At 44.3% G+C, this 576,716-nt stretch overlaps 2 protein-coding genes, 4 long non-coding RNA genes and 1 pseudogene across 24 annotated transcripts; 3 read left to right on the top strand and 4 right to left on the bottom strand.

The window, feature by feature from the left end:
• The first annotated feature begins 54,199 nt into the window (after positions 1 to 54,199).
• PLXNA1 (plexin A1) lies at positions 54,200 to 367,229 on the top strand. Of its 4 annotated transcripts, none has more exons than XM_079964486.1 (32): positions 54,200 to 54,478; positions 102,031 to 103,382; positions 121,711 to 121,893; positions 207,053 to 207,193; positions 216,391 to 216,491; positions 221,524 to 221,647; positions 221,848 to 222,001; positions 224,018 to 224,117; positions 245,733 to 245,847; positions 260,930 to 261,130; positions 280,617 to 280,713; positions 281,720 to 281,910; positions 292,668 to 292,819; positions 294,824 to 294,944; positions 295,243 to 295,379; positions 296,435 to 296,602; positions 298,468 to 298,561; positions 298,983 to 299,219; positions 300,144 to 300,287; positions 314,658 to 314,892; positions 318,220 to 318,362; positions 326,420 to 326,676; positions 334,423 to 334,489; positions 344,999 to 345,145; positions 345,398 to 345,557; positions 346,679 to 346,830; positions 348,004 to 348,100; positions 349,173 to 349,345; positions 352,239 to 352,408; positions 354,459 to 354,671; positions 357,521 to 357,671; positions 362,519 to 367,229. In XM_079964486.1, the coding sequence occupies exons 2-32, from the start codon at positions 102,204 to 102,206 to the stop codon at positions 362,612 to 362,614; spliced, it is 5,700 nt and encodes a 1,899-aa protein (XP_079820612.1). In that variant the 5' UTR covers positions 54,200 to 54,478; positions 102,031 to 102,203; the 3' UTR covers positions 362,615 to 367,229. The 4 variants fall into 4 exon arrangements, with proteins under 4 accessions (XP_079820612.1, XP_079820610.1, XP_079820613.1 ...); XM_079964484.1 differs by having other exon boundaries at positions 54,201 to 54,478; positions 349,155 to 349,345; XM_079964487.1 differs by having other exon boundaries at positions 54,202 to 54,478; positions 346,727 to 346,830; positions 349,155 to 349,345.
• On the bottom strand, positions 78,752 to 80,136 carry LOC307210187. The gene is made up of 3 exons (XR_013835910.1): positions 80,031 to 80,136; positions 79,811 to 79,906; positions 78,752 to 79,320 (listed from the first exon to the last, which is right to left on the bottom strand). It is a non-coding gene; the product is annotated as an uncharacterized lncRNA (long non-coding RNA).
• On the bottom strand, positions 258,945 to 259,840 carry LOC307209474 (mitochondrial inner membrane protease ATP23 homolog pseudogene; annotated as a pseudogene). Its single transcript has one exon. The product of its transcript is annotated as a mitochondrial inner membrane protease ATP23 homolog pseudogene (transcript).
• A 9,774-nt stretch (positions 367,230 to 377,003) lies between the features above and the next one.
• LOC307209497 lies at positions 377,004 to 377,654 on the bottom strand. Its single transcript, XR_013835615.1, has 2 exons — positions 377,199 to 377,654; positions 377,004 to 377,113 (listed from the first exon to the last, which is right to left on the bottom strand). It is a non-coding gene; the product is annotated as an uncharacterized lncRNA (long non-coding RNA).
• Positions 377,655 to 403,633: 25,979 nt separating this feature from the next.
• On the bottom strand, positions 403,634 to 451,341 carry LOC307209467 (clathrin heavy chain 2-like). 9 transcript variants are annotated; one of them, XM_079964575.1, is made up of 11 exons: positions 420,989 to 421,112; positions 420,317 to 420,439; positions 417,518 to 417,755; positions 416,711 to 416,776; positions 414,387 to 414,618; positions 413,275 to 413,424; positions 412,277 to 412,395; positions 411,672 to 411,836; positions 411,446 to 411,559; positions 410,479 to 410,655; positions 403,634 to 403,687 (listed from the first exon to the last, which is right to left on the bottom strand). In XM_079964575.1, the coding sequence occupies exons 3-11, from the start codon at positions 417,647 to 417,649 to the stop codon at positions 403,676 to 403,678; spliced, it is 1,167 nt and encodes a 388-aa protein (XP_079820701.1). In that variant the 5' UTR covers positions 417,650 to 417,755; positions 420,317 to 420,439; positions 420,989 to 421,112; the 3' UTR covers positions 403,634 to 403,675. The 9 variants fall into 9 exon arrangements, with proteins under 9 accessions (XP_079820701.1, XP_079820699.1, XP_079820705.1 ...); XM_079964573.1 differs by lacking the exon at positions 403,634 to 403,687 and adding an exon at positions 409,424 to 410,370; XM_079964576.1 differs by lacking the exon at positions 403,634 to 403,687 and adding an exon at positions 410,307 to 410,408.
• Positions 421,251 to 424,515, top strand: LOC307209487. Its single transcript, XR_013835604.1, has 2 exons — positions 421,251 to 421,458; positions 423,327 to 424,515. It is a non-coding gene; the product is annotated as an uncharacterized lncRNA (long non-coding RNA).
• A 64,908-nt stretch (positions 451,342 to 516,249) lies between the features above and the next one.
• On the top strand, positions 516,250 to 564,593 carry LOC307209479. 7 transcript variants are annotated; one of them, XR_013835589.1, is made up of 4 exons: positions 516,250 to 516,581; positions 519,637 to 519,711; positions 547,017 to 547,053; positions 562,863 to 564,593. It is a non-coding gene; the product is annotated as an uncharacterized lncRNA (long non-coding RNA). The 7 variants fall into 7 exon arrangements; XR_013835590.1 differs by lacking the exon at positions 562,863 to 564,593 and adding an exon at positions 549,414 to 551,577 and having other exon boundaries at positions 516,250 to 516,619; positions 547,017 to 547,161; XR_013835591.1 differs by lacking the exon at positions 562,863 to 564,593 and adding an exon at positions 549,414 to 551,577 and having other exon boundaries at positions 547,017 to 547,161.
• Positions 564,594 to 576,716: the final 12,123 nt, after the last annotated feature.

The following is a 576,716-nucleotide window of genomic DNA, read 5'->3' on the forward strand; positions in this document are numbered from 1 at the left end:
TTGAGCTTTTCTTGGGAAATAGCAGGTAAAAATACCTCATAAATAGGACATTGTAGGCTTCTGCTATGGGGGGGGGGGACAGAACCTCAGGTACTTGAGTACTTCCAATGCTTTTCAATAATATTTGAAAGGCTGCCCCCCGCCCCCCCCGGCTACTCCCATGCATATCCTCCAACATTTATCAGATGAAAATAGCAACATCCTTAAAAAAGCAGGACATTCTGGATCAAATCAGAAATCCAGGACTGTCCCTGGAAAATAGGGACACTTGGGGGGTCTGGACTAGCCTTTAGACTGTCATGTGCCTTCAGGCCATTTCCCCCCCAGGAAAAGGTCTGAAGGTACATGAAACAAGCTGCCACATTTGCTGAAGCAAAGCAGGTCTGGGTATTGGTCAGTGGCTGGGTGGGTGACCCTCTGAGAATCACGTGTATGCCACCTTAGGTTCCATGACAGAAGAACAGTGTGATATAAATGTAATGAAATAAATGGTTTGAATACGTCTACTCTCTTCTACCTCTGTGAGTTTGTGATTAAAAATGCTGGCAGTTCCTGTCAGGAAGGAAGCAGTTAACTTCAAGCATGTCATGAACATGGTGTGAGAAAGCCACTGAGGAGAAAACACCAAGTTTTATCTTGCCTCTCCACATTGCAGTCCCCAGCATCGGAATATTGGAGACTGAGGAGCCAGTGTTGCATGTGCCTTCCCCGTACCGCTTCAGTAATGTCGGAAGCAGCAACTTCAAACATGAAGTCAGCCTGACACATGTGCATGTCCAGGTCTATTCCAAGGTTGAACTCACTGTGCATATGGACTGGAAGCAGGGGCTGCCATCACAATCCTGCTCCTTCCCCCAGTTATTCAAAGCCTGAATGTCTGAAAGGGGCCTGATTCTTATGGCCACTTGTCATGCATCCACACAACATCTGCGCGGGGAATTTATTTTTGAGGGACATTGTGGCCCCCATCTGCACTATTCCTTTAAAGCAGTATCATGGCTTCCACCAAAGAATCCTGAGAGCTGTAGTTTATTAAGGGTGCAAAGAGGTGTTAGGAGACCCCTACTCCCCCTCACAGAACAACAATTCCCAGAGTTCCCTGGGATTGTTTGTTTAACCACTCTGGAAATTGTTGCTCTGAGGGAAATAGGGGTTGCCTAACACCTCTCAGCACTATTAACAAACTACATTTCCCAGGATTCTTTGGGGGATGCCATGGCTGTTTAAAGTGGTATGATACTGCTTTAAAATGTATAGTGCAGATTACATTCATCCACTATAGTGGTACATTTAGCATTCCTTCTAGCATACTGGACAGATGAGTGCATAGCATGCCTTCAGCTGAACCTTTGTTTTGCAGATAGCAGTATGAACAGACATTGGAACAAAGTGCAGGAATGGCAATTGTCGTAGGCAGTTGGAGTATGATATAAGTAAGATGCAATCAAGGACAAGGAGAAATGGAAGAGCCATCCATGTCTGGAACATGTCTTGAATGGGGTTACCACCTCCACTTATGTTGGAAGTGGAAAGAAAGCGCAAGACTTGCTGCTGCTTTTTTGCATATGCAAAGTTAAACAAACAAATCCCTATGGTCTAAATGCTAGGCATAATAAAAAGGCTGAGTGGCAAACGCCCAAGCAAAATGGGTTGATTTTAACTGTCATAGACATGGGGGCAACACAAATGATTTGCTTAGATGAGCCATTCCCACCCCACCACTAGTGCGGTTATTAGGTGCTGGGATATCAAAGATCGTTCCAGTATTTATAGCAAGCAGTTTTAACCTGACACACTCCTCCTGCTCATGACTAATTCATTCTGAAAAGAGGTACCTGTCCAGCTCACTTAGAGTGCCTGTGCTAAGAACCTGCTGCAGCACATTATGTTTGAGTTAAGGTGTCCTTAGGATTATGCCTCTTAATCATAGTGAGATTTCACCTTAGGCAGGTGAACAGCATCACACAGCTGACAAAGAAATTAAAAGCAGTAACTCACTGGGCAGGGGGAGATAAGAGAACATAAAGAAACAGGCTGTTTGAAAGTGTTTCGGGGCTCTGTTTGGAGGCAGAAAACCTTATTACTGCTAACTGGGGGTTGAAGTGGTGATGCCCAGGAGGTTCTCAGGTGACTCTTAAAATTTACTTATTTTGACAATTTGTATACTGCTTAATTACATGGAGCAGTGGCGTAGCGTGGGTTGTCAGCACCCGGGGCAAGGCAAGTAATTTGCGCCCCCTAACCCCTGGATTTTAGCACTCGAGTGCGAGCGAGCGCCCCCCAGATGTTGCGGCCGCCCCCCTGCACCCCCCACGCTATGCCACTGGGGCTGGGGGCGAGCTCAGCAGGGATTTATTAAATTTATTATTTGCGGAGCCCCCGCGGGCCGAGGCAGCCGAAGCCCCCTCCCCTCGGGCGCCTCCCCGCCCCCTCCTCTCCCCCTCCTCTCCTTGGGCTGTAGGTGGAGCCCGCGCTCCGAGGCACTCCAGATCCGGGCTTGGCGAGCGCCTCTCCTCCCCCCGGCCTGGTCCGGGGGTTCCAGCCGCGCTCCGTCCTCGCCCGACCCCCCCCCCCCGCGGCTGAGACTTGCGCTGAGAGCCGGAGCCAGCAGCGCCCCCTTCCGCCGGGAGACCCTCGACCGCCCGCCGGCTTCCTCTCGGAGGGTTTTGGGGAGCGCAGGACGCGGCGAGGCCCCTCGGAGCTCTCCTCCCTCCCAGTCGGCAGAAGCAGCTGCCGCCTGTGGCTGGGCCGAGGGGATGGCGGCGGCGTCAGGGTGCGGAGGCTGCCCGTGCCCGGCCAGGCGTTGGTGGTGGCGTCGGCGCTGTTGCAGCGGCTGCTCCTCCTGCGAGCAGTGAGTGGAGCGCAGCGGCAGCGGCGGGGGGCGTGCGCGCGCTAGGGCGCAAGGCTGGCAGTGGCGGCGGGGAGCCCGGCGGAGGAAGGAACTTGTCCCTTCCCTCTGGACTCGCGCCCCCCCAGATGTTGCGCCCGGTGCGGCCGGCACCCCTGGCACCCCCCACGCTACGCCACTGACATGGAGTCATGTGCAAGGGATAGACAACAGCTGGAGGTTTCTTCCCCTTCCTTATCAAAAGTATGCTATGTCACAGCTATGGAGACGGCGTTTTTCTGTGGTGGCTCCTCGGTCATGGAATACCTAAAAAGGTGCACCTAAAAAGGTGCACTAGGCAGCCTTCCCTACTATTTTTTCAGTGCTAAGACACTTTGTTCTGAGGCATCTAATCATAGCCTGCATTTTTATTAAGGCTTGATCAGGGCCTGTATTTTAAAATGAGCTTAAAGATTTTCAAATGTTCATGCCAGGCAGAAGACCAGCTGCCTAAGAACCTTGGCAAGATGTTTATTCTCCTGGACAAGGGGGCCCCCTGATTTATAGCAGAAAACAATTCTCAAAGTCAAAGGGAATTACAGGCTGACAGCCAAGGTTACACTGACCCTACATATTACAGAAGATAAAAAAAAGAGATAAACATAATTAAGAGTGGGTAAATAGTAAAATAAAACCATGTGCCTCCCATTAAACTTGAGCCATATTTTCCTAAGGTTGAAAGGTCAAGAGCAGTGAAAAAGGCAACTGGCTTGGCTGGAGAAGAGAGGTTTTTTTCTATCTTATTTTGAGGCTGGAAACTGTTCCTTCCTTTTTTTACTTTGAAAAGGTTTATTCTTCTAAAAGGCTATCTATGTTATGTATTAAATATATTGGCTTAAATGTAATTATGCAAAGGAATTAGAAGCTAAGAAATGTTAAATCCTTATGCTAGATTCTTATTTCATATAGTTGGAAGAGATCACAGGGGCCATCAGCCACCAGCCCAGCCCCCCTGCCAAGCAGGAAACATCATTAGAGCACACATATGGTTGTCAGGCCTTTGTTTAAAAGACCTTCAAGAGAAGGAGATCTTTCAATGATGATGTGAACTCAAGATCCTTGACATCTGTTTAAGATAAAAATTTAAGATTAAACCATTTGTTTTGGAGGGCAATAGGGCGAGGTGAGCTGGTAATTAAGGTTCCTTGTTGAGACACATGTAAGATATATTACTACTTATTTGTCATTTATAGATAGAAGAATATATATCTTTTTGATTCCCATAAAAGGGCAAGAGGAAATGGGTGTATCTTTTGTGATTGGTTCTAGCAAACAGCCAATAGGAATTTCAACCAGGCTGATTGGACAGAGGCAGCCACAGGAGGAGCAAGGGGGCTGGATTAAGGAAATATAAGTGCTGGCCAGAATGGCAGGAGGCCAGGCCAGAGCTTGGTAACCATATACCACTGTGCCTCTCATTTATTTGTCTGACAAATAAATTATTATTTTAATTTCTCTATTGCTGCGTTGAATATTTCATTCCAGCTAAGCGTTAACCACAAGCAGGGTGCTACAGTTCTTTCAGGTGTTTGAATTTGTGCACCACCTTAGTCTGGTGCATTTTTTTTTTAGCTGCTGAGTCATGTTATTGTTAATGCTGCGGTTTCATTGAATATTTAAGTGCTTTATGTTGTTCACCACTCCAAGGATCTGTTGGATGGGTGTCAGTTTACGAAGGTTTTAAGTATAAAATTATGAATGACACTGAGAAGGTGAACAGAGACTTTTCTCCTCTCTCATAATACCAGGGCTTCATTCACTCGGTAGTAGAGTCAGGACAAAATATTTATTCACTCAGCTCCCTGGTAATTCACTGCCAGAAGATGTGGCAATGGCCACTGGCTTAGATCTTTAACAAAACTACACAAATGCAGCAGTGGCAGGCAGGGCAGAAGGCATGGAGGCCAACAGTAGGGGGAGCCAGAGCCAATGGCAGACAGGACCACCCCCTGATTGGTTGCAGATAATAAGGCAGGCAGGTAGGGGCCAGCTGAGGGCAAACTGAGATTGGTGGGACAGTGCCCTATTTGTCCAAATGGACCAGCCTCTACTGCCCAGACTGAGACTATAGCTCTATCAACTGCTATTAGCCATGATAAGTAAATGGAGCCTCCCTATTCAGAGGCTGTGTGTCTTTGAATTACAGTTGCTAGGGGACAAACAAGGGACGCGGGTGGCGCTGTGGTCTAAACCCCTCCTTTGGTAATCCTCACAGAACTCTAGCCCAGTGGTTGCCATTAATTTGATTTTGAATTGATTTTAAAATGAATTGATTTTAGAATGCTGTGTTACTTTTATTGTTGTTAGCCGCTCTGAGCCTGGCTTCGGCTGGGGAGGGCGGGATATAAATAATTTATTATTATTATTATTAACCACAGAGCCTAGGGCTTGCCGATCAGAAGGCTGGCGGTTTGAATCCTCGTGACGGGGTGAGCTCCTGTTGTTCGGTCCCTGCTCCTGCCCACCTAGCAGTTCGAAAGCGCATCAAAGTGCACGTAGATAAATAGGTACCGCTCCAGTGGGAAGCTAAACAGCGTTTCCGTGTGCTGCTCTGGTTCACCAGAAGCAGCTTAGTCATGCTGGTCACATGACCCAGAAGCTGTCTGCGGACAAGCGCCGGCTTCCTCGGCCTATAGAGCGAGATGAGCGCACAACCCCAGAGTTGTCCACGACTGGACCTAACGGTCAAAGGTACCTTTACCTTTACCATTAGGGGACAAATAACAGGGAGTGCTTTCCCAAAATCATGTGGCTGGCCTCTGGGAAGCCACAGGTTCCTCATTCCTTGGACTAGATGGGCCTTTGATCTGACTCAACGGGGCTCTTCTTGTAGGGACCGTTGCCTTTATATTCTGCTTGTGATCTTCCTGAGAGTATCTGGCTAGTAGTCCCTGTTAGAAAGAGAAGGCTTAGATTAGGTGGAGTTTCAGGTGATGCAGAAGCCATTGCTTATCAACTGTTATGGTCTCTTTTGAGGACACCATCAGCATTTGGCATTTGTTCAGTATGACAGAGCTTCTTTTCTTTGCATGGTTACCTGCCCTCCATTACTGCCTCTGTTCACATTCACCTGCACCACAGGGCTGTTCCTTATTTACCCACACCTCTCCTCCTGCCATCATAGTCTTGGCAAGGAATTTAAAATACTGTAGAATTACAACAATCCGTCTGGGGGAGAATGCATATTGCATGAGCTTTTAGGGAGGAGAAGCAAGATTTGCATACATTGCATTGATTTGTACCATTTATTTCGAACCTAGAATTAGATACTTTTTTCCATGTTACAGAATGTGGATGTTCTGGGTATTATTCTTATTATTCAGAAATCCAGCTGGAGCACAACACTTTTGAGCTCCATTGGTTTCTGGAGAATAAAGCACATGCTTAATCACCTCTCCCCCCACCCAGCAATAGGGATTCGGGGTGCTTTACTTTGACTGAATTGTGCTATTAGATGCAGAGCATGAACATCTCTGACAGTGCGGTCTGATGCATGTCTATGCAGAAGTAAGTCACACTGAGTTTAATGGGACTTACTCCCAGATAAGTGTGTACAGTCTGGATTTCGGGAAAGATGTGTAGCTCTGGTTAAGCAGGATGCTGCAGGCATCCCACAGAACTGCTTCTGTCTTAACGCAGGACCTGCAAACTCTCCTTTCCTCCATTGCTAGCCCAGCGCTTTTTGTGAATCTCAATAGCTCTTTAAAGTACCATTAAACATCCCAGCTTTGCTTGTGCTGATTGCGGGAAAGCCATGATTGTGAACTTGCAGCCTGTGCCTCAGAACACAGGTGTCACAAAGATTTAAGTGTGCAGCTGACGGCACCAATGTTCCTTCAGAGGGGAGGAAAAAGCCCTTTCCAGCTACTGCACCAGCTCATGTGCTGAAGCATGAAATGCTGTTAATACTGAAGCAATTAGCTCTTGGCAATGGCAAGCAGACTACAGAGAATGACAGTAGCAGCACCTCGCCTGGGAGCAAGGGAGGCTTCATTCTTTTCGGGAGAGGAGCGCCTCTAAGGGACAATGCCCTTGGACACGGCATTATCCTCAGCCGAACTCTGCAGGAGACAATTGGCTTCCACAACTGGGATCCCTCAGGCACATTATGGTGCCTTTTTACACAGGCCTGCTCCATCCGTGGCAGCAAAAGAAGGCGGCTGGATCCTGAGGTGGCAGCAGGAGACTGTTCCACTCCTAGCCGTAAGTGAGGGGATGCCATTTGTAATGCTTCCTTAGAAAAATAGCTCCTAGCTATAGAACTTGTACAATGAGGATAGCAGCTCTAGCCTTGTCTTCCTCTCTGGCTTATTAGTTTTCTACTTGTGGCTAGTTTTTACAGACAGAACCATTTTTAAAAAAATGTGATGTCCCCCCACCTGCAACTTCGAGTGGTACAGTCCATTTCACCACCTGAAAATTGTATCACCTTTCTTTCTGCCATATGTGTAGTTCTGGCCAGACTCGCAGGAAGTTCTTTCTTTCTGCACTTGGGGCCAAACAATACAAGAAGCAGGATATTCATGTTGAGATCAGATCAGAGTGGGATCTGGGAACCTACAGTTCAATTCCCCTCTCATTCATGAAGCTTCCCAGGTCAGTGACATTATCACTCAGCCTAACTTACCTCACAGGGTTTTGTGAGGATAAAATATGGGGAAAAGAGCAGGTGAGAGCCATATATGCTGCTTTAAACTCTTGGGAGGAAAGGCAGGAAATAAGCAAATCTGGCCTTGATGTGGCAGTTCCGTAGGTGGGCTACGGAATTAAGTTACCATTGTGATGATTTGCTGCTAGTAAAATGGTTTCCCAGAAATGGCTGTCAAAACTTGAGTGCCATGGTGGAGCCCCAAAGGGGAAGCCACTCTGAGTGTTCACTGTCGAGCTTTTTCTGCTCAGATATAGACATTTTGTAAACTGCAGCTGTGGTGGGGACTCAGCACAGAACACATTTTCTCTTGTGCCTCGCTTCAAGCCCCTGCTGTTCTCAATTGTCTCATGAAAAGGGAATTAAAGCCTGCGACAGAACCAGCTAGGCCCCTGCGTTACATTCCTGTCAGGGAATCCATGCCAATGGAATGAAAAATGAAGCACAGACACTGCAACTTAGCCAGTAGTGTTTTCCCCACCCCATCCTCCAAGGCAGGGGCTGCCCTCTCCAGCTGGCTGGGATGTTCTGTAAAAAGCAGACTTGTTCTGGGCCAGAAGTGGGTGTGGACCAATTCATCTTGAGGGAACCGTTAAGCTACAAACACAGCTACCCAAATCCAGAAATGTCAACGCAATGATGTCTAAGATCCATGGTTATCTAAAAAGTGCAGTAGTCGATGTAGTTTGTGCCCATTGGGTCTGATAATTAGGATTGCTAGGTTTGAAGAATTTGCTTATCAACAGAAATGAAAGCCAGTGAACATCATTTACAAAATGTTCTTCCATATTCCCTGGTTAATCTATTTCAAGTACAGTGGACGCTCGTTGCGAACGTGATCCGTGTGAGAGGTACGTTCGCAACCCGCAGTGTTCGCAACCCACAGGGCTGCGTCTGCGCACGCACAGGTCGCAATTCGGTGCTTCTGTGCATGCGCAAAGTGCGATTTAGCACTTCTGAGCATGCGCAAGCGCCAAAACCTGGAAGTAACCCGTTCCAGTACTTCCGGGTTCGGCGCAGTGCACAACCTGAAAACGTGAACCTGAAGTGTCTGTAACCCAAGGTATGACTGTAAATGTAAGCAATGATTGTCGGAGGAATGGAGAAGTCACACAGTGCCCAACTGTCCTAGGGAGCACACAAACCTGTTTGTTTGTTTGTTTATTTCATAAAATTTACACATTGCTTGATTGTAATAAACCTCAAGCAGTTTACAAAAATATAAAAACAAGAAAAACAAAAATAATCCACAACCATACTTTAAGCATACAAAAGTTAAAATACTTAAACAGATTAAAATGACCTCAACTTTCTAAGTATGGGGGTAGGCTTGTCTACACAAGAATGTTCTTATCAGGCACGGAGAAGAGTCCAGTGAAGGCACCTGCTTGATCTCAATAGGCAGGAAGTTCCAGAGTCTACGTGGTGCCACACTAAATGAGCTCTTATAAATGCAGAACGGGTATCATGTGGCACCTGCAGCAGTGCCAATTCCGCTGATCAAAACAGTCACAAATGTGGGGTAAGGCAATCTCATAGGTAAACTGGTCCCAACTTGTTAAACACCTGACATACAAATCAGATTGGATGCAGGGTGAATGCTCACTGTCCTGAAACCACCCTGCAAATATATGTGAACAAAGACTCAATAAAGACCTCTGCATCAGATTTGTGCAAGCAAATTGGGATGGATACTGAATAAACAGGTTGCCTGGAGGGACCCTATGCTCTTTAAAAAAATAAATAAAAGTGGGGGAGGGTGCAGGAGATTTGGGACCTGCCAACAAAGACCCAGGGCCTTGTGATTTCAGTGTTTCTGTTACAGTTAAGAAGAAAGTTCTGCTGTGCAATTACACTGAAATATCTGGAAAAATATGATTTCTATATCAAATAACTTATATAGGCAAGAGTTGACTCCAAATATTTTCTGAAAGTGAGAAATGAAGTAAATTTGAGGGTTCTTCCTAAGGCAAAACATCTGAAGAATTCAGAGGGAGGGCAAAGGAGTTTTGATAAGATCAGGAGGGTTTCACATATCTCCAAGAGCAAGTGAATAATTTACATTTTCTTCATTATAACCTCTGTGCAGCCACACAATTAGTAGCAGGCTGGAGTCTGAAAAGCAGCAGGCAAGAGAGGGATTCAGCCTTGGAAGAGCAGATCTGGTGCATTTATATCCTGCCTTTCTTCCATTTCGGAACTCAAGGCAATATACATGAGGTTCCCAGGTGGTCTTCCACCCAGGCACTCAGCAGAATGCTTAGTTTCAGCATTATGTCTGCATCACTGGAGAGACCTGTCAGGAGTAAGCATGGACCAATGGTACCAAATAGTATGGGAAACAGCCCTACTAGAAAAATTAACCAATAAACTGAAACTGACACGGGAACGAACAGAAGAAGACGCTCCCCTTTATCGCGTACACAGCCCAACAAGACAATGATAATAATCCACCAACAGCATACAAATCAATATGGCTAACCTGATCCAAAACACCCACCTACCCCACTCACACACGAAAACAAAGACCACCACAGCCAATCACAAACAAACAACCACACCCTAGGGCAACCCCAACCTCTCACCACCAAAGGAACACAAGTGAACAGCAGAGAACCGGCACGAGTAACGCTGACACCAAACCCTACATACATTAAGCAAAATAGAAACACTGCCACCCGACCCCCCCATCTCTCCCCCCCCCCACCCCTTTTCTTCCTAATGTCTGAAGAAATGAAACTGATTTGTAAAAATGTTACATGGAAAAAAATACGAGAGACATTACACATAGTTCTGTAAATCAATAAAATCTTAAATTTAATTTTTTTAAAAAAAATGAAAACAAAAAAACATTCTAACAAAGAAAGCAATATGTCTGCATCATGTGCTCTCAGGCCAGGCCCTGGGACTCTGGAATCTGCAGCCTGCATTCAACTAACCCTGCACACTAGTGGAAGCCCGTGTAAGAGTTCCCATTAGCACAATGTGGCTTTCTCCCCCCTCCACCTCCCCACCTTCCCCAAATCCACTCTGGAGAGTCAGAAGTACCCCCAAAACAGCACACGGGGCAAGGAGAGGGGAGATTGTTCCTGCCCATCTGGCAGGCAGAAATGCTTGCGCTGACAGAACAATCAAACTAGCATGATGTGGAATTCCTCCATATATGTCTAATAATGCGTAGTGCTTTATAAATAATATTGCGCCCTTGTGTGTGGTCAGGAAGAAAATGACCATGCCTAGTGCCATCCTATCAAGCAAGCACTGCTGCCAGAAGCAATTTTACCTTATTCACAAGATTTAAAAGGTGCACAGAATTGGATTAATTTACGTTTGCAGAAGATGACCAATTGCTTGTTGGTTTTCCTGCCACTCCATCTCACTCTGTGACGTGCTGTAGAATAGTGGGCAATCTTGCAGTCAAGGGTTTGCAGTAAATTATGGCTAAACTTGAGATTTAAAAAATGTACTAGTCTCTGCTCAGTAGTGAAGCAAAAGTTCAACACATTCTACATCTACATTCACACCATGCATCTAAAGCACTATGATGCCATCTTAAGCAGTCAAAGAATTCAGGGAGCTGTAATTCGTTAAGGGTGCTGAGAGTTGTTAGGAAACTCCCATTCTACACCCAGAGCTACAATTCCCAGAGTCCCATGTGAAGAGGGATTGATGGTTAAACTGCTCTGGAAATTGTATCTCTGGGAGGGGAATGTCTCCTAACTCTCAGCACCCTTAACAAATTACAACTCCCAGGATTCTTTGGGAGAAGCCATGACTATTTAAAGTGATATCTTAGTGCTTTAAATGCGTGTTGTGAATGTAATCTAGAAATTACACCCTTACAGAATGATAAGACTCATCAGTGCAGAAAATAATTGGGAAGGGAGCTTTTAAAAATGGAAGTTATATTTACTGTAGCATGAAGGCATCTGATCTTTTGATTTCACCGTATCTCAAGATAAGATCCATTTTGGAGATAGCCTTTTTTGGGCTGATGTTCATAATTTTTTAATGCACTTCTCACTTCCTCAAGCAGTGAGGAAATTCAGGGACAGTACTCACCTGGGCTTTGGTTGGTAGGTTTGTCCAGAATTCAGAACAACGCTACAGATTTATGGTGCGTAACAAGAACTTTATTAAATGTGTATGAATGATGAGGACTTCGGGTGAAACAAGATGGCGAGCGCCATGGCCATGCCGAACTCCTAGGGACCACCAGCACTAACCGGGCTGCTGGGCTGGTCCCTGCACCGCCATCACCACCACCTCCACCACTGTGATCAAAGGGGAGCCCAGGGAGCCCAAAACAACAAGAGAAGAGGCTGCATGAAGACTCCCACCCCCATGACAATCTTGATCCCACCAGGACCAAGAGCGCCCCAATGAACAAATAATGAGCTAAGCTGCCCCAGCCCCAAGCCATGCACCAACTTACTGCTGCCACTGCCACTGCCACTGCCAAGGGAGAATGGTAGGAGGGGACCGGGAGAGTCATGGAGGCCATGAGGGAATGCGCAGCCTAGCTCAGGCCCAACCCCAAGCCAATATCCCCGGCTGCTGGTGCAAAAGAGCAGACCGCAAAATGCAGGATTAACACCACACACTCTAATACCATAGCACTCCAAAGAGGCACAAAACAAAGATGCCTACTGTCTCCCTTCCTATTAATCCTGTCCCTGGAACCCCTAGCAATCTGAATCCAGGTAGCTCCTGACATAAAGGGAGTGGAAATAAAAGGCAAAACCTATAAATTAGGGCTCTTTGCAGGTGATCTGACTGTCACGACACCAGACCCCATAAACACAGCAACCACCTTAACCAAATAAATCAACACATTCGCAATGGTATTGGGCCTACAAGTAAACTTTGCAAATTTGTGGCTATGTCCTTCAACACTTCCCCCCATATCCAAAAAGAATTCACCAACATCACAAAGATGAAACTCAGCCACACCAAGTACTTAGGGGTGCAAATAATCAGAAATCTCAACAAACTATACCATCACAATTAGAAACCCCTATGGTGACAAATTAACAAAGACCTGAAGAGATGGAGCAGTACTAACTTCACACTCTCAGATAAAATAACCATGATCAAAATGACCACCTTTCCAATCTGGATTCCAGCAATCCAACTCCGCAAATGGCAGAAAAATCTACACTTGTTTATCTTCTCAAAAAAGCCAAGAATAAGCCCCAAACACCTGCACCTCCCCACCTCAGAAGGAGGATGGGGAATCCCCAACATAGAACTATACTACATCGCCAATCAAGTGCGCCACATAATCCCATACATTCTAGAAGATGAGACAAAACAATGGGTACACTTGGAGAGAGAGATAATAAAAAACACTCCCATCACAGCATACCCTTTTCTCCAAAGCAAACTAAGGAAAATCCCCACAATAATAAACAGGTTCACACAGACCATGCTTCAAGCATGAAAGGAAGAAGTAGGTAAACTGTCCCTATGCCTATCCCACTAATCCCCCAGCTCACAACCCACAATTCCACCACACAGCACAAAATCTCCAGATTAAAACCTGGCAAGCCAAAGGCCTATATCGCCTAGCGGACTTAAACAAAAATAACAAACCCATATCGACACAAAAAATACAAAACAAACTAGGGGTCACCCAAATAACCTGGCTATAATTACACACCTTCTTAAACAATCCAGTAGTAAAATCAACAGCTACTTGGCCCTTGACCATCTTCGAAAACCTCCTCCTAACAACAATGGGACATGGCAAGGGGATGGTATCCACAATGTACAAAACACTGCTCCAAAGCCCCACAAACCCCCTTGATGTAATCAAAAAACAATGGGAGGATGACATAGGCTATGAAATTAACCCCACCCAATGGATCAGAATCTAATGGTCTAAACCTCCCTTTAAATCCATATCAGCGAAAAGAAAAGAACTCACACCTACAGATGGTATCACAGAAACTGGCGCTGATACGCCCAGGAACCTCACCAAAATGCTGGAGAAGCTGCACCTCCACAGGCACATACTTCCACATGTGGTGGGGATGCCCCCAAACCCAACTCTTCTGGACAACAGTCATACAAAAAATAAGCAAAATAACTAAACAGCTACTAGAAGTCACCCCAGAATTAGCCCTACTGAACATCTTCCAAGAGAATAATGCCCACTCACACTATGAAGAGCTCATAATTCACCTACTCTCAGCAGCCAGAAACATCAGACACTGGAGGGACCTGTCAGGAATAAACGTGAAACCCTGGTATCAAGTAGTATGGGAAACAGCCTTACTAGAAAAGCTAACCAATAGAATGAAACTGACATGGGGAGAAACAGAAGATGACACCTTCACTCCAGTATGGCTCCCCTTTATCATATACACAGCCCAACAAGACAACAACACAAACCCACCAACAGCATAAGATTCAATATGGCTAACTTAACCTCCCCCCCCCAAACACTTCAGCCAACCAAAGACAATCAACCACATTCTAGACCACCCCAACCTCTCTCACCACAAAGGAAACATAACAAGTGAATAGAAAGAGAACCTACCTAAGTGACGCTGACACAAAAACCTTATGCATACACTGAGTAAAAGAGCATAAGCTTTACCATCCCACCCCCTCTTTCCCTTCCCTCCTCTTTTCTTCCCAACCCTATACTGTACTGCATATAACACCAATGTCTCACAACAAATGTAACTGATACGTAGAAAACACAGCCTGAAGAAAGAGACAATGCATGTGCTTTTGTAAATGAGAAAAATCTTTAATAGAGTTATTTAAAAAATAAAAATAAATTAATGTATCACTGCAAAAAAATTGTGTATGAGTGATGCTGTAGTAGAGTCTTATTTATGTGTCAGTAGATGGCACTCTTTCTATGAAAACGATCTCCATGAATGCTTAATGCATCTTCCTGTAATGTGTTCCTGTAACCAGAATTTTTAGCTCTGTACTACATTTAGAAGTAAATGAGACCCAGAGAATGGAAGAAACCAAAACATTTTTAAAAGGGTACTTTCCTGGGAGGATGGAGCATTCCGATGTCCTCGTTCTCATTGGACTGTTCTTCCCACATCAGTGCACAGAAGACAACCCTAAAACTGTGTCACTCTAATGGCAAATAGTTTTTGATCATGGATACAATTCTCACCTTGCCTGCCTGCCTTTGAGAAGGAGGTGCTCTCTTCTATTTCCAGGAACTCGCTTTCAGAGCTTTTGGGAATTGTGTTTGGCTACCTAAGGGCAATTCTCTTGGGCAAAAGCTCTAGGTCACGCTTCAGCTATCTCTGGAATAACCAGGGCATCTCCAGTTCTTGAACAGGTACACACCATTCCTCTCTCTCTCAGCCATCACTATTTGCTTTTATTTTCAAAATGTATATTCTGTATGATTCCAAGACGTCTGGGCATCGGCTGCAGCAGGCGAGTGGGTGTCGGTTTAGGTCTTCCCAAGTTACCTCCACTGTAAAGAGGTCGTACAACTTGGAATGCCAATTGCTAGGAATAAGAGTGCCATTGTGCTCATGTCCAGTTTGTGGTCTTCCCATAGGTGTCTGGTTGGCCACTGTGAGAACATGATGCTGGACTAGATGGGCCATTGGCCTGATCCAGTCAGGCTCATCTTATGTTCTTATAAGTGCCCAGATGACCATCTTATGTTCTCATCTTCCTATACAGGCTCCTCAAGAGGTTGCTAGGAGATGCACAGACCTCTTTTTGACCCTTATCCATGCCAAATAAGAGGGTGGTTTTTCATCCCACTAGGTTTTGATTGATGGTGCTAAGAGGGCTCCTAGCTCATTGGTAGATCACACACATTTTACAATGCAGAAGGTCCCAGTTTCAATTCCTGGCATCTTAAGATAAAAAGAATAAGGTAGTGGTTGAAATTGACCCCTACCTAAGATTCTGGAGGTGGTAAAGGGCGGGGAATCCTGAGCGAAAAAGTCCAATGGTCTGACCTGATGTAAGACAGATTGTACTTAAAAAAGAAAGTTTTGCATAGATTTATTGCCTCTCCCCCCACCCCACTGTCCATAGGCTTTAGAACATATCTCAGACCCACTACATACATGGCATAATTCCATCTTTTCGTACAGGTGTAGGGTGATAGCCAAGTCATAGAGTAGACCCACTGAAAGTAATGGACTTAAGTCACTGAATATTCATTCAATGGGACTCCTTTGAATCACCCATAATAACCATATGAGAGAGCTGATGCACCCACAGTTAATAAATTAGGAGTGGTGGAATCTCAGGCCTGGGGGTTTGGCCCTCCAGTCTTCTCTGTCTGGCCCTTGGGACTCTCTCTAGGCTGCACCCCCTAACCAGCCACCCTCTTTCTTTAGGCCACACCACTCACCAGTCCAGCTTTCTATCTTCCTTGAGTGTTTTGGCCTGCTTGGAAGGTGTCCTTGAACTCTTGCCTCCTGCTTGCCTGGACCCTGGTGGGAGGACAGACAGGTGTGCAAAAAACTAGCCTACTGCACTGAGGTAAAACTTATACTAACTGCTCACCTACTCAGCTCACCTAGCAGTGGCACCCTAGAAATATTTCCAGAAGGAAATGTGGCCACAAACACATACACACCATTCAGAGAGGCTAAATTCATGGTTTGAGACCCCTGTGCTTAATTTCTGAAGGCAGTGATAATGGCATTTAACCCTGCCTATACGTAATACCCAAGGACGTGGGTGGCGCTGTGGGTAAAACCTCAGCGCCTAGGACTTGCCGATCGTATGGTCGGCGGTTCGAATCCCCACGGCGGGGCGTGCTCCCGTCGTTCGGTCCCATACCTGCCAACCTAGCAGTTTGAAAGCACCCCCGGGTACAAGTAGATAAATAGGAACCGCTTACCAGCGGGAAGGTAAACAGTGTTCCGTGTGCTGCGCTGGCTTGCTAGATGCAGCTTGTCATGCTGGCCACGTGACCTGGAAGTGTCTGCGGACAGCGCTGGCTCCCGGCGCCTTTAGAGTGAGATGAGCGCACAACCCTAGAGTCTGTCAAGACTGGCCCGTACGGGCAGGGGTACCTTTACCTTTATACGTAATACCCTCTGATCTGGAAGCTATTCCCTATCTGTGTGTGAGCAGGCTGTATTTACTAAAAACTGAGGCATTTTGCAAATGCTCAGATGCATTCATTATTCTTAATGATTGATTGATTGATTCTAAGGCTGAGCTTTGATACTGAAACCCGGCTCCCGGTATAAACCCTGGCAAAAATTAATCCTTGCCCATGGCTAAAGGCTTTTGCCTTACTAAGACCCATCTATCGAACTGCAAAGAGGGCTCCTCAAAGGAGAGCCATGGCAGCAGGTAAAAGTGATCATTGTGTTCCTCCCACACACACACACCTCTGAGGTCCACAAATAAAAGCTGGGAGTGCTCATTTAAGCTACAGAGCCCAGCTTAGGAGAAACAAATGCAAGAGTATATTTTTGCGCACATCGCAGCCCAGAGGCACACAAACTGATATGAGATTTATTAGAGCCAGCTGAGAGTAAGAAAGAGGCTAGAAGGATAACTGAGACGCCTGCTTCTCAGTGGTAAGTATGTGAAGTTTGAAGCTGAAACCAGGATGCATTTTTAATGATACAGCAGGCAGAGCTGAGCTTTTTTAACTAAGACTAGGCAATGAATACAGGCTCTGCAAACTGTCTAGTGTGCCACAGATGCATTATTTACAGCAGCTTCATCTTTATCCATTTTAATTTTAAATGGGCTTTACAGCATGATCTAAACAGGAGGATAAACTACTTGTGTCCACCCACAAGTTCCATGCGTTGCAGAGGGGGTGGGTGCACGTGTTGGGGGTGGGGTGGGGTGAGTGGGTAAGATCGACCTCGCTCAGGGACTTGGCTCCAATCCTGCCATTGGCTTGCGAGGAGATCCTGCTGGTCTGAGTTTGTGGGACAGATGGCAAGTGGAACTGGGGTCAGCAACAGCCGAAGAAAGATTGCTGGAAACATGGGCGCTGATAGCAATGCAAATGCGATGCGAACAAAGGGCAGATTTGCGTGAGGGTTGGAACAGGCAACTTGCTGTCAGGCCACCTGCGCTTTATTCAGCACTTGCCATTTATCCTCACTGTGTAAAGTCAATGCAGTGCAGCAGATCAGATGTAAGGTTTTGGATGTGGGAGACCGAGACTCAAAACTGTGCTTAGTCACAAAGCTTGCTGGGTGGCCTTAGACCCGCCACTCTCTCAACCAATGAACTATACACATTTGGAACAGCTATGAAGTCTAAATGACTGCTCTATCTGTGCTGAGACGCACTGTGACTGAGAATGCAACAATTGATCTTTGGGGGGGTAAGGAGGGGGATGGCTGTGCTCGGGGACTAGGCAGCCCTTGGACCCACTTTGCCCTTGAGATTCTGTGAAAACCCTCTTCTTGTAAGCTGCCCTGAGCCTCAGAGGAAAGGCAGGAAATAAATGGAAACCAGTATTTTAAAAATACTTTACCCAAGCTTCCTTAGTTAAGTAACAGGCTCTGAATTGATACCAGTTTGTTTTGCTCTGTGTGGGGGCAAAGAGCAACTTTTAGGGGGAAATTCGGGCTGGGGAAATGATGCAGGGGAAAGCGTGAAATATGAGTACCCTCGCCTTGCAGCAATGTGTCAGTGGGCCTCCTTTGAATGATCTGGATGCAGCTTTCTGTGGCTGCATTTACACCCTTCTTTTTAAAGGGAGATCCAGTCACAGGTCTCCCACAGGTAGTCCACTTCCACTAACAGATTTGGATGGGCTTCCGTGTTCATGCCCTGGAAATTAGTTCTGCCCTCATGCAAAAGAGAAAGTGCTGGTGAACATAGGAGTATTGGAAACTGCCTTATGCCAAGTCTGACTCTTGGACTATCTAGCTAAGTACTACACTAACTGGTAACAACACTTCAGACAGAGGTGTCTCCCAGCCTGAAGATGCCAGGTATTGGACCTGGGACTTTCTGCATGCAAATCAGCCACAGCCTGTCTCCAACCTCAGTGGGTGCTGGTGTGACACCCTGGTAAATATGAGTATGGCTGGCATGACAAGTCTGACTGATAACATTATCTGGGTATTGCTAAAGGATGTAGAAGACCTGGGAGTAAGATGGAAACCAAGCAAGCCATTATCCCTCAAATATTCCTAGTGTCAACCCAAATACGTTTATCTGAAATGGAAAGCAGGAAGTGCCTAGATGATCATACTGACTAAGCCAAACCATGTTGTACCATGAATGCATGAGCATGCAGGCTTTCCGAGAGGAGATTGCAGCTGCTTTGACCCTCCTCTGGTCCTCCTGCTGCTATGGTGAGGTGACTTAAGCCATAGTTTAACTTTGAATGTCCTCCACACCTGGGCTCATGGTTTGTCTTGCTGCAAATAAATCAGAAAGAAGTTAAATCACAATGCAGATGTAGCCTGATGAACTGTATTCCTGATCTCATAAATGCAGTTCACCAATAGTACCTCTTTACAGTACTTAAATAGCGAGGACCAAAAAAAATTATCTTTTGAGTTTTGTGTCTGTAAGATACCTTGCTGGAAGCAGAGAGTAGCCATCACCATTTGCTGTCTATAGTTTCAAGCTATAACAACACAAATCCTCCCTTTATCCTTCAAACACCTCTCAAGGAGGAGTCAGGCCCTTGGCTTTTGGTTTCACGCACCATGATGAGTGGCTGGAATGGATTTATCAAGTAATGTCAGATGCACTTAGCAAGAAATAGGCAGCTCCCATGAAGTCACTTTGGCTGCAGGGTTGGATATGAAAACTACAGTGTTCAGTTGAGGGTGTGTGTGTGTGTGTGTGTGTGTGTGTGTGTGTGTAACACAAAAGAAGGCTGGAATAGGATCCTGCAGCTGGACTTGGGATTTAGGGATGAGGAGGAACTGCCAGGAACCTGGAGATAATAGCTGAAGAACATGATGGTAATCTAACTAGCCCTGCCAGTGTCTGTGAGGTGCAGAGATGTCAAGTTGATGACCTGGAAAATAGACTTAGATTAAGAAATATCAATATAGAAAGCCATTCCTGTCTGACAGACGCAGGGTGGCCAAGATGAAATGGACAGAGTGTTCTCTAGGGAACTGACAGATTCTTACATCACATTGGCTGCTAATTGGCCCCGTTTCCATCAGTCAGAAGTGTAGGAATGACTAGATCATGAGGACAGAATTTGTCTTGCAAATAACGCCTTCAAGGCTAGGGGAGGGAACCTGCCCTCCCTAATTTCTTCTTATTTTTCCTCCCCTTTGATGAGTCGCAATTGGGCTGGCTGCACAAAATTATTTGTTCAGTAACATTATACAGCAAATGGTGTTTGAAATGGCCTATTGTGGAGGCGGAGGACAGTCTGCTCACACAATGGAGAATCTGAGAATCTAAATGGAGAATCTGAGACAGAGACGGAATCCCCCTCACCAACTTAAAATTGTAACTTGTTTACTTTGGAAAATTTCTTAATACTACTTTCCTCATAAAGCTTACTAGGTAAAGGTAAAGGAACCCCTGCCCGTACGGGCCAGTCTTGACAGACTCTGGGGTTGTGCGCCCATCTCACTTAAGAGGCCAGGGGCCAGCGCTGTCCGGAGACACTTCCGGGTCACGTGGCCAGCGTGACATCGCTGCTCTGGCCAGAGCCAGAGCCAGAGCCAGAGCCGCACACGGAAACGCCGTTTACCTTCCCGCTGGTAAGCGGTCCCTATTTATCTACTTGCACCCGGAGGTGCTTTCGAACTGCTAGGTTGGCAGGCGCTGGGACCGAGCAGCGGGAGCGCACCCCGCCGCAGGGATTCGAACCGCCGACCTTTCGATCGGCAAGCCCTAGGCACTGAGGCTTTAACCCACAGCGCCACCTGCGTCCCCTCATAAAGCTTACTAGTGGCATACAAAAATAAAGCACATTTAGCATTTGTTTATTTTTCCATTTATATCTTGTCTTTGGGTTGTTCAATACAGCTTAGAAATATATATTAAAGTATCCCCCTCCCCCCTTATGCTGTTCTAGGGTTCTCCTGACCTCCTTCTCTAATTTTGGGGGTAGGGGAAAGGGGAAGCCTATTGTGCAAGCAGAAACTCTGGCACGGGATTTCTGCCAAGAGGGTTCATTAGGCGAATCCTACCAATAGAGACTAGAAAACGCTTTGGTCTGATCCAATACGACTCCTCTTATACTTTAGACCCTCTTCCTTGCCAGTGCATGTTGAGCAGTTGATGAGAGCATCTCTGGATCATTTTAGCACATGCCTTCATAATTGCACCTAGCTAACTGCAATGTGGGATGCAGGTGGTGCTGTGGGTAAAACCTCAGCGCCTAGGAGTTGCCGATCACACGGTCAGCGGTTCGAATCCCCGCGGTGGGGTGCGCTCCCGCCGTTCGGTCCCAGCGCCTGCCAACCTAGCAGTTCGAAAGCACCTCCGGGTGCAAGTAGATAAATAGGGACCGTTTACCAGCGGGAAGGTAAATGGCGTTCTGTGTGCTGCGCTGGCTCGCCAGATGCAGTTTGTCACGCTGGCCACGTGACCCGGAAGTGTCTGCGGACAGCGCTGGCTCCCGGCCTCTAGAGTGAGATGAGCGCACAACCCTAGAGTCTGGCAAGACTGGCCCGTACGGGCAGGGGTACCTTTACTTACCTTTAACTGCAATGTAGAAGCATCAATGGCTACTAGCCACAATGGCTGTTTTCTCTCTCCACCGTGAGAGATGTCATCCATCTGAATACAGGTACCATTTGCTGGGAATCGCAGGGGGCAGAGTGCTGAGGTCCACCTTCCTGGCTTCCCACAGGTATTTGGTTGGCCACTGTGAGAACAGGATGCTGGGCCAGATGGGCTGTTGGCCTGATCCAGCAGGCTTGTCAAATGTTCTTACTTTCTTATGACCCATCCAAAGTGTTATGGAATGAGGCAGTTCCTGATCTCCCTGCAGTTGCTCCCAAATCATCTCAGTAGCATGCAAAGCCTTGAGTGGCTGGGTGGAATGCACTGATACAGTCAGACCATACCCAAGTGATCTGGGAGATGCCATGCATATGGTACAATTCACCCTAGGAAAGCAGGGCAGAAGCGATAGAGTACTGGGGCAGGGTGGGAGCAACCACCAGGGGGCAGCAATCGTGTCTTCAGGCAGTACAGCCTCTGTGATTCCCAGCCTATTTGTCATATATTTAGCTTTAGGCAGGTCTTACATGCTGCTCTTCCTTATTTCCCTCCTACCCCACACCCAGAGGTATATAGCCTCAGGCAGTACAAATATTTCTCTCCTTTTCACAATGACCTTCAAACAACTGCCACTTTATATGTGAAGGAGATGGCATCTCTGGAATTGGTCCCTTTGAACTCACAGCCCAGATACTTAGGAATGGTAACAAGGTGATTGTATCTGTTTTGTATGTAAGCACAGGGGCTCCATGATGAGCAAATCTGGTATGTTTCCTGATAATTAAATTTGCTTTCAGAGATAAAAGAAGTCACGTGATCGTCCCACATGAACGTATTTATCCCAGTCTCCTTCATCTTTGTTTTCTCTGAGTTTTCATTTGATACCTTTTTCCTGTTTTCCTTAAAACACAAATCTAAGGATCGTATGGGCTTCTGGGCTGTCAACCTCATATATTTCAGATCTGATGAGGCAACATTCCTCTGCATAAGGAATTTTAAAAAGAATCAAACACCCACAACGTAAGGATAACATCTATTTCTTCTTCTTCTGGGCTCTGCCCCTTTTAATTTGGACAGTAACCATCTATTAAAGAGAAGTCAGAACTACATTGCTAAAAAAGAGGGCTAGGTACAGTACATTAAGCCTGCACATTTAACTTGTGCACATTCAGCTTTATGCACTTGGCAAGCATTTTGATAAAAATCAAGAAGGAGGTGGAAAGGGGGGGGCATCTGGGGAAAAAACTGCTTTGGCAATCCCACCTGCCATTGCACCCAATGTGTTTTGACTATACGTGATTTTGGCTTTAGGCGCAATCCCTGGAACATAACCCCCACATACGTTGTGGACTTACTTTATCTCACAATCTTGTTGCAAAGGTTTTTTATTATTATTTGGAGCTTCAATGGACGAGAATGTACAACACTAAGCTATCAGCTTTCATTTTGAAGGAAGCAAGTTTCTGGGCTTCTTTGTTGGGCGGAAATGTTTGAGAAGTTATCATCCACTACAACCTGGAAAACTTGTCCTAGAACATAAGCACATTCCCCTCCCCATATCTAGATGTGATGTCTTGGCTTGTTATTATTACTGCCCCCTCTAATTGGGCTTATTTTGACTGCGTGCAGAACAAGACAGCCATTTTCCCCCTGATAAAAGCCTGGCTTATCTTTAAACATGTCCCACATTAAGACATCAAATAGCCCATCTGGCCTTAATGGCCTTTAAAAAAACTTGCTTTAAGGAAACGGAATCTACCGTACTGGCCTAATTATATGTGGGAGATCCCCATGTCTGTAACCCAGCCAAGCCAAGTCCAGAAGCCTCTTCCTCCCCACTGGCTCCTCTTGACACTTCTCCCTTTCCTTCAACATGAACTGAGAATCCTTGAACAATCCTCTTGTTTTATGACCCAGCATGGGGAGAATACAAAACTCTCCTGATGTAATTAACGATACCGCAGACTGCCCACTAAGGGCTCTAATAGAAAATTCCACATTTCAAGGAACATAAGCACAGCAGGCGAAAAGGAGAAACCATTCCATCAGCTCTGAGTTGCTGAAATTGAACGGGGAGCTGCAGTGGGTACAGCAGAGTTTCAGATCCGAGTGATGAAGACAGCAAACTGTTTCCGTGCCTTGTGCATCCATAATGTACAGGGGAAATGGCCGGCTGGGAGACTAATGGCAGGACTGAAGGCGGTTCATTATTATCTAAAATTAGAGCCACCAGGACTGAAGCCAGCCTGGAAGACACTCTCTTTGACCTTGAAGCTCCTCTCCCTTGTTTCAGATGTGAAAGAAGGTGGTTTTGGAAATGAACTTTGCACATGCTCAAAAGCATTCAGTTTTCAGTTGCAATTCATGGACGGTCCTGGCATTTGGGGGAGGGAAACATTCCAATGAAATCAAGCTCAAGTAAACTCCTGCCCAGTCTTTTCCTGTAATGCTTTGCTATTTTGCTTTATTTTTTGGCCTTGCTAGAACTGGCAGCTAAAATCCTCAAGGAAATGACTCTTGTTTTATCTTTATACCTCTTAAGAGAGTTTTAAAATATTAAACAGTTTTAAAATGCTTTCAAACAAACACACTTTAACTTCTCTTAATATCCCAAGAGCTCTGCAGAAATGTGTCGTTATCCTAGCTGTCACAAAGAGCTGCTGAGATCTCCAGGAATTTGGTGTCGTAATGTGGGGGGGGGGGGGGGCTTTGATAGCACCTCAGGTTTGATAAGACTTTTGATTATAGGTCAATGGTCTATCACCTGCATTGGATGCAGGAGGTCCCAGGTCCACTTTAGAAAGGTTTATATAGGAAGTGATGGGAAAGACCTCTTTATGGAGAGAAGTTGCCAGTAGGAAAGAGCAGTGGTCCTGTGGTCTAAACCACTGAGCCTCTTGGGCTTGCCAGTCGGAAGGTTGGCAGTTCAAATCCCCGCAACGGGGTGAGCTCCTGTTGCTCTGTTCTAACTCCTGCCAACCTAGCAGTTCAAAAGCATGCCAGTGCAAGTAGATAAATAGGTACTACTGCGGCGGGAAGGTAAACAGCATTTCCGTGCACTCTGATTTCCATCATGGTGTCACGCTGTGCCAGGCCAGAAGCGGTTTAGTCATGCTGGCCACCTCACCCGGAAAGCTGACTGTGGACAAATGTCAGCTCCCTCGGCCTGAAAGCGAGATGAGCGCCGCGACCCCATAGTCATCTTTGACTGGACTTAACCGTCCAGGGGTCCTTTAGCTTTACCATTTTACTGTCCTAGCTGGGTAGGTAAAGGTAAAGGTAAAGGGCCCCTGGACGGTTAAGTCCAGTCAAAGGCAGCTATGGGGTTGTGGTGCTCATCTCACTTTCAGCCGACCTAAGTAGCTGACCTAACATAAGGCGCTGTATGGTCTTGGTTTGGACATTTTCCCCAGTTCCCCAATCTATCTGCAGCTGCATTTCCATCTCCTGTGCCCCTTCTTGGCAAAGTAAAGGGTACACAGAGGGTGGGGAGAGAAAAAAGCCTTAGGATGTCTATGTGCTGCTGAGGGAAGTCCTTTCCACCTGAGCCTGATAAACTGCTGATTTTTAGTGACTTGGTTTCCTCATGGCTCAGTTTGTTTCTCAACGTTGCTCTGTGTCAAAAAGGTGCTTGATATGAGATTCTGACTAATCTGGGGATTATTGCGGATCTTGCATGCAGGTTCTGCTTTATATGAAAATATGCTGGCATGGAGAGATTAAATAGAAATATTTTATTTCTCTCTGATAATATTCAGACTGTACATGCGTACATAATGGAGGCATGGGAGAAGAAGGAAGAGGTTGTTACTTGGGGAACCATTAGGGGATGGCCAAGTGGGGTGGAGTCCCAGGGTCTTTCACGCCAGGCCACAAATCTCCTGCCTTTTTGTCTCCCTTTTTAAAACTCGTGTTTACATAATAAAAACCTTTAAAAAAATGCTTATGGGGTAGCTGAACGCACTGCAGTGGACAACTTGATTTGTCCAGTTGCATCTATGCAAACATATTCATATATGAAAATGTTATGCAAATTTGTGTCGTGTACCTTTGTCCCAATTCTTTACATATATAACAATGCCCCTGATTCATGCAGTGGCTTGGTGGCACATCATACTAAACCAGGCATAGGCAAACTTGGCCCTCCAGATGTTTTGAGACTACAATTCACATCATCCCTGACCACTGGTCCTGTTAGCTAGGGTTAGTGGGAGTTGTAGTCCCAAAACAGCTGGAGGGCCGAGTTTGCCCTTGCCTGCACTAAACCATGGTTTAGTGTGAACATGCTGGTTGCAGAGGCAGCTGTTTTGCTCTTCTCTGGTCCATCACATTGCTGCACTGCATTGAACTAAGACAACATCCCCAAATACTCTGCTGGTAAGCAATAAAGGGGAAAGGAAATGTTCGCGCACTAACCTCTCTTGCTTTAATGCTTTAGTTATCCCCAGTTTCGGTCAAGACAGTCAAATCTTCCACCAACAAGATGTAAAAACCCTGAGGTGGATCTGTAGATTGCTGGCCAGGGACCATAACCTAGGTAGGTCTAATAGGAACACAACTCTTCAGTTTTGTGGGCCAGAGTTGATCTGCTGAAGAGGCTCCAACTCCCTTAGTCCAAAGCTTGTTTTCCTACACCAATGCTTCCCAGAGTGGAACAAGTCCCTGGCCTCAATAATAGGTTTGGAAACTATAGTTCTGTTCCTACTGTGTCTGCAGAACCACACATCTCAGTTCTCCTTTGCTGAAACACTAGGAGAACGAATGTCATGCCCTACTTCTTGAGATTGCCACATGTCCTTGGCTTTTGTTTTATTGATTGTGTTGCTGCTATTTTTATTTTGCATTTTGTATTTTAATCTGGAAGCTGGGGGTCCTTTTATGGCTGAAAGGTGCCATAGGAAATAACAAAGGTGTTGATATGGGATGTTCTAGTGGGAAACCCTTTTCAGCCTGAGGGCCACATTTGTTTCTGGGCAACCTTTCAGGGGCCACATCATGTGAGTGGAAGGTGGGTCCTGCAGAATAATTGGAGGGACAAATATGAATTTTACCTTTGTACAGGCGAGTTTACACAAGCACATTCCCCTCTCTGCCCTCCATCCAGGCAAACAAAATGTACTGACAGCATTCAAGGGCACATTCCATCCAGGCAAAGCATTCTAGGAAGCAGCACTGGTGAGGGATGTGACCTGGGGAATATAAATTAAGGTTACCAGATGTCCCCGTTTCCTGGGTACAGTCCCCAGATTTACAGTTCTGTCCCCATACAAAATCTATTTAAGTTGAAAAGTGTCCCCGGATTCATTGAAAAAATTCCCTTAATATAAATGTGCTCTAGAGGGAGCCTCAAGGGCCAGACAGAGAGACTTGGAGGTTCATATTTGGCCACGGGTCTGAGGTTCCCCACATTCTAGTGCTACACCTGCAATCATACAATACCTTAGTGTCTATATGCATTATTAACTTTATTCATTTATCCGTCTGAAAACAAAACACATTCATGGGGCCTAGACTGCATAAAGGCTGTGGCTGTTTGCATGTGTGAGAAAGGCAGGGAGAGGGTGAGAGAGATCTTGGTTATACATACAAACATAGAGTTATTACATGAGGTGTGTGTGTGTGAGAGAGAGAGAGAGAGAGAGAGAGAGAGCAACTGCTCACTAACTGCCCCCTTTATTGCCCAGAGTTTTAAACAAAGCATACTTCACCCTAGTTCTTACAAAAGCATGATGCTTAAAAAAGCATAAGCTGCTCTTGCTGAAAGGGGAGGGAGGTGGGGGTGGGATGGCACAAAGCAATACAATGAACTTTGGTACTGTTAAGTTTAATGCAGTTGAAAGGGCTACAAAAATGACTGTTATTTGAAGTGTTCATAGCTCAGTGCTAAGTAGCTGTTAAAAACACCTTAATGATTCTTGCAAAAGCATTGTGCTCTTGAGAAGATGGAAGGGGGGGATTTGCTGGTATCCAAAATGTGTAGCTCAGCACCCACCTCTGAAACCTCAGAGTTCATTGTGGTCTTGCAAGCTCCCAAAGCCTGGTTTACACTGTTACCGGAAAATCCGAGGGCTCTCTTGGACAAATGAAGACACCAACCAGAGCAATTCAGAGCAAAACAGCAGCCAGTAGGCTCGGTCTTTATTTAAGGAAAAGACTGTCGCGACAGGACTTCCACTGCCCACGAGGTGAAGCAAGATGGAAGCCCCGAACAAAGGACGACCCTAACTTTTATTAATTGCTAATCCCCCAAGCTACACCCCCAGAATTACATCATATTTACATCACGATTACATCAAAATTGGGAGGAGTCCAAATCTGGACGGGGAACCACTGCTCCAGTCTTGAAACTGTTCAGTCTAAATTTCTAAGGCAGATATTCGGCGTCCCCCCCTGTGTTCCAAACGCAGCATTACGACTCGAGGCCTGCCTTCCATCTGTAGAAACTCAGACTTGGCAAAGAACATTCAACTACTGGCTTCGTCTTAATCTAAACCCACCTGGTCTACTGCCTCTAGTAATGCAAGACTCTCACAAAAGCAAGTGGTTCAAAACTGTGCATCAAAAACTCCTTACATGCGGTTTGCATTCACAGTCCCTACTAGCAATGGGCCTCATTAAAGCAAAGAGTCTAATTGGCCAGCGCCTGAAAGACATTGAACGGCAAAACAACCTGACCATCTTAAAGAAACTGTGCCCATGGTATACCTACTTTCCCCCTTCTCATTTTGACTCCCCAGCTTCATATTTGTCTAAATTAACCATCCCAAAATACAGACGTGCCTTTACATTGGCCAGATGGGATGCTCTTCCTTCTGCCGTACTCGAAGGTCGTTACCAAAAGACTCCATTTGAAAAACGACTCTGCCCATGTGGAGATGGTAACACGGAAACAGTGTCCCATGTCCTTCTATCCTGCCCTATTTACAAAGACCTAAGGAATGAGATTATTACTCCACTTATTCTCTCCAACCCCGGCCGTTCACCAGACATTACACTGTATTTTCTCTTATCTGATACGGATAGTCAGATAACAGAGAAGGTCGCGAGGTACATCGAGAGAGCTGTGAAATTGAGGGCCACCATCTGAGTGACAGACTTGTTCATCTGACGGACCCCCTTTTGCTTGTTCTTTTCTCCTTTTTATTCTTATTTTTATTTTTATTTTATTTTTAATTCTTGTCTAGCTGTGGCCTGTTGGCTTTGCTAATAAAGTTTTGATTTGATTTGATTTGGGAGGAGTCGAGGAGGGGTTACACAGGTAATCCGAGAGTCCTGACACCTGGCCGGAGCCCCCTCTCCCCATCCCACATGAGTCATTTTCAAAAACAAAAGAAGGGTGAGGTTTCCTGCCCCCTGAGGGGAAATCCTGGCCAGAGTCCTTTGTGAGAGTCTGTGCGGAATACACTAAAACATGCCGGTTATTGTGTTCCTGATAGCCTTTCGTCTGGGCCCATCACGATGGCCATCAAGGTGATCACATCAGCTGGGAAGCTCTCCAGAGTACGTGACTGCCCGGTCAAAGGATTATGGCTGCCGTGCATCAGGTCACCCCCCTTCGATAGCCCTTGTAATATGGAGTAGAATAAAAGTGGTCCGATGAAAATCCGAGGTACGGCTGATTTTTGGCGAATTTATGAAGAATATTGTCCTTGTAGTTCAAAGTACTTTCACTTTTCGGAAGCAACTTGCTACATTTTGATTAGATCAGTCACGGTCAATTGAACTCGGAAACATTGTATTGAGAGCTGTCAAGAGGTGAGGGAAAAAGCGCTTGCAGCCTGCAGTACCAGCGTGGCTGCCGCAAGGGGCGCTGTTCGACAATGTTGATTGGCTGAGACGGCCGTTGTTTACCAGTAAAGTTCAGGCGGCCGGTCTACTGGCAATAAAGATAGGGCGATGTGGAGCGCTATTTTGGAAAGCTGTCAGGTTCGCGCTTCCTTATTTACGGAAGGCTTTCTTTAAGAGATGGCCCTCTAAAGGAACATCTCTAGGGTTAGAGGGGGAGATACGTGTATGTGAGTATGGTGCTTGTGTGAAACACGTGTTAAGGGGGGGGGGATTTCCGGCGACAGTTCCCCCCTTCGGAGATAAGATTGCGAAGGTTGGGAAAACCGCGCAATCCTTCTCTCCGCACAAATCAATAAAAGTTTGACATGTCATACCTAGTGTCCGGATTCTGGAAGTCCTTCAGGGGTCCCATTTCGATGGAGGTGGACTGGGTTCCGGGTGCTGGCGGTCTATAGGTGGCAGTCGACCGCGGGTGAAGGATTGAAGGGCAAAAGCCGCAGGTTTGACAGCACATCGGGAAGCAGTGGATTGCGCAGCAAAAGACAGCAATGCAGATGGTTACAGTGATCAGGATCAGAAGTCCGTTTCCTAGGAGCTGTTTTATCCAGTCAGACCCCGGTAGCCAGCTCCACAGCTGGCTATCTGACAATCCTTCATGTTGTATATCTTTAAGCTCGTCGGTTAGTTTATGGATGTTATTAAGGTGTCCCGTAATATTGAGGGTTTGATCGGACACGTGTGTACAGCACTCAGTTCCAACAAGGGCACAAACGCCTCCTGTCGAGGCGAGAACGTAGTCCAAAGCAAGGCGGTTCTGTATCGCAGTCTGCCTGACTTCCGTTAATTCCGTCAGGATAGATTGAGTGGCGGCATTAGACTCCTCCATGAAATTTAGTAGGATGTCCGTTAATTTAAGGATGTCGACGTGGTTGGAGCCAGCTCCATACGCGGGAAAGAGAGCTCGACCATAAGTTTCGCTATTAGCTGCCACATCGGAGAGTTGTGATAAGTCCTTTGCCCTCTTATTGCGTCTCCTCCCGGGGGGTAGATCTTGTGTGACCCGAACCCCAGGCAAAATTAGTCCGAGGTAGCAAGTGCCACGGGAATGGGGGCTGGCCCACGTGTATCCGCGGTGGCCACAAACCCAGAACAACCCCTGTAGGCACGAGTTTATGCGGCCAGTGAGGAAGGTGCGGAAGAAACACCGGGAGGCCGGGGAGGGACTCCAGGAGTCAGGTAAGCTCATTACGCGTTTCCATGCAGACATTAAGGTGGGGTGAATAGAGGGGTTGTCCTGGTGCCATAGGGTAATCCTGCCATTTAGAGCAATATCAATGGTGTACTTACAGGTGCTCTCTCCGATGGGCTTGTCATTTCCGCTGAACTTCCGGCAGAGGTCACCCGTTGTGGGTCCGGTTAGGTAGATGTATTGATGGGTCAAGTTCACGGCAGTCAGGTTCCAGGATTGTACGTCAGCGGAGAGATGTTGTTGTAGGGTGAGGGGTACTCCAAGAAATGGTAGGCCGCTGTGGAGGTGTGCGGGAGCATTGGCACAAATCCAGCACTCATTGGTCGTTGTCTGTTTCGCAATTTGAGAGATCAGTTTTACGTAGGTGTTGGAGTGCCAAGTGGATAACAAATCATTACTGTCGGGGTTTTCGGATATTGACAGTTCCCCCCTTTGTCGAGGTGCAGTACCGGGGGGGTGGAGAGGGTCTTGGCGGAGTAGGTAAGTGAGGTTTGTAGTAAGACCACCACATCTTTGGGGTCCGGTAGTGTCCCACTCTGCTGAAGATGTAAGGGAGTGATGCCAGCCTTCTAGGTATGCTTTCCCGTCCCAAGCGGAGGCGAGTCCGATGTCCCAGACGCAGCAGTACCTGCGCAGGCAAACTCCCTGTAGGATGGTTTGGCGGGGAGTGGAATCAACTCGTTGACAGTAAAACCCATGGATCAGGTGATCTGTGGGGTGATTTCGGTCAGTATAGACTGAGTCACCGCCGCCATTGTCTAGAAGTGTCCAGTTTAGAGTTTGTTTGGGTGTACCGTCAGAAAAAAGTACGTAAGAGCCATTGAGGCAGTGGGCTCGGTTCCAAGGGCCATCTTTAGTGAGGATGAGTTTGCCAAGTGGTAGGTATGAGGGTGAGCGAATGAAAAGTTCCCACGTTTGGTGAATAGCGAGGGTTGGTAGTATGGAATGTCGAAGGAGAACGCGGGTTTCAGGTAAGCAGAAATCAAAATCTCCTAGGCGGTCGGGCGTCCCTCTTTTTACCATATCAACAATTCCGAAGTCTAGATATTTGTATTCCATTTGTAATCCAGGGCATGAGTCGTGTGTGGTCATGGTGTTATGAGAAAGAGTCGAGGTAATAGAGAGAAAGAGGAGGGTGGGTATGGTGATTATCATTGTAAATAGCGTTTGTTGTCAGGTTGTGGAGCTGTCGAATGGAGCTGTCAAATTGTAGAGCTGTCAAACGGAGCTGTCAAAGTGCGGAGCTGTCAAACTGTAGAGCTGTCAAACGGAGTTGTCAGAGTGTGGAGCTGTCAAAATGTAGAGCTGTCAAACGGAGCTGTCAAAGTGCGGAGCTGTCAAAATGTAGAGCTGTCAAACGGAGCTGTCAAAGTGCGGAGCTGTCAAAATGTAGAGCTGTCAAACGGAGCTGTCAAAGTGCGGAGCTGTCAAATGTAGAGCTGTCAAACTGGGTGTGTCTTAGAAAGTCTGAGGCGTATTGGGGGTTGGTCGTCCTGGGTGGCTGATGTGATTATTTCGGAGGTCCAATGGGGTGATGTATATGGTGGGTGAGGTTCGGTCTGTTGGGTTTGGTTTGTGCCGCGATCTGGTCCGGTCTGTTGGGCTCGATTCGTGCCCCGATCTGGTCCGGTCTGTTGGGCTCGATTCGTGCCCCGATCTGGTCCGGTCTGTTGGGCTCGATTCGCGCCCCGATCTGGTCCGGTCTGTTGGGCTCGATTTGTGCCCCGATCTGGTCCGGTCTGTTGGTCTTCCTCTATCTCAGTGTCGTCATCTACCGGTTTGCCTGGGACGCAGCAGGGGGAGTCGTCTGAGGCAGGTTCGGGTGGCAAAGCAGGCTTGCAGCGAGTGTGATGCAACCAGGCTGTCTTTTCAGCTACCTTAATAGAAGTTGGAGTGGTTAAAAGTACTTGGTAGGGGCCCTCCCAGATGGGCTGTAGGGGTACCTTATGGTAAGTTTTTGCCAGTATCCAATCCCCTGGTTGGTACGGGTGGATATTCTCATCTAAGGGAATGTTTTGGCCTGAGGCGGCGTATTTGTGGAGAAGAATGAGTTGTTGCTGGAGCTGTATTACGTATTTAGTTAATTCTGACTCGCCCACTTCTAGCTCTGAGGTAGGAAACTGGGTATTGTACACTGGGGAGGGTCTTCCGAATAGTAATTCATAGGGGGATAATTTGAGGCTTCCTCGGGGGCATGCTCTTAAGTTATGGAGGACTAGTGGCATGGCGTTGACCCATTTGATGCCAGTGTCTTTACAAAGTTTTCCGAGCTGCGTTTTAAGCTGTTGATTCATTCTTTCGACCTGTCCTGAGGACGGTGGATGGTATGGGGTATGTAGCTTCCATTTAATTCCGAGGGCACTGGCAACCTGTTGAGTTATGTCGGATGTGAAATGTGAGCCCCTATCGCTGTCTATGTGTCGGGGAACTCCAAAGCGGGGTATGATCTCTTGTAATAGAATCTTTGCAACAATGTGTGCAGTTGCTCTGCGAGTGGGGAAACATTCGACCCACCCGGTCAACTGGTCGATGATTACCAAGGCATGCTTGTAGCCTAGGCAGGGTGGTAGGTCTATAAAATCTATCTGAAGACTTTCGAATGGGACAAAAGCCCATGGTCTGGCCCCTGGTGGACATCTGGCGGTATGTTTTGGGTTAAAGCTCTGGCAAGTATGGCAATTCTTTACAGCAGCTTTAGCGGCGAGGGCAAGACCTGGGGCATACCAGCAGCGTTGCATTGTGTCTATAAGGTTGTCTCTGCCCCAGTGGGTACGTTGGTGTAGGACTCTCAAATGTTTGGGTACCCATAGTCTGGGCATTATGAGCCTTCCGTCTGGGAAGTACCAAACGCCATTTTCTAAGTGGGCCCCTTGTTCTTCCCATCTTTTAACCTCCTCTGGGGTCGCAGTTTTGTACATCTTTGTGAAATCTATGTCTGATAAAACTTGTGGTCCCTGGAACTCATTGTCTGCAGAGAAGGGTTGAAGGGCTGCCTCCTGTGCCGCGCTGTCAGCGCGTCGGTTCCCTGTTGAGACTGAGTCTCTCCCTTTCGTATGTGCCTTACAATGTACTACTGCTATGGCTTCAGGAAGGTGTATAGAGTTCATGAGACGCTGTACCAGGGTAGCATGTGCAATTTGGGTCCCTGCTGCAGTCAAGAAACCCCTTTGCAACCAGATCTGGCCCGTGGCGTGAACTAACCCGAAGCAATATTTTGAATCTGTGTAGATGGTAATTCTTTGCCCTGCCCCTAATTCACAAGCTCTGATTAGGGCGATTAGTTCAGCCGCTTGCGCACTGTATTTGGCATGGACAGGTCGTGCTTCTAAGATCTCGCTGTCTGTGACTATGGCATATCCACTCTTTCGTTCCCCTCCCACAACCTTGGAGCTTCCATCTGTATAGAGGATGAGGTCAGGGTCTGTTAAAGGAAGGTAGTCAAGATCTTCCCGTGGTTTTTCCACATGGCGGACTATTTGAGAACAGTCGTGATGTGGGGTGCCGTCGTCAGGGAGGGGCAGGAGGGTTGCAGGGTTGAGAGAATTTACTCTTTTTATGGTGACATTTGAGGGACTGAGGAGGATGGCCTCGTATCTGTTTAAGCGTTGTATTGTGAAGCGTTGACATCCTTGTAAGCTAAGGAGGGTAGCGACAGCATGGGGAACGTTCACGGTTAGTTCGTGTCCTAGGACAGTTTCCTGCGCTTTTTCTAGCAGCAGGGCTGCAGCTGCTACAGCTCTAAGGCACCCCACGTTTCCTAGTACAGTAGTGTCCAACTGAAGGCTATAATAGGCGACGGGCCTATTCCTTCCTTGAAATTGCTGCGTGAGGACACCCGAAGCGACTCCCTTATTTTCGTGCACATATAGAGAAAAGGGTAGTCTGTAGTCCGGGAGTCCGAGGGCAGGTGAGGTTCTCAATTCTCTTTTAATAGATTCAAAGGCTTCAAGCGCCTCTGCAGACCATTGTAGTTGATCAGGGGCATTGTCATGTGTCATTGCTGTAAGGGGGCGGGTGAATTCTCCGTAGCGCGGAATCCATGCTCGGCAGAACCCGCTCATTCCGATGAAACCTCGGAGTTGTCTCTTAGTCTTTGGTAGGGGTAATTTGGTTATCGCCTCAATTCTGTCTGTAGTTAGTGCCCGGGTGCCCTCTCCTAGGATGTGGCCAAGATATTTAACTTCCTTTTTACAATATTGTATCTTTTTCGGGGATACTTTATGTCCTTTTTGTGCCAGTATGTTTAGGAGGGCTATAGTATCCCTTTTGCAGGATTCCAGATCCCGTGCACAGAGCAAAATGTCGTCAACGTAAAGCCTCAGGGCAGAACCTCCGGGTAGGTTTACGTCGGACAAATCCTGATGTAGTATAGATGAGAAGATGGCCGGGGATTCTACATATCCTTGGGGTAAGCGGGTCCACGTTAGTTGCCCTGTCTGCCATGTGAAAGCGAAGAGGAATTGGCTTTCCGGGTGCACGGGGATGCTGAAGAAGGCAGAACATAGGTCTATGACGGAATAGACCACAGTTCCCTCTGGGATGGTGCTTAAAAGATGGTGCGGATTCGCGACTACAGCATGTCTAGGGATGACAAAGGAATTCACGAGCCTGAGGTCCTGTACCAAGCGCCATTTGGTGGGATTTGTATTGGGCTTTTTGACGGGAAGAAGGGGGGTATTACAAGGAGAGGCACATGAGACTAAAACTCCCATCCTCAAGAATTCCTCGATCATCGGGGTCAGTCCGTCTATGGCGTCTGGAGGAAGTGGGTATTGCTTGGTGCAGGGGAATGGTAAATCCTTCCTGTAGTTGATCTTTACTGGTATTGCGGACTTTAGGAGTCCGACGGAGGTCGACTCGGTTCCCCATAGGGAAGGGGAAACGCTATTTAGTAATTCGGGTGGAAGATCAATGGGTGTAGTGTGGACTTCCTGTAAGACCCCTTGAAAACTGAAGAGGGATTCATTTGGCATGTGTAAGTAAATCCCTTCTTGGCCACATTGTATGGTGGCGTTTAATTTACAGAGCAGATCCCTCCCCAAGAGGTTGACAGGGCTAGATGTCAGTAAGAAGGTGTGCTTAACAGATAGAGGTCCAACGGAAACTTTTGCAGGCTTGGAAAGAGGGCAGTTTCGGGGAATTCCATCCAGTCCCATTACGGTTCTGGTTTCTTCCCCGGGGATCAAATGGCTGTTAGTGAGGGTGGAATAAGTGGCTCCCGTATCTAAGAGGCAATCGTAAGATTGGCCATCGATTTGCATAGTGCAGATCGGATCGGAGGAGGATAGTTGCAAGACGGGGCAAAGAAAGGGGAAAGAGGCGGGATCTGCTTCTAGTTGTCAATGCGACTTATACTCGTCTATCACCATTTCATGGGCTGGATCAATGGTGCGGTTTTCCGGCTTGAAGGGATTTATTGGATCTTGAGTGGGGTTCCTGGGTCTAGGTTGTGGAGGGGGTGGACCCGCCCGATGTGGCGGCTGGGTTTTAGGTGGAATATATCCATATGAGGTATCTGATCCTCTGGGTCTGGGGTAGACAGGGTCCCGATAATCCGTTCTGTAAGTTTTTGTGTCTCCGTACTCTGGTCCTGCAGTGTCAGTTAGGAGGGGGCAAAATTTCCTTATGTGTCCTCTTTCTTCGCATTTGTAGCAAATACGTTTGTCTCGGAAGTCAGGTCCCCTTTGGTTGCTTCTGTCTTTGTAAAGGGGGACCCCTCCTGCATAAGCTAATACTCGCGGAGAGTCGGGCCTCTGATCTTTCTTTCTCCGCTCGTCCCTTGAATTAAAGACTGACTTGGCGATGGAAAGAATTTCAGTTATAGTTTTTCCATCATATCCCAGGTGTGAGTTTAGGGCCTTCCGTATATCTGCCGTTGCTTGGTCTTTGAAGAAGCCTTTTACTATGACTTCATGTTGGGGGCTCTCCGGGTCTATCCCTCCCCAGGTTTTAATTGCAGATACCAAGCGGGAGTAATAGTCGGACGGGTGTTCTTCTGGCCCTTGCAGAATGGCTTGGACTTTTGTCCAGTTTACGGTTCGCTGACCAGCAGCTTTGATTCCATCTAAGATGGCCTTTTTAAAAATCTTTAATCCCCATATCCCGTCGGTGGTGTTATAATCCCAGTCCGGATCATTAAGGATCGTCTGGGCGGTTAGAGGGGCCATGGAGGCAGGACGATTTGGCTGGTAGTCTTCTCGGGTTAGAGCCTCCCCCGCCTTTGCTAGTATTTCTCTCTTTTCTGCCTCATTAAAAAGGGCCCCTAGTAGCATGTGCACATCTGCCCAAGTGGGGTTGTGAGTGGAGAAGATGGTGGCCACCTGACGGTGGCATTTGTCAGGGTCATCTCTTAAGGAGGGCATCTTGTCAGACCAGTTCATCAAGTCCGAAGTAAGAAACGGCTGATGAGTAAAAACCATGCGGGGTGGGTCTCCTGCCCTGACTGGGGGTATGGGTAATGCTCGCAGAGGGAAAGCGCCCTCTATGTCTCCGTTTTGCGGAGTATCCTTGTTTCTAGTCCTGCTGGAGACGGGTCCCTCTCTTCCTCCGTTAAGGAGTTGCCCGTTGAGTAAGGGTTCAAGGCCCAAGTCTGCTGGGCCTTCCCTTAAGTTGTGTATATTTGAGGGTGGGTCGGACGGCGAGGTATTCAGGATGTTTTGAGGATGGGCAGTAGCGGGTGGGATGGTTACGCCTTCTCTTAGTCCCGCACCTTGGGAAGGGGTAGCATCGGGTGGATTTGTTACGGCTTCCCTTAGTCCCGCGCCCCCTCCTCCAGCTTCTGTTCTGTCACCTGCCCCAGGTCCTGGCGGTCGGGGAGCCCGTGGTTCGGGGTAGTAGAAAGGAACGAGGGTCCTTTCCAGCTGTTCCTCCTGGGTTCTGATCTCATCATAGGGAGGGGGTCCGTTGGGTTTTAAAACAGCCATTTGGCGGGCAATTTGGGCTTGCTGCCGTTGAAATAGTTCGCGGGCTTCGACAAAGACATTTAGGTAGTATAGTTGACGGGGCTTCTCGTCAGCTAAGTAGGACTTAAGTGCTTGCATTCTTGTGAGGTTAAAGGAACCATGAGGTGGCCATTTAGAAAGTGGTTCCAGGTGGTGGGTGAAGGCAACCCACGAGACGTTACAGAGATCCCTCAGTTTAGATTTTGAGAGTCCCTTTCTCCCTCTCAATTCCTTCCAGTTGAGGAGGACAAATTGCAGAGGGGTATCGGAGTCCTCTCTAGAGCAGAAAGGCTTCATAGAAGCCTTGTCGCCAGGAGGAGTCCAGTCAGAGTGTTGGGAAGCGTGGGCTCCCATTTCTTTATCCTACAAAATGGGGTTCCGCTAGCGGCACGTCCTACAGACTAAAGGATAGTCGGACCGGAAATGGGGAGAGAGAAAAAGGAAAAAAGAAAGAAAAAAAGGAGGGGGGTGGAGAGAAGGCAGAGAAATAGTTTTTTTTTTTTTTGTTTTTGTTTTTTTTTTTTTTTTTCTCAGTAATTAAGGTACCTCGGTTTATCCCTATAGAGCTTAATCTCGTCTACTATTGAACCGTAATTAATCTCACATTCACAACTCTCAAACATCAGCCTTGAACTCACGGGTCTCTCTCTTTACCCGATACACAAACACAAATCCTAGAGTTTCACCGCAGTACTGCCTACACAACTGGTCCTAGTGTGGGGCCCCAATCCGTGAGCCGCCCCTTCTACCCTTCACGACAGCCTCCTGCCTAGCCGTTGTGACTAAGTTCGGAGCCCCTACTGAACGCTTGCGCAGTGCAATGCCAGATTGGGGTCCGAGAAAATGAAAGTTTGGAAAGGAAACAAATGACCTTGCGTTCTCACGTACCCGGGTCATCCCTAACAAAGGTCGCCGGGCAGGAGGGGCGGCTTCATTTGCATGATTAGAGGAGAGAGAGAGGAGAGAGTGCTTTGAAGGACGCCTCTGGACGACTCCGAGAGAGGGACGTCAGAGAAAAACGGTAAAGAGCCACGCTTTCCCGGACTCAATTCCAAGACGGAAAACGGGGGAGAAAAGGGATAGAGAGATAAGACGCTCCTGGACGACCCCGAGGGGGAACGTCGGAAAACAGTAAAGTACCACAATTTCCCCGGACACGTTCCGCGTAAGAAATTGAGGGGAGAGAAAGGGAAAGATGAGAGAGAGAGAGAGGAGAGAGAGAGGAGAGAGAGCTTTGAAGGACGCCTCTGGACGACTCCGAGAGAGGGACGTCAGAGAAAAACGGTAAAGAGCCACGCTTTCCCGGACTCAATTCCAAGACGGAAAACGGGGGAGAAAAGGGATAGAGAGATAAGACGTTCCTGGACGACCCCGAGGGGGAACGTCGGAAAACAGTAAAGTACCACAATTTCCCCGGATACGTTCCGCGTAAGAAATTGGGGGGAGAAAAAGGGAAAGATTTTGGCGTTCCTGGACGACCCCGAGGGGGAACGTCAGATAGTAAAGTTCCGCGACCTCCCTGGCCACTTTCCGAAAGGGGAGGATCGGGGGAGAAAAGGATAAAGTTGAACGTTCCTGGCCGACCCCGAGAGGGAACGTCGGAAATGAAAGAAGGAAAGTCTGGCTGTCGTGAGGACGTTTATTTCCACCCGCCACCCAATGTGTTTTCTTCAAACCATACTCACGTTCGAAGATGTCCCCCGCAGATCCCGGGATCCTTTTCTTTTAGCCGGCTTTTACCTCGCCTTTGCTCTCTCTGGTCGGACTTCTGGTGACGGTTGATTACCGCCCGCAAAGAGGAGGCAGGGAGAGGAAGAAAAGGATCCCTGGGCTAAGGTTGCCCAGTGGCGCCCGATCCCCTCTATCTCCCCTCTCACCTCTGCAGGAGAACCAAGTGTCCCTGAGCACGGTCGCCAAAACTGTTACCGGAAAATCCGAGGGCTCTCTTGGACAAATGAAGACACCAACCAGAGCAATTCAGAGCAAAACAGCAGCCAGTAGGCTCGGTCTTTATTTAAGGAAAAGACTGTCGCGACAGGACTTCCACTGCCCACGAGGTGAAGCAAGATGGAAGCCCCGAACAAAGGACGACCCTAACTTTTATTAATTGCTAATCCCCCAAGCTACACCCCCAGAATTACATCATATTTACATCACGATTACATCAAAATTGGGAGGAGTCGAGGAGGGGTTACACAGGTAATCCGAGAGTCCTGACACCTGGCCGGAGCCCCCTCTCCCCATCCCACATGAGTCATTTTCAAAAACAAAAGAAGGGCGAGGTTTCCTGCCCCCTGAGGGGAAATCCTGGCCAGAGTCCTTTGTGAGAGTCTGTGCGGAATACACTAAAACATGCCGGTTATTGTGTTCCTGATAGCCTTTCGTCTGGGCCCATCACGATGGCCATCAAGGTGATCACATCAGCTGGGAAGCTCTCCAGAGTACGTGACTGCCCGGTCAAAGGATTATGGCTGCCGTGCATCAGGTCACCCCCCTTCGATAGCCCTTGTAATATGGAGTAGAATAAAAGTGGTCCGATGAAAATCCGAGGTACGGCTGATTTTTGGCGAATTTATGAAGAATATTGTCCTTGTAGTTCAAAGTACTTTCACTTTTCGGAAGCAACTTGCTACATTTTGATTAGATCAGTCACGGTCAATTGAACTCGGAAACATTGTATTGAGAGCTGTCAAGAGGTGAGGGGAAAAGCGCTTGCAGCCTGCAGTACCAGCGTGGCTGCCGCAAGGGGCGCTGTTCGACAATGTTGATTGGCTGAGACGGCCGTTGTTTACCAGTAAAGTTCAGGCGGCCGGTCTACTGGCAATAAAGATAGGGCGATGTGGAGCGCTATTTTGGAAAGCTGTCAGGTTCGCGCTTCCTTATTTACGGAAGGCTTTCTTTAAGAGATGGCCCTCTAAAGGAACATCTCTAGGGTTAGAGGGGGAGATACGTGTATGTGAGTATGGTGCTTGTGTGAAACACGTGTTAAGGGGGGGGGGATTTCCGGCGACAACACCATCTCCCTAATCTGATGTGGATTGTCCAGTATTGCAATGTATGGGCACAGCTTTGCTCCCATTTTCCAGAGAATAGCAGCTGTCAGTTTCTTTTTAGTAAAAATATTTCCAAGTCAACTTTCAAAATGGGGAGATTTCCTCATTCTGGAACATCTCTGTGGTCCAGAAATTTCTAAAGAGGAACCGGAAATGCTGAGAACAGATTCACCCGAATTTTGCTGAAAAGCAACATTCCCCTGAGTTGCACAGTCATTGGTAGCTTGTTTTGAGCCTGTAATGAGAGGGCAGTGCACAATCATTGTTGGTTTTGATACAGATAAGGAAAGTGACCTTTCTGCTTCCAGTATTGCTGTCAGATGCAAACAGCAGCACTGAAACTGATCTTGCCTTCACTATCACCTCTTCCCTCCCCCCCCCGCCCCCCATGCCAGCTGTCCTGGGGTATATGGAAGACCTGGAGCATAACTGATTGTATTGATCGGAGATGCCTTGTCGGTTAAAGGTGAAGGAAAAAGCTTTCGCTTGAAAACTGTGGAAATTGGCAGATTGAAAAACCATAATGGAATACATTTGGAAACCATATGGGCCCCTATCAAAGGCCACTGATTACAATCCAAGTTATAGTGAGGCATATTGAAAGGTTTTCTACCTATACCGTAAGGGCTTGGGGATTTCCATCAGCATGGGAAGAGTTATCGTGCTGCTCTCGGACTTGGAGGAACTTTAGCATAAGTGGGCTGGCAACAGAGGCTATCAGGTCTGCATGTACAAAGATACAGAAGGAGCTATACTGATGTGTGTTGTTATTGCTTATTTTTATTTACCAAAAGAAATGCCTTAAAAGTTCCTTACAGTTCCTAAAATGCACATCGCATAGCAAGCATTAAAACCAAGGATATAAAGTATGTTGCAGGAACAATGCAGGCAGGACCTATTAAAGAACACAGAGGGGGACTTTATGCTGAAATATTTAAGAGACTCCCTTCTTTTCAGACCTGCGTGGTAGTTTCTCATCTGCTAGCATTCATATGTGAAGGTGTTCATAAACTCACACCATAGGGTCCATAGTGCTAAAATCTCCTACAGCAGGACATCCTATTCTGTATTCTGAACAGGATTCTGCCATTACTCTAAGGGTGTGCCCACACAAGCACTCCTGGTTGCGGTTCATTTCATTCAATTTCAGTCTGTCCTGTGTTTTCCCAGTATGATTCTTCATGCATTTCCTATGCATATATACTCTTCCTCAGGTTTTAAATAGGTAAAAAGGAAGAGAGCTACCAGTCCAAACATACATATTTGATAGAGTGAAAAAAATAAAAGGCGGGTTACTAGGATAACTAGTGAAGTATCTGGACTTGTACATAAACAGCTTTAAAATGGTGGCTGTGGGGTGGTGGAGAGAGCTTGATAATTAAAGAGAAGGGAGTGGTGCAATTATCAAGAATGTAGTCATCACATCCAGATGATATTTCGGGAAGTGCAGCAAATCTGGAAACCTCGGGCATTAGAAAGTGGAGATCGTATAACAAAAATCAAACTTCTGTGTTTGAAAATCCCTGATGAGGTACTGAGGAAATCTGAAACATGTTAGGTACAGTGGTACCTCGGGTTACAGATGCTTCAGGTTACAGACGCTTCAGGTTACAAACTCCACTAACCCAGAAATAGTACCTTGGATTAAGAACTTTGCTTCAGAATGAGAACAGAAATTGTGCGGCGGCGGCTCTGCGGCAGTGGGAGACCCCATTAGCTAAAGTGGTACCTCAGGTTAAGAACAGTTTCAGGTTAAGAACGGACCTCAGAACAAATTAAGTTCATAACCCGAGGTACCACTGTATTAAACTTTCACCCCTATCCCTTTGCTACCTTTCTCCAGCTTTTCAAGTAGGCAAAAACTCTTATTGGGGGCGGGCAGGGGTAATGGAAGTGGAGTATTATGGTATGTAGTCCACTGTTACCAGTGACAGCTGGGTGAAAAATTACATTTAGGGCAACGCTACTGCCTTACTTTGCAGTGGAGGGGAACGTTAGGTTGCAAGTTGCAGAGAATTTTAAAGACAAGGGGCACAACAATGGAAGTGACTCATTTTTCACTCTGGGAAACTCTAGATAATTAAGCAGGGTATTTCTGGAGTCTTTCTCTGCTGAGTACTGAGGGCAGTGCTTAATCTAGACCTAACCACAGGCCAGGCTGCTAGGAAGCTGCAAGATTCTCAAAGGGAATATTTGTTTCCCACACATTCAACCCTTGTGGAATTTTCCTCCATTTCTGTTGCCTGCTTTTTGAAAATAAATATTGCTTGGCTAGGTATGGCAGAAGGCAGGGGGTTGGATAGAGAGGATCAGATCTTTGAAGCCAGAACAGATCTGGAATTTCTGGGTTATTTTCCAAGGTTGTTTGTCACTCTGGATGAGCATTGCCATGTGACCTATTTGAAGAAGTCCTCTGTTTGAAGTGCTGTCCAATGTTTATAGATAAAGAAAGAACCCTAAGAAAGGAGAGTAGCCTTGAGGTCAAAGGGCGTTTGCAAAAGGTATTCCAGTTATTGGGAATCACAAGTGAGGAGGGAGCTATTGCCCCTAGATCCAGCTTGCAAGCTCCATAGGCATCTGGTTTGCCACTGTGAGAACAAGAAGCTGGAACAGATGAGCCTTTGACCTGATCCTATACAGCTTCTTTTACATTTTTATGTAGCTATTGCTATTTTATTGAATTTATGTCCGCCTTTCTTTCTCCTGAAGGAGCCTACCAGCTGTGAGCAGCTTAAGAACAGGCACACAGGTCTCCCTATAATAACCAAGTATATTATGTTTCTATTTAAAGTTTAGCATTTATTCTACTGCATTTATTTATTATAAACTACAGGTTATGCAAGTTTTATGGCTATGTGCAACTGAACACCTCTTCCAGACTAGATATTCAGCATTTACATGTCAGGAAGATTGTTCTATATGCAGCTCTACAAAGGCCTGAATGTTTGTTTAGACTCCGAGTTTAGAGCCTGTTTTTCACCTCCTCTCCTTGTTCCTCTGCAGCTTGTTTCTTAAAGAAGCAGTCAAATATTAACAGGTATGATAAAATATTTATTCTAAATAAAAACAAAATATATGTGTCAGCTACAGATTTTTTAAAAATGGGGGGGGGGCGGGCCTTTAACAAGATGCCCTCTCCTCTTTGCAAGTCTCATCACTGCCCATTCCATTTCCCCCTGGGCACAACTGGCTAGTGGCAGGATTGCCATAATCCAGCACCCAAAATTCATGTGGCCTAATTTGCAAATTATGTTAAATTCTCCTTGAAGAACGTGCAGCTTGGACATGCAGCAAAGGAGGAGAAAAGAAGCCTGCCTTCTTTTAATTCCACCTGAAGACCCTTATCATAAGAAAAAGTTGCATATTATTTGGACCTTTCCTGCAAAATTGATGCAGTGGCATGTTCTGCTTTAAGATGATCAGATAAGGTGAAACAAAGGTCGGCCTTTGTGCACTTTTGAGCATCATGTCCTTAAGAAGGCAGGGGTCTGTGTGAAACAAAGGTCAGTTTCTACAGTTTAATCTGCCGCATCCCTAACAGTCTGTGACAGGGGGGAAACAGAATGTCACCATACATATAGGAAAAGGCAAGAGGAAGGCACAGCTCAATTTAAGGGTTCACTTGGTATGATCATGTGACACTTTGCTGGAACGAACAGTGCTTTATTTATTGGACCTTTCCTGCAGTCACAAGTGTGTTCTATGGAGCTTACTCCTGAGTAAGTGGGCAGCCTACATGTTACAAGAAAGGAGATTCCGACTAAACATCAGGAAGAAGCTTCTGATGGTAAGAGCTGTTCAACAGTGGAATGGGCTCCCTTGGAATGTGGTGGACTCTCCTTCACTGGAGGTTTTTAAGCAGAGGTTGGATAGCCATCTGTCATGAATGCTTTAGCTGTGATTCTTGTATTGCAGGGGGTTGGACTAGATGACCCTCAGGGTCCCTTCCAACTCTGCAATTCTATGATTGCAAAGCCCCATCCTCTCTGCTCCTGGCATCAGCAAAGCACCTTTCTAGGGTGAGTTAAATATGCATACTGGCCCTTTTGCATGTCTGCTAGAGAATTGGGAGCTGGAATTGACTGCTGGAACACACTGCCATCATAGAATAAACCTCCTCCCCCAACTCTCTTTCCGCCCTCCGCCCCAGAAGCAACATTCCCCACCTTCCACTGAGGGTATAGTTTGCAGCTCCCTCCTACCTAGTTTTGACTGCCTTTCCAGAGTCAAATGTCTGGCTGCGCAGATGGTTTGTCCCCTGGGGGAGGAACTATCAGCTTTATGAGAATCACTGTGCTTTTTGTTTGAGCATGTTTAAGCACATCCATCACTTCAACCTCCCTGTGTTCCCCTCGACTCACCCAGCTAAAAGCTTTGGCTAGCTGGAGTGCTCACAAACAACACACGCACACACATACACATACACAGAGACAGTCAGTTACCGATGCCTGGAGTGATGGATTGTGTGTGTGTGTTGTGTGTGCGCGCAGAATGGAAGCAGGGAAAGGGGTTGCCCACTCAGAGGTCATGCCCAGCGTGGGAAGCACTTGTTAAATTATGTCTACAGGACAGCACAGAGTAACCAGAGAACATGAGGCCAAAGCGCCCGGTTTCTCTAACCAACACAGAAAGGAGGAGAGTTTGCGGGGGGGGGGGGGGATTGCTGGAATATTTCCCTTCCTTCTCCCTTACATGTTTAAGAGCTTTCTCTGTCTCAGTAATTCCCCTGGGAGAGCAAAGCAGAAGCCTCTTTGGATGTGAATACCTGACAAGTTTTTAATGTGAAAAGAATTCACTAAATTTAGCCTCCGGAAATGAAGTTGCGGGCACGGTGGGGAGGCGCGGAGGAAAATAAAAAAGGAGTGAGCGATGGAGGGGGTAACCCAATGCCGCCCGCCTTCCTTTAGTCAGAATTGGTTCATTCGTTCTTTTCTCCTCTGCCTTGAAAGCTTTTAAGCCGAGGCGCCGTAATCTATACACAAATAAGCAATGCGACCAAAAAAGAAAGGGGTGCGCGTGCGCGCTTAACTGAAAGGGGACACGCCGAATCCAGGCTCTTCAAAGTTGCTGCAATCAGGCAGGTATTAAATTCTGCCTCTTCGGGCGGATGTACCAAAGGGAGAAGGAGGGGGGGGAAGGGCCTGCTGAGTCAACCGACATTTAGACCGGGTTTCCAGCAAGGCCTGGTTGAGCTCCAGTAGCAGGGCCCTAACCTCTTGCCTCACCCATGGTGCCTCCATATTTGTCTTAATTGGGAGCAGAGGTCCCATTTTAGGCTGCTGTTGGAGAAAGATTTCAGTTCGGGGCGGGCAAAGTTCTCACCTAGCCTTCTACATTTCACAACTGGAAATAAAAGTTGTGTGTGCATGTGCGTGCGTACATGCATGCATGCACACACATGTATATTTGTGCCACCACTTCCTGAACTTGTACTCGATCCCACGTTGTGCACAGTTGGTAAAGGTTCTTTTTATAACTGTGTTCATTTTCTCCAAAATAGCCTGTTCTGTCCTGGCTTCTGAATTTGGCTTGTTAGTAAGCAGACCACAACCATTTCCTCCTTTTAACGCAGGGAGTGAAGAACGTTTGAGCTACCAGAACAGCGTTTCCTGAACTTGGGTCTCCAGCTGTTTTTGGACTACAATTCCCATCATCCCTGACCACTGGTCCTGCTATCTATGGATGATGGGAGTTGTAGTCCAAAATCAGCTGGAGACCCAAGTTCGGGAAACACTGCTCCAGATGTTGACAGAGTACAACTCTCATCATCCCTCCCTCACCTGACCATTGGCCCATGTAGGTTGGGGGCAATGGGAGCTGGAGTCCGAAACAACATCTGGAGGGGCACAGATTGTCTCCTCCCTGGTTTTGAACCTATTGCAATCCTATACATATTCTCTGGGAATGGGTCCACTGAACTCAGTAGGGCTCAGTAGACATATGTAGAATTACACACACTACTCGTTTATAGAATTGCTGCATCTCAGACACTTTCATTAGCATGGGCACTTATGGGGGGAGTGGGGGCAGGAGGGAAATGTATCTTCTCAACAAGATGTGGAACCTTGCCGAATATAATCTTGAGTATATGCTCCTGGTATCACAAAAAAGGGAGTGGCTCTGTACACATGACTAGCTCAAAATCAGCTCTTTTTCTGAGTTTCGATAGAAACTGGTTTGGGGCAGACATATCAAGATGCTGTGTTTCCTAAAAACAACAAGATGGATACAGACTTTGGCTAATGTCGTATGCACACTGCTTCCCGAGTCAGTGGTGGGAGTGCCATTGATGCAGAGTAAATGGGAGTGTGTATGCAACCAGTGCATTCTAAGAGCATTTGCTTTGGTTACAGCAAGATATGAAGAAATATTGACAGCCGTGTTACTAGCGCAGATCAAAGAGTCATATTTTATTTTAAAGCAAGGGGATGTTTTGCCTTTGGCATTCATATTTACTACAGAAACCCATTGAATCATTTATATGGGAGTGACCTTGATCACCATCAATTAACATACCAAGCGGGAAAGCACACACAGGAAAAGAAACTCAGGTATAGAACTAGTGAGCTGGCTAGAGACACTGGAGCACCTGAAGAATACAGTGGTACCTTGGTTCCTGAACGGCTTAGTTGTCGAACAAATCAGCTCCCGAATGCCGCAAACCCGGAAATAAGCGTTCCGGTTTGCAAATGTTTTTCAGAAGCCAAACATCCAACGTGGCTTCCGCGGCTTCCGCTTGAGTGCAGGAAGCTCCTGCAGCCAATTGGATGCTGCGCCTTGGTTTTTGAACGGTTTCGGGAGTCGAATGGACTCCCAAGACAGAGTAAGTTCAAGAACCAAGGTACCACTGTACATGTATGGAACAGTAAGTGGAGGGGGGACACTACTGCCCTCTCTAAAGAGCACCCCCTTGAATTGGCGGCGATCACACTCTCCCTTGCTGCAACAAGAGCAGCTGTCTTGGCAGGAGGGCTAATGGCGGCGATCAGACAGCGGCGATGGGAGTGGTTGTGTGCTGCGTTCCGGCAGGTGAGCGATTTTCGGGATTCCCCTCCACAACAATCAAGAGGCCAATGCTGAAAATCGCTCACCCACCGGAATGGCGCGCAAGCCCGAGTTTTAAAGCGGTGATTGGCCGCTTGATTATTGGGGGGGGGGGAGATGCCGAAAATCGCTCACCCGTTGGAACGAAGTGTGAGCCCAAGATTGTAAGCGGCAGTTGTAAGCGACGCGAGCGGTTGTGTGCTGCGTTCTGGCGGGTGAGCAATTTTCGGCACCCCCCGTCAACAATCAAGCGGCCAATCGCCGCTTACAATCTCGGGCTCGCACCAAAAAAATCATTCGTATGTCCTCCCTCAGTGCTATCCATGTATAAGACGAGCCTAATTTTTTAACCTCATTTTTGGATCAAGAAAGCTCGTCTTATACACAGAAAAATACGGTACTTTCTTATCCTTTTTAGGTTTATAGATGGTGGATTGTGATCACTGGGGAAAGTGCCATTTTATTCTTTTTGTAGTGTTTCCACTGTCCACTTATTTGGTTTCCTTGGGTGTTTTCAACAGGAATGTCAGAATACATCATTCGGTTCTTTTACATCAATCTACCTAGCTCCGCTCCTTGGATAAGAATACATATGACCATGACCAGCAGTGGATATGGGGCAGACATTTACCGGGAACCAGAACCGTTGAGGGCCCACTACTGACCCCTAATAGTGTGATCCCTGCTATCATGCACATGTGAGCTGTGATCTCTCATTCATACTCACAGCAGGAGCCTTGAGGGGAATCCAGAGCAATAGATTTCATAAATATATGAAATGAAACTTAGTGCCTGCTTGGCTGCCCAACCTAATCTCAGATGTTGTAATAATTTGGCTGTGGATAAAGGAAAACATTTCGAGCATTCTCAAGGTCAATGCTGTGTCTTTTTTCTGTCCCTATATGGGGTTAAAGTGGGACAATGGAGGAGGGCCTGAGAACTGCTGAACTAGTCTCACATGCATGAACAGATTAGCAACATTATTGGAATACCACCTGTTTGGAGTGTGTCCACAGCCAAGCCCTTTTGGCATTCAGTTGTGGAATCAGGTGCTTAGAACACAGACAGTGAGAGTTAATAAGGAATTTCCATCTAACAGTTCCCTGCATTTCTCAGATTGAATAGCATTTCAGGAAAGCTGGTTAGCATTTATGCACACTTCCATTTTCAACAGCTACCATCCTGTTGCTTGATCATAGCTATTAGCATTGCTATACCCAAAATGATAACTATGATCAGGGTGCTTACCTTACCTTACATTGTTCAGTTGCATTGGTTCGCTGATTAATGTTCAGTATGTGCTTACAATGCTGTCCTGTGCATGCTTACTCAGAAGTAAGCCCTACTCTGTTTAGTAAAGCTTTTTTTTTCCAGTACGCTTGTTTAGAGTCTTAAATAGCACTGATTTCAGTGGAAGTTATGCTTTTGGGATCCACAGTGGGTAAAGCAGTGGAGAAGGACCAGGCAAAGGAAGGGTTAAGCTTAAGGCATCACTTCCCCCACCCCCTATTACTACTTCTTAACTCCAAAGTCCCTGCCCTCCCCAAAGTTGTTTTTCTTTTTGGGGAAAAAGGTCAGGATATTGTTACAGGCATTTGTATATAATCTGTAGTTATCCCCTTTGGCATTCTTAACTTTTCCTTGCTGTTCCTTTAACCTTTTGAAAACAGTGTTTGTTCCTGAAAAACACACACACACACAAGAGAGAGAGAGAGAGAGAGAGAGAGAGAGAGAGAGAGAGACATGCTGCTGATTGGCTGCATTTAGCAATACCAGAGTGTGGGCAAAGGTAGAGACAAATAATGTTCCCCAGCAGCTGAAAAAGAAGTGAAAAGGCCAAGAAGGAGAGCTAGACTAGGCCAACTGGAGAAGGACTCAAACTCCTACCAGCAGAGGTAACCTTACTCCTTAACTGATAAGAGAGGAGTGTGAGAAAGGAGCAGAGAGGAAAAAGAAAGGAGATGATAAAAGTAGCTGGCACAGAGCGTGCTTCTGAAAGACAAATAATCAACTGAAACTGTCAATTAATCTTTTTTTATGGCTTTTATGATTTTTCCTCCTTATAATTTTATCTCTGAGTTAAGTGAATTTAGTGCCGCTAAAAGATGCTGAACTGACAGCTCTGAGGCATAAAAGCCTCGTGTCCATCTGCAGAGCAGGCACAGCGAGGGCAGGCGAAGGCACTTCTCGCTCACTGCCCCCCCCCCCCAGACCTCTGGAGTACAAAATGGCAGCTGTTCAAGCTTACAAAACAGGGCAACTGTAATGCTTGGATCTGTGATGGGACTGAACTTATTTTCTGGCCAACCCAGAACACACTTTCTAATCAAACTAGTGGCTAGCCATCAGCGATTTATTTATTGTGGGTTGTAGCCATCATTAGTCCTAGTCCTAGCAGTTCCACTGAAATCAATAGACTTAAGTCAGTCATGTCCATTGATGTCAATGGGTCTACACCTGAGTGGTAGTAGAGCTGGATATGTTTATATCTCACATTACCTCCCTCTCTTTTGGCACAACTGGATAAAATTTGCAGGCATATTAGGCCCTTCTGAACTGATAACTTCTGCAAAAAATCCAAATAGGTGCAGGAGCTTCTGTGCATAGCACCTTCAAGAGTTTTTTTGAGTCAGTGTTGGATGTGTGGGTATGTGACACAAACAAAAAGGACATGAATGTCTAGCATTTTCCAAGCAAGCATCATCAGTGGAACAAGCAGAGAGCACGGAACCAGAGAAAACAAGACTACATACATAGTTCAGTTGGCAGAGTTTAAGCCCCATCTTGAGCAAAAGATTCCTGCATTGCAAGGGGTTGGACAAGATGACCCTTGTGGTGCCTTCCAGCTCTGATTCTATGAATATCTAAGGTGACACATCAATCCGACATCCCTACCCTAAAGCATTGTGATTGGAGAACCCTGACAAAATTGTCCCCTCTGATTGGAAGTGAAACCTGTCAGTCACAAAAGAGTTTTCTTCTCCCTTGTCTGACATTTTATGTATATAGCAAACGTGGAGACAATTTTTTTTTTTGCAGACGCACTACCTACAGTGCTTCTTAAGCGATCAACTCTCCAAAGCATTATGAAGCACTTCAGAGGACCTAAGTTAGGTTCAAGGTGTTTTGGACAGACCCAGTGCAGCTTGGACAAGCTTCAAATCTGTTCAAAGTGTCTCGCTTCACTTTAGGATTTGGATTCATCTGAATCTGATGCATACCCTAATTTGAACCCATGACTCCCCAATCCTAGCTTGAGACTGTAACCACCACATCACACACTTGGGTGGTTTTGAATTGGTCTCATCAGTGTCTCCCCCACCCCAGCCTTTTGGATCTTCTTTTCTTGTCCAGTCAAGTGGCAACCTTAATGCCAGCTAATTGGCATATCAAAATCTATATAGGAAAATGTCTTAGCATTGGTTCATATAGCTCAGTAATGCCTAGACTGACCAGCAGTGACTCCCAAGTGTATCAAACAAGTATCTCTTCCAGTCCTACCTGGAGATACTAGGGACTGGACTTGGGATCCTTTGCATGCAAAGCATGTGCTCTATCACCAAGCTATATCCATACAAGCTATCATATAAAATTCTGAATGGGTTTCAGTTTAGTGAGATGATATTTCCTTTTCCTCTGCTGTGCTGATCCTCATATCACCCTTTCTATCAGAAGACTGTGAGCATAAGTAGAAAGGCTAGCTGGACTCTTATTATACCCCCTGCTTTCCCTTTTGATACACTAAGAGGAAACTACTACAGCTTGGAGTGCAACTGTTCTTCCTGCTGAGCTACCATCCGCTTTTGTCAGGGCTAATACAGGGACTGGCAAATAAATCAGGAAGATGGGGATAGAGGCCTGTCGAGTGGCAGTGGAGGTGTGGTGAGGCTATAGTGGTTCAGGTGAGGGCTTAAGAAGCTGCTTTGTGGTTGCCCTGGCAGCTGAAATATGTTTACACCTCCCTACCTGGACTGTCAGAGGGAGTGGGCAGAGCAGCTGCAATGATTGCATCCACTGAAAACCTGGGTTCTGGGGAAAAATATCCTGCTTCACTAACTGATGAGCCCTGATTTTGCTCAGTGAAGAATCTGGGATGTAATCTAAACTATCATAAGTAACTGGTGGTTTTATTGGCAACAGCATTTGCCGACATCAAGTTACAAGTTAAACAACTTGATTTGGGGGAATCCTTGATTGTTCGTTTTCTAATGACACTTAAAGAGACTCTGAGGTAGAACATGCTCTTATCTTCCCTGCTCATTTTTTTGTCATCGCCTTCTCCCAACATATGACACACACTAAAATAAATTAAAACAGGAATGAGGGAGTGATGTAAGGTGTTTCTAAAACAAAGCATGTAGTGGGGAGAGTGAATAGAGATAATTTTATCTTTCAGACACTTTTTATGATACAATGCTAACATGAAAAGCAGCCCTTAGGGGCAAAATGCATGTTAATCTTACCGTATTTCCAGTGGGGTAGCCACACTACTCTGTTGCAGCAAAATCAACAGAGTTTTGAAGATTAACAAATTTATTCTGGCATAAATTTTCCTGGACTACAGTCCACTTCATCAGATGCTTGAAGTGTTAGATAACGTACAACTAAGGGTAATTTACCAAAAGTTAAGATGCATATATTAACTACCAAAGATGGTGCCCCTGTAGTGAGCAATCTCGCTTCTAGGTGTAATTCTTGGAATGACTGATTAGACATTTCATCACAACCTTCACAGTGAGTTTACACATATACATTCAAGTGACCACGAAGGAATGTTTGGCTAGGATGTGGAGGTTTACAGCATGAGGACTATGTCTCATGAGGAAAGTACTTCCAAGAGCATTTCCAGATAGAGGCTTCATTTGCAAATGGGTCACAAAGATGTCACAAGTGGCAACTGATTTTTTTTATTATTATTATTCCTTTAGAAAGTATAAATCCAGTTTAAATGGGGAGGGGAATGTAGGCTGGCATTTTAATGACAATGATGTTGTGTGGACACTGCAAAAATAAATAAAAAATGCATGCGTGAAGAGCACTGACCCCAGAATAAATGTCCATCAGGAAGCACCCTAAATGTTACAAGCGGGTGGGAATCGCTTGCCACAGAGAGGCAGAATACCAGTGCAGGTATAGTGCATTCACTAACTCTTAGCTTCTAGGTGCTTATGTGGTCTAGTAGTCTGCTTCCATAGTGGGTTAAAAGCTGGCCACAGTGAAATTTGTTTCACAAATGTAAAACAATATGTTTTTGTATAGATGAAGTTTCTTTAGATGGCTTTACATGTTTGTTTTGCCACTGTTCTGGATTTTTTTGGGGGTGTGTGTGTAATTTTATTTGCTATGTGTGGGACTCCCCTCCAAACATAGATACCGATATATGAAGTGTGATGACACACTTTTGACATCATTTTTCTAGCTACAGATCCAGTGAAAAGTTTCCTCTTATTTCCTGTTGTTGGTGCTGAAAAGCATGCGCTGGGGGGGGGGGGGGGAGGCCTACACTGGTTAACAAATGTGAATGTTCAAGAACCACCCGTAGTCCTTTTGAAATTTCAAAACTTGAAAGATTAATTGTTCCTCCTGGGCCCTTCCTTCTTTACTCTCTGTTTCTAAATGGGAAGAAAATCCCATTTCGACAGAACTTGCTTCCCCGGAAATGTACTTTGGAACTCAGCCTAGCCCAGCTCAATAAAAAATCAATGGGAGATGGTCTGCACTGTAAGCAAGTGATATATAAAACGGGGAACCTTCAGGTGAATCCGATGTTGCAGTGTTGCTCTGATCAGAGGAAAAGGATCTACAGTAATGATGTAAAAAAAAAAGAAAAGTAAGGTTTTCTGTGTTGTGTTGGGGAAATTTTGATCAGGAGTGCTGCTATCAGAGCAGGACTTTGGGCAGGGGCGAAACTAGGCTTTATTTCATCCGGTTCAAAGACCCAGTTTGGCAAAAACCCTCCATGCATTTGTGTTCACCCCTCTGGAGGCTTCACCCGGGGCAAAAAAACTGGCTACCCCCTGCCCCAGCTACAGCTCTGCTTTGGGGCAGAATGAACAGCCCCCTCCCACAAATGCAGCAGGCCTGGATGTATTTTTTCCTACATCACCTCCCATATGACTATTCAGTCCAGAATCTAAAAGGACCTCAGCTCACCACTGTTTTTCATGTACTGGTTGCACTGTTGCCAAAAGTTTCAGCCAGTCTTGCCCAAACTTGTGCCCTCCCAATATTTGTGGACCATAATTCCCATCATCTCCAGCCAACCCTGATTTAGGCTATTTGGGCTTGGCCCTGCCCCCCCCCCCCCGCCATTCTGAGGCATAGAACAAGGTTCCAGCTTCAATTCCTGGCGTCTCTAGCTAGGGCTAGGAATGTCCGCTCTGCCCAAACCCTGGAGAGCCCCTCCGGTTAGTGCAGATAGTACTGAGGTGGGCGGAGCAGTAAAAAGTAGCTTCCTATTTCCCATTGAACACAGCGTGATTTACTTCTGAAGAAACGTTCGGGGATTGTGCCCCATGCCTCACAGCTCTCCGTGGCAAGGGGATTTTCACCGGCGATGACACGATCGCGGTTCAGCCTGCAACGCGTTTGCTGCGAACCTTTTAATTCAGCTCTACGTCCTAGCCAAAGCAGCTTTTGCATCCCTTTGCAAAGCCGGACAACCATCCCTTTGTAAAGCAAAGCAAGACACGCTTTTCCACGTCCAGAGTGTTGCTGCTACTGAACGCCGACCCATTCTTGCTCCTGAGACCATTTCTCCCCGCCCCGCCTCCTGCGGCACCCTAGGTTCTTCCGACAAGCCATTGCCAGCATCACCGCTTTTAAGGCTCCTCGGGCGACATTGCCCCTTTAAGAGCGCGCCAGCCTCCTTCGGCTTGCGGGCCTCCCCTCGCCCGCTCTTCATTCTCTTCTCTCCTCCTCCTCTCCTCTAGCGCGCCGGTCTGCACAGGTGTGGGCGCCCTCTAGAGGCCGAATCCGGGCGAGCCGAGCAGCGACTGCAGCCCCTTTTGAATGTGTCTCTCCGTCTGCCTCCCTGGGAAGTCAGATCGAGGCTGGAGTTCCATTGGAACCCTGCGCTGCATTCCTTTCCATTCATGCTGGGCAGCAGCGGCGGCGGCAGAAAAGCAAGTGGAGCGCGGAGCCCGGAGTTGCAGCGCGGGGGTTGTTCGGTGTGGAATGTAATCATGGCAGGCGCCTCCGAAGCAAGCTCCGATTCAAGCTGTAAGTCACCCCGTCTAACTTTCCTCTTTGAGGCTTTCCGTGGATACGTTTCTGGGGTGGGCATTTTTTTTGTATGTTTGTTTTGTTTGAAAAAAGCAAGCGATCGTTGCAGAGAGGAAGACGCGAAAGAGGTGGTTTGCATGGAGAGGACTGAGAGAGCGTAGCGAAACGCCTTTCTCCGCTTCCCTGGCTTAGCTCCGAGATAGTTGAGCCTCATTCAAGAGACACACACTCACAAAACACACACACACACGGGGAGATGTTCAGCCTTTCTTAGCTCGGAGGGAGCCTTTTCTGTTTTACTGGGGGCGAGGTGGTGGGGGGCAGAGATTTGCGGTTCCAGACGCGGCGAGAGACCCGCTTTCCATTTAGTTGATTTATTCCTTTCTTTTGCATGCGGGAGGAGAGAGGAGTTTGCTGGATTCTTTTGCTGGGTGGGATCGGCGGCGCCGACGCCACGGCGCTGCTATTATTTGGGGTGGTGGTGTCTTTGGTATGTGCGCTGTGTGTGCCGGGGAGATCGTAAAGTAGGGAAAGCGCGTGAGACGAGCACACACACACACACACGCACGAGCGCGCGCACACACACCAATGTGGCATGGGGGTGGGGTGAGAAAGGGGACCGGCTCATCGCTTGGCCAGAAACGCTAGCCCGGAATGGTGTGGTCGGAAGGCTTTTTCCCGAGGGGATCTCGGCATCAGGAAGAGCGAGAGAGGCTGCAAGGAAGCAGGGAAATGTGGCCGGCGAGGCAGGCTCGGAGCGGGAAGAGTTGACAATGAGACGCGGAGGAGCGCTGGCAATTAAAAAGTGTGCGTAGCGAACGCGGCACCTCGGCAGCCTTTGCGACGCGCGAGAGAAGGGCGTGTGTGCGCGCGTGGTTAGCGGCGGCCGTAGTGGCGGGTGGTGGAAACGGAATGGAAAGGACTGGAATGGATCCGCATGTGGTTGTAACAGCGACGCTAGCAAGAGATGCGCGGCGGGGAGGGAAAGCCGAGCGGGGGTGGAGGGCGGCGGCGGCGGCGGCGGCCGAGCACGAGGAGGAGCAGCAGCAGCAGCAGCAGCGCTTCCTTGGAGAGCTTTGGAGGCACTAAAAATGTGCCGCCGCGTTGGTTCCGTGCATGCGGAGGTCTCTCTCTTTGCCTTTCTCCTCCCGCAAACACACCCCTCGGCACACCATGCCTGGGCGAAGGGGGGAAAGTAGGCAAGGACGGAGCTCGCTTGGAGGCGGCGGGGGGAGAAAACTGCAGCAGAGCTGAGCGAGGACGGCAGCCTGCGTGTGTGGCTGCGCGGGTGCAGCGTGGCGCTCCGACTGCCGCTTGCCAGCTCTTTCCGCATTTACCTTGCGCTTGTGGGTTATTCTCCAGGAGCTCCTGCCTGCCTCCGCCTTGCTGGGAGGGAGGGAGGGGGGCCGGCGCCTGGCGAGCGGCTCGGCAAGCCTGCTGTATTGCATCTTTTCCTTCCTTTTCTCCTTGGGGGTGTGCGGGGAGGGTGTGCGTGTGTGGGGAGAGAGAGAAGCAGGCTTTGGATAGACACTGTCTCTTCTAGCTTCGGAGGCTGGCGAGGGGAGGGCAGCAGCTTCGCAGTGCGAAAAGTGACTCAACTCTCCAGTCATCCTCGTCGGCGCAATGAACCCGGTGGAGATGGTCGTGTCATTTCCACCAGCCATTCCCCCTTGCTCCCTCTCTCGCTCTCCCGATTTGCAAAGGGGAAAAAGTTTGATCGCAAAGATTTTTATTATTATCACTATTTTCCTTTTATTGGGATGTCGGGGACGGTGGACCGCTGAGATCGGGCAGTTAGAGGACCCCCCCCCAGGGCACAATCTTGCAACCCACAGCAAGTCTAAAGGGAGGGGGGATACCATTTTCTCCCCTAGCCTAGTTTTGGCGTCATTGCCCCAAGCCTGCTCGACCCTCTTCTCCCTAAATCCGTCCCTCATGGCGCCCGGAGTTGAAGAACTTTGCCTGGGGAGCGAGTCGTCCCTTTGGCTTGGGAAGAAGCCCCGTGAGCTTAGCGAGAGATGCCCCAGCCAAGCCGGAAGCGTCCCCGCGGGGCTGCCTGGCTGCTGTGAGGCAGGATGTAGGTACCCACACCTTGGTTCTCCTTGCCGCGAGGCTTTCCTCCACCCAGCCTGCTAGAGTTCCTCCTTCCAAAAGGAAACCGCTTTCTCCTTGCTTGTCAACTTCCTTAATGGGCAAGCAGGAGCTAATCTGGCCAGCCAGCAGTCCAGTGACTCCAACCCCACACTGCCCTCATTGGTATTAAGGGTGGCGGCTGCTGATGGGTCTTGTGGTATAGCCTAGTTCGTTAAGCAGAATAGCCCCCCCCTTTCCTGCCCCCATCTGGTAATGAGAGACTCTCTGGACCAGGAGTGCTGTAAGAATTCAAGGAGCCTTTGCACAGCCCTTCGAAAAGCACGTAGCACCATATTATGGGTTATTCATTCATGAATTATTCTTGCTGATTATGGTGTAGTTTAGGAAAGGCTCCGAAGCTCTGCCACCCAACAACAACCCTCCTTGCACCCAGATGATAAATATAGCTCTGTGGAGTGAATAAGAGAGGCTGTTGTGTGTTGTGTGTAGGTGTTATCCATAATGCATATGTATAAGCCTTTACATTAAACAAAAACTGGAGGTTGTAAACCACCCTGAACCCTTTCGGGAAGACAGGGTAAATGTCTAGGTAAAGAATAAATTTGTTCAAATAAAAATAAGCCCATTTATACAGAGTGTAGCTCTTGCTTGCATATTTGCTTTTCAGAATTGCTTTCCTAGAACCACTGTTCTAGTTATTGGGTCGTGTGTGTGTGTGTGTGTGTGTGTGTGTGTGTGTGTGATACAGGTATAAAATCTGTGTCCAAAGCACACTCACAAGGCTCCAGCATATTTGAGTGCAGGGCTTTGCAGACATTCAGATGTGGTCTGGGTCCAATCAATAAATGAATATTTGATCCTTTTTTTCCCCTTTGATTTTTTCTGTGTGTGTGCATTCTTCCTTTCCATCCAGTGAAATTCTCTCTCATCACCTTAGCCGTGTGTTTATGCATATTGATTAAGCGTCTGGATTGACCAGCTCTGACTGGGGGATTGTGAAGCAAGGAGGGTATAGGCAGAATTTACATGAGATCAGTAGTTACAGAATGAACCTAGTTAGGAATCTGGTAAATTAGGAAGAGGTGTGGGATTTAGCCTTTCTAGTTAAAAACCCTTTCCCCACTCCCTCATGCCCACGTGTTTTGAAGGAAGTATCCTCAATATCGTACAAATTAACATTTACAACAATCCTTTTAGAAACACAGCAGGAAGAAAAGTTCAGATCGAAAGCTGCCTTTAGGAAGTAGTTTCCCCCCTCCCTTAAGATGAAATCTGTAAGCAAACAGACTTCTTAGAATACAGTTGGTTATTGCCCTTTCAGTGGAATAAAAATTATTCATCCATTTTTTGTTGTTGCAATGATGGGGAAGAGGGATCTGCAAAGGATGAGCACAGGGCTATTGACTGCATCAAAGGTTATTCATTTGAAAACATCATTTCCCTCTGTATAGCATCTAATTGCTTCCTGAACAATCTCAAAGTCTTTTGTATGTACTCAGTGGGTAAAATGAGTGACTCGATATCTCTCTCTTAAGATACTGGTTGTGACCAAATTGTGCAGAGTGAGGAAATCAAAGCAAATTAGCAGGCCATCCCCCTACAACTTGCAGCTAGAGGCAGAGATAATTTCTTAAGTGGGTTATAAAGAGAAGAGGCTTAAAAATAAAATCTTCTGCTTCAGACTGTTTGCATAGTTCAACTTGTTTTATATTAGTAAATTACAGTGCTGGTGGTGCTGAGACAATATCGAGTCTGTGTGGGTGGGAAGGAAGTTTAGATCCAGAATATGTGATCGTGTAACAGAGCAAGACGCTGTGGGGAATGCTAGATGGTAATCCGCTGTGTTGCACTCTGGATCTGTATTTTTGTTTTGGATCCTGCTGATTCCTCCCTTTAACCTGATCTGCCTGTTTGGATTAAGATCCCATTGTGCCTAACATGCATGTATTCCTCTCTGGTAGATTTTGCAAAAACAATAGCCAGAGGGCAATTCTTGCTTTTCACAGCTGGATTACTGGGTGTTCTGTCCCATTTGTGTGATACCATAGCAAGCTTTTCAGGGACACTAAAACACCCCTCCTGCCAAATTAGAATGTGTATTAAACTATGTACTTACATTCAGAATGTCCAATTATTGATAACATTCCCTATTGAGATCTGGACTGCTTGTTCCACTAGCAAGTGCCATCGTTTTCAGATATTTAGGGGAGGGGCCGTCACTCCCTCATAGAGCACTTGCATTATATGTAAAAAGTCCCACCTTCAGTTCCTGGCATTTCTAAGTAAAGGGATCTTAAGTAGCAGTGCTTGGAAGCCCCTTTGCCTGAGATGCTGGAGAGCCAGAACTAGAAGTATTTATTTTCTACATTTATAGCCCACCTTATTTCCATCATGGTACTCAAGGTGGCATATGTTGGATTCATAAAGGTTGTCTCCCATCCACTGACCAGATGCACACCTGCTTCAGCATCATAGATGGACCAAGGGTTTGATTTAGTATAAAGCAGCTTTATATGTTCATGTAAAATGTTATTAATTTATCTTTAATAGAACGTTCAAAAATAGTATATTGAATTTTATTAAACTTTACTTTTCTGGATCTCCCCACACTGTTTTATTTTTTAAAAAACCAGTGTTCTCCCAACAAACAGTCATTTCCCACATGATAATCACATCATCAGATCTATTTACTTTGCTAAGCCAGTTGTTTCCATACAGTCACTCACTCAGTTTATAGATTTCACTTTATGAGAATTGTGGTTTTTACCTTGATCCTAAACATGCAAACAAATGCCACTGATTTCAGGTGAGTTTGTTTCTAACAAGTTAAGTGAAGGAGTGCAGCCTTAATTATTAGGGAATTTAATTTGTTTCTCTCTCTCTCTCTCTCTCTCTCTCTCTCACACACACACACACACCTTAAATGCTGCCTAGCCTGGTGTGTGTGTGTGTCTCCTGCATGGTTACCAATTTTTAAAAAATAACTGCAGCTCACTCCTCCCCTCCCCAGGGAGAGTTGGGGCTGGAATGGAAGGCAGTGCTAGAGGCCTTATGAGAACGGTGTGCATTTTGGGGAATTGGAGGCTATTAATGACTCCTGAACTGATGATGAATTCTGGCGTTAGTTTATGCCCTCTGCCACTTGTGTTGGTAAGGAGGCTTGTCTCCTGCCTGAGTGGAAGGTGTTCAGTTGAGGAACCTCACCTTTTGTTACTGAAGTAGGCAAATGCCCCCTGGAGTCAGTGTGAGTGCTGCTTGCAGGATGCAGTTATTGGCGTCACATCTGACTCAAATTTATTTTGAACCACATCACTATCCCTAACAGTCTCCTTTGTAATAGAACAAATGCACACAGAGCCCCAGAGGCACTAATTACCTATCTGAGATGCTTATACCAAGCCGACATCCATAGAAATTTAACTGCCCTGCAGTACATACACAGTTATCCTCACAGTACCCCTGAAAGAGAGCACCATGCTATTATCTCTGTTTTATAAGTTGTGGAGTGAGATGCAAGAGTGTTGATTTACCTTACTGGGGTGTTGTGAGGACAAACGCCCACACCCACAACTGTAGACATTTGTGTACATCTGTTAATGCCCCTTTGCATTCACATTTCCTCCAGTCTTCAACCTTGCTGTCATATAATGGTAAAATACTAGGGGGACTTAGCCAAAGAGATAGAGAAATCAGTGGCAAGTAAAAACTAGACTGAGAAGTGTTGAGCCACCACAGTGGAACATATCCTGTGATTTACTTTTTGTTGGGCTTCCTCTGATTATGCAATAGATGTAATGCTTTGCAACTGACCTCCTGATGAGTGGCCTTCTGGAAGCATACAACACCCAGAGTTCAGCATCTTCACTAGCTTACTGTTGTTTTCCAAGGGCAAACAAGGTGCATGGGATTCATGGGAATTGAAAACACCTAGATGGCACCAGGTTGGGAAAGACTGCTCTATCACACAGGGGAGTGATCCCACCCTTTTATACATCATGATTGTGTTTGCTGCAGGTACACTGGTGTTTTCTGAAGCATTGAAATATGAATGACAGCTGCCCATCCTTTTGCACATGTTATCAGAAGGTCACTTTAAGGCACAACCTTGTGCATTCATTTGTATGGGTGTTAAGAACATGTGTCTGTTTGTGCTTCCCATGTCAGGGAAAACAATATAGTCTTGGTAAACATGGTTGCTGCCAAACATGGAGATTCTCTAAGATATACTAAGACATAAGTTTCTCTGATGACCCTGGGTTTTCCACTTTCTGTTCTAGTATGTGCCACAATATGTGTGATTTCATGGGATTGTTTTTACTACATCCATCACCCTACAGTAAACATCTAGTGCAGTGGTGAACCTTACTTGCCTATAGTCTGATTGTGGTACACCATATTCTGTGTGATGTGGGGCAGTGGTTAGTGGGAAATCTCCAGTCTGCTATGTGAAGCTTAATAGCCAGCTTTGGGTAAGTCACTTTCAGTCTACCTCACGGGTTTGTTGTGAGGTTTAAATGGGGGAAAGGCACAATACAAAATTTTAATGTTAAAGGTAAAGGGATTTGGTGGGAGGGAGGCAGAGTTGGGTTGTTCTTTGTTCTTAAAAGTACCTAACACTGCAGGGAAAATGAATAAAAATTGAAGTTATATTGTTAGAATGGAAAACTGGGCTGAAACTAATGAACTGAAATTCAATAGAGATGAATGCAAGGGCAAAATAAAATGCACAAGTATAGGACGGGATACTTGGCTTGGCAGTAGTACATGTGAAAAGGACCTTGGGATTCTAGCTGATTACAAGCTGAACTTGGGTCAGCAGTGTGACGTGTCTTCATAAAACGCCAGTGTCTTTAGACTGCATTAAAAGAACCAAGTCAAATAAATATTAGTTTCATTTTATTCTGCACTAGTCAGCACATTTGCAGCACTCTGCCCTGTTCTGGGTGCCATCCTTCAATTAGGATATAGATAACTTTGATCAGAGCTAGGGGAGGGAAACAAAGATGGGTCTAAACAGCCAGGGTTATGGAAAACCAAGTCCAATGAGCAGAGGTTGAAGGAACGTTTAGCCTTGAGAAGGCTGAGGGGGAAACAATAGCACCATTCAAATACCTGAAGGGCTGTCACATAGAAGACGGGCCCAGACTTGTCCTCTGCTTCCCTAGTGGGCAGAATGGGATCTTAAGTTATACAAAGGTAGGTTTCAGCTGAACCTTAGGAGAAATTAGTTGAGTCTAAGAGTAGTTCCAACAGTGGAACCAGTTACTTGATGATGAGCTCTGCCTCACTGGAGGTCTTCCAAGTAGAGGCTGGGCAGCCATCTCTTGGGGATGCCCTGGCCCTGAATTTCCTGCATTGAGCAAATGGCTGGACTAGATTGCCTACAAAGATCCCTCCAACTCTTGCGATTCCTCAGAGATGACCCGTAACGGTGGTGAAGTTTCACTGAAATACAGGTTTGCCCCACAAGTATCAATACTCCCCTGCAGTGTGTATCTGTAGGGGAGTGTTCTTGTGGGTTCAGTTCTAATGGATGACACTGAGGTATCACAAGTCTAGCCACTGCCCCACATGTTTGGAATATGCGCCCTAGGATATGTCCCAGACCGTCACTGTTACTAAATAGTGGTAGCATACAACTAGTGTTATGTTAAGTGACCTTCTGTCATGGGAATTGGTAGCAGTGAGAAAGGCATATGTGAGGGTGCTATTTGCTTTTGGATTTAATGGTGTTGCACATGGATTTTTCATTGTTGCCTATCTCTGATACCCAAGGCGATTCTTCTGGCAGCTGGCAGACTGTGAGTGCATATGCCTCGCTTTTGTGTGTGTAAACGCACACAACTTGTTCGTCCAGATATATTTGGGTGTGTTATTTGATCAAAAGCCTTTTGTGGTAGGATGCTGAAGTGGTGGATAAAAGGAAGGTGTACTTAGCAAATTCAGTTCATCTCAAGCGTGGGTAATGCCTTTTCATAAAGGATGTCTTTTGACCTGCTAAGAGGTGTGGGTCCAGTTTCACCCTGTGAAGAGCAGCCGCTCAGCACTTCTAGGGGCGGTCAATCCGTGTGTTTAGAAAAGAGCTAAAGAAACCACACTGCTCCTCAAATAAAAAGCTCAGTCATGTCTGTGCATTTCCTCCTGGAGCAGCCATTACTTTTGGATGATGTGTTTCTGTTCCAGCTTGACCTTTGCTGCTGTTGCTTTTATGTCATCCCCTGTTCCCAGACCCTTTAAACCCCAGGCAAATGCCTTTTAGATACCAGAGAAACATTAACTGACCATCGAGAGTTTTGTTTAAAACAAGTAGTATATACGTTGGAGGTTTTCCTCATTTAGCAGGGGCACAGAAAGCACCTGCCCCAACCTCTCCTCTTTGTTCTCTGTGGAACAAAATGCTGAAATTCCCTTCCAGTTGCCTGAACAGTCACTGAACTTCAGATGTCAAACCTCAGCCTAAATTAAATGTAAAGGGTTTTCCTCCCACTTCTGGTGAGTGAAGATGCTAGATGATCTCATAATATTATGTAATTAAACTCCATAAGATTAGTTTTGTAAGTGATGACATTTTACAGCTGCCAATATTATCTGAGTCTTTTGTTTAAAGTATTTTCTCTTTGTAAACTCTGCAAGAGGAGCATTAAGTGGAAGGGATAGGCTGGGAGTGTTTGCTGTCCTCATTTACTATTGAGAACTGAGGAGTGTGTGCAGGCCCATGTGTTTTGTTGGCATCAGTTTGTCTTGGGAGACATTGGAAGAGCGAACCTTTGGAGGTGAAGGCAAAACGTTGGAGAGTTACCATGCCTGCTGTGGCTGTAGAGACTGACACGGGAGAGAGATGTTTTGTTGCAGCTGGGGCAGGTGAAGGCATCCAGTTGTGCTGCTGCAGATGCATCATGGCATTCCTTCTCTCTGTGCTCCTCTCAGTGGTCATTCCTCCTCTGGACACTACTGTGGATACACAATCTGATAGTCAACAGGTGCTGCGGTTGTCTTCAAGGGATTCCCACATGGTGGGGTTAATGCTGCTAGCCATTATGCTATGTTTGCAGACATCTTTGTATCACAGAGTTGGTCTGCCAATGGGCCTGGTGCCTGATGCCAGCTCCCTGTAGATCCTTGGGGATCCTGCTATCTTCTATTCTGTGGACATGACCAAGCCAGCTTGGACAGAAGTGCGAACATGCTAGGAATGTAGTTGAGGAGAACGTGTCTCTTTGTTTGAGACTCTGTCCAGCTATGTGATGCCCAAAATCTTCCTAACGCAGCGCATGTAGAAGGTGTTGAGGTGCTGCTCCTGATGGGAGTGAGTTGCCCACATGGCCCTCGAAGCCATCCGCTGGAACTGTAGACGAAATTACTTGTTATATCAATTTGAGGACCTCTTCCTACTGTTCTGATACATTAAGGGATTTGGGGGGAGGGGAAGGAATACTCTGCAGAATCTGCAATCTTGTGTATTTTGCTTTTCTTCTGCCAAAGGGTTTACTGTAATACTTTACCCTGCCTCAGTGTGGCAAGGTAGAAACCACCTACAGAAGAGTGGAGTGCTCTGCGCTCCTCTCTCTCCCTCCCTCTCTCTCTCTCCTATCTATCTTTCTTGCTAGAGGTGGCAGGAGAGAGAGGGCAAAAGAGCCGATTGCAGTGGGGTGGGATGTTGAGTCAGGAGACACAGTTTCCACTTACGGGCCTTTCTTTTGCCTCCTGCCTTGGCAGTTGCTCTTTTCTGTTCTCCAATCCTCCAGTGACTCCTGCTTGCTACAGAAACACCCACCCCCAAATTCTTGCAGAACATTGAAAACTCCTTTGCTACCGAGCAGCAATTTGCTCTCTGATGCCTGCTATTTCAGGTGACCATGAAGGATAGGTACGCACATAAATGCTTCTTAAATAGCCGCACTGGAAAACCCATTCTCTGGTCTTCACAACCTCTTGGGTGGCATTGTTAGTACCTACGTTTGCCTGCCTGTATCACTGAGAGTAAAAACCTGTTGCTCTGATCCTGGATCAAAAACGCTGACTGTTACTGCGTATGAAAGATGGACGTTCTACAAGGTGGCCTGCCGGGTAAAATCAGATTGGCTTTCGTTTGGTTCTCCGTAAACCTCTGTTGAAGTGGGCTGTTATCCATCCTCCCTCAGAGGTCCTCTGGAAATGCTATCATTTCTTTCCAGGGAGACGACTCTTTATTTCTGCCGAAAGCATTGCCTCCCACTTGGTGGCTGTGTCAGGCCGCGGAATGTATTTCAGCGCCAGGGCTTGGTCATGTCACAGGCAAAATAATACTAGATGTGTCTCTGAGGGTGCACAGAGTGCACTTCCCTCCCGCTGCCTGATTAGAACCCCCCTGCGTCTTTGACACAGTCTTGACTCTGCAGCTCCAGCTCTTCTCTTCAGCTCTTGCAGGAGCCCACTGTGCTAAGGCTGACAGCTTGCAGAGCAGCCTGTGGGCTCTCCCTCACCCCCCCACTCCCTCCGCCCCGCTTTTCCTATCTCACACATCCAATCTGCTGGCCAAGTTGGCACTGAGACCGAGGAGAAGTAGTAATCCAATTTGGGCACTTTAACTGCACTTTGCTAACTGTGCCTCTGGCCAAAGCTTGGGAACTTTAATCTGCCTAATGACCTCGGCTTCAGGGACTGGGGGAACTGACTGACGGTCAGGTCATTTGTTTTATTTATTTGCTTTTACTTTTCAATGGCTGTTGGGGGCGGGGTTGGAGGGAGGTGGATTTGACACAGGTGCTGAGGTTGCTAGGGCCCAGTTGCTGGTGTATGTGGCATCCTGCACAAGCCATAACTTTCCCTATAGCAGCAGAGAAATGTGGGCCTTTTTTTGCAATTTAATTCTTTTTTTAGCATTGTTCTGTCTTGTTCTCCTCCTCACCTCGTATTATTTTTATTTTATTTTTAAAAATCTTGTAGAGACAGCATCACCAGGCAAGTCAGTTTTGCAATATATTATTATTTTTCAGGAATGCTCAGCCAAGAAAAATAAAGTGCCTCTCTCTTCCTTTGGTTGCCTACTGTTTAATGTACAAAATACAGGGGTGGTAATTGCATTAAAATGTATATAATTATACCATAGGAAAAAAAGAAGTCTTGTTAATTGCACGGGTGTTTTGAACTGATAAGTGTTGAGTGATTCATGTTTTCTTAGGAGTTCACTAAAGCAGAGCTGTCCTCCACAATGGGAGAGGCTTGTTTTCATACGATTCAGAGACAGTGAACTAAACATAGAATCTGAGCTGACTTCACTATCACCTAGGCCCACTGTGCCTTACTGGGCTCTTTGGAAACCGATCCTGCAAGATGCTGAGTGCCCAATCAGAAGTACCGTATTTTTTGCACCATAACACTCACTTTTTTCCTCCAAGAAAGTAAGGGGAAATGTCTGTGCGTGTTATGGAGGGAATGCCTACGGGTGGCAGGAGGGATCTGCTGCAGTCGTGAGCAGAGGATCCATGGTTCCCCTTCCTTGCCTCCTCCGTGGTTACAAAGCATGGATCCACTTGGATCCTCAGGATTTTTGCATTGGGCTACTCCAAACTCACTGTCAGATCACATGTCTGTGGCCACAGCATGAACCACAAAAATCATATATCCACTATTTCGTTTAGAATATTTTTTTCTTGTTTTCCTCCTCTAAAAACTACGTGCGTGTTATGGTCTGGTGCGTGTTATAGAGCGAAAAATACGGTAAGTCCCACTGAGTTCAAAAGGGCTTACTCCCAAGTAACGGTCAATAGGATTTTGTTCTAAAGCATTCACACTCTCCTTTTTTAAACAAGAAAATAGGTTTGTGAAGCTAAATCCTAACAGCTAAAAACTAATTGCACATAACACTAAACTATGTGGGTGAACCTCAGCAAGCCTGGGTTCTGTCAGTAGAAGCCCTGTATAAAGACTTACGCAATGGGGCTCCCCCCGCAATACCCCATGAAATTGGCTCTGGGGGTTTGTTAGGCAAACACTTGGAACAGCATGTGTGGGGGGGGGGGGAAGAGGGGGCTCATTCCATCTGGCAAACCAAAATGAGGGAGTGATCGCCTTAGCAGGAAGTTGAATCCTTCCCAAAGCAATAGGAGGATTTCTGCCGAGGTCACTTTCATTTTCAAAGAATGTTGGCTTAGTGTTACATGTGTGAACCAGAAATGCTGATTTAAAACAAATGATGGTTGGTTGCTAAGCAAGCCAACTTCAAACCACGGGTTTGGCATTACATACTAGGACCCACCCTCTGTTTTCTCCTTAACTCCACTTACTTCCAACACTGCCGCAGGACTGGGAAATACCTGCAGCAAGGCAGTGCAATGAGATGAGAGGGGAGGGAAAAGTTTATCTTATTACGCGTCTGCCTGCATTACACTACCTTGCAGGCAGACGCATGAACAAAGAAATGTGACTGCATCTGTCATATCTGGCTGGTCCCACAACACATACTTACATTTCCAAGGGAGCAGTCCCCTTGACAATAAAGGGATGGCTCTAGGATTGTCAGGGGATTAAAATGTGTTACTTGATTAGCTCTGGTTTTAAGTCAATTGCATGTAGAAACATTTGCATATTGCAGAATCTTGGTGAAGGTGCCTTTGGGAGGACCGTGGAGTAAACTGTTAGCTCATTTAAAATTGAATAAATGGATGCCACCTCTAATCTTTTGTAGAATAAGCCGGGGGAGAGGGAATGTAACAGACATAAAAACGGCTTTTAAAGAAGTTCAAGTTCCATCAGTGGTGTTTAAGATCAAGATTTAAAGGAGCATTGAAGTTTATTTCTGTTGAACATTGACAGCTTCAATTATTCCTGGCTTTTGTGGTTGGAGGGAATGGTGCATATCCAGCTTAGGATACGAGGAAAGAAACAATCCTTGAGCTACTTACCTGCAGTCATATTTCTATTAGGAGGGAGAAGATGATGCATGTTTGTATTGTTCAGAAGGTCCTTTAAGAGACCTGAGTCCCAAGATCTTTACTTGTTGTCCATCAAGCAAAGCTCCACTGATTAACTGAAGGAAGGAGAGAGAAATGTTAATCTGTCTATGCAGTGCTTTTTTTCTAAAATAAATGTTTAGGGGGTACTCTCATTTTCCTACTCATATTGAAATACTGCCCCTCAATGAGGCCAAACTTAGATTCACAAAATGTTTAGGGGTATGTGTCCCCCTGTGTCCCCCCCTGAAAAAGCACTGTGTTTATGAAGCTTTACTCAAGGGGGTGAGCAAACTTACTGCCCCTAGGATCGAATGTAATGATCAATGGGTTGGGGACTGCATGCAAGGGGGGGGGGACAACTGGATAGCGATGTGGTGGGTTGGGCTTTTCCCTCCATCTCCCCCAAGCCCCTAGTGTCCTCCCCAAGAAACACATGATCAGGTACAGTCATACCTTGGTTTTCAAATAGCTTAGTTCTTGAACGTTTTGGCTCCCGAACGCTGCAAACCCGCAAGTGACTGTTCTGGTTTGCGAACTATTTTTGGAAGCCAAACATCTGATGCAGCTTACATAGTTTCCACTTGGCTGCAGGAGTTCCCAAACATTTTGGAAGTCGAACAGACTTGCGGAACGGATTCCGTTCAACCTCCAAGGTACGACTGTATTCACAAAGCTGCCTCACTGCCCCCATCAACACGTACCCAACGTTCCCTCCATCTCTCCACATAGAGGCCAGATCTTACTTCTGAGTAAGGTTGCATAGGATTTCAGCTTACGTGTATTAGATTATTAAATGTATAATGTCAAGATGTTATAGTGAAAAGGATGAGAGACACTTTGTCTAGGAATAGCTCTCCCTGTGAAATCCTCTTGAGTTACTATGGTACATTTTTCACTCCTCTGCATGTCATTCCCCCTACCTTAGTCATTTTCATTCCTAGAAGTGCAGGCATATAAACAAGACTTTTTGCTTTGAGCGCTTTAGGCTCTGATCCTCAAAGCACTGCTGGGAGCTCCATTGACTTGACCTGTTCTTCGGTGACGTTGTTTCCATCCCTGATGTTTCAAAAATGGGGTTGCCACCTCCGATGGGAGAACAAGCAAGACGTTCTCTCAGAAAGCCAAAAACCTGTTTTTCAGGCCAGTGCCTCCAGCAAAACTGAGGGGAGAAAAGAGGCAGTGAAACATGTCAGGGATTGGTGGAATTTTTTCCAAAATAGGAAGTGTTAAATTTTGTGTGCATGTTAGTATTTTAAACTTCTCTTGCGCAAGCCACAGAGCTGTCTGCTTTTGGCAATGAGGCCCTTGGCTGAGCCCAGACTGATATAATGTGGTACAATCCTGGCCCCAGGATGCTTTCCCCACACTTTATTGATTGAAGGACGTGATAACTTGTGGCTTCCTTTCAGTTTGTGGAAATATGTGAGCATTCAAAAATACATGGTTCGTAATTGTACAGTGTATATATTTTTAATTGCATACCAGCTCCCACTTGTCACTGGTAAAGGCGGCTTTGAAAAACATGACAAAGTTTAAGACAGTCAAGAGGCTGTTGGGAAAACTGAGGAAACAAATAAGTGTTGTGGCCTGCAGAAAATTGGTGCCAGAGTCTCATGAAGCAGACGTCCCATAAGCTCACTGTCCACAGTGCCTCCTTGTTCAGGGGATCATAGTGTGCTGTGACTGGGCCACACAGTCCAGTGGAATCCAGTGATTGGGTTACAGCCACCTTTGTTAATGAGAACAGATCAATGGTTTGTAGGGCAAACGTTTAGCTGCATGACCACCACCAGTATTGCTGTGGTGTTTTCTGTGGCTGTCGTAATGTGTGGATGACATCCTCCTATGATTCTGCAGGTGTATTTAAAGATGCATGTTTACACGCATATGCTGTCCCATTTTCATATGCTTGCTGTGGAAAACAGTGTGCGTTGTTTTTATTAACACACCCTTCACCCTAAGGATCCGGGGGCAGGTCACAGCAATTAAAACACAACGTTAAAAACAGTTAAAAACAACTTGCAACACAAAAATAAGGTGGGTCCTAAAAACACTCAACTCAAGTGTCAAAAGCTGGGATAAAGAGGTGTGTCTTTAGTATTTGCCAAAAGCCACGTAATCAAGATGTTGCAAATATGCTTGGAGCTACGTTAAGAAGCATCCCCACTTTAAATGCAATCCATGTTTTGTGTTTAAGGAGCCAAGTCCTGTCATTTAGGCTGCCTTGATATTATGTGACTACGTGTGGCCTGTAGCAGTTATGAACATTTCAATAAATATGTTATGTGGTGATGCAACGTGAAATGGGCTGAATTTACACCTTAATGATCTTTGCTTGATTCAGCTTCTGTGCTTATTTTAAGTCACATTAAAAGTAGCTTCTAGGGCTTAGAGAATGCATTGGCCATCTCTTCTTTAGCTCTGCCTTCCAGGAGTGGGATTCAGCTTCCCTAATTCTTATTGCCAGAGATTGCAGTGGCCGTTGTTGAATTGATGCCACTTGCTTTGGTCTCCCTTGTGATAAGGATAATATAATCCAAAAGCCTGGGGAGCAATCAGACCGCCTTTTAAAAAACTTTTGATTGCTGCATGGAAATTAAAATTGTCCATTAGCAAGGGAAGGTTATCGCTCTTTCCACCAGTTCTCTGGTTCCCCCCAGAGTGGTAGGGGGTTAATTTTGTGTGTGGAGGAGACCAAGAAGTGAAGGTTAGGGGCTGTGTAGAAATTCTAAGGCAGTTAATGGCAGGTTGCACAAAAGCAGGCAGGAGTGTGTGTGTGTGTGTGTGTGTGTGTGTGTGTGTGTGTGTGTGTAGAGCAGGTATGGGGAACCTGTTGCCCTCTGGATGCTGTTGCACTACAACTCCCATTAGCCTCAGCCAGCATGGCCCATGATTAGGGATGGTGGGAATTGCAGTTCACCAATATCTGAAGGGCTACTGGTTGCCCATCCCTGGTGCAGAGGATCTAGTTTCAAGTGGGGACTTGGGGGGACATTTGAGAGTTGCATCATAATTCATGAAATTCATTGCTGCAAGTTGTATAGGGGATGGCACTGACTTTAAATGGTTTTTCTAATATGATGGTTACACGCTATGGTATACTAGAATGGTTTTTCTAGTATGATGGTTCCACGCTACCTCCAGGGCCAGAGGCAGCATGCCAGTGAATACTAGTTGCAGGGAGCAAAAAAAGCAGGAGAGGGCTGTCACTTTTGAGCCCTGATGGTGAGCTTCCTTCCCAGTGACAATTTTTTGGGCATAGCTATAAACAAGATGATGGACTTAATAGACCTTTGGCCTGATCTGGCAGAACTCTTCTTACATTCTGATCATAGAGATAACAGTATCTTTTAATCGGAACTGATTTGTGAACCATAAATGTTCACCCTGTTTTAAAGCACCTTGAGTTTCATGAGATCTTGGGAGGGCTGCTTGTGGTCTTCCTTTAAGAACACGGATGTATTGGGTCCATTTCTCCCATGGCCTTTGCATTCCCATGGAAGCCAGTCCGTATACATGGCATTTGCTGGGCTTCACTTGGATTCCTGTGTGCATGTCTGCTTTCATTGGCTACTCTTGGCCCTTTGGTGCCTGAGCGAAAAAGAGGCCTGTGTCACACTCTTGAAAAATAGTTTCCCTTCCCTTTGTTTTGTTTCTGTTGGAAGACTTTCAGACATTTTTTTCCCTCCCTCCCTCCCCCCTCCTTTTCTGCGGTTCAGCGAGACTCCGGTTATCTCACTGCTTCCAGCTTTCCCAGGCTAGCTCCTCCTTAGGCAATTAAAAACTTTTGCTACATTGTGGGGCTTGGAACTTTGAAGTGAAAAGTGGATCCAAGCTCTCTTGAAATTTGGCCCTTCCTTCACTGCAGGCAGAAGCGTCTCGCACGTTGGCAAATCTGGAACAGGCTTCCAGCCAGAACAGAACAGAACAGGGTGGAAAGCTAGGGAGAGGAACCAGGCAGAGCGAAGTGCTTTATGCAGGGGCCAGGTAATAACTGAGGAGAAGAGGAAAAGCTTATCTCAGACTGAGACAGAGTTATTTTACTGGAACTTAAAATATGCCTTTCTGCAAAATGCAGCAGCAGTTTGTTCTCTGAAATGTTTAGAACAGAGCTGAAAAGAACCGAACTGGTTGTCTTGTGATGCAGCTGTACTACCAGGTTTGAGGGGACCCTGGAGAAGATGCCCTCCTAGTAACCTTCCCCCCCCCATACTATCATGGTTGTTTCCTTACCCTTCCATGGCACTGTCATGGCTACTCTGCATTTGCCTCCAACTTTCTCATATTCTACGGAAGGGCAGCTCCAAGGCAACCCTGCCTCCCATATCCATCCACCTCAACTCACCCTCATGGTCCTTACCTGGAGACCAGGCTGATGTGGTGAGTAGCCCATCTTGCTTGGAGGAACTGTAGCAGTCGCTCACTGCTGGAGATGAGGGGGAAAGAAGGGAGAGATGTCTCCATCTCAATGTAACTTGGGCATGGCCTTGCTTGGCGTTGGGCTACAGGTGGACTGAGAAGTATACAACCAAAATGGAGCCCCCTCCATTTGAATCATTTCTCATGAGTTAGAGTGGCAGCGAACTCAGCCAGTTGGGCACCATCTTTTGGGGAATGGGGTCAATGAAGGCGATGTTGCTGTTCCAAAGTCTTAAAAAAAGATAAAGATAAAAACGATTAATGGCTGTGCCTCTTCACTTATTACTACTACTATTATTATCATCATCATCATTATTATTACTATCACCATCATCATCAATTAAATTGCTACACACCTGGTATACAGCAATTTTGGTATGCTTCGAATCGGTAAGTGCACTTAACTAGAAGCAAACTTCATTGGGATCAGTGTAATGTGTCATGTAAAAACAAAACCTGGATATTGCAGCTGTTTCTATGCAGATTTTTGACCATGCATGGCAGGTTCAAACCTATACGTCTCTTGACTTTCTTAAACATCCCATTCTTTTTCTGACCTTTCCAAACCAAGGCTGACAGTGGAGAAGAACTGCTAATGAGAGCAGTTCAGAATGGCTTGGGCCTTTGGGATATTGACTCCTCTAGCAGGGTTGTTATGGTAGGGACTGGTGAATGCTGCGGAGGCAAGCTGGGAAATGGGAGCAGAACCAGCTGGGCTGTAGCTGATCCCCTTCCTGTGCCCAGCTGTCTGGTGGTTATCTATAAAGGAGGGCAAGCAACTGATATTTGGAAGGGGAACACAGTTGTAATAAATACACTTTTTTCACTTGGGAATTGCCTGTATTTCATTTATTACTGTATTTATAGCCAGCATTTCCTCCATGATGGAGCTGAAGATGGTGGTGTTGACAGGGTTCTTAGGTTGTCTCCCATCTGTGCTGTGACCAGATCTAAACCTGCTTAACTTCAGCAAGATGGTTGCATCATGTGCCTTGCCTTCAGGCCATGCCCCTATTGACTGTAGTTGACGTCTTCCTGCTTATATATGTAGTGCTGCTGGTAGCTCTTTTTTTTGCCCAGCTCAGTGATGTCAAGTCCCTTGTTTTACAATTTTTCCACATCTGCTAATTGCTAAATGGTATATTTGATGGCTGAGATGGTTTTTGAGTGCTTAGAAACCCCCAATCCCTCCCCCCCCCCTGATAGAACCCATGGTAACAATAAACCTGGATTTTGTTAGGAAAAAGCAACTGCAATATAAACAGCGTCTCTGAAATGCTAGCTAGAAACGTATACAGGCTTATAAAATACCAACACTCCATGGAGATGATGAATAAATATTCCTCAGGATGGTCGAGTTTTTGTTTTTTGTTTTGGTTGGGTAACTGCAGTGATTTTACTGAGATGGGAGTGATGGAAGGTCTAAAATATGTCCGTTTGTTGATCTGGGGTGGTGCAAGGCACTCAAAACCCTCACAGGGCCAAAAGAAATAATAGGCTAAGTTGCTTGAGCACAAAGAATGAGCCAGAGCATTCCTAAGACTGCCTCTCTCCCCCTCCCCCTCCCCCTCCGCACTTTTTCCTTGTTCGCATCAAGAGCGACAGCCTGCAGGCGCTAGAAGAGGTTAATATCACAACTAGTTGAAATTCCATTGCCTGTGAGCTTGAACGGAATGGCAGGGCCCTGTTCAGATTCCCAGCCTCCGCCATGCTGTGGGGATCTGACTTCTCCAGGGACAGCTTTGTGTTGTGGTGCTTCCTGAGATTTTCTTGTTCCTTCACGATCTGATTCCAGACCCTGGAACTGTGCCAGATTATGCATCAGTCAAGCATGCCTCTGAAAAAAGAAAGAATGAAAGTGTGCAGGCACAGTTTGCCTCCCAGATCCCAAACCTTCAGTTCAAAGATGTAGATATTGTTCTCCTGAAGGCCATTCTTCCTCTGAAGCAGGTGGCTTACAAGAGGTTTTCCCATTTGAACCATGCCACATGTAACCATTAATCGCTTGCCTTTAAAAGATGGGGAACAGCGATTTTCACCAAGGTCACCCATTTTTACCCCTTGTGCTGGTGGTATAAAACTGGCAGGAGGATTCCTCTAGCACAGCCTGCTGTGATATCTCTGCTGGTGTGTAAATTCGCTATGAGGGCAGGATTGTGAACTCATCATTTTGCATTCTTTCGTGAGGGTTTTTGGTTGCAGTCCTATTCCGTCTGATAAGCATACCAAGGATGGACTCACATAAAATACCATTATACCATTTCATTTAATATTTAGTTATATTAAGATGATATTTGCACAGTTAAGGGGAATCTTGAGATGTAAGTAAGAAGTGCCCTTGAATAACTTATGTGAGGAAGCGTGCCCCAGATAAGCAGGGCCTCTTTCACTGCTTATTTCTCTCAGTTATTTCAAAATGCTATACCCTGCTTTGTCTTTATAAAGGCAGCTAACATGTAAGAAAAAACATGGACAAAATGCCGGCATTTTAAATGAAGCAAATAAACAAGGCCAACACAAAAAAATGCCGGCATTTTAAATGAAGCAAATAAACAAGGCCAAGACTGCAACACTCCTGTGTGTATATAGGCATGTACTGAATCCATAAACCTAGGCAGAGTTGCTTCACAACTAGCACAGTGACCTGGTAGACTAGTAAACAAGACGGTGTGGTTTGCATATGTATGCGTATGTATGCTTCAGTGGAAGACCCTGGCATTTCCTGCAGAGGCCAGCTAGGCAAAGAGGGGAGGTCATTTTGGAATAACAGCTGAATTAATAACGTAGGTAACCTCTTAGTGTACCTTAGTATAGAAAGAGAACCCCTCTGCTTCTAATCAGTGGAGGCACTGTTTTCAATTCTTTAAGCATGACCGGTGATGGTGATGCTTGCTAGCTGTTGTTCTGCCTTCCAGCCATCCTCCCTCCCTGCCCCCATTTTCTTTGTTGCATGTTTGAAGGAACTGGAAATGACAGGAAGATGGTGATTGCTTCTGACAGATGTTTGGGGTATGATTTGTGTCACAAGGTGCCCAACGCTTGCCCTTGTTCTCCTGTCAGACTTCAGCAAAGCAAAGTCCTGTTGAAGGAAGGACCGGAGGATGGGGTGGGGAGGAATGCTGGCTCTGCCCTAGTTTGGAGACCGTACCCTGCTGCTAGAGAGGTTATAGCAGCCCAGCTGTTTGGCAAAAGGTCAAGGCTGAAGATGCTCGCAAAGGAGCCGGAGTGGAGGGTACATTCAGAGAGCAGGCTTGCTGTATGCCGTGCAGATTGCAGTGCCAAAAACTTCTTCCTGCACCACAGCTGCCTGTTTTTCATCTGCCGTCTTCCCAAGGGGCATTCAGGCAAGCTGCCTCTATAGATCGGCTGTGTGTGTATACATAGGTACAGCATGTCTTGGCAAGCATGCCCGATGCCTCATGAGATACAATCTCTTAGGGCATAGCCTGTACTGTATCTTAATGATTCCTTGCATTCTGTAGTCAGTTTTTGCCATTGCAGCTGAAATTTACTTAAGTATAATATAAAGCAGATTACTTATATCGTAGGACAACAAAGTATAAGGCATGAAGACAAAGCATCCCACCAAACCTAGTATCGGCTCTGAAATAAAATCTATAGTACATACCCTGTAAGTCTTTTAAGCCACAGGAAAATGATGATTCTTAAAATGACCAATGGCAGGAGCTTCTGCATGAATTGCCTAATACTAGATGCTTCATATCTGTAATCTATACATATTTGCAAGATAGGCAAATGCAACCATTGCTTTAATTATCAGTTCATTCTTACTGGCCCAATAAAAATGTCACTTTCCCATGATATAAAACTACCCCTTGCTTAAAATGCTCTGCTATAAATATTCTGCAGTCTGTTGATGGCAGTGGTTGGAGGAGGAGCAAAGGAATATGGAAAGCAGGGGTCTATGTATGTGTTTGGCGGCAGAGGGAAATCAGGAGATCTGTGTTTATTTGGCTAGCACCCATTCATATTCAGACACCTTGGGAGACATATAGGATGGATACCTAATCCATAACCAAAATTCCCCATTATCTCAGTGATTTCTTATTCCTAGTTGTTTAACAGCAGCAACAGTGGTGGGTGGTGGTGGGAATCACTAGGAGTTGTTTTTTCTGTGCAGTGACTGTGAGTTGCATTCACAAATTCCTGGACTCATACTTTGTTTACCAAAGCCTGTATCTTTTGCTTCTGCTTGATGGATCTTAGGATTTCAGTAGAAAACAAAATAGATCCTGCAGGCCTTCAAGTCTTCTCACCTCCCAATTTTGAAGACAGCAAGGGAGATCAAGTGGCCGGATGTCATGTGCCTATTAAGTCCCATTATTTGTATGGCTTTTTCTCAATCTCATTTTTGTCTAGGTAGAATTATTCAAGTTTCCTGGATGCCATATACTTTTCCTTTAAAAAACTAGAATTGGCAGTCTTGGTGTGTGAGTGCATATTTTTCAGTGCTGTGAGGGTTGAAACAGTCTAGTGGCTAGAGGTTTGGGTTTGGCTGTGGGAAACTTGGGATCAAATCCTTCTCTTGGCTAGAGACTGTAATGATGGACCTTAAAGCAAGCCAAAATTTCTTATCCTAACTCCAGTAACTCCAAGGGTTGTTGTGAGGTAAAAGTGCTTCTCAGCTCCATAGAAGAAAGGTGGAATACAAACGTAGCTAATAAAAATATAGTCAGCATAAAGTGTTGGAAGGAAATAGTATACAGTATACGTATGTGCATGTACTTTGTAGGAAAATTCTCTGGTACGGGATACCAGCAAATCTTGCTTTGTCATTGGCTGCACTTTTTTTACACACCTCATTGCTTTTTGCTAAAATTGCCAACCCTTTTATTGCAGAAGTACTATATACCAGGAGTATCTAGAACAGGGGTAGGCAACCTAAGGCCCGGGGGCCGGATGCGGCCCAATCGCTTTCTCAATCCAGCCTGCAGACGGTCTGGGAATCTGTGTGTTTTTACATGAGTAGAATGTGTCCTTTTATTTAAAATGCATTTCTGGGTTATTTGTGAGGCCCACCTGGTGTTTTTACATGAGTGGAACGTGTGCTTTTATTTAAAATGCATCTCTGGGTTATTTGTGGGGCATAGGAATTTGTTCATTCCCCCCTCCCCCCCAAAAAAAAAATATAGTCCAGCCCACCACAAGGTCTGAAGGGCAGTGGACCGGCCCACAGCTGAAAAAGGTTCTGACCCCTGATCTAGAAGGACTTGTGTGGCTGTCCAGCTATACTACTTCTGCTGTACCTTGTCTGCTAATGTGGTGTTTAGAAAGAACATCTTGGGAATAAGTGGATTTTAGGAAGCCACAAACTACTTATACAATTGAGGGCAGATCTAGCCAGCTTCTTGATTCACTGGGTCTGCTCTGCTCTCCAGACAACAATTTGGTAGGGTTGCCATATCTTGAAAAGAAAAAAAGAGGAGAGCCTGAGCCGCTGCCAGCCTGAGCTGGGCGGATGTGCGGAGCTGCCACGACCATGCCTGCGCACCTCTTTACCAGCTCGGGCTGGCAGAGGCCGTGGCATGCAGAGCCACCCGCGCTGCCCAAGCCCAAGCTGCCCCAGCCAAAAAACCCACCAAAAATAAATAAAGCCCCCCAAATCCTGAATATTTCCTTTAAAATGTAAATGTTGCCCCCCTGCAAATGAGGACATGTCCGGGATTTCCCAGATGTATTGCAACCCTAGATTTGGGGTTTTGAAGAGTATTTTTTGCTGTGTGACTCAACCCTTTGGTGCAGTCTGTCTCCTTGCTACATAATAATACTAAGGGCATCACAGTTATGTGGTAAAGCATATTCTGTACTGATACTGACATTTATATGAAAAATCCCAAACAGACAAGTAACATTATACCACGAAATAGCTCCTATTTTATTTTCTTGTTACAAGTGAAATTGTGGAAATATTGGGCCTGATGATCTCTGCATTAGGATATAAAGGCTGGAAGAAGGTGAAGAGTTCAAGTATATTATGTGCACAAAAATCAACTTTAATTATTCACATTTTTTAAAAAGGGGTTTCTGTCTTGGTTGGAAGCGTGAGGCTGTTCACCCGCACTGGACTTGCAAGACATTGATTATTTATCATAAGTTAAAAATGCACGTGGGGGCAGTTACTTCCCGTAGGAGGCATCCCCAAACTATTTAATACTGGGAATGGGAACCTGTTGTGCTCCAGATCTTGTTGAACAACAACACTCATCATCGCTGAACGTTGACTCTGCTGACTGATGGAAATTAGAGAGCCAAATGTTCCCCGCCCCTGTGGCTCGCAACATCAAGTACAGAAACAATTTGGCGTTCAGCATTCTGCTACTGTATTTAAGCTGTTCATGAGGATAATAAACTTCTGCCTGGTGAAGGGCAAGGCCTTTTTGGTGAAGCTGCAAGTGGGCTGAGATCGGTGCTGAGTCGCCTGAATCGGGTGAGAGAACTGAGGCTTGTTACTGAAGATTTCCAACTGAACATTTGTGTATAGAGGGAATAGTAGATACAACCTATAATATTAGAAAGAATAGTCTAGGAGCGGGGACATTTGTTAGGTTACTGAAGCCTCTCTTTGTGATAGAGTGGGGTGAGGGACTTCTGCTTTTTTATTGGATCACCTTCCCTTCTCATGCTTTTTTTGTTCCTCCTCGCTGAGCATGGAAAGGGACACTGCAGAGTTGCCTGTCCAGTCCCTCTTTCCGCCACCCCTTCCCCCAGCTCTGGCCTACGGAAACTCTGCAAGAGGCTTCGGGAATTAGGTAGGGAACACTAAAGTGGAGGCAAAGTGGAGGAGAGGCTCTCTGCTGATCGCGTGACTAAAAGGTGAGAGGGTGAGTTCCTCTGGGAAGCTCTCGAAACTGCGGAATGTGTGGTTTTTTTACGCAGAGGGAAAAGATTTCAGTTCAGACCGAAACTGCAAGGAATTCTCTTGTCCAAACAGAATAGCTGTCAGTAGGAAAGTTCTTCTCAAACACCCTGGCTTTGTTCTCCACACACACACACACACACACACACACACACAGCTTTCTAACATGCCTCATATATTTCTTAACTTGTCTGTCAGAAGGAACTCTGGCAGATTGTTTATTTATTAAGACTTTTTGTAGTAGGAAGATGAGCATCCTGAAGACTCTCTCTCAGGGCTTGTTAACCAATAACTATATAGCTTGCCAATCAAATAAATAATAAAGATTTCAGAGGACCTCATAGTCAGTGGCTTGGCAGCTAATGAGACTGTGAGTTACAGTCCTTCTGTTGTCCTTGGATGAATTTATGTTGAGGGTAGAAACTGCACACTTATCTTTTTCCCTTTTACTGAGGCATGCTGCTGCCACTGGTGTAGCTGACTCATCTTACCAGATCAGTGATATTACTACTGGTCTGCCAATGAAAATAATTGATTAGTTATAATAATTAGCAGGTGCATATGCCCATATTACACTGATGTTGTTTGACTGTATGACCAAAGAAGTCCTAAATACTTTCATGCTTAATAGATGAGCAGAGGGCCAGAGACTCTCCAGCTAGTCCGCCTTCTCTTGCACATTTGTCCTGGGCTTAACCAGGGTGATGTTGACACTAACTTAAATCATAATTAATATTAAGCAAAGTTTGCTTTTAACCAGAATTTGAAATCTCGTTTAGTTGCCATAATGCACAAGAGTCTCAGGGAACCATCTGGTGAGGAAGAAAGCCTTTGGGTACTAGTTAATTTACTGCCATGTTATTAACAGAACCCTTATTTAAAGAGGCCTCTGGTCCTAATTTGAGGTGGTGTGCTATAAGTGTTGGTTGTTTTCTGCCCATTTCCTTCTCTCTCTCTCTCTCTCTCTCTCTCTCTCTCTGCCTGTGTGTGTTTATGTATGATTACCTGTGCTGTCTTCATTCAATATCTGTTCTCTTTTCAGTCTGGAGAGTCATTCCTTTCCTGCTGCCTCTTGTTAATCTAATGGGCCTCATTGTTTCTCTGATAATGTAGAAGATTAGGATACTTTACTGCATGCCCTTTTAAAATGCTGCAGAATGACTTGTCTTTCAACTCAAACAGTTTGTCTTTCCAAACCCTCCTCTCAAAACCTGTTGTTCATTACCTGGACTATAAAACTTTGCTTGTACTGGTGCTGCATTGTTTGATAAGCAGAAGCCCAAGGCCTCCATAAATCCAGCCATCTGACACCTCTGTTCCTGTTATCATTAGACCACAGGTGCTGTCGGTGGAGATGAGACTACAGGTTCCAGCATGCAATGCCATAGTAATAAGTCACGATGGAGCACTGTATCCTAGTGTCCTTATATACTAAATTCTATATCAAGGTGGCATGTGAAGTGTTCATGAGCTGTGCCCTGTGGAATAACCACCATTGTGCATCTTAGCAGGTGGTATAACCCTAGTCCATGCCTTGTTTCTTCTACTTCCTTCTTGCTGTTTCTAGGTCCCATTAATTAGGAGCAGGGGAAATGTGGCTGGACTACAATTCCCATCAGCCCCAACCAACATGACCAATAGTCAGGGATGATGGGAATTGTAGTCCAGCATCATCTAGAGTGCCACTGTTCCCCATCCCTGCATTCAGTGGAAATAGCAATCTAACTTATGATCATCACTTTGGGTGCTTCCAGACGGTGCTGTGCTTCTGAGACATCTATGGAACCACATTGTGTGGTTGTCATGTCTATTGTGAATAGAATGATATTGGTGGGAGCTAGTTCTTTGCTAGTTCTTTGAATTATGGTGCTGGAGGAGACTCTTGAGAGTCCCATGGACTGCAAGAAGATCAAACGTATCCATTCTTAAGGAAATCAGCCCTGAGTGCTCAGTGGAAGGACAGATCCTGAAGCTGAGGCTCCAATACTTTGGCCACCTCACGAGAAGAGAAAACTCCCTGGAAAAGACCCTGATGTTGGGAAAGATTGAGGGCACAAGGAGAAGGGGACGACAGAGGACGAGATGGTTGGATAGTGTTCTCGAAGCTACCAGCATGAGTTTGACTAAACTGCGGGAGGCAGTGGAAGACAGAAGTGCCTGGTGTGCTCTGGTCCATGGGGTCACGAAGAGTCGGACACGACTAAACGACTAAACAACAACAACAACAACAAGTTCTTTGCAACAACGAACAATGTCCTCCACTCTTTCTGTTGCAGTACAGTGGTACCTCGGGTTACATACGCTTCAGGTTACAGACGGTTCAGGTTACAGACTCCGCTAATCCAGAAATAGTATCTCGGGTTAAGAACTTTGCTTCAGGATGAGAACAGAAATCGTGCTCCGGCGGCGGCAGGAGGCCCCATTAGCTAAAGTGGTGCTTCAGATTACGAACAGTTTCAGGTTAAGAACGGACCTCCGGAACGAATTAAGTATTTAACCCGAGGTACCACTGTAGTAGAAGCAGAAGGTGTGGATGCAACCTAAGTTTCTTTCAGAACAGTACCTTAGTTGTAATTGGCACAAACACCCAGTGAATCACAGTCAATAAAAATAAATAACAACAACAACAACAACAACAACACATTTTATTTATACCCCTCCCTCCCTGGCAAGAGCTGGGCTCAGGGCAGCTAACACCAGTAAAATTACAGTAAAAACATAATAGAAAAAACCACCCAATTTAAAATACAGGTTAAATGCAATTTAAAATGCAGCCTCATTTTAAAAGTAGCCCATAGATCAAAACCATAAGGGGAGGGAAACATAAGGATCAGACTGAGTCTAAACCAAAGGCCATGTGCCCATTGTTTAGGTTTCTTTGGATCCTGGTTTGAGTCCATTCCCTGAAAATACTGATTCAGTTTGTTTCTGTCTGATAAGTCTGTAGATGGGCCATTTGGTTGACTGTGTTAATGAATTTACATGTAGGCAAGTATTTTCTAAATTGCTGGTTTCCCGAGTTAACATCACGAGCCAGACCCTCCCCTACAATTTAAGTGTGTTCTTAGACTTTTAGTTTTGGGGACTCATAAGTTGGGGACTCATAAGTTACTCACAATGTATATTTTGAGCTTTTATTTCCCTGCCATCTTGAAAAGACTTTTAAATTAATGCTGTCATGCATTTAGATGTCATTAGTATCTGTAATGAAAAAAACAAGTTATAGCAAGACTTGTGGTTAAATAAGCAGTGCCATAAGGAATATTATGTCTCTGGTAGATATCTGAAACAATCAGGCCTACTGTGACTTATCTTCACATGGAGCACAAGATAATAAAAACTTGTTGTGTTCCTGTTGAAAGTCTTGTTGTTAATGTGCTAGGTAGGCAAGTGTTGGAAGGTAGGTTGGACAGTATGAAATCACATGCTTGTAATGAGTGGAGTTAAAACTTAGACATGGGGTCAAGTTATTTTTACTAATTTTATTTAAAACAATAATATAAGAAAACCAAATATCTCTGAAATTGGGAGTGTCTTACAGGGCAGTCTGTCTGTATTTGACACCAGGCCAGCCTGTCAAGATACCTAGGAGTTTTCTGCATGACTTAATTTACACTAGAAAATCGGGACATTGAATTATTTTGTTCTTTTAAATGAGGAACACTGCTGTTTATATCAGAGGAATTATACTGCTTTGCTGATCTGAATTTTTAGTAGGTGTGTGGGTTTCTGAGTTACAAAGCACGTTGACTTAAATTGTTTATTGGTAATTGTGTCTCTCTCTCTCTCTCTCTTAGTGCCTACTTTTGCTTCTAGAAGACTAGGAGAAATGAGTAAAGCAGCTTTAGAGTTGCAGAGATGCTCAGAGATTAGGAAGCAGATGTGAAGCCCAAGGTTTCACTTATGGCTCATTTTCATAGCCTTTTTCTTCAGAGAGCTAGTGTGCTTCAATGTAGGCCTTGGAACCAGAAGGCTTTGAAATTACTTGCAGTTCAAACATATACTCATTAGTCATTTTGAACAGATCCTTCTCTCTACATCTTAACTCCCCATTTATCATATTGTAATGGCACTAGTGACCCGCATCACAAAATTGTTGTAAAGTTGGTTGGGATAGGTGTTATTAATAAGCATTTTGCACTCTAATGTACTATATTATTAATTAGTCGTTATGTACATATGTGACCTAAACATTGGTATCAGGAATAGCTAAGGTCATAGCATCATGTTCTTTTTCTTGCCTCTGTAATCAGAGTCCAGAAATGCTGCTCTCTGTCTCTGAAGTGATCACTCACCAGATTAAAAGTGACTTTCTGCATGCAGCGTGAAGATTTTTTTAATATTCAGAATATATGGTGGTGAGCTGGCTCCCTTCTATGCTTCATTGTGAAACTCTATGTGCAGAATTGTAAAGGAAGAGAGATCACACCCCTATGAAATCTTGTTTTTTATTATATCTTTGTTCAAAATAACACATGGCTTTTCTATTGACCCTTTAACCCCTTGATCTTCATGTGAAGAAAAGATGAAGCCTAAGAATGTGCAACTGCTTAAATCCACCCCCTTTTACATTTGCTTCTATTCCTCCTGCTGGGTTATTACCCTTGCCTTTGCCACACACATACCTACATTTACAATGTAATATCCTTGTGCTGTGTACACTGATGGTGGAATAATAATAATAATAATAATAATGATGATGATGATGATGATGTAGTGAATGTTAATTAAGCTGTTATCACCGTTGCAGAGATGGGACAGATAAATCATTGTACAGTGTTGATGGATTATTTAATTTCTATACCGCTTGATATATTTAAAATATATATCTAAGCAGTGTACAGAAAACAGAAGCAACAACAGACAACTTAAATGAAATATTACAAAAATACATCTAGAAATGTTACATTAATACAAATTTACTAATATATATGAATAAATACGAGTTCATTTTCCTTCTGACACACACCTTCCCTCTCAACCTCTGGGTTGTTGCCCAGAATCCAAACAAACGCTCAGCTCACCCACAAAAATCTCACAATGAGAAGAATTCTTGGATACAGCAGACATCACCCTAGTCTCTCATTCTAGACTTGCTGTTGATGGGCAGACATCAAAGTGGGTTCTACTTCCTCAGGCTGCCCACAGCTGTGTCCCATTCAGCTGCACTTTCCATACCTAGTTCCAGGTACAGCAGGTTTGTTGGGTTTCCCGGGGGTCCAGAGAATGGGAAAAGGGCTGCCTTCCACTCACAACCCTTTCTTCACTCTCTGTCCTTTCTTCTCCCTCCAGTTGGGACCTTCATGGAGAACTTTGTTAGGTTGTCCAACGATGATGTTCATACTTCATCGTTTTGGGGCTCTGTGTCCAGCAGTGTAACTGTAGACCTTCAAGTGTGGGGAATGTGTGGCCCTCAGAATGTCATTGGATTCCAGTTCTTATCAGCCCCATTCAGCATAGCCAATGCTCAGGGATGATAGGAGCTAGACCACAGGTTTCTGAACTCAGCTATAGACTTGTCTTGTAGGGCAAAGTGGAAAGAAAGCACAGAGAAAGCTCAGAGTTTAAAACCTGGTTGCTGTGGCATCTGAACATTGAAAATGTGTTTCTGAATCATAAATTGGAGCACATTTGAAAGAAAGGGAACAGAAAATACTTTTCAGACTAAATGGAAGGGTGAATCCCGCCCATTGTGATTTATCTATCAGTGGAAGCTCTGCTCAAGGACTTCTGCTTGCACAATGAGGCTTCCCTAATTCCTGCCAGTGTGCCCTCCCAAAGGCTCTCTGTGGGCCAAGAGAACCCCCAGAACAGTACATGGAAGGTGGAGGGGGGTCATTCCATTTGGTAAGCTGAAAAGGTTGCACTGACGTAACGATTGGAAGAATTGTTGGGGACCCCCCCCCCCAATTCTAAATCTATTACAGTCTTGCCAAGGTTTCGAATTGAAAATGTTTTGTAACTGATGGTGCCTCACTTTGCTAATTAAAATAGTTTTCAGAGATCTTACACTGATACCTCCCAATTGGTATTATCTGAGAAACCAGTACATTTGTTCATGCCACTGCAAATTTCATAGTATTGTTAATGAGTGCGAGCCAAATCTACGATTGCCAAATCCATAGCTAGATTTCAACTAGCCTTTGAAACCTGCTTCTAACTAGGGCTTCCAGTACTGGTTTAGTGCAGATATAATACAGGGAAAGGGAGGAGTTGAAGTGGGACAGGGGAGGAGGGTTGTGCAAGGTGGGGTGGGGTGGGGTGGGCTCCAGTCTGAGGGGCACTTCAGATCTCTTAACCATGGTCAAGAGACTGGAAAACATTACATCTGCACTGAACTATTCAGTGCTGCTTCAAAAATCACAAGACATCCTGATCTTTTTTTTGGCTTCTGTTGACTCTAAAGAGGGAGGAGCAGCCTTCTCCACCACCTTTACTAGAAAGTGATTGGGATGCAGGCAAGCGGCTTTACAATGAAAGGCTCTCTTGAAGTTTGTGTGCGTTGGCTGCAGCCAGCCAGGCAGAGGTTCCAGCCCAGTGTAGTTCACAGAGCAGCTGTGACCAGAGTTTGAAACAAGAAGGGTCTCTTGGCCACTTTTAAAGGTGGAGCTGTTAGCAAATTTCCTTTCCAGCTTGGGATAAAAGGGGGATGATTTGGATCTGTCGGCAATGCGGCTGTTAGGCCAGATTTCCAGCTGATGTCAAGTTTCCTGCTGCACATATGTGAGTCAAGCAAAGGTACATACCGACAAACATTCTCAAGGCAGCTGGCAGCCTTTAGTGCTTTGGGGGGTTTTTTTTGCATTGCTTTCCTCTGCCTCTGGACTTGCCACTGCGTCGCATTGTATTGTTGCTGTCTGAGTCATTGCAGAGGAGACCTCCCTCCTCCTCACTCCCCCTTAGGAACTTTGGCACTGTTTACTTTTTTTGTCCGGTTAGAATAATGGAATGTATTTTTAGGCCTCTTTGCCTTGCTCTCTGAATCGGCATTAACATGCTGAGTGGGGCTGCTCCAGGCGAACTTGTATTTATTTATCCCCCCCTTTTTTTTGGGGGGGGGGGAAATATATAACGCAGTTCATTTCAAACCTGGGCTAAGCTCCAAGGCGTCTGCCTAGAGAGTTTGCGAAGTCCTGTAACCATGGTGGCCATGTTTGTGTAAGAGAATTCACTTCCTGTTGGCAAGCACACTCTGCTAGCTGGCGATTGGGAATGATGCTTCCTGCGTTAAGCATAGCTGGGTGGGGGGAGGCAATGACTGCTGAAGGCCATGCTAGCCAGTAGGTGTTTTGCCAGGTTCAGATTGTCATGCTCAAGGTGGAATAAGGCGACTGTTTCTTTCTGGGTGGTGCCTACCTCCATCTTCTTCTTTTAAGTTTGCAAATCATGCCAGTCCTGTGCATGATACACAGTGAGGGAGAAGCCAGTGATTGGGGTGGAGGGGGGGACAGTGACTGAGGACTGGTTCACATACATGTGCCCAGTAGAATTAAGACTGGGGGTTGTGGTTTCGGATTTTGCTCTCCAGCCTTTGACACAAGAATCTCGGATTCCAAGGGCATGTGATGCAGCCACCTTGTTGAAGCGAAGCAGGTTTGGGTCTGGGTGGGAGACCTGAATACCACAGGTAAGCTGCCTTGTGTTCCATAGTGGAAGGAAGATGAGATATAAACGTACTAAAATATGAATTGTGTTCATTTCCACAAATTGGAATAAATAAGAAATTCGTTTAGCAAGCAACTTGCCTCTGCTAGATGCCCCTTAGTCTTCTAAAAAAAGGTCTCATTTTGGAGTACTGTACAGTCTTGCTTCTTTGTTGGAGGTGTCTTCTTCCATCTTTTTCTTTAAAAAGTTTGTAAACCTTTTAGGACTGGGACTAGCATTCCAGTAGAGTGCCTTATACATAGTAGTTATGATGAGGGAATAATTGAGAGGACTCTGAATGCTGCTCCACACACACAAAATAAGAATTTTGTTTTCCAAGCCACTCACCTTGTTAGGTGCCCCTCAGTGTTTCATAAAAAGTGTCATTTCAAAGTACAGTGTAATAACTCATGGTTATTATTACTCACAGGACCAAGGCCCTGTGTATTGGGGCTGTGTCCATTTTGAGAGGGTCTAGGTTAATATTTAAAGTGTTCTGCTTGCTCTTTCATCTTTAAAAACTGGCAGCAGGAGGGGGGTAGGAAACCACTTGCTGTGAAAGCAAGGCACTTGTATGGGCCTTGGTGTTTTATGAGCAGGAAGCCAAATTGGATTGGCCAGCTGTCCCTGAGCTCTAATACAGAGCCTTCCCCATCATTCAATCACTGCAGAGCCTCATCTTCCACTTAATATGATCCAGACCTGGGCAGCCCAAATCATGCTGGATTTAAATGCAACAAAATAATATCAGCCTTCCCCTGTTTTCTTTCAATCAATTTTTGATGGCTTTAGGTAGCCATTAATAGTGATGCAATCTCGGGTTGTAGCAACCTGCTCTTTAATAAGAGGCCTGGAGGAGGGTGAGGCTGCCATCTTCCATACCAATAAAATGCAGGTGAAATGAGAAAAAGAGCTTATGGAACAGCAGGAAATGTTGTAAAGTGTAGCATTGCCTCCTCCCTGCCCCTTGACATTGGGTGGTGGTGCACTTTGCATCCCATGACTCCCTGGGAGGCCTCTTGGTTCTTTGTAGTGTATTTGCTTCTGCTGAGCATTGAAATGTGTGTCGGAGCGGAAATGGAAAGGCACTAAAATGATGCAACCAGCTCAAAGGTTTGTTGAAGCTGGGCTACACACATTTGGGCAGAGAAGCTGGGTTGCTTTCTGTATTGGACCATCATTGGCCATAAGATGAGAGATGCTGTAACAGCAGCTGGTATTCTGAAAGGTGACACCTCGGAACTGACAGTCTGAAAATGGCCAGTGCTTTTATTTTATATTGCAGTTTGTTCCTTCACTTTATTCTTGGTATCTGCTTTTCCTAATAAAACTTTACCCTAAATTTCACTGTAATTATGCACTGGAGTGTTAAAAGAGTGAGGAGTGGGGGTGAAATGACAAACTTTGGCCTGCTTCACAGGTAACACTAAACCAAACCATGGCTTTGTGTGAATGAGCCAATGCACAGGCTCCTGGAGAGGAGGTCACAGCTGCTTTGCTCCTTCTCCAGCCATGGCTTGGCTTAGCATGTTGTCTGGACCTAGAGTTGTGGTTTAGCTTTTTGCAGACAAACCATGACCCATAAGCAAGGTTTGTTCTGGGAGAGATAAACCACAAACCCAGGTTTGGACGACATGCCAAACCAAACTTTGGTTTACCTCAACAGAGGGAATGAGCAGAACAACCAGAGAAGGAGGAAAACTACCATGATCTGGAAGCCTGCATATGCTTGTTCACTCATGCTAAGCCATGGTTTGGCTTAGAGTTATGCATAAATGAGGTCTCTGTAAAGGTGGTGTTTTTGTTCTGATACTTCTCGTGTTTTCTGAAGGGCTCTGGCTTTAGTTGGGGCATCAAGTTGTTACCCCAGTGTAAAGGCTAGAGTGTGGACTTGTTAGGATCAGAAGGCCTGAAACTGACTGATGCACCTATTTCTGTTTTCAAGTAGCAGACTAGAGAGGGAGAGAAATACAGGGAAAGCAAGAGTCAGCGGCTTACAGATTTGCAGGAGTGGGAGACAGGAGAACAGTGGAGCGTCATCAGTTTACCACTGGGATCTCTGCCCAACTTGTTTCTGAGAATCATCATGCTCTACTCTGCAACCTTGAGAGCTAGGAATTGTGGGGCGGGAGTGATCAATGAAAGCTAAAGTTTTTAATTCCATCTTCTGTGGCAAACACATGAAAACCCTGCATTCACATAGCCCTGGCTATATTCTGTCTTGTTTTCTTTTCCTTGTCTTCCTGTTTCCCCTTCTTTCCCTAAAAAGAAATCTGCTATCTGTGGTTGTTTCTATACAGTGGCCGCCTTCCTCTTTTTTGGTCCTGATCTCAGCCTCCTTCTGTGGGGTTATTTACTCCTGCTTTTATAACTCTGTCTTCAAATATAAACAGTGATAGACTACAAATACATTAAAAAGGCGATCTGGCAGGTTCTGCCAAAGGAACATTGCTTCCCTTCAGCAGTATTTATCTATAGCTCTATTTGCATGACATCGATCTCCCGCTTCTCATTTGCTTAATCTAGCATCTTCCTTTGCTCTTGCTCCTTCCTTCCTTTCTGCAGTTTATTGCCATTATTTGTAGGGTCTGGTTTAGACTGCAAATTCTTTGTAATCAGGAGCCTCAGTTTTAACCCGGCTGTAAAACTGTGATTCCAAATTGCTGGGTTACAACAGCCCTGTGGCAGGTTGCCAGGCCTTCAGAATTGGGCAGGATGGGGGTGGGGTGGGATGTAAGGGGCAATGTGTAATAGAGGACTCCGGAGCATTAGTCTGAGGTTTGTAGTTGGAAGCCAAATGAAAGCAAAATGCTGTTGCTGTGGATCAGCTGCCTTTTTTGTTTTGAATGTTTTAAAGCTGTGTGTATATTGGAAGTGCTGTGAATGAAGCTTCTGACAAACTTATACCATAACAAAAGTTAGCAAGCCTTATATATATGGAGGAAGGAGTTTTTGCAATTGCAATCTTCACCAAACGGATCAGAGTCCGTGCTGGTTGACTTCATAGATTAAAAGTTTATAATCATAAGGGACTTGTAACACCACTTCATGTGCCTTGGGACGACTGTGCATGTGGCCTATCTAGAGCAGTGCATTAAAAGGGAACTAAAATGCACAGAATGCAAGAGATTGTTAGGATGAATGTGTTATAATGTTGTGATTTGACATATCAAGACCCTGTCAAGGAGCATCTGGTTGCCAGAGGCAGGCCTGGAAGGCTCATTAAAATCCTAGTAGCTGTTGGGACTGACCACCTGGAGGTGGGATGGAGATGAGAGCAGCAAACTCTTTAGAGAACTCCATATGTGGGCCTGAGCTACCAAGGCGCTGGCGCAGTTTTCAGATGGAATTCTGTGACAGCCACGTTAATGACAAAAGGATTAACTGTGATTTGGTAGAAAATAACTTCATTCACCTGAGCTAGTAAAGAGGACGAGAGGCCTGCAGCTAAAAAACTGGCTGCTATTTCAAATCAAACTATGAACTTCAGACTTCCCTATCTCTCTCTGTCTCTTACAGCTCCATATTCAGCTTTCCCCTCTGCCCATTCTCTTTCCCACCTTACTTTTCTCTTTCTCAGGGCCCTCTATCTGGCCCTGAGACCAGCCCTCCAGTATAACTGTCACCAGCTTCAGCCAGGATGGGAGTGGTGGAAATTGAGAGTCCAAAACTGGAAAACATTAGGCTGCTGAAGACTGGCAAGACCTGTTCAGGCTTCTAACCCATGGTGGCCAGTGACCTTCTGCCTGCCCACCCTACCCAGTAATATTAAGGCAACTTAGCCAGTTGGCACCAGAAGCTTTCGTACTACCACCAGGGCATCTTGTGAGTGCATTGCAATATAGATTGTCATGTGGCCTTAGCAGAGAATAGAGTGGGCATGGGGATCTGTGCTTGTAATAACTGCATTGTCGCAGCAAGATAATCACACATAATTTTCCGCAAATGCAGCACTGTGACAGAAGGCGGCTCGCCCATCGGACTCCTCGCCCATCGGACTCCTCACCATTGGAAGAAGTATTTTAACAGTAACGGAAGTTCAGCAATGGAACCAACCAATGAAACCAACCAGGTGGTGGTGGGCTCTGCTTCACTGGAGGCCTTTCAGCAGATGCTGGGCAGCCATGTGTTGGGGACATTCTGGCTCTGGGTTTCCAGCATTGAGTGATGCATTGGATTTGATGGCCCACAAGGCCCCTTCCAGCTATGTGCTAAACGTGCAAGGATTCCCTTTGGTTTAGTAGTTGTGAAGTTTAGTAGTGCCAGTAGCCCCTCACCCCATTCCTAGGATCATTATGAAGGCTAATAAGAGTTCCTTCTTTCAGTTGTTCAAGTAGGCTCTGTCCCAGTTTCTGCAAACCTAGTAGAGGGACGCAGGTGGTTCTGTGGTCTAAACCATTGAGCATCTTGAGCTTGCTGATTGGAAGGTTGGTGGTTTGAATCTGTGTGACGGAGTGAGCTGCCATTGCTCTGTCCCCGCTTCTGCCAACCTAGCAGTTCGATTGCACACCAGTGCAAGTAGATAGATAGGTACCACTGCGGCAGGAAGGTAAATGGCGTTTCTGTGTGCTCTGGCTTCTGTCACGGTGTCCCATTGCACCAGAAGTGGTTTAGTCATGCTGGCCACATGACCCAGAAAGCTGTCTGTGGACAAGCGCTGGCTCCCTTGGCCTGAAGTGAGATGAGTGCCACACCCCATAGTCGCCTTTGACTGGACTTAACCATCCAGAGGTCCTTTACCTTAGTTCATTGAGAAAGCTATAACTTGAAAAGGCTTGCTACCTTTTCAAGTAGTAGCTTTCTCAATGAGTTAAGCGAGAGGAGATCCTGTCCTTGCAAATTGCCTCTCTATGTGTGAGGCTGCCTGTCTTTGGAACAATCTTGAAGGGTACCTGTAACGTACCTGTGGTTCATTACTCTGATATTAATAATGGAAGTGCTATTATTTAGGCAGTGCAATTGAGTTGTTAAGCTTTCCTTGGTGCTTGGCAATCTGCACCCTGCTGCTTGTAGGGATAAGATTAGCTACTTAGCTCAATCAAGGTGTTACAAACCAACTTGATGGAAATCAGTCAGCCAGATTATATTGAATGGGACAGACTTCCCGCCTGCCACAAAACTCCAATATGACAGAGGAGCGCCCTGTGTAAGGAACCCAGGTCTCTGGCATCCCGAGGTTCTGTTTTCTTGTGGAAGCGGAGGGACTGGGTTTCCTCAGAAGAGAAACAGAAAAGATGGATACAAAACTCTAGGGAGAGCCCGTTCAAAGAGGGGGTGGGGGAAGAGAAAACACAAAGAAAGGATCATCTCCGTTGGTAGAACACAAGACTCTTAATCTCAGAGTCATGAGTTCGAGCCCCACATTGGGCAAAAGATTCCTGCATTTCAGGGGGTTGGACTAGATGACCCTTGTGATCCCTTCCAACTCTACAATTCTATGATCTTGCACTTAAATGCCAGAGACTCAGGGACTGGAACCAGGAGACTCAGTCTGGGGAAGTGAACTAGACTGGTGAGCCACCACAGGTTGTGTATCCTGAGCATAGCTGTCAACATTTCCCTTTTTTAAAGGGAAATTCCCTTATTCTGAATAGGATTCCTTGCAAGAAAAGGGAAAAGTTGACCGCTATGATCCTGAAAGACCTTTTCAGGCACAGAACAGGAATGAGCAGTTGGAAGGCAGTATGGAACCTTTGGGTTGGCCATGCCTAGAATCATTTCTCAAAGTGACAGACCCAAGGTCATCCAGAAAGCTTCATCCATGTTGAGTTTTGCATCTGCATGGCCAACAGACCCGTGTATTTTGTTTCTTCGTTCAAAGCCCTTGAGAATTCGGGGACCGGCAAGCCCTGGTTAAAATATTAAAGCAGAGTATTGCCATCTGAAAAAATGGGAGTACTATTGTGGTACCCAATCAATTACAGTTCTCTTCTGAGCCAGGTCTGATCGTAGGACCCATGGCTTATCACAGAAATCAACTTCTTAACCACTTGATCCTTTAATTGTACAGTTGCTCTGCTTTATTTAGACTAATGGCAACATTATCCCTATCCACATATGCTGTGTGAATCCACACACAGAATTTGGAAGTGTGTGTGTACACACAGCACTCCTACACCCCAGGTCTCATCTTTGCCATATCAGTGAGTAAGGCTGCAGTCCTAACCCCACTTACCTGGGAGTAAGCCCTACTGAATTCAGTGGAACATACATCTGCCTAAGTCTGTAGTGCAGCGCTGTGATTTGGGTTACGGGCAGGGATTAATTTAGTCCCTTTGGCTGGCAAGCTTTGGGAGTTGGAGTTGTTTCTGGTGGGAATAGGGGTTATGAGTTCTGTTTGTGAAACAAACAGCAAGGGCAGCTGCAACCTGGCACCTGCTCAGCTGGAAAGAGTTGCGTGGGCTGGTTAGAATTGCACTTACTATCTCGAACGCAAGCCAAGACCTTGCTTGAATTACTCCCATGCATGCCAGAGAAGAGTTAACAGGAATGCTGCTCTCAGGATGCTGTTAAAAGGCTGCACTTTGGTTTTTCCTGTACTGCTTGCTGGTCACAAGCATGCTCATAAACGTCCTGCTCTGATAATGGGGAAGTGTGTGCTGTCAGATGTCCAAGGTTGGAGGAAGAAAGGATGCTTGTAGACACAATCAATATTTTTGCATGGTACGTAGGCCTGATGTTTCTGCCCATTCTAAGATTTTCCTTAGTCCCCTTATATCTCATATGGAGCTTTGCCAATTGCCTTACTGATGTTGGTTTGAGCTCTTCTTGTGCTGGTTGTGGTGTGCATTGGCACAAGTGGAACGGAGGTCTCTCTGACCTTTCCCCATCTATGTACTGGATCCTCCTCCCTGTAACTGGAGAGAAATCAAGCACAACGGATTACTCTTTTTTTATGCTAATGGATCTCTGCAATGAAAGGGAGCATCTTAGAACATGAGTTTCTTAATCTCAGGGTTGTGGGTTCAAGCCCGACCTCGGGGCAAAAGAGCCCTGCATTGCAGGGGGTTGGACTAGATGACCCTCGTGGTCCCTTCCAATTCTACAAATATATGATTCTGTGAAATCTGTATGCCTTATTGGCCCTCTAGTGGGAAGGGCCTGCCTATTTTGGAAGTATACAGTGGTACCTCGGGTTACATACGCTTCAGGTTACAGACACTTCAGGTTACAGACTCCGCTAACCCAGAAATAGTACCTCAGGTTTGCTTCAGGATGAGAACAGAAATCGTGCTCCGGTGGCGCCGTGGCAGCAGGAGGCCCCATTAGCTAAAGTGGTGCTTCAGGTTAAGAACAGTTTCAGGTTAAGAACGGACCTCCGGAACGAATTTAGTACTTAACCCGAGGTACCATGTGTTGTAGTTCGAGGGATTGGTACAGGTAGATCTCATCACATGCAGGGGTTACATTCTGAGCTACTGCACATAGAGGCAAAATTGTGTGAAGCCAGAACTGCCCCATGTGACCATCCGTACCTATCTGAAGCTGGTGTTGAGTGGGCCTTCTCAAGGGAAAGCTCTTTTTAAACCCCTCACCTTGCTTATCAGGCTTTGGGAAGGTTGAGCTAGGGCTCCCATTAGATTTTGGATCTGTCCCCCCCCCCCTTTTAATTTTCAGCAATCCACATAAAGCTGCAATCACATATGAGAAATCAGCACAAAATGTGATCTAGTGATCTGTCTGTACTGAATTAAGAAGCAGATTCCATGCAGAAGTGCTTCTCACAGGGACAATCAGTGCAGTGATGTTTGCAGTGTGTCTACCCAACCAGGTTTGTCAGAGGGTTGCCTCCAGAACATCAGTTTATTGTGGAGGGATTCAAGCTCACACCAAGAAATTTAGGTTTGCTCAGTTAAAGTGCATTAAAGTGCTCCGCTGCCTTAGCACAATAAATTCTTTGAAAAAGAAACAAAACAGACTTCTTGCGGTTAGGAATGTGACAAGAAAACGCATTGAAAAGTGTCTAATGAGAAGACGTCTGAACACCCAGTAAGCAAATCAAGATGACTGCAGGATGAATTGCTGCATAACTCTCCCGCAAATAGATGGGGACAAATGCTCAATAAGCAACCTCTGCATAAGCTTTTTGCAAGTAAATCAGGATGAATGTTCAATAAATAGGTTGTCTGGAGGAGCCCAACTTCTGTGGGTTATTACTACTGCTGTCTCTCCCAAACAAAGGGGTTCTATTGCCAGGGGTATGTCAGCCACATCCTTGCCTACTTTTCCAGCAAAAAAGCTGTCACTTTTAGGAGCTTTTTGAAATTTTATTTTGTCCAGGGACTGTAGCCTTTTATATGCCAGGTCAGGCTAATTTTTTTTGCAGCTGTTGCTAGTCTCCTCGAAGCACAGTCTGGTGCACCCTCGAGCAAGGATGCCAGGCACACTGTTGGGATTCCTGTTCTGCATTGAGATGTTGTCGCATAATCCTAGTAGAGCCAAGGAGTTGCCTGGGGTAATTTTTTTCTATTAGTGCCACTCCCTGTAGGGAATTCTAGACACTTGACGCTTGCCAGAGGATTTCCCTGTGCAGCTTGACTGAGCCAAGACACCAAGTGAGGGGCTGGTTCCCTGCCTTGTCTTTCGAGCGTTTTATCTGACGGGTCTATATATAAAACAGGACACTTTAGCTCGTGCACATTAGTTGTCCTTTTTAATCTGCAAAGTGCTTACGTATTTAGGATACCATAACTTTGATTGCTACTTCTGTTTAGCATTTGCTCATGGCAGCAGCATTCCAAGCATTGCACAAAACGTTACAGAGTTTTGGTCCTGCTCAGATGGCTTACAAACTTAAGGGCCACGCTTGATGCGATGGTAAATGCCTGGCAGCCGCCTGAAACAACACAAGTGACACCTACTAGACTAGAGCTTCCTTCACGTGGCAACACCCCAACAGTCTGCGTTTTCAGAATCCCCATCTCCACATCATTGGTTGCTTGTGGCAGCAGCAGGCGTGTGGAACCGTGTGACCTCAGTTCAGTCAACTAAATTTTGTGGAGTGGAAGGAGAGGGCCGGGCATGTCATTGCTGTGTTTGGTAGATTGCTGGGTCCCCCTGGGTGGGGAGCTCCATGATCTAGGCTGTGCTGCGGAGATGGCCTGGCCCCCTTGCCTCGCTCTCTGTACTATAAGAGTTAGCAGGATATCGCCTTGCCTGATGACTGTAGTGTGCAGCAATGCTCATGCACGAAGAGATTTTTTTTCTGATATCCTAGTCTCATACCATTTGGGGCCTGATAGGTGATAAATAGCACTTAGAATTGCACCTGGAAGCATATGAGGACCCAGCTGGTATTGTGGGTGAATGACTGGATTCCCACCAGCAAAATAGCTGTTGTGTTGTGTAGCAATGGAAGCTCCCGGTAACTAACTTTTCAAAGGCTGTATCGTGTAGATACCAATATGTCAGAGGGCAAGGATGAAGAGCTTGTGTACACAAAACCCCTGCTTGGGTGGCCATTGTGTGGATCCACTTGCAGAAGCTGGAGCTTTGGGTCCCTCAGTGTGGTGTGGTGTAGAAAATCTCTCGGTGTTTGCTCTACTTGTGTGAGTCTTACCAATTCTGCTGACAGTGAATGGGAGTGGTTCTGCAGAAGGAAGGTAATGTGACAGCAGAAGTCGTGCGGTTACGAGCATCTGCCCTCAGTGGTGCCAACAAATTCCTTGAAGTTATTCCTTGCTACTTTGGAAACCTGACAGGCTCACTTGTGTTTTGCAGTACAGCGTCACACAGTGTGGTGCGGTGATTAGAATTGTGGGTGTGGAACATCAGGTTAAATTGCTACTTGGTTATGAAAGTCTTCAGAGAGCTCTGGGCAAGTTACAGACTCTCATTCTAACCTATCTCATGGAGTTGTTGAGAGGCTAAATGCTACCCTGAGTAGGGTGAGATGCAGTGTAATAAATAAAATTAACAACTAAATGGCATGGTGGGTGGTACTGAATGTGGGACATTTCCTTTGTTCTCTGTAACTGCCTGGAGTTTGGATCTGATGTTCTTGAAGGCGTAGTTTTAATAGTTTCTGAGACACGGTAAGGACGCAAAGAAGGAAGGAGCTTTGCTCTTAGAGCTCTTGCAGCAGACATCTGTCACTGCAGACAGGAGAGGGATGTGACTCTCTTCTGGCTGTTTCGGGGTGACGAACGAGTCTGATCATCCCTGTCGCGAGTGTCTATAAATCTTTGGCTGTTGGTAAATGAGCTCCACCTCTTGTAGAGGCAATCCTTCCCTGTAGCAATTTGGGTAAATAAAAGAGCAGGAGTGATGCAGGACGGAGAGCAGCAAATGGATTTCAACGGGATATCGCTTTGCAAGGCTGAGGCAGAAAGTGCAGCTTTATCACCAAATCCTTCTTGTGTAGTATCATCTAACCAATTCTTTGCTTGAAGCTTCTGTCCCTAGAAGAGACATCCTGCTTGCAGTTTTTTTTTTTTTGTGTGTGTGTTTTGTTAGTAAGAAGGATACCTTTTATGCGAATGGGGTGGCGGTGGGGAGAAACTAGCTGTTGCTGAATACCCCAACACCTATGATCACTGCTTGGGAAATGATTCCCAGCATATCTGGCTCAGCAGGCAAGTGGCTGATGGTTTAACATGAATTTAAGTATTTAGAGTATAGAGGTGGCTTAGTCATGCTGGCCACATGACCCGGAAGCTGTACGCTGGCTCCCTCGGCCAGTAAAGTGAGATGAGCGCCGCAACCCCAGAGTCGTCCGTGACTGGACCTAACGGTCAGGGGTCCCTTTACCATTTTAAGGGGCACAAGGAGTAAGCTTCAAGAAGGATTTTTTGTGATCCTCTATCTTTCTGACTTAGGGGAAAACTCTGTCCTTTCTTATTGCAATTGATAATTGCCTTCTCTATTTCCTTCCATCGAGTGTCTGTCTCACAGCTCTGTGCTCTCTCTGTGTATTTTTGTAGGGGAGTGGGGGTAAGCATGCATTTATTTTTTATCTGTACATTTATATCATATTAGTTCCTTTTCGTTCGAGACACTGCCTGCTCAGCATAAAACCTCAACAAAATGTCTAAAAAAGGTCAATGATACAGAATACTACATAGATTCTTGCATCCAAATATCAGACATAAATGTATATTCCCTTGCAACTTTGGCTCTAGGCAATGCAAGAGGTCCTATAGTGTTTCTGTGGATCCATAGAATTGCGTTTGTCCCTGTTTTGCAGCTCGGAGGGTGGGGAAAACACAGGTGAGTAGTGAATCATTTAGACTTGCTTGGCAAATCAGTGTCAGAACTGGAAGTCGGATACCATAATTCTAACTTTCTCTGCTTACTCGAACAGCCGCCCTACCTCTTTGCAAATTGTCACCATTTATTTCTCTCCTCATTTGTGATGGTCTCTCTTTGTTTTCTCTCCCTGTCTTTATAAAAAGTAAAATCTCATTAATGGCCAACCATTCAGCACATTAAAGTCCAATTAGGTAAATGGTGAAATGCAATGAACACTTCCACTTCTGTGTGTGAGTTTGCTGGTAGTGGGGAGAAAAAGACCTTGAAGGGTGAATGAGCAGCTTCCCCCTCCTCCAACTGCCTCTCTACAGGAGCAAGGCTCCCCCCACCCGGGGGGGGGGGAATGAAATTTGTTTCTCTTCTGGTGTAGGGCTGAGTGTGAAGATATTAGTAGAGTGTTCTCTCAGTATGTGGAAATTTTCCTAGTGAAAGGAATTGGTTGCTGCTTTGATCAGCTGTGGGTTCTTTCAGGCTCTTTCTATTTTGGGTGAGATTTGAGTCACATACTGGTAAATTCGGGTCCCGCATTTAAAGTTGATTTGGAGCTCTTGCATAACAAACTCACTTCCCCTAGCAAACTGAACTCTTTGTGATAAGGAGAGTGACAGGGAAAATGCTCTGGAAAGCATGGGATAGCATTTGCTTGATGCAACTTCATTTAACCCTGCAAACTTTGTGCAAACAAATCAGAATGAATGCTCAATAAACAGGTCATAAGGAAGTGAGCTCTGTCTTCTTTTTCAGCTACCTACAGCAAAGCAATGTGAGCCAAAATTCCTTACCTTTAAGTTTGTATGCTAAGTGTGTGTATGGCAAATTATTAATCCTGGATGGCCCATTCAGTACTTAGCTAAGGCTATTCCCATTAATGTTCCCACAAGGGAAGTTGAAAGGCTGGTGTTTATACTAGGCTAGGTGGTCATACTGGGGGTCCAACAGATTCTCCATGCCTTGAGTTCACAAAGCTTGCATGGATTTCTGATTTTGCTAACCTGTCATAATCTGGATCTAAACATAGAAGCAGAGGTCTTGATTTCAGTGTTAAAACCAGAAGACCAGAGGTTTGGGCTTTGAATATAATATCCGGCAGATTTGCTCAGACATTGCAAAAGGTGGATACCCTGGCCTCTGTGCCAGCCACTGTTGTCTTAGATGCTCATCACAATAGTCCCTACTGCTTGCTCAAGTTCTCTGCAGCTTTCAGGAACTTGAAGCTGGGGTGACAGACTTTTTTTGCTGAGTGTGACAGATCTCTCCCTCCCCTCCCTTCTGCCTTCTGATTCATACAGAACTGGGTGCAGGGGTGGTGGGTGAAAGGTTCAGACCTCATATTGCGCCAGGCTCTGGTGAAGGAGAGAAGTGATGTTGGTCCCTCTTACTGTTTTCCCCTCTCCAATGCCTGGCGTGAAGAAACTATGGGATGTCTTAATCTTGCTCATCTCCAAGGGCCTGTGTTTGGGCTAGACAGACCAAGATCTGTTGCCTTATGAGCTAAATTGAGTTTCAGTGGCACAGGCTAAAGAAGCCAGAGGTTAAACTTTACAGTATGGGCTCTTGTGTAGCCAAGATTCTCTACTTCCATGTATGTTGCCCTTCATGTAAACTGTGTGCAGCTATGTCTTTTGGGGGCATTTGACACGTCTAACCAAACTGGAAGAAAGAACAAGTTTCTTCTTTTCCTTTGTGCAATTGAAGAAAAATAACTCTAGTGAACTTCAGTGTTCAGGGTGGAAGCTCAAGCGATGTGCAACCCTCCCATGCCCCGCCTTCTGCCTGAAGACTGGTTCTGACCTTTAGGAGTGTGTTGGAAATCTAGGATCAGCCTCAAGGCTGTCCAGTGCTAGGAGAATGAGGAAGGTCAGAATACTCCCCTGCCTGGGCAAAGAGAAAACCCTGAAGATAAAAAGGCAGCCTTCTGTAGCTTGTCGGTTATGGACGGGTAGGCAGGACGTTGCCAGCCTCCCAGTGGAGCTAAATACTTGGTCAAGCTGGAGAGGTAACAGTATGGTCCCACGAGAAGCAAAATATCTTACTGAAATCTATTTTAGTGGGATCTTTTGTGCTGTTGGGATGTGTAGGCAGTGCTTTTTAAAAGTATTTTCTTCAAGGGTGGAGAGCCGTCTTTAAAAGTCACGGCCTCGGTCCAGTATACCTGAAGGAGCGTCTCCACCCCCGTCATTCTGGCGGTTCCCTCATTGCGAGAAGCAAAGCTACAGGGAACCAGGCAGAGGGCCTTCTCGGTAGTGGCGCCCGCCCTGTGGAACGCCCTTCCAGCAGATGTCAAAGCGATAAACAACTACCTGACATTCAGAAGACATCTTAAGGCAGCCCTGTTCAGGGAAGTTTTTAATGTGTGATATTTTACTGTATTTTTGGTTTCTATGGAAGCCGCCCAGAGTGGCTGGGGAGGCCCAGCCAGATGGGTGGGGTATAAATAATAAATTATTATTATTATTATTATTATTATTATTATTAATACAGAATTACTTGGAATAGCGAGTTCTAGTCGTACACTGAATCCTGCTTATGTGGGTAGAATAAAGGTCTTTGGGCCAAAGTCTTAGCAACAGTGCATGAAGGTGTAAGGGGAGATTAGGGTGGAGGCTGAGAAAGGCTACAACATCCCTGGGGAGTTGTGGAAGGATAGGGAGCTTGCTCACTGGCTTTGCAGATCTGGTAGTGGTGGTGCCCCCCCCCCCCCGGAGTGGAACATGATGTAGACACATTTGTTCATAATGCACTGTGAGTGCAGGTTAGCCGGCACATACCAAAGAAATCTCTGGGCACTCAGGAAGGATGCTGTCCCTCAAGCTCCCTATAAAACCTCTAATGCTCCTCTGTGGAAAGTTCTACACCCCCATACAGTGTCTGAGGTTGCAATCTTGGACACACGAGGCACTGCTGATGCAGTGGAAATTATTTCTATGTAGTCATGCATTTGATTGCACTCCACAACACATAACTCCTTTTTCTTTTAAAAAAGGAAGTCAGATTCTTTGTTAAGAGCAGATAGGATTTTATTATTTATTTTGTCATACTAATGTGTATGGAGAGGTGTTCCGTTATTCTATAATAATAATAATAATAATAATAATAATAATAATAATAATAATAATACAGTCATACCTCGGGTTGAATGTGCTTCAGGTTGGGCGCTTTCAGGTTGCGTTCCGCGGAAACCCGGAAGTAACGGAGCGTGTTACTTCCGGGTTTCGCCGCTCGTGCATGCGCAGATGCTCAAAATGACGTCACATGCATGCGCAGAAGCGGCAAAACGTGACCCGCGCACGTGCAGATGTGCCCTGCGTCTTATGTTCTGTTCAGGATGCGAACGGGGCTCCAGAACGGATCCTGTTCGCATCCCAAGGTACAGTACCACTGTATTATTATTTATACCCTGCCCATCTGGCTGAGTTTCCCCAGCCACTCTGGGCAGCTCCCAATCGAGTGTTAAAAACAATACAGCATTAAATATTAAAAACTTCCCTAAACAGGACTGCCTTCAGATGTCTTTTAAAAATAGGATAGCTGCTTATTTCCTTGACATCTGATGGGAGGGCATTCCACAGGGCGGGCATCACTGCCGAGAAGGCCCTCTGTCTGGTTCTGGTTAATAAAGAGATCAGTTCTTTTGCATTTCTCCATTTCAGTACTATGAACTTAGAAAAACAAATATAGAGGTATATCACTGTATCAGAGATAGTCTTTTTGCCAAATCTCAATTGGTGCAATGAAAGACCTGTCTTCAAGAAAACACTGTAATACAGGGATCTTGTTTTAGATAGTACAGATACCCAGAAAGACAAGACATCTGGGCAAGGTTGAAAAGTGCTAAAATAGGGGTTATAAAGGATCTAATCCCAGTCATTTTAGTTATTTTTTAAAGCCATTTTCAGATCTTCAAAGTTCTCTCTCTCTCTCATCTGTCTCTCTTGGAGCTTTTGCCAAAAGGTATAACACTATTATTCCCTTTATACTGTGAGTTCAAGCTTAAGGCTTCTAAGGCTCATGGCCCCATAAAAACACAGAAAATGTGGAAAGCCTATATTGTCTTTTTTCTGATAACAATCTTAGCTCTCCTAAGATGTCAAAACAATTCAGCAATTATTTTCTGTAGTGAATGCACAAAATGGTCATGGGAACTTCAATGGGAAGAATGTAGAATGATTAGCAAATTCTGTGCAATGCTTCTTCCAAGACAGCTGAACATTTCATAGATCTGAACCACCTTCATTCCTGAGATGTTTGTAACTGTGGGGATCTATTGTGCTGTTATGTTCTGAGTGGCTCAACTGTTTGTCTAACCTTGCTTGCTTTGTGTTTCCTTCTAGGACTGAGCAGGATGCCGGCACCCACAATGTCCTGAATGTGGAGACTGGTGGAAGAAGAGGAGACATTAGTCCACAGACAGCTCCTTTCCCTTCTCCACTGCCTTCTGTTTTGCTTCATTTTTTTCCAGTGGATAGGTTAATGCACAACCATTGCTGGATGTGATTCTTTCGCCATGTGGCTCCTGAGACTAAAGCACCATTTGTCGGTCAATATCTGGACCTTGCTGCTTCTGGGGAGTGCTTGGCTGCCATTGGAAGAAGGCACTCCCAAGTCCAACTCTCCCTTTAGGATTTTCCAGGTCACCGACTGGAGTTTGACACACTTGGTGGTCCACAACAAAACTGGGGAGGTGTATGTGGGTGCTGTCAACCGGATCTATAAGCTTGCAGACGATCTGACACTGATGCGTACTCATGTCACGGGGCCCGTGGATGACAATGAGAAGTGCTACCCACCGCCTAGTGTGCAGTCTTGTCCACATGGGCTAGTCAGCACCAACAATGTCAACAAGTTGCTGCTGGTGGATTATTCTGGGAATCGACTGATAGCCTGTGGCAGTGCTTCTCAGGGCATTTGCCAGTTTCTGCGCTTGGACGACCTTTTCAAGTTGGGTGAGCCCCATCATCGCAAGGAGCACTACCTCTCCAGTGTCAATGAGTCAGGAACTATGTCAGGCGTCATCATTGAAGTCCCAAATGGGCAAAACAAGCTCTTCATTGGAACACCCATTGATGGCAAGTCTGAGTACTTCCCTACCCTGTCCAGCCGTAAACTGATGGCCAGTGAAGAGAATGCAGAGATGTTTGGCTTTGTTTATCAGGATGAGTTTGTCTCATCCCAGCTCAAGATTCCATCAGACACACTGTCCAAGTTCCCCACATTTGATATCTACTACATCTATAGCTTCAGCAGTGAGCAGTTTGTCTATTACCTGACCTTGCAACTAGACACCCAGCTGACCTCGCCTGACTCCACTGGGGAGCAGTTTTTCACCTCCAAGGTCGTTCGGCTGTGTGTAGATGATCCCAAGTTCTACTCATATGTGGAATTCCCCATTGGTTGTATTCGTGATGGCATTGAATATCGCCTGATTCAGGACGCTTACCTAAGTAAGCCCGGAAAGGCACTGGCCAAGCAGTTGGGTATCTCAGAGCAGGAGGATATCCTCTTCACAATCTTCTCTCAGGGCCAGAAGAACAGGGTGAAGCCACCAAAGGAATCTGTCCTTTGCCTCTTCACACTGAAGAAGATCAAAGACAAGATCAAGGAGCGCATCCAGTCTTGCTATCGTGGGGAGGGGAAGCTTTCTCTGCCCTGGCTTTTGAACAAGGAGTTGGGATGCATAAACTCAGTAAGTCTTCCTCCTCATTCTTCTACTTTGTCATTTCTCCTTTTCCTTTCTGCTCTGATAAATCCAAAGCATCAGCTGAGATACCTGTGCTGTCTTTGAGTACGCAGCTGAAGATGTTGCTTAAAGATCTGGGATTTGTTTCAATTAGCATGTGACCATTCTATTCTCAGCTACAGTATTTTGGTGTTTGGAGTTTTAGGCTTTGGTTATGGGATATGAGGATAATTATTGGATGTTGAGAAGTTCCGGCCTCTGGAATGACTTCTCCCAATCTTCAGTTATCCAAATAAAGTTTGTTATGCTGGAGGAATGGGGACTGCATTGATTTTGGAATGTGTTTTAGAGATTATTTGCACAGAAATTCTTGCCAAGACAGTTTTTCGGAAGGATTGAATTGAGAAGAAAGGCAATAAGTAGGAGCATGTGGACCACTAACCATCTAACAGACATGCTGATGTTCCATTTATTCTAACCTGAGTTTACTTTCCACTGTTACCATCATGACAAGTACTGGAATGAATTAGGGGGAAAGCAGGTATCCATGTACAGGAGATATGTCCTGCTGGGAATACAGACCCAAGTAACTGTTAGATATACTGATGTGATAACAATTGCAGATGATTTGAAGTGCTATTCAAGGTGCAACATGGTGCCCTCTCAGCACCCCATAATGATACGGCAGGAATATTAGCCAGCCAGGATGATGTTCCGATTCTACTTGGGTCTCTTGTTTTCTGGTTTTATCCTCTGTCTGATTCCAAATCGGGATAATCAAAATCCTTACCTCTGTAGTTTAGGTAGAGTGTGAGAACAGGACAGCTGTACAGATAGCAGCTTCATACTGGCCGTGAGAGGACTCTCCAAATTCATAGGTGTATATGAAACACAACTGGAGTGTCAGGTTTTGAGGCCAATTAGAAGTGAACTCTTGCCCTGGGGGATATGGGAGCGAGCCAGAGTTATGAGTCTGGATATGTTCTTTCTCAACAGAGGGAAAGTTGCCTGCCTATCCTGAGGGAAGCATTTCCCATAGGCTGTTGCTATGGCAAACAGAGGAGCTTTATTGCCCTGTTCCATTGTGTTAAGTCTTTGGCAAGGCAGGGTAAGAAGCCTGCTTTGTTTTATGAGCCATAGCTGGGTTCCTTTTCAGACAATATCAGATATAACTTGGAGGCTATTTCAGCTACTTGCAGTGAGGATAGGAGAGTAATGTGTAAAAGATCTTTCAAAATGGGAATGGAATTTCTAGGACATATCACGAGTTGTAGAAAATTGGTATAGTTACATCACTTAAAACTCTCAGCTGAATGCAAGGAGATATACATATATACATAGTGCTTGTGGCAGAATCTGAGCTTGGACATCAGATGCCGTAGGTCCACTCCCCAGACCCATATAGTCAAGTGTACTTTGGACTTTGGCTGATTCTTAATGGATCCATTTAGCCTACTGACCCTTCTCCAAATTGTAATGGTCTGCTTAAATTAAATTTTGTAAATGAATTCAGCTAAAGACCTGGCCCACTCCAAATGCATTTCTAATGGCTTTACAAGAAGCACAATGTTGAGTGGATGTGTGTGTGTTGGTGGGTGTGGGTTTGGAGCCTCCCTAAACACTAGCTCCATGTGTCAATGGTAGTGGACCTCCGGATTTAAAATTTTATTTTAGAAACTTCTTTCTCTGTTCTCCAATCAGCAGGCTCTCATTGTAATTAAATCAAAACCATACAAAGCCATAAAACATAATACATCAGCAGGGCCGATAAACATATCAGATTTTAGATCTTATGTTCCTATAGGTACATGTATGGTATTGGGAACCATAAACCATGGGATGTGTAATTTCTGTGGCTCATGTATTCCTAGATGCTGCTGCACATATTTAAAGTCAATAGGAATTACATTTCCCATGATTTCTGACAGCCACAGAATTCTGGTTGTGGGGATTACATTGGCAGCCAATGGATGGAGTGGTAGTACACTGGGCTCATAAGTGGGTATCTAGGGCAGAATTGGTATGGTATTGTAGGCAGTTGTGATTCTGGTAGCAGCTCTGATAGGAACAGCTGAGATCAGAGATACAAAGCATGAAATAAGAGCTTGTGCTGTGCTTCCTTATGCCAATGAACCCATGTTCATGAGAAATACACTCCATTGTAAGGCTCAGTGTAGTACACATAGAACCTCGCCCCCTCTGGTCCTCAGAACATGTGGCGTGGCAGTGTAGCTGAGAGATAGCATGTGGTCCATGTTCAGCCAGTGAGTTTCATAGCTGAGTGAGGAATTTGAATACACATCTCCATGGCTCTATCCCACCTCACAATATGATAAATAATGATTTACAGCTGCTGTGGAGTAATGGAGATAAAGGGAGAGGGGCATTTGAGGTCTGTTTTGGCAAATTAGACAGTAACAATCCTTGGCCATGGTTTGGACACCTCTTCTTCTTCCCTTCCTCCTTCTCTTTTTAGGACAGATACCCCAAAGGATGAGTGGAAACCCTCTGGCATGGTGTCAGGGTCCTGTAGGGCCAGGCCTGAAAGTGGTCAAATGTGAGTCCACGTCTGGCTGAAATCAAGGTCTGAAGCAACAGACAGAGATCATAGGGGACAGAATCAAGTATGCCACCGAGGTTGGGCAGACCGTAGCATTCCAAAGGGCAGCAGGAAGTGAGTCTGTTTTGCTTAGATTGTTACTGCAGGCTTGGTTCCTCAGTTTCTGTAAAGCCACCCAGGCTTTAGGTAGGGAAAGGATCGTAGCTCAATGGCTGAGCTCATAGTTTGCATCCAGAAACTTCTAGTTTTGACTCCAAAGCATCTCAAGGTAGAGCTGTGAAAGACTCCGGTCTGAAACCCTGAAGAACCTCCACAAGTCTGTGTAGACTGTCCTGTGCGGTTCAATGCACTGTTTTGGTTTAGGGCAGCTTCCCATGTTTGCCACTATTGGCTCCACAGATCACCTGGCCTGGCTGCACTGATGAGCTGCAGTACCCCTCTTTGGCCATTTATCTGTATGGCACTGCAGTACACAGCAAAGATCAGACCTATAGCTCTCTTAGCTTGAGAGCTGCCCTTGTTCTAGTGCAGGAAGTAAGTATCCTGTGCTTCATAGAATCTTAGTCCAACCCCCTGAAACGCAGAAATCTCAGCCAAAGCACCCATGACAGCTGGCCACCCAACCTCTCTTTGAAAACCTCCAAGGAAGCCTTGATGCTACAGTTTCTGGTTTGAGCCCCCTGGTGCCTTAAGGATGGTATATAAGAGCTTCGTACATAGTTCTTGAGGGACGTGTGCACATGTCAGGAGGGAAAACCTAATGAGTGGTTCCCAAACAGAAACTAACCTCTGATTGTGGTTCCTTTCTGCAGTTGAAGCTGCTGACGGTAATGCTTTTGCTGCTTTGTAGTCAGTGGAAGTTTAAAGCCCTTAAGGATGCTGAAACAAATGCATTTTGGCTCTAAGTACAGATCTTATGATCGGTCTCCTCTGCTATTTTATTCCCCCCCCCCCTTTTTCTTTTTTCTGTGTTATATGTGCTATAATGTAAACTTGCAAGCAGTGTGGCTTCTAAAAATAATTTTCCAAAGTGCCTAGCTGTTTTAGGTGTGTGTGAATAATAATAGCGAATAATAACAGGGATATGGTTTTAGAGTAAAAGTGGAAGGAGGAGGGGAGGAGTATTCCAGTCTTGGGGCTGGGGAGTGTTGGAAAGAGAGAAACCCAGCAAAATTATAAGGCTTGGATGTTTTCAAGATTAAGCCTCAGAGAAGCAGCGTATCTTAATAGCATTTGTTGTGGTTTCCTTGCACCTAGGGATAATTTAATCTGAAATCCAGGGAGAGCGGGAGGGAGGGGGAGCAGTAGCCTTCTTCCCCCACCCTCCCTCTATGGCACCTCTGCTGCCACAATCCTAGAAGCTCCCCAGCCTTTGCTGTGGACTGAGGCATTGCCACTTCTCCTCTCTCTTATGAGTGTTCATGCTTCTGCATTCAGAGGCAGGTGCATTTCAAGGCACGACGTCCGGAGCTGGGTGCAAGGGCTTGCGGCATGAACCAGCGGCTTGATGAGGGTCTCTGCCTTGTTTAGATGTCCAGCAGAAGGAGGAGTGTGAAACTGAGTTACTTTCTCTCTCTTTCTCCGTCCTCTTATAAATTACAGGTGCGGCAGGGGCATGGGGCTGCGTTCTAGGAGCAGGTGGTTCAGCTGCACCCACCTGGAGTAGTTTGTGCACAGGCATCCATTTGTAATTGTCCCAGGCAGCCCCTCCTTCTCCGAGTTCTGAGGGAAACAGCTAACAGCTGCCTGACAAAGTAAAGGGTTTGCTGTCAAGAGTGCTGGGCTCACAAATCTGATTTTGGCTTCAAACTAATTCAATTTTGGTGGAAAATGATGAAATCGTTACACTGCTGCCTGCTGGGTCACATAACTGCTGACTCAGGGGAGGGAGGAGGCTTTCTCTGCTCTCTTGTTTCCCCTCCCCTCATTCTCTCCATCTTTCTTGGCTTGCAGTGCAGGTTTGGGGAGCCAAGTGTAGCTCAGATCAGCTGCCATTCCCCCGAGGTCTGCCCTGAGCAAAGTAAGCGGGAGGCAGAAACAAAGAATGCAAAACAAGGAATGTGACTGTGAATGTATGAAGGCAAGAGACAGTTAAGGGCATCATGTGAGCAGGAAAGAAGACAGCTGCTTTTCGCCACTCACATTCTGGTGTTGGGGAGATTTCGCTGTTCCAGAAAGTCCCTGACTTTCACCAAGGGTCGGTGATGCCAGGAATTCCCCCTCCGCAAAAGAGTTCTTGCCAGTCCCTTGGTTCAAACTTTGCTAGAAACAGGAAAGCCTGAAAGACCTTACTTCCTGACAGATTCTGGTTCCCTGTCTGATTTATGCAGGAAGTCCTTCTCTTCCACATTGAATTGCTTGGCCATGGAAGGGAAGAGGACGCTTCTGAGCATGTGGCTGTAGTCTTGGGACCACCGGAACCAAAGGAATCGTCTCCATTCCCCCTACCTTCCAAAAGGCAGAGCAGGTGGAAGTGTTGTGTGATTGGCAATCTTGCACAACCTTGAAACGAAACCACTGGTTCGCTCCATGTTTGGAGATCTCAAACCTTCTCAAAAAGCACACAGTATGCGCACATGCACAGCTTTAGCAAGGAGTGGGGCTTATGTGAGGGATTTGGTCCAGAGGCAAAGAACTATTCCCAATGCTGCTTGTGCTATTAGTATTTTATAAGCTCTGCAGAGTTGTTGCTTGCTTGGGAGGGAAATACTGCTGATCAGTGACTCATTCGTTGGTGGTTTCCACTGAATTTGACCTGAGCCACTGCCCCAGTCTTCTGCTCATTAGAATTGCATTGTATTACTGGGGTGAGATCAAGGGCAGGACTATCCAGGCTTTTAAATAGCATATTATATAGTAGATGTCCGTGAAGCTTCTGCAACCACAGCAGTAATGAAGATAGTATTTGGAAGTGTGGGAATCTCATGTTCCCATATATAAAATATTGCATTTTTATGTGCTCAGCAAAAATGCAATATCCCTGCAATAAAGAACGTTTCCTCTCCTAAGCAAATGAGAAACAAATATGTCCATTTATGCTGCAGAAACTGATTGCATGGAAAGGCCTTTAATCTCATGACAGTCAGAAAAGTGAGGAGCGGGAGAGGGGAGGAAGGACTGAAAATGAACTTCATCCACTTGCTTTGAGCCCTGTCATATGGCTTTATAAAGATCCTTTTTCATCAGCTCTACAGGCTTTCCTCCCAAAGGAAGGCTTGTTTTTTATTGATGGCAATTGATTCAGCATGACTGAGCAAGCAAGGGTGAGAATGTGGGCAAGACAACAGGGCTTTTGGATTCATGGCCTGCTTCTGTTGCAAAGAGTTATTCACATTCCTGGGGCATGGGCACAGTCTAGTGTCATTTTATGTATCAGAGCTGGTGGTTCACAGAATATTATTTCTTCTCCTCCCCCTTCTTCACACTCCTCAGGCACACATTTTACATGGACAAAGCAGTGTGTGAGCTTGGCGGTTGTCGATACAGGCTGCAGCAAATCCCTTGATTGCAGCTAGTGATGTTACCCAGCTTTTCAATTACCTGCTTTGGAATGTGAATTTCCCCCATAATGCTTGCACTTATTGCAACTCGAACTCCATTTCCTTGAGAATCTCTTCTCCAGTCCAAAATGTATAACGTGACTTTGCATGTGTACAGAGTGTGCTCTTGTTTTGAGTCCAAGCCCTGGACACTAATCTCAGCTCATACAGAGCTAAGCAAGCACTTGTGATGAATATTTTTTTAAGGTTCCAAGGAACTGTAGGAGCAACCCCCAAAAAGCTTTCTCTCCAAAGATCCGGCACCAAATAAAGACATGTTCAGGGATTGCACAGCACCCTTTTCCCTCAAGGCTCTGGAACCTCCTTGGGCTTTGCTGCAGTTTGCTGGAGCCTTAGAAATCACCCTCAAGGGGTGTTTGCATAGCTGTCATTAGTGTCTGTGTCTTGGACAAAAAAATAAACGAGGGACAATTGAAAATGATAAGGCAGTATGATACGGTGCAGCCAGCATTATGAATCAATTTAGAACTCTTAAAAAACACGCCAACCATGATTTTTTTTCTAGTGTTCTCCAATGACGCTTGTAATTGCTGACCCAATTCTGCATTGAGCTGAGAGGAGTTCACCCATCACTAATAGCAACAGCTGGAAAAAGCGCTGTTGCAATCACAGTATGTGCTGCTGGCCAGATATGTGCTGGCTAGATTCACACATTACATTTGTTCACACAAGGACATGTCTGAGAGGGACCAAGACTTCTTGCGCAAGAGAAAGTGAATTGTGTGAACCAGTCCATAGTCATTCGCCAGTGGCCTTGTTATAGCTTCTAGGATGCCTAATGCGTTGGTGCTTGGAGGTAATCTTGAACCGCTCAGAGCTGCCTTGGATCCAGGAGGAGAGGCTGCCAGGCTTGGCTGGGAGTTCAGGAGATGTTTGTACTTCTTCCCCCAATGCTGAGGAACTGAACACATTGGCTAGAAAACTCATTCCATCTTGTTTGTTTGTTTCTTTCCTTCACTGGCTTGGAACCAGGAATCCACTTGGAACCAGGAATGAAAATGTGACCCAGGCTGAGATGCTCTGCTGAGCACTCTGAGTTGCCTTGTGGTTCTTGCTATCTTCTTCCTGTTCCACTGTGAATCCTGGTCAACAACAACAACAATAAAACATCAAACATTAAATCAAACATCAAACATCAAACATTAAAAACCTTCAGATGTCTTCTAAAAGTCAGATAGTTCTTTATCCCCTTGACATCTGATGGGGGAACATTCCACAAGGAGGGCACTTCTACCGAGAAGGCCCCTTGCCTGGTTTCCTGTAACTTCACTTCTCGCAGCAAGGGAACCACTAGAAGGCCCTCGGAGCTAGACCTCAGTGTCCAGACTGAATGATGGAGATTTCTGGGTGCCAAGTTGGCGACCACAGTTTAAAAACCTCTGTCTTAATCCATAGTTAATTCCATTTTCATCTCCCCTATGTGTGTTTCTCCTTCTACTAGGACAAGTGAATTGTTTTAAGAGCAAGCTACAGTCAAACAATGTAGTTGAGATCACAGAATTGTAGAATTGTAGCGTTGGAAGGGTCATTTAGTTCAACAGTCTGGCGAACAGACATGCTGTTGTGGTGGCTTAAGTTTAAGGTGCCATTTGGCACCTAGCTTATGTATCTAGTTTCTAACACTGGATATATCTAATGTGGAGGATAGTCGTATCTCAAGTGAAAACAAATGCCATAAACAGTGCACTGCCGCTGAGAATGCCGTCTCATGCCACCATCTTGCCTGCCACAAGGGACACTCTGGAAGATCTTAAGTCTCAGGGTGGCAGGCCTCGGGAAAGGCATTCGGTCAAGTACCTAGACCCCAGACTTTTTAGGAATTTTGTAGAACTGAAGTCAACACCTTGAATCGGGCCTGGTAGCTTACCAGATGTGCAGTCTGCAATGAACACTGTGTTGTGGGGTTGCGGTAAAAGTAATTTACTCCTTAACTGATTCCCTTTGAAATCATTTTATTTTGCTTCTGGTATATTAAAGACTTGAATTTGAATCACGGCCTCCAAGAAATATTTAAGTTGAGGACTAAGGTCCTTACACTTCGCTATAAGATAATTTCCTGTCAGCCCTTCACAATTAAGTCCCAGCATAACATTTATAGTGAAATGAAACAAGGGTGTTCATAGAGTTCTCTTTTCTGTTGAAGATGTCAGGAAGCCCGGAAATGAATGGCCCTAAGGGACAGCTGAATTACTAGCCACTTAATAAAGCTAAACGAATGAATATTGTCTTTCCTGTCCACTCCTTCATTGCCCTCATAAGTGGGCTTGAAGTAAAGTAATGAATCAAGAAGACATCTACGTTTCACCCTGGCAAAGAGCTTTCTCGCTCTCTGTGTGAACTCTTGTGTCCTTCGGCCGAGTCTGGCCAAAAGGCAAGCAAATGCCCAGAGGAAAATAGTATTCTGCCAGCCAATAACAACTGGAAGCTAAGCCCCGCTATTAATGGCAGATTCAGTGTGCACAGGCTCTCTGTGCCTATATAGTGAAAAAACAGGTACAGCTGGAGAATGTGATTTAGGTAGTTGTGAGGTTGGGCCTGCTGTGAACCATGCCAATTTCCCTTCATTATTGGCAGGAGAATGAAGGCTCTTGTTAACCTGAGAGCTGGATGTCTGCTTCAGCAAGCAGTGTGGATGTAAGTGACCTTGTGCTTCAGAAGTGTACTATTGTCAGGAAGGAATTATCTGCCCTACATGATGTGGCTGGCTCTGATAGACTAGTATGAGAATTTCGTATTGCAGCCCATGCCCTTCTGCTCTCAGAAACCGCCCCAAATAAGTTTCCTTCCCACCAAATAGTCCGATTGGATCTGGCCTCTTATTGGTGTGGCACCTGCCTGTGCATCCCTAACGAGTCATTTTGCTGCTAACAAGCTAATTGCCAGCATAATTATTTATTGAGGTGGTGTCGGTGTAGCATGGCAGGCGGGTGGCAGGCACTCTTCCGCAGCCCGGGAATGCAGCTGTATTTGTCGCTTCCCAGAGAGTTTGTTGAGACAAAGCAGAGAAGAGTAAACACCATAAACATTTATGCTCTTGCATATTCAGCAGCAGATGAGGTTGAGGAAGCTGCAAATTGGAGTGGGGAGAGCAGTGTGGTACAAAGATTGCATTGGCTGAGAGGTGCTGCCAGAGCTTAAATACCTTCATTGGTTATGCTCCAGTCCTCCTGGAAGTAGAATTTTTTTATAACCCCCTTTCTACCACCAAGCTATACATTCTAAGAGCTGAAGAAATTAAGACGTAATGCACAGGCCTTGCAGGGCAAAGGTCACGTGACCAAGGTGAAAGGTCCATGGAATAATGATGGGGATGTCACATTCAAAAGTGTATTAGCTCTGTTATTACTTAGTGTCTGTGCATGGCTAAATTTTCAGAACTCTGTGGAGCACATGGGCTGAATATCATCCCTTGAGATTAATTCATTCCTATCCTGGGGCGCATTCCCCCCCTCTTGCTCCGCCCTGTGCTTCTCTTAGACTGCATATTTCACATTAAGATGTGACCCTGCATTAAACTATGCAGAACAATTAGGTATTACTTCTACATTTTTATGTACGCCTTTATTGCATTCTGTCCTGGCTTTTAAGTTTTTAAAAATATTTGTCTTCTGAATGTCGGCAAATTAGAACTGCGTATTTTAAAATTAATTAATGTGTATAAATAAACAATTGGGCAGCGCCCTCTTCCTCCTCACCAAACCGGGAAAGGTGTCATTTCTGTCTGCAGCTAAAGTGGTCCCCTTCTGTCGACTTTGTGAATTATTTCTCAGGCCTAATTACTACTATTTATTATTTGCTGCTTCCTCATCACAAACCTCTGTTAAAATGAGCTGTGGGGAATCAGGAACAGCTGAGCAAGCAAAAGGAGTCACAGCTGTGAATTGGTTTTCTGGGTCTGAGTAGGCTTCCTCAGCTTCCCTGGATTTTTTTTGAATTTTTTTTTTAGTTGCTTTCTCCATCACCCTGTTTACTGAAGTGCAGAGGGTCAGGGGTTAGCTGTTATTGCCTTCAAAGGTGCGGGTCTGTGAGTGACTGTTGCAGTTCTGTGGCTGCCTGCTGAGGCCCTTTAACTGCACAACTTGAGAGGAATTGTTCTATGCTTGGCAGTACAAGGGCGGGAGGAAAACAACCCAGAGGAAAGCAAGCAGGGGTTGGGGCCTGAAAGACCACACATAACTGGATGGTTAAAAAGGCATCCCGGCTGGATACAAATAGGATGCGAAAATAAATGGTTCGTCTTCACAAAGTGTCCATTCTTGCCCCAAAGCTGTGTTTGTATTAGCACCAATTTTTGTTTACTTCTAATCCATTCCCTGCACTGCCAGCCTACAAATGCTCAGAAATCATGATTCCGTTGCCAGGGATTTATAGTAGTAGTTAGATTTAACAGATACACAAGTGACCTTTTATTTATTTGGATTTTGGTGCCATTTGGGAATATCACAGTAAGGTTTTGAGTGTATTTGTTTTCAGCAGGAAGGAGCCATGTGCTTGTTACTTACAATTACTTTTTAGGAATGTTCTAATGATTAGATTATGAAGCTTGTGATATTTAAGCTTTTGAGGAAGCCTAGGAACATTTAGCTCTAAGAATCTGTATTAAGCCCTCCCCCCCCCCCCCCCCCCCGTTATAGCTACTCCCTTATGTCCAGCTATTCATGACTGCCACAGAGATTGAAAGGGAAAGAAGGAGGGAATCCGGTCTCTGTAGTTTCCCCTTGTTGATATTGTTGGGTCTCCTATTCTCTGCTTGGCTTCAGGCAAAGGTTTACACAAGCAGGCAGTCACGCAAGCTTCAGTAACGAGCATCTATTTGAAAGCTATGTGTCAGGCTTAAACTATCTGGAAAATTTCTGTCAGAAATAGAATTCTGCTTCTGTCGCCTCTCACATCCTGCCTAGATAGTACTTCTGATGTATTGTATTGTAAATCAGAGTTGGAAAAAAATAGAGGTGTGGGAAATTCCATACGGATGTCGGATCTCTGTACCTGTGTCTAGGTTTCATCCAAAATTAGGCAATTGTAAACATACGCACATCATGCTCAAGTCCCACTAAAGGTGTGCACATCATACTCAAGTCCCACTAAAAGTGTGCATTGGGTTACAGCCTATGTACCCTTGCCCTGGACTGGCTTTTAGGGACCGGTGCATGCTGATTATATCATTGGTGGGTACAGAACCGACAGGACAGTGCAAGCTGCTGCTTGTATGGTATGGGTTAGGCCTGGCTACAGATTGGCTACCCCACTTTTCTGCCCTGAATGTGCGGTTTGGCAGTGAGCACATATAAGAAAAGGGAAGGAGGTGCAATAGTGACAAATGAGCTGAGAGTTGTGCACAGCTAAGTGACTTGCTATCTATATAGTGTACAACTTGGTCAAATATTTCTCAAAGCCAATTAATTCACCACCCTCAATATGTGTTTTTTAGGAATGTGTGCACATATACAAGTCCTAGATGTGATGCTCTTACTACATTGCAAACTAAAGCTGCCCCCTTTGCACTTCCACTTCATCCTGCAAATTTAAATGCACATGGATACAATTCCCTGTTTGCTAGGAACTTGTGTACTTCTGAGTGCATCTGGGCCTTTTCTTTTAGCAGTGTTCTCTCGGCTTGGCTTGGCAGTTGTCCGTTCTGGGTGTGCAGTGAACCCACTGAAGATTGCTGGGAACTGTATCTCTTTCATTACCGTACTGCTGTATTCTGCTGGAATTAGCAGAGCCCAGGTTTGTTTGTTTTTTTGGTGTGCACCTTGTGGGTATTTCAACTCATACATTGCCATTCATGGTATTTGAGTACTTCAGTTATTTCTCTCTTCGGTCTTCCTCTCTGTTTTCTCTGCATCCCCCAGACCCTGAAATTCATGGCCAGAGACTGCTGGACTAGAGGTTGTCATGGCAACAGCTCTCTTCCTGCTGAGGTGGAGATAGGAACAGATTTCATGGTTCAAGGAATTTCCCCATTCCTGACCCCTCCTTCCCTCCTTCCTTGTGGTGTTTTCTCCACATCTCCCTGTCATCCTCTCTTAGTACCAAGCTGCTAGGCCCGCCTCAGAAGCCAACGGGAGCATACACAATGTGTGTTAACTGCAGACATTTTGCCATCCTTCTTGCCTCCTCTCTGTGCCATGATCTGTGACAGACTTAGGCTGCTTGCAAGGAGGATCTCATTCAAGGTATACTATATGAATGGAAAGGCTGAGGAGGAAAGAAGAGGACTTCTCCAGAAGCTAATCACTTGCAGTTTCCCTGCCTCCTTTTTTTTTTTTTTTTTTTTTTGAATCAAAATGTTGGTGAACCTCAGTTCTGGAGGCAACTGTCAGCTTGGCAGACCAGGGTTCAGCTTAGGCAAAGGCAGAAAAATCTTGCCCAACGTGTTTGTCTTTTGGTCAGAAAGCAGTGTGTTTGGCAACTTGGCTCTTTCAGGCCTTGTTTCCTCATTTCAAATGTGATGTCTGTGAACTGCCCTGAGACCCCGGGTATAGGGCGGTATATAAATTCAATTAATAATAATAATAATAATAATAATAATAATACTACAGTCGTACCTTGGAAACTGAACGCCTTGGCACTCTTTGGCTCCCAAATGCCGCAAACTCAGAAGTGAGTGTTCCTGTTTGCGAATGTTCTTTGGAACCTGAATGTCCGGCGTGGCTTCCACGGCTTCTGATTGGCCGCAGGACCTTCCTGCAGCCAATCGGAAGTTGTGCCTTGGTTTCCGAATGTTTTGGAAGTCGAACGGGCTTCTGGAATGGATTCTGTTCGGCTTCCAAGGTATGACTGTAATAATAATGTCCAAATGACAAATGGTATGGGGAGACGAGGATTCCACTTTACCTGGCTATCTACCAGCTGCTTCGGAGAGAACAATAAAAGTTATTCTTAGTCTAAACTCCTACAGAGTTAGAATCACTTTCCTACAAACAAGACTGCACCAGTTTTTGGAAGTATCAGAATTGGTGACAAAGAAACACAGATTTTGTACCTAGAAAAACTGATTCTGTCACCTGCATTAATTGTGCAGATCTTCCTATATGTGCCTCTTTATTGCACAATTTATTCTGCTTGTGAATTTTGAGAGAGTGCTGGGGCTACCAGTCACAAGTTGGCTGCTATGGGAGTGGTGTGGCATAGCACAAAATGGTGGCCATGCAGAGCATGGAAAAACACAAAATTAGAGGCAGCCCCCCCCCAGCAGTTTGATTAAGACCATTGTTGAACTTTTCGACCATATTCAATCATATTGGATAATTGCTGAGAAGTGTTCTATTATTGGGCTAAGTGAGTCATGGTCCAGCTAGGCATTTTTGGCATTATCTTCAACTCCTTCAGACCCAGGACCCAGTTTTGATCCAAACATGCATTTGGAGACCTTTTTCTAAATCTTTTACCATGCATTTTTATGATAGCAGTGCTCCAGTAGTGACCTACCTTGGATCAGGCCACTGGCCCACTAGTTGAAGACCAGTGATCTAGATCCATTTTGGCATGGATTTGGCAGATGATTTACTCCACCGGGGTAAATGTTGGCCTGCTGGTTCATCTGGACTCCTCAGCAGATGCCATTGATGATTCCAGATTGCCAGGCTACCGTGAGGTGACCCCTGCCCTTCTTGAAATACAGTTTTCAGAAATATAGTTTTCAGGTACCAGGAAATTTCCAACTCACACACTGGTTCATGGCAACCCTTTTGGGCTGCTTGGAGTTCTGAGAAAGAGTGTCTCTCAAATTGTTTGCAGTTTGAGAAAGCCCTTGGATCCTACTTTTGCTTCTGCATTCCCATGTGGTGGCCATCTTTGGAGGGCAGGTTTCTTTTGCTGTGCTCTTCTGCACCAGCTTCAAGCTTGTGCTGCTGAGGGCTTTTTGAGAAATTCATGGGGCTTTGAATCCAAAGCTGCCAGTCCCCTGCCTCACAGTGCCCCATTCCGGGACTTTCTACTGTGCTACATCCAGTGGGAGCTCACTGCCAACCTGGGCAAAGCTAAAGCCATTGCTGTAGTGAAGCCCCCCTACCTCTCTATGCCAGTGAGAAGGAGCATCCTACCTCTTCCCCACCCCCGGCCATCCGGGAAGTGTTATTTGCACTCTTCCTGTATACAGTGGTACCGTATTTTTCGCTCTATAGGATGCACCTGACCATAGAACGCACCTTGTTTTAGAGGGGGAGAACAAGAAAAAAAAATCTCCCCCTCTCTGCGCAGCGCCCCTTCAGTGAAGCGGCAGGAGAAACTGAGCCCCTTCCATTTCTCCTCCCGCTTCGCTGAAGGGGCGCTGCGCAGCTCTCCCTCTCCCACATTGCCTTCGCCTTAAGTGATGGCAACCCGAAGCCTCTGGAGCACGGCGGGAGCTCCCCGACCCCTCTCGCTCTCCGGGCTTCAGTGAAGGCAACCCAAAGCCTCCGGAGCGTGGCGGGAGCGCTCCCACTGTGCTTCTGAGGCTTCGCGTTGCTGTCGCTGAAGCCAAGGAGCCTGCATTCGCTCCATAGGACGCACACACATTTCCCCTTAATTTTTGGAGTGGAAAATGTGCATCTTATAGAGCGAAAAATATGGTACCTTAGTTCTCACACGTAATCTGTTCCAGTAGACAATTTGACTTCCAAAACGTTTGAAAACTGAGGCGCAAAGGGCTGGCTGCAAGTTCAATTGGAAAAACTGAAAAACACGCAGCGAAAGCCATTCAACTTCTGAGGCGTGTTCAAAAACAGAAGCAATTCTGGGTTTTTGGCGTTTGAAGACCAAAAGATTCGGCTTCCAAGACGCTCGTATAAAGAGGTACCACTGTCCCTCATTTTTTACTACTACAGTTACAGTGGGAGGTAACTGCCTGGTAACATGCTAAGATACGATTGCTTTCTCTCCCTCTCTCTGATCAAGCATAGGTAAGGTTGTCTCTGCAGGAGTTTTGTGACCCAGCAAACAATAGTCCTTTGGCCTAGCTGGTTGAATACAGAAAGGAAGTTTACAGCTGAAACGAAATTAGTTTATTCTGCAAGGGCCTGCAGATGGATTGGGAGTATTAAAACTGCCCTCCACTGTTTTGGCATTTCGGGCTAACACACCTTCTCCCCCTCACCCCACCCCAGTGTTTTATAAGCCACATATCAGTAAACATATGTACAATAAATGCTATGGCACTTATTGAAAGGCAAGGGAAGATAAGCCTTGCCGGCTTCCTCTCTATTTGGATATGGCTTGCTAAAAATGCACTCTATAAAGCTATTCTTCAGACCTCTCTTGGCCTCCCAGAGAGACCTGAACAGCCTCGCAACTGTTCTGTGAACAGGGTCCACTTCATCCTGCCCCCGCCCAGTCCTCTCATCCCTTGTTGAATTCTGTCTGTCTCTGGGGCAGAATGTAGGAGTTGTTTAACATCTGTGCAGACACAAGGGCCAGCGGCTTAGGACAGGATGTGGGCAACGTGGTGTCCATGTGAAACTACAGGGAGGAATGTAATATGGGTGGATTCTGTAGTTTGCATGTGTGTGTCTGCAGCTTGCAAACACATTCCACTTGCCGCCCATGAGATACAACATTCCCTATTTAGGAGTGACCTGGGGGAGAACTGGAAAGCACACAGGTGCAGAATTATATAGTGCCATTTCCCTTGGGCCCTGTAGCACAGATGCGAGGAGCTGCACAATGAATCCTTGAGACTGTGATAAAAGCTGACAAGAAGAATTCCTCAAGTGGTGCTGGTTAAAACATGTGCATGGAAGGCCTCGTCTCTTGTTAGGCCAGCTGCTAGCCACAGTATCTTGGCCCCTGTATAAGGACAGGCAACTTTTTTCCACATGCTTTAGACCCTTTACAAGACTACGCTCACTTTACTGTGTGGTTTCAAAGTAGGTTTAGGCACCAGGCAGCTGTCATAAAGCAGGGAGAGATGGCTAGGCCCTCTCTAGCATTCTAATCTCCAAGAACAGATTCTTTCAGTGGACATTCAACCCGCTTAAACTCTGAATGTGTGTATTTTCTCCTTTCTGCTCCTGTCCCTTTTTCCTTGTGTTGTGTCTGTTGTAAGCCATTCTGCAAGGGCATGCCTATGTTATCTTTTGTACAGAGTGTAGTGAACTTTACAGCATAAATAATGGCAATGGCAATGATAATAATAGTAATAAACTAATAATAGTAATAGGTAAACATAGAACTCTTCTGCCTCAAAGTAGCAGCAAAGGTCTTTTATCTAAAGGTGCTCCATTAGCTGAAGCAGATCCACATCTCTCTCCACCTGGAGAAGACTAATTAGATGAGAGATTTGCTGCAACTCAAGCTAATATTACCAACTGTGGTTTATTAAAACAAGAATAAGCTGTGTGCCCACATGCTCTCTCTTCACTCCCCCCATCCTCCCTCCCTTCATAATCGTGGGTGTAGCCAGGATTTTTGTTGGGGGGGGGAGGCCTTTTGTTAGGGGGGCAGAACCTCAATTCGCTATGTATTTATATTTATTTCGGGGGCCAGCTGCGCCTACTGCCCCCCTCTGTGGTTATGCTGATGCTTCATATGTCCAGCTTCAGCAGAAATTTCCTGATTTTTACTGTTTCTTGTGACTTTTGAAGAGGGAAAATATGGTTTAAGGTGTCTCTCCAGTCCTGTAGCTGATCACTTCCGTTTTCTGTAGTTTAGCTCTTTGGCAAAGTAGCACAATTGGTAGGTATGTAGGTCACCATTCTTTTGGAAACATTAAGTGAACAAAGAATATGGGGAAGTGATGGTTATTCCATTCATGAAAGGTTGCCCTTTAAATAGTTAAACACCCTGGTCAGTTTGCTGCTTTTTCTAGCAATTTACAGTCTCAACTGAAGGAGGAGTATTCATGTAGCTGTAAACCATTGAAAAGGATACAGGAGCATAAAGGTTGCTATGACCTGCCATTAATAATAATAATAATAATAATAATAATAATAATAATAATAATAAATTTTATGTATATCCCGCCCTCCCCAGCCAAAGCCGGGCTCAGGGCGGCTAACAACAATAATTAGGGTATTTGATTGAATCAAAAGTTGGCCTTAATGTGATGGGGATAATGGCGAGTTCCAAAGCTTCTACACTGAAAAGATTGACTCCTCACAGATGCAAAGCGAACCTTATATTACACTTGTAAAAGTGTAAGTTCCTCAAATTAAGAGGTTCAGTAGACACACATGGTGCAAGGCGGTCTCTTAAGCTGATTAGCATGTTGTTAATTAGTCTCACCCAGGTAGCTTGTAAACAAAGAAATCTTCACCAAAACTGGGGGTGCAAAGGAAAGGGTGAGGAAGGAGTTTGCAGGTGCACAACCTGTTTGCAGCCCCTGGGACTGCATCTCTGTTATTGCATCTGAACTGGGCCTCAGGTTGCTGCATCTCTACCCTATACAGGCGTACTCTGAGCATTGTGCTAACTATGCAAGAGAATAGGATCCTGGCATACTGGTGACCTGCTGTGCAATTTGCTGAGGCCACTCTTGAAAGAAAGATTCGCAGTTGAAACAGGTCCGTGTTAAAATTGCAGCTTGTGTTCACTTTTACCTTGCAATGAGCATGGTAGATAGGGTTTGTATTGGTGTGTTTACCACAAAAACATACTACAAGGAGATAGGACTAGTTCCTACAGTTCATATGCACTTAAAAAACAATGTTGCCACCTAGTTATGGGGTAGAAGCCAGTGCACACTAAATGTTAACATGTATTTGCCTCTGCCATGAAGTGTGTGAAGTGTCTCTTACTTGCTGCATCCCAGCAGTTTTTGTTTTTGTTTTATTCAAGTGTATTGATTTTTACAGTAATTTTATATAGATGTAGGAACTTCAGAAATGCTACCTTTTTATTTTGGTTTCATTCCTTCACTTTGATAATTTCCACATTTAGGAACTGTCCCATGTCCTTGTTTTGCACTCTTCGGAAAGGATTCTGAAAGTGGAAATTAGATGGTGAAGTGGTGTACCACATATCCTGATATGTGCCTGTGGAATTGTGGAATTTTTTAAAGGAACATTGATGGAGTGAGAGGCTGCACGGGCCTCTTGAAATTCATGGGAAGGAATAGGAAAAGGGTTTAGGAAGGAATAGGAAGAAGCCATCAGCAACTGCACTAGAATTATATGTTTTTGTATCTGTGGTGACTTTGCAGATTTCTGTACCGTTTTCTCATTCACAGCCATTTACATGATGTGCTGGAATGCTGTCAAACAGCTAATTTCTTTCTTCCCTTTCTCTCCCACAGCCCCTGCAAATTGATGACAATTTCTGTGGTCAGGATTTTAACCAGCCATTGGGTGGAACAGTCACCATTGAAGGTGTGCCGCTCTTTGTGGACAAGGAGGATGGCATGACATCAGTGGCTGCGTATGACTACCGTGGGCACACTGTGGTCTTTGCTGGGACACGGAGAGGCAGGATAAAAAAGGTAGGGGGCAATGAAGCTCTTTCTTTGGGGTTTTGTAGGGTTATGTTGCTTGGACCATAAGAGGGCAAAAGCCAGAGGGTGAGAACAATGGAATGGAAGGGGCGGATATTTCCATGTGCACAATTTCTTCATAACGTTTGGAGCTATTTCTGTATGGAAGGATTTGACCTTGAACAACTGTTGCTTTTTTCTAGTATCCTTTCCATCTGCTCTTTCAGCAGAAGTATTACCCTCTGTACAATCTCTCCTGGGGCAGAAATATTTAAAAAATACTGGCCAATATTACATGTCAAGTGCCTTTTTCTGTGCAATGTGCTAAAGCCAGATTGCTTTTCTTCATGTCTTCAGCAAGTCTTGTAGGGAAAATAGCAAATGGCAGACTCAGCTGCTCTCTTTTAAAGGTTTCCTTAGAGCAGGCTTCCTTCTTGGAAGGACCTTTGCCAGCCTTTTTGAGGTTGCCATTATTTCTGCTCTACCTGCCTTTGCCATGAAGTTGCTTTGCTACTTTCTTGTTAGCTTCTGCAGTTTTGCCACACACATTTGCCTGTGTTACACTAAGCAGATGCATTTTGGGGGGAAATTCCTGAGGACGATGGCTCTGCTCTGTCAGCAAGAACCAAAGAACTCTGATAACTGTGCATACGCCTTGGAGACTGCAGAATAACTCTGATGTGGATGATTTAAAACATCTGTGGGCCTAAGTCCACAAAGTAGAGGGAACTCATCCTTCCCCAGCTACACAAAGGGTTCTTGTTGTTGGTAATTAGCAAATAGCTGTATGCCTCTCCTCAATATCTCCACAGGGCATGGGTTTCCTGTTATCATAACATCTTTCCTATAATTACAGCTGGCTATTCCCTGTGTAAACACAGCCGGCAATAACTGCATCTTCTACCAGGCAGAATTGTATTTAGGGCCTTAGCAGAATTTTTTAGGAAGCACCTAATCAAGTAGGGGGCTCCTCTTTACCCAAGGCATGTTGATACTGGGGTCTGAACTAAGGAATGGCTTGAATTTTGAGTTGCTTCCACCTTTGATATTTTTGCCCCTCCCTGACGAAGGTTCTGATTTTCAAAGCTTATAAGTATTTTCTAGTACAGAAGTCAGTGTAGTGCGTTTTGAATGTGAATGCATAGAGGAAGGCACGCAGTGGCTTAGTATATGCACTGGATGTATTAGTCTCTTGGGAAGAACAAAATCCTTGTACAAACAGAGTATATAATAGATGCAGGTGTGCATTACTGGAAGTTAGCATGTGCTCATCAAACTGCAGAAAAGGACTCAGGTTTGCCATAGGAGCACCCAATAGCCAATTCTGTGTCCCTGAGGAGGTGTACAGTACATGTATGACACATGTGTGCAAACGTGTTTAACCCATTCATGCTTAACGTGCATTTTTTAATATGTATATCTTAAAAGCATAATGTGTGAAGTGTTGGGTTGTGGCCCTTAAAATTGTGTCTTGGAAGCATAGCTTAGGAAAGGACTGGTGCGCAACATGCTAATTACGGATGTAGGGTGGCAGGAGCTTTACTCTGTTGATCGAACATTCTGTACACTGAATTTGCTCTGCATCTTGCCCTGCTTGGAGTCGTCTTGTCTATGTGGAATGTTTTTCTAGCACAGGGAAACTGGTATCTACGTCTAATCCCTGCAGACTGAGAACAAGCAATATACTGATTTTTAGTTCAGTGAATCTGGAATGCAAAGACTGGCCCGAGGCCAGGTTGAAGGTCATTTTTAGGATATGCGATTAAGACAGTGTAGGCCCCACATAAGCAGAGAAGAGTTGTTTTGTTTATTAGGAGGGTAAATAGAGTTGGTTTTGGAGCTTTTTTTAGTCTGTAGCCTTCTCAGCTCAGCACTAGGAAAACTGTGAAACCCCAGGGTAGTGTCGTAGCTGTTGTATTACAGAAATGTAGGTGTTTTGTTCAATAAGAACAACCTAGACTCTGCCACTTTGAAGCGAAAGCTCATCTTAGCCAACTTTGTTCTCTGCTCTAAATATGAGACCTCCTCAGAAAAGACAGCTCATCTAGACAGCAGGCGAAGTGATATATCAGTATTTTAAGAGAGAACACACCCCATGAGGTGGCCTTAAGACTGATCTTATAGGCCTCATCGTTTAAAGATTACAGATATTTTGTTTGAACAGCCAAAGTGGGTTACTTCTTATAGGAGACTGAATTCAGTTACAAGGTATTGGGAGGAGTGGCTGTGTCACAGCTGCTTCATGAATTAAGTTTGCTCTACATCAGGGTTTCCCAAACTTGGGCCTCCAGCTGTTTTTGGACTACGGTTCCCATCATCCCTGGCCACTGGTCGTGCTACCCTAGGAATAATGGGAGTTGTAGTCCAAAAACAGTTGGAGATCCAAGTTTGGGTAACCTTGCTCTACATGGAGACAATCTCTGGGTGTGGAGACATATATGTGCTTTAAAGTATGTCTGTGACACAAATGTTTTCCCCACTGCAGATATGCAGATTCGGCAGATGCTGTGAATTATTTATGTACAGAAAAAGTGTAATGTAGAGCATGAGGTCTTTTTAATGGTGGAGCTTGGTGCTTTTTTATGTCTTGGGTATATGGAAAAGCTGGACTACACCATTGAGAGAAAGGACCTGGTGTACACCTCTGTTTGAAGTTCTTGAACTAGCAATCTACGCTGTCAGCCACACTGCTGTAGCTGTTAGGATACCCATACTCTTGATTCAGTGTAGCAGTAAGACATCATTCCCTTTTGGGCAGTAGCACCTGTTCTTGATATTTCCTGACTTCTTTCCGATAAAAAGAGGCACCAGAATGGCTGGCTGCCTCTAGTCCAAACGGATTGTGAGAGATTTCACATTGTCAGGGCTTTGGCTTTGTAGCCATGAAGGCTGCTTTGTGTCCAGAAAATTTCTTCCTTTGGCGGTAGTTTCCTCCTCCCTTAGAGGGAAATGAGGGGGAGATGGGGCTTGTCAACCTGGGAAGGTTGCCCTTCAAGGAGAAGGAAACTCTAATCCTAAACCTCTGCTGCCTTGCTGCTATATTCATTCATGAGAAAGGCTTCCGGAGTAAACCCAGAGGAAAAATCTGTGGGAGAAGAAAATACTAAGGAGTAAACCCTACAAGAATCCAGAATGAAATCCCTAAGATAGTTGGATAGCGTCTTATACGCCTCCCTCCTGCAGCCAGGTTGGTGCCAAACATCATGCTTTCTATGTCAGGAAGGCTGGGAAGGGAGTTTTGTCCAATGGGCAGCCAGGGACCTTCATACACAGTACCCAGGCTTGCACCCTGGAGAGGGCACTTCAGTAATCCTAACACAGAAAAAACAACACGGGAGGCAGCAGTTAGGAGTTACCAGTCTCTGCAGCCACAACAGGCATTGTGATTCTCCAGTGAGTTGACTTCACCCCCAGAGGCACAGTATCTTGAGACAGATGGCTGTCAACAACAACAAAAACATTCTGCCTCTTCCCCTAATTTTTCCTTTCTTCCTGCCCTTTTGATTGACATATTGTTAAGATTGAAGACACAATTGCCCTGCAAAGAATTACGATTACGATTACGATATCTTTATTGTCATTGTCCCTTGCGGAACAATGAAATTGAAAAACTACATAAGACTCCATAAAAACTACATAAAACTACCACAAACCTACATAAAACTACAAAAACCACAAAAAAACTACATAAAACATTCTAAAACCCCTAAGAACTCTAAAACCCCATTTTAAAATACACTATACATACAGAGAGGGACGCGGGTGGCGCTGTGGGTAAAACCCAGCGCCTAGGACTTGCCGATCGTCAGGTCGGCGGTTCGAATCCCCGCGGCGGGGTGAGCTCCCATTGCTCGGTCCCAGCACCTGCCAACCTAGCAGTTCGAAAGCACTCCCGGGTGCAAGTAGATAAACAGGGACCGCTTACTAGTGGGAAGGTAAACGGCGTTTCCGTGTGCTGCGCTGGCTCGCCAGATGCAGCTTGTCACGCTGGCCACGTGACCCGGAAGTGTCTGTGGACAGCGCTGGCTCCCGGCCTATAGAGTGAGATGAGCGCACAACCCTAGAGTCTGGCAAGACTGGCCCGTACCGGCAGGGGTACCTTTACCTTTACCTTTATACTACAGAGACCCCTTATGCTGCGTTTAGAACCAGAATTGCATTAGCATAGAAACTGTTTTTCAGACGGCTAGTCCTGGCCTTTATAACCCTATACCTTCTTCCAGAAGGCAGAAGCTGAAAGAGATCATTTCCGGGGTGCGTACTATCATGTGCTATCTCTGCCGCTTTCTTATGGCACCTGGCAGCATAGATTTGCTCTAAGGTGGGAAGAGTGCACCCAATAATTCTCTCTGCAGTCTTTACAGCCCTGGATAGCATTGTTTTTTCCCTGGCCGTGCAGCTCCCAAACCACACACACAGACCGTAGCATCTTCTGGGTCTACAAAGCAACCCCCCTGGTAGGCAGGTTGGTAAAGAATGCAGTTATAGGGTTAGTTAGGTCTAGTTTCAGCTGACTTTTCAGAGCATCCCTGCCCTCAACTTTGCATGCCAGCTAGTCCCAAACAATGCTAAAAATAACCAAACGTGCAAACAGGGAAGAAAAGGATCTGTACCTTTGTCATATGTCAGTTTTGAGTCCAACATATAGGGGAACTGTAGTGGGGCTTAACCCCCCTGAAGTGTCTGCATATGTCAGTGTATAAAGTGGTCTGTGTCCCCTGCTTTAACCTTGAGGTAGCGGTGTGTGTGTGTTTGGAACTCCTGGGGTGACATCGAGAACTTGGTTTTTTTCAGCAAGGGCCGCCTGACTGAGATTGGAAGATGGGGAAAACGCTGCCTCAGCAGTTACTTGATCCTCCTAGGGAGCCCTGTGCAATCAGACCCTGCCCCTGGCTGTCTCTGCAGCTACAGCAGGAACACAATTCTCCCAGGCTTCCTTCACTCTTGTTCCCCCAACCTAGAGGTAAATAGAGGATGGGATGTGTGGCTACAGAGATGTATATAATGGGAGGCATTATGTGAAGACTGACAAAATATCTGAGGGACGCAAGGCCCGAGAATTATAGGCAGTTTGCTGGCTAGGAAATGTTACAGGAAGGACCCTGTGTGACACTGGAATTAAGTTTTCCTAAAGGCTTCCTGATTGTTTTGACTCCTAGTTCTTTTTAAAATCCAGTCCCTGTGCATATATAACATTGGGTTTTGGCAGTATTAATCCTTCTCAGAGCAGAACCACTGGAATTAATGGGCATGTCTAACTTAAGGTCCATTGATTTAAACGAGTCTACTCTGAGTAGGATTAATGCTGGCTATAACTCCTCACTCTCAAAAACAGAGAGCAGAAGTGGATGGGTGAAATAATGGGTGAACTTTCTACAGGGTGAATAGCTGGAGATGTGGGGCAGTAGCATAGCCTTCCATGCAGCTCACACAGTGGCTGTCTGCAGTTTCCGTCTCCTGGCAAGGTTGTTAATCCTTTCACTTAAAAGCAGCAAAGCTTGTGCCAGAATTCCCTTTGGCACTTTGGTGAAAAGGCTGATCCTGGCACTGTGTGGCAAGGAAAATCTTCCCATCTCCTGTTTCTCGTAAAAGGAGGTGGAACAGATGCAGTCCTTGAGAAGGAATGTGGGCGCTGCAGGAAGTGGTGTGGCTAGCTTAAGGCATGCTTCCTCAATGTGCTAAACAGTTAGCTCAGACTTTCTCTTGCCAGTGGGTGTCTATGGGTGTGCTGCCCCTCAGGCGTGTATTTAGAACCTTCCAAAGGCTGCAGACACACCATACATTGAGCTCCCCAAGAATCTTGGGAAGTGCAGTTTGTTAAGGGTGCTGGGAATTGTAGCTCTGTGTGGGGTGAATTGCATTTCCCAGGATTTTCTGTTGTGTGCATCCTTTGTGTGGTATGTACGAAGCCACAGTTCAATGCCACTACCAGGGTTTTTCTACTTCAAGGTGCGTTCACCACCTCACAGGAGTCACTCTCATGAAAACGTCATTACAAAGAACAAAAGGGTTGCTTGAGCTAGGAGGCTGGGGTGGAGAGGACAGGAATTATGCTGAAGAACCTTGGGCTGCATCCTCTTTCATGACTGTTATAAATATGGAATAGCTCTCCTCGTTCAGGGATGGAAATCCTGTGTCATCTTGTACTACAGCTCCATTATCTCTGACCATTAGCCATGCTAGCTAATGCTGATGGGGATTTGACTCCAGCAACATCTGAACAGTCACAGGTTTCACCTCCCTGCTCTGTTTAGTCTGTGAGGTGGGAAACTGCTCTCATTTCCCTGTCACTTGGAGCAGTTTGCACTGGCAGAAGTGCTTTGGCCAACAGTATTCAGTAATCATAAGACTGGAAGAAATCTCAAAGGTATTGAGTTGAGCCTCTGTCCTGCATTCAAGGTCCCCTTTCTGGGACTTAGGTGTACTTACTCTGTTGCATAAATGGTGGCTTATGGATTGTGTTCATTGTGTCTCAAGGAAAATCACCTAATGAGCTTGGAAGGATAATCATATTAAGAAATGCTGGAAATGCTTAAAAAGATATGGCTTAGCTTGAGTTAGAACTCACCAAAGCTCAGCCCCAGGTCACAGTATTTAAAATATTTGTTCTGGACATGTGATGTCATAATACAGTGGATTAAATTCCTTTCCCTCCACTGAGAAGTAGCCATACCTTTCCACTGAATGAGACCTTTCAACAACTCAGCCATGCCTTGGTTCGTTTGTCTCAGGAAAAGACAGATGTGCATGGAGAGCTGTTGTGTTTACAAATTCATGGGTGCCTACATCTGTAGTCTGAGAAACCCCACTGCCTGTGTTGCTGGATATGGGCAGTGCTGCTTCCTGCCTAAGTTTGTGCAATATTGGAGGTCAAAGGGGAAGATAGACAAGCCTTCTCCAGAAGATGGCCTTAAAAGAAGATTGTGAGCTCATGTCCTTGTACAATGACCCAGGGCCCCTCTTCTCCATGGAGAGCAGCCTCTTCTCTCCATGCTATCCTGCCCTCTTGCATTTGTTCAGGATGCCAGATGCAAACGCACAGAGCCCCTTTGTCCCAGCGAGCAACAGTGCAGGCTTGGCCCTGATTTCTGTGCCTTGATAGACATGCCTCAGACAGTTGCCTCTCTGAGGATGGTCTGCCAGCCGGCACCTGTTGCAGCTGTAGCCTCACCCTTGACCTGCCCTTCCTCATCCTGTCTCTTCTGTCACTCCTCCCCCCCCCATTCCTTCCCTCCCCATTTCCCTTGTGCCTCTTCCTAGCTCTGCACTGAGAAGGGGATTGTCTCATTGGTTCTTGCAACTGGATGGCAATTTCATATCTCGGCATTTGGGAGAAGAGGGGCAGGGGCAGCGATGCTAATCTGGACCTTAGTTTTTCTTTTGTCCACCTTCTCCATCCTGGAGCTCTTGAAAGCGAGACTTCAGAAGTTCTTCTGTACATATATTTCTAGCTGCAATTGAAACTAACAGGTCATACATTACACTTGTCAACACCTCAATTTCTTTAAAGCTGGTGTAATCATACACATTTTTAAGACAAGTGACACTTAAAACATCATGACACCAACAGACTGGAAACTTAGGCAAGCAAATAAAAGAATCCAGTCTTTTTGCACTGACCTCCCTGAGGTCCTTAAGAAGTAGGATTTCTTAATTTAGAACTTCCAAAGATGCAGGAATGTGGAGTTGTGGGTGTGTATCTCTGCCCTCCTGTACTGATCCCACTGAGGTATAGGGAGGGGCCTAGCAGTGCGTAATGTTCAGGTAACAGAATTGCTAGGCTGCATGCACTTTTGTTCTTCTTTGTTCCTGCTGCCCTCCTTTGGGTCCTCTCTGCTATTGGTACATTTTATGTGCTTCTGCAAATGTCCAAGATTCCCCTAAGTATGCCAGGAGCTCCCTCAATTTGGCTGCTAAGGGATCAGCACACTGTGCCTGAGCTTGGCATTAGCATGAGTGTTATGCTCTCAAGGCACTTTAATAAAAAATATCTGTGCATCTTCTTCACCTTAAAGAAACTACTGGTAGACACGATTTCTCACCTAAGCCTTTGTTGGGGTCATACGAACAGCCCTGCTGGTCAGAACACAGGCTAACAGTGGGCAGCCAGAAGCTACTAAGTAATGCTAGCTATACAGGTGTGACTGTTGGTACATTGATCTACACCTGGGATAGGCAACCTAAGGCCCGGGGGCCAGATGCGGCCCAATCACCTTCTCAATCCGGCCCGTGGATGGTCAAGGAATCAGCGTGTTTTTACATGAGTAGAATGTGTCCTTTTATTTAAAATGCATCTCTGGGTTATTTGTGGGGCATAGGAATTCGTTCATTCCTCCCCACCCCCACCCCAAATATAGTCCGGCCCCTCACATGGTCTGAGGGATGGTGGACCGGCCCACGGCTGAAAAAGGTTGCTGACCCCGATCTACACACTAAAAAAACCCCCTGGATTGTAGCCAACTAAGTTCTACTCAGAGTAGACCCATTAAAATTAATGACTCCATGTTAGCCATGTCTGGTGATTTCAGTGGGTGTGCTCTGAGTTGACTTAACTCCTCTGAGCAAATGTCTGTCTGTCTGTCTGTCTGTCTGTCTGTGAGTATAGAAGTTCTAGCTTACCCAAATGCAGAAAACAGGCTTCTGGGACAAAAGGAAGGGGGAGAGAGATTGAGAAGTGGAATTGTGTTCATGGATGCCTATGGCAAGTAGAAACTGCCTTTAAAGGTAAAGGTAAAGGTACCCCTGCCCGTACGGGCCAGTCTTGACAGACTCTAGAGTTGTGCGCTCATCTCACTCTATAGGCCGGGAGCCAGCGCTGTCCGCAGACATTTCCGAGTCACGTGGCTAGCGTGACAAGCTGCATCTGGCGAGCCAGCGCAGCACATGGAACGCCGTCTACCTTCCCTCTAGTAAGCGGTCCCTATTTATCTACTTGCACCTGGAGGTGCTTCCGAACTGCTAGGTTGGCAGGCGCTGGGACCGAGCAACGGGAGCGCACCCCGCCGCGGGGATTCGAACCACCGACCTGGCGATCGGCAAGTCCTAGGCGCTGAGGTTTAACCCACAGCGCCACCTTAAACTGCCTTTAGATGCCCATTATTATTGTATGGGAGTCCTTATCCCCCTCTCTCCCAGAAAGTGAGAGTGAACAAAGCCACAGCAGCCACTGCTCCTGGGGGAATATAGCTGGGAGCTGTGGCTGATGCATTTGTGCATATGTTCTCTTGCTGTCAAAAGAGAGAGAATATCAACACTGGCTGCCCAGGAAAGCACTACTGCCTTTCTGATCTCTGTTGCTTTCCTGACAGAGAGACAGGGGGAGAACTCATGTTCAGGCAGAGGTAAAAGAGGAAGGGATGGGTGGGTGCAACTTAGCTAAAAACAAACAAATAAATGTGCATTTTTACACGGCTAAAATGGAAATTCAATGGGGCAGCTGCACTGTAGGAAGTTCTAGTTCCTGTCCCTGATTGGTGGGTTTCTCATTAATTTACTGCTATACAGACCTAAACAAAACTGCAGTAAGTAATCATAGCAGGAACTGATAACTTTTTAACCACTAGATATTTTGTTACTTTGGAATTCTGGCCTTCCCCCAGTCCCAGTCTTTACATTTCTGATGTCATGGGATTATTGTGCACAAATGCAACGATCTTTGGATTTTCAAAGGTGACTAAATGTGAAGATGACTTTTTCATATGCTAGGATTGCCACATAGAAGCCACATCCTCTTTATACTCCCTTGCCTGCGTTGTTTGACTTGTGGTCAAACAGACCACAATTCAAACAGAGAATTACATACTGTATTGCTGCTTTTCTACACACCAACTCTTTGCTGTTCTTTGTGATTTCCTGTGGAAGATAGTGCAGCTTTTCTACCCCCCTTGGTTTTGCCAAAATCTCCTCTTCTTCTCAATTATTTGATTATAATTATTTAATCGGATCACTCTAGATATCCACCAATGCTATGTTCAGTTTAGATTAGATTGGCATTGCAAGGGAAGAAATAAGTACTAATTATGAACACTTAGAGCATAGCTTGAGATAGGAGTTCTCTGTAGCTTGCTGTATGGCCTTGTGTATTGTCCCAGTTATTGGTTCCTCCCTGTTTTTGAAAAGAGCAACCTGCTTATTCAGACAGCCACCATCTGTTATTAAACCTACAAATGGTCCCAAGAAAGACAGAAGTCCCTTAAATATTGATGAGGGAGAAATGAGACCTTTTGAGCCTCTTGCCTCAGGCACTTGGGCATTTACAGATTTTCTGTCACCCTGGTTGGAGTGATGGGGGAAGAGGAGAGATTAAACATTGTGAACCTCTTGTAAGGGGATTATCTCAACACCAAGTTCTGTTGGAGTTTTTATTTGTCTCTCTCAAGGTTGTTTACACAAGTTATCTAGGCTCTATTAGAAGAAATGAGAGCCTTTTAGAGCCAGTCTCAGTTCTAGCCAGGAGAGTTTCTCTGTAAATGAGATAAGGTTGGGGCCAATGAGATTAGGATTAGGCCTGGCAGGGAATCTCTTTAGAGATAAGAGAGTGGGGACGCCATAAATAAGGCAGGTAAATTCCAGAGGGATCTGTAGGGGATATCTTTAGGGTTATTATATTTAGGGACTTCTTTCTCAGAGATGTTGGCCAAATATTAGTCTTAGTAGAGGATTCATGTTTATTTCATGATTGGAATGTAGTGGTTTACTATTTCATTATACTTTATCAACAAACTGATCTGAACAGTTTATGAGGAATTGAAAATATGCTGATTGTTGCGTTGAAAGATTAGGATGTTCATCATCAAAGTCTATGAGGAATAACTTGAGAGTTGTTTTTGTCAAGGTACCTCCTGCTCTGTGACAGAATCTTTTGTATTATTTTCAGTCTAATAGTTTATTAACTTCATTGACATATCTCCCATGAAAACTCAACTGAAGCAGAAATTGCCAGTCAGCATAGATGACTTTAACACAAGACGGTGTTTTTTATTTACATAGTCAGTTACTTTCTGTAAACATGAGCTTTCTTTGGTTGGTCACCACAGAGCACGAGATCCTTTTGAAAGATTTGGCCTTAGGGGTGAAAGAATAACTGTCCTTGGAATTTTCCCGCTATCCTAATCTAAACCTAAGGCTTGGTGTGTATTTAACCGTAGTTAAGAGATTCCTTACTTTTGCACATTCCTTTTCCTCCTCCGTTCTCCTTGAGTTTATCTTTGTGCCCCTTCTCCTTCCCCTACATAAGACTCCCAATGGAGGGTATATTTTTAGCAACTTGGAAAGTTTGGGAATATCTGCCTGGTGTTACTTGCCACCCTTTCCCTTGTCATCATTGGATCATTGTTTTGCATCAGTCTCATCCAACCAATAAATCTGCATGGGTTTCTTTTTGTGTGGTCATTACTGCTTCCTCTGTTGGTCAGCTGGATTGCTTGAAAATGGCCACCTGATTAGTCTGCCTAGGGTATAAACCCTAGACCAGGGGTCTGCAACCTTTAAGACAAAAAGAGCCACTTGGACCCGTTTCCGAAGAAAAAAAAACTGGGAGCCGCAAAACTCGTCATTATAAAAATAACTTTTTTGTCACTTTTTATTATTTGTTTGACCCCTCAGAATTACTCCTCCTCATAGAAATAAACGTTAAATTAACAAGTTACCTTTTTGTGTGTGTGTTCTTCACTCCCCTTCAAAACAGTGACCAGCGTACATGCCTCTTACAATGTAGCGGGCAGGCGGGCGGGCGGGCAGGCGGGTAGGTGACGTCGGGACGGTGCGTGACTAATGCACGCACCGCCCCCATGCGACGTCACAGCCAGTACAGCGCCCGCCACAGTGGGGAGTGTCGGGGTGCACAATGCGCCTCCTCCCCTCGCTAGTATCCGCCCCGGAGCTGCGGCAAAGGTGTAAAAGAGCCACATGCGGCTCCGGAGCCGCGGGTTGCAGACCCCTGCCCTAGACAATGGTATGCTTGTTTTTGTGTGAGAAACTCTATACACACACCCTCCAACAAGAAGACATGAGATGTAGTGGATTTTGCCAGTATAAGTCTTTCAGTTATTTCTTTCAGTTCATGAGGATTACTTCCTTACTTTAGAGACTGGGTGCTTTATATAGTCCCCACCCCACCCCCCAAGAAGACAAAGAATGGACTTGTTGAAGCAGAGGGCTCAGAGTCATGAGATCAGGTTCTATTCTTGGCTGCGCCACAGACAGTGTAATCTAGGCCGTGTTCCTTCCCCTTTAATGCTTTGGTACGTCCAAGGGAATAGGTGGTTTCCTGCCTTATCGTTGAAGTCATTGACTTTTGTGGTGCTCTTCAAGGCCCTGTTCACCCTCCTTAAGCTTTTTCTTACCTTATACCTGGACTTGCACAGGTGGAGGACACTTTCAAGTGAAAGTCTGCCTCTCTAACATGGGGCACTAAGGATAGAAGCATAGTGGGAATAGTGAGATGAAGTAGGACACGTAGAACGAAAACATTTCGGCAACAACTTGAACAACTACAAAGGTTGGGAAGAATCTACATCATGGCTGAAGCACAGACAGCCCCCCCCCCCATCTGTTTACATTCATAGGATGCACTCTAAACTTACCCCTTCCTGTTTGTGGAGCTTTGATGGGCAGCAGGGCTTGGCTCACATCTGCAGCCCTGATACTCTTAGCTGCAGCTCAAAGTGGTGGGTGGAGCAGGACAACCAGGCCCAATGCTGTCAGGTGATGACAGTGAGAGTGGCTTGGGAGCCAGTGGATCCCAGGTTAACTCGTTCCAACTACCTCCCTGCTCTTGGAATGTCCTATTTTGGGACATTTGAAGGATCTCACCAGCAGGCCTCTCTGCCCTGCAACCATGTTTGTTGGTTGGTGGAAAGCTACCTGAGCTAGGAGAGCTGGGTGGAGGGGCACTTCCACCATTCAGCACACACATGCATCCCAGTGTAGTGAGAATGGGGGCAAGGATTGTTTTGTTAGTGTGTTAAGAGAAAGAAAAAATCCTGCCAGTTTCATGTGCTTGGGTTTTCCCTCTGTGCTGTTGGACCATGAGAATAATACCTTCAGTTGTGGTTTTAAAATCTTGTTTCTGAACCAGTAACTGGAATTTATTTTGATTCTGTTTCTGTTCTAACAGAAACTTCCAGTCAAGGATTCATTTTCTTTTCTTTAGGGGGTGGGAGGGAGGGGTTTGGTTTCTAGCTCAGATGCAATATGTTTTTGTGTTGTTTGACTGTCTTTCTGTTTTTTTCCTTCTATGAAAGGCCACCTTTCCCCTTCCTTGCTGAATTTCAAATATCTTTCTCTTGGCTATGTACTGTTCTGTTGTTTTGTTGGTAATGAATAAATAAAGCTAAATTAAAGTGTTTAAAATGGATTCCAAGGCTGAATCAGTTCTGATTTTGGCAGGATACATGCATCTTTTCTTCCTGGTGTCAGGAAGAGACATTGACCCTGGAATTTGGGGGAATGTTTTTTTGTCTGCTTTTGTCTGTCCAGTCTCCAATATAATTCCCCTAACCCAGTTTGTTTCTCAAACCAGATGGCTCCTGGTGCTAAGGCATTAGGGAGGTCTCCAGAATCTGCACCCCTCCACTAGAGTTCACGCACTCTTCAGCTTGTTTATTCTCTCCCATGGAAGCTGCAGCTGATCTGGCCTCATTTCTGTTTTTGTTGGCTCATCTTCTTTAATAGGAATAACAACAATAAAATAAACAACCTCTCCGTGTTAAGTAGGTTATCCTGCCCTGGCTATGCTCTGTTCATCACTTCTGCTGGTGAGCTAGAGTTTAAGAATTAATAGCCTTGTCTCCCCATGTCTATGATGACCTGAGGCCTAGTTTTAACCAGTGTCTACAGAGTGCCGTGCTTTACATTGCTACTCTGGGTGATATTCAACTGTTTTACTCAGAGTAGGCCCATTTCTTTATGTATTTATATCCTACTATTTTCTTACTACTTTCTTGGCATGCAAGGTTCTCTCCCTCCTCATTTAATCCCCACAGTGATCTTGTGAGGTAAATTAGGCTAAAAAGCAGTGATTGGTCCAAGGTCACACAATGGACTTACTTAATGGCCGAGTGCGGATTTGAACCCTGTTCTCCCAGGTTCTAGTTTGATCCCCTAAATTAATGAACATGACTAAGTTAGGTCCATTAATTTCAATGGGTCTACTCTAAAACATATCACCAGTTTTTCACAAGGTGGTGTTGTTTTTTAAAAAGAGAACTAATTTTGCCTGAGCAACTGTCTTCAGAAATTCTGTCTGCCAAGTTCCATGGTATACAGTTAAGCCATGGAATAATAAAATGTTGGTCAGATTTGGGAGGAAGATGGTGTACAATCAACTGCAGTCCAGTGCAATTTAAAGAGAAGAAAACCAAAATCACATCAAAATGAATGGGAGTAATTTGTTACCTCAAGATAACCTTGGTATTCTCAAGGAAATCCTAGGGAGGCGATTTGTCATGTGTAGACGAGGCCTCAATGATCATTTAAACACATCCCAGGAGCAATGAAACAGTGGACTTTGAAAGTGAGAGAAGCTGGGATAGATCTCTTCAACAACCAGCGTATTGTACAGCCCAGTATGTTACAGTTTCCTGAAAGAAACAATTTCTCCAAAGAGTCTGGTCGGTCTGGAGAAATGCAAGATTTCAAGTGCAAGATTGTTACCTTAGTGTTCTTTCTCAGTTTCAGATGCATTCAAATGCAGAGTTTAGGAAGAATTCCTATCAATCAAACTTGAGAATGCATCTCCTGTACTGTCTACCTGGTTGACACCTGGCAGAAACTGGGGCCAGAAGCTCTGGGACAATTCTGGGAAGAAGTGGCAACAACTGTGGCTTGCGACTTGCTGCTTGCGTTATCCAGCCTGCCCTGGCAATGGTGCTCGGGCTTTCGTACCTCAGTGCTTAGAGGCGAGGCAGCTTAAAGAGCTTCTGGCTGCAAATTTCTCTGCTTTGACTAAGCGTGTGAGATCATGTTGGTCTTGTAAGGTCGTTGCTTCTCATGTGACTGTGCTTTGCTGTGCCTTGTGAGGCACAGCATGGCTGTTCAACCATTTTCATAAAAAGGTGCCAGGTTTGTCAACAACATTATAAGGCACAGTCCACCAGCAGGAAAAAGGCCATTTCTCTCTTGCGTCACTTTTCCTTCTTAACTGTCAGATAGTGCTGCCCCGGACACAGTTTGCACCAGTTCTGTCTGTTATTCCTTCTTAGGTCACGCTGTTCTAAACCCTTCAGCCTCTCTTTTAATTCACAGCTTTCCAAAGGCTTTTCGACCTTGGCTTCCTGTCACTCCCACCCTTGCAGCCTGCCCTTCCCAACCCCTGTGATGTCTCTCAATCAGTCACAGTGAGCTCGTGACACTCCAAGCTCTTTGCTCTTGTCTGTAATCCCATTTACTGCCTGTAGCCCTGTTGACAGGATTGACTGGTGTGTCTGTGATGTAGCTGTGCGTGCGTATGTCTTGGTACTTCTTTTTAAAGTGTAGATAGTTTTAAAAAGAAAGAAACTAGGTTCTACAATCAATAAATGGACGTTCTGCACTCAGAGTGAACAAAGCCATAGAAATATATTTGTGCAGTATTATTTGTGAAATTGTGAATGTGCTGCGAGGAATTTGGATAAAAATAGTGGGGAAGAGTGGAGGCAGAAACCGAGAAAGTGCATGGCATGAATACACTCCCCACCCCTAAATTGAATATATCTGAATCTTGAAAAGCACACAGTACCTAAGGGGAAGTGGGATAGAATACCAATCCTCTCAACTTCCTCTTTCAGTTCTCTGTACTTTTCAAAGGAGGAAAAGGAAACCACCCTCAGCACCTCATGACCAAGAGGGCTGTGTGTGTGTGTGTGTGTGTGTGTGTGTGTGGAGTGGAGGAGCTCAGAGGCTTTGTGGGTACAAGGGGAAGTCCTCAAGCCACCACCACATCCACAGGCACCACATGGGCAGCCCTAAAGTGTTTTGTGGGATTAAGTTGCACTCCCTTTCAATTTTTGCCATATTTTTAATTGAAACTTCACATCATACAATACAATAAAAAACAAACTTATCTAAATAAAAATAAAACGGGAAAAGAGAAAGGGGGGGGGAATACAAAGCCCTCTTTCAAAGGTAGATCTTCAACCTTGTTTCACACAGAAGTGGGTTGACCCTCCCAGCTCTCACCTGGGAGCTTCTCTTTCTTCTCCCACCCTGGGAGATCTCCCCTTCCCTGCCTCCCACAGTCTTTCACCATCCATCCATCCATCACCTTCATGAAGATGCACTCCTTTTCCATTATAAACCCTGCTTCTAATTTCTGACGGAATGACAAGAAACTGCCATAATGTGTTCAGATTTTTATTTTTTTTAATTCACAATCGTAAGGGCTGGGTGCTCATCCTGTTCTTCTAAAGGGAGGCAGAAATAATCAGGCTTGTGAAGCAATCCTGCTAGATTTTATGTAGGAAAAACAAATTCTATTAATTGTACTATGATTGCAGCCACACACAGATTCCTAGACTTAAAATGTACTAAAAACAACTTAATATTCTCAGAATGCACTAGAAGTGCATTTTCCTTGAAATTTTGAGAGACAAACCAGTACAGCGGCAGAGTTGGATCTCAGCCATGGCTTCCCGTTGCAAATGTTAGCCGAGTTGCTCCTCTTGCAACATTTTCCTAAGTAATGCCTTTGGATAACTACTTAATAAACATTGGGCCTCCTTTCCTTGGCCTCAAAGTGTGGAGAGGGGAGCTCACCCTCCCTTTTAGCAGACTCTGTGTGAACTTGATGCTTTTTACTCACCTGCCTGTGCTGTTCCTGCGCTCTCACTTGGGAGTTGTGTTTTGGGGAATAGGATTCTTTCCTCTTTTTGCATCCCAGGGAACTGCTTTAGGACCAAAAGCAGCAAAAGCAACCTTATAAAGACTAATAAATTTGTTGTGGTGTAAGCATTTGTGAAGTATGGTCCTGCTTCTTCAGATGCATTTAGAACCAGTTAACAGCTGGCCCCATCCCTGCTTCCGTGTTGAGCGTTTGGCTTCAGGGTGCTGGGCTGACCTGCCCTGCTCTCAGTCTGGAATGTCATATGCTTGTCATGTGGAGAGAGCCTCCCACTAGAGCCCCAGGGCTTAGTCGCTGTAGCCAGCAAAGGAGAGCTGGACCCACCAAACAAGGAGATTGCTAAGCCAGCTGTCTTGTGCTGCACAAGGGCCTTTTGTTCTCATTCCTGGGCTTCTTTCTGTCTCTTTTTATCGGGTTTCTCTCCTCCCCTCGCTCTCCCATTCTCTCTGCAGTCCCTCTAGGCACCCCTGTTTTCTTATTTCTGAATGCAGGTAGCTCCCTCTGAGGGTGTCCTGTATCTTCAGGCCCCATGCGTTTGCCTGTTCGTCTCTGTATCTCTTACTCATTTCCTCCATTCAATAGCAATAACATTAATGGCATGACAAGGTAGCCAAGTGTTGCCAAAGCGAATCCATCAAATACTTCTCAGCTACTCCCCAACCCCCCTGGGAGCCCTTTAAGTGCAAGCCCTTTTAATAAAGGTAGAGGCTGGTAGCTCTGTTGTGTTAAGTTGGGGAGTGGGAGACAGGAGAGAGAGAGAGAGGGGGGGGGGGAGCTTGGTCTGGCCGCAGTAAGAGCCTTATGTGGGGGAAGGCAAATATCCTTTCCTGCATCCACTGGCTGGGAGCTTGTGTACTCTTTTGTCAGCATCTGGCTTTGTGGAGCCAGCCAGTTCCAAACAGGATGTTCCATTGTTGCAGGAAACAATTACAAATCTATCATTAACCATTGGCCTCAGAGAGAAAGGACAGGTTTAGGGTTGGTGGGAGTGGGGTGGGGGGAGAGGGTTTGACAGCAGCCAAGTGCCCTTCCGCAAGTGAGCTCAATGAGACCCTTTTACAAACAGGATTGGAGGCTCTTCCTCTCCTGTGAAGTCTGCCCAGAGTCTCCAGGCTGGCCGACCAGCCGGAGGCAGCTGTGTGCGCCAACTCAGGACAGAGGTTTCTATTGCTAATGTCTTACTGTGATGTTCTTCTGACCCTCCAGCTTAGGGTTGCTTTTTGTGTTAGGTTGAACTAACAGGGCACTTTTTCCTAAAGTAGTCTTAACCAGTGCTTTTCTTTGAGGGAAAAAAGGTGCCAGTAATGTGTACCCTTGAGTACCCCCACGGAAAAACCCTGCTTAAAACATAATATTATTGAGAACGATCATATTCTATTTTAATGATGTTTCTACCTGGAATGAAGACACAGATATGCTGAGGTTTCAGAAATAGCCTTGCTGTGCTTTCATATTTCTCATGTTTGACAATTCTTAATCTTTGTGCCCACCCCAAAAGAGAAAAAACAAAAATAAAAAAATTCCTTCCAGTAGCACCTTAAAGTGCTACTGGAAGGAATTTTTTTATTTTTGTTTTGACTATGGCAGACCAACACGGCTACCTATCTGTACCCAAAAGAGAATTTAGACATGGAACTGGTGTGTGAGAGCATATTTATGTTGCAGAAAAGTTACATGGAAAGTGGTCGTCTTTGATTACAAGCAACGACTGATCTGCCACGTCCGAATGACGTGCGACTGCGCACGTGTACATGGTACCGAACCCAGAAGTAGCCCCAAAATGTCATAAAGCCTTCATGGAAAGAGGTCGAACTGGGTGGGCTTATGCATGCTCCGCTGACATGTGCAGGGGTTCAGAACGGAACCCCTGTGCAAAATGAGGATTGTCTGTATTTTGTCATAAGTGCCTCCTGGCCTCCCCCCCCCCTCCAAGGAACTCAAAGCATTATCCATGGGATTCTGGTGCGCTATTCCATCCAATAATTGATCAGGTCCTGCTTAAGAGAACACAGGTAACATCAAACCATGTGCAGCTCCTCACCCCACTCCAGACCTCTGGAATTGCTGTTTGCACTTGTGACTTGGACTGGTGTGCGTTTTCATTGACCAAGTACCAGAGCTACTGCATAACTATAGTCTTTTCCTTTCCTTAGGTCACCTGTGATGCATGGGCAATAACTTTTCATTGAATCTGTCCTATATTTGGAACAGTGTAGAAAGATAAAAGAAATGAGGAAAACAGCCCCCTGCTTCTGTCTTCCAGCCAGCTTTATGCACAGTACAAGAGGCAACAGCAAACCCTGACATACTCACTCCCCTGCCCCTTGAAAGTGCTGAGCTTGCACATCTCCATGGCTTCTGTTCCTCAGTGACTGGATAAGGAGCTGTGCATAACCTCTGTTCATCAGCCAACACTTGCTGCTGGATTAGACGGATGGAAGCAAAAGGCAACTCAGGGTAGCAGGCTTTGCACTAAGCACTGGTGTCAATTAGGAAATGTTGCATTTATCAGGGTCTCCCAGCAGTGTAGTCAAGACAGCTCAAACATTCAAAGCCTGCGGGTGCTTCTCCCTCCCATTAATATGACTGGAAAGAGTGGAGGGGACTAAATAATGCTAAAAGCCAAAGAAATAATGAGCTGATAATAGACAACAAGCTTGACATGAACGAATGATGTGACTCCTCAGAGACTGACGTCGTTTTCTGAAAAGTAAACAGGGGTGAGTTTGTCTCTTTCTTTCTATATTTTCATAGCAAGGCTTGGGATAAAGTGTGCAAGCCTGACACAGCCTGATTCTTTCTGGTCACAAGCAGATCTATCAGTCACAGGCAAGCTTGGTTTATTAGGAATTGTTCTCCTGCTGCATTGTGTCTTAGTGCCCCATAAGATGTGGGCATATCCGAACCTCCAAGTCCTTAGTCTGCCAGATAGGACCAAACGCAGTTGCCCTGATAGCAATGTTACCAGTCTCAGCAAAACATGACACTTCTAAACACGGGATGCACATAAAGTTTCATGCTTGCCTCCACTTCCTCAGCAGGCAATGATGGTTATAGGTTGTGGTTTCACTCTGCACCAGGGTGTTTTTGGACATACTTTCACAGCACAGGAGTAGGAGATGTGGATGGAGAATGAAGATAAAAGGTACTATGTATAGCCCATGTGTGCTTCTAAGGGACCAATCTCTGTTCCATAGTTAAAAAGCTGTCAAATGGTTTCTCTCCATCCTGCAGTTCCCCTGACCCGCATTCCTCACCTTTGACCCAAGCTTCTTTGCATAAAAAGAGAGGAGAGGTAGATCCTCTGCAAGTGACCTGGCTCCGGGGACCCCTGCAGGGAAAGGGGTTGGGGTGGCAGTGATGAAAAGCTTTACCATTGAGATGGAAATGAGATGGGAGGCTAAAATTCTTGAGAGGGTCCTCCTGTCGGGGATCATTGTGTCCATTTAGAAGCTGGAGCGCTAATTAATTTGAGCCTTTCTGTTGGCAGAATTACTTCCACATTGTCCCCCACTGGAGGGGGAGAGTGGAGAGGAGGAGTGTGAGACAGCACCACAAGGTGAATAATGGAGGTGTCTTTTCTAGAGACAGAGGGGGGTCTATAGATTGTGCTGGTGTGGAAGGAGGCTGTTCCGGTATCCAAGGCAAGCCTTTGTCCCTGGCTAACACAGATTAATGGTGCTAGTGGAATATTGCCTGCTCTCTGTCTCATTCTGATCTCCCTTCCTGTGCAGGCGACTTTACATTTTAATGATGTATATGTGTGTGGTTAACTCTTTCTCCTATCCCAAGTCAATAGACCTATGGAGGATTGTTCCTTGGGTGAAGGACAGCAGTTGCTTTTTAAAAATTTTGGACAGCAAAGTATTGCAAAGAATCAAAGAAGGACATAACAGCCTGGTTCATTGTCAGTTATGGAGAAAAGCAAAGGTGCTGCTGTCCTGGCTATAGAAGCTGCAAAGGTCATTTCTCCTCAAAGGGAGTGTTGATTCTTAAAAAGCTAGCAGGAGTTTTGATGCTGTGCATATTAAGACATGGGTAATACTACTACTACTAATAAATTTTATTTATACCCCACCCTCCCCAGCCAAAACCAGGCTCAGAGCGGCTAACATCAAATATATAAAATATTACCATAAAATCAAGCTAGCAATTAAAATACATCCTAAAATCAAATCAGAATCAAAGTGAAATCTAATCAGGTGGCAACTCGCAAATTAGGGATGGGGACCTTAAATGCTCACCAGGCCTAACTGTTTATACTGATCTTATATGAGCTTGTGAGAAAAGATGGGGGGCTACTTTCATGCAAGTTCTTATAAGGAGAGAGGGGGAGTCAGACTGGACCCAAGCCAAAGGCCTGGTGGAACAGCCCCGTCTTACAGGCCCTGCAGAAAGATGTCAGACCCCGCAGGGCCCTGGTCTCTTGTGACAGAGCATTCCACCAGGCCAGGGCCACAGCCGAAAAGGCCTTGGCCCTGGTCGAGGCCAGTCTAATCTCCTTGAGGCCTGGGACCTCCAAGATGTTAATATTTGCGGACCGTAAGGTCCTCCGTGGGGCATACCAGGAGAGGTGGTCCCATAGGTACGAGGGTCCTAGGCCATAGGAAGCATTGCAGAACAAGAGGTAAGGGAAAGCAGTCGGGATCTGGGTTGCTCTTTGGCTTTGTTGCCTATATTTGGGTGAAAATATTTGGCTTTAATGGGGTCAACTCTTTGGCATTTCCCTCTGGACACTGAACTGAGGATGAGAGTTCTTGCTACTTGCAATTCACATCTTGGCCGAGTGGGTTCCCTGTCCGAGCAGAAGTGTTGCACGCCTCTTCGTCTTGCCTCGTCTGATGCGGCATGGCTGAGATTGCCTTGGATGTTAGTGTGTTAGCAAGGACGGCTTCCACAGCTCCCATCACTTCTTCTTATACGTGTTCTTACACAAGTGCGATGACAGGGTAAGTCACCTTTTACTGTTCCTTCGTGGCTTGACCTCTGTGGTTCCTATGGTAACGACCAGCACATGTGACTAAAGCTGTGGAGACTTCCAGATTGGGAGGAAAATCTCCCATAAATCACAAGTGAAGTGGAGGTGCAGGCAGCAGTGAAACAGGGGGAGGAATGGGGAGGCTTTGGGAATGAAGAGCTGCTTCTGTTGATGCAAACTGCGCTAGCTGGTTCTGCCATAATTCTTGGAGCCTTTTGATAGTCGCAGAAGATTCAGTTACGCTGCATGCCCCCAGTAGGGGCACTGCACTTTTAACTCCACCTGCTTGGCCAAGACATGCAAAAGCTACAGACAGGCTGCTGCTGAGTCCCGCTTTATCCCCCTTGTTCTCTTTTTGAAATGAGGAGTAAATGCAGGTGACCTCATGATTGAATCAAGTCTGCTGAGAAGGATGGAGGTGTGATTCAGGCAGGCCTTGGTGATCTAAAGCGAATAGAATGAAATTTGAGATGGAATTCATTCAAGGGTGAGAGTATGTGTGAGTGGCAGGGGCCTGTAACAGATTTCTTGCTGCTAATGTGAAAACAAACAAATCTGTGGCAACACTTTGTAAGGGGACCATTCTGAGTCACCCCATATTTATTTCCCAATGGATTATTTCAACATGTGCCTCAATGGCAGGAGCTAATCCCAAACCCACCAAGGGCAAAAGGAAGCTTGTATGGGATGCTGTGATTAAAGCGACGTCTTGCAGTCTTGATTGTGTCTGAATTAGATGTAAGCAGTACAGTGTGAGGTAAACAAACTGGCAGATCAGGATCACCGCAGTAATCTGTGGGTGTGTTACATTATTGCAAACAATCAAAGGCTGTGTTCATCAAAGGGCAGCCCAGATAGAGGGTGCCATACGGTGAGGATTTAGGCATGCAGCTGGGTTTAGTGGCTAAAGAATCTAGTCAACCAGTATGGGGAGACCTGTGTGCTAATCCCATTTTAGGCCACAATGGTAAAAACATTGGGGGTTTAATGTGGTGTTTCAAAATTGATGAGTTTTATAGCTTCTCAGCCTTATCCTCCACTAGAACTCATCAGAGAAGTCTTGCGTAGCTGACATCATTAGCATAATCTACTCAAGGGGAATCAAAGAATATTTGAGGGATGAAGAAAGAGCTGTGGGTCAGGAATCAGGAACACACTTGCAGTTGGCTGTGAAGGCTTCAGAGAGCAGCTTCAGATTGTGGTGTGATGTCAATCGACTGATCTTAATGTGAGGACCCGGAATTGGATGGGGTAATGGAAATGGATGCCACTGGTCAGTCCGTGTAGTTAGTAGGTCTGGTTACAAATATTTTCAGAATATCAGAAGTGGGAATATGAGTGTTGAACATTCGAGCAACAGAGGTCAAGGTTCTAAGATCAACTCCAGGCATTAACTTCTACTTTTCCCACCAGCCAACATTTTATTTGCCTCACTGTGGTTTGTATAATGTTGGAAACCGGTTTATCTTGATACAGATCAGTTTCCTTTGCTTTTCATTGTGCCCTCCACACCAAGTTATGGAGCAAAAGGAGGAACTGCATTGCAGCCCCAAAGGTTTTGCATTGTGCACTTTAAAAAGCAGCAGTGAGGACGGCAAACCTTCCTACCAGTTTGTTCTTTCCATTCTTTGTTCCAGGAAGCTGAGGAGGACAAATCTGAGGATACATAGCATGATAATAATCGGACAACAAAGATTTCTGAAACAGCAGGGCATAGTGGAAGAGTTATCAATGGGTGCAATACAACCCAAGATTGCCTAAAGGGCTGGATTTGACAGCTGATGCCTAAAATGTCTTCATAGCGTAGAATATATTTTAGCAGAGACATTGTGATTGCAGAACCCATTTGCTAATGCTAAACATCCTTGTGGCAACTACAGCAATTGCCTACATGAAAAGCAATAACAGGAAAGCTATTGAATTTATTTTCAGCATCCTTTTAATGTAATTTAGCAGCTGGAAGTAGGAAAGGGAACCAGCACCATGTGATAAGGTATTTCATTTCAGATCAGGAGTTGAGGAATGAGAGTGGATGGTTAGCAATATTCGGCTTGAGATTTCCACCCTGCCAGTTTAATTGATCAATAATACAAGTAGTTGAGCATAAACAGACTGAAAACCTCTGATACAGGCAACTCCAGATTTATAAGTACTCTCACTTTTTATATATATAGAAAAAACCTTTACTGTAACACCATAATAACATTCTGGTCCTGTGAGCTACTACCTGTTGGATTAAGCACAAGGACTATGGCACCAGCCTAATTTAACAATTTGTGACATTGTATTGCTCATCAGCAGTGTTTATTGCTGTGCCAGAAACATCTATCTCTCTCTATCACCACCCCGCCAAAAAGAAAAAAAAAATTCCACGGAGGAAAGAAGATACAGCTACAGATGACTCAGCCCTACTTCTTTTCTTGCCTCCATCCTCCTCTGGCCTCTATAATTGACAAACTCATTGGAAGAACAAATGTTGTTTTAATTTAATTTTCAGACAAACAATAGTCCAGGGACAATGTTAAATTCATGAAACTGGCATAATGTGATGAAATTTAATGAGGCAAATTGTGCTCTGCTATGGGCTTTTGCAGTGTGCTTGCCCCTAGCTGTGTGAGATCTTGCTTTCGCTGGAAGCAAGAGGTCACACTGCCTCACTAGTACTTCCCTCCCATTTCCCTGCAAGTGTGGCATCTTCCTTTCCCCATTGTGAATGCAATTCTGAGAACTTGTGTGCATACATTGGCAAACACATTTCATTGGATTAATGTAATGTTTACAAGTGTGGGTGATCTGTAGCTTCATATTCACTGCAACATACACTTTTTTAAATAGAACGTGGACTGGTATTTGATTAGAATAAGCTGAACACCGCCAAAGAAGAAGGCAACTACTGTGTATGAGGTTTTCACAGATGATGGGATGCAACACATAGAGGCTCAGAATGGAAACAAAAATGTCATCCTATGTTTTTATAGCTCCAGATGTCTTCAGGTGGCTCTGCTGATGTGTCTTAGGGCTGGTGTAATATATGCATTCATACTGATCAACATTATCTAAAAAGAGGCAATTGCTTGTTGAGTCATATAAAATCATTTTCCACTGATGTCACTGTATGTTACTTAAACCCCTCCCCCCCAAAAGCCAACCTTTACATGGCGGAGTTAAAATAAAGTATACACTACTCAGTGGCGGAGCATATGCCCACGCTGCCCAGGGCGGGCACGCTTCCAAGGGGTGTGCGGCGTGGAGGGTGCCCTCCCAGGCACGGGTAGCCGCTCAGGTACATAGAGTGGCACGCACGCCCTGCAGCTGGGGGCAGAGCGAGCCGCCCATGGCGGACATTCAGCGCACCGCCCGCCTGCGACTCCCAAGCCTCCCCCAGCTGTCAAAACAAAGGGGGAAGGGGGGAATGCAGCCAGCAAAGTGGCATAGCTCCCCCCTTCCCCCAATGGCTCGGGACAGGCTTGGGAGTCACAGGTGGGCGATGTGCCAAATGTCACCCCCCTCAGCGAAGACACCCAGGGTGATCCGCCCCCACTGGACCCCGTTCCTCTGCCCCTGACACTACCTCAACTTTCTACCTTTTCATCCCGTCTTCTGAGGAATTAGGGACGCGGGTGGCGCTGTGGGTAAAAGCCTCAGCGCCTAGGGCTTGCCGATCGAAAGGTCGGCGGTTCGAATCCCCGCGGCGGGGTGCGCTCCCGCTGCTCGGTCCCAGCGCCTGCCAACCTAGCAGTTCGAAAGCACCCCCGGGTGCAAGTAGATAAATAGGGACCGCTTACCAGCGGGAAGGTAAACGGCGTTTCCATGTGCGGCTCTGGCTCGCCAGAGCAGCAATGTCACGCTGGCCACGTGACCCGGAAGTGTCTCCGGACAGCGCTGGCCCCTGGCCTCTTAAGTGAGATGGGCGCACAACCCTAGAGTCTGTCAAGACTGGCCCGTACGGGCAGGGGTACCTTTACCTTTACCTTTTTAGTTTTGCTTTCTCTTGCAAAGGAAACTATTACCAGCACAGTTTAGAGGAATGACGTGTTGGTCAGGAGGGTGCTTTTCTTCCTGGTTGCAGGATGTTGAGCTGCTCCTCACCTGTTGATATCTGTGAACAGGGCTGAATGGAAGTTGGCATAGCCTACCTCTTTCAGATTCCCATTGTATGTAGGTCCCGGAAGGCTCAAGCTTTTTTATTTAGCATTTACCGTCCAGTCACTTTCTTAATAGAAATGAATCCAACCAGGTGTTCCTGAAGTTGCTAGGTTTGTCTGAATCAGCAACTACATTTTAAAAATGGAGCTAATAATATAAAATATCCTTGGCCACAGAGGTCAGTTTAGGACAGGCTCTGAACAGAGTATTGAAAAGTCTTGTTTTCCCTTTCACCTTTCATTCGCTTCTTCCATCCCTTAACTTTGTTCTAATTAAAACCATGCTGAATATGCCTTTTTCTTCTACCTATTCTGTGGACTTGAAGTCTCTTTGTTGGGGAAGAGCTCCAGGCATTATCTATTCCAACATGTGCAGCAGCAGGGACAGGCCTAGGCATTAGGAAGAGTTTGGAGGATTAACACTGATCTTGCTGCTAATTCTCCATTGTCCACCGTCTCTAGAGCTGTTTCAGAGGGCAAGTTAAAGCAAGGTTTACTTAGTCCTGTCATATAAGAAGGGCGCTTGGAGCAATGGGACTCTCCCATCCCTTCCCCAGCAATAAATGGAAATATTTGTAGATGGAGAAAAACACATTAGCCATGTGGTATATATTATGCGTGTATCTTCCAAGGATCCAGAAGGTAGATACCAAAAACCCCTAAGAATTTGCTTCATTTTGCCCTCCTCTGACCAGCACCAGTTCATCTTGCATGATCATTCTAGGCTCTGAATGATCTCTCCTGTGTGGGTGTCTGAGGGCCCTGCTCCTTCTTGCCACTCACCATCTGGCCTGGGGCGGGGCCTGAAGCCTCACAGGGACTGCTGCGCTCTGCTGCCCAGGAGGACTCTCCTGTATGTGAGTGTCTGAGGGCCCTGCTCCTTCTTGCCACTCACCATCTGGCCTGGGGCGGGGCCTGAAGCCTCATAAGGACTGCTGGACTCTGCTGCCCAGGAGGACTCTCCTGTGTGGGTGTCTGAGGGCCCTGCTCCTTCTTGCCACTCACCATCTGGCCTGGGGCGGGGCCTGAAGCCTCACAGGGACTGCTGCGCTCTGCTGCCCAGGAGGACTCTCCTGTATGTGAGTGTCTGAGGGCCCTGCTCCTTCTTGCCACTCACCATCTGGCCTGGGGCGGGGCCTGAAGCCTCATAAGGACTGCTGGACTCTGCTGCCCAGGAGGACTCTCCTGTGTGGGTGTCTGAGGGCCCTGCTCCTTCTTGCCACTCACCATCTGGCCTGGGGCGGGGCCTGAAGCCTCACAGGGACTGCTGCGCTCTGCTGCCCAGGAGGACTCTCCTGTATGTGAGTGTCTGAGGGCCCTGCTCCTTCCTGCCACTTACCACCTGGCCTAGGGCAGGGCCTGACGGGCCTCACTAGGACAGTTGCTGTTACTGCTGGAGGGGTGCAGAGTGCTTTTAAAATGTTTTAAAAATTTTATTTTGAATTTTTTGTATGTGGGGTGGGGTGGGGTGGGGTGGATGTTTATTGGGCCTGGGAATTTGTTTGATTTTATGTTTTTGTAATTTTTATAATTTTTATTGTTTTTTGTTTGTATTGTTTTATTTGTGTTGTTGCTTTTTTGCTGTTGTTTTTTAAAGGGGTTATTTTGTTCTTAAGGGGAGGGGTCAGGGCTGCCGGGGAGTGGGCCCCAGCCCACAAAATGGCTGGGGCATGTTCCACAGGGGGGGATGCACTGGGACAACCGATCTCAGTGATCACGGGTAGGAGGAGGAGTTACGCTAAGACCAGACCATGTCATTACAGAGGAGGCAGGTTTAGTCGTTGTCTGAGGACTATCCCTGCCTCCGGGTCTGGTCCTGACCGGATGAATACTAGAATCAGCAAGGGATACCCACATGACCTGAAAGTGTTGCTGTGCAATGCCAGGTCAATGATTCATAAGACCACTGCCATCCATGACTTGATCATGGATGGAGGACTTGACCTGGCATGTGTGACAGAGACTTGGTTGGATGAAGCAGATGGGCCTGTCCTTGCCGCTGCTTGTCCACCAGGTTTCTCTTACGCACAGCAACCCAGGTCATGTGGGCGGGGAGGGGGGGTTGCAGTGATTTTTAGGAAGTCATTAGTTTGCACCAGGCGTCCTATTGGGAAGACCCAGTTTTCTGAGTGCATGTTCTGGAAGTTGGGCAATAGGGGCAGTACAGGATTCCTTTTGGTGTACCGACCTCCCCGCTGCACCAAGGATTCCCTGCCCGAGCTGCTTCAGGTCGTGGCGGATGTTCTCCTGGAGACACCTAGCTTGGTCGTCCTAGGGGATTTTAACATCCATGCCGACACGACCTTACAAGGGGCCGCTCGGGACTTCGTGGAAAGCATGGCCTCCATGGGGCTGTCCCTGAATAAGTCTGGCCCAACCCATAGCCGCGGACATGCCTTGGACCTGGTGTTTACCTCTACGGATGTTGGTGATCTGACACTAAGTAAAAGTGAAACGAAAGAAGTGCCATGGTCAGATCACTTCCTGGTGCAACTGGACTTCTCTGCGACCCATCCCCTCTGCAGGGAGGTGGGACCGATTCGGATGGTCCGCCCCCGCCACTTAATGGATCCAAATGGTTTCCAGAGAGTGGTAGGGGATGCTTTATCCCATGTTGATGGCCTTTCAGCCGATTCCCTGGTGGCCCGCTGGAATGCGGAGTTAACCAGGGCTATTGACTGTTTGGCTCCGAAGCGCCCTCTCCGATTGCATGGAGCCCGGAGAGCCCCGTGGTTTTCCACGGATCTGAGGGCAATGAAACAATCGTTGAGACGGCTAGAGCGCCGGTGGCGGATAACCCATTCTGAATCTGACCGGACACAGGTTAGAGCTCAACGTCGAGCCTACCAAGTGGCGATAGCGACGGCGAAGAAGACTTTCTTCACCGCCTCTATTGCATCTGCAGAAAACAGCAGCAGGAGACTCTTTCAGGTGGTTCACAATTTAGCGGAACCACCTGTAACATCGGGGCCCAGTACGGGCCACATGTTCTCCTGCAATGATTTTGCAAATTTTTTTGCAGATAAAATCGCTCAGATTCGGGAAGAAGTAGACTCCACCGTGGGAGCAGGGCTGGGGCGGGAGAGTGCTAGAGTCCTGTCTGGTCAAGTTGTGTGGGATCAATTCCAAGCTGTTACCTCCGAGGATGTGGACAGGCTGCTCGGACGAGTGAAGTCAACCACCTGTCTCCTGGATCCTTGCCCATCCTGGCTTATAAAAGCTAGCCGGGAAGGACTGGGCGATGGGCTTCGTGGGGTGGTGAATGCTTCCCTCCGTGAGGGAGCCTTCCCAGACCCGCTGAAAGAGGCGGTTATTAAACCGCTTCTTAAAAAACCATCTCTAGATGCGGCCACGATGGCCAATTATCGCCCAGTCTCAAACCTTCCATTCTTGGGCAAGGTGATTGAGCGAGTGGTTGCTGAACAACTCCAGGCACGCCTGGAAGAAGCGGACCATTTGGATCCCTTCCAGTCGGGATTCAGGCCTCATCATGGGACTGAAACTGCCTTGGTCGCACTGGTTGATGACCTCCGGCGGGCTAGGGACAAAGGTGAGAGCTGTTTCCTAGTTCTGCTGGATCTCTCAGCGGCGTTTGATACTATCGACCATGACATCCTTCTGGACCATCTTGAGAGGCTGGGAGCTGGGGGCACTGTCATACAGTGGTTCCGCTCCTTCCTCCTGGGCCGTGTTCAGAAAGTGGTGGTGGGGGATGAGTGTTCAGACCCCTGGGCTCTCACTTGTGGGGTGCCTCAGGGTTCTGTCCTCTCCCCCATGCTTTTCAACATCTACATGCAGCCGCTGGGAGGGATCATCAGGAGGTTTGGGCTGGGTGTTCATCAGTATGCAGATGATACCCAGCTCTACCTCTCTTTCAAATCAGAACCAGTGAAGGCGGTGAAGGTCCTGTGTGAGTGCCTGGAGGCGGTTGGAGGATGGATGGCGGCTAACAGATTGAGGTTGAATCCTGATAAGACAGAAGTACTGTTTTTGGGGGACAGGAGGCGGGCAGGTGTGGAGGATTCCCTGGTCCTGAATGGGGTAACTGTGCCCCTGAAGGACCAGGTGCGCAGCCTGGGGGTCATTTTGGACTCACAGCTGTCCATGGAGGCACAGGTCAAATCTGTATCCAGGGCAGCTGTTTACCAGCTCCATCTGGTACGTAGGCTGAGACCCTATCTGCCTGCAGACTGTCTCGCCAGAGTGGTACATGCTCTGGTTATCTCCCGCTTGGACTACTGCAATGCGCTCTACGTGGGGCTACCTTTGAAGGTGACCCGGAAACTACAACTAATCCAGAATGCGGCAGCTAGACTGGTGACTGGGAGCGGCCGCCGAGACCATATAACACCGGTCTTGAAAGACCTACATTGGCTCCCAGTACGTTTCCGAGCACAATTCAAAGTGTTGGTGCTGACCTTTAAAGCCCTAAATGGCCTCGGTCCAGTATATCTGAAGGAGCGTCTCCTCCCCCATCGGTCTGCCCGGACACTGAGGTCCAGCTCCGAGGGCCTTCTGGCGGTTCCCTCATTGCGAGAAGCAAAGCTACAGGGAACCAGGCAGAGGGCCTTCTCGGTGGTGGCGCCCGCCCTGTGGAATGCCCTCCCATCGGATGTCAAGGCGATGGACAACTACCTGACATTCAGAAAACATCTGAAGGCAGCCCTGTTCAGGGAAGTTTTTAATATGTGATATTTTAGTGTATTTTTCATCTCTGTTGGAAGCCGCCCAGAGTGGCTGGGGAAGCCCAGCCAGATGGGCGGGGTACAAATAATAAATTATTATTATTATTATTATTATTGTTTATACTTCAGGTTCAGTGACCTACACTGCTGTTTCTCAACCTATTGTGTGACCCAGAAACAATCCAGCTTTCAAGGCATCTCTTATCGGTACAGAGGCTGTTCACCTTTGGCCTTTCAAAAAACAAACTCTTCCAAATGGCCCCTCTCCCAGTCAGAGGACAGAAGGACAAAGTTCACTAGGGCTGATCCAGGCCAAGAGTTGTTTTGGAGATTGTGTGTGAATGTAAAAGTCCTGCTGAATCAAACCGAAGGCCCATCTAGTCCCAACATCCAGTGGATCCCTATGGGAAGCCTGTAAGCAGGGCATGAATACCCTCCCCACCCATGAATGTGATATACAGGCACGTATTGTGGGTTTTGTTGGGGGTGGCACCTATTTGAGGACGCATACTGCAGTTGGAGCCTAATGCATATCTGTGTGTATGAGGGAGCTGGCAGGTGGCCTGTGAGACTGTTCTAGGGATAACACATCAATAGCTTGCTTGTTGGAGGACATGAAAGACAAATGCACTTTCTTTCTTAGCAATGTATTACTGACTTAATGGTCAATATCAAGGTCTCGCTTGTAAAAGCTGAATAAATGACACCTAGGTGTGTTTATGCATGGGTTATAAATGGCTAGAAATACATCAACAGACGGTGTTACAGATGGTTATTAGCCAAGTTTGTCAGCAAGCTGTTACCCTGGCGTATTCTTTTTATCATCCTATAGCAATTGATGAATCAGTTATTAAAGTATTTGATAATCATTGATGAAATCACTTCATTAATCAACTGCCCCATTAATAAATGGGATTTTAAACTTAAAGTGTGATTTTTTGTGACACAGTTTCTCCTCTTACTCACTTGAAGCAGCTGCAATAGCGCTGAATTCAGCAGAAGACAAATGTACAGTGATGTACACTGGGATATATACACAAACACATTCCCAACATTAGATGGCATTATAGTCTGACCAAGAAACAGAGCAAGATAGAATTGTGCAGGTACAGAGGCTATGCATAGATAGGAACAAGTTTGGTTCTTTGTGGATGGGATTACCAGTTCATGAGTGTGGGGTGTGGATTAAATTTCCAGCAGTGTCCCCAAGTGCACCACATTTTACTCCCCCCCCCAATAGCGGTACATGGCAGCCATTCACTTATATGGGAAAAAAGTAAGTGGTAACTGCTGTGCTGGGAAAAACAACAACTCTGTCCTATATCCCAAACACTTGAGTGGTTGAAATGCCCCTGAAAAATATCCCACAGGGGATTCAGGCTGCCACACAGTCCCCCTAGCCATCATAATGCTGGGCATTTGCTAATATAAATATTCCAGTATAATAGATCTATAAAAGATTACCCACTAAATCCTGGTCAGCATATTGTGATGCAACTTCAGTGATTCAAACTAGTAGATCTTCATCATATCTCTATCTCTCATCTATCTATCTATCTATCTATCTATCTATCTATCTATCATCTATCTATCTATCTATCTATCATCTATCTATATCTATCTCTATCTATCTATCTATCTATCTATCTATCTATCTATCTATCTATCATCTATCATCTATCATCTATCTATCTGTGTGGAGGAGGATCAAAACATCACAGTGTTATGTAGTATGTAAAACAGGAAATGAGAAGACAGATTCTGGGTTATATTCAGATATTTGCTGCTGATATGACATGAAATGCAGATGAGAATAGCTCACAAGGGAGAGAGGTAAGGGTAAGTGAGTGCTATCCCTGTCTGAAAGGTGTGAAGATGATAATTTGCTGCATTTTCATGGTGGGTGGGCACAGCCCCCTCTCCCAGGCCTGAGTTAAAACACCTGGCTCTGTTTAGCATAAAGAGTCTTTGTTTCTTATTAAAGTTAATTAAATCTAAATAGCCGTCATTTAAAGAGAAATGCTAGTGAAAGTTTCATATACGGTAAAAACAAAACAAAAAAACCAATGGGAAAATATAGACATACTCTGTACTGTATGTTTGTAAAGCTCCCCCAAATAATCCTGTGTTGCAGCCAGCCAAGTTGACCATAGCTGGAATTGCCTGTGGAAAATAGTAATAGTCACACTTCCAGAGTGCTGTTCATTAAAAAGCATCTTGGCCTCATGATAATTGGGGTGGGGGTACAAATGGAGAAACTAAGTAAGAGCAGAGTGAAGTCACACAGCAATGGAATCGGAGCTGGCATCAGAAGTGGGAAGGTTCTGGCTCCTGATCCTGTGCACAGACATGGAGCCCACACAGGTAGTGTTGCAAAGGTAACTTGGATGAGATTTCATGGACTGCATTGGATGGAACAGTTTGGCAATAGCATGCTTCACTTCTTTTGATCAGCTGTAGGTTTTGTAGAATAAATTGGCCTTTTATGAATGGAACCTAGGAAGAAGAGGACTTGCCCTGTGGCATTTTATTTAAACTGGCATCAATGAGGTCTTTAAGCCGTGATTCAGAATTCCAGGGGAGCCATGCATTTGGAATGGGTGTGATTTCTGCACTTCACAGATACTTGGACCTATGTGTGTGAAGAGGTTTTGAGAACTTTGTGGATACTAATTATGAACAGGAGGTACTGTAGCAAACAAGTCTAAGGCCCAAATGAATTGTGACATTCAATTGCATGTATATTTCTGCTTTAAATAAAAACTGAAGCAGTGAGTTTGAGCAGATAAATGCTTGGAAGAAGGCAGGCCTTTACTTTAGGATTGTACCTTGAGTTTGTAAACTGTCAATTAACCAATCAATAGCAAATCCACATTGTTTAAGTTGCTAATGAATAAATGTAGAATTTAGAAGCCTTGTTTTTGAGTTGCTAGGGGCACATACAGTAATGGCATTACTGTTTGTGTAGGCATTCAGTGAGCGTCGATTCCCATATGATGTCTTTGCAGGCAAGTATTGTTCTTACACCTTTGTATGACAGGGCTGCATTGCTATGTTCACTAACCTAGAAGTCAGCTCCTTTGAACTTGATGGGGCATGCTTCTGAGTAGATTTGCATAGAATTACACTTTTAATTGGTGTAACATGAGGAGAAATGCTACCTGAAAAATCGCTGTGTAAATCTGCTGTAAAGGTCTGGTGTTGCCAGTGTGCCCACCAGTACTTTCTGTGGTGCCTGAGAAATAACTCAGCAAATGCCACCTTGAAAATCCACAATACATGAGAGACTGTTTGCTGTTCCAGTTCAGCTCCTGTTTGCACTGACTCAGGCTCCCCAACAATGAGCATGCCCATTTAGACAAGCCCACATTTTGCTAGATGCCAGAATTGGATATCTGCTGCTTTCACTGTTCTGATCAGAAGATCTTCTCCTTGTGAGTGTGTCCACATTGGATGTAAATGCCTTTTCCCCAATTGATGGGACAGCTGATTACGGGGGTTTGGGGGGTAGCACACAGCACCATTTTGTGGTTCTGCCTTTTTTTCTGCTCTTTTAGATGCAGTAGCCATTTTATATTATTACCCCCCCCCCAATAGCAGCCATTTTATAGCACAATTATTTATTTTGGCTGGGGAGCAACTTTATTATTATTATTATTAATTGTGTCCCAGAAGTTGCATTCCCAAACTGAGAATTAAAGAAAAGGTACTGAATTACTTGGGATCTTCTCCCTAATATCATATATTTGGTTGCATTAAATACAGAGAATGGATGTTTCTTAATGTTTATTTGCATAAATAAGAAAAATAAATAACAAAATATTATGTTTATTTATTTATTATGTTTAAGGGGGGAAATCATTTTTTTGTCCTCAAATGCATATAAGCATCAAGAAAATGTTTAAAGAGGTGTACAACAGTTGTGACACATTTCATTATCTCCTATTTCTAAAATCTGTTTAAAAAGATTATCTGTGTACTAAAATTTACTTTAATCTCAAACTGAGTTTCAGCGGTACCAGTTTAGCAGGATGCTACAATCTGACTTTTGGCAGATTCATAAAATCAATCTGTTACTGTGTATTAATTAATCTGGGATGACTTCCATTTCCTGATACTGTTTTTTTACTAACATGCAATAGTATCACCCTTCTTATAATTATGCATTGAAAGACTGGGGGGAATTCCACCTTTTTACCACCTGTTGGGAGTGTTGGGATACAACTCTGCTTGCACTGGAGGCGGATGTGTTTGCATGGGAAAGAGTAGAAGGAAAAAGGAAACGCCATATTTATTAGACCACTGTCAGGACCCACTAGTGGGTTGTCACCTGATTCAAGGTGATCAGGTTGCAACTGGAGTAAAGCCATCATGCAAATAAATGGTAAAAGATTAAGAAGTGAGTCTAACAATAACAATAATAATATTTTATTTATTCCCCGGCCAGGGCCAGCCTCAGTACGGCTAACACCAAATATAAATTACAATAAAACATAATAGAAAAAAACCCAAAAACTGTTCATTAAAATACAGCTTAAAATGCAGCCTCATTTTAGTAGTGGCCCATAAATCAAGACCATAAAGGGAGGAAACGTCAGATATTCACCTGAGCCAGCTATCCATGCTGGTCCTACATGGGCCAGCAAAAAGCCAAGGGAAAATTTATATGCCACATCCCATATAAGGGGTCAGAGTGAGTCTGAGCCGAAGGTCAGGTGGAACAGCTCCATCTTGCAGGCCCTGCGGAAAGATGTCAAATCCCACAGGGCCCTGGTCTCTTGTGACAGAGCGTTCCACCAAACTGGGGCCAGTGCTGAAAAGGCCCTGGTCCTAGTGGAAACCATTCTAACCTCCTTGAGGCTTGGGACCTCCAAAGTGTTGTTATTCTTAAGGTCCTCCGTGGGGCATACCAGGAGAGGCGGTCCTGTAGGTACGAGATTCATGTGTGGGTTAAAAGTGGGTCTGTAAAAGTTGAAGATACCTGTTCTAGACTGCCCTTTCTGACCTACAACAGCAAGTATGGCTCAAGACAACTCCACCTTTGTTAAGTAGAACGGGAGTCTCCTAATAGCTCTCATCACCCATAGCAAGCTACAGTTCCCAGGATTCCTTGGGGGAAGCCGTGGCTGTTATAACAGTGCTTTGAATGTATGGTCTGATTGTAGCCTGAGACCCTGGGCTTGAAAAAAGGAAGAACGAAAGCTATGCTTATTATACAAAATACATTTTTTCAGAGGAAAGACCCTAGCTCCCTCACACATTTTCAGTTCCCAGAGTGCTTTAGCAATCGATCCCTCTTCCCAGGGAACTCTGGGAATTGTAGCTCTGGGTGGGGAATAGCAATTTCCAAACACCTCTCAGCACCTGTAACAAACTACAATTCCCAGAATTCATTTGGGGAACCAATGACTGCTTAAAGTGGCAGCATAGTGCTTTAAATGTATGTTGTGGATGTGGCCTCAGTGTGATTATGGCCAGGGTAAAGTGGTTCTCCTCTAACTGGGATTCTATATTAAGTTCAGCTTAATATGTTTCACTCCAAATGATTGTGTGTTCAGTGGACACTTGCAAATGCACTTATTGGCAGTGTCTACATTCAGTTTAGTAACGGGACATGTTGGTGCAATTAAGAGCAGCCTCAAAAACAAAGGGCAGGCGTTCCCTTCTTACAGGTGCTCCAGACTCCTGAGTTGCTCAAAGGTGGTTTTTCATATAAAGCAGACTTCCTCAACCTTGGCCCTCCAGATGTTTTTGAGACTACAATTCCCACCATCCCTGACCACTGGTCCTGCTAGCTAAGGATCATGGGAGTTGTAGGCCAAAAAACATCTGAAGGGCCGAGGTTGAGGAAGCCTGATATAAAGCCCCAATAAAGAATCTTCCTCTTGGCTCAGTATATGGTTCAGTTCATGCTCAACAGGCCTTGGTTTTGGAATTTTCTTCTTGATTCAGAGCCCCTCCTTTGTATTCCAGCCTGTACATCTGTCCCTGGGGTGCATCATAGCCATGCAAATAATATTGTGCTTCAGTCTGAAAGAAAAACCTGGCTGGCATCCTCCTGCTCTGCAGGGACATAAAATGACGATAGAGTCAGCTTTGCTGTGAGCTTGGGTCAAGCGTGTGGCTATTATCTGCTTCCCTATGTAACTGCGTACTGGGATAATGGTTGCTGGCAGATTTTATTTTTTTTTTAAGTGCTGTATTTCACAGGGCTTCCAGCCAAGTTATTCTCTCTGCCTGGACATAAACAGTAAAAGGGTGATTTCAGTGAAGAAACGTGAGTTTTAGCAGAGCAGTATTAGGTTTATTTCAACGAAGGAAGCTGTAATAGGGACATAAGTTTTGTGTTTCTTTTATTTAACAAAATGCCCTAAAACCACCCTGGGAGTAGAATTGCAGGGCAGTATAAAAATGCTTCAAATAAATAAATAAATAAATAAATAAGAAAGAAAGACAATTTATGTTGAGAGAATTTATCTATAATGGCTCTTACACATCTCCTTAGATGTCTGGTAAGAGCCACCAAACTTCCGGATTTACCCTTCCTGAAAAGAACATACCTCCAAGGCATTTTCAAAGCAGCACAGAGGATGGAAGCTTCCAACCTTCAATTCCACGTTTATTTCCCAAAGGTCATTCTGCTTGTGTGTCTTCCTTTCTCTTGTTATGTTTATGAGTCTCCTGACAAGTGTGCATTTGTACCCTCGACATTTAAAATTAAGAACGTGTTTCTTTTTAGCAAGTGCGGATAAACATTTCCCTACTTCTTGCTTCAAGTTTAATGCATAAAAAAGTAGAAGCATCTGGGAGTGAGAAATGGGGGATTTCCAAGCTGCTAGAAAGTGTATTGCCTTCTAACCCCGAGGGAGGGAAAGAGAAATTAAATATGGGAGGTAGAAGGGAAGGGACCAGCAGCTATAGGTAATGTTCATCACTTAGGTGTTGTAGTGAGGTCTAGTAGAATTGTTAAGTTACAGGGAATTTTGGAAAGGCTCTCAAAATGGTTTCTATGGAATGTGGAGGGCAGGGAGGCGCTGAGTGCAAAAGCACTTTGCCTGGCAAAAACCATCCAACACCGCCATTAAGAAGCAGAGGTTCTCCTGTTAATTAGAGCTTAATTGGACTAAAGTACAGGTGGGTGGAACAAACCAACTGCAAGGACTTTAAGGTTTGAATTTGAGATAAGACTTCATTTGGTCCAAAAGACGGGAGGGGAGGGGAGCCTACAGTTTCTTTACAGTGGTGCCTCGCAAGACGAAATTAATCCGTTCCTTGAGTCTCTTCGTCTTGCGGTTTTTTCGTCTTGCGAAGCACGGCTATTAGCGGCTTAGCGGCTATTAACGGCTTAGCGGCTTTAAGAAAAAGGAAACAAACTCGCAAGAACTCGCAAGACGTTTCATCTTGCGAAGCAAGCCCATAGGGAAATTCGTCTTGCGGAACGACTCAAAAAATGGAAAACTCTTTTGTCTAGCGAGTTTTTCGTCTTGCGAGTCATTCGTCTTGCGGGGCACCACGGTATTTAAAGTCCTCTTCTCTACATTTATGATTCGGCAACCCTTCTCTGAATGTTACTTCAAATTATATTTGTACAAGTGGGGATGGAAGAAATTGGATTATAAACATCAAATGGAACTGTGTGTGTAAAAAAAGGGGGGGGGAAGGAGCTCTATTTTGCAAAAGGTTTACGATGGAAACTTAGAGCTGACTCTTCCCCATCCTTTATTACCTGCCAAGTGAACTGACTAACTAAGAGGACTTGGAATTTAATTTAATTTCTCTCTGACTAACAAAGACTAGAGCCAGGAAAGGGAGAATAGAATAAAGAACTAATGAACTTAGGAGATAAAGAGTTAGGGCTCAGACTAGTCCCCATGAACTCAGCAGGGTCCACCATCACAGTCCTCTGTCCTGGGCAACTGGGTATGTGAACCTCCTTGGAGTGAGACTATGCTGGGCACTCAAGCGCACTGTGTCATGGTTTTGAGCCCCCTCAACTGGGCGCCTGGCACTGAGGAGCCACCCACACCACTCTAAATCCTGTACTATCCATTGATATAAAGGGCCCCTCTGCAGGGGGCGATTTTCTTGGTTCGCCCTCTCATATGGAGTCATTCCTAAAGGCTGCTTCACACGCTTCAGTCAGCTGGTTTATGTTGTTATGTTAAGTTGTTATGTTATTTCTATTCATGTAAAAAGTCTGCATGAACAGGGAATTAACTGTTATAGTAGTTTTTGTGATCGGAGGAGTTCACAGCCCGTAGATTATGCTACTCACATGAAGGGACTATTCATATGAACTGAAGGGGGTTGGAAAGAGGGGATATTAAACATATAGGATTTTAATGCACAACTTTATCCTTAGCCTGGTAGAATAGGAACATGCTGGGGAGCAGTTTTTGGCACCCAGGGCCCTCTTGAAACCTAGCAAAGGTCAGGTGAAGTGTGTAACTTAGGCTAGCAGCCATTTTGATGGAGTTTTTACATTCCTTTCTGAGATTCAAGGGCCCTCTTTTGATTCACATATACTGCTGTAAAAATGCCAAAGTCTGGTGTGGGCTGGAGTGTTTGAGGCTGTTGCTGTTCTTTTTGTATGTGTGTGTGTTTTGTTTTTTTAAAAAAACAACCAAGGGCTTTCAATTGCACACAGGATGTTTCTGTTTATCCAAGAAATGAAATCTCACAAACAGCCCACCCTATTTGGCTCTTACTGAACTTCAGCTGTGTGACCCAGGATCCACACAGAGCCAGAGAAATACTTCCCTCCCCTTTCCCTAATTCCTTATTACCACTGGGGCTTGTTCAGGAAGAGCAGGCTTTAGAATTGACTACAAAAAGGAGAGGAGGCAAGGGAGATGCTTTTAAACATCTGGATTAGAGTGAGATTATGTATTGAGACCAGATTGTGGCTTGGGTTCTTGCTTTCAGCAAAACCCAGTTGGCTGCAAGAATATAGTGCCAAAATGTCAGATTGTGTGTGTGTGGGGGGTGGTGGTGGTTGTAACTTATTGTTTTATTAAGCTTTTATAACAGGTAATACAGAAAGCAATAAACAGAACCTCCCTCCCTCCACACAACTGAAAAAAATAAATTATAATTACAATTACCTTCCCTAGTTGCTCACTTTTATTTTGGTTCACTTAGCATAAAAAACAGAAAGCAATATCTTCCGAAGCAATTAGTACAAACATATAGTTTTGTATTTATTTGGCTTATCCTAGTTCATAGGTTCAGTTTCTAAATATGCGAGTATTGGCCAACAGTCTTCCATGAAACAATTAGATTTTGTCTCCCTTGCTGAGTGCTAATTTGATGTGTTAAGATGTCCATTATTAATAAATATGTAGCATCAGAAGCAAAAAAAAACCCCAAAACCCAGCTAGGGAATTAGTTGGACTGTTGGACGACAAAGGACTTAAAGGTGTGCTGAAGGAAGAAATGGAGATTTTTGGGAATCTGGATTTTTTGTACTTGTCTTCACTGCTGAATATGTAGATACTTGTGTCTGAACCAACATTTCCAGGCTTCTTGAAGGAGTCTGAAGAAATTGTGGTTACAAGAGATGAGATTCTAGGGCTTAAAAACGAGCAAATTACCAGGTCCATTCAATAGTTCTTTAAAACTCAAATGTAAAATTGATGAACTTCTACTGAAAATGTGCAACATGTTCTTCAAACCAGCCTCTGGATCCAGAGAGAATGCAGGAGATTACAGTAACATCTGTTCTGGGAAAACTGGTGGAAAGCATGGTTAAACATAGATTTACCAAGCATATAGAATAACAAAACTTGCTGAAGAAAAATCAGCATGGCTTCTGTGAAGATAAGATCACACCCACATCATACATTTATCTCCCTCACAGAGCTACAATTCCTAATGCCTTTAACAAACTACGGTTCCCAGGAATCTGGGGAAGTCATATGTTTTAAATGTACTCTTCTCACTAATATTTCAGAGGTCTTTGAGAGTGTCAGCAGGCATAGAGATAAGGGTCTCTCCAATAGATACTGTGTACTTAGTCTTTTAAAAAGCTTTTGACAAATTCCTTCACAAAAGACTCCTGAGCAAAATTAGCATGCACAGGATAAGAGGTACAGGACCTGGTTAAAGCAGAAAGTAGGAATAAATTGACAGTTCTCACACTGAAGAAGTGGAGTTTCACAAGGATCTGTATTGGGATCTGACCTTTTTCAATTGTTCATAAAAGATCTGGAGTTAGGGGAGAGCCATGAAGTACCCAAGTTTATATAAAATTATTCAGGGTGGTAAGAAAAGAAAGGGATTTTGAAGAGCTCCAAAATGGCTTCTCACATGGCAAAAATAGTTCTGTGTAAGTGTGAAGTGATGCACAGGGTGGCCAAAAATCTGAGCTGACAGTGACTGTCCAGGGAAGGCGTCATGAGGTCATTGTGGATAACTCAGTGAAAATGTTCTCAGTGTCCAGCTGCTGTGAAAAAAGTGCCAATTTAGAAATCATTGAGAAAGATATTGAAAAGAAATCTGCCAATCTATGGTCTGACCAGCCTAGGAATATTGTGTCTGGCTCTGGTTGTCGTGCCTCAAAACATATTGTAGAGTTGAGGGGAAAGGTTCAGAAAAATGCAACCAAAATTATCAAGGGCCTGGAGTAACTGCCCTACAGCAAAATAGTGCAGCATTTGGGGCTTTTTAGTTTAGAAAAAAAGGTCAGTAAGGCGGGCATGATCAAGACATATAAAATTATACCTTGGTGGGAGGCTGTGGTTAGAGAGAAGCTTTTTCCCTTTCTCAAAATACTATAACCTGGGTCATCCTGTGAAGCTGAAGAATGGGAGACTCGGGACAGACTAAAAGGGAGTACTTTGCACATTGTTAATAGAACTCGCCACCACGAGATGTGGACGTGGACATCAGCGTAGGTGGCTTTAAAAGGGAATAAGACAAATTCATGGAGGACAAGGCTATCAATGGATACCAGCCGCAAAGTTTATATACAACCTCCAGAATCAGAGGCAAGTAGGCCTGTGAAAAGCAGTTGCTGAGGATTGACCACGGAAGAGGGTTATTGCCCTACTGTCCTGCTTGTGGGAACTCCTTGTGCAGGTTCCTGAGATCTTGATTCAGGTGTCCCTGACTCAAGGGTGAGGCCTGGTCATGATGGTGGGGCCTGAGTTGGCTTCTAGCGTCTTTGCCTCTGATGATGCTAGCTGGTCCATTGGATCGGGCCAGCCTCTCCTAAGTGGAGTTGAACCCAGCCCAGAGTGAGTGGGTTTTGACAAAGCACCACTATCAGTTTGCGTGGCTTGTGTGCAACAACTACTGTGGCCAAAAACATGGCTTCAAATCTATATGTCTTGTACAAGGAGTCTTAACATTACTTTCCCACCCACCCTGCTGCGGTGTAATCCAAATTGTTACATTTGAATTGCTGGCTCAGATTCCCTTCTGATATGAATCACAAATTGGTGCTAAGCTAGGGAAGCGAAAGAACAAGAGGAGTTTGAGACAAGAGGAGTTTGAGACAAAAATTCATTGGGAAATGTATATTTACAAGATCGGAAACTAGAAACGCCGAGCGTTCCAAGAATTGATGGAATCACGGTGTTATATTGTTTTTCTGTTGGACTTTTTTTTCCCTTGGCCTTTTTTTAAAAAAGCATTTAATGGAACAAGGGAAATGGGTCGGTCACAACCAAGTTCTCCTGGGCCAGTTTGTGTATATCCAAACCATTGCGTTGGTTACCATGGGAAACGACAAGGCTGATAACCAAAGAAGAATGAAGCCTGCATCAGTGTTACATGGAATTTGGAGGAGTGAACTCCATGGAGAGGATTAGAACGATTTAACAAGCCATTAACGAGAGCTGGGAAAACACTGGAGGAGTTTAGGAAAGGTTTGAGGAGGAAGGAATAGGGGAGGGGAGTGATTTTGGCAGGGAGTGGGTCACACTGGCAATCTGTTCCTCTTTCCTAGATTTGTTATGAAGTTTTTTGAGGTTTTGTGAAAAGTGTCTGGGGAGCTGTGGCAAGCCAAGCAGGCCCTGGGCCAACTTTCGGCTAAACATGTTGTTGTGTAAAATTGTAGTCAATTAATTTAAGACCTGCCAATTTCAACTGCAAAATGCTACGAGGTTCTGTCAAATCCGCACCAGGATGTAAAAGGAGGGGAGTGGGAAGAGGGGAGCGAGTAAGAGAGAATGTGATTCAGAAAATGTGTTTGGCAGCATGTTGTGATTAGAGTAGGCGAGGACTCACTCTCATTAAAATCATTGAGCTCAGTCCCTGAAGATAGGTGCTCAGTCATTAATTGTTATAGGGCAGGAGGGCAGGCAAGGGAGAAAGGGTAGGGGTTGGGGTGTTCGTGTCTCAGGGCATTTTTACAAGTGATGCAAATAACGCCTTTTCAGCTGGAAAGTCATTTGTGAATGTTGTTAAGTAAGCATAGAAAGCAGAAGAGAGCCCATTTTAAATCTTGTGTACATTCTAGTCTGTATAGAATTTACGCTTGAATTATAGCCACGGGCAATGCAAAAACCAACTTTTAAGTTGTAGAGAGCCTTGTGCGAGGTCAGCTATAAGCTGAAAACCAGGCTGGTTCTGGTTACCATGGGAGCTAGGAGGAGCGGTCATCTGGGAAGTTCATGAGGTGTAGTGTGGTCCTGTGCACGTTACTCAGAAGTAAGTCCCACTGAGCTCAATTGCACTTTCTTTCAAGTAAATGTGCTGAGGATTGAATGCACACCAGTGAATGGTTCATAGAAATTAGTGGGTGTAGACCATTGCATCAGATTGTTAAATGATGACAAAGTTGTAGTGGATCTAGAAAGAGCCCAGGAACCCTGAGAAAGGCTGTTTCTTAATTTCATTATTTGAAATTATTTCTATTAGAGGAATTGTGAGTTTCCATCACCTGATCTTTTACTGGCCATTAGAGAATGTTCCAACTGCTGTTTTCTGGACTACACACAGGAAACACACAGCCTCCTCCCATTGTGTAGCCTCAAGTCTGTGGCTTGGCAGACTAGGAGTTCTTAGCAGGAGAGTAGGCATATCAATAAAGGTGTGAACATTTGTTTGTAGTGCAAAGTCACTTTTGACCACTTTGTGCCCCAGTTCAAGAGGCAATGTTCTAAGCTGCCTAGTATATCATGGCCACTGGTCAGTTGTGATTGCTCATGCTTGGTTCAGTGGGGACGCAACCTATGCTTCTGGGGGTTTTCTTCCTTAGGCTACTGTAGTCCCCCATAAAGTTGTGCCTTACTGCTGCAGCTCAGCCATCTACGTTGGCTAGATTTGGTGAAAATTGGAAAGATTCCTCTTGACTTGAGGATGTTTGCTTTGGCAACGTTGAGCACCTCATGCAATGAACTTACTGTTTTCCTATTAAATTGGTTCCCACCATTTTGCTTTTGTGTAATACATTTTATGTTTGCAGTACAGAACACTAGTGTAGCTGTTTGTTAGACAGGTAGTGTGCTGTGTTCAGTGTTTGAGACGTATAGGGAAATATTATTATTATTATTATTATTATTATTATTATTATTATTATTATTATTATTATTTTATTATTTATTTGTACCCGCCCATCTGACTGGGTTTCCCCAGCCACTGTGAGCGGATTCCAGCAAAGATTAAAAATACATTAAAACATCAGTCATTAAAAACTTCCCTAGAAAAGCTGGGCAGTGGGAAGCGAGGTGCAAAGGACCATGAAAACACCCTGTGGTTTTGATAGCACCTTCTCTAGTCCTATCAAAAAAGGAATTGTATAACAGTTGTGTGCCTGCTCCTGAATCTTTTTTCATATGGCATTTAGCACAGTTCAGCTCTGTTTTGGGCTGTCCCTCAGCTGAGATTCATCCTGTTTGTTCCCAGCTCCTGCATCATGTTCTGATCCTTAATTTCCCTGTGGGTGAAGGAAAAGGGGATGTCAGAATAATATTCCAGGGCTCTGCAGAGTTCCTGCCTTCTACTTGGCAGAAACTGTCACTGTTTTTGTAATATGTTTGTTGGAGATTTGGGGTTTGTTTTACTTTTTACAATTTAATGAAACTCATAAAGTCCTTAACAGTCACAAAAACTTGCACAGAAAGCTCTGTTTGAGAGCGTCCCATGGGAAGTTCTTAGCCAACTTTGTAAGAATAAGTTCTAAATATTACAAAAAGAAAGGCAGCTTGTTCGACATCTGTCCAAGGCCTGCATTTTTTTCTCTTTCCATTGGCTTTACACTCTCTTACACTTTTTAATCTTTTGTTTTCTTTTTTTCCTAACTCCGAAAAGACTTGGGACTAAAACTGCAGTCCGAACCACACTTAGTTGGAAGTAATTTGAACTGAAATGAGTGGGACTTCTTCCAAATAAACATGGTTTAGGCTGTAAATGTGCCAGAGGTTGTCCTCCTACCTTGTCCATCCCTGCTATTGTCTTTCTCACAACATTTGTAACAAAAGTTTTCATTCTACACATCAGAAAAAAAAACTTCCTACATCTTCACTGTGAACATGACATTGCTCTGTTCTCTCTTTCTGCTCCCACCCCCTCAGTTCAACAGTTGGGCATAATCCAACTTCCAGCTCCCTTTGGGCACAATCCAGTCAAATGTAAACATGACTTGCGAGGGAGTAAGTCCCTAAGAATTCTTGTTGGGATTTCTCAGTAGACATTATTAAAATTATGCTCTTAATTTCCAGTGGGGTTTTTTTTTCCCATCGGGAAGCTGTATTTCAAATTTCAATTGAAAATATGTGGAATTTAAAAAGATACCTGCCCAAAATGCTTATTGTAGTTTAAAAGCTGTCTTTCCCATGTGAGGGATGTTGGGCTTACTGTGGAAGTTGTGTGATGATAGTCATCACTTAATACAATCCACCATTGCCCCGGTGTAATTTGAATTAAGCATGGGATTTTGCTTTATGTTTCATGCATCTATCATCTCTATCTATCTATCTATCTATCTATCTATCTATCTATCATCTATCTGTCTCACACATTTTTAAAACCACACCTTACTCCATGGCTGATGTACTGGCATTATTTCATTTACCATTATAGAAACAAACACCCCTGTGAGGACATTTATGCTGAGAGACAGTGACTCTGAGCAATGGACCAAGTGGGTTCCATGGCCAGGGGCGTATTACCCAGGCTAGAGGCTAGTGGCTCAGGGTGCCAGGGCACCAAGTTCTGGAGGGCACCAGGGAAGAGGTGGAGGCTGGACGCGGCGCCTCTCGGCATCAGCTCGCTGCCCTTGCCCGCCTCCAACATGCTGTGCTGAAGCAGCACCGCGCCCGGAGCCTCCGTCTGCCGTGGCCACCACGGCACGAAGCCGCCAGCTAAGCCGAGAGGCGCCTCGTCCAGCCTCCATCTCTTCCCCGCCGGAGGAGCTGCCCTCCAGCCGCTGCCCTCCTCCTCCAGCCCCGCCGGCAGCGCTGTCCTCCCTAAAGGTGGTTTTGACCTTTAAAGCCCTTCACGGCCTAGGACCCTCGTACCTACGGGACTGCCTCTCCTGGTATGCCCCACGGAGGACCTTAAGGTCCATAAATAGCAACACCCTAGAGGTCCCGGGCCCTAAGGAAGTTAGATTAGCCTCAACCAGAGCCAGGGCCTTTTCAACACTGGCTCCGGCCTGGTGGAACGCTCTGTCTCATGAGACCAGGGCCCTGCGGGATCTAATTTCTTTCTGCAGGGCCTGTAACACAGAGTTGTTTCATCTGGCCTTTGGCAATAGAATCAGTTTGATTCCCTCCCCCTCTTTCTTTTTTACTTTCTCCTCCTGTGAAGAGGCTGCATCCTAATGTTTTAATGTTGTATTTTAATCTTTTTAAATTGTATTTTAATTCAACTTGTTTTTATTATTGGTTGTTAGCCACCCTGAGCCCAGTCTTGGCTGGGGAGGGCAGGGTATAAATTAAATTTTTTTTTAATTATTATTATTATTATTATTATTATTAAAAAAACTCTGGAAAATGGGGGCAGGCGGAGGGAGCCTTGCACCACGGCGCCGGATATGCTTAGGATGGCCCTGTCCATGGCTGAGTGAATATTTGAGCCGGAGGAGTCCACATTGTGGATGATTAAGTGAACACCCCCCATCTCAGATGTAGCTGCAGTTCTGGATATCTCAGCTATTACTGGTTCAGCATTGCCTTGGGAGACAGAAAATGACTGTGAGATCACAACTCCAAGTAGTAAATGTTGCACAGCTCCACATATGCAGCGTGAAGCATCCTGGCTGCAGCTGGGCTTTGCTTTGTAGTGTATCGTTGCATTCCTGTCTGTGCATATGTATTTCCCCGGCATGCCTCATGGTAATTTCCTCTGACCTCATCAGCAGCTTGTTAATATTTTACTGGGACACAAGAGGAGGTTGTAAGTGTTTAACTTCAAAGGGAGACAGCTTCCCTTGGTTTTCATTTCAGACACAAGACTTTTAATAACTTTGTGTATTTCTTAAAAACCCCATCAAAATTCTCATATATTGGAGAAGGTTGAAACATTGTAAGCCCAGGAAGACACTTTCCTCTCCTCAGTTTATGCCACATGTTAGATGGCAGCAAACCTGGGCTTGCCACAGGTGGCACACACTGTGTGTGTGGCCCTATCCTTAATGAATGCTAATTCCTTCATTGGGTTCTACCAGTGGTGTTACAGGGCTTCCTAGCAAACGTCTGCCTCAAGAGACAATGGAGTGTGCTTCTGAAGGTGAAGTCAAACTGCTGCGCTAGCAACACCGGAGTGACCTCTTTAGGGCACAAGCCTGGGCAGTGTGTGTGGAGGTCCTAAGCTGCCCAGATGACCTCCACCCCAGCCTTGCTGATGTGGTCCAAAGGAAAGCAGAGCAATACATTTGACACCAGCTTGGCTGTAGGAGTTGCTAGAAGGAGGCGTTTGGATGACACTCCAGATTTGTGTAGGGTTTTCTGCTTAGCCTTTTCTTCTCCTGAAGCTATGGTGGAGCATAAGGCATGTGCACATTCCAGATGTTCCTTGCTTCCTTGGTTGTGGGAACCACTCTTTTCCATCTCAGTGAAGGAAAGCTATCAGTTTGCTTGCAGATTTTTTTGGCTGTTTGTGACCAGTTCTGTCCTAGCACACCTTCCCAAGCAAAATTTAGACCACTGAAGTGAGGTTCTGTGGAAACCATCCAGCAACACTAATCCACTTTGACAGTAGAAGAGAAGAAGAGTTTGGATTTGATATCCCGCCTTTCACTCCCCTTCAGGAGTCTCAAAGCGGCTAACATTCTCCTTTCCCTTCCTCCCCCACAACAAACACTCTGTGAAGTGAGTGGGGCTGAGAGACTTCAAAGAAGTGTGACTAGCCCAAGGCCACCCAGCAGCTGCATGTGGAGGAGCGAAGACGCGAACCCGGTTCCCCAGATTACGTGACTACCACTCTTAACCACTACACCAAACTGACAGCTTGCCTACAACACAGATGTGTCTTTGTTTCATTCACACATTGTATTTTTAGGTATACTGTTAGTTTGATGCTAATTGTAAATATTTGTGTGAGTATCCTTTTGCTTTTGTCTCAGTTTGAAGCCTTTTTCTGTCTGTTGCCCCCCTCCCAGACAATTTGCGCACAGTCCTGTTCATGTGATGTGGCCATATGGAAGAGGGAGAATATTCTCCCTGGGATCTTTTGTCCAAAGTCTCTGTCTTAGTCTGCAAACAAAGGGGTTGCCACGTCCCTTGTTTCTGGGGACCAAACTAGATATAAAAGTCACATACGGTAAATCATATTGGAAGGTTGGGGGGGGGTCAGGGTCTGGTTTTGAAAAGCAAAAGCTTCCTCCGCTTGTAGTGTGCTACCCTGCAAATGATGGATGCAGAGAGCATTCAGCACTCCCTATCTCTAATTTGCATTGAATTTGGGGCAATTTTGGGAATTTTGGGCTGCTGTGGAATGGCCAAACATCAACTCAGGCCCCATCCTTAAGTGCCATCGCCTACTGGGGAATTACATCTGGGGAGGAGTTGAGGTGAGTGACTGACCACAATAGCATGAAGGTGAAGGTTCGGATCTGATGCGGGGAGTGTGTCAGCAGTGGGGGACGGGGCCCCAGGTTATCCGTGTGTATGAAGGAAAGATCTGGTTTAGAAATCCACCCCACCCCACCCCAGAGATATCTCATCCTGCTTTGCCTGCCTTCATGCTATGAATATGTATTAGTAGTCTAGCTGAAGTAAGAAAAGCTGCTGCTGGATGTGTGGATGTTTAAAATCTTTGCCTTGGGTAATTCATTTAAACCTGACTCAGCTGTGACTCTGAGGTGACTTGGAGACTGTCATCACTCCTCTCAACAAGTGCCTTAATCTTCTCTTGCCACCAACTACGTTGAATTCGTTTAGGGCTTTGCCGTTTCCTGAATCTCGTGCCTTCGTGTGCGCTGCATTTTGTTTGCGTGTGATTTCCTTTTGTGTGTGCGTGGCTTTCACATCTCAGTGGTTCCAAAAGGCCCCAGATTGGCCCTCTAGGAGCGATAGCACATGAATTACTGCATTGCATGGGCGTCTTTATGTGTTTTTTAAATCGTGTCTCCTAATTATAAATAATAGCTGTGATATGAGATGTGATTATGATGAATGGTGATTCTGTATTCTGCGTGCATTAGCTGCTTTAACCTTGCCGAGGTAATTATGTCTCATTTAGAATTCTGATAGTATTTATTTGAGGTAGGGGACTGGGAATTTAATTTCTATGGCTTTGTCTTTTAGTATTATTATTATTTGAAAAGGATACCTTTGCAAAATTGTTTTTTAATAATTCCCTCCAGTGGCAGCTCTACTTCATTAATATTTTAGGGGCTGGCATGGAGACATTTAAAAGATGCTCTTAAAGGTACGGAGGGGCATGGTATATGTAAAATAAGGGTTAACATATGAGCCAGGGAGTTCCTCTGGGAGGGATGGGGGACAGACGCTGTCATGCAGTCACACATTCTCCCTCTCTGCATTAGAACAGCAGAAGGCAATCTGAAATCCTAGTTAAGATGTCGCTTGTGTGTCGGAATTGGCAATCAGTTTTCTTGCATGTTGTAATCTGTGCACTTTAAAAAATGCCTGGCATTGGACCAGGCATCTAATGCATTGGCAGCTTGGTATATCTCTTTCTTTCTGTAGAAAATGAATTCTTCCCCACTCCTGAAACTAATCTAATGGATACTAGTAAAAAGTATAGCATAGGCACCTGAATACACAAAGAAGGCTAGAGGAGGACCCTCATCCCCTAAAGCAGGGATAGGCAACCTAATGCCCGGGGGCCGGATGTGGCCCAATTGCCTTCTCAATCCAGCCCATGGCCGGTCCGGGAATCAGCGTGTTTTTACATGAGTAGAATGCGTTCTTTTATTTAAAATGCATCTCTGGGTTATTTGTGGGGCATAGGAATTTGTTCACCCCCCCAAAAAAAAATAGTCTGACCCACCACATGGTCTAAGGGACGGTGGACCAGCCCATGGCTGAAAAAGGTTGCTGACCCCTGCCCTAAAGAAAAATACTGTATTCGTTGTGGGATTAGCACTATATTGCCACAAGAAACTCATTCGTGTACCATATTTCAATAAATAGTCTAGTTTTATATGGCTATAAGCAGGTCTAGAGAAAATATTTCAAATCCCTAGATTCCAGCATTAGGTTTCTAGATTCTTTCCAGCCTTGGTTATAAATTGTATCTTCAGTCATTTCCATCTCTGATTGCAATTCAGGTACTAAGCAGCCATCAAAATTTCTCCCAGAGTGAGATTTGAAGCAAATTTGTGTGTTTTTCCTAGGAGCAGAGGAAGCTATCTTATGCAGTGTCTGTCCCTCTAACACATTGTTGTTTGCAGTGACTGGCAGTGGCTTTCCAGGGTTTCAGAGAGGGGTCTTTTCCAATCTTACCTGGGGAAGCTGGGGATTAAACTTGGGACATTTTGCATGCAAAGCATGAGCAACGCCACTGAGTTATGGCCTCTTCCCTGAAGGGGAACTGCAGTAATACACAAAGCAAAATAGATAAGGAATTTTGAGAGAAGCCAAAACAGCTCTGATAAACGGCAGTTATATTTTTTCAAAGTTTCCTTAAATCTCTAGGATGTCACTGGATTTTGCCTAAAGTGAAATTCAGAACAGTTTTTGAGGCTTTTCTCTTGGTGAAACATCTGAGGGACTGCAATGAAAGTGTGTGTGTGGGGGGGGGGGGTTAGTTTCAGTAAGGCTAATTAAGTTCCTCAGAGGGGATTCTGCACATTCCTAGCCCTATGGAAGCAATTGCTTGATTTTATTAATCCCATCACTGGTGGTGAAGAGAGCTGACCTCAAATTTAAAAATGCCTGCTCCTTGGGTGGGACCTAGCACAGTTTGGCAGGACTGGGGGTGTGGTATATAAAAGCAGAAAATAAGAACTCTTTGTTCAGCCAAGTTATCATTGAGAAGGCATTGCTCCATTTTACTGCTAAGCAATACATTGACTGAGGGAGAAATACTTTTCCATTACCAGTTAATGAATCAATGCTAGGAAATTCCAAGTACAAATACAAGAAGCTCTTGTTTATTCTTATCAGTAACGTTTCATAGCGGGGCTGAGCAATATGATTTGATATAACTGATCATATGCAGAGTGACTTTCCCTAATGCAAACGGCAACCCATCATTACAAACTTTACTTTTTAGTTCTTTCTCACAGGGCCAAACTAATGTGATATTATTCTTGTAGATAGCAATTGTACTGTGTTCGTAACCATGGAGGCAGATTAAAAATTATTGTTCTACACATATCCTTGCATGTGGCATGCATTGAAACCAGCCTGATTTGTGTGTGTGACAAAACAATGAAAGAGGAAAATAATAATGGAGAATTTCTAATTAGGTAGCTGAGAGAGAGCAATCTTGTACTCCAGTTAGGTACCAAGAAGGGGAGGCGATAGTCTGTGTTTACTCTGGTGGAATCGACCACCATATATGCTTGCTCAGATGAGGAGAGTGAAAACATCCCACCAGAACATACACACAGAAGTTGAAAAATGGCAGACATGCCATTAATCACAATTCACTATCCCTTAACCTCAGGGTTGCTGTGAAAATAACATGGAGAAGTGGAAAAGTGAAGAAGCATGTAAGTCACCCTGAGTTCCTTGGAGGAAAGATGGAAAATAATGTAATAATGAATAATAAAATCCTGCCAATCAGGAATTGTGCTGGTGATGATGCCCTAAAGTAATATTATGCACACTTGAAGTCAGTGGGGCTTCCTTCTGAATAGGCATCACAGGATGGTGTTGCACATGATTATGGGCATGTGCTACCAGTCCCTTATGGTATGTATGTGAGGGTCTGTACCCATCCATAACAGGAAAAGGTTGGGAAGGAGAAGGCAGAGGCAAGTCAGGAAGAAATGGGGCTAAAGCCCATTGCCTAGCAAACCCCTCACCCATTTCTAGTATGTTTTAATTAAAAATCAAATCAACCCAAAGATTCTGCATGTGATTCTTAATCAGTTCGGAGTCTCCAGGAGAATAAAGTAATTATACCAGTCATTTGGTTACAGTAATTAAAACTTTAATTAACATCACTTCTTACCCCTTAGCCTCCCTAAACAGCACAGGGATTTGAGTGCTTCCACCCTGGCACCCTCGGAATCTGCCAAGACCACTGCTGCCTTTTTGATATTGGCATCAAAGGAACTGTTTGTTTTGAGGCTGTCCCCCCATTCCCTTTGCTTGTTTTTAAATCATAAGGCTGCTTAGAGAAACCATGCAAATATCCCTCTTGAAACATTTGCAAGGCAACTGTACTTTGGGCAGATAAATGTCTGATGGCTTTTATCGCAAAATTGGGCTGGCAGGCACTCCTTCTGTGTGTAGGAGCACTTATTTCAAAGATGCTCTGTTTTTAGGCAACATTACAGATCTAACAAACTTAATGGAGGAATCTTATTTCAGAGCTCTCTCAGTTCCATAGCACTCTGTAAAAGGAGACCCAGTAGCAAAGAATATCTCTTGATAGTTTCTGTTTAGCCATTCATTATCTCTGTGTTTCCTGTTCTTGCCATTGTCTTGCTTTTTCCTAAACCGGACAAAAATGCAGGTAATTGTGCTGGTTCGTTTTTTTAAAAATAAATAAATCCAAACGCAACAGTAGTGTACTGCCATATATTTGGATAAAAGTAGCGAGTTCAAGTTCTGAAGAACTCTTTTTTTCCAACTAGATGCTTAGGAAACTTAATAAAAAGTGAGTGTTGCTGGGGGCGGGGTGGGGGGGGGGAGAGAAGCAGAGGAATAGTGTTTCAGGGAATGATAGAAAATCCCAAAAGTCTGCAGTTCATGACAGTTTTACAGTGAGGCTTTCCCATCATGTCCTTGAAGCAAATGAATAGGCATAGGATGTATTGTTTTTAAATGCATTTGCTGATTTGCTTCCAGCACCCTTTTTGAACTTCCAAGGTACAGTGGTACCTCAGGTTACATACGCTTCAGGTTACATACGCTTCAGGTTACAGACTCTGCTAATAGTTCTTCAGGTTAAGAACTTTGCTTTAGGATGAGAACAGAAATCGTGCTCCGGCGGCGCAGCGGCAGCAGGAGGCCCCATTAGCTAAAGTGGTGCTTCAGGTTAAGAACAGTTTCAGATTAAGAATAGACCTCCGGAACGAATTAAGTACTTATCCCGAGGTACCACTGTAGTTACTGTGGCACCATCCAGATGTGGACTACAACCCTCACCATCCCTAACCATTGGCCATGTCGACTGAGACTAATTGGCGTTGTAGTCATAACATCTAGAGGGCATCACCTTGCCTATCCCAGCTGTAGTTGTTCATTGGTGAGCAAAGGGCACTTTGCTTGTGTTCAGATGTGCGTTTCTTTCAGATTCTAGGACCTGAGCCCTGGCACTGAAAACAGGCTGCCTTGGTGAGCTCTGGGTACAAATTGCCAAGATGAGAGGGAAGAGTAGGCAAGCCTATTATAAGACAACGTGTGTTTTGTGTTTTTGTTTGTGTGTGTAAAGTTGTGAATGGAAACCCCTTTCCACTTTTGTGAAGACCTGCTGGATAGAGGAGAACTACTGAGGAGTAGGTTGAGTGGAGGGTCACAGAATTAATTATATGTTCTTTGGTTGTAGCTTCCTGGCAGTGATGGTGGAGTCAGTGCTTATTTCCTAAAGAAAGAGGTTCCAGGGTGTTAATCAGAAGATAGGACATCATTCTGTAAACACTGGGTTGTACTGAAAGTAGCACTATGGAGAAGTTCCGTCAGGGCAAGTATTTCCCTTTCCACAATGGAACATTCTCCTCCTTCCCTCTCCCTATGTGACCCCCTAAATCTGTTCTGTGACTTTGTCCAATCCTCTGGAGCAGATCTGAGAACTGTGTACGGCGGGGGCTGGAGAGAAGGGCACTCCCATTGTATTAGTGCTAATTCTTGTGCTACAGCAATTATTTAGCTGAATATCACCCTCTGCCTCCTAATTATAAATATGTGAGACAGGAGGTAGGCCACAGTTGCTCTGAGGAGAATGGGAAGCACTCTGCATAGACTTAGAAACGCTGTTATCATTACATATGGTCATTACAGCCTTGGGAATGAAGCCCACCAAAGCTACCTACAGAGCAGGGATGAAAAACATGGCATTGTTATGCTGGGGGTGGAGAAGGTGGCTTCACTTAAGGAAAGCAGCCAGGCCACAGCCCACATGACCAATTTTATAGTTGGAAAACATTGAGGCTGAGAAAAAGCCCTAACAATAATTGATGGTTAAAAAAGAACCAAAATGCACGTGAAGCAGATATGTAGACTAGATAGCTCACTGAAGTTACCCAAACTATATACTACAGGATTAGTCACAGATGTGCACTACATCTGATCAAGGAATTATCTGCAACAAACTAGATGCATATGCATATATACAAACCTAACCCACACATGGTGCATGGGTAAAAGACAGATCAGAGTTTACCAAGTGTTACCGCTGAAATTCATTTTTTTTATAAAAAAAATAGAAGCCAATTAACCAGTCCCCTAAGATCTGAACTCTACTGACTCCCAGATCTCCTGGTTGGAGAAGGTGAGGATGTTGTTTCTGCCTGTGGTAGCTACGTAACAGGGTCTTGTGAGGGCAGGTCAGAGGCAGCCTTGGGTCTGCTGAGTCCAAAGGCAATTCATTCCCTTGAGTGGCCATAAGATTGCACCCCTCAATTATGCCAATCTGCAGCTGGTGCAATTAACTTCCAGCTCATATAAATTCGGGGGGGGGGGGGAGAGGATGGATGGATGGATGGATAGATAGATAGATAGATGATAGATGATAGATAGATAGATAAATAGATAGATAGATGTGAGTACCCCCCCCCCCAGGATAAAAAACATACCAACCTCTTTCCCTGGTCGGCAGGAGCTGTCAGGGTTTATTTGGAAGTAGTAGATTATCCACCATTTCACTCCTTCGCCCCCAGTTGAGATTGCCTGTGTGTTTATGTGCAAGAGAATTAGACATCTAAATGGGAGGCATTTTAAAGTACAGTTAAGTACTGTACTCCCTCTTTTATTTGCTTCCAGCCACAGGATTTGATTCTCTTTTTATCAACAGACTTCCTTCCCTCCTACATACTTCTGATTGGACATGCATGCATTTGAACCTTCATGATCACTTGCACAAGAAATCATAACAACTTTTGGTTGTGATTTTGGCAGATAAATAGAGGAAGGCCTAATTTTCAAATAACCAGGTGGGAGGGCGTGCAAACTTAGGGGACAGCATGTAATTTTGCTTTTGATCCTTAACAGTCATCTTTATTTCCCCCCTGAAATGAGCTCCAAAGGTCCATGAAGCACTATTGCTGAAATACCATTTAGTATTTAGATAGTGTTCATGGCTGTTTAATTTGATGCAATTTGTCAATCCTGAACACCTCCCCCCCATAAAAAAGAAAAAAAGCCTGAGAGACAATAAGACAGCCATGAGAGACTTGTTCCCTGTAAAAAGATCAAATGTGTCTGAACCAGCTGAAGCTCAGTCTCGTCAGCACAGTGAGGGCTTCCTTTCTCCCTAGGCAGTCTTGAATGGGCAGTGGATTTAGCTCACATTATGTACGTTTGTGCTGTGATGTACTATGTGGGAAATGACTTACCAATTGCACATAGTAGAAATAATGGGTTTAACACTCACGTGGCAGGTGCCAAGTCATTTGAAAGACACTGGCGCATGCTGGGATCAGGTTGTCTACCTGTTCGAAAGGCTTTACGAGCCTGTGAGATTGTGCTGAGTTACAGTGCGGGGTTATGTCAAGAAGTCTCATGGCTAAATAGGATTCTGCGTGTGACAAAGGGATCTTTTAAACAGCCATAATAATCTTTTCCACTGACAGAAGATGTGTTCTATATCTGTTTCCTATGGCAGTGTTACGGTATAACGGTGGGGTTGCCAGGTAAGTGGGGTTTGATGTAGCCAGCGGTAATGAATATTTTGTTGGTTATTCTTTCTTCGACTCCGTATCTATAGCTCTTTCTTCCAGCACTAAAGGCCATCTGCAAAGATCAGCTTATGCCCTACTAATCTCACTTGGCATTAAGATTCTGCTTCTGAACAGTTTTCAATGGTTTAATGTGATTTGATGATTAATTAAGGGTTGGTAAATTAATGACTGTTAAGAGTCCATCAGGCCAATGAGATTATTATTTCACTGCCCCCACCCAAAAAAACTACGTTGCTTGAGTGTTTGTGAAGAGAAAGATAAATTGAAAGGGGCTCTAATTTCATTTTGTTCTGCGTGTTGTAGCCTTCTGTTTAGTAATTACGTTACAAGTTGTCCCAGAGTAACTACTTCCCTTCAGGACTGTCTGCTTTAACACACTTTTCAAAAGCATAACATTGTACACACTGTGGGTATTCTGCAGTACTTTCAGAAGGATCTAGCCTAAGACCACTTCCTTCATCAGATGCTTGGTAACCGTGAAACTCCTTTTCTGTGGAAAGTTCAAAAGCGCTAAATACATATGCTAAATGTTGATAACTCGAGTTGAGCCTGAAGAGTTGTCTTTTTAAATGAGTTCCCCTTCTTTTTTTGATCTGATTCTAATAGAAATTGCAGACACTGTATCTCATAACCACTGCACCCTTACCCAAGAGTAAGTCCCATTGAATTTAGTGGAACGTCTGCACAGGAGTGGACTGCATGCTTTTGCTTTTGTATTGCGACTCCCATCATACCTGACTACTTCACATGCTGGCAGGGGATGATGGGCACTGGAGTCCAACAACATCTGGAAGGCTATAGTTGCTGCATCCCTGTACCTAAGATGTTGGGATAAGGACAGGCTAAACCTTTAAATACAGAAATTAAGTCAAAATTGCATAGCCTTCTAGTGAATTTTAGTGAATTCACCTGCCTGCCCACAGTTTTTGAATTGGGTGCTTTCCCTTCTATGCATATTATTTAGTTGCTTTTAATGCCTGCCCTTTCTATGTGTTTTAGGTGTGCTGTATTATAATGTGTGTTGATTGCGACATCCCTGTAGCAATAATAAGCACGCTAGACTGTCAGCTTGTCAGAGAGCATATTAATGTCATTTATTCAATTTGTTGTTAATTTCACTTCCTCTTGGCAATTTTGCTTTAACCCCCTTCTCTTTGGTCTTGACAATTAAGAGATGAGGCCTCATAAGGAAAGCAACTTATAGGGCTAATAGGGGTTCTAGTTACTTGAAGGGGTAGTTAATAGAAAGGGGCATTGTTAAACTATGATATAGTTTTAAGTAATCCACTCACGTATGTATGAATATCCTTTCTTGTTCTGTTACTTATACCATCATGTTTGTCTCACACAAATTAAAGCCTTGCCCATGAAATTTCCTGGGACAATTAATGCAAACTCCACTGGAATATTCCCATTGTTCCCCAAAGCTGAGAAATGCCCCTGGGTAGCAGTCCGCTGTGGCAGTCCCAGTGAGTGTGTTCTTTGTGAAAATGCTTTGGATGCCCTTTCCTGCCTTTTGATTCAGTCACAGGCACCTTGACCTGATGGAAGTTATACTTTCTCAGGGAATCCCTAACACTACTGGCTTAACACATGAAGTCCTTTTGTTTCATGTGGATTCCTGGTTCTGATAGAACAGTGGTGGTGAACGTATGGCACGTGTGCCAGAGAGGGCACTCAGAGCCCTCTCTGTGGGCATGTGCGCCATCACCCCAGCAGGGCCGTTGCTTCCAAGCTGGGGGAAGAGGAGGACTTGCTCCGTCCAAAGCGTTCGGCACCAGGGCCTGGTAAGCAAGCGAGGGGCTGAGGGTTTACATGTTTGCTGGGCTTTCCCATGGAAGCCAACAGAGAAATTCATTCCGTGGAGGCTGCAATCAAACGGCAGCTGAAGAAACGGCAAATAAAAAAATAAAAATAAAATAAATGCCCTGCCCATCTGGCTGGATTTATTTATTTATTTACTTATTTTTATTTGTATGTGCGCACACAGACAATCATTATTATCTCATATTAAAAATTGGGATAGGGTGGCTCTTAGTACAGCTCTCCAGTGTTCACTAGTGGCCAAATTTGTGGAACCTTCTGGAAAAAATGTATTTCCAAGGTTTGATGGCACATAACACCACTTTGTTTTGGAGTAATACCAGTGCTTTTTTTCTGTGGGGACGAAGGGGGATGCATACCCCTAAACATTTTGCGGATTTAACGGGAGAAGAAATTCACTGTATTTATTTTTCCCAATTTGAACTGCATTTATTTTTCCCCGGTGGTGATTTTCTTGAGTCAAAATGAGAGTACCCCTAAACATTTTTTTAGAAAAAAAGCACTGAGTTATACCATAAAATTATATATCAATGAAAATATAATTTAATGAAGAATGTAATGCAATTTTTTTTGAAGGATTATTTATTCCAACAGCAGTCATAAAGAAGAAGCGTGAAACACACAGAAAAAAAAGAGATATACAGGTTAAATTGCCATGTTGGCACATTGTGATAAATAAGTGGGTTTTGGGTTGCAGTTTGGGCACTCAGACTCTAAAAGGTTCACCATCACTGTGATAGAGGTTATCCCAATATATATTTTTGGTATACCTTCCTGTGGCTATCCTGCACTTAAGTACTCTAGATAGAGTAATTTCTTCAGTCCAAAGCTGGAGAAGTCTCAAAAACTGACCCCCCTCCACTTTGTCGATGGGTTTGTGAGAGGGAGATTTGAAGCCGTGCTGTGGAAGGCAATTTTAGAACCTAACCTAAAATGCAACGTGACAAAGTCTGTGTTTGGCTCAACCCAATCTGGTTTCAGCTGAAGTTGTATTTATAAAATGGAAATACTATTGGTTTCTTTTTTTGCATCAGTTTAGCAGAGATTTACTGCAGGCCCTGCTTCTTCTCACTCAGAATGTAGAAAGAGAAGCCTGGATGAAACAGCAACACTGGTTTAAATAAAGACGGCTTAAATATCCCCCAAGGAACGAGAAAAGACATGGTTTCTTTAGTTGGATTGGAGGCAGGAAAAGAGAATCATCCATCAGAATGAGATGCAGACTTTACTGATTGGGTGTGTGTGCTGAGGTTTCATTTCACCTTCGTGGGACAAGGCAGTGAGAAATAATCAGAACACAGCAGTGATTATTTTCCTCCTGGCTGCTAGAAGAAAAACTATTCCATAGGGAAAGCAGTTGTTAGAGTTACACCCTGATCTTTACCATGTTTGCTTCAAAACGGGTAGTCATGTTGGTTTCAGCAGGGTTGCTCCAATCCAGCTTTAATTGTGAATAGTATGATTGAAGATCTGCATTTGAATGCACACCAAGATGTGCATTCAGTTGAAAACAATACAGTAGCATCACACAGGTATGCATTTAGATCCACGTCTGAACGTTCATCTGAATTACACTGGTGGTTCATGATCCAGCAAATGATAGGTGTTAATAAGTCTGCTTACGTAGGCAGATCCCCTAGGCTAGATTGCCTGATAGCTTATGCACCATTTCTTCCCACTCTTCAAATGATGGGATAGTTGAACTTGGGAACTGTGTGTGAATGTGATTTATCTTAGTTATGGGTAGGCAAACTAAGGCCCGGGGCACAGATCCAGCCCAATCTCCTTCTAAATCCGGCGGATGGTCCGGGAATCAGCATGTTTTTTACATGAGTAAAATGTGTCATTTTATTTAAAATTCATTTCTAGGTTATTTGTGGGGTCTGCCTGGTGTTTTTACGTGAATAGAATGTGTGCTTTTATTTAAAATGCATCTCTGAGTTATTTGTGGGGCATAGGAATTCGTTCATTTTTTCCTCTTCAAAATATAGTCCGGCTCCCTACAAGGTCTGAGGGACAGTGGACCGGCTCCCTGCTGAAAAAGTTTGCTGACCCCTGGTCTTAGTTTTAGGTAGGGTTGCTTGAGAATTCAACAGTTTTCTGCCAGAGGGTTTGAGCTTTTGCAAGTGCTTGATTTGAGTGCTCATGAAAGATTGAAGGTGCATGCAAAGTGCCTGGCTCATCTGTCTGCCCCAAAGTCCAAGAACTCGTTTTGGGGAAAGGTGGAAGTTGGTACTCCACTGGATGGAACTGCTTGGGTCTGCCAGTCCCAGAGCCCCCAGTGGGAAAATGACACTGTTCACACTGGGGAGCATGCCCTCCAAGCCCCAGCTGTGCTGCCCTCGGTTCTGCTCACAACCATTTGACTAGGGGAGCTGGCCTTTGTGGGTACTTTTGCGGGATTTGCTTGTAACATTCCTTGATCTAATATCTAACCAATCCTTGAAAGATAAGTATGAATTCCTATGCAAAAGGCATTCATAAAATAGCATGTGACGATGTTAAGTATAAACATATTGTTCAGCTAACCCTGTTGTCTTCTCAGCATTTAAATGCTTGCCAAAATAGAAAGGCAATGGTGGTGTCCATTTTACAAATCAGGAACTGAGGCTGAGTGAGTGTGACATGCACATGATATGTTTCATGGGTGACATAGGACTTGAACCAAGTCTCCAGATCCACAAAGTGGCTCTTCTGGTCTCTGCTGTTTCCTGTTGGACAACAAATGAAATGGCTCCAGGAGTATCATAAAAATGTATTGAATTTGTTTCTGCTGAAGGTCTCCTTTGAGTTGTGGAAATTATTTGCATGCTGTAGTTTTGTACATGCTGTCAAGTGAATCTTTCATATAAAAGCAGCTTTTCTTGCTGAGATCTTGCTCTTAGAGCTTAGGTGTTGGATCAATGGAGTTTGCAACAGTTTGAATGCCCCCCCCCCCATGTTGAGAGCATCACTCTTGCAAGCTGTGTCACTTGTGATATGAGGTTTTATCAGCTATATATGGTTTGCCTTAGCATGTCATCTGAACCCATTAGCTGTGACCACAATTCCGCCCCCTCCCCAGTTTTACAAATCATAGTTTATCTGGAGGAGACAAAGCAAAAACCAGGTTTGGATGACATGCTAAGCCAAACCAAACCAAACCAAACCAAACCAAACCAAACCAAACCAAACCAAACCAAACCATGTCTTGGCTTACTGCAGTGCAGCAGCAGCAGCAGCAGCAGCAGCAGAGGACCAGCACAGGAATGTTTGGGCGAGTCCCAATAACTAAAGCACTGCAAAGCAACAGACATTCATTCCTCAAGAGAGCTAAAGCTCCCTACTAAACAAATGTGTTTGAATCTGTTTGCTCACGGCACACAGGCCTTCCTTGTGAGCATAGCAGCCCAAATTGCCTGCCCCCGGGTTCCCTGTGGTATCCTGACTCTGTGAAAAAGGGTGAAGGCTAAGCATTGATTTCCTTGTCAGTCCCCCACCTCACCCTCCCTCAATTGACTCGACGGAGAACAATGTTGATTGGAAAATAATTGCAATAATAATAGAGATATTTGCTCCTGAGTAACTAGGCAATACAACCTGGGCACGAAGCCAGAAGAATTTTGAAGGGCAAAGCATGGAAATCAATGGCTCAAGACTGCTGGAGCAGCTGTCAGCCTCAGGAGGAGGGAGCAGGGCAATGGCGTGAACAGAGAAGATGAAGTTGCAAGTGCGAAGGATGGTTTTAGAATGGCTGTGGGAGGATTGAGCTTTCACAGAGGGGGAGCTGAGGGGTGGCATACTGCTGCTATAGTGTGATGGTTAAGAGTGTCAGCTGTGCGCTGGAAAGTCCTCAAATCAAATCTCGTTTTAGGTATGAAATTACAGGTGGACTTTGGGTAGCCATTGTCTCTCGCTGTTTCTCTTACCTTACCAAGTTCTTGTACTGGTTATTGGGGTGATGTATATGAATCTCTTTCTATGCTTTACAGCATTTCATAAATTCTAAGTATTATTGCTATTGGTGGTGGAGAATTAGGTTATAGAATGAAACACCTCAGTCTGCTGCCGCCGCTGCTGCTTTTTTCCCTATATGAACATTTTATGGGTAAAACTGCTTTTGTATTTTACACATCCTGCATAGGTGGCAGTGTTGCCGTGCAATCTGCCCAAAGCCGCAAAGCACTGAGCTGGCGGCTTTCCAAGGGACAATCTCCAGGAAAGCAACATTACCGGCTTTTCAGGGGATTGGGAGGCTGGTCTACAAGTTACAATTCCCATGTGGAGGCTGCTTGAGCTGAAACGGCTTCCAGGTGGCAGCTGCTCCACATAGTGGCATGTTGTATGTGGCTGGCGCTCATGGGGGTGTGCCTAAGGGCGTTCAAATTGGACTTTAGTTCAAGGAGTAGTGTCAGGAAGCTGAATAGCCAGAGGGGGGTAATTCCCTGTGTTTTCACCTGCTAAATCCAACTCAATCCCATTTACAGGATTAGGGTCTAAATGAGATGAACTTTCCAGGTCAGCTTCTGGTGTGCAGTTGCCCCAGTGAGGAAGGTGTTTTTAAGACACGCTCTCAAATCTGGCCACAGTGACAAATTGAGTCTGAGAGCCACTGTGTGCAGGCTCTTCTTCCCTGTTTTTATCATTGTTACTGATTTTAAAGAAGTGCAGTTGCAAATATTTCCATTGATTCTGTTAGAGCTTTTGGATCTCTTTTAAGGGGTCTGTCCCTGGCTTTTTAAATTCATCACGTGTGTGTATTTGGGAGGAGGGTAGTCCGAAAGGTCCTTGAGCCTGCTTCTTAACAGTCCTTTTGCACAATGAAATAGACAGTTAACCAACAATAGGTGAGGAATAATCTACCTTTCGTAGCCTCTCTGCAGAATGAAGTGCTTTACAGAGCATAGTAAAAATGGAAAGTTGATGTAACATCCCTTGTTCAGATAGGGGACTTGTGGATGTGGCTGCACGGTGGCAACTTTGCTGGTACAGTGGTACCTCAGGTTACATACGCTTCAGGTTACATACTCTGCTAACCCATAAAGAGTGCTTCAGGTTAAGAACTTTGCTTCAGGATGAGAACAGAAATCGTGCTCCAGCGGCGTGGCAGCAGCAGGAGGCCCCATTAGCTAAAGTGGTGCTTCAGGTTAAGAACAGTTTCAGGTTAAGTACGGACCTCCGGAACAAATTAAGTACTTAACCCGAGGTACCACTGTATATATATCCTACACACACACAGAGAGGTACCACTGTATGTTTTACTTTGGCTAGGAGTTCTGCCCCTTGACGTGTGGGTTATCTGCTGCAGATGCCAAAGGATCTACACGCAGTAGAGCAGGGGTCAGCAAACTTTTTTCAGCAGAGGGCCGGTTGTGGCAGCTCCGCACATCTGCCCAGCTCAGGCTGGCAGCGGCTCAGGCTGTCCTCTTTTTTGTTTTTCAAGATATGGCAACCCTACCAAATTGTCTGGAGAACAGATCAGACCCAGTGAATCAAGAAGCTGGCTAGATCTGCCCTCAATTTTATAAGTAGTTTGTGGCTTCCTAAAATCCACTTATTCCCAAGAAAGTCTTTCTAAGCACCACATTAGCAGACAAGGTGCAGCAGAAGTAGTATAGCTGGGCAGCCACACTAGTCCTTCTAGATCAGGGGTCCGAACCTTTTTCAGCTGTGGGCCGGTCCACCGTCCCTCAGACCATGTGGTGGGCTGGACTATATTTGGGGTGTGTGTGTGTGAACGAATTCCTATGCCCCACAGATAACCCAGAGATGCATTTTAAATAAAAGGACACATTCTACTCATGTAAGAACACGCTGATTCCTGGACTGTCCACGGGCCGGATTTAGAAGGCTATAGGGCTGGATCCGGCCACTGGGCCTTAGTTTGCCTACTCATGCAGTAGAGCATGGTCATCACTAGAATTTATTTGCTGGTATCTATCTACCTGTCAGGATTGATGTTGCATCTGGTGGTGCAGTGTTCTTAATTCTTAAGCGACAAGGTTTTATTGGTACCATCCCTCTGTCTTCCTGCCATTGATGAAGGGGAAGACTACAGACTGTGCACCTGGTCATCCAAATGAGTAAAACTATGACTCCTTGTCCTGCTTCTACTGCTGTAGAGAATTTGTTACCCGTTAGTCCACCACTGACAGGCTCTTAATCTAAGACTCTTTAGTAGGGGAAAAGCCTTGGGTCGGTGGCAGAGCATCTTCTTTGCATGCAGAAGGGTTCCGGTTCAATCTCCAGAATCTCCAGGAGGGCTGGGAGAGAGGAACCCCTGTCTGAAATCCTGGAGAGCTGCTGCCAGCCAGTATAGAGAATACTGAGCTGGGTGCAGCCAGCTTCCTATGTTTGTGTGTTCCCGAGAACAAAGTCTGCTTCTCTCCAGATTGGGCAGGTCTCCGTGCAGTCTTGATGGGGCTGGGGTGCCTGGGCAGGTGTTTATTCTTCGTCACATCCTCTCTGTACTTTCTTCACCCCCCTCCCCCTCCTTCTCTTGTTATTTGCCTCTGCTGACACATTCTCCCCGAGATCCGTCTGCCCCAGAGAATGGTTTTCATGTCGAGAGCCAAAATTGTGTTGTAGGCACACACACACTTCAGCTGCGTGCAGCTCTGCTGACGCAGCAGCCCCACTTAGTGCTGGGGTCATGTTTGGAGCCCATGAATAAGCTCACACAAGGATCATTTGGGGATTAAAAAAAAAGTTTGACTTCGTTGCACATTGGCCAAGATCCAGCATTGCCCTCCCCTGCAGGGAGGGAGATTAATAGCCCTCAGCAGCAGCGGCTTGGGAAGAAAAGGACCATTGTCTTCTATCTGTTTCTTTCGTAGGGGATAGGGGTGAAGGCGATTACTTGGGAGGGAGGAGTGGATTGCTGCAGCTCTCCAGCAGCTCATGCCTGGCTCAGTGCCTAGCAAATGATGGGTGGAGGGCAAGGGGCTTGGAGTGTGAGATCCGCTGTCTTTTGGTCTGTCAAATGCAAGGAACAAGGAGTTTTCTTAACTCTATGTTGTGCAGCACAAATGTGTGCCTTTCTTTCTTTCTTTCTTTCTTTCTTTCTTTCTTTCTTTCTTTCTTTCTTTCTGCTTAGGGCTGTCAGGTGGAATCCTTCAGCTGCTTGGACCTCCAAGCTTTTGTATCACCACCTGAGAACTGACTTCATAGTAAGCCTGAACTTAGGTTGAAAGGGAAATCTTAAACACTCCTAAAGTTTGAAGAGGCAGAGTATTTTTATGATTACAGTGGTACCTCTAGTTACGAACTTAATTTGTTCCGGAGGTCCGTTCTTAACCTGAAACTGTTAACTAGAGGCGTGCTTTCGCTAATGGGGCCTCTTGCTGCCACTGTGCCGCCGGCACATGATTTCCATTCCCATCCTGAGGCAAAATTCTCAACTCGAGGTAACTCTTCCAGGTTAGCGGAGTTTGTAACCTGAGGTGTTTGTAACCTGAGGCGTTTGTAACTCGAGGTGCCACTATAGTTGGGATTGATTTTCACCTTCCCTCTGTCCTTTATCTACTTTCTCATGAGTCATGGGGGGAAGTTAAGGAAACCTGAGCTCTTTGGATTACTGAATAAGAAGAGGTGCTGAAAGAAAACCACCTTTGAAAATCTCAAATGAAGTCTTATGGTTAAGGGAAGCTTCATTTTGTAAAGCAGCATACTTGTAGTCTCAAACTTGTTTAAATAGACAAACCTGTTTAAGTAGTTTGCAGAAGTTGCCTTGATGTGACCTAGTCATTTAAATGAAGATTGCTTTTTGTTGTTGTTATTGTTGCCTTTGACAAATATTTGAGTTTTCACCCTTTGAGACCATTTACCTGAATTCACATTGAGTGTACTCATCAAAATCGAAGCAGGCTTTTTGTTTCCTCCATTGTAGCACAGCACACACGGTATAACTGGCCAGTGACTACTCCTGCAGCAGCTTCATTCAAAAATGAATGGGTGTTTCATGGCAACTGTGCTGGGTCGATAGTACTTAGAGAACTCAAAAAAAATCAAATTATGAATTTGGGAATGCTAAAGAGAAAGGCAATCACAAAGTGACATTTTTAAGAGTTTGAAAGCAAAGTTCAAATGCTCAGCATTAAGAATGAATTTACTTGTTGAAAACGTTGGCTAGTCAAATTTGGATGCCGTTTTCGCTCTACAATGAACTTTCACTGTCTTCTGAGCGCACAGTTGAAGTTTGACCGTTATGATTTTGCTTCTTCCTGTTCCTCTACATTCTCAAATCTTAGAGCTGGTTCACACTTTCTGATGGCAGTATTCAGAGACACCTTTTTCGCACTTGTAGACCATTCTCAGCTGCAGCATCTTCCATGATCTCCTGACCACCCAAAATGGACACTTTGGAGATGTTATAGTAGGAGGTTGCAGTGTCGTATCTAATGTCAAGTTCACATGTCCTGTCTTTAGTGTCTCTGTTAAATTGACAACTGCCCCCAAGGACTTCAGTAGAAAGGAGAGAAGCAGAGGAAACAGGCCTGAAATTAATATTAATGGCATTCAATACATGGGCAGAAAAGCACCTGGCTCCTCTTTCTGGTGTAGTGAGGCCTTTGGGTTGGGTACGTTGCAGCAGCAGCAGCTGCTTGGGAAGTGAAGGTTAGTGTTGTATGCTACACAATGATTCCCAAAAGGGGGTCTCGAGTTTCTTATTCTCACAGCTTGGTTTGTGCAGCTGAGTTTTATTACGTCTCTGAGAACAATATTCTGCCTGCCATGGAGCTAACATTTGGGGGCCTTTCCTGGGGCAGACATTTCCTTTCTGATCTCAGATTCACCTGCTCTCTTTCCTGGCTCTGCTTGTTGACAGCTAAGAGCACAAGAGTTGTGAACTGAGCTCTGTGTGTCTACAGCAGTAGGAAGGTGTCAGCCTTTCATACACATGGAGTGGTCATAGGTTATTCAGAGAAGGATCTGAGGTGCTATTTGTTGTGGGCAAAGAATACATGCACTTGGGTTGTACAGCTGCTTTCTTTTCTTGGAATTGGCATGTATGAAGAAGACAATGCTTGCCTTACTGGGGAAAAGGGCCACAAATGAAACTGTTTTAACATGTAAATCAAAGCAGGAAATCTTACATTTCTGTCCTCCCAAGTATGATTGGAACCAGCACTTAATCATGTGATCCACTGCCAACTCATTGGTTTAAAAAAATCATTAATTGATGGCATCAGAACCAACTAGAATGTCCTGTTGCTATCTAGTTCCTAGTGTATATTTCTTACCAAGATGACCAAAGCAGTTTCAGTCCCCAAACTAGGTTGGCACCTAGATGGCAGTGGATCCAGATTATTCACTTCCTAAAAGACCACCTGGAGTTGGGTTATTGCAATACACTTTAGCACCTTGTTTAAAAAGAATAGATTAGTCACTGGGCAATAATAATACACCATAGAATTATTCATGGAGATATAATTTTTCCCTAGTAGCTGTGATAGTTTCCCCAGAGCTTCCTTTAACACTGCTGGCATGTGATCAAGCATTTATCACCTGCTTCACTCCTTCAAACAGCCTTCTTTGGCAGTTTTAAGCTGGCATGATGAGCAAGGCTTGAGTATGCATGTGGTTCACCTCAGGCTTCCACGAATCTTGTCCACTTCCTAAGGTGGAATGAAATGAAAGGGATCCATTACAGTTGTACTTCAGGCACAGCCATTGATCTGGGACCTTAAATTGGAATGGATGCAAGTGGTTTCATCCACAGAGTGCCTGTGCTAATGGATGGCAGCAGGTCACCAAGGAGTCCTCCCCACCTTTCTGAGGGCCAAAACAGAACAAGTGCCCTTTGCCACTTGAAATACCTCTGTAATTTGTGCAGCCCACTGTGCTCTTGCAAGAAGAGTCTTTTGATTCCAGAGGTTGACTGGGGCTTCAACAGGCCTGTTCCATTGCTGGGAAGCTTCATCAGAGCCATCCAGAATCCCTTTAGATCATAAGCATCTGAGGGCAGAGCATTGTAGTAGGTCAGGAGTTCTAGCAAATCTAAACTTTATTGGATAATGCCAGTAGTGGTGGGTGTGGCGTGGAGGAGATGCTGCTGCTCCTTTAAAGCCCTAAACGGCCTCGGCCCAGTATACCTGAAGGAGTGTATTGTTCACCCCCATTGTTCAGCCCAGACACTGAGGTCCAGCCCCGAGTGCCTTCTGGCGGTTTCCTCACTGTGAGAAGTGAGGTTACAGGGAACCAGGCAGAGCGCCTTCTTGGTAGTGGTGCCCGCCTTGTGGAACACCCTCCCTTCAGATGTCAAGGAAATAAACAACTACTTGACTTTTAGAAAACATCTGAAGGCACCCCTGTTTAGGGAAGTTTTTAATGTCTGATGTTTTTAATGTTCTGTTGGGAGTCGTTCAGAGTGGCTGGGGAGGCCCTGCCAGATAGAAGTAATTAATAGTAATAGTAATAATATAAAATTATTATATCTGGATAGGGCTGGGCAGGGCAGCAGCAAAGCCACATGGATGCACTGGAGGGACTAATCTGAAGCCCCTTCCGATGGACTGGCATGTCCTCAAGATCACTGCTGCCCTGCCTCAGCACTATCTAGATACGTAGCAATGACATGGCTGTATGGAGGGTGGCTCCACCTCTGTTCATGACAAGTAAGTTTGCTTGTTTGATTTTTGAAAACAACAACATATATGTGACAAAACATTGGAAGGCCAGAAGGGGTACATTCTGCAGGGCTGGTTTACCAGTATAGCAATTGGCCCCTTTAGCAGGGGGGTGGAGGGTGTAAGTATGTCAGACTTGGAGACACAGCTTTGTATTCTGTCGTGGAGATCATGAACCCTAAGGCCACCCCAGTTGAGAAGAGTGTTGTCTTTTATTTCAGCAGGACCTGGGGTCTGACTTCAGACTTGGCTCGCAGGGAATTGTGGTCTATCTTGATAGGGCCTGGCATATAGTGCGTGTGGGCAAGCAATTAAATTGCTAATGCTCGTAGGTAATCCTGCATCTGGTGTGGTCTCAGGCTGAGCAGGAGCTGCAAATTTAGTAGGCTCGCCCGGAGCTGTGGCCAAGGCCTAGTCATGCAGAGTGGGCCCATTAATAATGTTCACTTTAAATCAGTTTAGATTAACCAGTGTCATATCTGTCAGGGATGGTGAGCTGTGAGAGTTTGTTGCTCTTATGAACATTGATTTAGATTAAGTATCTCCCTTGCTTTTTTTCCCTTTGGCCTTATTATGCTGATATAATTAAAGTTCCAATATTTTCTGGTTTGTGGCAATGCAGAGTCTGGGACAGACGCCGCACTCGTATTAATCTTTATTAAATGGGAATGTATTTCTCAGAATAGAGGACAACAGCTAATCTTGCCTATCCCCAAATATGCTATCGATGTGGAGATGCTGTAGAGTCAATGTGTGAGAGGAAGGCTTCAGAGATCTGTGCTCTGTGCTTTGCCAGGAAACCTGATTTATAAGGAGCCTGGCATATTCTTCCCCCACTAAGCATTTGGGAGAGCTGAAACTCCAGGATAATGGTCTTTGTTTAAAGGATTGCTCTGCAGACCCGTGGAATGAAGATTTGGCTTTGGCTGCAAAGGAAGTGCCCTTTTGAACCAAACAATTGTAGAACTTCACCCTAATGACCATGTGGACTTCTAGAACTCAAACCACCTGACATGAAGGTTGATTCTGTCACATCAGTTCATATGTCTGTGCAGAATGGAGAGAGCTGGTTCAGGGCAACAAATCAAAAGATGTGTTGGTGAGGATCATTAGCGTGCTCCCATGCCAATCCCTCGCCTGAAAGGATACTGTTTGACTGTCCTTTGGCATCCATCCATTCTGACAGGACAACTGCAGGAGATGGACAGGATAATTAACTTGTGCCCCCCTCCCTGCACATATTTACATGATGATGGGATTGTGTTCTCTTTGGGTTATTCTGGGACTGGGTGTGTGAGCTTATGGAAACTAAAGGCTGCTAGCTCTGGATAAGGCTATCAGCAGGAAGGAGATCCATGAGCTTCTATCACAAGGCTTCTGCCAGATTTCTAGATCCTGGCCAGCTACATTCCACCCACACACCCAAGCTCTTCATTTGCAATCCTACACAAGCTAAATTTTCAGTCCGACTCATGCCAGCACTTGTATTTGACCATCGGACACTTGTAGGAGCCTCAGCTGTCTCTTGTTCTGATACAGTCCGACAGATGGACAGACACATTTGGTGCTGCGTATTGGGTATAATTAATTACCTGCTTTTATGGGTGATTCAGGGTTGCATTGTGTGCTGCCTGATCTTGGCAGAGATCTCACAATAGCCAGAGCAAAAGATCACTACAAAATTACTAGCTCAGGGGTTCCCAGCAGAGAGCTTCCTTTCCTAAAGCTACCTGTGTTGTTGCTAAACTTTCCTAACTTTAATAATCCAGGTCCCAAGTATTCCAATCCTCTAACCACTAAGGAGGAAAAATAAATGAACTGAGGCTGTTGTCTCATGGGTAGGTGGAAGATGACAGCTACCACCAAAGCAGCATGGTCTCGATCCAAAATACGCTGGTTTTACTTCTGTAATGGAAATATGCACAGTGTTCTCCTTTGGGAAACTGAGGAAATATTGTGTAGTTCTGGTACTGCTAATACTGTAAGGAACTGCTTTGATACAACTGTTCATTGCCAACTGTTTTCTAGAAACTGCTGTCAGTTGGATAAATAGAATATATACACTATAAAAGTTAAAGGTAAAGGACCCCTGATAGTTAAGTCCAGTCACAAACGGACTCTGGAGTTGTGGCGCTCATCTCTCTTTACTGGCCGAGGGAGCCTACGTTTGTCTGCAGACAGTTTTTCCGGGTCATGTGGCCAGCATGACTAAGCCGCTTCTGGTGAAACCAAGCATTTACCTTCCCACCGGAGCGATACCTATTTATCTACTCGCACTTTGACGTGCTTTCGAACTTCTAGGTTGGCAGAAGCTGGGACCGAGCAACAGGAGCTCACCCCATCGTGGGGATTCGAACTGCTGACCTTCCGATCAGCAAGCCCTAGGCTCAGTTGTTTAGACCACAGCGCCACCCACGTCCCAATATACATTATAGGGACAAGCATATCCAAAGCTCCATAGCTTTTTTAGAAGCAGAACTGGATTGATGCTTGTCAGTGGTCAGACTGGGTCATCATCCCAGGACATTTTGCTGCCTGAAGTGAAGGACAAGATGGCAACCTCCCCATTCCACATAAAGAAGTTAACCAGACTGGCAGCCGAATCTTCTTCCACTGCATCCTCCAACTGAGCAGGCTGCATCACTCTGCTTAATGATGCCCCTCCTGGCTGAGCTGAGCTGCAGGTGGTCATTGAGTTGTAGTGGGATCAGGCATCAGAGCTGGGGGACAAAAAAAGGCCAAAGCGTGTCAAGACACTCATTGAAAAGGCAAAGGCCTAGCCTGAACAGAAAGCTGGTGAGGAGAGCTAATGGCCAGCCTGGATGGAAGGAGCCACTCCCAAGAGCCAGAAATCCTTCACTGCCTGAGGAAATACTCTAACCCAGCTTCCCCAACCTGGTGCCCTCCAGATATTTTGGATCTAGAACTTCCAGTGGGAGTTGTTATGGGAGTTGTTATGGAGGCACAAGGTTGGCAAAGGCTGCTCTAACCTGTAGTGAGTGGCTTACTACATGTGGCAACACTGCAGAAAGCTATCAATTCCAGGTTCCAGCCCCAGCAGTTCCTGATATCAGCTCTTCAAGAGCCAGCAAGAAAGTTGTGTCTTGTTTGTACATGCCAATTATTTCAAATAGTGGCATATATGGAATTGCCCAATTTTTAAACGATGAAGAGTCTGTTCTAGTTTGTTTGCCTCTGGTGAACATTTCAGTCCTCTGTTTCCATCCTTCCTTCATAAAGGTTTATCTCTCTGCTTCTTTGTTGAACGAGAAGTGGGCCTTTTCTCTACTTATGATCACTAAAGGTCTTCTGCAATCATGTTGTTTTAAGTTTTTTAAAAATCACTGTTTGGAGCTACGAGATACCTCCGTGCACAGCCATATTGTGCTGGTTCACCCCTCCCTCCCTGATAAATTGCTGCTTGTGTATGATAAATATGGTAAAACTTGGGGGTGACTGCTACTCATTCAATCAGAACAAGCCACAAATTGCTGGGTAGTGTAGAGTCTTAATTTCTTGTTATTTCCGTGTGGTTTTGAAACGGCATAGTAATGAACCACAAAGTGTATCGTCTGGGTAAGCCCTTGGACAGATGTCATTGGGGCTAATACTATTTTCTCAATCCCCCAGCCAGCTCACTTCAACAAAGAATGATCTTCCCTTCTTGTCATAAGCTCATGTTTACATTGCTGCCGTGTGTAGCATTGGCTCCTTTGCTGCACCTCAGAACAGCTGAATCTCAATGGTGAGGAAAGTAGTTTCCCTCTGTTTGGAAGCTGTTGGGATCAGAGTCGCTGGGTTCATGGAGAGATGATTCCATATCAATCGCCTTTCAGATCTGTTGAAGCCCTGAGTGCCCCACCAAGACACGTGGCTGAGCAGTGATAGCTGAGCTTCCCTATTAAATGCTTCCTGCTGTTGTCTGACTGTACAGCTTCTGTTCTCCCCACCTGCGTTGTCTTGGATGCTCTATCTGAGCCCTGCTGGGGTCTTGGGGCAGGGACCAAAACAAAGTGCTTATTTTATGAATGGGGAACACCAAGTTCCTGAAGCTTGAAATGCACATGGATCTGCCATGGTCCAGTGCAAAAGTCCACGTGGAGAGAGGGGGTGGGCAGGCAGGCAGGCAGGCAGGTAATGGTTGCTGAACCTTTGCTTCCACTACATCCTGCTTCTGATGGTGGCAAGAGTTTCTTAAGGCAATGCATAAGCTGGAGATGATGCAGAGTTGTGTGCTGCTTCTGGTTTTTCCTGTGTTTTTGAATTTTGGTAATGGAGGTGGTAGCCTTTACCTCGAAGATCAAATACATTCTGGGTCCATGGTAATGAACATTCATTACAAAATGTGGCAAAATGGAGGTCCTGCACAACAAACCTCCCCCCAAATGCTGTACTTTTTGTGATAAGGGAAAAGGCACTGTGAAGTGTTGGACAACACTTGCTTGACATTGTCTAATCTCTCTGCAAACAAAGCAGGATGAATGCTCAGCAAGCAGGTCATCTACAAGGGTCCTAAAACTTCAGTTCTGCAACCTGAATTTGCCAGCGTGTGATTGAATCCCACCCCAAAATAGTGACGTTCTGAAACCACCCTCAGTTTTTAATAAAGCAGCAAAGTTAAGAAACAGATTGTGTTGGGAAGGAAGGGAATGCCAGGGCTGATTCAAAATAACATTTCCTCCACGCATAAATATCTGCGGAACTGACTCACCCCATCTCTTCCAGCAGGTGTCAGCGCAGAGCACAGAACGGTAGCTTGGGGATGGACAAGTAGAGAGGAAGGGAGGGGGGCTTTGAAATGCAGTACCATAAAAAAGCCCTCCTTTTGCACTGCTTCTCAGCACCCTGTGAGCCCCGTAGAACTGGGAAGGGTTCCCCTGAAAAGGCTGCAAAGTGTGTTTCAGGCAGATAAGTCTTTGCCTTTGAAGTATGGCAGCAAACTAAAGCGCCTCCCTCTTGTTGTTGCTGCCAGCCACTGAGAATTAATCACAGCCACATACAGATAAGAGTACAAAGCAACACAGAGCATTGTGCCAGAGAGAGAGAGAGAGGCAGGCAGGCAGGCAGAGGCAAGCAAGAATGAGAGACATGTGGTGGGGTGGACCCAGGGAAAGGAAGGACGGATCCAGAGTAGGAAGGTCAGGAGGAACAGAATTTGGCAGGCAGGCAGGAGGTGCAATTCCTGTTCGGAGTCCTCCGGCAGTGTGGAAATGCTGGCAAACTGTTCTGACTCTCTTTCCTTTGTACTTTGTATCTGTTTGCTGGATGCAGCTCTCATTTTAGGGAACATTCTATCTTTGACTCCATAGAGCAGAAATACAAATTTGTGGTCTTTGGGAGATCTTTCTCTCTCTCTGTGTGTATGTAGGATATATATACAGTGGTACCTAGGGACGCAGGTGGCGCTGTGGGTAAAACCTCAGTGCCTAGGACTTGCTGATCGTAAGGTTGGAGGTTCGAATCCCCATGGCGGGGTGAGCTCCCGTCTTTCGGTCCCAGCTCCTGCCCACCTAGCAGTTCGAAAGCACCACTAAGTGCAAGTAGATAAATAGGGACCGCTTTATAGCGGGAAGGTATACGGCGTTTCCGTGTGCGGCGCTGGTGCTGGCTCACCAGCTGCAGCTTCGTCACGCTGGCCACGTGACCCGGAAGTGTCTTTGGACAGCGCTGGCTCCCGGCCTCTTAAGCGAGATGGGCGCACAACCCTAGAGTTGGACACGACTGGCCCGTATGGACAGGGGTACCTTTACCTCGGGTTAAGTACTTAATTCATTCCGGAGGTCCATACTTAACCTGAAAGTGTTCTTAACCTGAAGCACCACTTTAGCTAATGGGGCCTCCTGCTGCTGCCGCGCCGCCGGAGCACGATTTCTGTTCTCATCCTGAAGCAAAGTTCTTAACCTGAGGTACTATTTCTGGGTTAGTGGAGTCTGTAACCTGAAGTCTATGTAACCTGAAGTGTATGTAACCCGAGGTACCACTGTATATGCCTTCCACTCAAGGGCTGTGGGAGTAACGTGTTTAGGCCTACACGTTGGCAGTGGGCAAAGCCAAAGTCAGCTGTAGATGAGATCAGAAGCAAAAGTGGGCAGGACCACATCTTCTCTCTCCTCACCCCCTGTTCTTCCCTGCTCAGGAGGCTGCCAGGGGAGATACAGATTGGTCTTGCTAAGGGACTGAACTGACTGCTTCCAGACTGCTTCCAGACCCATCCCTTCTTCTATCGCTCTATCCATTTAGGCCATTTGCCCCATTTCCACCTTCCTTTCCCTCAGGGCTCCCCCGACCCACATGAAATTATGTTGAGGGTTGCATGAATGTAAGCTAACAGCTGCAGTTTGAGCATTGCTGATTTTTTACTTTTGCAACTTGCCATATTTGGCAGGTGTGTTTGCTATCTTCAGACAGAGCTTGTGTTTATGACCATGTTATATATCTGCAGAGAGCCCAATAAAGCATGTAAACACCATTATTGAAGGAATATCGAGTCTGCAGCATCAGGTGGGTGGTTGGGGAGTCAGGAAATGCCAAGAATAAGTTTGCTTGTGTATTTAGCTTCCTTGTGTATAGGGCTGCCATCTGATCATCTTTTCCAAAATGACATAGGAAGTTTGTAATGCAGCCAAGAGATAGTAGGCAATAACAGCAGGGACAAAGGGCTAAAATCTTTTTATCCGGCATAAAATAATTGATCTGTTGAATTACAGTTCGGTGGAGTCTCAACACAGTGGGAAGTGGGTCAAGTTGTTGTCCTTTCAGAATATGAACCTGATGGAATTGTTCAATTATCCATGAATACACGAGTGGTAAATAGCAGCATCAAACAAAAGAATAGTATTTGCTGCCAGTGATTTACCTAACCATTTGGGGCAGATTGGCCACTAGCCACCATCTATTTGCGGCAGGAAGCTCTGGATACAGATACCAGTTCATGGGAGGGCTTTCTTTTCTTGGCAAGGCAAGTCTGTTTGTTTAGTTGCTATAGTCTGGAAAGATTCACATTTAAGATTGAAAATTAGTCGCAGGACAATCCTATGCATGTTACTGAGAAGTAAGTCCCACAGATTTTAATGGGACTTACAGGCAGTCAAGACTGCAATCCTGAATGCACTTACCTGAAAGTACGGTAAGTTCTTCATAACATGTACAGGAGTGCACTGTGCAGTCTACTTGATGCTATAGAGGTGTCCATGCTAATATCACTTCTGAACATGGGTCATTCTCCAGTTTCTAGCCTTCACAGGTGTTTATTGTACTTCTCCAGCTGTGCTAGTTGGCAGAACTGTCTGTGGCTGACGGAAGTTGTTGTTTGGAACATCTGGAAGGTACCAGGTTGGAAAAGCTGGTCTACAGTAACACCTATTCATCCTTTTGCAAGTTCCATCCTGAGTTTCTGAACTTCCCAAAGGTGATTTGTGCTTTTGTTAGCTGATGCTTGGGAATTTTTTCTTTATGAGATAGCACCTCTTGTAGAGCAGGTTGCTTGTGTCTGATGGTTAGCCAACGCCCAACTGAATTTCTTCCCTGCACAAGGGGATGGTGTCTGACTTCCTTCAGAGCAGCACTAACATTATGATGACCTCTTTTTACTGGGGTGAGTCAGGCCCTTTTACTGATGGTTTGTATCTCTTTTAATAGCTGCGTTGTTTTTAACACAGAAGGTTTTCACCTTTATCACTGCTTATTGTACAGCTCTTACAATTTCATTGTTGAGTTGTGTGTTTTTGTTTTTCTCATAATAATCCATGTTGCATGTCATGGGAGCAGCGGAGAGGATGTCTTTTTCTGTGCTCTTCCTTGGGAAGGAGTATTACTTGTGGGTCAGCACTTCATTACCCATGTTATGCAATCACTCTGCAACTCACTGTTTGCTACTCCAGACTTGACCTAGTTTACATGATTTTCCCTGGGTTTCATTTGTAGGCCATCTTAAGAGTCCATTCTGTTTTCTGAATCCTCCTGCTGTATGTCTGGGACACATTAAAGGCAAGTGTGTTCCCATAAGCTCAAGATTTCTAATTTGGAAAGAAGTCCAGAGCTACAAGTAAAGAAACCAGAAAATTGTTTGCATGGAATAATAATAATTTGAATGCTAAGTGAGGAAAGAATTAAGTAGCTATTTACACATGGCATCAGAATGATCTTTTTGCACCTGTGCTCTAGGTGTATAAATGAAAACTCCATGCTACTGAGTTGTGTAACATGGTTTTAAAGAGTTTTCCCCTTTTATAAATATCAGGTTTGAATTTTCTACCTGTGTTCTTCTGCAAAGCTACTGCTCAAGTTTGGGCTACACCTATGGTTAATAAATCACTGAGGATGCTCATCAGTGGCCAGGATGTGTAAGCCAGGAACACATTATCATCTTATCTCCTGTTTTTATATTGTTGTATATTCTCTAACCATGTTACATTTTAAGATTCTTCCCTGAATAATCCAGCCTAGTGCTGTGACTGACTTACATGAGATGGAGTGAATATGAGCAGAATTCTCAATGAGAAATTAGCTAGAGTAATTATTAGTATTTGAGTAATTATCAGCATCAGGATAAGGAGAAAGGTTAATAAGGGGCTTTTTTTGGTAAATGTTTATTCCCCTGGGTGGAAGTGTGGAGGGCAGGAAGGAGGATGTTTCTTAGGAGTGTTGCTCTGATTTACAGATACCCTTCTTCACATCTCATGCCTCTGTACCTTCCCACACCTGGTGGGAGATGGGGTGTGGAAGAACCTAGATGGATAGGACTCCTTCACAGTGCCACTGTGCCTTAATAGTTGCTTTCAAATAAGGATCAAGAAACTGTCAAATTCCAGCTGTGTTAGAGCCCTACACTGCTTCAAGCAGGTGAAGGTGGAACAGTCCTGGAGAGGTGTGAGCTGTAAGTCATTTACTGCATCTCACCCCATGCTTCTGGCACTGAATTTGGTGTATATATATCCTTCTCAAATGCATTGTAGTTCCCTGTTCTTTCCTCAGCTTAAGAGGCCTGTTTCCTTAGTTTCCTACTGAAAGTGTTTTTGCCTACACTGCAAATGAAGTTCTAGGAGATAAAACCAGAATTCCCTCTGGGACAATAGGAAAGAGACCAAAACTGTTAACACATTGTGGCAGGTGTGCCCACTCCTCTACGAATGCCTGGAGGATAGCAAATACGAAGTGTGGCAAAAGCATCTACAGCTGTCCTTAACACTTTAACGAAAACAAAGAACAAAAAGCATCTTGTCCATGGATTTTTGTAATCTGACTCCTTGAGCAGGAGCAGCTTGCACAGCACATATTTGTCGGTGCTCTTACTGTGCCAGAAGTCTTCTGGTTTTTCCTGCGCAAGACTCTCGGTCCCCACCATATCTAGCTTTCTTTTCTTCTTTTTGGAAGTATAGAGGTGCAGACTTGCAAACAGCCATTCACTTTCCCCCCACAGCAAGTAAGAATCATTGCTGCACAACCAGTCAGAGCAACTCTGTATAGTAATGAGATCTTGCTGAACATGTTGCAAAAGCATCATGTTTGTTGCTTGGTTGTTGCCACTATTGCATGATGATAAACATGCACCTGATAGTATGCATTGACAATTCTATGACCCTATGAAACCACAGGAACACAGGAAGCTGCTTTATGCTGAGTCAAACAATTGGTCCCTCTAGGTTAGCATTGTGTACATAGACTGGCAGCAGCTCTCCAGAGTTTCAGAATGGGATCTCTTCCAGGCTTACCTGAAGATGCTGGGGATTGAGCCTGGGGCCTTTTGCATGCAAAGCAGATACTCTGCTGCTGAGCAGCAACCTTTCTCTCTGGCCCTGTTTGTTTTTCCAACTTTCTTACCTGGGCAATTACAAACTTCCCATGAAAGTGATTACTCTTAAAGGGTATTTCTGTCTTCAGCATGGGTCTCTGTACTCACCCCAGGGCTCTGCAGTAAAACCCACCCCCGCAGATGTTGCCTTTGTTCTAATGTGAATAAATCAGAATAAATCAGAATATTACCATGGTAGCCAAACTCAAGTCCAAATCTGGACTAATTCCACTCTAATGTGCAGAGTTTGCCTACACTGAATATGAATTTCAAGGATAACTGCCAGAATGCCCTCTGGTTCCATAGGATTGCCCCCACTTGTCCCAAGCAGTGCCTCTCTATTCTGCTTAGCTAGAGAACAGGCATCAGCACAGCACTGGAGCAGAAGTCTAGTTTTTGACTCCCATAGACAGATCCTTCTCCTGTTCAGGTATAGTAAGTCACTATTGCCTTTGCTACCTCTGCTGCAGGTTAGACACCTGTGGAGTAACATAACCCTTCTCTTACAGGCCACTCTTCTCTTACAGGCCACTCAGAGGTAAGTTCCATTGTGTCCAGTAAGTGTGTTTAGATTTGGGGCCTAAGTTCCCTATGGACATTACGGGAATTTCCTCCTCTTACGGAACAGGTACCTAAGCTTAAAAAACAAGTGTCAGTTTGTGGGATGTCCCACAGACCCAGAGCTTGGAAAGTTTGTTTCAAAAAGTAACTAGTTATAGTTCAACATGTAAAAAAAAAACAACCCACCCCACCCCGGCCCTCCCCTAATTGCACTTGATGTTTGTCCCTTCGCAAAATAGACTAGTTCAGTTCACATTCAGTTCAGATTCATCCAAATAATCCTTGGTAAGTTTTTTCAGCATTTAGAATGTTACAAGCTTCTGAGCTGAAGTGTAAGATACAAAAACTAAGAAAAGAAACACATAGTGAAATGTGAATTGTTTATAACCCCCCCCTTTTTTTTTGCTCTTTCAGCTTTAAGGCCCAAAGAGTCTATAGAGGTTTTTTAATAAATAAATAAAAAAAATCTAAGGGAGGAGCCACCCAAAATTATCTCACCCTTTTGTCAGGCTTTAGACTGAACTAGAAATCATTCAAGTTCTATCCCAATATGAACTTAATTAATGTGGCGCTGTGGGTTAAAGCCTCAGCGCCTAGGGCTTGCCGATCGAAAGGTCGGCGGTTCGAATCCCTGCGGCGGGGTGCGCTCCCGCTGCTCGGTCCCAGCGCCTGCCAACCTAGCAGTTCGAAAGCACCTCCGGGTGCAAGTAGATAAATAGGGACCGCTTACCAGCGGGAAGGTAAACGGCGTTTCCGTGTGCGGCTCTGGCTCGCCAGAGCAGCGATGTCACGCTGGCCACGTGACCCGGAAGTGTCTCCGGACAGCGCTGGCCCCTGGCCTCTTAAGTGAGATGGGCGCACAACCCCAGAGTCTGTCAAGACTGGCCCGTACGGGCAGGGGTACCTTTACCTTTAATGTACACTTCACACAGGCAATTATGGGAACTGCTTTCAGATGCAGTTCGGAGATTTTTGAACTAATTCAGTGAATGTCATTAAAACCGAACTAGTTCCTGCTAAGCACTGAGCACACAGCAAGTCAGTTCACATCCATCATATTTGTATTCTGCTTGGGGATCAGTGTGACACAGATGGAGTTCCCTCCCTATACCCTCAGAGCAGTCTTCTGAGGAAGGTTAAGCTGAGAGAGACTGTGGTTGACCTAAGGTCACCCAGTCAGCTTCACCGCTGATCAGGGATTTGGGCCCAGCTCCAAACACAGCATGCTATCTTCTGTGCCACCCTGGCTCTGATAGCTGCTTTATTGATGCCGTTGTACAGGCTTTTTATGTTTTGCTATTGGAGATCTCATCCACTTACCTAGCATTACATGGCGGATTAATATAATTGTAGAATTACCCCAGTAGTTAAATGTTACTGCTGGAATGACTTAACACACCCACAGATCGATTTCAAAACTAGGGTAAGAGTGTATTGATCGATTGTGCTGTGAATACAGCCCATAAAATGACCGGAAGGGTGCATTCGACATGACAGTGCATCTTAGGTGAAATTGTTGCCATGTTGAAGAAAAGAAGAGCCTATATCCAGCTTCTCACAGGTAGTGCCTGTAGCTGAAAAAGCCACCAATTATAGTCCCAGATAATAACAAGTATAAAATAGGTATAATAATGTATTTTTAGCAAACCAGTGGGTTTTTATAGAAGTATGCAATGTTTAGAGTTGTAATGAGTTCCTTGTCAGATATAATGGACTCTCTTTATAACAGATGTGGCTAACGTGGGCCTACAGTTGTGGACTTCGGCTCCCATCAACTCTAGCCAGCAGGACCAGTGGTGAGGGATGGTGGGAGTTGTAGTAGTCCAGGTACCTCTGGAGGGCACAGGATAGCTATCCTTTTCAGAATGAGAGACAGAAGTGAGCTACAGTGGACAGAAAGTCAGACTTGGACCAGGGAGAACTGGGTTCAAGTCTCCACTCAGCCACAATGCTCAATGGCTGAACTTGGTCAGTCTTAATCTTCTTTTGGCCACAACTGAATACTTTTTGAACTCTGAAGGTGTGTTGGGCTTGGGATGGAACATACCTTCAGAAACAGGCTCCATCTCTTATGTTCTACTGCTGATTTCTTCAGAGGACCAAGGAGAGCTTCTTAGTTGTGCCCCAAGTATCTTTAAGACATCAGCTCACACGCAGAGAGTCAACTCCACAACAGCATTCCCCTTGGACTAGGGCAACTTTGTGTTACACTTGTAAGCTACTTTGGATGTTTTAATAGAAAAGTGGTATGTATGTAAATATGGACAAGAATCTTTCGGAAGTATTCATAAGGCTTTTCATTTGGGCTGGTTTTGGATGTTTTGTGTGGGTGTTTATATTAGTTGTATCTGTTTTATACATTCTCCGTTCGTATACGTTTTAATGTAATGTTCCTGGCACAGAGTCTACGGAATTGGAGAGGCTTAAAAAAGAAAAAAGATAAATCTCAGTTGCATGTACAAAGCGAGGTTGATTGCTAATGCAGATATTCTAGTAACTTCAGGTAGTGGCCTATTGACAAAGCTTTTAGCATTCAAATAGAAATAATTGACCAGCAGGGGGTTACAGACTCTTGTAATGACCTATATTTGATATGCAGGAGAAAGAGCTTGCGGAATCAATGGAAGCTCCTCTTTCAGGGCCTTGGATTTCAGGCTAACTCAAAGACTCCTACATGTTACAATAGAAGCATGTGTTTAAAATGTAGCATATATCTGCTTGCTTCTGTCCTGTGCTCTGTGGCACAGCTTCCTTTCACTGTGTCTGCACGGTGGGAAACATGCAGCAGGGAGACAGGTCAATAGCGGCTCCCTGCTGTATGTTTGTGTGGTATACATGCAGTGAAAAAGAGCAGGTATGCCTGCTTCTTGCAAGGATGGTGCACTGAGGGAGGGAGGGACAGGCCCCTAGGAAGGATGAGGAGGGAGCTGTTGGCAACAAGGAACTCCTAGAGACGGGCCTGTGAGTGAAATAGTGATTTTAGTCAACCTGAGGGTCAGGCCCATCCATGGACTGGGATACGTTTTAGCACAGTAATTGGAGGGACCATTTGCAGCACTTCCAGCAGGAATTGGCAGCTGCAGAGACGCATTCCAGTGCTTCCCTCCATTTTTGCTGTGCAGCTGTCAGGCCGCGTGTGAGGGCTCCTCACAATTGCACCTGCATTCCTGGACACCTTCACCACAGGCCCAGGCCCTGTTCCCTGTAGGGGGCCAACCTCCCCACGTCTCTGCCTCTGTCTGTCAGCCTTCCTTAGCTCAGGGGTGTCTCTCTTAATCAAATACATTTGTTTTGTAAAACTGACTAAAAATAATCCGGGGCTGGTGTGTGCTGGATGTTGGCGGTGAATCAAAGGCGCCGCTCTAATTAAACGGGCCCCAGTTTGTTTGTGAGCCGCATACATTTCCATGCTAATCAGCCACACGCCAGGATCCTGCCTCCTAAGCCCCACTTCCTTTGCCTGATTGAAAAGTATGCAAATGGACGGATGGAGTCTATTTATTGCAACGAGGGAAATGAAGCTGCAATGCGCGCTGTGGGGCTTTATTTGGGGACTAGGGTGGGGAAGCGCTTTGGTTGGGGGCGGGTTGTGAAGATGAAGGATGTCCCAGTTATTAAACATTGCCAGTGGAACTAGAGGGAACAAAATGAATTACTCATTTCCCACTAAGTAATAGCATAGCCAGGCACAATTTTGTTTTTGTTTTTATGTGGCTTTGAATCTGTCACTTAGACTTTTCTCCACAATTTACCTACTACTACTGAAATCCAGTGGGAATGAATGGAAGGCTCTCTGACCGAGGCCCTCTGTGCTTTCGCTTCCAAATCAGTAGATTATTCCCCTATATGGGGACACCATGAGAAATTCTCCAAGAATGGGAACTACATGGATGGTAAAGTCAGGAGGTGGGGCTTGGTCAGGGCCTAAAATTGAACTATTGTTGTCTGTTGGACATTTGATGGGTGCTGTGTGGAAAGTGTTGCTTTCTATGTCTGGGGAAATAGAACTGCTATTTTCCTGGTTCCACTTCAGCTTTACAGACAGGTTTGTTTTCTGTAATGTAATGTGCTGGGTCCATCTTTTGGAGTGAGATTGAGGGTGATGGGTGCAGAATGAAGAATCCCCACTCTTACTGCCAAATGTTGCACTTGCCTGACAGAAAGAATGGAGAAGCAGCTTCAGTACCAGGCGCAAGAGACAATGGTGGGATTTGGTGCAAATTTTATCTGCCCACATTTGGTTATCCAGGAAGCTGATAGGGTGAAATAGTTTCTGCTTTCCTATACACCTCTCTCTGTGTAGGAAAGTACTTACGACATGCATCACCCAGAAACATATATAAAAGACAAACTGAATTTCTAGAGTCTGTTGGTAACTCATGTTAGCCACTGCTAGCATGGTAATAATAAATTAATAATAAATTTTTATTTATACCCAAGCAGATACTTTCTGGGCAAGTAAATGACTCATGCTCAGCAGCCAGGTGGCAGTTAACTTTAGAGAATTAACCCTATTGTATTTCCTCCCTGTCGTGGGTTGGCTGTGACCCTGGGGTGCCTTTTTAATGTGGTTATGGCTTCTATAGTGAAAGCAAGGTCTTTAGGATAAGCTTTATTGTCACTGTGAGTGGTAATGGGATTAGAGCATTTACTATATCCCTTGCCTAGAACAAAGGTGCTGGTTTACCTTCTCTTCTGTTATGAAATACAGGCTATGGGGAGGCGGAACATGGGTCCTTGATCATAAAACAAAGGTGATTATATGTGTTAACTCTCCACTAATGTTACATTAAATGCACTATGCCGTTGGTACTTAGGGAAAGTGTGCTAGGCTATAAGCTTTTTGATGCTCCACCTTTTTTTCCACACCAGAGAACATTTTAAGAACGGCACAATTGCTAGGTTGCTGGGAAAGTTCAGCAGGGGAGAAATGCTGATCAAAACAAAACTTAAATAATCCAGGTGTGTGACAAATGGGGTTGTAATAGCTGTCCTGCAAGTGCGTGGAGAGAGTTAATGTTAAGATGAGCAAAACATTGCATACAATGACCATATGACAAAGAAGCTAGGTTGTGATGATTGTGTTCATACAGATATTTGGCAATATTTCTGTAGTTGCACATTAGGTGGGATGAAGTTCCCAGTAGATTAAACTCTTCCTCCTCCTAGTGCTCTCCCAGTCTAGATATGTAATGGAAGGCTCACCCCAGTTAAAACAGAGCTTTCTTTTTCATCTCCTCTGCAATGCCTGTGTGGCTACCACTATTTCTCTGCACACCCCTTACCAGCCATTTGCACTTTCTTTGGAGCTATTAACACATTATCCAGAAGTCCCCTGCTTCATTTAAAGTTCATTAGATTTAATTGAAGAGCATTAATGTGCACTGAAGTGCATAATGTAGTTTTATTTTAAATGGAAACCAGGTGGAGCTATTTCTTGTCCTAACTCTTTCTCAAGGAGTAGTTTGATAAATGAATGGAGGCAAAAAAATAAAATAAAGGCAACTTGGATAAGGGTTCTAAAGCAGCAAAGGGATTGGGAGGGGCTCTTGTTGGTTGGCAAGATTAGGTTGATGGTTCATTATTTCCCCTTAAATAAAATATTTAGAAAAATGCATGAAAGATGGGTTTCTGTTTTGGAGAATCATCCTGACCAGGGGTAGGCAACCTAAGGCCCTGGGGGCCAGATGCGGCCCAATTGCCTTCTCAATCCAGCCCACGGACGTTCTGGGAATCAGCATGTTTTTACATGAGTAGAATGTGTCCTTTTATTTAAAATGCATCTCTGGGTTATTTGTGGCGCCAGCCTGGTGTTTTTACAGGAGTAGAGCGTGTGCTTTTATTTAAAATGCATCTCTGGGTTATTTGCGGGGCATAGGAATTCGTTCATTTTTTCCCCTTCAAAATATAGTCCGGCCACCACATGGTCTGAGGAATGGTGGATCGGCCCACGGCTGAAAAAAGTTGCTGACCCCTGATCCTGACTCAGCATTTCCTTCTCTGCTTCTACCTGTGGCAGCCCAAACATGCTGTTGGGATGGGGTTCTTGGGATTTCCTTTGGGCTGATTTATCAAACATCAGCGCATGACTTTGGCCTAGTTGGAAGTCATGAAGTTTTAAGGAACATGGTGTGGTTGAAGGGTAAGGGCTGACTATCATATACTGTATACCTAAAGCTCCTCATAGGTTTTTCTTTCTTTCTGTTCCCCCACCAGCTAGCTATGGTGTGTATTGGCACATTATTCCTTTGCCACCCAAAAAATGTCTCCCATCTTGATGATACTAGGCATCATAACAGCAAATGCTAACGCTGCTGCCTTTTCTTTCAGATCCTTGTGGACCCTGCCAATCCCATTGGACGTTCAGCATTGCAGTATGAGAATGTCATAGCTCATGATGGCAGCTCCATTCTGCGGGACTTAGTGCTCAGCCCTGATCTCCAGTACCTCTATGCTATGACTGAGAAACAGGTAAGAACTTGAGTTTGTCCACAGCTGGCCCTTTTACGTGATTTTAAGCTTAGCAGTAATGAGGCAGAGCCCTTTCTCTCTGCATAGTACATCTGTGTGATATTTCTCCAGCACAGTGTGAGGCAGGACTGTCAGATTCTCAGAGCAACCAAATAAAAATACTTTCTTGGAATACATCACTCCCTTTATTAGTACAGTTCTGATTAGATGTCGAGCTCATGGAGTGATCATGGAGCTCATTGCAATAAAAGTGCTTGTGTGAGTGATGGGCTACACCTTTACTTGATTCAACACCAGAGCGACAGCTCTCCTGAGGGCTCCTTTTTAATGAACAAGCAGATTCCATCATCTGATGGGTGACAGCTTAGGCAGAACTCTGTGTGCGTTGAGTTTCAGCACGCCCTGCAAATGGACAGAATCAGCCAAATGTGCAAGTGTGTTAAAGCTCAGTGTGCGCTGCCAGCCACCACATGATTGCATATGGTACAGGTGGTCACCACAAGCAAGGGCCGTGGCTGGTCATGAAAAAGGGGCTCTTGGTCCACTCATTTTAACTCCGCAAGAAACTTCTCTGCTGTTTCTATGGCAGCACAGTGCAAGTGCTGTACTTTGCCATTCCCCCCACCAACAACTAAAGACCCAAACTCAGCTTTCCTCATTAAACCTTGCCAAAATTGGTATGGTGTGCATTAGTCACGAAAACATTTGTATTATCAGTTTAAGCTGCTTAATCCTTCTTGGGCTGCTGCGCATATTATTAGTTACTCTTTTCCAGAATAACTAATAATATATACTGAGTGTCCGATGCCAAAATTATTATTTTTCTGTGTTTTCTTAGTCAATATAATTATCTCATGAATGTAATGTTCAAACTTGGCAGGACAGTAGCAGACCAGTCACATATAAAGTGAGATCTCATCCTTAGAATAAGTAATACATGGGTGTGGGAAACTTAAGCCTCTCCATGCCTACCATTCCAGGCTTGTGTAAAGTTTCCCACAAGCACCTTTTACCCAGTTGATCTCACTCATTGAAATCAGGGGAATGAGAAAGCACCCAGTGGTGGAAGCCATAGGTGGACGGACCTTAGGTAGGTAAGCCACAAACAGTGGAAGTGCCTGGAAGCTCTGACCCATCCACCTTGTGTTCATGAAGCAGTGGGCCCTTGCTTTATACACGACTGAGGGAGACCTGGGTGTAAATTAATAGGTCTGCTGCTACCATGTCTGGTTTGGCTCTAAGAGTCCCGTCCCCCCCCCCCATTTTGCTCTCAGGTTTATTTTCATAGAATGAATAATATCTATTTGAGTCTGTCCTGAGGGGAAACAAACTTACTATTAGGAAGCAGATGAATCATGGGTACATGCAACATCTCTTCTAAAGCAGACTCATTAGGCCTGTTTTGCAAAAGCTCTGTCATTTGACAGATTGTCTCTGCTACAGGTATTGGAGAAGTTTCTTTGCACTCCTCCAGCAAGATAAACTGGTGTTTATATGAGTTAGGAGCACTGTGGCTGAGTAGCCCAACCTTAATTCTGTTGGGCTGCAGTTTCTTTACCTTTATTCTCCTCTTGCAGTCTGTCCTGTAGCTAAGTCTGAGGATCCTAACTACAGGGAGGACTTCAGCCATGCATGATTTACTTTGTGTTTTACTAGAACTCTGCCAGCCGGAGCCAGGTGCAAAAGATATAAGCTTATAATTAAAGAGCTAGGTTCCTCTTAGCAGCTGCTGAGGACGGGGATTGTTTTGAGTATCAGAGCTGTTCTGAGCTCACAGCCCTTCTACACAAAAATTCAATCCCCAGTTGCCCAAAGCATACTTCAGTGCAGCAGTCTAATTTCAGGGAGCCATTTTGTTGTCTCTGTTGTTAAAGAATTGGGACTGAGAAATGCTTGCTGATCTACTGCGAATCACCAAAGGTTTCCCAGTAGATCCTGATTTACTTTCTGCTCATGCCTGCTCTAAATGAGTGGTTTGGATCATTTGGGGGTTTCCTTTAATTAGGGGCCTTTGGACCACAGGGGGGAAATGTTGGGGATCAAAAAAGGTACCCCTCCTCTGGATAGGTTCACACTGGGTACTCAGTGTGAATCAGACCATGGGTTGGATGACATTAAAAAATGAACAAGATCCAGGCTGCAGACTCCTCATCCCTGCTCTAGACTGATTGTGTACAACTGGAATAAGTGGATCTTACAAACTAGCATCTAGAGCTGCTACATAGGAGATCCACCTCTCCCTATTTAGCCATTGTTCTAGGTTTCCTGAAGCATTGTTACTTATTTTTAAACCTGTTATCCCACATTTTGTCCACATAGAACTTTAGAGTGCTGAGCAGCATAAAAATAGAAAAAATAATCAAAGCAACATCAAGAGAACTGGAAGGTCTTTGCCCTTCTCATCAGCAGATCAGGATCAGCATAGGTTCAGCCAACTCCAGAAGCCTCCACGAATAGCCAGATGTTCACCATGCATATAACGATGGTTTCACACAGGTGTTTGGCCAATAGCAGTGTTCTTCTTCCTCCCTCTTCCCACTGCCACGCCTGTTGGACAGGGGTAGCTAATATGGTGCCCTCCATATGTTTTTGGACTCCAGCTGCCATCAGCATGGTCAGAATGAACGCAAGTTGTAGTTCAGTCTTGTTGGCTACCCGTGATTTAGGGTCCTAAAGATAAAAACTAGCACCTTGGGTTGAGGCTGGAAGTGTACAGTATCACTGAAGATCAAACAGGACCAGATAGGTATGCTCTATCAGGGTGGCTCTGTGGTCTAAACCACTGAACCTCTTGGGTTTGCTGATCGGAAGGTTGGCAGTTCGAATCCACTTGACAGGGCGAGTGTTGGAATTCTGCCTGGGTCAGAGGAATGTGCCACAGCGTAGGCACCGGCAGATATTCCTTGGCGACCTCCCGGCTGCTACTCCCGGCAGATAAGCTGGCGAGGTCTCGGCGATTCTTCTCAGGCTGTGAGAAAAACACACCGTTCCTTCTCTCTCCCCTTTGGTGTCCCCAGGGAGGGGAAAGAAGCAGACAGAAATCTATTTACATCTTTTATTTCTGTCTTTCACTTCAGTACAGAGAAATATGTCTGCACTCAACAGCAGTAAGAATAAACTCCACCCATGTACATCCTGTACAGGTCATATGATACACACACTGAGCTAACATCCGGTGCTCAATAAGGAGAATGGACTGCCCCTTTGTTCCCATGGCAACAGTCACAAACATCCTGTTTGGCTGTCCAGCCACAAGCAGCTGACTGAGCTGCTAGAGCCTTTGCTTGCTGCTGCATTGCTGCTTTATAATAACAGCGAGCTCCTGTTGCTCTGTCCTAGCTCCTGCCAACCTAGCAATTCGAAAGCATACCAGCCTGAGTAGATAAATAGGTACTGCTGTGACGGGAAGGTAAACGGTGTTTCCGTGCACTCTGGCTTCCATCACTGTATTCTGTTGCGCCAAAAGCGTTTTAGTCATGCTGGCCACATTAACCAGAAAGTTGTCTGTGGACAAACGTTGGCTTTCTTGGCCTGAAAAGCAAGATGAGTGCTGCACCCCATAGTTGCCTTTGATTGGACGTAACCATCCAGGGGTCCTTTACCTTTACCTTTTTACCAGGCCAGTTCTAGACAGTAATCTGACAACAACATTTTGAGTCAGCTGAAGCTTCTGCACCTTTTTCTGCAGCAGCCCACTTGTTCTACATTACAGTAGTCCTGTCTAGATGTTACTAAAATGTGAATGACTTGCTAGAACAGCTTTCTTTAGGGAAGTTAGGTCGAAGGCGCTCCTAGTCATACAGCCACCTAATTAAGCTCACCAGTTCTAATGCTGGCATTTTACGTGCAAGAGTAAATTGGAACAAAAGCACTAGGTTCAGCCATTTAAAAATAAAAGGCAAAAAAGACAGTCTATGACTCGACAGCACAGCATGTCATTCCTTGAGTTTTTTTAGGATGCAGGCTAAAGGCATTCAAATAAACACACAACCTGCCTTTTATGTAAAATGTTATGTGGCAATTTGAGGTGTCTCGCCTAACTTGGTCGATGCAGTTGTTGGCCAATCACAACTACCTTTTTTGCGGGCACTTCCATGGGCACTGCCCTAATGCAGCAATGATGGAGGCATATATAAAGGTAAGGGATGCACACAGCATCTGGCAGAAACACTGCAGTGATAAGTCAGAATTAAGGAGTAAATGGACTACTTATCCCAAATGAGCCAAGGAAGCTGCCCCAAAGGCCTTATCTGAGAGGCACCTGGAGGCTCTTTTACAGCAAAAGGCAACATATTATAACAAACATGGTTGCCCTTTAAACTAGAGAAATAGTAGAAGGAGCTACAATAGAAAATCTGCTCTACATACCTTCACATACCTCCTTCCTTTTGAGCTCTGAGACTGTCAAATCAGATTTTTTTTTTTAATATAACATAGAATTCTTTCCCCTTTCATCAATGATTAGCAGCATTTACTGAAATCTCTGCTCCCCTTGGAATGCATGCCTGTCTAAACCTTTCAGGCTTGCCTGCATGGCTGCTAAAAAGCTCTGTAAAAACAGCTTTGTTGTTTGGTAAGGAACTGTGGAGTGGCACACCTGCTACTGATGGAGGCTGTTCTAATGGTCAAGCAGGGCTGGAAAAAACCCAGACACTTTGATTGCCCAGAATCCTAACTTCTGATGCCACCACAAGCAATTTTCTGTATTCAGCTCTGTGCAAGACTGATTCCTAGAAATTTAATACTCCCCCCCACCCCCGAACTGGTCAGGTATCCCACAGCCCTGAAAGAGATCTCTGGATGATGTGATGTGATGTGATGTGATTTTATTTATTTATTTGCCCTAGTTGCCTTTAGGTGAAAACAGCAAGCTATCCTAATGTGGTTGCAAGGCAAGTTGTCTCCATTGCATGCAGCAGTTGAAGAAAGGCGTACCAGATCTGGAGAGTGTAGCTTGAGGCAGCTTCATTAGCAAAGTGAGGTGCTTAGCAGCCTCACCCACCATGCGGGAGTGATCTTTGGGGTGACTAGTGGTGATCTTTCCCTCCCTTTCCCTTTCTACCCTGGCCTCTTTTGGTAAGCATGAGAGTGAATATTGGACTGCTTGACTTTTGTCTTCTTCTGTTAGTTCTTAAACACTACAGGTTTAAGTTTAGGTAAGATAGGGTTTGGAGAGTTCCTAGACAGGATATATTTAGAGATTCTTCTGCTTGTTTACAGTGTTAAATATATGTTGTTGTAGGAGTGATCTTGGAGGAAAAAAGTCCCTGTCCTTTCAAGATCATAGGAAGATACAGACCTTTTTAATATATAGATCAGGCTATTCATCCAACTAGAGTAGTATGTCTCCTCTTGACTGGCATTGGCAGGGTCTTTTCAACTGCCTTTTGAATCTGGGACCCTCTCAGATGTTTTGCTAGAAGTACAGTACACTGTAGTGGCAACATCCAATTGGGAGCAGCTGCTGAACAGCTATGGCCTGAGAGTTGTGGGCATGTTACACTTACTATACAGAGACCACTTGAAATGGTCTCTTGGTACTGCTGGGAAGGTGTGGAGCGTCTTCATATTAGCCACAGCCAGGAATGTGTTTTACATGTTACAACAGCAGGGCTAAGCAATCACATGGAGCCCACTTCCTAGTAAAAATGCAATGTCTAGACCAGCTGTCTCTAAATCCCGGCCACGTGAAGAAAAGGGAAAAGGAGCATGAGTATTAGAAAGAACCACACAGGCCTCTTCTGAACCCAATATGCCAATCCAATGTAATGAGCATTGCTGTCCAGGACTCTTCTGCTTCCCTGATGACGCCTGCATGTACCATGATGCATCATGACATGCATGTTCCAGAAGACAGGGCAAAACGATATGAAACCAGAGTGTCCTCCCTCCCCCCCTGTGTTTGCATGTACTTCCTGTGAGGAAGGAGATCAGTGTGGGGACTTAGTAGGGAGAATATTTTTATTGGAAGGGCAGCACAAAGGTGGGAAGAAATTAAAAGATGGGGCAAGCTTCCCATTCCCTCTGTAACTGGTGGGCTTCAAGGGTTTTTTTTCAACATGGACATCTCTGTTAAAGTCTTTTGACAATGGGGCTATTTAATCCTCAATCTGGTGGCGATTAATTTTGCAGCCAGAGTCCAGACCACACTGGATATAATGAGGGGAGATTTTGGAAGCTTGCTTAAACGGCTGTGAGGACATTGTTTCTGCTGTTTGCAGGTCCCCTTTCTCTCCCTTTGGCTTAATAAAAACCACTCTCATCCACAGCTTACTGTTATCAGGTTGTTGGTGGAAAGTAATTAAATGAGCAGTTGTAACAGAGCTCAAAGGGCCTGCAGAATGAGGGGATTTTAATCAAATCTGTAGGAGCAATTAATAAAGAGCTTGTAACCCTTTAAGGCAGACTCCTGCTGTCAGATTAAGAAGAAAATGGGTTATGACCAGTGTCTGGAACAAGGACAGGGCAATGCAGATGCCCCCAATATTTTTTTCTTAAACTAGGTTTCAACCAGCTGTGTGATGATTATCTTCAAGAGGGTGGTAGGTAGCTAGGAACGGAGATGCCTGAATGAGAGAGTGCTATCCCTTTTCACTGTTTGAAACTAGGTTTTGAATGCTGTACCTAAATCAAATGAGCTATCCGGCATGGCATGTGACCCACCAAGTCAAATACTGCTCAACAGCCCTGCATAATAATCCACCTGGCACTTCATTCTTGCTTGTCTAGACCCTGGAGGGGAGGAATCAGCTGATTGTAGATGAACAGGTTGTTCCTCACCAGTTCCTTTTCTGATGGGTGCTTTGTGCAGTGCCATTCTTTTATCCTAGGCTTTGCTAACCTGGTGTTCTCTATACGTTTTAAACTATAGCTCTCATCAGCTCCTGCCAGCTTGGTCAAGATTTTAGGGCCCTCCAACAACTTCTGGAGGGCAGAGCACCTGGTTGGGGAAGCCTAGCTTATTCCATCACAGATGCTGTATAAAAGGAAGCTCAGTCTACTGTTCCTGGAGACCTCTGTGCTGATCATAGTAGGATAATAACAAACAGAAGATTAAAGTAACTCATCTGTCTTGGAAGCCAGTATAGTCTGTGCTGTAACTCCTTGAAGCTAGAGGGCAGCACAGAGGTTTAAGTGATGCCTTATGTACACTAAGATCCCATGTAAACGAAAACTGTGAACCACAATGCCAGCTTGTGGCCCTGCACTTGCTGTGTTTGTGTATGCTTGTCGATAAGTTCTTTTCCAGCTGAGAAGAGGAACAATTTCTGCAGCTTTGAAAATACAGTCTGGGTGACTTCTGTTTTTGGTGTGGGGTTTTTGTTTTTGGTCTTGTTCTTGGATCATGATTCATCTTGTTCTGATCCATTTCTACTTGGGTAATTAAACCCACATAGACGCTGATCCATTCATATTCTCCCATGAATCACACTTAGAAGGTACCCCGTTTATATTTAGTATTAAAATTCAGCAAGTGCCCTATTGCCCAGAAGCCAGCTTTCTTTCCATATTTCTGGACTATTGAGATCAGTAGCAGGCAAGAGTGCTGTGATAGAGATAGAGCTCAAGAGAGGGGTGTTGGTCTTCAGTGTAGTGTTCTCTCTCTCTTGTACACACAAATCTACATGCACAGAAGGCAGATCTCAGCCTCCACTGGGTAGCTGGAGGTTTTCATAGCCACAGGGTCAACTTCAAGAGAGGAAATTAGGGGAAGGGAAGATTGCACTCAAGTTCAAAAACCATCTATAGGCAGAAGTTAAAAGCAGCTTTGTTAGTAAGTAGAGGAAGGGGCTTTGCCTCCTGAATGTCCCACACTGAAATGCAGGGGCTTGGTGGTAGAATCAAGAATAGTTCCATTCTTCCACAACCAGTCTGCTGCATTTGTATGCTTGTGAAGGACGAAGGTGAACAAGTTGGGGAAGGAGAGACATAGCTTGGAGATAGTCAGTTTCCCAAATATGCCATTTGAAGGGGGGGAATATTTATGCTACCCGGCTCCCATTGTGTTGGTTTTGGACAAAATGGCTGTATAATGGCTAAGGAATGACACACATCTTGACTATTACCATCCTGAGAGAGAGGCCTGAGACAGATTGTTGTAGTCCTGTCCCATGGAACCTTGAAGCCCTCTTCTCATGACACGCTCAGGGTGAGTGGGTGCATATACAAGGGAACAGGATCATAACGCCGGGCCCCACCTCCCATCTGTGTTTCGTAGATACACAGCCTGGAGTATTTCTGTGTGTAGAACAGATTTGCAGCACCTCCTTTTAGCCCTGTTCCCAGGCTCCCGCTGTTTCCTTCCTCCCCCTTCGAAGCTGCCATGGCAGATTTTGCTTCTCGGCAGATGTTCAAAGAGGCTGCTCTGTAGTGGGGTCTGGACTAATAGCCCCCGTGCTTAATTTCCTAGGCACAGGGATGCCTCTGGGGAATGGAGAGGGACTTGAAAGCTTAAGAGCAGGCCTCTGCACCCCCCCTTTCCCCCTGCTCTGATCACCAGCCTCAAAGAAATAGCAGGACGCCTCAGTTAACACTGGGCTTAGAAAGAGCCTTGGGCTTTGACCTATATTTTGTTGACCCTTTCATGGCTACTGATGGTGTTTGGGTTTTTAATGTGGTGATAGCAAGGCATGGGATCTGGGGAAATTATTTTAATCCATGATCAAAGCGTGGCTCCTGCTCTTCTGTTTCTTCCTCCCCTTCCTCCACCACATGCACAGAAACAGCAGGGTCCTTGTGAGGTTTCGCAAATCTTTTGTTGCCCTTCCCACCTTCTATCGTACCTGTAATTTAGCTCTTTGTAACATTTGGAGCTTCCTTTTTTGCCCATTCGTGGTCCTACACCTTTAGTAATTTCAGTATGAGCTCCTTCAAGACAGCAACCTCTGAATATGCAGTTCTACAGATATCTAACTATTCTGGATTTCTGCCAGTTTTGTATCATTGTATGCTTTGTGCCAATTAAAAAGTTGTGACTATGCCATACTCACCAACAGCAGAGGCAGCCAACATAGTGCCCTCCAGATATTGTTGGACTACAATTCCTATTGTCCTGAAGATTTTCAGCCAAGCTGATGGGATGTGTGTGTGATGGGAATCGTAGAGAAGGGACAAAGTTCATGCAGATGATAAAGGCTTGAGTAGCCTGGAATTTCCTGATAGGAAAAATAATTTAACTGCCTGTCCTTATCCCTCAGGTGACCCGTGTGCCAGTGGAGAGTTGTGAGCAATATACAACCTGTGCGCTATGTCTGGGCTCTAGGGACCCTCACTGTGGCTGGTGTGTCCTGCACAACATGTAAGTACTCAATGCCCTCTTCATATCCCTACAAGACTGACAATTGCAGGAAGCCTTCTTTCTTACTCCTTGAATGCTTGTGAAGCTGCATTAGCAGGAGCTGGTAGCTAAGTTACAACTGCTGTTTTAACATCCTTTAATATGAATTATGTGTATTTGACAGAACACAAAAGTGACATAGTTCCTGCCCAGGACACTTACAGTCTGCATGAAATGGACAGGATAGGAATTGGGAGAGATTGGGGAGAGATAAGTGAGAATTGCAGATGAGGGAGAGGGAGGGGATAATTCAGGCATAGCAAACAACATGGCAGATGGCACAGGGTAGGGAGTAGACAAAGGTGGCAATATGAACTGGCAAGAGGTGAGCTTGTGAGGAGTATATTTGTCATGGTGGCTATCCATGTTCCAAAGCAGTATATGCCACTGAATACCAGCTGTTGGAGAGCAGCAGCAGGAGAGGGCAGTTTTCTTGAAGCTCTGTGTGCGGGTTTCCTGGAGGCTCCTGATTAACCACTGTAGGAAGAAGAACACGGGACTAAATTGGCTTTTGGTCTGGCCTGTTCCACTAGAGGTAATAAGAACATAAGAAGAGCCTGCTGGATTAGGCCAGTGGCCCATCTAGTCCAGCAACCTGTTCTCACAGTGACCAACTAGATGGCTGTGGGAAACCTGCAAGCAGGATTCAAGAGCACTCTCCCCTCCTGGAGCTTCCAGCAAGTGGTATTCAGAAGTATTGCTGTCTCCAGCTGTGAAGGCAGAGCATAGCCATCATGGCTAGTAGCCATGGATAGCTCTCTCCTCCATGAATTTGTCTAATCCTATTTTAAGACATCTAAGCTGGTGGCCAGGACTGCCATGATCTTCTTGCGGAATTCCAAAAGGCAGATTTTGCCTTAATCAGGAACTCACCAAGATGTGTTTTTTTTTTTGGGGGGGGGGGGAGCCACTGTCTCTTACCCTTGGTTGACCTGACACACCCACACCCTGTCTGCAGTATGTGGAAAATTATACTCATCTACCTCACAGGATTATTCTCATGATTACTGTGATAATGTATGTGAAGTGCTTTTAGCGCTCATAAGAAGTGCTATAATTATGATTCTGTGATAAGGCATGACATATTTCCTACAAGGAGATTATCTCTTTATAGGAAAATCCATGTATATCATTGTGTGAGGTATGGTGTGATCATTGTATTTTTAAAAATACTTTTATGAATGCCACGGGTTGAAGAAGCTGCTATCTCTACTGACTTCCCAACCTGTATAATAAACATGCATGACATGCTTTAAATATGCAAGGGGGAAGTGTGTCTGATGTGGCTCATGGTTTGGTTTAAGCCTGAGGACTAGAAACCTTGTGAAGAAATTAGTAATAACTTTTGCAAGATATAATGAAAATAGATAAATTTTGGATCTGAAGCTCTTCTGTGACTTTCCATTTCTGGGCTCAACATATAATTCTGCAAAAACCATTATTCCCGGCCTGCAGTTTTCTCTCATTCACTTATCTTCTGAAGTCTGCCCCCACTCCTCTCTCCTGCAGCTTTGAGTATCTTTGCCACAGATGCACTATTGGCGAATTAGCTGCTTTGCTTGGGTGACTAGTCTTGTAGAGGTCTCAACCTGGAATCTCATGACATGAAGGGAGGGGAGCGGCAAAAAGTCCAGCTCAGCAGATTTCACACTGACTGTACCAGTGTCTAATAGCAGTGTCCATTGCAGCTTCCAGTAGAGTGCCTTTCTTACCCTGCTGAGCTGCCACGAACCTTAATGTGGAACTGGACACTGCAGGAGACCAAGAAGTGAATTGGCTAGTCTTTGGCAGTCTGCACCAGGCAGGGGCAAGTGGGCCTTATTTGTCCAGCGTTGCCTCTACAGTCCATCTTACATGCTGCAGAGCTGATTGACAGCAGCCTGCTCCAAGCTACCAGTTGTCTAGTGCACACACACATACGTGTGTGTGTCTGCACACATGTACGCATTCTGAATATCAGGCATGTAGGGTGGTTTGAGATTTAAAAATGCAGCTTCCTGTCCTGAAAAGCAGCAGGAATCTTTCCCGCTCAAAGCATAGATGGACAAAAGCCATGCATTCAAAAGAGAACTGCTCATGTATATCATTGTCCAGCCTTTTTGTGAGAGACAACATCATCTTAAGAGCGTTGTGTGTGTTTTAGTAAAAAACCTGCTCTGAGTCCATTGAATGGCATGAAACAGAAGGCGACCATTCAAGTCCATCAGCCCTTGGATTTGAAAACATCTTATTCTTGTCTTGCCTGTAGTTCAGAGGGAAACTTATTCAGATCTCCTTTAAACACATACCTACTTCTTGGCATGAAATGCCAAGGTTTCTGGCACTGGAATGTTTCTAGCTATGATGGCTGACAGCACCTAGCTGCAGATGCCACACTGCTCCCTGTTTGTCAGATGAGGAGAGAAGTCAAGGACTCTAGAGATTATTCCCTTTGACAACTGCCCTGATCTGCGGAGATCTGGAGAGGCTGTCTTTCTTCAGAACTGCAACCCAGGACCATCTGGCGAGCTGGTAATACCTTAGGAATGAATAGTAAGGAGTAATCCTGTTTTAGTTAGCTTGAGAAAGAGAATATGGGGGCTCTGCATCTCTAAATATTAACATGCAGTATGTCCCTTGCAGACCAACATCTATATACTAAACCCTCTCTCTCATTCTCTCCCTTTCCAAATATTTGGTCCTCTTCTGAAAATGGCTTGCACTTGCCATTTAGCTCCCTGCTACTGATCTAATTTGGCCTGCGACCCAAAGGCCCTTAAACCTAGCAAATGGGCCTCCCCACATGGGAGCAGAGTTGCAACTTGGAATAGAAGGAATGAAACATCAAGGAAAAGGCGTGGGGGAGGAGACGTTTCCTCTGGGCTAGAGGGAAAAACCTCCTCGGAAGCCGCAAAGCCCTGACTGTTTAGCCATGTGGAGCATTTTAATTAAACTCAGAAACATCTCTTTCCCTGAAGCACCTTGGGGAGATGGGTGGGATGCAGAAGTGGTTCAGGAACTCCACAGCGCGATGTCATGCTGGCACTTGCTCAGGAGATAAATCACCAAGATTACCGGGACCTTGAAAGGCGCATGTGTATCTGCTCTTCTGTATTGCCCTCCGCTTAATTAAAATGCTTTTCCGTAATGAAATAATGTTATCGCAGATGCAGGGAGGAGAAATGAAGGAAACTCGTTTAAACTCATTAAATGGAGGCAGCGTTACCTGGATAGAACAGTGCTCTGGGGGCAGGGGAGTGCCACTCTCCCCCCCCAACCCCACCCTTGTAGTAAAGCAAGTGGGATGTAGGATGGCTTCCCATAGGGCAGAAAGGAAAGTGAAGCAGAACTTCATCTAGGATAAATTAATGCAAGGGATTAGAAGTGCATGGAGCCAGGGTGGTGTAGCCTGTTAGTGGGAGAGCCCTGTGATAAGCAGATTTGAACATACCAATGCACGGGTACCTGCTTGCATCTCTGGCATACAGTAATGGTTGAGAGCCTGAGCTATAAATTAGGAAGTCCCTGGTTTGAATCTCACCCCTAGGTGGCCTTAGGCAATCCAGTCACAGCCTCAGTTTTTCTGCCCCCCCTATCTACAGTATGGGAGATATCAATACTGGCTTATCCTACAGGTTTATTGTAAGGGTTACCGCTGGAAAACGTATGCGAAGTGCTCTGAACACTTGCAAGTACCATACAAATGCTTATTATTGTTATCAGGCCTTTAAGTGTTCTGAATAGGTTTTTAGTTTAGTTTATTGTGTTAGCTAAAGGCCTTAATAACCAGCATAGAATTCAGCTGCTATATGCAGATGAAACAGATATCTCATAAAAGTGCTGTCCAAATAAAAACAATGTCCATTTTAACTAATTCAGTTTGGACCAGAGAAATCGGTATTTCAAGTCATTGGAGGGGGGGCAGGGGAAAGAATATAAATAGTGATAAAAGTTAAAGAATAATGTGGTTTTTAAAAAGACTTGGTTTATGAAGAAAAGGGAACCAAAGCCTTTCAATTACCTGAGGCCAGAAGAGCAAAGCTGCCGCTTTCCCAACAATTTAATTGCAGTAATATGCAGATCTCATAACTAGATAATAGCTTTCTGACAGCAGAGAGAACTTTTTCTGATGCCATTGATATGTTATACTTTTTCACCCCACCACCAAGATTAATTTTCATAGTGGAAAAAGTAATGTGTAAAATAACCTTCAGATGCCCAGTTTTTATTATTCAGATATGTTTTGAGACATTGAAGTACAATAGCGAACCGCTATTATACTGCCCTGCAACTAAACAAGATGTTTCTTTGTAGTGTTAGAACCTGCTTCAAGCACCAGAATACGATATAGAAATAAGAAGCTAAATTGCATGAGAGAGATGCTTACAGCAGGGATCACCAACATAGTGCCTGTGAATGAGCCTGCAGAAGCCTTCCCTGGCGTCCACCAGATCCTCCCACCCACCCCAGCTGAAGTTCAGCTTGAAAGAAGCATTCTGTTCTGTTGTGGCCAATAGAATAGGTTGCACCTTTGTCTCATTTCTTTAATGTAATCATAGACCCGAACAAATTAAAAGCAACAACCATAAAATAAAATGGGTTGTGATGCATATATAGATATATGATACAATATGTCAGGAATATTAAAATGTGGAAACTAAAAGCAAGTCAAAAGGAATGTTATAAATAAATAACATAACCAAATTAAAAACTGTAACAGCAGCTGTATAGGATAGGTTTAATCAGGGGAGATTCTGGAGGCAGAAGGAGAAAACTAGTCATAATCTCTGTGGCTGGAAATCTTGAGAGGATCTTGAGAAAATAGGAGTAACCAATCTAATTTGGTCGTTAGAAGAGGCTGCTGCGGCTGTTGTGTGGCACCCAGAAACGTTTGCAAAAAATAGGTAGCAAAGGAGCAAAGAGAGAACTTGGGGTGTTGAAGTAACACACACGTTACTGCTCATAACCTAAAACCACAACAGTGTAATGGATGCTGCCTTCTGCTTCCCCACAGCTGCTCACGGAAGGACCGATGTGAAAGAGCTGATGAACCTCAGCGCTTTGCTTCAGATCTACGCCAGTGCGTCCAGCTCACCATCCAACCCAAGAACATATCGGTCACCATGTCAGAAGTCCCGGTAGGTGGCTTAGCTTCACTTTGGTTGGCCTTGCTTAATACCAGTACATTTCTTTAGGATGTTGAGTCCGTCTGGAACAGTCTGGGCTTGGGAGAAGGTGCACTATGTGGTCTTTGTTCTTAGATCTTTTGTCTTAATGAACCATGGAGCAGGTGTTCGCTTGTTTTCTGTGTGTGACATTCTCCTTCCTGTTGTCTCAGCTGGTTCTGCAGGCCCGGAATGTCCCTGATCTCTCTGCTGGCGTGAACTGCTCATTTGAAGATTTTACAGAGTCTGAAAGTCGCATTGAAGATGGCAAGATCTACTGTAGTTCTCCTTCTGCAAAAGATGTCATCCCTATTACCAGAGGGCGAGGTGAGTTTGGGGTTTCTTGTCAGCTTGCACCAATGGAGTCCAGAGCAAAAGTTCTCGGGGGTAGGATATTTGATTACATACTTCAGAGAACATGAGTTTCCAAAAATCAAAACAAAAACAACCCCATTTGAGTAACACAATAGCTGAGCTAATATCTCTCAGTTTATTTATTGCCATGATGTAAGATGCTATGGATTATCCAGGTTATTTTTAAACTTGTTTGCTGCTGTGGGAAGGCTCTTTCTACTGTGCTTGTGTATGTGATTTTGAGAGTATTCATATCCTATAATGCTGAGGGGGAATTGTAAGTTGTAGGCACCTTGGGGTGCACTTCCCCCTCCATTGGTATTTGTAGAGTGAAAATAGACATTAACTTCCCTTGAAGGAGCTGAAGTGGCATAAAAGAGGAGCCATCTGCATCCTCTGCAGTGCGGTTGAATCTGGTATAAAGGCTTTCGCTCTGGACAGCCAAGAATGTGAACTATGCAAAAGTATTTTTCTCTTTCTGTCTCCGCATGGAAGGCAGGCAGTCTAGACCTTTGTGCCATGGTAGGCTGTCCTTTGCTCAGTTCAGATAGCATGTCATATTTGAGGCACAGAGGAGTTCAAAATACCAATATCTATACCTCCTGTGAGAAGGATCAACATATTTGTGAGCAGGAGAGCAGAGACTGAGGCAGAGAATTTGAAGAAAGGAGAAGACAGGGAGAAAGAAGGCAAATGACTGAAATGGGTGCATTTACAGAGTGGCAGGGAATATATTGTTACTATTCTATTTAGTAAGGAATGTATGTGCTACCCTTGGCCAAGGTGATTTACATGTCCTCACCACGGTTCGAAACTCCCACTGTTCTAGGCACATTCTGCGACAGGGAATTTCGTTAGCGTGAGCAGTTTCTAAGCTCTGGGCGCAGTACTATGCCTAAGATTTCAGATTAAAACCACAAAGTGGAAGGAGAGGAGGACCTTTTTCTACCTCACCACTTTCAGCTGCTCTCTGAAGACTGGAGAAGAGACCCTCTTAAGAATATTAGGGGGACGGGCAAGGGAAAGACTAAACCGTGTGAGAAATGAACATAATATTTTAGCTGCAGTTCATTCATTTTCAGCTTTGTATTCTTGTTTTTTTAAAATTATTTTTATTCAATTTCCAATACAAAATTTAAACATACATTTTCAATATTATCACAGATACGTAATTTTGACTTCCTTCAGCTCATACGCGAATCTTCCGTTTTCTAATCTTCTATCCGCAATTCTAAATTTAACATTGCCTTTTATTTTAAATAAACCTATTCCCTTATTCCCTTTTTTACAGTGTTTTTAATATTATTTCTTCACAAAGCTTCCTGTAAACCCACAAATGTCAGCTTTGTATTCTTGTTACAAAAAAGCGTCCCTAGACATTCCATTGTTGTGCCCATAACCTAGGTTTAAGGTGCCATTTAGCTCCTAGCTTTCATATCTCAGTTTCTAACACTGGTTCTCACTATAATTGTGGATAGCAACATGAGACTGGTCCAGTGGTTTGCTTGGGCTGATCGCTGAGTAAGGCATAATTGTTACACACCTCCTAGATTCCTGGCCTCAAAATGATCGATAACCCACTGGTTTCCCAATAATTCCACAAGAGGCTCCTAAATTTGACAAAGTCAGATTCCCTCCTTACCTGTGGAGGTAGTAGAAAGCCAAATGTTAACTCTGAACTATGCAGTTGGAGGCCTCTGGTACTCTTCTTCCACCTGTCATTTTACTTACATGCTGAGCAAGATCATCTATCCTCTGCATCCTGCTAGATTTTTAGTGCAGGTCAATCACACTTCTCTTCAACATCTATAAACTAGTGTTTTTGTCCGCTAACTAGGATTGTTTGAACTGCTCCTCAGATCAAACAAAGTCACTGCAAGCCTCACTCATTTGCGTGCTGCCAAACCCTGCACTCTGTTTTCCCAGATGCCCATGCTGCTATTTCTCTCTTTAATATCTGATCTATTTTCTGCCTGTTTTCTGTTCTAGGCGACAAGCGAGTGGTAAAGCTCTACCTCAAATCCAAGGAGACTGGGAAGAAGTTTGCAGCTGTGGATTTTGTCTTTTACAACTGCAGTGTTCACCAATCGTAAGTGATATAAAACAACTTCCCCTTCTCTGGTTTTTGAGCTTATTCTGGGAGAAAGCTGCAAATAGCATGTGGCAGACATAATAAAACTGGGGAGAAAGGCAGATGTGTGCAGTGTAAAATCTTGTTAAATACAGAGGGGGGTATTTGGGGGTTGCCACACTTATTGTAAGGAAAGCCAAGCCACCTTGCCTTGCTGTTAAAGTTTGCTTTGGGCAAGAAGCTGCTTGGGCATCAGAAACCACATCAAGCTGAGAGGATTATCCTTTTTTTTTGTCTTGGTGAAAAGAAACTGCACTGTGTTCATTGACTACTGGTGTAAGAAATGGTTTAGTCAGGAGCATCTGAGTAAACAGGTTTAGCATAATTGCTGGACCTCAATGACTGTGTGTGTGTGTGTGTGTGTGTGTGTGTGTGTGTTTGTGTCTTGCTCTGCTTGCCAATTGGAAGTGTAATTTCACCTGCAGAACCCTATTTATGAATTCTTACCCATGAGGAGAACTTGGGTATCTCTAGTTGAAAGGATCAAATAACAGTTGGAGTGAAAGACTTCTTCCAGGGACCTTAGAGACCCCCTGCCTCTCAGATTAGACATTACTGGGCTAGATGAGCAAAGTGTCTGGCCTGCTAGAAAGCAGCTTCCTATGTTTCCTGTGTAGGTGTGAATTGATGATTGGTAGCACTGTTTGATCTGACTGCATCTGCTAGAGGCCTAACCTCATGTATAGCTTTAATACAGCCCATCAGCGCCCAGCAGGTTCTAATTTAGAACCTCATTTTCATATAAGCTGCACTGTAAAATAATAGCCAGTTTCTCATATTGAAAACTATAAAAAACTAAATCTGTGATCTCCCAATGTTTATGCTTTACAGCAATCTGTAGAAGGGAGCGACCTCTGTGGCATCAAGTGTTTCTGTGCAGAAAGCAAAATAGGGCAAAACTGTCAGTGCTACCCAGAAGGGAGAGTTTGCATGCTGGGGATGCTGGATCCCAGGCTGCAAAGGTGAAATGGAAGATCCTGATTACCGAAGGCATTTGTTAAGAGTTTCTCCAAATGAAATAAACAAGGCCTTACCTTTGGCATCTGCTTTCATTGTGCCCTTGCATGCTATGGGTGCCATATCTCATCCGTAATGGGGTTGTGGTATGATCTCTGAAAGGAAGGATTTTCTGTGCCCGAGTAACCGGTCTGAATGCTTCTACCGAACACTGCTACAGTTCAGTCATTTGGTTTTTGTTGCCTGTTTGTAGCTTTCATAGCCCCAGCCCTGTCCTACAGCCTCTAGGGCAGTGGAGGGTATGGCTATACTGAAGCCACACCATGCCCACGGACGGTCCGGGAATCAGTGTGTTTTTGCATGAGTAGAATGTGTCCTTTTATTTAAAATGCATCTCTGGGTCATTTCTGGGGCATAGGAATTTGTTCATCCTCCACCCCCCCCCAAAAAAAAAAACCAGTCCAGCCCCCCACATGGTCTGAGGGATGGTGGACCAGCCCACGGCTGAAAAAGGTTGCTGACCCCTGCCCTAAACCATGTATGAGATGGCCCTCCTTGCTCCCAACCAGGGGTGGGTTGGGCTGACTGTGGGTGCTGGCGCATGCTGATGACTTCACGCACAGGCATCGTGTGCTTACCAGCTAGCCCAGTAACTGGCTGGGGGTGAGGGGTGTGCCCATTTAAATCCCACACAGAGAATGCACAGTAGAGGGAAGAGTGTGATAGAGGAGAGGAAAAGAGAGGAGGAGAGAGTGGGGTGTAGCAATATTGTGTATTCAGACTATTTCTCGAATATAGGCCATCCAGGGAGATAACCAGAAGGGCAATAAATACAATCTTAACCACTTAGGTGTTTTGGTATTGCTTTTTTGTTTTCCAGATAGGACTGCAGGTTAAGTACAGATTAAGGTGCCCCTCCCCAGGGAGCATATGTTAAAGAGCTAAAACATCCTATACTTTAAATGTGACTTTCTTTGTAGGCTTGCTAAATTACTTGACTGACCCTTGGGCTGTGTTCAAATGTAGTGGTTTGGAGAAAATGGCATCACAGGTGTAATGGGGAGGACTAGTGAACCATATGTGGCCATCCTCCATCACACCTGGGTTTCCTATCCATGATTACAGTATTATGAGAATTACCGTAAGTTTCAGTGAGCTTTGTGCTTATGTGTTCTCCCATTTTCTGGTGTGACCGAGAGGAGGAGATGGGAATTTTCTTATGCTTACTTGACAGTTTAGTTATTGCATACCAAACTGTGGTTTATTTTATCTATGGTTAGTTGAAATAAGTCAGCCTCATAAACTGTGGTTTGAAGTTGGCTTGTTTCAGCAAACTATCGTTATATTTAACCACAGTTTAAATTTGTCTGGATGCTGGTGACACAAGCAGCAATTGGTTGTAAAAAAATTGAAGCAAAAGCTTCCAGGCTCCAGAGAAGGAGGCTAGTGCAGGAGTTCGGGGTTTGCTGAGGCTTGTTATGATTTAGCATTACATTGGAATTTAATGTTGAAGTTCAGATTACTGAGTAACCTATAATTCTAGTCATACAGTTACAGTGCGATAGGTTGGGAAGATTAATGGGCAGGAGAAAATAATAATCAAACAATTAGAAGGGGTAGCCTGAAGCTATTCTGCATAAAATGGCTTCAAAGGCAGCTCTTCACACAAGATGAATTCTTTAAACTTTAAAAAGGAAGGAGCAGCCAAGAGACGGAAGAATCCCAAAAGGTGCCAAGATACCAGAAGTGAAACCTGCTATTTCAATATTGAGGCCTGCTGGTGAAATGTCTGTCAGGAAAGGCGGGGGGGGGGGGGGAGGAAGAGAGCCTGCAGGGGCCTGCCTAGACTTGTCTGCTGGGAAGATGCTCTTATCCAGGAGCATGCTCTAGTCTAGGGTATAAAAGTTGGACAGCAGGTTGGAGCAGTCAGGACTCTGATCCGGGCAACAGAGTCTGTAATATGCACAAAGGAAAGTCCCATCAAGGCCCTTTCTGACATGGAGGAGATGCCAAGTCTGCTGCTGGGAAATTATTCCCACCTGCCGTTCCTTCAGAGAGCAGATCGGGGCTCCTGGGGGATGGGGGGAAGAGAGGAGGCGAGGATTCTCTTTAGCTAGATTTTCTGCCTTACCAAGGTTTTCTTACCTTGGTTTTCTTCGAAGGAGAGATTTCTTACTCAGTCTTTCATGTTTGTTCGATCTTGACAGTTGGATAAGTTTTGGCACAGGCAGGGTTCCAGTTCAATTTGGTGTTCAGGTTCACATCTGACCTGTTAAATCTGAAGCTCTCTTTCACCCACATTGGCTAAAATGCAGGATCTAAAAAGAAGTCATAATCTTTCCTTTCCTTTTCACATAAGTTGGTGAAATTTGCAGGAAAATGGAGCCTTTCTAGGGTGGGTTAAGCCTGCCAAATTTCAGGGAGATCCAGCCAGTGTTTTCTGTGTTTGCTTGCTGGGAACCTTTAAAGAGTTTTTTCTTAAAAATGGAAAAGTCTCTAACTTCTATATTTTCTGCCAGAACTGGATTCAATTTGTTGTCATAGCTGCCCCTTCTGAGGGAATGATGTATGCCAAATTTCAGAAAAATAGGCACAGTGGTTCTCCTACAAGGGCTGACTGTTTTGAGGTGGGGATATAGAAATCGCATTCCCTTCCCTAATTTTGTTGCTGGACAATCAGGGGGACATATGAGAGAGGTTTCCCTTGGTAAAAAAAAAAAAACTTGCCAGAGTTCAGACAAATAAAGGTTATTGTGCAGCTAGGTGATTTTACCTCCTTTTATTTTTTAGAAACTGAAAAAAATCACCTAACAATTTGAGGTACATTCAGAGCCAATACATATGCCTGGTATATACCACTGTTGGACACAAATACCCAATAAAAAAGTAAATGTGGTTTTAAAAAACCAAAAGTTGTCTCTTTAAACTAGAACATTGCAGGCCAATTACGATGAGACATTTTTTAAAAAATGTAATTGTGATGGGATGATGAGCTGCTTGTGCGTAAAGCTTAGTCCCTCAGAGTTTGGCTTGGTTATCAAAGCTCTGTCTATAGCGGAGCCCCTTGAACATGACTCCCTCAATCGCTGGCAGAATCCGACAGTGGGCGTTTGCGGAAACGCTTCCAACATAGAAGCTCCTTAACGGAAACGCGTCTTCGGGATTCTCGGCGCGACAGTTTCCGGCGAGGGGTGGGTGTCCCTATAGGAGGTCCTGAAACTTCCCCACTGTTTTCGCTGGAAGTCTCTCTGAGCCATCCCTCCGACTCACTTTCCCTTGGAGCTCCTTCTCTCCCCCTGCTGGTTCCCTCCTCTGCTGCCGAGTCTCTCCTAACCTCCGAGCCCTTCCACCACCTGCCCTCCTGATGGCAGTTCCCTGACAGTAATGTATGCAGAACATAAAAAGCAGAATAACCTGCAGTTAAGCAGGAACTGAGGCTGATTTATAGCCAGGTTGAATTTTAATTTTAGATGAATTATTTTAAAAAGCAAATTATGGTTGTATTAATATTTATAAAATCATTTTAGAGCTATTGATGACAGTGGTTGTTTATAATCGGGTTTTTGCTTTGTTTCCTTCTTGCCTTGCTGTCTTTGGGGTTTAAAGGTCTTCACAAAAACCAGTCATGGAAAAAAGAAATATTAGTCACCATGTACTAGATGCAACCAGTTAGCAATCCGATTGGAACTGCACTTGCCTGCAAATAATTCCCCATGCCTGTTGCTAAGTGAATTGCTTAAGCAAAACTCTTCCTGTGTCTTTCCAAGCACAGTGGCCTACTAATGCCAGTAGTGTCTTTTTGTAACATTTTCTAAAAACCCAAACAAGATGCTCTGTTTCTTTAGCCTTAACTTCTCTCCCCCCTAAACTATGTTAATCTTGGCTAGGCTTCTAAACTATGCACACGTACTAGCCTGTTTTCCAAGCTGAGGAATGTAGGGTCTGGCCTCATCTCTAAAAGGAGGCTTGTGAAGGAAAATCAGATTCTAAGTGATATTATGCCTCACATTTTCAGGGACCAATTCATTATCTGTTAGGCAATAACAAGTGCTATACATACAGAGTGGGGAACGTAAGCAGAACTGTGGTTAACTGGACCAAAGGTCATCCAGTCCATCGTTGTGCTTCAAACAGCGGCCATCTAGATGTGTCTGAGTGCTTGCTAACGTAGATCAAGGCAACAGCACCCTTGTGTTGCTTGTCCTCAGCAGCTAGAATCCCAGGCATAACAGTTGCCATGGTTGATAACCATTAAAAGACTTACCCTTCATGAATAGCCATGTGACTGTGTGTGTATATATATCTATATTTGTGTAGGCTCACCTGGCAGCAGTTGCAGGTTGGTCTTTGTCTGTGACCCACAAGTGCTACATGTTTCTTGGACATGTTTTGACACGGCCACTTTCCTGATGTTCTCGTTAGCACTTAGCGGCCACCTTTTTGGCCCGCTGCTGCAAAACCATTATTCGTGAGGTTTAGTTTCTAAAAGGTAGCTTTTCAGTGTCTTTGACAGAACCCCTGGGGTCCCCATGACTTCTGGCATGTTGGGTTACTGACAGGTTAGTTTGTTCTGTTTCTTTTTTAGAATATTTGTTTATTGAGGTTTTCAATTAAGTACTGACAAAATGGATAATGTAAGAAAGCAATAGCACCAACGTGCACGTAAATGGAAACATAAATTAACATGAACATTTCTGTTTGATCACTTATTTGCCATAGCATAGTGGTGGGGCATCCTGGAAAGCTGCTGTTAAGTGTAGGCAATACTGAACTGTATGGACCAGTGGCCTGACTGCATAAAGCAGCCTCCTGCATTTGTTGAATATTTCTGTCTCTGTGTGCTCACTTAGTTTCTTTGTTTTGATTTATTAGTTGCTGGTTGTTTTTTTTAATGATGTTTGGTAAATTAGTTATTTTTAAGTCTATTTAATACATTTTATAGTTTTGGTGTGGGTTTTGTTTTTTAATAATGTATATGCTACTTCTGTAAGCCACTTTGAATCCCCGCACCCACCCTGGGCAGGATAGAAGTTTAAAAATATTTGAAATCAATCATAAATAAAATTTAAGGGTTAAGAAGTTATAAAGCATTTTAAAATGTGGTTCCCACGTGTCAGAATTTCTTTCTTTTTTTTTTTGCCAAGAAACATGACAGTATGCAAGATGATACACTACATTTAAACATTGTTTATGGGCAGGCAAACTCAGTGGGTATCTTTTGCGTTTAGTAGGCTTTTGAGATCGGGATCAAGAGCAATTTGCCTCTCAATGAGGCTAATGTTCTTTCTGTGGAGTTTTCTGATCACTGGGCATTGTGTTTAACTTTTATTATCTGGGCAGCCAGGTGCATGAACGTTATCAAATCACATCTCTGCTCAAGACTGAATGTTTTATAAGTGATGTTCAAATGATTAAAGGGAATCAGAAAAATCAGAACCATCCAAATGTCTAATTTGGACAAAGCTGGCACTGTTAGTTGGCACCAGCTGAAGAACTGGCCTAGTATGTATTCAGCAGTCCTCCCAAGTCTCCAAGTGTTTGCAAGGTAAATAGCTTTCAAAACCTGGCTGCTTGCACGGTGTATCAAGCGGCCTTGCCCCCCCCCCCCCATTTTGGAAGACATGGGTTCCTTGTATATTTCACAGGACTGTCGGCAACTTAAAGGAATGTAGCAAGTTCTGTAGAAGATTCCCCAAAACTAATTCCAACAAACCTCTAAAAGCTCTTGGGACATAGGGTCAGTGCCTGAGAATGCTAGTCGGTATCGGATGTAGCACAGTGGAACAATTAGAAGGGTGTTCTTTTGTTGGTTTTAGATATTGTAGTGAGTTGTAGAGGAGAAAATAGTCTATTAGATCTCATAGAACAGGAGTTGCCAATATGATGCCCTCCAGAAGTTGCGGACTACAACTGCCATCAGCCACAGCTTACATGTCCAGTGGAATGGGATGATGGGTGGCTGTAGGCCAGTGTTTCCCGACCTTTGGTCTCCACCTGTTTTGGGGCTACAATTCACATAATCCCTGACCATAGTTAAATGCTAAGCACATGTTTTAGCATTATGTGTGAATCAGGCTACTGTTGGCATCTCCTGCTGGATAAAATTAAGATTTTTCACTTCCAAACCTTTTAAAACATGGCCAACTGGGTTAAAACACCATAGAGTTTTGTTATTATATATCCAATTCTGATTTCCAGCATACCTTCTGAAAAGGGGAGAATACTGATGTAGGGAAGAGAGGTTTACAGTAACTATGTCACTTTTGGAGGGGGAAAAACCTGTTCTAGCTATTAGACAAGGGAAATGGGGAAGCTTTGAGTCCTTCTTGCTAAGTACCTCATGAATCGAGGACAGGGTTACACTTTGGTTACAAACCCCCCCAGTGTGGTGCTATGTATTGAGCTTGTCAATATTTTCTATATGCTGAAAAAAGAGAGGTGGAGGTGGAACAGCTCTCATGTCTTGCATTGTGCTTTCGGTAAGAGGAATTGTCATGGTGGTAGGAATTAGACTCCTATCACACCTCTAAATACAGATTATCCAGTTCCCACCAAAGGCTTGTTGCCTGTTGTGACACGGTTACCCCACAAGAAGTTTCTCAAGGCCACACCTTTGCTACATGTAGGGAGCTTGTTGGAAATGATCTAGCTGTGTGTTAAAAACCTGGAAAAAGAGAAACCAGCTGTCTGATTTTAAGCATGGTTTGGCACACAAGATGTTTCTGCAAAGCCTGTTATGAATTCCCCCCGCCCTGTGTGATGAAGCCGTAACTATTAGATGCTGCTTGATTAGATGCAACCAAGTTTCTCTAATGTTGCTGCTGCTATGATAATAATGATGGTGATGATGATTTCAATTTCTTGCCCACCATTCCAACAGGAGGTTCCAGAACGGGTTACTACAATTTAAAAATACAATATTGAAAACTGTTAAAGCAAATGACAAACAAAAGTTGCCAGTTAAACGACAGCTGTTAGTCAGAAAAGTAAGACTAAGTTCTGGCACTGTAGAATGTCCTAAGACTATTTGCTATGTATGCCTGTGTTTCTTTCAAACACATTTTCATTCTTTAGCATTTGTACAGAAGTGTGCAGAGTTTGCTTGTGCTTACAGAGATGTCAGGATCTTCTGCAGCCCTCACTTTTATTAGATTTCTCTCTCCCACCATATCATGTAGAAAGTTGATCATATGCTATCACATGATTTGTTTGTTTCAGTCCCTGTTTGGTCTATAGTTTGCAGGACAATAATACAGCTGGGATGGCAGAGATATTAAGCAACCATACAATTGCTCTTGTCTTCACCAAACTATTCTGTTTTGTGGGTGGGAATATAGCCTGATCTTCAGGGAAATAAATCATGATGGTTTTGTCCTCCTATAACTGCTTCCAATGGAGATAACTTTGTGGTTACTGAAGGCAGCTTAAAGAGGATCCAGTTGGGTTCTGATGCTCTGGTTCAATCACATCTTGTCCAGAATCTGAATGCACAGGTGTAGTGATCCTCTTTGTTAAAGCTTTAAGCTTCATTTTCAGAGTGTCCTCCAGGAAACAGAGTCCTCTTTGTAGATAAAGGAACTTTAAGCTTCATGTCTTTTATCAGCCTTGCTAAAGACTAGCTGTGCTCTCCAGCTGGGAAGGCAGATGAGAAAGATGTTTTGCGGAGGAGGCTGGGGTCCCAGGAAGAAAAGAAACAAGAGACTATAAATACACTATGTCCTGGGAGAGGTGAGTCTGAAAAGAGAAATCCTCAGAGCTCAAATAACTAGATTTGCAGGAGAAAGAATTAATCAGTATGAATACAGGGCTGTATCTAAGGTGAGCTTATAGAAACAGAGGAACTGCCAGAGCCTAATATCGGGTCTCTTAAGGGTGGCCAGTCTCTAGCACTTCGTGTGCAGATACTTTGGAGGAGTTAAGCCGTATTTTGTTTCCTTTAGGCACTTCAAATGTGTGCTTTTGGCACATAGCCAGAAAAATGCGGAGACATTGGAAATGTTCTATTTAAATACTGTGCTGGTGGTATTTTTAAAAACCACATGTATACACTGTCCCTTATAGGGTTCCCTTGTGTGCCTCAGTTGCCTTTTTGGGGTAAGCTGTTCTCTTCTCGTACCAGCTGCATGAAAAAGAAGGTGCAGGTCAGACCAGCCCTATGTGGTAGCCCATCACAATTATGTTGTTGTGTCCAGTACTTACTGGGAAGGAGGCTCAGAATGTCTCCATCCAAGCCAAAACTATGATACACATGGTGAGGGGCTTGGGTGCAACCTGAGCACGATGCAAAATGAAAGAGGATACAGCGGAGTCCCATTGGGGTTGCCTTCCGTTTTCCCTTAGGAGGGGCACTGCCAGAATTGGAAACAACAACTTTCCAAGAGAAGTTTCTCAGGGAGTTGTGCTTCCAAGCAGAAAGCAGCCCATGAAGTTCCTCGTGTGCCACTTTTCACCTGGCTCTGGGAGGTGCAGAGATGGGTGCGACCTGTAGGCTGCCCATTTGGCCATGCCTGTATTGGAACAGAAATAAATATGGGGATTGGGGTGGGTGGGTGTGGTATTCAGCAAGCAAGAAAGCGGAAGAATAGCCACTGGGGGTGGGTTGGGATATAGGGATATATGTATTTCCAGCAACCACATCAGGGAAAAGTAGCCAAAGAGACGAGTAGCTTACTGTTTCTAAATTTAGGGATGGGGAAGTGGGGGATGAAGATGCTGCATTTGAATGAAATAGATTTATCTTACTAAGTTTTTATTAGGAATGTCAAATTCATACATCACTGGGGACTGTGTGGCAGCAACAGGAGTTGGTGAAGGGGCTACTCAAGACTGGGTAGGCCGGGGGGGACAAAATTTGGGGAAAAACCAGGTTTTTTCCTGCCCCCATTTCCCCCCAAAGTCGCTTTTTTCCAGAAAAATTGAAAAAAACAGTTTGGTGTAGTTTGAATATTCCACCCCCCCATTTCCCCCCAGAAAAAACGGCTTTGGAAAAAAAGCAGCAAAAACCTGCCCCCCCCCAATTTTCCCAGTTTTTCCCCAGGCCTTCCCATCTCTACTCAAGACATTCTTGAGTCTCTGCTCAAACCTGCTACATTGTTGCATTTATTTATTTTTTGTAAGAAAAATGCTTTTGAAATAGCGGCAGACATGGTATGCTTTGCAAGGTTTCCTGGCAAGTGAATAATGACTTCTTAACTGTTCACATAACTTGCTATCCCCTGGTCTTGGTTACCATTAGGTTTTCCACCACTTTTAAAGAGTAGTAGAAAAGCTCCTTGCCTATATTCATTTCCTGTCCCTTCGATTTTGTAGTGATGCAGCTCAGCTGACAAACCCACAAACTTACAACTAAACAAGATGATTTAAAACCAGTCCTGTGATAACAATTGCTGAAGTCTCCCACTACCAAAAACAAAAAACAAAAAACCCTCTCTGCCTGGATGAGATAATGCTGATGTTGTGTGTTTTTTTAATCAGAGCATAAAATTAGTATGAACTGGCATCTTAGAGCCATACATATAATTTACATACTTCTTATATAAGATTTTTATGCTGATTTTTCATGGCTATCTGGGCAAAGGTCACAAGCAACACAAAGAATATCTTCTTGTCTGAAATGCGTCACTTGTAAATGTTTAAGCAGGATAGAATTTAGATTCCATTTTTAATTGAGTTAATATCAACCCCCCCCCCCAAGTGTAGGATGTGCATGCGAAATCCAAAAGCGTTCAGGGGTGGGGTGGGCTTACCTCTAAACACCAGAGGTTCAAGCTGTTCCTTTTTCCTTTTTTGAACAAGTAAGTAGGCTTTGTCACTGTTTCAAGGAAAGGATTGACTTCTCTAGTGGCACTCCCTTTGAAATTTGGGACAAATGTCTCATGGGAATGATCCCATGTCACAATGTAGTGTTGTATTCCCTGTCAGCATCGCCCTTGAGCCAGTGTCACCAACTGGACTCATGCACTTCAACCCCGACTGGGCTAGGCGAGCTGGGTAGCACTTCCAGAGACCACCTTTTACACAGGAACAGGTCAAAGTGCTGTGGACTCACAGCTTAGAGTTGTGAGCACCGGATTCACTTCCACAATACAGTCGTCGCACAGCAGAGTATAGCAGAGTCTGGCAGTGTATACACGACTCGGAGAGCAGCTCTGTAGAATATCTTCTTTTATTCTATAACTACAACTATAATACAAAACTATATACAGAGCTAAATAGGTCTAAGCATAAATGAATGCTGCACTGAGTGTCTGCAGCTGCTCTTAGCAGCAACCTTATCTCTACACACAATCTCTAACACTCAGTCTCTCTCTCTCTCCGACACACTGACTGACTGACTTGGTGCTGGAGCTGAATAAGTAGAAAGCAGAACACTGCTCCTCCTCTCTGGAGAATCAGCAGACTCGTCAGGAGATTATTGGATATGGGAGGGGTGAAATCTCCTCATCCCCATGAATGTTCTTGCTGCGGCGGGGGGGGGGGGAGATGGCTGCTCCCATTGGCCAAGTCACTCTAGAAAAACTACACTAGTACTTCAGAAATAAAACTGTATTTCCCAGCATACCTGGCATAGCAGTGTTTGGCCCTAACAGTGTTGGATTTGGAAGAGGGAGTAAAGGATTGGGCAAGAAAAGAGGGACAGGAGCTTGTGTTTGATCTGTTACTGCTTTGGTTATGTTACTCTATAGCAGGGGCAAGCAACATGGTGCCCTCCAAAATCATAGAAGCATTGAATTGTAGAGTTGGAAGGACCCTGAGGGCAATCTGCTCCAATACCGGCAGTGCTGTTGGACTTCAGTTCCCATGAGCATGGTCAGTAGCAAGGGAGGATGGGAACTGTAGTTCAATATCTGAATGATGCAACATCTGATATCCCTGTTTTATGGATTGTGCTTAGTGACCCTATAAGAATAATAAATCTCCATGGGGCTGTTGTTTCTGTTTGTTAGTATGCTATATATTTTTGTGTTTTTTTGTTGTAAAGTGTAAACCATCTTGTGATCTTTGGGTGAAGGGCAGCATACAAATTTAATCAATAAAATATAAAAATACTTAAAATACAGTGGAACCTCGGGTTGCGTACGTGATCCGTGTGGGAGGCATGTTCGCAACTCGCAGCGTTTTACTGCTTCTGTGTATGCGCGAGCGCCGAAACCCGGAAGTAACCCATTCTGGTACTTCTGGGTTCGGCGTGTCCGTAACCTGAAAACGCACAACCCGCAGCGATCGCAACCCAAGGTATGACTGTAAAATAAAAGATGTGTCACACGACTTTTACGTTTATACTCAGAGGTGATGTTCTCAGTACACACATGGTGTTCCAGGTAGGCTGGGACCATACTCTGTAGCATATTCAGCATAATTTTGCCCTCCTTTTTAGAGAGATGGACAAATCCCCAGCAAAGATAAGGAGAACTATCTATATTCTCACATCAATTGGGACAGCATCTTGGACATCCTGGGGGGGGGGCGGGCAGGGGGGGAATGAAATGCATGCTAATTATGCTACCAGTTCCTGCTGCTAGTTCCTGGCACTAATTAAGGCTTCATCAGACCTTTCATCCTCCATCTATGAAAATTAATAGAAGAAAATACAATGATACTTATTGTTTCATAAGTACCTAAAAATATCCCAAGGCAGTATCCAAAATGGTCCTACAGTGCCACATGTAAGGTATAATGAAACGCTACGGAAAAATAGTCTTAAAAGAAGCGCTGGAGATCCTTAAAAACCTCTACAGCAGAGCCATCTATGCAGATGCTTTTTCCATCAGTATGCATCATGTATGTAATTTTCCTTTCCAGTACAGCTGTCGTGTTTAACATATGCTTGTTAAAGTACTTGCCCCTTTCCTCTCTGAATTTTTTCCTTCTCTGGCTTGGCTTGTATATAGATATGTTGCTTCAGGCAACACACTGCTCCCTCGCCCCTTCACAGAGTCTTTGTAGCACCCAATACGACAGAACCGAAAATTGCTTATATTGCTTATGTAAAATACTCGTATTATTTCCTCAGTGCTCTTACCTTCCTCTTGTGTCCTCATTCTTTCTTCCAAGTCAGCTTTCAAAGCTTTCCGCATCCCCTCTCTCTCCCATTTTACTTCCTTCCCTCTGCTTGTTTTCTTGCTTAGACTTCTCCTGGCTTATCTCGCCCCTGTGGATTCCTGTTTTGTTCATACACCCCACCAGAGCACTGAAGTGCTCTCAGCTTCTAAAGCTGAAGATAAGGGTTCTTTTCCAGGCCATAGTAATATAAATGCAAGAGAGGCAGATGGGGAGGGGGAGGTGGTGGCGGCAGCGGTAGTGGCAACTCCACAGGCTACAGAAGCAGGGAAGCTGGAAGCTAACGTAGGACTATGTCCAAAGCATCCTGCCCTAGATGGGCTGTTTCCTTTGACTTCAGAATTCTTTCACTGAGTGGCCACAGAGTTGTGCTTGCAAAATGGTCAGTGGTTAAGTTGTGGGATGCTGCTAACTTCACAGTATCATTTGCCGTTTGTTGGATAATGTAAATGTTGGCTATAGCCTTAAGCTTAAAAGATTTCCTGCTTCAAGGACATATGCCTCTTCTGTAGGCAGTTGGAGCTGCAACCCTACATAGACACACTAGGCAGTAAGTCCCATTGAAGTCACTGAGTTGACATGTTTAAGATGACGCTCTAAATGCACTGTTTCAACTGGGGCTCAAGCTTTAGTCAGAGGCTGTGAATTAAGGGCACACTTGTGTATTTTCTGAGGCTGTTTCGGTCTTGGTTAGTTCCATTATAGCATGCAACAAAAATCAGTACTGAATTCACTTTTCTTTCAACCAGTGCTTTTTTATGGGGTACTGAAGGGTATGCAGTACCTGCACCTCTTTTTGTTGTGGTACTTACTGTAACAACTTCATGATGAGTACCAGCACCTGTTTTTCTAGGGCGGAGGGGACTGCTTTCAACACTGGGTGGTAGCTTTTGTTTGCACAACTGTTGATTGTTTTACACTTTCTACAAGAGTTTCTGCAAAAACCTGGGATTTTATTAAAATTTATCCATGAAGATGCTTAGAAACAGCAGGTGCTTAGAAATCCTTTCATCTGTTGACAAACTTGGTTTCAGTGCATGCAACCCTATAATTCCCATTGAGTCAGTCTACATGCTCACCCATATTGTTGAATGGGGCAATTGTCAGATGACTACAGTCTCCACAGCTGTTTCCCTTACTTTTTATGCAAGTGAGCCTTGGAGAAAAAGGTTGGACTCTTCTTGTGTTCTCAGTTGCAACGTGATACTTGGAACCTGAATGATACCATGGAGATGTGCTCTTTGCATTTGGTAGACAAATGAAAATTGATGGGGGCCATTCTGAACAGGCATTGGAATGAGATGCAAATTAATGAGCAGCAAAATGGAAGACAGGAGAATGTGAAGAAAGAAACATGTATAGGATCAGGTGCCCAAGAAGCAGTTTTCTAGACTCCACATATAGTTTAGAGCCATTAAGCAGATAGAATGATTTTGTGAGGGACTCTAGAGCAATTCAGGAATCCCCTCAATGGCAGAGGAAGCCAAAACTGCTGGAAGTAAAGTAGACCGAACAAAGCAGTTGCAGTATGACGGGATACTCTGTGTCTGTGTCCCAACTGTGTAATTGAGGTTAGTGGGTCAAAAAAGCTTTTGCAAACCAGAGCACTTTGTAACTACTAGTGTGCAGTAATTCCTTCTGCAAAAAACAAATAAACACCCAGCTCCACAGAGGCAGAGTCCACTGCAGGACTTTTAAGGAGCCAACATCCCACAGCACCTACAGAAGTTACCAGTCTAATGCTTCTTTCCTTAAGTGGCCGTCTCCTCACAGTTGTAGGAATGGTTAGCTTCTGAATATCCTGAACCCGTAATGAACAGGAATGGTATTTTGAGAGGAGATCCTGCTAGTTTAATTTCTTTTTCATGAAAGATACATAATTTTAACATTTTAACTTCTACTTCTTTTTATCTGTTTCTACCAATAATGCTCAGTATGGAATGCCCATTGGAAGCTTATTGATGCTATGTTTGCAACATCATAATTTTGTAAATGATGCATCTTTCCCTTTATTTGTTAACACTCATTCCCACTAGATGGCATCATATCCTCCGCTTTCCCAAAAAATCCCATGAAGCTTTGGGAGTTTGGACTATTTCTACAGCGCTGCTCCAAAGAAACCACTCATGTTTGGAACAGTGCCAAATTACATTAATCTGTCCTTGGGTTGGTGCGAGGATGAAGAATCATCATTAATTTGCAATATTCTGGATCCGTGGAGGGCAATTTCCAATGCTATGAAACCTGTTTAATGATGGCAGAATGGAAAGAAACAAAAGTGGCCCTAATTGAATCAAAATATAGGCCCCAAAGCTCTAAAGGTGCTGCTGTCATTGTTGTTGTTTATAGAGCATCTGAGATATAATAGTCAATTAAAAGTGGAAATTAAAACCGCTTGTCTATGCAGCTCACAATCCAAACAAACAATTTAATCATGACCTCGAGTACCATTTTGTGACTGAGGTGCAAAACCCTTCTTCAGTTTAGATTTGTCTGGCCAATAAAACCTCACAAACCCTTTGTTTAGCTTGGGATTCTTAGGGAGAATTCCAAACCCAAGATTTGTCAGGACCAGCTGGGTTACTGGCTACTGTTAACAGAGTATACAGCTTCTGGCCATGATGACTATACTCTTCTCTCTCTAGTTGGGGGCATACTAGTTCCAGGAGGCTGTAGGGTGGAGGTGGGGCGTGTTCTTGTGTTTGGGTCTTGCTTGAGAGTTTCCCACAGGCATCTTGGGTGGCCGCTGTGAGAATAGGATGCCATTGGCCTAGTCCAGAAGGCTTTTCTTACGGTCCTTGTTTATAATGGACAAATGTCTGTCTGAGTCTCAGCTTAGCTGAGGCTGTGCTGCCTGAAGTCCTTCATCCCAGCTCAGCAGAAGATGTTCTGGCGCAAGTCCTCCATTTGGATAGCTCTGCTCCGGAGTTCATAACGGGTGGTTTATAAGGCCCTGCCATGCATTGAAAAAGACACAAAGGGGGTTATACAGCCATGCTTCCCCAATCAATGCCCATATGTTCTGGGTACATTTAAAGAGTTATCTGTGTGAGAAGGTACCCTGGCCACATTAGGGCCCCTCTACGCATGGAGGAGCACCCAGCACATGCATTGGTATGTGTGGAGAACTCCTTCCCACATTCTTTGAACATGTCTATTTCAGTGTGTGTGTTGCTTTACCAGGCAGTAGCATCAAGGGATGAGATTAGCCAGTGTGGTACCCTCCCCAGCTTTTGCTGCTCATTAATTTGCACCTTGTTACTGTAACTGGCCTTGCTTGCCTGTCGGATTCTGGCCTTGCTTGCCTGTCAGAGACACAAGTAATGAAGTCCTTATGGGAACCAGTGTTGAATGATCTGCGGATTGTACCTGCACTTAGGTGTTTATTGTCATTTCAAGCAAGCATGGGTTTCAGCCTATTTTGACAGACACAAACCAAGTTTGAATGGGGGTGCATTTTCTTCTCTAGCGTTTAGTGTATTGTGGGAAAGGGCATTTCCTGTTTCCGCCATCAAGAACAATGTTTAGCCCGCAAGTAATGAGAGTAAATTGTGCTCACCCAAGGAAGAGAGAGTCTTGGAGCAGATGGTATCATGCTGCAAAACAACCTGCCACTGAAACATAAACAGACAGCAATGACATATGGATATAGGGGATAAACCCCTCAAACAGGCTGTAAAGCCTTGGCTGAAACAAGTTAGTCTCATAACAGAAAACTGAAGAGCCTGCCTTCTTATTGTGCGCTGGATCTCACTGGATCCCTTTGAGGCGATAAACTGAGCTCAAAGTTGTTTTTCCTTTGAGCAGAAGCATGCTGTGCTCCAAGTTTGTTTGTTTTTACATTTATTTTAAAATATAATGATAAACTTTCAGAACAAATGACAGATATTAATTGGTGCAGCAGTGGTACCTGCATAGGGCTACTGTCTGCTTAATGAGAGAGCCCCAACAGAAAGAGCTTCTCTTCATCATTTCAAAGATGGGAATATAGCTCTGAAGTCTAATTACCTCTGTATATGAAAGAGCTGACTGCATCTTTCTTCTTATCAGTAGGATATATCCTGTTTTTCACCTAGAATTATTCAGTCTTGACTTGTTGACTAAAGGGTATGACAGGGTTGAGATCATCTTGGTGCCAAGTGATGCATTTTCATTTTCACATGATTACCCTCTCGACCACATGAGGACCACGGTTGCATTAAGCCCAACCACATGGGTACAATTATTTCTTTATTATGGATTGTAGTCCATGCTAGCCCTACCCATTGATGTTAATAGACATGACTAACTTAGCTTCATTAATTTAAATGGGTTTGCTCTGAGTAAAACTTGGCTGGATATAACCCTGTTTATATAGTGTTTCTAAAGTAGCATGCCCACCAAAGCAGTTTATGATTATCTTTTTCTCCCCTCAACACCAAGATAAATTGAATGATTCCAAGGATTGTTGCCAGTTCTTATGAAGATCTCCAGATATAGTATTAAAGTTGCATGTTAATCCTTCCGTGAGGCAGTAGCATGCAGAGTTGAATGTGTGACGAATATGTTATTCATAGTTTGAGGTGAACAAGTAGCCACCTCTTTCCCTGCAAAGAATGTGAGAATTCCAGTGATACTAACAGAATCTTGGCATTAAGATCAGTAGCTTTGATATGATATGGCATAATGCTAGGTACCCCATAGGTATTTTTCATTGTTCAGGACACTGCCAGTTGAAACTTAACTTTAAAGTTTTGTCTCTGTTATCCTTGCCTGATCCTCACCATAGATTTCTGTTCTCATGGGTGACATGAAGCTTGTTTTCTGGCTGCTTCAGATTTCCCTACTGGTCTGATGCTTAATCGAGGGACTATGCATTGGGTTTAACACTGGGAGAAAGCACGAGGTTCTTGGGTAGTTCTGAATGGAAAGGAGGGGTATGGAGTAACCAAAATAAATACAGTATATGTGAGACACAGATCCAGCCTTTTCTAATTACTGTTCATCTCTTGCCCCAGAGTTGGATGGTTCACTCTTTTTCCATGTTTACTCTTTTTGACTTGCCTGCTAAACCAGGCAATGGCAGTCTTTATTCAAAATGATGCAACTAGAGTTGATAATAGAAACACAAGGATGCCTCGTACCAAGACAGGTGTGTTCACCATCTAGCCCAACATACTGTACTCCAGCTCTCCAGAGGTCATTCCCATCACCTAAAATCTTTGGGCTCTTTCTGCATTTTAAGTATATCCTCTTCCTTTGTGCTATGGTCTGTCCTCAAATAGTCCAGTTATTCTGATATTTTTCTCTGGCAATAAGCACATCTGTTTCATATACATGGATTGCATTAGGAGTGTCTCAATACATTTATTTGTGTGTACCACTAAAATGGCATTTTTTAATTTTTTTTTGAAGTGAAGATGTGAATGAAACATGGAAATGATTTCCAGCAAGCAGCCTATTAATTCTTTATGTGTGTTAGGCTATGAGAAGTTGCCATGAGTAGTTAATAGAGCATGAAACTCTAGAGCAAGAAGTTATTGGGTCACTGTGGTCACAGAAGTAGATCTGGGAAAAGTGTGCTGCTGCTTTTTATTGGTGCTACAAGAGTATCACATACCTGCTTTTCTAGGCTTCGCACAACCAGGTTGGTGACACAAGCAGGTGTGGTGTGCATGTTTGATCAGAGCTGTGCTTGCTACATCCACAATTGGCAATTCAACTCATACTGATTTCACCACTGCAAAGCTACATAAAGTGGACTGGGCACATTAGCTGTGGGCTGAGTTGCAGTCAGGAGAAGCAGTCTTCTAGTTATTATTTTGTTGTTATAACAAAGAGGAAACCTGTCTAGCTATCCTGAATGACTGTGCCCTAGAACAGTGGGTCATGGAAGCAATCAGAGGGAGGCTGGTGACCTTGGATTTAATTTTAAATGGGGTCCAGGACCTGCAACTGTTGTTGAACCGACTGGGAACAGTGTCCACAGCGCGAAAGGGATCCTGGAAGCTGCAGGCCAATTAGCTTAGCATCTGTTCCATGAAAACTGATGGAAAGCATTTAACGATAGAATTAACAAGTATATAGAAGAACAGGTCTTACTGAAACAAATCCAGCATGACTTCTTCAAGGGTAAGTCCTGCCACACTGACCTTTAAGAGTTATTTGGGAGAGTTTCAGCAAGCATACAGATAGAGGTGATCTGGTCACACTGTGTAGTTAGACTTTCCAAAAGCTTGTGATAAAGCCCCTCACCAAAGGCTCCTTGCTAAGCTTAGCAGTCATGGGAGAAGAGGAGGGGTCCTCTTAATGATCTCTCTCAATGGAGGGCGTATAAGAAGTGAAGCCTTCCAACGGATGGTATTGTGAGCTGAGCTCTATCACTTGTTCATGAATGGTCTAGTGTTAGGGATGAGCAGTGAGGTAATAAAGTTTCCCCACTACGTATTGTGGAAGGCAGTGAGACTATGTGATGACGATACAGCGAAGGGACAGGGACAGCTAGTGTGGCCTTAACTACCCCCCCCCCCTTCACACAATTGTAATCACATTTGTTGTTGCTGTTATTTCATTTCATTTATGAATCGCTTCTTATTAAGTATCTTGAAGCAATTTCACAGTGCAGTAGAAGCATGTATGAAACAAATTGCATGTATTGGAGCAGTTAAAACAATTGCATATATAAAAAACTATTTCATATCCAATACAGAGCAAAATACAGATAAAAATCTCCACTTAGAAGGCTTATTGAAAGAGGAAGGAGAATGCCCCAATAAGGGAGGTAGAGTCTGTCTGTCTGTCTGTCTGTCTGTCTGTCTGTCTGTCTTGTTTTTGTGTGGGAGAGGGAGAGATGAAGTTGTTTTGGGCTTAGCTGCAAAATCTTCTCCCACCACAATCAGGAAGAAGGCTATTTTTGCCTTAATAGCAAAATGGTGAAATCTCTGTTTGTCTCTATACAACTTCTCCAGTGTGAACAGCTGGAGCCCCAAAGGAGAAGACTTTGCCAAAAGTTGCCTGGCTGTTCCATGTTGGAGAAAAGGGGGTTGGTTAGATTGCTAACTTGTGTCTCAGCTGACATAGCCAATGATGCTGGTGCTTCAAACACTGCACAGTTCAAAACGTGGCCCTTCTTAGTATTTGCTGAGCAGGACCTTAAGAACTGAGGAAATGATGTTCAAGGTCAGAAACTAGAGAAAATGGGAGATAAACAAGGCATTGAAGGAGAAGACTGTATGTTTCAGAACACCAGGAAAATACATGGATCAAAACTTGTGACCAGAGGGAAGGGAGGAACATGATACGCACACAGTGTGAGTGGGTAGGAGAGGAAGTAAAAGAAGGGAGTTGCAGTATGTGGCTGCATAAGCATATGAAAGACATTTACAGTCCCAAAATGTTAATCTGACTCAAGCGTTTGCTCGCTGTATAAATTTCCTATGAATTACTCGACTTTAAGACTCAAGGATTTTGCTTCCCGCAATGGAGGACTTTTGTTTTTCCTTCTGTTCATTAAAACTGCCTTTCATGAATCCAAAAATAAAGCTCACAAAGTCTGTGATTCAACCCACATGCAAATGGATGGCGAGGAAAGGATCCTGGTGTTGCCAAGTTAGGCGGAGAGGTCACAGGGGGTGCACATTTGACCACATGGAATGCATTATGGGGCCTAATGTGGGAGGAGGAGAAGGCGGTTGGCACAGGGATTAAGGAATGAGAGCATTAAGCTGTGACGTTTGTAACGTTCTGTTTATGCAGGCGTAGGAGGCGGTGCCGCCGTCCTAGAGATGCTCTCATCTTTGATTCAATAGTGACCTCAGCTGCTCCTGCATGGTGCTGAGGAGACAGTGCTGCAGGGTATGACATGGATGACCCAGTAGCGGACATTCAAATCTTTGATATTTCTCTCAGTTCCTCACTGTGACTCTAAGGCAGGGGTGAAGAGAAGGTAGACAGGATTTTCTGGTAGATTTCTGGGTGATTTGAAGGTTTCTGACTCACCATTGTTTAACAATAGTAACAATTTGTGTGTGGGAAGACAGTGTGTTTGCTTATGATACTCAGAACAAATTTCTGGGCTCGGGCTTCTCTAGTCCTAAGTGTGCATGCTTTGTACCTGGCTCCAGTTGGTGGACCTGGGAGTTCTAGTCCCACAAAATTCTAGTCTGCCCTGTATCCTCCTGGCTCCACATTGTGGCTCATCCTGAATGTTTTGCTGGAAAAAAACGTTGGGTGCTTTTAGAGAAATGCTTCTGGGCATCATAATGCTTATGGTATGGTATGTTCATATCCAAATACTTGTAAATCCACTCTTCAGCTCTTCTCTCCAACTGGGTTGGACAATGCAAGCTTTTCATTTCTCATCTTTGTCTAGTGTTCCCATGTACTTTTAAGCTGTCCCTGCCTCCGTCTTGCTCGTGAAACGTTGCACTGGACTTGGGGATAAATGCTCTCTATATTTATTGTACATGGAACTCTGGGGATCCTGTATCTTAAACAGCAACAGCAACAGAAGTATTGAATTGTTACATGGGATAGTTCCAGAAATATTTATGCTGATTTGACCTCTTTTTCTTGCAGTTGCCTGTCCTGTGTGAATGGATTCTTCCCTTGCCATTGGTGTAAATATCGTCATATTTGTACCCACAATGCTGCTGACTGTTCCTTTCTGGAAGGGCGTGTCAACATGTCTGAGGTAAGTTATCAAGACTGCCTTTGCAACTCTGTATTGTTTCTCCCCCCAACCCTTTCTTCATAACAATGCTACATACAAAAAGACCTGTACCATTTAAAAGCATCTGATCCAAGGCTCAGGTAGTAAAAAATAACAGCACCCTGTTTTGTACTGTGGTAATTTGTATATGGGGCTTTGTTCTGGGCATCACTGTTCAAAAATGTGGGAAATGATTTAAGAGAGCCACAAGGGTAAGAGAGAATATAAAAGGCAGGTCATACCGGGGAAAGTTGATTGCTCATTTTGATTGCTTATTTACTTTCCATACCGCTTAATATATTAACAGAATCTCCAAGTGACATACAGAAAACTGAAGCAACAACAGGCATCTTAAAATATTACATATGCACAGTTACATATTAAAACATCACATTACTACAAAGTTACTGATATATCTCAATGTGTCTGGGGAAGCCCAGCCAGATGGGCGGGGTATAAATAATAAATAATTATTATTTTATTATTATTATTAATCAGTATCAATTCATTTCCCTTCAGACATTCCTTATCAGCCCCCTGGGTTCTTACCCAGGGTCCAGACAAACGCTTAGCTCTCCCACAAAAGTCTCACAATGAGAAAAGTTCCTGGAAACCATGACTATCACCCTAGTTTCTCCCTCTGCACTTGCTTTTTATGGGCAGGTATCAAGGTGGATGCTACTTCTTCAGCTATGTCTCATTCAGCTGCACTCTCCACACCCAGTTCCAGCTGCAGCAGGTTTGTTGTGTTTCCCAGGGGGTCCAGAGGAGGGGAAAGTGTCCCCCTCCTTTCACAGCTCTTTCTTCACCCTCTGTCCTCTCCTCCTTCTTCAGCTGCTTGAAGGACCTTGGTATGTTTAGCTATGGAACAAGATCGGAGAAAAGGCTTGGAGGTGTGGAAAAAAGGTTAACAGGCTTCATTGTGGGAGAAAGAGAACAAATAATTGTTCATTCTGTTCACTTCTGTGAATTGTTCTGTCTCTGATAGTATAAAAAGTAATGGTTTAAAAGTATTTTGGCTAATCTTCAGGAAGACCTGCCTGGCTGAAATTCCACAGTGTAAGAAACTGTCTTGGAAACTTGGTGGAATTTTCTCCCTTTTGAAGTTGTAAAAGAAAGGCTGGATAGGCATTTAGTGGAGCAAAAGAAGACAGACCTTAACCTACTCTCCATGTTAATCAAGCATCTTGACCCTTTATGGAAGCAAGTCCCATTACTTTCCAATGAACTACTACATGTGCTTAGAATAGCATCATAAAACTTCCTTAAATCTGATACAGAGAACAGGTTAGCAAGTCATGTTGTGCCATTGTTTCTCATGACTTGCACGAGCTGGAATGAACTTGTGCAAGCCTTGGGCTCACACGTCATATAACCTTGCTCCTAGCACCAACTCTTTTTACTTGCTACATGGTTGAGAGGAGAGCTTTCAGCAGTGTGGCTTTAGTTTCAGTTAATCTTGGTGTGCTGTTGCCTGTGAACTAAGAGTCATGGTTTATAACAAACTCTGGTTAGTTTAGCAAGCCAGCTTCACAATTCATGGTTTGAAGTTAGCTTGCTTTGAAACTGAACAGAGTTTGTTATGAACCAGAATCCCTTGTTCACATGCAATGACGAGCCAAAATTCATTGGAAATGAAAGTAAAGTGGAACCTTGGTTCTTGAACCGTTTAGTTGACGAAGAAATCGGCTCCCGAACACTGAAAACCCAAAAGTAAATGTTCCGGTTTTCGAATGTTTTTTGGAAGCCGAATGTCTGATGTGGCTGTCAGCTATTGTTTCTGGGGTGCCTGCACCAATTGGAAGCTGCTCCTTGGTTTTCAAACGTTTCGGGAGTTGAACAGACTTCCGAAATGAATTAAGTTTGAGAACCAAGGTTCCACTGTAAATGCTGCCAGGGGCCTCCTGCTCTCTACATGAAAGGAGAAGGGGGAGAGTGTATGAGCCCAAGGCTCATTCTAGCTGTAAACTATGGTTTGTCATAGCAGTGACATACTTGCAGTCCCTGGTCCAGATATGGCCCCTAAGGCCTCCCAAGACATTTTGCTTTTAGTGGTGGTGACAAAAATTAAATGCATAATGAGAGCAATACAGGGCATGTAACTGTCAGTGGCTGGGCTTTGTAGGGATTACAAAGGGCCCTACAGATTTCTGGGGTCTCTGCATTGAGCTGCTGCTGCTTTCTGCTGCAACTAATGCTTCTGGAGCGCTTGGAGATTTCTGTAAGTGCTTGGATGATATCACTGCTGTGAGCATCACTGAGGACAGTGTTATGCAGAGGTTCTCAATGGTGCATTAGTGAAGAAGGTGCTGTTTTCCTCCTCATGACTCTCAGCCCAGCACCATGATGGGGAGGAAATTTGAACAATGGTCACCAGTGAGAGGGAGAGCTGCAACACAGAGAAGTGGGGGAGGTGTTGTCACCTCATGGAGAGGCTTTTAAGCTTTAAACCCAAAGGCTGATGTTCAGAGAAAGAGGAGAATTTCAGTTCAGAGGTAGTAGAACAGGGCCCCTACAGATGGTGCTTTATAAAAGGAATTGTAGACTATCAATTGTACTGAAGTGGTTGCCATTCCACCCTTCTCCTTATGCCCCAGGCAGGGGGAGCAATGACAATTAATTCATTAATGTTTAAAGGTGGTGCTGTGGGGGAGAATAATAATTGCTACATACCATTAAAGTCAAGCAGTATTAGTTGTTGGTGACTGTAACCATACCAGGGCAATGAATTAATTTCAATTAATGTTTTAAACATTAATTCCAGTTAATCATATGCATTAATAAGATTTTCAAGCTGGCCTCAGTCATGTGCACTTTACACTTCAGCCACACCAACTTGGGCAAGTGGTCCCCAGAAGGTTTGCAGTGGGACGGCGAGGCCCTTGGACTGGCAACGTTAGCCAGGCTGTTCAGAAGATAGGGGCCTGGCTTGTGAGACCTTTGTGTGGCGGGATGCTCTGGAAACTTCAGTGGAGAGAAATCTTTCCGCACCAAGAGGATTTTGCTTCTTCACCCTTTTTTGATTTACCCTGGTTGCACAGTCAGTCTGCAAGCCATTAAGAGAGAAGCCTGCGGGCCAGAATGTCTGTTTCAGATAGGTCACTGTTGCACTCACTGGGGTCCTTCCTTCCTCTTCCTGTCTTATCTTTATTAGCCTGTCATTTCAGCCCTCAGGCACATCTTTAACTCCTTCTCTGCTGCATTGATTGAGTATTCCTCCAGTAAATCCGAGTTATGATTGCGACAGATTTTTCAATTGTCTTCTAAGCTACCTTGCAGGTGAGACACATGGAGATTTCCACAGTATATATGGTGAATCCTCCAGTGTCCTTAAGGATGACTTTAATATAAGAGCTGAGGAAACCACCCATTTCCTAAAATGCATACTTTATTTCATTTCTGATTTGGTTCATGTGATGTGGAGTTTGAATTGTCAAGGAGAATCAGTGATTCCAAGTGACAGATCACCTGCCCTGCAGAAATGAGCATTTGTATCCTGAGTGTCAATTCTTAGAGGCAAGGACAGAGTTTCACTTTTAGATTGCAAAGGAGCAAGGAGTGCTAAAATAATACAGTGCACTGGCTAATGAACTCAGGACAACAGAACAATCTCACTGTGTGCCTTTTTGTTGCAATGAGGTTTTTTTTTAGATAATGTAATGTAATGTAATGCATCCTCCCAATAAAGTAACCACTTACTGGCTTTTCTTGCATTTGCTCTGGAGGATTACACATTTTGAAGATTCCTTGTATAGCAGCAATTCTTGTTATTCCACAGTGGCTAGTTGTCTGTCTAGCTACTATGAGCTGGGTGAGTAGTGAAGGCAGGGGCTGTCAACTCTGTACAGTGTGACATCCCATGTTGAAAGAAAATAACTCCCCAGGAATGCGGTATAATTTGAGGTAGAGTAGCTCTGGAGTCTGTTTTCAATTCCAGCGTTTAGTTCTTGGAAAGAATGAAGTTAGAAAAAGAAGTAAAAAAGTGAATTGTTTCTAACATGTACAGAGTTCCTTTCTGTCACCACTTGCTGACCGCAGCCAGCCTCATATATTTAGGATCAGGGTGACACTTACAAGTATTCTGAGACAGACTTAAACCCCAGTTTGCAATTATTTTGGAAATTAAAGACATTCTGTGAACACCTACTGAATGTTTCAGTTAAATTCTACTGCCTGTCCAAAACAGTTCCATCCATCCTTCTACTTGGTTGATTTTCTCAGGGGCTTTTGCCTTTTTGGGAAGGCATCATCATCATCATCATCATCATCATTATTATGAGCATTTAAATTAAATGAAGTTGTAGAGGGCTCTCTAAAATATAGTTGAATGCATATAGAGAACTTTGGTGCATTTGGAGTCAAAGGTGATCTGGTAGAGAGCTGTGATCAACTTATCAGGGCTTAATTTTTAATCATATCGCTGCTGGAGATAAAGTCTTCCTAGAAGGCCTCTCTCCCCTCTGATTCTAGATATGTGGGCACTGGGGTTAATAACTGAACAATGAGTGAAATGTATGTTTTCATACATTTCATACAATGAGTTTCATGTGAAGAGCATAGATTCATGTAAGAAATTATGTTCTCCACATGTTCTAGTGATGAATCATGGCACTGAGAACATACCTGAGAGTTAAGCCTTAGCCAAACCTGGCTCAAGGCAAGTGCCATGTTATAGTTGTTTCATTAAAGGGTAACAAGGTACTTGATCATAACAGGCATTTGTAGCTAATTTAGATATGTTACTATTCTGATTGTGAGATCTGCTTTCAAATTGGAGGCTAAATCTAAAATGGTGGTTGATGAGAGATGTTGAAACATGAAACACTCTGTCTAGAGAAAGTAGTTCATAGCTACCTGTGATGCTCAGAACTGTTTCACTTAGAGGTTAGGCTGTGTTAAATATATGACCCCAACCGAGATGTACAAAGGGGGAACTATGGACAAAGAGAGGATGCAGGATGGATTTGCAGAGCCTTGATGTCAACAACTGTAGCTGCAGTTAGGTGACCTTTCAGACACCTTCTTTTGGTGGTTCCAAAGGCCAGTATGTGATGTCCCTGATAAACGACAGGGCTATTTTTGTGGTTTCTGCCTTGTAAATTATCACCTTCCTCCATAAGTTAGGCAGCATGCACTATTTCAAACAGTTTCCTGCCTTTTGTGGGGTAGGATGAGGGGACAAAAACCACCCCCTGAGTCTCAATGAACTAAGGGCAAACTGAGAACACGTAGCTATGTTGCCATCCGGCAAACTGTATTTGGAAAATACTGAAATTCATATCTAACTCCTGTTGTGAAAATGAGTGTGCCCTTGGCAGGCTCAGATGACCATAAAATCCACCTCTGCCTCCACAGAAAGCACTATGGACAGACCATAAACAGTGGCACAATATCTTAAGAGGCATTTTGCTATTCAGCCCTGTCAGCAGAATGCAAAAGGACTTGTGTTCTTCAAAGGGACTTGGTGGGTCACAAAGGACTCCTGTGTCTAATCCCTAGAGAGCTCACACCACTCTGTGGCTCTTGCCCTTTAAGAGGCCAGCAGACCTCGCTGCTGTCGTTCTGTTTCTTTTTTGCCGCAACAGAGAAATAAGGACGCCCTTCCAGATTGTGTGTGTCAGAATACAGATTGACACCATTTGGAAGCAATTGCCCTCCACTCTGGTGGAGGGAACCGTTATAAGTCAGGAGTGGGGAAACCATTTTCAGCCCAAGGGCCACATTTGCTTCTGGGAAACTTTTTGAGGGCCACATTCCAGTGGTAGTGGGTGGAGCTAGAGGCAAAAGTAGGTGGAACATTTGATGCAAATGTTACCTTGTGTGGTAGGCTAGTACCTACACACACTCACACACCCCTCTCTATCCATAAAAGCAACAGGCACAACCAGAATTCAGAAACATCCTAGCCTGACAAAAACACATTTGTGTGTGTGTGTGTGTGTGTGTGTGTGTGTGTGTGTGAAGCAGGACCAGTGAGAGACTTCTGAGGACCAGGTTTAACCCGCAGGTTGGAGGTTTATAACCCACAGTTTATAAAGTGAGAGTTTTTTTTAAAATGGATCTTGTTGATCCCACTAAGTGACAAAGAAATTTCTCACGCACACTATTTCCTTTTCTGACCCTCTTGTATGCAGTGCAAGATATGCCCAACAGGCCTTTTATAGGGCTAATTGTCTGGTTTCAGCTTGGCAATTCAAACAAAGGAAACACCTCTTCTCTTCCCAGTAAGCAAAACCTCACAATTCAGCACAGAGATGGGAAACTCATGGCCCTCCAGATATGGCTGGACTCCCAACCCCATCAACCGCAGTCAACATGGCCAGGGATGATGGCAGCTTGTAATCAAACCACGTATGGAAGGCCACAGTTTCTCCACAGTGGATCTAACATCTTGACCAGAATGAAATGGAGAAAGGTTGCATTCTAGTAACTTTGCACGTTTCACTGGCTGCCTAAAAGTACCCCCTTTCCCTTTTCTCTGGGCTTACAGAATACATTATGCTACCACAACTGCCCTTCCCTCATTTGTAAGCATTTCCCAGCTGTCCTGTTGTATTTAAAGGGGATGGGGGAGGAAAGAGGTTATGACCCCTAAAGAAATCTTAAAACAGTACTCTTATGAAGACCAAATGCCCATTGGTACCTATAGAAATGAATGTTCCTTAATAGCCATTTAGCTAAAGACATTTCAACAGAATCTTCTTCAGTGCCTGATATTTCTATTTAAAAATAAAACTACTTTTTGTCATAGTTTTTAACCTTAACTCTTATTCTTTATAAGCTGAGCACCTTTAAGGATAAGCTAAAACATTTAAGCTATTTTGGGTCCATAAATGCCAGTTCCCACCTTTTCATAGGTACTCATCTTTCCTTTCTCTGAGAAGGTTGAGTCTGGTCTCCTCAACACTCCTTCTTGGAGTGCCAGCAGTCATAAAAAGAGCTCCTCTGAACATATGCAGAACTCTTTCCCCCTCACTGCAGCAGAACCTCACAGTTCTGCCAGTGAGGTTTGAGTCCTTCTATGTCATTTTTTTAAAAAGGTGTGTATATCAGCAGCTACATCTCTCATCTTTCTCCTCCGACCTCCTCCTTCAGTCTGCCCTAAACTCCTATGCACCTTTTAATCTCATTTTAAACCTTTCCAGCCATTCTGCATTCTCATGACTAACACATATTCCCCTCTGGCTTTGAGTAAGAAGCAGTCATGTCCTTTGGGCTCTGCCTCATATTAGCTCCTAGCACTTGTTTGTTTTGGGTCCTCTGCTTTCATGGATTACTCTGGACAAGGCATTTTGTGCTGTGCTGCACTACAGCCAGCTTGACAGCTCCCGTGTTGCATTAGATGAATCCCGCTCTAATCTTTTGCTGTGAGTGCTGGCATAACGGAGGTGCCCTCAGCTGTATTTTCCGCTTCCTTCTCTCCCTGTGTCATTTCCCACTGTGACTCCTGTCTCGCAGCCCCTCCAGGCTGATGAGTGTCGGGCTCCACATCGAAGAGGTCGAGCTTCCAGCAACGAACAATTAATTCCCCTCCACCCTACCCTTTATCATCTCTGGGAGTTTGGGCCCTCCAGGAAAAGGAACCATGGGAGATTGGCAGTTACTCACCCAGCACCCAGCCACCAGCAGCACAATTTCTTTTGCAAGGGCTGCTTACGTGGGAGGAAAGAGGGATCTATCTTATTTACGACGGGTCAAACTCTGTCAACTGTTATTAAAGGCAGAAGCTGTTGCTGGTGAGCCTGATCCTGTTGACCTGGGAAGAAATGGATGAGCAAGACAAGCAAGGCATCCCTTTGTACCCCCAAGAGCTGAAGGAGTAAGCTTGAGGAATAAGCAGACACTCATCAGTATGGAGACTCCAATGTCTGTAAACTGTGAGACCAAAAGGCTGTGAAACAAAAGAGAGCGGTAGACTTTGAAAAGCCCTTAGCCTTGAATGGCATTTTAAAAAAAGAAAATGCCATTAAGCATTTATGTTTCTTTTACTCTGCCCATGTTGATGAGCGTTCATATTTATTGGCTGCTAGATGCGGAGTACCTGAAACAGGAAGGGGAGTCACAGCTAGCAGGAGTGGCATAGTGTCACGTTTTTTAAGCAGTTTGTAAGAGCTGTTGGGGGCATCCTTCCCCTAAAAAGGAAAAGAAAAAGCCAAATCCTTGCTCCTGTACCTTCAGGGAATGGGGAAAGGAGCCGTAGCCTTGGTAAAATCTAAATCCACAGGGTACAGGCATACAAAAGAAGAAGTGTTGGGATATATAGATATATAGAGAGGTGAATGGTATAGTGGCATGCAAAAACAAGCAGGTGTAACCTAGCTTGGAAGAACATATATAGTGATTGAATTCTTTTTCTTCTAAGCTGGGGGGCAGCATGTATGGCCCAAGTCTTTCAGGAAGACTCAACACAGGGAAGAAATAGCAAGCAAGCAACCTTGGCAGATGTAATTCTAAACCTTATGTGGCTGAAGCAGTGATCAGTGCATGACTGTGGCTGTATGCACATTCCCATTTACTCTGCATCCAGTGTGCTCCCACTGCTGGTTGGGGAAGCTGTGTTCACACACATCTATCCTGTGTCTGTCCTGTTTTTTCTTGAAAAATACTGCATTTTGATGTGTCTCCCCCTAAAACAACTCTGATCCAAATTGAGAAAAAGCACAACCTAGCTGCATTATAAGCTGTGAACACCTTACGTCTACTCATGCTCAGTTGAACTTGCCCAATGGGCAGCAGGGTGGAAGTAACAGCCTGATCACCTCCATTGTCTTTAACAGAAGTGTGATATGCAGCAATCAGCAGCTGAAGATTTTCATCCAATTGTGTTAAATTTTTAATCTCCTCAGCCAGTTGCATGATGTTTGGAGGAGCCTCCTCCGAACCTGCTTCCTTCCTCTGTGGATACTGCCTCTGCGGTTCTTGGTTCTGGAGGGAAGCAGAACAGACAAAATGCCATTGGACTCGCTGTTCTTATTGGCCCACTGCTCTGGGTGGAACAAACAGGCCTTGGCTTTTACTCAGCTTGTTTTCATGTGGCTTCCAAAGAGAAGTGGTTAAAGAGGGACCAACACACTCCCCTTTTCAGTGCCTCTTGCTTTCGTTTTGGGATGGGCTGGGGCCAGAGATGCATCCTACCCTTTGCATCCTACTATTCTTTTATGCATGTTAGATTAATCCTTGGAGCTATTTTAGGCAAGCCTTGGTCTGGCTAAATTGCAAGTTTGTCTGTGTCTTGTGGGTTTTGGCCAGAGAGGTGTAATGGAAAAATCCTTTAGTGCAGCGCCCACACAGGCTCTTAACCCTTTTTTTAATAGTTTCTCATTCATTGTCTCTTAAATTTCTGCTGAGAACAAAAACGGATAGCAAGCAGAAGTATGTGGAAGGTTTTTCTTGCTGCCTGTGGGAAAGTTAAAACATGCTCATCCAAGAACATTCTTCTTCATTTCCTAATTCCACAGATTCTTCATTTTTTTAAAAATAATTGCTGTTCAGTACTGAATTTCCCGAATTTCAATTTTTTAAGAAATTAAAGACTTTTGCATGACAACGGAATGTGATTGGCTATTATAGCAAAATGATCTCCTAATTAAAAGCATGATTTGAGGAGGTTGAAGGCAGGGTGGGAGAGTGTTTGATGTTGAATAGATGAGCATGTGCTTTGAAGGCAGATGCTTACTGTGGAGAATTTCAGCACTAAGTCTGTTCATCTCTCCTTTACTCTGGTTCCCCCCATAGGTGAGCAGTGGAGAGCACAATCCTATGCATGTATCTAAGGCAAGCCTCTTATTGGTTCACTGGGGCTGACTCCCTTGTAAATTTACATAAGATTGCAGTCTGAAGGTTCCTATCATTCAATCACAATTTTGGAATAATGGATTTCATGCGTTGTTCTTAACTAACATTTACTCAAAATAGGCCCATTAATAGCCATTACTAACATAGGTCTGTTAGGTCTACTCTGAGTAAATATTATTAGTATTCAGAAGTTTATTATGCAAGTTAACTAAGCTCATTCGCATGTTTTCACTTACAGAAATTTTGGCAAGGCTTTTGATTGTGGACAAGAAATGTAAGAGTTATTTGGCATTATTTAGCAATAAGGTAAAGACAGGGGATGCTGAGCATGGGTAGAGAACTCCGATTCCTAAGGATACCTTTCCATGATCCCCTAAAAGGACATCCCACTTTTCACTTTTTTAAAATGTTATTCTCTTGCAAACTCCTGTTCACTCAGAGCTCTGTTAACCACAGACCCCAAAAGTTGTGCTTTAGTTTTTTGCACAGAGCAGAGCCCTCCCATCTTCTCAGCTGTTTCACGCAGGTGCAATTTTGCTAAATCAGGGATGTCCTTTAAAATGAGGGACATCCGAGAAGAGACCCCAGCAGATGTGATGTAGAGGCTTTCCTATTTATCTCTGAAATAATATGGCCTGACAGCTTGCTTTTCGAACTGGAGACTGGCATCCTGTGTGCTCAGAATTAGTTCAAAATTCCGTTGCTTGCAGTATCCATGAACGTACATGCTGAAAATATGCAGACCTGGCTAAGGAGATGACAGACGTGTGGAGTATGGGTAAGGGAGCGTTCTCATTAGGTCTTGGAATTGGCTGCTCCGGAAGAGGGAACAGCTGGGAAAGGCCTGGCCAGTGTCAGAGCCATTTCTGCTGTGTAGCTCCCAGCCCAGCATCACGAGTGCGGAACCATGAGACTCTTTAGGAAAGGCTCCTTAGCACCAGGTGTTTCCTGTTTTTGAGCGGGGCAAAATTGTTGCTGGATGACACACGGCTCCCTGTAGACGCCAAACATGTGACGTAGCAGGATTGAGCAGGGTCTGTCTCAAAAAGCCAGTCAGCAAAATGTGTGCATGTTTTGGGAGAGAGGCTCTTAGCTCATGTACTCCATTTGCCGTGCACCCACATTTTGTATCCGTATGCTGGGTGTGTCCTTTTAGGCACTCTGTGTTTTGGGCTATGGTATTTAGGCATGTGCACCTAATCTGTTTGCCCAAGACGCCCCAGAATTAGTGGATTTGATTCCCAAGGAGGACAAAGAGCTATGTGGGTGTTATTTCCTGTATGTCAGTGAAATCATGGAATCTTGGGAGAGAAGTCATTGCAACTCACCTTCTTAGAACCTCAAAAACTCAAGAGAACTTGAAACCTCAGGGTGTGGGTATGTATCTCCTGTACTGCTTTGACTTTGTGGTTTAATCCAGCGAGCAAAGCAAGTATTGTTCAAGGGTTAATGAGCTCCCATAAAGAACTTTGAGGTGTCCTGTTTTTGTGTAGTTGGAAACTGTTCCTGGAATAGACACACCCACTTCTGCTGTTCCTGCCTCTATTACAAGTTTGCTTACTGGAATTGGTGCTGGTGAGTTGGGCTGGGGGAAAGAGCTGGTCCGCCCCCTGTTGGAGTCTATGGTGAATGTGTTTGCAGGCTCCTGAGCAAAGTTTCTGATCCTACCACTGTTTGCTTCAAAACATGTTATTCTCCACCCTTTCCCTGTTATTTAAAGCAGGGATGCCTCCCCCCCCCCCCAGGCCCAGTTTGACTCGCCTGGGGATTGCATCAGGCTATTGTTGCCAAAGTGGTACCCTCCTGGGATGCAGGGCTGTTTTCTTGCCTGGTCCTGTTTATTTTTATTCTCTCCCTGTGCTCTGCAACCTGGCTTTGGGGAGGTCAGGGTTGTCCTCCTGAGAGCAGCAAGGGATGCTGTACAGAGTTTTATGTGTCTGCTTTGCTAGGGTGCTGAACAGCCACTCAGTGAAGGAGACTGCGAAGGTTATGCCATGACTCAGGTGCTAGCTGAGCTCTTGGCTGGGTCAGCAAATAAACCCAGCCTCTGTCAGGTGCAGCTGCAACCTTTCCATCATGCATGCCCCTTTGCCTCCAGAGATGGGGCTGATGCAGCGATTGGTTGCCAGTGATTAGTGGGGACCTTGCAGATAAAGGAGCATGGGAGATACTAGTGAGTACGGTTAGCAGGGCTGGGTGCTGCTCTGAGAAATTCATCATGATTGATTATTGGCTTCATTGAAATCCTAGAGGTGATTTCTTTACACTAGGATAGGGCGAGTTTTCTAGGTCAGGCATGCTGAGAGAGCTGCAGTCAGAGCTATCATTTGGTTTGCAAGGCTTCATGTGCCAGCTTGGTGCTCTGCAGCTTGGGCTTGTTTACTTATTTATTATTTCAGTTTGTGTCCCTCCCCCCTTCGTCAAGTGCTGATGTCAGGGCAGGTCACAGAATAAAGTAAGGATATCCATTAATTTCACAAAACAGTAAAATTGCATAAAACAGGGATAGCATCAAATGAAAGCATCATGCAACAATGCAGAAAGCAACCCCTTTACAGCTGGCAAATTGATTCAATCCCCAACAAAGGCTTGGGTGAACATAGACTTTTTTACCTGGTGCTGAAAAATAAGCAACAATGATGCCAATCACACTACAAGGGGAAGGGAATTTCACTGCTGAAGTGCTACCATCTCACCTGACAAAACACACTTTCCCCTCTATCTGGAATGGCATGAGGACTTAAAATGGGGATAAAGGTAATAGTGGTGGTGGTGGTGGTAGTAGTAGTAGTCGTAATAATAATAATAATAATAATAATAATAATAATTGTATACCACCCTTCATTTGTACATCTCAGGTTGGCTCACAAAATAAAAATACAATATAAAACACACACCAGTATAAAAACAATATAAAAACAAACCAAGAATCCCTCCCGCAGCATATTTAAAAGGGCATCAGATGTTAATCAGCCCAAGGCCTGGTTGAAGAGGAACCTTTTCACCTGGCGCCTAAAAGTGTATAATGAAGGAGCCAGCTGAAGCTCCCTGGGGAGAACATTTGACAAATGGGGAGCCATTGCAGAAAAGGAGCATTCTTTTTTTTTAAATGAAACAGCATTTATTAAACCAAGGATGAGAACCAAAGCATTTGCAAAATTAATTTCCAGTAGAATACTCACATAAACTTTTATGTGCACATGGGGGGGGGGCTGCTAGACCAATTTGTACACCAAACAAAACACAGAACAGGAATTTGACAACATGAATATTCTTTGTTCCAGTTATCTTCACAATTGATCTTTTGAAAATTGTCCCCAAATGTTGTAGCAAGAAATGAACAGTTTTTGGCTAAAATTTTGCATAGTACCGGTCACGGTTTTGGAAATCTCTATGTGCATATTTTGCATCCGATCTGCTGTGAGGCACTCTGTCAAATGGCTCGTGATCATTGGAACACGATTCAAAGACTTCACCCACAGCTTTCTCGGCCATTTCTTTGCTGATGTTCCGAACAGCCAAGATGGAGCGAACAGCTCTGTCTTTTACACAAGTCTGCTGATGCTGCTTTAATCCAAATTTAAACCGGGTTATTTCATTTAGGAGGGAGCAATCACCACTAAGATTAACAGCTTGAATCTCCAAGCAAGCTAAATGCCTGATATTATTGAACCAGTCCACATGTGCATGGCAGTGATCAAAAGCATGGTGAAGCTCATGTGCAACCACTCTGTTCATATGAGACTAGTGATGAATATTGTTTTGGCACAGAACAATCTGTGATGTTGAAGAATCGAATCCTCCACTGACACACCCATCACACTCTTCACATGAGAAGTGTCGATCTTTGAAAACAGTGCAGCCAATATTCTTCATAGCATCAAGCAGCAGTTTAGCATATGCTTTCCAGGGCAATCTGCAGCATCAGCTGGCACCTATGGTTCCTGGTGAAGACGGCCTTATAGAGCATGGACTGCTGCTGTTTCCCGCCTCCGTGGCTCCTCTTGGGAAACAGGCCGTACCCGAAGTCATCGTCCCGCTCTCTGCCGGAGCCGCAGCTCTCCGGATCCTGTGGCTGCTCCGGAGGAGGCATCTCGGAGGAGCCTCCTTCAGCCATTCAAGCACGTCAGAAACAGCATGGCTTGGGAGGCCTCGCCGGCCACCGTAGGTCACTCACCGTAGTGATCAAAAGGATCATTCTTGTGCTGCCACCCTCAACCTCTTGTGGAGGAGGCCCACAAAGAAGGGACTCAGTTGGGTATGGATAGGTTCATATGAAGAGAGGCAGTCCTTCAGGTATTGTGGTCCTGAGCCATGTTAGCATCACTCCCAGTGCGCTAGGGTGCAATGGTTCTTTTTTGACCTTTGTGCATTTAGTGCAGACATTTGAAGAGAGTTTCTGTGTGTGTTTGGTTGAGAACAGAAACCTTTAGACCCCACACTCAACATTGTCACTATAGGGCTCAGGTGGTCCTGTTGATGGGATGTGTGTCCACACCTGCCCAATGACATTATGACTGGGTGTATACAATATTGGAATCTCCACTAACTTCTTTGTTCACTTAAGGCAGGACTTTATGCTTTAATCTGTTTTATGATCTGTATTATTATTTTTTATATGTGAATTATGTAGCTGCTTGGGTATGCTCTGAATGCAGACCCTGAAATAACAGTACAGAAGTACGAAAGGCTTTTGTGAATAACCTCTGCAGATATACCTAGTGTTTACTTGAGTTCATCTGAACACAGCCATAATAGCGTATGAACTGTTTACATCTATTCTGAGGTCTGAATATAATGTTTACATAGACTGGAGAAACTGAGTGACAGATCATTTCTAAGATAGCACTTACCATGGTTTGGAACTATGAAAGGGCTTGAGGAAGTTGGGCAGGTAGTAGTCTAGTACTGTGCATGAGTTCCCTTTGGCAAGGTATATAGAGCCATGAAGAGGAGATTAATTGACAGAGATTTTAGAACATCAGAATCTGAGGGCAATCAGCTGGAAGACTCATTAGCTAAGGTGGATTGATAGGAGCAAGAAGCTTATATTGAGAATATATCTGATTGGAGGTCAGCTTTTAGCCAATTCTTATCACCTGGTTGAGGAGCATATTTTATAAGTGCTCAATTTATTCTTGCAGAACTCTTATGTGTGGGGTAAAGTCTTTGTGCTGTGTGCTGCTTGGGACTATGATCTGTGGCTAATCATGACAATCTGAATTTGAAGATCTTAATGCTGACTGTTTTTCCCCCACCTCTCTCGCAGGATTGCCCGCAGATCCTTCCATCTACCCAGATATATATCCCTGTGGGTGTGGTGAAGCCCATCACTTTGACTGCCAAAAACCTGCCACAGCCACAGTCTGGACAGCGCAATTACGAGTGCATCTTCCATATCCCTGGCACATCCCAGCGTGTCACTGCCCTGCGCTTTAACAGCACCAGCATCCAGTGCCAAAACACTTCGGTGAGTCTTTGGAATATAGTTATCTTTTGAGAAGGCTGCTTTGGGGAAATGCAGCAGAAATTCCCTGTTTGCCTCTTATGCATGTTTGGCCTCAACTGTGCATGTATCTGAGAGGAGATCACATGTTACCCTTGCTTGGGTGCAATCCCAGAGTTGCTTTCCCAAGCAGATCCAGTACCGGCAGCTGCAGGAGCTAATGCTCGGCTGCATTGGCTCCTGCAGCTGCCTGTACTGGATCTGCTTGGGTGCAATCCCAGAGTTGCTTTCCCATTAACCAGTAACGGGAAAGCAACTCTGGGATTGCACCCAAGCAGATCCACTACCTTGTTTGCCAGTACCTGCTTGCTTGTCTTTCTGCTCGACTTGGGATAGGAGCATGTTTTTACCTTGGATTGCTTACAACCCTCTCTGCACAAAAGGTGTCCATTCTGGGTCTTCCCCTCCCATCACACAGCTCCTTTGGTGAAACGGCACCCCAGTCATTCCCGTTGTTTCGTGCTGCTTCCTTGCTTTATTGGAATGTACGAAGTGTGTGTTCATGGCGCTCCTGTGGCCTTGGAAGCAGTCCTGATCCTCTTTCTGCCGTTGTGTTTATCCGCTTTCCTTTTTTCCTGTTTCTCTTTCTCTTCAGCTGTGTGAAATTGTTCTGTGCAGGATCAACATCCCCTCCTTCCTCCGCTGCTCTGCCAAAGCTACCCAAGGGGACTCTGCTATGTTTTATGAGCATTTCCAAAGAAATTTGCTTATGAAAGCCAGAGAAAGCTGCCTAGGCCTGAGCCAGCTTTGCTTGTGTCCCAGAGGAACTCCCATCCTTCTCTCTACTCTCCCACACTTAGGCTGATCCAACTTTGCAAACAGAATTTAGTCAATTCTGATTTATATCTGGCATTGTCCTCAAACACTTTCCCAGACTGTATTTCTCTCTCCCCCACCCCACCCCCAATTTCTGCTCCTCTGCTCATTCTGTTTTGCTTAATTCTGTCGATGCCACCCATCCCCTCACGAGCTGGTGCAATCCCTAGCCTGGATTCTCCGTAACAATACTGGATCTGTTTCCGCAGCTAGTCAATCTATAGTAGCTTGACAATCAGAATCTGTTTTAAAATGTTTCTGTCTACTACTTACAGAGCTCTGGCTATGTAATTCTGCCTTGCAACCATAGCCTTTCCAAAGGTCAGGAGTGGCTGGTGGAATGAGGCATTGCTGCAAAGTTTCCTTTCCCAGACTGGTGTCTCTGCACCTCACCGGGACAGTGTGGAGCTGGGGTGGATGTGTGGTAGCACCGGTGAATGTGCTGTATTGGCTCCAGTGGTTCCCTCTAACCTTGCCACCACTCTGGTGCTGCACCGTCACGTAAACTGCAATCCTGGTGTCAGGAGGTTGGCTCCATGGCACTAGCTGGCTGCTCCTGCCAGATGTACTTCCCCATTGATAACCTCTTCCACTTTATCATAGCCACTGTGTTGAGAGGGGGGAGTTTGTTTCTCATTGCAGTCAAGCCAGATCAGTGATCTTACCTGATAAACCTCAAGAAGTTCCACATGCCTTACATTAATGGATGAATTATTTGCACGGCCCTCTTAACATTAAAGACTAGCAGGTCTAAAGTCTTAATAGTCCTTTCATCTGCAGAGGCATGCCATTCCTTGGCTGACCCGCTGGGCTGTCTTCCAACCTCCACTCATTTGCATAAGAGTAGCCCCTCCTCCTCCAGCTTCCAGTTTAATCCCTTTAAACATTTCTTTTCTATCACTTGCACTGTGAAAGCTCATTTGCAGCCTGGTGTGAGCAGCATTCCATAAACTTCTGCCCTTAAGCAACATGAATGACATTGCAGAGTTATGGAAGAGCTAATGTTTGCTTGAAAAGGGCCTTTCCTCCCTCCCATTCGTGCCAAGGATTCTCTTGGCGTAAACCAAGGTTGAGAGATCTTGGAGAGCACCATTTCCCTCTTATGCTCTGCCAACAACCCTTTGCAAGTTTTGGGTGGGGGAGAGGAGAACTCTAGCAGGAGGATTCTTTAGAAATACTAGTTCATATTTAGTTCCACATTATCTGATGTTGCCTCTGATGGGGAAACAGTGCAATTTGGAACAGTGGAGACTCAATGGTTCAGTAGACGGTAGAATCCAAAATGTTGTCTGGCTTTTTAAAAATGTAATTATGTATCCAGGAAGCTCAGGCAAAGCAGTAGGAAACAGAAGGACAAGAAAAATCAAATGGTGAAATGAATGCTAAACTAGAAGTGGGGGGGGGGGATAATATTTGGGCTGGGAAAGAAAGCACAGAACAAAAAAGGGGGAACACTGAAGTTATACTTTACAGAAAGGAGGATTTTTTTAAAAAAAAATATATCTAGCCTGTCATTGACCTATTGAATTCCAGGGTGCCATACAATATTTTTTTTAATGCCTGAGTAAATAAAAATGTTTTAACCTGACAATGCAAAGGTTGTAGCATCAGCACCAGCAGAGCTTCCTTGCAGAGAGCATCAACACTGTCCCTTGAAACCTACACAATGTACTCAACCAACTAATGATTACTTGTAGAAGGGGGTCTTGTTTGAAGATCTTAATGTACAAGGATGCTAGGATGGGTAGACATGCTGCTTCAGATATTTGGGTCCCAAATTGTTTACAGCTTTGGAAGTCAGCACCAGCAGCTTGAGTTGGTCATGGAAGCAAATAGGAAGCCAATGCAATGCTTTGCTTTAATCGGCTAGTAAGTTTTGGAGTCAATAGCTTTGGATTGGAAGTTATACCCCCAAATGAAGGAGCATTCACACATCAGTAGAAGCTAGGGAAGAAGTACTAGCGCCCCAAAATATTGTTCTCTCCTCCCTGCCACCCTTGCACCTGTTGAATTGCACTCTTAGATCCCCCAAATGATCATGCATCACTCTTGATTCTTCTTTCTGCACTTATATAGGCAACATATGAACTAGGCCTGAGGAAACTCACACAGTCTGTCTTTGGAAAGCTTAAGCTAAGGCAAAAGAAAGTTTAAAAACCACAGGACTAAGCTGGGGTACGCTAATAGCCCTGTCTTAAATTGCTGGAATCAGAATGAAGGAAACATCCATGATGGATGAAATGGAGGGTGCGAGAGAGAGAACAGTCCTCCCTCACCTTTGCTTGTAAGGGCAGACGGCCCCTTGCCCAATGACAATGAGTCTGTAGAGGCTGGTTGATCATCCTTCTTTGCAACACAGCTTTTGCCACTCCCAATTGCCAGCTTGGAGAGGATTCTTCAGAGGTCAACTGAGCAGCCATTTGCACAGCAGGAGACCAGTTACACAAAATACCTTCTTGGCCATCTGAGTGCTGTTACTGAAACATATACGCAGCCTAATCGCATCTAGCTTGCAGTACTTGAAATGGTCTTGATTAGGGGGTGGGAGAATCTGCTCCCAGGCAGTGTAAATGCTTCAGAGGAGCCATTTTCATCTGCTTCAGGAGAAAGCAAATGGGAAGGAAGGGGATTTCTGGCCTATTTCAAGAGTAGGAGACAGCTGCTAGTATATCTTGTTTCACATCAGCTGCACTTCACCACTGGAAACTCAAGCATGAGTCTTGGAATTGTCTCACAAATATTTATTTTATTTTGTGTGCATGTGCACATTCATGCTGTCCTTTAGTTGCCCCACAGTCGTCAGCCTTCTTGACTTTGCTCAACTTGCTAGTATTAGAATGATAATGTGATATATTCCTTACAGGGGTTGGGCTTTATGCACATATAGTGGATAGAAATTTATCACTTGAGAATTTATTCTCCACTGATACCTACTGTAGTCTATCCTGTCCACTTTGCAGCTTTGTACTGTTGCCTCCTTTCGCTCTCTTCTCTCTCTCTCTTACTCTGCTGCCACCTTCTTTCCCTCTTTTATTTGAATTTTTTAAAGAACACTTTTAATATATTGAAAACGGAGAGAGAGAGAGAGAAAGAAAGAAAGAAAGAAAGAAAGAAAGAAAGAAAAAGAAAATACTCTAACCTTTAGCTAATCCCATATTCCCTCCCTGCACTATTCAAGATCCTGGCTTTTAGCTAGATAAGATTACAAGTAAACCTGTACGTCTTTCTTCATCTCTTCCTTATATTAGCCCATTTCCATCATGCTTTTGAAATTAAGATTCCAAAGCTGAATCCTGTTGGTACTGAGTATCCTCCTTCTCATTATATTTACCAGGATGTGAGCACTCAGGGTCAGGGTCTCCCTCTCCAAATCTCTTCTTTAAACCCTCCCATTTCACTTCAGCACACAATTGAGCTTAGTTCTCTCTAAGGAGATTTGGGATGCTGTGTACTGAAGGACACTGTTTAACAATAAACGCTATGGTTGAACAGCAGCAGAAGCGCTGGCTTAATGGGTCTTGAAGGTTGTATCTGAAATGCAGCCTGTGGGAGAGGAATCCTGTATCTATAGCAACACAAAACCTGAATGAAGGGAGGGTGTATTCTCATCTATAAGCGGGAGATTGGATCAGGATTAGAAGGCCAGGAGGTAACTTGAATTCTGTCAATGCCATAACTATTTGATTGACAAAAAGATGCCAAAGAAAGCAGTGCCTTGGAGCATTACCAGAATAGTTCCGTACTTCCATCCAGTGGCTTACTGTAGATTTTGCTTAAAGCGCATCATTATAGCTATTGAACCATTATATAAGAAACAGTGGAGTCACCCCTAGTCTCCTTATTATGTATATGATAGCAGCATAGAGGTGCCTCCATAGAAAAATTGGCCTAGAGGTCCTTGCTGTGTGGACAGACAGAAAGCAATTCTGAGCCATATTGTTAACAATGGAAGCAGCCAAAGAGAGGTTTTAAAGAAAAAATGCAGCTTTTGCAATGCATATTGGTGTCTGCATTGGAATTAGAATCCAAATCAAGGGGGGAAGAATCCAAGAAAAGTTAGGGCACTGAGGGCAATTCACAGTGCCCGTGATTGTGTGCAGTTTTCCCAAGGCAAAATATAATCAGATTAAATGCATGTTTTAAATAACACTGATGTCTAAAACACACATTGCTAAAAGATTGGTGGTTGCCTAATGCTAATGTTTCTGCTAACCTGTAGAGTTTGTGGAGTATGGGAACTGACCTCAAGACCTGCAGAAATGGAAGGGACTTGAGAATGCTATTAATCACTCAAGTTCCATGAATTTCAATAATATTTGGGACTATACCCCATGTGTCTCAACTTTCAGCAGAGCATCCTCCCAGTACAGCTGCACTGCCTGCAACATTCAGTTTTTGTTTGTGCGTCTATTTAATTTACAGGGACCCAGATTTAGCTTCTACATTATCAAAATCTCTCTGTGTATGCAGAATTCAATACCAATATATTTTTGTAACATTTTTTCAGCTGCTTAACATATTAATGTTCCCCATATCAAAGTCCTTTTTTTCATCTTTATTTTCTTTCCAGTTTGGGTACTGGAAATTGTAGATTTCAATGACATCAATATCTGAACTCCATTTTTACACTCAGTTACCATTCTAGAACTCTCTTTCTAATTCAAGAATCTGTTCACACCTAGAAGGGACACAAGTGTTCTTAACATTTAAAGGCAACTAGCCAGGCAGTTTTAAAGGCTTCATGTTCACACTTTTCCAAATTTTTCTCTATTCTCTTGCTTTCCCCCCCACTCCATCTGGTTTCATTGTATTGCTTCACACTTTTCAAAGTTGGTTAACTTTGCAAGGTGACATGAAACTTAGAAAACAGCTTTTTGTCCGTTCCCTATGTTTCTACTTTATGGTAACAAAAGCGGGACAGATTTTTATCAGGCGCGTCTTTGTGTATGCTTGCGAATGTGGGGCGTGCTGCAGCCCTTTGAGTCAAGACTATATAGTTATAGAAGTCTCGGATGGAGTTCTCCTCCACAATATGTGGGGAAAACTAGCCAGCTTAGATGACTATTAAAAAAAGCATTTGTCTACTGACTATTAGCTGTCTTAGACATCTTTCTCCAACCCTGGTGCCCTCCAGATGTTTTGTATTATAACAGACACCATCCCTGGGCACTGGCCATGCTGAGTAGTTGGAGTTCTCCAACATCTGCTGTGTACCAAGCTGAGGTTGACTGTTCTAGGGCTTTAAAGCTCCAAACCCAGCACAGTGCAGACTGGCAACCAGTTCAATTAGTACAAAATCAGTGTTACATGCTCCAGCTGTCCTACCTTCATGAACATGTGGGTTCTGCCCAAGTTAAAGTTTCCCAGCTGTATTCAGTTTAACCTGTATGTCACTAGTGCGTGGATCACTAGGGTAGCAGCCTCAGCTAACAAGTCACTCCTAGCAGTGCCTCTAGCTGTGCTTCCACAGACAGAACCCTGTGAAGACCCCTAAGATGTGAATTTTGTCCTTCAGGGGAAGTGCAATCCTGTCCAAGGCTAGTTGTAAACCTCCCCCCAGATTTACCAGTTTCCTCACCCACAGCACCTCCATCTTGTCTAGATTAAGCTGCAAGCTTCTTCTCATTCATCCCCAAGCCACCTCTTGAGCAGTGGCTGAAGAGTTTCACAACCTACTGGGACAAGCAGTTGGAAGTGAGAGGCAGAGCAGCGTGCCACCTGCATATTGGTGGCCCCTCACCTCAGGCCTCCAAGTGATCTCTTGCAGAAGTTTTGTGTAGTTTTTTTCTCAAAAAACAACAACATGGCAGACAGAATGGAACCTCGTAAGCCAAAGGCCGTTTGGCAGGAACAGAGGTCCCCCAGCATCATCTTCTGGGTTGATTCTTCAGGAAGTTCTCCTGTAACACTGTGCCCCCAACCCTGAAAATATCACTTAGAGGAATTCCGGCGCTTCCCCAAGCATTCTGGTATCAATATTTCCTTGCTGTGTGAGTGTGATCCCTGCCCCCTTGTCAACCAGTGCTTCCATTGTGACTGAGACCCCTTAAACTGCAGTTTCATTGCTACTGTAAACATCTGTTGAACAGTGCCCAGACATCTCCATGACAAATTGTACCTACTCTCCTGGCTCCATTTTGTGACATTCTAAAACTAGATTGATTGATTGTTTCATTGATGTAGAGGTTAAGAATTCTGCTATTGTGGCAAATACAGAGTGGGGGGACGACGACATCAGCAAGGCCAAACTATCATTCTGCAGCAGCCCTCTACCTCACAGCAAGGCTACCGGTTACCCCCACCCCCACTCCCCTTCATTACAGGGATGGGATAAAACACTTACACTGATCTGTCCTAGTGTGGGTATAGCTTTAGAGGGAAAGTTGCTGTTTGCCAGAAATGTATTTATTTATTTTTATTTTATATCCCTCCTTTATCCCAGAGCAGGACCCAGTGCAGTTCACAGCATGTATTAAAACAATTTAATTAAATGACTATGCCTATACCTATTGAAAGCAGCCCTATTAAAAGCAACACTGAAAACTATTAAATAGCAGAACGACAAAAGAGAAAAAGAAAATGTACACCACCACTCTCAGAAGACCTGTTTGTGGCCAAAGGCCTGTCTGGACAAAAGATATATTTGCCTGTCTGGCGAAAGGAAAGTGGAGAGACAGCTAGGCTGGGCTGGTGTCACTATCAGGGAGTAGCCACTGAGAAGGCCCCCTCTCATGACCTCACCAAATGTGTCTGTAGAGGTGGAGAAACCCATAGAAAGGCCTCCCCAGAGGATCTCAAAGCCCCCGTAGGCTCTTTCTTCTTCTTTTAATATGCCTAAGTTATTTTCTTTTGCTGGAGGAACTGGTGGCATGCTGAGTCAGAGGGATGTGCTTGGGCTCTCTTGTCCTTTTAGTGTTTCACAAGGTATAAGAGCAAGGCACCCAAGAGATTATGACATACATTTTTTAGTTATGCATTTAAAAATGCAAACTGCACCTTTTAACCTATAAACAAGCAAGGTTCTCAAGGGTAGTTACAACCATTAAAACACAATAAAGGTAATTTTAAAACATACTAAAATATACTGCGTAGCTAAAAAAACACACACCCTAGAACTTCCATTCTTCACAGCAGCCAAGCATTTTACATCCCAAAGGCCTATGAATATAAAATAAAATATATTAAATATACAAGTATAAATTAAACATCCATTAAATATTCAATTAAAAACTTTGCTTCTGTTCATTTTGGACCTGAGTCTAAGGGATCTCATTATGGCTGCATAAAAACCCGAGGCTCTAAATATGCTGAACTTGGGAGATGTATAGTTTTGGAATTAGGCAAATTTATAAGGGAGGGAGGCTGAGTTACAGGCGGAGAAACATAAATGCTAGGCAGGGTGAGAGCAGATGTAAAATCAAAGCAGATGTCAAGCCCTGGTGTGTGTGTGTGTGTGTGTGTGTGTGTGTTTGTGCACGTGTACACACACACACACACACACACACACACACACACACTGGTATTTTACTGGGACTTGAGTACATTTACAGGGCCCCATAAATCATATACACAAGGCCCTTTTATGAGCACTGCACACCTACAGTGTGTGTGTGTGTGTGTGTGTGTGTGTGTGTGTGTGTGTTAGCATTAGCCAGGCACAGAGAGGGAAATAGCACTGGATCTTACAAATCCAGAAACGTTGGTGGAGGGGAGAGCCTCTCTCTCTCCAAGCAGCACCGACATTTATCTTTCCTGCAGCAGTGTTTAAAGTGAAAAGGGAGTATCAGGAGAGTTTGATAGGATCCAATTAAATTCTAGCAGATAAAATAATGATGAATTGCAGTTGAGCCCCGGCGAGACATGATGCGCATTACTGCCCTCCCTATAGTGCTGGGAAGGCATTGAGGTCATCAACTATAGAAAAATAGGACACAGTTGCAACTGTACTATTCGTGCAGAAAACAGCCTAGGGAAATGAAGTTGGAAGCTGATTGTGTGAGTATATACGTTCAAGGTGGATGTTCCCACTGTAACATGGTTGTTTATGAGTCTATGAGATTAGCGGACAGGCCGTATTCCTTGTTGAGAGCCTTTCTCTTTAGCCATTGCATACACTCTGGATATGGGACTGACAAAAAATAAACAAAAATATTAGATACATAAGTTTCTTACTGTGATGGAGAGCATTTTTACAGTTTTGTACTTCTCTGAATGAATGAAATAAAAGTTCAGAATAGGTCCACTAAGCAAGCGTTGATAAAATTATCCATTGAATTGCTGAGATTGCTTACCTTTTTCAAATCCCTCCTTGGTGCAGCTGGGTGTGTGTTTAACCTAAACTAGTCTTGCTAGAGTTTCCCCTATTAGAATAAATAAGTAAAATACATTGAAGGGACTATTGTTAGTCAGGAATAGCATGCATTACTTAAGAGTGTGAGAATCGGGAATGAGTAAAAACATTTCATTTCTTTCATCTTTTGGGTGGACCGAAACTTTCTTTAGCCTGTTTCCAAAACCATCCATCTGAGTGTTTTCTTTCAAGTGTTTTTGATACTTTGGTGGAACATGGTAAAGAGAAAACTCATCAGAAAACAATCTGAAAAACTCCAAATAAAGTATCCTGGGGGGGGGGGGGTATAGGCAAATCCCTTCATTTGTGTTTAAATCTGGACTGATTTGGAGCCTTGTGGAGACAACACTGTAGAAGTGTAGTATCTTTCAAGGAATTCACTAAGGTGTTCATGAGGTGTTTATTCCATACTACAGACATTTGGAGGGCGGGATGCCTAGTAGATCTTGGGCATCTTAGCTTTCCCACTGAAGAAACAGGGCCTAGCCTGCCTAATAATAAAGAAGATGCTGAAAATGTGTATGCCATGAGCATCTTGTTTTTCCTCCCCCTGTTACGTTCCTCTGTAGTGGATCTTTTGCACTGGATTCTGATGCTCTTCCTCCTTTCCTTCCTCTGCCTGTGTTTCCATATCTATACTATGTCTCTGGGTGTCCTTCTGCATCCATCTGTTTGCTTGCTTATCATGCTGTGTGCCCATCTGTGTAAGTTTCTGTCCACCTGCATATGTGTGTTCCTCTGATTTTTAAAGGCAGATCATTTGTTTTGAATATTTGGTGTAGACTTTGGAAACAAGGAGCATTTGTGGTAGACTTGCAACAGGTGATGGATTTCTCAGTCAAGAACGGAGACAAAATTATGTCAAAGGATGGAAGCAGGCAGGCAGCTAGTATCTACTTTGGCCCACTCATAATTAAGGACAGCCAGGATAGGCTAAGAAGTTGGTAGGGACATTAAATAATGTTTATGATGTGCCTGAGTCCTTGGGTTCATTGAATTTTGATGCCACATAAAGTCCTTTCTGCTGCTAAGTGAAATTGTCAGAGTGCCACCCATGTTTTGTCAGCTTCTTACTGTGTATAGTCACATGGGAAGTCTGCATGACTACATGGTTTAGGCATGTTATAGCCTCTGTGTAGATTGCTGTTTGCGGAGATACTTTTATGCTCTACTGTTGAGATATGGAAGACAAAATTTGGACCTTGATGAAGGGTGGGGTGGGGAGACAGAGCTGCATAAGGCAGCTCAGTTTTTATGGAGTTTCTCATCCTGTGTTGGATCCCGCCTTCTGACCAGTGTGAGCCAACGCCATGTTTCACAGGGAAGAAGAATTTTGACACGCATCGGGGTGTGGAGAATGCTAGACATTCCCAGGGCGGGAGCAGAAGAAGCTGGGCCATCTCAGGTATAAAGCGTTGCTTGGGATCTCCTATCTTTCTTTCAGACATCCTAACCTTTATCCAAGAGAGCTGAATAACTGATAGGAACCACATGCTAGCTTCACTCAGAGAAAATAGAGGGGCAGGAGACAGACCTTTCTACACAAAGGTTTCCAAACAGACCAGGCTGTCAAGCCATTGCTGAAAGTTGGCTTGTGAACCCTGGCTTGTTTGGAAGCCATTGACCATAGTTTCCTGGCTTGCATGAAACAGGAAATGAAGGTTAGCTGCAGCTTCCTGGCTTGTGTCCGCACATGGGTGAAAGGACAACCAATGCAGGATCCATACGGGGTGCGTGCAGGTTCATGGAACTCATGCATATCCTTGCTTGCTAAACCAGGATCTGATTGTCCAAAGATGGCCATTGATTAATTTTAATCTTACTGTATTATATTAATATGTTGCCAGCCAGCTTTCTGGAGCTTGCTTTTAAATTTTGTAAACCACCATAAAATCTTGAATGAAGATCGGAGGGACCAGAGTTCAGTGGTAGAGAAGCTGTTTTGTACACAGAAGGACCCATGTTTAGTTTCTGGCATCTCCAGTTAATATAGGACCATTTAATCCATTTAGTCCAGTTTGATCTACTCTTACTAGCAGCAGCTCTCCAAAGCCTCAAGCAGGGATCTTCCACGTAATCTGCTAGTAAATCAGAGATGCCAAGGGACTGAATCTTCTCTCATTTGCATGCAACATATATGCTTTACGTGCCCCAAATTTGGTCCTGCCCCAAATTTACCTGACCATTGCACACTTCTGGCCATTTCAGCAATTTAATGAAGAGAAAAACAATGCCAAGAAAGTTATTTGAGATATCCGCCCCCCCCCCCGTTTAATTCATTTTAGCAAATGAAAATAAGAGAAGCCACTACTATATGATTACCCAGCCTTCTTCAGGCTGCTTCTTGGAAACCCATTTTATATAAAATAATTGCACTGAAGGTGGCTTGTCCTGCTTTTACAGCTGATTCTTTCAGTTGAGGCAAAATGGCCTGTTGTGAGCACACAGAGCAGAAATCCATGCACATCTCAGTGTTCGTTGTGACAAAGGCCTGTGTTTGGACCGCTCACTTTGCGTATATTGTTATTGTTGTTGCAACTCCCTCGTGTATAAAATGAGGATTATAAAATAGATTTGCTTCTCACATTCTCCAATGAAGGCTGTGAGAGGGCAGGTGGGAGTGTTGATTAGTTACTGTGTAAATTTCTGTGGTGCGTAATTGCAGAGTGTTGTAATCTAAATATATGTATTACGGAAAGTAAAAACAAATCCTTTTTGAGCTTTCAAGACATGCACAGGATCCATCTGGGTATCTGTCAACAACAAATAAATACAGCTTAAATGAAAATAATTGGAGTGCGGCCAAGTCTTGAGGTCAGGGATCTGTAGCAATCACGACTGGCAAATCAGCAAGACAAGTGCAGGAGCTTTTGTTGTAGGAGAATGGCACAGAGCGTCAAACTCAGGCTAGCATGGTTAAATGCTCTTCTTGGTGCTTTCCAAAGATGCACTCATCTATGAATACAATACCTCTCTACTCCCACCCCACCCCCTTAAGACACTTGCCACCAGATGCAATTTATGAGTGGTTGGATTATTCATATCTTCCAGTTGATTCCCTTTAGATCCTAATTTCGATAATCTGCTTAGTAAATTCTTTAAGAAGAAACAGGGCAGAAGACTGACACTTGGGTTGGACCGCCAAGCGGGGAAGCTTGATAGTGTATATGTACCAACAGTTCAACTATTAGGTCTGAAGTAACAAGTAGTACTATTAACTTGAGAAAGACCAGCATTAGTCATTTTCACTCAGATGTGTAGATATTCATTCTCATTAGTTAATGGTGATTTATTGACAGCTGTTTCCACTAGAAATGATGAAAGGATTTGTTTGTGGGGATGGTCGTATATGTATTGTGTGACTTCCCCCCAAAGTCAAGAAAATTGGGTAGCCAACATGGTACCGTCCAGTTGTTTGTGAACCACAATTCCCATCATCCCTAACCGCTGGCCTTAATTGTTGGGGCTAATGGGAATTGTCATTGAACATTTGGAGAACACCTCAACGGCTTCTATTCCTGTTATGTCCTGCTATTCCAGAGATGTTCTTTTGTCTATGTATAGTGTATCATGGCAGAAATCTGAAAGGCCAATCCAGGTAGCACTTTGTCATAACTATTAACTCAACCAATAAAATATCTCTAGAAATGTGTATTTATAAACATTCAGATGGAGAGAAAACAAGAGCATTGGCATCGTGCTACTACTAAGATAACAAATCAGCAAGCATTATTACTATTTTTATAGCCAGCCTTACCTCATTGTATGTTTATTTGGAAATAAGCTGCTTTGATTTTGGTGAGAGTAACTTGCAAATTAATGCACCAAACCCTTGTTATACAGTTGTACCTCAGGTTACAGACACTTCAGGTTACAGACTCCGCTAACCCAGAAATAGTACCTCAGGTTAAGAACTTTGCTTCAGGATGAGAACAGAAATTGTGCTCCAGCGGCGCGGCAGCAGCAGGGGGCCCCGTTAGCTAAAGTGGTGCTTCAGGTTAAGAACAGTTTCAGGTTAAGAACAGACCTCTGGAACGAATTAAGTACTTAACCCGAGGTACCACTGTATATTGTAGAACATTTACAATCTGGGTTGTTAAGTAAAGGGAACAAGTGACACAAACGCACACATACCTTTCAGTCTCAATACATATTAGCATGAGGATTCTTATCTGCGTCAACAATTATGGCCGCAATACTATGGGGTATATACTTTGCATATACTTTGAATAAAGGGTGAGATTTTCTGTATGTGCCTTTAAGAGGGTTAAAATTATCAAATGGCATAGAAAATAAAAACAAAGTAGAAGCACAAGTAAGTGTTTGGCTTTGTCTGTGTAACTCGAGCATGTGGTGTCAGACTCCTGGCCAAAGCTCGAGCTTGTTGGCTGCTTTCTGCTCTGTCTCCTCCAAAACACCCACCTTCCCTGGCTTCCCCTCTGGCTCTTGGGATGCATGTCGGGCTCCCTTCCTATACACAGTGTTAGGAAATCCAGGAATAGTTCAGGCTGTTGTTGGCAAGACCCAAAATCTGGCTTGTTCTTCCTCCGGTTGAGTCATGGAGAGACTGGCAACTGTGAAGGCAGACAGATTCCTCGTTCTTTCCCGCCCCCCCCCAGATGTGCCCCTCTGTCCTTCTTTCTGTCCATGGAAGAATTGAAAGAGACAAGTTAATCTCTTTTAGCATGTTCTTTAATGTGCACAAACATGGTGGGTGTGTTTTAAGCAAGCCACTCGTCTTCTTTGCAATGATTAGGGCTTAGTTCTCCAAAACAGCAGATGATATGGTAGATCCTATGGTATATCGAGACAGCAGGTAAAGGCTCATATTACTGACTCCCCTTCCACACGGCACACAGAAAATGAAAGGTCAGGATTCCACCCTAGCTCTAGTTTTCTGTGCATAAGCTATCTTGGGTTTCTTCTCCAGTACATTCTACAGGATGTAACTGAGCTTCCTCTTTCTACCGCTGCAATGGCTTGCTTTAATGGTGTTGTTTACAAGGCAGAAGTAGAACACTATCAGGAAATGTTTCCAGAGTTCTAGATAAGTGGGACTCTTGAACTAGTTGTAGCAATATTGTGCTATCTGGGTTCTGATGTTCCACAGTCTTTGGCAGAACAATGAGAGTGAGATCTGGATTTTGAAGATTGTTGTGGGTTCAACTCTTTCCCACAACCCACTCTCCTGCCAGGTAATGATGGCAGGGAAAGAAAAGTATACTACTGCTTATTTCAGAGGGCATGATGATGAGGAATCAAAATACAATAAAACAACCACAGCAATTAAACATTAACGTGAAGCAGCAGCAGAGCAGATAAAATATTAATATTGTTAAAGATAGAACAAAGTTGTTTTATTCATTTATGCTGCTTTTAATATAGTCTTTTGTTTTTGCAAGCTTCCTTGAACTATATGAGGAAAAGTGGGGTATAAGCATTTCAGATATATATATGTTTAAATCATGAACTGGATCAGTTACTTAACCATCTTTGGGATCATTTATGTGGGAATCAGTATTGTGCACAGTGGTTGTGGGAGACTTTTGTCTTGATAAATTATTGGCTCATAGTGTGAAGTTTCATTTTGACTCAGTCAAAACCTGTGCAACATGTTGTTTCCAATCTCCCACAAATCTTGCTTACTAAGGAAGGCGGGCCTGCATTTCCTGAAGCAGAAATGCACCTCTCTCCTAAGTGTGAGTTTCTTTTGTCAATGCAGGCACCTGGAGGGTTAAATAATCTCTCCCCGCTTCCCCCTACTCCACACCCAAATCAGAAGTAACTCATTTCCAAAAGGAGCCAGGGCAGAGAAATGCAAATAAGTGTTTCGGACAGCTGCAGGCTGTATGCCTTCCTGAGATGCCAGTGCCCCAAATGAGACATGTCAGAGTACAAATTGAAAATGCCAATTTCACTTACTCTGCCACGCTGCTCGTCACAGCTAAATCCTTCTCTGCCGCCCCTCCCCCCACACTTCCCACTTACCGAATGATGGGTGCTTCTCCTTAATGTAAATCTCCCTGACTTCTTGGGTTATTTCTGCAGTGGGTCTCTTCAGCCAGTCTTAGTGGGACACAGCTACAAAGGAATGGGAGGGGAAAAGGTACACAGTAACTCTTCCCTCATCCATATTATCTGAATGTCAGTTATCTTCTAGTGATCCATATTTAACTCCTGTACTGCGTAAAGCCTTATTGATGTGAGCTTACAGTAGCTGTACCCCCATTTATCTGAACTTCTGGTTGTTTTGGTGCTGCCCAGCCCATTTGTATATAAAAAAATTCTGGAATTTGTGTGAAGTTGCTTGGAATGTACTGGGTATATGTTTATCTAGCTACAGATGCAAATATAAACAGTGACTAACAGATTACTTTTTTAGAACGGAACATTTCGCCTCCTGCCTTCCTCAGTTGCCCAGCTGCGAATTCAAGTCCACTGGGCCAGAATTTTTTTCCCTTGTTTCCAGTGTTCTTGGATCGGGTGGCATTGCCATTGCAATAATGGATAAATCAGCGAGGGGGTGTGGCTATCTGAATGGTTGTTGCATCCCCCCCCCCACAAGATTGGCTGTGTGAAATTCTAAAGCATTTGTGTGCATCAGTTGCTGTTTTTAAGATGGAAAATAAGAGAGGAGGGACTCCAGGTGTTTGAAATAATGTTCATCCCAGGCCCAATGTGTTTCGGAACAAATCCATCCTTGGGGGCACATTTTTAGCAGTGTTTTGCAGTAGTAAGAGTCCTCATGCATTTGGTGAAAATTGCTTATAAAACTGTGCCCCTGAGCAAAGCTTTCTTCCCAAACATGTCAGTCCTGAAATAAATCATATTTCAAACTCCTGGAGAGTCTCCTAAACGTATATGTGTACATACACAAACATGTAATTTTCTTCTAGAGGTGCTTCCCCAGTTTTAATGGCTGGTTTCCTTCAGTTATCATTTCACCTATGTACTGAACATTCACAGTCAATGATGTAAATTAATTTGCTGGACCTGGCAGTGAACTTTTTGTTTGATATACTAAGTCATAGTATATCATGGTTATAGCCAGTCATGGTGCTCATGAAGTAACTGTCTCCAGGAGATAAAACACAGGTAATGCTGGGTTGTATCCAACGTTAGGCATACTCAGATCTAACCCTTAAAATGAACAAACATGACTAGCTTAGGTCTACAAATTTCTATGGGTCAATCTTACTAAAGCTTAGCTGGATGCATCCTAGTACATTTGAATCCTTCCACAATCCAGAGCAAACTTGTCTGAAGTGCAGTTTGATGCTTTGAAAACCATCTCTCTGGGTGTAAAGGTAAAGGTAAAGGTACCCCTGCCCGTACGGGCCAGTCGTGTCTGACTCTAGGGTTGTGCGCCCATCTTACTTAAGAGACCGGGGGCCAGCGCTGTCCAGAGACACTTCCGGGTCACATGGCCAGCGTGACGAAGCTGCTCTGGCGAGCCAGCACCAGCGCAGCACATGGAAACGCCGTTTACCTTCCCGCTATAAAGCGGTACCTATTTATCTACTTGCACTTAAGAGTGCTTTCGAACTGCTAGGGGGGCAGGAGCTGGGACCGAACGACGGGAGCTCACCCCGCCGTGGGGATTCGAACCACCAACCATACGATCGGCAAGTCCTAGGCACTGAGGTTTTACCCACAGCGCCACCCGTGTCCCTACAGCGCCACCCGTGTCTCTCTCTGGATGTACATGCACACAATTCAAGGAGCTGGGGAAGGAAGGGCTCAGTTTGTTTAGAACATTAAATGAACAGTGGACTTTTGCATAGATCTTGGAATAACATTGATGGCTTGTGCAAAAGCATCATTTTGAAGAAGGCACTCCCTTGTGTGAGCAGAAGTTTTGCTCAGTTATGTCATCAGTCCTTTTTTTTTAATGCTAAAGTTACATTTTTAAAAAATTGAAAAATAATAATTACCTTTTAAAAATGTAAAGTGATCTTTTATGCATATTATTGTGAGCATTCTAGGTTGAATTTTGTTTTTATAGTTGTATTGAAATGTTTTTGTAAGTCAAAACTTAGGGAAATGACAAATACATATAGATCACCATCATCTGCCTTGGGAGTTTTTATTGAAGGATGGTATAAAAGCATATTAAAGAAATTAGTTCCTGAATGGGAACTTTGGCTGATACGCTTATTTTCTCCTTCAAAATTATTGTGCAGGATAGACTGTCATGTTCAACACCTTAGGGCAGCTGAATTTTACTGATTAGACCATACTTATATACAGTGAATGTCTTACTATATACAGTATTGCCTATGTTGCACTCTTTGAAATTGAAGGAGCGTGATGTAAACATATAATCTGTAAAGTAGTTATGCCCTACTGTTTGTAATGAGATTATTTTGCGATTGGTTGTCCTATGACAAACACCCTGGTCTTTTCTCAGGAGCTCGGCCTTTCTCTGGTGGGTTTCTTACGCTAGTTCTGTACTTTCACCTGAGCACTTTACACTGTAAAGCATTCAATCAAAAATGCAAAACCAGAGTCCCTTCTGTTTCTTTGCGCTTATCACTGAATTAAGCACAAAATAGGCTTTGAAGGAAGCTGAGGCGTGGAAGCTTCTACCTTCTTTGAGTGGCAGGAGGATGTGGAGAAAGGGTGCTTGGGGGCACGGATATGCGGGGAGGGGAGGGGACCATACGCACTGCCTTCATCTTTCACTTCTCTGTGTCCTCATCAAGGCAGACTCAGTGCCATGGGCTGAGGGTAGGTGGGTGTGGTGGAGTGGGGGGGGGGGAGGATCCAAGGCACAGGGAGAGCTGATTCTCCAGTGTCCATAGCTCCCTAACAAACTCCAGCAAGCCATGAATCTTTCATTTAATCTCTCCTGACACGCCTGTCATTTTCTCCGGAGAGAAGCGGAGAATCTCTCGCCGAAGGAGGTCATTAGCTGTCAGGGAAGGTTCCGACTGCCTTCCTGTCTCTGTATCGATTAAGCATCCACATGCGCGCAGGCACTGTGGAGGGAATATTGATGGGGCTGCCAGAAGTTTGGCTTGGGCTAGAGATTGGGTGTATCTTTTCCCTGGGTGGGACAAGGGCTCGTGGGGCTGCTTGATGAAGATATAACCCCAAATTTGTCTGCCTCTACAACTCTGCCCTCACAGAGCTATTGTCCGCCTTAGGCTCTTGCTTTTTCGTTTTCTGTGTGGGAGCTTTATTTCCCTATACCCTAGGAAAGGCAGAATCTAATATTGCCAGCTCTGGAGAGCAGAGAGTGATGACTCCAGCTGCTGCTTAGTTTGAGATATCACTGTCACTCAGTTTATACAGTTCACCAGAAAATCCTCCTCCTTTCATTGGAGGAGCAGGTTCAACATGAACACTGAATGTTAATCAGAATCAAATGATTAGCATGTTTAGTTTTTATTATATATCACCATAGTGACAATATTGTACAAGGGCTGTACACTATTGGAGGGGCTCTGAAAGCCACTTAGTCCACAGTGAGTGTATGCCAGCAGTGCTTTTTTTTTTTAAGTACAAATTCTTCACCCAGGTAACCTAATTCCTGTGCCAAGAGAAGCTGGAGTCTGTAATTCAAATAAATTATGCACATGACGTGACTTCAAATAGATTTGCTTATTTCCCACCAGTGATTCTGTTTCTGCTAGCTATAGGAGAGGCAGAAGAGCTATACGGAAGCATATCCAAACTCTTGCAGTATTGTCTGTGCAAGTAAGAAGATTTGCAGGGGGAGTTTCTTGAGGTGCCTTGGAGTCCAGACTCCAATTCCTTTCCCTCAGAAAAGGCCTTCCATTTGGCAGAATTCTAGGAAGCAGCTGGGAACTGGAAATACTGTGGTACCTCGGGTTACATATGCTTCAGGTTACATACTCTTCAGGTTACACACACCGCTAACTCAGCAATAGTGCTTCAGGTTAAGAACTTTGCTTCAGGATAAGAACAGAAATCGGGCTACGGCGGCACGGCGGCAGGAGGAGGCCCCATTAGATAAAGTGGTGCTTCAGGTTAAGAACAGTTTCAGGTTAAGAACAGACCTCTGGAACGAATTAAGTACTTAACCCGAGGTACCACTGTATAAGTGCTGCTTTTGGAGAGGGGGAGGCCCCTGGATATTGGAGACTTTGCATTTGACCAGTGTCTTGCTTGGGACCACAGATCCAGATGGGTACACTTAGAACGAGCCAGAAGAATGCAAAGCTCCCCTGTGGTCTGTGGTCTGATTCCTGATGTATATCTGTTTCTTTCTGTCTGAGGGTGCCTAATGGACTCCTTCTCTTGTGTTTCCTCTGGCAGTATTCCTATGAAGGGAATGGCATCAGTGACCTCCCGGTGAACCTTTCCGTGGTATGGAATGGGAACTTCATCATTGACAATCCCCAGAACATCCAGGGTAAGCTGATGAAGTCGGGTGGGGTGGAGCACCCTTAGCAAGATACAGCAGGAGTTCCCTGCAATGAACTGCTTCTGCATTCCACTTCTGAGCCATCCACCTCAGGGCCAGATTGACACCAGTGCACCCCTACAGGTGTAAAATCAAATATTATGCTAGCCTGAGCAAACAAGCTTTCTAACACAGAGCAAAGTTAGAAGTGGTGGTCTGGGGATTACTGGTTTCTCTCCTGCCCATCAAAGTGCCTTGACCCTCCAAACGCGGTGTACTTGCTCCAAAACATTTTCTCTGTAGTGTGCTGTCCTTATAAACATGCCCAGCCATTCAATAACTCGTTTGAGACTTAAATGCACGTTCACATCCTAGACATAAAATGAAATCACTTTGAAGGCTGCTTTACGATCCTGGCTCCCGCTGCAAAGAACTTAGGACATGATAGTTAGGTTAGTTCTGTAATGGGCAAAGATTATTTCACACACACACACGCACCGCAAATAAATTCACAAAATTCTCACAAAATCGTAAACCTTAGAGTTATTTGGGGAAGCTGTGACAACTATGCCAGTTCAAACCACTTGAAATTTGTGCTTGTGGCTTTCAGCTGAGATCCTAGCACAGGGAAAGGCAATGTTGTGCCTTTTATATGTTGGTGGATTCCAATTCTCAGCATCCCCAGCCACCATAGCCATAGGCTGGGGCTGATGAGAGTTGTAGTCCAGCAGTATGTGGAGGGCACCACTGGGTTACCCCTTCATTAGTGGATAGGCATTTGCATCATAAACAAATCCCTTGCTGGCTGTATTCAGTAGTGAAAGCTGAAAACTATATAGGCAGTGAATACTGTCAAAACTGGCCTGATACGACAAAGCATATGGAAAGTGGTAAACCCTAAGGTCCTTTAGTGGGCATTGTCAACAATTACCCATCAGAGGGGGAATCTGTGTAGCAGTTGTGTCCCCACCCCACCCCCAACTTCTTTTTGAATGTAAGTGTTTTCTTCTTTCAGCTCACCTATACAAGTGCTCAGCTCTGCGCGAAAGCTGTGGGCTGTGCCTCAAGGCAGATCCACGCTTCGAGTGTGGCTGGTGTGTGTCAGAAAAGCGATGTTCCCTGCGCCAACATTGCCCAGCCTCTGAGAGCAGCTGGATGCATGCCAGCAATGGCAATAGCCGCTGTGCAGACCCCAAAATCATTAAGGTATGCTTGTGAAGGGTAAGCAGGGGGGAGGTTTTTCTTCTTCTCCTTTATCCTCAGTGCTGAATAGGAAATCGCCTATGGTGGAGGGTACATGGTGGTGGGCAGTTCTGAAGTATTTTAAGGCGTGGCTGGCCTAGCTACCAGCGTACGCAGTGTTCTTGTAGCATATGTAGTATTAGATGTAGTAGCATAGATGTATTTGTAGATGTAGTATTTGTAGCATAGATGTAGTATTCTCTTGACACTTTCTTTGTTCAGACACCAATAACTGGTGCGAAGCCTCTTCTTCCCACCAACCAGTGAGTGCTCAATGAACAGTAACGAGCAGAATTAGTGTCTCCTGTGATATGCCGCTGATGGGGCAATGCAGCGGTGATTGTAATGGAGAATCAGAGGAATGTGGTTCAGTGGTCAGAGTTGGATGGAGCTATCCTATCTTCTGTTCCTAACCCCAATTGACATTTCCCCCACTTCCAGATTCTCCTTGTTCTCCCCCATCTATAGCAGGGATGGGGAAACCATGGCTCTCCAGGCATTGCTGGGATTACAACTCTCATCATGGTCAGTGGTCACTGTTTCGCCATTCTTGATCTATAGAAGCATGGTCGTTTTGGAATCTGTTACTGCGGCTTAGGTTTTCGATGTCAACGTTTTGCTCTTAATGGGTATTGTTATATATGTTGTGAAAATCAGGCAAAGTGTACGCTTTTAAATAAGAAATAGGATGGAGATGAATAATATCAGGTGACACTTGTGACCTGTGCAAGTTCATTGGCCGGTGCTGGTGAAGACAGGCGTTCCAAAGAGGGGTTGGACTCAGATTCACCGCATTATGAGAGGGCTTTGTTTCCAGGACTGATGATACATACTGAAATTTCACTTAGAATGACTTTCTGTCGACTTGGCGTTATATGTCAGGGATGTGTATACCTGTGAAGAGATCCAAGATTTAGAACCTCAAAGCCAAAGTGAGAGCATTTGGGTCAAAATTAAGGGAGAGAAGAATAACAGTGACCTCATTGTGGGAGTTTACTATAGATCCCGAAGCCAAACGGAGGACATAGATGATGCCTTCCTGGAACAGATGGCCAAGCATGCAAAAGGAAGGGAGATAGTAGTAATGGGGACTTCAATTACCCGGATATTTGCTGGATGTCAAACTCAGCCAAGAGCATAAGGTCAAACAGATTCCTCACTGGCCTTGCAGACAACTTCGTTGTCCAGAAAGTGGGAGAAGCAACAAGAGGAACAGCCATTTTAGATCTGGTCCTAACCAATGTTGATGACCTGGTTAGTGGGGTAGAAGTGGAAGGATCATTAGGCGCGAGTGATCATGCTCTTCTGAAGTTGACTATACAGTGGAAAGGAGCAGCCAAGCATACTAGGACTCAATTTCTTGACTTTAAGAAAGCCGACTTCATAAAACTTAGGGAAGTGCTGTAATACTAAAAGGAAAGGGAGTTCATGATGGCTGGGAGTTTGTTAAGAGGGAGATAGTAAAAGCACAACTTCAGGCAATACCAATGAGACGGAAACATGGAAGGTGCCTAAAGAAGCCAGGGTGGCTATCTAAAGAACTTTTAACTGAGTTAAGATTAAAAAAGGATGTGTACAAAAAATGGAAAAGGGGGGAAACCACCAAAGAGGAATTCAAACAAATAGCCAGCACGTGTAGACACAAAGTCAGAAAAGCTAAAGCACAGAATGAACTCAGGCTTGCTAGAGAGGTTAAAAGCAACAAAAAAGGCTTTTATGGGTATGTTCGTAGCAAAAGGAAGAACAAAGAAACAGGGGGGTCACTCAGAGGAGAAGATGGTGAAATGCAAACAGGGGACACAGAAAGGGCTGAACTCCTCAATGCCTTCTTTGCCTCAGTCTTCTCCGATAAAGAAAACAATGCCCGACCTAAAGAATTTGGAGCAAATGATTCAGCAGAGGAAACACAGCCCAGAATAACTAAGGAGATAGTACAAGAATACTTGGCTAGTTTAGATGTATTCAAGTCTCCAGGGCTAGATGAACTGCATCCAAGAGTATTAAAACTGGCAGATGTGATCTCAGAACCACTGACAGTCATCTTTGAGAATTCCTGGAGAACAGGCGAAGTCCCGGCAGACTGGAGGAGGGCAAATGTTGTCCCTATTTTCAAAAAGGGGAAAAGAGAGGACCCAAATAATTATCGCCCAGTCAGTCTGACATCAATACCAGGGAAGATTCTGGAGCAGATCATTAAGCAAACAGTCTGTGAGCACCTAGAAAGGAATACTGTGATCACCAATAGTCAGCATGGATTTCTGAAAAATAAGTCACGTCAGACTAACCTGATCTCGTTTTTTGACAGAATTACAAGCCTGGTAGATGAAGGGAACGCAGTGGATGTAGCCTACCTTGATTTCAGCAAGGCATTTGACAAGGTGCCCCATGATATTCTTGTAAAGAAGCTGGTAAAATGCGGACTTGACTATGCTACCACTCAGTGGATTTGTAACTGGCTGACTGACCGAACCCAAAGGGTTCTCATCAATGGTTCCTCTTCATCCTGGAGAAGAGTGACTAGTGGGGTGCCACAGGGTTCTGTCTTGGGCCCGGTCTTATTCAACATCTTTATCAACAACTTGGATGATGGACTCAAGGGCATCCTGATCAAATTTGCAGATGACACCAAACTGGGAGGGGTGGCTAACACCCCAGAGGACAGGATCACACTTCAAAACGACCTTAACAGATTAGAGAACTGGGCCAAAACAAACAATATGAATTTTAACAGGGAGAAATGTAAAGTATTGCACTTGGGCAAAAAAAATGAGAGGCAAAAATACAAGATGGGTGACACCTGGCTTGAGAGCAGTACATATGAAAAGGATCTAGGAGTCTTGGTTGACCACAAACTTGACATGAGCCAACAGTGTGACGCGGCAGCTAAAAAAGCCAATGCAATTCTGGGCTGCATCAATAGGAGTATAGCATCTAGATCAAGGGAAGTAATAGTGCCATTGTATTCTGCTCTGGTCAGACCTCACCTGGAGTACTGTGTCCAGTTCTGGGCACCACAGTTCAAGAAGGACACTGACAAACTGGAACGTGTCCAGAGGAGGGCAACCAAAATGGTCAAAGGCCTGGAAACGATGCCTTATGAGGAACGGCTAAGAGAACTGGGCATGTTTAGCCTGGAGAAGAGGAGGTTAAGGGGTGATATGATAGCCATGTTCAAATATATAAAAGGATGTCACATAGAGGAGGGAGAAAGGTTGTTTTCTGCTGCTCCAGAGAAGCAGACACGGAGCAATGGCTCCAAACTACAAGAAAGAAGATTCCACCTAAACATTAGGAAGAACTTCCTGACAGTAAGAGCTGTTCGACAGTGGAATTTGCTGCCAAGGAGTGTGGTGGAGTCTCCTTCTTTGGAGGTTTTTAAGCAGAGGCTTGACAACCATACGTCAGGAGTGCTCTGATGGTGTTTCCTGCTTGACAGGGGGTTGGACTCGATGGCCCTTGCGGTCTCTTCCAACTCTATGATTCTATCATTCTATGACTTACTACAACAGGCAGAGTAGTAGGAGTACCGTATTTTTCGCACCATAGGGTGCACCGGACAATATGGCGCACCTAGTTTTGGGAGGCGGAAAACAAGAAAAAGTTATTCTGAACCCCAGAAGCCAGAACAGCAAGAGGAATCTGGCTTCTGGGATACCGTGTGGCTGTTCTGGCTTCTGGGGTAACCGCACCAAGCCTCTTCAGGGCAGCGGGATGAAGGCTCCCCCTGCCCAAAGAGGCTGCGCAGGGCTAAAGCAGAAGCCAGGACAGACGCGTCGCTGAAGGAGCGCTGCGCCTTCTCTCTCTCTGCCCAGCGCCCCTCCTTCAAAGGAGAGGTGCTGCGCAGAGAGGGAGAAGGGGCATCGCCCTTCAGCGAACCTGGAGAAGGAACAGAAGGAGACCCTTCTGCTGCCCCAAGCCTCGCGCCCCGGCGGGACCTCGCGCCCCGGCGGGACCTCCCGCCGGCGCGCAAGGCTTGCAGACACTCGCCCGAAGTACGGGGAGCCCTCCGGAGGGCTCCGCGTGCTTCGGGCGGCAGGCTGCCACCCCAAGCCTCGCGCGCTTGGCGGGAGCTCCTGCCGGGCGCGCAAGGCTTGCAGACACTCGCCCGAAGCACGGGGAGCCCTCTGGAGGGCTCCCTGTGCTTCGGGCAACAGGCTGCCGCCCCAAGCCTCGTGCGCTCAGCGGGACCTCCCGCCGGGCGCGCAAGGCTTGTGGACACTCGCTGGGGCTGCAGGCTGCTGCCCGCAAGCCTCGTGAGCTCGCAGGAACTCCCGCCGGGCTTGCAAGGCTTGCAGATAGCTTCCTGAAGCCTGGAGAGCGAGAGGGGTCGGTGCGCACCGATGCCTCTCGCTCTCCAGGCTTCAGCGAAAGCCTGCATTCGCACCATAGGACGCACACACATTTCCCCTTCATTTTTGGAGGGGAAAAAGTGCGTCCTATGGAGCGAAAAATACGGTATATTTTTTTGCCTTGCATACCACTTTCTTTCTCTCCTGTGTCGACAGTGAATGTTTGATTCCCATTCTGGCCTGTTACACAGGATTCCTAGCAAATAGGATTCTGGAAGAAGATGAGGTTTGGTTGGTGTGTCGTGCATTCCTCACCCCCCACCCGGTTGTGTTCACAGTTTTTAGCCACCCATCTTTTCACTTCCTTAAGACTGGTTGTTTATCATCCCTCTTCTCTTGACAGCTGCTATGACCTTCATTTAATAAGATTGTGTATATTAATGTTAACATGTCGGTTGGGCCAGGCTCCAAGTGCATTAGCAGGGATTGGCAGGTAATTCTCTTTGATATGTTCTATTTACCCATATACTGCAAGCCAGGCAGGCCTTGGTGGTGTTAATTACCAGAGTCTTAGCACAGTATCTCATCTATTTGGGTTTCAGTGTCTTATCTGTTGAAGTCTGGAAATTAGAGTAGTGCCTCTTGCACTCCCCAAAGCTAGTTGCTTCTTATTGCTGATTGGCATTGTGGGGCCCTGCGCTGCGTTTGCCAAGGCCTTCACTCTTTGGAAGCCCCCAGCCCACCACAAAAACTGATGGGAGAGAGCCTGCCTAATTAGTGTCTGCATCTTCTATAAAAAGAAGTAATGACTGTGACACTGGAGATGGGAGGTGGGGGAATGACAGGGGAGTCTTACCGTCTCAAATCATGTAAGTTATATTACAGATTTCCAATGGAATAGTACTTAGCATTTATACAGTGCTTTAGGGTGCTCGGGATGTTTCAAATACAGTGGCCGAATACTATTTATTTTATTATATTTTTATACCGCTTTTCAGACAAATGGTCTCTTCCACAGCAGCTCTCATCAATTAAAGAGAGATGGAAGAAGAGAGAGAGAGAGAGAGATGGGGATCCTTCCATCAGGCTTCCAAACTTAAAAAAATAAATAAGAAGGAACACAAAGAAAGGGGAGGTAGAGGGAAAAGGTAGAGCAAGGGATATCATTTTGACAATACTACAGCAAGGTGGTGAGTTGTAAATAGGCATTTATTTGATTGTGGGTTGTGTTTATGAGAGGACTCATAAACCAAATTCTCCAGGTGGCAAGCAGAGATTGAAAACACAACAATAAAACCATGCTACAATAAAACCCACAGTAAGATTAAGAGACATAAAAGCAAAGTACAAAACCAGCACAATAAAATGCCACAGACAGCACACAACTAAAACAGCCACCAGATGCATGCGCTAAAGCCACCATATGCCACAGGACTTAAAGTCTGATCTTAAAAGACCTGGGAGAATAGAAAAGTATTAGCCTGGAGCTAAAAAGGCAGAAATGTCGGTGCCCGGCAAGCTACCCTAGGGAGAGTATTCCTTATTCCTTAGTCAAGGGCTGCCACCAGAAAATCCCTCCTTTGTTGCTACCCTCCAAGCTTCACATTGAGAAGCTAAACAGAGAGGGGCATAACCAGAGAGAACATAGCCATTGTGACTAGTAGCAATTGATAGCCTTGTCCTCTATTGTCAGGGAACTGCCATCAGAGCCAGAGGAAGAGAGAGGGCTCCAGAGGGATTCTGGAGAGCGTCCCGGGATGGGGAGAAGCAGCCCATCTTCTGGGGAAGGAAATCAGCATAGCACCAGTGGAGAAGGGGGGCAGATGGGGGAATCGGCGAGGCGGTCCCATGACTCCTCGCCGGGGACCAGTGAGGAGAGCACGGGTCCTCCGCTGCCCACACCCTCCTTACGCAGAAGGCTTCTGCACAGGGAGAGTAGGCGGAGACTAGGCGTCAAGGAGCTTCTTTGCTGGAAGAAGTTCAAGAAACGCCCACTGACAGATTCTGCCAGCGATTGAGACAGCCACGGGTGAGTGGCTGTCCGGACGGAAAAGGTTCACTCAGGCAACCCAGCCAGGTGTGGCGCCAGTTTACGCACGAGCAACCCCTAGAACCATTACATCTATGAATGTGTCTGAACCTCTTTTAAAGCCATCCAAGTTGGTGGCCATTACTACTTCCTGTGGGAAAACATTCCGTAGTTTAAGTATTCACTGTGTGAAGAACTGCATCTCTTCCTGGGTCACCAGCTCCTTTTAGACAAGTGTATGATACTAGAATCCTAAATCTTGATTTAAGATATTCACACTGACTCCTGATTGCAAGGTATGAAGCTCTCAAGAACCAATTCTGACTGAACCCTGTTATGTGAAGTGTGGGGTTGTCATGAAGAGGTTTGTGAACCTAAAACCATTATGTAGTGTCAAGGCTACTAAATGGTGTTGATAACACACATCTTGTTTACCTGCCAATTTTTGAGCACTTGCCAGCATTAGGTTTTAATGATACTCTCTGCATCATTAAATAATTAAAATTAAATTAAGAACTTGTCACACTAATTGTAAGCCCTGTGTAGGCAAATCAAGTAGTGTGCCTTTCCATGCATGCATTCCAAGTTTGGGGACTTAACGTTGGTGCTTTTTCCAACTGTTGCTCTGGTTGAAGCCTTGAAGGCCATGCAGCCTTCGTAGGTGCTCCTCCAGACAATTGTTGATGACTTCCTGGTGCTTTCTAGATGTTGTTGGGCTCCAGCTCCCATTAGCCTTGACCAGTGTAACCAACAGTAATGGGAGTTGGACCTAAGTAGCCGTGCTACCGATGTCAGTATTGCTTCACTTTTGAAAGCCTGATCTCGGAGACTCCTAATAGAAGTTTTGCTGCTGCACAAGAAGATGGAAGGTTGCTTCTGTGTGCTTTCAAAGCTCCAGTTTTAAGTGGTACATTCTCAGCTAGAATATATGCATTCAGGCACAGGAGGGCCATTTTGAAATGAAATGATCAAATGGCCAAACCGGTTAGTTGATGATTCATTATCTCATCTTTTGGGCACTGATATATCTTGTGTCCACTTCATTTGGCAGATCTGAAGGGTTTGTGCTCTGAAACCAATTAGCAAAAGAGTGCTGTTGTTTGTCAGGGATGGAGCTGGGGTGGGAGAGTGCCTGCTTCTGTGACTCTGTGTGTGAGTGTTTAAGGGGAGACGGTTCAAGAAAGAGCCAGATTTCCCTGCCAGCTCTGGTTCCCAAGTGCCTTGTTTAGCCGCGACCTCCCCACACAGTGTGTCAAGCAGTGTCAACTTTTTCCCAGAGTTGCTGCTCCCCAAACGTGTGGCCCTTGTCAGTTTTGCTGCAATGGAGGGGAAATCTAACATACCACGGCAGCCTTTAACACTAATTTAACAATACCAAACAAACAGCCACGGCTCAGCAAGTATCCCAGAGGAGCCCAATTTAGGAAAGAATGACTTGGGTTGCCTGCTGCAGCAGCTGCCTTAATGAGTTCTGATCCAGGACTTTAGCAGATGATAGGATTGAATTTAGGCGAGCAGCAAACCCCCAAAGCTCAAATCGGTTTGACTGTTGTATAAATTCTGAGGCATAGCATGTGATTGCCCTAGGCCTGCTTGTAAGTTAACTCGTGGAGCAGCCTGCAAGTCAGGGAGCGGAGAAAGGAGCCAGGGTTTGTGGGCTTTGGATGCCTAATCCAAGTTGGCTTTGGGCATGCTACAAACTCTTTGTGCCTTGGCTGCTGGTAATTCTCCAGCGTAGCCTCCTTTTGCTACTTTGTTAATGAGACTTGGATGGTGTTTGTGAGGCAAGAGTCGGAGAATGAAAAATAAAGTGTTATGTTTTAATGACTCATGTTGATGCCTTGGTCAGGTATGTTGAAGGAGATGTTCTTTACGTTTGCACTGCCCCCTGGGGCTGGAGGAAATAGCTCTCTGTTGGTATCCTACTTCCCCTCTCCCAAGTCTGTCTGCTCCAAATGATGACCCATATTGTAGAATGAAAGTTCCCCATTCTGGAGGCAAGGAGTGTCTGAGGACCTGTGATTCTGAGAGTACAGGCCTAACATAAATTTTGCCTGTCTTTAGGGGGCGGCTACTGGAGGAGCGTAGTGTTACAGAGGCTGAGATCTCCCCAGCTAGAAAAGAGTTGCATCATACATGAGCAGCCTTTTGCCATCTTATTATTGTAGCACACTCTGCATGCTGCTACCCTCCTTGACAAATATTCAGAAGAGATGCCTGATACACAGTGAGATAGCATGGGGTCTGCAGGACTGCTATGTATTTTCGCTCAAGTCTGTGGCCCTATTGTTAGACATGGTAAGGCTGCCGGCCTGAAGCAGCATAGTTTGGGGTAACATTAAAAGGCAGCCATTCCTGCCCACACCCCCAGTTATTTTATTAATATATTTTACCACCATCGGTAGTGGTGGCAGAGTTGCCATTTGGATTATCGGCCTCAGGCATGAATTTTTGGGGGGCTGTTTCTCATTACATTTATGTTTCAAGATCTCCATTAGTGCCTTACTAGTTATCCAGCAACAATAGAAGATACTGGCTTAGAACTAAGAAGTTTGGCCCACACATGCCTTAGAAATCTCTTTCCCATCTTATGACACATCTTTACTGTTAAAATCAACACAGTCTGTGCCTTCCTAACAATGCAATCTGTGCAAGAGCGTGTAGTGAGGTAACTTTGTGGCTGCCTCATAATTATAGAAATCCCTACTCCTGGAGGTTTGCCAGAGCCTGTGCATTATCTGTAGATAATATAAGGCTTTTCTGTTGGAAGCAGCAATGGGAGGCCTGTAGTGGCTTTGTCTTGATGATATTTTGATGCCTTCGGTCTATTTTTAAACATGAGATCCTTTCTGAACATTTGGAAGCTGGCAGGATGCAGATTTAAACAAATAATGGGGATGTGTTCTCAGGCATGGTTGCTACTTCCCACCAGCTTAGAAAGTTTAGGCTGTATGCAGAGCCAGCAGGAACAGTGGGACCAGTAGCTTTAATGTTGACTGGTCAGGTAAGCAATCTGCAGTTGGTTTTGCTAGGCCTCTTTCGGTGCATCAACAATGACTATGCTGAGGCTTCTTTCTCCTGGAGCCCACTTCCCTTGGCTTGGGGTTGCCAGTGACCCAGCACAGAGCTTTCCCCACCTGCATGCCCATTAATCGTCTTATCACTTGCAGGTGTGTGCTGAGCACCAGGGGGGCAGCAAAATGTGGTGTAAAATTGCCCATAATTGCCTTGTTAGTGGCAATGGTGGGCCTGTGCCACACTGCTCATCCGTCATCACGCAGTGTGTGTCAAGCCACACCTGTCCGCTTTATTGGGAATCATCTTAACAAATGAGGCATATCGTGCTCACTGGGGCTCCCCTCCCTCCCCAGCTGGTGCTGTCAGAAACTTCACATGCTGGGATACACCAGAGTTGGTAGGGGAAGAGAGGATCCACTTTACAGGGGTTAACTGGTGTCTCCCTTGGTGGGGAAGGCTCTGGAGAGATTATGTTCCCTCCGCTAACTCACAGCATGAAAGAAAAATAGCCTCTCTGCAAGTGTCCACTGCCCTTGCCAAGGATATTCAGAATGCAAAAAAGAAAAGAAAAGAGGGGGGTGTTCTCTGCCATTCTGAAGGAGAGTCCATTGCTGAGACCATGAGCAAGCCATCCTACGGGAAAAAACTTTTACTGTTTCCATTTTCATATCACCATAACTGCAGAGTGAGCCAGAGCGAATCAACAGCTTACATACATTAGCCATTGTGATACCTTGGAGCCACCTGCTTGAATATTAGCAGAATCAACAGTCCAGCCATTCCAAACATGTGGTTTAGGCGTCCTGAAGCTTATTCACAGGGGGATAGATGCATGGGTGTTATTTTCTTTTTACTGTGCTCCAGCACAATGAAACTCCCAGTGCTTTTCAGAAATGTAAAATGTATTTTCACTGCGTGCACGGCCCAGATGCCTTCTCTCCAGTTGCTGTGGTTGGAAGGGAATGACTGGGGCTCAGTCCTTCAGGGCAAAGCTGAAATATTGCACTGGTTGTCCTTAATACTACTAAAGTTCTTAGCACCACGCAGGTGGTGAATAGTTGGTGTAAAACAATACCTGGTTTGTGTGGCAGTACTGTGGGGAGCAGAGAAGAGGATTTTGTGTCAACAGGTTGAGGTGGGAAAGGTGGATTATTATCACTGCTTGGAAGACAGCAACCTATTCAGAACACCTGTCTGGGTTTTAAGCATTTGCTATCTTCATTTTAGTTTATATGTTTATTTTGTAACCTGCATGGAGCTGTAGATATTTAAATAAACCCTAGATATATAAATGTTGGGTGGGCTGCTGAGTTGTTATGGCATGCAGGCAAACTGTTGACAATGGCCTAATGAATCCAATAACAGTCTGGTTTGTTTCTTCCTAGCTGACACCTGAAACAGGCCCCCGGCAGGGCGGTACTCGCTTAACCATCACTGGAGAGAACCTGGGCTTGAAATTTGAGGACGTACGCTTGGGTGTGTGGGTTGGCAAAGTGACGTGCATGCCCATCGAGAGCGAATACATCAGCGCTGAGCAGTGAGTAACCTCCAAAAGAGGGTTGGTAATGAAGGGATGGGCTGTGGGAATATCTCAATAGTATATTGGTCCTCTGGTCTGCTGGACCAAGATAAAAGCCAAAGCTTTGCTAAAGAAAAGTTTTTGCTAAAGATGCTGCTTAGGGTTGATGAGGTCATATCTGTTTCTTATCCAGTCTGGTTTCAGGCTTAGTTTCGGGACCAGAAACAGCATTGGTGGATTATCTGTGCCAGAAACTAGTTGGGGAGTTTATCCCTGTTGGTTCTGCAGCATTTGATACCATGGAGAATTCCTGGGGTCCTTGGCTGGTATAGGCACTGGGAACATCATTTTATGGTGGAAGAAGTTCAGAAGGTAGTCTTGGGGGATGTGTTGCTCAGCCTCTTGGTTTTTGGCTTGTGGCTCTTTTTCACCCCCTCCTTTTTAAAAAATGCCTACATGAAGCTGTCAGGGTACGGCCTCATCTATACACTGATGATACCTAGCTCTATCTCTCCTTTTCAACTAATCTGATGAAGTGGTGGAAATTTTGAAACATCATCTGGATGCAGTGAAGGACTTGATGGGGACTAACAAGGCCTCAGTCCACATAAGACAGAGGTGCAATTGTTCAGTAGAGAAGCTAATTCAGGACTGAGAGTCCAACCAGTCTGAGATGGGGTTGCATTAGCTCTGAAGAATCAGACTCACTATTTGGGAGTGTTCTTAGATGCAGCATTACGCCTGGAAGTTCAGGTGGCTACTGTGACCAGGTAGTCTAAATGTCACTGCCAGCACATCGTGGGATGTGAAGGACCAGTGTGGTCTAGTCAAGAAGAGTTGAACTGGGACTGGGTTCAGCTCCCTGCTTGCTTATGAAGCTCACTGGGTACCCATAGGAGTAACTGTATCTCTTGCCCCATATGGAGAAGTTACGATAATATATAGGATTACAAGTGAATGAACACCTCTCTTGAGGTGTTTGGAGAAAAAAGATGGATGGAAGAGTGGCTAGAAAGACCTAATGAATCTTTCTAGATAGCTTCTGTATTTGGTTGCACAAAATACTGGCAAAATGTCAGTATTTTGCAACATTTTATAAGAATGATTCATCTGACTTCATTAGTAAGAAATCTTTGGTGAATGGCTCTACATGACTGACTGGAAGAGTTAGTCTTCCAGTCTTTCATAGGCTTTCTTGAAGCTATGATTTTGGAAGATTTTAATTTTCTATCCTTAGTGGTGGTGGGTTCTTTTGCAGAGTTAGCATTAGCTAAAAGTCCCGCTCTGGATATTCTGAATGTATTTTCTGGCTTCTTAGCAAATTCCTTGATGTGTGTTGGGAGATCTGCACTATCTAAAGCTGATCAATTCTGGCTAGCCAGCTGGAAGCAATAACTTCCTTTTCTCTCTGTATATCCTCCTTTGTTCTACTGTCTTAACAACTCAGGCTATTCCAATTTAAAAACATGTATAAATTTACAGAGCAAGTTCAAAAAGCAAGAGGATTTAATAAGAGAAATCAATTTATGAACATGTGGGTGCCTTTCATATGCAGATAGCAGTGATTTCAAATACGTGTGCTGGAGATGTGTAGGATTTTTTTCACATTGTTTAATTTATGGACGGTGCATTAACACAACTGCAATAGGAGTAAGGGAGGAGGGAAAACAGGGGTTCTTTTCTGTTTCTCTTTGTATTTTGTTAAATTTTAATTGATTTCCTGCTGAGTTGAGTGTTACAGCACTCGTAATATTTTATATATTTTGCAGTTTTGATATGCCTATTGTTCAAAAGTCAATTTGATATGTGCTGAGAAATCACTTCCTGAAATTGTGAAATGGCATTTAATTAAAAAGCAACAGCAACAGCCCAGGAAAATGTGACGACAAGTGCTTGTCCTTACTATAAATTAGAGCAGAAATAACTGGCTTCTTGGCCTGAGCAGGTGGCCTGAGAACTGCAGGCCAGCTCTGCTGAGACATTGCGTACATGTTACACAATCACTTACTGTGCCTTCCCTAGGATCGTCTGTGAGATTGGAGAAGCCAGCCCAAGCAAAATCCAAGAGGCCCCTGTGGAAGTTTGTGTCAGGGACTGCTCCCCCAGCTACAAGGCTATATCCCCGAAAAGCTTCACCTTTGTGGTAAGGATGTATTCTTTTCTATCACCTTTCCTTACTTTGAATCCCACTTCCCTCCTATAATTAGTTTTATTTATCTAAATTTTGCAAGGGCACCTATGCGCTTGACTATCTGACCCACTTTTTATTATCAAGAGGTGTCCAGTATAGTGAAAGAATGTATTGTGGCCCTGTGGTGCACAAAATGGCTGAGGTCAGAGGAATTTCCCCAGCATTTCCCTTGCAGCATTCACTTTTATTGTTCCTGGGCACCAAGGACACCTTCTGAACTCTGTGAACTTGCTGTGTTTCCCTTTGACAGACTCCCACTTTCTCGCAAGTGTCACCAGCTCGGGGCCCTGTCTCTGGGGGCACCTGGATCAGCATAAAAGGAAAGCACCTTGATGCAGGAAGTGACATCACAGTAACCATTGGAGGGCAACAGTGCGCCTTTCCAAGGTGAGCTTTCATGGGTGGAAACCATTGTGGAGTGGAGTACTCCAAATGCACTGAGCAATGTGAACGAAGGGGATGCAAGGATGTGTGTGAGAGAGAGTATGTATTCTGAAATAAGGTACCACTCTTAAGGAGCCAAGCAAAAACTCCTGTGTAATTCTTTTCAAGGCTCATTTTTTTATATTTTGGGGTTAAAAAGACCGAAGACTGTTGAATTTCTTTTCCCTCTAAAAAGCACAAATCCCTGAGCCATGAAGTGGATAATTTTTAGATTAAGGATGATAATGGAGCGGCTCTTTAAATATTTTCGTGCAGTAATTACTGGTTATCAGCTCTAATCGCTGCTGTTTGCAGCAGCCGCACGATGGGGAACGCTCCGGAGTTGCGCTGGCTCTGCTGGCTGCCTTTGCTTTATTTTTCTTTTTGTGTTAACTGATAATTTTAGCATCACTTCCCCAAGTCAGGGAGAAATGGGGTACCACATGTAGAGGGTGGCACTTCACTCCTTTATTCCTTTGTGTCAGATGTGAACAGTTGGACTGATCCATGGCCTGAGAGCAAGGCTGGATTCTTTCAGAGTAGGCTCCATTGGGTTCTCTTCCACATTTTATTCATATATGAGCTCAGGGCTACGCCAACATGGGATTTGCATTGATGCAATCAATAGCTCAGCTGTCCTTGGGCACTCCTCAGCTCCTGATAGAATTTACAGGAAATGCTGTGTCTTAACCTTTAGGTAGACTTATTTTACCCTTTTGTAGATTAGCAGTCTCCCCTTCAGCTGAGCAGCTTTGGGAATCAGACATACAGTATGTGGCCCATGGTGCTTGTGGTGAGAAGGCATTGGTGCACTACACATATCTGTTTAATGGGGCAATTTTTGCTGCCATGTAGTGTTAGTAGAGAGATCAAAAAGCTTGACACGGATTCCCAGGCAGAGTATCCAGCAAGTTTGTTGCTGAGATTGTGGCATGACATGGCAGCAGGAAGAATATTTGTTGGCCCTTCCTATAGCTAAAGATGTTGATTTTGTTTCCCTCTTTCTCTGTGTCTTACAGGAGAAATGCTGTTGAAATCCGGTGCAGGACACCACCTGGCCAAAGCTCAGGAGAGTCTCCCATCCTCATCCATATAAACCGGGCTATACTTAGCAGCCCTGAGGTGGCATATTTCTATACTGATGACCCCACCATTCAGAAGATAGACCCCGAATGGAGCATCAACAGGTAGCACTGAAGGGAATGGATTTGCACGATAAAATAAAGAAAAGAATGTGCATATTAGGAATATTGGTGGTGGTTCATCCATTTATTAGCAGCTTTGCTGTACTTTGGAAAGCTTTGCCTTTTGCTAAGTCACTCTGCCAGAAATCAGGATGATTTACTCAGAACCCCACTTCCCAAAACCCACTGCAAGAGGTGGTGTGTGACATGCATAGCACCCTATGTGCCGGCCTGTCAGTAGGGAATAAAATGCTGTTTTCATGTTCATTCTCCGTGTCCAGCCATAACAATAATAATTTTATTATTTTTATTATTTTATTATTTATACCCCGCCTGTCTGGCTGGGTTTCCCCAGCCACTCTGGGCAGCTAGCAGTCTCTAACAGAGGTTAATGCCAACATTAAGCCAGTTAAATCACATCCCTGCAAATGACACTTTTCCTAGACTCAATTGACAACAATGGAGGGGGGTGCTTCTTTGCCTTGCAGTGCTTCCCATGAGCCACACATAAGAACTGTGTCTGCTGGTGAGTTTTGTAAAGCTCATGAAGCAGCAGACCTTTGATTCTGATGCTGACTTTCTTCCATAGCAGAAATACGAAATGTAACAACCATAAGAGCTATAGCAGCAATTACCTGTTATTTGCAGTGTATACTTCAGTGATCTAAGGCCCAGGATCAAAAGAGTCAAAGCAGGACCCAGGAAATTTTCCTCTGCAGCTGGGTGCCGTGTGGAAGTCCAAAATGAAAACTGGAAGGAGCATGACTCTTTCAGAATGGAATTTGATATCAGCTAATGCCACTGAATGTGTGTTTGAAAATGTGTGTTATGGTTATTTTAAAGTGGTTCTAGTTGCGTAAGGGAAGAAAGTAAGCTCTGGTTCAATAGGTTAGATCAGTGCAGAAGATGTGTTTGGTATGACATAAAATAGTAGGCTAGTGCTGCCTGACACCACTTGCTAATTGTATATTTTTCCTCTGTTTTGGTGATTTTGATTAAAGTCTATGTGTTGCTCTACATGGTAAGTGATGACATCTGTGTGCAAAGCATAGTTAGATGTGATGTAAGAAGATGTCAGGAGGGTCTCCTTTATTTTCAAGGTTAAAGGAACTGTGATGGCGATGGATTAGATTGGTGTCATGGTGCTTGGAAGTAGTGGTAACACTGCAGCATTTTACCTTCTGAGTGACTGTTTTCTCCTAGGGAGAAAAATAAACTTTTTTTTTAGTGTGTGTGGGGGGGTCAATTTGAAAAAATACATGTAAAGAAAGGGTCGGCCCCCACCTCCAGGCAAGTGCCGTGACTCCATTTCAAGGGTCTCTGTAGCTGCTTTTTTCTCAAAACAGCTGTAAGATCTTATTATGGATCTCCCAATGTCATGTCCCTTTGAAATGGTCCTCGGAAATATTAGCCTTAAAAAACAGCCTACATTGTCATCTTCATAGAATTGTAGAATTGGAAGGGACCCAAAAGAAGCACAGCTAATAGACAGAAAACAGCTCCTGTTGTACGATGCATCTCTTGTAGTCCTGGCTGTTCTGAACACGAATGCAGAAGTGGTAGTCTGGCACAGAAGATGCTGGTAGTCCTAGTATTCTTTTAGACTGGCTTAAGGTCTAAGTGTGCCAGTAGGGCTTCTTGGTTGGGTGCACCCTGGAGATGAGTGGAATCCAGAAAGCTTTCTCATTTTCACCACTTGCTCTCTAAAATTAATCTTGTAGTTTGGTTTCCCCCAGCCTGAACATAAGGTAAGAGAGACCATGCAGCTTTTAAAATAACAGTAGAAGTGACACCCTTGTTCAGTTCATGCTGCTTGTTCCCACCCCACTGCAGTTTTTGTCTAACCCCAACTTTTGCTTGCTTTCTAGTGGTGGTACACTGTTGACTGTGACAGGCACCAATCTGGCCACTATCAAAGAACCCAGGATCCGAGCCAAGTATGGCTCTGCTGAGAGTGAGAATGTAAGTAAATCTTTGACTTAAGGGAGTCATTTTTAAAAGGAATTAGAAGTCACATGGCAGCCATGATTGCCCACACTAATTCTTTTGTCCAGATGTGGTATTAGACTCCAAGTCCCATCAGACCCAACCAGCATAGCCAATGGCCAGGGATGATGGAAGTTGTGGTCTAGCCACATCTGGTGGCCGCAAGTTTCCCATCCCTAGCATAGATGGAGAATGTCAAAGTGCCTTCAGTCTGAACCTCCTACCTAAGCCAGCACTTCTCACCGCGTATTATTATGCTGCTACCTCAATGAAGGGGAAAGGTACAGACAACCTTCTGGGAATTAATTATACTTGAACTTGCTGTGTGTGTGTGTGTTGAGTCAGATGAAACCAACGAAAGGCAGTGGGTTAAATCTAGTGGCTTCTTCCATTCTAGAACTGCACGGTCTACAACGACACCACCATGGTGTGCTATGCTCCCTCCATTGACAACCCAGTCCGGAGTCCTCCAGAGTTTGGTGATCGCCCAGATGAAATTGGTTTTGTCATGGATAATGTCCAGGCCTTGCTGATCATCAACAAAACCAGCTTTGTCTATTACCCAGACCCTGTGTTTGAGTCTCTCCCCTCTGGAATGCTGGAGCTCAAGCCAAGCTCTCCACTCATCCTCAAGGTAATGCTACTCCCAGCCCCATTATTGCAGCTGTGCCTAAGCTATCCCACCTAGCATAACTAGGCTCCTTACTTCTGCCCCACTCTTGGTATAATTGGATGATTCTCACCCCCCACTCACACCTTTCTGCTGACTCCTAGCCTTCATTGCCAGTACAGCATGGAAGAGAAATCAGATGGAGTAGAAGGAACTAGTTTTCTACTCACAAATGTGGCCTTCACAACCTATCTTTGTTTGGTGTTAAATGAGCTGCACTGAAACCCCCCCCCCCAAATCTATACATTTGTTTGGAAGGAGAGACTTGGCAGTCTCTACAGCAGAAGCACTGCCAAATTTTGGTAGTTTTTCCAATATTACAGGGAGAGGAAAACTATATTCTAGGAAGAGGCATGAAGCCATAGAATGAGAAACAGGAGATCCTCGTTATAATTCTTCTCTCTTACAATACTTACGAGTTGACTCCAGCCTTGCTGGTCTGCTCCCTACAACTTAAAATTGTCTTGAGCACACTTGTCACATATTCCTGGATCCGTTGAGTGGTGTTTCTTTTCATTAAGCTAAGAAATCCTTACACTAATGGTGTGCTACAGTAGGCTTCACACCTTGTTCCTGCAAGACTGTAGAGAGGAGAAAAATTGATTGTGTTACAGTGGAAAAGGCAGGGAAAGTGATGCAAATGTTAGCAAATATTCTCTCTCCTATTGAGCATTTTGTCACCCATTGGTCACTTCTGTTCAACTAAGGATAGTTTGAGGCTGCTTTTGGACCACTTTTTAAGCTGCATAGTGTGGATTGAGATGTTGCTCCTTTTGCCCCCTGATCTAGAGAACAGAACAGAACAGAATGAAAAGATGTCTCTCCTTGTGGGTTAGAAGGCTGAGAGTCTGCTGGTAAACCCAGTGTTATTTTTGTTTCTTTTTTAAGGGCCGCAACCTGCTTCCTCCAGCACCTGGAAATTCCCGGCTAAACTACACGGTGCTAATTGGCGACACTCCCTGTGCTCTTACGGTTTCTGAGACCCAGCTTCTCTGCGAGTCACCCAATCTCACAGGACAGCACAAAGTGACGGTAAAGCGAGCCAAGCGTGGCCTTTGTTTCTTCTCTGTCTTGCTTTGACAGCCTTGTTCTATGCACTGGGTGCTCATTATTTTTTCTCCTGGAAGAGCCCCGTGCAGTCCGGGTTGCAAAGAATGTGGAACACATCCTGCTTTTTAATCTTTTCGCTCTCTCCCACCTATTCCCAAATCCAGATCCTGCTGTTGGGAAATCTGTTCTCTGCCAGCAGCTGCTCAATACGCATCCAGTGTCCATGCACCAAACCAACCTTGTAAATACACCCACAAAGGTTGTTAGCCTGAAAAGAAAGTTTACTAGCCTGCTGGGGGTTGGCAGAGGAGAACCACTCCCTCCTGCAGCAGCTTCCCTGGCAGTCCGTTTAGTTTCTCTATTGGGCATAAAAGAGGGATGGATGGAACACTCCATCCTTCCTCTGCCAGAATTGAACACTTACCTGCCTGCAGTTCCTTATCACTTTGCACATGGCTTGTGCATAAATACTAAGAGAGTTTGTGTACTGGTCCAGTAAACGCTTCCACTGCGCAACCAGCAACAGTTCTCTTTGCAGAGCATTGATTAAGTCCAGTGCAGAGATTCTTGTTGCAGTACAAGCTTCAGAGTCTCAGCAGCAAGGAAATAACGACACAGGGAAGCCTGTCTTTCCAAAGACAGGTTTATTGCAGAAAGATAACAGAAACACCTCCGGAGCTTTCAGACATTTTTGCTTCACGCCCCACGAGGCAGAGAAAACAAACACTCTTTATATACTGAGCAACTTAACAACTTAACGAGCTTGACTACTTAAAGTGACATGACATTGCTAACTTGCCAGCGTCTTAGGTTTCACACCCTAACACCCCCTCTCGCTGGCAATACAAAACCAAATTTACTTCAGACCCATTTCTTCACAAAAGTTTTCATGCCGCTGAAACCCAAGCGGTTTTGTAAAACCATCAGCTTGATTTTCATGACTGGGACAGTAATTTAATTTAACAATTCCTGCTTTTACCGTTTGACAAACATTTTGAAAGCGGATATCCAAATGTTTTGTACGACCTTTAAACTGTCCATTTTGTGCTAACTTAAGACACGGTTGATTATCACCCCATACAGTGATTGGAGTGATGGCCTTTTCATACATCTCTTGTGCCAAGCATTTGTAAAATTCTAGATCTCTACATAACTCAGATAAGGCACAGAACTCAGCTTCTGTTGACGACAAAGCAATCAGGTTCTGTTTCTTGGATCTCCACCCAATCAGAGAGTTACCAAATTTTATTACACAGCCAGACACTGATTTTCTATCCTTTAAATTTCCCCAATCACTATCTGCCCAACAAGTAATCTGTGCTTGTCCTTCAGAAGATAATTCAAGGCAAAAATCTTTGGTGTATTGTAAATATCTTAACACTCTTTGAATTCCTTTCCATGCATTTACACTAGGTTTTGAAGCTTCTCTGCTGAGTAAGTTAACAGCGTAAGCAATGTCTGGTCTACTCCATTGCGAAAGATGAAGTAAGCTTCCCAGTGCTGACTGAAAGATTTCAGCACGCTTGAATTCAGCACTATCCTTGAACTCATTGTCTTTTACAAAACCCATTTCCATTGGTGTTCTAACACCTGCACACTCCGTCATGCCAAACTCTTTCAACATTTGCAATATCTTGCCTTTTTGATTCAGTAGAAAACTGCCATTTTTGGTCCTATCTATCTGAACCCCAAGATAGACCTTTACATCACCAAGATTCTTAACTTTGAAGTGTTTATTTAACTCTTTGGCTAGTTTTTTTACTTGTTCTTGTGTCTTTGAAGTATAAATCAGGTCATCTACATAAACAAGCAAAGATTCTTGGGCATCTCCTGAACCTCTGAAATATAAGCAATTGTCAGCCTTGCTCCTGCTAAAACCAATGCCTACCAAAACGTCATTCAAACACTCATTCCAATTATGAGCAGATTGCTTGAGTCCATAAATAGATTTATGTAGTTTCCATACCTGATTTGATTTACCAACTTTCAATCCTGGCGGTAGCTCCATATAGAGCTCTTCAGCCAAGTCTGAATGAAGATAAGCTGTAGAGACATCAAATTGATTCACTTTGAACCCTTTCTGAGCAGCAACTGCTAATAGTGCCCGAAGGGTTTCACTCCTTGAAGTGGGTGCATAGACTTCAGAATAATGTAACCCCTCTCTTTGCGTAAAACCTCGAGCTACAAGCCTTGCTTTGTACTCTGGTTTCCCCATCGCTGTTGTCTTTATCCTGTACACCCACCTACAACTTACTGCCTTGGTACCTTCTGGCAGTTTGGTGATGGAAAACACACCCAGTTCTTTCATAGAATTCAACTCTTTTTGCATGGCCTCACGCCACCTACTGGCCTCCTCCTGGGGTAATTGCTCAACCTCCTCAAAACTTTCAGGTTCGCAATTTGCCAAACCAGCCCAAACACTAATAGCTTGGTACCTTTCAGGAGGTATACCTTTGTTGGCACGCTTGGAACGCCTTAACGGTTCCTGTGATGTTCCTTCAGTTTCCCCCTCTGACCCAGAATCACTAGTCGTCACCTGTTTGTCACTAGTAGTTGAAGAACTTTCTGATTCTGACTTTACACGTCTCTCTTGCTGTACGGGTGAACTTTTTGAAGAACTTTCTGATTTTACAGACTTGGGTGAACTAGGCAATTTCTCACCCTCGTCCTCAGACTCAAATTCCTCAGCCTGTTCTGGAACTAATACCTGCCCTGGGGCCTGAGTTTCATTGTTACTGTTCACCACATCAAATAGTATGTCAGGATTTCCATGAATTTTATTCCAACCATCCTGTTCACAAAATTCCGCACTTCTGCTGATTGTGATTTTCGTTTGATTGCCTTCTACATTCACAAATCTCCAACCTTTTGTGTTTGCTTGATAACCACAGAAAAGCATTTCTTTAGATCTAGGATCGCCTTTCCTACGTTGTGCCCTAGGCACCAGCACATAAGCACGACATCCAAAAACTCTTAGATGATCAATTTTTGGTTTTTTCCCAAATAGCATGAAGTAAGGAGTGTTGCCTACTGTGCTATTGTACACTCTGTTAAAAGTATAATTCGCATACAGTGCAGCCTCAGCCCAAAACCGCTGTGGAAGTCCAGAATCAAACAGCAAAGCAGCAATGGCTTCCTGTAATGTTCGAAATTTTCTTTCGGCAACTGCATTCTCCTGTGGTGAATAGGGATTGGTAAGTCTATGAACTATACCTTTCCTTTTTAACCACGTCTCCAGCGTGTGGTTCACATATTCCCCACCACGATCTGATTGTATTTTACGCACCCTGGTGTCAAATTTACATTCGACTTCTTCAATCCAATCCATCAGGATGGAAGCTGCTTGTGATTTATCTTTCAGAAAGAAAACCCAACTAGCCCTTGAAAAATCATCCACCAAAATTTGCATAAATCTCGCACCTCCAAGCGATTTGACTGGCATAGGGCCACACACGTCTGTGTGCACAAGTTCAAAGGGTTTCTTGCTTACTCTATCAGATCTAGGATAGTTACATGTCTTAACCTTAGCATGTTTACAAGCACAACAATCCAGAAAATTTGGACAGGGTTTAATGTTACACTCCTCAGCTAAATCTGGCATCTTGCTTACATACTTAAAGCATATATGAGCTAACCTTCTGTGTAGTAGATGTGCACAACCTGTATGAGGAGCCTTATTTACACACTTAGCTTGCGCTTCACCTGTTGAACATCTACCTGCTGCTAACTGCTCTTCATCCAAAACAAAAAGCCCATCCTCACAGGGAATTTTAACTGGCTCCTTCCCCTGTTTCGAAATGGTGCACACATCATTTTCAAACTCAACCTTAAAACCACTTTTTAGCAGGCATGACACACTCAAAAGTCCATTCTTCATTCCTGGAAGAACAAAAACAGGAAGGTTAGTTTGCAAACAATTAACATAAATTGTGCCTTTAAGGTTCATTTCTCGTTTACTATTGTCTGCTATAGTCACAGTTTTTGCAACTGGCAATGTCTTGCAGTTCATCAAGCTGCCACTAGATGTCGCTGGAACTAAATTGTGACTTGCTCCACTGTCAATTATCCACTTCAAGGTTTGTTGGCTCCTTTTAGGACTCTGTTGTGCTGCCATTGCAGATAGTCCCTTATCAGCACCTGCTCCCCCTCTGGATTGTTGAGTCTTGTAGTTCTCACTTCGTCTTCCCCTGTAGCTCCGGAAACTGACCTTGGACTGTTGAAATTCCTGTTGCTTTTCTGGACACTTTGCTATCAAATGAAACCTGCTGCCACATCGAAAACATGACTTGCTGGCCATAGCAGACACTTGTGAGGCTTCCTTACAGCTCTGCCTGCTAGTTCCCCCACGCTCTATGGTGGCTCTATGGTGAATTCGCCTAAGAGCTTCCCAAATTTCAAATGCAGACCTTAAATTTTCCACATGAGGTAATTGGGAATCGTCTATCGATACCATCAACATGCATCTAGCTTTAGTGTCCATTTTATCATGTTCCCTGTTCTGAGCATGTGCAGCAGCCTGTTGCTCTGCTGTGGCATCTGCTGCAACAGCCACAAATGGCTTTCGCCTTTGGACATAGTCAGCCCACACTTCTTTGGCTTCCAACCAGACTTGAGCCCTCTTAGACCACTGCACGTAATTAGCAGAGTTCAACTTTGTAAAGGGAACCTGGAAATTTTCCACTGCCATTCTTGGGGTCTGCTGCTACTCCCTCTGTGTGCCCTTGCTTCTCTTTCCCCTTGGGATTTGTCTTACTCACTTTTCAGACGCCTCCAGCCTCTCAGTTCCTTTAAGAGCTGGATTTACGACCAAGCCGGTCTTCTCTCATCCGAAAGCTGCTTTCACTTTCTCTGCACACAATACAGCTGTAGAAACGTAGAAAACCCATAACCTAAGAGAGTTTGTGTACTGGTCCAGTAAACGCTTCCACTGCGCAACCAGCAACAGTTCTCTTTGCAGAGCATTGATTAAGTCCAGTGCAGAGATTCTTGTTGCAGTACAAGCTTCAGAGTCTCAGCAGCAAGGAAATAACGACACAGGGAAGCCTGTCTTTCCAAAGACAGGTTTATTGCAGAAAGATAACAGAAACACCTCCGGAGCTTTCAGACATTTTTGCTTCACGCCCCACGAGGCAGAGAAAACAAACACTCTTTATATACTGAGCAACTTAACAACTTAACGAGCTTGACTACTTAAAGTGACATGACATTGCTAACTTGCCAGCGTCTTAGGTTTCACACCCTAACAAATACAAGGTCACGCCAGACTATATTATGCATGCTATTAATGCAATTTTTATGTGATTAATTAGCATGTTTGTAATCTCTCTGTTTGAGGCAGCATCAGAGGAGGAAATCTTGGCAGACCGAAGGAAAGAAATCCAGATTTTGGGATTTGGAGTGGATGATGATTTTTTTGGATCTTAGTGTTTGGTGTTCTGCAGGAGGGACTTCAAAGATCTAGAAGGCATATATATATATATATCTGAATGAATGAATGAGAGAAACCATTCCAATTCATATAAAAACCTTTCTGTGGGCCCTTTGTTCCCCATTTCTGATTCCTTTATGAGTTCATCTGTAACAAAGCTCTTAATGCTGCTCTTAGGTGTCAGGTGATCCAATTGCACAGGGTTCAGAGGGATTTACAAATTCCAGTGGTTTCTGTTGCATTATAGAGCTTGTGTCTGGATGGTATAGTTGCAACTGGAGTGCATGGATCAGTGCTCTCTTTCTCTGCTCTCCTGTGGTTCCTTTTCATGAATAGACTTCACTGAGCTCTCTTTTCCACCATTTCACAAATGGTGTTCATCATAATGAGCTAGCAACATGCCAGCTTTTCCTTAGCGCTTACTGCTGTTACTTCCACTAAACACTTAGCACCATTGCTAGTGAACATGCAAGGGCATGTTTTGCCTGTGTGCCACTGTTCTTGAAAATATCATTTTTACCCTTCAGCTGGGCCTCTCTCTTTCTTTTGGTGGAGGTAAAGTAAGCCCACGATCTTGTATTTTGGATTGTTCTGAATACCACCATTTGGTAGCCAAGCCCAAGCCCCAAACCAAAAGTCATGTTGGGATGCATTTTGGCTTGCCTGCTGATGAAACTCAGTGTGTGATGATTGATAATATTGTCATTTATCCATTTTAGATCCCTAAGTAGTAGCAGTTTCCAGGGCATTGTCCTGTCCACCTCTGTTTAGTTCCATCCTTATTTCAGACATTGTGGTACAGTAGATTGCAATGTTTAGCTGGTGATATTGTGAGGTTTAGCTGCTGATAACAATTGCAGTGTTTAGCTGGTGAGTTATCATGATGTTGAAAATCAGATATCGCCTAGCCCTTACACACATTGTGATTTGCGATACGTTGCCAGCTCAAATATTATGAAACTATTATCACAATGTGAACATCAAACCGGTGTTGGATATTGATATATCACCCAGTTCCATAACACTCCCTGCCTGGTGCCCCGTCCTCATATTTTGGATGCCTCCAACTAACTGTCACAATTACTTGCTAATTTATTTCCATTGACTTTAGAAGGGGAGATATTTTTTTAAAAAAAACAACAAACCCTTGAGGAATTCAATTTCTGTGACTTCTGGTGTGAACTGACTTCCTGGACTTATGTGCCGACTGGGGCGTAAAATGTCCTCTGGATTTCACACTTGTCTGAATTTTGTGATGTAGTTCTTGATTCAAGAAATGGACTGAAGTGCGGTTGAAAATATGTATGTTGGCTCAACTTCCGGAGGCGGCGCAAACGGCAATGGCGGTCCTCTTCCTTCTGTGAAGAGGAAGCTCCGTGGGAAACGGGTCATCCGCTACGGCGAAGCGGAGACCCACGTCGGAAACCCACAGGCAGCAAAAGCCTGTGGTCTCGGGACCCGGCGGGCGCCAGAAGCAACCCCTGAAACGTTGAAGGAACCCCGTAAGGGGCTCCGGAGCGGGGAGAGGGTAGCGGCGCTGTGGGTCGTTTCGCAAGCTACGGAGTGAAGCCGCGCTGCTGCTGCCGGTGAGCGCTGACCTCTTTTCCTGAAACTTCTGATTTGGAAAAGCAACAATCCGTGAGTAAAGAGGACTTTACAAAATTTGAGACTAAAAATTATTGAATTTGGCTGAACCGGAGCGACGTAAAACAGGAAGTCCGTCTTCCGCTGTCACTGAATTTCAAAGCAAAGAGCTGGAGGAGTGGAGGCAAAGAAAGAATTTTTAACCTAATCGATCTGAGCAACCGCTGAACTTTCTTGTAAGCAAAATAAGGACTTTAAGCACTTGATTTTATGCTCTTTACTTGCACCGTGATACCTTTCTTCTATCGGAAATATAATTTGAGTAAGAAACCCAGGTTCTGGAGCTGCCTGAGTGACTGAGCTGTCAGTCTGCAGATTTGGTTACTTTGAATTAAAAACTGCAACATTCTGAGGGAGTATGGACTTGCTACTTTGAAGCATCATTTGGAATACCAGTTTGCACTGTTTGAAACAATGTGGCTGTTAATACTAACTCTGCTTAAAACCTGCTATTGAAGGTTCCTGGACTTTAAAATTGATTTTAGCAATTTTACCAGAATTGATCTTTTCCCTAAAGACATTTTAAGCTCCCCCTAGAGGATTTGGGATTTACAGCAGTGACATTATTTTACTTTCCTTTCCTGGCCTCCTGTTTGACTGTTACCATCTGGGCTGTTGTTTTCTCATGGGAACAACTCAGCTTGACCTTGACTTTTAGATAACTCTGGAATGAGTGGCGCAAGAAAAAAGGGACCAAAAACTAGACAAACAACTTTAACCGCAGCCTCTCAGGCACGCAGATCATCTGTACCTACTCTGCCTTCAGAAGAAGAAGCTGCTTCTCGGCCACAAGCAGGGGAGGGAGAAACTGAGCAATTACAACTGGAAGATATGGCCTCAGGAGCAACTGCTTCTATTTTAGAGAAAATCTACGAAAAACTGGAATCTTTGGACAAGAGAGTAGAATCTCTGGATAAGAAAGCTGATGAGCAAACAGCTAAGATTGATCAAAACACAGAATGTTTAAATAGATTAACTGGACAAGTATCACAGAACGTACAAGCAATTGGAGAACTGACGGAGGCCACGGCAGAAAATCGGAAATTGGCTGAGGATACTAGCCAAAGACTGGGAAATTTGGAACAAGAGGTAAGACCACTCAGCAAACAAGTAGGTGAACACCAGACCTACCTCTCCATGATAGAACTGCGGAACCGGGAGAGCAACCTTAGGATAAGGTCGATACCAGAAGCGGAAGAAGGCAACTTAGCTGAGTTCCTGACTAAAGAGTTTTCCAAGTTTTGGAATTTAGAGGAAAAGGACTTTAAAATCGTATCAGCCTTCAGGCTTGGAAGACTTGTAAAGAAAGAGAAGCCCAGAGACTGTTTGATAACATTGAGATCAAAGGAGGAAAGGGATAAGATTTTGGGCCTACACTACGGAAAGTCACTGGACATTTCGGACAGAAGAATTGAAATTTACAAGGACATCCCTAAACAACTGTTGGATCTTAGATCTGACTATCTTGAACTGGTCAAATTGTTGAGGAGCAACTCAATTATCTTCAGGTGGGAATTTCCCCAAGGAGTATCTTTCACTTTTAGAGGGAAGAAGGTTAAAATCAGAACATTGGAAGACAGAGATAAATTTTTGACTGCATACGGAGAGGACCTTCAAAAGGGAATTGAATTACCCTTTGGGCCTGGAGCACCAGCGGTACCTGCACCCTCGGAACCTGAAGATCCAGTGAACAAGACACCACCCCCAGGAAAATAATCAGATTAATTCAGGATGTCTCTGCAACTCTTGAGTTGGAATATAAATGGCTGTAACATCCCGGAAAAAAGGAGGAAAATTTTTCACATATTAAAAAAGGAACAATTGGATATCATTTGCCTACAAGAAACACATGTGACTAGGCTCCACAGAAAAGTGTTAATAAACAAAAGACTTGGCCAGGAATTTATATCTTCGGACAGAGTAAAGAAGAGAGGCGTGGTGATATATGCAAAAGAGAGCCTGTCACCCAAATTCTTATTTAAAGATGAACATGGAAGAATTTTAGCAATTGAGATACAACATCAAGGAGAGAAGATTTTTGTTATTAGGAATTTATGCACCAAATGAAGGGAAATTGGAATTTTACAAGAAGTTGCATGAGACAATGCTGGATTATCTGGACTATGACAACATCATTATGATGGGAGATATGAATGGGGTCGTATCAACTAACATGGATAAGTCACAAAGCCAAAATGTTACAAAGGACGGCAGACTACCAAAGATTTTTTTTGAAATGACAGACAATATGGACTTAATTGACATTTGGAGAACGAAGAACCCCTTGGGAAGAGAGGGAACATTTTTCTCTGAAGCCCAGCTGACAAGAATCGACCAAATATGGATAACTAGAGGTCTGGCACCCAAGGTCAGAAAGGTGGAAATCTGCCCAAAGACCTGCTCCGACCATAATGCAACGAAGATGGACATGACACTACTACCAACCGGCTCCTTTAGATGGAAGATGAATGACAATTTGTTTAGAGATCAGGAGATTGTTGAGAAGGCCCAAAAAGCCTTGAAGGACTATTTTGAGATAAACATGAACACTACGGTGGAAAAAAGAACTATCTGGGACGCAAGTAAGGCTGTAATGAGGGGGTTCTTGATACAACAGAATGCTGTAAAGAAAAGGAGACAAAATGAGAGGAAAGATAAGATATTGGAGAAAATCAAAGAATTGGAGAAGAAGTTAAGATCAAATCCGAAGTCACAGCCGACCCTGAGAGAAATCAAACTTCATCAAGCACAATATTCTAAATTGATAAACCAGGAAATAGAGTGGAAGATTAAATTAATGAAACAAAAAACTTTTGAATCGGCAAATAAATGTGGGAAACTGCTAGCTTGGCAGTTGAAGAGGAGACAAAAACTAAATACAGTTACAAATTTAGAAATTGAAGGAAGAAATATTCAGAACCCTGTGGAGATCAGAAAGTGCTTCCAGAGATATTTCAAAAGATTATATACTCAAGGGCCGCAAGATGAGGTTGAGATTAAACAATTTTTGGAAAAAAATGGACTAACAAAATTGTCACAAGAAAATAGATCAATCCTGAATTGCAAAATAACACGACAAGAGATTGAACAAGCCATTCAGAACAAGCAATTGGGCAAATCCCCAGGGCCAGATGGGCTGACCTCCAAGTACTACAAGACATTAAAAGACTATCTGATACAACCACTGATGGAGGTCAGCAATGAAATTATGGAGGGGAAGAAGGCGCCGGAATCGTGGAAAGAAGCTTTTATCACATTGATACCAAAATCAGAAGCTGAAAAGACACAACTTAAGAACTATCGTCCCATCTCCCTTTTAAATGTGGATTACAAAATATTTGCAGACGTTTTGGCAAGTAGACTCAAAAAAGTATTAAATGAAGTATTTTCATAAAGACCAGGCAGGCTTTCTCCCAGGTAGACACTTGTTTGCTAACACAAGGAATATCATTGACATTTTGGAACTTTTGCAAACAGACATAAATACAAAAGCAGTGTTAATTTTTATAGATGCGGAGAAGGCCTTTGACAATATCTCTTGGAAATTTATGAAGGGAAATTTAAAAGAAATGGGAGTGGGACGGGGTTTTGAGAATGGGATTGATGCAATATATTCAGAACAAAAAGCTAAATTGATAGTTAACAATGTGGTTACAGAAGAGTTTAAAATTGAAAAAGGAACACGACAAGGCTGCCCCATTTCCCCTCTGCTATTTATTTCGGTTCTGGAGGTGCTCTTGAACATGATCAGAGGGGACCGGTTGGTGGAAGGAATCCAGGTCGGAGCGAAACAATACAAACTTAAAGCTTTTGCAGATGACCTAGTTTTGACCCTGCAGGAGCCAGAATCTAGTACGAAAAGAGTGTTACAATTGATTCAAGACTTTGGTCGGGTGGCGGGATTCAAATTAAACAAACAGAAAACTAAGGTGCTGGGAAAAAATTTGACAGATACAGAGTCAGAACGGTTTCAGAGAGAGACAGAACTAACTGTGGTTAAAAAAGTAAAGTACCTAGGGGTAAACATAACAGCAAAAAATCTGAGTCTTTTTAAGGATAACTATGAAAAATGTTGGTCTGAAATTAAAAGAGACTTAGACAGTTGGACAAAATTGAAACTTTCTTTGTTAGGCCGAATTGCTGCTATTAAGATGAATGTATTGCCAAAAATGTTGTTTTTGTTTCAAACACTACAGATTGTGGACAAGACGGAGTGCTTCCGGAAGTGGCAGAGAGACATCTCTAAGTTTGTCTGGCAGGGCAAAAAGCCCAGAATTAAGTTTAAGATATTAACTGATGCGAAAGAAAGAGGGGGCTTTGCCCTGCCAGACCTAAAGTTGTACTATGAGGCCGCAGCTTTCTGCTGGCTAAAAGACTGGCTACTTCTCGAGGACACTGACGTTCTGGATCTGGAAGGTTTTAACAATGCTTTTGGTTGGCATGCATACTTATGGTATGACAAGGTTAAGATCAATAAGGCCTTTAAGAATCATATTGTCAGAAAAGCAGTGTTTAATGTCTGGACAAAATATAAAGACTTATTGGAAAATAAAACTCCAAGGTGGCTTTCACAGCTGGAAGCTAAGGCCCGAAAAAGACCCAATATGGAGGCCAAATGGCCAAAATATTGGGAAATACTAGAAAAAGATGGAGACAATTGGAAATTGCAGAGTTTGGAGAAAATGAAGGATAAAGTGCGAGACTGGTTACACTACGCTCAGATTAAAGAAGTCTTTAAAAATGACAAAAAGTTAGGGTTCCAGGTGGAGAAATCGAAGTTGGAAACAGAACTGTTAGAGCCTAAGACTAAGGTACTTTCAAGAATGTATAACTTGCTGTTAAAATGGAATACACAAGATGAAATGGTTAAATCGGCTATGATAAAGTGGGCACAGGACATTGGGCACAACATTATGTTTGAGGACTGGGAAAGGTTGTGGACCATTGGGTTGAACTTCACTGCATGTAATGCTTTGAAGGAAAATGTAATGAAAATGATATATAGATGGTACATGACCCCAGTTAAACTTGCCAAAATATACCATTTGTCTGATAATAAATGTTGGAAATGTAAAGAAAATGAAGGAACATTCTTTCACCTCTGGTGGACTTGCCCTAGAGTGAAGCCTTTCTGGGAAATGATATATAATGAGCTGGAAAAGGTATTTAAGTATACCTTCACTAAGAAACCAGAGGCCTTCCTTTTGGGTATTGTCGGCCAGAAGGTGTTAAGGAAGGACCGAACATTTTTTATGTATGCAACAACAGCAGCAAGGATACTTATCGCTAAGTACTGGAAAACCCAAGATCTACCCACACTGGAAGAGTGGCAGATGCAGCTGATAGACTATATGGAACTAGCCGAGATGAACGGCAGAATCCGAGACCTGGGAGAAGAGAAGGTTGAAGAAGACTGGAAGAAATTTAAGATTTATTTAAAAAAGCATTGTAATTTGGTTGAATGTTAAGAAGGATGCTAGATCATAAATAATTGAGCACCACTAAACTAGATGGAATTAGGATGACAAGTGAGATTGAGGAAAAAACATAAACCTTTGGGAGGATTATTAGATTATATTTTAAATGAATGGGATATAAGAATGTAAACAAGATGATAAATTGCGGGTAAGAATTGACAATGATGCAAGTGGGAGTGGGAGACGTGAGGGAGTCCAATGAAGCTAAGAAAATATGTTATGATATATGTTTCATTGTTTTTTATTTCTGCATTTATGTTTAAAAATTTTAATAAATATATATATTTTTAAAAAAAGAAAATATGTATGTTGGGGTAAAATGCATTTATAAATGCATACATTGAGATAGAATATATGTCTAAATATGTACTTCGATATAAAATACACATTTGAATTTTCATTTTAAAAAAAAAGATTAAAGTAGAAGCAGGACAAAATGGACTCATGAATGGGTTAAGCAGGATTAGTTGCACATTAGACTGCGGCACAGCAATTCTGACTCACTCAGGGGCTCAGTGTGGCCTTGGGTGTTTGAAAGGGACCCAAAATGTTTCTTACTCCAGGCACCTCATCCATCAGGAAATGCACTTTGCATCCCATCTGTTATTACAACGCTTTGTGAATGAGACATCAAACTTGCTGCCTGCTCAGCAACATACCAGCCTGTTCCTGCATCTCATCAAATCCCTTTGCAATGCTTTGAACAGGCAGTGTGAGACTTGACCCTGCACTGCTCGGCCATTGTCCTTCTCTACTTAGGCATTTGCTTCCCTCTGATGGCTGCAGTCAGTGCTACCTAGAAGATGCTTGGGATGTGGGAAACTAGGCAGGAGTAACTATTACCTTGAGTATACTGAGTGGCAGAGAGCGCCCCCCCCCCTTTGCTTGTTCAACAATCAGTGAACTACCCAATGTGGCAATTGTACCTTTCTTATTAATATTAAATTTTCTGCAGCTCAGAAGTTGGCAGCTATTCGCTTACCTCAGGATTACAAGGTGGTAGCAGTGGGCACCAGCTTGAAATACTTAACGCCTTGGTAACATTCTCAGCGCAAGCAACTTGCTATTAAACCGTTTTCGGGGTAGCAGGCAATGGGCAAAACGTTCCCCTTCCTGGCAGTTCCTGGAAGACCTCATCTATGCTGGATTCTCTGTATATGCTGGCAGAGAACCACGTCTAAGAATCTCTTCTCATTTGACATTTTATACTTGCGTTCTGATACCTGAATATGAGAGGCATACTGTTTGCCTTGGTTCTGAATGGTGCATGTTGTAAAATTAATTTATTGAAAAGCAGTTTGAATTGCCATTTGCTGTAACGCTGTTGAGAGCTTGCACAGGCCATGTGTCCTCTGAGCCCCTGTGTAGGAATTGGATCTTGCAGCTTGAGGGAACTGCTTCCTTGGCAGCTTTTCTCAGCATGGTCCATGGGCACCTTTGGGAGGATGGAAGGGATATAAATTCAGAAAATAAGAAGGACAGAAAATTCAGAAAATAAGAATGTCCTCCCCTGACTTTTTTCATCCTGTTATGCCCAACAGCCAACAGTGCCTTGGGATCTTTGCCATTCCCTTAATAATTACTATGTCAATAACCCACTGCTCAGTTCTTTCACCTTCATCACACTCCCAAAAAGGAGGAATCCCAAAATACCTAATTTCAGAAACTACCCAAGTCCCTTATTTCATTATTATTGATGTTGGAAAGCAATTCCCCATCTCTAGCAAGTGGATGGGAATATAAAAGTCCTTTTTGGCAGGAAGGTGTGAGCTAATATATATATATATATTCTCTCTCTCCCAGATCAAGGCTGGGGGCTTTGAATTCTCCCCAGGGATGCTGCAGATCTATTCAGACAACTTGTTGACCCTGCCAGCCATTATTGGAATTGGTGGGGGCGGGGGTCTTCTCTTACTCATCATCATCATCGTCCTCATTGCATACAAGCGGAAATCCCGAGATGCTGACCGCACCCTCAAACGTCTACAGCTGCAGATGGACAACTTGGAATCCCGCGTGGCCTTGGAGTGCAAGGAAGGTGTGAATGATGGGCCCGGGGTTTTTTCCTTTTCTTTTTCATGGCTCTGCTACTTATCAGTCTGTTACTTCCCTTTTAATCCCACCCCTTGAGAGAGAGTTTTTTCCTGATTTTTGGGGCCGCACCAGTTTCTAAAGTCCTTCATTTACTCCATATACGTTTTTAAACAACGATAACAGCAATGCCATTATTTAAAGCAGTGTTTCTCAAACTTGGGTCTCCAAGTTGGACTACAGCTCCCACAATTCCTGATCACTAGTCTGGCTAGCTAGGGATGATGGGAGTTGTAGTCCAACAACAGATGGAGAAACACTGGTTTAAGGAAAAAGGGGGGGGTGTCTTACCATGAAATGCAACAAGCTTTGCCACCATTTTGGGCAATTAGGGAATCAGGTGGAGATGAACCTTCCCTGTACCCTCTACTTCCTTCCCCCTAGTCTCTCCCCACATGGGTTTTTCTTCCAACTGAGGTCAGTTCCAGTATCTGAACTTGGCAAAGGAGAAAAGCAGCTGGGTGGGAGGCAGACTGTGGGAGAGAGGTGGAAGTGGGTGTCAGTACCCCCCATTGGTGTACTCCTTTTGCTCTGAAACAAAACAAAACAACCCTATCATGCCACATAATGTATGATTGGCACATCTGAGTTTGAAGAAAGAGACCCACTGATTTCACAGGTAGTTTGACTATCCCATTATATTCCTCCGCTAGTAGGATCCCATCAAATTCGTTTCTGTAATCTAGGTGATTGGGAGGCTCACCAAAACTCACTCCCTTATGGCAATGTTATATTTGCAAGCTGTTACTATGTGGAACAATCCAGTTGGATGGAGCATCTCCTTGCCAGCACCATATAGTCCCAGCTGGCACTGGCAATGAAGCAATGCATAGATTGAAACCTCCATGTTGAACATTCTGTACAATAGAAAGCCTCTGTTGGAGACTTTCAGAAAATGGCTTTGAAGGCACATGGTCCATTTTCTGTTGCTTGAAGCTGCAGAGGTTTGGCTCTGTCAGATGCCTGGATAGGAGGCCACCTGGGAACCACATAAGCCTCTCTAAGCTTTTTGGAGGAATTAACTGTGAAATAACAACCAACATACAATTGGGCAGATCCATATGATTGCAACTTGGGTTGACTTCACCCCCATGTGGAGCACTGTTGTAGAAGTTCCCTTCCTGCCAGCAGCCTCCCACTTGGTTGAACCTTGCCTGAGAATGCCTACTAAGCAATTAGTTTCATCTCTAAGCTTTAATGAGATGGGACCTGCCCTGCTCATAAAGTATCCTAATTACCTACGAAGTGGTATCATTAACCAACAATCACAAAAATCCTTGCTATGTTTGCAAGATGTTGGAGAAAATTGCCCACTTACCAGTGCTTTGTTCGTGCTGCCTTCACTGCCCAAAATACGAAAACCTGGCACATAGATTTCTTTAGCCAGTGTGGTGTATGGATGTGCTAAATTAGGATCAGGAAGGCACACGTTCAGAGATCTTGCTTACCCATATAAATCACCAAGTGACCTTGGGTCAGTTATTACCTCTCTGGTGAACTTACAAGATTGTAAAAGGGGTGTGGGGGGAACTTTGTTTATCACCCCAAACTCCTTGGAGGAACAGCAGGACAGCATGTAGTTAATAACAATAATTATAATAGAACTAGAATCTGACCACTATTGATTTCACCATCATTAATGCCCTCCTCTGGGTTGTCATTGTAATATCGCAGGTTACTGTGCTTGGATGCCACTGTCCTTTGGAGTGAAGGTCAGATTTGGCCAGTACTGGCCAACCTTTTTGCCACTCCCCCATCTAAGCAGTATATTTGAGTATGGGAAGGAACCCTATCTGAGCAAGTTGGCTGTGATTTTGATTGAAGCACAATAGGTTTTATGCTCCGCTTAGCGTGTCCATGGCTCACTCTGACGCTAAGGCTGTGCCTCCATCTCTGGTGCTTCTGCAAAACTGGTTCCTTATTCATGGGTTGTCCTTTTGGGGACAGATGGAGGGGTCAAGTGAAGCAGTTTTATTGTAGGTGGTAGATTTTTATTTGGCGCAGTTTGAAGGAAGTTAGCGAGGTTTCAAGAGGAAAAGTTTTAAAGGCAGAGAGAAGCCTGCCTGCAAAAGGCTGTGGGTCTCTCATTACGTGACAGACAGATGCTGAGAAATTGGACAGAATGCTGCTTCTGATCCTGCTGATAAAACCTAATTGCCCATTATCGCCACAAGCCAGTGCCTGGGGCTGTGACCCTGCCAACTCCAAGTTGGCCCAGAGGCTGCGACAGAAGCAGGCACCTAAAATGAGATAATAAAAAAAAGAGGAAGGGGGGGGGAATAGCCCTGTAGATAGAAATAGTGACAGAGAGGATTGTAGAGGGAGGGGGGAGCATGTGGAGGAGATTTCGCCTTGTCTTCCACAGCTGGCAGATAAAAGGATCTGCTTTTAATTAAAAGCTGCAATATCTTCTCTGCCTTTTCTCTTTTCTAGTCCCACTAGTTACAGATAAGATAGTGTGCCTTTCAAGCTGACAGTTTGTTTTTTCTCATCAAACTGATCAGCCTACAGCCCTCTGCCGCTTCTAGCTTCCTTTTTAAAGTGCCATTAATTTGATTTCTCTCTCCCCCCCTCCCACCCCCCCCCCTATAAACTCTCACTTGTACAGCACTGGAACCTATGCACAAACAACCTGCTTCCTCTTGTAGGTGCCATTAAAGGATCAGGATGCCATTTCTCCTCTGGCATGCTCCTCCCAGCAAAACCAACAGCTATAGGACTTGTGAGATGTGAAATCAGAACACAGTGAGGACATTCCTGTGATATAGAACTGTTTCCTCTAGCCCAAGGCTTCCTTTAAAAAAAAAAAAAATTCTGCCGGCATTTTGCCATTTTCCATCTCTCTTATGTGTGCAGCCACAAAGGCAGTCTTATGCCGAAATGCCAGCCTCCAGGCCTTGTACCTGCCTGCCACCTGTGCTTCAGTACAGTATCGTGGAACTGGACTAGAGGGTACAAGAGAGATCCCTTCTGGTTTCTTTTCTGTAAATTGGGTCTTGGTTCTCTTCTTTGCTGTCGCTTTGTGACTTTGGAGGAAGCCATTGTATCTTTGTGCTGTGTTTTTTCTTCTGTCTCTTTAGTGGGGGAAGAAGCTTCTGATGTAATGTTTGTTTAATTTTCTTTTCCTTAAATAAAGTTGGGGGTATTATGTCAACTAGCCATGGCCTTTTAACACTAGACTATATTGGCCAGGATTAGGCCTGCAGGCTATTCCCTGGCCAGTTGGGAGCTGATGCATATAGGCTTCTTGTTTAATCTGATCTTTCCTTCCCAGCTTTTGCCGAGCTGCAGACAGACATCCATGAGCTGACCAATGACTTGGATGGAGCCGGCATCCCCTTCTTGGATTATCGCACCTATGCCATGAGGGTCCTCTTCCCGGGAATAGAAGACCACCCTGTGCTGAAGGAAATGGAGGTGTGGTAATGTGTGTATGTGTGTCTGCTTGGATAACATTTCAGCTTGGCTTACATTTGCCTTCCTGAGCTTTGTGAGTTTATGCCTGTGGGGAGGAGGGATTCTTGCTGCTGCAGTCTTCTCTCAGTCTTCTCTCCTGCTTTCACAAGGAACTGAAGTGTCTGGGGTCTGGGTTTATTGGTGGCTCAGTCTAGACTGATGACCTTAAAGCAAGACAGCTTCACCACTTCCCACCACCCACAGGATTTGATTCTCTTTAGATTCTGCTGCTTATATAAGCTTAGGGGGTTGTTTGTTTTGACCTCAAGTGTGTCTTGGAGAGTTTTTCGGCAGGATAACTGTGCTGTTGTGTCCATCATTAACTGTTCATGGTGTAGTTTTATTTGACTAAAAAGTGAACAACCACCGAAAATGTGAGGGAGACTTATCTGAGATAGTTCCCCTAATGGGGGACCCTTTTTTCAGAGTGGGGGGGATTTCCAAACTGCTAGGAGCTAGGTTTAAAGAGAATAATGGGGAAACATTGATTCATGGGTGCGATGCACATTAGGGAGTCAGACTGACTGGGAGATCCAGGAATAAAAATAATATTCTATTGAGCTTTCCCCAGTTGTTGCCATTTCTTATAGCACGCTGAACAAAAGAACAAGTTTGAAATTCTCATTTCATTCATTCTCACAGCAACCTTATGAAGTAAGTCACTGTCATCCCAGTTTTACAAAATGGGAATTGAGCCTGACCGAGGCCACCTAGCAAGCGAATGGCTGCAGCAAGATTAGAGCATTCATCTCCAGCAACCATAACTGAACCAGCTACACTGGTGCATTCCTACTATTGCTGCTGGTCCTCTTTCACTAAATTCCAGAGCAAGGAGACATCAGTTCTGCTCATTTTTCCTTTAGTTGCCCTGAGAATAACTGAAGTATTGTGCCTGTGCCTGAGCATTGCAGTTGCAGAAAGATGTTGCTTGACGGCAAGTAAGAGAAAGACGGTGTTGCTGTTGTTCTTTAGGTTGTTATGGATAGGTTAAATGGGGCAAGAGCAGAGTGAGCCGTATGTAATATGGCTAAGCATTGAAGATAGGCAGCAAAGTTGTTGCTAGAGGCAGATCCGAGTAGATAGAATTTTTCAATGAGTAGGAGCAGAATGAAACCGAATAAAAGCAAATAAGAGCAGAGACATTTTCCTGACAGCAAAATCTATCAGGGTGTGGGAAAGTCTCTTGATTGAATTGATGGCATCGCTGTCGTTTGGCACGCTGAAAAATAGACTGGGCAAATTGTTTGGAAATATCTGTACAGCACTGGGCTGTTCTGTATTGCACAGCGGGGCGTTGCTGCTTTGTGCCATTTTCATTTCAGTGCTTCTGCTTATATGACATGAACTGCACTGCTGCTTCGGATCTCCTTTGCAAGCTCACTGTGCTGGTCTTTATTACCTATGCGGTCTCAGAATGAGCCTGTGCTTTGCATGTGGATTATTTTTTTTGTGTGTGCAAAATATCTCAGAAATAGCTTCAGTTTCTTGAGAGCCAATGACCCTTGCCTCTGGTGTTTGTGTTGCTCTGTCTTGAGGCCCTCACTGACAGGTCCATCCTTTCTTTGCAGACAAAATGTGTGTGTGGGGGGGGGGGGTTACATCTTTAAACAAATACTCTCTCACTCTATGGAGAACTTTTTCTGAGAGGCACAGTTTGTGTTTATCTTCAATGCTCTGCACACTTGGTTGGATCTTCACATATTGATTGATTGCATGTGGCTGTGTACTTCCCCTTTGATGTGATTTAAGAACACACATGTGGACCAGAGGGGCTACCACTATAACTGAGATAGATGGCTGTAGTTCTGAGGTGTTGTCTCTGTAGAAGGAAAATGTACAATGGTGCTGCCATCTCTGTAACGTTGAAGGTCAGTGAAGGTCTAGTATCTCATAATGCTGAAACCTGTGGCCATATTGAGCAGCTGGGTAGTGGGAGATTCAAGATAGCATATGTGATGTGAATAAATACTTTATCTATCAGAAGATTTGATGGCCACCGACTTAGATCGCATTAAGGGGGTACTAGGCAGATTTGTGGGGCAGGGAGGTAAGGCAGTTGATGGCTGCTGGTTGTGCTTGCTCTATGCTGCCTCCAAGATCAGAAGCAGTATGCCTCTGAATGCCAGTTGCTGCCGAATAATAGTGGGAGAGGACTATTGCCATTATATGCTGCTTGTGGGCCTCCCACAGGCATCTGGCTGGGCACTGGGGGAGATTCAGGATGCTGGAGTAGATAGGCTTTTGATCTGATCTCTCAAGTCCTTAATAAAAGGGCCAACATGCTGGCAAGGCATACATTTCCACATGCTGGTCGGAATGAGTTTTGGGTCACTGCTGCATGGCTACCATGCTCACTGACATTAATATCAATATTTATATTAATATCACTGCTACTGTCATTTTCTGCAGCACTTGGTTTATTCAATTGGGCTTGTTTGATGCATGACCAGCCACACATTTCCAAGAGACTTGTCTGACATCATCAGATTCCCTGGCTCCATTTCCCCCAGTGTGGCCTCTCCCTTTCCTTCCCCCCATACCGACTCCCCCTCCCTTCGCCAGCCCTTACACTGTCCGCTTAATTTAGTACAAGCAATTGTGCAAAAATTGGCTTTACGTTTTCCTGTATAACAAGGATGTTTTTGATTGGAGAAGTGAGGGGTGGCCTTAACTTCCCCTCACCGCTGACCTCACAGAGTAATTAATGTTGACGCAGGATTTGTAACATATTTGGGAGAAGTAATCAGCTCCAGAACACGATGCAGTTATTAATTACAGAGAATAAAGCGTTTGTCAGTGCAAGTGCCCAGGTTGCTCACTGTAGCTGAGCACAGTCCTGTGCTTCTGTGATCTAGTCTTACCCCAGTTGTGGGCCTGCCATCAGGTCTTCTCGCAGTGGTCCTCCAGTTTAAAAAGCTGTTGAATGCTTTTAGCTCTCCAGCACAAGGAAGGTGTTGCTTTGGGTAAAGAGGAAGGGCCTCCGTTGTGAGAATTTCACATTGAAAATAGCAGACCATTTACAAAATCAATGTATCTGAAATAAATATGGATTGCCTCTTCATTCAGTTCTTATAGATTAAAGTTCTCATTAAACCTTTTGGGACACATTTCCATTGCTCTGTTGCTTCTGGTGTTTGTGGCCTTTGTCTTGCTCATTCAGTAGGGATTAATGGAGTCGAATAGGCTTTATCTACGATTTTGTTCAGTTAGTCAAGGTGGACTTCCATTAATTCATCCTGTGTTTATAGGAGCCTTCTCACTAACCAGTGTTAATCTGTGGCGTTTAAAAAACCACCACACTCTTTAAAATGCTCTTAGGGATGGTGGGGGAAACCTTCTGTTTTGCTACACTTTAATCTGTCCTCCACTCATAATTTCTGGTGGAATGTACATCAAATATGTGAAGTCAATTCATAATACCCTTCATTTTTGCTTTGGGGAAAAAACGGTTTCTGCCCTTGTAAATAAAGGGATTCCACTTGAAATGTAAAAACCAGTAACTGTGAATGAGTCCTAGTGATTGTAGTCTGCTATCACCACTGCCCCTAGTTTCCAGTTAGGCTTTCCTACTCGTGTATCCCAGTTGACTTTCATCTATCCAAGCATCACCTGCTAATATATCACCACTTACCATTCCAAAAAAACCTACCCCAACTCAGCTGTTGTTTTTAGACTAAAGCATGTTGCAGCAAATACTGGCTTGGGGGGGGTATGTTCATGACTTTTATTAAGTTGCCTAATTTTTTTTGAGGACAGAATGTGAGTTACCTGGGTGACAGATTTGGGAGGCACAAGTTTAGAGTCCTGCTGTTATGCCTAGTTGGACTGTGTGAATTGAAAAGCGACGCCGTTAGGTTCAAGGCGTACACGATCTGTGTAAAAATGATTGTGTGTAAAGCCCCTTATGAGTTTGAGAAAGCAAAAGGGACAAAAGTAAGTCGCAGTTAATTTCATGGCGTGTGGATTCTGGTTGTGTGTGCATGCTGGCGATGTGGAGGGTGAGAATAGCAACAGAGTGATGGGCAGTTTTGTAGGTCCGTTTCACGTTTTTGCGATATATTAATGCTGGTCAGTAGCAAGTGGTTACCTTGGAAAAGTATTGTTTCCCCATCTTAACTTGTACCAGAACATGTATCCTTTGTGGATTTTCAGATTCTGTCTGCAAGGGTAGCCTGAAATCTAAGCATCTGAATCTGAGAGTTCTGCTTCTATCCTCTCTGGAATGTGCTGGAGGTTTTTTGGCCCATCTGTGTTTCAAGCTCTTGGCAGTTGCTTTGTTGTGATCACACTCTGCCTGTCATTACCTCCTTAATGATCGAGGGGGAAGAGAGTGAGAGAGGGGGCACACAGCAGCCAGGAGACAGGGACTTTAAATTACTGGTACAAGGATAAGGTGAAAACAAAACAAATGAACCACAAACCTTCCAAACACTGGCAAACGGGAGACTCTGGAGAACAGTGCACCCATTTTAAGAAGTTCCTTCTGTTTCCATCTTTCCTCATTATTGGATTTTGGTGTGCTTACTCCATGCATGAATCCCTGTAATCCTGATGAGTAACATTTCCATTATTTACAATTTTTTATGATTAAATCTGGATAAATTGGGATGACTTTAGAGTGTGGAACAGTCCTGTTGGAAAAGGAAATGGGAGCATTGCCCCATAGGCTAGATCTGGCAGAACTTTGAAACTGCAGTGCATAATCAGGTATATAAGTTCAAAGAACTAATTAAACAGAGGACATACAAGGCTTTCCCAGCTGTAATTTTAATTTCAGAGAAACCATATATGTTTGGTTGGTAAAATGAAATTACAAGAGGGAAAACCCTGTATTAAATATAACTGGCATGGCTTTTTTTTAAAAAAAAGACTGATATGATGTGTTTGTAATCTTCTTTTTGTTTGTGATCTTAATTAGAATGAGTTTAGTGCTAGGTATTGCAAATGACTAGGAAGGAGTAGGCACTGTGTGCCCCCCCCCAATTTCCCTTCCCCACTCCATGTGCACTCATGTAATAACAACAACAACAACAACAACAACAACAACAACAACAACAAAATCCAGAGCCAAGCATAGGGCTGTCATTAGCACTTTTTCTTATCTTTGGGGTTGTTATTTCACTGCTTTTGTGCAAATTTAAAGCCTTGATTAAATGCTTAATTCTTTTTTGATCATTTGCTTTTGCTAAAGATTACACAAAAAGGAGAAGAGCAACAGAGTAAGAGTGTGGGGTGGAGGGGGTGTCAGTTTGCAAGAGGGCTTTGCTTCGTTGCTTTCCGAGTTGTAGATCAGTGTTTCCCAACCTTGGGCCTCCAGCTGTTTTGAACTACAATTCCCATCATCCCTGACCACTGGTCTTGCTAGCTAGGGATGATGGGAGTTGTAGTCCAAAAACAGTTGGAGGCCCAAGGTTGGGAAACACTGTTGTAGATGGTAAGCCAAGCCTGCTGAGATCATTTATGTGACAGATGTTTTGTGCTGCTGCTACTGCTGCTGCTGCTACTGCTGCTGCAGCCACCACCACCCTGCTCTATTTGCAGCATGCAATTCTGATAAGATCGCTTATGTAGGACAGGACCAATTTCCGAGCTTATCAAGTGTAGCTGACTTTAGAAGCTGAGCACACAGCCCAGATAGGAGGAACCTGCCATCTGATCCTCCCTTCATGGCTTCTGGGAGAGTGAAGGGCTTTGCTTTATTTTGATCACTGAAAATACAGGGCAGTGGCCTTGCACAAAACCGTCTGTGAAATCTACCACGAATGGAGCATTAGGCAGCCCTGCACACTCAGAACCTGGCTAGGAAGAGACAAGGCAGTGCTGGTTGAAAGACACTTGTGCCTCCCCCTCCCCCCCCCCCAACAGCTACTCCTCTCTCCCATCTCTTTGTTCTTAAACATAAAGAACTCTGGAGGGGTGAGAAGGAAGTCACTTTGTGGGAAAACTTGGAATGGAGTGAAGTGGAGAGAAGAAACAGTATAACCAGGCATAGCTGTTGGGCTTTAGTTACAGATGTCTGAGTGTCATTTGGAGGTAGGCTATGGGAGGTAGTTTGGACATTCAGAAGATGAGGGGATTTTAGGAGTATACATTTGGCTTCTGAATCTTCACTTCTGTAAAATTTGGTGCTTGGGGGTGTCTCTAGAAATATGGCTGGCTTGTGTGTCTGAAATTCCTCCTCCTTCTGAATTGACCTGCAGATTATCCAATTATTGCCTGCTGGGCTTGTGTTGACATGTGTGTTTTTTCTAGACATTAGGAAGCAAGGAAAAGACCCATGTTTCAAACTGTGAGCATTTAGTTTTCAAATGACAACCTTCAGTAGCTGCTGGTGAGAGCCATTGATTGGAGACGATAATTCCAATATGTGCATACTTACAAAAAGATCTTAAAACATATCCTGCAGCATTGACCGTTCTGTTTGCTCTTCTTCTCCCCATTTCCCTCCCCCTGCACAGTATGCAAGACTACCCAAATGCAGGAATACTTCCTGTGATACTCTCAGATCTAGGGTTAACTAATCTCATCAATGCAGATTCTTCTCCTTTTATCATTATTTATATACCACCACCAGTACACAAGACCTTAAATGAGGATTGGGCAACCTGCAGGTACCATTGGACTTTAGCTCCCAGCAGCCCTAGGCAACATGACCAGTGAGCAAGAATGATGGGAGGCTAGCCCAACAACATATATAGGACCACAGGTTCCAAACTCATGCTTTACAAAGTGACATAAGCAAAAGAAAAGTCTCTGCCCAGAGAAGCTAACAGTCTGACTTTAAACAAGAGTCCATTTAAGTTTTGTCCTGGACTTCTTTGGGGGGGTGGAATCTGTAGGTGGAGATTCAAGACAGAGGATATTGTTAACGAAGAAAGAGAGTTGCTTGTTTCCTGAGTATGGGGCACCTAAGCAATCTCTGTAGACCAGAAGCCCTGATCAGATTTAGTCATTAATTATCTGCTTTATGGCTAGGGAGGCACTGAGATCCACTTTGGGATGTAGGAGTGCTCTGACCAGCAATATCTGAGGACAACTCAGCAGTCGCAGGAGCAGAATATATGTGGGAGAGGAGGAAATGCCCTTTTCTGATTTATTTATTTTTTTAAAAAAGACACTCAAAACAAAACCAGGCATGCTTCAAATGGCATCACTAATCTCAGGGACAGACGGTAACATTTAAGACCATATGCAGAAAGTGCAAAAGATCAGAATTTCCTGTGGGGACAGCTTGGTACACTCAGATCTATCCAGGAAGAATTTGGCTGTTACTCTCCAGCCAAGCCCAGCATTTTGGCAACTTTTCTTATGGAAAAAAGGATGCCCAACTGAATTCTATGTTTCTTTTAATAAAACCAGAAAATGAGACTCGTGTGTACATGGAGATACTCTCTGTGTATGCACCTGTGCTACAGATTCAAGAGAATCTTATATAGTAGGCTTTGCAAGCACTGTAAAAGGGAGAAAAATAAAGTATCCTATATATATTTGAGGCAAGTCAGTCAAAAATTGGTTCATATGTGCGTGTTTGACAATAGATCCACAGAGAGCAGAAGGCCAAAGAATGACTTTTAAATGGCAAGGTGGAATGGGGGAAACCCCATTGCCTCGGAAGCATCCAGAGTGAAGAGATTATTGGTCCAAGCAGTTGTATGGTGTACAGGATGGATACATGTACAGACATGTATGGGATGCCACAGACTTTTGAAAGGACTTGCACGTTATTGCTTTATCCTCTAAATCATCACTAAATGGTGATGGCTGGAAAAAAACTCTCCCCAAACGGCAATTCTCTATAATTAAAATGTGGAAGGACAGAGAAGACAGTTCTCACTTTGAAAGTGAATTTTCCTGGTTGCTGCTAAAGTCCACTGACTGTCAGGACAGCAGGCTTTATCTGTTTTGCTAAGTACTCGTGACCCTTAGGTCCCTGTGCGTGGCCTTTTGAAATACGGAGTCAAAGGAACTCTTAAGATAAGCCTTTGGACCTGAATCTAATGAAGTTTTCCCTCCCTCAGGTCCAGGCAAACGTGGAGAAGTCTTTGACCCTCTTTGGACAGCTCTTGAACAAAAAGCACTTCCTGTTGACCTTCATTCGCACTTTGGAGGCACAGCGCAGCTTCTCCATGAGGGATCGGGGCAACGTGGCCTCTTTAATCATGACAGCGCTGCAGGGCGAGATGGAGTATGCCACTGGGGTGCTCAAGCAGCTTCTCTCAGACTTGATCGAAAAGAACTTGGAGAGCAAGAACCATCCAAAACTGCTCTTGAGGAGGTGAGCGTTTCTCTCGGAACATGTTAAAGTGTCTTGTTAAACATGTTAAAGTGCTGAGGCAAGCTTTGGTGTTATACAGAACTTGACCTGGGGGAGGGGAGGGGAAATGTGAATGACTCACAGACTTCCCCTTTTCATACTTCACCCTTTACATATTATATTCTAATACAGTGGTGCCTCGCAAGACGAAAAGAATCCGTTCCACGAGTCTCTTCGTCTAGCGGTTTTTTCGTCTTGCAAAGCAAGCCCATTGATGGCTTAGTGGATTAGCGCATTTAGCGGTTTAGCGGCGCTTAGCGGCTTAGCGGATAAGCGGCTTAGCGGCTTAGAAAAAGGGGGGGAAGGGGGAAAAAGTCGGAAAAACTCACAAGACATTTTCGTCTTGCGAAGCAAGCCCATAGGAAATTCGTTTTGCGAAGCACCTCCAAAACGGAAAACTCTTTCGTCTAGCGAGTTTTCCGTCTTGCGAGGCATTCGTCTTGCGGGGCACCACTGTATAATGTAAGATAGCCTTTGCCACCCTTGTACCTTCCACTTGTTTTGACAACAACTCCCCTCAGGCCTAGCCATGTTTGCTGGGGCTGATGGGAGTGGTCATCCAAAGCATCTAGGAGAAGCAGGTTGGCAAAGGATGATGAGCCATCGCAGGCTATCATGAGATGTAGTTCTATAGACCAGGGTGGGCAGAAGGAAGACCTCCTGCTAGATCTCTGAGTGAGAGTGCGGTACATCAACATGGATTTCTCACTCCTGGTTTTTTAACAGTAGCAGCAACAAAAGGAATTTTCCTACCTAAATTTGGTTGCTGAAATGAATTAAAATTAAGCAGAAGTGGACTTTTATGTGGAAAAAAACTGAACTCAGTTCAATTCTGCTACCCATAGTAAATTCCATGGCTCAGAGGCACCCTGTTCTTTCATTCTTATGTACGTCTTTTGCATCTGGCCCTGGCTGGTAGATATTGAGGTTCTGGGGGAGAAACAAAAGTAGATTCAACAAGCCTACCTCTACTATAGACTACTAGTATTTTAAATTTCTTGAACTCATAATATTACTCCTGTGTCATGTGGCAAAGAAATAGTCATTATTTTCTGCTGCAGAGCAGCTTAGAGGAGTTCAGTGGACAGAGGAAGATAAGTGCCTTGCCTGTGCCAAGGAGCTTGCAAATAATTTGATAAGGGAGTCAGTGCTAAAGTAGTTTGGATCTTACTCTGTAAACAGGTCTATGCATATTTTACGATTCTGTGCTCAGACCTTGCAAGGAAATAAATTCTTATTGGGTGGGAAATTCAATAACCCAAGAATCTTCCCCCTCTCCCTTCTGTCTTTAAAAAAATAATAAGAAAATTGAAGCCATCAAGGTTTCAGAGATGGGCTTGAGGGTGTGTGGGCAACACATGGTAAGAGCTTAGAAACCAGAGGTGGGTCTTTGCCTTTAAATGTTTCTTCTACACAGCCTTATTTTGTGAGTCAGATAATCAAACCATTGGGGGGAACAGCCTCCTGCCTTGGAATTAGATGCATAGTAGAGAGAATTTGTTTGTTTCAGAACTCAGTAGATGTCCTATTTCTGCGTTTTAGCTTAAGAACAGTCTCACTCTGTGAGAGCTGGCGTCATTTTAAAATCCGAGTGCTAGAAATGGCAGCTGTTTCATTAATTAAAACTACTTATCACTGAAGGTTTAATGTAGATTTTTGCCACTTCTCACTGCACCCTGCATTACTTCCACTCTCACTGGCAGTATCCTTGCATCCTTGGCTGCCGACTGCAGCAAGTCATTGCCTGTATTCTTGCATCTCAACCAGCAGTCTGTCCCAAAAACCCTGCATTTTACAAATCTCGTAAATGCTCCTGGATGGTCCTGAGGTTGTTAATAGCAAACGCTTTCACCCTACATCCAAAATGACTATGGGTCTTCTCCTGTTGCCCCTTAAACACTATCTGATGTTTTGAATGGATGACATCAGGAGCAGGCTTCCTTGCTCATGGGTCCAAGAGAGAGGTGTTCTCTTCCTATTCGCTTTTGCATTGGGCTCTACCTTCCCTTGTCATTATTTTCCAATCATTTATTCAGGGCAGATCCACACCACTCCTCCCAGGTGATTGTTGGGATGGGTTAATGTCAGAGCCCAGCAGATTTTCTTAAGCAAAGAACCTCAAGACAGGTGAGGGAAGAGTGTGAGCCAAGGGCAGCGTTCCAGCTCCACTCTGCATCTGCTCTGCTCCATCAATTTTTAAATGGTAGCTAGATAGGTCTCCTGTATCACAGGCCAATGAATATTGAAAGAAATACCAGCTGCAGAACCAGTGCAATTATTAAACATACACCACGGTGTCTGTCGCTGTGCTTCCCCTTCTTTGTCCTCTAGCAATCCAGCCCTTGAAAAGTTGTTCCTAATGAAAGCCAATATTTAGAATAACAGCATATTAAGAAAATATATTTAAGATTCCTTATCTGATCATGGGCCATTTGGAACAGTGTGGTGCCAAAGACACAAATGAATATCCTTTCAGAGTGTTCAGCCTAGGATTAGGTCCAATTCACACTTTACAGAGAAGTTGCACATGCTGTGTATATACTTGTTTTTGCACTAGACACCATTAGCACATGAAGGGAAGATGCATATCTGTATGCAGTCAATGAACATGTGCCTGAGATGAGTTCCTTTGCCAGCATCTCCCCACTGCATATTCCTGCATGTTTGAAAATGTGCTTTACATGTCATGTTGGTGTACCTGTGGCAAACAGAACTGCCACGTGCAGTGTAAAACTGAGAGAAAATGTGCTTTACATGTCATGTTGGTGTACCTGTGGCAAACAGAACTGCCACGTGCAGTGTAAAACCCTTGTTAAGTGAATGAGCTCAGGAGCCAAAGGATGGTGACTTAAGAGAATATAGTGTGTGAATTAGCTCTTATTGCGAGTCTAGTGGTGGATATAGCGAAATCTATCTAAAAACGGAGGGAATTTTCAAATGTGCAGTGAACTGAGCAGGAATTTGAACTTAGTTCTCCCGGATCCTAGTTCAATACTTTAATCATCTTTCTTCCTTTCTTCTTTGGTGATCACTTGTAGCCGAGTAAGATTGTCTTCCATAGACACGGTTTTAACAATGAGTTCGCAAGTGACTGTGGAGGCCAATTCTGGACCCACACATCCTTCCACAGTGGGGACATTGGTTTCTGGGTGGGAGTTGATCACGGTGTGGATTTGCCAAGCGTGCCTTCCTCTTAGTATGTTTCTCCCTTGCGTCCTGAGTTTGAGTGTCTTCAAAGCCCATGACACCTTTGGTAAAGGCTGTTCTCCAACTGGAGCGCTCGCAGGCCAGTGTTTCCTAGTTGTCAGCTTTTATACTACATTTTTTAAGATTTGCCTTGAGACAGTCTTTAAACCACTTTTGTTGATCACCAGCTTTATGCTTTCCATTTTTAAGTTCGGAATAGAGTAGTGGCTTTGGAAGACGATCATCAGGCATCTGCACAACATGACCAGTCCAACGAAGTTGATGTTGAAGAATCATTGCTTCAACACTGGTGATCTTTGCTTCCTCCAGTACACTGATATTAGTTTGCCTGTCTTCCCAAGTGATGTGTAAAGTTTTTCGGAGATACCGTTGATGGAATCTTTCGAGGAGTTGGAGATGGCGTTTATAAGTGGTCCATGTTTCACAAGCATATAGTAAGGTTGGTAGTACAATAGCTTTGTAAACAAGCATTTTGGTTTCCCTTCAAATGTCCTGGTCCTCAAACGATCTGCACTTCAGTCGGGAGAAAGCCGGACTCGCAGAGCTCGGACAGTGCTGGATTTCGGCATCAGTGTTGGCCCTTGTGGAAAGATAACTGTCTAAGTAGGAGAAGAAGTCAACATTTCCCAATGTTACACCATTGAGTTGGATTTGTGGCACTGCAGAGGGGTTATTTTGTACTTGTTGGTGTAGCATTTGGGTTTTTTTGGGATGTTGAGTGATAGGCCAAGCTTTTCATAAGCTGCTGCAAAGATATTTAGGATGGTTTGGAGGTTATCCTCTGAGCGTGCGCATACTACGTTATCATCAGCATACTGAAGCTCTATGATGAAAGTTACAGTAACCTTACTCTTTGCTTTCAGCCTGCTCAGATTGAAGAGCTTCCCATCTGTTGGATATATGATTCCTGCTCCGGTGGGGAGTTTCCCTTCGACAAAGTGTAGGATCATGGCAATGAAAATAATGAATAGAGTTGGGGCAATAACACAACCCTGTTTAACACCTGAGCCCACTGTGAATGGTTCACTTTGAGAGCCATTGTTATCTGCGATTGTTGCTGTCATATTATCATGGAGGAGCTGAATGATGTTTACAAATTTATCTGGGCAGCCAATTTTCAGAAGGACAGTCCACAGGGCATTACGATCTACAGTGTCGAAAGCCTTAGTCAGGTCAATAAACACCATCACAGCACACTTGTTTCTATAGGGTTGTCACTTTCAGAACATAAGCCAGACCCACACACTGTTTGATCCATCAACCAGAACACAGCCTGCTGCCAAAGGCAGGCTGCAGCAGCAGGAAATTAACTGGGCAATGGGCTGCATTTAGCTTGTTGGGTCACAAGTTGTGCAGGCCTCAGTTTTTATGGGAAAGTGAAATAGAAGGTTTATGGGCATTGATAATGTGCTTCCTCGTGCAAGCACAGATCTGCTCTTCTAGGAAAACAAAGTCAGGGAAACTCCATTTAATCAGAGCAGAAGGTGAAAATCGGCAGGAATTATATTTGAGCCGACTACGTGAGAAATAAGAAAAAATAAATTTTAGAGACGTGGGTGGCGCTGTAGTCTAAACCACTGAGCCTCTTGGGCTTGCCGATCAGAAGGTCGGTGTTTCGAATCTCAGTGACGGGGTGAGCTCCTGTTGCTCGGTCCCAGCTCCTGCCAACCTAGCAGTTCGAAAGCACGCCCAAAAGTGCAAGTAGATAAATAGGTACCGCTGCGGCAGGCAGGTAAACAGCATTCCTGTGCGCTGCTCTGGTGTCGGTGTTCCGTTGCGCCAGAAGCGGCTTAGTCATGCTCGCCACATGACCCGGAAAAACTGTCTGCGGAACGGACAAACATCAGCTCCCTCGGCCAATAAAGTGAGATGAGCGCCGCAACCCCAGAGTCATTCGTGACTGGACTTGACTGTCAGGGGTCCCTTTACCGGTTTTTTATACTGCATCAACAACAGGCAAGGTGGTTTCTCTCAAAGCAATCTGCAGTAATTAACTCTTCCCTCCTGCCTGATACTCCCATTGTTTCATGGGAATTCCACTCAAAATCTGTGCAGCTTTTGGTGGGATTTTGATTGTCTTGGCTTTGGTATTTTCAATAACACCCCATAGCCCCTCCCTTCTGCTCCCTTATAGCAATGAGGAGGCAGTTTCCTTCTTGAGGTCATTAGCGTCGCTTGTACTTTTGTGAGCATTTGAATATGAAATAACTGATCTGATGATTAATAGATGGAGCAGCCAAAAAGGCATAAATAAAGAATTTCAATCAGAGCCACCTGCGTATTTTTCTCCATTTTAAGGAAGAAATGTGCATAGTTTTAAATATTGTTTGATAAGTATGTTAAGGTGAATCTTAATTTTTGTATCAGAGCTATGTTTTCATTGGTATGAGGTGATGAATAGTGAAGGCAGTCAACACAGACTCAATTCTTACAGCCCTGTCTCTGTGTACTAATCTGCTCATGTCTCTGGTGATCAAGCCCTGAGCCTCCACCAGCAGCTCTGTCTGCCTACAACTCTCTGCGGTTTCAGTCGTATCTTCTTCCCAGCTCTCCCTTTGGCCTTGGCCTTGATCTCCTCATTCTGGGCTCCTTCTGCTTTGAAATACTTTGGCTTTGTGTGTGTGTGGTGTGTGTGTGTGTGAGAGAGAGAGACTGATGTGAATAGGAAAATATATTGAAACTTCCTTCCTTTCTGCCGTCCCCCAGTTTGCCATGTGATGTGCTTTAGACTGGAACTCTTCCTTCCTAGATGACAATGTCTTTAGTCATGGACAAAAAGCAACACAATGATCATATAATGAGAACATACATTCTGGAAATGCAAGAAGGTTCACTTGCAGTTAAATGCAATTACTAAGCATCTGCACTCTGGAGTAGTATGTATAAATATAAAATCCAAATCTTATATTGTCACTATATAATAGCACATCAATGGGAAGCTAGTATGACGCCGTTTCTTTAGAAAACCTTAACGAGGATCCACTGATATATTGACATATGAATAATTCATTTTTTGTTATATTCAGCGGTTTCTCCAACTCATGCAGACATTGGGAACTTGGCAAACCCCAGAATCGCAAGAGTTTTAGTTTTCCATTAAATGTCAGTATACCAATATACACTGCTGCAGATCCTCATGATGTCACTACATTGATCTGTTTAACGTGGTCCCACACTCAGACGGAGGGAAGCGAGACTCCTTAGCTCTTTCTTAGCATATCTCTGTCCGGTCAAGTATTATGGTGTGCTAGAAATGATAAGTGAGAAACAAGTGCAATAAAACCGAGCCTCTCAGATGCAGATAAAATTTGGGCTCTTTTTATCCTACCTTTCTCACAATACTAAAGAGGAGGAAGAAGCTTTTCATTGATCACACTCTCTCACATGCAGTGGAATTTATAGAAATTGCTCTCCCCATATTTTGCTGTAATAGAAACCCATGACTGCTGTGGATGGGACAGGCATTTGAATTGCAGCTTAGAGATGTAAAAAATAAAACAAAAACCCTGTTTGAAAAAAAACTGCAACATATTCTAGACTCATGCATGTGAGTCTAAGCTGAAATTGGTTGTAGACCTCCCCTCCACAACCTATTGCAAGAAAACAAACAAAACCCATCTTAATCTTTCAATTGGGGTATAATCAATGACAGGAGGCAACTCAGCTCACTACTAGACCAGACCAGAGATTGCAATGATGCTTGGCAGCATTGTCTAAGCATCATTTAAGCTTCTGGAGGCTGTCTTCCTTTGTGGGGAATAAGCTGGGCCAGTTGCTCTCCCCCCCCCCCCCAATTTTGGAAATACTATATGTATGTCTACCACCTGGTTTTGGAGTTGGTCAGTGTGAGCTCTGTCATGGATGCTTTAGCTGAGATTCTTGCATTGCAGGGGGTTGGAGTAGGTCACCTTTGGGATCCCTTCCAACTCTACAGTTCTGTGATTCTATGTTCAATTATGTATGGCTGTTACAGAGTACTTTCCAGCTGAGATTATTCACTGATATACAAAAGTATTTCAAAATAGTTCAGAGTTTTCTTGCCTTTTCCAGCTATTGCTCTCCTACAAAATGTTAACTGGGAAGCTTTGTGAATTCCATTAAACTCAGTGAAAATACAGATCCTTGAACTTTTTAGAAATGCGGAGCAAGGGCCAGAAGATGATTCTGGGGAGCAGTCTCTGGAGATTTGCTGATGGAGGTTGGGTCAACTCTTTTTCTTTAGCTGTATTTTTATTGCTGTGGCCAGCAGGAGTCCAGGTTTTACTCTAATGAGCTCTGTGGGGGCAAAGTGGGATTGGCTGTTGCCAGGACTATCTTTAGATTTTGTCATGGCAACCCCCGTGTTCTGGCTACCTTCCTCTTTGCTTTGAGGTTCCTGCCTTTCATGGTTTGACCTTTAAAGCCTTTAAGAGAAAAAGCAAAAGGATCTGAGACTTTGAGAAAAGATCAGAGGCCTCTGATTTTTCCTGTTCTCACACTTACTCCCTACCTCCCCTACAGGACTGAGTCGGTGGCTGAAAAAATGCTGACAAATTGGTTCACGTTCCTTCTGTACAAGTTCTTAAAGGTAAGAGTGGAGCATCTTGTTAACCATGTAGAATGAGGCTGGGGAAAAGATTTGGGTGCTTGATTTGTAAGAACCGTTGCTTGTGTCTTGGGAATCGGGAACACCAAGGTTTGGGAGGGCTGGTTCCACATTTGGTATACCCCAATTTTCTGCAAAACCAAGTGAACAATTGTTACCAGTCTTCCTATTCTTTGCTATCACCACAGGGACTTCTAGATAACATTTAGAGAACTTGGATGCGTTTAGAAGTCACTCTGATGCAGTGTTCCACTCACTTTCCTGATATCCCCAACCCTTTCCCCCCTTCATGATAAACCAGTTTAGTGCAGAGGTGGGTTAATGGTTTTAGGGAGGTGCTGATAGAAGGAGGGACTGAACGGCTGAAGGATGATGGAACAGCGTAAACAATTGAATTCCTACATGGAAGGGAAACAAAAAAAAACGGCAATTGTCATTGTTCAACCAGAATTGTTGTGGCACTGAATTACAGTATTTCCCAGGATCTCAGTGGAGGTGGCATGGCTGCAGCTGCATTAAACTGGTGCATTAAGTTGGTGCAAGGTTCCCTCCCCGCCCATTACAGCTCATTAGTATGTAGCACATTTCTTCCTTTGGTCTTGTCTGCTGGAGAAAAATCAGTAGGCACAAACAGATTCAGGTACATTCCGTGGAGGTAAAACCTGCAGGCCCTGCCGAGCTACGAGCTGCTGCACCATGGATGAATTATGGCTGCCATTGCCTGGCACTGCTGTGGCCCATGTGTCAGGGGAGCTGTAGTTTACCCGCACTCCAGAAGGAAACCCAGGTTAATGACAGTTACATAGACCTGTCTGTCAGTCAAAAGTGATGCTTCACTGGGATCTTGCCAGACTTTCACTCAGCAAGTCATTGTGGCGCAGAGCTGTTTTTTGTGGGATACCATCCCTCATTAAGATAAAGAAAGCTTGAATTGTTTCCAAGCAAGTTGAGAGCTATGCAGAGACTGCAAGTGATCGGCCACTGAGAGGTGATTTATGTTATCGCTTACATGCACTTCGCTCTTTGCCTCTGTCTAGGGACGTCCCATATCTATAAACGTATATCGCTACTGTAGAGCATATATCACTTTGCAAGGATGTAAGGAGAACAGTGCTTTGTTGCTGTTTAAACATTTTTTTCTTAAAACCCAGCTCTGTATATCCTTGTTTCGGTGTACTGTCTAATCGCCATTGCGTTAAGTTGGTCCTATGGGCGACAATGTTTGCTTAATTCTAGCTACAGCTCTTGCATGACTTTGGGATTTGGCAGGGGCCAGGTGAGGGAATAATTTAGGAGAGCTCAGGTGGTGAAGTCATGGAATACATGAGTTTGTTGGGAGAAAGGCTAGATATGGAAGGAACCCATTCCTAATATACTGCTGCCTCTGCCACAGACTCTCAGCTGTAGAGGCTGCCTGAAGCTTGGGGTGGGCTTGGCTCCTTTTCAACACCAAGGGATTCTGTAGCCAGAAGCTTTTTTATTTTATTTTTGCAGCTCTTCTGCAGAAGCCTCAAAGTTCTGCAATAGCCCACTCTTTAAGGAAGGGTTGTGGATCATGCTTTGCATGAGAAAGGTCCCGTGTTCAATTCGCAGCATCTCCAGGTATGACTGAGAAGAAGCCCTGCCTGAAACCCGGAGGAGCTGCTGCTGGTCAGACAGTTCTGAGATAGATGGACCAATGACTTGACTCAGGCAACCTCATATATTAGTATCTTTACTGGGTCTGTGACAGTACAATAAAGATAATAATTCTTGAATTTATATTCTAGAGTTTTTAGGAGACCCCTGTTCCCTTCACAGAACTTAACATTCAGCCAGGGATCTCTGGGAATTGTAGCTCTGTGAGGGGAACAGGGGGTCTCAGTTCTCAGCATCTTTAATAAACGGCACTACCCAGGATTCTTTGGGGAAAGCCATGACTGTTAAAGTGGTATCGTAGTGCTTTAAATGTAGCCTTAGCCTTAAATGTAAAGTTCCTATATAGCCATGACCAAGAGAAGGCTCCATGTAGCGTTTCAAGCAAAGGTGCACAAGTTTTTGAGAATGTGGTGCTGTGTGGTCTGGTCTAGAAATACACCTCAAGCTGTGTGTAGGAGACACCGGGAGCCCATGTGGTGCTTTAAAACCCCCCCAAAAAGTCTCTCCTTTAAAAAATATCTCTGTGCACTGAGCTCCTGGAATAGATAAATTGCATTCCAAGCTGGATAAAGGAAGGGTTGACTTCATGCTGCTGGAATTTGGCAGCGCCATTTGTCACCACCCAAATCCAATGGACTGGCTCTTTCCATTCCTCCATTCCTTGTGCATGCAAGCACAAGTATATAAATCTGTCCTGCAGGTTAGTTACCAAGCTCTTAGAGCTGCTTTGAGGAAGAGGAGCAGGATCACATCAGTTGCTGAAGTTCATTTCCATGCACCGTTCTCCTTTCCTTTTCCCACATCTCTGAAAGGTACAAAGTAATCGAGCCTACCAGAACGGTTGCCATTGCAGATGGTCATTAGTGAGCCAACATATACCGAGTTCTAATGATAATACACACACACACACACACACACACACACAGAGCCAATGTTGTTTTATGTGCTTAAGCTTCTGGAAAGCATGGTCCTTGGATACATTTGAACATTGATCCCCGCTGCCCCCAGATTTTCTGCATTCGGAGAAATGGGCTCTACAGTCTCAGGGCAGCGTTCTTTCACAGCACAGATCAGAGTACACATGTGGTGGCTTTTCCCCAATTGATTTGGGGACAAAATATTTAATCCGCTATCCTTAATAACTAAGCAAACTGTCCCTAAATCTCCTGTACTTGCTCTTGCTGCCCATTTACCGGCCCAACGCTGCTCCATAGAGACATTTTGACTTTCCTCCTGACAGCTGCTTGCATGGCTATTGGGGGGATGGAAAAGGCCTGATTTTATGCTTGAATCATGGTGCCAGTGCATGTGGCAAATAGATTTATCAGAAAAGTTTATTCGTGTGAATTGTCTTGAGTATGGACCAGGCAAAGCCTGATGCTTTTGCTGTCACCCAATTTCCCTTCCTCTCATTTATAAGCGATTCAGTGGAGGAATTCCTCCCATCTGCTACCCAGATGGTCTTCTGGAAAGACTCAATATAACAGTGACCCCAGGCCATTGCCTCACCTTCCACCAAGCCTTTTCTTCCTCCCCTTTCCACCTTTACTCAAGATATATAAGAAACTGTGACCCATTATTTTGTTCTTTTAATCTCCTTTGCCGCTTGCTTGCTTGCTTTGTGCTTGTGTGTTCTGTTGCTTGTATTATACAGTTCAAAATTCTTCAATAAAAACTAGATAGCTCTGACAATATGTGAGAAGGAAACATTCTTGCTGGTTTTTATTTTGTTTGAAGTGGCAGTAAGCCAGGCTTTATTTAAAACACACACACACAAAAGATAAAAACAGACTGGTCAAAAACTGACCATATGGCAAGTTTTAGTTTGAGAGTTTATGAAGGAGAATGAGAATGAGAATTTCCCTAGACAATAGAAGGGTGCATTCCCTATAGACATGCTATTGCTGACTATGATGTAAATTTGTAGTTTAGTTCATCGTGTTCAGACTTGGTTCTTAGAGCTCTTCAACCATTACATCTCATATGAGCCATTGTCATTTGAGCCAAGTGCACCATGGTTGCAGCCACCTACCTTTACCCTGCTCCGTGTTCCAGTCTCCTCAGTACAAAAGAGCAATGTATGTAACCAGCAGCAAGAGACAGCTCCCATCAACTGATGTCTAGAATATCATTTCTCTGAGTAGCTTTAAAGGGGTGAGGATTGCAGGTGGTTGTGAAATGAGAAGTAGTAGTCAAGATACTTGAAACAGGCTTCCCCACAAGCACTTTGCCACCCCACACTGTATCCAGCAAGTGAACGTACTTGCATTTTTGTGTGTATAGCTTTTGGTGAATTTTTGCAAAAACGTCTTTGGAAAAGGACCTGACAAGGGAATGCCTCTGCAGCTGGGGCATGAGTTTGTGTCCTTGGGTCAAAATGAGCTGTTGATGACCAAAACAAAGGAAAGAAAGAATAGTGGTATCTTATATTTACTGCCTTTCCTGTAAGGAAGGGTTTGTAGGAGCACCTCTGATTTGCAGCACTAAGGATGCCTCCCAGATTTGGCTTATGTTTTACACTTGCTGGTTGGCCCATATGCCCTCAGATAGGCACAAATTATTCCCATGGGTGTGTCAGGGACCAGAAGAGGTGGTGGAGCTAAGGACTCCAGATCAGAAGAGGGAGAGCATATGTGGCCAGTTCAGAAGTGCTGCTACCCAACAAGCTTGCGGGGACCAGTGTCCCATCAGTCAGAGGATGTGACACTGCCATCCTTCGACTCAGAGAACTCTGTTGAAGGCCTAGTGAGACCAGACGCTCTCCCTCTCCATTGCAGAAGTAGCTCTGCTGGAGAGGACTCTACTCAAAGCAGCACCTTCCAGTATGGGCAGCGGGACTCACAATCAGGATGCAACTATTGCTGCTATATAGAGCCGAGCTCTGCTCTCCCATAGCTCAGCGCTTATCTCCAGCCTGAGCCCTTCATGAGATGAACACTCACAATAGGTGTAGCATACAAGGATGTAGCATTAGCTAGCCTCTTGTGACAGCTACACAGCAACAGCACAAGGCCCTTAAAGGAATGAAAAGAAACCCTGCCAATCATCTGTAAGGGAAATGATATTTTGATTCAGCACCACTGAAGGCCGGGATCAATGTGCTGCTCTTCTTCTCCCTTCTCTCTGTCCTCTCCCTGCTTCCTTCATCCTGGCTGCCCAGGTGTTGTTTGTGGCAGAGGTAGGGACAGGCAGGCATCGTGGAATCGGCAGGCCCGGGCAGTGGTGCTTTTGTTGAGGCCTCGAGCGCCATTCATCAGCCTCCTAATGAGCCATCCCAGGGAATGGGAGAGCGAAGCAGATAAAGAGGAGCATTGAAAAATGCACAATATTAGGTGCCTGATGAGCTAAATCTCATCAATAAGACACTGTGAGCATTAGATAGTTTGGCTCATGCTGCTTCAGGCTTTCTCTCCACATACACAGGCACTCATATGCAAATGCCAATGTTTACACTTTACTCTGCATCCTGCAGCTTCTCTTAATCTGTTGAAGGTTAAAGGAGGTGCTCTTCTCAAGAGCATTTGGTCTTTTGGCTCTTCTGCTTTTCGCAGGAGCTGGGGTCTACAGCCACTGTGCCTACTTAATATTGGCCAGGGAAAGCTGTAGATAGGAGAACTCCTGGAAACAGTGCTGAGTTGTCAGTGGAACAAAGGTAATGGAAACATTTGCAGACAACATGTGCAGAGCAGAGCAGGCCTCTAGATCTTTCAGTTTATTTGTGAGATCTCAGCCCTGCATTTGTGTCAGAGAGGGCCAACTGATCAGTGGTAGAGCTCTGGAATCTTCAGTTAAAAGGATATTGGGTCAGAGGACCTGGAAACATCTCTACCAGAGATTGTGGTGTTTTCAGTAAGAGTTCGGAGTAGTGGTTACAGTACTGGGCTGGGAGAACCAGAGTTGAAATCCCTAGTTGGCCTTGAAGCTTACTGTATTGGGCTTCTTGTACGCTGCTTAGCGATGATTGTGATTAAGCAGTATACAAATAGTTGAAAGGAAATGAAATAGATTCATTTTGATAGGTCTACTCTATCTAAGTTACTAACGACAATTACTTTTAATGTGCCTACTCTGAGTAGGTTTTGCAATGGTTAGAATCCTATGTTAGCTTTCCTCATTGTGGCACCCTCTTGATGTTTTGGATTATACAAACTGGCAGGGGCTGATGGGAATTTCACTCCAAAACATCTGGAAGGCACCAGGCTAAATTGAGGAAGGCTGGGCTATGTGTTGGAATTGCCATACTTCCAGGGTTTGAGGAGGAGCCATCTCAGCAAGTTATCGGTGGCTTTCTTCGTGTTGTGTTTTGTATTTTATGCTCAGATGTTTGGTTTTGCCTCAGATCCATTCCTTCCAGGAACTGGGCTCAGAGCTGTGAATTCTAAAAGCTCATCCCATACTGACTGTGCAGTCACTGTCCTGTCGCATAAAAGTGTGTTTTGGTCTATGTCATTTTTAAAAGATTGAGCACAGACTTATGATGAGCCCAGGAAAAGCATTGTCTCCTTGCACAGAGAGGTTGTTAGAGCTATGTGGTAGGTGCTGGCTGGTGTCTCACTGTCAGCTGCTAAAGTGCTTCTCACCTTTGCAGATCAGCACATAATTCCTGCTCCAAAGCTGTTGGGGAGCATGTGGTGTTAACATAAGTCCTTGCCTAAAGGTGCCAAGCTACCTTTGCCTGGTTTTATGGGTTTAGTTACTATTTTATACTTATTTATTAATATCCCATCCTTCCTCCTAAAGGAGCCCATGGCAGCAAGCCACATCCACAACAAAACTTTTTTTTTAAAGCATCCTGAAAACAGCTATGGTTAAAAACATTCTCTCATCCAGTGATTTTGCAGTTGCCAGGAGCACTGTCCTTCAGCTGTCAAATGCCTGGGTAAACAGCAGTATTTTCAAACTTCTCCTGAAAGTCAATAGTGATAGAGACAATCACACCTAACCATGGCATTCCATGAACAGAGCCACCACTGAAAAAGCCCTGTCATAGGTCGCAGCCCCCTTCTCTCAGTCACAGCCAACAAGTCCTCACTAGATGTTCATTGGGACTGAGATAGGTGATAATGGGGAAGGTGCTCTTTTGGGTCCTCGGGTCATATATGCTGGCACTAACACCTTCAATTGTGCCAGTAGCTCATTGGCACTCAGTGCAGCGCTTTCGGAACTAGCAACACATGGTCTCATTGGACTGCCCCAGTTAGCAAACTAGCAGTCTCATTCTGTACTGACTATAGCCTCTGGACTTTCTTCAAGGGCAGGTCCTTATACAGCACATTACATTACAGTAGTCCAGACAGAAAGTCACCAAATTATGGGGGTTTGCAAAATGTGTGTGATGGGGGAGATTTGGGATTTTGGCCAGTCTTAGACAGTATTCAGAGTGTTGAAGACCAAGGATGGACAGAACCATCTTATTTCCAGTCTGCTTCAACTTTGCCTGTGTTTATAAGTCTGTTCCATCCCATTTCCACATTAATCTGTGGTTTTTAAAAGATTCTCTATGAAAATTAATATTTACACATTATTGAAATACATATTTTATCACAAAAAGCTTATTTAAATATGATTTTTTTTCTAAAAGTATGCATTTCTAAACATGTTTTATGTTAAAATATGCCATTAATACTTTTTTACACATTTTGGTGCATATTTTGAGTCATAAAATACAGAGATGTGCAACATCTGAATAATAATTGCATTCCAATCTGTATATTAGTCCAGGAGGTGCGAATTAGGTTGGTTTGTTTAAAAATGTGGACTGAATGTAATTATCCTCTACCCCAATAGACGCTCACTGATTTATTCTACAGTGGGATCCATCCGGATTTCACTTGCCTTCTCCATGTAGCCAACCCATCGTATCAGAACTTGGTGCCTGCCAGTGATATCAGCATACAAGCGGGGGTTGGGGCTCAAGGTCTTCTATGGCCCTGGCAGGTACCATTCATGCCTCCAGCATGTACCGCACCTACAGATCTCTCAGCAAGCCTGGCATGGGCCTGGTGCAATGAGGGGCCCAACCAAATGCTTTGTGAACCCTATTTGCCCATGTACCTCCTTTAATAGAAGGCAAAAGTAATTTCATCTTTTGTGTTTGGAGACTTAATAAAAGTGGCAAAGAGCCAAAGCAGGTTATCCTGGAGTCAGTATGTGTGATAGCCTTCCCGTAAATAAGAAAGAGCTGGCTAACACATCATTTGGCATAAAGTTGATCTACTGAGCTCACTGTTGGCTTTGCTAGAGCAGATTCAGTGGCCTGTTTTAAATGGGTGTATCACTGTTAGTTGAAACCACAGTCTGCTCTCTAGCAGATCCATGCCAAATCCTCCCACTTCCCTTTGCAAACAGATATTGAACCCGCTAATTCTTAGGGAAAGTTCTTCTACTATTGCATGATTATGGCAACCTGCCCAACTGCACTTTTGTAGCTGGGAGTCAGACAGTTCAATAGCAGTTACCAAACGTAATTAACTAGTTAATACTTACCCCAAGTTTTCAAGAACACGAAGCCCTCTCTGTCTGTTGTCCATTGTATAAGAACCTCTCAGGACTGAGAACATTAAAACAGGGTTAGTCTTCAGAGGTGATCAAAAGGTAAAAAGCAATCCACTGCTCTCAAGAGTGCCTTTAAACAGCCCTGATAACAGGTCAGGCACCTCGGCTCTCAAGCAATGCATGGCTCCTCAGCTGACTGCAAGTGGGAGAAAACTGTGTGATGAGAGATCACAACAGACAAACAAGATACGACCAAGGAGCCATCTTCAATTTATTCTTCATCTGTGTTGCTTTTTTGTGCCTGGATGGTTTGCAGTTAGCTTTTATAAGTAATAAAAGCCCTCCTTGGAAGAGGCTTGAATTTCTGGCCTCACCTGAAAAGGGAGGAGGGCAAGTAAAAATGGGAGAGCCTTGCCATGCTGGAGTGTAATTGCCATGCATGCCTGTTAATGTACGGCTATCATTTGGCTTGTGCATTATGAGGAGACAAGACAGTTATTAATAAACAGCATAGCACCCACATTGGTTCTCTCTCTCTCTCTTTCTTTCCCAAGCAGACTTAATGAAGCCAAGTTTGCAAATGAAACATAATTTCAAAGACAGGCGTGTTGTCGGTAGGTCTAGGGATGATGTATGCCTGTTCTTGCTCGTTAGCAGCTGTCTCTTTAATTACTGCAGATGCTAACGAGATGCTAACAGCATATGGTGGCAGAGAGAGGAGATGCACTTTGCACCAAAGTAGAATTTGTTTTGATGGTGGCCAGCTGGGAAAGAGGTGGCAGGACTGAGGTCACTTGGGATTTTTGTCTCTACCCCTCCTGTTTTCATCTTCACCCTAGTTGGCATAAAAGATTGCACAAGAAAATACTGGAACACTCCTGGGGACCAGCTATGTAGCATTACTATACGTCTGATCCAAACACTGTTGAAGTCAATGTCTCAATCCACTGATAATAGTTTTCAGACTGATGTCTCTCTAGTTCCCCCCTCACCTTCTCAAATGTCTTTCACACTCATCCTATTAATTTCCATCTCTTCTCCTCTGCTTCAGCACCTCACTTCCAGTCCATTTTAATCATACACACCTGATTGCTGAGGTTGACACTTTTCCAGCTGGGAGTCTACTGGCTCCTTTTGTTTACTGTCTTGTCCTTAACTTTTAATTGCACAACAATCACAGACTTCCATTTCTTTTATTGTTAGAATGAAATCGTGTGACCATTTAGTAAGTGAAGAAGAAACAACAGGAAGCATTTATTTCACGTAGCTAAGGATTGACTTATGAGGCACATGGCTATGGAGAGTTGTAGAATCTGGATTTTTTTGTACTGATGAGACAAATTCATAGAGGATATACAAATCCATTCCTGACTATTGACCATGCTGGCTGGGACTGATGGGAGGTGGAGTCTGACAACATTTGGAGGGCCAGTTTCCCCATCATTGTAGAGGAAGGCAGATTTATGTCCAGCTTGTCTCTTAACTTTATAGTGCTGGAAGCTCTGAGTGAACAATAGTTAATGGATTGTTTTGCAGTTATCATATATCCTTTTCTGAAGAACCAGGTTGTGCCTATTGTCGGAGATTGATTCTAGGTTATATGGCTCATTGACTTGATCCAATAATGGGTAAGAATGAACATGGAGAATTAATTTGCAGAAAAACTTGTAGAAAACCACATCAGTCAACCCAGATACCTACTGAACAACCACTTGAGATAGCCCTTCATGGTCTACTTTATCTTATGAAGTCTTTGCTCATGCCTTGTCCATCCCCATGTATTGGATATTTTGTGCTGCCCAATTGAGCCTACGCTTTGGGGGGGGGAGTAGGGTTATAATCCCTGTAGATCAGTGGTCTTTGGTGAAGTTCTAGAATTTATAAAGTTCACACATGCTTTTTCACTGCTTTGTTTCTCAAACCATCATGTACCTCAGCATTAATAGCTGGTATATATTCAGAAAACACCTTGTCCATTATTTTGTTTGTGTGAAAAGCCAACTGAAACAATTGACTTGTATTTTGCAAAGAGTAGGATTTTTCTGATAAGGTTTTCCAAAGAATACGAAAGCAAATGGAGCAAGATCCAAAGGTATTAAACAACATACTGTAATCATTAGGCAAATTTTGATCTTACTACAACACTGGTCATTTCTGTGTATACATTTGAAGCATGTTCTCCAGGGTCCAGCAAATGATAATAATAATAATAATAATAATAATAATAATAATAATTACATAGAAGTAGTGTTTAATAAAATCAACCTCCAATGCAAGTTTGATTTGGAAACAGCTGCTTATTTTAGATATTTCAAGGGATGTTCTATCTAATGCCCTGTCTTCCTCCCTTCTCTTTAGGAGTGTGCAGGTGAACCTCTGTTCATGCTTTACTGTGCCATCAAACAGCAGATGGAGAAGGGACCCATTGATGCTATCACTGGAGAGGCTCGCTACTCCTTAAGTGAAGACAAGCTCATCCGTCAACAAATTGACTACAAAATGCTGGTTAGTGCAAGTGGGAGCCTGGAATCTGATCAGCAGGGTCAATGTTATTGGGGGGTAAGAAATTCCACTGCAAAATTTTGCATTCCCCAAAATTTCCAACCTAATGACTGGAAAAGGGGGTAAAGCTTCCAAGGCAGTTTGATGACTTCTCATTCTCTTGCCCATTTCCCTCTGCATTCCCCCAATATGCAACCATAGTGCAATGTGGCAAATCCCATCATGCAAATATATTTACCTTTTTCTCTCATATAGACGCTGAACTGTGTGAACCCTGAGAATGAAAATGCTCCCGAGATCCCGGTCAAGGTTCTAAACTGTGACACCATCACACAAGTGAAGGAGAAGCTTTTGGATGCTGTGTATAAAGGAGTCCCTTACTCACAGAGACCTAAGGCAGGGGACATGGACCTGGGTAAGTTGCAGAGTTACAGATGTTTGCTGTGCAGTCAGTGTATACTAAAGGGTGGATTTACACAACCAGTTCATATTGCATTTGTACTTGCAGAGGTAGCTATGTTAGCTTGTTGCAGCAAAAGCAACAGTCTTGTGGAACTTTAAAGAGTAACATACTTGTTCGGAGCATCAGCTTGCGTTGATTTTGTCATATACAAAGGACTCTAGTCCATGAAAGTGTATGCTACCAAAATAAAATGTATTAGTCTTTAAGGTGTCATCTGCTGCCAACCACTTTCCACTCCACAACCTTTTCCCAACTGCCACTTTCCCCAAACTTGGGCTCTGATATAGAAAGAGAGTCCATCAACTGCCTTGCAGGAAAGGCTGCATGAAGGTAAGTGGTTGGCAGGTGACTTAGCATCCCAGACCTGCTTGCATACATTTTAGCTTAGAAATCAGGCCTTTGCCATTGTCCAGTGTAGTTTGAAACTTAGATGCCCTTCAATTTGCAAGTGAGGTCATTGTTCAATCTCCTGCTGGGGAAAATGTTCTTAATGTGTACTTGCTAGTCCTAGCACAACATCAGATGCTGCACCATGGAATGTAAGAAGGAGCAAGTCTCAGTGCTGCATTCTGTACTTTAGTCTTCCAAATTCTGCATTTGTAAAGATTGCACACATAATATCCTGAAATTTAAGAAGAGCTATACATTTTCTCATTGACACTTGTTGTGAATCACCTGAATAGATTGTTGGACCCAAAGTTTGGAAGCCAGTGTTTTCATTGGCTGAGACAGTAGTGCTTAGTCGGTACTGAAAATTTGAGATTCTCAATAAGGGAAAATAAAAGGAACACAGGTGAGCTGCAGATATTTCTGTTGCTTGGAGATTCACTGAACGGGGTCAAGCAGTAGGATGGTGCTGCTCAAGAACAGTGATATTCCATTTTTGCAAATGGAGTACAGACAGGAGAAAACGAGTCAGTTATTCTCCATCCAAATGTTTGGCCAGCCTCATCAGCATAGCTGCTGGCACAAGACAGCCAAGGGTTTAAAGTGGGGTGTGGCTTTTAAAAACTGTTTGTGCCACGCCTCACTCACATGCTCTCCATGCCTTTCGTTCTGTGATCTGTCCAAAGTGAGCACGATCCCCAGTGACCCCATGCCCTTCTCTTCCATCGGTGCAGAGTGGCGGCAGGGCAGGATGGCTCGGATAATACTGCAAGATGAAGATGTCACGACAAAGATTGACAATGACTGGAAAAGGCTCAACACTCTCGCCCATTACCAGGTGTGGTGGTCTGCTGGCTTTAGCCGTAGAGGTGTGGCACAAGAAACTGTGTGGCACATCTAAGTGCAGGGTTCACTCAACTTTAGATGCTTCATGTGTACAGTGTGAGAGAAGGGCACTGCAGACAACCTCTGCATCTGATACAAGAGAAATGCATGATACACTCTGACTGTAATCCAGATATTGCATAATGTAGATTAATGATCTGTCACAAATAGGACAGTTCCTGAGTATACTGCCAAACAATCTAGAGTGGTATATACCCTGATGCACCCTTTTGGACATCTAAGGGGGTTGGCTCAGCCTTTCAGAAGGGATCCAGTTTGAAATGACATGGGTTGTGGGCCAGTGGGAACCACTCACTGCTTGCCTTTGCAGCTGCCCGCAGATAGTAGGCCACCTGGTCACTTGCCAGCTTTCTGCATTCACAGTCAGCCTTGCTGGGGCAAGGGACTGTCAGGTTTCCATCCTCTACACATCTATCCCAGCATGGCTTCTCCTCAGAAAGGATTAAGGCAGGGGCAGGTAACCCTTTCCAGCCCAAGGGCCCCATTCCCTTCTGGACCACCTTGAGTGCATCAAGGGGAGGGGCAGAGGCAGAAGTGGGCGGAGCAATGAATGAAAATTTATCTTTGTACATCAGGCTAGTTTCTACACACACACACACACACACACACACCCCTATCCTCCATACAGTCATGCAAAAACACGTAAGGAAGGGTGCACAGTAGGGTCAGTAAGGGGTGTGGCCTACTAGGAAGAATTTTGAGAGCCAGAGTTCTGGAGGGCCATATTGGGTATTTCCTCAAAGTGGGGCAGTTATTAGGACAATACCTAGCTAAATGTTTTAGAATGCGAGGGAGATACATGAAAAAAGAGGAAATGTTAAAAAATGTAGAAAGTTAGAATTTCCCTCAGAGCAAGTTAGGCTGAGGAGAGGACAGAATGGGGATGTTGACCTGCAAGTGTAATCAGACTACCTCAGCTTCCGTCTTTTCCCTGAGGCATGATGGTCCATTGGTCCATTGTATTGAACTGCCTTTGGGAACCCACTGAATAGGCAATTGCAATTTCAACTTGTCTTAGTGTGAGGAGCTATTAGGATGAGAGATGCATGATATGTGGATCTGAAAAGTCCATTCAATCTTTGTTTTGCTAATATTCTTGCTATAGGTGACAGATGGTTCCTCTGTGGCCCTGGTGCCCAAGCAGAATTCAGCTTACAACATTTCCAACTCGTCCACCTTCACCAAATCACTTAGCAGATATGGTAAGTGAGAAAACAGCCGTCATTGCTTGCTTGCTGTCGGATTCAGGAACAGTCTGGAGATTAGGAATCAGTCTTCCTGAAGCAAAGGCAGAGCAGAAAAGATGCAATATTGCAGCCAAAGCAGCTTTTTCTTAACCCTTTTTCAATGTCTCATGCATCAGTTTTGGAAGAGAAAAACACCCAAGCCCACCTCAGTGCTACTTATAGCAAACCTACCAACGTTGCCACTTCAGAAATTCTTCTTCTGATTCTGTCTCATCCCTCTACCTGTTGACTCTTCATATCCTGTGTAATTACTTCTGCAAAACTTGTATTTTTCGTCTTAGTTAAAGTCCCTGGCAAGAATAAAGTTCCATGTTAGTTGATGAGGATAAGTAAGGTATCTATTGTGACACACCCTTAAGTTAGCACTTTGTTGCAGAAAGGGTGTGGTGGGGGGAGAACTACAGCTCTTTAACGTTTGTTTAAGAAGTGTTTTGATTTGAGGAGAACTTCCTGTGCACAGCATTGGATACAACCCAGTGTGTTTGAAGAAAGAGTTTCCTTTCATCTTCCCCCTTTAAAATGCAAAAGCAGCCAGTTAAAACTAGCAGAGCAGAAAAAGATGTCTGTCTGTCTGTCTAACCATATTTATAGCCTGCTGTTCCTCCTCAGAGATCCCAGGGGTCCTTCAGAAGTATCTTATATGAATGGCACACCAGCTTGATGTCTCATGTATTTGATAGAACATGTATTTGGGCAGGTTAGGACTGGAGAGAACCTGACAACAGCATGAGCTGGCCTTAGGTTTTAGCAGCTTTCGCTCACTGCTTGCAGTTCCCCTGGCAGTAAAAAAAGAAAGGAAGAGGAAGTCCAATGATTTCTTGGTTAATAGAGCCACCCAGCCTATGAACGTTTGTTGCCTGGTTCTAAAGGGTAGCCCAACACGAATCATATACTCTTGGTGGTGTGACAGGCCTTGCTGCAAACTAAGTGAGGTGGAGGGAGGACAGCTGAGGCTGGAAGGCAGCGAAGGAGGGAGAGGCGGTTCCCATTGCATGTGGTTTCCTCACAGAGAGTATGCTCCGGACAGCCAGCAGCCCTGACAGCCTCCGTTCCCGGACCCCCATGATCACTCCTGACCTGGAGAGCGGCACCAAGCTGTGGCACCTGGTGAAGAATCATGATCACATGGACCAGCGAGAAGGTGACCGTGGCAGCAAGATGGTCTCAGAAATCTACTTGACCCGCCTGCTAGCCACCAAGGTAAATAGGAAGGAAGGAAGGCTCTACCTAGATGCGTTCTAAAGTTTGAGTAGACGTACAGACTGCCAAGTCACACACAGAATCTGGTGGGTCTTTCATCCTACCGTGCTGTCAAGTTTCTGCCCTCTTCAGTCTTGCTGTTATAAATCAGCAGAGAGTATATGGAGACAACTTATTATTCCATTTGCGATGATTTCTGACCTCTTATCTGCTTAACACCAAACACTTAAGGGTTTGGAGTTCTCACTGCTGCAGTTGCATCGCAAGAGATTCTAATGATAATAGCATTGCAGCAGCAATTGAAATCCAAGGTTCTTTAGAGAAACTTATCCCTTCCCCACAGCATACATTATCAGCCTCTGGGCCCATTATCACAAGATGGGTGATAGCCAATGCTTACTCTAGATGCCTTGCTGTCCCAGAGTGATCTGCTCCCTGCACATGCTAACGGCATATATAACATTTTGCAAGAAGGATGATGCACTTTTCTTGCCCAGACCACTCTAGTAAAACCAGCAAGCCAGCAAAACTAAACCAAACCACACTTATACACACCCAAAAACCAGAGGTCATGAGCAGAAGTTCCCTACATAAGCTTCACCACTAGTTCTTGGGCTTCTGTGATAGCACAGCTGCTGTTGTCTTAGAATTTCTTTCTCTGTTCACCTGCTCAATTCCTTGAATTCCTCACACAACTTCTGACCTCAAGGAATAAGCAAAAAGAAAGGAAAAGAGTGTGTTTTGGCTTGAGTGACAGATGATCAGGCAATCAGACAGACAAGCCAGTTTCAGTCTTCAAGGTACTCCCTCCAGCCCAGCCCGGTGTCATGCTTTAAATACAAAGACAACCCCTAGATGGGATTTTTAAATCCCTTTCTTTATTTTTCCGGGCCACTGGTAATCCTAATCAGCCCCCTTGGCCTGGTGATAGGCATGGGCCTAAGTTCTTCTGCCTCTCAATATATGCAGAGGGACCTGGCTTCATTCTTTTAAACTCTTCACCTACCTATGGAGCATTTCTGGCCCCAGTTACATTTGGCCAAAAGGAAAAAAGGGAAAAAACCCCAAACACCCAGCTGCAGAGACTAGTTTTGCATCCTAGCTGTTGACGAAGCAAAACTGAATCCCAGCCTCCGGTTGCTGCAATCACTGATTTCCCCTGTGCTCATTGTTCATATGCTTGATAGACGCCCTCATTTTATCAGCACTCTGCATCAGCAAAAGCCGAGGCAAGGGAGCTTTAAAAGTCCAATGGCTACTCACACTGTGTAATTGCTGCCCTGGTTTCTGATGTAAATCAAATGGTCAATAATATAAGATTTGTACAAAAGCAAACAAAAATAATATTGTCAAGTTCTGAGAACTGGAGAAAGCCACATTAATTGCAGGAGCTGGCATGCAAATGGCACAGCCGAATCTCTCTCTCTCCCTCTCTCCTACTTTATTCCCAGACCAAATAATAAATTGTAATAATCTACCATAGCTATTTATTTTCTCACTGGAGGTTGGCTGCTGTGTGTTGCTGCTCATCCTGAATCAAAAACATTCCTCCAAGAGCAGGTGGGGAAACAGACTAATTCTTGCAATTTTCAGAGGAGTGTGAAGGAATATTTTGGGGGGTGGGCACAAAATTCACCAGAGTTCTCAATGCTGTAGCAAGCCGCCAGCTGCCACATTTCTTATCGCAAAATGCCCCCAGTGCAAAGTGCATTCTGAGATAAAAATTAATAGTGGTGTCTGCCACAAACCACCTTGACAATCATCATTAGGATGGATTAGGTGGGTTGTCAGCTGGCTCAGCATGTGTCATCTAGCTTCAAACAGCCAAAGAAAAGAAAAAAAGATGAAAATGGGTGTGCTTTTCATGAAGCTTCTCATGGATTTCTATCATAGTCTTATGTGAAAAACTTAAGCACAGCACTAATTACTGCTGCTTAACTCTGCAATTTCAACACAGTCCTGGGAGGTTCAGGTGTATTATACAGTAGAACCTTGGTTCTTGAACTTAATCCATTCCAGACGTCCATTCGACTCCCAAAACCGTTAAAAAACCAAGGCACAGCTTCTGATTGGCTACAGGAGCTTCCTGCACTCAAGCAGAAGTGGCGTCAGACATTCAGCTTCCAGTAAACCTTCGGAAACTGGAACACTTACTTCTGGGTTTTCGGCATTCGGGAGCCGATTTGTTTGTCAACTAAGCTGTTTGAGAACCAAGGTACTACTGTAGCTTCATGTATTGAATGTATTTCATACTTCAGTAGCTATGTGTTTATCTATCCTTGTAAGAACTTAAAACCTTCAGCAAGCCAAGTATAGCATTTGACTGAACATGAATGAACTTGTGGCTAACACACAGTGACCTGGAACTCTCAGAAGATCAGGGTTATAACCAGATTCCTTTCTCTGCCTATAAAATAAGTCTTACCACCAGAAGGGGATTTTAAAATTCAAGATTCATAAGTGACTGATACTGCAAACAAGTGCCCCCTAATGGATGGATACTAAGAGGGTATCGTCTGGTGCCCCCATGGAAAATGGTTGCACTCTATGACAGTCTGCTATGGCTAAGCCTACTTCTGAATTGCAGATGAAACACACATGGCAGAGTGCTTAGATTCCTTGCGTTTTACTATGTAAAACAGCCTTCATTGATACTTCAGTCTTACTAGTAGAGTAGGCCCAAGAACAGGTGTCACCTGATCTCCTTTGTCTATGGATGTTGTGAAGAGATGAGATCACTTCTGTAACACAGCCTGTACATTTCTGTGGCTTTCACTGGCAATGCCAGTGTCATTTCAGGGCATAACTTTTCTTCTTATAATCTCAATGGGATCTTTATGCCTTCCAAGCAGACTATGCCTTCATTCCATTGCCACCATTTTTCTACATCCAGGGAACCTTGCAGAAGTTTGTTGACGACCTCTTTGAGACCATATTCAGCACCGCCCACCGAGGGAGTGCCTTGCCTCTCGCCATCAAGTACATGTTTGATTTCCTGGATGAACAAGCTGATAAGCACCAGATCAATGACTACGATGTCAGGCACACTTGGAAGAGTAATTGGTAAGTAGGGCCCACAGCTTGGTTTTAGAACACAATCTGTGCATGCAGAAGGGAGTCTCCAGGTGGGGTGCTCTGCAACCCTGGAGAGCTCCTGCCACTCAGTGTAGAATCAGATACTATATGCAACTCTGGGCCTGCTTAATTCAGCCCTGCCCACCTTGTGGTCCTGTCCATTGCTGGCGTGTGGCCTTTGGGGGAGTGGGCAACAAGGAATTGTGGCCTTTGGGATTGAAAGGATTCCCAACCTTGGTGCAGAAAATGCTGAGCTAGGAAACCTCACAGGAACTCTTGGTTTGCCCCAGTTTTTCTCAGATAAGGGATCAAGTGGTAGAAATCGCTTTAGTCGTGTGGGAAACCAAGTTCCCAAAGGTGGAAAATGAATGTACAGTGGTACCTCCGGTTATGGACAGGATCCATTCTGGAGACCTGGCAGTATCCTGAAAAGTCCATAAAATGGAAGCACCCTTCTACACACGCACGCGGCGCAATTGAGTGCTTCTGTGCACGCACACGGCGAAATCCGCAAGTATACACTTCCAGGTTTACTGTGTTCGCAACCTGAAGATTACGTATCCAGAGGGATACGTAACCCGAGGTACCACAGTACTTAAATCCCACTTTTTCCTAGGGTAGCTGAAGCCTCCAATATGCATTCAAACAGTTTCTGCTAGATTACTTTCTGCTGGCCTATCAGAGCCAGTGCAAGGGAGGTGGGCGCACTGCCCTGGATCAGTGCAAATTGAATGTAAGCTTATATAACCATCATAGCTAAAGATTGGAGCAAACTTCACCATCATAATGAGTTAAGAATACGGTAGGAAAGTTAGCACCAGCAGCATGCATAGCACTAGAGAGCTAAATTCCGTCTTCCTATCCATTTATACTAGAGCACAGGGGGATTTGGGTGCTCAGCGAGTGGTGAGATGTGACAAGCCCTCTGCTACATGCAAGGTTTCATGTCTCCCCACTGCGTTCTTCCCTTCTGCCGATTTCATCTCTCAGATCCTCTTAACCATTTCAGGGGACAAGAACATACACTCTCATCTCTGGCATTTGATAAATGGAAGTCCAAATTGCTTTTGTATAGTTCAGTAACTGTCAGTAATTAGCCGGGCTGAAAAAGAAACATTTTTAAATGGCGATATGAGAGCATGGAAATGCTTGGAACTGATTTATCGCTATGCTTTCTGTAATAAAGGAAGAGTCGGTGTGTTGGGAGGGGAGAGGAGGAAAAGAGGGGAGAATCCCAATGGTGCCTGGTTTCCAATTCAACAGAGTCCAGGGAGGCAGGCCCCTGCATACTAATGGCCATGTTTATTCCAGGATGATAATTCAATGTGCAGAGTTCATTTCTTGAGATCATTTCCTGAAATTAAAATGTGCATGTGTGCCCAGCACTCACATGATAAGAATACTATGGAGCCAAGCATTTGGTGTTTGAGTCAAATGTATTCATGGGAACCTGTGCCTGAGGTGCTATACCTGTGTGCCTGGGCTATGCCACTTCAGACTGCAGCTGAGGGTCCAGATCATGGAATACCTGTGTGCCTGGACACACAAAAATCATTCCATATAGAAAATGAGATGCCAGGGAGAATGAATTTGGATTAGCTTTCTCCCTTACATGGTAGGTTTCTATGTGTAGGAATCTCTCCTAACTAGACTCAGAAGCTGTGAGGAATTACGAGAGGGGGTATCCCCAGAAATCTCAGTGTGTCGGCAGGGGTCTGAAACTTGGTTCTCTCTCAGAGAGCGATTGCTTGAGCTTCCCCAGCAGCTGTGAATTTCAGGGGAAAGGAAATAGGAGTCACTCAGCTGTACAGCATGGATTGTGAAGACCCAGTCAAGAGAAGCATGAATTCTGGGTTGGGATGGTCTGGAGCAAGTGGCAGAAAGGGGCAGAAGAGCTAGCAAACCACATTTCCAAATCACTACCATCTATGGAGATTAAGAGAGAATATCTGCCCTTATTTCCAGCCAGGGTGCTGTTTTTAGTTACCAAATAATGTGTTTCCCCAGCCTGACTTTCCTCCTTTCTTTTCCTTTGCAGTCTACCTCTGCGCTTTTGGGTGAATGTGATTAAGAACCCCCAGTTTGTGTTTGACATTCACAAGAACAGTATTACTGATGCCTGCCTATCAGTGGTGGCTCAGACATTCATGGACTCCTGCTCAACTTCTGAGCACAAGCTAGGGAAAGACTCTCCCTCCAATAAACTACTGTACGCCAAGGACATCCCCAACTATAAGAGCTGGGTAGAAAGGTGAGTGGCTTCAACCATGGGGAGGTGGCCTTGCAAGATGCAGCTGTGTAAGAAGAGTTGCTTTTGTAATGTGTGCTCTGAATGGCTGGGGAGCCGGGCAAACCTGCACATGTGTATGAAAGAACCTCCCAGGATTGGAGGGTGAAGAAATCTTCCTAGCCAATTGGAAAAGACAGGTTGGTTGGTTGGTTTTTCAAAGCGAGGACAATTGCTCTCAGTCCCCAATGACTAATAAATAAAGCACATTGGGGGAATGGGGGAATAATGGAGGCAGCCATTTGTAATGAAACTGCTGCCAGTGTGATTTGTAGGGAAAGGAGCAGAGCAAAATCTCTAGCCAAAGGAGCTTGCAATCTTAATTAACTTTTTTTTAAAGTGCAAGCATGTCATGTTGGGTAGGTTTTGCAGTTCATATATTTTACCAAGAAGGTTCTGGTTCACTCTTCCAGGCATGTTTGTCTTGTTAACAAATTATTTTCCCCACCCCACAAAAAGTTTTCCTGCTGAAAATGAGTCACACAAGAAGAAAGAGTGGAATTCACTGGAGGTAGCTCAATTCTGTGAAAGACCTGTCTGTTGCTACCACTACCACCATATTGATATACCAAGCAAAGCCATGACATTTTTCCATCCTAGCTGACAAAGAGGGGGGAAATTGACAGAGGAACATGCTGTGAAAATGGGGTTGAAGCCTTAGTTCTTCCCAACAGGCTGTTTGCAGCTCGAGAAGCAGTTTCCTTGAGCTCATAGGCCCCCATAGAAAATGTGTAAGAAATGAACAGGACACTGTTAAGTAGGTTTGCTCCAATAATCTCCTTCCTCCTTTTTTGCTGGACGCCGCACTTCACTTAAAAAAAGGAAGAAGTTCTAGCAGCATTTTAATTTCCCCAGACCTGTTGTTCTTCACAGCATGTCTAGATTTCAGGATTTGGGGTAGTAGTGTGGAGTTGTCAATTTGTTTATACGTTTCCTGGGGACCTGAGGAGTGTAGTGACTTCATATTTCTGGGCCAGTTGTGATGTGGATGGATGGAAGATGTCATAGCTTAAGAAAGATGAAAAGGACGCTTACAGGTATGATGCATTAAATTGAGCATCCTCAGCAGCTGCAAGGAAGGGTCCAGCACAATCAGGAGTCTTCTGCTTGAAGCAGTGAACCCCACGCCCACTTTGAGAAGATGAGGGGAAATCCTTGTCACTGGTGTCTCCAGATGTCTGCCTCCTTTGCACTCCAAATGTATCTGTGGTTTTGGGTAGGAAAGTGCCCTTGTAAGCATCTTAACACCATCCCTTGGCAGAGATTGTGGCCAAAGGATAGGGGAGGCCTTTGATCTTCACCTCCCAGAGGCAATATGTTGCCATTTGCTTCTGACCAGATGCCTGTTCAGCATTGCTCCACTTTTCTTGGTTTCTTGAGGATGCAACAATGTTCTTCCATTATCCCAGCTGCGCCACAGCTTTTAATTCAAACTATATTAATGCTTCATATTTCTGATTGAAAAAGGCAAAGGACATCGCATTCAGAATTATTTCTACTTATTTATACTGCTGTGTGACAAATACATAGACAGAAACTTTTGACTGCCATCATGCACAGTGGTCCCCTTTCTCTTCTGCGCCTCTGTATCAAAGTGAGAGCAATTGGGTCAAATTTCTAATAAATATAATAAAAAATATTTTTAAAGGTACATACACCAGAAATTTCCCCCCTCCACTGCTCACCTGCTCCATAGAGCCTACCTCAGAGAAGCTCCCACCACAGGTGTGCTGCTCAATTTCTGTCTGCAACAACAGAGCAAAGCCCAACAGAGTTTTTTGGAATTGCATAGAGCCCTCCATAGCAAGCAGCTGCTTCACTACCAGCTGTTACTGCCAAGAACTGCATCAACAAATATCCCTCCCCTCAGTTTATATCCATGTTGCCTCCGTGTTCCCAAGGGTATATGCATCAAGCATAGATGATTATATCTGGGGGGAGTGGGGGACAATATCTGGTTGATGGGCTGGATCCTGAGCTCCCCTATTCCCCTCAGGCCATTTTGACAGGTGGGTAAGGGTGTCAGCCTGTCAGTTACCTGACATCACCATGACATCAGCTGAATGTACGTCAGAGGAAAGACCCAGGCATGCAGTCTAAGTGTGCTGCTGATTCTTTCCTTTCTCCCTTCTCGGCCTAGCTTGATCTGAAGCAAAGCGGCAAAGGAAGATTCCTGCCAAAAGCAATGATTGGCTGCACTGCAGAGTAGTGCAACTGATCCCTGGAGGACTTGCTGTTGCCTCTGATAAGTGCTGGCAGCAAGCCTTACTTGCCAAGGAACATTCAGAAGCACACTTTACGGTTCCTGATTGTTCCTTTGCAGCCATGTCAGGTGTGTGGGAGGTGGCTATGGTTTGAGGGAAATAGACTTGCACCACTCCTGATTGGCCTAACTTGATTTCCCTCAACTGATGAAAAATTTCATTTTCCATGGACTCAGGACAGCATGAATGATTCTTCCTTCCTCTATCTTTTTAAACTTCAAAACAGTCCTGTGAAACACTAATCCACCCACACATTAAGATTGTCAGTGGAGAGACTTCTAACTTGCCCGCCTCTGAGAGCTCTTGTGTTGGCAGGCTCAAGGGAAAGGGCCTTTTTTGTGGTAGCTGGCAGGTATCCATTGGCCCTCATTGTTACAGGTGTTTAAAGAAAGTCTTAAAGACTTCACATAGTATACTGTACTCAGTTGCTTCAGTTTAATATTTTGCTTTGTTACAACAAATCACTTGTTCTCCTTCTGGATGTCCCTAGATTTGTCTTCAGAAAAGGTTTTCCTTCTGACTTTCTGTCTCCCCTGCTCCCTGCTATAGATATTATGCAGATATTGCTAAAATGCCAGCAATCAGCGACCAAGACATGAGCGCCTACCTGGCAGAGCAGTCCCGGTTACACCTGAGCCAGTTCAACAGTATGAGCGCGCTGCATGAGATCTACTCATATATCACCAAGTACAAGGATGAGGTAAGGGGAAGCAGTAGGGGAGGATCAGTGGGAGGGAGAGGAGTCGATGACCTCTTTCCATAAGGCTGGTCTGCCCTGTATACCCACCAACCTCTTCTGAGGCCTCTCTGCCCTGCAAACTAGACTTGCTTATTTATTTTGGAGCTCAGGTTTTTTTTTGGGGGGGGGGAGTTAAAAGCTGACTGGCGGTGGAGTACATGAAAGGGATAACTGTGGCTGGAGTACGGATAAACCTCTACACTCCAGCCCACTCCTTTTCCTCCATTGAAGCCCCTTAACCCCCTGTGTTAGTGCTCCAAGGTGGGAACACTGTGCTTCTCTTGTGATATGCAGCTTTGCCCTCAGGTGTTCCTGTCAGGATCCAGCAGGCTATTATATACTCATGTTTTCACCTTTCTCCCCCGTTCCTCCCCCCGTGCAACTGTCCAAACTGCTCAAGGTAAACAAACAACAGGCCAACTTTAACCTTCATCCCCCCCCTAACCAGGAAAGAAATAATAATAATAATAATAATAATAATAATAATAATAATAATAAAGGGTAAGCATCACAACAGTGTTAGCAAATATATAGCAGGTAAATACAAAAGAGGGGACTAAATCACACAGTGGGAAAGCATTTAATTAATTAATTAATTAATTAATTAATTAATTAATTAAACAAAGTAACAAAAGAAAAGAGAGAAAATCCCGCTTGCCCTTTGCCATTCAATCACCAACTTAAACTACAGGAACATGCAGAAGTACAGCAGAGGAAAACACTCTCTTAGCATGTCACTTGACTGTTTTCAGTTATCCCTATGCTGGGTAGTCTCCAATGGTATCCTAATTTGCAATCCCAGGAGTGGGGGGGGGGGGGGCATGTTTGCCATGAAGTCACTTCAGCCAGCCTCTTAAGTTTTAAGGAGTGGTTAAAAGCCCATCTGCCGTAATTGGTATAAACTCCATAAAGTACTTTTCTGTGAACACATTATCTGCAATCCTTTATTAAAGCAATAAAATATATAACACTAATAAAAATATATGTAATAGGATCACATGGATTTTATTGCCCGGCTGAACGACAATGAGACCTGGGGGAGTGGGGGGGGGGGAATAGTGGCTTGTGTAAAGCAATAAAAGCCTTTGTACAAGAGTTTGCCAAACTACTCTGGGCAAGGAGGTTCTTCCAAAAGCTGGTGAGTGCCCCCACAGTTTCTTACGTTCATAAGTGGATAGAAGGTGGGGAGAGAGAGCGAGTTATCGTGGGAAGGGGCAAAGGTTGCAACACAAAGAGGTGGATCTAACAGACTGCATTAATGAAGAATTAGACAGGGTACAAGGCATTTGGAAAGCAGTTGAGGCTCAAGTTACTGCAGCTCAGTAGAACAGGCATAAACACCCATATCAGTTGTCTTGTCTGTCTCAAGCCATGAAGTAGTTGTTTGCACACTAAAGAAATTGACAAAGCATTATTTCTGAGTGACAGCAGATTAGTGCTGGGCAGCTGGACTAAATGCTGCCTGTCAGCGAAAACTGAACAATAATGTAGTTGTGGTCGTTCCTTCACAGACAAGATCCACGTGTGGCCACCTGCCTGGTGCAAGAAGATACGTACATGTTTCATGAGCAGAGACTTAGGGTCTCTTTGGATATTCTCTACATTTCCATTGCAGAGTTCCTGCCAAAATGGGATGTTGTGCTGGTGTTCTGCCCTCCAGCCCAGCTCCGTCTTCTTCAACCTGCTTTCAGCAGAGGTTGGATGGCCATCTGTCATGGATGCTTGAGATTCCTGCATTGCAGGGGATTGGCCTAGATGACCCTTAGGGGGTCCCTTCCAACTCTGCAATTCTATGATTCTAAGGGCTTCAAAGCTATGGAGCACATTTGCTGAGACATCAAAAGGTGCTTCCTAACAGATCTGCTCAAGGAGGAGACTGGCAGACCCTTTGTCTTTCCAGTTGTCTGCCAACAGGAGAGCTGTGTGTACAGGAAATGACACACAGAGTATCGCTATTGCTTTTTTTCTTTGCATATTAAACTGTAAGCAACTTTTTATTTTACAATACTTGGATTTAAATTTGAAAAGTTGCTGTGGCCCAAGGTGTAGACCTCCCTGTTGTAAGCCAAGAATCCCTGCAGCAGGTCTTTCCTGTATGAGTAGACACGAGTATCTACTTCTAGGCAATAAGGATGGTCCCCATACTAGTAAACAGCTAACACTAGCAGTGCCTTAGCAGCCTGCACAGTTGCAGGGCTTCTTAGCAAGATCCTAGCCATCTGCCTTAGACCAAAATTCACCACAAAGCTGAAACCAGAGGTGACCCGCCCCCCAGCTGTTCCTAGAGACATTTTCATAGCAACTGCCTGCCCTAGGGCTGGTCTCCAGCTCCCAACATTCCCTTTCATTAGTATTACAAATAAGCAAGGCCTTTAAAGCAGAAATCAATAGCAAGGCAAGCACTACGTGTTTGGAAAGCGTGATCTTAATGAGCTGAATGACGGGTGAGTTGCCGTTCCTTGTCTTTCCCGGTTAACCGCTGCCTGGCATCTGCTGGATGTGCATCCATAGCCCCCTCTAAAAGCACTGCTTGTGTGTTCACAGCTCCCAGGAACTTCTTTTATTATTTGTAATGGGATTAATAAATAGCAGCTGTTCCCTTTGTTTGTTTTCATTCATTAAACACAATTACATGCAGCCCGATTGCACCCTTTTTGATGTGAAATGGGAGAGAATAATTTTTCCTGTTGTTCAGTGCTATAATATGCTGTCATTGGCACTGAATGAAAATCATAATTAATTTTCATTTGGGTTTTTGCATCTTCCTAATCACGGTGGTCCCAGCTCCTTAAAACAGGTGACAAACATGCATCTCCCGCTCTCTTCTTATGCTCCCTGTAGTTTTCCTCTTTACTGTGCTGCTCCCAGAAGGGCAACACAATAACAGAAGATCAAACAAATACAAAGCAGGTTGTAAATCTTTCAGAATGTAGTGAGTCTTTCTTGAATCAAGAGAGAAAGGGATTCGCGAACCATGAATAGAACTCCTGTTCCTAGTCACTCAATAGCTCCAGTACCCTTAATAATTTCATCTTTTTTATTTCTGCCAGATTAACGTGTCATTTGCATTCAGAGCTTGGCCACCTAGAAATCACTGTGATTGGCGCTTTCTGCGCTTTGGGTGGAGTATTGGGGTCCTTCCATATGTGCCAATGCAGGTCTTGGTTACCCCCATGCAGAATTGCAGCAGGCTCAGTTTTTGTACTGAGGAGGTGGTGGAATCACATTTCCCATGGGAAGCTAACAGTAGTTATCCTCCCCTAGGGAATGACGTTGAGCTGCTTTACCCTCTTTTCCAACTCTTAGGATTCTTCATGCATTCGCTAACTATGTGGCAAATCACCTTTATAGAAACTGCACTGAGCTTTTAAGTGTTTCATCATCCGCAAGGTCCTGAGCTGCAGCGCTGTGCAGCTCCACAGCACGTTCTGCACGTTTAGCGCTGGAGACCTGTAGGGCGCCACAGCTGCTCTTAATCAAAAGGAGCTGATTTCCATATTAAGGAATTACCTGTAGGGCCTGTGATGGACCTTTCCTGCCTCCTAATAGTCAGTCTATTAATTATACAAGAGTTTATTTCCAATTATGCAGCCAATGAAATGGTTAATCAAGTCCCCTTTGATGGATGCTTTGACATTTAATTGGAAAGAGAAATCTACCTTGCACTCACAACAAACTTAGCCACTATAATGGGATTTCTGATGGGTTTGCATTTTAATCATCTGTTCTTTATCTGGCAGCGCAATTTAAAGGGCGTGGGACTTGGTTCAATGGACTCCTGATGATGGGCACCTCTCTCTCCTTTTTGTAGAAAAATCCCACCATTCCCTCACTATCTCAGCCCCTTTCACTAGCTGCTTTCCTGCCAAATCCCATCCTCCCCCCCCCTCAGAATCCAAAGCCCTGTTCACAACATCCCTGATGATCTCTCAGTTCATATAGTCTTGAGTGCCTGAAGATGCAGAGTATTTCAAGATTTCCTGGATTACATCCAAAGAGTGATCTGATTGTGAGAACAGAACTAGAAAGTGGACTAGGTTTAATTATTCCATAATTAAAGATGCCAATTTCATAAATGTCCTCAGTGTTTCCTTGTCTCCAGGACCATCAGAAAAGTCCCAGATCATGCCATTGCGGGAGAGTTCTCCTATTCTCTGAATTAAGAAGGGCTGAGCAACCTGTGGCCCTCCAGATATTACTGGACTACCAGGTTTCTGCAGGGGGAAGTATTGGGCCACCTGTCATTATCCCTTGCTCTAGTTGCTGGACGTCATGTGTGTGAGGAGTCCTAGGAGATCTGCAAAAGTATTTTTGTAGATCTGCTGCTAGCCAGACTCCATATATGCTTCCTGGAAGGAAGATAGATGGGCAATTAAGCATTGCCTACAATGTGCCCTCTGACTCTTTTGTCTCACATGGGAGCGGGAGGGAAAAGACAGCCACTTCAGCTCACTAGCCAAGCTAGACAGCTGCAACCCTGTTGCAGGATGATTGGGGATAGTGTGTGGCAGGCTGCAACCCTGGCAGTATGGTGATTGCTCCTCCTTGCTCAGCCGCTAGAATGGGGCAACACACTTGCTGATGCACTGTTAAGTAGCTGCCATTTTTAGCAGCCTCTCCTAGTTGTGACGGTCAAGAGAATGGCCGTCCCATATTTCTTCATCCTTAAAAGGGGTTTTTTGGAGTGTTTGGTGGGGAATCTCTCCTGGCTTTTCTTTCTAGACTACCACTGGTGTGAAGCATGTTTCAAATTACCCCAGAGTCTTCCTTTACTAATGATTTCATCTACACGTCTTTCCCTTTGCCAGATTTTAGCTGCTTTAGAGAAGGACGAACAGGCCCGAAGGCAACGGCTGCGGAGTAAGTTGGAGCAGGCAATTGACACAATGGCCCTAAGTAGCTGAAAAGGTCGAGATGGTGCTGCAGACTTCCCTGGCAGTGGACTCTTAAGGCAGAGAGAGTGCGGCAAGTGAGTCGCGGCAGCAAGAAAGCAATCAAGGAATACATTGGGGCCTGGCACCAAACAATGCACAGAATCTGCTGCGTCTCAGAACACTTTACACACAACGAACAGCAAAACAACAGCAACGTAAGACCGCCGTTCTCAAAAGCAAACAGAGCCTATCTTAAAGACCTTTTGGAAGGAGCGACGTAGCAAAGAACCTGAAGGACCCCAGGAGATGTGCAAGGAGGGCCAGTGAGACAAATCCCTGCTCAGCTGCCACTGCCTCCCTTTCTCCGGCTCCCACCAAGGCCTTCTCCAGATTTGGCGACGGAAGGTTGGGGACTGCACTAACGTCTAGGACAACCTTTTTACATTATGGTTTTTTCTCCCCATGGCAGGCAGTTTGGTAGGCTTATAATTCCCTGCCCCTTCTCCCTGTACTTCCTTCCTTTCCCGCCTTGCCTGGACAGCTCCACTCTCTACCTTCTCTTCCATACTCTCTGGCCTTCTTCCTCTAGTGTTAACTGCTATATTTGCACAATTTCCACAAGCTAGGTTTTGTTTTTGTTTTGTTTTTGAAAAAGATTTAAAATATATGAGTGTGGGGAGGTTCTAAATTTTAAACAAAACATTGCAGGATTATTTTTTTATTTTTGTTTCAACAAAAAGAAAGGAGCATTGCTTGCTTGGGATAGAGGTGGGGGTGCGTGGAGTCCAAGAGAAGAGCCCCTCTATCTTTGATTCTTCCTACACTTTGTCCTGTGCCATATTTTATTTTAATAACATTTAGCACAGGCCAAATTGATGCTCTTGTTTTGAATGCTGCTTACGCGGGTGCCGAAGGTTTAAGGTACCCAGAGGGCAAAGAACTTGCAAAAGGGAGGGTGGGCCATGCATGGCAAACCCCTGCAAAGAGATCTTTCCACCTGTTTGTGGTGAATTACTTTGTGGAAAGTGGCACACTTTTGAGAAAAGTCCCTGCTTTGCCTTTTTATAGATTAAGACAGGGCTAGCTGTTTTTAAGCAGAGTTTAGCAACTTTCAAAAGTTCTCATTGCCCCACCCGCCCCAGAGTAGCCCGCCCCCAGCTGCCCTCATCTGTAAGTTTCCCACTCATGGGGCATTTAGACAGAGGGGTACTGCCACGTATTGCCACTGCATAGGCACAGTGAATGGGGGTGGCTGTTTGAACCAACTCTCAGTATTTCCCTCTTCCGTTGTAGAGGAAAGGCATCTTAGTAACAGATGCAGTCAGACTTGGTAGGGTCTGGGTCATGCAGGAAGCTATGAGTAGATGCTTCTTCTGTGTTGTCTCCATTTCTGGCAGACCATGGCAACACTGGGTCTATTCAGAGAAATCATGAGGTCAGACTTCATGCTAAGAGATGAGGAACATGGAGCTGCAGTTTAGCACTGACTGAAACATTAAATATAAGTGGGGTGCCCCTTTAGTTTTTTCAGGTGTGTAAGTGTGTACACACACCATTTTAGGATATTTTATTTATTCCTCATCCCAATTTCTTCAGCAAAATGCAGAGCTTCTCTTTTTGTTTTGGTAGCAATGAAGACCCAAACTCCCAACAGTCTTGTAATTCCCCTCTGTTGGGATAAGCAGCTTCACCAGCGGATTTGGTTCTGGCTAGGCCAATTAGAAGAGGGTGAGAGAGTGCAGATAAGAAATGAGTTTTGTGGAATTGTAGAGTTGGAAGGGACTCCAAGTGCACTTCATTATTACTTAATTATTACATTATTACTTTTGTGCAGGAAACGTTAGATTATGTGTGATAGTCTCCATAGCTTGCTTTGGCTATGGACTGCTCCAGAGAGCAGGGAATAATGATCTTAGTGGGGAGAGCAGAGCATCATTCATTCCAATCTGATGTTAGCATTATGAGAGGGGGAATTCCTGCAACTGAGTTCTGCTTTCTATTCTCTGCTACTTGGTTCAACCCAAAGTCTGCCTCCTCTTTCCTCTATGCACCTGGTTGGCTTTGGGCTTCTCCTGGTTAGCAAACTGCAGAAGAAGACCCAGGTGCCGTTAGTTACTGCCACGTTGCCCAGGTTGTGACCAGGTATTTCCAGTCCAATTCAAGGCAAAGGTTCCTGTGTTGCTGCCATGGTGTTTCCCAAGACATCCAGCACTGTTTGGAGGAGATGTTGTATGTACCTTCGTTTTGTGTCTGCTCACTCCTTGAGAGTCAGAAGGTGTCCTCATTTTCAAACTGAAACAACTCCTGTCCCTGGAATTCAGTAGCTCCATCTTTGAAATGTGAATTATGTGCTATCGGAAAGGAGCATTTTACTTATTAGTTAGGTTTGCAAATTTAGGAGGCAAGTTTATTCTGCATCCCACCACCCCTGCATTATTCGCATTCTACATCTAAAGAGCAATGAAGCTATGTGAGAGTAGGCAAGAGAGACAGTCCCTAGTTGAACTAGGGTTTGGGTCTATGGCCTACAAAGTGCATGTTGGCACTCCATAATTTTAATTTCACACTGGCCTGGATGTCTTGTACCAAAGGGCAGTTAATCAATTCACTGAAATAAATAATTTTTTTAAAAAAATAATAAAATAATCCTGCACACTGAGCAAAGCATTTCTGAAGGTCCTGAAACACCCATTGGGTCTGAGTTTTCTGGTCCAACCCTAACAAAGAACCAATACATCCCATATCCAGCCTAAACCACAGTATGTGAGAGAAACAAGCTCCTGAACTCTTGCTAAAATCTGTTTCCCTTTGCTCCTCTCTTTTTCATTATCTCTGCATCATTCCATTCACTGTTCTGACCCTAAGAATTTTAATCCCCTCGATTCAGTTCCTGAGAAATGTAATGCCTTTAATTATCATTAAACGTTTACCAGTGTGATGAAGCCACTGCCCTAATTCAACTCAGGTGACCAAACCCACCAAATTTTCAGCCTTCACCCACCCACCCAGTACCAATAAACTCAGTTGCTATCTCAAGTCTAGGTTGAAGTTGAGAGAGAGGCTATTGCAGAACATACCAAGCCTGATCCTACCCATTCCCTGAGAGTGCAAATAAGGGGAGGAGAGGGGATGTAATGAAGTTTTTAATTAAAATTTAAAATGTGTGTGTGTGCGTGTATATATATATATGTTGTTACAATCTAATTCTTGTGCCCCAGTGGGGCACTGTATAGTTAACAGAAAGAGCTCAAACCAGTATCACATACGGTTTTTACACAACCAGTGGAAAATACCAAATGGATAAATTTCAGACATTTCTCATCAAACAGAACAATCATTTGAAGCCTATATACATCTCAGATTGCTTTGTAATTTTGTTTTTATCCTTTTTAATTATTTTTAATTAAAGAGGAGGAAGAGAAGAAGACAAGACGACAATAAAAATATAATGGAAAAACACCTAGGGATTCCCGAGATCTCTCTGGATCCATAGGACCTGTGGGCTGTTGCATGACTGTGCTAGAGTTTAGTCTGAGTTGAACTTTTTTTAAAAGAAAAAAAATGCAAGTGTTGAATACTAGAGGTTTGTTTAGACCTTTTTATTTTTGAAATTTTGGAATTAATTTGCCACTTCTTGTATAAGAAAAAAAAAAGAATTAACTGTTTATTTCTGGAAAAAATGGTACTCCGAAGCCTTAAAGGACAGCTAAGTGTTTCTACACACAAAAGATACTGTAATATTTTACAGGTTCCCCTCCTTGGACTTCGTTTCAAGTGTACTTGGAAGCATAAATCATTACATGATTGACACTTAAAAGAGATAGAGGCTCGATCTTTCGGCTTGATGTAAGTCAGCACCATTTTATGGAAAACTAAAGTGCTATCCTGACTTTTTAGAAGCAAATGACAAAATCCCCCTCTGTTGATTGCATAGAGAGCAAACGTTTGACTGGAAAATGCCATATACCATTCCTTTAGAGCCACTCACTTATCTTATCCAGGTATCTCAGCAATAACATATTGGGAGACTTCACTATAAAAATAGTATTCAGTGGGTTACCTCAAGTGAACAACTTTTATCTTTTCTGATAAAAACTCAACAAAGTGCATTAGAAGTTGGCTTAATTTGAAGGGCCTGCAGAATGCAAGTTGGTTTGTTCAGTCTTCAGGACTGGCCTTTAGAAAGACCTAGCTAATTGCATCCTATCTTCCCAGTTCCTAGCCTTCAGTGAACCAAGTCATCTCCATATGGGCCATGGCAGCAGGGGGGTGGGGGGAAGAGTTCTTAGCCTAACGCTTAGCAGAATCGTAGCTACGGTATTTAACTCGCCACTAGGGATGTTTGTGGAGTGGAGGAATACTTTCCCTGTGTCCAGACTCTCTGCACAGTGGACAGACCACCAGCTGAAATAACTGGAAAGCAACAGCTAAATCAGCTCCTGTGCAAATACTTCAGGTTGATACAGTTTGTGATTCAGTCTGTCAGGCTGCAAGCTTTCTGGACAGTTCGTATTTAATCTTTTGTACAGAATCCCAGTGGAATCTCAGCAGCAGCATAAGGGGCACACAGGCAAGCACCAAGATGGCAAGGCTCAGTGGTTTTTTTCTGGGGGTACGCAAGGGTATACTGGCACCTCCCCCCCCCCACCTAAAAGTAAAGCACTGCTTAAAATTGTGGCACTTACTTTAACAACTTCATGGTGAGTACCGGCTCCTTTTTTTCCTAGAAGAAAAGCACTGGTCAGGCTTAAATTGGACATCTTGGCAAACAGATTTCCACACGCCTTCAACCCACAGAAAATGGGGTAAATCATAAATATGTTGTCACCTCCCCCCTGTTTTCGGTGCTTGTGCATGGGTGTGTAATTGCCAACACTAAAATGCCTACTGGTGCTGTGCTCTGTGTCCATGCACACAATGCAGAGTTGGGCTTCCTTTGCCTCTGGCACTGCCTTCGCCAGTCACAATTCTGCCACAGAAACCAAGCCAGTGACTTTGCAGACAGTGCCTGGGGCAGAAGAGAAACTGAGTGGCTTCTCCCCAAGGCGGTGAGCAGAGACAAAGCAGATAGCAGACAAGCAGCGAGTCCTAATTTTCATCTTCTTTCTTACCCAAGTACCTGCAATTCCACTGAAATCAACAGGAATTTTTTATTTTTTTGTCAGCAGACACTCATCCACTGTGTTAAAAAGATTTGCAATCTGGCTCACACCTAGAGGATCTTTTTTCTTTCTTTCTTGGGCAGTTTTTAATCTTAGCTGCTTCCATATTAGCCACTGTCTCTGGAATCTCCTTCCTTTGTTCATTTGCTCGTTATGGAACATTCAGACAGCATCGTTCTTAAATCACTGACTGCATTCCAGTCTTTCCTGTCTTGCCCTGTCCATCCATCCCCCCTCAATACTGATTCACGGCATAAATTTGGGTAATGAAATGCTATTGGATCACCAGCCTGTACTGCAGGGCTGGGCAAAATGTTGTTGGGAGTTCCTGTGCCCTTAATTTAAGTTTTATCTTGTTTGCAGATCTTGCCCATTTTATATCTTTCTCTTGATCATGGCTGGAGCGTTAGTGATGAATAATTGCTTAATTGCCTCTTATCTATCTATCTATCTATCTATCTATCATCTATCTATCTATTTATTTATTCATGGGGGGGTGGATAATAGTGACTTCCTCTCATTTTCCTTCCCATAGAATCACATACACAGTTGAAATTGGGGCAGTTAATAAACCATTAATCACTAATTTTCCTATCTGAACTCATCCAGAAGCAATAAAGCAGTTAAAGATAAAACTCTTAATTAATGTTGCTGTGACCCTTTGCTAAATAGGCTTTACATAGGAACAAACATTAAGGGAGGAGGGGGGGTGCACAGAAAGACATTGACAGATAACGTTAACACTAACCTCTTGTTTTAGTTCAGCTTCCAGCTAAATGCAGTGCCTGAGCAGTGCTAAAGGGTTGTAGCATGGAAGCAAACCCATATGTTACTCTTCATTGGGTTGTACACATCCACATCTATCCATGCAAAGACACATCTGGGGACTTCAGTGGCAATGTCAAATCTCCTGACGTTTCCGACTTCTGCAGGACTTTGAATATGATGTGCAATCATGCCATTGGTACTAAACTCTTTTGCTATGCATTTTGATGCTCAGACGATCACCTGAAAAGCAAAACCTATAAGCCATTAACACTTTGGGAGAGGGGAGCATAACTTATCTTATGTTCACTAATTATTGATCTGGCATGAATTGCAGCAGAAAAAGAAATTCTTCAAAAACAAAAGGGCAGGGATATAAAGCGGTAAGGCGGTTACAGGGAAGAGGCCTGGCTGATTTGGAACAATCTCTCAACCGGATATATTTTTGTTATAGCTGTATTGGCATAGGGCCAGCTGAATAGGTTGACATTTTCTGCTTTGCTGTAGTGACATTCGTGTGGCAAAGGATTTCTAAGAGCAATTGCAGCCAGGAGCAGGTGACTTACTTTTTTCTTAAAAAAAAGGTTTGCCACCTTTATAGCTTCATAATTTTCTCTGGTTTTCATCCAAGCATCACCAATCCATTCCCACGAACATTATGTCAGATCCCTTCCCCACAATGCCACTATTCAATGTATTAGTTACTTAGTTACTTCTAAATAACTATGACTCATAGAAACGTAGAGTTGGATCATCTAGTTCTAGTTCAACCTCCACAATGCAGGAATCTCAACTAAAGCATCCATGACAGATGGCCATTCAACCTCTCCTTAAAAACCTCCAATGAAGGGAGAGTCCACCACCTTCCAAGGGAGTCAGATCCACTGTCAAACAGCTCTTGCCGTCAGAAAGTTTTTCCGTTATGTTTAGTTTGTTGTTGTTTTTTTTAATAATATTTATTAAAGTTTCCAGAATAAAAAAGGAAAGAAAGAAAGAAGAAAAGAATAAAATTTACACTTAATTTCATTGACATCTTTCCAGGACTCCCCCCCTCCCCCTCTTGTATTCCATTTCCATTAAGTTAATTCCACAAATTCTTACCCCAAGTTTTAAAGCCTTATTATAATTATAAATAACCCATTTATTCAAAATTAATTTATCTTATTTAACCATTTCTCCTTATATTTGTTATACTTCCCTAAGATCGCCGTTATGTTTAGTTTGAATCTCCTTTCTTGCCCTACCCTCCAGAGCAGGAGGAAACAAACTTACTCCATCTTCCATGTGACAGCCATTTAGATATTTGAGGTTGGCTATCATATTTCCTCTCAATCTCTTTTCTAGGCTAAAGATGCATAGCTCCCTCAACCATTCCTCTAAGACTTAGCTTCCAGACCCTTGATCATCTTGGTCAGCCTCCTCTGCACACATTCCAGCTTGTCAGAATCCTTAAACTGTGGTGCCCAGAACTTGACACAGTACTCCAGGTGTGGTCTGGCCAAGGCAGAACAAAGCAGTACTATTACTTCCCTTGATCTGAACACAATACTTTTGTTGATGCAGCCTAGACTAGCATTAGCTTTTTTTTGCTGCTGCATCACACTGTGGACTCATAGAATCACAGAATCATGGAAATGTAGAGTTGGAAGCATGTTAAACTTGATCCTTTTCACATGTACTACTGGCAAGCCAGGTGTTCCTCATCTTATGTTTGTGCAGCTGGTTCTTCCTACCTAAGTGTAGAACCTTACATGTTGTTAGTTTGGGCCTGGTTCTCTTAATCTGTTAAAGTCATTTTGAATCCCGATTCTGTCTTCTGTGGCATTAGCTACTTGTCCCAGTTTTGTGTCATGTGCAAATTTGATGAGTATCCCCTAAATCATGGGTAGGCAAACTAAGGTCCAATTGCCTTCTGGATCAGGCCCAATTGCCTTCTGGATCCGGCCCGCAGACAGTCCGAGAATCGCCGCGTAGATCGCCAGCGCACATGTTCTTTGCCTCCCTCTCCCTCACATGGCAGCGGCGGCGGCACCTCCTCCCTCCCTCCTCCTGGCTTCTCCCCGCCCTGCATAGAGGAGGCTGGGCTTTGTTGGTGCCAGCAGCAGCAGTGCTCAAGCGGCCACCATTTTAAGCAGCCCCTCTCCAGAGCCCTTTCGCGCACTGTTCATCGTCCCTCCACCGCCGCCAGCCCCTGCCACTTGCAAGACACAGGTAAGCAACCACAGGGGCTCATGGTGCTCTTGCATTTCCCCCCCCCCCAAAAAAAAATATAGTCCGCCCCCCCCCAAGGTCCAAAGGACAGTGGACCAGCCCCCTGCTGAAAAAGTTTGCGGACCCCTGCCCTAACTTCTTTCATCGAAGTCATTTATAAAGAACTCTGTGGCACCTCACGTCAGTCTTTTCCAGGTTGATTAGGAATTATTAGTAAGCACTCTTTGAGTTGGGTCAGTCAACCAGCTACAAATCCACCTAACAGCTACCTCATCCAACCCACATGTTACCAGCTTCCCCACAAGAATACTTTTTAAATATTCCCTGAGAAAAGGTGCATGTGAAACGTACCTTCTCTTTTTCAGGTGCTACTTTCACTTTCCTCTATCCATTGTTAAAAATGCTTAATCATGCAACCCCTGCTCCATCAGCCCCCTACCACTGCCACCCTGTGCCCTCAAACACTGGTGCTATCTGAAGACAGGATACGCTAGGAATAGGGACTGAAGGACCATGTCAGCTATTGAAGGCTTAGCTTTAGAGGGTATCTCAATGGAAATGTCAAATAATCTGGTTCCAAAAATACACAGCTCTTCGGAGAAAATGGTTTGAGCCAGCTAATAAGGAAGTGTCTGGTGTTTTCTTTATTTCTTTAAACTCTATGTTAGTGACATCCCCAGTTCCTTGGACTCTTAACAGTTTAGGGATAGTCTAATGAAAGGGCTGGTGCATTTGTCAGGATGGTGAGCAAGACCTTCCCCTGCCCCGCCCCCATTGCAGCTTTTTTTAATTGAGTACTATTAATTTCCGCCCTGGGAAATGTGTTTAAAACACATACAAGCCTTGGAAGGTCTGCCACTCTCTCTTCTTTCAAAGGAATGTCAAGTCCACAGTTAGCTGTCCTTTAAGTAAAGAGGAAGGGGGTTGGCATGGGAGGGGTGGAGCAGAGAAAACAATAAGAAACAAAGAATTTTAATAGTAAAATAAAAAAATAAAAATAAAATGATGAAAACTTTATGTGATTGTTTCAGACTTGAAGCAACTGTGCCAGTGTGGCAGGTCGGCATCCTTTGATTGTGTAAATATCCTGCTATTTCCTATTTTAATGTTCTTCAGATTTAGTACTTGTAAATAAACACGCGCATCAAGGAGAGATTAAACATTTTTGCTATATAACTTGTCTTGTCTGACTTTGTGAGTTCCAGGTTTGGTGCAGAGGGAGGGGGGGGGGGAGATGGAAATACAAGGGGCAGCTGTGCATTGCTGTGCATGCTTCTACAGCCCTGCTTGGACTCGACCACAACCCATCTTACCCCCCCTGCCCCGTTCCATCACATCTGCACCTTCACCACATACTATATTCAGCATCATGGGCCACCTTTTCAGCTGTGCTTGGCTCCCATGTATGTAGAATGTCTTAACCACCCAGTGGCCCAGCAGGAGCTGGGGTTATTGCTTTCCTGAGTTTCCTAGCACAGAAATTAAACCATCTCCCACCTTATGCTGCCCTCTTTGAGAAGTGACAGCCTTGTATTGAGGTGCCTGCAGGTGTAAGGTGTGGAAAGAAATGTGTTCCTGCAAAACTCTGGTTAAAACTATCCTATAGTTCATCTAGCTCATCTAGCTCAGTATTGTGTGAAAGCCAAACTCTTCAATTTCCTAGTAACCAGCCTAGCTCTTTTGGGTGCAGATTTGAAAGCTTTGGGCTGCCCTGCTCCAGGACTTTCAGCCACAGCCCTGTTCACTGCACTGTGGCAGCTCAAGACCTAGTGCTTGGTCACAGAACCCCTAGAGCTGGCAGAATACAGGCTGGTTGGAGTTAAGAATCTGCATAACAGGTTCTGCAGCAGCTTCATCCTTGTTCTAAAAAAAAATGCTAAGGGGAACTGGAGTAAAACTGCTTTACGGCAACATAGGACTGGGTGTCTGCTGGTTTCCCCAGCACTGGCTGTGAGCACGCTCCAGTGTTTGAGAGCTCCTTCAAGTGCTGAGCTAGATGAGCCTTCTTAACTGCTGTGTCCCTTTTAAGTCCATTAAGAAGCAATCCAGAAAACGGATCTTAAATGTTGCACCTGTGCTTGGTGCTGCCATGATAATGTTACTATCACAACTCAGCCTGGACATGCTTGACCCATAATCTTGCCTGGCAAATTTAGTCCTGTGCACTGGCCTCCATTTGCTTCCTGACACTGCAGCAAGCCTTAACATCTCCCCCTCACTTATCCTCCTTGCATCATTGAGCAATGTTCTGCCTTCTCATGCTCTCCTACCGCTACAGAGCTGCTGCACATAACCCAAGCTGGATGTTGAGAGGATGGGTTGGTCAAAACAAGCAAAGTAAGGATGGCAGCTCTTAAACATAAAAAAGCAATATGGGCTATTGGGACGGGAGAAGTGGCGCCAATTGAGAGATGTGGATGTTGCATCTTCGACTCCCATATTGCATAAACTTTGGAGATGGTGACATAGACATCTACCCTACATCCAATGTGCAAAGGCCACTGTGCTCCTTTTTTATTCTTTTGCCATAGCAATCCTTATTCCCATTTTACAGCTTATGGAATTGAGGCAAATGAGTAAATATTGGCCCCTTTACTCTGGCCACTTAGCTACACATTTTTTTTAGTACAGTGTCAAGTACGTGCCCCACTGGGGCTATTCTCAGCTTCCTATGAATTTGTAAAATGAGACTAACGCTGCCCAGGCCTCATGAGACTCCTTAACTAGGGAAGTGAGGGGGACATGAAATAATTTGATCAACCCCATATAGCATGTGTAAAGTAAAGCATACCCCTAAACATTTTGTGAACCTTTGTACTTTTGTCCATTTCCTGTATTTCTTTTTCCCAATTTGAACTATAAAATGGTGATTTTCTTGAGTCAAAATGAGACTACCCCTAAACATTTTTTTAAGGAAAAAAAGCATTATGTAAAGCCAAAGCTCATGACCTCTTCCACTAAACAGAAATGACTTTCTGTGAACATAATAGCAACTGAGGAAAGTCTTGGGAGTGCAGAAGAGTTGGGCCATAAAGATGCTTCCATCTTCTACAGTAACATATAACCAATCAACACTATGTAACTAGGGAGAGAGGCCTGCTTTGGCCCAGATATAGTGGGGGCATTAGAGAGTGGCCAGGTGTATTACTTCAATTTCTACCCAACCCAGGTGCTAGATAATGGAAAGGGCCTGATGAGAAAGGATGTACTTTTAGACCAAGACCTGAGAGTGACAGGTAATCCCTGAGTAGAAACAAATTATCTCTGGTGATTGCCTTAGCAAAAAGCCTGCAAGCACACATTCTCTTTCCCTCTCCTCAAGGCCAACATAGAAATTCACCCCCGCAACCACCTCTCTCCTTCTATTGCTTGTCATTGTTGTGGCACCCCCTGTGCCGTCTTCTCGGCTCAGCAACTGGTGTGGGCAAACTAGTCACACACCCCTAAATCTGCCTTTGTATTGAGAAACTCGTTAACCATGTGACAGCTGTTAGTCTATAGTAAAAGGTAAAGGTAAAGGTACCCCTGCCCGTACGGGCCAGTCTTGACAGACTCTGGGGTTGTGCGCCCATCTCACTCAAGAGGCCGGGGGCCAGCGCTGTCCGGAGACACTTCCGGGTCACGTGGCCAGCGTGACATCGCTGCTCTGGCCAGAGCCAGAGCCGCACACGGAAACGCCGTTTACCTTCCCGCTGGTAAGCGGTCCCTATTTATCTACTTGCACCCGGAGGTGCTTTCGAACTGCTAGGTTGGCAGGCGCTGGGACCGAGCAGCGGGAGCGCACCCCGCCGCAGGGATTCGAACCGCCGACCTTTCGATCGGCAAGTCCTAGGCGCTGAGGCTTTAACCCACAGCCCCACCTGCGTCCATAGTAGGAGGAGCCAAATGTCCTCTCCAATTATTGGACAACTCCCTTCAGCTCCTGCCAGCTTGGTCCAATGATCAGGGATGACAGGAGCTGTAGTACAACAACATCTGTAGGGCATCGTGTTGCCGGTCCCTGCAGTACAGAGTGCAAGGTGAGGGGGGCAGGTCTTGCCTTACATATGCATAAGAGAAGCGACCAAGACACCTAGTGCAGAAGCTTTCAACCTTTTGGGGTCCACAGCTCCCTTGACAAACTACATTCTTTCTGTGGCACCCCTGTGAGGCTCAGGAGCCCAGTTATGTCAGCCCTTGCCTGCAGAGCTGGCAGCCTCTCACCCTTTTTCAAACACCCTCCCTTGTGGAGGGTTCCCTCAGCCTCCTCTCTTTTTCCCTCTCCTTGGGAGTCCTCTGGGCAGCCGCAGCTGCCGCCCCAGTCTCTGAGCTGCTTCCCCTGTCCCAAAGAGAGGTGCATCCTCACACTGCCCCACGGGGGTCTGGGAAGTACTCCCAGAGGCACCATTCACCTGGGGAGCTTTTAGCCAGGGCTGCTGCAACAAACAGCTGTGCAAGCTTTTAGGAGGCAGAGATGCGAGAGGGCATCAGAGGAGGGAGGGAAGGAGAGAGGGACAGAGGCCAGTGTTGCCTGCAGCAGCACCCCGACCTTCATTCAAGGCACCCCAGGGTGCCACGGCACACTGGTTGAAAACCACTGACCTAGCGTAATGATCAATGAATTCTAAACACTGTAGGTGCCAAAATCTTGTAACTGGAATGAATTAAGGAATAAATTAAGCAAATGGATTATGCTAATATGCTCGTGTTGATTTTTAAATTTATATATTATTTATTTTACACAAACATGTCAGTCAATAAGAAGTTGTTTTGAACTGTTTATCATATGCATGTTTCTTGATCTCCATTTCACTCACCAACCTCCCTCCCCCTGCCCTGCAACCATCCTTTCAACTTTGAAATTATGAGAACAATCTTCCATAAAAGTTCCACACTATTAAGGACTTTGGAACTTGTTATGAATCTTTTATATGTTCAGCCACACACTCACATCTACTCATACTTCCACAACCACAATAAAAGAGAAAATCAAATGAGCAAAAATGCAGTACAGAAGGAAATAATAAAGGAGAAAGTACAAGGGAAGAAAAATAATTGGGACAGGATGGGCAGGGGAAAAACAAATTCAAATTGTCCTTAATATTGCCTTCTTTTTAGGCTATGCATATGCTCACAAACTGCCAACCTAGCAGTTCGAAAGCACCTCCGGGTGCAAGTAGATAAATAGGGACCGCTTACCAGCGGGAAGGTAAACGGCGTTTCCGTGTGCGGCTCTGGCTCTGGCTCTGGCCAGAGCAGCGATGTCACGCTGGCCACGTGACCCGGAAGTGTCTCCGGACAGCGCTGGCCCCTGGCCTCTTAAGTGAGATGGGCGCACAACCCCAGAGTCTGTCAAGACTGGCCCGTACGGGCAGGGGTACCTTTACCTTTACCTTTTATGCTCACAAAACTTCTTCACACTTTCCCCTGCTTTACTACTTTTCCATTCCTTAGTTTAATGTGCCACCTATTTCAGCCACCATGTCCACTGGCTTCTAACACCCAAATATCTAAAGTTTGTTTCCATGCATAATTTGTTTGCTCACTTTTTGCATGGAATCTATGGTTGTTGTTTTTTAATTTCTGACAATAATGCACAATTTCCGCACCAGTTTTTCCAGTGTGGATAAGAAAAGTGCTATTGGAAGTTTTAAGGCAACAGTTCCTTTAATTGAAAGCTTCTTGTTTGCTGGTTCTGTTTTATTTTATTGCTTCTGGGCTAGAATGGTTAGTTGGGGTTGTTGAGTTGATGAATAGTGCGATGAACCACACTGTTATTCAGTTTCTGTTCCCATAGAGGAGGGCTCTTTGATTGCGGGGAGAATAGATTTGTGTCATGCAAACCTTATTCCCCAGGGCATTTCCCCACCCCTTTCATTTCCACAAAGAGCCTGATGGGGACAGAGGGCAGGAAGCAGGTCTGCTTTGCAAGAGTGCCAAATCGACTTTTAATTGCCCAAATGCCCTAGAATCCCACCTGCAAAACACAGTCCTGTTTAGTCCTGTCACTTGAACTGGAGTGCTGGTTCAAGAGGAGTGTGCTTCTGATTCTGGTGCTTCCCATTGTCCGCCACCTGAGAGAGCAGCCTAACTCTGCTTAATGGGAGGGCCAGCCCTGCCAGAATGCCTTCTGCCCATCTAATTCAAGTACTGCAATTTAACGTCATGGGATCCCCCCTTGCTCTGATGCTGTCCAGGCAGGGCACCACTCTTTCCTCTGCTTGAGAGCAGGCCTTAACTTTCTGTGGGGAGGGGTGGGGAATGAAAGGCAGATTTGCCTATTTCATCACTAATGTCTCCAATTTTTCAAGGGTGTTTTTATTAAATAGTTAAACACACACACACACACACACACACACACACACTTGATGTTGTTCCCTTGCTTTCAAAGCTCCCATGGTTTCTTGATCAGCTGGGAGATGGGATGAATTTCACATAGGCATTCACAGCAGATGGGAGGGGGGTTAAATAATTGGCAGAGCTCATCGTCTGGTTACCAAGTGCTGGGATCAAAGAGGCCAATCATGGTCCTTCAAAGGAGGAGGCGGGATTAGGGGGTGGCGGGTCTTTAATGTGGCTCTGTGTAGTTTTTCTCTCTCTCTTTCTTCAGCCCTTGCTTTTCCTTGTTCATTAAATTCCGGAATCAGAATGCTCCTCCCTGCTATTTCTCTCTGTGTGCCTTTACTAAAGTCAGCCTGTTCCAATCTCCTCCTTCCTATCGTCTGGGCAATTTCTTCTTCCCTTTCCCCACACTAGGAAATGGAAACTTACCACTGGATGACTGTCTCCCTTTCACTTTTAAACCTACTTCAGATTTCTACTCAACCCATTAAAAAAGCCTCAGACTTTAAAAACAAGAAAGAGTTCAGCTGCCCTGTCCCAACTCATAAGGGGTGCCCATATTGGAAGGGGCCTCTTCTACTAGGGCTCCAGACCTCCACGATCCAATTTCCCAATACCTCAGGTTACATATGCTTCAGGTTACAGACTCCACTAACCCAGAAATGTTACCTCAGGTTAAGAACTTTGCTTCAGGATGAGAACAGAAATCGTGCTCTGGCGGCGCGGTGGCAGCAGGAGGCCCGATTAGCTAAAGTGGTGCTTCAGGTTAAGAACAGTTTCAGGTTAAGAATGGACCTCCAGAATGAATTAAGTACTTAACCCAAGGTACCACTTTATATTTTGCTTACCTTAAATCAGTTTCAAAGGGTTAGAGGGTGATGATCCAATCAGAGCAGCTGAACCCTTTCCACCACCCCTTCCATTGTTCTCAGGTTCTAAATGGCTACACCCCCAAAGTTGCTGAAGCATGAACAATGCAGACCCCAGAGGTCACCCAGACCACTTGAGGTTTGGCCCTCAGAAACTTGTTCTGAACTCCCATCACCACGAGGTGCCATTTCTCATCCTTGCTGCCTGCTCATTTTGAGTGCCCCCCCCCCGCAATACCCCTTTATATTTCTGAAAGTGACAAAGCCCTCATACTGCAATATCACCACCTTGTTTTCACAGGGGGAGGTATTTATCAGAAACAGCCATCATGTGACAATTTGCATTCCTCACAGCACCTTCAAGCCAGCATTTTCTCAGATGTGGGAAGCTAGGAGGTTTCCATTTAGGCGCTATTTTGGCCCAACACCTCCCCACATGAAAATGAGACGGGTAAGAAACCACATGCAAAATTAAGGTATAAATTGTCCCGATGAATGTACCTCTGGGTTGTTAAATAGCAATGCAACCACAAAAAACCCTCTCATTAGCTTTCAGTGAATGAATTTCACATAGGCATTCACACATAGCAGCCTCACCATGTGAGGCCTCAGAATGAATAAGTATGGAAGAATTAAAGAGAAACGCCAGTGCAATCTTACACAGGCCTGTGCAAAAGTAATGCCTATTGAGTTCAGGGATATGTATGTCTCAGGTAAGAGTGTACAGGATTTCAGCCTTCATGGTGAGGTTTCTATGTAAAAAAAAACCTACCTCAAGATCACCTTCAGCTCCAAGTAAAATGAAAAAAAGGAAGCAGGGTAAAATCTGATCATGATAGAGATATTTCCTTCAGAATAATTTAAATCCTATTTGTGAATGATTCAGGATAAATTGTCCCTCTCTCATAGCACCAGAACTCACAAATATCCAATGAAGCATAGCTAAACTATGGAACTCACTCCCACAGGATGCAGTAAAGGCTACCAACCAGGATGGCTTTAAAAGAGAACCAGCCAGGACTCAATCCTGTTACTTCTCCTAAACATGTGGGATGTGCCACAACTAGACACATGAGCTAGGCAAATAATGCTAAATAAGACGATTCTTAGAATTTCAAGCTGGGCATACAGAATATCAAATGTAAGGTTGCCTCTCCTCAGTTTTCCATGAGGGTAAAAATAGTTCCTCTCCCCTAATAATCCCCCCTCTTTACCTTGTGTACCAGGAAGGGGGGGTATTGGCAGATCTAGGAAGGCCCACCAGTCAGGAAATGACGACATATGTGGCATCAGTCCAGGACATCTTGGAGAAAGGCTATTAAGGATACTTACTGATGGCCAGGGAAAGTGGGAGGTGAGAATGAAGTGTCCGTTCCCCTCTGCCAGACTGAGCACCAGCAAACTCATTTAGGGTACCCAGCAGAAAATTCGTTTTGCTCACCTTGAGTTCATGAAGGAAAAAGTTCTCTGGGTTCATAAGAAGAGCCCTGCTGGATTTGGCCACCTAGTTCAGAATCCTGTTTTCCCAGCTAGAAGCCTATGGGAAGCCCACAAGCCAGACCTGAGAGCAACAGCTCTCTCTCCTGCTGTGTTTTCAGGCAACTGGCATTCAAAAGCATACTGCCTCCAGCTGTGGAGGTAGGGAAGAGGCTTTCTTAAAGGGGCAAGCCCAGTTTGGTAGGCTGCTTCTTCACAGGTGGGTAGTCAGCTCCCCAACAGTCTCCCATCTCCATGCTCGCTCACTGTCTGAATGGCTGTGCTGACGGGTAGCAGAGCCCCTGGCCACCATCATTAGGGTGAAAGCAGAGCTGGGGTCCTTTTACACGCGCAAACTGAGAGTGTGCAAATTTATTCCTCCGGATTAAACAGTCCACAAAAGGGTATGGTGATGACGATGACGTTGTGCTTGATCTTCCCCCTCCCGTGCACACACGCTCCTGCTGTGTGTTGGAAGGCTGCCAGCTGTTTCGCTCCTTTGATCATTTATCTGCTCATCTGGCCTCCAGTCAGGAGGGCAGCTCCTCTCTGCCTGGTGCCCAATTACCAAGAAACATAGAAAGGGAGGAGTGTAAAACTCCTTTCCCCGGAGTCATCCCCGACCATTAGGATGAGGCATTGATTACATTTCAAATGTATTGTTTTCGGGGATGGTTAAAAAAACAAAACAGAACACCGAAAAACTCTACTGCCACCAGAAGGGGATATAGATCAATGTGACAAATGAGTCATCAATCAAAACACATTGACATTGGTGGCTGCAGGCTGAAAAATTCAGCAAACGGGCACTTAGAGAGGGCCAAGTGGAAGTGTGTGTGTTTTATTCTCAGCTGCAGGACTAGCTGGTACGCCTAGTCCTGCCACCGCCACTGCTGCTGCAATGCAGTTTCAAGAATACCTTTTCCACAGGCACAGCTACATTTGCAGAACCTGCAAGCAGGAAAGACTGTGTGGGACAGATGACCCATCTACCTGGTTTTCTGAGGAAATGGCTGCATCATGGACAGAAGGATTGAACCCTGGGGAAGCAGAGGATGAGAGGTATTATTGTTATGAGATTGGAGGTTCTGTCATGACTCCCCACCTCAGCCCCTCAGGGATGCTACAGTTTCAAGGCTGGGAACTGCAGGACAGGAAGTCTCCCTGAGCGTTCAGACCTGCTGCCTTCCATCTGCTTTGGCAGGTGGCCCAGCTACACCCTTATCTGGGCACAGATAGTCTGACTTCTTCTGTTTATGCTCTGGTCAGTCACCTGGGAAAGACGGTCTGAGCACGTAACACCAATTCCGGCCTAACTGCACTGGTTACCAATTAGTTTCTGGGCCCAATTCAAAGTACTGGTTTTGACCTATAAAGGCTTATGTGGCTCAGGACAACAAGACCTCAAGGACCACCTCTCCCAACATGAACCAGCTTGGATCCTGCATTCTTCTTCAAGGCCCTTCTCTGTGGAGAGAATGAGCCTTCTTAGAGGTGGCTCCCCAGTTATGGAATACTTTCTCCAGGGAGTCACACGTTTCTGGTTTAGGTTGTTTTATCCTTGTTTTTAATGTTAATTTTTGTAAGTCACTTCAAGTTGGGTTTTTTTAGAGGGAAAAGCAAATAACAAATATATAATTAACAATAATACATAGTAAAGATGCTGGCACGAAAGGTTATGCCACATGGTACGAACAGCCTGGGGATCAAGAAAAGGGAAAGGGGAAATTACTTACATTCTTTAATCTCAGAGACACATTTTCAGCGATAGTTTTATTCTCAGATGATAGCCTCCTTTTAAAGGAGAGCAGTTAAAACTCACCCCAAAAAAATGCCAAGCTGTGCATGGTTAGCACAGTTAACAGCCAATATTAACTTCCTCCCCATTACACACATCCTGTATATTTTATGGTATACATTCATTTTATGGTATACATTTTACACTGAACATAAACAGTAATGTACTGAACTGTGCATTAAATGCAGAAGCTAAGAATATAAAATGCTACATATTTCTAATATGATCGAGTTAATGTAGCTGTTGTCTTGGAACTTGCTGGCTACTGCCAGCACTCAGCAAAGTTCAGTGCTGTATTATACTAGCTTTATTGTTTAAACGTTCATTTAATATCAGAAAGAGGAGAAGGCAGGAATGAATTATCTGTACCTAATAAAAAAAATCCAACAAAAGACTTCTGAATGAGCCTCAAAATCATCATCATCATCATCATCATCATCATCATCATCTAGGCCAAATATTCATTAAAAGAAGACTTTTTTCAGCAGCCAGAAACATCATAACTAGACACTGGAGAGACCTGTCAGGAGTAAGCATGGACCAATGGTACCAAATAGTATGGGAAACAGCCTTACTAGAAAAATTAACCAATAAACTGAAACTGACATGGGGACAAATAGAAAAAGATGCCTTCACCCCGGTATGGCTCCCCTTTATCACATACACAGCCCAACAAGACAATGACAAAAATCTACCAACAGCATACAAATCAATATGGCTAACCTGAACCAAACACCCCACTCACACATGAAAACAAAGACCACCACAGCCAACCACAAACGAACAACCATACCCTAGGCCAACCCCAACCTCTCTCACCACCAAAGGAACACAAGTGAACAGCAGAAAACCTGCACAAGCAACACTGACACCAAACCCTACATATATTAAGTAAAATAGAAACATTGCCACCCGACCCCACCCCCCCATCTCCCCCCCCCCTTTTCTTCCTAATGTCTCAAAAATGAAACTGATTTGTAAAAGTCTTACATGGAAAAAATATGAGAGAGAGACATTGCACATACTTTTGTAAATCATGAAAATCTTTAATAAAAATACATTAAATAAATGAATGAATGAATGCAGATTTTGGCCAAACCTGGCTTAAGTAAGTCGTCCACCTCTCAGGCACATAATGTCCTGGTTCACACGACACGGTAAACCAAACTATGGCTTCCCAGGACTGTGCCAACATGGTGGCGTCTGCAGAAGAGCTCACACCTGCTTTGCCGGACATATTGCCTCAGTCTGCTGGAACAACCTTGGTTTTATTGTGTTGTCCAAACATAGGCTCATAGTTAAGCTTTGCTTTCCTTACCCACGAGCAAAGAAAATGGCCACAACTCGTAGTTGCACATTTGGCCTAGTAGCAAACCAGGGATGTACAGCACGGGGGATCTGAGTGTGTGAGGCCTTTCCACTGCTTTTGAAGACTTCACCATTTCAAATAATATTTAATGTTAAAATTTAAGCATATAGCTTAGACCTAGAAAACCACTCCAACACATTTTAATGTGGTAAGCATGTGCACTTTTATCATTTTACCCCATCTCACTGATAGTTTTAATGCGGCTGTGAATGCAACCTAAAGTAGAAATAAAATCCATCAGCTTTCATAGGATCGTCATCCTGCTTATCATCAGTAATAGCACTTTCCACACATTATCTCAAGCCATCCTTCCAACAATTCTGGAAGATAAACCCATACTGAAATGGGGGTGGGGGTGGCCAGGTGTGGCTGAGGGAATCACACCCATTTAAAGTGAGGACCAGTGTATGTTTAAGGAAGTCACATTGAGTTTAATAGGGCTTACTCCTAAATAAGTGGGGAATGACCCAACTCTCATTAGGCCTGAGCAGCATCAGGAATAATAATAATAATAATAATAATAATAATAATAATAATAATAATTTATTTATTTATTTATTTATTTATTTATTTGTTCATTCATTCATTCATTCATTCCCCGCCCATCTGGCTGGGTTTCCCCAGCCACTCTGGGCGGCTCTTAACAGAATATTAAAAACATGACAAAAACACTGAACATTAAAAACTTCCCTAAACAGGACTGCCTTTAGATGTCTTCTAAAAGTCAGATAGTTGTTTATTTCCCTGACATCTGATGGGAGGGCGTTCCCCAGGGCGGCACCACTACTCAGAAGGCCCTCTGCCTGGTTCCCTGTAACTTGGCTTCTTGCAGTAAGGGAACCGCCAGAAGGCCCTCGGCACCGGACCTTAGTGTCCAGGCAGAACAATGGGGATGGAGACGCACCTTCAGGTATACTGTGCCGAGCAGTTGTGGTCTAGAAACTACACCCAGAGGACCACAGATTCCTCACCCTTAGGCTACAACACAGCAGCTCTAGGTAACATGTAGCACCCTGCTTGTGGTTAACGCTTAGCTGGAATGAAATATTCAACGCAGCAATAGAGAAATTAAAATAGTAATTTATTTGTCAGACAAATAAATATGAGGCACAGTGGTATATGGTTACCAAGCTCTGGCCTGGCCTCTTGCCATTCTGGCCAGCATTTATATTTCCTTAATCCAGCCCCCTTGCTCCTCCTGTGGCTGCCTCTGTCCAATCAGCCTGGTTGAAATTCCTATTGGCTGTTTGCTAGAACCAATCACAAAAGATACACCCATTTCCTCTCGCCCTTTTATGGGAATCAAAAAGCTATATATTCTTCTATCTATAAATGACAAATAAGTAGTAATATATCTTACATGTGTCTCAACAAGGAATCTTAATTACCAGCTCACCTCTTGCCCTCCTTGCCCTATTGCCTTCCAAAACAGATGATTAATCTTGAATTTTTATCTTAAACATATGTCAAAGATTTTGAGTTCACATCAACATTGAGAGATCTCCTTCATCTGAAGGTTTCTAAACAAAAGGCCTGACAACCATATATCAGGAGTGCTCGATGGCGTCTCCTGTCTGGCAAGGGGGGGGGGGGGGGCTGGTGGCTGACTTAATTTCAGGATAGTTACAACTCTTACAACTATATGAAATAAGAATCTAGCATTTCTTAAATCCTTTGCATAATTATATTTAAGCTAATATATTTAATACATAAATAACCTTTTAAAAGGAAAAGAAATCTTAAAAGGATCTTAGTTTAAGAAAGAAACAGCTTTAGAAAAGACTTCCCAAAAATGTTCTGTTTCTGCCAGCCAGACCAGTTGCTTTTTCACTGCTCTTGACCTTTTTAACCTTAGGAAGAAGATATGGCTCATTTTACTATTTATCCACCCTTAATTTGTAGGGTCAGTGTAACCTTGGCTGTCAGCCTGTAATTCCCTTTTTACGACTTTGAGAATTGTTTTCTGCTATAAATCAGGGGGGCCCCTTGTCTAGGAGAAAAACATTGCCAAGGTTCTTCTAGGCAGCTGCTCTTCTAAGACTGGTCTTTTAAGATACAGGCCCTGATTAAACATATAAGCTTTAATAAAAATGCAGGCTTATGATTAGATGCCTCAAACACACAACTGTATTGCCTCACCGAACTCAGTGGGACTTACTTTTGAGCAGGCCTGCATAGGAGTGTTCTGCTAGCTGAAGTGAGATTAAAAATTCCTAACACACAGTATTTTCACTGCTGCCTGCTATGCTGCATCGCCATGCTGCTCACTGTGCATTATGATAATGACTATACCTGTAAGAAAACTTTGGGACCCACATCTCCTTCCCCTAAATATTACTATTTTCAGAATGCAGTATGCAGTATGCAGTGCACGTTACCAAGTCTGCAAGTTCACTTTCCAGGTGAGAGACAGACAGACTTGTGCCAGCCAGATCTGTTCTGGTGGTGTCACTTCCCTCTGTGTCCACATGACCAAGCCCAGCCAGGAACTCCTTTAGCTGTCGCTGACAACACGACCCTCTTGCATGGTTGGGGTATGACTGCTTGGCCTCTAAAGAAGACTCGATGTCAGTCTTGGGTTTAATATTTACCCTCCTCCTTGGACAGATGCAGCTTTTTCCTGAGAGGGAAAGGTAACAACAGACGGAAACATCTGTGCAATTGAGACTGCATGGCCATGTTGTCATATAGCTGAATTGTTGGGGGGAAGAATCGATCTTTGTTTTCAGGACAACGCTGAACACAGCAGACAGACCCTATAATTGCAAGCTACATTATGCCTTATTTTATGTTTGCAATTTGCTCCTACACCAAATTTCCTGAAAGGCACAGAGAAGTGCCAGTTATCAAGTACTATCCTGACCAATTAATGGAGCAAAGTGCCTCATTAGTGCCTCCCCACCCTCCTACTGCTGTGCAGCAGCCCATCATGTAATCTGCACAGCTGCCGAGCAATTTAGGCCTACAGAAAAGACCTTATCAACTTAGTGCAGAGTTATTTGCTACAGAGTAACTGCAAGCAATTCTCATACAAAAAGTGCTGTGCAGGTCAAGTGATCAGCTGCTTTGCCACAACAGGAGATGCTGAAAGGCTTATGAAGCACTTTGCCCAGAAAGGAGAAAGGGCCATTGTTTTAAGAAAACAAGGCTTTTAGCACAGGGAGAAGTTTCACTTAAGGCAACATCTTCTCTGGACATAATTGCTTTATTTTGGTCTCCTGTTTTTCCTTAGCTCCACTGTTTATTAAAGGAGGGCACCTTGCAATTCATAGTGAAGGAAAGGAGTAAGTTTATTATATGTTGCCTAAATAGTTGATCAGATGACTGTATGTTAATTTAGAGTATATCCACACGGCAACATCCAGGTCACACCCAAACCAGTCCATATGAAGCACCTGCAGCGTAACAACACACAGGCAAATTTGTGCAAACAAAATCAAGTATGCAAATTAAGCAGGGCACAAAGCATACACATTTGCACCAAACAAAATTTCCTATATCTCCGGCAATGTGGGACCCTGCTGCCGTAGCTCTTTCTGACAGCTGCAGCAGCCCTCCTGTATGATGTATGCCAGGATTCTCAACTTTATTTGTTTGTTTGCTTGACTGATTGATTGACTGATGAAACAGCATCAATGTTCATGGTATTTTACAGATTAACATAAGCAAACAGAGACTGTCAGGGGACTGCTGGGTCTGTGTGCAGCTCCCCAATGTGGTGAACCTTTGAACTGCAGGTGGCAGCTTCTCAGTGAAGTACTTTCAGGAACTCCTGGGAAAGATCCCAGGGCTTGATGCTGCCACTGGAGCCTCCTGGAAAGGAAGGTGTCTAAGAGGGCATGGGCGTAGCCAGGATTTATATCATGGGGGCAGGATCAATGTTAGGGGCAGCAGAACCGAGCTATCTGTGACATGATTAGTCAGTTATTTAAGCATTTTTATTTATTTACTTGATGTGGGGAGCAGCCCTGTTTCAGCCTAATCTTACTTGGGCAAGGACTTTTCTGAGCTCAGCTGCATTCCTGTTTATCCCTCCATTTTGGCCTCCAGTTCTGACTCGCTCATTGGCTCTGACTCGCTCATCCCATGGCTCCTGGTTCTTGGCTCCCAGCTCACCTCAACCAATGTCTCACCCTGCACACTATCTAAATGTAGACAGCAGGACAAACAACTAAGAGGCAGAGAGGGAAGTGAAGGAGGAGGAAATGGTAACAAATCCTAGAGACAGAAAAGGAGCCGAGATGCAAAAGACACAAGGGAGAAATTGTGAGCCGATATTTGCTGGTTAGGAAATGATAACACCCTCATCCTCTTCTAGCTGCACAGGGCAGGTCTCTAGTTTTCCATCGATATGTTACCCCATTCAACCCAACCTCTGCCAAGCCACTGAAGCCACAGAATTCATCTTTGGCTGCCTGAAGAATATCTCCAGTCCCTTTCCTGACTTTTCAGCTTTCATGTTTAAAAACGTAAATCTCTAGCTCCTTTCTCTCAGAGAGATGAAGGGGAAATATATGCAAGCAATGTGTCCAATTGATCACTCAGAAATGAATCTGCTCCTGGAAATCAATGGGACTTACACATGCTTTGCTTGGGCTGGAATGTGTGCAAAGACTGCAAAGGGCTTTGCAAATGAGAAATTCTATCTTGTGGTGTGCATGATTTTTATTTATAGAACCTGAGATCCACCAATAGGACCCCAGTGGGAAGAAAAGTGACTGGGGTAGGGGACCATTGGATACACCCTTAGAAGAGATTATTTCTTGGCATATCCTCAGCCCAGGAATTTGTTTTCAATAAAGAAACCCAGGGGCATAGCATGGGTTGCCAGTGTCCAGGACAAAGCAAGTACTGAACTGGTAGCACTCCCCGAGTCCCTTCCACCAGTCCAGTATTGAGCACCTTACCCCCAGTACATGTATTTATTTTAAGAAAATGCTGGTGTTCTATGCTTCAGTCTTCAATAGCATAATTTTATAAAGTCCGCAGCACCAAATCAATCAATCATTTTATTTGTATGTTCCTCTTCCAAAGTTAAAACCATACTCAAGGCAAGCTACAACATATAAAAAAATTACATAACTACAAACATAACAAAGGTAGTCCTAAACAATAAACAAACATCAAAAAGTATACAAACAAATTTAATAATTTCTACATAACAGGTTGGGCAATAGATTCCTGCACTGTAGGGGGCTGAACTAGATGATCCTCATGGTTCTGTCCAACTGCACAATTATTTGAGCCTTTGATTTTAAATCTTAAGATCCAAAATAAAGATACAAAAAATTAGCACCACACACATGCACACTATTATAGTCCACTGCCTAGCAATGTTTTTCCTGTATCTCTGCTGTATTTTGCTTCTGAAAATTAACATCGATAACAGCAACAAAAAGCTCCAGCAAAAACCCCTAAATGATATCCCAACTCTTGTCTGCTCAGCAGCCCCAGCTTTTGTAGCTGGAGTCCGTCAGGGCCCTGCCCTCCCAGGCCAGGTGGGAAAAGGCCTGCAAGGCAGGGAGCAGGTCTTCCAAGACTCACAGGTGCCAATAGTACACTGCCTGCCTTCTTACTGACACCCAGTATTAAGGCTGGCTTCATCCTTCTCAGTTTTGGTGTTGCCTTTGCAGAACTCAGCATGGAGGAGTATGGAAAAAACTAGAATTACTCGGTTTTGTCTGTCGTTGGCTCTGACTCCACATCCTGTCACTCTCCCTGCCTTCCACCCTACCAGTCTCAATGGGCACCAGCTGCCAGTGCTTCCCCACAAACTTGCTATATGAGCCAACTATTGCCCCTTGGCCACCAATTATATGGTCATCTATGAGGAAAACAGCTTCTACCAACAAATGGGCCAGACTCTCTTTGACATTCTCCTACACAGCAATTTGTCAGTGCTTGCTTTCCATACTTTCATTATCCTCCAACAGCTTCTTAGAGGTATTCCTATCTCTTAAAATTTGAGTTGCTGGATGGTTAGGGGGTGGAGTGAACAGTCCTAATATTTCATGAACTCTGGGACACATTGTAATACAAATTGCAACCCACTTCTCTAAGGAGCAAAAGCTCCTGGCAAGAAGCCACAGTCTCCAAAACAGCAATAAACGTCTTTGTTTGTCTCCAAGTTCCAGGACACAGCTAAGCAGAAAAAGATTATCAGGGACTGTGAATGATTGTGTAATCCACAAATGCACTTTATTTGATTAAACGATAAAAAAGGAACCTTCCCACAACAGCAACATATGCTATAATTGTGGCCCGAGGCAGGGGTAATCCGGTAAATCAGGAGCCATAGCAGCAAGGAAATTAAAACCCCAATCCTTTCGGATAGGAAATTGTTTTCTGCCCTATCTGTCCCTGTTAGGCCGCACTAAGCTCACCAGGTACCTGGGCATCAGGGGTCATTGGCATTTTTGAGAGCCTGGTATTTTCTTGTTGCCATCTGTATGTCTCAAGAGACAATGGAGTGTGCCTCCAGGGGTGCATTACCAGCATCAAAGTGACCTCCCGAGGCGCAAGTCTGGGCAGTGTGTATGGAGGTTCTGGGCTGCCCAGATGACAAGACCTCCCTCTCACCCTCACTGATGTGGTCCAAAGGAAAGCAGAGCAATATGTTTGGCACCAACTTGGCTGCAGAAGTTGCTGGAAAGGGGCCAACAAGGTCCCATGCAACTATCTTGGAGACTCCACTCCAGATTTGTGTATGGTTTACTCTGGAACCTTTTCTTCTCCCAAGATATCCTGCAAGGCAGTGGAGGTTTAGGATCACAGTTTTCCTTCTCCCAGGTTGATGAGCCCCATCTGCCCCTCTCTTTCCTCTACAGCAAGTGCAGAAACTGCCTTCTTCACCGTGGGACCCACTATTGGTCTTGTCCTCCAGAGCCCTGTCTTTGCATGCAGGGGAAGTCCTTAACACATCAAGAGTTTGAGACCCATGGGTTACCCTCACCTGGCTTAGCCAGCTAGGCGAAGACATTTCCTGGGTTGTGGCCCCTACCGCATGCTCACAGCCTGGAGTAGCATCAGAATAGAGCTTCTTACATTGAACTGAATGGAGCAAGTCCCCCTGGGAGCAACAGAACTCAATGACATTCCATTGGCTCTCACAATGAATGAGTTAACTCATGGGCAGTACCTGATTACTTTTTGAGAACCGTTTAATCTGTTTTTTATGGTCGTATACCACTATGGTATTTGTTTTAACATCTAGCAGCTTGTAAATATTCCAGATAAATAAATAACCTTGTGATCCAGTCCCCAACCACTGGAAATCATACTGAGTCACTCTTCCACGTTTCTGAGATTTCAGCAGGCATTGGCCACATAATCCAAAACATGCTTTTCCAGCCAGCAGGACTAGAAACACATCTGCACACACTTTCGTACATCTTCTGCACTCCCTACAGAATATTGGCAAATGCAGAGTCTGCTGCCTAAAGGTGTTCCTTCTTAAGTAAGAGACGGAACAGGAATCATGGGTAGCCCAAGGGAAAGTTGTCCTTCTTTCCCCCTGCTCCTCCCCAACCTGCTTTGTTACTAATTTGTCCTGAAGCTTAGAGAACTGGCACTTTGCAGCATTATGTGCACAGTCCTGAGTGCGCCAAAGTAATCTTCTTAAGCTGCGTGCAGGGGCTGAGCATCGAACAAGCTCCATTCTCAGCGGCTACTCTGAACAGCTTAGCCATTAAAGATGTCATTAGAATCAGCCTCTTCTTAGACTTAGCAAAAGGGCAGGGAGGCAGGGGTGGGGGGAAGCGCCACCTCTAACTGGATGCAAAGCTCCCGAGTCCTGATTTACGGGCTGCCGGCTATTGTTCTTATGTCACAGATGTCCAGAAGGCCTTAATGTGTTAAGGAATAGGCTTGGGCTGCTTGTCTGGAGCAGCTGCACCTACTTAATAAGCGCACAGCCCATTCTCTCATGCTCTGTGCCGCCTGCCGACTCGGCTGGCTCTGTGCTTTGCGCTTCAGCATCTTCTTCCCCTAATAAACTGAACATCACTGTGTCATCTCTTGTCTACCTGGCATCCTGATCTCCCAAACAGACCATTCCTCAATTCCTGTGGGGTATTTCCTGGCCCTAAGCATGCAATGGATAGATCCTGTGGGCTACAAGTCCCTCCCTTCCATTCTATAGCTCAAGCCATTTTGATTCAGTATTTTATTCTTACATTTCTACCCCATTCTTCCGTGTGAATGGGGCCATTGAAACAACCAAAACACCACCAGATTAAAACCAAAGAAACCAACCAAGAAACAAAACAAAATTACATTTAGGCCATCAATGGAAGAAGTAGAGCTACGGCACCCGCAGGAGATGGCTGCCCACCATTCTAGATAGATTGGTTCCATTATCAAACTGCTCTTAATGTAAGTAAGCTTATCTTAGCTGAAATCCACCCTCCACTGTCTTAAAGAGAGGGACCTTCCTTGAGTCAAACACACACTGGGAAAACCACAGAGCAATTCCCCAAGCACATGGCATCAGACTAAAGCGATTTCCCCATATGAGGATGCAAACTGTTAAGTTGTGGTTGAACATATCAGACGACACAGCGATTCTTCAAACAGCTCTTGTTTATTCACAGGCCAGGACAGAACTGAACTGGAGGGTTCAGCCAGCCTGCTTATATAGAGCTCCACTAGAACGCAACAGTAACCATTTTCTGTAACTATCCAATCACTGAACATCACTTTCGATCCCTTATTTGCTTATGTGGACTTGAACTATCTACAGTATCCCCCTGCTGGCCCAGGGTGAGAACTTCAGTACATAACACAAACCAGCAGACCTCTGGAGTGTGTTTGTGGCTTCATCCACTAGAGCTGCCTAGCGGATGGGGAAGAGTCCCTCGAAGCAGGTAGTGAGTGACTTTCCTTCGGATCAAGACTCGGGTCCCCAGATGAGGAAGCAGGGCTTCCAAGTCCCAGAGTATCATACCTATCAGCGATAGCAGGCCCTGAACCAAGGCAGTTGATTACTGGCAGACTGTTGTGGCTTTCAATATTTTAGTTTTAACTGCTGGCTTGCTCTAATGGGGGGTGGGGGTGGCCAGGACATCTGATGCATCAGTTATGCCACTTTGCATAACATTTTGCATAGCTTTGCAGAGAGTACTTTAAAAAAATTATTTTTCAGCCTCTGATCTCTGCTTAGGCCCCCTGAGTTGCTCTGCTTCTGGCACACACAGATCCTGTCTTCTTCTCATCTCACTGTGCCGCTGAGCTTGCCTCAGATCAGATAATGGAGAGGGGGAAGTGGGGAGGGGCACTGAGCTCCCCGCTCCTTGCCCCTCCCACCTTCCCCTCTCAGTTACAGTCCTAACTCCACTGACCAGGAAGTAAGCCTCACTGAATTCAATAGGGTGTACTTTTGAGTAAGCATGGTTAGGACTGCGTTGTGTTTCTGTGCAAAACTGAAGCTGTGACGTGTCCAGAGTAGGTTGCGCTTTTTGTGATGTTTGTTTTATTTAAAAATGAGATAAACAGACTGCCACCATCTCTCTCCCCCCCCCCAGCAACAAAATAAATAACATACAAACAAGTTGAAAATGCTGTGTGCACTTCAAGCAAATAATTTCTTTGAGTGCCTGAAAGCTCTGGTTGAAATAAATAAATCACTTGACCAGAAATATACAGGAGCACTTCTGCAGAAGCAAAAGGGAACACAGACGCGGAAGATGTGGAGTTGAATGACCCACACAGGAGGAAACCGTGGAGCAAGGCAACTGACAACCCCTCCATGGGAGTCGGTTGCAATTGATATTTCTCTCCTTTTCAGAGTATCCCTGGTATGAGAAAATCTGGACTGAGGGAGGCAATCTGTGGGAATGCAGTGATTGGAGGAAAACGATGGAGAGCTAATGGAGGCACCTTCCAAATTAAACTGAGCCCTTTGTGCCTGAGAAGTAATGAGTTGACCTAACTAGCGTTGACTGCTGAACCATAGCCCTGGTACCCTGGCTATCTAGGCTTTGCCCTTTCCTGTACCCCACACATTGATGGCGAACTACCTGGGTCTACGTTCTGCTGCTTGCTCCACATTCCTCCCTGTCCCCACCTTTCGACGGTCCACAGCCATATGCCACGGACAAGAGGGCTGCCAGCACAGATGTGGCAGCTGCTGTATCTGAACGAAGGTTCATCTGTTATGTTCTGTGTGGATGTAAAGTGTGGGGCTGAAAGGCAAAGGCCAGAGGCAAAGCTCCTCTTGGGCATGCTGTGTGATAGTTACAGGTCACAAGGAAAGGCCTGTGGCTTCCAGGTCACTGCAAATGGAGCCTTGTGCCTGCCACTTCGACCGGCCTGCCTCTTCTGGGACTCCCCTTTGCTCTTTGGGGATGTTTAGAGCGAAGCCACAGATCCATTAGCTCATTGTTAGCAGAGCAGAGGTGGGAGGTGGGCAGAGGCTTGAAAGAAGCGCTATGGCCAATGCTAAATTACACCATCCAGAATCTGTGTGATGGATGTCAAAACCAATTTATCACAAACTGAAGTCATTTTCGAGAAATAATGTCCTAGGAAAGCCGAGTCTCCGACTCACACTCCGTTCAGTAAATCACATGGAAATGCATCCGCACCGCTTGTGATAAGCAGGAAGGCCTTCAGTTGCCAGGATTCCTGACCTCTCTCTTGCTCTTTCCGCCCACTCGTGTGACACGCCAGCTATACATAGGAGATTTTTAACAAGTCTAGCGCTCAGGTGTTGATGGGGATGTAAGTAAGCTAGCTGTGATGGCTACGGCCAGATGCCTACGTTGCAGTTCAAATGGTAAGGAAATGCATTGACTTGTCTATACCATGAATTATAATAACCTGAGAATGAATGCAGCGGTGCAAAGACAGCTTTGGGCCAGATATGCTGTAGTTATCCTTGCTGCAGCACACTGCCTGTATGTAGTCTTGCAGCCACAAATCTAGTGTGGCCAGTGTGGCGAAATGGTCAGAGTGTTGGAATGGGACCTGGTTGAGCAGGATTCAAATCTTCACACAGCCATGAATCTCACTGGGTGACCTTGGGCAGTCACCATCTCTTAGCCTAACCTACCTCACAGGGTTGTTGTGCAGATGAAATGGGTGGGGGGACCATGTACACCATGAAAATAGGGGCTTCCTAAGGAAAAGTGCGACATTCCAGGATCAAATCAGAAACTGGGATAGCTTCTGTAAATCCAGGACTGCCCTTGGAAAATAGGGGCACTTGGGAGGGTCTGTGACCTGCCTGATGCTACCAGGCTCCACCTCCAAGTTTCCACAGATTTCTCCAGATCTGCCTCCTATTGGCAGCCAACAGTCACCAGGATCCAAACACCTAAGAGTCACTGGGGTTTAAATTGGAAGTTGGCCACCTTAATTCTTTCTAGGATCCAGCAAGTTTTTAGAAATATGTTTAGTGGTCGAGGCCATGGTGAAAACTATATTTGTGGGCATCATAAATGGGATGTTGAGGTGTTAGTTTGCATGACACAACACATGAAACTAAAGAGACATCCATGGGACACAAGGTCTGTTAATAAAGAGTTTTGACTATAAAGAGAGACTTGGTTGGTGGATTTGTGCGGCACCACCAGGGTTTTCCTACCAGAATTGCTTCTAGAAGAGTCTTTTGATCTAATTGCTGCTGGCCTCTTGCTGGCATCGTAAGGCTGCACTTTTTATGGTAACTATTTGGATCTATCACTGGATCCTGGGTCGGTCACCTTAATTTCACTTTTATGTTGGTGGAGAATAAATGAGATTTTTCATCTTCCCTTGTGATCATCTTGGGGAATCTTCCACCTCTTTGCTAATCTAATTTCTTTTTATAGCTCATACAATGGTTGGCCTAATTACTAGGAAAACAAGAAATGCTCTAATCAAATCTTTCCGTGTTCCCGACAAAACTCAGAAAATGAGTAAAATTTGTGACACGTGGAAAGAGAAAAGACTGAAGCTAAGGCTAAAGCAGAGACCATTGAGCAAAGACAGAATAATCTTCCAAGTGTCATCAGCTGAGTAAGAGGACTGAGGGAGCCACGAGCTCTTTTGGGAGTTTTGTTCATTTTGAGGCCCATTCATAAGGTCACACTCTTATACAGAGACAGAAATGTCAGCAAAGTTTGTTGAGCTCAGACCCGGAAATTAGCTCTGGGGGCTCAATAATCCTCTCCTCAAAGGAGGAGAACATCCTTCTGCTCCAGCTCAGATGAAAATCTTGGAAAATAGTTTCTGACTTTGAAAAGCTGCTTCTGGGGAAAGTGTTGCTGGGTTGGGGCAGCCTTAAATCCCACCCCCCACCCCACAGCAGTGTAACTCTTTAAATTAGCCCAATGCAAAGCAATGGAGAAGTTGCTTTGCATGAGGAGGGGGGACCTTGATCCAAAGAGCTGCTAAACCTGTAAAGGTAAAGGTAAAGGTACCCCTGCCCGTAAGGGCCAGTCTTGACAGACTCTGGGGTTGTGCGCCCATCTCACTTAAGAGGCCAGGGGCCAGCGCTGTCCGGAGACACTTCCGGGTCACGTGGCCAGCGTGACATCGCTGCTCTGGCGAGCCAGAGCCGCACACGGAAACGCCGTTTACCTTCCCGCTGGTAAGCGGTCCCTATTTATCTACTTGCACCCGGAGGAGCTTTCGAACTGCTAGGTTGGCAGGCGCTGGGACCGAGCTGCGGGAGCGCACCCCGCCGCAGGGATTCGAACCGCCGACCTTTCGATCGGCAAGTCCTAGGCGCTGAGGCTTTAACCCACAGCGCCACCTGCGTCCTGTAGGTAACAGCAAAAAACCCACCTGTTGCAGGGAACCCTTGAACTTGCCTAAACAGGAGGAGTAATTTTTTTTATAAGGAGCATTTTTTCTCCTTCAAGCCTCAAATTGGCTAAGAAAATGGTCTGAGCTCTTCCTGATTTTGAGAGGAAACAACTTGGATAATTTCCAAATTACTGCAAAACGAGCAGAGACGAGCTCCCACACCTCTACATTTTAAATTTTGCACTGATTAATATGCAATGAATACCCAGTTGTGTTTTATCCCCACAACTGCAAATGTGTTCAGCACTCCAGCTTTTAGGTTATGTTCACAGGATTGCTCAAATATGGATTAGTTAAGCTTTGCAGGCTCCTAAAATTATTTGCTAAGCCTGATTCATATGTAATATTCTACTTGTTATTATGTACACAATAAAAAGGTGTTGCAAGCAGAGGTGACCTTCTCTTTTAGAAGTTCAGGTCAAGTATGGCTAAATGTAGGCCTGACACCAAAATCTAAGAGCTGTGAAAAGGGAAGAAAAGTATCAGAGCAAAAGAGAGGTGCGAGAAGACCCAGCCAAGGCTTTCATACTGTGGAATTGGGGCAAAATTCTATGGTGCCAAGCAGCACTTCAGCCTTGATTCTATCTGCTTCCTCCCCAGATATTTCACTTTGATGGGACTCATTCATATGAGTAAGCTGAGATCATGCATAAGTGCTTTTTAAAAGAGCCTGCCTTATCAGATCAAGAGATTTATGCTAAAGCAAAATAAAAAGTTCATACATTGGCCAAACGAGGCCAAAGCAGCAGGAGCAGATTTCATAGTTTGATCTGAAGATGGTAAAAAGGCAGCTGCCCCTGCTGATTCTTTATGCAATATAGCTTCAAGTTACTCCTGTTCCTCAGACATGAAAATAATCCCTGTCTTAAATTATGCAATTCATGGACTGCTAATTCTACCAGATGTTTCTAGGCACAACACTAAAAAAACTGGGTTTGTGGCCAACAAATTTTTCTAATGGTGGTAGTGATGTGTCTTGACTGGTGTACAATCTTGAAATATATTAAGTACATGAACTGCAGTCTCACTATTATTATTAAATTCATTTTTATACTGCTTTATATTTTTAAGAAAAAAAATCTCAAAGTGATGGACAGCACATTAAAACATCAAATAAAATAATCCAGAATAAAACATTACTGAAGAAAGTCAAATATAAAGTATCCATTCAAAGCAACGTAATTAAAAGGAACTGAAAATATTATCTTAAAGATTTCAAAAGAAAACATTACAAAGGAGGTCAACTACAGAATGCACATTTAACGCAGCAAAGTTAACAAAAACATTATCTTAAACATTTCAAAAGAAAGCCTTACTAAAGGAAGTCAAATATAATATGCACATTTAAAACAGGTTAATTAACCAAAGAATAAAGTATTATCACAAGCACTGAACATATCTGCTGTTGTTGCTACCAATCCTGCCCAAGATGGTTCATGGCAGGCTGTGGCTGTGGAAGCTCAGGCTCAAACACCTGCACTAAGAGACAGCCAAGGTGGTCTCTGGCCTCTTCAGTAACCTCAGCTTTTGTAGCTGGAGTCAGTCCTCCCTGCCCTCCCAGACCAGGTAGAAAAAGGCCTGCAAGGCAGGCAGCAGGTCCCCCAGGACCCACAGCCAAGATGGAATGCTCTTAGTGGGCACACCAGTCTGGGAGCCAACCAAGAAGTTCATTGCCTCTCTTGAACATGAGCAAAAGAGCACAAGACACACCTGATGCCATCCAGATACTACAAAGTTCAGTGCAACCTAGTGTCTAAACTATGTACAGTGGTGCCTCGCAAGATGAAATTAATCCGTTCCGTGAGGCTCTTCGTATAGTGGTTTTTTCGTCTTGCGAAGCAAGCCCATTGACAGCTTAGCGGATTAGCGCTATTAGCGGTTTAGCGGCTTTTAGCGATCAGCTGTTAAGCGGCTTATCAGCGAATCAGCTGATAAGCGGCTTAGCGGCTTAGGAAAAGGGGGGGGGAAAGGGAAAAAAACCCGCAGGAACTTGCAAGACATTTTCGTCTTGCGAAGCAAGCCCATAGGGAAATTCGTTTTGCGAAGCGCCTCCAAAACGGAAAACCCTTTCGTCTAGCGGGTTTTCCGTCTTGCGAGGCGTTCGTCTTGCGGGGCACCACTGTAATAGCACAATCCAGACCTTCCCCCTTTTGTTCCAAGAGATAATTAACCCAATCGGTGCTGTTGAAATGTTTGGTAGTAAAGGGAATCAGACACATAACTTAAGAAGAGCCCTCCAGAATCAGACGCAAAGGCCCATCTACTCCAGCATGCTGTTCTCACAGTAGGTAAACAGAAACCCATGGGAAGCACACAAGCAGAACTGGGTGTGACAACCCTCTCCCCACTTGTGATTCCCAGCAACTAGTGTTCAGAGGCAGACTGGCCACAACAGTGGCCTACCCTCCATCTAGATCAGTATTAACTGTACTCTTTTCAGCACCTGCTAAAAACATCCCTGTTTAGACAAGCCTACCCAGATGCAGAGAAAGTTAAGGCAATTTTAATCTGTTTCAGTATCAAACTTTTGTATCTTTTAGAATATGATTGTAAATAATAAAATTATCATTATCATCATCATCACCACTATTATTTTTATTTGGTCCAACAAGACCATCAGCAATTTTTAAGTGGTCAGTGAGGCAAAAGGTTTGGGTACCATTTTGTGTCACAGAGTTTCTAATTTAGAACTTAAAACTATGAGTATTACAGAAAACAAAAACGAAATTATTTACTTTTCATTCTATTTGTTGGTGAAGAAATTGTGAGTCTTGATGGTATTAATATTTGTTTCATTATCTTTTAATGCGTTAAAGTATTTATTTAATCCACTTATTGTCAGATGGCAGAAATTTGTTAGATACCAAGGCAAGGTATTATTCACTCTGTATTTTAGTGAGCCGACATTGCAATGATTTGCTATATAGATTGAAATATTTAATATATAGGGTTTTAAAAAATTAAAATATTAGGACAAAGAGGGCTAAAAAGTAGAGGATCTATATGGAGTCTAACAGGCAAAATGTCTACTCAGAAGTAAGCCGCATTGAGTTTAATGGGACTTACCCCAAGTATTCCTGCCAACCTAGCAGTTCTTGCCAACCTAGCAGTTCGAAAGCGTGTCAAAGTGCAAGTAGATAAATACCTTCCTCTGGCAGGAAGGTAAACGGTGTTTCTGTGCACTGCTCTGGCTCACCAGAAGCGGCTTAGTCATGCTGGCCACGTGACCAGGACAATAAAGCGAGAAGAGCGCCACAACCCCAGAGTCGGTCATGACTAGACTAGACCCTTTACCTTTACCCCAAGTATAGGATTGAAACTAAATGTAGCTTCCAGGGATAAGGGAATGGCACTTTTGTAGGCTCCCATCTCTTTAAGAAAATGGTGGCTATGGGTTTTTCTAGATGGGACTTCTAGTCTGGCTTCCCAGAGACATCTGATTACCAACTGTGTGATGCTTAATAATGTAAGTGGGTTGCTGAGGATAATTGGCAAACAGTTTTTCTTAACATCAGATTTTCCCCAGAAATGTTAAGTCTGGATTAAATGGGAAACTAAAGGCTGGTGGTTTTATGGCAATGACATCCATTTGGATGCTGCAAAAAATGCACATTCATCCACAATAAACACCCACCTGGAATCACCCTAAGTCACTGGATATATATTACCACTTAGTTTTCCATAAGAGCCTCCTAGGCTGTTTCTAAGTAGTTCAACTTCATTGGAAATAGTTTATTCCAATTCTGCTGGTGCTAGTGGGCAGGAATAAACTGTTGAAAAGCTTCCTGAATGCATTTTTAAAAATTCACACTGTCTCCTCAAGAACAGCCTTGTCAATTCATTGCCATATTACAGGCCCCGCCATTATTTTAAACCTAAATATTGATCTTTCCCCCTACCTCCCCTGTTTTCCTTACTCATTATTTTTGAGTGGTATCAGGTAAAACTGGGTGGTGGGTTTGGGGAGGGATCAGCAGAGCAGGAGCAGCAATACAGGAGTTAATTTGGAAGGCCTTTCCTACTCATGCATTCCCATCTCCGCCACACTTGATTCTACCCCTGTCACTCACAAACTCCATATCCCTAAAAATCTGACTAGGTTTCATTTGCATGGGTATGTGAGACAGCATGTCAGCATTCAGAAATGAAGGCACATAGATACCAGTGCAAGAAATTCCCTCCTCACTAAGCTGCAGTGAGTTTCAATTATCGCACAGTTTGCTTCTGAGTGGATTTATCAAGCCAAGTCTATAAAGCAAAATGAATAATCTCGTCCTTCAGACCTATAAAAATATAATACTTGAAAGTACTTTGACAAAGTAATAAAGACAGAGTGAAAAGAAGGAACATCGACCCCATTTTAATAAGATTAGAGGGGCTTGATATTGTAACTAACCCTTGGCATTTAGAGCTTATTCTCTGGGCTGATTGATTTATATTATTTTTATGTGGTGAAATCATTGTGTGGTGTTGTGAATGGTGTGCCATGTGTTGATAATATTACAGGTCAGCAGCAACACCTCTGGGGCTCGGTACCCATGATTTGTGGGCCAGAGTTTTCTTGTGGCAAGAACTCATGTGGCCAGTTGCCACACTGAGAAAACTAACCAATCAATGTTGGTTTTATCCACAACATCATTAAGAAAATGACTGTGTGAAAATGTTAGAAGGCAAGTGCAGTGTTGTGTGTGTGGTAGCCCCATTTGTTTCCGTCAGGGCTCCTGCCCCTGCACAAGAAGCAGCAATTCAACAGTTAAAGCTTTCCTCCACCATTTCATTTCTGTTGGCAAAAGCCTCAGATCTTGTGTGTGTTGGGCAGCTGTTAAAGACTCTGATGGAAACAAATAGGCAGTCAAACAAATGAGACAGAGCCTGTTCGGTCCAGTGCACTGACCACGAATGGTGGATAGCCCAGCCTCACTGGGATGTGCAGGAGGTGATACAGGGGGTGGAGGTTTGTAATAAATACCGCCCTTCTTCTCCTTTCACGTCTTTTTGCAAAAGCAACTCTAGCAAAGCTTTCCTGTAACTTCCCCCCATCACGTCCTTGCTCTGTTGTACAGCAACTAAACTAAGTGAAATATAATTGACTCAAAGTAACTCAGAACACTTGACTATCCTTCCCTCTCCCCCTTCATCCTACTTGTCTCTCCCCATTATTCTGTTTCCAAGTGTACATTCCTCAGGGAAAGAACCTGTCTTTTTCCTTTGCTCTTTAACACACCGATACTCTGATAGAGCTGTATAAAGTAACAGTAATAATAATGCCTTGTGATTCTGAGTTTTCTATGTTTATGTTATTTTACATTTTATTATTTTATATTGAAGTGCCCAGGCTGCCTTTTGTCTTTCAGTCTGTCAATTGGTCCTTCCTTCCTTCCTTCCTTCCTTCCTTCCTTCCTTCCTTCCTTCCTTGAGAACATGGTGCCCTCCAGGTGTTGCAGGACAAGTCCAGCAGCATCTGTAGGATTGCAGGTTCATCACCCCTGTATTAAATAATGTCCTCACATAACATGGGCACCCCACTGCACTGGCAGAAGTGACCAGACATTGGCTCAAAAGGTGCACAACACCAGAGATAAGTAAGAATTGCCTTGTAATTTCAACTAGTGGTGCCTTCTGTCATGCTGGCAAAGTCCGTCCTGGCTCAACCAAAATGAGAAGAAATGAAGGGGTGTGTGTGTGTGTGTGTGTGTGTGTGAAGGAAGGCTCTCTGGGGCCTAAGAATTCTGGCCCCATTTGGTAAATCTGTACCGCACCCTCCCCTCAAAAAATCCTGCCTTCTTTCAGCATAAAGCATGTGACAGAAGCTGATGTTATATTTAAATAATAAAGCAGAACTGGGGTTGTTTTGTCTGCTTCCCCCCCTTCCTCTCTGATCTCCCCGTTGAAAAATGCATGGAAGGCAACAGATGTTTCGACTTTGTAGCTTGAACCTTTCTCAGCTGTTTGAAGATTTGATGTAGAATTCTTTGAACATCAGTTTCAGAGGAGACTCTCTTGGTAACGGTTGCCATGCAGAATTCATAATTAAAGAAGGTTCTAGGGTGATGGTGGGTTTTGTAAAACTGTATTTCATTAATTTGCTTAAATATACTTAATGGGATGAGAGAAATGGTTTTATCCACGGAGAAGAAACTCCTCAGGCCTTCAGCTCTGCCTACTGGGGAATAATCAAGCAGACACCTCTAGACTGCATAGCAACGTGGTTGCCGCAAGCTCTCTCCAAGCTAGCCACAGGGCACGGAGGTACATGATGTGGAACATGTCATGCTCACGAAAGATGTGGCAATATGCCAAACCCTACACTTCTGTGTAACACTGTCACCATCCGCAGGACAGAACTGCAGCCAAAACAGCAGGGTTGGCTCAAAGATTTTGGGGGCCCTTGGGCATGGCGCCCCCATTCTAAACCTGGAGGAGGTGGGACATTTAAACTGATAATTACGTTAGGCTGTAACCAGTTTTCTTGGATACATCCCTTCCAAGTAGAAATGGTAGGGCCATTACAGCAGTGGGCCTTCCACTGATCTCACGAGGCCCTGGCAAATGCCCCACCTTGCCACCCTATAAAGCTGACCCTGGAAAGCAGTATGGTGGTGGCTGCATGTAAAGTGTCTGCCTGTGTGAGTTGTTCATATGTGCACCGTTGTGTAAATGCTCTTACCACGTGAGCCAGCCCATTGGTATGTAGAGCTGGCATGCCAACCGTGCACCTGCCTGGGCCCTACAAACGCTGAGTGCTAGCTCTGCAAATAGACCGCAAACAAGCTCATATGGTAAGTGCATTTATACATGATGAAGTGTGTGTAATGCTTGCACAGTCAAGCGCTGCCATCTGTTTCAGTCCTTTAAGCTCTTCTAATGCAGAAGATGAAATCACCCTACCCCAAGAGTCCAATGGAGAATTTGTAGAGCTTGCTTGTATATAATACCTTGCCTATGCTCCATGTCAGGGATAGTTATATAAGTAAATTCTACAAACAACGGCACTGTCAGTTTTGTTACCTCTTCACCAGAGGTGCAGAACCTCACACCCAGGAGTCCAACATAGCCCTCCAGAAAGCTCTAGTCAGTCTTTGGGTCTCTCCTAAGGCTACCTCCCCTGTCCTCAGGCCATATTTCTTGCTGTCACCACTCAGTGTTTGGCATGTGTCCTTGAACTAACCTCTTGGGTGCCCGAATAGAAGATGGCGTTATTGGGGGCAGGGGGAGAGAGTAAATCTTTGGCTTTTGTGTGGTTGGAATTTAGCTTCTCAGACTCAGGGCTATTTTTCTATAAAAACAGGTGCTGGAACTCACCACAAACACCTCCATCATTCTCTTATAATGGCAATGGTGTCCACCTGAGAGGTGCCAGTACTGAGTTCTGGTTTTAAAAAAGCCCTGTTAGGAGCTATTGATTTTCCCCAGCCAGTGGAGGCTATTTCATATAGGCAAGTGAGCCATTGCCCCACCAAGCTCCCCTCAGCCAGCCCCCTCAACCAGCCTAGTGGGTGACACTGGATTTCAGCCGCCTCCTCTTCTATAGTCATAGTGTTGTCTTTGTAGGACTCAGGAGGGAAGGATACAAAAATGAGCTGGTTTGGCCTCCGAGTTCTGGCGGCCATTTGCTTTGGTTGCCCCTGTGACTGACCTCCCTGCCTTCTACCCTCCCAGGCCCAACAGGCACCAGACTCCACTAGGCCCAGCCTTACCAGGTGGCCAATTGAGGCAACCACCACGAGGCAAAGTGAGGCAGTCGTTTTGGGTAGCAAACACTGAGGGCCATCTGTTAAAAGTAGCTTGCTATCTCTGAGAGCAGTGGAGTAGTCTGTCCCATTGACACACCAGTCCTTTTGTAAATGGCAGGTGAGCGGTATCATCACCTCAGGCAGTGCAACAGCTTCAGCCGTCCCTGCTCCCATAACCTCTGGCACTGTTTTGGTTCCTCTTGGCATTCTCCTTGCTTTTATTACAGGAAATAAGATACAATCTAGCACTCATTTTGTGCCCACGTAGAAAGAACAATATCGCTTCTTCCCCTTGGTGGAGACCATCTTCACCGGACGCTAAACGCCTGTGTGAGCCTTCACTAGCAAACACGGAGCAGAGGCATAATTATTGCTGAAGCAGTGTTAACTTTTCGGTGGCAGGCAGGAGCAATTTTAATGGCAATTAGGGCTGTCACCTCATTAAAGAAATCTTAGATGATTAATCATATAATGTTTAATCAATTAATCGCATAAATTTGCATAGGAATAAACAATAGATCCAAAGGAGGGGGGGGATTTCGCCTTTCCTTGTTTTGTTTTTTTGCAGGATGCCCATGTCTCCATCTTCCCAAAGCTTCTACCGTCCCTTCTGTGTGGAGACAAAGGAAGATGTATCTTCCAAGATGATATCTGCTATCCATTTTGTCTGTAATTTCTCATACTACAGGTCCTTCACCACCCCACATCTGTTGCCTCATTAATTGGGGGGGGAGGGGTGCCACCTTTTAAACCAATTGATCTAAAAAGGTTAATCCGCAGGCAGTGCAGTCTTATATCCCCTCAGAAGGAAGTCTGATTGAGTTAAATGGGACTTACTTCCAAGTACTGTGGTACCTCGCAAGACGAATGCCTCGCAAGACAAAAGAGTTTTCCGTTTTTTGAGTCGTTCCGCAAGATGAATTTCCCTATGGGCTTGCTTCGCAAGACGAAATGTCATGCGAGTTCTTGCGAGTTTGTTTCCTTTTTCTTAAAGCCTCTAAGCCGTTAATAGCCGCTAATAGCCGTGCTTCGCAAGACGAAAAGAGACTCGCAGAACGGATTAATTTCATCTTGCGAGGCACCACTAAGTGGGTTCAGCCTAAATGCAGACCTCGTAATTACAGCATGGAAGCAAAGTTGTGTGTGGAATACAACCAATCAGCCTTCTTTCAGGGGAAGAGAGAAGTGCATAACCCCAATCCAGATTTCCAAAAAAATAATCATTTGATGCTGGTTTCCTTGAGAACTGAGTAACTATTTGGTGCCCTCTAGGCTAGGGTAACAACATATTAGTCAACTCCCAAATGTAACCATGGAAATGATATCTCATGTATACAGTAGAACCCAGAGGACCTCTACATTTGAGGAAGCATGGAAGTTTGGAGCTCACCAATGCACATACTGGCATCTCATAACACTTTAAACGTTTAGTTGGGTTTCCTGATGTTTATATATGCCTGATATTGCACCCCTAATGTTATTACATCAGTTACCAGATGTTTATACATCTATAGATGACATCCATGCCACACAGTTGCTGCAGAAAATGCTGGTGTATGTAACACTGGTGTTTCTGACAACACTGAAACTTGTTTTTAGGTCTTTGGAATTTAGTAGGTTTTCTGGGTCACTTGAGACTTAGGCAGCATACACACCATAGATTTAAAAGAATCCCAAGAATCTTGGGAACTGCAGTTTGCTAAGGGTGCTGGGAATTATAGTTTTGTGAGGGCAAAACTACAGTTCCCACAATTAATTTGTGTGTGTGTGTGTGTGTGTGCGCGCGCTATAAATGTATGCTGTATATACAGCCTTCCACCCAAAGACTCACAGGACTCATATGTCTGGTGTCATAGTGGGAAGTGATCCTGTACCTCTCCTTTAGCTGATCTGATTGTGGGTGGGCAAGGTTAGGCACTTCTGCAGCATAAAAATAGATGTGCATTATCCCCCCATCCAAATTTGCATAAAATTCAAATATGGTAATTTTTTTTTAAAAAAAATACTATCCTTTAAACAGAGATACAACTTACCACAGAGGAAGACTGTGAACCAGGTGATTTGTTTGTGTCTGCTGCCCAGGTACGCAGTTCAGTCTACAGGCAACCCCCCTCAAGTCACTTCCTTTGCTCACACCTTATACAGACCAAACTAGTACACTCCACACAGCTGGAAGGGGGAAGAGAAGTCCCATTCCCCAAAAGGTCTCTTCTTCTAGAAAAGCCTCAAAACTGTTTGTTTGAATGTTGTGGTTGTTTCCAGTTGTGATTAAAGGTAAAGGTAAAGGTACCCCTGCCCGTACGGGCCAGTCTTGACAGACTCTGGGGTTGTGCGCCCATCTCACTTAAGAGGCCAGGGGCCAGTGCTGTCCGGAGACACTTCCGGGTCACGTGGCCAGCGTGACATCGCTGCTCTGGCCAGAGCCAGAGCCGCACACGGAAACGCCGTTTACCTTCCCGCTGGTAAGCGGTCCCTATTTATCTACTTGCACCCGGAGGTGCTTTCGAACTGCTAGGTTGGCAGGCGCTGGGACCGAGCAGCGGGAGCGCACCCCGCCGCAGGGATTCGAACCGCCGACCTTTCGATCGGCAAGCCCTAGGCGCTGAGGCTTTAACCCACAGCGCCACCTGCGTCCCTCCCAGTTGTGATTACTTAATACAAATTAAAATCATCATCATCTCCAACCGTTAGCTTCTATAGCAGATGATGTGTTTGGCAGGTTTGACACTTCAACTAGTCATTTCAGACTCCAACCATAGAACCACTCAGTTGGAGGAGACCTTGATGTTATCCAGCTCAGCCCCACAGCATTTTTTTAAAATATACTTTGCTCCCTTCTCCAGATCCTCTAAAATGAGAAATCTCCTATCTAAGTGGCAAGTGGATGCAAGCTTGTATTGAGTGCAGATGTATGTAATTATTACATTAAGATCCCACTTTTCTTCCAAGGAGCTCAAGGAAGTGTATGTTGTTCTCCCGCTCTTCATATTATCCTCACAGTCACTGAGAGGCAGTGACTGGCCCAAGATCACCCAGTGAGCTTCACCCCCAAGGTCCTAGTCCATGTTGGCTCTTGAAAGATTCCTAAGGCTACTCAAGTCCTATTAGTGCTCAGCTTTGCGACTGAATGGGGATTTGAACCTGGGCTCCAGCATCAAAGCCCAACACTCAAACCACTACACCACACACATTAATGCATGTATATACTGGCAATCAATACTAGACTTGTCTGCTCAGAATACATGTCTAGTATCTGCTCAGAAGTTAGTCCCATTGCATTCAATCCTGTTTACTCCCCAGCAAGCATGCGTCGGATTTTACCTTCAGGTCACAATCAAACAGCTCAGCTTCACGCTGCCAGCACGCAAAGCAGCGAAAAGCCAGACACACAGGAGAAGAGGCCAAAAGTCGCCAAACGGCTTTGCAACATTAAGCTGCAACAGCATGGGAACCGTGCACAGCCTCTGCCACTCCCGCTATGACCAGTCGTATGCAGCAGCCACCAGCAAGGAGCCACTAGCAGCAGTGGCAGCAGCAACCAAGTCATGCATTTAATTGGTGTCTATTGGATTTCCCCCCCTGAAGCTATACTTTGTGCTACTTACTCTGACATGGAAGGCAGAAGTTTCATTTTGTATCTGCATCTGACTCAGAGACTTTTTCTATACTGGCATTTGGCCTCCTGCCCTGACGGCAGTTTTTCTTGTATCATCAAGCTGAAATGTAGAATTTCCCACTGAGGAGATAGAGGAATGTGTGTGTGTGTTTGTAAAAGCAGGGTGAGGGAGGAAGAGACATTGATGAATGGAATAAATCCCTGCCACTCTTCTAGTTTCTTCGCAAAAACACAGCGGCAAGGTCTTTCTTTATCCTGTCACATAAAGATGCCACTGTCTCCCTAGAGAATAGCTCTTGAGAGACAGCAGCTTCTTTACGATCAGCAAACCTACAGCTGTAACAATTGTAGAGCCATGGGGATAGTATAGGAGCACTATACTCCATCCAAAAGGACTTTCTCCTCTGGAGAGCCTCTGGTAAGGGAACCCTATTCTGCAACTTGAGTTTTAAGTAAGAAACCCAGCTGTAGATGGCACCAGTTGGCTAGTACCTGTGACATCATCAATACACCTCCCCATTAAAAAAACCCCAAAGATGCACCCACTTAAAAAAAAAAGCCAATAGCACAGGTGAAATGAAAGGAGCGCAGAAAATACTGATGCCTTAATCAGCATTCAGTTTGTGGGAAGCTAGCTACTAAACCGCACTGGACTTCTCACATCTGATATTAACATCCATCTTCACCCTTAAACAGAAGACTTTTGTTAATTTTTAGTTATGCTACATGCAGATTCATCTATGCTTACATAGAGGATTGGACTCTATTAGGTTGGAATATTGTTTTCATAACTTGCCAAGTAACTTTTATTTTATTAATACACACTCTCCGCTCCTAATGTGTCATGTCCACCAGGGTAGCACACCTCAGGGAAAATGTATTACAAAATCTACTGTGAAGCATGGAAGTCAGTGTGGCATTTGCTTTCTTCCACCTTTATTGTTTCTCCCCCTGCAAATAATTCTCCCCACTGGCCTTTTCAACTACCAATTCGTAATTAACGCAAGCCAGCAAAATACAAGTGGCCTCTTTCTAACCATCAAGCTACAGTCCATTCTCTTCTCTCACTTCCACCTGCCCTCCATTACAGCCATTAACTGCTCTCTGCAGCTTACATGCCAACAAAGAAAAAGATGGCTTCACAGCTGTGACAGAATTCCATGTATGGGGGTGGCGAGGAAGGGGAGAAGCATCTTGGGACTCTAATCCAACCAGACAGATTGAGGTCAAATGCTTCTTGCATTCAACAAGCATAAAGGGGGAAGAGAAAGGAAAAGCCACAGAAATAAGAGGTGGTGGCAAGTGCCTATAGGGTGCCTCACGTTCTGCTGTAGGGCAGCCACCGCCAACCTGGTGTCGCCTAGACATTTGGGCTACAACACCTACCAGCTCCAGCCAGCATAATCTCTGGAGGTCAACACGCCGTCCGTGGCTGCTACCCCAAAGCAGCTGAGAGTCAGAAATGGCTCTGAGGACCAATGCATGTAGGATATTTGAAAGTGTCTGCAAGTGTATGCTTTAGGTGGCTTGCTTTTTCTTGCCTCCCAGATCCCTCTCCTTATTTCTCCCCCAAACACAAGCCAAGGAGTTCATGGGCCCATACACACCATACATTTCAAGCATCACCCCAGTACTTTAAATAGTCATGGCTTTCTCCCAAAGTATCCTAAGAAGTGTCGCTTGTTGAAGGTGCTGAGAGTTAGATCCCTGTTCTCCCTCACAGAGTGCCAGTTCTCGACGTTCCCCTCGAAGAGGGACTGACAGTGGAACTGAACAAGCCTGGAGATTGAGAGCAGAGACAGTAAAGGAATTTGTACCCAGGGTTCACAGTTTAAAGAGGAGGCAAGGAAGAGATGACACAACAGAGGTGTGGAGAAAGTGGACAGAGAAATTTTACTCCTCTTCTTGCAACACCAGAACTGGGTACATCCAGTGAAGCTGGTTGGTGGAAGATTCAGGACCAGACAAAAGAAAGGACCCCTTTGACGCAGCGCACACTTAAACTGCAGAACTCACTCCCACAGGACACAGTGATGGCCACCAACTTAGATGGCTTTAAAACAGGATTAAGCAAATTCATGACAAATAAGGCTATCAAGGTTATCTGAAGAAGTGTGCATGGACATGAAAGCTCATACCAATAACAAACTTAGTCTCTAAGGTGGTACTGGAAGAATTTTTTTTTTATTTTGTTTCGACTACGGCAGACCAACACAGCTACTTACCTGTCTCTAAGGCTATCAATGGCTACTAGCCAGGCTGGCTATGCTCTGCCTCCACGATTGGATGCAGTATGCTTCTGAATACCAGTTGCTGGAAACAGAAGGAGCGAGAATGACCTGATGCTCAGGTCCTGCCTTTGGGCTTCCCATAGGCATCTTACTGCCTGCCCCCCTATGAGAACAAAGTGCTGGACAGGATGTGCTTTCGATGTTCTTTCCTAAGCATCTACAGTGGGAGACACAATTATTGACTAGAGAAGAAGAAGAGGAGGAGTTTGGATTTGATATCCCGCTTTATCACTACCCGAAGAAGTCTCAAAGCGGCTAACAATCTCCTTTCTCTTCCTCCTCCCACAACAAACACTCTGTGAGGTAAGTGGGGCTGAGAGACTTCAGAGAAGTGTGACAGGCCCAAGGTCACCCAGCAGCTGCATGTGGAGGAGCGGAGACGCGAACCCGGTTCACCAGATTATGAGACTACCACTCTTAACCACTACACCACACTGGCTGTAGATGGGTGGAGGTGTATTTTATTCATATGCTGAACTGCCCTTTGACCAAATATTGCCAGAAAATAAAAGACAACAACAACAACCCACTATATTTATACACACGTACACACAAAGTCCTGAGTATTTTCTCGTCTCGGGAAAACCCCCCAAAAACTTGCTCACAACAGACAGATATTAATTTAAAATGGCACCTTTGTTGTGGAAACACTGGCAAATTTGTCATTCTGGCTCCCTGTGTGAATGACTAGTAGGTATGTAAATAAGCCACTCAGCTTCCTTTTATTTTTATTTTTTTTCAAAGCAATGGTAAGTCAGCAGGTCATGACCTAGAAGGTGGGAAAGGCAGAGCTGTGGATAGAAGCTCTTGCCTCCGCTGCACCAATGACCCAGTGTTCCTTGGAGACAAGGCACACAGCTGCCACAGGATCAGCACCACTTTCAAAAGGGAAGCAAGCCAGACAATATAGCAGGCAGAGACCACCACCAGACACATATATAGTCAATGCCAATGCCCCCTGCAGCATAAATAACACCCTCATAAAAAAATCTCCAATATACCCAAAACATCACATTCATGTTCATAGTTATAAGAGTCATCTTTCCCCACAAAAATTATCAATTCTTTCTTCCCTGCTTCCATAGCAGCTCAGCAGGCGTCCACATTACTGCTGTGGACATCACCCCGTTCCTATGCTTTCAGTTTGCCTTTCCCTTTTCCCAAAGCCCCCATAAGATCCACTTAGGAATGAAAACAGTTTTGAGGCACTTGCAAGCGTTCCATCTCAGTATTTTGGGTGAGGAGAAGTCACTCCACAGAAATGGCTTTCCGTGGAGCAGGAATCTGGCCCACCAGTTGTAGCACCCGCTGGGAAAGGCAGAGGCTGGTAGGATGGTGGGAGATATATTGGCACAGAGCGTATGGACAGATAGAGATAGACAGCACCTGGGGGAGCAGCAAAGACAAAAGGGAGTTTAGGTAACCTGAAGGCAATGGCTCCCAGACCTCACCTCATTTCTACCCCATTTAAGTTGCTCCATTCCTCTGACTTACCTTGCCACTACGGCAAACTCCCAGCAGGCTGTGGGGCCTCTCGTCATCAAGTACAGTAGTGAAAAGGATATCTAAGACCAGGTGGATGCGATGGATGGTTTGTGCCGTCTCCACGTCAGCAAGGAAGAGGAAAGCATGCTTGGTAAGAATGACCACCACACCCAAGTGGGGCAGGAACTAAAAGGATAGAAAAGCAGTTGCTTGAGCAGTCTGAATCAGCCCCTTTCCCACATGACATCAATATTATTTAACCATACTCTGATTGGGATTACCAGCATGGCTCTTGAGTGCATAATGGCACTCTCAGACCACCCATCCAGGGGGCCCTGACCTCCCTTAATAAAAAAAAATTTTGTTTGTTTTTGTTTGGGGTATCCCTTTCTGCTTCTTTTGTCTATTTTGTTTCTGCTCTTCTGTGTGTGGGGTGGGGATAACCCATGTTTCACCTGTTTTTCAGACAGTGGGGGAGTTCTAAGCACAGGCAGTTTTCCTTGTGCGAAACTGCTATCTTGTAATGGCCACAGAAGTTTTAGATTTAGAAACGAGTCCCCAGGCCCAAAGAGGTTAGGCACCCTTTGCCAAAAACAGGAACCTTTGGCCCTCTAGCTGTTGATGAACCACAACTCCCATGGCTATGTTTTCTGGGGTTGATGGGAGTTGTAGTTCAGCAACATTTGGAGTTCCAGAGGTTCCCCGGCAATGCCCTAAAAGCTTCTTCCCCTTGTCCCAACTACTCCCGGGCACGTGGAAAACATGGCCACCAACTCTGGATCAAATAGCCAGACATCCACTGGGTTAGATGGGGAAGGCTCAAAAAACCCCACCACCAACTACATCAGCCTAACTGACACCTTCCAGATGTTTTGGATTACAATTCCCATCAGACCCAGTCAGCATGGGGATGAGAGAAGTTGTTGTCCAAGGTTCAGCAGGTCCATAAGCCAACTGTCTCCAATGCAAAACTCACCTGTACTGCACTGGGGAAGTCCCCTAGCTGAGTCCCCTTGAAAGGCAAGGTGTCACGGGCACTAAGCAAGGCGGCGTTCCCTGGCTGATGTGGGCCTAGCTCTACCACATGAAACTGCAGACACAAACAAGAAGCAAGTGCAGAGTTAGAGACTTTACTGGCTCCCTACCCAGTAGCCCTTGTCTCCCAACTTCCTCTTTGCCCATCCTTACTAAGCCTCAGTCACCTGTCCAGCCTGTTCCTTGCCTCTCCGCACAGCAGCTAAGAGGGATGTTGAAGGTTTTGGATTCCTGGAAAATCTGTGCTGAGGCAAGGCTACTGCTTGGGCTTCTATGACCTGAGACAGTGGGCCCCCTCGCCAATACAGCTGGGTCAGGCCCACAACTTGGCTCTGTGAGAAGGAAACAAAGAGAGAGAGATTCAGAGCAGGGGTAGCCAATTCCACTTAGAGTACAACTCGCACCATCCCTGACTACTGGGCCATGCCAGTTAGGGCTGGTGGGAGCTGGAGTCAAACGATATCCAAGGCACAATATTGGCTATATCTGGGTTAGAACAGAGCCACCAAGCCGTGTAATGGGTTTAGAAACAAGAGACTTAACTTTTAACATTATTTTTTTTAAAAAAATGCATAAGCTGAAAGAAGAAGGGATTGACAATGAAAACCAGAGAAGGGTGGTGGGAAGTCAGGGGATTCCGAGAATCCTAAATGTGAAAGTGAATTATATGTTTAAATTGAAACGTGTTATGTAAAACTTAATTAAAATATTTTTAAAATAGAAACTAGAAACAAGAGACATATCATAGCCACGGGGTCAGAGAATTATGTACCTGCTCAAGTCCTAGAGCAGAGAGAGCCATCCACATATGACTGGCATCCCGTTGATATCCTACCACCTCCATGCCACAGAGACGTTCATGTCGGCTAAACTGCCAACTTGGTCCGGAACCTTGAAGGGAGATTACAGACAAGGAATGGAGTCAAGGTCTTCTGCTCAATTCATATGGCTCACGTGATAGATTAAGTAGGGAACTTCTGGCCAAGGGGTTCAATTGGACATGCTAGGCCCTTTCCATAACCAGTGGTGGCCAGACTTGGCCCTCCAGCTGTTTTTGAACTACAATTCCCATCATCCCTGACCACTGGTCCTGTTAGCTAGGGATAATGGGAGCTGTAGTCCAAAAACAGCTGGAGGGCCAAGTTTGGCCACCACTATGCGTAAACCACACTCACCCACCCATCAGTGATTATGTCAGCTGATGGGCAGGAGGACAGGGTTCAATCCTGCACTGGCTAGGCCATCCTGTTCCTAGGAGGCAACAGAATCACACAGGATTTAATCTAATGAGCTCATGTGCCAAGATTAAAGTGGTCTGTCTTCTCCTTAAAGGGGGCTGGGCTGCATATGGTGCTACTGCTGCCACCCGCCCACTTAAAGGAGAAGCTGAGCAAAGTTGAAACAGCTTCCCTGGAAGAGAGTGTCTGCTTCAAAGGGCACTTTGCTGCTTTAGGACAATCCTCCATGGATAGATCCTCAAACTACCCCTCTGCTTTTAATTTTCATCACAGTAGACTGTTGAGGCAATGCCAGCACACTGCTTCCCCACCAATTCCCTTCAATAATCACTAGCTTATCCCATAAACTAGACAGCCTGCCTCTCCTATAATGCATGTGTCCTTTGTCCTTTATTCCCAACTCCTTCCACCAAGCACCCTTGGTTTCACCACTTAACTCCATTCATCATTCTGCCTACACCCTGCCCCTGCCCAGGATTCTTTCATTACAGCCACCCCAACAACATCTTCCCCAAGTCCCTTGAACACTCACGTTTTACAGTCCAGTGGAAGACATCCTCCTCTGTCACCACAGCCAGAATGTCAGCGTTCAACCACACCCAGTACTCAATAGGATGAGCAAATTCCCACTGGTACCTTAAGGAACGCTGGTCCACGTCGTAGACCTGGGCCAGCTGCCCCGCTAGAAGGAAGAAGAGGGAAGGTTAAGACAACTGCTGCGGTTTGAGGGAGTGGAGCCGCTTGACAGTGAAGGCCCCTCAATTTATAAAACAGACAATTCACTGTATTTTAGGTGTACCTGTGTCTCTTCTGCAAAACTGAATGAGAAGCCCCCACAACCAACTAGAAAGCAGGTAAATAATACGGAAAGCTACAAATGAGAACTTTGGGACATGGCAGCTCATTCACCAGAAATGACTTGACGTTTCCTAAGGCTGCAGAGAGAGCGCTTGGCATTACTAGAACATTAAGTGGGTCGGAGACAAAGAATTCCTTTGGAAATGTTGCTGTCCCAAGGGATAACAAATACTCCAACCTCTCCCACAGTTTTAGAACCACCACTGCCCAAAATAAAATGACAGCCGGACGGTGTTACCACCTTCCCTCTTCTAAGCCTATCTCCCACTCAAAGACACCTCAGTTCAATTCAAGCCCTTTACTTCTCTGCAACAACACAAGTCCTCCCCCTTCAGTACCAAAATGACCCCCTAGCATTCGCTTTCCATCACTCACAATTATTTTTCCTTCACCCCATCCACACTGGATTGCTTCCAACGCAAGTCCTACTCTAGAGCAGACCCACTGAAATTTAAGGACATTTGTAACTTAGGGCCACTCATTTCAGTGGGTCTACTCTGTGGCGAATTTAGTAACACACAACACCCCGACTTCCTCTCCTTTGCTCAATTCTACTTCCCAATAACCAGACAGCGTTCCTATTAATGAAATACCGTGGATGCTTGGGTTGTGAACCTGCAGAGTTCGCAAGCCGCGTCTGCTCATGCGCGGGTTGCGATTTGGCGCTTCTGTGCATGCACGACCGCCAAAACCCGAAGTAACCCGTTCCAGTACTTCCGGGTTTTGGCGGTCCGCAACCCGAAAAAACACAACCTGAAGCGGCTGTAACCCGAGGTATGACTGTACCTCTGACAGCAAGCAGTGGACGGCTAGGATTAGCCAGAGCCCCTTGCACATGATGCAAAGTCCAGTTTGGCGGAGCCTGATCCTCCTTGGGAGATGCACGGGGATCCAAGAGCGTCAGCGATTGCCGGGAGGAGTCCCCAGGAGGGCTGTGCCGGACACAGAGGCGAGAGGCAGACGAGAAGGTTACACGAGGGTAGGTGATGTATTCCGATACAATGCCATGGGCTTGGAGCTGCAGAGAATTGGAGCGTGAGTGGAGCTTTCTTCCAGAGAAGGGTTTCAATGCCCACAAAACTGTTTGGAGCCGAACCAAGGCTAAGGGAACAGTGTCCTTGTAGGGGTATGTGTACGAGCTGGTGTGACCCAAGGTGGGGGGAGGGAGAAACCCAAGTATGTCAGCTTCTGCTCCTTATTTACGCTGCTTGTGTACTTTTTTTGTTGAACAAGGAACTGCAAACCAGGAACCCCCATGAGCATCATTAGGAAACCCTCCCCCCTCAGAAGTCAACAAAAAGTATAGGACTGAACTGCAGCTGAACTCCATGGCTGAGCAGTGATTTGAACCCAGGTTTCCCACCCTCCAACTCTGCTGCTATTCATTCATTCCACCTGCTACCTCCTTGTAATATCCATCATACGCTTTCAGGCCATTTGCTTGATTAGGTCTGACCTGCTCATTAGGAAATTAACTGCAGCAAAAATAAGTGTAGAAGAGTGGAAAGATTAGCAAGTACTGTGTACTGCTGACTAGTTAAAAACAACTTAATATGGAAATTAGAAAATCAACACGATAAAAATGGTTTCATGAAGATCTAATCTCAAGATTATTTCTGCCAAATGTGACGCTTTTATATTTCCCCTGTTGGAATAGAAAAAAAAATATGGACAGCACTGAGAAATCATGTTCCAAACTGAAGTCCAAAATGTATTTAAAGTGTTGATTTTTGCTATAAATTAAAGATAGAGGTACTGCGTAATAAAAATGTACATGAAAGAGTGACCCCTACAGAGTAAGACCAGAAAGAAAGAAAGAAAGAAAGAAAGAAAGAAAGAAATTGCAGGTAGCCATTTTGATAGGAACAACGTTAGGAAAAACGTCAATCCAAGTCAGGCATTAGCATTCCCATGTTACTCAACATGGAAGTGGGGATGCAACCAATAACTCCACCTTTGCACGAAGAATGCAACTGACTGTACTAACAGAGCCACTCCCTTTATAGGCACAGAAAATGTAACCTTATGTAAGTATATTTGGAAGGAAGCATAGTCAGTTTCAATGGTGCTTACTCCCAGGCAAGGATGTGGAGGATTACAGCCTTAACGACTACACTCAAGACTGGTTTTCCCTTTTCTTTTCTACACCCAGAAAGGAGAAGCTCAAAAAAGTCACTGGAGAAATCCAAGGTTCTAAGGCAGCTGTGATCTGGCATCATGGGCAGAAGTCACACACCCATGCCCCCAAATAAGTTCACAGCCCAATTCTCTTCAGATATATCCAAAGATACTTTTAAAGTGAAACATGCTTGCATGCAAGTCAATAGAGGACAAGGCTTTTGCACATACAGTAGCCAAGTATTGGATTTGGGCTAGCAGGTGGCAGTGTGACTAGACTGAGCTTGGCTACAACCTAAGTGGTCTTTTAATGCAGGGGATTTTAGGCTAGAAATCACCTGAACCCCCAACCTGTCATATTACTAGCAGACTGAAGGGCTGGCATAAGCAGTATATCCCAGCAGCCGTCCCCAACCTGCAATATGGAGATAATGGGCTGTATTTGTGATGGCAGGCATGGGAATTGCCAGAATTTTTTTCGGGTGGGGCAGGCCTTTTGTTGGGGGGTGGGCAAAACCTCAGTTAGCTATGTATTTTTATCGATTTTTATTGACTGGGGGGGCAGCTGCCCCTCCCTGCCACCCATGTTTCTTGAAACACCTAAAAAATAAAAAAGGCCCTTCCTCTCTGAGTGAGGACAGTGCAGTAAGACTTCTTTTAAGCTTTGCTTGTGGGGGTGGAGGCATGCCCAGTCAGAACTCCCCTAACCAACCACTGATTCCTATAGGAGCAACTCTCATTTATGACCCCAGAGGAGATTTAAAATGGCTTCCACCGGAACCCCGGAAATCTTCTATCCACACAACCACCTCGCCCCTTTCCCAATCTCTTGGGCTGCATAGCGCCGCAACCAACCCTGAGCTCGACCCATTCCAAATCGCGCACCCGCCCAGGCCCGTCACCACCTCTCGAGTAACTATTTTCCCACAGAGGCCTATAGGGAGAGCTACGTGGGGTTTTTTTTTTGGGGGGGGGGGTTGTTTCCTGCTTACCTGAGTCAAAACTTCCACGCGGACTGGAGACACAGGCTCGCTCATAGCTTGGTATTCCGAATCAACCTGCAGTGCAGAAAAAAATAGGAGCAAATGGTGCGCGGGAGAGAAAAGGGGGACACGTGGGGAGAGGAGCGGCTTTGGAGTGATGACCCAGGCTAGCAAGTAAATTAAAACAGGAGTTACAGTAAGAGGCTCACCCCGAGGAAAAGCTGCAACTAAATCCGTGAAAACAACTGCACTACAAAGTTCAATATTTGAGCCTTTAAAAACTTACAGGGAAGCACCCCGCGTAGCTGTCAGTCTTCCCCACCGTGGCTGCCCAAAGTTCCTCCTCTTTCCTCCTCCTTTTTTCTCGGATTATAATGGCGTTTCAAGGCCATTCCTGCCCTCTTTCCCAGGTGTACATGATCTTGCTTTCAGACTCGATCCAATTAGCCCTAGCAAAAGGGAGGATCCCTCAGCCAGATCTCTCTCTACTACTCCTACCGGTTCGACCAATCCCAGACCAAGGGCCCCATGGAGAACAGTCTGATGCGGACCCAGGAAAAAGGGAGAGGAAAGCAACCAACTCGCCCCACCCGGAGCAAGCGGATACGAAGCCGTTGTGTATGAAAACCAACAGCCTAACGATCTGCTACGCGCAGAACACAGATCGTGGAGCTTGCACACCCGCCTTGGTATTTTGCACGAGAAAGCGGCATATAAATGCTTTTATAAATACAGTGCAATATATAACTCTTGGATGTTAAGTTTTAGAGGCATATCAGAAGGAGCTGTGGCTAGCAGAAGATCTGGGTTGCAGACCAGAATCGGAATCAGGTTTGTTGCTGGGTTGTCTTCAGCCCAAGTTCCTGATAGTGCAGAGAGCTGAAAATCCATACTGGCTCCTCTTAGGTTTTTTTCGGAGCAAGTCCAATTAATTTCAGCGGTGCTCATTTCTCAAGGCCTTGTCCTCAAGAAAAAGTAGTAAATGTGACTCTGGATGGTGCCGATACAGACGTGGAATCACCCAACAGAAATTCTTTTTCATGCAGAACAAACCCTGCACATCGAGAATGGGATGTCAGCAAGAGAGCAAAAACTTCTCGCCTTGGCGCGCCTGTTTTCTATGGGGTTTGGGAGGGAGGCGAGAAAGGAAAGGGAAGGGACCTTTGCTTACGCTCAGAGTAGCATGCAATCAACGTGAGCCCCCGCTTTCAATTTGAAATCGAGCTATTCAGATAATTGGTTAGTCCTGTTAGTATCTGAGTGAAAATAGTACCCAAGTAATAACTTGAGCCTATATACACTTAGAAGTCTCACCTCATTCCACAATATTTACTCCCAAGTAAGTTTGCACAGGATCTGAGCACACAGCAGCAATCCTGTGCGTTCTTACTTTGGAGCAAGCCCCGCTGAAATGAGTGGGACGACTGACTTGAAAAAGGCTGGGGTAGGGAGTAAAAGGACCCTAAGCAGATTTGCTTAAAAATAATTCCTACGTACTTCAACGTACTTCTGGTGGTGTGTTTAGGATTATATCCTTCATTGAATTCCCAAGTAGCAGAATTGCGGATTTAGAAAGGTCCATATTGCTTGAGCAACGACTTGGTAAACACTGTTACAGATAGGTAGCCGTGTTGGTCTGCCATAGTCAAAACAAAATAAATTTTTTTTCCTTCCAGTAGCACCTTAAAGACCAACTAAGTTAGTTCTTGGTATGAGCTTTCGTGTGCATGCACACTTCTTCAGATACCAAAAGTGTGTATCTGAAGAAGTGTGCATGCACATGAAAGCTCATACCAAGAACTAACTTAGTTGGTCTTTAAGGTGCTACTGGAAGGAAAATTTTTTTATTTTGTTTTGGTAAACACTGCTCTCTAGCAAATGTACTCCTGCTCTTGAAGGACTCCAAAATCTGATAATCACCACTATCAACACACATGAATCCTGGGAACTGTAGATTGTTAAGGGTGGTGTGTGTTATATCTCTGTAGTGTAGGGGTTAACTACAGTTCCCAGGATTCAAGTGGGGGTTGGGGCAAGAAATGTGATTTAAATGTGTGGTGTGTATGCCCCAGTGCGCACTATGTATGTCCCAATGGGGTGTGCTTTAAAGTGTTTGCGTTTGCATAGGATTGTACATTTATAGTTACAGGAAGGGATATTGTGATAGAGCCCAGAATTCTCCCCCCCCCCTTTAAAGTTCTTTTTGCAAGTCATTTCCCAATGTTTGTGGTATTTACCCACTGATCACAATCAGGAACATTTCATGGTAATAGTTTAATGTTGCATTTGAGCTAATAATTCTGTAAAAGTATTTTGTTGATGGGTTGTGTGTGTGTGTGAGAGAGAGGGAGGATTTCAGGCATTTTGTAAACCTGAGGAGTTTTTTTTCTGGAACTGTTTTCCAGATTGCAATCTTTGCAAGTTAGAACTTCTAATTTTCTTGGTTAGACTCTTTCAGGGATGTTGTACTGTCAGTTTTTCAAACCTTCTCCAGCATTCTAAACTGAGCAACAGTGAAATTCAGATCTTTCATCTCTCTCAACTTCCTTTAAAAATGTCTCTTCCCCCTTTTTATTTTACTTTATTTCATTCCATTCCATTTATGAATCACTTCCTATGAAACATCTTTAAGTAATTTAAAACATTAACAATAAAACATATATGAAAAGATTTCATATATGAAAAGGATTTCATATCCAATAAGGAAACAGACTGGGATAAAAGGCTCTATTTAAAGGCTTGCTGAAAAAAAGATGATCTTCAATAGGTGCTGAAAAGGCAGTAGAAACAATGTCTCTTTGATATGTAATGGAAGCCTGTTCCAGATTGATAAAATTAATCTGAATTAATTAATTAAACTTCCTTTTAAGAGTCTCTGTTTTAGTGAATGAGGAGGGAAGTGAGGGACAGATGGGGCTCATTAACCTGGGAAGGTAGCCCATCTAGAAGGAAAACTCTTGATCCTAAACTTCCGCTGCCTTGTGGGATATCTTCCAGAGAAAAAAAAAGCTAAGGAGTACACATATCCAGAGTCGATTCCTAAAACAGTTGGATGGCATCTTGTATGCCTTCTCCTGACAATTCCTGCAGCCAAGTTGGTGCCAAACCTATTGCTCTGCTTTCCCTTGGGCCACATCATCATGGCAGAGGAGAGGGGGCTTGTTGTCTGAGCAACCCAAGACCTCCATACATACTGCCCAGGCTTGCACCCTGGGGTAGTCACTTAACTGCCACTAACATAGCAGTTTGTCTTCACCCCAGAGGGGCATTCCATTATCTCTTGAGACAGACAGATGCCAATGACAAAAAATACTGTTTCTGGAGGTCCTGAAGTTCCAGCTCCCTTCTTTGAAGTTTTTTTTTTTTTTTTTAGTTCTTTGTGCTGTTTACTCATCTTTTGGTCCTTATCTCTTAGCCCTTGGCATTAAACCCATTCCTGAAGCTCTTAGTCCTCCTAGGAAATCATCCACCTGGAATCTAGAGTCTCAGAATGAGTCCCCCTTCCTGCCACAAACCCCCCAAACTAGTACTTTTGGCAGTAGTGTGGGGCTTTCCAGCTGAGATCACTGCAGTGGATCTAGGTATCACCCTAACAAAAGATAACATTCCCCTCACCTCCAGGACAGCCTTTTCTTGTGAAGCATTAAGCTGGCAAGAGCCTCTTCCGGAACACAGAGAGCTTTGGAATGTGTTTTCTCACAATGAGATCAAGGAGCCTAGTAACTTCCTTTCAGCACTCTTTGAGCAGTGGAGTATTCCAAAAAACAAAGCAAAACAAGATTATTTGGTGAATTGGTCCAGGGAAGAACATGGTGGGGTATGAGGGGACTGTGTGCTCTATAGCTGTGATGGGAAAGAAGTGACAAGTTCTGTGAGGATAAATGGCAAAGATCAGTGTTCACCAGGGAAACTGTGGCACCTTTCTGGTATAACAGAGTCCAACCTTTTATTTATTGTTTGTGTGAAGTTTACATTTTTGCTGGGAGGATATTCTGGGAGGGAATAAGTGGGCCCAGGGGAGCCTTAACTCTGTGCTAATGAAGTTTGTTTGTTTATATATTGGCCAATAAATTTCCCTGAGTTACTTAAAAGTTAGATTGAATGGGGTTCCCTGTGGTGTGATTATATGGGTGTCTTGCGGTTGGATGTGGCAGCAGGGTAGCAAATATACATTTCTGCCACCCTCATTTAATTCACACATCATACTGGCTTATTTTTAGTATTCTGCTGCTTTCTAGAGTTCTCTTTCGCTGTAGGAAAGTTTGTGCTTGGCAACACTGAGCCTACCAGTGGAGAGGATTACTGAAAAGAGGTTACTAGCATCAGGGTTCCTTTGTTGGAGAAAGCATTGCTGGGTCCAGCCCCCAAGTGGGCTTCTCCATCTTTAGACAGTTGCACAGAAGAACTGGAAATGTCACAAAGTGTGGCTCTTCTTATTACACAGCAGTGGTGGCAAGAGAAGCTTCCGCGAACAACATCTTCCCTTCTATGGAATTTTGAGCAGTTGAGAACATAAGATCTGACCTCATAATGGCCAAACAGATGCCTATAGGAAGTGGCAAGCATGACCCAAGTGTAAGAGTACTCTGCTACCCTGCAGTTTCCAGCAACTGGTATTCAGAAGGACACAGCCTCCAACCATGGAGGCAGAGCATAGCCATCATGGAAGTCACAAACCAAAACATTTCTGAGTTCTGTGAGATTTTCACTCTTGTAAGGCTGCAGTATTAAGCAGACTTTATATTACTTCCTAGGAAGTAAGACCCATTAAAGTTGATCAAAGTTTAGTGGTGAACTTATTTATGGTGAAACTGTTTAAAATTAGGGTGTAAGTAAGCTTAGATCTGCAAACTTAAAAGTTCTGGAATCCCTTTGTACTCTGGAGAGACTCAGAATTCCTAGCTGAGCACTCGGAGTGCATTGTCACTAAGAACCGTGCCATTAAAAATTCCTTGTTATGGATCTGAGATTTTTGTGACTGGAATGAATAATATCACTTTGCAAAATTTAGTTCCTCTTTTGAGTGCTTTATACTGCTTTTTAAAATCATAAACCTGGGAAGGAAGAAGTAGGGGTCAGCAAACTTTTTCAGCAGGGCCGGTCCACTGTCCACGGTCCACAGACCTTGGGGGGGGGGGTGGACTATATTTTTTTGGGGGAAATGTTCGAATTCCTATGCCCCACAAATAACCCAGAGATGCATTTTAAATAAAAGCACACATTGTACTCATGTAAAAACACCAGGCAGACCCCACAAATAACCCAGAAATGTTACGATATGGATGCAATGCAGCTGCAAAGTGCTAGCTTGAAAAGTAAACATGATGGGAATGGGACTGCCCGTGGGAATCAGAGGGACAGTCTATTCACAGTGCGAAGCACCGGAATTAGCTCAGAGTGTAATATGAGCTCTTCCGTTTGTTCCTATCCAGGAAGTGTTTGCTACTATACTGCTGTAGCTTGAAGAGAGCAGTCACGTTTTTTGTAATGCTGCAAAGACAGAAATAAAGGCATGTAAATACGTTTCTGTCTATCTCTTTCCCCTGCCCGGGGGGGGGGGGGCAGGGAAGAGGGTGTGTGTTCTTCTCACGTTTGAGAAGAATCGCCGATCGAGACATTGCCTGCGCCTGCTGGGGAATGCAGCCAGGGAGGTCAACAGGGAATCAAGCTGGGTGCCTAGGATTGTTGCCAGTTCCTCCTGATAAAGGGCTTGATATCCCAACAAAAAAATGAACGAATTCCTATGCCCCACAAATAACCCAGAGATGCATTTTAAATAAAAGCACACATTGTACTCATGTAAAAACACCAGGCAGACCCCACAAATAACCCAGAAATGCATTTTAAAAAAAGGACACATTCTACTCATGTAAAAACACACCGATTCCCGGACTGTCTGCGGGCCGGATTTAGAAGGCGATTAGGCCAGATCCGGGCCTTGGTTGGCCTACCCATGAAATGCACTCATTCTGAAAATCGAGAAATTGCTTAAGGTCATTCATAATGGCTAAGCAGAAGGCCAACAGTTTAGATATAAGACCAGTTAGCAGAAATGTTCCCTGTAAAAGAAGTGCAGGATGAGTTCTTTATTAATGGAGGCAGTAATTTCCAATTATTTATTATAAACATGGTTTTTTTACATGCAAGTCAGATGGAGCTAACTTCTGGTCCTCTAAATGTTGCTAAATGGGTGGGTGCGGTATTGTGCTTTTAGTCTAACATGCAGTTCTGCCATTAGTTATGTGCAGATGTGGGGACTTCATATAGCCAATAGGCACAAGATGACTACTTTAATGTTTTGATAAAAAATTGTCAAAAATAGATGCCTGAAATTTTTGGTGGCAATTGAAACACTTTGACACTGTCAAAATGTTGACGTTTTCTTAAAATCTTTAGCGTTCCATTTGTTAAATACAATTTTTTTTGTACTCCCTCAACCAGCTTTGGTGTGAATTGAGAAGCCATATGTGTTTCAAGTGGCACCAAATCTGTGCTGTTGGGATGCAGACGAGAGGTGTGAATTCCAGGATTTTGGATCAGGTCCATCCAGTTCAAAACTAGTGTTCCAATACTGTAATGATGTACACATAATTACTTTTAACAGCTGTCCTTCTACTTTATTCAGGAATGCTTGGAGGACCAATGCCGTATCTGAGAACCAAGGGGGCTTGAGTGTGGTCTGGTTGGTACTCAGTAAGGCTGTGTTTGTACCAGGTGATATGTGAACAAGGAGAAGCAGAACCTTGAGGTTTCTGCCCTGAGACTGCAAAGAGCAACACAAGGTATACTTGGAAATAGGTTAAGCAGAGTGGAAGGGATTCTTACTTATCAAATATTCTGCTGGCTGTTTGGCACAGTTCACCAGAAACTTCCCGTACAAGCAAATTTATGGGGTGAGAAGTTGTTTCTGGCCCACTGATTTGCATTGTGAATCAGAACCTTTCCCAGACCGTGAATCCATTCATAAAGGTTATGGTATGCTGGCCTAGAGCTATCTCTTTTTGGCTTGCCTATCGTTAGGCACATACCAGCTTGTTATCTAAAATGCAAGAATCTGGTCAAATGTATTGAAGTGCCCCCAGCTTGTTGTTCCTGTTGGTTATATGCGGGACATTAGAGAGAAAGTTTGAAGGTGAGGAACACTTTTAAAAAGGTACTTCTTGTAAGACTTGGCTGTGGACATCACCAGTGAACAGCATCAGAAAAACCAGGACAAAACCACTGGTATGGCTGCCCCCTAGGGATATGTCAGGAAGACTATACTCTGTTTCTGGAATGGAGTGGTGTTTCTGACTGCATGAACCAGATGCAGGGGATGCCATTCCCCGCTTTGATTCAGATAGCTAACTTACTGGTGCTAGTATCAGTGTGGGTGCTGGAGGCTGTAGTGCTGGCCTCCACTAAGAAGCATAGTGGCGTTCCAAGAGAAGTGCCTAGTTTTCCCTTGGACACATTCTGCGCTTCCCGGTGTGTGCTGTAACTCCAAACTGCAGAGTACAGAAAGTTGCCACCTATCTCAGAAGAGTTAGTTAATGCAGTTTGCCCACTCCTGTGTTGGTAATAATGAAAAGTTTTTTGGGAGTAACATATATAGTACATACTGAAGCATTGGTTGGACTGATTCTAGCCATACTGACTCCAATTTCATAAATGTCACGCAGAACAGGGTATGGTTGGGTGTGGAAATAATTATGCCATGACGTCACAGGATTTGTGCCCTTTCTCACATCCAGGAGCATCCAAAACGTTAAGTGTTTTTTCTCTTCTTGGATTTTTAAAAAATATAAATGATTAAAAACCTATGCACAATGGTACCTACCTTTTGCTCCCCTCTTCTGTTTCCTCGGATCCCCAAATGCTAGTGGATTGGGGAGCCAATCTGGATTATATGCATGGCTCTGATCCTGTGTCTGTAAGGTTAGAATCCCTAAGAGGAAACCTGCTGAATCAATCAAACCAGTTCTTATGGCCTTAGCTACTCAGCTAAGAATGCAGCATCTGCTTCTTAAAGAATGAACCCTGTTGCCAAGTCAAATGGATGGGCCTTTCCCCACCTCACCTGGCTGGATGCCATGTCATCCTACGTTGGAGAGCAATAGGACAAGTGGGGTTGTGTGTGAGAGAGCTCCTCTATCAGTGCCGGATTTACATATAAGCTAAACAAGCTATAGCTTAGGGCCCCACTCTCTTGGGGGGCCCCAAAAAAAATTAAAGGAAAAAAAAACCTGGATGTACATTTCCAAAATAGATAGACAAATAAAATAAAACCTACATATAGCAACGGTGTTTTATGTTGTGTAGGTTCCTATGATGTAAGTAATGGGCCCCACCTGCTAGCCTGCTCCCTAAAATATCACATATAAAGGGCCCCATTACCTTCAGTAGCTTAGGGCCTCATCAAACCTAAATCCGGCCCTGCCCTACATCCCATGCTCAGGTTGCATATATGCGTAAATATAGCCTAAAGACATCACAACCTCCATTGGCCTTCATTTCAAGGAAACCAAACACTGATAGGTGTGGACATCCCTGAAGTGTCTCACAGGTGGGAGACTAGGATGTGCACAACAGTTACCCATCTTTTCCTGTGGCCCATGTGTTCTTGAGTCTACCTCACAGCTCCTCCAGCAAGCGTTCATAGAGTTGCTTGTTGTCAATGTGCCTGTTCCATAGCTGCCATTTCTGTAGCTGCCACATTGCACATAGCATTGCCACATAGCACAGCTGCTATTCTTTGGGCCTCCTGGGATGCCCTGAAGGAAAACATGAGCAGATTTATTTTCTAGGTGAGCAGCCTCTGACACATTAACCCAGCTTTCCGCTACCTGGTGCCCAGGCTCTGGCTGATGAAAGTTGTACCTCTTGGAGGCACCAGATAGAGGAAGGCTGGAGTGTATTCCACCCTCTTGCCCTTTTATAAACCACAAAAGATCAAAGTGTGAGTGAAGTAAGGCCATACAGGTTTAGCCTGTCACATTTGGGGGAGGGGATTAAAAGACTGATGTCCTCCAGCTTCACAGTTTTTCATACTGGCGTTGATAGTAAACCTGTTAGCTAATCCAGCCTGTGGCTAGGAACCAGGCAGCTGTGGCTTTGAAAGGCTTAAATGTTAGTAAAACACTTTCTGTTGTTTAAATTGTTTTGTCTGTGTATGAGCTTCTAATCAAAGCCTATTTCTCCTCTTCTCTTTTTGCATCCTCCACCAACTTGCAGCTCAAAATCAAACATTCTGATTTAATAAGTAGGTGCTGGCTACAGAGGCTGGAAGCAGCTGGAGCTGAGATCAGCCCCTAGATCCCGTTCTTAGCACAGATGCTTGGCTGTATCCAAAGGAGATGCAGTCCTCAAAGACACATTGATGCTCAACCTGCACCATGCACCATCAACTCCACACAGGGATTTAATATGGCTGAAATGGCTTGACAGCGTGGCTTGTAGATGGCTTGTAAGAGGGTCTGTTTGAAAGTACTCTACAAACATTGGGCCTGCCTTCCAGAGACGTTGTGGATGTCTTTCTTTTGAGGATACCGAGGCAAAAGAAGCAGGATCTGTGTTGTCTTAGGTGCTCCTTCCCAACATCCAAACAGTGCGTTTTTAATGGCAAATCTAATCTGCAATACGATTCTTTCTCTTGGGAGTTGATTCTTAGGGGAAGATCGTGAGGGTTAAGGAATGATTAGTTGTTAAAACCCTTTTGTTCTTAGAAGGGTAAGATGCTAAGTGAACATTTGATGCAACTCGGTTGACATTTTTAGAGGAGAAAAGCCACTTCAGGTGGGGGTTGATTTGAATCAGAGAAGAGAGTGCTGCGTGATTCAAGGACTCTGAGCACAGGCTCATATTTGCATATGCTAATTTATATGTATAGATGCAAAGTAAGGCTGGCTTCCAGAGGAGGGGAAAGCAAACTCTGCCTCTTGCTGTCAGGGCTTACTCTGAGCAACATGGAACCAACAGGATTTTCTGTATGCTGCAGGTAGACTGGGCAGAGGACTCAATCAGTTGCCAAGAGCTGCTGCTTATGTACATACAAATACTCATATAACTCTTGTTCAGCATCTGACACGACTTTCTCATGCAGGCACACTTTTATATACTTACATGCCCCTGCCACAAATCAACAGCATTCACACATGATGTTGAACAACCATCTCTAGCCACAACTGGAAAGCAAATTGTGATGGTAAGTGGCTGAGGCCTGTTTTTTAAAGCTTTTTAAAAGGAGGGAGGAGGGGTAGGAGAGCAGGACTCAGTACAAAAGACCTGGGGCTCAGGCTCCCAGAGCCACCCTGGGTGGAGCTATTTAACCATTTCTCTGCTCCAGGTCTCTCTCTCTCACACACACACATATACCAGCTTCTTTTCCAGTGCCCCAAAATATGTATGAACAAGTCCCATAACAGATGGCTACTGGAGTAATATTTCAGCCTTCCCTCTCCAGGGGGCAGAACCACAGCATTATCACACATGCTTTCTTATAACAGTGTTTTTCAGAGCCTCCGCAATCCCCCCTTCTCTTTAACCAATTGCCTAGCATCTGGACGGCTGCTCAGAAATGTATAGATTCATCTCCAGTAAGTGATAAGGAGGACCACCACAAAGTGAGCTGTGTGAGGAGATTCTTAATGCCGTCTGGTATGTAGGGAGGAATTAAGATGTTCCTCATTGGTATTCCTGCTCTGATGTCCTCTCTTTTGTCTGCATTTGGGGTACTAAGGTGGTGAGCGCTCATCCTCTTCTTTGTTCATGGCTGGAAATGTGAAAACCAACTGTTCTGGGTACTGTCGTCTGCGTTGCTAATTTTGTTTGCTTCACAAACTCACTTTTCAAACTGAATACAAAAACAATAACAACCCCCCCCCACTACACATTAAGCAACAGAATGCTGGAGGTTTTTCTAGTCGTAATACTAAGTGCTGCTTGTGGGAAACTTAAAAGGGAGATCCCTCCCCTTGACTGAAACGTTTTCCTCTGTTACCTATTGCTTGCCTGCCCTGAGTCATGCTGGGCTGTTGCTGCTCTTTGCTCTTCTTGAGCAGTGGGCTATGTAAGCTGCCTTGTTCCTAGTGGCTAGCTTTCTTCAGCCTGATGCCCTCCAGATGTTTTGGGTTAGAACTCTCATCGCCCACAGCCGGCACATCTGGAGAAGCTGTCCTACCAGCCATCTCTAAACTGCTGAGCTAATAACATAAGGAAAGCCCAGCTGGTTCAGACCAACGGCCCATTCAGTCTGGCAACCAGTTCCCAAAACCGTCTCTTTTAATTTAAATGGGTTTTATGAGTCACTTTTCAGTCAGCATATCCAAAGCAGCACATATCCATAAAAAGGAACTATGTAGCAATAAAAACAAAGCAATTAAAACGCTAAAAATATAAATGAATTACTAAAACAAGCTGCAGCAGTGGTCAGTAGAGAGCAAATAAATACCAAGAAGCACCAAAACAATAAAAGTAGCACGGCAAGGAGCTTCCCAGAGATGCGCAAGCAGGCCATGAAGGCAGCAGAGCTCCCTCTATTGTCAACCTGCAGAACCTGTCATTCAAAAACTACACTGCCCCTGACGGTGGGATGTTCTATTTAGCTATCAAATGAAAGTCATTTTGATGGTGATGGGTTTTTAAAACATCATCTTTTGGTTTAAGTGGCAAATTGGTCTGGTCTGGGGATTATCGGCACTAAATATATATTTTTAAATACTTTTATTATTTTCTAAATAAACACGACCAACAAAACATGCAATTTGTCACATAAAAACTCTCCCTCTCCACCGATACAAAGTATGACCACAGACTTAAAGGAATACAGTAGTACAGTCAGTCAACAACTTACACACATTTAACTTGTGCACATTCAGCTTTATGCACTTGGCCAAAAAAGGGGGGTGGGGTGGGCATCTGTGTGTGTGTGCGGGGGGTACTTTGGCAATCCCACCCACCATTGTGCCCAGTGTGTTTTGACTACATGCATTTTTGGCTTTAGGTGCAATTCCCGGAACACAACCCCCTCATAAGTTTAAGGCTTATTGAACTGAATAGATTATGGTACCATTGCATTAGTCCAACAATTGTCTCCATATTTTCCCCATGTGTGCATGGGGGGGGGGAAGTCTTCAGATTTAATCTTTGTGACACATAGAGGATATAAAGGATTGCCAAGTTGCATATAAAGACCAACAGATTTGTTTTCCCCTTAACTGCACTAAGTTGACAGGTCAGTTTTCTGCCAAATCAGAACCCGAGTGACAACCTTTCTGTAGTGCACCAACACCTAGTGATCTCCAAACTCACTGTGACAAGCCAAAATGCTAGCAGTTCTTTATGACTAATACATGGAGTAGCATCATCCACTATCCCAAACAGTGTGTTATAGATTGACTCCCAATTCTTTGAACTCTTCCAGCCTAAAGGTCTGTATAACCTCACTTTGCCACCATAAATGCAGATATGTGCCCTGAACCTCACAACCCCACCAACCCATTAGAGCTCAGTGAGTACAAAATGTGAGACAACTGCACTGGTGAAATAGTGTGCCAACGTTAAAAATTGCCCAGTGACTTGGACCACTGGCCAGGGAACTACAGGTCCCTGGCAGAATGTACCCTCTGCCTCCCCAAAAAAGAATGTAAAAAAATGAGAAACTAGTTCTCGAAAGTAGCAACTACTAATGTTTAGTGCAATGTGTTTCAGAATGGAACTTTCTTCTTCAGGAGCCATCACATTAAAAACATAAAAGCCAACTATTGACATATAAACAAAATACTGTTTAGGCCGTTTAGAATATTTGAGACATCATCCAACAGCAAGCATTGATCCTTCCATGCCAACCCCACCACCTTGGCCAAGAAGAACCTCCTGGCAAGGCTTGGTGGAGCAACTTGGTCCTAGTTCCATCTGTTGCCCAGAAACAATGGAGAGCTTGCTTTCTCCATGCTCCTTGCTGAAAAGTACCCTCAGCTCCAGCGGAATTGGAGCTGCAGAACCGAAGAGAGGTATGCTCCAGCCCCATCCATCTTCCAGAGGATGAAAGGCTGCTGGGTTTGTATGTAAGTTCTGATAGGGTTTAGGTATTATTTCCCTGACTGAAAAGTGGGATATAAACTTTTGAAATAAAACAATGCATGTGATAAATAGTTTTTAATGCTGTATTTTATATTGCTGTGAAGGGCGGGGCAATCTAATAATTATAATAATAATGGTGGCATTTAATTTTTGACTGATTGCAAATGAGTGGGCAACAGCTTTGGGGAGGGGGGAAGCGTGTGTAATAAATGCCGCTGGTCCCTGCTTTTACTGAGTAGCAGCTAATTCCACAGGCTATACAGCAAGCGCATGGACTAAAATTTATGATGTGTGAAAGTATTTTGAAGATTTTTTCCCCCTTCCTTCCTTCAAGCCAGTCTGCTTGTGAATGGACAGAACAACACTGAAGTGAGCAAGCCTTACTCTGCTTTCTATATGAGGGACCCTCTGCCATTATGAACTTGGTGTCATGTGGATGAGTTAGCTCCTTCCTTCATTCCAAAAGGATTATGAGCATTCTTAGTGCAGCTCAATCTCATTTAGGCACAATCTCCCGAGGGCAGATCATGAAAGCAGCTGAAAACGGAAACTGTTATTGCTTTAACTTGAACCTCATTTCTATAATATACATCTCTCTCCCCCGCTACTTCTTGCTAGAACAAGTGAATCAAGGATTAACCCACAAATAATTACTTGCTATATAGCAAGAGGGGGTCCCCATCATTCAGCATGTCGCCTCCTTTGGTTTGGGGTTTGGTAGCCACCTTGCCTGATGAGTGATTGAGATATAAAAATGAATTTTACTTCAGTCGTCCTCTGTAAGTGCTCACGAGCTAGAGGTTTCCTCAAGCTATATTTCCCAAAAGTGATGGAGAAAAGTAACACCTGTCCCTGGGATAAAGGTAGGAATTTCCAGGGATTTATCACCAGCCAATAGTTTTGAAACTGTTGGTGGTCAGGAGCTGGAATGGCATGGAGACTGCTTCCTCCCAGATCTATAACTTCATCTGGAGTAAGTGGCCGCCACCACATGCATTACAGTGAGGTTGTTCTCTCCCAGGAATGAACCATTTTGTGTATAAGTGTGGCACCAGTAACTGGGAGATCTCCAAGGCTCACTTGGTTGACATTTTTAGGAGGTTAATAAGAGCTAACCAGTGGTCCATGAAACCTTATGTCAGGTTAGTTAGTCTCTAAGGTGCCACAAGAGTACAGTGGTACCTCAGGTTAAGTACTTAATTCGTTCCGGAGGTCCGTTCTTAACCTGAAACTGTTCTTAACCTGAAGCACCACTTTAGCTAATGGGGCCTCCCACTGCTGCCACACAATTTCTGTTCTCATCCTGAAGCAAAGTTCTGAAGCAAAGTGAGAGCCAGTGTGGTGTAGTGGTTAAGAGCCGTAGTCACGTAATCTGGGGAACCGGGTTCGCGTCTCCGCTCCTCCACATGCAGCTGCTGGGTGACCTTGGGCTAGTCATACTTCTTTGAAGTCTCTCAGCCCCACTCACCTCACCGAGTGTTTGTTGTGGGGGAGGAAGGGAAAGGAGAATGTTAGCCGCGTTGAGACTCCTGAAGGGGAGTGAAAGGCGGGATATCAAATCCAAACTCTTCTTCTTCTTCTTCTTAACCCGAGGTACTATTTCTGGGTTAGCAGAGTCTGTAACCTGAAGCATATGTAACCTGAAGCATATGTAACCTGAGGTATTCTGGTTTTGCTGCAGTTGACTAACGTGGCTATTGCTTTGGAAACTGTTCCAACAGACTTCAGAGGGTCTTTGGCATAGTGCCACAAATGGGCCCCCACTCTAATGTGGCCACATAGTATCCCCCCCCCCCGCTACCATTAACTGTGGCAACACTATTCCCCACCATCTCTAGCAGAGGCTTGGGAAGCATTTTAGCTTGGCTTCTATTCAAAAGTGCCACTGCCACCCAGCTACCACTAAAATGGCTGTCCAAGAAAGGAGGCCTGTGATGACAGGCCGGTGAGGGGCCTCTTCAGTCCCTGGGGCCCTTGGCCAGGGCTCAACCTGGCCAGCTGCAAGCACCAGATCTGGTTCTCCTATGCACTCTATTTCAGGCCTTCATACTTAGTTAAACAGAATGGATTTTTACAATCAAAATACTGTGCTGTTTGTTGTTAGTCTTAGGAGTAAGTAGAATAATGATTTTCCACCTATTGATTTTAAGTGATGTCTCGTTATCATGTCAATTATTTTATTGTAAAGCTGCCCACAGAGGAAGCTACCCACAATATCCCTGCATGATATGCAGCTCTGGTTTCACCTTCTTGCAGTGCAGAGAGCCTTGTCCAGACCAGCAACTTCTACAGGAATACAGTACATGAGTATCTTTATAAGTGGGTAATCCTTTTTCTTGCACCCTCTGAAAAGCTGACTACCTTTTCTTTTTGCTATTCTGTTTTGTTTCAGGGGGAATGTGTGTGCTGCAGCTATTTCAACATGATTCGTTAGAGAGACCACAAGGATCTCTTGCCCGTTTTGCCCGTTTCTGTCTTTGGGAACTGACTTTCTTATCCCTTTTCCCTACCAGGCGCCCCCTTTTTGTGACAGTCTGAGTTGGGAGATGCTGGGCATTGCTGACTGAAGTGAGCTTGCTGAGATACTCCAGCCTCATTGGACCCCACTTCCATCTAAACCAGCAGAGCAGAGAAATTGCCTGTTACCTTGGGTCGATTTTTCATGCACTCTTAAATTGCTTTGTATTGACACACTGTCAGAAATGGATTGTCACATTAACCCGCCAAGCCAGGCCCTGGGTTCTTGAGCATGTGCAATTGGACTGATGTTCTTCCAGGTTTAGGCCAGAAGGATGTTGGCTTTTTCTGTTCCTAGTCTCTTTTCCTTCCCTGCCTGATTCTGTCCATCTCTTTTGCTCACTATTTATTTGCAATATTTGTATGCCACTTTTTTTTGAAGGAGGGGGACCCTGGCACGCAAAAGGCCCCCAGGTTTACTTCCAAGTGAAAAGGATCAGGTAGCAGGTGATGGGAAATGCTTTTTCTGCCTGACGGAGTCCCTGCCAGTCAGTGTAGGCAATGGTGGGCTAGATGGATAAAGAGGTCCCCCCCACCCCCCTGCTATAGGGCAGCTTCCTGCATCTTCATTTCAGTCTAGTTCACAATAGAATAATTCAATGTTGCAGTAAGTTAATGTTCCTTAGCAGGGTACTAGTTGTGCTAGCTGAATGATTTTGCAAGGGAAGGTGAAGGAAGCCAGCATGGTTCTTGCGGCTGGTTGTGCCCCAAACCTTTCTGTCGCACAACAAGCTTCTGCTAGTGCAACTATTTCAATGGATTTTGTATGGCACACCCATTATTCTCACCCTTACTCTAGCGCATCAGCCAGGCCAATAAAACTACTACTTAAAAGTATCAATTAGAATGGGTGGGGAACCTTTTTCAAACCAAAGTATCACATTTCCTTCCGGACAACCTTTTTAAGGGGAGGCCACATGCCATTGCTGGGCAGGGGGAAAGTGGGTGAGCAATTAATAAATGTTACCTTTGTGCAGTAGGCTAGTTTCTACACCCCTCTGTCCTCCACTCAGAAAAGCAAGAGGCATTATTAGAGTTTAGGGGCACATTCCAGTCAGGCAAAAACACTCACACATAAAGCTGGCCCAGTAGCAGCAGGCTGGGGTATGAACTGAGGAGAGGGCCGGATGGGACCCCCCAAGGATCATCTAGTCCAACCCCCTGCAATGCAGGAATCTCAACTAAAGCATCCAAGACGGATGGCCATCCAACCTCTGCTTAAAAACCTCCAAGGAAGGAGAGCCCACCACCTTCCGAGGGAGTCTGTTTCACTGTCAAACAGCTCTTACTGTCAGAAAGTTTTTACCTGATGTTTAGTCGGAATGTCCTTTCTTGTAACTTAAAGCCATTGGTTCACATCCTACCCTCTGGAGCAGGAAAATACAAGCTTGCTCCATCTTCCATGTGACAGCCCTTTAGATATTTGAAGATGGCTATCATATCTCTGCTCAGTCTCCTCTTATCCAGGCTAAACATACCCAACTCCCTGAACCGTTCCTCATAAGTCTTGGTTTCCAGACCCTTGATCATCTTAGTTGCCCTCCTCTGCACATGTTCCAGCCTGTCAACATCCTTTGTAAATTGTGGTGTGCAGAACTGGACCCAGTACTCCAGGTGTGCTCTGACCAGAATAGAGTGAGACCATTACTTTCGGTGATAGGCTGTATTAACAGAAGTATCCCTAACATTTGATGCACCCCTGTGTTTTGAAGGTGCATGATCTAGCAACACTGTTGAAACTAAGTGGGGTTGGGGCTAGCCAATGTCTGGATGGAAACCTTCCCGGGAACCCCATACCCTTAAATTTCCTGGCAGTAGAAAGGTAGGATATAAATGATACCTAGTAAGTAAATTTAGCTGTGGCCTCCTCAGATCATTATATTTCCCCAAAATGATTGAAGAAACTTCATTGTAAAACATTTGAAATTTCAGGAATAAAAGATATATGTAAGGGCAAATAGTAATAATGGCTGGCATTACTGTCTTTGTATATTTAAATTTCTACTATTTAAAAATTATCAGGTGATATGTCTGAAATCTCTGTCTGAAACATCACTCTTGTTATAAGCTCCTTGGCAAAAACACAAATCTTCATTTTGCTTCCTGAAGTGAAAACATAATGCTTGGTGACATTAATACAGTGCATTTCAAGTATTCAATGTGCTTTACATCATTATCTCAACAATTCTCACTGAAACTTGATAAGGCAGCTGAGGGTGGGAAACTCATAGCAACTGAGGCCACCTGAGTGAAAATGATTAATTCAAGCACATCCTGGAGCAGTTGACCTGCCCCTACCAGAGGAGCGTAACCCTGTCCATTACAGGTCATCTTCCTGCCTCCTGGGCGTGGGAACCTGGTACACATCACACCTCTGACTTTTCAGGATTCAGCTTCAGTTTATTGGCCCACATCCAGCCCATCACTGTCAAGCACTGGTCTAACATCTCAACCGCCTCTCCTGATTAAGATGGAGGAGAGAGACAGGTCTGGGTGTCATCAGCATATTGATGACTCTTCAGCCCAAATCTGATGACAGCTCCCAGTGTCTTCATATAGATGTTAAATAGCATGGGAGACAAGACGGAACCCTGAGGGACATCACAGGACATCTCACATGGTGTTGAACAACAGCATTCCTTCTGTAAGCAGTTCTGGAGGTAGGAGCCGAACCACAAGCTCAGTGTCCTCAACCCTGACTTCCCTAAGATGCTGCTGAACGATACTGTGGTCAACTGTAGTGAAAGCTGCCAACAGATCAAGGAAAGCAAGCAGGGTAACCCTACACCTCCTGATAAATGTCATCTATCAGAGCAACCAAGCTGGCTTCACAGCCATGGCAGGCCTGAAAACCAAACTGGAATGGATCCAAGTAATCAGCTTCCTCCAAGCACGCTTGAAGGTCGACTGCCACCACCTTCCCAAGCACCCTACCCCCCCCCCCCCGGGGAATATTTGTCACTGGGCAATATTTGTTTAAGAGAGGAGGGCTCCCCAGCCATGCCACGGTTTAAATTTACCACTGACACACCTCCTGCTGGCGATGATTGGACAGTGGGACCACCCTTGGGTGTGGACCACCCGGTGATGCAGCCCAGACAGCAACAAAGGAGGCGTCAATCTCTGTCCGCCGCTGGATCACTGAAGGGACCCCAATGCCTGGCCACAACGCTGCCACTAGAAAAAGTGAGCAGACTTCTCGGGAGGCTTCATACCTTTGGACTGCTAGTGCTATCTTTTAAAGCAAAAGAAAACTGATGAATTTGTCTGGCACCTAGATGCTCTTTAACACACTGGTTATTTTCCGCCAGAATATATATAATTCTAAAACGTTATCATGTTGATCCTTGCAGCCTTCTTTATTTAGTCTAACAAGTTACCTCCTCAAAGATTATGAAATTTTCCCTGACATCTAATAGCACACTCCTCACATAAACAAGGAAAATTGTCACAGCAGCAGCTATAATAAAAATAAAAATGAATTTCATTGTAATGAGATTTTGGTCTCCTGATAAAGTTTCTTGACAAATGGGATTAATTATTTTTCCTTGCACTTCATTTGCACTGTATTTATGCTATGTCTATTACATTTTTATATCCCACCTTTTCACTGGAGTATTCATAGTGGTATAACTGGAGGTTTCTTGGTGAACTCTGACCAAAGTGCTGGCAGCCCCAGACCTGCTTCTCTTCACAGATGGAACTACATCAGGGACCTTCAAGGCAATTATCCCAATGTCTTTGTTGCATTATATGTGAAGGTAGTGGGTGAATTGTTTCCATGAATTAAGCTGGAGACTAAGGTCTGATCCACACTTTCCCTCCACTCTTTCTAGGCACAGTCCACAATTTAAAGCTCCATAGCTGAGCGCCCCCACTTTTGCTCCAGAGCATACCTCATGAAAATCCACTCTTTAAGGTTCAATAGGAGCAAATGTCAATCTGCAGAAAACCTGAAGTTTGCTCCGATTCAGCTTTAAAGAGTGCGATTTTGCGGGGAAAGCTCAGGGCAAAAAACCCAAATACTTAGACACGGAGCGTTCAAGCACAGACCTCTGCCTGGAAAGAGGCAAGTATGGATATGCCCCGAGGCTGCTTCAAGATGATCACTATTTTGGGGTGGGACTAAATCATGTACCTGTCCCCCCCCCAAAAAAAAAAAAATTGGATGTTTTGTGATAAGGAAGGGATGTGTGCAATGGAATGTGTGCAATAATGCTTGAGGACATGTTGTATGACCATATCTGCAAACAATGAAAGCTCAATAGATAGTTGACATTGTCTAACCTCCCTGCAAATCTGTGCAAAGAAATCAGGATGAATGCTTAATAAACAGTTCATCTGGAAATGACCTGAGACTGGGACACATGAAGTTCAGAATTGTTCCTCCAGTGCTTAGCAGGATTTGGTCTGCTCCCCTCTCTTCACTGAAGCAGATGGAAGGAATGGAGATAGACTGGCATGTCCATGGAGAGGACAGTTACAAATAATATCGCATGAGCCCTTCTGGATCAGATCAAAGATTCATCTAGTCCAGCATCCTGTTCCTCATGGTGGCCAACCAGATGCCTCTGGGAAGCCCACAAGGAGGCCTTTTCCTGTTTCTACTCCTCAGCAACTGGAATTCTGAGATATTCTGTCATGGAACTTGTAAACTCTTCTCGGATGACCTGATTATTTAGCATTCATCCTGACTAGCAAGTCAGAAAACTTAGGTGGAGGTTATACAATGTCCATGCATTACTGGAGCTTCATTCTGATTTGTTCCTGAGGAGCTTACATGACAATCAACATTCATCCTGATTTTTTTGCATGGAGATATATGTCTTCCTGTCACTCAACAGGTAGTCTACACTTTTAGAGCATTTCCCGTTCACTTTCCTAACTGCAAGAAGTCCGCGTTTTTTAAAAAGTGAATTTGTTGTGACACAGCACTTTAATTACACAAACTTAAATTTCTAGTGTGTGATTGAATTCATTCTGCAAAATAGTGACAGCCTTGAGGCAGTCACAGATTCACATTGAGAGCCATTTGTATTGCACTCCTTCTTACATAAAACTAAAATCCAGCCCTCTGGTTTATGTCTGTGGCTGCGTACACACCATACATTTAAAGCGCAACACTCAAAGAATCTGGGGAACTAGTTTGTTAAGGATGTGGTTCTGAGAGTGGTAAACTCAGAATTCTTTGAGGGGTGGTCATGTGCTTAAAATGTATGCAGCCAGTTTCCCCAACAGCCTTTCTAGTTCCTGATTATTGCATATATTCTAAAAATTCATTTGAAAGGCAAAAGGTGATTGCTACATGGAGTATTTGACATGCACATGATTTGTCTTCTGCAATTCCCTTGTTCAGGTGCTTCTGCTTGTTCCTGTGGTTCTCTTTCTCCCCTCCTCACAAATCCATCATAATTCTAAGATGTGATGTGTTGTGACTGGGCTTGATTGACGGTGCTTCATGCCTGCCATGCTGCTTAGCTGTGCAGCCAAAGATCTGCATTTCAGAGCAAAGCTGAATTGTAAAGTGCCGTGTGGGAGTTTCATAGAGGGGGAAGGGGAGAATCAAAACAGTGTCAAGCTGATTCTCTTTGCCAAGAACTGCGGAAATGTCACCTGGTGTTACTTCATGGTGAAGTTTCAGCAAGGGAAAGTTCTGGAGTAGGATGGAACAAGTGCAACATGCCCTTCCTTGATTGCCTCATAAGAAATTCCAAAAGGGGTGTGTGTGCTCTACACAGGTTGGTCTTCAGGTCACTTCCCAACACAAGGAGAAGGCAAGAACTCCAATTTCTGAGCCTCTCATGTAGCTTGCTTTTAACAGTTCACTTTGGTGAATGCGACAGCAGCTAGATAAATTATTTGTGGGTCACTGATATTTCAAGCTAAGGATCTTCGCTCATCACCATAGTTAAGTTCAGGGTTGAGTAGAAATTTGCTCTGCAGCAGATCTCATTTCTCCTTCCTACCCACTCAGTACACAAGTTTGCTTCCCTTACCTCCTACACCTTTTCATTTTTACCAATAACAAATTAATGGAGAGAAAAATAATTAGCAGACCATTACAGACCATCAAATATATGTTTTAACTTTATGTTTGTCTTTCTGTGGACCAGTTTTCTGCCTGTCATCCCTATGGCCTGCCCCCACGGTCCAGTTATTGCTAATGTGAGAAAACCTATGAAGAATCTGCTCTCATGAATCCATACTGAAGTGGGTGTCTGGTTGCCATAATGGGCTGGGGAAGCAGGAACAGCTGCTATCCTTTAAACCCATATGCTTCTCCAGTAGTTAGGGCTGGAAGATCCCAGCCTGACCTATTTCTTGGGTCCCTTGTCCCACTTCCTGCAGACACTGGGGGAGGGGAGCTATGAATAATGTATCAATTTGGAGGGGTAAATGTCCAGAGCAAAACAAGCACATATTCTACACCTGACAGATCAGCTGGATGGCAGTAGGTTCAGAAGAGACAAACTGAAGGTCCATTTCACCCAGTGCATTAATGTTATTTATATATAGATATTTATAGCCTGGAGGGACGCAGGTGGCGCTGTGGGTTAAAGCCTCAGCGCCTAGGGCTTGCCGATCGAAAGGTCGGCGGTTCGAATCCCTGCGGCGGGGTGCGCTCCCGCTGCTCGGTCCCAGCGCCTGCCAACCTAGCAGTTCGAAAGCACCTCCGGGTGCAAGTAGATAAATAGGGACCGCTTACCAGCGGGAAGGTAAACGGCGTTTCCGTGTGCGGCTCTGGCTCGCCAGAGCAGCGATGTCACGCTGGCCACATGACCCGGAAGTGTCTCCGGACAGCGCTGGCCCCTGGCCTCTTAAGTGAGATGGGCGCACAACCCCAGAGTCTGTCAAGACTGGCCCGTACGGGCAGGGGTACCTTTACCTTTATTTATAGCCTGCCCTTCACCATGCAGTCACAAGTAGGGTTACATTCAGCTCTATTCAAATCAGCTATGTAACACACAAACATTAAATGGGAGGAACTTTCTGAACTCCTCATCCAAGTGCCTGTGCTAAAAGGTGCATCTTAAACTGACATCATTTTTGCAAGGTGATACAAAGGTTGTTCAAAGTGCACCACCTTAGTCCTGAATCTCCATGATTCTGCTTGGATGATTGTGTGCTATCTTGGAGGTGCTACCTCACAAGGATTTTAGTAGCAAGCATAAGGATACATATCAAGAGCACCATTGATGGGGGGACCAGTGCATGCTTGGACCATCTTGGATTGCTGATGGAAGTAGCAGCTGAGCAGCAGTAGATCGCTGTAGCTGGCTTAGCCTTTTTGCATGAGGTATTTAAATGGATCCTGCTCTGAAGAGAGATTTAAACCTTAATTCCTACAGTTCACAATATGAAGAGCAACTTAGAACCTGAATGAGCTTGTCAGGTTTCAGACCAACAGGACTCTATGTTTCCACATGCCTAAACTATGGGCAGTAAGGTATACAGGAGCATATAGGGAATAGTGGTTTTGGGGTGGGAGGAGACATGCTGTTTTGAGGAGAAGCTGTTGTGTCTGATGTGTTCAGATCTGTGGGCACCTCAGCATCTATATGTCAAAGGCTGCAACGAACCTGGCTTTACTTATCTGGACAGCTGTCCTGCCATATAAGTTCTTCCCCTAGTGTAGTTTACACTTATAAAATCCCATCTGCTGGTTTCTCTTGGGACCCCAGGTGTTTCCTGAATACTCTCAGAGAAATAATCATCCCGTTCAGATTGCACCATCATTCACTTTCAGTCCCTGTCAGATTCCCCATTTGCTTTTGTGTTCAGCAGAATACCAGAATTACTGCAATGATGGTTTCCTTCCTTCCTCCCTTCCACCCCTATCCCACCTGGGGCTGTGCAAGAGGTAAGGGGAGCAGTGGGTGTTGGAAGGTCACCTTCTCCCCCTTTAGCACACTTGTGACCTGACTCTCCCTTCCTTTTCATGACTGACTTGGAAAATGAGTTAATAACCTGCCCTGATCAGTGGACCAGCTTTAAGCTTTCTGTCCTTGCTGCAGCCAGGCTGCAGAATTGCTCTGCTGTCAGGCCAGATGAGGCAAAACCAGCTGGCTCACAGGCAGGTGAGAAGCTGCCTGTCTCCTTGGTAGAAATTGAAAGCAAGATGACCCCATAGTGAAAAGTAAAAGCCTACTCATGTTCCCCTCGTGCCCCCCCCCATTTTTGCTGGCTAATGCTGATGCTTGCACAGTACATTCAGCCTTACTTGGCAAGATTTTCTTCTGTTGCCACTGTACTGTGGAATGACCTTCCCTCTGCCATATGTAAAGCAACATCTCTCAGTTGCTTCAGACATCTTGTGAAGATTTATCTTTTTGTACAGGGTTGCATGTATTGACATGTTTGAACCTGCCTTTCCTAATTAATAAGCCCTTTTCAACATTATTAATGGTACAGGGCCCACATGCTCCTTTGCAGCTGGTTACTCCAGAAAGTGCTTAAGAATGTAAGATGAGTCTTACTGGACCAGGCCAATGGCCCATCTAGTCCAGCACCGTGTTCCCACAGTAGCCAACCAGATGCCTGTAGGGAAACCCACAAGTGGGATATGAGCACAAGAGCACTCTTCCTTCCAGTGATTCTGGTACTCAGAGACATATTGCCTCTAACAGTGAAGGTGGAACATAGCCATTCTGGCTTCTGTTCAAATTGATTCCAGCTGTGAGAACTCAAGTGAATTGCTTGAGCCTGGCATGAGTCGTGACAAATCCTGCCTCTCTTCTACCCAACGCAGGAATGCTTATAAGCTTGAGAATGTCAGAAATAACTGTGGTCTTGGCAAGGGTGACCTTTTTGCAACGAGTCTCGAATAGAGCTGTAAAAAGGTTCCTGATTGATAATTTATCTTGGCTAAATATCAGTTCAGCGGATTGACTTGGGCCTGCTACTGGAAGAGAGACATGGAGAGAGAGAGAGAGACACACAGTAATTCCTGTGCAGGAATTAGCAGTCAGTGCGCACCTGTTACTACAAGAGACTCCAGCTGAAAAAAAGAGGCACTTCAATTTAGTGCAATTATCTCAATTTTCCCAGGATAAGGATCCTTGAGATATTTATCTGATTTACAAGGGTGTTCTGTCGAGGTGGCAGGCATGAGACCTTAAAGAGGCATTCATCAATTTCATGTGCACAGAGGGAGGGGGAAAATGTATGAGAGAGACGTATGGTGAAGAGAGGTTGGGAAGGAGCAACAACTCTCTGTGCCTGTCTTCAATTATGATGAATTAAACAATTTGTAGGAAAAGGGACCAGGCAGAGGGAACACAAGGGTGGGGTAAACATTCCCCCTTACTTGGGAGATGTAACAGGGTACACTTGGAATTCAGAACAAGTCTCTGGAACAGATTATGGGACAGACCCATGTTTTAGAATCTTGAATTAGTTGCTTCTATCAAAACAAACATTCTCAGCTTCTTTTTCTTCTCTCTCTCTTGATAAGTATATGTGTTTCCTTGCTCTGCTGCCATGAGTAGCCCTCCTAAGTAGTACTGGGCCAAAAATGTTAGGCGTGTGCACGAGTATTCAACTAAATAACTATGCAGCTTTAGCTTGTGCAAGTAGACCTTTGCCCATGCTGTTCCCAAATCTCTCATGCCTCCATGATGTTTTAAATTTATTTTTTTGTCGAAAAAAAATGTGTTGGTAATAACAAGGTTGTGCGCTGCACATATAGTCAAAAGTAAGATTGCATTCTGGTTGCTGTTGCCAGTTCCTTCTTTCCCAATAGTCCCAGACCACTGATCAAAATCTCACCCAACTCTTGCATTAAAATCACCCAGGCCTTAGGCATCTCTGATAGAATGGCATCCAGCTGAGAATCGGCATCCAGTGTTGGTGCATAAGTGCTTAAAATAGTAGCCTGTTGGTTTTTGGCGAGTTTTATTCGAAGGGTTTAAAGTTGCTCATTAATGCTGGTAGGGACTTCTGACAAGAGCTCCACAAGATGGTTTTTGATAGCAAAGCCTACTCCATGTATTCAATGTTCCTGTTCAGATAGACCTTTCCAAAAGAATTTGTAGCCTCCTCTTTCTTCCTTCAGTTGCCCTTTTCCTGCTCTTCGAGTTTCTTGAAGCGCTGCACTATCGATGTTAAAACGTCGCAACTCTCTTGCAATGATGGCAGTCTTCCATTTGGGACACTCATTATCTGCGTTATGCAACAAAGTCCGTATATTCCATGTTCCAAAGTTCATTTGTCTTTTACAACCACTGGGTGGTGACCCCACTGGGCACAGTAATCCAGTCAGAGAAAAAGAGAGGCAGACTACGTTTAGGGCACCTTTTCTAGGCCTTCCCCCTTTTCGAGGTGAGCAGAGTGGATCCTAAATAGGAATGCTCAAGTCATGGATACAGCTACCAAGCTACTCAACTGCCTCATTCCTTGAGTCAAAACAACTGAGTCTGTATCCACTGCCCATGTGCCAGTTCATGACTAGGGGTTTCAAGATTTCATGGTCCTGCCCCCGTTACCATTTGCCAATTGCCATGGGACTTTTTGGGGTCTGGGATGGGTTTTTGGATCATCACCTGGTTGTGGTGAGTGGGCTTGCACATTCCTATGATCCTTGTGAGTGAAGCCATCGGGAGTCTCGTATTCCCAGTAGGGTCACTGAAGGTGGTAAGGTCAAGGGGGAGGAGCTAGACAAAGAATGATCCAAGAAGTCCTTAAGAACAGGCGGAAGATAACAAGTTGTATGTTACAATGGTTGTGAAGGTGGATGAAGGCTGCAACAGATAAGAATTTACGGGTCGTCGTGACATTCATGCCATCAGAATAGAGCCTTACTGCGAAGACTGTGTTGGTCAGCGTGCACTGATCTACACACATAAAACAAATTCACGCACAGGCGTCTTCCACAACACAGGCACAGCATCCTTCTCCTGGCAGCCTGGCTTTGTGTTCAGCAAAAGGCCACATTATACAGTCATTTCTCTCAGCAAGGGGACATGCAGAGGCTGCACATGGCAGTTCCAGAAACTCCATCCAGCATTGCTTCAGCCTTCACTGGAGGGAAATTGTTTGTTGCCCACCAACAACTGTGCTATGTACGGACCTGGTGGATAAGTGCCCACCTTTTCCCCTTTCCATACTGTTAATCTCTCCAGAATGACTCACTGAATTGGCAGCTCGGTGGCTGAAGCATCAATGGCCTCTGTCATATAGAGACACTCTTGTCATTCACAAAGAAAAGAGGCAGAGAGAGAGATCCTTTGCTTTCAGTCAGCAGTTCTGGGGTGGGGAATCTGTGGCTTTCCAGAGATTGCTAGGCTATAGCGCCCATCATCACTGATTGCTGGCTAGGGCTGATGGGAGTTGAAGTTAATGTCATCTGGAGGGCAAGAGGTTCCCTTACCCTTATGGCAGTTTATATGCCCTTGCTGAGGGAACACAAGAACTGGCCACAAAGCATATCGTAGCTCCCTAGTTTGTTCCTGTCAAGGAGGCATATGCAAGTAGAAACTGACCTCCTTTTTGGTAAAGAAGGAATATCAAGTATAGGAGATCTTGTCTTTGGCTGCCTTTTTTTTTTTTTTTTTTTGAGGTAGCTTTGCAGATGGCCACTGCTGGGATTGCAAATGGAGAGTGTGCAGTTGTACTAAGCTTCTGCTTTTGGGCTTTCCATAGGTATATTCTGACTGACCACTATGGAAATAGGATGCTGGACTAGATGGGCCATGTACTTCTCATGTTCTTAAAATGATTTTACCATGTTCTATTGGCACATTTAGGCACCTCTGAAAGTAAGCTAAGCACACACACAGAGAGAGACAAACCTGCACTCCACCCACTGATACTTTATCTCCTCTTTGGAAATTTTCAAATGCGGCTTTTTTGTATGGAGGAGGAATGGTAGAAAAAACATCAGGATATTTTTTCTCCAGACCAGTAGTACTTTTAGAAATGGTGTTTCATGCTTCCAGCAACATGGCAACAACAATATTCCACATGGCTGGCTTCAAGTTAAATAAAAGAAAGACTAAAATAATGGTGAAGAATTTAGATTCGAAGGCAATCGAGGAATTACAACAACAAACAGAAATAGAAGTGGCCAAAAAGGTGAAATATCTAGGAATATGGATCACCCCGAAAAATATAGACCTATTTAAGAATAACTATGAGCAGGTATGGAAAGAGATAAAAAAGGACTTGGAGAGGTGGGGGAAGCTGAGATTGTCATTCTGGGGTAGGATAGCTTTAATTAAGATGAACGTTCTCCCGAGAATGTTATTTCTGTTCCAGAACTTACCGATAATCAAGGGCACTAAGATATTTAAAGAGTGGCAAAGAGGAATCTCAAAATATGTCTGGCAGGGCAAAAAACCAAGGATTAAATTTAAATTGTTAACAGAAGCTAAAGAAAGAGGGGGATTTGCTCTGCCAGATCTGAAATTATATTACGAGGCATCGTGCCTTTGCTGGGTGAAAACGTGGATAAAATTGGAAAATAAGGAACTATTAGATCTGGAGGGGTTCGACAACAGAGCAGGATGGCATGCGTACTTATGGCAGGGGAAGAGGAAACACAAGGGTTTCGCAACACATATCTTTAAAGGCCCTCTAATGGAAGTTTGGGAGAGGAATAGATTTTTACTAGAACCTAAAGTACCACACTGGCTATCCCCACTGGAAGTTATGAGCGTGAAAAAAGTAAACATGAGAGGTGATTGGATAACTTATGAACAACTGTTAACAAAAGTAGGGGGGACATGGAAACTGAAACCATATGACCAGGTTAAAGAAAAAGTTTATGATTGGTTACACTATTTCCAAATAAACGAAATGTTTAGACAAGACATTAAAGAGAGAGGATATGCGGATAAAGAATCTAAATTCCAGACTGAAATAATAAACAATGATTATAAAATTCTTTCTAAAACGTATAATATGCTATTAGAGTATAACTTGATAGATGAGGAAGTGAAGTCGGTGATGATTCATTGGGCAAGGGACATCGGCCATAATATATACTTTGAAGAATGGGAGAAACTCTGGGGAAAAAATCTTAAATTTACAGCTTGCATAACGTTAAAAGAGAACCTTATGAAGATGTTTTACCGTTGGTATATAACACCTGCAAAATTAGCAAAAATATATAAAACTTGCAATAAATGCTGGAAATGCAGGGAAAAAGAGGGATCCTTCTTCCACATGTGGTGGGACTGCAGAAAGATCAAAGGTTTTTGGGAAAGTGTATATAATGAAATGAAGAGTATATTAAGATACAACTTTGGGAAAAAGCCGGAGGCTTTTCTGTTAGGCCTAGGAGGAAGTGATATAAAGAACAATGACAGTAAATTCTTTCAATATGCAACAACGGCCGCAAGGGTCCTATTGGCTCAAAACTGGAAACAACAGAACATACCGACGCTTGAGGAATGGAGAGCAAAACTACTAGAATACGCGGAGATGGATAGATTGACGGGGAAAATTAGATATTTAAAAGACCAAAGGTTCATTGAGGATTGGGGGAAATTCGTGGAATATCTGGAAAATATAAGTGAAGGTCAGATAACGCTAGTTGGGTTTAAAAAAAGCTCTGTGAAAAGGTTGGAATATTGTCTAAAGAGAAAAAGAAGGAAAGAGAAAATAATGTCAATATAAGCCAGGATTTGTGTGAATTTGTTAAATTAGGGTATGGATGATTTGAGGGGAAGCTGAAGGAAGCCTTATAGAAAGAAATCTGTGACAACAAGGTGTAAATTGCTGTATTTTTTGTTTGTTTGTTATGATTTAAAAAACAATAAAAAATATGTCAGGAAAAAAAACAAAAAAAAAACAATATTCCACATGGCTGCCTAGCCACTTCATTCTGCACTAGCTGCAGCCTCCAAGTTGTCTTCAACTGAAGCTCCACATTAAGCACATTGCAGTAATGAAATTGGTGCTGTTTATTTTGTACAAATATTTAACTACAACAGCCCACCTTTTAGATAAACAGTGGGCCTTATTAGAGGGCCCTATAACAGCCTGGTCCTTTCCTTTTGGCTCCTGCTGTTTGTAGGATGAATTTGTCTGCTACATAGTGCCATTTTATATGTGCCTACTCAGAAGTGAGCCCACTGAGTTTAATGGGACTGCCTCCCATGTAACTATGTACAGGATTATAACCATAATGGCATGCTACAATATATTAGTTGAGGGAGCGCATGAGAGTACATATTTTTGACTAAAGTATGTCTTGTGTTTTATTATCCCCTTGTTATTTATTGAAATATTCACACTGCAGGAATTTATTGATTTAATGTTTATGGACTTTGTAATATGTTTATTAATTGAATAGTTGGGTTTTCCCTTAGGAACTGAACTGAAATTTTATTGACGTTATTGTACAATTTTATTGCCATTCTCCTCCCTGCTTTCCTCCCTCTCTTTGCGACACACACATACAAACAGTAAAATTATTGTTAGCAGCTTTTGACTTTACTTTTGGAAAGAAAAGTGAGGCACAAACATTAAAAGGAAAGGTCTTGGATATGGAAAAGGTGGATACAATACTGTATTCAGATACAAAGTTGATAGATGGTCTCACCTCGCAGCTTGACTTACCCCATAGCATCCTTTCAGGGATACAGTAACCCCATATATAGTAATTGGAGTATCTTACAAACTGAGTCTAAAGACCCACTTATCTGGTAGTAAGTCTCACTTAATTCAGTGGGACTCACTTAATTCAATGAGACTTACTTTTGAATAGACACTATATAATTGTGCTATAAATGCAAAACATTTGGAAATGAAGGGGGAAAGAAAATAGAGAAAAATAATTGTGAATGTTATATTGGCTGTGAGTCTTGGAAGACCTGCTGCCTGCCTTGCAGGCCTTTTTCCACCTGGCCTGGGAGGACAGGGGCCTGACTGACTCTAGCTACAAAAGCTGAGATTGCTGAACAGACTCTTGGGCTAGGGCATTGTTTAGGGAGTTTTGTTGTGGGGTGGGGTTGTTTCTGTTAATAATGTTATCATTTTGTATCTTTATTTTAGATCTTATTATGATTTATGTGGAGATTGATTTGATTGTGTACTTTTTGATGTTTTATTTTGTCTTTATGTCTGCTTTTTATACCTGTAATTATGTAATTTTGTTCATGTTGTAAGCCGACTTGAGCATGGTTTTAACTATGGAAAGGCAGCATACAAATACAGTGATGTATGTATGCATATGTATTTTATCTTCTGTTGTGAGCTGCCCTGAGAAACTGATTATAAAGCAGCCTATGAATACTATATGGAAATTATAGGGGAGGTGAAATGCAAGGGAAGGGTCATCAAAGTCTTAAACAAAAGTTGTAGCGTCCTCTGGGATCAGTGGAGATTATTGGAAGTTGAAGTGAGGGGAAAGCCCAGGGCTTCCCTCTTCCTTGTATGCAGCTTTGTTTTAGATAAATATAAGACAGTGGAAGCGTTTTATGTGATGTTTGATGTTGAGAAGGGAAGCATCTCTCTTGTTCCAGGTGTTGCTCCCTCTCCTGAAGTAAGCAGCCTGTACCACTTTAACCAAGACAAAGTGGCAAATTCATGCCTGCTTATACAACTTAAATTTCCAAGATCTTGGAAAGAATTAACATTGATTTGGGTGACTCTCAAGAGGAACTGGAGCACATGTAAATTAGGAGGAAGGTGGATATCTGGTTGGAAGCAAACAAAATTGGCCAAAAGAATTGGTGAAACCCTAAAAAAAAAAAAGAAATAAAAGGAGACAAGTCTATATATACAATTACTGTTTCTGCACACTTGCATTATTGTGCTTCATTCCACCCCTGCCCCCCCGTCCAGCCCTGGGCTAAACAGCAGAAATGATAACAGTATGGTTCATAACACACTGGGCATGAGAAACCTTATTGCTCCTGCAACACACCACAGACAAGTTGTTCATGACTATTGTGTGATTCTTATCACAGTGCTGATCAAGTGGGCAATACGGTATAGACTGCTCAGATCTGATGCATGTCAGACCTCCACATCTGCAGGGGTCCAGACAAGGCCTTGAACTATTTGCTACACCAGGCACAGCCCCTGAATGGCTCTGTAACTCTGTCAGCAAGGAAATGGAAGTTAAGGGAAATGGGAGGAGGGGAAGAGAGAGGGAAGAAATACTGTAACTGGACTTGATTGTTGAAGTCACCTTGGGGAGTCACAGACTTGGAGGTCATGGGCCCATATGTTTAAACCTCTGTAATAAACCAAAGCAAGAACTGGTAGCCCCAAGTGAGTGAGCTTGAAAATTGCCAAAGCTGAACTCCCTGCAAATGCAATTTGCCAGGGCCGTTAGAGAGTGTAAAACTCTTGCCAGCTGCAGTAAGGATTACTTTTCCTCATCCCCTTAAGTTCATCACTCTTTTTACAATGTGCTGTAACATTGCCATACATTTGCTGAGTGGGTATGCTGGCAGCTGGCCTATCAAAAATAATTTATGTCTCTGGAAAAATGCTCTTGGACAAAGCCTCGTTTAGCAAACCCTGTGAGTGGCTGGCCTTATTGGTGAATGTAAATAACTATATCCTTAAAGACCAAAGAAATCCCACCTTAGGGCTCTGCCTAAAGCACTGTACTCCCTCCTCTGAACAAATCACTAACATGGTTTCCTTGTTATGCCATTTGTTCCCCTGCTTGTGCAAAACACTCAACTGGCACATTATATCCAAGTAATTTGTGCTCATGTTGAAACCTGTGCCTGAGGCCAACCCCTTGTTGCAAAAAGCAATCTGATGGTTGGTGTCTTCAGTGACGTCATTTGGTTGGGGAGAGATGTACGTACACTCACTGGAGGAAGAAGAGGAGTGCAGGGGGAGCACACTGCCCCTGGCAGCGCAATCCCGGTGGGGTGCCCCCCCACGCTGGGTGCCATGCCCCCAGGATGCGCGCCAGCCCCACTCCGCCTGCTCTCCACCTACCGGTGCTGGAGCATGGAGCCACTGTGTATGCTGGGGTTGCCCTCCTTTGTTTCCCCAAGTCCTGATGCAATAGTTGAATCTTTTTCTGAATCAAAATATGGAAGCACACTTCATACGTATATTCCAAAAGGTTTGCTTTTCAGTAATATATTAATAAGAGCTACATGTCCTGAAAGGAACACACTCTCATGGTTAATGTGTGAAGGTTACAAAAGCATTATAGATGGTAAAACACACTCCTACCTCTTGGCACTGCTACCACCGCTGGCTGCTTCCCCAGGAGTATGCCAGATCCAAGAATACACTGTGATTCCAAACCTGTTCAGTAGGGGTATACAAAGTGGAAGTATCATAGACATACAGAGATGGTAGGTCCTGCAAACTTCAAGAAATATACAGTTGAAGTGTCTGTTGATGAAATGTGTTGCCAAGGCTCTGGCTAGTCTCCCAGCAGTTCCATATACATTGGCATTTCTCAAAAAGTAGGCTGGGACTCTTGGCCCATTTTTGGATGGGTCTCAGTGCCACAGTCTACACCAGGCATAGGCAAACTCGGCCCTCCAGATGTTTTGGGACTACAACTCCCATCATCCCTGACCACTGGTCCTGTTAGCTAGAGATCATGGGAATTGTAGTCCCAAAAAGCATCTGGAGGGCCGAGTTTGCCTATGCCTGGTCTACCAGTGCCTCCTCACTTGCCTAGCCATCCCCTAGCCATGCCACAGCCCTTCGGGTTGGATTAGCTCCAGCCAACTCCTTGCATGCTAAGTTAAAATGGCCAGGACCGTGAGAAGATCAGTGGAGGTAGAAAGTATCCCTCCTCTGAGGGGAATGAACATGAGGAAGTGTTGATGGAAATTAGAAAAGGAGATAACAGGCTAACTAACATTTATTATCATTATCAGTAAATAAAATGGGAATGAAAATGCCTGAAATTGTTCTGCTGCCACATGCTCAATGAACTTCCCTCTAGAAAGGAAAGACTGGAGTGTATAATTTCAATGAAATACATTTATTGTAATTTACTAGGGTACTAGGGCTGTTTAAGCGAAAGAAAGTCTCACTGAAATTTGTTTGTTTCTTTGTCTTGTCTTATATGCTGCCTTTTTCCAATAAGGCCCCAGGACATTTTACTTCAATATAAACATATTGAAAACAATAGAATTAAATACAAACAAAATATAATCAGAATAATGCCATAACTCTAAGAACAGCAGAAAAAGGTGGCATCAAATTATTTGTCACCTAACAAGTCTTCACCACACCTCTCCTCCAGAATCCTGACAAAAGAGATGTTAACCCATTTCCAAAAATAATATGTTGGAGAAGTCAGATGTACCTCAGTGGGAAATGAATTTCACCACAAAACACACACTCTTCCCTGAGCTGCTGTATTTTATACTGTGTAGGGACCACTCCGAGGACTTCGTCTGCAAATCTCAAGGCATGAATAGCAGGTATTCTCTGATATATTTAGGCCCTAGGCATTAAGGGCTTCAAGTCTAAGCACCTTGAGCACAATCTGCACCCAATGTAGCTGTAAAATTGAGATTACGTACACCTGACTCGTTGCCCCCATCAGCACCCTGGTGGCTGCATTTTGCACCAATCGCAATTTCTGAACCATTTTCAAGGGCAGCCCCATGTAGAATGTATTACAGTAGTCTAAACTGGAGGTTACCATGGCCTTGGTGACTGTGACCTGTTAGTGGTGTTTTCCAGTAAACCTACAGTAGACTGGGCTGTAAGACTGAACCTTAGGGTGCACAACCATACATAAGAACAAAATATATTTGATGCATGATGTGCGTAGTGATTTCAAACCATGATAAATGCTAGACAAGACAAACTGACATCATATCATCAAATCCAGCACAACACAACTGCTGTAAGGCTGTACCCGATTAAGAGCCAGGAATGTTCTGTTCCCATTCCCTTCATGTACTATTATAATCCGTGTGCTAATATTTCACATGGAAGATGCAAATACAGGATGCCAGCTGTATTTACTAGACTTATTATTTATTGAATTTAAAACTTTTTTTTTTACCTTCCCTTCGTATCCAAAAGGCACCCTAGGCAGTTTACAAGAAAACAAAGAGTTCTATAAATCAAGGATGAAAACAGTACAGCCAAAAAAAAAGGTTGCAGTAATAATTAGCAACTGCAAATACAAGATTAGCAAAAGTGGAGTGATATGGTCAGCACCTTTCCTGGACTACTTCAAAGTAACCAAGGTTTCACTTCCTTCCCAAAAGTCAAATGGGTGCTCCTCAGAGGGTAGTCCATAACCTAAGAATCTAGGCCTTTCCACCTTCCTGTATTCTTCAGGGCAAAGTGACTTATTTGCACAGTACTTTATTTAAATAAAAATGTCAGAGAATGTGAAATTGGTTGTAGTTTGATCTTTGAGGAATGTTGAAGAAATCTCTTTAGGCCGCTGCCTCTCCCAGTAGGGCTGCTAAAGAGATTATAGGCCTAGTGTATTCACAGAAAAACGCCAGGCCTCTGGGCCTAGCACGCTAATCCATACAAAGGATAACAGAGGCCTAATTAATTCTCATGTCTCGGAATCTGATAACAGCACTGCACACAGGCAAGTCCGTAAGGACTTAATGAGTTTAATCGACTGCACTTGATGATTTTATTTGAAACCCTGTGCCACAAATTAAACTATTAAAAATGCACTTGAACTTGATTGGCAGCTGTAATCCCAACAAAGTCTATTTAATCCGCTGAGTCAGAGAGTGGGGCCCAGACACAACTTTTCTCATGCTCCAGAGAAAGATACGGAGGGAATGTGAGGTTTCAGAAAGCTTGTTTTATGGCAACAAGAGATAGATGAATTCAGCGAGGAAGACCAACCGAGCAGCTACTTGGTTTTTGACGGGGGTGGCGGAAGCAGAAATAATGCAGATGGTGTGCAATGTTCACGGCCGGAAGCAGTTAATGTGAAAAACTGGCTTGAATATGTTTGTCTGGGAATGTTGAAGGAATCTGTGCAAGGCAGCCTTTGGGAAATCTTGGTAGGGATTGCACATACTTATACTGTATCATGCAAACACTGCACGGTATCCAACAAAGTACTTCCATTAGTGCAGGGGTGTCAAACTCAAATTCATCGGGGGCCGCATCAGCAGTTTGGTCACCCTCAAAGGGCCGGTTGTATCTGTAGGACTATGCGTCCACTCTTTATTATCATAAATAAAAACAAGTGGAGGTTTCCTGTGTAGAACGGCCGGCGCCGCTAGAGGGCAAACGTTCTCTGGCTTGTAGGCTGCCGCGCATGCGCTGAAGAGGCGGCTTTCTTGTGTCAAAAAAAAAGAAGAGATAATAAAAGGTGAAGGCTGTGGGCAGCGGCGGCTACACGGGCCACATGACGAGGTCTGGCGGGCCGGATTCGGCCCGCGGGCCTTGTGTTTGACACCCGTGCATTAGTGCAAGGATTTTCTTTTGCCCCGTGGAACTCCACCCCCCTTCTCCTCTGTCTGTGCACCGACCACATCCTCTCCAAATCTTCTCCAGAGATTTGGGGGAACCTCAGAACAGATTTAGGAGCCTTGTGGAGAGAGGAGAGAGGGGAAAAGTTCTGTTATACAGCCAGGAGTCCTTGTGTTAACAGAACTGCTTCATCAGATACCACACTCAGCTTGAGGGGGTGAATATGCTTTCATGTTTCCCCACTGGTCATATTGCTTGTCTTTATTTCTTTTCAATGTCCCCAAATGATGTTTTAAGGAATTTAGAGTGGCTGGATTGCCTGAGCAAGTGATTCTCTATTCTGGTGTGTCCAATGTAGACTTGGTGACAGGATGCAAAGGAGCACTGAGCTCTTGTACCTTAATAGGTGGACTGAATAGCTTCCTCCACCCCGGTGTGACAAGCCACAGCTCTTGGTGCTCCTTCTACAAAACAGGACTTTGCATCCTGTCACCATAGTGACTGAAATAGGTTTAGCATCCTGCACCTTCCCCAGCCTCTTTTGCTTCCCAGAGATGGTGTTGACCGTGCTCCACGTGAAGCCACCACACCTATCAACAGTGGTGTTAACCTGAAGATCAGCTGAGCGGCCATTTCCCCATTGGCACAAAGAAGGAAGAAGCAAGACTTAAACTCTTTAAACTTAAATTATTACTCTCACTCTTCCCTATCATTGGCTGCAGCTACTTGTCTGATGTGCAAAAGTTTGTTTTTTGGGGAGAAGACACGGGAGCAAAAGCCATCTGAGGGAGCTAAGAGAGATCGGCCCAACAAGCATCTTGCTACCGTGGACCTGCTAATAACATGGAAGGATTTTTTAAATGTTCATGTTGATCACCAGCCCCAGAAAGAAGCATTTGTGCACAGAAGGCTTCTGCATTCACACACCCCATTCAAGAATGGGATACCACTGGCGTTCCAGCTGTTGCTGGACTACAGCTCCTGTCATCCCTAACCATTGGCCATAGCAGCTTGGGCTGATGGGAGTTGGAGTCCAACAACTTCTGGAGGGACACATGTTAGCCACCCCTGCTCTAATAGAATGAGGAACTGTATGAACCAATGGGTGTTGTTACTGTACAATCGGTTCCCTCCAATGCATCTGCCAAGCTGTGTTGCATGTAGTCCAGGTCAGAACACTGTCAGTTTGTAGTCCATCTCCCCACCCGTCAGATCCTTCATCCGCCACGATTTCTGATTATCTGGCATGGGCTATGTGTGCAGCCCTAGCTACAGTGCACTTGCATAGCTGGATCAGGGTCAATGTTTGTATATGGCTTGTGGGTATTCAGTATTGTTTATATTTTGTGAAGTTGGGAGTTTTGCTCTTCTTTTGGATGCTGTTCAAGGTGAATTCTTGTTTCCTGGAACAGCTGTAATAGGTTGCAGTGAGTTTAATCATTTTTAAAATTGCCATCGCATTTCAAGCTGTGAGCTTGTCTGATCTTACAAGCTAAGCAGGTTTGGGGCTGCCCAACACTTGGGTGGGAGACTGACAAGAAAAGCAAAAATCCTGCAGGAAGTGTGTTTAGGTATTCAGGAGCTAGATTCTGCAATCTAAATCAATACTAAACCAATAGCCTAGTGCTGCATATGAGTGAGATGTAAAATCCAAACTAAGTTGAAAGCTTCTTTTGAAGTTTTCATTTAAAAAAAAAAAAATAGCAATACTTGATACTCTGATCTCTTCCCCCATGCTTTTTAAAATGTATTGTTTCATTTGGATTATACTTGCCTCCTATAACCAAAATGTATGATGGGAGCCTGCCGTTACAAGTGGCACTTCTTTAGGGTAAAATAAAGACGCAGAAAGCCATCAATATTTCCATAATATCAGAGAGCAGCTCGTTCAGACTTCTTCTCCTCTCCGGTAACTTTTTATTGTCCTTTGTTCTGTCCAGCCGCATGGCCGTTTGCCAATCTCATGTTACCTCACCCGGTCAAGGCTTGACACTCCCCTCTCCATATAAGGTAATCATTGCCCAGAGGAATGTCAGGGGGCACCCTGCAAGCCTCTGCCTTGGCTTTATGACTCCCACATAAGACCATAGAGTAAGATGTCCTGCCAGACTCAGCTAACCCTTACCTTGGGTTATCAAGCCTTTGTTCTCCCATTCCACCATGTGAATCCTACCAGGGAGGAGGTCTGGGCTGGCTGATCCAAGCCCAGACCGTGTGGCTTAAGCAAGCCATCTTTGTGTTTCCATACAAATAATTTAGAAACATTTATCACTTTTGAACCTGAGTTTTACTGCCTCCATTTTCTTACTGTTGTACAGAAAAGCATATGAATCTGACCTTTGAAGAGTTTGTAAATAAACCATTTTTAACTTACCAAATGTCTGGTCTCTTTCTATGCTAAGGTAAGACAGGAACTTTAGAAGCAACTTAGAAGGGGATATTTTTAAAGGTCTAACTGCCTGTATATTTCCACACTTTACTTTGCTGCATATGTGCAGACTTCAAGTCTCTGCTGGGGTTCTCTCACCAAAGAGTACTTGCCCAAAACTTGGATCTTGGCATCCAGGAATTCCCTTTTTATATACCTATTTTTCTTTTCCAACCAACAAAAGTGAACACAGTAACATTTACCGTCTGGAATATATAACTGCTTATACCGACCTGCCTTTTGCTGCACAAGTTTCTATTCACCACAGAAACTTTAATAGCAGATTTATATTGACCACTAAGGATGGTCATGAGATCTTAATGAAGTTGACTAGGAATATAGCAATCAAATTATGTGGAATTTATTGCAAATAAACACAATCAAACATTACTTAGATCTATAAATTCAATAGAGCAATGCAACAGGAACTCGAAACCTTGCAGTTAAAAAGAACTAGCTGGTTCAAATCAATACACACTACTTATTGGCCCTTGTTGTCTCATCAGATTACCAGGTCACAATGTTTCAGTGAGAAAAGGAACTATAACTGCCAGAATATTCCTGTGGCTTTTATCTTCTGTTCCATTCCTCTAGCCCCTCTTGTCTCTAAGGCTTATGCATCATTTTGTCCCTGTGGCACTTTATTTTTGGTTCCTCTTTTTTTTTAGCTTCATGTGGCTATCGCTTTTCTTTTTTTTAATTGTGCATTTCATGGCTCTATATACATTATCCCACTCCCTTTATCCCATGTCTCTTAAACGATGCCCTCCCGAATAGCATAAAGCCCATCAAAGGTTAGCATAACCGGCCACTGGTCAAAGACCACATGCCAACCAGGCCTTTGCTATTGACACTTATGACTGGCTCTTGCTCCTTGCTGCCTGTTCACCTGCCCTCTTCAAGTGAGGAGTGATAAGAAAAATTAATGGGGGCTTCTGCTCCCATCATCCACCTCCTTAGGGGCTTGTGGTACAGATTATGCGCAGAGGGAGAGGGAAAAGAAATGGTCAGTGGCAAAGAAGGAGTGCAGCTCACTGAAGACAGCTTGCTCAAGGGCCTCTGAAAACCTGAAGCATGGAGCTCATTTTAAGTGTTGTTTGCAGCAGACTTCAACCTAGTGCCCTCTACATGTTTTAGAAAACAACTCTCATAAGTCCTGGCCAGCCTCCCCATTTCCCACTTATTGCTCCAGTTTTTAGTGTGTTTGTGTGTTTTTAACATCCTTGGCTCTTTTCCTCAAGCATCCTTGTCCACCTATCCTTCCTGCCAATTGCCTTTTCTCAAGTCCAAGCTAGTCTTGACATGTCTTCTCAATCAATCCGGGCTTGGGGAAGCAGCTGGGGATTTGCAGCACAGTCTTAGGCGTGTTTAGTCAAACGTAACTCCTGTTGAGTTCAAGGGCGCTCACTCTCTGACAAGGCAGTTCAGGATGGCAGTCTGAACACAGGCATTTTTGGGTCAGGAGCAAGATGTGCTTTCACGATGGTTATCAGTTCTATAGTATGGGTAATTGAGGCCAAAGTCTTTCAAGAGCAGCAGGATTGTGTTTTAAGTTCTTTGCCAGGTAGGATGAACTCCTGTGATGTCTTTCCCTATATACAGGAGAGTTAACTGCCTAGTGTGCACACTCAAATATTTACCATATGCCTTATTGGTGATCACCTTCCCCAGCTCCATGGTACATAAATCTCATAGCGTAGAAGGCTTAAAAGGCTAATTTCTCATTTATTTACATTGCAGGACACTCAGGCTTTCTGACAGAGCATAACCTGTTATTCTAATCACCCTCCTATTCAAATCCAAACATTGTAGTCACTCCCCCCACTACACACACTTCAAGAAGAAGAAAAAGTTATCTGCATACAGCTTTCAGCTCCTGCTGCTAATTCCATCAGGAATAGCACCCTGGGGAAGCCTTCGATTTTCAGACTGTCTCAGCCCATTCAGGCATATCATCCAGTAGTCGATCCAAGAGGCTGGTTCCAAGTAAGGGGGTGGGAGGGAATGAGAAGGTAAGGATGCTGTCATTTTGGATATACAGTTTGTGAAATAGCTGCCTGTTTCTTCATAGATGATGGAAATCTGTTTTTTGCTTTTTCTCCGAGGGTGTAAAAGAAATAAGGGTTGGTTTTGCTCTCCCCACCCACTTTCCTCCCAATCACAGAGCATCTCTTCTCTTACTTGGTTTGGAAGCATCAGGCAAGCGTTTTCACAAGGCCAAGCAAGAGTGCCTAATTTCTTTGGCTGCATAGTATGTGTTACTAACATGTAGAAACTACGTGTTAGTAACACATACTATGTTTTTGCAAGTATACTGTTTAGTTTGTGAGCTTCTAAGGGCTAGGATGTGCCTGTACTTCGTAAAGCCCCATCTCATCAGTCTAATAAATAATAGTATTATTTGCTGTTCTTTGTAAAAGTGTTCAGTTCTGGGTTACCTTTGTAGCTGGGCCCACTCTGGGATAGAGTATATATGTAGTTTCCCTATGCTGAATCAAATCATTCATCCATCTAGTTCTGTAATGATCACACTGAGTGCTAATATATATGCACGTCTGTTTTGTTGCTTTGAGCTGACTTTTTTGGGTAGGCCCCTCATCTCTTTGAAGCTTTCACTCTTGAATACAGCCACCAGACTTTTAGTTGTCCTCCCACCTTGTGTTAGGCAAGTTTTTTTTTTCTCTTAAAGAAGCTTGGTGGGCATATGGTAGTGACAGAGCAGTGAAGTGCATGACAGACCAGATGACTGCTAAAAAGTTAGTGCATAGGAAAAAGTGTGTGTGATCAGCTCACATAGGGTGTTCTCTGCTTTTTACTCAAACCTATGCATGTCTACTTAGAAGTAAGCACTTCTGAGTTCAGTTAGGGTTATCTCCTGTATAGGACCTGAAATTCAAATTGTACTTTGTTTCTCTGCCCCCCCCCCCCCCCCGGAAAGGCCATATGGTGCCTTTTCCAAATGTATGTTGAAAGCATTTAAATAGAATGCTGGCAACGTGTTTTCATGGAAGGAAGCCCATGTGGACACTTCACCTGTGGTAGTTGCAAGCAATTGTGATACTGACTCAAAACTGATAGTGAAAACTGTCATTTTGTTTTTAATGAATACCATTGTTTGCTGCCAGTGAATAATCTCCTTGCAAAAAAGTGGGAACCTTCAAATTGTCTAATACAGTTGCCTTTGCTGGCTCAACCGTAAAGCTTCGGCAAAAATACAGTTGAAACAGCCCAGGCAGAACTCTATATTGCTTACTTAAAATAAGATATTTATTTGAAGCAGGGGCGCTAGAGAAACAGAATCCAGACAAACAAAAGAAGATGATTTCATAAATAGCAGATTCATAGTTACTCTCAAGGTTTTAGGCCAGAAGGAAGGGTACAAAAGATTAATCATTATATTTGTGGGAACTGAGTCCATTTTCATCAAATGTGGATTTAGCAAGCTTATTCAAAAGCAGCTGACCTCTGAACTCCATTATTCAAGAGCAGAAGTTACATAAAGGAAGTAAGAAGTAGCTCATAAATGTTTCTCCCAATAGACCTTTGGATAAACCTCACCCAGCCCCCTACTTATTGGCCACAACGTTCACAGGCCTGAGGAAAACATGGTTCCTAGCCTCATGTGAACAGAAGAGCCCTAATTGCTCAGGTCAGGCAGCAATGCCATTGACTATGCAGAAGTACTTCTTTGTTGTTTGTCCTGAATCTCCCACCTTTCAGCTTCACTGGATGAGCCTTGGTTCTAATATATTATGAGAGGGTGTAAAACTCTGTCCACGTTCTTCACACCTTGCATGATTCTGCAAAACTCTGTCATGTCCTTTAGCATACCTTTAAATCCTTTGTTATCTAACAGTCTAAGGGCCTCTATAGCTTAGTTATGTGGATGTGGAGAGTGCAAGTCTAGTCTGCCAGGCATGTTTTCCTAGAAGTGAATACATTCGCAAGGGGCTAGTATGTTTAATGCATAGGCTTCCCGTGGAGTTTGCCTGGCAAACTCTGACTTACAATTGACCTCTCAAATACATGGCTGTCAGATTACTGCTTGAACCCTGGTGGTCCCACTGCACAGTTCAGTTCTCTATTCAATGGACCACAGAGGACCAAACTAGATGTGAGGCTGCAGACATGGGTGTCACTCACTGCTGCGTCCATGTAACTGGTGCTTGAGAGGGAGGAAGATTGATTGATTAAAAGTGGTATGGGGAGTGCAAAGCAACTTCAAGGAGAAAAGTGCAACTGGGGGAAGGGTCCCCTTCAAGCCCTCTGTGCTGTGCTTTGAATTTTGCCCCATCCCCTTTACAGAGCATATACAGGACTCAGGTAGAACACTGCTTCCATCTCATTTAGCTTCTCCTGTTATTGCCTTTTCCCATAAACACTGCATATTACTGCTACAGCCTCAAACATGAAACCAATAACTCTGCACAAGAGACCAATTTCAATACCCATTTGATGGAGAGAAATGCTGTTTAGCCATTTTCCTGCTCTGAGTGTAAGCCAGGCTGCCCTGTACACAAGAGAGGACGAGAAAGGGCATTATAATGGATTAGCTGCGAGAGGGAATAGTAGTGAAATCCTCAACTGGAAATAAAATCCTTTTTGCAGAAAGCAATGTTTTAAGCTTTTAGTTACGTGACATTTATCTAGATGTGATGCGGGCCAGCCATTCAGAATCATAGTAAAGATGACCTGCTCCAATATCCGCTTTCTGCAAAATATTGTTTTCTTTTGCCTTGTCTTTCAGATCCGGAAAAGGGATTGTTGTTTGGTGTCCTGAAGGTCTCTTCAGAAAGTCCCCTCAATTTGTTTAGATGTCATTGTCACCTTTGACAGCGATCATTGCTCTTTGTCTTTTGACTACAGAAAGCCTTGTTAGCTTCCCTCCCCACCCCTGTTCTGCTTGTATGTGGGTTTTAAAAGAGGCCTCCCAAGGACAAATTGCTCAACTCTTCTTGGAGCAAATAATCCCACTTTTGAGTAGCATTGAGCAAATTCTCATGGGAAGAATGGGGGGGGGGGGCATGATGAGAGTGTGATCACACCCCATCACAATCACATTTTCACCTGCTCATGTGATCGGGCACAGCTGTGACTTGCTAGTAATTACTTGCCTGTAGCTGAGACAAAGCTCCCAGTTTTATAACCAGCTGTTTTATTCATGTGACCATGTTGTGCTCCTAGCCTTTTTTTTGGGGGGGGGGGTGTAGTTTAGAAACTGCTGCTCAGTTTTTCATCCAGTAGGGCTTTTCAGAGGCCCTGCATCTGATGTTCCAGCTGATTAGATGTACTGTGGGTTGGGGATCCCATAATGTTAGTCGTATGGTCAGGGATTGCATTCTGCAGGGGAAAGTGATGCTGAATACAGATTGTGTTTTAGGTCCAGAAGATCCAGTCAGCAGTACAGATCAGGAGGATTCTAGAAAACTGTTGTGAAACAGTGGGTCCTACCATAACAGCCTTGCTTTTTATTTATTCCATCTCATCAATTTATAAGTGATCTGCACTGTTGAGCATTTTCTGAAAATTGTATATATTCAAAGGATACCAAAGTATGCAATACTGCCTGTTTGTGTGGATAAAAATCTGAGTTATTGTTAAAGCAATTCAATTTTTAAAAATGGTTTTCTCTTGCATCACCTTCATTAATTCATCAACTGTTAAAAATAAAATATTGGTGTGTTTAGAGCCTGAATTGCTCATCTTTGGAAAGATCATCAGTGATACTTGAGTCAAGGGCTATCCACACCTCTAATCCAATCACTTGCAGTTACTTCCATATTAAAAGCTTCTACGTGTTATTTCATGGTACAGGATCTTATAAATATCAACTTAGTGTTCATTTATAAATAGACAACAGCTCTTGCCACATCCTGCCGTCCTATCTGTCATCAAGCAAGACTATGGGTCAACTATAGATTTTGTATCAGAAGGAGAATAATTGGTGTAGCTTTGTTGGGGTATAAAAATAACAAGCTGATACTGTCACGCAACCAAACCATTCTTAAATGCTGCAGTCTTTAGGACTGAATCCAATGTGGTGAGTAAGGATTCAACAGTAGGAAACTAGGACTATGTTGCTTCAACATTACAGGTGTTATTATGATTCTGATCTGTGCCCTGCAGCGTGTTCATGCATTGAGTTCTCGTAACCCCAGTCCACAGTTGCACAGCACAACAATACAGAAATGTTGGGCTGGCTGTACATGCACATACGTACGGGCAATCATGGTGACAGAGATGCAAATGTGGATCTGAGAATGCTCTGCTGGCCACAGCAGTTTGTTTGCATATTCCCTGAAGATACATATCAGGGGATAGTCATTACCTTTGTGCCCTGGCTGTGAGTGTGAGCTTCCAGAGCATCTGGATTAGAATACTTTGCTAGAAGGGCATTAATCTGATCCAGTAAAGGTTAAATTTGAAAGCCATGAGGTAGGAGGGAAGGAAGTCAATAGGCTCTAAGAGCCAAGGTGGTATAATGGATAAAGATGATGTGAATGTATAATATTAAATGGAAAATAAATAAAAATTATATTAAAAAATAATAACCTGACCCAGTAAAGCTGTGGGAATATGGTCATTTGTCCATAAGAGCATGGGCAAAAGTTTATTATTGCAAGGATGATTTCATAGCAGAAAGCATTGCTTGGAAGCATGAGCAGCGCGTGGACAGCTCATGCCATCCAATGATTGGTCCACGTAGTATAACATGATCAACTGTGTGGTCTGGTGTGAGAGCATGAGACTAATGTATTGTATTGTCTTTTATCTGCTGACTGAGGCAAAGCTCTCTCCTTGAATTTGTATCGTTTCTTGGACACACAATAAAGGTTGGGGCTGAGCAGCTTCTAACCCCCCCCCCCCCAAAAAAAGTTTGTGCCTTGATTCATTCTCATTGTTGTATGTATATATCTGATCAATCGACTAATATCTCTGCTATTATTGATTATATGGAACAAATGATAGCCCATAATCCTTTGAATCCACCCGAAGGTTTTGATCCATGGAATGGTTGTTTTCTTGGCTACCTAATAGAACATAGTTAAGAAAAATATTATTGATTGTAATTGCATGTATTGTTGGTTTTATTATGGTGTGCTGTTGTATTCAATGCTTGCCTTCTTTGATTTCCCAATGTACTGCGTGGTGGTATCGACTAAGACCCACCACAGGGGTTACATGAAGAATTTATGTTGCAAAATATAGACGCTTAGGTAATGAGATATATGATTAAGGGTCCCTCTTATAATATAAACAAGAAAAGAGGGGATGTGGGAATATGGTCATTTGTCCATAAGAGCATGGGCAAAAGTTTATTATTGCAAGGATGATTTCATAGCAGAAAGCATTGCTTGGAAGCATGAGCAGCGCGTGGACAGCTCATGCCATCCAATGATTGGTCCACGTAGTATAACATGATCAACTGCGTGGTCTGGTGTGAGAACATGAGACTAATGTATTGTATTGTCTTTTATCTGCTGATTGAGGCAAAGTTTTCTCCTTGAATTTGTATCTTTCTTCGGCACACAATAAAATGTTGGGCTACAGCAGCTTCTAGAGGGAGCTGCGGCCAGATTTCTGCAACCCATCTTGGTGTGAGACTGATTATTTACGGATGGCGAGCGGGTTCTCGTCATAAAGCTCTTCTCATGGATTGTGGGTATTGGGTGACGTGTGATAAGAACACAACTTTGGAATGCTTATAGATAGTATAAGACAGGAGTCTTTTTCCAGCTCTGCTTGGAGAAGCTGGATATTGAACCTTGGGTTGTTTACACAAAACACATGTGCCCTGCCACTGAGCTATGACTTTCCCTTGCCTTCAAGATGTATGAGATTTCTGGAAAAAGAAGGCAAGGCTGGCAAATCCTGGGGAACTTTTAGTCGTTCCTCTTTGCAAAATGTTTGAGAACTTCTGGCACAAGATCCAACCCTAACATGTAATGTCTGATCCTAGGTAGAGAAACAAACAAGTTTTTTTAATAACTGTTAAAACAATTGTTTAATAATGGAGCCTGAAGAACCCAGGGCTGAAAATGTGGAGAGGGGCCATTGCCTGTGTGTCCTCACAGTTTCCAACTGAGTATTGGACTAGTATTGGTAGACAAATGTTGCTAAATTGAATTAAGGACAATGTAAGGTGCAGTACTTTTGTGTGATGGTAGTTTAATTGTATTTCTTTTCATATGCAAATTCTTAAAAAAGCCTGGTGAAGCTAAGGTTGCTCTCTGATATAGGAAGGGCTGTTCTGTGGTCCTATGCCAGTGTAATGTTGCTGTATGCTGATCTGATTTTGTCACATTGCAGTGGCATAGTTCTTAGTATACCCAATCTTAAATGATTATATGCCCTCAGGCTGTTTTTCTTTGGTTAGTAGCAGCACTCAAACAGAAGATATTATCAGAGTGAGTTCACATTGCTTATAAGGGCTCTGAGCCAAGCATTTTCAACCAACTTTGTAGGAGTACATCCCTTTTATTAAACAAGACATTCCACAGCCCACTGGATCCCTCTGTGGTGCCATTCCTGATAGGCTCGTTTTTATGTATTTGTGTATTATATACACATATATTCAAGCACAATGTCCTGTGTTCAAGAGGTTTCTGTTATCCCTAAATCTTCTAACTGCAAGAGGAAGAAAAGGCTGCTTTATGCAGAGATGCATGTGCAGAATCTGAAGGGAGGTATGGGATTAATGGGAAGAGATTTGTTCATACAAACCTTTATGAAAAATGGAATTGAGGCTTTGCAGGCAGTGTAAGTGGAATGGCAAGATTAGCTGTGGGCTTTCCTTGACAAGGGCTCATATTAAGAAGAGAGCTGCCATCTCTTGGTAAACAGAGAAGATGTGAGTGTGATATTAAAGCATCGTGGGGCTGCTTCCCTCCCCCTACCAGGGACAGCAGTGCTAGTTGATTACAGGGTAGGGGTGAAGGAGAAAGCAAAAAAAAAAAAAAAAAAAAGAAAGAAAGAAAGAAAGAAAGAAAGAAAGAAAGAAAAAGGTAATATCAACTGGGTCCTTATGTCTGTCTCCTCTCATAACAATGTGGGGCGGCAGGAAAGGTCTTTACCTTACATTCTGAATGCTTTGAGTATGGAAAGTTTTGTTGTCACCGCCCCACACACTTTCAATTTTAAAAATGTAGCATTGCCAAAATAGACAGTATTAAATGTGATCTATAGGCTTGGGAAAAAGGCGATGGCAAACCTAGACAGCATCTTAAAAAGCAGAGATATCACCTTACCAACAAAGGTCCGTATAGTTAAAGCCATGGTTTTCCCAGTAGTGATGTATGGAAGTGAGAGCTGGACCATAAAGAAGGCTGATCGCCGAAGAATTGATGCTTTTGAATTATGGTGCTGGAGGAGACTCTTGAGAGTCCCATGGACTGCAAGAAGATCAAACCTATCCATTCTTAAGGAAATCAGCCCTGAGTTCTCACTGGAAGGACAGATCGAGAAGCTGAGGCTCCAATACTTTGGCCACCTCATGAGAAGAGAAGACTCCCTGGAAAAGACCCTGATGTTGGGAAAGATGGAGGGCACAAGGAGAAGGGGACGACAGAGGACGAGATGGTTGGACAGTGTTCTCGAAGCTACAAACATGAGTCTGACCAAACTGCGGGAGTCAGTGGAAGACAGGAGTGCTGGCGTGCTCTGCTCCATGGGGTCACGAAGAATCGGACACGACTAAACGACTAAACAACAACAACATAGACTTTCTTTTAAAGATTTCTAGGAACACAGAAACATAGAAAGCTGCCTGTACTTAATCAGACCATTGGTCCATTTAATTCATTCTTGCCTACACTAGCAGCAGTTCTCTAGGGCAGAGGTGGGGCTATTCATCCCCACCCCTGCAGGACAGCATTGTCAGGTGGCCAGGACAACCCACTTGATGTCGTTATGAGTCCATGGTTTCAGACGGAGTATTTCCCAGCCCTGCCCAGAGATGCCAGGGATTGAATCTGAGTGGGACCTTTGTCACACAAAGCACTTGCTCTGCCACTGAACTACATCTCTTCATCCAAAGAACTGTGCACAAATAGTGTTGAAGTTCTTCACTTTTATTCCTAGAAGGGGCAAGGACAGAAAACCCTTTTTGTGCTTTTACAGCTGCTGAACTATCTGACATCCATTTAATTTGCAACCTAATATATGATACTCAAAATAGTTGTGAAGAGCATTTCTAAAACATGTTAGTAATCTTTCCATGGGCATGTTTGCAAAGGCATGATAAAGATTGAGGCAATGTGTTCCAGAACAAGTTCTTGATAGATGGCAATATTTAAAATCCCCTCTTCCATCACTTTAATAAACATTGATCCTAGCATCTTCAACAGAAATGAATATTGTCTAGAGGTGACTACTAAATTTAAGTAAGCCTGGGAGCCCTTGACAACATGAATGGCTGCATCCCTCTAAAGTGAGACAGCAGATGTTGCATGTGTGACAGGGACACAGGCATCCCCACTGTGGCTTTTCTTCCCCCGCCCCATAACATGGAACTACATTCCCCAGTGCGATGTTATGTGACATCATTACACCGTGAATTTTCCAGTCTGCCCAAGTTCATTGGCGGCTGCTGTCAGGGGTAGGAAAACTCACAGTGTAATGACTCCATACCATGTGGGGCCTGTATTTAAATTGCACAGCAGAGGAGGATAACTTGCGAGTAGTTTTCAACTACACCCCCGTGGAGCATGTAAAGTCTGCTCCCACTTGTAAGACAGCTGAGATGAGGTCTTTTGCCAATCAGTTCAGTACGCACGTACAGACTGTCCTGTTTTCAGCTCTCCCCGCTGCCCTAGGGATGGAATTAAATGAGCTAATAGCTTTCTTAAGAAGTTATTCTGGACTATATCTATGTCAGACTTTAGCTTAAAGTTCCAACTTTCGGATTCATACAGGAGCTGACCTTGCAGTTCTGCTTGGAGCACTTTAATTGCCAGTTGGACCAAATTGGTTCCATATAGCCTAGTGAATCCGAGAACAGCATTGGCACAACAACCTCTCTTAATCCTGCTCTCAGAAATACTCTGAGAGTCTCATACCAGCAAGCTAGAGGAAGACAATCTGAAATAAGAGAATGTATTGAGTCATTCTATCTAGTGTCCATCACTTTCCCATGAATATTTTCAGAATAGCCTCCCCCTCAAAAAAGGTGACTGTTCGCTGTATCATAGTTAATTGTAAGATTTGTTAAAGTTCTAGCAGTAGCAAACTGCTCTAGCATTATTTTCAAACCCAAGTAATAATAAAGCCATATTTTTACCGGTAAGACAAGAGCCAGCTTCAGAACAGTGAGGGAGTGGGGGAGAGGAATATTTATTTTAAATATTTACAGTCTCATATGTGCATATAAAAAACAGCAACGCTTAAACTATTCCATGAATCCTGACACTGAACACACACACCAAAAATCACAATGTATCCTTACAATTACTTTAGATCTTGAGTTATGAATATGACATAGCTTGTAACTTGAATTATGCCTTTAGCTTTATTGAACATTTGGAGCAGTATATTGTTACCCCATGCCTCTATACCAGAGCTGGTCTTCACTGACAGAAGCCCACATATTTCCATAGAATCACAGAATTGTAGAGTTGGAAGAGACCACAAAGGCCATCTGGCTCAACCCCCTGCAATACAGAAATCTTTTTGCCCATTGTGGGGCTCAAATCCATGACCCTGAGATTAAGAGTCTCATGCTCTACTATGTTCTGTGGGAGGACAGGATTGTGTGCCCAGTCCCTGATCACGACCTCCTCCAGTTTAGGTGATAACCATATACTCTTGTACATACAGTATGTATGTCCTATGCAGATGTTCAGCCTAACATGCGGAAGTCAGGACTGTGGATTGGCCATTTGATCCTCCCCCCATTCATTCATTGCAACACGTGCATAGGGTTAGAAGTACAGGTTACCATGAGCTCTACAAAACTAGCAAATATTTACTCACATATGCATACAACATACAATGACACTGAATGTTGGAGCATAAAGCGATTTTAAATTGTGGTATAGCCTTCCTCTACCCTCCATGTTTTCCTGCGGTAATATTTTCATCATCTTCCCAGCCAGACATTTACCTAGTCAAGAAGCTTCCCTGCTTAAAGGTCAGTTATGTTGGATGCAAATATTAAGAAATATGAAGGAAATAACAGAAATAGAAATTGCATTGGAATGTATTAGAATTTTGTTAGGCTATATGGATATATGGGGGGGAATTGGATCAGAGGTGGAATTAATATATTATTTATTAGTCACAGGCATTGAGAAAAGGAAGAGGTATCAAAAGTAACAGACTGGGAAATAACATGCTGGGCTTTTGTTAAATCTGCAAAACTTAACATTGGATGAAAAATGAAGAAAGAGAAGGGAAGGGAAAGGAGTTAAAATTTTGAAAATTAAATTTGAAAATTTAAAAAATGATATAAAGCCCCTGGGGTTTCCAACTCCAGCCACTCTGGGTGGCTTCCAACAGAATATTAAAAACACGACAAAACATTGAACATTAAAAACTTCCCTAAGCAGTTGTCTTTTCAGTTGTCTTTTAAAAGTAAAATAGTTGTTTATTGCCTTGACATCTGCTGGGAGGGCATTCCACAGGGCAGGCGCCACTACTGAGAAGGCCCTCTGCCTGGTTCCCTGTAACCTCACTTCTCGCAGCGAGGGAACTGCCAGAAGGCCCTCGGCACTGGACCTCAGTGCCTGGGCTGGATGATGGGGGTGGAGACACTCCTTCAGGTATACAGGACCGAGGCCATTTAGGGCTTTAAAGGTCAGCACCAACACTTTGAATTGTGCTCGGAAACGTACTCGGAGCCAATGAAGAACTTTCAGGACCGGTGTTATATGGTCTTGGCGGCCACTCCCAGTCACCAGTCTAGCTGCCGCATTCTGGATTAATTGCAGTTTCCGGGTGACCTTCAAAGGTAGCCCCACGTAGAGCGCATTGCAGTAGTCCAAGTGGGAGATAACTAGAGCATGCAACATTCTGGCAAGACAGTCTGCGGGCAGATAGGGTCAGGAGTGTTGATTCCTTGGCTGCATGCCTGGCTTAAGGTATCTGTGTTTATTCCAAATATGTCTGTGCCTGATAACTCATTTTTGTAAACATAAACCATATCTCTATATGTATCACCAGGTCTCTACATTTTTCAGATACATTGGAACAACTGTCTTTTAGACGGTCTCTGAGGAACATTAAAGATGTAAGCTGCAATTCTATACACACTTAGCTAGGATGGGAGCAAGTCCCATTGAACTCAGTGGGGCTTTCTTCTGAATAGTCTTGCAAGGTTCACAGCTGGCCTCTAGAAGTTAAGAGAGTAAAGCCCACGACTAGCATTAGACTGCCATTCTCAGAGGACCAATTCCATTGGATCATTTGGTTGCAGGTAATTAATCGCAGGTGCTAATTAAACACATACCAAAGAAACTCTGTAAAAATAGAAATCTCACAAGATGGGGTAGAAGTTGCAAGGAAGAAATGGAGCCCTTGAATAATATTGTAACACATTTTTTGTGAATATGTGAATATAAAACACAAGGCTTACTGGAGGACAGGAAACCTGAAGTGATATTTCTGCCTGCACTCCCTAAAACTCCCCCCCCCTTACATAAAAAAGTGCCCACATTTTGCAAGAGATGGTAAATAATGTTTACCTGGACATACCTAGTTGTTAGCTTGACATCTATTTACTTTTTGGCTTTCTGTGAGGAAGGGAAAGAAGCACAGAATCATAGAATTGTAGAGTTGAAAGGGATCCCGAGAGCCATCTAGTCCAAACCCCTGCATTGCAGGCATCTCAACTAAAGCATTCAAGACAGAGGACCTTCCAACCTCTGCTTAAAAACCTGCAATGAAGGAGACTCCACCACCTTCAGAGGGAGTCCGTTCCACTGTCAAACTGCTCTTACTGTCAGAAAGTTCTTCTGAATGTTGTCGGTATCTCCTTTCTTGTTCGGGTCCTGTGACCAGAAGGGTTGTTAGACTCTACTCAACTCCCCTGTCTCCCACAAACCTTATTTCTCTTATGTAGTCTTCTCTAGCTACTTTGGAGAGGTCTGTTGCAGCACATATAACAGAGTGTTGTGGTCCCTTAAAAGACATTAATTGTGGTCTTAGCGTATGCTATATTAACTCTCTTAAATGTTAAGGTCTCAGTCTAAATTTACTGGCAAGCGAAGATGATAGAATATTTAGAACTTGCGAAAATGACTGGGAGAATAAGAGGAAGCTCAAACCAGAAAGTGAGTAAAAACTGGACAATATTTAAAGAATCTCTTAAAAAGTACTGTGACAACGCAAATCTCCTGACAGATGTAGACTGAATCTTGAATTACAAGGAATTTATAAAAGCAAAATTTCTCTTGATATGTAATAGGAAACAAAACAAAACAAGGAAATTCATATAGACCAACCGTGTAAGTACAATGATGTGAATCAGGAGCCAAAATGAATGTATTGTCAAATTATATGTTGTTTGTCTATGGTTTGTTTGTGTTGTTTTTTATTTTTTTGTTTATGTGTTTTATGTAAATTGTTTTGCAATAAAGGAATTTTAAAAAATCTTCAAGGTGTCACATGATTCATTTTTGTTTGTTCATACTTAAGCAAATTCATATAAAAGCACATCCTAAAGTCTCTTCTTCTTTTCCCCAAACCTCCACCCTTTTTACTCCCTCCCTCCTTTTCATTAATGTTTCAATGTACCCTCAGAATCCACCCCCCAATTGCTCTCATCCATATCCATATCCATTTTCTGTTTTCAATATAACGTTTTAAGGAGGGGTTATCCTAAGCCTTTGGGCAGCTATTCCCTGGAGAAATTCCAATATATTATGGAGATGCTAAAATAATATGCAGGGTGTGCAGGCTGACTGATTTGTCTCGCTACAGATAAATTGACTGACATAGAAATATGGACTTCATTCTGTGTCAAACAATAAAGTAACTCATTGGAAAAAGAAGGAACACCTGATTCTCCCCACCCCCCAGCAAAGGGGACATAAAAATTGACAAGGTCTATAAATGGGTGACATTAATTTCTGAAAGGTTCGCTAAAATCTGAGAAGATGGGAAGAAAGCCCTCTGCGTATTTGCCTTGCTAGAATATTCTATTACCAGAGCAGTGATATAAGAGAGTCTGACAGTCACCATTACCTCCTAGTTTAACTTTCTGAAATGTTATCAGATCGTAGTTGCTAAAAGAAGTCATCTCAATGGCCTTTACACAAGGCACACAGTATAAAGTTTATATGCCCCATTGAAAGCAGCGGGAGTTTAAGAGAATTTGCCTACGCACTGGTTTGTTGCCATTGTCCCCATATTCTTTTGTGATACCCCCGATATTCTAAGATAGCATTTCAATTTGAAATAGGTTAAATAGAACATACACAGTCTATCGAGAAGGCTACATAATGCAATAATTACTGAAAATGCAAATATTCTATACTGGAGTATAAGTTGTAATGATCCATTTTGTTACAATAAATGAGTGTGAGCCAGCCATCTTGCAAAAATCATAAATTCAATAACTTATATTTGGGCAAAAGGCAACAAACTGTTTGTTGAACGTAGTAAGAGGATGCCTGTTATGTTCAATAAACATCAGTTTGTCGTTTTCTCTTGACCAAACATAAATTATTAATTTTATGATTTTTGCAACATTTCATGTCTTGCTACCACTCAGTGGTCCTTGCTATGCTTCTGCTTATCTCCTGTTTCCCTTTTTGTAGCTCGAGACTTTCAAGGAGATAAACATATTAGCAACTAATTTGATATGATGCTTTCCCTAACTGATGGCTGGAGATAACCCCTGTAAGATAATAATTGGATTTGGTGTTATCAGATAGCCTCTTATCTTTGATTGTTGATTCCCCTGGACTACTTTAATAGGTAAATGCTTCTGTCCATTATGGATACAAATGTACATCTTCCTGCCCACACACATGAAATTAAGAAGAGGCTTGCTGTGTCAGGCCAAAGGACCATCTTGTTCACCATCCTATTCCCAACAACGGTCAGCCGGAATGTTACAGGAATTGGGGTATGAAGGCAGCAGGCCTCCAGAACTGATATTCAGTGATATTCTGTCACTGAAAATGAAGGTTCCTTATAGCCATCCTGGCTAATAGCATTTGAAAGATGTGTCCTTCACAAACATTCCAGCTTGCTTTTAAAGCTATCTAAGCTGTCACATTTTGTGACAGTGAATTCTGTACATTAATTATATGAGTTCTGACACTTGACTGTTCCGAGAATTTTTACGAATTCTACTAGCAGTTAGGGACCATCGGTATAAGGTAAAGGTACCCCTGCCCATCAGGGCCAGTTGTGTCCGACTCTAGGGTTGCGCACTCATCTCGCTCCGAGGTCATGTGGCCAGCATGACTAAGCGGCATCTGGCGAGCCAGCACCAGCGCCGCAGACGGAAATGCTGTTTACCTTCCCGCTAGAAAGCGATCCCTATTTATCTACTTGCACTTAGGGGTGCTTTCGAACTGCTAGGTAGGCAGGAGCTGGGACCGAACGACGGGAGCTCACCCCGCTGCGGGGATTCGAACCGCGACCTTTCGATCGGCAAGTCCTAGGCACTGAGGTTTAACCCACAGCGCCACCCGCGTCCCCCTATGAGTTCCAACACTTGAATGTTCGAAGAATTTTTACGAATTCTACTAGCAATTAGGGACCATTGGTATAAAACTTCCCAAATGATGATTTTTTTAAAGTCAGGGATGGGGAATTTATGATACGGTTGCCCTCTTTTTCCAGGACATGTACTCTATTTCATAGAGTCGTCATAGTGATCCATAGTTAAAAGTAGAAGTCAGCAAATGTGTCCACTTTTTCCCCCTTCAAAATATGGCAGTCCTAATTTGTGGCCTTCCAGAAGTTGCTGGACTACAACTCCCATCATCCCTGACCACTGAGAGTTCTAGCTGGGACAAATGGGAGCAGGAATCTACTCACATATCAGTGGCCCACAGGTTTTCCATCCTTGACCAAGATGGTATCTCGGACATTATTTTTGTTAGGCACTCATTATGATTTTCTGCTCATGATGCTATTAGGGTGGTCATATACAATCCCATTTTCAATACTGTTTGTACCTGCAAAATTTTTAGGGTAGTTACACTGTTTTGTGTCGAATCAGTGCATACCGCCAGGGGTCAGCAAACTTTTTCAGCAGGGGGCTGGTCCACTGTCCCTCAAACCTTGTGGTAGGCCGGACTATATTTTGGGAGAAAAAATGAATGAATTCCTATGCCCCACAAATAACCCAGAGATGCATTTTAAACAAAATCACACATTCTACTCATGTAAAAACACCAGGCTGGTCCCACAAATAACCCAGAGATGCATTTTACATAAAAGGATACATTCTACTCATGTAAAAACATGCTGATTCCCGCACAGTCTGCCGGCCAGATTTAGAAGGCGATTGGGCCGGATCTGGCCCCTGGGCCTTAGTTTGCCTACCCATGGCATACCCTGTAACTTCCTGCTAAAATGCCATACTTTTTTAATATCATAAATATTCTGGTTTATTCCTGTTCTAGTTTATTTTTGAAACATAGTCCCTCTGAACAGCAATGGAGTGGTAGTTTCATTGACGCATCACAGAACAAACTACAGCAGGATAAATCCACCACTAATGGCCTTCTTATTGCATTAAGAACATGTCACACGGCACCAATAATAATACACCATAAAAGGAATCCTTACTTGGAGTACCTTTTCCCAACCTGCCCCTCATGACAGATGATTCTGAAAGACTGTCATGAGGCAAAATAGGAAGTGTCCCTGATAGGATGTCCCATGATATTTGATGTACAGTATTTCCACATATCTGAGCACTTTCACCTGCTCCTAAGTCTTCTGATCAATAATAATAATAATAGTCATTATTGATTAAAATTATATACATAAAATAACAAAACACTGCCCCCCCCCCAGTTTAAATGACAATAGATTGTTTAAGTAGCCGAAGGCCTGGGAGAAAAGGAACATTTTTGCCTGGCGCCTAAAGATATGTAATGAAGGTACCAGGCGAGCCTCCCTGAGGAGAGCACAAGTGGGCAGCCACCACAGAAAAGTGTTGTTCTCATGTTGCCACCCTCTGGACCTCTCACGGAGGAGACACATGAAGAAGGGCCTCAGATGATGATCACAGGGTCTGGGTTGGTTCATATGGGGAGAGACGGCCTTTGAGATATTGCAGTCTGGAGCCATTTAAGGCTTTATAGGTTTAAACCAGCACTTAGAATTGGCAGCCAGTGCAACTGAGCCAGTGTTGGTGTTATAAGCTCAAACCATTTTACCCTGGCTAGCAACCTGGCCAATGCAATTGTTAAAATTGGCAACAATTGTGGGGTGGGGGAGGGGAGGAGATAGGCAGAAGGCAGATGCTGAAGTATAGTGCCAAAAATATCAGTGCTCTGTGGCCGTTAGTGTGTGGTACTGCATACACACCATACAGCCTTGAAGTGTAGATCCTTTTGGCACTGTGCTTTGGCATTTGCTTTTTGCCTATTGGCTATTTGCAATCTCAGGAAACCAAGAAACCAATCAACACCTCAGGCATGATCCAGAAGTTAAGCATTTCTAAGCCTCAGCAACATCTAGCCAATGTTTAAATCTCTCCTACTGAAATCAGTGGGGTGGTTAAAAGTGCCTAACTTGCCTTGGACTGAGTCCAGTGCTAGCAGTGCTAGCAGAATAATTTCCATGGCAACTGTCAGGAAGGACAGTATTTGATTATTGGAACCGGATGGAGGAGGCTATCATGACTTCTGATTCTGCTCATTGCTAATTAGGGACTCCTGGCAAGTTCCTTGACATCTCTGGGCTTCAGTTTCCTGGTCTGTAAAATGTTAAGGTACTATCAGCTGAACAGCAGAATATGCTGGATTTCTAGGCTTGCTGAAATTGGGAATGAACATTGTTTTCAACAATGTTTGGAAAATTGGTTTGGATCAGGTTTGGATATTAGTTGTGACCATGTTTGTGTGAATGTGAGGAGCTTTAAATTGGGTAGAGATACACACACACACACACACACTCCAGAAGCTTTAAGCTGTTTTTTTTAAAAAAACTAGTTTACAACATTTTAGTTACCTGCCCCCCAAATGAACATCATTTTCAGATTCCTAGTTTCCAGCGTCAAATGACCAGGAGCTCTGGCGCCTGTAATATCTCAAGCTCTTGTTGAGGAGATTGTTGAAATGGTTAATAAGGCATTGAGGAGCTGAATTCATAGTACACATTCTATTGAAACAGCAGCGGTTTGCACAGATCGCACTGAGTGTATTATCAGAGCAGGAATGAACTGTTTTCTTAAGGCATATGAGGCATCTGCAGCACACATCTGCCATGCTCCATTTGCAATGTAATACACATTTGACTTTGGTTGCCGGTAATGACAACACTGTGGGGTATGGTGTTATTGTGCTGGAAAGTACGGTGGCTGTAAACTCTTCAGCCTGATTTCACTTTTCGCAACTGAGCAAGTTCCTCCCCAGCTATTTCTACGTACAAAGCAGGAGGTTCCGTAACTGGCTGTTCTGTCATTGCAGACTGCAGTCCTACGGGTGTCTGCTCAGAAATACCTGACTGACTGACTGACTGACTGGTGTGTCCATTACCTTCTCCTCTATCCCTCAGTAGCGATTGTAAAGGTAAAGGTAAAGGGACCCCTGACCATTAGGTCCAGTTATGGCCGACTCTGGGGTTGCGGCGCTCATCTCACTTTACTGGCCGAGGGAGCCGGCGTGCAGCTTCCGGGTCATGTGGCCAGCATGACTAAGCCACTTCTGGCGAACCAAAGCAGTGCACGGAAATGCCATTTACCTTCCCGCCGGAGCGGTACCTATTTATCTACTTGCACTTTGACGTGCTTTTGAACTGCTAGGTTGGCAGGAGCAGGGACCGAGCAATGGGAGCTCACCCTGTTGTGGGGATTCGAACCGCCGACCTTCTGATCGGCAAATCCTAGGCTCTGTGGTTTAACCCACAGCACCACCCGCGATTGTAGAGATACCCAAAATGCTCTTCCTAATTTTTGGTTCTGGGCCTAAATAATACTTACCAGTGCTTTTTTTCTGGGGGGTATGCAGGGATACGCATACCCCTAAACATTTTGTGAATCTAAGTTTAGCCTCATTGAGAGGAATGTGAGTAGGGAAATGAGAGTTCCCCTAAACATTTTTTTTAGAAAAAAAGCACTGATACTTATCCACCAGAAAGGGCTAGGTAATCAGTTATCTGCAGAACAACATAAGCCCTGTGCCTCCTGGCTATCTGTCATAGATGCTTTAGCTGAGATTTGCATTCAGCTTCTGTTTAAGGCCTGGCTATTTAAGAGAGGCAGTAAAAAAGAAGAAGAAGATAGGACACCCTGCCCATAGGCATGGCCACACATATCTTGGCAGCTTCTTTTGCTCTCTCTTCTCCAGCGTTCAGTGGCTCTTTCAGAGTCAAATTCAAAAAGATCTGGTTGGCCTGGCGTCAGTGGAGCGTTCAGAGTCTTGCTGTCTGCAGGTGACATTATGCAGGAAGGATCTGATAATTGTATGCATGCTTACATACATCTGCATTCCAAATCGACTCCAATTTGTGCATTTGTCAGAACCAGTATGATTCTATTTTTCAGCTTTTCTTTCTTTCTTTTTTTTGCTAGCTGTTCCTTTCTCTTAACCGCTTCTGCTCCTGGGTAGAAAAGTAGCTTTTCCTCCCAGAGGTCAAAATGCTGGCACCTTGTATTTAGAGGCCTAACTGACCCAGGTGCTTCCAGCATTCCCCTTTTAGAAAGATCACATGCAGAAATTCACTTTTTTGGGGAGTATGCAGAGGTTAGGTGGTCTGCTAGGAAGCATTTCCCAGCCATAGTTTGACTCAATGGGGAAAGAGGGCAGAAATCAGGAAGCCTTTTCTTCTTTGTCCATTTAAATGGATCTTCTCTTTCAAGCATCAGGCCACATCCCAGTTGTTCTGAAGCCAATGAATGCTAGTGACAATATTGGAATCTTAAAGTCGTTTGCTTGTATCCTTTAATATAAAGATGTACAACTTCCAATTAAATTTCTGGGTGAAAATGTTTGAGGTTTAAGGTGGTTTTTTTTTTTTTAAAAAAAAACCATGTTATTTGGAGTGGATTATGATTTTCATTTTATTTGGATTCTTTGAATTTTGGAGAAACCAGGATGTTTCGAGCAGTATGCAAAGTAAAATCAGGTTGCAAAGAAGAGAACAGCTTTCATTGAGACCCCTTGCTCATGGAAACTTGGGAAAGCACAGACGTGTGGGTTGAATGCTGCATTCAGCTCCACAGTTTCTAGGAACCTTGCGCTACTCTGGATGGAAGCCATGAGAAATGTAGACATGAAAATCATTTAAGCCATTGTATTCCTGCTAATGAAGCCCTTGTCTGTGAGGTTGGGACGTAAAACATTACTCTTGAGATTTCCCTATCTGATCTAAAAAACAAACCCTGGTACTTGTAAGAGCAGATATGCAATTAAGGGGGAAGGTTGGAAAGCGTGAGTCTGTCACAAAAGTCGGGCACTTAGTGTCGCCAGTCCCATGCTGTGGAACACTCTCCCAGCAAAGATTTGGCAGGCATCCTTGCTGTTAACCTTCAGGCATCATGTGAACACTTTCTTTTTGGGCCCATTCAGGCCCATTCAGCACAAGCCTTTTTAAAGGTGAGACAGTCATTTTTGTGAGCTTTGTATTGTTTTATGGCCTTGATATTTTAAGTGAGTTGGCCATAAATACTTTAAGAAATAATGAATAAAAATATTCTTAGGAGGCATTTACGGATGTTCAGCATCCTGGCCTGGATGCTGGAGTTAATTCTAGTTTGGTGAGACCATAACTCAGTGGTGGAGCACCTGCTTCACATGCAGGAGGTGCCAGGTGAGTCCTCAGCATCTCCTGGGAAAGGCACCGGAGAGCTACTGCCCTGCCAGTCAGTGTGGACCTGAGTGAGGTGGATGACCCAATGGACTGACTCAGTTCAAGGCATTTTCTTATGTTTCTTGATACAGTGGTACCTCGGGTTAAGAACTTAATTCGTTCCGGAGATCCGTTCTTAACCTGAAACTGTTCTTAACCTGAAGCACCTCTTCAGCTAATGGGGCCTCCCGCTGCTGCCATGCCGCTGGAGCACAATTTCTGTTCTCATCCTGAAGCAGAGTTCTTAACCCGAGGTACTATTTCTGGGTTAGCGGAGTCTGTAACCTGAAGCATCTGTAACCTGAAGCGTATGTAACCCGAGGTACCACTGTATAATATTTCCCATAACTGATACGGATGTGAAGGAAGATCAGGATCTATTTCTGGTGTGTGTACCTGGGCAAGAGGCTTGTAAGTGTTTCCTGGCTTTCCTCCACTGAAAGCTTATCAGAAGATCAGCTGGGCGTTGATGTTGGATTGGGGATCATGTCAGAATTGCAGTGACATGAGTGGTGTGCTTTCATGGAAGAAGAAACGTATGGTGTGAACACAATGGAATGTAGCTTCCAGAAAGCAGCCCCCTCCTAATAAGTAAGAACCCACCTGCTTATGTTGTGGCCTTAAACCCAATCCCACCTCTCATTTCCTGAGTGCTAGAGAGCAGATGCAGGTTGGATTAGAGATGGCACTTTGTCTGTCCAGTTTAGTGGATCCCTCAAGCAGTTGTTCAAAACAATGTTGAGTGCTGATGAAAGGAGTGAGGGGAAGAAGAAATATCCCAAAGCCCATGAGACCATTCTGCAGATAGGCTCAAGAGGCTACATTTAGAGCACTGTGTTGAAGTTGACCTTCATTAGCCTGAATTCAGCTATGCAGCCTGGTACGTGGAGGCAAAGAGCAACAAGACTTTCCAGGTGTTGTGATCCTGCTCCTAATTCCTGTCTTGGTAGAGGCTTTTGTTTCTGTTGTGAGATGTTTAACAATTGAAGTACTAAGCAAGGCCTAGCCTCACACCCAGACTACCCATAGAAAAGAGATGGAAGAGAAGCTCAGCATGGCTTCTTATTTATTTATGCACAGAACGGACTTGCAGCTCCCTCAGGCCTGTCCTTCCCACTGCTATTTGCTCTGGATTGAATGCTGAGGCTGTTTATGCCGCATTGCACAGGAATGCCAGCTTCCTGTTGCCCAGTCGTCTTCACAGGAAGATGGGCAATATGGCGGTTGCTGCAGCACCAGATCTGACCCAAACACCAGAAAGTCCTTGCTGAGCCATGTTGCAATGCTATCACTTTAGCCTAGAATCATATTTGATGGCTGGCTTTTCCCAAAATCCAGCATTTGCTGTGGATTTTTAAATTTTTCTTCTTCTGATATGTGTCATTCCCCCCCCCCCCCAAAGATAGCGTGGAGTTTACTGAAGCCACTACTACTTCTTGCCTGACCAGTAATTAATTAAGAAGGGATCAGGACTGATAATGCTCTGTAATCCCTTCTTTCAGATCATTTTGCCTGGTAATCCCTTTAATGCTAGCGACTCCGATGGGTGACAGAGAAGAAGAGGAAAGAAATCATGGTGAACCTTTGCTGCGTGTATTGCTATGGCTGCTGGCCTGCATTTCCTCCCTTCAAAATATTGAGGGCTTCAGACCTATGAAGTGCAAATAACAGAGTTAAGAAAGGTGTGAAGCAGAGAGCAAAGGGCCAGATTTAGGCGGGATGTACAAATAAAAGGGATGCCAAAATTCTGCATAGGGTTGCATAGGAAATAAGTGCAGCTGCAACTAATTAGATATATACTTCTAAGTAAAGGTGTATAGAATTTGGCTGCAAGGGTATTAGCTGGTAACACTTCATACATATCTGACATTGACTCTCTGTTAATGGTGCAAAGCTGTTTGTACCCTGCGGGATACAGAAAAGGCTGCTCTAACTGCTAAGTTGGGTTTATTATAAATATAAGTAGCATCCTGGTCACCCCAATACATTTTGGGGTAGTATCGAGATATCTAGATTAAAAGTGGTATACACATTTAATAAATAATAATAATCGTCTGGGTCTCACCTCCTCCTTCCGTTATATTGAGAGAGAGAGATATGGAACTGTCATCCTCAAACAATGAACCAGGCATTCTGAGATGTGCCTTTGGACCTGGAATCCCTCAAAGCTATGGCTGGGACATGGGATCTGAGGGACTGACACCTCTTGAGTCTACTTACAACAGTTTCTCATGGAACAGCTACTCCACAGCTACTGTCCCACTTCTTTCCCCTGGGGAAACCCATCTGCTGAATCGGAGCAACTGTCAACTGGGTTTTCCATAGATTGACTTTTGCTCTGATTTAGCACTAAAGAGTAGGTTTCCCTGGGGAGGGGGCCTGGCAAAGGGGAAACCACTTGGACCCAGGCTTTCTAGGCACGTCACAAGCCAAAGGGTTGATGAGCCCTATCGCCTTTCAAATATTATTTCTCTGACAGCCAATCAGAGAAATACAGTTCAGGAGATAACAGCAGCTAAGTGGCTTTGAGGGGCCTTTTGTGTGATCAGAGATGCAATTATTAACCCGGACAGCCACAGACAAAGAACTCCCCAGTGTAGACTTTACTGAGTTAAGGTGCCTTTGATGCAAACGTCTCTTCATGTCTCTTAAACAACAGATAAATTCTGCTCAGGCAGTCAAGGCAAGGCTAAATAATGGAGTGCTTGGCATCAGAGACTCCATGGGACTAGAGCAGTTGTGGACAGGGTGTGTTTTCAAAGGCTAAGCGATGCGGGATCCACTCCTCTGGGGTATGTCTGTGTGTCAGAATAAGACCTACTTCACCTCTTGGGGGTGGATGTACTGGCTACTTCATCCTCACAATGAGCAGCTGAATCTGTGTACTGATTGATACGCTGATGTGGAGCCGGTTTACAATGGAAATCCTCAAAATCCCCTTTCACTGTGTATTTAATAACACAGATGTCTGTAAAGTAAATGCCAGCTGATTATCGGGAAACATATTTAGTGAGCACGAAAGAGGTTTGTGGTAATCAAACACTGCCAATAAGTATTTCTAACATGGTCCTATAGCCTCAGAGGCAGGCTTTTCAAGTGACACTAGGTAAAGGACCCCTGGACGGTTAAGTCCAGTCCATGGCGACTATGGGGTGCGGTACTCATCTTGCTTTTCAGGCCGAGGGAGCCAACATTTGTCCACAGACAGCTTTCTGGGTCATGTGGTCAGCATGACTAAACCACTTCTGGCACAATGGAACACCATGACGGAAGCCAGAGCACATGGAAATGCCGTTTACCTTCTCACCACAGCAGTACCTATTTATCTACTTGCACTGGCGTGCTTTCGAACCACTAGGTTGGCAGGGGCTGGGACAGAGCAATGGGAGCTCATCCCGTCGCACAGATTTAAATTGCCGACCTTCTGATTGGACAAGCCCAAGAGGCCCAGTGGTTTAGACTGCAGTGCCACCCGCATCCCATGCAACTAGAGCACTTATCCACCCCAAATTTCTTATAGCTAAGACATACTCACCTCTATTGGTGAAATGCTTTTGGAACTGAGAAATACATTGGACTTTCCCTTCATCAAATGTTTCTCTGCAACGATGAGGACTAGAAACCTGCTCATTTAAAATGTAGTTTATAACAACAACAGACAAAATAATAATACCTTATTATTTTTTGAAACTATTACCTCTTCATAGAATCAGAAGAAGCCCTGAAGCTGCTGGTCAGGTGTCTTGGAGGTAGTGATGGACTGGATGGGTGCCAATAAACTGAAGCTGAATCCTGATAAGGCAGAAGTGCTGTCACCTCCCCAGTGTCCCAAACACACTGCCACAAGAGCCCTCTGACAAAAGTCATAACCTTTACAGTTCAAAGTTGGGGGAAATCAAGACCCAAGGTCATGGCAGTGAGGGCCTCAAGACTTTGAGATGACTAAGCGTGCTGAAATGGACACTTCCTCTTGGTATGAGGTGATATGCTCTTCCCCACTGGGGTGAAGCACAAAAGAAACACAGAAATTTGCCTATTTGTCTATCTAGCCCAGTCAGTCTTCAGAGTCTTAAGCAGAACACATCTTTCACATCGCTGGCTACCATATCCTTTTAACGAGAGAAGCCATAAACTGAACATTTGACCATCTTCACTGTTTTCACCTCAGCACATGGAAAAAAAGACATGTATTTATTTACTTACATTTTTGTCCCATCTTTCTTCCACGCTGGAACCCAAGATGGCATACATGTGATTCTCAGGAGGTTTCCCACCCAGGCGCTGACCAGTCCCAGGTCTGGAAGATCACTTTCAGGCCATACACTGGGACCTACCTCAGCTCCCTGTTTTGCATAACTTACTTCACACGAGCTGTCTCATACACAGAGTCAGGACATTGGTCCACATAGTTTGGTATTGTCTACTCCAGGGAGTAGACAGGGGGTACCTGTGGCATTCCAGACGTTGTTGGACTCCCATTCCTATCAGCATGGTCAAAGGTAAGGGATGATGGGAGCTGGATTCCATAACTTGAAGAGGATCATAGGTTCCTTATCCCTGATCTACAGTAACTGGCAATAATTTCCCAGTATTTCAGAAGGGAGCCTGGCATTCATGAATGAGAAAAGAGCCCTGCTGCCCTCCTTGGTATAATGAGCACCGATAAGAGGGTTTCAAGTTGGTTGTGGGTATTTGCCCCATCCCCAGTCTTGCACTATGGAACCTGAGCACTTGTTTCTCCATGTCAAGATTTGCACAAGGAATCCTTCTTTGTGAAAATGGAGCCTAGATGTCTTGTATAATATAGGTCACTGGAAAGTGGAGCACAGAAGTATATATTAAATTTCATATTCCTTTAAAAAAACAACCCACAAGTCTGATTTCTTTGAAGAAAGAAAGACCCCCACCCACCCTGAGTTCCAGGGCTATAGTTAAGCTATAGAAGACCGGAACTGTGTACAGAATAAATGTTCTGCCTTGCCTTGAACCTTCTGGCAGGGTCAAGTTTCCCCACAGTCATAATGAGATCTTGTTAGGAAATCCAGAGCACTGTGTGATGCTCTTTTCTCTTGGATCTCTGCATTTAAAAAAAGTCAGGTAGAAGGAGGGCGTGGGGTGGAAAGAAGAAAAATCTTGAAGGTTTAGATACTTTCTAAGGCTTCAATGATCAGTAAGAAAGAAAGAAAAAACACTGAGAGAGCGGGGGGCGAGGAGAAACTAAGAGAACAATTTTTTATTTTTTTGCTAGTGAACTTTTATTTTACTCCTTTGTTATATGTGAACTTGAGATTCAGATTCTGCAGAGGAAGAGGTTTGAAGTGCAGTGGGGAGAAAAGTCTTTTACCTCCAATTATACCAGCAATAAATATGTTTGGTGGCATTTAAATTAAAGAAATAAGGATCAGCTGCAAGCTTTCTCTCTTTTCCATTTGAGAGGAATAAGGTCCCCCATTGTTAAAGCTGAAGCAAGAACAGGCAGCTTGCCAGGAGCTGTTTGAAAGGCAGGTGAGAGTTTTCTGAAGTCAGAAATATCAATTCCACTTTAAATTGAAGTGTGCTAAATGAAGATGCTGCAGAGCTAATAAGGCAGTGACTACATTAGAGGACAGTAGCCGAAGCGCAAGGTCTGTGATTTTGCCTTTGGCTACAGACCCACATTCAGGTGTGGCCAGGGGTCTTGGCATCTTTGAAAGGGCAAAGACAGGAAGGGGGAGGGGAAAAAGAGAAGCTTCAGGCAGGTGTTGTCCTAGTTCCCAGGTATGTGCCTCATTAAAACTACTGCCGAGTTTGCTGTAGTTAGCAATGACTATTAAACACACAAGATTCAGGGTTGCGGAAACAGAGAGATGCTGCAGCTCAGGCATCATCAGCTGAAAATAAGGTAGGGCAGGGCAGCCCAATGGTTGGTATGCAGCTTGGGACTGTTGGGGTGACCTGATGTATAGGAGGGGCAGTGTTCTCTGCTTTGTATAGTCATATAGAGGAGTTTATTTGGAGGTTAAAATGCAGGAGTGAGAAAGGTTGGGTATCACACTGTACCTCTATTAAAGCAATAGCTTTTTAGAGAGTGTATGTACGTTCACAATGACTGTCCACTGTTCATTGCTGTCCACCCATGTATTTCCAAACCCACACTACATGGCCCTATTACATGGTGGATGGAGCTTTTGTTATCCCACAGAGCAGCTGTGAGGGCAGAACCAAATGTAGCTTGGATACGTGCCTAATTGCAGCCGTATACAAATCTGTTCCTAGCTAATGGAAGCACTACAAGTGGACTAAAGGGGAATGCAAGATCCTTGAAGAAAAAGAAATAATTTCCTGAAGGGTAGTCTGATTTATGGCTGTTAGACACAATAACAGCTGAATGATCCATTTATTATGTTGGATCCATACTTCTCTCCTTTCCTGCCTAGAGCAGATCCATTGCAACCAATTGTTATGGTTCACTTTGGTTCCATTTGTTTTCAGTAAGTCTGCTCTAAATATGACAGGTGGAGCAACAGCAAACCTGGCCACAACCCCTGCCACATTTGTAGTCCAGTGGAAGGATGGGGTGGGCAGGTTCTGCTCTGGGGACCCATGCCTTCAGAAGTCAGATATGTGATGATCAAGGTTGGGGCCCTCTCCATGGTGGTGCCTCAGTTTTGAAGCACACTTCTCAGAAATATTGGTGCAGTGCCTCCTCCTCTTGGCCCAGAGACAGAAATTTAAAGGAGCCTTTTTTACCTGGTCTTTTGATGAATTTTGTCGCTTTCTGCTTCTAGTGCTTGGTGCATTTTAGTTGCGGTTAGATAGTATTTTTAATTGTACACAGGCCTGCTTTTTGCAGCAAATAGACACACTTGTGACATATTCCCACACCTGCTTGTGAATTGCAACACAACTATTGGCTGGATTATGCGGTTCTCTGTATTTTGCAATGTACTTTTGGTCCCAAAACTTCTGCTCTGCCGCTGAGCCACAGCCCCTTCTTCCCCTTAGGTGCTACTGAGGAGCAGTGGGCTACAAAGGAAGTGCATTGGGCCAGAAAGTGGGGGCAACTGGGACACTTCAATAAGGATCATCTGATGGGAGGTGGGGTGAACCACTAGTCAGGGTACTTCAAGTTCTAGTGTGCCCTGGTTATGGCATGTTAGTACTTTTCTTCACTATGGCGATGTGATGCTTGAGGCTAGCATTGACTAAGTACGGCTGCACGGCTATTATCATGTCAGAAAGGTTCTAATGACCAGCAGGGTCTTCAGCACGGTAAAGTGAATGCAGCCATATTACATCTCAGTCAAAATATGTCCAGCTGCAGTAATTACTGTGTATTAAACAAAACAGCAATTGGTTATTGGTTCATTTAAATGCTCTAATGAATATCTTGGTGTGAATCTCATGGTATTTAATTAACATGCAGTAGCTGTCCCTGTGTGACACTTTTCTGCATTTATGTGTTAATTTGTGCTTCCTCCCCCCTCCCTTTATTTTGGTGAACTGCCAGCAGTATAGGAGGGAACAGTGAATTAAATATAAGCGAGAGAAAGAATTCAAAGAGAGGCTAATAAAGTTAAAGGTGGATGAATGACTGGAAACAGATAGTATTTGGGGTTGGGATATATGCAGTGTCACTTAAGCAGCAAGGCACCCCTGCAGACTACAGTTCTGATCAGCAACATCCCATGGTAATCATAGGGCTCATCTGCCCATCATTGTAAGCAGCAAACCATGGCTTACCATGAATGAGCAGTGCATGCTGTCTGATTGCTCTCCTCCTGGAGTAGGAGCAACAAACCACAAAACTTGACTTACCATGAAGACTATGGTTTGTTTCTCCCTAAGCAAAGGCAAACCTAATGGTTTGTTGCTTGTACTAAGGGAAAAGCAAAGCAGGAACAACCGGGTAACATACAATAGCATACTGCTCATTCACAGTAAGCTGTGGGTTATGGCTTATCGTGATATGCAGATTGTTCAGATAGAGGCTGCATTCACAGTATACTTTTGAAGCACTATGATCCAACTTCAAACAGTCATCGTTTTCCCCAAAGAATCCTGGGAACTGTTCCTGTCTCAGAGCTACAATTCCCAGACTGGTTAAACCATCAATTAACAATGTTTTGTCAGTCCAAAACTCTGAACCAATAATGCTTTAAGAGGCAGCGGTGGGGAGCCTGTGTTCCTCCAGATGTTGTCAGAACTCCAGCCCACAGCCAGCATGGACAATGATCAGGGCTGCTGAGATATTTGCTTGCTCCACCAGCATATGGAGGGCTGCAGGTTAGGCACCCCAGCTTTAAATCAAACCTACAGTGATTGTCCTATTCACAGAAATTTGACAGCCAAACCCATATGCGATAGGTTCTGATCACCAACACGTGGCAATGTGTAGACTCCTCTTCCCAAAGAAATGTTGTTGCTCTTTTCTCTAAATTCTCTCTCCGCCCCACCCCCCGGCTTTCCATGAAATTCCTTGGAGGGAAGATAGCGAAGAGCTTCCACATTTGCTTTGAGATCTTAGTTTAAGAAAAAGTTGGAGGCAACTCTTACAGAATCAGACCCAACGCTGCTCATAGATTGCACAGAGAAATACTGAAGTGTTTGGACTGAGGAGAACCTGCAGATGCCCATTTGTACGGTGTGATGGTGGTGCTAAAGCCATTTCAAAAATCAAGCAGAGAGACTGCAGCATTTCTGTGTTCACCTGTTACAAAGTTATTTCCACAGAAGTTTCTCGAGCGAGGTGCACAAATGAACCCACAGTTTCAGATCTGTTTTGGATTAGACCTGAATTTGTTTGTTCTCCCCCCTCTTTTCGCTGTCCTCTTCACACGCCAGATCTTTAAGCTGCATAAGCTAAGCAGCCCAGCATTTCTGAAGCCCAATTTAATGCTAAGCTATAAATTGAAGAATCAAAATTGCCTGGGATGATGAAACCCTGGTCATGGATTAGGGAGTTTGGGCCAAACAGACCTAGAAATGGAACTCGAGCAACTGGATTAAATCAATTTGATTCACCTAAAGGGCAAAACTACCATTCAAATGCACATGGCAGAGAAAGGCAGGAGCTTCCATTACCTTCCACCTAAATGGTGGGTGAGACATTCAAAAGTGCAGGCTGACCTTTTCTAGCTGAAAGGTCCCAAGTTCTCACTTGACTTCCTGTCTGCCTCTCTGCCTCTTTTATTGCCTTTCTCTTCACCCCACCTCCCCTCACTCCTCCTGAGTAAATGATGCTGCCTGACACGCAGTCGCTCTTGCTATAAAAACCCCTGGACAGAGAAGAGCAGGTCAAATGCATAATTAGTTTTCTCCATTGCAAAATAAAAAAGGGGTTTTTTTTGTTTGTTTTTTAAAAAGTGTGCTGGTGAGAAGCAGCTGGGAGAAAGTATGTGGGGTGGCGGTGCCAGCGTTGCATCAGCGCACTCTCTTGGGTGACCTTCAAACCCGTGCAAAATCTTATGTGAGGTTGTGGGAGGAGGCAAGCCGGGCAATGCCAAGTTGGCATTTTCAAAATGATCTTGGCAATCAACTAAATGGGGACCTGGATTAATACCACGCCATGCATTGAGCACCACTGGGTGGAACAGCAGGATACAAATTTAACAAATAAATTGACAAGCGTTGCCTGAGGTTCCATGCTGCACGGAGTTCACACGTGATTTCGTGCATTACGAACTATAGTTCACACAACAGGGGTGTTACTTTCATGCTTTGCTTGTTTGCAGTGAATTTCATTGGTCACTGCTGAAGCATAGGAAGCTGCCTTATACCGAGTCAGACCACTGGCCAGTCTCACTCAGTGCTCTCCACACTGATTAGCTCTCCCAGCTGTTCTCCTCTTTCAATTGGCTGTCACGGTAATTTGAAGCTCCTCCTCCTAGTGGGCAGCAGCAACTCTACTGGCAGGAAGCTATTGCCGCATCTCCACACAACTGATGAGCTGCAATGGGGCAGGACTCTTTGCCCACCCATAACTAGAGATACTGGGGATTAAACCTAGGACTTTCTGCTTACAAAGCTCATGTTCTACCAAGGAGCTAATAAATCCATTTATTTATGGATGTGCCTCCCCCCATTTTAAACAAACTCTACATAGTGTGGAAAGCAGGACAAATTTACATGAATGTTGCATATGCTAATTTGTATGTATAGATGCAAATTTTGTGCAACCTCCTCATGCTGTGCTGGTTACACAGACACACGTGCATGCATTTTGCAGCATGAGCCTGCCCTGGAGAACCATGGCCAGTCGCCGAATGACAAATACGTTGCAGTCAATGTTGGTTAAAAGTCTGTGCAAGTCTTAACAGCCTTGTGCAAGGGCTTCTGATTATTAGCGGCAATTAATTAATCACCACTCCCAGTCTGCACATAGCTCCCAGCTTTCCAGCCTGGGATGGGCAGACAAGCGCATCTGCTGCTACAGAGTGAACACGGAATGCAGTGGAGACCACGCCAGAGGGCAACATTTTTTCGGGGACTCCCAGTTGATAGGCCCCAACACCGATTTGCCTCCCCTGCCTTCCCACGCCCCTTGCATGCGGTGCTGAGAATCCTGGGTGGGTGGGTGAGAAAGGAGGGCTTCCCAGTGAGTCTGACACAGATGTAATTAATACCTTCTCTGTCTGCCACTGAGCATATGGGACGTGTTAGCAGAGTAATTAAATTTTGTGAAGTGAGTCTTTCTCTTGGAAAGCTGGAGGGTGGGTCGGTGGAAGGCAGGGGAACAGTGGGGCTGCCATATGCCCGCCTTCGGGAGGGAACACTGTGCGATTCGCCACCACGGGCCTGATCTCCAAATTGCTCCTTGCATGACAAGCAGGGGAAATAATTAAACACTGGCTCATTTGCATTATTTATTGCTTTTGTATGTTCTATAAAAAAAGCAAACCACAGTGGAAGGAGCTGGTCCGAATGCAGAGCCCCCAGATGGGAACAGAGCCCTGTCGCCACCTGGTTTGGTTTTAAAGTGGTCAGCTGCTTTTTTGGCACCAGGTCAGGATTATTTTCCTCCATTCCTGGCAATGGCGTTAGGCACCGGGCAGTTTTAAAATTGCATCTGTTTCAATTATATTTCCCAGTGAAAAGCATCTAAGATTTTCCGTCCTAGGGGAGGAATGTTTGAGCCGGATAGATATATTCATGGAACATGGGGGAGCAACAGGACAGATGCATCGCCGCTTCAGGGAATACAGGTGGACATAGATATGCCTAGTTGTCTCCTATGAGCTCTTCCTCTCGCTGACCACAAAAATATATTGGATAAAGACTAACCTAAGAAAAAACTACATAGGTGCAAGGGGTACGGGGAATAGCAAGGCACCTACACACATGATGGTCCAAACCCAATGCAGATTTAGGGCCTGTGAAATTCCTTGGCATCAGTGGAATTAAGTGCCCACCCTTGCCTTGGATGATGGCCAAGGAAGCAACTTGGTTGTAGAGTCTGTGAGGAGGAAAGATCCCCTGCTATTTTCCAGGGATAGTACAGTTTCACCTGACCCTTGCAAATCATTGTTTTGTCACTCATTAGCCTCTTGTGAATTTGGAAATGCCCTTTAATCTTGCTCTTGTTCTTACTATTGTGTTTATAGTTGGATGCAGCAGCTTCCATTCCATTTTGTCCCTATAGCTGCTTATCCAAATAGTAAACACTGCAGAATGTGGTTTGGGACCGCCACAGCCTGCAGCAAAGTCAGGGCAGGAAGCATCACTCTTCCTCTGATGGTCTACCTGATGGATGATGCCACAGGGTGTGGAGACTCCTATGATTCCAATTCATCAGTTGGATGCCTGGGTAAACAGGAAGATGACAGTGATGGCCCGAAGCCATTTGCTCCCTGGGGAGAGAATTCCACAAACAGGGCAGAAACTACTGAAAAAAAGTTTATTCTTGCATTGCTACCCCCAACAACTGCATGAAGGTAAAGGTAAAGGGACCCCTGACCGTTAGGTCCAGTCGCAGACGACTCTAGGGTTGTGGTGCTCATCTCGCTTTACTGGCCGAGGGAGCCGGCGTACAGCTTCTGGGTCATGTGGCCAGCATGACTAAGCTGCTTCTGGCAAACCAGAGCAGTGCACGGAAATGGCGTTTACCTTCCCGCCGGAGTGGTACCTATTTATCTACTTGCACTTTGGCGTGCTTTCGAACTGCTAGGTTGGCAGGAGCAGGGACTGAGCAATGGGAGCTCACCCCGTTGTGGGGATTCGAACCACCAACCTTCCGATCGGCAAGCCCTAGGCTCTGTGGTTTAGACCATATGCCTAATGCAACATTATGTGCCTGATACTGGACTTCATGATTACGCATCAAACATAAGATAAACAGTTAACAGATATGTATCTTTTCTTTTTATGATTTTTATTTATTTCTGTTAATTCTATCTATATTTATGCTTTGCTTTTAGAAGTTCCCTGTTTTGGAATACTGAAGATACACACAGAAAGCATACCCTCCAACTTTTCTCCAATGAAAATTGGGATGTCATATTCCATCATCATCATTTTATTATTGAAACCCCACCTATCTGACTGGGTTGCCCCAGTCACTTTGTGTGGATTCCAGCATATATAAAAACATAATAAAACATTAAACATTAAAAAATTTCCCTATACAGGGCTGTCTTCAGATGTCTTCTTAAGATAGTATAGCTGCTTATCTCGAGGTCACATACCCTCCAACATTTCTCCAATGAAAATAGCGGCATCCTAAGGAAAAGCGGGACATTGCTGGATCAAATCAGAAACAGGAACAGCTTCTTTAAATCTGGGACTGTCCTGGAGAATAGGGACAGTTGGAGGGTCTGAGGAAGGTGATGGATGGAAGATGAAGGGTCTTGCATGAGGGGCGGATTAGAAAGGATCTCCCAGGGTGAGAGGCTGGGGGAAGAGGGGGAAGCTCCCAGGTGAGAGCTGGAAGGGAATCATTCTTCAGTGTGTAGAATAAGGGTTATGATATAATTGTGATAGAGGGCCTTGTATTTACTTTCTCTTCTTCTTTTCTTTCTCTTTTCTTCTTTCTTCCTTATTTCTTTTATCTAGTTTAGTTTGGCTTTTATTGTATTTTATGTTGAAAACATTTAATAAAAAATGATTTTTTAAAATACAAAAGTTGTCAAATATGGGATTATTTCGCTATTATTGTCTGGTAATTGATAAAGAATATGGAAAAATATAAGATTCTTTTGAAATATTGCTGGGACTTTCTGTGGTTAAGTTTCTTGTTATGAGTTAAAAGATTCAGCAACTGCACTACTGTGGCCCTGTTTGGAACAGAGTTACTGTTGAAGGGTTGGCTCACATTTTTACGATTCACCTGGCTGAATCCTTCAAGCGATGATATGAATGCTCCATCTGGGAGAATCACAAGCAAAGCAGAGAAAAGGAAATGTAAGTGAAATGCTTTGATTGGCTCCAAGCCGCATTGGGTTCATAATGTCACAAGGCCCTGAGTCCCAGGGAGCTCTTTCTTCCACCCAAGAAGGTCATGCTCTTGGGCTGCCTTTGTTCTCCTTTCACTTCTGCATACGTGCCTGGGAAACCCAGCATGTCTGTGCCATTACAGAAGAAGCTTTGCTTGCTAAGAGAATGCTTCAAACAAATTAGCAACTTTTACGGAACTCTGCAGTAAATATTTAAGAATCATGACCTATTTCTTGAGCCCTCAGTGCTCCAGAATGATAGCCGCAACTTACAAAATCCCCACCACTCTGCAATGTTATTGGATAAACAAATTGATCCAACTGTACTGCTTCCAACAGCACTAAAGGTTTTATTTCATCAGTGCCAGGAGATATTTCAAAGCCCCTTGTGGGCCACCGTATAAGGCTGATGGAATTTATCTGGCACAGTGGAGCACAGTGGAGCGCAAGGTCTCTCTCCACCAGGTGCTGAAGACTGAGTAGTGAAACTCCTGGTCATCATGAGAGTGAGTAATGTATATATGAAGGAACACCTTGCATAAATTTAATGACACATATATGTAATGTCTTTCTGGAGTGCTTTGACTGCAACAGTGTGAGAGACAGTGTGGTGTTGTGGTTAAGAGTCTTGGATGAGGACCTGGGAGACCAGGTTGCAGAACCCTACACAGCCATGAAGTTTGTCAGGTGACCTGGGGCTTATCACAGTCTCTCAGCCTAACCCAGTACTGGATCAGAGTGGGGAGCACAAAAATGGGCCTGTGTCCCATGTGGCAAGTGTCCCATCTTCTTCTATCGTGTACTTCTTTCTCTTTTTCTTCCTGCATCCCTGATAGCAAATGGAACACAAGATTTTCAATGCTTCCCCCCCCCCCCAATTTTAACCACAGGGATGTAATTTGATTATAATGAAGCCTCTTTCTCTGCCTATAGTTATTCATCACTCAAAGGCAGAGTGTATATGCTTCTCAAAACATTTCATTTTTTGGTACTAATTTTAGTAATTCTTCCTCATTTTTGTTATTATTCATTGTTATTGTTACAGTTAATTAAATTATTAGAGACGTTGCTAATTTTAAAAGGTGGTATATTAGCTCACATTTTATTTCCAGCGTTTGTTTTCTTATGTGTCTGCTTTATGATACTGTCAGGGGCTCAGGAGCAGAGGCACAGGGAAGAGAGGAGATGGAGAGCGAAGGGGAAGAATCCGAGGGGAGCGTAGGAGAAGAGGACAGTGGACCGAGGGATTCCATGAGCCTCTCCAGTGAATCGGAAGATTCACAGAAGGGGGCGCCAGTGGCCAGGGGCAGGGGGTTCCCAAGGGGAACGCCCCAGGAGCAAGGGGGCAGCAGGGACTCCCAGAGCAGTAGCTGGAAATCAGGACCAGCTTCCCCACCAGAGCAGAGTGGGGGAGAAGAGTCCCAAGGATCGGGGCCAGTGCATTCCCCACCAGGGAGAGAAGATAAGGCAGTGCTGACCACGCCTCCATCAGAAAGTCGGACAATGGAGGAGAGGTCAGATCCGGCCAGTGTCCCGGAAGAGGGAAGCAGTGACCGAAGTAGTGTAACAGTTAGGAGAAAGGTCACTGGGCTGGCGCGAGAGGCAAGTTCAAATGTACAGGAGCGCGGGACAGCAGAGAATGAGGATTGGGAACCGGGTCCTAAAGCCCGCCGGAGGGAGGGGGAGGAGCTAAGCGACTCAGCGTCGGAAGAGTCCAGAAAGGGCAATGCCCCAGCGGGCAGGAGGACCCAGAGGAGGAGAGAGCAGCGTAAAAGGTGGAGCAGGGCTAGGATCTTAAACTGGTGTCATAGGGGAGGAGACTCAGACGGGACTTCGCCGATCTAGGGTTTAGGACGTAGGGCTGCACGCTGTGGCTTTGAAATGGAAACTGAACTTCAATAAAGACTTTTGTACATTACTACAGCCTAGCGTTGGTCCTCTGTGAGCTGGGACCTAGAGGCAGCTCTGACAGATACATACAGTTGTCTCTGAATAATCTTTTTCAGGAAGTTGCATACCACTTGGTTCTTCTGCTCCTTTGCTATATTTAAAAGGAGCGTGAATGATGGTATGGAAAGACTCTGTGCCAGTTTTAGACACTCCTGTCTAAAGATTTGGAGTGAGCAACATGTGATGCTAAATTAGTGTCATATGCAGTTAGACCCTACATCTATGGCATGGTGACTGCAGCAGCTAACCTAAAGAGGGGAAGCTTTGTTATTGTTGTTTAGTCATTTAGTCGTGTCCGACTCTTCGTGACCCCATGGACCAGAGCACGCCAGGCACTCCTGTCTTCCACTGCCTCCCGCAGTTTGGTCAGACTCATGTTTGTAGCTTCGTGAACACTGTCCAACCATCTTGTCCTCTGTCGTCCCCTTCTTCTTGTGCCCTCAGGGAGTCTTCTCTTCTCATGAAGTGGCCAAAGTATTGGAGCCTCAGCTTCACGATCTGTCCTTCCAGTGAGCACTCAGGGCTGATTTCCTTAAGAATGGATACGTTTGATCTTCTTGCAGTCCATGGGACTCTCAAGAGTCACCTCCAGCACCATAATTCAAAAGCATCAATTCTTCGGCGATCAGCCTTCTGTATGGTCCAGCTCTCTTTATGGTCCAGCTCTCACTTCCATACATCACTACTGGGAAAACCATGACTTTTATTTCTATGTGTACATTGTTGCAAACCTCAAGACTAGGAATGTATAGTGGCTCACTTTCATTAGCCTCTGGACAGTTATTGAGGGTGGATGGAACAACACAGCTCTCAGGGCCATTGAGGTGCAACTGAGAGAAATGTCTGTAAAGGGAGCAATGCTGCTCTCTTTGTGTGGATATGGAATTAAAAGATGCTCTCATACTGGGCAATGTATGGCAGCCAAATACTTTCCATCCTTTCTGTCGGGGCATGCAGTGCCTTAGGCAAACACACTAGACCTTCCAGGAGCAAGCCTAAGTGGAAGGGCTGGTGTCTTGTATTGCCTTGAGGAGAGACAACTACACAGGTGGGCACCAAGTGGGGAGGAGAAGGTGTGTTCAATCATTTCCCTCACCTGCCACCCAGTGATGGAGGGTTGTTATTTGTTAAGGGAAGAGATGGAAGGAGAGGGGAGAAGTCCACCTCAGCCTATTGCTTCCTCTCCACATTTTTCAAATACAAATCCTCTTCACCCTGCTTTCTCCAAACAAAGAGGATGACTGCAGTCAAGGTAAACAGCTAGCCCCTCCAGGTGAGGGAACAGACGAGGGAGAACTCAGCACGGAAATGCATAAGGACATTCTCATGTGTCTGAGAGCTCATAGGGCATTTCCAAGCATTTTCATTATAACTTGGGAGTGTGGGGAGAGAATGTGTGTGCAATTTCTTAATTGTCTGCATTTTGTCATCACGCAGGCATGGCTGAAAAATGCTGGCAGATAGAGTATGCTCCTAGAAAGAAGAACGTTTTAGGTTAACAGCTTTTGCTATATTTTCGATGGCTGCTTGTATAATTTTGCATCTTTAAAAATCTAAATATCTGGACATTAGCGCTGACAGTTTATTTTTCAATTTGCTTTCCCCAGCCGCAATCTGCCCTTTCATCTGTAATTAGCAGTTCAGTATGAGACACAAGTCATTGTTGGTGGGGGAAGAGTGGCTGCAGGTGCCAAGGCTGTTGCTGACCTGATCTGGAAGGAGACAGGGTTCATTTTGTAATCAGCCATGTATCTCTGCTGTTCAAAAGCAAATACTGGTTTGAGGCTGGCTGGCTCAAAAAGCCAGGGCTTCCCAAATGAAGGGCAAGATGATACTGTTGTCTAGGGCAGGGATGGGGAGTCTGCTGTGTTTCCCCAGGAGCTGTTGGGCTCCAACTCTCATCAAACCTGTGATGGGAATTATAATCCAGCAACATCTAGACAGAGGAACACAAGTTCCTTATCCCTGTCCTAGGAGCTACAGGCAAAGCAAAAAAAAAAAGTCAGTGGGACACAGTTCTCTCTCTTCAGGTTTGGAAAATACCGTAGATGGAGAAGTGGGCCAAACAGAGAGGGTTCCAGAGAGTGATGAAGAGGCAAATTATCAGAGAGCAAAATAGAACTCTAAAGCTCTGTGTCCAAGCTGCTGCTGCTTCTCTTTTGCTCCTGAGCTTTTCCCACAAAAACCTAGTTTTTAGCTCTCAGTTGGAGCAAACATCAGTTTGCAGATTGCCATTTGCGCCGATTCAGCTTTAAGGAGCAGGTTTTTGTGTGGAAAGCTCCAGAGTAGAAGAAAAGGGTGCTTGGATGCAGAGCTTTAAAGTGCAGACCGTACCTGGAAAGAGCGGAGGAAAGGTAAGTGTGGATAAGCCCTAACAGACCCACACAGGGACAAAGTGGATTCTTGACACTGCAAGAAACTAGGCCAGAAAAACACACCGCTAGTACTGAAGGATAGGGTTTTGTTTTGTTTTTCAAAAAAATTTAAAAAAAAATTGGTTTGGGGTGTGTGTGTGTGAGTGTGTGTGTGTGTAGTACAGAGTTAAGAAGCTTAGAAACTGAGGCTGCCTGGAGTCACTCAGCTCCACCACCCATTCTGTCTCATCGCTAGCAATGTTTAAAAGGAAGAATAAAACACACAGGAGTCCCATTGGTAAATAAAAAGTGTTCTTTACATACAGTTATTTCATATTCACAATGGCATCCTCGTGCAAGGGAGAAGGAAGAGAGAGTGAGGAAGGGGCAGAGCTTAGGTGCTTAGTGGGAAACCACTGAGTGCATTTACCCTGGCTATCTGTTAGTCTCAACCGTACCCTCTACTGAATGGAGATGTTTATACCCAACACTAAATTCCATGGGGCCAGAGCCTCAGTCACTGGAGTTCTGCCTCCTGTGAATGCCACTTCTAGAATTTTGAAATTGAACACAACAAATGATAGAAAAATAAACTAGTAGATGCTGATGCTTTCTGTAGTAATATGAGATGCAGAGGCAGGGTGGTGATAGGCTATGTTACATACAGTGGTACCTCAGGTTAAGTACTTAATTCGTTCCGGAGGTCCGTACTTAACCTGAAACTGTTCTTAACCTGAAGCACCACTTTAGCTAACGGGGCCTCCTGCTGCCGCCGCGCTGCTGGAGCACGATTTCTTTTCTCATCCTGAAGCAAAGTTCTTAACTTGAAGCACTATTTCTGGGTTAGCGGAGTCTGTAACCTGAAGCGTATGTAACCTGAGGTACCACTGTATTGTGGTTCAATGATTCATAACTTTGGACCATAGTGCAGAAACCACATACACTTGCTTCTTCCTCACCAGAACCAACTAGTCCATGCTAGAAAAGGAGAGGAAAGGCACCACTACTGGCAATCTTTCCATTGGCATGGGGGGTTTCATCCCCGCCCCCAGCTTGGGAAAATATATTTGATTTAACCTTCTCCAGCAATTTTGTCTTTGTCCTAATGAGCTGGATGTACAGTGTGGGAAGCTGTGTCCTAAGGGTTGTTTGCATTCATTGCTGCTCTGGGGGTGGTTAGAAAGAGTGTTTTGCAATTGCTAGGCAACATCAGCATTTTCTCTCAACCTTATCTCCTGGTCAGCCATGTGGGAGTATATGGGTTTCTAAAACCATATGGCCCAAAGTGCCTTGCAGTAAAGGGCAAAAAGTACATGTAACATTCAAATGTAAATGTTATGTGGGTGGAGGGGGAGAGGGCAGTGTCAATTCCAAATTTATTTATTTTTAATATAATTTTTATTGAATTTTACATAATTTTTCCAACACAACATATCCAACACAACATAACAAATCCTTGGCTGTCATAGCCTAGGGCTTCCATCAACCCCTTCTAATGGTTTTCTGAATTCCTTTCTAATTGTGCATTTTATTAGTATTCCGAAGAATTGATGCTTTTGAATTATGGTGCTGGAGGAGACTCTTGAGAGTCCCATGGACTGCAAGAAGATCAAACGTATCCATTCTTAATGAAATCCGCCCTGAGTGCTCACTGCAAGGACAGATCGTGAAGCTGAGGCTCCAATACTTTGGCCACCTCATGAGAAGAGAAGACTCCCTGGAAAAGACCCTGATGTTGGGTAAGATTGAGGGCGCAAGCAGAAGGGGACGACAGAGGATGAGATGGTTGGATAGTGTTCTTGAAGCTACCAGCATGAGTTTGACCAAACTGTGGGAGGCAGTGGAAGACAGGAGTGCCTGGCGTGCTCTGGTCCATGGGGTCACAAAGAGTCGGACACGACTAAATGACTAAACAACAACAACAACATTGTTTTAAATCCAATCTTACATCAGCTAATCTTAATGCTTCTCACAATAAATTGAATAGTCCTCCTTATAAAACTTCTTGCAATCCTACAAGCGATGTTGAGTAGTTACAGATGTCTTTCAAATACAACATAAATTTCTTCGAGTCCTTTAGGAAAGTCTGATCCCTCTGGTTTCAAATTTTCCCTGTAAGTCTTGCAAGCTTGACGAAGTCCATTAATGTTATTTGCCACTCTTCTTTCGTTGGCATTTCTTCTTGCTTCCATCTTTGGGCTAATAGTATTCTTGCTGCAGTGGTCGCATATAAAAACAGGTTTTTAAAATTATTTTTATGAATTTCTGTACCTACCATACCCAGTAAAAAAGCTTCTGTTTTTTTTTGGAAATGTATATTTCAACATTGTTTTGATTTCGTTATAAATCATTTCCCAGAAGTCTTTCACTTTTTTATATTCCCACCACATGTGGTAAAATGTGCCTGTCAATTCCACAAGTTGCTCTCATCAACAGGCCAAAAAGACTCCTCATTCAGTTAGGAGTTAGCCAACATCTCTGATGAAGAGTTGTTGAATTGTGTTAGGTCCACCTAGGGCTTTTCCCCCAGCCAGAACTCACTTGAACTCAGTTCTGACACCTCTCAGGTGGGCACCATTGCCATTCTGAGAGAACAAGGGTTGTGTTCATGCTGAGTTCCCACACCTCTTTTCTAGAAAAATAGCACTGCGCCACCAGCAGAAATTGTTTGATCAGTGAATTTGCAGAAGTTGCAGAAGAATTTGCAGAAGTTGCTTGATCAATGTATTTTACTGTTTCCATCAGCACCTCATTAGGTTCACCTCTTTACCATCCCTCTGGTGTGCAACAAAGGCCAAACCTTTAAATCTCTTCCTTAATTTATAACTTGTATCTTGTAAACTTTGTCACGTCCTTGTGTTTGGCACTGCCTGACAAAGTGCTCAGCCCAGCTCAGCATCATTCAGCCTCACAGTATAAGGGGAGTTAGAACAATAAAACAATGAGATAAAACAATAAATTAAAACAACAAAATGAGGCACTAAAGGGAGTTAAGAAGTAAAACGGTAAGAAAAGGATAAAAACAAGTGCTATGGGTTGGTTATAGAGCAGGAACTTGCCTTAGAGTTGGCCTTAGAGCTCAAAACCCTGCTTCAAGCACTCGGCAGCCATTTTGGATTCGAAGAGGGCCCTCAAGCAGCTCCATGTTTGAGTGGATGAGCAATGGAAGGAGGGGCACATAATTTTTGTCCCACTCAAATTGCCCTCAACTTGCATCCTGGTTATACTCATTTTAAAAGTTCCCATGTGGCATGTAGTTTTGCCCCTTGCAGTGACACATCCAAGGGGAGATATGTATTTGCAGCCCCATGCAAGGCCAAGCATCGTTCACAGGGCAGTTGAAAGCGGGAAAACAGTGGTTGGTGAAAGGGTTAGGCATTTTCTCTCTCCCCCCCTCGCTTCTTTTCATTTTAAGAAAAGCGACATTTTATTTTTTATGCATGTATGCGTTTAATATAGTATATCTCCCTAACCCTTCATGCCAGTTAAACACCCCCCCCTCACCAGGGACAGAGACAACAGCAACCTCTCCTCAATGTGTTTTTGCTTCTGCAAATGCACCTCCGATGAGCAGGAGCCTCCAAATTCCTCTCCCAACTTTGCTGTAGGTGAAACACAGTGGCAACATCAGTGGAAGTAAGAAGGCTGGAACTTGCCCAACAAGAGTGCCTTAATCAACCTCAAACATGCTGTCAATTCAGTGTCATTAATACAACTGGGATGAAAGCAAAGAAAGATAGCACATATGGCCCATTAGCTAAGCAGCACACTAATTATGGGGAGGTGTCACATTACTCACGAAGGGCCAGATTCTGCCACTGCTGCTCCCACTAGATGCAACAACCTCTCACCAAGAGCAACAGGATTGCCTCCAGTCACTGGAATGGAAGCCTGCCCTGCATGGATGGGTAGAAGCAGTGGCGGCAGCGGTGGCGGTGGCGGGGGAGGGGGGGCAATCAAGCCCCTCTCTGTATTTGTACCTTGCCTGAGCTGTCAAAGAGCACAGTTATTAAAACAAACTTGGTTTCTTCCGCACAGACATCTCTAGGATGATGAGCTATGAGGAGCTATATAATTGTAAAGAGAGCTGGGGTGGGAGGGGAGTGCTCAGATATTTATATTTCGATTTTTATTTGATAAACAAAATCAGACAATTATGCTGAACAAAGGGACCTCTTGGAATTCAGACACACTTGTTATTTTGCAAGCTGGGGAGGTGGAGAGGAGAGAGAAGGAGGGAGGGAGACAGAGAGCGAGAGAGCAATATCAGCCTAAACAGGAGAAAAGCATTAGCAGGGAATAATCTAGGCTCATCAGCCCAACTCTCCAGCGGTGCTGAAGACAGGAAAATGATGCCTTTTTATTAGCCTTATTGTCTTTAATTAAAGCATTCAGCAGAACCCTGCGATAATGGACTGTGAGAGAGGTCGGCAGCATTTGTAATAACACAATGCAGGGTTCAATTAAGTTGTACTTTTGCAGTTTTTCATCTCCAATTTAAACAAGCTAGTGATATACGCAGAATGATTACCTTCCCGAACCAAGGAGAGAGGGGGAGGGGGAAGGAGCTGGGAGCTGGGGAGGAGAAGTCACTCATTGCTGGTGCAATAAAATTGCTTTCTGTGTCTTGGTGTTGTTTTGGACACTCAGGTGACTTGGGTCCTGTGTTCATCACAGCCATCTGCACTGGGGATGAGCTATAATTTGACAGTTCCATCCCATCCTGTTCCATGTGTGATCCAAGAGAACCAACTCTATTTGTTGTCAGTCTGTTTAATTCTTTCCCCCAAAGTTTATTATTATCACGTACAAATGGGAATCCTGTTTGCTTTACCTGATGCTCATCTTTCCTCCCTTCTCTGTCTGAAAAAAAGAAGCTTCAATATCTCATAAAAAATCAAGGAGAAAAGGGAGATATTTTTTAGGGGCTTGGTAATAAACATTTGAGCAGAAAGACTCCAGGTGACTGACAAGTGTGTGATCTTCCTGCCTCTTGCTCTCCCTCCTGTGCTCTTTTGAATTATTGGCCATAAAGCACTGCAGTTGTACCCCCCCCCCCTCTGAATGAGAGAGAAGGCAGGCTCAGGTAAGACCCACATGGCCAACACTTCACTTTTATCTTGCCCATTAAGGAATGCTAAATTAGAATGAAACCACTCCGATAATGCAGCTGACAGCTATATGAAGACCGAATGAATTTGCTATGGAAAAAATAGACACCCTAGCGGAATTCACGATGACGGGACACTTTACCGCGTGCGTAACTCATACACACAGAGATAAAAGTCGTGCTAAATTTCGTCAGATTTTTATGTGGGATTTTTTAAAAAAGAAAAAGGCAGTGGTAAAATCATAGAATTTAAAGGAGCAAGGCTGGATTCCAGTCTCAGCGCTGTAGCTGTAACTCGGCAAGAATTTACTTTAAAAATAGAAATATCACTTATGAATCCAACTACGTCAGCCTGGTGCCCTCCCGATCATCCCTAGCCAGCAGAGATCTGTTGGCTGGAGCTGATGGAAGTTGGAGTGTAAAAAAATCTGGGGAGCACCAGTTTGGGGAAGGCACAATTCATGTAAATAAAAAAGGAGCCTTGTGAATGGCAAAACAAGATAGCATGGAACTCAAGAACCTGTGGAATATTATTGCTGAAGTGTCCCAAAATCCAGTTCTGTCTAATTCCAGGGTTTTAAAAAAAGATTTGTTGATTGTTTTAATTCAGGAATCACTTTTTATGAAGCATCTTGAAGCACTTGATTAATAAAATCATCAGCCAGGAAGCATCTATAAAACAATTTTATGTACAAAAACAATTGAAACTGTTTTTGCATATGAAATTGTTTCAAACCCAATACCGATACAGTATTCACTTAAAAGGTATATTCTTCTAGTAAGGAAGGTCCTCAACAGGTGCCCCAAAGACAATAGTGATGGCACCTGTCTAATTGGCAATGGAAAGTGAGTTCTAAAGAGTAGGTGCTGCTACACTAAAGGCCTGATTCTTAAATCATATGAAAGGGATCTCCTGATCAGGTGGCATCTGCTAAAGGCCATCTCCTGCAGAATGCCGTGATCAGTAAGGTATATAAGGGGCAAGATTATCTTTTAGGTATCCTGTTCCCCAGCTATGTGGCATTCAGAAGCAACACTTTATATTCAAGTATTTAATAATAATAATAATAATAATAATAATAATAATAATAATATGTTCAGTGAACACAAACAACACTTAAAGCAGCAAACGAGTTGCAAAATCAATGTGAGATGATATACCATTTCTCATGTCCAAACATATCATGCAATCAAGTTAATATGCTTAGACGTGTGTCTATCAAATGTTATTCCAATAAATCCATATCTTGTGATGACAGACACATGGGCACTGCTGCAAAGAGGATGTATTCCTTACTTATTTGTATTATTATTATTTTTTAAAAAATAATAGTGTGCAATTTCTTGAGAAGAGAAGCATGAGTGTTTGTGGTGGGTTGGTGGTGAAGATGTTAAGCTACCTTGTGTAACTTCTGTTGCTAGGCTGTTGGTGAAATGTAATATTTACAAAGCAAGAATTGTGACCTAAGTGGGTTGCGTTTCTGCAGAAATCCATGGTAACGGACAGTGAGAATAGAACTCATGAACTCCCAATTCTCTAGTGCCTAGAGAAAGACTCTCCTCCCTGAAAGAGAGGGGAGTGGTTGTGGACGGGAGCCCGAGCACCGCTCCTAACAGGGGGCGTTGCCCCCTGCCTCCAGCTCACCTGGCTGGCACTCACACCCCCCCCCGGTGGCCGTCCAACCAGGTGCCATGGGGGGGCGTGTCCAGCAGCCTTTATGCTGCAGTGCCAGCCTCCCCCCCGGCCTCATTCCTCATCGTCGTCCCGTGGCGAGTCACCCACCCTCCACTCCCTTTGAGTTAGGGCTTAGGTCATTGGCCTTGCTATGGACCTTAGGTTGGTCGCCCCGGTTGCCCGGGGGGCCTGGTAGGAGTTTTTCCATTTGGCATTAGGTTTTTGGTTTTTTCGCCTACCTCGTAGCAATTGTCACAACTTTTTGGTGGTATTGGTGGGTAGGTTAGGCATTGGAATAATGTGTTGTGGTGTGTCGAAGTGCTAGGTGTGGCCATCGCCTATGCCTTCAATTTCTAGGGGTATTCCGTTAATGGAATCTGGCGGTCGTGTATTCCGTCCGAAGCCTGCTTGGCGGGAGGCCATGGCACGACCCTCGGTGACATCAGGGGTGAGCCTATAGTTGGATTAGCATCAACAGGTGATGAACCCCTGGTGAATAAACCCACTTGTTTCGCGATCCAATGCCTAAGCCAATACCTTTTCATTGCTGTAATCAATAAAGTTGTGGCCTTTTCTAGCCCATTAACCTTATATCACGTGTCCCTGTGTCTTCATTTTACTTCGCGGGGGTCGGGTCCTCGAACCACAAACATTCCTTAGGCTTACAGCTTAGGCAGGTAGAAATGTCTCCAGGCCACTCAGGTGCTTCAGGCACAAAGGCTTCATAGTGTTCATCTCATGGTGGATAAACAAAACAGTGCAGCCATATCATGGCTGAAGGGATTCAGGCAGGACCTCTCATGGAAACAGCTTCGGATGTAGAAGAGAAGGAATATTGCAGAGCCATGTTTTAAGGCCATAAACTTCAGGGCTTCCCCATTTAATATAATAAGAGCCATTCAAAATAGCTGCTCTTCTCCAATAGGTCCCATATCAGATTACAGTGTTCCTTTTCTGTGGGCTTAAGTATACGAGTGCATGATGTTATATTAGAGACACTGATGTGCATAATACTTTAAAGAATGCCAGTAATAAATGTACATTCATGTTTTGTCTTTTAGATTCCATTTTTACTGCTTGTAATAATTTGACACTGAGTTGTTTTTCTGTGCTGCATTCTCCACACATGTCTTTTGGACAGCTCTGATTATTTTGTTCCTGCATGAGGTTCAGACTCCTTTTTTGAATATTTTTTATTTTTTATTTTTAAAATAATTTTTACCTGGATTAATTTCCCAACTGGATTTCTCTGGATCCTATATCCCTAGGCACCAGACTGATACCTAGTAATGTGAATGTAACGCCACAAGAACCCAATTTTTGGAATTTCACTCAGGTGGCGCTATGGCTCAGTGCATCAGGCTGTTAACAAAGAGGTTGATGGTTCGAGCCCACCCAGGGATAGCTGTGGGCAGGACTCCTGCATTGCAGGGATGGACTAGATGACCCTTAGGGACCCAGCAACTTCACAATTTTATGATTCCATGATTGGTAGCAATGTTCTTCTCTTAAATCAAAAGGCCGTTCAGCCAGGTCAGCAGGGGTGAAATAGTAAACTTCAACTAGAGGGCTGGTGGAGTGTAGATGGGCCAGTGTAGGATTCAGCAATGGTTAAGCTGTAGTTCATGTGGCATATTGCTCTTCCAAATAGAACTAAGTTTAAATGTTAAGCCGCATATTCACATTCCACTTTCCACATAATCATTATTTCCATATACTGTACTTATTTCCCCCCTTGCTCCGACATTCATCCATGTATAATGTGCTGGTGATTTCTCTTTGATACTATTACGCTCATATCTCTCATAAACTGCATGGCGTTCACTGACCTTATTCTGATGTATTTAAAAGAACTCCTTCCACACAGACAAATTTTAGCCTCTCATGTCCTGTTTGGTCACTGCACACTAGCCTCTCGGGGCAAATTAAGAACCACATTTTCAATTAGTAGAATTTAAATTTCACAGGCAATAAGCCAATTAATTTTCCATCCACCTCAAATAAATTCAGCTAATTTGCACTCTGTTCCCAGACCACCCCAAACCAGTTACTTCCTCTTTTCTCTCTCTTGCTCCCTTCTTTGCTCTCTATTTTTGCTCTGGTTTTGTTTAGTATACCTCCCCTTCCTCCTCCATTACCACCACCCATGAAAGCTGTTCTTTTCGATTCTGGGGCTAATGCGTTTGGTGCTGAGCTGCTCCTATTCCTGATCCCTGTTCCTTGCGAAGGTTGTGCGGTCGGGCACAGAACTGAATGCTAACACATTTTGTATGCATTTTCTCTGGCAGGGTGTACTTAAATGTCTTTGCCTCCTTCCGCAAGCAGTCACAACAAGCTCAAACTGCATTCAGCGCTGCTGCTTTGTAGGGAGAGCAGTGGCTCCTAGCAGCTGCTTAGCTGTTCGATTTGTTGAAATTTTTTTAAAAAGGGGAAACAATCCACCATTGGAATACCACACCCTACTCCCTGAGTGTGCAGTTTCACAGAATTTTACCAAATAGATGCAAGGGGATACAGTACTATCCGAGACGGTGTTGGAAATACTGGTCTGTCTGGTGCACTAGGAGACACTTGGTGAATTACAGTCTCGAATTGCTGTAACTACGTTGACATTTTTTGCTGCACCAAGATAAATACAGATAAGCCCAAACTTTCTTTAAAGTGCTCAAAGTTATTTCATATCTTTTTTTAGAGAACAGAGTAAAAAAAATATGTGAAACTTCATTTAATGCATATGTGCAGCCTCAAAGCTGCAATTCCTTTTTATTTTTTTTTAAAAACACGATCTCTTTTGTTTGAGTTTCAAGCTTTGTTTGTTTTTGCATTGTTAACAAAAAATGAGTGTTTTCTATTTATTTTTTCAAAAAAATGTATATCCCACTAACAACATTTCATAAAAATACATTAAAATCTAAACACAAGCATTATTATTATATATAATGCATAATATCCTGTTAAACTAAATATATGCAGCTAATAATTAAATCCATTCATCAGTAAGCATTAAATCTATTCAGTTCTTCTTTTCTTGTTAGATAATTTAATCATTGCTAAAAAGAACAATTTCATATTCAAGAAAAGGGGAAAAAATATCAGCACAGAAAAAAGACACCAGCAACAAGGTGAATATTGTTGTTGTTGTTGTTTAGTCGTTTAGTCGTGTCCGACTCTTCGTGACCCCATGGACCAGAGCACGCCAGGCACTCCTGTCTTCCACTGCCTCCCGCAGTTTGGTCAGACTCATATTTGTAGCTTCGAGAACACTGTCCAACCATCTCGTCCTCTGTCGTCCCCTTCTTCTTGTGCCCTCAATCTTCCCCAACATCAGGGTCTTTTCCAGGGAGTCTTCTCTTCTCATGAGGTGGCCAAAGTACTGGAGCCTCAGCTTCACAATTCAATATTAGGAATAGCATTTAAGCTTTATGTAATCGAATATATACATCTCAATCTGTCAAGAAGGAGGTTCTTTATTCCAATCAAAATGCTAATATTTTCAAGGGTACATTCTTATTAAATCATTTGCTCCAATAGGTTACAAGCCAATTCCATTGTCATAATAGATTCTAATCTCATTTGACCTCTCCCTTTGTGAAATCTTACTAGACATATCAGTTTAACCACACGAGTGCGTTGATCAAGGGCCTTCCCCCCATCTACTTGCTGTCCTTACTGAATAGGTAACAACACACTGATGTTCCTTTTCTTTCTTTCACCAGATCTTCTCTGCGTGTGAGCAGAAAACCTTATTGCTGACAAATGCAATGTGTATGCAGATGAAGTTCCTAATGGATCTTGCCAGCTCTTTCTTGGAATCCTGAATCATCTCACATGTGCATGTCATTAGCATTTCATCCTGAACCGTTCCAACATATATCTGGAACACACATGCTAGCCTCTTTCTTTTGCTTACCTTTTAGAAGAAGCTTTTATTTCATAGAATATTGCTGAGCAGGAGAAAACAAGTTTGTTCCATCTTCCATGTGACAGTCCTTAAAATATTTGAAGATGGCTATCCTATCTCCTCTCAGTCTCCTCTTTTCCAGGCTAAACATACCCAGCTCCTTCAACTGTTCCTCATAAGGCTTGGCTTCCAGACCCTTGATCATTTTGGTCACCCTCCTTGTTCCATCTTGTCAACATCCTTCTTAAATTGTTGTGCCAGTAACTTGACCCAGTATTCCAGATGTGGTCTGACCAAGGCAGAATGTGGTGGGCCATGTATTGATATATGACTTCTCTGTTTTCAGGTTGGAACTAATAAAACCTTGATAGGTTGTGATAGGCTGCAGAGTTAAGCCCCTTTCAGGTGAAATCAATGTGTGAGCAAGGTTGTGCTGATTAGCCCTGTCCCTGGTACCACCACACATGATGGCTGGACCTATCCTTGATCCTTACACATGCAACACACATCTCCACAAGGAGGAAGCCTTTGTGATGATGGGGATGTTGGAATATATTACTGCCCCTCCACCAGCAGATCCCAGGGTGGGTTGCAACAATTCAAAATTCAGAAATCACAGGCACAGGGTGGGTCCTGAAAACATGTATCTCAAATGTCAAGCGCCAAGGCACAGAAATACATCTTCAGTCTTTGCCAGAAGCTGTCTAGTGAAGGTGCCAGGCAGACCTCTTTGGTGAGTAAGTTCCCTAGCCTATAGCTGTGTGCTCAAGGTAAAGGGACCCCTGACCATTAGGTAAAGGGACCCCTGACCTCTGGGGTTGCAGCGCTCATCTCGCTTTATTGGCCGAGGGAGCCGGCGTACAGCTTCCGAGTCATATGGCCAGCATGACTAAGCCGCTTCTGGCGAACCAGAGCAGCGCATGGAAACGCCATTTACCTTCCCGCCAGAGCGGTACCTATTTATCTACTTGCACTTTGAAGTGCTTTCGAACTGCTAGGTTGGCAGGAGCAGGGACCGAGCAATGGGAGCTCACCCCGTTGTGGGGTTTTGAACCGCCGACCTTCTGATCGGCAAGTCCTAGGCTCTGTGGTTTAACCCACAGCACCACCCTCGTCCCATGTGTGCTCAAAGGCACCCACATAATCTGGAATACTGCACAGTTGGTTCCAGATTGCATGGATGCCTTTGCACAGACAATTCTGTATGTGGAGGCAAGGCCAAATCAATACATTTTGCTGCCTGAGGCAAAGAACAAGATGGCCCTCCCTCAAGACACATACAGAAGCCAATTGGACTGGTGAAAGGACAATTCCTTCCAGTGCACTTGAAGGCAGCAGTTGTACAGTGCATGCCACATGACACTCACAGCTCTGGCCACTTCCTGCACCTCAGCATCTGCTATCTGAGGCAGCTGCCTCACTCTGCCTCTTTGTAGGGGCAGCCCCTGTGTGATGGCTTCCTCCCTGCAAATGTTCACCTTGTGCATGTCCATGGACATGAGTGAGGCAAGCACGTGTGTGCAACCTCAGGGGTGGATTATCACATAAGAAAAGGCTTCTGGATCAGGCCAAAGGCCCATGGAGTCCAGCACTCTGTTTTCAGTGTGGTCAGCCACATGCCTATAGGAAGTTTGCAAGCAAGGTATCAGCACAACAGCACTTTTTATACTTCTGCTCCCAAGCACTTGGTATTCAGGGGAATAGTTGCCTCTAACAGTGGGGACAGAACATAGTCCTTGTAGCTAGTAGCCACGGAGAGCCTCCTTCTCCAGGAATTTGTCAATTCCCCAGTATTTTCTGGGGGGCATTCTGCAGCTTGGGATGGTGCCTCCCACTGGCTCAGCAGGCAGGATCTAAATCAGGGTTTCCCAAACTTGGGTCTCCAGCTTTTTTGGGACTACAACTCCCATCATCCCTAGCTAGCAGGACCAGTGGTGAGGGATGATGGAAACTGTAGTCCAAAAAAAGAGCTGGAGATCCAAGTTTGGGAAACCCTGGTCAAAATCTTCTGACCACCTCCCTCATGTAATATGCCTTGATCTCTCTGAAGTGCTACATAAATGCTGAGATATATATCTATATCTTACATATCCACATGTAGCCTGACTGGCTTTCCACAAGGTTACAAAATTCTAGTTTTCGGGTGGGGTTGGAGTGTGAGGGTGGCAATAGCACCTCTTTTGCGTCATGTGTGGTGACTAATTAGAAGTGTTTAGGGCAGGCAATTTGAGTGTTACCAATTAGTTCAATTGTGGACCAAGACCAAAGCTTTTATTTGCTTTGTCATAGCCATAGAAAGTCAAATAAACAAATCCTTGCCTCCTCCTCCTGTCTCCCCTGTGCCTTCAGCACAGCTGTGCGACAAAATAATAATAATTTCATTGTCTACTTTCCAAAAAGCCCTCTACATTTAGAGCAGATCATTTAAAAAAGAAACAACTTAACACATGGTTTAGTTTGTCTAATTATTCTGAAATCAGTCTGCAAATCCCAGAAGAAAGAATGTGTGTCTTATTTAAAGAAATAAGGAGACCAAATGAGGCGTGCACAGTGGTAAAGGCTGGCGGGGGTTGTTTTTTTGATTGTGGGGTTGTTGTTTTGGGTCTGGGATTCTCGAAAAGATGTGTGGGAATTAGGCAATCAAGTCCAAGGGAGTGTGGCATGGATGTCCTGTTTCTTCTTGGAAAAAACTTCAGATTTGGCCAAAGAAAAGGGTGGCTAATGAAAGTCTAAATGAAGAGCTGAGGAGAATCCATACATGATTTAACTTCACTCTCTTTTTGTTTTCCCAGGCAAGGAGTGATGCACATAATTTATTCCTGTACCTGTAAACAAGCTCAAATGTCTCATGTGAATGAATGAAGCATGCAACTGTCTCCTTCACTCATCTGTGAACTGCACATTCCAAGGTCTAGCCCATGGGTAGGCAAACTAAGGCCCGGGGGCCAGATCCGGCACAATCGCCTTCTCAATCCGGCCCGCAGACGGTCCAAGAATCAGCATGTTTTTAAATGAGTAGAATGTGTCCTTTTATTTAAAACACATCTCTGGGTTATTTGTGGGGCCTGCCTGGTGTTTTTACTGAGTAGAATGTGTGCTTTTATTTAAAATGCATCTCTGGGTTATTTGTGGTACATAGGAATTCGTTCATCCCCCCCCCACCCCGCAAAAAAAATATAGTCCGGCCCCCCACAAGGTCTGAGGGACAGTGCTGAAAAAGTTTGCTGACCCCCTCCCCAGTAGCTCCCCCCTCCCCAGTGGTGCAATCCTTTACTGCACATAGAGCTCTCCCTCACCTGCAAAGTTGTCAGGTGCAGCCCATTCACCAGAAGTGAATTGCAACAAATAAACCAAAAAAATAGTAGAAAACACACCTATATTAATAAAAGACAGGTCTTACAGAACCTCCCCAACTCAAAGAGGCCACGAGTACTTGAAATCCTTTGAATTAAGATGGAAAAGCCTGGGCAAAAAGGAAAGCCCCCCCCCCCCCGTGCCTAAAAATAGTTAAAGGTGGCCCCAGGTGAGCTTCCCTGGGGAGAGCACTCTGCAAGTGGGGAGCCACCACTGAAAAGGCCCATTCTTGTGTTACCATCCTCTGGACCTCTCATGGGGGAAGGTCTCAGATGACGACTGCAGGCTCTGGATTGATTCATGCGGGGAGCAGCTGTTCTTGAGGTATTGGGGTCTGAAGTCTTTATAGGTCAAAACCGGCACCCTTTCCTCCTCTTTGCGATCGTTTGGTGGCAGGCAAGAATTGCGCATCACGCATGGATGGCAGTTGAAAGGAGCTATTTATTTTAGTGGAAGGGGAAGAGCTGAGTGTGCAGTTGTAGTGTGGATAACCCCATTCAACCCTGCACACACACACACATCCCAGGAGCTCCATGGCCCCATCACTGTGGATATGGGGCTCTTAACTGGGGTTAGTAGTGAGGAGTCTGGACCAGTAGTCTGCTTTCCTTGGCTTCTTCCACAGAACAACCACAAGGGCAAAGCAGGACATGGTGGTTGTGGCAGCAGTAGGGGAGAGGGCTTTTGTTGACCATAAGTTAGCACTGCTTGTTGGAATCTATGGCACATACTGGAGTCTGCCACCATCCAGCAGCACCCCAAAGGTATGCATGTGAGTCCCCTCCTTCTCTGTGCTGCAGTTCATTGGGAGTGACAGAACAATGCAGACCGATCTGTGTCAGCCAAAGTCATTTTTCCACCTGAGGTGCCTCTATTTCGCATAGGTAGCTGTATCTGAAGAAGTGTGCATGCACACGAAAGCTTATACCAAGAACAAACTTAGTTGGTTTCTAAGGTGCTACTGGACAATTTTAATTTTTTTAAATATATATTTCGCCTCTATTTCACAGTTCATGGTGCCTATAGTACCCAAGGCTGGTCCGGTAATTTTGGCATATGAGGCAGAAAAGCCCAGAAGCTCCACTCTTGGGCAGTACAGCTGCATTAATAATAAGGAAACAAATTGCTGGCACCCAAAATCAGTGTCCTGAGACAGCTTCCTCACTCTGCCTAATGGTAGGACTGGCCCAAAGTAGCATGGACTACTCCTGGTTTTCTTTAATGTATTCAGACATGTCATACTGTGACTTGTAAGGCTTACCCCATATCTTGTGTGTGGGGCGGGGGGGGGGACCATAATGCAAGAATTATCCTTAGTTAATGTTCACCTGGATTTATTGACTAACGGGTGCTCATTTGATCTGCACAGAGTGGTGGAACTGCAGCACCGCTCATGCTTTTTCAGTGCAAGCACATGTTTTGGGGAAGCTGTTTCCAGCTAACAAGTGCCCACACTGCCGACAGAGGTAGGGAACATGAGAACAGGCAAGTCTGGGGGGAAGGAGGCTCTCTATTTAGGCATTTGAGAGTGGGCAATACTCTGCAGAAGAGTGGGCAGCAAAAGGTCAGCCCCTCGAGAAGGAGTTGAGAATATTTATTTACACTGATTTCTATTCTGAGGGAGCAGGGGCGGAGGAGAGGAATAGTAAACAACACACACACACACACACACACATCACAGAGTATATTTTCTCAAGGTTTTCAAAGGGCAGGAGGCTGGGTAGTAGAACTGCAATGTATGATTTGGCTGATGCAAGAGTTTTCCCCTGTATGATTGCAGAAGTGACACCTAACCAGGTCAAGGTTGAATAAGACCCAGGCTCTGGACTGCTAGTGTAGAGCTCAGGACTGAAGGGTATTATGTCAGACAGAGCAGATATGAAGCGAGTGTCAATATAGCTAAAATGCATGGCTGTGTCTCACCAAGAGGCAGGCTTAGCAATACAGTGGTACCTTGGTTTAAGAACAGTCCGGTTTGAGAACAATTCGGCTTACAAACTTCGCAAAACCGGAAATAGTGTCCTGGTTTGAGAACTTTACCTTGGTCTAAGAATGGAATCCGAACGGTGGAAGGGCACCAGCGGCGGGAGGCCTCATTAGGGAAGGCGCGCCTCGGTTTAAGAACAGTTTTGGTTTAAGAACGGACTTCCAGAACGGATTAAGTTCGTAAACCGAGGTACCACTATATTGTGACATAGGGCTCACCCATTATTTCTTTTCTGCCACATTTCTAGGCACATATCTGAGCTATTTGCCCAGAAGCAGTCGAGATGGCCTTCTGGTTCCTTGCAACATACCGACAATAGCTGAATATTATTTACACCAGAGGTGGGGAACCTCAAGCCTGGGGGACCACATTGACTCTCCAGGCCTCTCTATCTGGTCCTTGAGATTGGATGCCCACCCTCTCACCATCCACCATGACCAACTGCATCCTCTTTCACCAGAGTACACCTGTAGGAAAGGGCCATACTTCAGGGGTAGAGCACTTGCTTTGCTTGCAGAAGGTCACAGGCCCAATCCCCAGCATCTCCAGGTAGGACTGGGAGAGAGACTCCTTCCTGAAACCCTGCAGAGCTGCTGCCGGTCTGTGTAGACCATGGGTAGGCAAACTAAGGCCCGGGGGCCAGATCCGGCCCAATTGCCTTCTAAATCCGGCCCGCGGACGGTCCGGGAATCAACATGTTTTTACATGAGTAGAATGTGTCCTTCTATTTAAAATGCATCTCTGGGTTATTTGTGGGGCATAGGAATTCGTTCTCCCCCCCCCCAAAAAAAAATATAGTCCGGCCCCCGACAAGGTCTGAGGGACAGTGGACCAGTCCCCTGCTGAAAAAGTTTGCTGGTGTAGACAATGTTGAGCAAAATAGATCCAAGGATCTGATTCAGTATAAAGCAACTAACCATTCACCAGCCTTGCTTCAAATCCTCTTTGAGTGTTTTTTTGCCTGGCTGGAATGCGTACTTGCTTGCCTGGATGGAGTTTGTGTAGTTTGCCTCAGCACAACCAGACACCTTCATCCACCCCAGCGGCAACAAAACATGTCTCCCCCATATTGGTCTCTGCAGCCACAGGAGGCACTGTAACCTTCCAACGGCTTGATCTCCCCAAAGGTGCACTCCTCCCGAGACAAACTGATGCCAACATACAAGTGCGAAATACATACTCATTGCTCCACCCATTTTTGCCTCTGGCCTTGCCCACCACTGGTACATGGTCCCTGGAAGGTTGCCCAGTGTCAGGTGTGCATGCAGGAGACAGGCCCTGTGACCAATAGGACTTTGCAGGACTGGGGCCTTGCTAAGTTTGTTCTGAAGAGGCAAGGCATGGCCTCACAGGTGAGGCCGATTGGTAACTCACAGCACCTGGTGGCAAGAGATGGGAAGGTCAGCATTTCCCTTCTGCTCTTTGCCACAGCAACACGTTTCCTGCCTTGCTGCGTTTGGCTTCTTGCTTCCTGATCCTTGAGCCTTGGCTTCTTGACTCCTTGCTTCTTGATCCTCGATCCTTGGACCCTTGACTTCGTGACTCCTTGCTTCCTGATCCTCGGACTCTTGGCTTCCTTGGCTTCAGGACCCCCGTTCCTGCTCCCAACCCACCATCTTGCCCCCGGTCCTGACGTCCCCAGCCAGGACTTCGATCGCCCATGAACCGGACCGTGACACCCAGAAGAGAAGGTGGCCTTCAGTCTCCCACCCCTAGTCTACACTAAGTGGCAGTGGCTCTACAAGGATCTCTCAGTCCACGGTCTTTTCCAGCCCTTCCTGTCTGGTGTTGCATGGATTTATGTCATGCACACACCATAGTCAAAAATATTGTGGGAATCTAAAGCTGGAGTAGCTTGGGGGACATTTTTTGTAGAGGTCACAGTCCAACTTAGAGACAGCTCATTGGTGTCATTGGCCTATGCATATATCGTGTTTAGACACAGCCAGCAGACATATTGCGATGCACAGAACACCGTCTTCCTGTTAGTTCCTGTACTCTTGCTCGAGTTGGGAATTTTTGTTCTCATTTCAGTTCCTCATGTTCTTAACGCGCGCGCACCCAATCACAATCAGGCACGTTATATCGCTTCAAACCAGTGATGCAACAGCAGAAAAAAAAAGAAGGGGAAAAAAGAGAGAGAGATAAATATGCGACAAAAAGCCACTCCACAGAAAAGCGGGATGCCCTCCAGCACGAGAGACGGTTCCCCTGCTGCCCTCGCTTCCTGAGACAGTTGCATTTAATTAGCTGAATATTGTACCTGATCACGGTTGATGTTTCTAGCAAATTGTTCTTTTTCAAGGTAGTGCAGAAATCCAGCTGGGAACCCATATGGAGAAGAAAAAGTAAACATATTTTCTATAAAATGGTAATTGCTGTAAAATTTTATTGCAAGAGCAATATGTGTGCTCTACCCCTGTTGCTGTCTTATCGCCATAGCCTTGCTGGTTGCCCTGCAGGACAAACACACTTTGGTGCTGCTGTGTGTGTGCGTGCGTGCGTGCGTGCATACCTACCCAACCCATGAGCATGTAGAGCATTCTTAAACATCTCCTGTCTTCTGCTTTTCCTTTTTAGCCCAAGCCTGCGATTTCATGTTTCTTTCTTCTTGGAAGAGGATATTCAAGTGCACATTCTGTGTGTTTCCTGCCCACAAACAGCCAATGCAGTGGACTGAAACTTAGATTTGTTTCTCCTCTCTTCTTATTTGCGAGTTGAAAAACTGAAGGATGTTTTAGCGTAATAGTGCGTCACTTTCCCCACTTCCCCAAGTGCTGGGGGGCGGGAGGAGATTCCAGGGCAGCTTTACACGGTCAGTTTATTTGGCAAGGAGAGAGCGCTAGAGACTTAGAGCGCATTGCAATAGTCTGTTTATCTGCAAGACGTAGAATTGAAAAGGTATTTTGAGTGTGTGTCTACAGAAGCTAACAGAAAGCAGACAGTACCAAATTCACAGCATGAACATTCTGAAGCTGACAGCAGCAGCATCCATCCGTTCAGCTTCTTCCAGCCAGCTTTGAAAAAAGGAGATTTCCCTTGACTCAGTCCCCACACTCAGGCAGACCGAACTCTCAGTCTCTCCCCATGATCCAGGTGGAAGATGAACCAATGGCTTACATGACCAAAGTCATCTACTTCTTTGAATACTTCTCAGTTAGCATTCGGTCTTAATGGTGAAACTGGTAGGACACACAAATCCTTACGTAGCATTTGCTGTGACAAAACACACAGTCCTTAGTTTTATTTTGCCCAGCCCACCCCCCTCTGTCTGATTAGCACACCAATAAAATTGGTTTGCATCACTTAAGAGCCTTCCCTTTTGCAAGATGGCATGTAAGGATGTGCATGAAAATCAGTTATTTATCTTCATTTTGAAGATATAATATTATTTATTTATTTCATGAAGTTTATATACCGCTTGATAGTAGGAAACCTCAAAGGGGTGTACAAAAAGAAAAAAAAACATTTGTTAAATGATCATTTGTTAAAACAACAACAACACCCAAACAAAACAATCAACAAATTTTAAACCAGCAGAAAACGAACATAAAAACACATCGACATAATAAATGAAACAAAATTTTAAAAAATCCTGTAAGACCAATTGCAGTCGTTAACAGTCATCAACAGGTTTACCACACCTATCAGCCAATCACCCATTCCCTTTTGAATAATACCCCTCCCCACCCTCTCACTATATATAAGGGTCTTGTAACTTCTGTTTCAGTGCATCTGAAGAAGTGTGCATGCACATGAAAGCTCATACCAATAACAAACTTAGTTGGTCTCTAAGGTGCTACTAGAAGGATTTTTAAAATTTTGTTTCAACTATGGCAGACCAACACAACTACCTACTTATAATATATGAAAGCAGCCAAAATCTGCCAGCTGAAGTAACTACAGTCATACCTTGGGTTACGAACGCTGCGGGTTGCACGTTTTTGGGTTGCGGAACACACCAAACCCAGAAGTAAAAGAACGTGTTACTTCTTGGTCTCGGCGCATGCACAGAAGTGCAAAATGACATCACACGCATGTTCAGAAGCCCTGAATTGTGACATGCATGTGCGCAGCGCTGTGGGTTGTGAACGTGCCTTCCGCACGGATCACGTTCGCAACCCGAGGTATGACTGTACCTCAGTCTGCTCCTGTTCCATTTGTGAGGGCTTTATTTTTAAATACTCTCTATGCCTTTTGCCTTCTGCAGGTTCCCCAAGACTATCCTCCAGCTGCTGGAGCCACTCCGGAGTCTGATTATTTTGAAATAATTGCCAGAGGTTTTTCTGGAGAATGTGGTAAACACAAATATTTTTCTCTGGCTGCTGCGGCCTGTATTTTGGACTGCCTGCCTCGTTTGCTTTGCAGATAAAAGTCTGCCCCCCACATGTTGCTGACATCCAGCTGCCTGTTCCTGCGGACCATGGTAGGGCAGAAAACATCTCCGTGGGAACGCAGCGCTTCAAGCTGCTTCCTCCCTCTCAACTCCTCTTGCCTGCAGGAACCTAACGAACAGCAGGCTCTTCATCACCGTCATTTGCTCACACTCCTTGCTTCCTTAAAATGACTGTCAGTGTCTCTTCAGAGTCAGGCAGCTCATTAGCCCTCAGAAATTCTGGCCTTGGGCCACTACATAGCTGTAGACCAGCAGCGCCGACATGCTGTCTTGTGGCTTCTTTCCAGCCAAGCCTTTTCCCTCCAGGTTGTGAGATGTTGCTGCGGAGGACGGCACATTGGCGCGCTGGCAGGAAATTGACTCATTTTTATCTCTTCAGTGTCCTGGGTACAGCATGGCCTTCCTGGTGATGATTTTCTATGGTCCTGTTCAATGTTTTATTTATTTACCCTTTTCAGTAGAGGTTTGGGATGGGAAATAATAGATTAGAAATGCAGGTAACACACTTAAACTCCCCTCCCTGACTGGTTCTTTATTGCAGGTGTATTCTGCACCATGTCCTTGACACTCTAATAAAGTGTTAGTGGTGGATTTATCCTGCTTTATTAGTTCTTCTCTGGTGCTTCCCACAGTGCTGTCTTGGAGTGGGTGGGCACAACAAAAGCATAGCACAACAAAAGCAGGACACATCCCTCCCCACACAAAAAACAACAACAACCCACCAGAAGATTTTTTTATATGAAATGTTAATGCAGGACATTACAGGACATGCATCCATTGGAAATGAAGCAGTATGTCTGCCCCCAAACTATTTCAGGTGCAAATAATATTGAAAGCTGGATAGTTTCCCCTTCTCCAGCATTAGCTACTGTTATTCTAAAGCAGCAATGCTGCAGCAAGCAAAGGCCCCAGCAGCTCAGTCAGCTGCTTGTGGCTGCAAAGCCAGACAGGAAGTATGTGACTGTTGCCATGGAAACAAAGGGGCAGTCCATTCTGTACTGAGCACCGGATGTTAGCTCAGTGTGTGTCATATGACCTGTACAGGATGTACATGGGTGGAGTTTGGAGTTTCTCTCTGTTTGTTGAAGAGAGCGGACATCTTTTACTGTTTGACTGCTGAAGACAGGAATAAAAACATGTAGATACGTTTCTGTCTGAGTCTGATTCCCCTCCCTGGGGATATGCTGGAGAGCAGGGAGGAGGAGAGCAGTTGGTGTGTTTTTCTCACAGCCTGAGAAAAATCGCCGGAACGGACCTCGAGTGTTTTTACTGCCGGGAGTCGCCGGAGGGAGGTCAAAAGAATTCAGCCGGTGCCAGGAGAGATAGGCACATACCTCTGACCGACCCTGAATTCTGACAGCTACTGGGCAGGCAGACCGGCAGACCTGCCCATGTGGCTCCCATGACTGTGCTGAGGTTTGTTCCTTTTGGGCACCTGTTTCCTTTGCCCTCAGGTAGGATCTCCTTGATGCATTTACCGGGCAAGGGAAGGCAGAAGCAGGGATGGATGTATCAGCCAATTTCAGTCAGCTTTTCTCAGTCTCTCATTTTTCCAATCTTAATTTCAGTTTTCCACATTTCCACATCAGTTTGTGAACTTTTAAAGTCGTGCCAGCATTTTAGTACAATTTTCTCCTTTTACATTTGTTTGCAAAGCAATTTCCCTAAATATAATGCATATTTGTCTGTTATTTTTGCTTCTATATGCATTTTATGTATTTTACGTAAGCACATGCATTCCCTGCCCCCTACACATTACTTGGCTGGAGAAGCATTGCAAAATTCAGGAGAAAAGTGAATTTCCAGAGGTGACTGTGTTGAAGTCCACATACAGTCATATGTAATGTTATGTCCGCTTCATGTGCTCTGATGGTGTTTCCTGCTTGGCAGGGGGTTGGACTCGATGGCCGTTGTGGTCTCTTCCAACTCTATGATTCTATGATTCTATGATTCTATGTTACATTCTTTCAGGTTGCATCCCATGGTGACCCAGGAAAGGGTTACTTCCGGGTTTTGCCGCTCATGCATGCGCAGAAGCGCAAAACGATGTCACGCACATGCACAGAAGCGGCAAATTGCAACCCACACATGCGCAGACATGCCGCTGCAGGGTGCGTTCTTTTCATGTTGAGAACGGGCCTCCGGAATGGATCCTGTTCGCAACCAGGGGTACCACTGTATAGTTTTGAAAGTGGGCATTAGGTAGGCTTGCCTTTAAATGCAAACTGAATCAAATTTCTTTCCCGTATAGAGGTGGAAGTGCCCTCTGACCCAACGCCATCTGTCCATTGAAAGCTTACTTTTGATATTCTCCTAATCAAAATATGGAAACTATTAACCAATTATCATTAAAGGCAATTGTCAAAAAAGGATGCAAATCACCTGAAACACCTGGGCATGCCTTGTTAATTTAGGAAGCATCTTGGCACAATAGGCATATTCTCTTAGTGGTTCCAGATGACCTCATGGTGACGTTTTGAATTCTGTGGTAGTGTACAATTTCAGCACAAGACATTTTAGTGTATGGTGCAGCTAATGTGATTTTTAAATTATAATACGGCATTTCCCACTGCACCAAAGTAGTTTGTCTCAGTGGAAAAACACAGTAGACAACCCCCCCCCTCCAAAAAACCACAATCTTTGGTTTCTCCAGTTAAAAGTACCTGTGGGTAACCGGTAGGCCTTGGATTGATTTCGAAGCCTCCTACAAAAAAAATACTTTCAGGCCTCTGGCAGGAGCAATCTGTCCACCCTGCTCCCCAAAAGCCCACTAGGAAGAGAGGGGGGAGAAACAGAATGGAGTGTCAGAAAGAGAAAGAGAGATGGATGTCCCCACCTACTTTTGCTCTGGCCCTGCCTACCACTGACCTGCAGCACCCGACAGGTTACCCCACCTGCAAGGGAAAGTGTGACTTGGAGAGAAAGTTTCTCCAACCATGCTCTATGCCTAAGACCTGGAGGGCTGCAGGTCAATGCAGGGAATTCTGGTCCAGGTGGGTGAGATGGTCTGACCTGGAATAAGTCAACTTCTAGTGTTTCAATGTGAATCCAAGGCTGTGAGTCCAATATGTGTACAGAAGTGGACGCCTCATTGGAGCTAGTCTTCTTCAAAAGTCCCTCTTATCCAAACCGACCGTGTGTTTTCTGTTCAGCTCCAAGGCAGGAGAACCCCATGAATGCACTTGCATTTTGCCAGGGTGTTTTTTCTTAATAAGTCATTTGCATAAATGAAGTCATGGTCCTTTGTGTGCATTCTGCTAAAACTGGTGGAGTTATTCAAACAGGCCTGTGGTGAGTGCGCAACCCTGGGGAAGTGATCTAATGCAGGTGTGTCTGCATCCAGGCTCCCGGCTCCCAATCACTTGAACACAGGTGTATGCAATGACATCCACAGGTGCATGCTAAGAAAGAGTGGCAAATATGCACCGCTTGAAACGAGACGGCATCCCATCATTCCCTATACCCATTGTCTTGTCGAGCACAAAGGCCTTTTTAACGCAGCGAATTCTAAATTTCCTCTAATGTAATTATAATTTGACAGCACAGCCCGTCCGACGTGCTTGCACAAAAGGGGAGAGAGAGAGACAGAATTAAAGATGAGTAGGAAAATTCTAAATATAAAACAATTTGAAGATATGAGACAGGAGCTGTTTTGCGAGGGGCTGAGTCAACGCGGCTTCTTCGAGGGTCTTTCTGCTTTTGAGAGACACCGTTTCATTTCCCCCGTAAAGTTCTCCACTTTGCTAAAGTTAGCCGCAAGAGCTCCTTAAATATACCCGCAGCAGCCCCATCTGTTTTGGTCTCTCAAAACCTGACTTTCATAGCATTCCCAGAGCTACTCCTGTTTCACAGTGAGATGCATCCAAAATTTCCCTTCCCTAATTAACCCGGAATGGGGTTTGAAGAAGTTTTAGCCTCAGAGAATATCAAAATTTAGCTCTTAGCCTGGAGCCAGGCTCTGGGCTAAAGAACACATGTCACTTTAGGAACTCATGCAACACATACCTTGACATCCTGGGTTTATTATGACACCTGCATAACTCACACTATCTCGGTCTCTCTCTTTCTGCCAAACACTAGTGCGCACTGTGGAGGAAGCAGCTGGGATGAAATGCGGGTTTTCCACTGTGCTGTTTCTTATCAGCCTTTGAACCTAGCATGAAAGTTAATTGCAAAAGCAGTGGCTAAATGCATGGAACTGTTTTCCAGTAGCACCGTCTTAATCATCAGTATTAAGCTTCAGGCAGATAGCAAGTTGCCTCGTACCAAGTCAGAGCATTGCTCCGTCAAGCCCATTGCAGTCGACATTGATTGGCAGTGGCTCTCCAGAATTTCAGGCAAGAGTCCTTTCCAGCCCCACCGGGAGATGCCAGGGATTGAACATGGGACCTTCTGCATCAGATCAGATGTGCTAACTCTTGGCTACAGGCCTTCCATGTAACCCCCTCCTGTCTCTTCTTCCCTCTTTCAGATCCACGAGGCACCAGGTTGGCGAGGACTCCATGTGCGCTTTAATCGACATTAATTCTGCAAACCTAAATTTCTGGTAAGGGCTTCAATCTCTCTAGCAAGATAAAGACTATCTTATACAGTGGTACCTTGGTTTTTGTGCATCCCGGAAGCCAAGGTTTTGGTTTGCTGAGGTTTCAGTTTTCTGTAATTGCTTCCATTTTCAAATGCGCCTCAGAAGTCAAACGGCTTCCGCTGCGTGTTTTCCAGTTTTTCCAATTGAACTTGTGGCTAGCCCTTTGCGCCTCAGTTTCTGAACGTTTTGGAAGTCAAACAGAATGGATTACGTTCAAGAACCGAGGTACCATTGTAATAATCATTTATTATTTATACCCTGCCCATCTGGCTGGGTTTTCCCAGCCACTCTGGACGGCTCCCAACAGAATATTAAAAACACGATAAAACATCAAACATTAAAAACTTCCCTAAACAGGGCTGCCTTCATATGTCTTCTAAAAGTCAGATAGCTGTTTGTTTCCTTGACATCTGATGGGAGGGCGTTCCACAGGGCGGGTGCCACTACCGAGAAGGCTCTCTGCCTGGTTCTCTGTAACCTCATTTCTCTCAGTGAGGGAATCGGCAGAAGGCCCTCGGCGCTGGACCTCAGTGTCCAGGCTGAACGATGCTGTGAGGGTGGAAGAAGACACCATTAAAACTCTGTTTAGACCCACAGAATTGTCTAGGCTAGATGCCTGTGTATTAGAAGGTGTGAGGGATGTCCATGCCCCAAGCCTTGTGTATTCAGCAGCAGGCCTGAAGAGACCCCAATGGACATTCAATGGAGTGTAACATGCAGCCTACTCCAAACAACTGGGAGTGAAGTCCAAACAACTGATTGTGATTGTAGATTCCCCACCCCTTCTGTTCAGCAATTTTGTAAGGGCTTTGCTGAGGTTTCTTAAACAATGTTAAACAACAAATGTTATGCTTTGGCTAAGAGCTGAGCTTGCCAAGTCAAAATAAATCACTTTGTAAGAACACAGGTAAGTATTTTGTAACGCAGGGCAACCCTTTCAAGTAAACCTGGAAGTGTGTTGACTTGCTCAGCTCAATGGCATTGCAAGCAGAAAGGTGGCCAATTCACACATGACACTCTGTGTCTGAAATAGGTGTGAAGTAGAGACCCTGAGTGCTGAAGGTTCCAAGCAATTGTGTTGCTGCACTGTTAGCTTTAACAAGGACCGCTCTGACCGGCAGGTTGCTACTAGGCAGGCTTTATGAGAACTGGCCTTAAGGAAAAGCTGGTTGTCTCTTGCATGTCTGCCAGGAGTGCTCTTAAAATTTTCTTGCCTGAAAGCAGAATATTGGATTAGTCAACCCCTGGGCCCCTTTCCTACTTTGTGATTCTATTTCAAACACTTACAAGGAACTATGTGAATAACAATCTACAGATCAAAGCCTTTCTTTTTGCAGACATTTTTTGGCGGTTTACAGAGGATCCCAACAGCTTTGAGAAAATTGCAAACAGGTGGCAGATAACTTATGAACAGAAAAATATGGACAACTAAATAATTTGTTCAAAATAATTTGCTCGGCTCTAATAACTGCGCTGCTTTGTCTTTTTTGGAGGAAATCAACATGCAAATAATACATTGTTTCCCTTTGGTGCAAACAGCTTCTTTCCCCATTTCAAGGTTTCACCTTTTTAAAACTACTATTATTAATCCAAAAGCTATAGCAAGAATAAAAGTGAGAACTCTGACGCCTTAGCAAAAGATCAGCACTCTCATCTTTTCAGGAAGTCTTTCCTTGGGAAATTTTAACCACAAACTGCTTTTCCAATCCCTTAGGTATTTAGTTCCCATGTTGGGCAAAGGATTCCTGCATTTCAAGGAGTTGGACTAGATGCCCCTTGTGGTCACTTCCAGCTTTACAATTCTATGAAGGCTTTGTGAAAAAACAATGGACCGCCACATCAAAATCTAGGGAGGTTTTGTTTTTCAATATGATGTATGGAAATGAAAAGTTTCTAGACATTAAAGAGGAAAAACTCTCAAAACCACTTTACATGAGCGCTAACTTTCCAAGCCTGTAATTTGCTGGGATTTCTTTTCACCTTGTTTCTGTGACATCATGCATTTTTTTTGTTCAAACGTGTCTTTTGTTCCTGAGCATTTCCCAAAATTTAATATGGGGTGCTCTGTAACCACTTTATTTTGTGTATTTGATGTATGAATTAGAGGAGGGTCTAAATCACCAACCAAAGTAGGAGTAGCATCTTTTCCTTTTCTTTTTAAGGTTCTTAGGTTCTCTGCAGGATGGCCGCTGTATATTCTTGTTGTCCTCTGGTCTTGGAGCACTGGGCCAAGGTACGCTGAGCTGGGCTGAAAATCCATGCTGATGCTGTCACTGTTTTGGACGTCCACTCAGGAAGAAGAAGCTGGTGGTGCATAGTGGGTTGGTGCCACTGAGAAGCAGCTGCTGCTTTGCTCATTGGCCTGAGAGGATTGCACCCTGCTGGCAACTGGCTCCATGAACGTGCATGCTGTGGTTTTGTATTTAGGAGAGAGAAAACTGGGAAGAGACACACAGAGATAAAGGAGACTAGTGAGTGTTGGGTTGATAGGTTTGTGCAAAGTTTTGATGTTGGGAATGGTGTGTGTGTGTGCTGGTTTATGTTTGCCCTTGCAGCTAGGGTGGGCAATACCGGCAAAGAGAGGAGCCTGCTCTTTAACTCCCTCCCCCAAATGGAAACATTTGTTTCTGGTGCTAATGTTGCTCTTCTTCTTCTTCTTTGGTGATCACTAGTAGCTGAATAATATTGTCTTCCATGAACATGGTCTTAACAGTGTGTCCGTAAGTGACTGTGGAGGCCAATTCTGGATACACATGTCCTTCCAGAATGGGCTCATAGGTTTCCAGACGGGAGTTGATCATGATGAGGGTTTGCCAAATGTGCCTTCCTCTTAGCTTGTGTCCACCTTTCGTCCTGAGTTCAAGCGTCTTCAAAGTCCATGACACCTTTGGTAAAGGCTGTTCTCCAATTGGAGCGCTCTCAGGCCAGTGTTCCTCACTTGTCGGTGTTTATACTACATTTTTAAAGATTTGCCTTGAGAGAGTCTTTAAACCTCTTCTGTTGACCACCACTTTCCATTTTTAGGTTTGGAATAGAGTAGATGATCTCACTCGCTGGATCACCACCTTGTCGTCTTGAGTGAGCTTGCACGTTCCTATGACCCTTGTGAGTGAAGCCGTCAGGAGTCTCGTACTCCCAGCAGGGTCACCCAAGGCAGTAAGGTCAAAGGGGAGGAGCTAGACAAAGAATGATAAAAAATGTCCTCAACAGCAGGACAGGCGGAAGATAACAAGCGGTATGTTACAATGGCTGTGAAGGCGGATGAAGGCTGCAACAGATAAGAATCTAGCGGTCGTTGTGACACTCATGCCATCGGAATAGAGCCTTACTGCGAAGACTTTGCGTTGGTCAGCGTGCACTGATCTACACACATGAAACAAATTCACGCACAGGTGTCTTCCAAAAACCCACCCCAAACCCAAGCTAATGGTTTGCTTTCCAGGTTGCCTCTGTTCACATATGCATTCAGTGCTGTGGCTGCCATCCCTGAATATAGACAGAAGGCTGGAATATTCTATACTTTTGGAAGAAATGTAACCCTAACCCTAACCCTAACCCTTTGATTCGTGTGGTGTGTTGGGGAGGGGCAGAGAGGCAGTGTGGTATTTCTGACGGCAGTAACACTGTCCCAGAGTTACTTTGAGCTTGCTGTTCCGTTGCCCCATCGCAATGAGCATAGCACTGCGGCTGGGAGAACGTTGCTGCCTCCCTCCCCCCTCACAAGCCACCACCGCCTAGGATTTCATGTACCTCCCAGAATAAGTATAGGAACAACATGTATGACTAGTGTATATGCCAAAGACCTAGATGTGCATGCGATGATGCAACCTGGCAGCAGCGTGGCTGTGATCTTGACACAGGGGCTGTGGTGCAGAGGGCAGCTAGGCTGCGCTGCTGGTGGCAACAAACGGCAGGCGCAATCAGCATTGTTGGACAGGAGGCTGGCCTCATCAAATCCTTGCGTGCTGCATACCATTAAAACTGACACATCTTCCTAGTGCCATGCGTTGCCTAAGACGGATGCAGATTATGTGCAACGCCCCGCTGTGATCTGTTACTGATGTTGCTGAAAAAAGACAGTACGTGTACGAGAGAAAACAGGAAGAAAATTGCCCCCCTGCTCTGCTTGTGCTATTTAAATTGACTGCTCTTTGTGTAGCCCTTCTGAAACTGCAACACAAGAATTTAAGGAAAGCTCGGAAAAGTATAAAGGGGGGGAAAAGGGAAGCGTTTATGCTCACTTCATGCTCAGTTGCTTCATTTTGTGAGAGTAATTTTTTAGGAGGGCTGTACAGCTACAGTCGCTGATGATTTGTGATCCTATGACAGATACTGCATTTTGTTGACGGCATCCCACACAGATATCCTGGTAACTTTGATTGGACTCTTTTCTATTAATGGCATGCAAAAGTCTTTGGGATCATTAACTGAGCCATGTGGGTACGAGGAGGGGAAGGACTACCTGGAGAGGACCTTGTTCGATGGGTTCCTTTGGCTGACTCAGGCTGCAGCTCAAGAGAAGAGCATCAGCTGGGTACAAATACTCTTTACTGGTAGTATGTTACAGCATGTTACAGAGTCTTTTGGGTGGGGGGGAGAGGCTTAGATCTCAAATGGAAGAAGACGATGACTGCTAGTCAGTCAAGGGTCTCTGTCCAGCAAAACATTTAGCAGGAAACCAAACATCCTTGATTTTTAACTCTCCTTTTTCTGCAGAAGAATCTTCCCCTTCCCTCTCAGAGTCAAGACCAGCCCTTACACAGGAGTCTGGATATCATCCAGAGAGAGTAAGGTAGAGCATCTGTTTTGAATGCATAAGGTCCCAGGTTCAATCCTCAGCATCTCCAGGTAGGAATGAGAATACTGCCTGCCTGAAAACCTCAAGAGCTGCTGCCTTTCAGTGTTGAGAATACTGAGCTAGATGGTTTGAATTGGTATATGGCAGCTTCCTATGTTGCCAATATAGTCTGGCTCCCCTTAGTGGCTGTGAAGGACATGTGCATAGTAGTCGATTTGCTCTCCTCTGTGTGGCTAATTTCCTCGAGCGGCACATTCCATTCCTCAAAGGAAGAGGTCAGTGTTGCCTTAAATGCCCTCTCTGGGCTCCCCTAAAGCCCCTCTCTATGGTGCTTTGTGAGGATGGGGTAATCCTGACGCAAAGCCCCGTGCTGGTGGAAAAGGCTGGTATTTGAGTTTAGTGCCTACTGGGGACTGGCCGTCAAGCCCATAGCTGTCAACTTTTCCCTTTTCTTGCGAGGAATCCTATTTGGAATAAGGGAATTTCCCTTAAAAAAAAAGGAAAACGTTGACAGCTATGGTCAGGCCACAGGGAACTTTGCCAGGTAGATGTATGAAGCTCCCTTGCTCGCCTCTTCTCTGCTTCTGAGCATGCATTAAGTCTCGTGGGGACATAATTGGCCAGAGGGGGAGGAGGATTGGGATGAGATCACTGAGGGGCCAAGTATTGCATTGGGAGACAGCCTAGCTCTGCCCTATTAGTGAGGATGTCCCAGAGGAGCAGGCAGCGCCACCATTTCCAGCCCCCACCCTCCCTCTTGTCAACAAGGTTTCTCAGGTGACTGAGGAAACTGCCTGAGCCTGAGTTGATCAGTGAGCTGGCTGAGTCAACCCAGCCCCTGGCACCAGCATGAGCAGATGTGGCCGACTCACAGGGGTCTCTGCTTGCTTGGCCAGTCCCATTGCTTGTGGCGGGAACCATGTGAATGACTGTGCCTGGCCTGCTCTTCAGAAGACGAGCCCGAGGCGTGTCTCAAGTGTCGAGACAACACTGTAGCTTGGGCCCAGGCATACATCTCAGAGCTTTTGAACTTACAAACTGTGTAGACCTGATCTGTGTTTAAGCCATGTACTGACTTGTGGAATCAAGTCTTTAGGGATATCTAAGCTGAGTGCTGTGTTTGAGGGTGGGAGCCAGGACAGGACTGTTTAATAGGTGCATGGAGCCCGTGCCCCAAGTCTCATCTTGCATCTAGGTGCTTTTAAAAATTCCAGTCTGTTTCTGAGTCACTTTGTGCTTTGATCTGTAATTCAGGATCTGACCTGCTCTGTACACATAATATGTGTGTTCCCCATGCACAGTAATGGAATCTAACAATGGCTCTAACATTTCTCCCCTTTTGGTTGAAGTGGATTAAATTTACAGGCACAGGAGCGCCACCTCCCAAGTGGATTAAGCTTGCCTAATTGCAAACCAATAGGCCCGGGAACTTTATGTGCACGAAGTAAAAAGAATTCAGTTTCCTCCAAAATCCATTCTTTATTTTAATAATATTTATAGACCACCCCGATACAAAATATGCAAGTTTTAAAAACACACACCACGGGGAGAGAGGAGCAGAAGCAAGAGTACCTTGCTTTTCCATATCTTAAAAGAAAACAATAAATTAAATTAAACATTTTTAGTAGGGTGGATTCTCTTGCACTGCATAAAAAAACAAAACACACCTTCAGAGCTTTTGTGGGACTTGTTTGTGTTCTCTGATAGGCCTTATAATGCAAGGGTGTCTAGAATGCTGCCTATGGAGTTCTGAAGAGCTTTGGGTCGTTGTTATTGTGTGTGTGTTTTTTTAAAAAATAAAAAAGCTTTTCAATTTTTAAAAAATCCTCTGTTGTTGTGCTTTAACAAGATAATAATTTTGAAAATCCAGAGCTATTCAGTGATCCATAGGCAACATCTAGAAAAGTCAGTGGACCCTGAAAAATATAGAGATAAAGGAGAACAAAAGGGACAGAGAAGCAAAACAGCACGAGACTTTGCAGACTTCTGGGGTGCTGACAGACAGGCCACCACCAAAATCTATGAGAATGTCAGAAGAAGCATTGGATGCGATATGGCAAGCTACGACTAGAAAGCTAGAAAGAAGAGAAATATTGTGGTATGGGCACCAAGGGGTGTGGATGTCTTGAAAGGTGGCCTTTGGATCTCAGCCATAAAGAGCAATGAAGCTGTTTGGATACTAATGCAAATATTTTTTATTCCGCAACTATGGGACGCTTTTAAAAAATGCATTGATTGACTAACACCGAGGCTTGCAAAATGTTTTGCCAATAGTGACCCAACTTAGCAAGCAAATTATTAATAGGATATCTGCAGCTTCCCACCTCTCTTTTTGACAAGTCAGCATTCCTCACCACAGGGTGTTTGAGGCAGGGGTGAATTGTGCAAATCAGATGACCTGTTTCCAAGTCCCTGTGATTCACTGCATCTCTTTCCAAACACACACACCTCCTCTCCCACTGGAGCCAGAGGGGAGGTAAATTTAGCTTCTGGCATAGGGCAGATGCTGGAGAGTTGGCCTGTCTGAATGCAGACAGGTAAGATGGTGCTAGAAATCACATATGTGTGTGAATTCTCCCTGCAACTGACAGCCACAAAATGTTTGCTCTCAGGGTGGAGCAATTTGGCCAGCCATAGTCTAATCGCACCTAGAATTTGCTGACCAGAGAGTTGGTTACCACCAAGTTGCTTTTTAGCGAATCAAAAGAGTTAATTAGAAACATTTACTTCAGCTCTTAGTGCGTCCAGGATCTGACCTGTGGGAGCCACAGGCACCCTGGCTGGCATGTCTCCCTTCTTCCCGGCTCACTTCATGGTAAAGGTCTCGTTTCAGTGAGGGCAATTATTAATCTGTGCTTTTTAGAGAATGACAAATATATTATATCCACCCACATGCACACACATTCTCTCTGCCTGATGTGTGACCCCTGTCTAAACGCTGAGCATATGGGGCCAGTTCAGTAAATGAAAAGGATTGCTTTGCAAGCTCATTACTGCTTTGAAGTCTCTCATTAGGAACGGATTCCGCTGGTGCTATCTTGCCACAACACCCTTCATTATAATGACTCTGCCGGGCATTAACACGGGTTCTGCAGCGAGCAGCTCCCCCACTGGGCATTAACTAGGGGCTCCCGCAGGTGCTCGCTATTAGGCTGCCTTTGTAAATGCACAATTCAGAAAGCTGATTGCAATTAATCTGGGAGCAACGGTGGGAAAGAGAGAAGATTGGGGGGAAATGGTCCTTCTTTCTGGGTGAAGAAAGGAAGCTTCCTCTGGGGTGCCGTTGAAAGGATGCTGAATTTAATGGGCCTTTCCTCATGGTGACAATCACCGTGGGAAGTAAAAAATAAATAAAAATGGAAGGCAATAGCAATGATTACAACAAACAGAAAGGGCGAGGATCTCTACAGGTGCTAGGAAGTTATGATGAATGCTGTAGCCCAGTGTATTTTGGACAGAAAGTCTTCAGAAGCAACTCATTTTTTGCCCAGATCTGTGCATTTGTGCATCTCCTAGACACACAGATTACAGTTTCTACCTGACATGCATTGGCCTAGAGCAGCTTTTCCCAGCATGATGCCCTCCAGAAAGGTTCACCTTAAGCTCCATGGCCTTTGGTCATGCTGGATGGGGCAACTGGGAGTTAAAGTCTAGAACATCACCAAATTGGGGAAGGCTGGTCTAGAGCATTTCAACACAATCAACTATTTGCTAGTTCCTTCCTGCTGAGATATTTTTTGCTGTTTCTTCCGACAACGATCCTTACATAAATAGGATGTCATTTCACCACAATCTCTACTGCTTTGCTAACAAGACTTGACCAAATTTGCAGTGAATGCATTAATGCATCTTTCATGCAGTCTGATATTGGTTGTATTTCTTACTGCATCTTTGCATTTGGATTTCTGCACCCTCTAGAACACATGAACATGCTGATCGTTACTCTTTCCAGTGATACCATCTTAGAAGTGCACCCTTCATTTGCAAGTGCACAGTTAGACTAGATTGGGGAGGGGGGACTTCCACATGGATGCACAAGTATGAAAACATTTTTTCAATTGTAAAAAAAAAAGTGATAATTTCATAATAGTTGGAGAACTGGATTTTTTTTTTTAAATGTCAGTTTCTTTCATGCTCAGTTACGGTGAATCTGAGAAGATGGCAGAATATAAACAAGACTATTCCTATACATGAGGGTGGTTTTGGAGGGGGGAGATAAGAAACGATGGGAGGTTACAAGAACAAAGCATGATCTTATCAGGGAAGCATAAAGTGAAATAAATCAACTGTTTCACAGTGGAGCGAAGTAAACAGTGGGGTCCTCCAAGGATTTGCATTTAGACCAGTGGTTTTAATTTATCCAAAACTGTCTGGGTCAGGGTTAAATTGCAAGGTTTGCTGATGGCATGAAATTATTCAGAACGAGATGGTGAAAGAGTCACAAAAGGATATTTGGCAACAAACTGACTGGGCATCAGAAAGGAGGATGAAGCTGAGAGAAGTACAAAGTGAAGCACTTGGGTCAGAATTAGAATCCTATCCACATTTACACTGGAGAGGAGTGTAAGGAGATGGTGGGATTTCAGATCACCTTGTACAAAAGTTTCCACAGTGTTTTTGATAGTCCTCCTTTGGTCATTTGGGGCTGATTGACAGTATATGGGGAGAGAAAGGCTGACTCTCTCCTGATTCTTCCCTTTTTTTTTACTACAGTGGTACCTTGAGTTACAGACGCTTCAGGTTACAAACTCCGCTAACTCAGAAATAGTGCTTCAGGTTAAGAACTTTGCATCAGGATGAGAACAGAAATCGTGCTCCGGTGGTGCGGCGGCAGCGGGAGGCCCCATTAGCTAAAGTGGTGCTTCAGGTTAAGAACGGACCTCTGGAATGAATTAAGTACTTAACCCGAGCTACCACTGTACTGACTTTAAGGGAGTGGTGGGAGTTTGGTGCTGGTTACTCCATTTCAGTGGATTGTTGGCACTGGTCATTGCTTCTGAGAACCAGCTGGTTATAATGGAAACCAGTTGCGGGCAAAAGCCATGGATCAGTGGTCTTTTCCTGCTCTTTGTGTTTTGTCTTGTCATGGCAAGTTTTTGCCACATTCTCACAAACACTGGTTTGCCTTGGAATGTGTCCCACTCACTCTGCCCCAGTCTACACACAGGCCCCGATCCAGCTCGTGTCACCTGCATTCCCATCCTCTTCAAAAGAAATCACCTGCATTCAAATAGTTGAATGAGTCCCAATGAACACTGCGGTAAATATGTAGATGTGCACCCAGTGTGTAAACATACTTTAATGCACAAGTCTCCCCTGCTGGATCAGTTCAATAGAACATATCCAGTGTGTGGCTATCTTTGTTCCCATTGAGAAACAGAATCCTCTGAAGCCCTGGCGATGGAACCAGTTATTTATCTGGCTCCTTTGCTGCCAGCCCGAGGCCGTTCAGAAGTGTCCTGCCGCCGAGACATGATTTCAAGTGATAGTGTTAATTTGGTTAATTAGAATTCCTGGGTAGCGTGTGCACTTCTTGCAAATCAGCTTAACACTCTAGACTCATGGCAAATAGTTATTTGCCGGCGCGCGGGGGTTATGTGTGAGTTTATGATTATTATGATTCAGGATCGTTAATTTTACATTTGATCCGGAGCTGATGATATGGCTCAATTAAAAGTTGCCATGTTTGGATCGCTGCCTCGTTGTGTGGCATATGGCGGAATCAGACCGGAGCTCAAAAGGAAGGATTTGAAAGGCTAATAAATGGATGTGTAACAAACAAGATGGGACCATGAGAAAAGAACAAAAGAGGTGGTTTTAATCTTTCTTCATTCACTCCATTAAGTGAAGTAAAGAGAGGGTAAGGCCTTGTCCACACTTCTGCTTGCTCTTTCCCTAGAAAGCATGGGTCAGAGCAGGGTTTTTTTTTTGTTAGACATGTGCTTTTATAGTGCAAAACCCAAATCCTGAGAAAACCCAAATTGCTGTTTGCTCCGATTGAGTGCTAAAGACCAGTTTTCCCCCTGGGGAAAGCAGCGGGGCAAGAGAAGCCCTTAGCTGTGTCTCCCTCTCTTTCTGGTACTTAGACAGTTAAAAGACATTGGCCACAATCCAGCAGAGTTAAGCATGCCCTGACTCCAGTGAAATCTTGGCCTGTGTGAGCTTAACTCTTTTCAAAGGAAGGTCCCTTTGGGATTTAGTGCTTTGCATGCAGAGGTTCCAGCCAAGTAGAGAGAACGTGAGAGTTTGCAAAGTATTTTGTGACGTTTTGGATGGCCTAACCAAGGTATCACCCTAATACAGACAGTGGCTCCCCCCCCCCTTAAAGGCCAATGTGGGCAGGGGTGGCCCATCCTGTTTCACCGCCTGAGGTGAAATGGGAAAGTGTCACAGCAGCAGATTCCACCGACATCTCATGATGTCTTGTGGAGCTCTTGTCAGATGTTGTGAGAGCTCTGTGAGGTCTCACAAGTTCCCTATGAGATTCTTCCTGCTCAGGGCGGCTGCTTCACTCCACCTCAAGGGCCCTAAACATGGGCGAGGCTCACTCCTGTTCAGTGCCTTTTTTTCTAAAAAAATGTTTAAGGGTACTCTTATTTTGACTCAAGAAAGCCATCATTTTATAGTTCAAATCAGGAAAAATAAATACAGTAAATGGACAAAAGTACAAAGAACATGCATTACCTTATATTATCACACATCCACATTCCACACTGCTTCACACATTAAATGCTCGCTTCCATCTGAGACTCAGGAAACACTGGGAAAGGAAATGGAGGTGGTAACAACAAAACTGACCAGTCACTGTGCTAGATTCCAACTCCTACTTCACACATTAAATGCTTGCTTCTGTCTGGACTTTGGAAAGACTGTGACAGGAAATGAGGCCACCATCGGGGGTAGCAACGGAACTGATGATTTACCGTGCTAGATTTTTTATATATATTTTAGTTTCTTCTCCCGTTAGATTCACAAAATGTTTAGGGCAGGCATAGGCAAACTCGGCCCTTCAGATGTTTTGAGACTACAGTTCCCATCATCCCTGACCACTGGTCCTGTTAGCTAGGAATGATGGGAGTTGTAGTCCCAAAATATCTGGAGGGCCGAGTTTGCCTGTGCCTGGTTTAGGGGCATGCGTACCCCTGTGTTCCCCCAGAAAAAAAGCACTGCTCCTGTTAGTGCGACTGGAATTTGTGTTTGAAGGTGCTTTGTTAGTTTTGTTTATTATTTCAATTTTCTTACCTTCAGCGAAAATGAGATAAACTTAATGGATTGCCCATCAGCTCTAGTCCAAAGTAAATTGCATTGGCAATCACAAGGTTTACTGAAATAGAAGAATGTGCTCTATGCCAGGAACGAGATGCCTTGCTAGAGCTGTAGGTGGGCATGTGGACCAGAATAGCAGAAGTGCAGCCTATTAAGGCATAGATGTATTGGCGGATCTGTAGGTGGGCATATGGGAGAAGAATAGCTGGAATGTGGCATAGCAAGACATAGACGCATCAGTGGAGCTGTGTAGGTACAACTTGTCCTATAAGGCCCACACTGCTCCTATTTCTAGATTTTCCATTTCCCAGCGCCACTTTCATCAAATCCCGAAGAAGAAATTACGAAGAGCGGTTTGCCGATAGCCGTTTAATGCCATGCGTTTGTTAAGCTGGTGATAACAGGTTAAATATCAATAGCTTATTAAAAATATATTTATTGCCCAAGAGCTACATCCCTTTTACCCCTAGTTAAAAGTAAATCTCTGCAAAAAGGGATGCAGCAATGAATTTGTGGCAGAGTAACATACAATAAGTATCTTTTAGCGATCTCACTCTCCATTTCAGTAGACAGCTTTATGCTCAATAAATAGTGCAAGATTATTAAAAACATATTTATCGCAGATTAACAACTATGAAATAGATACAAATCTAGGCTACTAAAGCTCAATAAACATACTTATAATAATCAATTCTGGTATTAAAACACAATAACTGCCTAGTTTAATCTAAATGAAATGGGTTTCTGGGAACCTTACATTGTAGCCTTTCTTTACTTGGTTTTACGGCTTTAAAGGGAGCTTTGATGAGGTTTGGCCAACCTGTGGCTAAAATAAATCACATATTATAAAGAAGCAGTCTCTGCTGGAGAGAAGTTGGCTGCTGTGGAACTCGGTTCTTGCTTACCAGATTCTCTAGGAGACAAAGAAACTCTAGAGTCCAACAGGTGTGTCCAAATTGGCGCACTGTGAATGTGAGCATAGTGGGTCCCATGCAGAGTTTGGCACACGGCAAAGCCATTGTGTGATCATATTGCCATGTGTCCAGAGACGGCACCCAAAGTCACTCAAAACCTGCCAAAAATGGGTAGCCTGGGAAATAATGGCTTGAATTTCAAGGGCATGCGGTCAACCACTCACATGGAAAACTTTGGAAAGCGCCTTCTTAGTAAACAGTCTTTAGATGGACAGACATTTTTAAAATGGCAGCCCTATCTTCAAAATGCAAGAACCTTTCTTATATCACATCAGACCTTTGGTCCATCTGGTTTAGTATTGTCTCTCCGATGGTGTTGGTTTTTCCCAGTCCTGCCTGGAAATGGTAGGGATTGAACATGGGAACCTTTGTATGCAGAGCATGTCCTCTACCACTGAGTTCTTCTTCCTCCATTATATGCAGTAAGGCTACCCTTGGCTTGATACAGTTGATGAGCTTCCTTTATCAACTGTAGCAGCTGACACTGCTATTGATGTTCAGGAGAGGTCAAGGTGATTGGAAACACATAGTGTGAGGATGCCAGAGCACATGGCAAGTTGTACTTGAGGTTATACAGTCATGAAATAAATGAAATCAAGAAATAAGGGATCAGACATGGGACTACAGTGGTACCTCAGGTTACATACGCTTCAGGTTACAGACTCCGCCAACCCAGAAATAGTGCTTCAGGTTAAGAACTTTGCTTCAGGATGAGAACAGAAATCGTGCTCCGGCGGCGTGGTGGCAGCAGCAGCAGGAGGCCCCATTAGCTAAAGTGGTGCTTCAGGTTAAGAACAGTTTCAGGTTAAGAACGGACCTCCGGAATGAATTAAGTACTTAACCCGAGGTACCACTGTAGTCGTTTTTTGCAGCAGCCCCACACTTATCATACTATATAGCTGCACCTTTGCATCATTTATCTTCTCATAATTCTCCAAGTCAGTACAGCTCTCCTTTGGCTAAAGCAACCACATGGCCACTTTGCCATGAGGTGTAGGGCCAGTTCTCACATGCCTACTCATCACTTGTCAACTAGAGCATTAATTGCATCTGTGAATGTCTAACAACACAGCTAAAACTTTCGTAACACCTGATACCCACTCAAAGCACCATTGTTTTCAATAGAGGCAATTCATTAGGGGTTGGTTAATGAAGAGATGAGAGACCTAGCCCCAAGTCTGTATAAATCCTGTATTTTCAGCAGGCAACATTTCTTTCCTTGCTACCTGCTTATGCCACCTTTCTGCCAACGCACACTAAGAAGTTTTTTGCAGCCATCCTTCGTGTGAACCTCATTTTAAATGTGGCAAAGAAAAATTAAGGAGACATTCCCAAGGTTTCACCAAGTGCCTTACTTATCTATCAACACCTTCTGTTCACACAATCGGAGTGGTTAAAGAATGGCACAAAGGCTTTCCATTCTTCCAAGGAGCACTTGGAAGCTCTTCTAATCCATGCTAGCGATTGTGAGAACTACTTCACTGTAATTAATTTGGATAAAGGTCACAAATTAACAAGCACTCAGAGAAGGTTTCCATAAAAAAGCACAGAAGGAGTTGAAAGCATCTATTAGAGGAAGAGGTGCAAAGTGAGAGAAGCAACAGGAGAGCTTGATGAGAGGTGCTATATTTAATTTTTGGACCAGATGACTTCCAAGGTTCCACCCAACTCTCTGATTCTGTGATTGCATTTTAATTCTATCCTTGTTCCGGGGACTTCAGGGTAGAGGCCCCCCCCCCCATTATTTCCGATCCAACATTTGAAATGCAGTTTTGGCTGATACACACATTTTGGCAAAGCAGTTTTTGCAAACACAATGAATTTCTGTATGTTATTTTCACTTTACCCTGCAATATGCATTTTCTGTACACACGACTTGGCTGGCGAAGTGCGTTGCAAAATTCAGGCAAGCGCAGATACTACTACTACTAATTTATTATTTGTACCCCACCCATCTGGCTGGGTTTCCCCATCCACTTTGGGTGGCCTCCAACAAAGATGAAAAAATACATTAAAATGTCACACATTAAAAACTTCCCTGACGATGTCAAAGGATGGCCCCATCTCAGTTTGCATATTGTTTTGGAAACAGTGAATTAGGTGAAGCTCACCTATAAATGCGAGCTGAATGGAACTTCTCTTCCATCCTTCCTTCTGTGCAGATGAGACTTGGCAACTTCCACCTCTCTTTTTCCTGAAACAAAACCCTGCTGCATGCTGCCTTCCCAGCTCCCTCCTCTCCTCCTGCGACAAGTCCGTACGTTTCTCAGCATAATCCGCCCTGATGAGAAGCCAGTTGCCTGGCCTGGCATCTGGGGAGCTTTTTCCAGCTTAGCAGAGGGGTGCAATTACAGAGGTGGCCGGAGACAAAGCAAAGCCGGCACGCGCGGCTGCCCTTAATGGAATGCAATGATTCTTCTGGGCTCCGAAGTAATACAAGGGATCTGGTTTTAATAAATTAACAGCCTACGAGTAACAATCTCAAGCAATTAAACTCCCAGATGAAGGCGAGCACCATGAAATGTATTCGGCAGTCGGTGGATGGTGGCAAAGGCAAAATAAAAATGTGTCGTTTAGAAGGCAAAATATTATTCTTCCTTTTTTTAAAAAAAGAGAAGGACAGTCCTCCATTTTTCAAGCTTTAAATCATTTTAAATGAATACATAAGCACATTTATTTATTTGTTGAGGCAACAGTAACAAATAACAGAGCTTACATCATATTTTCAAGCTGGTCGGCCTGTCAAGAAATGTAATGATACCATCCAGGCTATAGGCCAGCACACAATGATATAGCCCAAGAGTGAGCCGTGTGGTGGGGGGTGGGACCTCCAGTCATGCTCCTTATGGGATAGCTGAGCAATAAAGTAACACCACCATTAGGGATGGACAAATCTATTTCAGTTTCCCCCAATTCCTCATTTTTCCCATCTTGTGTTTGGTGCTTCACATTTCTGCATCAGCTTCTGATTCTTTTTTGTTGTTGAAAAATCCTCAGAATTTTTGTGTGAAATTCTCTTACAGTATGTAATTTTACCTAATGTACACATTTTGCAAAGCAGCTTCTCCTAATACAAAGCCTTTCAGCATGCTGTTTTTATTAATATATGCATTTCTTTCCATGTCGTAGTGTATGCAGCTTGGCTGCATAATTTGGAGAAGTGTGATTTTTGAACCCAAGATAAGCATGCTGGATCAGCCCAGTGGCCCATCTAGTCCAGCTTCCTGTCCTCAAAGCGGAGAACCAGATGCCTGTGGGAAACCAGGGAGCAGAACATGTGCACAAGAGCCCTCTCCTCTCCCATGGTTTCCAGCATTAGTGCCTCCAGCTGTGGAGCCAGAGTGTGGTCATCATGGCTAGTAGTCATTGATAGCCTTCTCTTTTGTGAGAAAGATGACTCTGTTTCAGTTCACAAAGGAAATGTGAATTAAGTTAAGCTGGCCTTTAAATGCAAACTAAATCAAATATAACCCCCCCCCCACTGTTCATGAAATGTGTCTGTGGTGGCTATTGTATTATTATTATTATTATTATTATTATTATTATTATTATTAAGACATCACCTTGCCAACAAAGGTCCATATAGTTAAAGCCATGGTTTTCCCAGTAGTGATGTATGGAAGTGAGAGCTGGACCATAAAGAAGGCTGATTGCCGAAGAATTGATGCTTTTGAATTATGGTGCTGGAGGAGACTCTTGAGAGTCCCATGGACTGCAAGAAGATCAAACCTCTCCATTCTTAAGGAAATCAGCCCTGAGTGCTCACTGGAAGGACAGATCGTGAAGCTGAGGCTCCAATACTTTGGCCACCTCATGAGAAGAGAAGACTCCCTGGAAAAGACCCTGATGTTGGGAAAGATGGAGGAGAAGGGGACGACAGAGGACGAGATGGTTGGACGGTGTTCTCGAAGCTACAAACATGAGTCTGACCAAACTGCGGGAGACAGTGGAAGACAGAAGTGCCTGGCGTGTTCTGGTACATGGGGGTCACAAAGAGTCGGACACGACTAAACAACTAAACAACAACAACAACAACATTATTATTATATCCTTCTGTGCTCTGACTTGTCGTATTAGTTTCTCCATCTGTGGTATTGATACATTTGTCTGTAGTTGTAGGTTTTAAATCCTTCACCTTACCCCAACCTGCTCTCCTTCTGAACAAGTGGTACTTGTTGCTGGTTTAATGGGGGTGGCTTGAAACAAATATCTTCTTCAATTATTTTAACCTCTAGTCCTCATTCTACCCACAGATTCCATCCGCTCTTGCCTGAGTGGCAAGTGAAGAACAAACCAGATAACCAACTGGGCGGGGGAATCTGCTCGGCAAGCTATCCTGTCATTCTATACATTGTTTCTGGGTCCTGTCCTCTTTTAGGGGTGTGTGTGGTATACATGCTGGTGTGTGTGTGTGGTTGGGAGCAGAATAGTTGAGGCTGTCAAGAAATTGAAAAGAAAGAAGGAAAAAATATATACAGAATACAAACCCCCTCTGAGTGATTGCTAAGCTTTCCTGTCTTACATTAGTAGCCTGTATGGAATCCTCTTTGCCATAGAATTCAATTTATTTCCATTTAAAGGCTGTTCTTCTCAATCAATGCAGCTAATAAATAGCTGCTGATGGCCGTGACCCCTGGGCTGAGGAAAGAATTTATCTTCCGAGCCAATTAAAGGGATTGAACAATTCCTTTTAATAACGTTGTGGGATTTTAATACTAAAAAAAATGAAAAACTCCTCCTGTGCCTTGCTTGAAAGGGCCAGGCGGGCTCTGAAAGGGGGGCGGGTTGGGATTAGATTTTTTTTTAACTTCCTTTGTACAGCTCCTCAGGGTGGTAGGAGTGGGGAGAGAAAGGCCTCCTTGGATGGATGCTGAGATGTGCTTGTCCTCAGCTACCCTTTAAGGGGAAAAAGAAGTGACATGGCTGTGATTTATGCCTCATTGTTTCGCAAACGAATCATCCAGCAGAGAGGCTTGGAAAGGTTCTGTAGAGATTAACGCACCTCCAAGACAGCAGGAGGGTGGGGTGGTGGTGGAGGAAGAGAGAGACAGGGCAATGCCAGCCTAGGACTGCATGTGTATCTATCTCTGCCTGCTTGCATGGAGGCAGAACCTGTTGAGAAAAAGGGGGGAGGGAAGAAGAAGGACAGAGAAATGGTGCAAGGGGAACTGGAACATTAGAAGGCAATGTTAAAGTGCGGGGTGGGGGTGGGGTTCTGATCTACTATGTTTTCCAGAAACAGGATTATTCTTGGGTGCTATTTAGTGTACTGGTTAAGAGTGGTGGACTCGTAATCTGGTGAACCGGGTTCGCGTCTCCTCTCCTCCACATGCGGCTGCTGGGTGACCTTGGGCCAGTCACACTTCTCTGAAGTTTCTAAGCCCCACTCACCTCACAGAGTGTTTGTTGTGGGGAAGGAAGGGAAAGGAGAATGTTAGCCGCTTTGAGACTCCTTCGGGTAGTGATAAAGCAGGATATCAAATCCAAACTACTACTACTACTACTACTCTTCTTCTTCTTCTTCTTCTTCTTCTTCTTCTTCTTCTTCTTCTTCTTCTTCTTCTTCTTCTTCTTCCTCCTCCTCCTCCTCCTTCTCCCAGACCTATGTGCAAATGTGTTTTGTGAATATGACATGAAGCTGAATTGCTCCTTGAAAAAAACAAGCCTTTGAATTGCATTATAAATTTTTGCAAGCCTCTTGAAGAACCACTCAAGTGCAGGCGATTGCATTTCCCCATGTTATTTCTTTCCTAACCTTGTCTCTGCCTGTCCCTTCCTCTGCCGTTTTCCCCATTGCCTGCCCTCAGCTGTAAGCTCCTAGGGGGCAGAGACCTACTGCTTTGGCCTCTGTTGTTTCTAACTCCGTAAGGTGCAGTATGCAGGATGAGAATGGTAATAATTAATCCTTAATAAATAATAAAACATTATTCTCATCAAAGTGACATGGGAAACATGCTATGTCTTAAAATATTCTAATGTGATAATCGGTCTTTGGATGGAGAACTGACTGAGAATGAGTTTTAAATAATATGTCTTAAAACACACACACTCAATGGCTAACAAAAAACTTAGAAACAAAATAGTCAAATAAATTCAAAAACAACCATATGATATAATATAGGGAGAAAAATAGCAACACACAAACAAACAAACAAACAAACAAACAAACAAACAAACAAACAAACACAAAAGCAGTGAGAGATAACATAGCAGCGAAGCTGGAGCTATACCAAAAGACTTCTGAAATAAAAAAAGATTCTTAATATAATGCTGAAAGGCCAGAAGAGAGACAGACCTTCCATTTTGTTTTCCATTTCTTTTCACTTTACCTTTTTTATTTTAAAAATGCATTAATTTGATTTGCATTCATTTTGTTTTTCATCCACCGTTATTTCAGATATGGAGTAGGTATATTTAGGCATTGTATAAAGTCATTTTAACTATTGTATAATGGATACAGTTTCATCACATTTTATTTTGGGTGTCCTGGGTATCCTTCAGGAACAAAGGGCAAGGTATACGTTTAATGAATAAATAGATATCTCCCAATTCCTTTAGCTTTTCCACTGACTTCATTGGGACCCTGAGCCAGTCAACTGCCTGTAATTTCACTTTCCACCCTCATCCAAAAATGGCATGGAACTTTCTGGCTTTCTACCACACCCTTGAAAGATCAGAGGTGTCAAATTTCAGAATAACAGGATGGAGGTTCCCCATTTTAGAGTAAATTAAAAAGGAGCCCAGAAATAGTCAATTATGTTTGATGCTCTCCAGACACCCTGCAGCCTTTACACAACCTGTACAGGCACTTCTAAATAGAGATTTCAAGTGTTAAAAGTTTCAGTTTCACTGTCAATTTCACTGCACTCTCTCCTTTATTCTATTTTTTAATTTGTTTTTAAAGTGAATGTTGCTTGAGTGCCTCTTTTCTGAAGACTTGGTAGGGGTAGGGTTGTGTGCGCGTAATGTTCTTACCTGTGTGCATTTTCTCATTGTGTGGACTTTTTTTTTGCAGGGGTGGGGAACATGTGCCCCCCACCCCAATAGCGTTAGACTAGGAGTCCTATTGTTCCTGCATCAGTGGCCTTGCAGCATATATTGGGTCAGTGATGTACTGAGATAGTCTCATGGCGGTCATGAAGGCCTGAGCTGGACCTGTCAGGGTGGCCCAGCTGTGGATGTCAAAGTCTCCCAGAAGAGAAATCCTGCAATTTTTCTTACACCATCTCTGAGATGGCCTCCACCAGCTCAAGTAGAGAGCCTGCTAAGCAGGGAAGCGGATGGTGAGGGATCTCTTGGTGAAGGAGATTGAATTCTTATGTACGATGGCAACTCCACCTTCAACCTGAGCCCTCTGTCCAGGAGGACAGAGCTGAGTCATATGCATCCCACCCAGCTCACCCACCCAGGTCTCAGTAATACATGCCAGGATGCCCCCTCAATCCACAATGAAGCCATACATGACAGTTGTTTTATCGAGGACTGGCCTGACATCCAATAAGAGCACCACAGGTCAGAGGGCTGGCTGGCAGAGCAACCTAGGACTCATTCAGTGGAGGCAGAAGGAGGGACAACTGTCAATCAACTCTCCCTTCTCCTCCTCACCCAGCCAGTCCCATCTCTGGCACAATCTTACTTAAGGCAGCCTAGACCCCCCCAGCTACATAATGATTCCCCAGGTAAAAAAGGTAAAAGATAAAGGACCCTGGATGGTGAAGTCCAGGCAAAGGAGACTATGGAGTTGTGGCGCTCATCTTGCTTTCAGGCCGAGGGAGCCAACGTTTGTCCACCGACAGCTTTCTGGGTAATGTGGCCAGCATGACTAAACTGCTTCTGGTACAGCGGGACACCATGTTGGAAACCAGAGTGCACGGAAATGCTGTTTACCTTCCTGCTGCAGCGGTACCTATTTATCTACTTGCACTGGCGTGCTTTTGAACTGCTAGGTTGGCAGGAGTTACCGCCAACCTTCTGATTGGCAAGCCCAAGAGGCTCAATGGTTTAGACCACAGCACCACCCCATGATTCCCCAGGCACATTGCCCCTTGCCACTCAACAGCTTAGCATCTCACTCACATGGTTACATATGGTTATGGCTTGAGAGGAGGGGATGTTGTTTTTTGAACAAAATGTAAGCAGCCCAAACCATAATGTGCAAAGTGCAATACCTGTGCAGCTGTATGTTATAAACTAAGCAACAGTGGAAACCAAAGGGGTACAATAAATAGATATGGAGCACAGTTATAAAAACATGCAACAGCAGAATGCAATAAACAAAACACAGATGATGAAGTGCATATAATTATACAATGCTTAAAAGCAGCAAGCAAGAACATAATATTGGGTAGAGTCAATGTGACAGTGATGCAGTTAGGGCTTCCCCCCGACCATGACTACCCAGAGAGTGGAAGATTATGGGGGCAGCCGCTGCCAGGCCTGGCACCAGCATCTTGGCTGGTATAGCCAAGCCAGGACAGCATCCTTCCTTTCCTCATATTAAAATAATAATAATACTTTGTACTCAGGGAGCAGCCGGCTGGGCATGTAGATGGCTACAGATGCTCATTTTATTATTTTTACTTTAAAAATATATTAGCCCTTTCTACTACAAAATGTTGCTTATTCCCAAGCAAATGTGTTCAGCATCAGGGAAGCAGAAGCAAAACCCATTTTATTCCTGCAGTTATGATGGTGCTCTGATTTAAGTGAATTTAAAATTGCACATGCTCAGAGTATTTATTCCTGTTTTTTTGTTTTTGTTTTTTAAACCTTTTTTGTTCTGTTTTTGTTCTAACATCTCAGGAATGCAGAAGCTGTTGCAAAGCAGGGAATGAGGAGGGTGAGGGAGAAATGTTAATGATGTGCTTTGCTACTGAAGTATTACACATGGCTGCCTAAAGCCCACCTACCCCTCCCTGGAAAGACCATTAAGACTAAAGTTCCCTACTTGCATCACTATTTCCAAGTAAATGTGCATTGCAATACAGCCTTACACCTTAGTGTTCATTTAGAAGAAACAATGGGTGGAATTCAACACAGTTTTATCCAGAGTAGACCTGCTGAAATTAATGGATCTAACTTAGTTGTGTTCATTAATTTTAATGTGTCTACTATGAGTCACACTTAGACCAACCAATGGCGGCAGAACTTACTTCTAATGTAGGGCTGCCATTCTCTCTGGTGCAGGAGGAAATCTACTTTGAGCCTCTAACCTGACCAAGGTAAGTCTTTAACTTGCTTTAACGTATGAAGTATTCACAGAGTCTCTGGAGTGATGGTATAAAATGCCTAAATTAAAAGATATATTGATTTGCTTCTTAGCAGGAAGCGGCTAAATGAAGTGAATGAAACAGAAAACAAGGGCAGCATTGTGTATTTTTTGCTTGATTCAAATTCAGCCATGTTGGCTGTGGTGGGCTGTTTGCACTGATGAAAGCTCTTTTGCTATATAGGTGGTGACCATTTCACACGGGGCTCCTGCTCCTGGCCTCCATGCATGTTGGTGGAGCGTGTTTAATTGTGCCCTGCCCCTTTCCCCACCCCGTTCCACCCCGTTCTGCCTCCTCCCGGGTCCAAAAAGACCTGCGTGTCTGCCATCACAAGCCAATTGGGAGTGCTTAAAATGGTCGCTGCCTGAATATAGTCACAAATAATTCTCATTTGACACAATCAGAAGCTATTTGTATGTTGCTTATGGTCAGTCATTCAAGCCTGAGCAAATCGTAGCCACAATGCTAAGCAACTCCCTTCTTGGGGAGAAACGTAGAGCAGGGATGGGGAGCCTGTGGCCTTCCGTATGTTGTGGAAGGTCTCATAATCACTGATGATTTAACCTGTTGGCTGGGCTTATGCGAGCTGGTGTCCAATGATACCTGGAGGTCCACAGATATCCCATCCCTGTGCCAGAGCATGGCCTGAATGCAGCCAGTGGATTTTTCATGCAGGCATTAAGCCTGTATCATCGACTGTATATCTCAGCTGCCAAGAATCACAGGTGGGGAGGGTGTTTTGTGCTCAAGTTCTGTCTTCGAGCTTCTTGTAGGCATCTGGCTGGCTATTGTGAGAACAGGATGCTGGGCCATATGGGCCATTGGCCTGATCCAGCAGGCTCTTCTTGTGTTCCTTTTCCTTGCCCCCTATCTCTTCAGCCTTGTATACTGGATTGCAGCAGCCATAGGCAATAAGGAATTCTATGCAGGCAAGTGAGTGGGACGGGGTCCTCTGACTCTCTTGTGGCTCCAGCATGCAAGCCAAGTGAGAGGAGCAAAACCTGCCTCTCCACACAGGAATGCAGCAGGCTGCTGCAGGAGGGACAGAGTTCTCTGTTCCTTCACTACCAGTTCCCAGCAAGCGATTAAATTTATTTTGCAAGCTAATAACTACAGTGGACTTGTGTACGAGGCCAATTGTGTTTGCTTCATTGACTTGTATGTGACAAGGGAAAGGGTTCTACCAGAATAAAACATGGGGGGAGGGGGGGCTTTCCATCTTCAAAGTCACTCCTTTTACTTGCATGCAGGGGTGGATGAATCTGTCAATTTCACTTTCTCTCCATTTCTCATTTCCCCAGCCTTAAATTCAGTTAGTGCCTTGTGAAAACCCCATCTTACCTGCTGAATCAGATCTTATTAGATGCGCTGGAAATCTGGAGAGAGATTGTGCTTAAGCGAGCTTCAATTTGGCGGGTAAGATCAGATTTTCGAGAAGCACATAAACGAGAAAAAGCTCTTGGACGTAGGAGAATTAATCGGCGCACAATACGTTCAAAATATAGGTCAGGTGAAAGTCCTAGGAGTAAAGGGACCTATTTTTTTTTTTTTTTTGTAAATGGTGCCTATTAAATCCATAGGGCTAGTTTCCATGTTGAGATAATTAAGATTAGCATGATTTTCTTTCAGTTTTCTTGGGGTGTGTGTGTGTGGAAACTGGGCAAATAGGATCTGAAGCATAGAGCAGTAGGCAGAGGCTGCCTGCCAAAGCAACAGAAGCCTTCAGACAGAATGTACAATCTCCTAGGCCAGGGCTTAAACGGAACAATCTCGTCAAAGTGAGAATTCAGTTTAAGCCTTGTATAGAATGGAGCTTTTGAGTGGAGGAACACTAATAAATCCAGCAGTGCTCCTGGCAATTCATAACTAACAGCTAACAAGTGCGTGTGGATGTGTGCGTGGTGCTCTTGAAAAATGAGAACATTTCCACTCTGGTGCTTCTCAATTTTGAAGTGAGAAAGGGTTAGGCTTGAATTTCCATCCTTGCTGTTGATGGAAGAGATAACCAAGAGCAGAGGGTTTGAAGAGAGCTGTGACTGCAGCTCCACCTCCTGCAATTTGCAGCCTTTCAGCAGCAACTCGGCTTGTCCTCCACTTTTTAATGTTCATCTCTCATTAATTAATGGGTGAGAAACTCCCTCCCCCTCCCCCAAGCACAGGGGTGCTTCAGAAAAGAAGACTTGATTTAGAAGACTAAAGAACTGCTGGAGAATGTTGACTTGGAAGTTTGTCTGAGGATGAGGATTCCTTGCATTACGTCATGTACATCCTGCCCATTTGCGCAGTATGACTTCACCTCTGGATTCTGACTCTCAAGAGCCCATTCCTGTCACCAATTTCTTACTTGTGTCTGAGGAAATTTTGCATCTTTCGGCCTGGGGTGCATGTAATGAGAAATCATAGTTTCCCCACTACATACCTGAGCTGACATGAGCCACAGGCTTGGCATCCTAAAACCCTGAAGAACTGCTTCCATTCATGGAAGCAACAAGGCATCTTGCTATGGCCAGGACTAGCTGGTGTGGTGGAGCCTTGCTGCAGAGTCACCCTGCGGTGCTTTTGCCTCTTAGTAGGAAGATGTGGGGGCAGGACAGGGTGACGACACAGTTGGGGCTGTGTGGGTGTCCTGGTGGAAGGGCCGCATTGGCTCTGCCAGTGTGCTTGCAAAGCCCTGCTATCACCTCCTTACCCACCTTGGTAAGCAGCAGCAAGGCCTGCTTAGGGAAGGTGGCTCCATGATACCCCCATCTCAGCCCCACCGAGCTGTCCACTCCTGCCAAAGTCTAGTTTATGAGTGAAAGTCAGCTGCCACCTGTATCATCAGTACCAGTAAATGGATATCAGTACCAATACATGGATTCTGTATGGATACTTATCATGGTAGATTTGGTGGCTGACTTTCACTAATAAACAATTCTGAGGAAGTTGCCTTATACCCAGTCAGACCATTGGTTTCTCTCGAACAGTATTGTCTGCTCATGCTGATTGGCAGTGGGTATCCAGGGATTCAGACAGCTCTATCTGGAAATGCAAGATGATGATGATGATGATAATGATAATAAAGATAATAGCTGGAAATGCCAGGGATTTGACCTGGGGTGCTCTGCATGCAAAGTATACAGCATTCCACTGAGCTATAGCCCTTAATGTGAGTAGTTGGCTTGTGTGAACTGTGCAACATCAGGGCAATTAAAGCTGCAATCCTACACCCACTTACCTGTGAGTAACCCCCATTGAGCTCACTGGGACTTACTTCTGAATAGGCATGCATTGGATTGCACTGTGACTCTTTCTCTTTGGCAAAGAGGTAGGGGCCCACTTTCCAGTTTATCGGATGTTCCCAGCTCCAGTGTTCTTCTACTCTCATAAGTCAACCTCTTGCAGGACTGCAACTTATAGTTCTATCCAAGTCCAGCGGTGGGCAAGCAAGAGGGAGAGAAAGAGATGCTGTAAAATCCTGCACCCACGATTCTACACACAGTGGGACCTGCTTCCAAGTAAACATGTACAGAATTGCAGTCTTCATGATTAAATGCTGGGGTGTCACCTGAGTTGGCCAATTGCTGATGCCAAAGCTGGATATGAGTTTTAGGCTGCAAGGATGCCAATATTCTCACAATGATACCCACCCACCCAAAAGCCTCTTCTACTAACTGAAAGTGAAGGCTGGGCAGGTTTTTAAGGCAAACGTTTATACAACTGAAGTTGGAGAAAAATGAGGGCAGGACCAAGCTAAGTCACATTGACTTCAGTGGGAGAGAATGAAGCCCAGACCGGCCTCTTAGATCTGTGGGGCTTAATGGGCTTGATTTTCATGGAATTGCACTCTGATAATAAATGTTGTGGGGGGTTTTGTGGTCCCATCTCTTATAACATTCCTAGAGAGCTGGGAAGGACTCTCCACTGGTGTCTCACAAAGCCATTTTTATCATGTACTGTTTTCCCCACATTTATTTTCTTTTTTTCTTTTATCAAAAGGAATGAAAATAGAACGTCTGGCCAAAAAAAAAAAACAAAAAACAAAAAAAAAACCATCTGGCTGTTGAATAGGGCCTGATTTTCATATGAACTCAGCTACCATTATTTGGTCTAGATTTCAACGGAGCTGCTTGGTTCCTTTTCATTAAATGTCCCCAGCTATTTTTAAAATCTGGCGAAGAGGCCAAAAATGAGAAACGAAAACCACGGAAAGCTCTCTACTTCTGCTATGACTCCCTCCGAAAAGGTGTTGGAGGGGAAAACAGGAGGGGAACTCTATAGAAAACCTAGATTTTGGCTCAGTCCTGCCATATACTGTGAGCCAAAAGATTTTTTTTTGCTTCCAGTGCCCAGGACTATTCCTGCTTAAGCTAGTTACAAGTGCATCTATAATTACACTGAAGGAGTCCACTCAGGTGCTTGCATGGTGGTAGCACTTTATTACACGTCAAATCCCATGCTGTTTTACAACATAGTTTCTATGGTTACTCGTCGCCACCCTCTGTAACCCGCAGAGCCCACAAAGGGACGGGATTGCATTTCACAGAGGCAACTCAGCCGCCGTGTACGGAAACTGTTTTAGAAACCGACATGAGGCAAAGCGCTAACCCCGCTGTGCAGCCCTGCTTGCAAAGCAGCTGGCACCATGGTGCCAGGAAAACACAGAAGGTCAGTCAGAGGGTGTGAGCGGCTGTTGGACCTTGGGATGCTCACCTGGAGCTTTTGACAAACCAGCCTCTCACCTTGTTTGTCAGGGAAAGCTCACACCTGCCAGCCAATGATGGGAGCTGAGGGAGCTGGAGAATTAGGTGGTTTCGTGCTTCCCTCACTTTCCCAAGCCAGCCTTTTTCAACCATAGCCCATTACCTCGTGAGAGAAATGCAGGTGTGTGGTACGCTTTGTAACAAACTGGGAATCTGGCAGGCGTTCAGAAGGGGATAGTGCCGTAGTTCAGAGATAATGCAGGGCTTTTTTTTTCAGCCAGAAGTCACCAGAAATCAGTTCCAGCACCTCTCAGGTGGGCGCCATTGCCAATATAAGAGAACATAGTGAGTTCCGGCACCTCTTTTTCTAGGAAAATAGCACTGATGCAGAAGATCCCAGCTTCCACCCCTGGCATCTCCAGGTAAGGCTGAAAATGTCCCCTGCCTGAACCCATAGAAAGCTGCTGCCTGTCCGTGTGCAATACTGAGTTAACTGGACCAATAGTTTGATTTGGTGTAAGGTACCTACACAAATGTACCGACACAAAGTCAATGCTAGTCTTGAACTGGCATCTCTTGTGTAACGATTGCAGCATCTCTCCTGCCCTCCAAGATTCTCACTGCTGGGGGCAAAAAAAAAAAAAAAAAAAAAAAAGAAAAAGAAAAAAAAAGGAAGAAGCTTAAATCCCTCTCTCTTTCTGTGGCCAAATTCACAATTGCCTCTTTCTACTCCCTCCCTCTTGGCATGTGCTTTCCTGGACTGAAGAACAAAGGCCTCATGTAGCTGTGGTGTGCATCCCAAGCCAGCCTCTGTTTCCCCGTATTGAGCATTGATTGTTAGCGCCTAAGCCACCAAACAGTACAGTGTGGCTTGTGGCAACATTAAAAGAGGAAAAGAAAAGGTAGCATTATAATTTAATCACCAAAAACACAGTAAAAAGTGATTATTAATACAGTGAATCATGTGTGATGAACCTTTACACAGAAATCTTGAAAACTTGAATGAAAAGAAAAAGCATTCACCACATGAAGATTATGCTAATTAATGTTGTCCCTTGGCTGAGTTAACGGGGATATAATTCCAGAGGAAGTCCAAATTTTCCCATGCATTTTCCAGATAAAACCCTACTTCAGAGGAGCAAGGGTGCTGAGAATAACTGCAGCAGAAAGCTTTGCAATCTAGTGGTTAGAGTATCAGGTTCCGACTAGGGGCAGATGAATCTATCAGTTTCAGTTTTTCATTTTCTAAATCATAAGTACAGTTAGAATCATAGAATCATAGAATCATAGAGTTGGAAGAGACCACAAGGGCCATCGAGTCCAACCCCCTGCCAAGCAGGAAACACCATCAGAGCACTCCTGACATATGGTTGTCAAGCCTCTGCTTAAAGACTTAATAAAGACTTCTTCACCTTGTAATAATAATAATAATAATAATAATAATAATAATACAATTTATTTATATCCCACCCTCCACAGCCGAAGCCGGGCTCAGGGTTGTTGGCCATGTTTCCACATTAGTTGGGATTGGAAAAAACCACAAATGTCATCATGAAAATTCAACAGCATTTTAGGCTATATATCTCCTAATATACTTATTTCTGCAAGCAATTGCTACTAATATGATGCATTTTGTGTGCTATTTTAACTAATATATGCCCTTTGTACACACTTTTGCCTATTCCCCATCTTTGTACCTATTTTTCAGTTGGAGAAGTACACCACAACATTCAGAGACTTGCAGGTTTTGAAGGAAATGGGAGTTGTGGGTTTGGGAAATGGGAACTGAACAAAACCTTTTCCCCATCCTTAACTAGAACTGGAGAGAGCCAAGTTCAAATTTTGTCATGGCCATGAGGCTCAGTGGGTGGCTTTGAGCTAGTCACTATCTTTCAGCCTAACCTACCTTGCAGGACTGTTGTCAAGATAAAAGGGGAAAGCATGTATGCCACCTTGAATTCCTGTGGAAGAAAAGGAAGAATATAGATGTAATAAATTAGCAAAGATCTCATCAGAAGAACTGTGGCTAGCCCTGGCCCAATAAACCCAGAACAAAGTTTGTGTGCACAACCATACATGACTTCCCCAAAGAATTCTGGGAACTGTAGCTTTTTAAGGGAGTTGAGAACTGTAGCTTTTTGAAGGTGAAATTACTGTTCCATAGATTCTTTGAGGGAAACTATGTGCTTTAAATGGGAGCTAAATGGGAGCTACACATATGGTGTGGTTGTGCCCGTAGTAGTATTTCAACTTAAATTATAGCAATTATTTGTACGTTTGCACCTGTACATATAAATTAGAGTATTATTTCAGGATCAAAAGCTGGAAAGATTTGAACTTTGCATTTCAGTGTTGGCATCTCCACCCCCTACCCAAACATTTAAGTTACTCTGCTCATTTTATCAGTCAGATCTAGAAAACGGTGATTCCTGATTTGGCGTGTGTTTGTATGTGTGTGCCATGCATAACTCAGCCGAGCATTTTAACATAAGCTGATCTCTGGGGATAAATTGAATGAGCTATTGCTGGTTCTCAGCACACTCACGGTTGCTGCTCCCAACTAAAGTTCACATGTGGGAACCATGAGTGCTCATTATCAATTACAGAGATTGTTCCCATTGTGAAAATTCTCAGGCTGCAGGAGATCTAACATTCTTTGCACTTTGTTCTGCAGATCTATTGTGATGTGCCCTTTTCAAGCCGCAGCCAACTGCATCGAAATCTTGACTGACACATCTTATCTGATAGGCCTTGCTTTTCCACTAGCTGCTTTTTAGAGTGATAAATGTCAGAAGTTTTGGAGTTTCTTGTATCGGAGTGTTCCATCTGAGGCTTTGAGGCAGGCAATTATCCCCGGATCCACAGGACTTTGTGATGCATTCTGGGCCAAGGCTTGTTTTACAGAGCCTTCAAAGGTTCACACAACGGCAAGGATTGGGGGGAAAGCCTGCTCTGGCTAGGGAATGGAATAACAACCAAGATTAAAATAAGGATTCCCCCATTTAAATTATTAAGGCTAGATGTGATTTGAACAGAGTCATCATTGAAGTCTGAACCAGAGATAGAGATGCTTAACTATAGCTCTTCCTTTTGTGTCCTGGTCCAGCAAAAGAGACGCTTGAGTGACAGCGTGTTCTGTGTGCAGTTTTTCTTTCTGGAATAAAGCATGCTTGCACAGATGGAATGTTGATGAACATGGTGATGCAAATCTGAAAGAAAACTGTCCAGTGTGATCTGGGATGCACATTCCCACCTGAATACCCTCCAACGTTTCTCCAATAGTAATAGGGACTTTGAATGATAATGAATGATGATGATGATGATGATGCAGGGTAAGGAGAGGAAAGGAAGTCCCATTGAACGGACAGAAGTCCTGGCACTAATGGGACTACTTTATTGGGTTCAACCCTAAGCATCAGAACTGAATAACTCTAACCTTGTTTAAAACCTGCATTCCAGACAACTGCTTCATTGAAGGGAAAGAGAATCAACTTTTAGATTCATAGAAAAATCCTTCATTTTTGGTTGATGCTAAACTGTGATGCTCCCTTAAGCTGAGATTTCAAACAAAAAATAAGAGAAAAGACAAAAACACTAAGGTTACAATCCTACTTCTGAGCAGATGCATACAAAATTGTGCAGGAAATGGTCAAAAGATCATGGCAACGCTTGGGCACTATTGACTAACTTGTCTTCATTGCAGCTTACAGGTGGGGAACTCCTGTCCTTAGTCATCATGTTCCTATAGAGGAGCATTCTTGACAGCTGTGATTATCTCCACAGCTTTGTTAAAACTTCGTGGGCATGTCAAGAAATTGACTGTCAACCTTATGCCTGCCTCCCAACTTCTCACTTGAATCACCGAGTGTCAAAATGGGGCAACATATTGTCAGTATAGTTCATAATATTCTGGAAAGGTATTTGACCTGATTAAAGGTTTCCTCCTCCCCATCTGCTGTCAAAGAAAGAGGGAGGATGGGAATCCTTTTCTATTGACAAGAATCAAGACTCTGTCTTGGGAAATTAGGGCTTCATAAGCACGATGTTCTAATACCATGCATACTTTATTGTTTGCATTAAGAATGCAATCTTAGGTGGACATAGCAGACTATAACCAGCCTCCTAGCATGCTTTATCTAAAGGATGCCTGTGCCTTGAAAGGGATTATCCCTAACATTTCACTCTCCCCACTTGTGATTCTCAGCAGCTGATAATGAGAGGCATACTGGCCCCAACAGTGGAGGTAGAAAATAGCCTGAAGTATTGGCTGCTGAGATGGGGTGGAGCTTTCTTCCCAACACTGATGTTTCTGCAGCTTACCTGGTCAGGACTGGAGCATAGCAGGTCAGGACTGCATGAATACACAGGTGCTTTAGCCGGTGTATCTGTGCAACTTGACAGTGCTCTGCCCCAGCCCTGTCTAGGTAAGCTGCAACAACATCTGTTGTTGGGAGGGCAGCACCATGGCTACACACCACCACTCCAGACAGTACTGGCCCCAATGACAATGAACCTGCAGCAGAGAAGTCTACATACCTAAGCATGTAAGTTTCCATGCACCCTGGAGCACAGATTGCAAGGGATCCCTAGACATGTAGAGGTCCACATGCATAGACCTCTGCAGCTCTGATGTCCACTCCTAATGCATGGAAACTGGGGCAGGGCAGGAGAAAATCTGCAATGTGAAAGAGCTACTGCCTCTGTCAAATTCACTGTGTTCATTCTCCTCACCTGCATAAGAAGTGGTGTATTCCATTCAAGTAGTTAGATAGTCAAGAGCAACATCACTGCAGGAACTAACCTCTGATTTTCCCTAATGCCATGTTTGGTTGTGTGGTGCGCCCTTACTGTAATTGTAAAGATGCTTGATTGAATTAAACTCTCATTCTGGAAGATGTTGCTGTGAGCTTTTTATGGGATGGCATGCAATAATTTAAGGGGATTGTTGGATGATATATCTCCTCCAAAATCAGCGAACAGTTTCTACACTTGTAGGACTGCCAACTGGCCAAAAAAACAAAAAACAAAACCTGGATGCTTTCTTTCTGTTTACCCATTTGCCAGAAAAGCAAACTGCAAGGCTGTCTCCTTCTCTCCTCTCCTCTGCTTCCCACCAGCCATTCTGAACCAACAAACTTTGCATCAGGCAGTGCTTACAGTCCTTGCAAAAACTGCTGCGTCTCACCCTAGAGCCCCTTCTAGGCTCTGCCCTTGAACATTCAAAAACTCACGAGCTCTCCTCAAACTGTTAAATACTGTTGAGCTTGGTTCTAAAGCACTCCTCTCCCCAAAAAGCATTTTTAAATTATCATCTCAAGAGTTGGGAACCCTATCTGCAGTTATCCCTTGCTCACATTCCCACACAGTAAAACAAATTCAATTTGTTTGTCGACTGTGGGCCTGCAGAGAGCCCAGCTGCCTGACTTTGAGGAACATGTACACAGCTGATTGGGCCACGTTTCCTAGTTTGAAGTGGGTGGAAAAGAGGCTTCCTGAAGAAGCTGTTATTTACATCTGAAACCAACCAACAAACCTGTTAGAGCCAGTTGTAACTGATGATTTAATGCTGATCCAAGTGTTGTAGCACCTGCTTCGTTTTGTATATATTTGCAGTTTTGAAATGTCTGTGATTCGAAAGGGAAAAATGACATGTTTTGAAATAGTTTAATAAAAAATAAAGAAACTGCTAGAAAGGGAGGAGGGAAGCATGACAACTTAAATAGCAAACTAGCATCCTGCTCTCACAGTGGGCAACTAGCTGCCCCAATGAGAAGGCACAAGCAGGACTTAAGTGCAGCCGTACTCTCAGCACTTGTGGTTCTCAACAACTAGCATTCAGAGCCACTGACTGTGGGGTGAACATCATCACTTGAAAGACAAATTCAGAGGCATCCTAGTTGGTGGCCATCATAACCTCTTGTGGGTGCGAATTCCATAGTTCAAACAGTAGCAGATGGGAGAGTGAGGTGCTGCCTCTTACCTGGCCTCTGACTGGTTGCGTTGCAGCTGCTTCCTGGGAGGCAGAGGATGAACAGCAAGGCAGCAAGCAGGAGCACTAGATTGGCTCTGCTGGTGTGCTTGCACTGCACCACCCTTGCCACTGCCTCACCTGTATACCCCTCTATCCCACCAACTGGAGGCCAGGTGAGCAGCAGCTCCACGACAGGGGTTAATTATGTGTTGTGTGGAGAGGTCCTTTCTTTTGGCTGTCCTGAATCTGCATCTTCTGTGGTAGGCTTGATGGAACTGGTGGGGTCAAAGGCAAGGTTAAGACAGAAGTGGCAATGAGGATGAGAATTGACAGAAAGGCCCTTTGCACTATTTTAAACTGCAGTCAGGGGACAGTATTAAATGGTATAATTCTGATTTCTGAGCCGGAGGCAAAAACCAGTTCTTGCAGCCATTCTGCTTTACAGAAATCACCCCCCTCTCATTTATCTGCCTTTGCATCACAACTTGGCCTGTGAAGGTGAAAAGTAGCAGCTGAAAAGACAAATCCGCCATGCTGTCAGGCTTGTGGTGTTAAGGGCTCCATTAAACATTTTGCTAAATGTGTAGTATGAAGCCCCGGTCAAATTGGGGCAGGGGTGTCTTGCTCAAGATGAAACATGTGTCTGCCTGGCTCCTTTTTAGATCCCTCTCTTGGTAGCTTGGTCGTTGCCCCAGCTATAGGAAAATTCTGTCGAACGCACTGCAGCTTCTGCAGCAGGTAGACAAAAAGAGTGGTGGAAATATGCTTGACTTCTGTCTGTTGCTGTATCTGTAGAGGCTCACCTATATAGGCTTCCTTTCTTTCTCTCTCTCTCTGATTATGCTTATGAATCAGAAGTTCAGGATCCCAGAAGTTTGTTTTTGCATTGGACCTTAAGGTTGTTTTGTCCTCTTTCTATTTGCTGCTGCCATTCTCATGAATCTATTTCTATTGTGAAATCAGAACAGTGATTCCATCCCCATTGATGCCCTCTAGTGATATGCTTGCAGAGATACTGTTATTGTATCTCTTTATCATTTATTTTTTTTGAAACACTTATGCTTGAATGGATGCACCATTTAAAACTACATTTTAGAACATCAGGTAGGCACCAGCTTTCCCTCTAAGATACCTGATCTTTATTTCTGTTGGTCAGGGAAGAAAAACCTATCAATGGTTACCAAACATGATGATTATGTATCACCCTCAATATCAGAGATAGTGTGCCTCCAAATGCCAGTTGCTAGGGAACACAAGCAGGAGAGGCTATTTTGCCCATGTCCTGCTTGCAGCCTTCCCATAGGCTTCTATGGGAATAGAGACTTTTGTTTGATCCAGTCGAGATTTTGTTATGTTCTCCACATAATGACGTCTTTACTCAGACCCAGATATTTCAGTCTGCAGGCCTGCAAGGTTCTTCTGCCTGAAGAACCTTGTGGATTCCAGAGGCTTGCTAAGTCTTATGCTCATGAAGAAAACCTAGCGCCTTACACACCAGGAGCAAATTTTCAAATGTCTGCCACAGCCAAAAGCACCAGCTTTGCTGCCAGTTACAGTTTGTGAATATGCAATGTTGTTGTTGTTTAGTCGTTTAGTCGTGTCCGACTCTTCGTGACCCCATGGACCAGAGAACGCCAGGCAGTCCTGTCTTCCACTGCCTCCCGCTGTTTGGTCAAACTCATGTTTGTAGCTTCGAGAACACTGTCCAACTGCAATGTACGTATGTAAAAAAACAGTTCTCAGCATTCTGTTCCAGTCTCCCAACATTCCACCACATCGAAATGTGACCCAAGCCCTCAACGATTGTAAGAAAGGGGAAGTGAATGTTCTCAACAGCTTCACTTCCTTGTTCCTGCACAGTTCAGAGCATGGGTAGGCAAACTAAGACCCTGGGCCCAGATCTGGTCCAATCACCTTCTAAATCAGGCCCACAGACGGTCCAGGAATCAGTGTGTTTTTACATGAGTAGAATGTGTGCTTTTATTTAAAGTGCATCTCTGGGTTATTTAGGGACACGGGTGGCGCTGTAGGTTAAAGCACAGAGCCTAGGACTTGCCGATCAGAAGGTTGGCGGTTCGAATCCCTGCGATGGGGTGAGCTCCCATTGCTTGGTCCCTGCTCCTGCCAACCTAGTAGTTTGAAAGCACGTCAAAGTGCAAGTACATAAATAGGTACCGCTCTGGCGGGAAGGTAAACGGTGTTTCCGTGCACTGCTCTGGTTCGCCAGAAGCAGCTTAGTCATGCTGGCCACATGACCCGGATGCTCTCGGCCAATAAAGCGAGATGAGCGCCGCAACCCCAGAGTTGGCCACGACTGGACCTAATGGTCAGGGGTCCCTTTACCTTTACCTGGGTTATTTGTGGGGCATAGGAATTCGTTCACCCCCCCAAAAAAAATATAGTCCGGCCCCCCACAAGGTCTGAGGGACAGTGGACCGGCCCCCCTGCTGAAAAAGTTTGCTGACCCCTGGTTTAGAGGAAGCTTTGCAGAGGAAGTCTTCACAAGTACAGCAGTATGTGTTTGAACTTCCCCATAAAACCTTCCACCAATCCTGCAGGATTCAGCGTAGCAAGGCCTGTGGGAATGTTCACATGGAAAATGGGTTCGCTCCTCTCTCATGCATGCGGTGGATGTGTGGATAAAACTTCTGAAGGCGGCTCAAGAAGCAGTTTGAGGATGGGGCCATGTTCTTGGCAGGCTGGAATCACCAGAGGTGTACTGAGGGTTCCTTGTGCCCTTGGCAAGGAGCTGTATCGGCACTCGCCTCAACAGAAAAAAAAATCACTTTTCCACAATAGCCACATCAGAAATTACTACAATTCTACGTGATCCAAATACTCACAGTTTCTGGATTAAGGGTGAGATGAGGAGAAAGGGAAGGGGATTGCACACCTTTGTGCCACAGTGCAAGGACAGGAAGCTTCTCTTGAATTTGATTGTGACAGCGGTGATGCATTGACACACACATAAACACCATAGGCTCCACAGTCTGATAGCTTACTTTTGTGCCCCCCCCCGGCCTGCACCGCTGATGGGAGCTAGCTTTGCAGACCCCTAGGTATGCCTCCATGGACAGTCCCATGGACTGCAAGAAGATCAAACCTCTCCATTCTTAAGGAAATCAGCCCTGAGTGCTCACTGGAAGGACAGATCCTGAAGCTGAGGCTCCAATACTTTGGCCACCTCATGAGAAGAGAAGACTCCCTGAAAAAGACCCTGATGCTGGGAAAGATGGAGGGCACAAGGAGAAGGGGACGACAGAGGACGAGATGGTTGGACAGTGTTCTTGAAGCTACCAACTTGAGTTTGACCAAACTCTGGGGGGCAGTGGAAGACAGGAGCGCCTGGCATACTCTGGTCCATGGGGTCACGAAGAGTCGGACATGGCTAAACGACTAAACAACAACAGGTACGCCTCCATGAATCACTTGGCAGAGATCAGGCTTAACCTCCACCCTTATAGGTTGAACTCCTGCTACTCATTCCTATGAGGAAAAGGAAAGATGCACATTACAAAGCTGTGGCGAGGGCGAATCCTGTCTTCAGTCCGGGGGTGGGGGTGGGGTGGGGGTCACAGGGAATCTCATCTTGTTTCCCGGTCCCTTCAATGCAACGAGTCCTTCCTCCATGCACCCTTCTCATTTTTATGGGGACTTTGCTAGAGTTTAAACAGGAGCTGATCTTTCTTGCAAATCTGTCTTGGATCGCCTTAAAATACCATGGCATGCTGTAGCAGCCTGTCTGGGTCCCCCTTTGAAGTGAAGCAGCAGCGTTTCCAACAAAAGGCAACCCATCTGCCTCGCATTACTTTCCATGCCTCTCAAGCAGTGCCAATGCCTTTTTTTGGTCCGTCAGTATCCCCTTGCTAAATTGGGCTCACGCAAAAAATAAAAAATAAAAATAAAAATGAGAAACATTTTGAAGTTTAGGACAAAGAGCCCTCCCTAAGTGTTCACATTCCTTAGTCAGGTCGTTGTGGGGCTTTAGGGTACCGATTGTTTCATCTGCACTCTTTCTCTACCTCCCTAACATACCCTTTGAGCTGTTCTTTAATTGAAGTAAATGTAACAGCTGCTACTTTGTGTGTTGTTTTTCCCATTTTCCCCTGTGAGTCACACATTTCCTTCCTTAATGTCTCTATCTTCTATCGTCCTGTGCTAATGAAGCCCCAGACTTTCAGCTGCTGATGTTTCTGAAGTTGTATGCCTGGAATCTTTAAAGCCATCAAAATTAATTTCCTACTTTCTCCCTAGTTCTTCTTAATTTTTTTTTTGGGGGGGGGCTGTAAAAACATCTTGGAAAAAGGCAGTGTCAGACCTGACGGATGTCGTGTCTCTCTAAGTGGCAAAATGATTGGAAATGCAGAAGAGGCAAATGGGGCAATCCTGGCTGGTGGTTATCTTAATCAAAAGCCAAACCAAGAAATAAGTCAATGGTCTGATGCAGGTAGGTGAATGTCCTGCAGCAGGGGACATAGGCAGCTGCCTTATAGAATCATAGAATCATAGAATCATAGAGCTGGAGGAGACCACAAGGGCCATCGAGTCCAACCCCCTGCCAAGCAGGAAACACCATCAGAACACTCCTGACATATGGTTGTCAAGCCTCTGCTTAAAGACCTCCAAAGAAGGAGACTCCACCACACTCCTTGGCAGCAAATTCCACTTATAAATTATAATGAGTTAAACCACTGGTCCATCCAGCTCAGTATTGTCTTTAGTGACAGACAGCAGTTCCCAGGTTTCCACACAAGGGACCTCTCCCAGCCCTACTTGAAGATGTCAGTGGCTGAGCCTGGGACCTTCTACCTGTGATGCTCTACCAGTAGGTTGACAATCTTTTTTCCCCCTCAAGGGCCGTGCTCCCTCAAGAGTGATCTGTTGGGGTGGTGGTGTGGAGGATGCTGCTGAGTGCAGAATCGGAGACAAAGGTGTTTTGGATTAACTAATCTAAAATAAAGATTGCCCTGCACCATGGCTACCTCAGATTAGAATTCCCAATTCTATGCAGGTCTTATCAGAAATAAGCCCTGCTGTCTCTCTTGGGATGAATAAGTATACAGGGCATTTTTTTTCCAGCACAACAGACCAATATGGTAACTGTGCTGGAAAACAAATGAAAGCATTTCCTTCTTGACTTCTCTCTCTCTCCCTCCCTCCCTTCCTCTCTCCAAAAGCATACCAGTTTGTTGTCAGGCTGCTGGAGCCAACTTTCTACCAAACCATACATTCATGATGGGGAGAAGCTTAAAAATTATCTTTGGATGAAGGATGGTATACAGATTTAATAAATAGCGTCTTCCTCCTCCTCCTCCTCCTCCTCTTCCTCCTCCTCCTCCTCCTCCTCCTCCTCCTCTTCTTCTTCTTCTTCTTCTTCTTCTTCTTCTTCTTCTTCTTGCTGTTTCTTCCAGTTGTTCTGATTGCACGTATCCAAATTTTGCAATGTAGCTTTCTAGCCAAGTAGTGTATACAAAAAAGGCATAAACAAGGGTAACGTTTGCAAAAATAAATAAATAAATGCATATATTAGTGAAGATAACATATGAAAATACTATATTTCAAGGTAAATTACTTTGCAGAAAGGTATATATTAGGAAGAAATTGTGTACAAAAATGTGTATATTATGAGACGTTTGCACTAAAATGCTGGTGAATTTTCATGGGAACTTTGCAAAATAAATCCTCATAAGCTGATGTGGAAATGTGGAGAGCTGAGCTTAAACTGAAAAATAGAGAAACTGAGAGGACCCAAGAGGGACAGTTTTGCCCATCCCTAGCTACATCCTCCTATTTCGGTTGCATTTTTGCTGTGATCTTTGATGGCCCCAAAGCCCACACAATATGACCCAGGGACCGAGAAAGAGAAACATCCCAACATGCTGACAAGCTTAACTCTTCTTTTCCACACGAAACTCATTTTGTCTCCCTTCTGAGAGAAGCATGCTTAACACAGAGCTTGTAAGGAAAAGCATTTACATGTGGGTGACATTTCTGTATTTAGCTTCTGTTGATCTGTGTCAATCTCTCTGTGTTATTTTTTCCTGCCCGATATGCAGAGCTTGCTTGCTAAAAGCATGCATACACCCCCCACCCCGTGTCTCAATTCATCAGGTGCAAATCAGGTGTGTACAAATCAAGATTTTTGTGTGTGAACACATAACCAGTTTAATGCTTCTTAGCCATTACTATAAATGCTAATTTCCAAGAAGAAATTGCAGAAATATGCAGGGAGAGGCACAAACTGCGCACCAAATTTTCCAGGTCATCAAGTCCCGTTTATGACTTTTTAAAAAGCAGTTGCGATTCTTCCATCCAAACACTTATTGAAAAATAATTTTTTAAAAAAGCTTTCTATCTTTTCCACTGGAGTGCAAATTAGTTGATACAAAGCAATTCTTTCCCCCCTTTTTTTCTTGAGAACGCTTCAGAATACCTTTTAACAAAATGTTCTGTTGCATAACTTTGAGGAAATGTTGTTGAGGATGGCAATGAAATGTTTTGTAATTGTATAAAAATTAAAATGGGACAAAATGCCTGTAAGAAGCAATATGGTGAATTTGGCTATGTTACCTAGTAAAAAGGTTTTCTGGTCTGGATTTTATCTTGCTCCATTTCAGTCCTGACGAGAACAGCACTGCCTCTGCCTTCATGAGCCATCCCTGACTGAACATATGTAATGCTAAGCTCCAATGATTTCAGTGGACATAATATAGGACACATAAGACTGCATTGGATTTTGGTCATGCTAATCTTAATTGGGTATTATGCTAAGTACTGTTGTGTGTGTGTACCAGAACTTCGAAAGATCATCTTTAAAAGGAGCTAGTCCAAGTTCAACATCCGAACAGGAAGACATTCCAGTTCTACAAAATTAACTAGTTCAGGTCATGTTCAGGCCACAGTTCAATTCAAGTTCATCCAAATGATCTTCAGCAGTCCCCCCCCCCCAAGCATTCACAATGCTCCAAGCTGCTGTTCTGCACTATATACTTAAGAGGACTAAGAAAACACCAAAGCACACACACAGTGAATTGTTTCTTTTCACCAGCAATTAAAGTCCCACCACCAAAGTCTACAGAAACACATGTAAGAGAATGAAGCTGAAGATCAACTAGAAATTGTTCAAATTTCTACCACAAAATGAACTCAATTCACTGTTCAGTTCACCCAGCAGTTAAGGGAACTACTTTCAAGTGTAGTTCAGGGACCTATCTCAGAGAACTTCATGAAACCAAACCAGTTCATTCCAAGCACTGGAATATATTGCATTTCAAAATGTACCACTTCACAACTGGTTTCCAAGAAAGAAGATCCCTGTTGGGGGAGGTGATTTGGAGCCAGTGAAATATGGTGGGGCATACAAATTGGGAGTCCTGGGGAGTCTTCACTGGCATGTTTTCATTTTTGTGTAGTTGGACTACAGTGATGGCACAATAAAAGTGGGTCCTGAAATTGGGACTGGGTCTAGGCAAGTCTTTGACTTGACTGACTGCTAGCACTGGCCATATTGTGTACTGGTGCAAGTCTACATCTGTACCTTTCTAAGGCTGCCTATGATTCTGTTTTGAAATAATGAAAATGTCAGCACTAATGAAAAGGCTTCTTGGAAGGGATATCTAATTGATTTCCCTGCTGCCCCGAAATATAAAGGCTACCAGAAGAATCAGTGTCTCAGTGCATGATCCTTGTAAATGACTGTGTTATCAACAGAGGGCGGGCTATCCATTCCCAGAGGGATTTTCTTTTTGCTTTTAATTGCTGTGGGCTCCTTTCTTCAAAAACACACATAAAAGCTCAAAGCAAACAATAAACAAAACATTTCCCCCTTCCTTGTGAGGCCTCCCATAGATGTCCCTTCATCACCATAGAGATATGGCTTTTTGCAAAGAAGAAAAGAGCTATTGGAATTCAAACTGGACCAAAATGTTGAAAAAGAGCCTAACAACAAACAAACCTATTATAAATCTTCAATTACTTTCAAACTGTTGGGGCTGATTAAAAAATGTAAATGCCCCGTTCACACTGGCAACACTTCTATAAAAATGCATGAAGCTAAAAGGCAGAAGCTGGAAAAAGCCTGCCTCGGAGCCAGTCATAATTTTTCTGCTCTTTTAGGGTTTCACCACCACCCACACAGAAATTCGCTAAGTTCAAAGGCAATTCAAGCACATAATTTCAAGCATGACATATACCGCCTCCCCCTACTAAATGTTTAACAGGTAACTGGGTAGATTAAGCTGTGGATTTGGATGTGTATACTATATAATGCATTATAAATATTTCAAATGTGAAATAAAGCATAGTCCAATACACGAGCTTTTCTGTAACAGGACCCCCCCCCCCTCTCTCTCTCTCTCACACACACACACCCCACCCCTCTATGCTGCTGCTGGAGGGTGTGTGTGAATGAACCAATCATGTAGGCTGAGCCAATTGTCTGGGTCTTTCCCAACTCATCAGTATCTTCTCTCCTGACAGAGTGATGGGAGAGACTCACCAAATTGGCCACAGCTGCACAGGTCTCATATCCACATCATACATTTAAAGCACATCACTTTCCCCCCAAGAACTCTGGAAGCTGTAGTTTACCACCTCACAGAGCTATAGTTTTCAGTAGCCTTAAACTACATTTCCCAGGATTCTTTGGGCAAAGTCATGCGATTTGAATGTATGGTGATGACATGGCCACAACTGCTTAATTTGTACTTCTTATAGTGTGGGATTGTAAGCCACTTCCACGCCGCTGTGTGAAGCAAGGGTGAGACGTATTCTCCTTGCCTTATCAAACTCAAAGCTGAAGGCCTTGCTTTTTCCAAGCTCAGAATGCCAAGACAGGGGCCTGCAGCTTCTTTATTCCCATTGGAGCCAACAAAAAGACTTCATCGAAGCAGACACCCCTTCCAGCCTACCCTTCTCCCTCACTGCTGGCTCACTGCCCTTCACTGCCATGCACTAATAGGCCACTTATTTAATATACAGTTTTAGGCTGAGCCTCAATTGTTTCTGAGAGACAGGTAGGCTCGCAGGGTGGAATGCTGGAATAAATTTATCCTAGCTGGTGTTGCAAGTCAGATTCCAATTTTAGGCAGCTGAATGCATCTTGCGCTTTTCAATATTTACTGTTCATCTCAATGGAACCATTTTTCTATTAATGTTTTTCTTCGCCTTTCTCCCTTCCCCTCATCTTTTCTTTCTCTCCGATTTTTCTCTCGCCTTCTTTCCTGCTCAACTATCTTATTACATTGTGTGTGTGTGTGTGTGTGTGTGTGTGTGTGTACACAGGCAAGGGTTGGCTTGCCGTGACTCTTCTGTTGAAGCTTGGTCCTTGCTGGTCTCTCCTGTTGAAAGGAAAATAGAATAGAAAGCGTGAAGTAGCAGATGAATAGCACCAAGAATATCATAAGCTGAGGCACATTAAACAGTCGCTGTATAATGCCCCCATGCTCAAAAACTACCACCACTCTCATCTTATTATTCTCATTTATTTCACAGAGCTAATAATCAAGCCCCACCTTAAAAGCTAGTGAAACCTGTTTGTCCAGGACAAAATTAGTGAGCATGTATGGTGGAAATACCACTATCATATAACATTCATTCTTTCATTCATTTATCAATCAATCAATCAATGATTTAAAAAATCTACTTCACCAGTTTAAGACCACAGGCTTTCTCACGTTGACTCAATTTCCACAAAACTGGGAAATTGGGAGCTAAGGCTGATGCTTTAGCAGACATACCCTGTGATCAGCAATGATGTTGTGCAATGTCACAAACTGTGCTTACTCACAACTTAGTCTCCAGAAACCACCACTTTTCCTTAGTCCTTCAGACACAGAATGAAGTTCCTGGGACCAGAAGAAATGCCACACTTTGTCCTGGTTCTATGTTGCCCTTTGTATCACTGATCCATATTGTATTATTAAAGGAATCAATCCTCTCTCTCTCTCTCTCTCTCTCTCTCTCTCTGTGTGTGTGTGTGTGTGTGTGTGTGTGTATACTTTCACTATGGGTTTCAGTATGAGGCATTTATGTAGGGGGTCAGGATGAGCTGTTGGGCTATTGTCTTATAATGTACCTGGCCCTTTCTCTCTAATCCCCTTCGTGTGAGATCTCTCTCTGGAAGTTACCCAAATCTTTTGCACTTGATTTCAGAATTCAGCTCCATCTGTAATAATGCTTTCCTGGCGGATGTCTTCTGAGCCCAGCCATGCTAGCGGAACACGCGGTGGAGAGATGTGGCAGCAGTGGCAGCAAGACTCCGCTTCTTTCTTTTTTCAAGAACTTCAGTGATGCATTTCCAGAGTGAAAGGACAACCAGAGTTGACTTGGTGTTAATGCCAAACTTTAAATGTTTTGACTACAGAACTAAAACACCATTACCAATTCCCTGCAGAGTGCCATTCTCACTCTCCTCTCCCCTCCTTCCCCTCCCCCTTTCCACATTGTAGCCTTTTGTATGTCTCAGGTATTAATCCCTCACTGCCGGGGTGTGTAAATTAAAGAATAATAGAGCTGCAGAGGCATAAGCTTGCAATGATGGGGAATGTGTTTGTCCGCTAAGAAGCAATTTCAGCGAAAATTAACTCAATTTCATCTGAAATAGTGAAGACTGGTATAAGCTGGCAGATCCCTGAGGACAGTAAAATTACTTCGTCAAAGCTCTGCTTGCTAAAATTAACCAAGCAAGCACTCCAGGTTATTGGCGAGATGGTGGTAGTAACTAGGTTTTAATGAACAAAAATAGCTTTTTGGATAAATAAGGAAAGTGCAAAATGTCTTCTGCATTCTGCTGATGCTTGCAGTCATGTGCTCTTGATGGCAAGACCTTCCTTGTCCCATTGTCTACTGTGTCCTCCAAACATCTTGGTCCTTGCTCGTAGGGCTAGCAAAGACATTTTTGATCTAGAAAATGACGGCATGTGAATAAGCACGATACAACGCCACATTTTATTTTTATTATTTTCCTACTCCTAGGCTCCATCTGAGTGATACCACAGAATAAACAAATGTTTGTTTGTTTGTTTTAGAGGTACCAATACCCTACAAAGTGTTGCCTTACACAGCCTGGAGCTCACTGCATAATAGTGTAGGCTCCCTCTGAAATGTTAGGTAGCTGCCCAGGGCAGCACTTCATCAGGTGGAAGGCAGCACTTGGGACCTGTATGCTTGCTCAGTCTGCTCACTGTTGATGGGCAGCTTCAAGGCCCTTGCAGTGATCTCCCTTTTCATGGTTCATGGACTGGACACCCCTTCAAATACAAAATGCATTCAACTAGAGTACTGTCCTCTGACAGCTTTCATCTGACAAGAAGGACCCATGGCCACCCAGTGAGAGAGGGATGAAATTGCTGTGCTTTTGGCCTTGTGACAGGTTCTGTCAAAACCATGCAAAGTGAAAGCTAGTGGTCCTACTCACTCCATTACAAGTTGTGAAGGGCACAGGTCTGGCTTGCAAGTGATTGTTGTTAAACGTCCTTTGCATTTAGTGGGCAGCACTAATAGAGCAAATCCAAAAACACATGACATATAGGTGTCAGGGCCTGGGCAGAGGAGGAATGGTGGAGACCGCCTCCACATCCTGACTCTTCCAGGGAGGGGGAGGAAGGAGACAGTATAGATTTACAACAGGGGTTCATGGGAGATCACAGCTCAGAGGCAGATGAGGGGAAAAGTTGGGAAATCATGGGAGAGCCAGAACAGCTGGCTGACATGTTGTCATTAGAAAGCATTCCAGACCCACCATCTCCCAGAACCTGGCGCGCCTTAAAAGTAGGAGAGCAAAAAGACAGAGGGCACTTAGTAGCACCCATAGAGGAGGTGATGATGATGACAAATGAGGAGGTGGGAGAGATGGGTGTGTATGTGTGGAGATTCACTCAGGAGAACACCATTATCCAAGAGGCTGGGTTCTATAGCCTCTCTCTGTAAAGTTTGAAATAAAAAAGAACTGTAAGAAACTTTTCCTTGTCTTTCCACTTTCCTGGGCAACCAGCCGGGAGCTGCTGACAGCATCCTGACAATAGGCCACACCCAAGTTATGGGCATCTAAACCCATGGAAACCTCGATCAACTTGAACTCTGAATTAGAACTTCAGGTGCCCAGGCTATACTGAATATGAACAATTTTATATGTTAGAGAAGAGGCAAATGTATCAAAAGGTGAAAGATGACTCTTCAGTCTATTTATTTCTCACAAGAATAAGGGGTTCTGTGAGCAGTGATTAGGAAGGCTACTGCCTGTACCACTGTATGGATAAAAAGAGTTTTCCTTGTGCCAGGACCCTGTTGATGATAATAATGATAATGATAATACAGTGGTACCTTGGGTTAAGTACTTAATTCCTTCTGGAGGTCCGTTCTTAACCTGAAATTGTTCTTAACCTGAAGCACCACTTTAGCTAATGGGGCCTCCCGCTGCTGCCCCACTTCATCCTGAAGCAAAGTTCTTAACCCGAGGTATTATTTCTGGGTTATCGGAGTCTGTAACCTGAAGTGTATGTAACCTGAAGCGAATGTAACCCAAGGTACCACTGTAATGATAATAATAATACTATTTTATTATTATTTATACCCAGCCCTTCTGGCTGGGTTTCCCCAGCCACTCTGGGCAACTTCCAACAAAATATTAAAAATACAATAAAACATCAGACATAAAAAACTTCCCTATACATTGCATTGTGGACCACAATTATTTATGGGCACACTTGGAACCCAAGCTATAAAACGTCCGACTGGCCAAGCATCAAAAATGGAATGAGATGAATAAGCAAAATATTTATTTTTGCGTAATTTATATTCTTTTATTGTTGTGGTGTGCCCTTGTGTCTTCTTCTTGAAGAAGAGGGAAAAGCCACTGTGCAAGACTTTTTACTAACTATAGTGTTTCACTGGCAAAGAAACATTCCCTTGTGCTGATCCATCTATATTATTCAGCTTTCACTTGTTAGGATAGACAAGGGGTTATATTTTCTTCGTTGCTGTCAGACCCAAACGTCAGGAGGAGAAACTCAGGGAATAACGTGCTGACCACTGCAGCAAAATTAAGGTGGCCTCCCTAAGGAACGAGTCGCCAGCCTCTCTGCTCATAAACAAAAGCACAGGGCAATAAATTCAGACCCAGCTCTCATTCCCCTTTGATAGAATTAATTGCAGAGATGACTCCAGTTGTCATTAAAACCGGCAAATGCATTCAGCGCAGGAAATAAATTGCCGGCCAGCCGGCAGATCATCAGGACTAGCATGCTCCACTGAGACCTTTTATCACAGTGTTCCTCTATCTGGTGGTTGTTTTTCATGTGAACTCTCCTTCCCCATTAGCGTGGTGGTTATGGCCAGAAGGGGTAGCTCTGTTTTTTAAAAAAACAGCAGCAGCAGCAGCAGCAGCAGCAGTAGCAGCAGCACAGAACAGTTCCTTGATAGTTCTCTTATTTGGTCACAGTGGGCAGCCTACCCCTTTTATCTGCTTAGTTAAAACCCTTATATCTGGCTTGATTCAAGCAAACTCAGTGCAATGGAGTGGGCCAAAGGAACTCTGACCACGTGTTCTCTCTTGAGATGCTTTGTCAGAGGAGTTGTCTGGAACCAGGGGTGGACTTTGGTAATATGGCACCCTGAACAATGACAAAAATTGGTGTCCCCCCATATTTCTTATTTTCACAATAATTCCTTTTGGTACAGTTGCTTTTTTATGGATTTTCTAAGTGGTACCTGTATAAATATAGGGTTTTTATTGCTATATTTATTATTACTATGCTGCCTTATATCATGTCAGACCATTGGTCTACCTAGCTGAGTATTGTCTGCACCAATTGGCAACGGCTGTCCAGGATTTCGGACAGGAGATATTCCCAGCCCTATCTGGAGATGCTTGGAGTAGAACTTTGGACCTTTTGCATGCAGAGCAGAAGCTCTACCGCTGAGTTTTGGCTCTTCACCTAACCTGCTCTAGCATCAGAAGGCCTCTGTGGCTGGTAAGGCTTGCTCCCACAGTTCTCTCCTTTGATCCAAGTTGGATGATGGTGGCACACAGCTTATGTTCTTGCATTATATCTTTTGGCTCACCAATCTATGGGCTTGAGCCCTGACAGTTTGCCTGAGTGTTTGTGTGCTTGTATCCTTATGAATCTAATATTTCACTGTATTAATTGACATTTAAATTGTTCATCATTAGCAACACCTATCCTAAATGTCAGGGTTATTACAATCGTATCACAAGGAAGCAAAAAAGAAAGAAACATTAAATAACTCCCACCCGCAATTGCTTCTGAAAAACTGGAAAGAGTTTATGCAGGAAAGAACTACAAGGATGATCAAGAATTTTGAAGATAAGTCATATAACATAAGGAAGAGGCATTCGAGCCAGAAGAAAAGGAGATTTAAAGACATGAATATATACTATTTTCAAACACTGTTCTCAGAGTGGCCATCATGGTCAAGGATCCACTCTGAAGGATAGCTCACAGCTTTACTTCAGAGCAATTACTGATATGCTATCATGTATATGGTGCAGCCAATTGTCCTGATAAGGATGGTTATAATTAGCCCCATTGGATGAGCTTTTAAAAAATAGAATTTAAACACATTGCTATTTTTTCAACTAATTTGTATTATTCTAAATTACTATTTTTATTTTCAGGTGTTGTTACTTCTGATCTCTGCATCTTTTCTAATAACCTGGGTTTCATTGTTGGAAATATTACAGCATTCATTATTTGTGAATAAGCAAAAGAGCATATGTATGCGCACATTTATACATTAATACTACTGAAGGAGACCTTTTGATCAAAACACTTTTTGGTTTTTTTAAAAAAATAAAAATATTATATTTAGGTTTTTGGGTTGGTTTTTTTGTGTGTGTGAGGGAGATAAATCTTATTCATGTGGGTGTTACAGCATTTGATTTCTTTCTTTTCTGATTCCAGTTTTCTTGCTGTCATTGTGTATATTGTGTTGGGACACACTTCCTTTGCTTAGCCTGAAGGAATCAGTGGAACAGAGGAAAGTGGAAAAGTACAAAAATAACACCAGAGGAAGATGGACTAAAGATTAAGACTGCAATTCTATGTAGTGACAGTACCAAGGTTTATTATGGGGGTTGGTGGAGGAGAAATGCAAGCTTGCTTCTACACCCTGTCCCCAAACCAGCAACAAATTTGGCCCAGATCCTCTTGCTATTGTGCCCTTCCCTTCCCCCCCTACTTACTGGTAGGAAAGTGCTCATGGGCAGTTGTTAGGCAAGAGAAGGTGCTTTGAACCTGGGTAGCATTGTCTTGAATGCTCTCTTGCAGCCGGCAGAGTCCTAGTAATTTGTATAAGCAAGCAGCAATTTGAGCGAGAATGGTTTTCCTCTGGTAGCTGCTGCAGGTTAAATTGGAACCAGTGACCTTGAAGTACCAGGCTCCATAGCCCATTTCACCAGCATCCAGTCTGCTTTTTAGGTCATCCTTCCTTTCCTTTCTTCCTTTCTTCCTCTCGTAATGATGCCATTCAAAGGATGGCATGCCAGGGGTGATTGGGGAGAATGTTCCTGTGATCTCTCCTCTCTTGGAGGAAGATTTGGAACATTTTAATAAAGTGGATTATAAGGACTTGGGCACAAAAGCAACCTGTTTCCTCCTGACAGGAGCTTTAATCTTCTCCCTGGGTTGCTGACAAAGGCTTTTCTTAAAGAAAACCCATGAACACAAAGGGTGGGGGGACAGAAGAGAAAAAGAATGGATGCAGAGAGAGGTGCAAGATGTTGAAAGACACCCATGAATTGAAGCTGCTCAGGCGTTAATTGTGTCCTCTTTCCCAGGGTCCTCTCTCCCCTCCTTTCCCTCCCCCTGTTCCAATTCTGGATCAATGGTGGAGGCAGGTGAGCCAGATGGAGGAAGGAAGAGGCTTTGATTAGACAATCTTAGTGGTAAGAATGGGTATTGAACAAGAAAGCAGAGTCGATGCAACAATTAAAAGGTGAAGCATCTGCCTTCTCTTTGAAAGCAAAAGACCTCAGTGTTGCAGAGGGAGAATCACCTTCCCACCCCAGCACCCAATTTTCTTTTGAGTCTATTCATAGCTAGAAGAAAGTGTGTGACCTACAAAAGTGTCCCACTTTCATGCAGCTACCTAACTTACACGGAGTGATTACCTTGACTGTGTATTTAAAGGGACAAGAGCAGCCCGAGACCAGCTCAATCAAGCTGGTTTAGGAAGGGATCCTCAGGGAAAACTTTGTTGGAGAGCGTGTTCATAACACCACCTCATGCAGGTTGGTCTTTTTTAAATACGGTAAATAAAAGACTTCTAGCCTGCCTTTCTGGGGCAACTGCTTTCACAAGGTGGGTCACTAAGGCTTAAAGCACACAACAACAACTCCTCCACTAATTGATAAAGCAATGGCAATAAAAATGTTAAAGCGTGGCACAGTCAAATTAACCTAGTGCATACTGGATGAAAGAAAGTCTTCAAGGTCCTTTTGAAGACTGGCAATAATGGCACCATGAATATTTCCCTAGGGGAGGAGTTCCAGCGGTTCAGGGCCACCACTGAAAAGGTGCTGTACCTGATACCTACCAAGCTAAGAACTCTCACTGGTGGGTCATAAAGCAGATCTTACCCTTTGATGCAACTGAACCCCCAAACTGATGGGCTTATCAGTGTCACACCTGCAATGAGTAGCCAAATCCTGGTATCAGAACAATGGAACAACAAATGCAGTGGACTTTTTGCTATAAAAACCTGTAAAAAATAACAGAGGAATACTTATATAAAGGTTTATATTGTGCTCCTCTCCAGCTGAATGCCTGTGTTGCCATTCAGAAAATTGAGAATTGCTCATATTAAATTGGGCTGGTGGAGGGAGGCCAGGTCCAGCCTCTGTTTTCTCCTTTGCTAAGAGTAGTAGTGAGGCATCTAATCATAAGCCTGCATTTTTATTAAAGCTTATATGTTTGATCAGGGCCTGTATCTTAAAAAGCTTAATGATTTTCAAATATTTTATGCCAGGCAGAAGACCATGCCTAAAAACCTTGGCAAGATATTTTTACTCCTAGACAAGGGGCCCCCCTGATTTATAGCAGAAAACAATTCTCAAAGTCGTAAAAAGGGAATTACAGGCTGACAGCCAAGGTTACACTGACCCTACAAATTAAGGGTGGATAAATAGTAAAATGAGCCATATCTTCTTCCTAAGGTTAAGAAGGTCAAGAGCAGTGAAAAAGCATCTAGCTGGCAGAAACAGAACATTTTCTGGGAAATCTTTTCTAAAGCTGTTTGTTTCTTAAACTAAGATCCTTTTAAGATTTCTTTTCCTTTTAAAAGGTTATTTATGTATTAAATATATTAGTTTAAATATAATTATGCAAAGGATTTAAGAAATGCTAGATTCTTATTTCATATAGTTGGAAGAGATCACAGGGGCCATCAGCCATCAGCCCCCCCCCTTGCCAGACAGGAGACGCCATCAAGCACTCCTGATATATGGTTGTCAGGCCTTTTGTTTAGAAACCTTCAAATGAAGGAGATCTCTCAATGTTGATGTGAACTCAATCCTTGACATGCATAAGATAAAAATTCAAGATTAATTATCTGTTTTGGAAGGCAATAGGGCAAGGAGGGCAAGAGGTGAGCTGGTAATTAAGATTCCTTGTTGAGACACATGTAAGATATATTACTACTTATTTGTCATTTATAGATAGAAGAATATATAGCTTTTTATTTTCCATAAAAGGCAAGAGGAAATGGGTGTATCTTTTGTGATTGGTTCTAGCAAACAGCCAATAGGAATTTCAACCAGGCTGATTGGACAGAGGCAGCCACAGGAGGAGCAAGGGGGCTGGATTAAGGAAATATAAGTGCTGGCCAGAATGGCAAGAGGCCAGGCCAGAGCTTGGTAACCATATACCACTGTGCCTCATATTTATTTGTCTGACAAATAAATTACTATTTTAATTTCTCTATTGCTGCGTTGAATATTTCATTCCAGCTAAGCGTTAACCACAAGCAGGGTGCTACAGTAGTAGTAGTAGTAGTAGTAGTAGTTGTTGTTGTTCACATTATTGTTCACATTATTTATGTTATTTGCTGCAGGGAGCTCAAAGAAGCTTTCATAGTTCTTCCCTCATTGTATCCCCACAACAACGCTGTGAGGTGTGGGAGGAAATTAAATATATGAATCTCTGTCGCCCATGTGTGTGGGGTAAATAACAAAAGAATTGGCTGGGCACCTGGATTCAAAATGAGGAGCTTGCACACAGACCCTCAGTAGCAGAGTATTAGACCCACAAAAATAAGTAGCGCAGTGAAGTGTCGGGAGTATAGGTTGTTAAATCTTTTTATCCTGTTCAGCTGCTGTTCTCTTTGCACCCTTCTTGCCATGAGCAGACCACATACTGTTAAGTAAGTTTAAAATGATTTACTTGCAGATTCAAGGTCTCAGTTATGCATTGTTCCATGTAACATCAGGGATCATACATGCAAAATAGTCTTGGGTAGAAAAGACAGCAAAGAAGCTTCAAACATGCAGTCTGTGCTTGGGAGCAGGCACATGGTTTCTCATGGCTTCCATGATGCAGAGAGATGAAGGAACTAGAAAGGCTTCACTTCCTCTCCAGGGGAGAAGGTGTGTGACCTGAGTTTATCTAGCAATACATCTCTGTGGTCCATCACCCCTTCATATGCTAACTTGCAATGCGCATCGTTGTGTTTAACGGCAGTCTCCAACATAAGGTAGGTTAGGCTAAGAGAGAGAGAAGGCCAAACAGTGACCTTCATGGCTGAGTTGGGACTGATTGGCAGTACTGCAGCTTCTCTGAAAGCCAAGATGCATGTGCATCTCTGACAATGAGAGCAGCACATGTGTGTTTTCTCATCAACCTAGGGATAACCATGTGGCAACTGGTGACCTTGAGTATATTTGTGGTTTGTGCTGAGTATCTTTTAGCGCAAATACCACATTTTGATGCCTAGCCATTTGCATGGTAACCTAGCCTCTCAACTTCATGACCCCCAAATTTTTGACTTTAACCCCTGTCTTCTTCATCACCACCCCTCAGAAAAGCCACTGCAGCATACCGAACCTGCCATTCTCGACAGAAGCATTTCCTTTTGTTGGTTATGAGCCTGCCACCTCTCATTGTCATTGAATGCCCCCTTATTCTTTTGTTATGGTTGAGTGGCAAAAAGTAAATTAATTTTTAATGTACTTTTAATTTTAATATCCTCAGGTGTTACTGTGTAAATGTTAAGCACTCAGATACGACGGCGAGGAGAGAACATAAATGCATCTGAACAGATAGAAGCTTTTGACGGGAATAAGTTTTTTTTTTTTTAAAAAAAAACATCTCCACAATGACTTTGAAATGCAGATCCCACTCACCCAGTTTGTGACAGAATTGATTGTATCCCCTGGCACTGGAAATGAATGCTGAGTGAGTTGTGTGATGTTTAAATTAAAGCAAGCAAATATTTTGGTATATGTTTTGGTAAGCAGTTTTTTTCTTAATTGAAGGCTGTACTTTTCCCTGGTGTAACCATAGAGACTCCAGTCAAACAGAGCAAGGCCACAATTCCTTTCAGTTCACTTTCCAGTAATGAGGATGATGATAATAATAATCCTATTAAAGTGATATTTTCTCCTGAAGGAAGAAAATACCCATCCTTTATTATTATTTATTATAGAGATTTATGTCTTGCCCTTCAGATAAGTTTATTTTTCATTTTTCTTTCTATTATTTTTCTTTGTTTTGTTACATATATGTAAACACACTTATTTGTTTATGGAAAGTTAAATAAAAAGAATTTTAAAAACAGATTAAAAGCATCACTCCTTGAGTCACATCTTTGAGTGCCAAACTAGGTATCTAAAATCCACCCTTTTCTCTCTTCATTTGCATCTGGTCACTCAATCCACTAGGGAGCCATCTTGTTGTTATTCTTTTACCTCAGAATGTCCTTGGGAATGATGCTATGCCATCACACAGCATTGTTCCCATGGGTTTCTTGGGCCAGGATATATGGCCAGGGGGCTGCATTAGCACTACAATAACCAGTTAAGGATTTTAAAAGAAAAACTGAAAATAGAAAAATAAAAAACCTACCTAAATTTGTTAAAAGTTTGCTAGTCCTTGAAAGCAGCTGAATAACGTCCCCTTCTTTGCTAGGTGGGACAAATGGCCTCCAAAAAGGGGGAGAAATATTCAATTTATAGAGAAGTCGATCAAAGGCTATGAGCTTTGAAAACTTAATCAATCAATCAATCAATCAATCAATCAATCAAAATGTTTGGCATGCTGCCTTTGTACAACAAATGGCAGTCACTAGTTCTTGAAGGGATCAAAACAAATAGCACAAGAACAGTGGCAAGCCCAACAAATCAAAACACACCAAATGCATGGTTAGTAAAACAGTGCAAGTTTATTTATTACATATATGCCAAGTCTTTTCTTCAAAGAGCTCCAGGCTGCACCTCCCCTTTCTATCTTCACAACAACTTTGTGAGATAGGTGAGGCTGACTGATAGTGATAGGCCTAAGGCCACCCCGTGAGTTTCATGGCTTACTGAGGATTTGAATGTGTGTCTTACTGGTCCTAGTCTAGCACTCTGATGACTGAGGCATCCCAGCTCTCCGAGAGAGATTATTTGGTCCGACAGATGGAAGCAGAAAGAAAGTGGGTACTGTATGTCACAGTACACTGTATTCCACGTTTCTCTTCCCTTTGTTCTTGTGCTGTTGTTATAGTTCAATACCTCACACAAAGGAATATGGATTGTCTGTGCTCGCCTTGGTTTTCCAGGCAAAGGGGGAGAAAAACAGACACAAGCCCCCCCATTGGTTTAATAGACCAGCTATAAAAGAGGAAGCATGAAGAAAAAGGAGCGCAGCCATCATAAATAGATTAGCCATCAGTGGGCAACACCGCACAGCCTGCCTACAGCCTTGTTTTGCTTGCCCTTCAGTGACCACCATGCTGAGCCCCCTAATGTCCCTTTCCTTGCTCCTCTTGTAAGCGCTGTGCAACCCTTTGTCTTGAGCTGTGTAGTACCGGTGCAACTCTGCTTAATGTGCTGATGCAGCAGAAAACAGACCAGGATGTGGCTGCTGCATCTTTTACTAAAGACCATCATGGACGAGGCATGCGTTGGTATGCATGTCTCCACCTTGCCTTTAATGGTGCACATGGAACATTGCATGTGGGGGGCAATCTTTTCATAAACTGCTTCTCATCCTGGGCCTGAAATGCCCTATTAAAAATTTATCAGCATTGTATCAGTGTGAGTTGTTTTTCTGAAATTCATAGGACCACCTAGCAGTGTGTTGAGGGCAGAGCTTTGTCGACAGAGGTCCAGGGGCCCCCATTCAATAGCTTGATCAGGAAGATCCACAAATGCAGCAGGTTTTGTTTACCACATTTTGAAGAAAGTGAAATAATATACTTTCTCATTTAAAGTGGGGAGAGGTTGAAACATTTAAGTCAAAAATTGCCTTACTTCACTATGATAACACGTGGCATGTCGCTATTTTGTAGTGTCCACTATCATGCTTTCTGGATAGCAAAACAATAGGTATAAAAATTGGGTTGATGGTACACATTCAATAATTGCATGAGGGGGTAGCAGTGGCCATACATAATGCACTAGTGAGAAGGGGGACTTAAAGACATCCAACAACACACATATAAGGGTCTTCTACTCCACTGGGAACTCTGATTCCCTAGTGTTCCTGATTTTCTGTAGGAATATTGCATATGCACGGCTGTACATATATATGGCTCCTTTCTCAATAACACCACTGGGGAACAGTTAGCAGGTACATTGGCCCCACCACACATTCACTGCACATTTGAACGGGTTTGTGTGAACACCCTTTGCTGTTTATGCATGTAGGAACAGAATCAACACATGGATTAGTCTGGAATTTAAATCTCTAACATCCAAATACAGGCAACCTGGTCCTCTTCTCTTGGCACCAGCAGATATGCCTGCTCAAAGCCTACTAGCCAAATAAAGAGGCTGCTCTCAGATGAGATTATTGCTCCAAAACAATGTGCAACAGAGACACTCAAGGACATGTATCATGGGTGCAGGATAGCCTTTCCTGACAGTGATGCAATGAATACCAAGGCGCATGTGTAAAACCGGCAGCTGAGCAAAGCTAATAAGTATAATAGGACATGGTAGAAACCCTTTATTGGATTTGTGTGTACTTTGCATCGATCCCTGCTGTGAGCCAGCCTGCTCATAGTTTCAATAAAGACTAATTGGTTAATGCTGATAAGTATTCTATTTTAGGCCCATCTCCTAAGTACTGTTTGGCAGCTTTAGACCTATGGGAAGCAGTAGCTGTGAAAACCAGTGACTTCAGTGCATGTGCGCTCATTATTTAGATGGCCACTTCACACATTCTGAGAAGCAACAAAGAGCAGATGAGGAGATGCACTTTTCACACGTCTGGGATATTAATATTGTTTATACTGCAACTTCAATATATATGGTGTTTTACTAAGTCTTTTTTGTTGGAAAAAAAAGGGAACTTCTTTTCCCCAAAGATATTATAATCTGAAAATGACTGAGAGTGGAGGGGACAGAAGGAGTGAAGGTTTTGGATTAATATGGAATTTGTGTGGACAGTGTCATTATGTTGTTTAGATGGGACTGGACTTGGCTGTATCTAGATGGAAACAGGAGTACCCTGATAGAGAGAGATTAGCTCTGTACCTGTATTAACTCTTGCACGGGGCATAAAAGAACAATAGAAGCCAATTCAGATACCTGTACCTAACAGTTGTAGGCTCAAAACCAAGCTAGCCCATTTTGAGGCCTACTTAGAAATAAGTCCTACTGACTCACATAAGAGGAGAGATTCACGAAGATTAAACACTAGTACACTACCCCTTAAGTGTGTTATGTTTGCTTCATGCTGCGGCTTTTCAGGTTATAAATGTGGCAAACCCAGGAGTGTTTACTTCGCGCATGCGCAGAAGCGCTCTATCGCGCACACACAGTAGTGGCACTCTACTTACGGACTTTTGGGGTGCGAACAGCACTCCAAAATGGATCATGTTCGAAAGTAGAGGTACCACTGTATAATTCTTTTCTGTGAACATAGTCATACATTCCAAACAAGCATCATTTTCTGTGTGTGATAATGTTGGTACTGTGGCTGTAAACACTCCATATGATTGAAAGCCTATTTAAAACACGCGACTGCCACCAGAGAATCCTAGTGTAAGCCTCCCCCCAAAAGGAACTGTAGTTTACCCCTCACAGAGCTACAGTTCCTAATGCTCTTCTCAAACTACAGTTTCCAGAATGCTTGTGGAGAAGTTATGGGCTTTAAATGCATGCTATGTACACAACTTGTGGTTTTTACCAACACAGATTCACAATCAAACCATTATCTGGCCCAACATCCCACACCTCCCTTCTTACAGCCCCCATCTCTTCAATTTGTGGCCACCCTTTCACACTTTTTCTCTTGGGGCCCGTATTTATTGTGTTCTGTAAATAAAGCAATTGTAGGAATGCTGGGATTTCCCCCACCCCTCTAAGCACACATTTTGTTTTGATAAACTATAGTGTTTTGTCTGCAGAAAAGTATTAACCGCTTACATCTATTTTCTCAAAGACCATGCATGAATATTAAAAGGGATTTATTCCTACAGTGGCTTCGGGCAGTTGAGTAATCCATTATATGCTGTCATATCACACTGTGGTAATGTGAAAAGCTGGGAGTCCCTCCAGTAATCTTGATTAGCAATATGGGGACCATTTTTATTTTTTATTTTTTTTAGCTGTAAACACATTTTCCTCCCCAGTGTGCTGAGTTCACATTAAAAATTATGATGTGGCTCTTAATACATTGCTTTGTTTTAATTACAATAATGGTAACAATAATTGTTATTTCTTTTTTAAGATAATAATTGCTAATAAGTGCATTTCCTGCTGCTAAAAGATGCCAAGTTACATTTAATCAATTAATGAATTAATTTTGGTGAGTAATATGAGCCTCTCCTAGGCTCATGTAT

This window comes from Podarcis cretensis (assembly GCF_951804945.1).
Source record: "Podarcis cretensis genome assembly, chromosome: 2".
Lineage (NCBI taxonomy): Eukaryota > Metazoa > Chordata > Lepidosauria > Squamata > Lacertidae > Podarcis > Podarcis cretensis.

Excerpts from the sequence above, each read along its gene's own strand:
- PLXNA1 (XM_079964484.1), top strand. The coding sequence starts at position 102,204 with ATGTGGCTCCTGAGACTAAAGCACCATTTGTCGGTCAATATCTGGACC. Across the intron at positions 207,194-216,390 it reads ATGCTATGACTGAGAAACAG|GTGACCCGTGTGCCAGTGGA; the intron begins GTAAGAACTTGA and ends CTTATCCCTCAG. Across the intron at positions 281,911-292,667 it reads CAGACCCCAAAATCATTAAG|CTGACACCTGAAACAGGCCC; the intron begins GTATGCTTGTGA and ends GTTTCTTCCTAG.
- LOC307209467 (XM_079964573.1), bottom strand. The coding sequence starts at position 417,649 with ATGAGCACCGCTGAAATTAATTGGACTTGCTCCGAAAAAAACCTAAGA. Across the intron at positions 416,777-417,517 it reads CAAACCTGATTCCGATTCTG|GTTGATTCGGAATACCAAGC; the intron begins GTCTGCAACCCA and ends TCTGCACTGCAG. Across the intron at positions 411,837-412,276 it reads CTGCTCTAGGACTTGAGCAG|AGCCAAGTTGTGGGCCTGAC; the intron begins GTACATAATTCT and ends TCCTTCTCACAG.